Source organism: Eumetopias jubatus, unplaced genomic scaffold (genome assembly GCF_037043125.1).
Source record: "Eumetopias jubatus isolate StellerSeaLion01/CBP00866 unplaced genomic scaffold, mEumJub1_p1.0 scaffold_1, whole genome shotgun sequence".
NCBI lineage: Eukaryota > Metazoa > Chordata > Mammalia > Carnivora > Otariidae > Eumetopias > Eumetopias jubatus.
Window position 1 is genome coordinate 65,287,125 of NW_028274807.1, and position 486,449 is coordinate 65,773,573.

The 486,449-nt window shown below is 35.0% G+C and overlaps 1 protein-coding gene, 1 non-coding gene and 3 pseudogenes across 5 annotated transcripts; 4 read left to right on the top strand and 1 right to left on the bottom strand.

Moving 5' to 3' along the window:
* Positions 1-74,959: 74,959 nt before the first annotated feature.
* On the top strand, positions 74,960-477,548 carry STXBP5L (syntaxin binding protein 5L). 4 transcript variants are annotated; one of them, XM_088028262.1, is made up of 29 exons: positions 74,960-75,148; positions 152,682-152,779; positions 181,537-181,618; positions 191,155-191,255; positions 246,407-246,541; positions 253,091-253,154; positions 278,917-279,000; positions 284,237-284,360; positions 301,218-301,296; positions 307,175-307,329; positions 312,462-312,534; positions 323,939-324,086; positions 324,956-325,023; positions 353,028-353,068; positions 356,670-356,887; positions 358,876-359,048; positions 363,113-363,238; positions 371,090-371,241; positions 373,398-373,469; positions 395,063-395,128; positions 401,781-401,873; positions 410,932-410,982; positions 455,856-456,026; positions 460,030-460,269; positions 466,584-466,944; positions 472,245-472,410; positions 474,880-474,991; positions 476,725-476,945; positions 477,507-477,548. In XM_088028262.1, the coding sequence occupies exons 1-29, from the start codon at positions 74,960-74,962 to the stop codon at positions 477,546-477,548; spliced, it is 3,705 nt and encodes a 1,234-aa protein (XP_087884388.1). The 4 variants fall into 4 exon arrangements, with proteins under 4 accessions (XP_087884388.1, XP_087884328.1, XP_027966459.1 ...); XM_088028202.1 differs by lacking the exon at positions 410,932-410,982; XM_028110658.2 differs by lacking the exons at positions 401,781-401,873; positions 410,932-410,982.
* LOC114214847 (U6 spliceosomal RNA) lies at positions 255,164-255,266 on the top strand. Its single transcript, XR_003610491.1, has one exon. It is a non-coding gene; the product is annotated as a U6 spliceosomal RNA (small nuclear RNA).
* LOC114214733 (actin-related protein 2/3 complex subunit 1A pseudogene) lies at positions 414,083-415,220 on the top strand (annotated as a pseudogene).
* Positions 420,940-422,844, bottom strand: LOC148165013 (transcription factor BTF3 pseudogene; annotated as a pseudogene).
* On the top strand, positions 456,611-457,731 carry LOC114214806 (L-threonine 3-dehydrogenase, mitochondrial pseudogene; annotated as a pseudogene).
* Positions 477,549-486,449: the final 8,901 nt, after the last annotated feature.

Consider the following 486,449-nt stretch of genomic DNA (forward strand, 5'->3'; position numbering starts at 1 on the left):
CCTTTTCAATCTGTTCTGGAGAGGTTGCAAAGGCCCATGGCCAAAAAGTTTTAGTCTCATTTGTGAACTAACTTAGACTATTGGGTCTATATAAAAACATTATGAGCAAAAATTAAATATTTTTAGAATAGTTTCAGGTGTGCTAGGTGGGGTGGTACGGTTTTATCACATGGCAGATTCTACTTGTGTCCCTTGAGGCATCATTTTTGTAACACAGCTTATAAAGGCAGCAGAAGGTAGTTCTGCGTTTATTACTTATGTGTTGGTGGAGTGAGAAAGAACAATTTCTAATTTCTGCCAGTAAAATTCTTTTCTGTTCCTGTCTGTTGAGCTTGTTCTGGCAGTAATCATATTCTCCCTCTCTTTATCCTCCCCACCCCCCAAGCCTTAACAGAGATACACTTTTGTGCTCATGCTGGATTGATATAGGAAAAGTAGAAAAACTTCTTTTTTTGGAACCATTAATTTCTTCTTGAATTCAGAAATTAGGATTGAGTAGCTTACACATCTAATTGTCTTCTATGCTATAAAGTGGAGAGAATTTATGAAGATTGATGAAGAGTTAAATGCTTTGTGGCATTTTATTAACAGCCCATATCTCTTTAGCTCTCGCTTTTCATTTTCCCTCCACTCCACTGTCTGTTCGTTGACTTACTCTTTTTTAGAACATCCTTTTTTTGAGTACAAATGACATTATGCATGGATCGGAGCTAACAAAATGGATAATTTTCTAGGAGTATCTGCCATGGGTGCTATGATATTTAAGAGTCCTCAGGTTAGGGCTGCTTGATTAGAGAGCTGTCCAGGTGTACACAGCTGAGTCAAGTGGCCATGAAGTTAGAGGGATACTACAAAGTGGAAGTCCCTGTTCCAGTTGATGCTAATTGCCCATGGATTCAGCTCAAGCAAGAATAGTTTGATCCACACTTAACTGACTAGAAGAAGAGTAATGGTAGACTCTTTCAAACTCTTGCTTAAAAAAAAAAAAAAAGAATAGATCTGAGGGTCATATTTTATACCACTTCCAGCTAATGCCTGAATCATCAATTAATGTACTTCTCCGGAATTCAACCCACTAACAAAGCTGTTAATACTCAATTCTATTTTATAGTTGGCAAGGAGTTTTGTGGAAGATGTCCTTGGGAGGCTTGGAGTACACTTGCAGTGAGCTTTGGCTCACTTACCATGAAGATTAAACTTTTGATCAGAAATCCAGGCCACTATGGTTCACCATGCATGCTTCTCACCTTTGAAAGTTCCTTGCTTGCCATATCTTTCAAATCTGTGCGTTCGGAAGTATGGTAAAACCTGCCATTTATGGATCTGTTACTATATGCCATCTACTGTGCTAAGTACTTTACGTATTTTTTCACATTTAATTCTCCAGCTTTCCATCCTAAATCCTGAGTTATGCTTCTCTTTTCTCCATTTACCAGGGGAATTCATCTCTTCCAACGGCTTCAACTATCACCATCACAATTAATCTGGATATGTCCACACCACCAGGTTCACATGCTAAAAGCTCAATTAATATTTCCCACTGGATGACTTGCCATCACCACTTTCTAATTCAATAACTTGGAAACCCTTTCTTTTCTCCTCTCCCATATTCTTTCTCTGTGCATTACATCATCGTCTTTGCCACCACCCCAGTTTAAAACTTGTAGTCATCCTTGACTCATCCTCTTCCTTTCATATATAAACATGAGGAAGACTCACCACGTCCTACTGATTTTCTTCCCTCTAGTCCCTCCACCACAATGGGCTACTTCAGATCTCTTCACCTCACATACAAATGATTGCACCTCACTTCTGGGGTGGCATCCCAATTCCAAGCATTTTTCTCTCTGATACATTCTACTACCACCCTTGGCCAATCTTTTACACACCCTCTTCTCATGTTATTCGGACTGCCAAAGGCCCACTGAATAGAGCCCATGTCTTTATTCTGGCTCTACCTATCTAACTTATCTAACTTTATCCATGCCACCCCCCTTTCTCCCCCCTATATGTCATCTCTGCCCTAGTCAAGCCCAGTATCTTCTGTCACTTTACCTCCAGGTCTCTGTTCATAAGGTTCTCTGCATATAGAATTTTCTCCCTTCCCCCCCCCTTTTTTTTTGGATGAAAAATCCAAGGCTCAGAGAAGTTGAATGATTTTCCTGAGGTTGTACTGCAAGTGATTGAGCAGATTTAAACCTATTCTTCTGATCCTCAGGGTAGTCTTTTCTTTCCTTAACCCCAACTGCTGGTTTCAGAATCAGATAAATATAGGATAAAATCCATAGATGGAAACTCAAAATGCATTTGTGGTATTGCCTGTTAATAAAACACTACCAGCTCAGGACAACATTAGCCTCTGAAGACTGTCTCCCTTATCCTGGACCCTAGCCATGGCAAATGAAGACATTTTGACAAGCCCAGCCAAATTATTCTGAAAAATTGATTTTATTAGCTTTTCATCTGTAGTCCCTTAAAGAAAACTTAAAATTAAAAAAAAAATGATTATGGTTGCCCACCATGTTTTTCAAAGTCACTGAAATTCTCCGAATTTAAATTAAATCATAGGGGCATTGTTCTCAGTTGTCCTAAGTTTATACTTTAAGCTGCACCCAAAGTTCCAGCACTGTATTTTTTTATGAGTCTAAAAAAGGATCAGATAGCATATGTTCAAGCTGAGCAAGCTACTAGGATGCCAATAGTATGTTTCTGTAAACTTTTGATTGTAGATTTCCTATGTAAATAGGACTTCTCAGAGTTCTGGTTACTGTTGCTTTTAGATAAAGACATGATCTTTTAGTTTAAACAGATATCAAAGATTACTAGACTCTTATCCAGAGTCTTTCTTAGGTGTCCTTAAAATGCAGAGATCTGTGTTTGTGATCTGGCTGCAAACTTGCTAAATAACCAACAGATGTCTTTCTCCATCTTCATTTCCTTTTCTAATGAAGGAAAGTAACACTTATCTCTTTCCATTTTCCCAGGGGTATCAAAGGATTAAGGATATTGTGAATATTATTAAAAGAGAGGTTATATTTTATTACATAAAAATCTCATGAATATAATCACATTATGGCAATAGCTGAATTTTATTACAGGTACATACAATGGGCAGTTTTTGTTACTCATTTAGTCAGCTGCATTTTGTCATTACCACATTGATGTCAGTTTGAAAAGTCAGATTCTCAGAAACACAAATATCAAAGTTGATTCAAATTCTCAGAAACATATATCAAAGTTGATTCAAACTAGTAATACTGATGGCCCTGACAGAACTTTGAGGAGAATTAAAATCTACCTCTAGAATATTCTTCTCCTTTCTTGGATTTTAGTGTTTGAGTTCCAGAGGCTAGTTGCTAATAGTAGCAGAGGATGTCAACCTCATTCCAAACTCTTCAAGCCATGATCAAAAGCCAATAATCTTCTGTGGTGAACACAGTAACTTCTTTCCACTGTCTTCCCAGTAAAAGAAAACCACACATTATATCACAAGCCAGATATCACTGACCATTCTTTTATTACTTTAGCACCTACAGAGTATAAAATATTCTTTGTAATTATGGGGGTGGGAAGGAAGGTTCAAAACTGAATAAGACAGTCTCTGTCCTCTAGGAACTCATAATCCAAGAAACATTTCTTGCATTATCAAGACCATAATTTGTATTTCATATCTAATAACTGAATTTTTTGCTTTTCTTTCTTTTTACACATGGAATGGTATAAGGAGCTTTAGACAAGTTGTTCAAAAATTTGAGTCTTAGGACTGGCTCTGCCATTGACCAGTCTATTGGACTTTGACAAGTCAGTTTACTTCTCTAGGCTCCACTGTTCTCATCTGTAATATTCCAAGCATTAGAGTTCTACTCATTCCCCCAACACTCATCAGCTATTCTTAAAGGACCTACTGTGTGTGAGGCACTGTTCCAGTTACTTAGGTTACCTTAGTGGCCTAAACAGACATATGTTTCTGCCTTCATTTTCTCTGACATTCTATATGGGAGAAAGACAGACAATGAACATGATAAATAAATAATATATTAGGAGGTTGTAATCCTATGGTATAAAGAACACAGTGTAAAGGGGAATCAGGAATGTAGGATGGGGAGAAGTTACAGTTCTACATAGAATGATCAGGTGGGACTGAGAAAATGCCATTTAAACAAAGACTTCACAATGCCCTGTCCAATGCTCTCTCAAAGTATTTTTTCCTATGTGGTAAAAAGAGAAAGAATTAGAGAAGTGCTAGCAAACACCACAGAGATGGTTCAACCTTTCCTTCCTTTGCTTCCTTTCCTTGCAGCCAAAGTTAGATATATGACCTAGAACTTCTCTGTCCAGTATATTGGAGTAGCCACTAGCTACATGTGGCTGTTGAACTCTTGAAATGCAGTTAGTCCAAATTGATATATTCTGCCAGTATAAAATACAAACCAGATTTTGAAGAATGTAAAATATCTTATTAATGTTTTTGTGTTGATTGCAAGTTAAAATGATAATATTGTGTATGTTGGGTTAAATAAAATATATTTAAAATTACATTTTACTTTTTTTAGTGTGGCTATCAGCAATTTTAAAATAATACATGTAGTTCACATTATATTTCTATTGGACAGCTCATATCTAGAATGTGGGGATTTTGCTGTTAGAGTAAATGTCAGTCTTGCTTTGCTAGGTAAATCATCTTTCATTTTGCTGAATGTCTTTCCTTTGGCATTCCTCAAAAGTTTTCCCCTTGTGGCTTCTGGGTCAAGGAATGCAATCACAGGGTTCACATTTCTAGAATTCAGGGTATTTCAGGGCCATAATTAAGATACAATGTGGTAAAAGTGGGAGAAGAAAAGGAATTTAGATTCTGGGATAGAACATAAGTTCACAAGGGCATGTCTGAGCAACTATAACACAGGCCATTTTGATTTGGTTGTTATACTAATTAGAGAGAATTATTTCTCTTTAATCTTCATTCTGAGCTAAATGATAGAAAATGCTGGCTGTCATAAGTGGTGAATGAGTATAAAATAGTCATAAGTATAAAATAGTCATAAGTATAAAATAGAAACCATTTCTCCAAATCACAGCTAGTCTCAGAGGTCAACAAGCCTTTGACAGTCAAACTTAAAATTAGAAGAAAGGCCTATATAAAATACAGGTACCGCTTGTTTTGTTTTGTTTGTTTGTTTGTTTGTTTAGAAAGTAAGTTTATAGATGGGAGTCAAATCAATATACAGCTCTAAACAGTTTATTTCTAAAATGCTGAGCTTTCTTTAATCATGTTTTTAGAAGTATTCTAGACCCAGGGAGAATGCTGAAAGATTGTTCAGCTCTCTTTCTTTAAGGAGGCAAAGAACTAAATCCTCCAGCTCAGGAAATTTTCTGTTCTCTTTATGATGATTCCCCAGGGATAGCAATAGTTATTGAATGAGTAGAGATTCCCCAGTCTCCCTTAGGAGCCCATCTTAGTATTTAATCTCTCTTGTAGTAAAGAGCTTTTCTGGTATATAACCAAAAATAATATTCTTTAATCTAAGCCAAGTCTGTCTGTCTGTCTTTCTTTTTCTTTCTTTCTTTTTCTTTCTTTCTTTCTTTCTTTCTTTCTTTCTTTCTTTCTTTCTTTCTTTCTTTCTTTCTTTCTTTCTTTCTTTCTTTCTTTCTTCTTTCTTTCTTTCTTCCTTCTTCTTTCTTTCTTTCCTTCTTCCTTCCTTCCTTCCTTCCTTCCTTCCTTCCTTCCTTCCTTCCTTCCTCTCTTTCTTTCTTTCTTTATCAGTGGAGAACAACTGCTGAGCACTAGTCTCTTAAAAATTTTCAAGTATATAAATACTTTGAATGCAATTAATTCCTCTTTTCTTCTTCCCTTCAGAAATCATTGTATTAGCTGTAAAGTTCTATACAGTTACACAGTATTGTTCCCTACCTTACATTTATATTTTTGTGCCTCTGTCTTATAAATCAACTTGAATTTTTTAAATTGCATTTCATCCTATTGTTCTATTTTCTCATTTATCAAGGTCACTATGAATGTTTTTCTTCACTTCATCTTATCAAATAGATGTGTACCTGAACCTGTAGTATCAAAAGGTCATAAACCATGGTACTACTAAAATATATGTTCCAAAAGGGAACCAAAAGAAACTAAGTTCTACTGAAGAACATAGATGAGAAAGAACAAAAAAAAGTGATATTATGAGAATTTTGGTAATTGAAAACCATATAGGAGCCATTCACCACAGAGTACCAGGGAAGAGGAAAAGACAGAATTTACTGAAAATAATATCCAGAGTTAAATTATATAATTTGGATTATCTCAATTAATAGACTATTTAGAAGTCCCCTGCTCATCCAGTTTAAAACAATTCAGTTTAAGTGATTTTATTCAGAGCACTGTTCTTTGAGATCAATGGAGAATAAATCTTGTTCAGGTTCTAGAGGCTCTTCTAAGTCATTCTTTTTAGGCCAATATCACCTTTGGTGAGTTACTCATTCTAACTGCTGTTGTTTTGCTGGGCACCAAATAAAACTCTAACTGAGGGGCATCTGGATGGCTCAGTCAGTCAAGCATCTGACTCTTGGTTTTGACTCAGGTCATGATCTCAGGGTCATGAGATCGAGCCCCACATCAGGCTCTGCACTTAGCATGGAGCCTGCCTAAGATTCTCTCTCTCCCTCTCCCTCTGCCCACCCCTCTCTAAAAATAAATAAAATAAAATAAAAATTCTAACTGAGAGAAAGATAACCTTTTCCCATTAATCTAAAGAATCATTGCCTCAATAAAAATGTAAAATGCTCCTGAGTCAATTGCTTACTGATGGATCAATTATCTTGGGAGAAGAGGATAGGTAATACTGTCTTTTTTGACTATGTGGGCAGGAAAGGGGAGAATTGCTATAAAAGTAGATGACAATTCCAGGTGTCTGATATCATTGCAATTATCTAGTTTTTTCTCTGTCTTCATTGCAAATGTATAAGCTCCTTGATGGTAGTGACTGTGTCTTATTCACTTTGGGATCTTCTGGTCTCACTTCGGGGCTCAGAACAAATGATATTCAATAAGTAACTGTTGAGTGAATGAATGATCCACAGATGAATGAGTCAAGTCATCTATCTATTCACAAAGAAAAATAGCAGCAATATCAACATTTCAAGGCAAAATTATTTATTTAGTTCTTCCAAAAATATGAATAATAACATAGTTTATGTATAATTCCAGTCTATACTGATGAAACATTAAAGTAGTAAAGTCCCTTAATTTTATGTAAATTAGTTTGAAAGATAAATAATATTAATATGTAAAAAGAAATATATATAATACATTATGTATATTCATTTAGATATGGAACCTCTCTCTATATATGTGTATAGATGATAATACATGAAAATAAAAATCAAGGTTATCATTAGTGTGACTTAGGTTTAACTCTAGCAAGTAAATCTTGAATTTGATTTTAATTGAATGATGGCCATGAATTGATGGAGAGATATTGAGAGCCACCCAGGCAAAAGGAAAATAATTAAAAAGTGAACAAAAATAAGAATTACCAAGAGTGGGAAGGAAAATAGTAAGACTATCAATTTGACTTACAGCAAGCAGAGAATACTAAGAAATGAGGGAATATTAATACCTACACTATCTACCTATCCATTTATATTGAGTCGATAGGCAATTAGAAGAAATTGGTTCTTAAGCAAGAGAATCACAAGATGATTTTTTTTTTTAATTCTGTACCAGGAAGAATTGAAGACCAGAGGAAGAATTGAAGACCAAAGTCCAGCTAGGAAGATACTGTGATGATATAAAGGTGAAGTGATTAGGGCCTGTACAAGGATGACTATGGGCTCAGATAGGAAAAGTGAAATGAAAGACATTTAGTGAAACAAACCATAGAACTTTGTACCGGGATATATATATGGAACAAAGAAAAGTTAAAAAAAAAAAAGTAAATTTGAGGTTGTGAGTAAGGGGAGATTGAGGATACATGTTTCATTAATGATAAAGGAGAATTTAGGAAGGTATAATATTTTGAAGGTGATCTGTTAAGTTTAGTGTCATTAAAATAACTACCTCTAGATGTACCTGGAAATTTAGGACCAACAGGGAGAAATCAGGGCTGATTGCTGAATATTCCTTCTTCTCAGCCTGATTGCTTCTCTATTCTAGGAATGATTTTCTGTTTTTTGTTTGTTTGTTTTATGTTTTGGCTTTGGACTAAATTGTAGACTGACCTCTACCTTTTACAGGAAGCCTGTACGAGCCTCTGAGCCAAGGCAATTCTTTCCTTTATCCAAGTGATATGAACCATGTACCTTCTCTGTGTTAGGAATAATGCTGAATGCTGTAAACAAAAGACGAAAAGATGGCCTCTTAGTAGTTATCCAAACAGTTATAAAAAATATAATTACCAGTGAAACCTAGTGAAACCTTACTTTTATCCTTGCTTGAGGGTAAAATTTAGGGCACAAAATTCATCATGAATCCATATCTCTAACTCTGTCCCCAACCTGCTTAGCAGAAAATCCAGCCTTTTCAAAATCCTCCAAGATAGTTTAGGATCCCTTAGAAGGGTCACATGTTTTCTCTCAGCTATCACATGGCATCTCTTTTACATACTAGGGTGTGTGGAAAATTCTGGATCTAAATCTACTTCAGTATTGCTAGAATATAAAGTATGGAGTGAAACCTAGTAGGATATAAAGCTGAACAAGCAAGGAGAAGTCAAATATTCATACTGGATCTCTCTGACCTCTGTAAGATTTCTTCATAATTTGCTTTTATGAAATGGGACCTAGTCTTCATAGAAATATTCCACAGAACTGCTCTTTGTTCAGAGGAACAAAGAAAAGCAAACAGATCTCTTTGTTCTGCATACTTAGAAATCTTTTGATGTGAGTTGGGCTGGCTTCTTTTTGAAGAAATGCTGCCATTTGCCTTTTGGACTCTCCATTTTTCTGTTTCTCATCTTTTTTGTCTGGTAACAGAGTCTGTCACCAGTTTATCTCTGGTTCTTCATGGCCATGTAATTTTCTCCTAGTCCTCTACCTTTAGGCCTGAACCCTGCCTTTGGAACTTTCTCCTGAGAGGGTCCTTAGAGCTGCCTGATCTTTTTTTAACTCTTGCCTGCTTTGCTGGCCAAGGAAAAGAATCTGTTCTCTCACCAAGAGGTGCCATCCTGCCCCTGCAGTAGTGTTGACTCTCTATTTTCAGGTTTTCCCAAGTCTAGCTTTGTTTCAAACTGCAACTTATTATCTGCCTCCAGTCCTCAGATTAGCCCCTTTCTCCTGTATTCTTTTTATGTACTTAACGCTTTTTTGGATTCTCTAGCAATGTCCTAGACCAGTGCTTTTCATACTTTAAATTACATAGGAATCACCTGGGGGTCATGTTAAAACACAGATTTTAATTTAGTAGGTCTGAGGGCTGAGATTCTGAATTGCTAACAGCATCCTAGGTGAAGCCACTGCTTCATGGATCCATGAGTGTGATCCATGGATCACACTCTAAGTAGGAAGGTTCTGAAGACTTTTTTCTTGGGGGTCTACCCTAGCTCTGGTCTAAGTAAGCTACCTCATTTGAAGATGAGATGGTGGTCACCACTGCATCTGCCTACCCTACTTATACTTCCTTTCACCTGCATTCCTGGATCCCTGAGCTTCCAACTACACCTCTTAGGGAATTCAACATGAGTTCAAGTGCTATCAACCTCATGTCTGGTCACCAAATGTCAGGAAACTTCACATAAGCCCTCTACCACTCAGCTCCAAGGTTACCAAAGCAGCTCTCTGTGTTTTCCTGTTTTTTCTTTCTATGGCTATTGCCATCCTTGGATGTCTGTTTCACTTCTAGCTTGGTTACAGAGTGGGACACAGACTTCTTAGCTCCTTAGTCTCACAGCTTCTTGAGGTCCACAGGCACTATTGGTTTTAGGGTGTTCTTTCTAACTGTTTTGGCAAAACAGTTTTTTTTCTACTATGTTTATAACAAAAATTATAAACATAATGAAGTTACAGAGATTTAAGCTCTTAAAATCCTGGCCCCTGTCTTGGAACCGTAGCTCTCTTCCTCTGAGATGGTAAAATGAATGTCTAAAATCCCTTCCCTCTTTTATCAAAGTCCTACTTTATTCTGGATGCTTCATACCAATTATCTTTGGTTTCTCCCTGTTTGGTTTTGTGATCTCCCTCCTTGGTTGCTCTCCAATATCTGACCCACTTTCTCATGACACTGGTCCCTTTCCTACTCCAACCTGTCCAACTCACCATTTTGCTTCCTCCAAGGAGGCAAAGAACTAGGAAAACTCTGTTGGTTTGACAGCAATCTTTTAGGTGTTTTAGAATGCTGACCTTGCCATTCTTACTTGACTTTGTTCCCCCTTGACTGCAGCTCCGGCTCCTGACAAGTACTTTGGACCTTAGCTATGTTAGCACTATGACTTTGTCAACTCCCTGGGCGTGCCATTGAACTGATTATTTTCTGCCATTTAATTTGGAATCCTTGTTTCTATCCCCATTTTCTGGTCCTAGTTCACAGACCTGCTGCCAAACAAAAAGTATTTAGCATAGAGTAATTAGGGCCAACTCACATTTGTACATGACTGACTATTAATAAACTGTCTTTGCTACCTTTAAACAGTTTGGAAAACCCAAATTTCATATTATAGATTCAAAATAAATTGAGAGGGAATATGCATTTCTTTAAAAGCTGACCCACTAATCCTCAACTGCACTGGCCGCTTTGAATATGCTGTTCCCTTTTAACACTTCCCCCTCACTGTTCTTTACATGGATCATTCCTTCTTCTCATTTATGTCTTAGATTAAACATCAGCTTCTAGGGACCCCGAAGTCCTATCTAAGAAGTTTCCACCTTCTTGTTTTGTCATGCTTACTTTATTCTGTTTATCTTCTTCATAGCCTAATCAGAAGTTGAGCTTATATATTTACTCATCTCTTATTTATTTTTTTTATCTATTTGCTAAGCTATAAATTCTATAGGACACAGGAACTGAGTCTGGTTAGCCAAATATTAAATCACCAGCATACTGATTTAAATAAATATGTAAACCAGCATTTTATGTTGTAGGTATTCAATAAATACTTGATGAATAGATGCTTAAATTGGACCTAATCTTGGTAAAAGACAAATATGCCTGAATTAACTCAACCAAAAGAGTGCTTTAAAAGCCTCTCAGTGATGATGGAGGTCCAAAACTCTGAGTTGAAATAGGCTGAATGGGAAGGCTATAGAGTCATGAGGAGTTCTATAATTCCAGAAACCCCAGATAGATTTCAAGACTAAGCAATCAAGCACAGTTGGTCTCTTGACCTAGTTTTTACTGAAATTCTTCCTGAGACCATCAAACATGATCAATTACTGGGTTAACAGACAAACGATTAATGGTGCCTCCTCGCTCAAATGGTTTGAAAAGCTGATATAAGACATTCATATTTTTTTAGTCTGTCCCTTGAAAAATTATTCTTTTTTCTCTGCCCTTAAATTATTTGCTGTAGCTCCTTTATATGACTGAAAAGGTTATCCCCTATTGATTTTTAGTCTTTTTTTTTTTTTCAGTACATTTAAAGAAACAGATGTGAGGTCTCTAGGTGAATCAAGAAGTGAATGGAGAGAAGTACAGCATGGTATGATTAGGGAATGGAACTCTGCATAATTTTAGAAAAGTTAAGTATATGGTTAGAGCTCCCTGAAAACAGCGCTGAAAAAAAATTAAACTACTTTTCAGTCATGGTTGTGAAAAAGGAAAACAGGAACATAGTGAAAGTTTATGGGTAACATTCTCAGTCTCTGTTCGCAGAAGACAGCTCCATTAGGATTAGACTATTCAACTTCATTAAACCCAGGAAAGGCAAATAAGCTCCATGTAAAAGAGTAACACATATATGAATGTGGGTAAATGTGACTATAAGAGGGGAGGAAGAAGAATGTCATTGTTTGTGTGCACAGAAAAAAAAGTTCTTTTCCTGGAGTGTGAAACCATTACAACTCCAAAAGAGCTTCTTGAACTAAAGCCAAGTATGTACATACCGTATGACTCAGCAATTCCATTTATAGAATATACCCCATAGAAAGGCATACAGATATTCACCAAAAAGCATGTACTGGAATGTATACAGTAGCACTATTTATAGTAGCCTCAAACTGGAAACTACCTAAATATCTAACAAAAAAATAGAATGGAAAAATAAACAAATACTATGCTGCCATGGAGAATTAAGATCTAAAACTGTACACAACAATATAAGACTTCATAAATGTAACAGTGAGCAAAAGAAAACAGACACCATGAATATATATGATATGACTCAAATCATATAAAATATGAATACAGGCAAATCTTTGCTGTTAGAAATCAGGATAGCAGTCATGCTTGAAGAGAAAAGTAGGGACTGGAAGGGAGCATTGGGGCTTAGGGTTTCTAGAATGCTGCTAATATTGATTTTTGATCTGGGTATTGGTTATATGATTGTATTCAATTTGTGAAAATTCATCAAGCTATGTGCTTATGATATTTTCACTTTTCTATATATTATATATTAATTTTTTAAAAGATAGTTCTCTTTGGGGACTAAGGATGCTCTATTTTCCCAACTATCATATAGTTACTCTCTTTTCCTTCTGCTTTCATCTTTTTGGGCTGTTATCTTGAAAATTTAAAAGAGGAATAAGAAACAGTGACTTAATTGGCTAAAAGCAACTGAAAAGTGAGAATCAAAGAAAGTGTTTTGTTTTTTTTTTCTTTTAAGGAACGAAAGCAAGAAAGGTAAAGAGAAGAAAGAATGGAAATGAAAAAGGAAATCCCATCACCTAATGTCATCTCTTATCACTCCCTTCTGGTGCCCGAACTACTAGACTTTTTTTGCTCAGACAGCCTGCCTTTTTCCCTCAGCTTATCCACACAGTATCACAGAGGAGCCAAATTCTACATAGTCTAGGGGCTTTGTCAGGAAGCCATGGCTGAATGGAGGAAAAAAAAAGAAAAGAAGGGGGGGCGCCTGGGTGGCTCAGTCATTAAGCGTCTGCCTTTGGCTCAGGTCACGATCCCAGGGTCCTGGGATCGAGCCCCACATCAGGCTCCCTGCTCTGCGGGAAGCCTGCTTCTCCCTCTCCTGCTCCCCCTGCTTGTGTTCCCTCTCTCGCTGTGTCTCTCTCTGTCAAATAAATAAATAAATAAATAAAATCTTAAAAAAAAAAAGAAAAGAAAAGAAGGAAAGGGAATCACCATTTTCAGTGAGGTTCATTACCTGCATACTGCTTTGAAAATTTTACTAATTTTCTTGTCATTTAACTATTAATAGCCACTTGGGGGAATACACTCAATAAGAAACATTAGATCGTAGTTTTCAACTCAAATACATTTAAACTAGATACAAGTTCTCCATTTATTCCTTAACATAAGCAGTAACATGAAACTTACTTGTTCTTCCAATACCATGACCAGATTTTATCTTTTCTCTCTTTCAAACAGTATTTATGTAAGTGAACTGCTTTCATTCTCAAAAATTTCGATGGCCTACAGGAGATAAAACTAAAAATTACTTTCTGATAAGACTCTTTTGAGTGGCTGAAAAAACCGACCTGGGTGGGGCTGGAGAGTTAAGCCACAGATAAAAAACAGAGTCTAATAGTTTGATTCCAGCTATCACTGATATATACGATGAGATGTATAGGTTGATTTGTAATGCCTCTTATCTCTTTCTGGGGTGTCTACCTATAACTTCTAATGAAAAAGCCCAACAGGCTCTTTTGTCTACAGAATACCAAACCTTCAGAAACATCTGGATGATCCATTTTCTATCCAGAAATGAAGCATTAACATAAACACTGTTACTCTTCCCCAATTAGCTGATAAACTCTTAGAAGTCAAAAGAAACACTATGGCCATAGTCCTAGGTAGGAAAATCTCCAACAATCACCAGGGGCCAATTCCTCATTTTATAGATGAGGAGACAGAGGTGAAATAACTCATTCAAGGTTACGCAGTGAGTTGGTAACTGGAGCCCAGGCCAATCCAGCGGAGCATCCGTGGGCAATATGTGATGCACGTTATCATACATTAGTTTTAAGTATCTAGTTTCGGGCTCTGAAGAAGATTAACTATTTTCAGTTTTAAAATTCTAGGTATAATTATCATAGAAATGTGAGTACAGATTGTAGAATAAATGGTCCCCAAAAGGTGCTTCTTTAAAAAATGTATTCCTACAAGGGTATTTTCTTGTCTTTCATTTTTTCTTCCATAATCTTTTCCTTGCTATTTCCCAATATCACTTAGTCTTTCATTATCTATTTTTCTTCACTTATTCTTCTCATTTCTGGGTTCAGCTGAAAGATAATTTAAAAATAATTACATTGGTGAAAATGTTTACCTGTGACCTTTCACTAGTTTAAAGGGCCTAGTTATAAGAATATTGAAGTAAGGGGGAGCCTGGGTGGCTCAGGTGGTTAGGCATCTGCCTTCAACTTGGGTCATGATTCTGGGGTCCTGGGATCCAGCCCCACGATGGGCTCTCTGCTCAGTGGGGAGGCTGCTTCTCCCCTTTCCACTACCTGCTGCTCCCCCTGCTTGTGCTCTCTCTGTCTTCCAAATAAATAAGATGTTTAAAAAAATTAAAAAAAAGAATATTGAAGTAGGAATAAAATTGTCTTATATAAAATTTTACTCAAGTTCTATTTCCTTTTGAAAAATATTCAGAGCATCGTCCTAAATTTTTAAAAATAAATTATTTTCTCCTTATTCTTGAACAATTGTGGAAATTTAAAGAATATCTGGGGGGCACCTGGGTGGCTCAGTTGGTTGAGTGACTGCCTTCGGCTCAGGTCATGATCCCGGAGTCCCGGGATCGAGTCCTGCGTCGGGCTCCCTGCTCAGCGGGAGTCTGCTTCTCCCTCGGACCCTCCCCCACCCCATGCTCTCTCTCCCAAATAAATAAATAAATAAAAATTTAAAAAAAGAATATTTGATAGTAAATAAATATTTCATATCGTAAGTAAATTTTTTACCAAGTTTTTAAAATAAGAAAGCATTAGTTTTTCTCCTTTGGAAAAAATGTTTAAAAGAGTTGTCTTAGATACTAGGATATCATGACATGAAGATACCATCTTTTGCAGTTTACAGAGTATTTGAACACACATTAAACTTACTTAATCCTTATGATGTATGAGAAGTAAGTGAAGAAACATTACTATTCCTGTTTCACAGATGAGAAAACTGAGACTAAGAGAAGTGAGGAGACTTTTGCATAGTCATAGCAATTTAGTGGCAAGAAATCACTTAAAACTAGAATTTTGTTCTCTTAAGTTTTGTTTTTTAAGTGCTATGTGGTGGCTGCTACCCTTCTCTTCTGCTGCCCCCCCCCAACATCCAGGGCCCTCCCCATTCCACACGGTACTTCTAAGGTAGACTCTTCAGAGAATATACTCAGGAAGACATATTGAATTAAGAATTCTGGCTGTACAAGCCTCCACCCTCCTACCCAAGTAAAAATTCTGGCAAGGCCATCTGTTTAGTCAAGCATGTGCCTGATGGCTGTGGGAGGATCGACAACTGTACCACCATGGATTCAGGCCCTAGAGAGTAAATATTGAAACATGTGTTTGTTTCTGTACATGTGCCTCAGGGCTCAGTGATGGGCACATTTTAAAGATCTAAATAATAATAGTGATGGTGTTGCTGCCAGCCCTATTCCTATTGCAGTACCTGAGCTTCACTTGAAGGAGAGATGTGGCCATTTTGCTGATTACACATTCCCCTTCCCGTTCATGCAGTATCTCTAACCAAACCCCTGCTGTCCCCATACCTGCCTTGGTTCTTTCCTTCCTACCCTCCCAGCCATATTTTCTCTTTTCAAGGGCCCACTGTATATTCCCATGGATTCTTGACAATTGATTTCGTCCAAGAAGATGCCCAAGTTCCCTTTCCCCTCCTCTCTATGATGGGCTACCTCGCTCCGTGTATCAGTAAGAAGCAAGCAACACAGTCATAAAGGATTTCTTGAGTAGGGTATGTATCAGGTGTCATGGGAAAATACAAAACAAATAGAAAGCTCTATCAACTCTCAGGTATCATCGCAACTGGTTTGGAAAGTAAAAGATGCACTCACCTAAGAAAAGCAATCTTTAAATAGGCGCCCAATATTATCCATGATGGTACATACAGGATGATCAAGGAAATTCTGAGTAAAGGAATCAGGTGGGGTTGCACAGGGGTAGCTTTTAGAAAGAAGAAAAACAGTGTCAAGTGATGATTTAGGTGGGTTAGACCCAATTAACTCCATCAGCATTCATTCCCAAAAACTCCAAATAAACATACCATCCACCTTTTTTTAAAAAATTAGTTTTCCATTCATCTCAGCTTAGGATAAGACTGCTAGCCACTCCCCTCAGATCAGATTGCCACATAAACCAAGTTCCTTATATTTAGAAGTTCTGGAGATACACTGAGAAGTGAATTTCAAGGAATGATGCACACAGAATTTTAGAAAAAGAGATTTGGAGAAAATGTTTCCAGTTGGAGATAGAAGTTTGTACAAAGCCAGTAACAAGTATGGAGAAAGGAGGTGTGGCTAAAGCAAAAGAAAAGCCATGTCAGGTTGCAGAGAGAAAAAAATTGGAGACTGGAAAAGAAGGGAATAATGGAAGTTCCTAAAGATCAGACTAATGATAACAATTTATCAAGCCTCAGTTATATACTGGGCTCTGTTAGGTACCATAGTCACTATCTTATTTTAGTCTCACAACAGTCCTATGAGAAAGTTATGAATCCTGTTTTACATGATACAATGAAATGGTGAAAGTATTGACCAAATTCATACACCTATTAAGTCATATCAGTCACACATCAGTCTGAATCTGCAGTTCATGCTTTTTCCCCTTTTCATAATTTGAATAACAAGTAGTTTAGGTTGGGTAGCAAATTCTGGAGTTTTCCAGGTGTAATCTGAAGCCAGTCCCCATACGCTGAGGGCAAAGAGAGACTAAAGAAAGGGGCAGTCCACTCCAGATTGGTAGGTGGCAGATTTAATAAGCAAGAGAACTTACATGTGAGGCTTGTCTTGGGTGGCCACAAGACCAGTAGATCTCTGCACCCATCTGCCAGAATCTTAGAAGTTTATAATAAAGGCCTGAATTGGGTTCAGTCATGCATGCTATCCAGTTGGTCTCAACACTACATTCCTGTCTCAAGGCTATGTCCTTGGAGCAGCTTCTAGTTGCAGAAAAGGCAAGCAGAATGCACATTCCAAGGACAGAGAAGGTGGTGAGGAGCCTCTGATTGCCCAGGTCCAGCTTACAGGTCAATTGGTGGTCATGTCCTCTTGATGACGTCCCCCAACAGTTCAGATCGACTATGCAAGGAAGTTTGGAATTTTTATAGGTTTTGTTTTTTGATTTATTTTATTATTTTATTTATTTTTGTAAGAGTAATATAAGCAAATAGTTTTAAAAGTTAAATATAAGACCTAAAATTTAGCAATTCCTTGCCCACTCCTCCCTCCTCATCTCTAGGTACTGTTCTTCAGGGGCAACCATGTTCATTTCTTTTAGCTTTTTTCATTCTACTCCATTTTATGTATTTCAAATTATATGCATAGACTGCTATTTATTATTTTATCATTCTTAAACATTATTGATATCTTTTCTTCATAGACAAGGATTGATCTTTTATATACTTCTGCTCTTCTTCCCCTCTCCACCCCATCCTCTTAACTGTTATGTAATTTTAGGAGGTAAATTAATATTCAATGTTTACATTGTTATGATATAAATACTATTTACTGCCTAACTAGGTAATATACCCTGATTATGTTTCCTTCTCATATAACTTTTTGCTTTTTTTTGGAATAAAAAATTGCCATAGTTTTTTTAGTGACTTTGTTTCCTAATTCTTTCTAAATGCTCCATATATAAATATATATATTTTAAAACATCTCACAATACTATTTCTATATGGTCGAATGCATCAAGTAACCTATCAGTTCCTGTATTTATGTATGTATGTATGTATTTATGTATTATTGTCTTTGAGAAACTCTCTCTGCCCTTGTCTCCTACACTCATCTGGACTGGTTGCCTTACTGTCATCCTTCACTGCTCTCCTGTATTGAAGTTCATGTTTCCTGAATTCTATATCTTCTTATTTCTAATTTACTCTATTGTTCTTCGTGTGGCATATTCCCCCATAAACATCCTAAGGGTACCTGGAAGGTCCAGTTTTGAGTCTTTGAATGCCTAAAAATATCTTTAGTCTATTCTCATAATTGATTGATAACATGACTTAGTATAGAATTTAACACTAAAATTTCCTTTAGACTTTTGAAGGTAATTTTTTAGCAGATTCCATTGTTGATATTAAAAAGTCTAATGATTTCCCATCCTTCCTGATTCATTTTTTTTTCAGAATTTTTTTTATCTCTTATGCTATTATTTTCTGTGAGTCTTGGTGGTTGGGTCTTTTTCTTATCCTTTCCCTTCTATTATCCATCTGGTCACTTATTCTATATTTTATAGTTTTCCACATCTTTGTCTTCTGAGCCTTCTACTGCATTTTAATTTTTATCATGTTTTTATTTATAAAACAGTTTTCTCTTAGCCTCTAGTTGTTCTTTCTTCCCCATTTTTATACTCATACATATTCAATAGCTTCTCTTTTTCCCCTAAAAATATTATGAGTATTTTGTTTTTGGAAAAATTTTTTTCTCCCCGTATTTTCAGTTTCTTCTATGCTTTTTCTTTTCTGTTTGTTTTGGTCTGTTTTTCATATTGAAGGTTTTCTTCAAATATCTGGTAGTCCTTGTCTGACCATTCATATGGAAGAATGGAGAACTATGAAACTGGAATCTGTGTGTGGGGGGCAGTGCAGGGTGATAGAAGAGCAAGATCTTTTTTTCATTAAGGACCCCCAAATGCCAGTATTGGGTAGTTATGTTTTCTCTGCAGTCATTCAATTTCTACAAAGAAAAAAATTTCCAATTTGGGGGTCCAATGCCCTGGCTTTTGTAAAAACGGTTTATAGGAGGAAACAGACTGAAAGGGAGCAGTCTTCCTATTCAATATGCAGACTTTGATTTATTCAACTTATTTTCTGTTCCAACCCTCACTCTTCCTCTAGTAATCCTAGCATCCTCAAATTCAGAGTCTCTCTCTGACCCATTTTCCAGCAAATAAGTTTCTAGTCTTATGCAATGTTAAAGAAGGAGACCTGGGAGCTATAACCATTTGGCATATTGATTTCAATCAGTCCCTTTTTATCAGCTTTGTTCTTGCATCTGCTTCCAGGGACTCCAAGTCCTGAGACTTTGAGAGGTTCCATAGAAGAGGTCACTAACTTTTCATTGGTATCCCACTCTACAAACATTTTTGTTGTTTCCTTCTTTCTGCTAAGACACCTATTATTCCTTCATATACCAAATTTCGTTTCTTATTCTCTTTGACTTAGTGAGTTAAAGAAAAAAATAACAAAATTACTTTATCTTCATTTTTGTGGGTTTCCTGAGATATATGGATGCCTACTCTGCCATGTTTAACATTGTCACAAGTTTGGTTCCTTGGAAGCAGTTGCTGAGATATTTGGGGGTTTAAGGTTAGAGATCAATACTTGTGAAAAGAAAGAGGAAGAAGCAAGTTTGAGCAGAAAGAAAAGCAAACCATGATGCAGGTCTGACAAAATCTCAGCCAACCCAGCAAGGAGTTTGGAGGAGCAGTTCTAGCCAAAATTGTCCTTCATCTAGGAGAAACGGTTAAGCCCTGGGGCACCTGGGTGGCTCAGTTGGTTAAGTCTTTGACTTCAGCTTGGTCACGATCCCAGGGTCCTGGGATTGAGCCCCGAGTTGGGCTCCCTGCTCAGCCGAGAGCCGGCTTCTCCCTCTCCCTCTATCCCTCCCCTTCTCATGCTCTCCCTCCCTCTCTCTTTCTCTCAAATAAATAAATAAAATCTTAAAAAAAAAACAAAACAAAGAAAAAGAAATGGCTAAGTCTTTATACTCCTATCTCACTGGGATATGGGCTGCCCTGGGAAGGTTGTAACCTTGGCCAAAGCAGCTCTCTGAAGCTAAGGCCAACCCTGAAGGAGCTGACAGCTATAGGATATCTGCTGATAATGCTCTCACAACTAAGCAACAGGTCCTTCCATGAAAGGGGGATTTGGGTAGCCTATCTCTATGTCTACTACAAATAGGGAGCCCTCCATAGATTTTCTTTTAAAATATCTTTATTGACATATAATCCACATATCAAACAATTCACCCATTTAAAGTATACAAGTCAATGATTTTTAGCATATTCACAGAGTTGTGTATCCATCACTGTATTTTTCATTACCCCAAAAAGAAACTCTGTTCCACTTAGCCATTACCCCTCAATCCTCTTATCATCCCCATCCCTAGGCAACCACTGATCTACTTTCTATTTCTATAGATCAGCCTATTCTGGACATTTCATATAAATGGAATCATACAATATGAGTCCTTTGTGACTGGCTTCTTTCATTTAGCAGAATGTTTTCAAGATTCACCAGTGTTGTAGCATATGTCAGTTCTTCAGTTTCTTTTATTGTTGAAAAATATTCCATTGTATGGATATTATTTGTCCATTTATCAGTTGATAGACATTCGGACTATTTTCACTTTTTGGCTATTATGAATAATGCTGCTATAAATATTCGTGTATAAGTTTTTGTGTGAACACATGTTTTCATTTCCCTTAGGAGTGGAATTGCTGGGTCTCTATATTTAACTGTTTGAGAACCTGCCAAACTTTTTTCCAAAGTGGCTGCATCACTTTATATTCCTACCAGCAGTTCATGAGGGTTCCAACTACTCCATATCATCATTAATACTTTTCTTTTTAAACTATAGTCATTCTGTTGGTGTGAAATAGTATCTCTTTGTGGTTTTGTTTGGCATTTCCCTGATAGCTAATAATGTTAAGCATGTTTCAATGTGCTTATTGGTCATTTGTATAACTCTTTAGAGAAATGTCTTTTCAAATCTTTCGCCCATTTTAAAATGAGATCATTGGGGGCACCTAGGTGGTTCAGTCATTAAGCATCTGCCTTTGGCTCAGGTCATGATCCCAGGGTCCTGGGATTGAGCCCCATGTTGTGTGGGCTCCCTGCTCTGCGGGAAACCTGCTTCTCCCTCTCCCACTCTCCCTGCTTGTGTTCTCTCTCTTGCTGTCTCTCTGTCAAATAAATAAAATCTGTAAAATAAAAATAAAAATAAAATGAAATCATTTGTCCTTTTATTATTGAGTTGTAATAGTTCTTTGTAGACTCTAGATACAAGTCTTTTAACAAATGTATGATTTGAAAATATTTTCTCCCATTCTGTAGGTTGTCTTTTCACTTCCTTGATGATGTCCACTGAAGCACAAAGTTTTAAAATTTTGAAGATGTCCACTTTAATCCATTTTTTCTTTTGTTGTTCATACTTTTGGTGTCATATCTAAGAAACCATTCTATAATCTGTGGACATGAAGATTTACACCTATGTTTTCTTCTAAGAGATTTATAGTTTTAGCTTTTACATGTAGATCTTTGATCCATTTTGAGTTAATTTTTGTATCAGGTAGGAGACCAAATATGAATATTTAGTTGCCCCAACAACTTGAGAATGGCATAATTAATTTTAAAAAATATTTAAGGAAATAGCTATCAAACATTTATTCTGTATACAGCATTTTGTTAGGCATTATGAGATATTAGGCCACTATCCCCTTTCTGGTTATTAGTTTCTGATTCTTATGCACTGGATTACTTGCCTTTAAAATTTTATTGATGGCTATCATGGAGTATTAAAACAGGATAATGGTCATGCAAAGAACATTTAAAATATGTCACTAAGAATTCTTTTGTGGTAGACATGCATTGATTAAGCAGTTAATTTTCAGTAGATTTGTTTTAGTATCTATGAATTTAAGAAAAATAGGTTGGGTATTTGGTTTTTGTCAGACATTGAATTAAGTGCCAGAGATACAAAGAAATATAAAATGTGCTCTTTTCTGTTATTGAGCCCATAGTCTAGTGGGAGAGAATGACACATTCTAAAGAAATTTCAACCCGCTATCTAAACCATCATCCTATCTCACACCAAATTATCATGTCCATAATATTCTAAGAGACTTACTGAAATCATAATTTGTCTTTAGAATTCCTTTTGCTTAGCAGACCTCTAATCTTAAAGAAAATAGTTTGTTTGTTTTTTTTTTTTTTTTTTTTTAGGATCCCATAGTGGCTTCTGATGGTGGTCCTTATCTATGTGCTTACAAACCATTATAAATAAATCTCCTTGAAATTTTATATTCATTTGTCCACAATCTCTGTCAGAGAGAGAGAGCGAGCACACTACTCTTTTTACCATGCCACTTTTGTTCATTGGGTAAAAGTTATCCATTTCCAGTCTTCAGGCTCCTTTACTATTTTCTATGGTTAGTAAATATTAATGTGTAATGATTCTGTGAAATTGACTTTTCTTACCAATTTAGTTAGGGAAAATTTTCAACCTTACATAGGACTCTTAACATAACAGTCTTTTCCATCTTAGTAAATATAACCACTTAGCAGTGGGCCAAGTAGGGCAGGGAGATGTAGTCCAAAATCAAGGGCTATAATGAAGAAGTTACATTATACAAAGTAGGAAAAACAATTTTTAAAAAAAGATAATAATGGATAATCTCTATAATTTAATAGAATGAGAAAATAGATAAGAATGAGTACAAAGACCTTTACAAAAATATAATTTTTAAAGTACAGAATATATTTTTGGTCTTAAGGATTGTAATAAAGATAGCAGAAACTTATCTGGGTCTCATATCTCCTTATCCTAAAATAAATGCACTTTGGTCTGAAGGTATGGTACAAATTAAGTGTCTTTTCTACCTTCCCTCTCAAATTCCAGCCTTGTCTTGGCTATATGGATTGTAGGGGTCTGATTATATTCTGTTTCCTAGGAACTGGCCAAACTGGCCTAACTGGCCTAACTGGCCTTCCCAACCCCTCTCAGAGCAAGGTTCTTTTTTTTCTGGCTCGGAACAGAATTCTTTGAGATTTTGCCTTGAATTTGAAGTTCTCATCTGAGAGATGTGCATTATCCACAGTCATGACAAAAGTAATGACATGTGTTCCCATTTTGAGCTCAGGTTATTGATTCTCATAACTCTGGGTAATATGAAGACATGGAATTACAAGAGAATGTAATATTTCTTCAAAGTTTGAATGAAAGAATTTTTCTGACTGTCCATCACTTATTATTATTACAGATGATATACACAGCAGAGGTTTATAAGATTGCACTGGTTCATTATCAACTTCAGGATATGCTTTAAAGTTGCTTTTTAAAAAATTTAAATCCATAGTGTCTAATTTTTTTCTTGTTCTGTGTCCTTCTCAAAATAGAGCCATAGAAAACATCCTCGAGTGAACCCAGCCTCAGTAGTTGTGTTCCTATTAACAGACATTTTACTGTAAGAAAATTCATGAAGTAGAAAAAATTTAAAAACAAAAAAACAAGTGAGTTTTTTTTGTTTCAAGCTCTATCAATGTTCCCGTGTTATGATTAGAAGTGAAATATTTTGTCTTTCCCCCGATTTTCATGTACAAAGAATTGTGTAAGCAGTATTTCTACTTATCCTTTTTACTATGATTTCACTGTTTATGCTGAACCATGATGTGAGGAGACTATATGTGAAATCATTTTGAATTATTGTTGGCAGGAAGAAGAACAGCCAGAATAAGTGATTAAAAAGAGAATGAGGCAAGGGTCTGGTGGGGATAGGGGTGGTGCTGCAGCTGCTACCTCAGCATGAGAACAGCGACCTGTTATGCATGTGGGGGGAACACGTGGTCTGCTTCCATCCTTGCACAGCCTCTATTTCCGCTGAGTTCTCTGCTGACTCTAGTTCTCAGTCCAGAAGGAACTGGCACAGTGTTTACTACCTGGAGGGATTAGAAATAAAGACCAACACCCCCATGGTGCCTTTGAACAAGTAAGCTTAGAAAGCCACAGAAGGGTGGACAGATTGCTAATAGCAATGGGAGGTGGGTATGACTTCTATAGTATGGTCCTCAGGGAATACTATCTATGGGCAATCAGGAAGAAAAAGAGCCAGATTGCTGCCAGAAAAGAATGTCATTGCCTAGGTAGGGACTGATCAGAGATGCTGGCTCTATGTGTATATGCTTTTTAGAGGACTGCTTAGGAAGAATGGGCACACAGAAGCAGCCGTACCCCTGTTGGAAATTGCCTCTTGGCAATTTTCTTCCCCTTAGCGTGGTGAGCCCTCATTTTTTCACCTAAAACACAATGGCACCTGAACACAAAGCTCCTTTGAAATTCTCCTGGGTATACTTTTTGGGATATGCCAGGTTCATGATAGTCACTTGGGAGCACAGAATCTCAAGAATTAAAAAGCCAGAAAGGGCCTTAAAGGTCATTCAGTTAGCTGTGTATGCCCAACCAACACAGTGAATCATGAGTTTCCATCAAGTTTGGTATCTGCCTGTGAATTTATATGATGTTATTTCAATGCTGACAAATGAGCAGCCTGGTTAGAGCCAACACTTGTGTGGGATGCTTCATCCACAGGCATTAGCTGGTTAATTTGATGAGAAATCAGTTCTTTCTGACTCATGGACTGCAGCATCAGACTTTCATCTGGTCTGGGCTTCATTTTCTTGTCACTGGCCCTGTGATTGCTGGGGCTCTGATTTTCTCCCTTCCCCACTCTGCTGCTGACTTTCTCTGGTTGGCTAGCTACTGGGTTCACATTTCTCTCCTTTGTCCAGCCCCACTTGTACTCTGCCTTGTCACAATCTGTCCTCTCAACCCAGGGGGAAAGAGAGGATAGATCAGGCCTCATTCTCAGGATGAGAGTTGATTGTCCATCTTCTTCAGGAAGAATGTGACGTTCTTCCCTTCTCTCCTGGGGTCAGGATCTCTCCATTCCCCTCATCCCCTCCCCCATCATCACATTGGGAGGGTTAGGCAAAGGGAAGGCCTGCAGTGGTCCAGATTTCAGCCTATGGGTCAGGGCCTGAGACCAGGCCAGATGCAGAGAGGTAACTGCAGAGATTAATTCCAAGGTATACCCTCGAATGAGGTAAAAACACAGGAATTTGCATCCTTAAATTAAGGGGACCTCCTAGCTACAGGAAAAATGAACCAAAGATTGGGTAGGCTGCAGACCTTTCTCTTAAACCCACTTGACCAAAACCTGTCTTCTAACCCAAGGCCATGAATCTGAGAGAAATACACACTTTAGAGAGGGGAACATTAAGAGAAACCAGAGAGACTGTATGACTGAGATAAACCAAAACAGGAAGAGACATTTTATTTTGGGAATGAATAAAAGCAATGTTTGTTCATTCTACTTCTTAATCAACAAGTAATCCTAATCTTGTCACAGAAGCTTGAGAGTTATGATAAACATCTGTATTAAGTGGGGGAAATCCCTATAAATTCTGAATCAATGATATTGAACCTTGGCTTCACACTGGAATTATCTTGGGAGCTTTAAAAAATACGGATACCCGGATTCTCTCAGAAATTCTGATTTAACTGGTTTGGGGTGCTGCTGGGCATCGGAATCTTTAAAACCTGCCTAGGTAAATCTAATCTAATAGTCAAGGATGAGAACTAAGGTTCTGAAAAGAAAGGATCATATATAGCAGGGAAACTTTTCAGGGATTAATTTTCCTTTTCTTTTCTTTGGAAAGAGGAGCACCATAAAGCACCTTAGAATCACTTTAGGATTCTCCTTTAGGACTATCCTTTTAGAAGCACTTTAGGACTCACCTTAGGATCTGAAGGGATTTCTTTCAGACAGATAGGTGTATAGGAGCTTCTGGAGTCTGAACTCAGTCTGTCTAGAGAAGAAGGGATATGATCAGATGTTTTGGGTTTTGAAAGTTCAAAAGAATATTCTACTCAACACTTAGTTGATCTTCACTAGAGAAAAGCAATAGTAATTCAGGGTTAGCTGATGTCTTGGCAGGTATCTGTATATGATTTGCTTTTGCTGTTCTGTGTCTGAAATTTCCTTCTCCCTCTTATCAAGTTCCCAGCTCAAACATCTACTCTCCTCCCTGCAGCATTCCCTGATCACTTCACATAAGAGTAATTCATTTTGCATTCCTACAGTACTCCCTGCATATTTCTATTTGTGCTCTTGTCACATTGTATTACAGTTATTTGTTTATCTGTCTTCTTTCCCAGACTGTGAACTTACTAAAATCAGTGACTTCACTTTTCATCTTTATGTAATAAATGTTGAGAGTGCCTGACATAGGGTAGGTGCTTCACAAATACTTATGGAACTAATCAGAAACAATAGATTAGGTTCCTAGACTAGTTCAACTTATAATGTAGTGAAATAGGTATATAAGTAATGAATGGTAGAAAGCAATAATGTGGAATAATCTTTATCTTTAATGAACTATGAAATTTGTTTAAACACACAGAATAAATAAGAACATAAATACATAATGCAAATATTTCTCAACATGCTACCAGTCAGTAGTCTAGGCATCATGTGCATAAGACAGAATAGCTGGAGCTTATTGTGAGAAGCTGTTTATGCTACAGGCAGTGGGGCAGGGTTGGGGGGTAGGGCAGCATTTGAATTTGAACTTTACAGTAAGATGTTGTGGAACTAGTGGATTCCTCCAAGCAGGAAATGACAAAATCAGATTTTTCATTTAGAAAATGATCACTGATTTAAAAAAGGATCAGTCTGGTGGCTTTCTGGCACATTAATCACAGTGTGGCAAAGTGGGGACCAACTAGGAGGCTACTAAACAGGTGAAAGATGGGAAAATGTGTCTTCTATTCCTAGTTTCAAATAATACTTATCAAGTGTTATGAACTGCACTGTGTCCTCCCTCAATTAAATTCATATGTTGAAGTCTGGACCCCCAGTACTTCAGAATGTGATTATGTTAGAATATAGGTCTTTAAAAAGGTAATTAAATTAAAATGAGGTTATTAGGGTAGACTCTAACCCAATATGACTGGTATCTTTATAAGATGACTACATTAGGAAACAGACACACAGACGGAAGACTATGTAAAGATACAGGGAGAAAACAATCATTTGCAAGCCCAGGAGGAAGGCCAGAAGAAACCAGCTCTGCTGACACCTTGATTTTAGACTTCTAGCCTCCAAAATTGTGAGAAAATAAATTAAGCCACCCAGTCTGTGGTACTTTGTTATGGCAGCCCTAGCGAACTAAAACGACAGTAAACTCTTAGGACATAATCCATTGATAAGTTATTTTTTATGACCAAATGCCCTAGAGCTCAGCACAGTTTAAGGGCCAGAGATCATGTATTTTAACATACAGTGTTTTACTAAACTTTAAAATAAGAACATCCTAGAAATGCCCCATAGAAACCTAGGATTGGGGTGCCTGGGTGGCTCAGTTGGTTAAGTGTCCGACTCTTGATTTTGGCTCAGGTCATGATCTCAGGGTTGTGAGATGGAGCCTGCATCCAGCTCCACGCTCAGCAGGGAGTCTGCTTGAGATTCTCTCACTCCCTCTCCCTCTGCCCCTTGCCCCAGCTCTGTCTCTCAAATAAATAAATCTTTTTTAAAAAACAAAGAAACCTAGGATTTGAGCAAATAATATGAGGTTTCCAAAAACCTTGAATAAAGATAATTTTTCATCCATTTTAGGTTTCCCTGAATGACTATATTAGAAATTGATATTTTTCCTTTTGGCTCCCTCTCCCCATCCATTCAACCTCAAACATACACTCATATATACTTAAATATATACCTATTTAAAGAATCTGCAATATGGCCCTGGCCACCCTGTTGGTAGAAAATAGGTAGTCATCTGAGTCAGAGAGAACCAACGTATAGGCCAGGCTGACAAATTAGACTTTCTCTCTCAATCTCTCTCTCTCTTATTCTCATTTGAAACAAGAATCCTTGAAATTGAGGGTATTAGCAGCTGAATAATGTTCATGGTGGAATTCTTGATTGAAAACTGAGAATGGCTATTGCTGAGGCTTCTAGATTTGGTTCTTCTGAGGCTTCTTGGTTTGTTGGAGATCTGTGTCCTTATAATAAACCCACATCCTCCTTTACTTGTGCTACCTTAAGTAGATCTCTCTTCCCTGCAACCAGACATGCCCTAATACAAAAGATAAAGTGAATTCTAGAAGTGAGATTAAGCTTTAGAGACTAAAACCATACATAACCACGGATATACCCCAGAACGTAGGTAATTCCACAAATCCCTTTAGAGCAAAGGACAAAGTTTGTACAATACAGGGGGAACAGAGTAGAGAAAGAAAAACAAAAGTAGCAAAATAGCTGCTTCCATGATTCATGTAAACATTCTTCTAAAAATAATATTTTCATTTATATGTGAGTACATATGTATAAATATATGCATATGCCAAATATACCAGAATAATGGATAGGGTACTACTTAGAAAGGAAAGAGACGTGGAACTGAAGCATGAAGTTCCATGATAAACATAAAAAGCGAACATTTTAAAATCTCTTCCTATAATACTAGAATGTACACGTGTCACACAAACATTGTCTAATTTCTTTTCAAGAAACCTAAATGCCTAAGTTTTTCATTTTCTTCAGCAATTTTAAGTTTTATGCATAACCAGTAGAAAGTCCTTATCTAAACCCATTATTATTTTAATCAAGAAAAATTTTAATAGCTTTCTGAATTGGAATCAAATTTCTGTATGTGAGCATTTAAATCATTCTTAATTCTCTGAAAACGGTGATTTGATTTTGGGATGTGACTCATTTTTTCTCTTCTCTTTGACTCAGGTTTGCCACATGAGCACTGCTTTCTATGGGCATTGCTGTCCATTCAGGCTAATGGCCCACTTATTTACTGAGTCTCTTGACCTCTCCAAGTCCTCATTTCCCCATCTGGACAGACACACGGTTATAATAGTACTTACCTCATAATGTTGCTTTGAGGACTAAATGTGATCCTATATGTAAAATGATTTGATTCTATCTCATGTGTGACAAATGTTTTATACTAGTATTATAAAGCTCTCCAACCTACAGGAGATGGGCAGTGAGGGAACAGGGCCGGGGTAGTACTATGGAAAGGATCTAGGATAGGTATAGGCTGCATTGTGTACCACCTTATTCTCTACCTGTGCCTGTCACAGAGGTAACCTGTGCTCTTCTGCCCGGGTAGCTGCACCAATACGTAATAAGAGATTTGGAGACTCCTCAGAAAGCAAAGAACAGCTGGGCCTTTCTCCTCTGCTCAGCTTATTTTTGTTCCCTGTGAAGGCCACTCTAGCAGCTAAGATTAAAAACACCCCCCTTCCCCCCACCAAATCCTCTATCCAGTGAACCAAGAGATTTAAGTGGCAGCACCAGTGACAGAATCTCTGGCTGTCTGGCTCCTGTGTGTTGGCACCTCTCCACCCCCGCCCATTTCCATCCTAGTTTTGGCTTCCCTAGTCAGACTTCTCTGCATAGCAGCAAGGGTGTGCTCAGCAGCTCTGCCCAATGACTGACGGACCTGCAGCAGACCCCACTGAGAAGGCCAGGCTGTGATTCAGACTTCAGAGCACATTTGGAGGGTATTGCTTCATAGCTGCCAGTAACAGCATTAGAGTTTGTATTTTGTGGCACTCTGTGGTCACTCTTCTTATGTATCAGTTCTCTTGTCTACATAACGCTCCTCCCAACTACCCTGTATCTTTACCCATCTCTCCTCTCTCATCAATCTCCTTATTTGTCCTTGTGAATAAATACACATTTCAATGTATTTGGATATAAAGTCTTCTCTCTAATCTGATGGACAACGAAAGTTAATTGTGAATCCCTTTGGGAAGATTCTCCTTTGTAACAGATGAGGCTATTCAAAGGAAGCCTCTTAGCCTACAAACCCAATGCCTGTCCAGGGATTACAGAGGTTCTTGGCTGGCCTATAATTCCTGTAGAAATATCCTTCAGCCCTCAGGCTCCCAGATTCAGGGGCCCCTCAGTATGATCATGTGAACAATCAGATGATTCTTTCCAGAGCCTGGGACCCTGAACTTTCAGGGACATGTCTGGTGCCTCTTGTGCTGTGGTAAGTCCAGGTTTTATCTTTTTTTTTTTTTGACAGAGAGAGAGACACAGTGAGAGAGGGAACACAAGCAGAAGGAGTGAGAGAGGGAGAAGAAGGCTTCCCGCTGAGCAGAGAGCCTGATGCGGGGCTCGATCCCAGGACTCTGGGATCATGACCTGAGCCGAAGGCAGACGACTAACAACTGAGCCACTCAGGCGCCCCAGTCCAGGTTATCTTAACAACATGCATATTGTATTTTTTAAAAGCAGACAGACTTGTGGATTGTGACTAAGATATTTATAACTTAAGGACTGGACCAGAGAGCTAGGGCTCCACAAAGGTGCCCCAGAGATTGTTGTGGTGACAGTGAGTGATTGTAGAGAGAGATAAGCTGGCAGTCTCTGACTCCCCCCAACCCAATTCAACAAGAGAAACTCTGCTTTATGAGTTTTGCATATTTGGTTTTGGCTGGATATTCTCTGTTTGCCCATTTAAATCCATTCTCTGCCCTTCTTCCTCTTTCTCTTTGCCCTCTAGAAGCTATGAACTGCATCATTTGGGCTTCCTTGCCCTCTAGCTTTCCACTGGGTTCAGCCAATGGGAGGAGCAGCAGGAGACTAGAGGGCAGAAGGAAAGAAAAGAAGGGTTATTTATTCCTCTGAATCCTTCCCTTCTAGTCTGTGGTTTGGCAATGGCAATATTCCTCTACCAAAGTCCACAACTCCTATTTGGTGGCCCCCTCCTATAGCTACAGTTCTTGCCAGAACCTGGTAAGCACTCTGCCCACTCTCTTACCCCTTCAGGCCTAGGGGTAGCCATGCCATCCCACTGTGGCTTGCCCTGTAGTACTTTCACCTTCCCTTCTGGTTTTCCTTTACCTCACGAGACTTTTATGAATAGACCTTTCAGTAAACCCTCTTCACTTATCCTTTATGGCTTCCCATCTCTGTTTGAATTTTCCACGCTAGTTCTGTGACTGATTCAGTCTTCTATCATGAGATTTTGTTTAGTAAAGGATTCTACTGTTAAATAAAATTTGGAAAATACAACACTGGGTCAATCAGAAGCATTGTAAGAACAAATGTCATATTCTTTGTGAGTATGAATTATCCAAAAAGGCTGAAGCAATGTCTTCAGAAAACAAACAAACATTGAATTAGATAATGTTTACCATACATTTTAAAGTTTTTACTGAGGAATGTATTTAATCAGTATAAGTTTAGTTACTAAATAGAGGCTAAATAGACTCTAGAATTAGACAGACTTGAATATTGACTCTGGCACTTATCATCTGTGTGATTTTGAGTAAGTTATTTAACTTCCCTAAGTTTCAGTTTTCCCGTCTGTGATATGAAAGTAATAACATCCCCTACCTCATGGAATTATTGTGAGAATTAAATGAGATAATGTATATAGAGTGCTTAATAATGAGCTCGATATCCAATAAATTTTAACTCTTCCTATTTATTTATAACAATAAAATGCAAAAGAATATACCAAAGCAGGAAAAGTCAACAGTTTGAAGAAACAGTAGTTTGAAAACCTAAAGGTCTTGATGGGGAAGCAACAAGTACTTCACTTAGATAAACACGAGACCTATTTCTTCCTGGAGCTTGCATTTAAATCAGCCTTCCTGTTAAAGATCCATTGTTACCAACATGCATTCTGTACCGGCAGAGATTTGCTGGTGCTATCAGTAAAGTCAGCCAGATACACCTACAAACATACAGACAGACGTACAAAATGTAGTGAAGGTAGAAGTTACTTGAGGGGGTTACCAATGCTGGAGATCCTTCTTCAAATCTTGGCTCAAATGTTAACACTCAATGGAATCTACCCCTGACCTATTTAAAACTGCCTGCTCACTCCCAATCCTCAGAGCTCCTCATCTCACATGTCCTGCTTTATTTGTTTTCTTTACTCCATTGCACTCATCACCTTCTAACATTTTTTTTTATTTATTACATTTCTTGCTTATTGTCTGTCTTCTCTAGTTAGAATACAAGCCGCATAAAGGCAGGATTTATTTTTTGTCTTGTACACTGATTTTTGCCAACTTTGTAGTCAATAAATATTTGTTGAATGTTGTTGAGTCATCTCTACATTACACTGTTGTGAGATTGGCTACCCAAGTATGCTAAGTGATAACTTCTGAGTGATTATCTAATTGTACTCACTGGATGTTTACAACAGTTTAACAGGTCAGTTGTCATTTATGTCTGGCCTCTAGTTAAATTTTGTCTGCTTAGCAGTCTGGCACAAAGTGAGCACTCAGAATGTGTTAGTCCCCCTGTGTATTTAACCATGTTGGATTGGGCTTTTTTTTGTTTCAAATCAGTCTTTGTGTACGTGTATCTGTGTAGGTGGGTATACCTCAAGGCACATTTGTGCTTGAGAACAATGTTAAAAGCCCTCAACTATCTATTTGCAGCTTATCAGAGAGAAGACATTAATTGCTTCTTTAGTATTCCTTTCTCACTGCAGGTGTTTCCCCTTATTTCCTTCCTCCCTGCAAGAGTGACACATTTAGTTTTCTAAGTTTTAACTATTTAGCTTGTTTTCTACATTGAATGCTTGATAAGACGGAAACAGAGTCTAACAAAACTTTTCTTAGGCAATATGGTCCTGTTTGGGTAAATTTTTCCCCCTACTATTGGAAAACCTTGTGGTTCCTGTTCAAATGATCTCCTAAAGTAATCAGGAGCCCCTTCCCCTGCTTTCTTCTGCTCAAAGATGAGATTACCATTCAAAGTATTAAGTCTAAAGGCATAGTTCAAAAAGCTGGAACTAAGGGGCACCTGGATGGCTCAGTTGGTTAAGCATCTGACACTCGGTTTCAGCTCAGGTCATGATCTCAGGGTCATGATCTTAGGGTCATGAGATTGAGCCCTGTGTCTGGTTCCTTGCTTAGTGGGGAGTCTGCTTGTTATTCCTTCCTTCTTTCTCTCCCTCCTCCTCTGCCCCTCTTCCCCCCCTCTAAAATAAATAAATAAAATATATTTTTTTAAAAAGCTGGAACTAAGTCCAAGACAAAGAATTTGTGATGGAGAATAATTGATACTGAGTAGACTCATCTTACAAGGGAAACCAGAAGTTTTCTCAGTTCAAGGGAAGAGCGCTTTTATAGAACACCTGTAATATAAGCTGTTAAGGGTTCTCATCTGCTCTGGATGGCTATTACCTGTTTTCTGAAGACTCATGGAGATAATGTGTCCTAGCAAGGAATAGCAAATAGCTTCCATCTTCTAAACCAACTATGTTCAGTTATGGTAGTAATTGACTGAAACCGTTTCTCAGACTGTGGTCTCCCAACCAGCAACATTAGCATCACCTGAGAACCTGTTAGATATGCAAATTCCTGGTCCTTACCCCAGATCTACCACACCAGAAACTCTGAGGCAATCTCTATTTTAATATGTCCTCCAGATGATTCTGAAGCACACCAACGTTTTAGACCAACTTGTCTAGAGTACTGTCTTAAAAAGGATTCTAATCTGGAGATGCCTGGGTGCCTCAATTGGTTAAGCCTCTGCCTTCAGCTCAGGTCATGATCCTAGGGTCCCAAGATCAAGCCTGCACTGGGCTCCTCGTTCAGTGAGGACCCTCCTTCTCCCTCTGCCGGCCACTCCCCTGACTTGTGCTCTCTCTCTCTCTCTCTGACAAATATATAAAAAAATAAATAAAATAAAAGGATTCTAATCTGAGCTCAGTGGAGAAAACAAAATGACATCCATTAGTGATGTCACCTATGAACAAAGGAGGGAGGGGTGGCAGCAAGTAGGCCATGTATTTGTGATCTCATTCCCAGATAGAGTTGATAAGAATAATGCAAACAAGTGATCTAAAGAAACTACTCAACTTTAGCTACTCAAAAGTCCTGAAGAATTAAAAGAACAATTAGTCAAAGTAAATAACAAATGTAGATGGAATGGTGCCAATGGACTGATTGAGAACCACATGACTCCTTATTCAAAATAGTGCTCTAGAGGAAACTCTAGAAAATATGTTTCACTCTAAATTTGCCAAGATGTGATGGCAATAAACATAATATTTATTGTGACAGGAAAAAATAACTCACAAGTATCCAGAACTTCTTTTCTTTTGATCCAAGAGGAGAATTATGTGTTTACCATCTGAGGTTATGGGTCTTTTTTGCACAGAATCAGTGTGAGAGTGGAAGAAGATTAAAAGGGACCCAGAGAGCAGGGCTTGCTCTATAGGAGTAAAAGAAGGTTACTGAAAGGATAACGTAATAGGCCCAAAAGGTGAAAGGAATCTACAATAAGAACCAAAAGGAGCTGGTTTGGAGAAGAGATTTATTTTGAGTTTTGAAAGTGATTTGGAGATAGAATTTAGGGAGGTGAAGGTATACAGAGAGAGGTGAAGAAAGAAAAATTTAAGAACTTTTGGTATGCATTAGAATAAAATTGGTATTTTGAGAGACTTCTGTAAAGATTTAAATTGCTTTTTAATTATTATTATCACTATCATTACTATTTTGGTTGTTGAACTATTGTTTCTTTCAGAGTGATGCCATGCTAAAACAGAGCTTTATTTAGGTTATTTGTATATTTATTATTTGTTTATCATCCGTCTTCCTCTAAAAACACTTTGTTTAAGGAAGCTCACAGACAACAGTAATGCTAATAGCTTGTATTTGTTTAAAATTTTGTAATTATAAAAGTGTTTTGATAAACCACATTTTTAGTAGAACATTATGGTAAGGCAGGTGGTGATTATGTTATTATTCCCATTTTCCAGATGAGGACACTAAAGCTCATTTAAGTTAAATCCCTTCTTCTGAGTGAAACAACTAGTAAATGATGGATTTGGGGTTCAAACTTGGGGTTCAAAATTCTCAAATTTGGTATATTCTTTATTACCTCAGATGGTAACAAAGAGTAGTATAAAGGAACAAGTCTTCTGTTAGGGAAGGTAATTTGTCTTAAACTTTAAATTTATATGATGTCTCATAAAATATGGTTATAGTTTTAGCCATACCTTAGTATATAAGGACTTAAGGTCTCACTTGAACGATGAGATTATTGCAGGTTTTTGTGATTGGGAACGAGTTTTTCAGACTGGAACTCTAACAATGCCAAGTTGAAATCAGAAGTCTCCCAGTCTAGCTTAATCTAGCTACAGAGGATTAAAATGACCTTTTGTTGGGGGTTATTAAAAGAGGGCTTTGAGGCTAAATATATGTCTTCAGAGAGCAGATACAGATGGAACAGGATAGAAAGCAAGCTGGCTGCAGGACTATCAGAAACCCATGCTTTGCAAACCGCATTGCTTTTATGCTTCTGTACTCTGTTGTTTATTTCCTTTTTTCTTTTTCCCTTCCTATTTAATAGAGTTGTATTGAAAGTTCTATCTTACCTAAGGGAACCGAGGAAAGGGGTCTGGTCCTATTTGGCTTGGAGTTTTACCTGTAGACCTCTGAGAATCCAAAATGGTGGTGTGAGTTTTGGTTGGTGGAAAGGTGAATCTTTAGGAGACAAAGTTGAGGTGATGTAGTCTGTTGGCTCTTCCTATGTAGAGATTCCCCTTCCATGGGTAAAATTTTGGAAGAATGTAGTCTTTTTATTTTTGTTTGTTATTTCCTCCTTAAGAGAAATAGAATCTTCATATGATTTGTGGGAGAATTGAGACAGGGTGAAGGAGTGGTTAGGAGGAAAAAATAATAATTATCTTATAAACACATACTTTAAAAATATGTTGATACTAAAACTATTTAAATGACAGATTAAATGTTTAGAATAAGGCTTTTCTCTATTGATATCTGGTCTTTGAACTTCTCAAATTTGAAAGGACTATTTTGTACTTTTAATTTTCTACTCTGCAGTGTCAGGTGACAAGACACAGCATAGTTCTCAAATGCAAAAGTAAAATAATTTTCAGGATATCTTTCCATTTTTCCAAGCTGAAGAGAAGAAAGAATTAAGGGCTTTGTTTACTTGTAGACTTCTAACTTAAAAGTTGGGGAGTTTTCCTCTTCTCTTGGTTAGGTCATGAGACCTGGAGTTAAAACAGTGGTTGCATCAAATATCTACCCTCTTAGAGACTAGAATCCAGAAGTATCTTGCCCTAATTCTTCAAACACCACTGAGAAAGAAAGAAAGAGAGAGGAAGGGAGGAGAATAAATAAATCTAAAGTTATGGTAATTAGAATATGGCTTTTCCTGATCTACGGAGTTGAAAGATCATTATTGACAAGAGTTCAAATATACATAAATGAGAATACTAGGCTATATTTTAATAACATTAGCATATTTTCTTAGACTATATAAATTGTCATGAAAGTTGTGTTTATCTGGTGTTATTGCATAATCACATGCTGACCTTGGCAGTGAAGTGAAGCATGTAGGACTAGAGATTTGTTTACATTGAACTCTGTAGGGACCCATCCTTGTATTGGTACATGGAGTAGGTTGGCATTTATATGGAAACTAGTTAATTATTTATGTTTTTCTTTGTTTCCCCTATAGCAGAATGGTGAAACCAATTTCTTGCATTTATAATTCTAAGGAATGTAATTCTAATGAAAAAAGAAAGATTTACAAATACTGTCCAATAAAATGTACAGTTCCAATGCTACCATATGCCCAAGCAATTTTTATACATAAGAAGTATACTATAGTTTTTTAAAAAAATAAATCCTTAATGGATATAAAAGAGGAAGAATCATAAAGAAGAGAGAAAAGTTGCTCTTTCCACTATTCTATCACCCCGTTCTGTTGCTACTTCTGCAAAGTGAACACAGAGAGGTACCCAATTAACTTCCTTGAGTAACCAAATACTTAAAACAAGAGAATACACAAAAACCTTTCAGCAACCTTCATTTGTAGGCAAGGTAACCACAGAGAATCAATAAATAAATTGACCAAGCACTTGTAAGAAGAATGTGTTTGTCACAGAGCTGTGTTGCTTATGGACAGTATACCTGACTGGCTTCCTGTCCCTCGACTCCCTTAACCCAGGTGACTGCTTCTTCCCAAATCCACCTGGAGGCTCTGCTTCCTCCCACGTTTTGGAATAAGTCTTACTCAACTCATTGATATGAGATCAAGTCAGAGTTGTTGATGACCGCTCTCTAACCCTGGTGTTTGTCCCAACTGTTCCAGGTTGGGTTCATTTCCTGTCTCCTAATTACATAACTGACTGAGTTTCTTGCCAATTTCTCCAAATCTCATGTTTCTCTGTTCTCTGAAATTTATATATTAGTTTGCTAGGGCTGCTGTAACAAAGTACCACAAACTAGATGGCTTAAAGAACAGAAATGTATCATCTCACAGTTCTGGAGACTAGAAGTTCACGATTGAGGTGTCAGTAGAGTTTGTTCCCTCTGATGACTATGAGGAAAAATCTGTTCCATGTCTTTACTTCCTAGCATCTGGTGGGCTGCTGGCAATATTTGGTGTTCTTCGGCTTATAGAGCCATTATCCCAATCTCTGCCTTCATGTTCACCAGCATTCTCCCTGTGTGTATTTATTTTTTCACATGACATTCTTTTTCTAAGGACACCAGTCATATTGGACTAAGAGCCCACCCTCCTCATCTTAACTAATTATATCTGCAACAACCCTATTTCTAAATAAGGTTACATTCTGAAGTACTGGGGGTGGGGGCTAGGACTTCAACATATGAACTAGACGGGGACACAATTCAACTCACAACCACTTACTAACTCTTGTCCTAATTTTTAAATGCTGTCCTGCTTACTTTCTGCTAATGGTATATATATATGCCTCACCTTTGATTGCTTATTCTACCAATTCTTTGATAGGCACCTTAGATTTGATTTGAATTTCACCAAACTATACTCATGATCTTCCTTCTCTCTCCTTGGGACATTAATGTCCTATGTCTAACCTACTATGAGAGTCATGTCTAACTATGCCTAGCCCTGTGTGGCAGGCAAAATAATGCCCCCCACAAAGATATACAAATCCTAATCCCTGAAATCTGTGGCTACATTAAATTCCATGGCAAAGACAAATGGAGATTACAGGTGGAATACAGGTTGCTAACCAGCCGATCTTAAAATAGGGAGATTATACTGGGTTATCCAGGTAGGCTCAATGTAATCATGGGGTCTTTAAAAATGGAAAAGGGAAGTCAAAGAATACAGTCAGAGAAAGAGATATGATTAGGGAAGTAGGGCCAACGAGATGCTGTGTTGCTGCTTTGAAGATGAGAAGAAGGGGGCTATGAGCCAAGGAATGTGTGTAGCCTCTAAAGCTGGAAAAAGTAAGGAAATGGATTCTCTCCTAGAGCCTTCAAAAAGGAACACAGCTTTGCTGACATACCTTAGTTTTGGCCCAGTAAAACCCATGCTAGACTTCTAAACTATTGGACTGTAAAATAATAAAATAGAAAATTAATACACCCTGGACATGCCCTTATGTTTAGGAACCAGTCTTTGTATGACCTGAAAGTTCTACTATTTCCCTACTTCTAGGCTTGCCCCAATTTATTCTGTCACCACTTCAAACTTTAGAATGACCATGCAATTGGTGCAGCATGGTGTAATTAATGCACTAGAGTTTGCATAGGCATTAAAGCCATAGCTGACTGCAAATTCTGGTCTTGTCACTCTCTAGCCTTATGACTTTAGATAAATTACTTAACCTTTCTGAGCTTTAATTACCTTTCCCTTATGTACAAAAGAGAGATAATAAGGCATACCTCTTATTAGGAGAATTAGTAATAATACCTGTAAATGCACCTAACAATTGTATATACTAGGTATATACTAGGTACTCAGTTAGTGGTAGCTATTATTAAGGCATTCTATTTTATTTTTTTTAAGATTTTATTTCTTTATCTCACAGAGAGAGAGAGAGCACAAGTAGGGGGAGTGGGAGAGGGAGAAGCAGGCTCCCTGCTGAGCACGGAGCCCACCCAACGTGGAGCTCAATCCCAGGACCCTGAGCCACCTGGGTACCCCAATTAAGGCATTTTAAATTCTTAAGACTACTGTTTCATTTTTCTACCACATTTTATTTTTAATCAAGGCTCAATTTAGAGTCAGAAGAAGAATAGATAATGGGATCTTTTTTTTCAAAGATTTTATTTATTTATTTGAGAGAGAGAGAATGAGAGATAGAGAGCATGAGAGGGAAGAGGGTCAGAGGGAGAAGCAGACTCCCCGCTAAGCAGGACTTGATCCTGGGACTCCAGGATCATGAACTGAGCTGAAGTCAGTCGCTTAACCAACTGAGCCACCCAGGTGCCCAATAATGGGATCTTGAAAGGAAGAATCAGGGAGGCCTTTTATCTTATAGTACTTATTGATGGATGGATGTATATTCAGGAATAAATAATAATAAAAGTGGCAAAAATGTGTCCAGTGATATTTTTTGGGGGGAGAAGAGACACCCTGAAATACAAGAAGACAATACCTGTACATTGTGAAATATTAATTGTTAATTGTGAAATATGTGTTGCCCTTCAGTAGACAAGAACAAAAAGATATTTTCTCTGTTGAGTAATAATGTAAGTAACTTGAAAGCTGTTTGGGAGGTCACATGCTTATCCACCAAAAGACCTTTAGAAAAATGGACATCTAAAACCTACTCATCTAAATCTATGCATCTAAAACCTACTCATAACAAAAAGTAGCTTATTAAGTAACTATTTAAAAATTTTTCTTCTGTTTCAAAAAAAGGGAAAAATGCAAACAGTGCTAAAATCTTGTAGTAAAATTTGATAGGGTAAAAAGAGAGTTAAAAAAAACTTTAAGAAATAGCAATAGTTGTTGATGATCTTAACATGCTCATAAAAACAGGAGCAAACAACCTAAGGTAATACTTTCTGAGTTTAACTGCAGAGCTACAAACTCCAAAATATTTTGAAAACATGATATTTAGCAATCATTATATCTGAATCAAATAGTGCAGTGTTATTAGATATTTGTCATCTAAATGATGGATAAAATCCACTTAAAATATGTTTTGAGACTCAAAATGTATTTATAATTTTAAGAACATAAGTAATAGACATTTATTAAGAAACAGGAGTGATTGTCATTAGTTAATTCCTGCTGCTGCAAACTTCTTAAATCTCAAATTCAAAAAAGAGAAATATGGGGCCAGCCCTATGATCATATCTTATAGCACTGGAAAGCAAATAGTACACATGGAATCCAAAGGATAATTTCAGTTGCAGAGAGCAACCACAGTAAGTGGGGGGGAGGCCAGAACAGTAGTTGTAAGACAGAGGCTTTCCAGAGGGCAAGGGAAACTCCAGGATGCAAGTAGGGTAGAAAGAAAATATACCTCCTTCCTGGGGAGGAGCCAGATGCCAAGTTTAGACAGGTTGAAGATTGAATATGGCACCAGAACACACGTGATGCACAAAGAAGTAAGTGAGACTTATGAGGAAGTAAGAAGTTGCTGGGTATGTCTAGGGGAGGGAGGAATGAAGAAATAAACCAGGACAACAGGACATCACTCAGGATCACTGATCAGGAAGAGAGTAGGGAATACACCATGGCACTTCAGAATCTAGCAGGCAGTTACTTCTAAAGATGAGCTTGTGGGCGTGACCCAATTCCACAATGTCAGCCAGGACCCTCTGCCCACTCTTCTCAATTCTTAAAGTGGTCAGGCCTGGCTAGGTGAGCAACAGTGTGAATCTTGGCAAGCAGCATTTGTGATTTGATATTGCAAAAACAGAATGTCTTCAGGTGGTAGGTCCCAGAGTACAGTCTGGGATTCTGCTAAACAAATATGTCCTGAAATATGCTGAAAAAGCCTTTGCACAGCAGAGCTACTGGCGCCTCTCACTTCTTGTCTGAATAAGATGTCCCCGACATTTTCAGCCAGTGACAAAATTAAACTTTAACTCCAAGCCAAGATAGAACCTGCTTTGTGATGAAGCAGAAAATTTTTCAACTTAGGCAATCCTGTAATTTTTAGAAGTCTATGAAAGGAGAAAAATGAGATATCAGATGCCTAGAGTCAGTTAGGAACTTCCTAATTCACCTCAATTATTGATTTATGTAATTATTTCAGGCAAGTGACCTTGGGCAAATAGTAGTCACCAACTACATTTATAATTCTAAATGAAATATATTGGTGTGATGTCTTGCTTTTTGACTTGGGAACACCTTAACCTCATTCCAAATATTGATAAATGAGTTATTAGAGGAACTAGGAGCGTTTACTCTAGCTTACCTAGATGAACAAGTATTCCTACCTAAAATGCAGAAAAATATCAGAAACATTGCAGGTTGATGCTACATGCAACCCATATTTTATCAGAAACCATGTTATTTCAATTTTACCTCCTAGGTATCTTCCAAATCAATCTACTTTTTTTTCTGGGCTTTTTAAGGACATTATCCTAGTTCAGAGTCTAGCACCTAAATTATAAACAGCTTCTTAATTGGTCTTCAGTCTTACTCTCTCTCATTTCTTCCAATTTCTTTTCCATATTACAGGAATTATGGTTTTTAAAAATACCTAACCTGATCATTTCACTTCCCTGGTTAAAACCTTTAACAGAGCTCCACTTTTTTTGGAGTAAGGCCCATATTCCTTAAAATGGTCTACAAAGATGTTCATGACCTGCCCATCATTTACTTCACCAATCTGAATTCCATATCCCAGCCACCCTGGACAATGTTCAGCTTCCACATGCCATGTTCTCTCACCTCTAGGTCTTCTACTTTATGTTCTTTCTGTAACATTCTCCATTACATCTCTCCAACGTCTCCCTTCCTTCCACTTTCATGGCTAATTGCCACTCGCCTTTCAGGTTTGGGTAGGCACTACTTGTGCTCAGCAGTATCTATCCAGCTTTCTGTCTTCATCATCAGCACATGGCTAGACTACATTTCTCAGCCTCCTTTGCAGTTAGGTGTGACTGTAACCAAAATGTGATGGAAGTGACATGCCACTGTCAGTCCTGGTCCATAAAACCCTGCCACAAGCAAACCTTGCTCTATTTCTCCAACCACCATCTACCTGGAAAGGAATCAGTAGACTTTGAGGAGGATGGAGGCCTAAGATGAAGGTGCCTGAGACTTGCATTTAACTGTAATTTGAGCAAGAAGTAAATAATTTGTGTATTAAGCTGCTGAGGAATTGGGGTTTGTTTGTTTCAGCAGCTGGCATTACTTTTCCTTAAGCAACACACAAGGTCTTAGCTTAATTTTAAATTTCCCTGGGAAACTTTTTTTGAGTAACAAAATCTTTTCACTGTGCTGTAAGCTCAGCAAGGGCAGGGACCATTATCTTATTCACTATTGTGCATTCAGTTTTCTTTACAGTGTCTGTACACAGTGCATGAACAACCAAAATATCTGCTGACTATTAAATGAATGGGCTTTATATTGAAGCATAGAAAATTCAAATTTGAGTTTTCAGAAGTTAAACATATAGTATTTAACTTGGAAAAGTACATTTAATTCCTTTAGAGAACAGAGAGGAAACTATGAAAAGCTGGAAAATTCTTACATCCATGCAAACAACTTAAAAGACCAGATCAGCATGTTGGGGATAAGAACATTAATACAAAGTGCCTCACTTTGACACTCTAGCTAGTCTGCTTTATGATTTTACTTAGAAAACCCTGATGAGGATATCTGTCACCTGGAGTGTCAAGGAGCTTTTGAGAAGCTAAAATAGGCTCTGATTTTTCTTATCAGTTTTTAAAGCTCCAGGCATTTCAAACCTGTTCAAAGTGGCAGTTGACATGTCTGATAATGGTTGGAGCACTTTGTTACAAGATCACAAGGCAATAGCCATCTACTTACAAGAAAAATGTCAAGAGAAAGAAACTTGTCTTTCCTATAGCATTAATATAAAGCAATTTGTACTACTTGGATAAACTTGATCTCTATCTTTGGTCAATTTTTTTTGTGTGTGTGTTAAGTGATCATTACACTCTCTCTCAATTAGGGTACACTAGAACTAACAGTAGCCTATAGAAGTGATTTTGGAAATAGTAGTATGAATATATTTTCAGAGTAGGAGAGAGAGAAAGAGAGAGATGACATACTAGAATATTCTTTGTGTGGCTCAAAAGCCTAAGGTTTTTGTATTTCATGGACCTCCCTCAACTAATAAAAGTTATACAATTGATTTCCACCAAAATTAATTATGCCATGGATAAGAGAGGGTAGGAAGAATGTGGTATTCATAATTTATTATGGTTTTATATATTTTTTTTACTCATAAGAAATCATTAGATCTCTACCTCACCTACTTGCTAAAGAAATGCAGAAAACATGATTTTGGATTGGGTATTTAAGGCAAACACCATTAGTTTTCTGCCCTAAATCTATTCCTGTTTCTTCCTTGCTAATAAAAGTCTGACTTTGTTTATGCCTGGCCACAGATGATGAAGCATGATTGGTAAGCCAGTGAGCTTTCCTTTCCTAGTCTGTCTTGCAACTTGGGGTGGCTATGTCATTCAGCAGTAGCAATGAAACCAAAGATGAAATCTGCTGATAAAGTTTCCGTGGAAAATCTTTTTTTTTTCTGATAAAAAGGGACATATGCTGCTGGCAGTGTTCTCCCCTAATTCCTGCCTATTTCCACCCCCATTTTTCCTACTCTGAATGCAGATGTGCAGTCTAGAGCTTTAAAAGCCATTTTGCTACCATGAAGTAATTAGCATGAAGATAAAATCTAACACACTAGAGGTGATAGAGTGGAAAAATAAAAAGAACTTAGATCCTTGGCATTGTTGAACAGATAAACTAATACCAATATAAACACTTATTTCTAAGCTATTTGTAATATGTTGCATGGAGCACTGGGTGTTATGAACAAACAATGAATCATGGAACACTGCACCAAAAACTAATGATGTAATATATGGTGATTAACATAACAATAAAAAAAGAAAGAAAAAAAAAGAAACTAACACACACACACACACACACACAAAAGCTATTTGTAATATGAGAAAAGTGAGCCCCTATTTGTTTAATCCTTCATTAGTCAGATTTTCAGAAAAAAGAAGCATGACCAGTACATAGAAAAGAGTAGAAGATATATTGAAGCATATTTAAAATGCACACCAGATTTAAATGTGTACCTTTCTCTCATTGGTAAGTCAAAATAGACTCTGGGATACAAGATGTATATCCATTTGGGCATTTAATATAAGGGTAGAACTGTGAAGACAGGGAAAATGAGTACAAATCATTTAGTTAAATGCTGTTGCCAGTTACTTAAGAAAAAGCCTGTGTGCATTTTTAAAACATCTTACACTAAATCATGAAGAAATAAAACATTTGAACCAACCAATAACAAGTAAGGAGATTTAAACAGTAATCCAACACCTCCCAATTAAGAAAAGCCCAGAACCAGATGTTTTCACTGGTAAATTCTACCAAATATTTACAGAATTAACACCAATCTTTCTCAAACTCTTCTTTTTTACATATGTGTTTTATTTTTTACATGAGGTAAAACTAGAAAAATAATAGATGACGCTATTATGCCATTGACTCTTCTGAGCACTTTCCACATCCTAACTCCCCAGCAGCTATATGAGGTAGGTGAGGAAACTCTCAAACTCTTCTTAAAAGTTATGCTTCCAAACTCATTTTATGCAGCTGGCATTATCCTGATACCAAAGCCAGATAAAGACACTACAAGGAAAGAAAGCTGCAGGCCCATATTCTGATGAATATAGATGCAAAAATTCTAAAAAAAAAAATAGGAAACTGAATTCAACAACACATTAAAACTTGCACATCATGATCAAGTGGGATTTATCCTTTGGCTGCAAGGATGGTTCAACATATACAGATTAATAAATGATATACCACATTGATAGAATTAAAGATTAATACCATATGATCATCTCAACAGATGCAGAAAAAGGAGTTGACAAAATTCAATATCCTTTCATAATAAAAACTCTCAACAAATTGGGTATAGAAGGAATGTACTTCAACATAATAAAGACCATCTACAGCAAATCTACAGCTAACATCAACTCAGTGGTAGCTTGAAAGGTTTCCTGCTAAGATTAGGAATAAAACAACGGCCCACTCTCACCATTACCATTTAAATAGTAAAATAGGACTCTGAAAGTCACAGCCAGAGCAACGAAGTAAGAAAAAGAAATAAAAGGCATCCAAATTAGAAAGGAAGAAGTAAAATTTTGTTTGCAGATGATATGATCTTATGTATAGAAAAATTTAAAGAGACAGCAAAAACTGTTAGAACTATTAAATTCAGTAATTACAAGATACAAAATCAACATACAAAAATCATTTGCATTTCTATACACTAACAATGAACCATCTGAGAAAAATCTTAAAAACCAATCCCATTTACAATAGCATGAAAAATAATAAAATACTCAGGAATAAATTTAACCAATGAAATGAAAAATCTATACACTGAAAATTGTAAGACATTATTGAAAGAAATTGGAGAAGACAAAAATAAATGAAACACAACTTATGTTCATGGATTGGAAGAATTAATATTGTTTTTTTAAAGATTTTATTTATTTATTTGACAGAGAGAGACACAGTGAGAGAGAGAACACAAGCAGGGGGAGTGGGAGGGGGGAAGCAGGCTTCCCACGGAGCAGGGAGCCCAATGTGGGGCTTGATCCCAGGGCCCCAGGATCATGACCTGAGCTGAAGGCAGATGCTTAACAACTGAGCCACCCAGGTGCCCTTAGAATTAATATTGTTAAAATGTTCATTCTACACAAAGTGATCTATAGACCTAATGCAATCCCCACCCAAATTCCAGTATCACTTGCACACAAAAAGACAATCCTAAAATTTGTATGGAACCACAAAAGACCCCAAATAGCCAAAGCAATCCTGAGAAAGAAGAACAAACTTGGAAGCAACACATTCCTGATTTCAAACTGTATTACAAAGCTATATTAACTAAAATAGTATGATACTGGCATAAAAACAGACACATAGTCTAATGGGACAGAATTGAGAGCCCAGAAATAAACCCATGCATATAAGGTCAATTAATATTTGACAAACGAGCGAAGACTACCCGGTGGGGAAGGGAAAGGATAGTCTCTTTAATAAATAGTGTTGGATGTTTTCTAATATATAGAAATGTATATTCACATGCAAAAGAATGAAGTTGGACTCTTATCTTCTTACACCACTCACAAAAACTAACTCAAAATGGGTTAAAGACTTAAGTGTAAGACCCAAAACCATAAAACTACCAGAAGAAAGCAGATAAAAATCTCCTTGACATTGGTCTTGGCAACAATTTTTTTGGATGTGACAACAAAAGCACAAGGAACAAAAGCAAAATAAACAAGTGGGACCACCTCAAACTAAAAAGCTTCTGTACAAAAGAAGACATGGTAAATATATATATATTCATCCTTTCGGATGAATATTTACCATTTACATCAATGTGGTTGGAGCTGGAGGGTATTATGCTGAGCAAAATAAGTCAATCAGAGAAAGACAATTATCATATGGTTTCACTCATATGTGGCATATAAGAAACAGCACAGAGAATCATTGGGGAAGGGAGGAAAAACTGAATGGAATGTCATCAGAGAGGGAGAAAACCATGAGAGACTCCTAACTATAGGAAAAAAACTGAGGGTTGCTGGAGAGGAGGTGGGTGGGGGGATGGGGCAATTGGGTGATGGGCATTAAGTAAGGCACGTGATGTGATGAGCACTGGGTGTTATACACAACTGATAAATTATTGAACACTACATCTGAAACTAATGATGTACTATATGTTGGCTAATTGAGTTTAAATAAAAATTAATAAATAAAAAGCTTCTGTACAGCAAAAGAAACAATCAGCCAAATGAAAAGGTAATCTACAGAATGAGAGAGAATATTTGCAATCTATCTGACAAGGAATTAATATCCAAGATATGTAAGGAATATACAACTCATACAACAATAGCAAGAAAATGAACAATCTGATCAAAAAAATGAGCAGAGGACTTGAATAGACATTTTTCCAAAGAAGACCTACAAATACCTAATAGGTACATGAAAAGACGCTCAACATTACTGATGACCAGGAAATACAAGATCAAAGCGTACAATGAAATATCACTCCACACCTGTTAGAATGGCTATCATTAAAAAAGACAAGAGATAACAATTGTTGGCAAAGATGTGGAGAAAAGGGAATGCTTGTGCACTGTTGGTGGGAATGTAAATTAGAAAACAGCATGGATATTCCTCAAAAAATTAAAAATAGAACTACTGTATAATCCAGCAATCCCTTCTGGGTGTATGTCTGAAGAAATTGAAATCAGTATTTTGAAGAGATGTGTGCACCCCCCATGTTCATTGCAGGATTATTCACAATAGCCAGGGTATGGAAACAACCTAAGTGTGAGCTGATGGATCAATGGATAAAGAAGCTGTGATCTCTCTCTCTCTCTCTCTCTCTCTCTCTCTCTCTCTCGAGGTAATGGAATACTATTCAGCCATGAGAAAGAAGAAAATCCTGCCATTTGCAACAACATGGTTGAACCTTGAAGGCATCATGCTAAGTGAAATAAGGCAGAGAAAGACAAATACCGTACATTCCCACTTATATGTGGAATCTAAAAATGCTGAATTTGTAAAAATAGTAGAATGTTGCTTCTCATGGGCTAGGGGATGGAAAAAATGGGGAGATGTTGGTCAAAGGGTATAGACTTCCAGCTATAAGATGAATAAGTTCTTGGGATCTAATGTACAGTATGATGACTATAATTCACAATACTGTATTATATACTCAAAAGTAGTTAAAAGAGTAGGTTAAGTGTTCTCTTCACCCACAAAAATGTTGTAATAATGTGAGAACATTACCTTATTGTGGTAATCATTTCACAATATATTTGTGTATCAAATCATCATGTTCACCTTAACCTTCATATGTTGTATGTCAATATCTCAAAAAGCTGGGACACACATACACTCTCTCCCTCAGTGAGGAAGAGCAGATATGTACCTCCTTAAGCTGCTTAGGGTGGATGTCATCACATCAGAAACATCTTAATGAGGATTCACTGAGGAGCCCCTGCTGGTCAGGAACATGATAAGGTTGCCTGCTGTCACCATTACCAGTTAATATTTCATTGGATGCATTACTCAATTCAATTGTATGAGAGAATAAATTAGAGGTATAAAAACAGGAAAGAACAAGGTAAAATTATGAACATTTACAGATGGCTGGAAAGCCCATGAGAATCAAATGATAAAAAGAACTACAAATAAGAAAATTCACACTTTTGCTGGGATATAAAATTAAAACATGAAAATAATTTGTTTAAGAAACATTTGATAGTTACAAGAACATAGGTACTATATTAGATGGATTAGTGGTCAGACAGATAATACTGGAATATGCTGAGATATTATTCTCACATGTAAGCTTTTTAAAATAACCCATGATTGGGGCACGTGGGTGGCTCAACTGGTTAGGTGACCGACTATTGGTTTCAGCTCAGATCATGATCTCTGGGTTGTGGGATCCAGCCCTGAGATGGGCTCTTTGCTCAGCTTGGAGTCTGCTTGAAATTCTCTTCCCTTCCCTTTCCCTCTCCTTCTGCCCTGCTGCCTGTCTCCCTCACTGGGCTTGCATGCTCTCTCTCTCTCTCAAATAAATAAACAAATCTTTAAAAAAAATAACCCATGATTAAGAACAGCGTTTGTCAATGGGCGTTATACGCAAACAATGAATCATGGAACGCTACATCAAAAACTAATGATGTAATATATGGTGATTAACATAACATAATAAAATAAAATTTAAAAAAAGAACAACAACAAAAAAAGAACAGGGTTTGTCATTAAGTCTAGAGCGTGGATAAACCCATGGTCTAAGATGGGCAGGTGGACTCAAACTGTGGGATTAGGGAAGGTAAGTCACTGGCAGATAATTGTCCAGAAAAAGTTTTGATAAAGTCAAAGCTATAGATCTCTATCAATCAATTATAGGGATTAGAGATATTCAATTAATTCTTAATATTTTGAATGTTGGACTCTTAGAACCCCCTCATCAAGTACTTCTCAATATGAGAAGTTGGGCAAGGTCAACCATTGAGCTGACCCAAAGCATATTAAGAAAGAGTGAATGTTTGAAATCAGAAAACCTGGGTTTGGGGAAATCATTCAGTTTTCTCCATTACTATAATATTATTTTTCCTCTGTTCTTTCCAGAATTTTTGCTAGGCTGAGGTAAGATAATGTATATAAGACATTTTTTTATATTGTTAAATGTTACATAAATGTTAATTGTTATAATGATGGTGATGATGGCAATTCATATAACCAGTGTGGTGCCTGATTATTGCTCAGGAATTACTAATCTTTTAATTACTTCCTTCTAGAAATCACAGCAGACTACTGAACACTGTCATTCTATAAACATTTCTGGCTGGGTTCAGAAAATAAACAGAAATTCAGGGTCTAATTGCTGGAGTCATGGCTGTGCTATCAGCTAGCACATTTCTGGCAACCCCTCAATGTTCCTGCCAGCCTGAGGTGTGCTTTTCAGCTCATAGTCTCCTGTCATCTGTCAGAGGCTGAGAGATTTTTAGTGAGAAAAGAAAAGTCAAGAGCCCTTTCCCTTCTTGCCCTTGAAAAGAAAATATTATTTGGCAGAAAAACCAACCATTCACAGGTCTGACAAATGTTTAACATTTATTCTTTTAAAGTGTACTTATCATGAAGAAATGTGCCTATTATGAAATAGTTAAGACATATAAAAATTTATAACAATTTACAGTGAACATTTACATACCCACAACCCATGTTAAGAAATAAAACACCAGCAGTACAATTAAAGCCCTTTGGTAATCCTCCCAGATTGCATCTCATGTAGTCAGTGCCCTGAATTTTGTTGGTTATCATACAGGGTACTTCTCTGTGTTTTTGCTAATAACCAACATTAATTCTTTATAAGAACAAATCTTAACAGACTTATAACAGTTCTTTTTTTTTTGAGAGATAGAGAGAGAAAGAGAGTGGGGGTTGGGGCAGAGGGAAAGAAAGAATCTTAAGCAGCCTCCACACCCAGTTGGGAGCCGAATGCAGGGCTCGATCTCATGACCCTGAGATCATGACCTGAGCCAAACTCAAGAGTTGGACACTTAACCAACTGAACCACCCAGCTGACCCCAGACTTATCACAGTTCTATATCCCAATATTCCTTCTTCATCTCCTATTTTAAAGATTATAGCACTTTTTAACATTGTAAGTTTCTCACTATCATACATGTTTTTGACATCTCAAGAACTCAGTTTGGTGGGAGATATAAATATATATATATATTATTATATATATATTTTGGTAAAAAATAAAGCATCATTACTCATTATCTTTATACATTGCAGAATGTCTCCCTCACTCCTCCCCTCTTCCTGAACCTCTTCCCTCCTTCTTGATTTGCATTGGCATGTGGACTTCTTGTTCTCACCAAATGAGTCAGTGGAGATAGAACGGATGTCAATGTCTCCTGAAAAAAAGATGCCATACTGTCTTGTAAAGTCACAAAAAAGCATTTGTTTGAGCCAACACTAAAAAAAAAAAAAAAAAAAAAAAAAAAAAAAAAAAAATGGGAGAGCTCACATAAAAGTCTGGATTTCTGGCTTCTTTTGAAAAATTGAAAAGACTGATAACAGTGCCCACATTCCTAAATGGCAATAATCCAATTGAACCAAGTAGCAGCTGCTTATTTTAGGTGGAACACTCTCCATTTTACTGTATTTCTATCACGTCTTTTTTCACAATTGACTAAGACCAATGTCAGTTGTCACCTTTTATCATAATTGGACAGCTGATATCCCTCATGGTAGAGAAAAAGTTTTTTCTTTACCCGTATCAGTACTATCAAAAGTGGTAAAACAGAAAAATCAATCAAAAGGTCCACATCCACTCTGAAGCTACCCTCAAGTAAATGCAGAAATCTAAAAAAAAACCCAGGATGCTCACTTCACAACTTTAAGAGAAGCCCCCTTGTCCTCATCAATCAGAGTGCTGCCTCTTAGGCCCTCTTCTATATGAATATTCTCTGGTAACTCCCCAGTCCCCACCCCACCCCACACACACAACCACCAGCCTCTTCCTTTGTCTAGATTCATATGTAATTTTAACATAGACTTGAAACAATAAAGGTGGAAAATGAGACAAGAGAAATATAAGATGAGGATAAATGTCAAAACATTCCTAACATAACTTATAGCTTACGATTTAGGAAAGAGGCACAGAAATCAACACATAGCAGATAGGATTATTTACAAAACAATTTCACAAGGACACCCACTTTAAATATGATTTATAAAGTGTTACTGGTGAGATTAAAGTGTCTGCTTTGCTAACATCTCATCAGGAAGCCAATCTAAAATGTGATGATGAAGGATAAGCTCTAACCTTGGAAATGATATTGAAAGGTAAGGCTGTAATGACCGAAGTGCTTTGTGGACTAATAGAGAATATTAAAAAGGAAGAGAAGGAAAGTAAAAAGATTGTGAGTCTTTAGCAGCATCCAGGGAAAAAAGGCACTGTGTGCCTGGCAGATAGACACAAGAATTCTAGCCACAAGCAAGGTGTTTTCTGGACAGAGCAGGGATAAATGCTTTGGCTATCACATAAATTATTTAATACTTTCTCTCTGGTTCATGTTTAAGAAAAATCTTCTAATTATTATTTTGGGAAGAACGTGTCTTAGCTAACAAACATCAGGACAAACACTCCCTGATGTAAGAACATCTGATTTACAAACAACTGGTACTTTTGAAATATTTTCTCAATATTACTCACAACTATGTTCTACACACCACTCTTCCTATATGTGATACCCCTGCTATTTGTTCTTCCACTTAGGTCACATGGGAAGTGAGGTATAGAGATGGTAGTGTACTGACAGCATGATACTCAAGCATGTTTTTGGGTGGATCAATCATTTTGAATTAACCTGGGATGCCAAGTATGATTGAAAAATATATTCCACACTTAAAAAAAAAATCTATGTATGAATGAGATTTTGGAAACAAACCTTCTGAATTTAAGAGATGTCTTTGCTTTATCACTATTATAAATTATTGCTCACTATTAAATTATAATCACCCTGGCTTTGTTATCTTTGATTTAAAAAAAGATTGTAACAAGGAAACCTGACCTCCCCTGGGAGTTAGAGAAGACTAAGGAAGGCAAATTTGGGCATTCTGAATAGTGCACTTCTATATCATAACCAGTAGTATTGTGTATAGCACATTTCTAAGTCCATGCTTGGAGTGAACCTTAAAACATAAGATCATTGTGTCCCACAGTACCTCCCAGAAAAATTGACTTTAACTTCTTGGACTAAGGAATGAATATAGTGACTAATGTTTTATCTTAATCTTTTAAAACCTAAATAATTTCTCAATTTTTCTACTAGCTTCTAGAAGTTTAAGAGGAGTTCAGAATCTATGTCAACACTTTTAAGCCACTAGGAATTCATGTGGGAAACTGAAGTGGCAATTTATTAGCAAACTGGCATGAAAGCCCATTTTCTTATCTTTGTATTTTTTTCTGCATTTGGGCCATTCTGCAAAGTGGCAGTTACTTAAGGCCTGAGGGAGTAAATGCAGTGTCCAGATTGCTTAATTTATGACCAGTCAGAGATTCTACTGGGAGAATTTGGTTCATTATAAAATGCTTTAATTATAAGCATATCTGGAGACTCTTTGGAATCAAGCTCTTTTAAAAAAGTAAGTAAGTAAAAGTAACAATATAATTCAAACCTATCTCAGACTTGTGCTATTGTCTTTTTCTCACATGTGCAGAACTCTTTTTGATTATCCAGAGAGCTCAGCCTGCAGAAGCAATGTTTGTGGGGGTGGGGTGGACAGAATGAGATTTTGGCCCTCCATTGCAAACTGCTCCCTTTTCAAATGATGCACACATGCTTGGTCCATCTGTCTTCAAGGACTCAGCAGAGTAGTAAGTAAAACTTTCTATTCAGTGTTCGAAGCTGCATTGCCAAATATTAATAACTCATTTTATTTATAACTGATTCTCCAAAGTAGGAAAAACAGGTGGTACTTATGAAGAACTCAACTGTAGCCAAATTTCAAAGGTCAGATGCTGCAAGTGTGGAATGAGAGAAAGCATTTTGTATTAATACTCTCACTATAAAATGTTTGCCCATGGCTTTTTTTCCAATCATAATACTAATACTCAAGACTGTGCAGGACCTCTCGGTAGAGCTGGCCCTCACCTCCCAAATCATCACTCTCCAGGAAATTCTCTAGGATGCAGAGAACTCATGGTCCTCATGGTTCTCCAGTTTTTTCCCACATGGTCTTGCTCTGATCAATTATGGCCATCTAATCTCACAAATTAATCCATGAATTGTTTTAGTAATGATTGTTTGGTATTAAACCTCTCGTAAAGATGATGACTACACAAAACAACGTCCATACTGATGAAAGATTTCAGCCATGTGGCATGCCAGTAGGAAAGATAATTGTCACCAGACAGGATCTTTCTCTTTTAGTCCCCCATCCTATAGGTCATGAGAACAACAATAAACTTCTGAAGAATCAAGAGTAGAAGAGGTGCCAGGAGACAGCTTAATGAAATTTGAATTTTCAAATATATTTCAAATTTCAAAAGTTTGCCGTTTGGCTTTCAAGTGTCTCTCTTTTTTTTTTTTCACAAGAACACTGTTTTTCTTTTAGGAAATTACCTCTTGCCCTACTGTAATGGGACACTGTGGTACTTGATGTCCTCTAGCCATGAATTGGGCATGTGACTCAATATAAACAATCAATTTCCACTCTCCACATGAGTATCAAAAAGACTGCATTTGTACAGATTTTATTCACCCCAGTAGGAAAGCCTTGAAGAGGCTTATTTATTTTTTCTACTAAGACACCTGGAACTGCTCTGTTTTTTTTTTTTTTTTTTAATCTTTCTGAACCTGATTATTTAATCTTCTCTTTTCAGGCTTTTCAATGAATTCCTTTTAACTGCGTAAGTTAGCTAGAGTCAATTTATGTTGTTTGCAAACATAGAACTCTAATTTACACAAATGTTAATTCTCAACTGGTGAATATAGCATTAATCCTGTAAAATTCTAGGGATACAGGCATTCATTAGTATTACCCACCCAATCTTTCCAATTCCCCACCACTTATGTGGTAGGACAATTCTCAATTCTTCTTACTCCCATTTGAAGATATGGCATGTAAATTTTTTGGCCGATGAATTGTGATTGGAAACGATATGTAGCATTTCCAGGTGGACACTTTAAAAAGCCAATGTGCAATTTGCCACTGTTCTGGTGATCACGGAAGCTCATGTTCAGATGAAGTCTATTAGCATGGGTATCTGAGTGACTATGATGAGGAGAGCTTCTCTGCTGATATGCATGAGACTTGTAGTATGAGGTAGATATAAACTTTTATTTTAGGCTATTGAGATTGGAGGGGGTGATGTTACTGACTAATACAAGAGTGACTTTAAAGAAAAATGTATAATTTTCTTGTTGCCAGCATGGAATCATAAAGAAATAGGATGTGTTGGATATTTTACTCTCACTTTTTAAAATCAGAGTCATTAGACTAGAAATACAGGAAGAATGAAAAATATTGATAATTCTCCAACTTGAGTAATAATTAAACCCTATTAAGATGAAAGAAGATAAAATCTAAATTATTTATATTTTAATGATAATGAAATATAAACTCTATATTGAGATCATCCAATATGAATGCTAAAAAAGCCACAAAACCAATATTATTTAAATTCATCCCTAAAATTTCATGTGACAGGTGATATTATTTAGGTTAACTAAGTAGATTAGATTAATCAAAATAGATTTGAGATTGAAATCACTGTTTAACAATATGAATGTAGTACTGACTTCCATGGGTTTGATCTTCCAATTCTACCACATGCCATGTGATGATTCAGGTCACCCATGTCTTTTCTTTATTTGAAACAGTGCAAAATCATCATTTAGAGAAGACATAATGATGTCATTCGGCCTGCTTTCTGTGTGCATGCATCATTTAAGTATTAAGCCATCCTCTGTTTTTTTTATTTTTAATTTTTTAAAATTTTTAAAAGATTATTTATTTATTTATTTGAGAGAGAGAGAATGAGAGATAGAGAGCACGAGAGGGAAGAGGGTCAGAGGGAGAAGCAGACTCCCTGCTGAGCAGGGAGCCCGATGTGGGACTTGATCCCGGGGCTCCAGGATCATGACCTGAGCCGAAGGCAGTCGCTTAACCAACTGAGCCACCCAGGCGCCCCATCCTCTGTTTTTTTAACAAACAATTAAAGTCATACTTCCTGGTACCAGTATGAGGATAAATGCAGACCCAGGAACAGAAGTTTGTCAGTTCTCAATTATAAAGTGGTTATTCAAATTATATTGAATATGTCTGTATTGATTTTTAAAATGTTTTTATTAAAATTAAATAACAACATTAGAATAATTCTCACAGGAATTTGAGGACTTCTGAGGATACATCTGTAGACTGACTACTAGGGGCAGCATAGACTAGTCTGAACAATATTGCACTTGATATATCAACATTTCAATAAGGCATGACATGTCTCACAATACTGGACATTCTTATGGATGGACAAGATAATGAAATTATTAAACCACAGCATAATTAATAAACAAGTTAGATGTTTATTAATGGGTTAGTATCAACCTGGGGGGAGGTTTCTAGTAGCATGATCTGGAGCTCTATCCTTCAACTTGTTTTGTTCTATTGTTTCATCAAAATCACAAATAAAATGTAGAATATATATTAAGTATATCAGTAAGAAGCTGAAGATGAAAACAAGTATGTTGCATAAAGAGGAAATATTCAAAACAACCTCTAAACCATCTCCCTCCCAAGATTTGATTCTTATGTCATCAGATGTCTATTCCACCCACTACCCCACCTGTTTGCAGTCATGTACTGACCCCCAGAAGATCACTCCTCCTCATTTTTGTTATTCTCTCCAATAATACAGCTGTCTTGGTTCTTTATGATTTCTTTATACAGATACATGATCCTTCCATTTGCCTGATTTTTCAGCTTATTGACCTCCTTTCTTCCAATGACCTTGTCTTCCGCTGTACCTTAGCCGCTCTACATGTTATAGCTTAAACCTTGTGTTTGTCAATAAATGGAATCCCCTGTATGATTTCAATTTCAGGCTCTCCTCCCTGATTATCATCTCCTCTGACCTTTCTAATTGGTTCCTTCCTATATTTTAATTCCAGCAATCCTTTGAACCCATGAGGCCAATAAAGAATCTATCCTACTTCCTTTTCACTATCTCGTTGCTCATGTCTTCACTTCCTTGGTTATTCATTCAGCTTGAATTATATAGCCAATCATTATACTAACTTACCTATCTGTACTCTCAGCCTCTTTCCACTTTTTCACTATATTATTCTCACTTGTCTTCAATCCTGGTTAAAACCAATTTTATGCTATTTGCATACCTGAGCTTGTTTAGGTGACATGACTGAAGAAAAACACACCATCATGTTGACGGTCTCACTTTATGTTCATGATCATTAACATTAATTGGGCCCTTAGTGCTGCCTAGCAATTAGACTCCTACTCTGATAGACTTAAATAATTATTGTATTCCTATCCTTTTTCCTTAAACCTCCAACACTTCCTCTCTCATTCTTACTCCTAGCTTATAATCTTCCTTCCTCTTTTCCTGAGAAAATGGAAGCAATACTTAAAGAACTTACAAAAGAAACACCACCTTTTCTATCCACCCTATGCATTTGTGACCATCTATTCTGCCTTCTCCTCTGTTATTATGGATAAGCTCTATGTAGTTTTTTTTTTTTTTGAGAGAGAGAGTGAGAGATAGAGAGCACGAGAGGGAAGAGGGTCAGAGAGTCAGAGGGTCAGAGGGTCAGAGGGAGAAGCAGACTCCCTGCTGAGCAGGGAGTCTGATGCGGGACTCGATCCCGGGACTCCAGGATCATGACCTGAGCCGAAGGCAGTCGCTCAACCAACTGAGCCACCCAGGCGCCCAAGCTCTATGTAGTTTTAGGTAAGGCCAGGCCTTCAGCTGTGTTCTACATCTTTTCCCTTCTCTCCCATTCAAGGATATCCTCCAAATATTCTCCCCACTTCTCATGCATCATTAATTTCCTTTTCTCTAATGGATTTTTCTTAATAGTAAACAAACATGCTTTTTTTATTCTATCTCGAAAAAATTACCCTTCTCTCAATCTCACTTCCCTTCTATCTACATTCTATTTCTCTTCTTCCTTTTGTAACAAAACCCAAAGAAAAATGTATTTGTACCTTGATATTCAACTCCTCTACTACCATTCTTTCTTGAATCTGGTCTAAATAAGCTTTTATTCTTGCCACTCCACCATAATCACTCCTGGCAATATCACCTAGGACCTCAAGTCTCATTTTATTAGACTTTCAGCAGTATTTAACACAATTGAACACTCCCTCCCTTCACTTGGCATGCAGAACGCACAGTATTGGTTTTTCAACCATCTTATTGACTGCTCCTTTTAGTTTTTTTTAAAATTGAAGTATAATTAACATACAGTGTTATAGTAGTTTCAGGTGTACAACATAATGATTTAACAATTCTATACATTACTCAGTGTTCACCATGATAAGTGCAGTCACCATCTGTCACCAAACAATGTAATTACAATCTTATTGACTATATTCCCTATACTGTACTTTTCATCTCCATGACTTATTTATTTTATAATCAGAAGTTTGTACTTCTTAATCCCCTTTGTCTATTTCACCTATCTCCCCATCCACCTCTTTGCCGGCAACCACCATTTTGTTCTCTGTATTTAAGAACCTGTTTTTTTGGGGTGCCTGGGTGGTTCAGTTGGTTAAGCATCTGCTTTTGGCTCAGGTCATGATCCTGGAGTCTCAGGATGGAGTCCTGCATGGGGCTCCCTGCTCAGTAGGGAGCTGTTTCTCCCTCTCCCCTTCACCCTGCTTATGCTCTCTCTCTCACTCTCTCTCAAATAAATAAATAAAATCGTTAACAAAAAGAATCTGTTTTTTGTTTGTCTCTTTTTGTAAAAATTTTAATCCACTTATTTTTTTAAGTACGTGCCCTCTTTTTTAATTTGTTTTGTTTTTTAAATTCCACATGAGTGAAATCATATGGTATTTGTCTGTCTTTGACTTATTTCACTTAGTATTAATCCCTCTTGATCCATTCATGTTGTTGCAAATGGCAATATCTCATTCTTTTATGGCTAATATTCCATTGTGTGTGTGTGTGCGCGCATGTATAACATCTTTATCCATTCATCTATTGATAGACACATATGTTGTTCCCATATGCTGGCTCTTGTAAATAATGCTGCATTAAACATAAATGTATGTATATCATTTTGAATTAGTATTTACCCAAAGAAAAGGAAAACACCACTTCGAAAAGATATATGCATCCCTATGTTTATTGACTGCTTTTAATTCTTATCTCTGGTTATTGTTTCTAAATGTTGGAATGCTCTAGGACTCTGTCTTTGCACCCATTTTCTTTTTTATCTGTACTCATTCCCTTTGTGGTCTCATCCAAAATCAACCCTATAAGTACCATCTCAATGCTGTTGAGTCATAAATTCATATCTTTCTAATACTTATAGCTCAGACCTCTCCCATGAATACCTGACTTAAATATCCAACTACCAATAAATAGGCACGAAAATATTAATAGGTCCAAAACTAAGTCCCTCCAAAACTTTCTCCTTCCTAAGTTCTCCCCTGACCAGTTAATGGCAACTCCATTCTTTTAATTGTTCAGACCTCAGACTATAAACTTCAGTAACAGTGTACCATCATATATTAGTGGATTATCACTTATTTAATGGTTCTTCATTATGGTAAATTTTTTCCAAATATTGATCAATGTTTCAAGTAAGAAGACTTCTATTTTATTGTATCTAGGACCAAGAGGTTACCTTCATATTTCTGGGAACCATAATTAAGAGGACTATAGGTATCTGCTAAGCAATAGGAGGAATGAGACCAAGATATTGAGAGAAAGTAAAGCCATGTTTTATGAGGAATAGTTGAAGAATTTGAGGATATATTCAATCTAGAGGAGAAAGAAATCAAAGAAGTGATATCTGTTATTAAATATTTGTAAAGTCCTTCATGTGGAAGGGTGATTACCACATTTAGACTACCCGTCTTGCTTCAGTTAGAACATAAGGGATTTGACAATGGTTTCTTCTGAGAATGGTTGGACTTGATAATCAGCCACTAGAACATGATCCTGATATATATATATGTAAAACAAAAAAGGAAGGGAACATTATCTTGAGATGTTTTAGAGTCTCAATATCTTACTGTATGTCCTGAGGATTTTTGCATGATTGATACTTTATGATATCTCTACTAAAGTATAGAGGAAGCCCATCATTCAGTGTCCTGAAAGAAAACATTTACATATCTCACCTGAGAAAGTTATGGGCAGGCATCTCATGGGTAGAGAAGCAGTAACAGGATCAAGTCCATAGAGACAGATTCTACATTAAACTTTCTCTGTCTAATCCTCTTAAGACAGGGTTTGCTGCTCAAATGTGCAAAAGTTTAAAGAAAGGTATATTTCCTTCAAGGGTTAAGAAATAAAGCACTTATATATGATGTCTGTCATTTATAGTTCTGAACCTTTTACTCATGCTTTATAAAAATAACCTATTATTTAATTTTTTATCTGCCAAGAAAAAAAATTTTTCCCTGATCTTCAGCTGAGAATTCCCCAAAAAACTTGTTTGTGGACCAAAAGGTCAAAGTTGTGGAGTGACTAATTTGGCTTCCTATAAAAACAATTTATTATTTTCAGATGTGTTGCCTCTAGAGAGGTGATTCTCAATCTTAGATGTATTTGGAATCACCTCGAAAGTGTTTAAAAATGCCTCTGATTTCTGGGTTCCAGGTCTAGAGATTCTGATTTAGTTGATCTGGTCTGCAACCTCAGCTTAGAGATTTTTTAAAGTTCTCAAGACAGAGTGCCTAGGTGGTGCAGTTACTTAAGCGTTCCTCTTGGTTTCAGCTCAGGTTGTGATCTCCTGGTCTATGGGTTCCAGCTCTGTGTGGGGCTCCACACTCAGTATTGAGTCTGCTTGAGACGTTCTCTCCCTCTCCCTCTGCCCCTCCCCATCTGTGTGTGCTCTCCCTCTCTCTCAAATAAGTAAATAAAATCTAAAAAAAAAGTTTCCAAGCATTTTCCATTGTGCAGCCAAAGTTTAAAACCTCTTCTCTAGAGATATTTTATTCCTTCTTGCTATTGCTAAGGATAGTTAAAGGTAGGATGTTGAGGGGGCAGACAGTGTCTCAGACACATGTTGGATGACCACTTGAAACAAATGTTGTTGAGATAATTTAAATATTAAACAGTTAATTATAGTAGATGGCCTTTTATACCTTTTCCACCCTTGAGATTCTATCATTTTATGTCTACCCACCACAATGTATATATATGGAATTAAATATATACAGGACACAAATTCCACTGCACTATATAAATCAGGATGATTTTGCTAGTATAGCTGTATTCCTAGTTGCTGCTTCTTTGGATGGGTGAACTATTTTATTCTGACTGCTTCTCAGTGCACATGACACAGTTTTATTAGATTACATTATGCACAGCATCACTGAGTCAAAGTGATGTTATTAGCCTGCTAGAAGAAGCTTCTTACCCAGCTGTGAGGGATCGTTAATATAGTGCACAGAATATGTGTGAGTAGGTGGTAGGGGACAGAAATTTAAACTAAATTAAAAATGTGAGAGAAACTGCAGCACATGGGAAATAAATGCTCATTGCTACTAGTCTCAATTATTTTTCATTATTTTCAAGGTCAAGTTGGCAATTTTTCACAACTCCTACCCACAAGTGCCTTTCCCGATTGATTGACTCTTACAGCCAGAAGCTCTTCTTACACCCAGGAGGCAAGCCTGCTTTTTTATTATATTAAAAAAATCTAAACGCCAAAGTGAAAAGAATACTGGACTTCTGTTTATTTTTATCCAAAAATCAAAACACCCCGCAAACTCTAAAGTAGGGTTTTTTAAAGGAGTTTAATCTGGGATTTTTAAAGTAGTTTAAGTGATTATAAAAAATAATATACTGAGGATTTTTAAAGTTTAAATGACTTAAAAAATAATATGCTAAGGAAATTATTATTCTAACTGAACCTAAATAAAACCTATCATAACCCTTAAAGGTGGGAATCTTCTAATTCTTCCTTCCTACTTGATAAATCATGCTCTCTGGTGTGGCAAAAGAAGGAAAATCTTTCCTTCATCATACATTCACCATTCCTATTGTAGAATGAATAACTATTTTTTGTTCACTTGGAATTGGGTAGGACTTTTTCTTTTTCTCATGGATATTTTTGTCCCCCAAATCAACCATAGCTTGGAGAATCAGAGTAAACTATCATAATTTTGCATGTAGAGAAGGTGAGAGATTCCTAGGGATTCTTAATTGTCACCCTGATAAACAGAGAAAGACATAAGAAGTTTGGTAGAAATAGAAGAGTGTGGTTAAATGGGAGAAGGTGGGAACAAGGTGGGAGGTAGGGGCTGTTAGTAGGAGAAATCTCTCTGATGTTGTTGTTGTCTTAAAGATTGAGGGTAGGAGGACTAGAACATTTTCGTTTAATGGCTTCCATTTTCTCTATTCAGAACAAAGTCTTCAGCTATGGTTGCAGTGGGAGAGAAGCTAGAGGTTGGGAAAAGTAGGAAGGTTGTGAAGTAGTTGTAGACTATGACCTTGTTTTATTGGTTATCTTACATTACTCTTAAATCTTTAATCATTTGTTCCCTCTTATTTCTCTGTCCCCAAATATTATTCATTCCTATCTTGACCAGCCCCTCCTTTTTTATGTTTTCATTTTTTCTGCTTTCCTCTTTTCCTTTACTACCAAACTTCCTGAAATAGTAATTTATGACAACTATTAATTCTTGCTCATATTCCACTTGCTCCTTAAATCTTTAGGAGTTGGAAAAAGGAAGATGATCCAGTGAAGGAGGTAAGAGAGACCTCAAAGAAGTGATCGACATAGAGCTGTGTTGAGGAAGCTTAAGTATAGAAAGAGACTCAAGAAGACCTTAAACCAACCTTCTAATCATACACCTCTTTATTGAGGCACCTGGAAGAAATAATTGGTTATTCTTTCAATGCAATCACAGGGCTCTGCTTATACCACTCACATTATTCTCATAACCTCATAGCAATATTTTATAATTATTTGCATATCTGTCACCCTTATACTCAATTATTATCAGCTTTTCAAGTCAGTATTACTTTTTCTTTGTTTCTTTGTCCCCTATAACATATAGCATTCTACTTAACACACAATAGGCACATAATACATATTTGTTGAATAAATGAAGCATTTTATCTAATTTATGGCTTGATCACATCTTCAGATTCGGGCTTGAAATTCTAGCATGAAGCATGAATATCATGTAGTAGTATTTTTGTTCAGCAAATATTTATTGAAAAACCTACCACGTGCCAGACACTATTATAAGTACCATGGATATAACCATGAACAAAATGGACAAAATTGCTGTTTGTAAGCCATTTTACAGATTATAAAGCTGACTCATATCTATTCTCAGTACTTTCTTCTTTTTTCATCCTGCACTATCAAAGGCTAAGGCCTTCATTAAGTCTGGTATGCATATGAGGAATATGGATCCTTCTATGTCAACTCCTTTGTTTCTCAAATCTTTTGGAATATATATGCTTTCATAGCTACCATCTTTGATTCCTTCAGCCTTCTTTCTTTTTTGGACTGTAGCAAGAATTGGTAGTTATCATGAACTCCTCTTTCAAGAAAAATAATCCAAAAAAAAGAAAGAAAAATAAATAATCAGAAGTCTTACAGTGGTGTAAAATTTAAATCACATTTGATTATACATCAAATAACTAATAACCTTCATCAAAAAGTATACAATTACATGAAGAGAAATAAATAATTCAGCCAAGACATATATTAGTTAATATATTTGCATTGTAATTTTCATCATCTGCTGTTGAAATGATGGCACATTACTCCCCTATACTTGTTTGAAGAACACTTCTTGCTTAATAATTGTTTATTCTTTCCAGTTTTTTTCCAGCATTTCTTGGCAAGTCTCTGAATACTTCATGTGGATTATCGGGAAATATTTTACAATAATCAATGGGTGCCAATAGTAATTCCAATCTCAAAAATTGTTGAGAAAAACAAAAACAAAAACGAAAGTTACAAAATAACAACAAAGAACAAGCAAGCAAACAATAACAGTAACAATTCTTTTCCATCGTGGAGTTTGGATAGAGACTGGGTTTACACATTTTCTTTCCATTTTGAAAACTAATATTTTCATGTTGAAAATCTTTGAACATATTTAACCATTGTTGATCTATAGTTACATTTTCTTTTGTCCTATTTTGCTAGTAAGCTCTCATTAGGATATGGCCTGAAGACATGGTATTTATTAAATAGATAATATGACTAAGTTAATTGCCTATTTTCCAAGATTTACCATTCTGGGCCTCCCCAGCTGAACCTAGCCAAGTTTAACAGATTCTACGAAGATTTCCTTTCTAAAGGACTAGTTAATTATCAATCTACAAATACCCAGTTACCTACTTCCTGAGGTCCAAACCATAACAAATAGCATTTTAGTAGTTTTCATGTTAAGGTCTTTTACTTTAGTGGTAAATTTACTTTTTTTCTTATGTTAAGGTCTTAATTTAATTTTTTTCTTTTCTATTATGATTATTAATATTCATATGAGACTTTTGAGGCTGAAAGTTAATAATAGCTAACATGTGAAGGATTTCCTGTGTGCCAGGTGGTGTGTTAAATCACTTAATTTTCACAGCAATCCTATGAGGTTGGTAATTTTTTTTTTTTTTTTTGAGAGGCAGAGGGAGAGGGAAAGAGGGAATCTTACTCAGGCTCCACGCCCAGTGCAGAGCCTGACGTGGGGTTCCATCTTACAACCCCGAGATCATGACCTGAGCAGAAATCAAGAGTCAGAGGCTTAACTGACTGAGCCACGCAGGAGCCCCGAGGTTGGTAATTTTATCTTCCTTTTATAGATAAGAAAGTTGAAACACAGAGAAGTTAAATAACTTGTCCAAGGTCACACACTGAATTAGTAGCAGACTCTGGTCTGTCTGAAATCAGAGTTCCTGCTCTTAAAAATACACCATTGTGTATCTCCCTCCCCTATAGTTTTTGCCACTCAAATTTAAAAATGACATCATGGAAGACAGTGGTATTTGTTGAGGAACTGTATGGGTTATGAGATGGTTTTGATTATTTACAAAAATGATGGTACAGAATATTTTAAAGAGCAACTGTCCTAGAAAATTCAAGAAATTTGGTTTCCATAATTAAAGCACATTAAACACAGACACACTTGGAAAATTATGCAAAATAAAGTAATATTTGCATTAAGTAAAGACGGATTATGGCTAAAGACAACAGAGAGTGGGAATAATGGAGAGGAAAAATAAGGCAAAGACATAAAATTTGTTTTTCTGAGAAGAGCTAGAAGAAGCCATAAATCACTCTGGCTGTTACTGAAAAAAATACTTGTAAACTTCCTTAGCTTTACAAAGGTTAAGAGAACAACAATGTTTTGTCAGCCAAGCTAGCCAAGGAGCTGATTGAAACAGAAAGCTTATCCTGCATGGCCAGACAGGACCCACTTAAAGGGTTTTCTCTTGTCTCAGAGCCTGTAATTGGACAGGCAAGAAGTCACTCATCCTTTCTACTCTCCTGATTCTGTTTTGGAACTTTTGTTTATGATAAAGCAAAGTCATTCTTGCATCCTAGCTTATTCTCTAAAACTCTAGTGTGCCAATTTTAGCAGGGCTAAAATTAATATGGATATTTACAAAATCTTAACATCTTAACCCTTTGTTAGCCATTAGAAAAATTAATTCAGTATATTGTGATTGCCATCATCAAAACAAATGCATATCCCTGCTTAAACTGGTGCAATCATCACAAGTCATTCCAAACCCAGGAAAGGTTGTCAACCCTTGTAGTTTTATCATCTAAGTGAGGGTCAGAGAATCTATAATTTGTAGTCTGCATCTTGCTCTCAGTTTCAATTTATATAACAAATTACAAGGGTTCACATCTCTATTTAGTATATAGTGGCAAAAACCCAATGTGGTTTTAAGAGCCTTAAATATTCTCTTAAGACTTGGTTGTTTTCCTATAAAATTATTCTTCTGTAGGTCTATATTTCTTTGTCTACTTTTTAAGCTCTCCTGTGCTTATTTTCTCACATTTCCCCTCAAATAACAATGTGTAAAAATTATAATTTTAATTTACTGATATAGTTGAATAGAAGTTTGTGTCATTACTTTTAAATTTAGAAATCAAACACAAATTATGTTTCTTTCTAACCTTAAAGTTCTATGAAAACTTTTATTTTTTCCACCAGTCTGAAATGATAAGCTTTACAGAAATTATGTTTTCCTTGTCATGTTTTCCTGCTTTGTGTAGCAATTAGACTTAAATTCTTATCATTTTAAAACTTTCTGAATTGTTTTCAAACACAAAACAAATCTAAACAAAAAATGTCAATACAGGTGGTATGGGATATCACTTTACAAAAAGATTCATTGTTGAGTTTTCCATGGGGACCTAAGCTCTTAATAAAGATATGAATTGATGTAACCTTTCAAAAATAAAATTTAAATTTAAATGAAATCTTGCTTTGCAGTGACATGGAAGGAACTAGAGGGTATTATGCTAAGCGAAATAAGTCAATCAGAGAAAGACAATTATCATATGATCTCACGCATATGTGGAATTTAAGAAACAAAACGAGGAGCATAGGGGAAGGGAGGGAAAAATAAAACAAGATAAACCAGAGAGGGAGACAAACCGTAAGAGACTCTTAATCATAGGAAACAAACTGAGGGTTGTTGGAGGGGAGGGGGGTGGGGAGATGGGGTAACTGGGTGATGGGCATTAAAGAGGGCATGTGATGTAATGAGCACTGGGTGTTATCCAAGACTGATGAATCACTGAACTCTACCTCTGAAACTAATAATACACTATATGTTAATTAATTGAATTTAAATAAATTAAAACAAATAAATAAACAAAATAAATAAAATTTAGAACTAAATATGAAGACATATTATTTTGACATAGTAATACCCTCTGAAAAAATCCATTTGAGGGGGTGCCTGGGTGGCTCAGTCATTAAGTGTCTGCCTTCAGCTCAGGTCTGGGATAAAGCCTGGCACTGGGCTCAGGTCATGATCCCAGGGTCCTGGGATCTAGCTCTGCATGGGCTTCCTGCTTGGCAGGAAGCCTGCTTCTCCCTCTCCCACTCCCCCTGTGGGTGTTCCCTCTCTCACTGTCTCTCTCTCTCTCTCTGTCAAATAAATAAAATCTTTTAAAAAAATCTGAGGAGTTCCTAAGGAATTAATATTATGCAAACTTTTAATATATAAAGCACAATCATGAAAAAAAACCCTGAAACTTTGCCAAAGATTTAGTATAAAAGTATTCTCTCCATATTTATAATAGTATAGAATAAGAAATAAATAAAATACCTAAGACTATGAAAATGATTAAATACATTGAATAAATATCCATGACACTCAAAATGGTATTTCTGAACAATATTTAACGAAGTGGGAAAAGTTCACAACAAAATGTTCAGTTAAAAAATGTTTAGTTCTGAAAAGGACTAGAAATAAATGTCTAAATTTTCTGAAGTTTTTTTTTTTCTAAGTATGCTCCATGCCCAGTATGGAGCCCAACATGGAGCTTGAACTCACAAACACTGAGATCAAGACCTGAGCTGAAATCAAGAGTTGGACACTTAACCGACTGGGCAACCCAGGTGCCACTCTAAAATTTTTATAATATGCACACCTTATTTTTATAATCAGATATATGTGCAGTGTACATAAGTGGAAATATTAATAAAAATGTGATCTCTAGGAATCTCTAATTGGTAGATAATTTTTAGGATATCTGTATCTACTGTAGGCTGAATTTATCTCTGTTGGCCAGTACCCACATAGGTATCCTTTTAATTATCTTTTGAATAAAGCTTTGTAGTATTTAGGGAAAGAATGCAGTGTGAACTTTGACTAAATAAATCATACAAAGAGAATTTTGGATTTGAAAGATTAAAGATCATCTAGTCCAAACTCTCTTCCTCTCCTTCAGTTTCAGCAACAGTCAATCTACAGATGCAAAAGACTTCTATATTAATAATTGAAAAATAAATTCAACTCAAGTCAATTCCTATAAACAGTTTCACTAAAGCAAAAGAATAATGATAATAATAACAATATATTTGTATAGTGGTTTACACTCTACAAATCACTTTTACATACACAATCTCATGTTCCTTAAAATAGCCTATATAAAGGAAAAATTGAGGCTTAGAGGCTGAAAGGGCTTGTTAGTGCCCCAGCTAGGAAACCTAGCCTGTCCCAACACTAAATCCCTTTCTCTTACCACATCCCAATGTGATGGATAGATATGTGAAAATCTATTTTAAAGGAGGCACAAAGGGGCGCCTGAGTGGCTCAGTTGGTTAACCCATCTGCCTTCAGCTCAGGTCTGGGATAAAGCCTGGCATTGGGCTCCCTGCTCCGTGGGGAGCTTGCTTCTCCCTATTCTCAGCCTGCCACTCCCCTGCTTGTGCTCTCTCTCTGTCAAGTAAATAAATACAAATCTTAAGAAAAGAGAGAATGTTTTAAAAAAATAAAATAAAAGAGGTGTAAAGAGCTGATTTTAATTACATGTTTAATAGCAAATATTTGACTTTTGCCCTACAAGGCATGAGTTCTGTTTGTAATTCTGTCATTGATTGTGTGCTGAGCCATACTTTGTATGTTTTGGGTCTGTCCTAATGACTTCTGCCTGTTTGTCATGAGAGCTATGGCATTATTTAGTTAACCCTGTAGTTTCTCCCTTTGTGCACTTGGAGTAGGCTGAATAAGAGATTTTAATGCTGGTTGCTATTTCCTGCCATATGACAGAAAGCTGACAACTATCAACCAGTACCCCTCCTGAAGGATGTATAATAGGGTCAGAAAAAGTCAGATGAAAATTTAGGAAGGAAAGATAATTTCTAATCCTCTTGAAAATTTTGCCAGAAGGGCTATAGGTGGAACCTGTTTTTCAACTGTGTTCTCTTAATGGAATTCTAACTCCTAGACTGGCAAATAATAAAGGATAGTGCTATAACTTGATTAAGGGTTTGGAAATGTGTAATGAATTAGGTTGCTCGGTTCAAGATCCAGCACCTCATAGCAAGCAGATTGGAAATATTCACACTTGCTAACGTCAACAATTGCCAGTCTGGCCTTGCGGTAAGTCTTGCATCATTGCCCTCCCTCTACCCAAATTCTCCTTCCAGTTGTTCTGATATTCACTGAGACTACAGCCTCTCTGAGCAATTTACTACTGCCTTGCTATGTTTCATTAGTTATTGAATAACTGATTTTCTCCTATTTTAGTGGGACCCTTAACATATTTCAAATCACACTGAGATTTATTCTGAGGTAAGAACTTTCCTATTAGCATGCCATCCCAAAATTTCTTTGCTTCTAGTCCCATTCTCCCCAATCCCCAAATGTCTTTTTAGTTCTAGTATCCAAACTCCTTAGCAAGGTATTTTCCCTTTTTCTGTTCTGTTTTATCCTAATATTTAAATTTTGTAATTTCCCTTTCTAATATCAAATATCTATATAATGGGATTTTTTGGTTTCACACTAACAGCATGAGGAAATAGCTTTGGGATACGATTTATGTAAGTTCACATTCCTATTTCAAAACCTACCAGATGTATGATATTGAACATATTATTTAAACTTTCTTTGCTTTCATTTTCTCACCCATTAATTGGGTTGATCAATAGCTACCATACCTGATTGTTGTGAGGATTAAATGAAAAACTAAATGTAAAATTGTTTACACATTTCCAGCTCATAGTAGGTGCTCTCTTCAAAGAATGCTGAATTTGATTGTCATATTGTTATGGACTGCATTGTGTCCCTCCCCCCAATACTTCAGGATGTGACTTTATTTGGAGATAGGGCTTTTAAGAGGTAATTAAGTTAAAATGAGGCCTTTAGGATTGGCCTTAATTCAGTATGACTGATGTCTTTATAAGAAGAGGAAATTTGGACACACAAAGATACCAGAAATGTGCAGAGAAGAAAAACCATATAAGAACACAGTAAGAAAGTATATGACATGTATATTTGTCATATACAAGCCAAAGAGAGAGCCCTCAGAATAAGCCAAACCTGCTGACACTTTGATCTTGGACATCCAGTCTTCTGAACTGTGAGAAAATTAGTTTCTGTTGTTTAAGCCACCTGGTCTGTAGTACTTTGTTATGGCAGTCATGGCAAACTAATACACATATATTCACCATTTCAGAAGAATTAACGCTTACTGTTTTCCTATTCCAATTCCTATTTAATCCTCTAATTAGTAATTGGGCAGTGATTAAGAGTATAATCTTAGAAGTCAGATAGCCTTGAATTTGAAGACCGGGTTATCCACCTAGGTGACTTTGAATGAATTTCTCATATGTTTCAGAGTCTCAAATTTCCTTACCTATAAAATGAAACAACACCTGTCTCATAGAGTTATAATAAGGATCAAATTAAAAGAGATGTTTATAAATTTCATAGTATAATATCTGATAGATAGGTGCTTAGTAACTGGTAGAACTAATTATCTTTATGTACAAAGATAAATGTATAAAACCATTTACATGAGTTTTGTCAATCTGGCTTAGTTTTCTCTAAGCTTAATCAGTTTAGCAAATCTTCTCTGTGTGAAGTGCCATCCATATACATACTTTCGACAATTACTTAATTATTTTGAGGATGTGGAAAATCAGCTTCTATTAGCTTCATTGTTGGCTTGAATCCAAGATCACAAACCCTCAAAGTGAGTTGTAATATATTTTTAACATATATTCTAAAAATCCTGCCAGTGTATTAGATTTATTTAAATGATTTGATGATTTTCTCCAAGGACCAAGCTTGGACTATTTTTCTTTTGTGCAGTCTTCATACTTGCCGTTTTAGGAAGATATTATGGTTTATCAGAAACTCCTCATAATGGGGCGCCTGGGTGGCTCAGTTGGTTAAGCGACTGCCTTCGGCTCAGGTCATGATCCTGGAGTCCTGGGATCGAGTCCCACATCGGGCTTCCTGCTCGGCAGGGAGTCTGCTTCTCCCTCTGACCCTCTTCCCTCTCGTGCTTTCTATCTCTCGTTCTCTGTCTCTCAAATAAATAAATAAAATCTTTAAAAAAAAAAAAGAAACTCCTCATAATGAATTTTTCTAGGTTGTAGTAGAATAAACAAAGTTCTTTTTTATTATTATCTGGACCAATTCTAAAGTTCTCTACATCATTTTTTATGGAATATTTCATGGTCTGGTGTCATTCCCTTTATCATATGATTTATAGGATAACATCTTATATCTCTTTAATTAATTAAGGATGGAATTTTCTTCCATAGCTACGTCATTGTGCTTCTCTCATCCCATAAAATTTTCAAGCTATAATTGTTTGTGATGTCTTCTCACATACATAATACACTTTTGCTCATTTCTATCCCTTGCTCACATTTTGTGAATTGGCATTACAATATCTTCTGTCCAGTTTCCCACTCTATGAGATTGCAATTATGTTAAAATTTTACTTACTGTCATTTATTTAAATTAATATTTACTGGGCACTTACTATGTTCAAAGCACTGTGCTATCTACTGTGAAAGAAAAAAGATATTTAAAATAATCCCAAAGAGTCCACAATCTCAGCATTCTAGTGATATTTTTTTAGGCTTCTAATATTTGTTAGCGCTGTGAATTGTGTAAGACTGTTGAATCACAGACTTGTACCTCTGAAACAAATAATACGTTGTATGTTTTATTTTATTTTATTTCATTTATTTATTTGACAGAGAGAGACAGTGAGAGCAGGAACACAGCAGGGGGAGTGGGAGAGGGAGAAGCAGGCTTCCCGCTGAGCAGGGAGCCCGATGTGGTACTCTGGGATCATGACCCGAGCCGAAGGCAGACGCTTAACGACTGAGCCACCCAGGCGCCCGTATGTTTTTTTCTCTTTAAATTGTTTATTGTTATGTTAATCACCATACATTACATCATTAGTTTTTGATGTAGTGTTCCATGATTCATTGTTTGTGCATAATACCCAGTGCTCCATGCAGAACGTGCCCTCTTTAATACCCATCACCAAGTTAACCCATCCCCCCACCCCCCTCCCCTCTAATAATACATTGTATGTTAAAAAAAAAAGAAGAAGATAGCAGGAAGGGAAAAATGAAGGAGAGGGGGAAATCGGAGGGGGAGATGAACCATGAGAGACTATGGACTCTGAGAAACAAACTGAGGGTTCTAGAGGGGAGGGGGGTAGGGGGATGGGTTAGCCTGGTGATGGGTATTAAAGAGGGCACATACTGCATGGAGCACTGGGTGTTATACGCAAACAATGAATCATGGAACGCTACATCAAAAACTAATGATGTAATGTATGGTGATTAACATACCATAATAAAAAAAAAAGAAACACATATATTTTGACTTGGCTTTTCTTTCACTTCCCATTCCTATTTGTTGTCCCATCTGAAGGAGTATCTACTCTGTCACCTCTTTTTAACTCAAGGAGGCCAGTGAATTCCCTGTTGGCTCTTAAAACAGAGTCTTTGTCAATCTCTTTTGTGTCTTTTGTTCTCAGTTTCTCCCCAGTTTTTAGAATAAAACCACCACCTAGTTGCTAAGATAGTATAGTGTTAGTGACGAGTGGTTTATGGGGTTTTCTTGTAAACATTACATCTCCTTTTGCTGAATCAGGATATCTTCTTCACTCTCATCAAAAGACCAAACCATCACTTGCTGTAGGCTTATTTTCATTTGTTTGAAAATTAAAGAGTTGTCAATAGACTTTCTGATGAAGGGATGGAGGGCATCTAAATCCATTATTTTAGACAATAATGCTACTTCTCAAAGAGTTAAAGAAAAAGAGAAGAGCAAACTCTTTAGCCTTAATAGGCACCTATGCTTGGAGGTGAAATGGGCCAGGAAGAAAAGAAGAAAAAAAGTAGAAAAAGAGAGTAAAGACAAAGGTACATATTGTTAGAAATCCAATATAGAATGAGGAACCCTACCAAGATCTAGTTTTCATCAGACATGGCCTTTGTTTCCACCCTTATTTTTACCCCTCCCAAATAGGGTAGGATATAATTGGGTATCATCTCTTAAATCTTTTACTAATAACCATTAACAAACCAACTGTTCAAAATCCTTTAAGTGCCTCTTATAGGTGAAACATTGGTGCTAGACAAGATAGAAGAAATATATAATTCCATGCCTGCCTTCAAAAGTGTTATTGTCTAGCTGTGGCAATTGGGGGGTCTTTGAAAGGTTTCAAAAAGAGTAAAATAGACATTAAGTACTGAAAAATTCAAAAGGAGAAGGTGAGCATTGATCTGAGGATCTGAAAAACTGGTCTCTAATCCATCTCTATTTGCTCGCTATGTGACCTTGGACAAATCATTTCTTTCAGGTCTTTCCTTTCATCCCACCCTCTTCCTCCCCCAGAAAAAAAAAAAAAAAAAAAGAATTCCATCCTGGAAGATCTCTAAAATGTACGACAATATGAGATGATTACTAATGAGCTCTTTTGTGTTGCCCAGATTGAAGTCTAAAGGTAGCTATGGCCCCCTGAGCTGCTCTCTTCATTTTCACAGACATAGGTATCAAGGTCTAAATTTTCCACAGTTCAGTATCAAGTCAGAGCACAGAACCAAATTTTCCCATCCTGATGCTGTTACGTTTTCTAATCCTGCACCAAATAGTGCATCTTTCAAAATGATTGTGACTCATAGAAAAAGCTTAAAATATATTACTGACACGGTTTACTTAGAGAAATGTTTCTTTAAAAAAATTGTTTATGTGAAAATAGGGGGAAGGGGTAATTCTATGTATTAGAGGGAACAAGGTAAGCAATCGATTCCTTAGGATCTGAAAGGCTAAATATTCCAAAAGTCTACTGAAATACAATTCTCTCTGGCAGAGGTTAAGCAATTATGCAAGTGGCAGGACAGTGAAGGAAGCCCAACAGATGCACCTGGAGAGCGAGTAGAGGTGATAAATTGCAAAATCACCTGCCCAGTTCACAATATCGTTCTGGGTCAGACCTAGGGAAACCCTTCCAGCAGCCTCGGACTCAGGGCGCCCAAGTTTGCACGCTTCCACGCATTCTATTGATTCACACTTCCGTCCTTCAACAGGTAGCGCCAATTACAGCCCCCAAAACACGGCCCCCCAGCATACTGGCCAGTCTCGCCGTCAATCAAATACTACACCTACCTTTCTAAATTCTCCCCTCCCCCTTTCATTGCCTTTTCCTTCGGCCTATCCCCAAATTTCTTCCGCGCCTCGCGACCACGGAACTTGGCCCTATGGAGCCTAGGATTGGAGCCGAGGCTACTCCCGCCCTTTGACGTCCCGGAGCTCTCCGCCCCTTTCTCCGGCGCCGCGCGGCCCGAAGTGGAGGGGGCGGGGCGAACGAGGGGGCGTTTCAGGGGGCGGGGCTTGCATCCCACGGCGGGAGGGCGGAGCCTTCCTTCGAGCCTGCCTGCCTGGTTAGGACCTCGGAGAGCGCCGGGTGCCACGACCAGAGGGACGGGAGAAGCGGCGGCAGTCGGGCGGGAGTGACGCCTGCGAGCCAGCCTCCCTCCGCACCTTCAGCTTCTCGGGCTGGCTGGCAGCTAGTGGTGGCCGAGGAAGGTGCCTAGGTCGGGAGTCAGATAGTCATCCCTCTGGGACGCCGCCGCCGCCGTCTAGCCGCGGCTCCCTCACACCTGTGTGTGTGTTCATGAGCGTGAGCGCCCGCGTGCCAATTTCTGTGTGAGGGTTGCGTGTGCTCCGGCTGGGCGCGCTAATGTCTGTGTGAGGGTGTTTGTGTGTGCTAGGTGCCTAGGCGCTCGGCCCGGGGAGGCACCGCGGGAGCGGCGGCTCCGCGCGCCCAGCAAGCTGAGGCGGGACTCGGGCTGCAGCTGTCGCCGCCACTTCCTCACGTCCCCCAAGAGCCGCCGCGGTGCTGCGGGGAGAGCGGACGGGCGGGCGAGTGCGGCGGCGGCTGCGGGCAGAGCGGGGTTGGGGGTGAGGTGGTGGGTGGAGGGTGGGAGAAGAGGGAGGAGGGCTGGAGACGCTGGGAGGGAAGGGGGGGCGGAGGGAGAAGCGGAGGCAGCCGGCGCCGCCGCTCGCCCCTCCCGTCGGCTGTTGCTGTTGGGTCACCCGCAGATGTTTTGGGGTCTGGCTGTTGGGGGTGGGGAATGGAAAAAGGCCTACCCCTCATTACCTACTGAAAAAAAAAAAGGGAGCGTTGAAGATGATGGGGGGAGAGCCCAGATGGTGGTAGTAGAGTTAATACCGGCTCTCCCACCGCACAACCCCAACATCGTTTTTCTGAAAATATTCTGAGCTGAACCTTTAGAAGGAAAGCCCGCCCTTAAGAGAGAGAGTCTTGGTCTGTTGGACTCCGGCCTGATTGTATAATAATAATAATGATGATATAATGCTAATGACGATGATGACACTGCCTTTTATTTTTACCCCAGTGCTGATAAAGCGTAGCTACAGCTGGGGATAAAGCCCTTGAAAATTTGATGTATGAGGAGGAAATACTGTTGCTTTTAGAGTTATATTTTATTATTTCTTTTTAAAGGATGTTCTTTTTTTGGACTAAAATTTGACAAAATGAAGTATGACTTTCTCTCTCTTTTTTTTGTCATTTATAGCCGATGCTCGTAAAATGAGGACTGGTTACTACCTTGACTAGTAAAGAGCTAAACACTTTTACCCAGGTATAAGCTCATGTGTTAAGTCACCCTTTCCTTTGAATTTCTCAACAGTTTTTTTAAAATGAAGAAGTTTAATTTCCGAAAAGTTTTGGATGGCTTAACTGCCTCCTCCCCTGGCAGTGGTAGCAGCAGTGGCAGTAACAGTGGTGGTGGGGCTGCAAGTGGTTCCATACATCCAGGAGGGACTGCAGGGGTTCTCAAAGAGGAGATTCAGGAAACCCTGACTTCAGAGTATTTCCAGATTTGCAAGGTAAGTTCTGAATTGGCTTAAAGCCTATTATTTCTTTATTTTACTGTTGTGAGGAAAGAAGAATTAACAACAGCAACACCCACACTAGGGACTGGAAATTGTTGAGATGCCAGCATTAGACAGTCCTGGGCAGAGAACTCTATAGATAGATGTTTGAATTAATAAAGATATTCTAGGCATTGATTTCAACATCAATTTAAGAAGCTATGGTAGTTTAAAATGGAAATAAGCAAACATAGAAGGTAGGATTTGCAAGACAATGTTAAGGTCCAAATTGTGGACAAAATTTTTAATGTAATATTTATGTATAAGTAGGAAACTGAAGGAAAAAATCATTCTGGTTAATTCCTTGTTGACATTCAGTGAAACTATTATTTTATGTCACTGTGCAGTATAAAATGATTAAACCTATTAAGATGTTGCTACAAGTAAATAGATAATAGCTAAAGGAATACATCCATTTTAAAAGATCTAATGGTATTGTTTTACATTCATTGTTTAAAATTCTGTAGAAAAACACCCCCAGATTCTTAATAAAAAATGCCATGGATTTAATTCTCATAAGAACTTAAAAAATAGCCTGTTTTCTGGTTTAGTGAGGAAACATTTCAGGTAATTATGCTTTAATGTTCAACTTCTAATGAATAAGCAAAAGAAAGAGTTTCTGATGGGGAGAGGTGAGAATTTACAAAACAAATGTTTTGTTAATATATAGATATTGTTATATTTTTCTGACATAGTTTATAATTTTTATTGTTTCTTTTTTGGGGGGGTAGCCTAGGAATGTGTTTTTGACCTACCATGTACAATTTAAAAAGCTACCAAGTCATTCATATGATACAGATTGAATACAGTTTTAAAATATTTGAATACATAAGAACAAATCATAAATTTCTGAAATCACAGAAATTATTAAATTTTTTGGTACTTCAAAAGAATTGTTTTGAAATTATTAAAATTATTTTTGTAGTAAATAACTTCTATATAATGAGATAAGTTTCAATTATTGTCTTAGTCTCCATTCCCAGTAAGGTCATTATAAAACATTAAATCTGTTTACGCAAAAGTGAGTTTATTTAGAATTAGGTCAGATTAAAAGATATAATTCTACCCCTGTGAGGTTTGTATGCACAAAATTTTGTATACAAAGTTGTATATAATTTCATTCTCAATCTGAAATAATAGATATTTTGTCAGATTAGGGGCTTAATATTGGTCATGAGACAAATATGTAAAAGAATCTTAGGGGTCAAATTTGAACTGCTAGTCAGGGGAATAATGCCCTGATTATCTAATCTTTGACGTATTACTGTTTCCATTCCAAGATTCTGAAAAAATTTCCAAATTCTCAGTTGATAAATGTGAGGCAGGAGAGTTTTTGTCAAGATAAAATTGATATAAAAAAGACCTCTGAAACAGAGTGGCATTGGACTGTTGAGGTTTTGAACCTGGTAGAGAAGGTTTTAATTTAAAAATTTCAGGGGAAATGGGTGAATGCAAGAGAGGAAAATGGGATATATAGTTATCTTCCCATTTATTCAGACAGGAAATAGACATGAAAAGTGCCAGAAGTTAAATATGTATTAATTCAAAAACATATGGCATGGTAGGAAGAACACTGGCCTAGGAATCAGATTGTATTTTATTTAAAGTTCTGTCACTTGCCAGCCACGTATCTCGGGCAAGCCTTTTATCTGCCTTGAACCTTGATTTTCCCATCTGTAGTATGGTAATAAGTATTTCTGCTCTTCTGACTTAAAGTTGTTGGGAAGATCAAACAAGACAATTAGGTGAAGGCGATGTATAAATTGGAAAAGGCAATAAATTGTTTATTTTTATATTCTTAAAGTTTTAAAAATCACCTTGCTCTTGGTGGAATGACTACAAGCAGTGGGCTATAATAATATAGGTAACAAGATTATACTTTCAAAGAAATTAGAAGGATAGATAGCTATATAAGTGGAACACTAATAGTATTGAACTGTTACTAAATGCGGAAAGTATTATGGCATCTTTGGATAGCAATATAGTTAATTTTAAAAAGTAATTTTATGATTGTACTTTAGGTTACCTGGACTATAATAAAATATATAAAAATGGATTAAGGATGTTTCAAAATTAGAACTGTTACTAAAATGGGGACTTCATTTGGACTCACTGATTAAATGTGCAAAGAACATTCTATTCTGAGTACTAAGCAGTTGGCACCTTTTGGGTACTTGTACCTTTTCCACATGGCCAAAATTAAAGTACAAATCTGTAATCTTCTCTTTTGAAAACCATCCTCCTCTTTATTTTCTGATCGGCCATCAAATCCTATCTATTCCATTTCCTTAGTATTTCTGAAATTTATTCCCTTTTTGCCATCTCTAGTACCTGTTCATTCTATCGTATTTTCTTTTTTTTTTAAAGATTTTATTTATTTATTTATTTGAGAGAGAGAATGAGAGAGACAGAGCACATGAGAGGAGGGAGGGTCAGAGGGAGAAGCAGACTCCCTGCTGAGCAGGGAGCCCGATGCGGGACTCGATCCTGGAACTCCAGGATCATGACCTGAGCCGAAGGCAGTCACTTAACCACCTGAGCCACCCAGGCACCCTCGTATTTTCTTGATTAGTCACTTGAATCACTTCCTACCTTATCTTCTTACCTCTTGTTTTACCCTATTTCAGTTGATTTTGTTATGTTATAATAATGGTTATTTCTGAACTATAATGTTCATTATGTCATTTCCCTGCTAAAAATTCTATGTTGGTTTCCCTAGAGCACTGATGCTCTATAAACAAAAGTCTAATGTGAAACCCTGTAAATAACATCTATTAAAACAAATGTACTTTATTGGCATACATTTAAAAAATAAATTATAATAAGTTATACAGCTATTACAAAAAACTTGTTTTTTTTTTTTATTTGGTTTTTGTTGTATAATATTATCCCTGGCAGGTAGTAGGACTTTTTCTGGCCTTAAAAAAGTAAAAGTATAAAGCTACAACCTTTATAATCGGTGACAAATGTATAAGAAGTTCAAAAACACAGAAATGGTAGAAGAAACTTTGGTTCAAGGTTAGCAAAAAAGTTAATACATTGGTTTACTGCAATCTCAGTTCAGTATGTATACATTTGAATGCCCATTTGTTCAGATATTTGTGAAATACAAGAAGTGCCTTTTCTGAACTTGAATTCTATGAAACGCAATTTGAAACTACTGCTCTATACAATAAATGTCAAACTGCTTAACTTGATCTATATATAGTTCCCTTTAGATGGGATTCCTGTTTACCTTTCCATCCTCATTTCTGTGATTTCCTAAGCATATTGCATTACCTGAAAGCACTGTATTTTCATATCTCAATGCCTTTCCTCAATATATTGCTTCTAATCACAATATCCTTTCCAGCTTTAGTAAAATTGGAGAATTCCCAGTTACTTTTTTTTTTTTTTTAAGATTTATTTAGTTATTTGAGAGAGAGATAGGGCAAAGGGGGCAGGGACTGGGGAGGGAGAGGGAGAGGGAGAGAAACCTCAAGCAGATTCCCTGCTGAATGGAGCCCAAGGAGGGACTCGATCCCAGGACCCTGAGACCATGAGCTGAGCTGAAATCAAGAGTTGGATGCTTAACTGACTATGCTACCCAGGTGCCTCCTCCCCAGTTACTTTTTATCTCATAGTAAAATACTACTTCCATGAAACCAACTCTGCCCACTGCCTTCCTCTTTTCCTGCCCAAAGCAGAGTTAGTTTTTTCCCCTTCTTCTGTTTTCCTATAGCACCTGGCATGTTCCTATAGAGTTAAGTTAGCACCTTATTGTGATTAGAAAATTTATTTTTCTGTCACTATTGTTATATTGTCATCAATGAAACAATATATACATGGTTGGTTAATTAATTGAAATGAAATTAAAGCAGAAAGTTATTAATAAATATATAGGTCTTAAACATTTTATTTTAAATAAAAATATGTAAATATACATCAACTTACAAATCACTTGTTAAATGAACAAGATTTTTTTTTTTGAGCATTGGTTCTGTAACTGGAGTTCTGTGTGTACTTTTCTTCCACAAACCATCCCAAATTCGTTATGGTTTTAATTTATTTAAAGTAGAATAAGAACTTATATGCTTTTGAAGCAGGTGACACTTAGTTTATACATATGATGAATATATAGTTGACCCTTGAACAAGGTGGGGTTAGGGGTACAAACCCCCACATGATCAAATATCTCTATATATTCGACTCTCCAAAAGCTTAACTTCCTGAAAACTTTGACTCCTCCAAAACTTAACTATAAATAATCTACTGTTGACTGGAAGTCTTACTGATAACATAAACAGCGGATTAACACATAGTTCATATTTTATGTATATTATATACTGTATTCTTACAATAAAGTAAGCTAGAGAAAAGAACATGTTATTAAGAAAATTATAAGAAGAAATACATTTATAGTACTATACTATATTTATTGAAAAAAATTCCAAGCATCAGTGGACTCATTGCAGTTCATATCCATGTTCAAGTTTCAACTATATATATATATATATATATATATATATATAAAGTATAGATATATACACACATATATATAAAACGTATAGATGTAGGTATATATTTATACTTATCTATACACAAGATATATGCATGTTGTGTGTATATATACATATATAAAATCTAGATAAATAGATATATATTCATCCCTATAGTTAACTGACCTACACCCAATTAGGCCAGAGTAGGAGAGTATAAGTATTCTAGTTAGAGTTTACTAGTATCAAGTATTCAGGGAATCATTAATATCAATCTATGTTTTACAAAGAGAATGGGAAGTTTTTGTTAATCTAGCGAGGTGGTTAATTTAAAGGTAGAGATCTTCATCTGTAAGATCTCCCATTTGACCTTCATAACAGTCCTGTAAAGAAGGCAAAGAAAGTGTAAATATTTTTATTTTACTAATAAGACATCTGAGGCCAGAGAATTTAAGTGGTATCCTTAGGTCTCCAAGTTGGTAGGAGGCATAGCTAAGTTTAATGCTCTGTTCTTCCATTATTAAATCCAGTATTTTTTCTGTTTTATATTTCTTACTTATTAAAAAAAAAAAAGCTTGAGGATTCTCTCTCTCCCTTTGCCCCTTCCCCTGCTCACGCTCTCTCTCTCTCTCTCTCTGTAAAATAAATAAATAAATCTCAAAAAAAAAAAAAAGAAAGAAAAGGAAAGAAAGAAACATAGATGTGAACTGTGGAGAATTAGGCTTTCCAGGACCCCAGAAAGCTGAACGAGGTCAAATGCCTAGGTATCCCAGACTATTATCTCTTCTTTAGGTTTTCCATTGTCTCCACATTCTTCTAATTTCACATCATTTTATTTAGGAGGTTTTGTAACTGAGTTTGGCATAAGACCATGATCACAGTTGTACATATCTGCAATTTTCATTCATTTAAACATTCTGTGAGATGTGTGGACTTGTCTCATTCTATACTGTGACTGGTAGAACAAAAGGTAGTACAGTTGACACTGCAGGATAACTTATTATGGATAAAGCATCTGACAGTGATTTCATGCTTCTGTCACCAAAATGGACAGTTGAGGGTGGGCATCTTTTAAGAATAGAAATGGAGGCAAACCAGAAGACTTAAGCGACCTTGTTAGGGTTGAAATGTTAACAAATTTAAGTACCAAATGAATTAAAATTAATTTTTTTTAAAGAATCAGAAACAAAAAACAGATTATTCAGTTACTCTAGGCTCTCTCTTTGTTTATCCTAAGAGGAAAAGAGTGCAGGGACTGTCTCATGTAAAGGATTATAGACTTGTAGGAAGTATGTTTATAAATTTTTAAAGTTACTGTAGAGAACAGACACATTTTCTTACAAAAAGTTCTTTAGTGCTAGTATATTGTCAATGAATTGGATTATGGGTTTCATTTAGCATGGCAGTTCTTATCTTAAAAGCAAATAGTGCCCATATTCAATGTTGAAAAACAGAGCTTTTCCTCTAAGATCAGGAACAAGAGAAAGATGTCTGTGCTTATACCACTTTTATTCAACATGGTACTAGAAATTCTAGCTGCCACAGTCAGATGAGAAAAAAGAAAAGGCATCCAAATCGGTAAGGAAGAAGTAAAACTGTCACTATTTGCAGATGATGTCATACTATATATAGAATACTTGAAAGACTCCAAAAAACTACTGGAATTGATAAGTGAATTCAGTAAAGTTGCAGGGTACAAAATTAGTATACAGAAATCTATTGTGTATCTATACACCAATAATGGAGTAGCAGAAAGAGAAATTAAGAAAACAATCCAATTTACAATTACACAAAAAGAATAAAATACCTAGGAATAAACTTAAGTAAGGAAGTGAAAGACCTGTACTCCAAAAACTATAAAACACTGATGAAAGAAATTGAAGATGACACAAGTAAGTAGAAAGATATTCCAGGCTCATGGATTGGAAGAACCAATATTGTTAAAATGTCCATACCACCCAGAACAATCTACAGATCATTAGATTAGCAATCCCAATCAAAACACCAATGGCATTTTCCACAGAACTAGAACAAATAATACTAAAACTTACATGGAATCACAAAAGACTCTGAATAGCAAAACCTACTTGAGAAAGAAAAAACTGAAAGGTATCAAAATTCCAATTTCAAGATATGCTACAAAACTCCAGTAATCAAAACAGTATGATACTGACACAAAAATAGACACATGAATCAATGAAACAGAATAGAAAACTCAGAAATAAACCCATACTTACATGGTCAATTAATCTGTGACAGAGTAGGCAAGAACATACAATAAAGAAAGACAGTCTCTTCAAGAAATGGTGCTGGGAAAACTGGGCAGCTACATGCAAAAGAATGAGACTGGACCACTTTCCTATACTACACACAAAGGCAAAGGAAACAAAAGCAGACTAGACTATAAGAACTACACCAAAATAAAAAGCTTTTGCACAGTGGAGGAAACCATCAGCAAAATCACAAGGCAACCTACTGAATGGGAGCAGATATTTACAAATCATATAATCTGATAAGGGTTAATTCCTAAAACATAAAAAGAATTTATACAACTCAACACCAAAAAAACAAATAAATTGATTAAAAAATGGGCAGAGGGCCCAAATGACATTTTTCCAAAACAGACATATAGATGGCCAACAGACACATGAAAAGATATTCAGTATCTCTAGTCAGCCCGGAAATGCAAATCAAAACCACAATGAGATACCACCTTACACTTGTCAAAATGGCTAGAATATAAAAGATAAGAAATAACAAGTGTTTGGTGAGGATGTGGAGAAAAAGGAACCCTTTTGTGCTGAGTTGGTGGGAATGTAAATTGGTGTAGCCACTGTGGGAAATAGTGTGGAGGTTCCTCAAAAAATTAAAAACAGAAATGCCATACATATAGTGATTTCACTACTGGATATTTATGTGAAGAAAACAAAACACTAATTCAAAAAGATTTATGCACCACTGTGTTTATTGCAGCATTATTTATAATAACGAAATAGCCCAAGCGGCCATCAATAGATGAATGAATAAAGATGTGGTATATATATATAATGGAATATTACTCAGCCATAAAAAATAATGAGATTTTGCCATTTGCAACAACATGGGTGGACCTAGAGGGTATTTATGCTAAGTGAAGTAAGTCAGACAGAGAAGGACAAATACTATATGATTTTTCTCATGTATGGAGTTTAAGAAACAAACTAGGAAAAAGACAAAAGGAAAATGGACTCTAAAATACTCAGAACAAACTGGTAGTTGCCAGAGGGGAGGCTGTGGAGGGATGGGTAAAATAGAGGGGCTTAAGAATACATTTACTGCAATGAGCACTGAGTAATGTATGGAACTATTGAATCATATTGTACACCTGAAACTAATATAACACTATGTTAATTATACTTCAACTAAAAAATATATATATATGAAAAATAGTGTTATCATACTTTGTGTATGTCTCAATATAGAAATAACTTAAAAACTTAACATAATTTCCAAGTTTGTTTACCTGTAGGATTATTATTTGTGATTAAACCAGATTCGTATTTTCTTGAATTTTAGTGCATTTCGGTAGACCTCCTTCTGCCTTCAGTTGAAGATGTGCCTGCAAAATATCATAGGGTTAAGTTACATAGTTTACTTTTAATGATAGAATGATTGTATTGCTTTCCCATCTCATTTTTCTATATACTATTTACATATTAGTTTAATAGCAATAACTTTGTATTCATTGAAGTTTTCAAGTAGAAGCCCTGTTTTAAGCTTTAAATTGAGTTTTAGTCATATTAGACAAAACTGAGTTTTTTGTTCCTACTTAATTGTCAAAATAATGATCTTTATAAAAGATTTTGGTTATAGCTGCAGTGCTGTTTTTTAATTAAAAAAATTTAAAGCATCTTTTTAATATTTGAAAAGCTAATCCCTTAATGTTTATTTATAATACACTAGGGAATCATTCCTTTCTAAATAATGGTAACATTTATTGATAAGGACTATTAGAAAATCAGTGATTAAATTTTAGAAAGCCAAAAATAGAAAGCAGATTTAAAGGATTTAGAGAAAGTAGATATAAAGAATAGAGTATAAGACCTCCAGAAAGTGCATAATAGGCCCATGGTAATACCTGTGTAGAGGCTTGGTTAAATGGAACATTCATAATCATTGAAGGAATACAAGGAGATATTTTAACAAGTTTATTGTTCAAAAGATATTTACAGTATTAAAAATGATTAGGACATAAACCATTCTCAGCCAACTGACTATAGTAAGAGTGAAATGATACTTTTTGGTTGATTTATCAACAAAATCACTTAAATATTTTCTGGACTTATGTAAGATATTAGAAAGGAGAGTATGATTTTAGTTTCATTGCAGGCCTAAAATTACCAGTTGTTATTGATGGTACATGGAATTATTTTGAATATAATGATACATAATATGAATTTAAAAATGAATATATTTATTTTTTAACTAGGTAAGTGTCTTATAATTGGATTATATATATCTAGTAAACATCTCTTGGATTGAAAATAGCATAAAAACATCTTTGTGTCTTCATAGTAGGATATGTACATTTCATTATAAATAAAATTGACCATTTTGTAATAATGGTTTTAGATGTGTATTTGATGCCTGGATTCAAAAGGTAAGGATTGGTAGCTAGAGAAAACCTAGTTTTTAAAATTTTTTCTGCTTTGCTAATCATCTGCAAATTTCAGTGACATTAAAAACTAGTACTTTACCTAAATATACATAATAAAGTTAGTTAGACTGTCAAGAAAATTAATTGGATTGCTTGATGTTCAGTTTAAGTTATTCATTATAAATTGACTAAACACCTTTCTACAAATCTGCAAACCAAAATGTTGAAATATCATTATAGTACAATCACTTGGGAAGTTAGAGTGAATCTGAGGGAAATGCTTATAGTTTGTAAACATCTGAGTAGATGAGAAATGTAAACCTAACAAAGGAGAAATAGAAGTAAGCAGAATGATAAGAGGAAAACTCAAAAGTAGAGTTAGATACTCTGATGCTTTCTTTAGGAAGAATATTAAGAAAGAAATTCAAGAATGTCTGAGCATCACAGAGAGGTCAAGGATAGTGAAAACGAAGCAAACAAATTAAAAACAAACAAATCAGAACTGAGAGAGCCCCATTTAGACCAGGAGGAAATTGATTAGGGTAAAAATATTTTCACTAAGATGATGGATAAAATTAAGGTCACACTATAATAGAGAACAGAATTGATAGAATTAGTACTTTTAAGAATAGATGTATTGGGGTGCCTAGGTGGCTCAGTCAGTTAAGCGTCTGCCTGGTTAAACATCTGCCTTTGGCTCAGGTCATGATCTCAGGGTCCTGGGATGGAGCCCCTTGTCCGGCTCCCTGATCAGCAAGAAGTCTGCTTCTCCCTCTCCCTCTGCACCCTCCCCCTGCTCAAGCCCTCTCTCTCTCTCTCTTTCAAATAAATAAATTAAATCTTAAAAAAAAAAGAGTAGATGTATAAAGGGATGCCTGGCTAGCTCAGCTAGTAGAGCTTGGGACTCTTGATCTTGGGGTTGTAAGTTCGAACCCCAGGTTGGGTGTAGAGATTACTTAAAATCTGGGGTGAAAAAAGGTACATAAAAAAACAGAGTAGATGTGTAAGGAGAGAGTGTTAGGAAAGTAGCAGTGATAGTAGATTTTAATATCATTTTGGTATATTGTAGTGGGGAAAATGCAGTTGAGCCATAGAAAAGAAGTTGAGGCCACCAGAAAGGGAAAGGTAGAGTGGGGAAAGAGGAAGGATTTTCCCTGTAAAGTGGTAAGCGTATTTGATTTGGAAATTTTTTCTTTGCTTGATGAGTAAATATTTTCTTTATTTGATTTATATTTCATTTGAATTCTTAGCACACTGTGCTTTAATTTCCTCTCAGGTAAATAAAAACATGTAATTCTACTAGAAGATTGTATTAGTTTCCTATTTATGCTACAACAAATTACCAAAAACTTAGTGACTTAACACAATATAGTTCTGGAGGTCAGAAGTCTGAAATGGGTGTCATTGGGCTAAAATCAAAGTGTTGGTAGGGTTCTAGGAGAGTGTTTTCTCCTTTTCTGTCTTTTAGAGGCTGCTTACAATTCCTTCTATCTTCTTCCCAGCATTGGCCAGTTGAATTTTTCTCACATTGCATCACCGTGACTAACTTTCCTGCTTCTCTCTTCCATATTTAAAGATTTATGATCACACTGGGCCCACTAGGATAATCCAGGTTAATTTCCCCATTTCAAGTTCTACTGATTAGTAATCTTCATTTCATCTGCAATCTTGATTCCCTTTTGCCATAAAACCTAACATATTCACAGATTCTTTAGGGGGCCATTATTCTGCCTTTCACAAACATGTTCATTACCTTCACCTGTCTGTTGTTGTTTTGTTTTATTTTTAGTTACTTTCTGGAAAATGAACAGAGAGTATACTCTAATAAACTCCTAGTTTCAATAATTACCACCTTCCAAATCTTGATATCCCATTTTATCGTTTTAATGTAAGTCTCAGACATTATACCATTTCATCTGTAAAAACTTCTGAGATCAGATAAGAACGTCCCCCCTTCTCCTTTTCAAAAATATAAACTTTCCTCCTTTTCCTCTTAAAAAATCTCTAATACCATTATCATCTCTAAAAACATTAACGGAATTTCTTTTTATACTCTAATATGTAGGCAATGTTTAAATTTCCTCAATTATTCCATAGTATCTTTTTGTAATTGCTTTGTTTCGATTGGGAACCAAACAAGGTTCACACTGCATTTTCATCTGGCTTGAAGTTACCTTTAATTCAATTTGTGTAAAGTCACAGAGTTTTGTTTTGAAGATCAGGTATCCTGTGCTTTTGTGTGTGTTGTTGAAAACAAAATGCTTTGCCTGTTTCTTTCTGAACTGTTAGATTATATGTGAGGAAGTGGGTGGGTTTTTCAGCATACTACAGGATGAAAAACAGACTTTAGACTTTTAAAATTTGTTTTCTAGAGATGGTCACATCTTTTAAGAAATTGGAAAAGAATATTTTTAAGTCAGCCTAAGCTACTCCTACTTCGTGATGCTACTGTGGGGGTAGATTTCCCTTAGGTCATTGGAAAAGAGGAAAATATGAGACACATAAAAGACATAGAATATGTGAAAATTAGACTGGAGTTGATTCTTTAGGTTGCATTCAATGGTTTTAATATTTATTTATGAAATAAGTTATTGGAGGGGTTAGGATGGATCCAGTTTCACATATCTCTTCTTTTAAGTGAATATTTAAAAAAACAGTTGAAAAAATAAAACATTTATTTGACAAGGACTCACTCTATAGTACTTAGGATTATATAGCAAGAAGCTGAGGGAACCTGGGTGGCTCAGTTGGTTAAGAATCCCACTCTTGGTTTTGGCTCAGGTCACAATCTCCACGTTCTGAGAATAAGGCCCGCGTGGGGTTTGGCACTCAGTGGTGACTGTGCTTGAGACTCTTTCTCTCCCTTTCCCTCTGCCCTTCCCTTTGCTCGAGCTCTTTCTCTCTCTAAAATAAATAAATAAAAAATAAAAAAATCTTTAAAAAAAGAAGCTGAAAGTGGATTAGTCAACTCTGTTTTCTTTCAGAGTTCTTCTAAGTTATAGGATATCAAGACTCAGGTTAATAGGCTAACTGTACTTGAAGAACTGGATTGGAGGGCATTAAGGAGAGGATCAGAATATTTAGGAACATACTTTGATTTATTGAGAGTTCCATTTATAAATAATCTGTACATTATTTTTATTGATTACTTGTATAATTCAGAAGGTTCCTTACTCTGTTTCTCTTTCATCCTTAGGTAGTTATTATTGGATCTTTCTTTGCTTTTTCCAGTTCTATGCTAAACAAAATTTCTTTACTATTTGAGGTAATATCCAATACTCTTGTGTTTTGACAATTACTCAGCATAGGTATTAAATGAATTCATTTACTTACTATGTATATGTATATTACTTACTATGTACTTATTTATCGAAGGCCTATTTTGTATATAAGCTAAGCATTACTAAGCATTTTGTAATGGGACCATTATTTTTTTTTAATTTGTGAGACCAGCACACACTAAATTAACCATTTATATTTTTATGCAATTAATGATTTGCAACAATTGTACTTAGTTCAGTTTTTTGTAACTTTTGTGAAACTTCCTTTTATTCTTTTTTAAATGGTTTAGGTTCTTTGCTCCCTTACCACTTCCCTCCTTTTTACCTTGTATTTCTATTTTTTAAATCATTTTATAGTGTATTTGCTATCTTTCTCTTTGTCCTTCATTTATCTTAATTTCTATTTATATTCTCTTGGCTAAAAGGTCTTTAATTCTAAAATGAAAGAATCTGGAAGATATTTATTTATTTTTTAAGCGAGAGAGAGAGAGAGCACGAGTGGGTGGGGGGAAGAGAGAGAGGGAGAAACAATAATAATACTATTAATATACCAGAATAGCTCGTTAAGTCCCCATTTCTCTTTTATTACCAATTTCTCCTTGAAAGTTTTGAAAAGTATTTAATCTTTATCTGTTCAGTGTAATCTTCAAAGAATAATCTTCAAATCATGCTTTTTTATTACCTGATAACTAATCTAATTTCTGCCTTCATACAAAGCAGGATTATACATTTACCATAAAAATAATTTATTTTAACATTTTCATACTGTCCATATATTTCATTCTGAGGAGAGCTATAGGATTAAAAAGCTTGGAGCAAAACATAAATATTTTACAATGCTAGAGTGGCCTTACTTCCATTTTTCTAAACTTTCCTTTTTAGTCACTTATACTGGCAAATAGATTATTTGATAAAAGAAAATTATGTGAGGTAAAATAATATCATTTGCTAATATCTTTAGCAAATGTATATTTTGAGGAGAACATTGTATTTTATAGAAGGATGGTCAGGCTGTTGAATGTATCATACTCAGAAACTTAATTTACTGAGTCTGGTGGAGATTCAGGCAAGGAAGTGCATAGGGCATAATCACAAATGACAGGTTATCTAAAGATTGTATTTGTCTGGTGTATTGTGATCAATTATAGGCAGAGATTAAGATTCAAAATGAAAGCTACAGAACCTGGAAGAGTAGAGGCAAGAATGATGCAGGAGGAACTGTGATTCTGGATAAGAATCCAATTGCTCAGGTTGATCTTGAGGAACCAGGATTAAAGATCTTTGGGGCACCAATAGCAAAGCTAGTTTAATACCAAATCCATTAGCCAAGGTTTTCTTAATCCCCTTAAAGGATTACTTTTAAAGGAATGGTAGTAGTTTTCTGAAACCACCAAACTGCTTTCTTCTTGTAACTTCACACTACAAAAAAAATTTGAGGCTTTTTTTTTTTTTCTATCCCTTTTATTCTCCCTGCCCAGGTTAGTTCTAATGTGCTGCTGTTCTTTTTCTTCATGATTTACTTTTTTTCCCTAGGTTTTCATCTTTCTTTGTTCATTCTTTGTTTTTGCTGTCTCAGTTGTTTTTGCCAAATCATATTCTGCCTCTATTCCCAAATGGAGAATAATTTTTGATACCAAATTCTCTTGAAGCATTTAAAAATTTTTTCAATATTTTAAAAATTTCTTTTAAGATTTCTTCTTTGACCCAGGCACTATTTAGAAGTGTATTGTTTAATTTCCAAGTATTCTGGGGTTTTCCAGCTATCTTTCTCTTATTGATTTCTAGTTTAATTCCATTGTGGTTATATAGCATACTTTGTACGATTTCAGTCCTTCTAAATTTGTTAATAAGTGTCCAGAATGTGGTTTATCTTGGTGAATTTTCTTTTCTTTTTTTTTTGAGATTTTTTTTTTTTATTTATTTGAGAGAGAAGGAGAGACATTAAGAGAGTACAAGCGGGGAGGAGAGGGAGAAGCGGGCTCCCTGCAGAGCAAGAAGCCCGATGCGGGGCTCCATCCCAGGACCCTGGGATCATGATCTGAGCCGAAGGCAGACGATTAACCAACTGAGCCACCCAGGTGCCCCCTTGGTGAATTTTGTATATGAGCTTGAGAAGAATATTCTGCTGTTGGATGAAGTATTCTATAAATGTCAATTAGATCTACTTGATTAATCATATTATTCACTTCAGCTATGTCCTTACTGATTTTTGGCCTGCTAGATCTATTACTAAGAGGGGGTATAAAAGTCTCCCACTATAATAGTGTATTTGTATATTTATTATTGTGGTTCTGTTTTTGCCTTATGTATTTTGATGCTCTATTGTTAGATGCATACATATTAAGGGGTATTTTGTCTTTTTGGAGAATTAATTCCCTTATCACTATGTAAATCCCCTTTTTATCTCAGATAATTTTCCTTGTTCTGAAGTCTGCTTTGCCTGAAATTAATATAACTACTCCCACTTTCTTTTGATTAGTGTTAGCTGGCATTTTTCTCCATCCCTTTACTTTTAGTTGATCTGTGTCCTTACAGTTAAAGTGGCTTTCTTGTGGACAACAAATAGTTGCGGTCTTGTTTTTTTTTTTTTTATCCACTTTGAAATCTCTATCTTTTAATTGGTGTATTTATTTTTTAAGATGCCACTTATTTACTTGAGAGAGAGAATGCACAAGCAGAAGGAGCAGCAGAAGGAGAGGGAGAAGCAGGCTCCCCCACAAGGAGCCTGACATGGGGCTCGATCCCAGGTCCCTGACGCTTAACTGACTGAACTACCCAGGTGTCCCTCTTTTAATTGGTGTATTTAGTCTTTTGATGTTTAATATATGGTTATTTGTATAGTTGGATTAACATCTCCCATTTTCTACTTGTTGCACATATTCTTTGTTTCTTTCATTTTTTTTCTTATACTCTCTGCCTTTTCAGGTTTTGTTGATCATTTTATTATTTATTTATTTATTATTTATTAGTTTTTAATGATTTTATTTATTTATTTGTCAGAGAGAGAGAGAGAGCATGAGCAGGGGGAGGGGCAGAGGGAGAAGCAGGCTCCTCGCTGAGCAAAGAGCCTGATGCAGGACTTGATCCCAGGATGCTGGGATCATGACCTGAGCCGAAGACAGACACTTAACTGACTGAGCCACCCAGGCGTCCCTTGATCATTTTATATGATTGAATTTTCTCTCTTCTTAGCTTAGCAATTACACTTCATTTATACTTAGTGAGTTTGTGCCCTTGAACTGACTTTCACAATTACTTCTCAGTTTTTCGTTTTTTTCCCCCCTTAAGTCAGAGTTGATATTTCCCTTATACATCTTGAGGGCTGGGGGACTGGAGCTGAGTATTTCCCTTCCCCAGTTGATTAGGTTCTGATAAAATAGTTTTTCTTGAAGGCAGGACTTGTTAAAAACAACAGAAGTTCCAGGCATATTTCTTTTAATTTTATTTTATTATGTTATGTTAATCACCATACATTACATCATTAGTTTTTGATGTAGTGTTCCATGATTCATTGTTCACGTATAATACCCAGTGCTTATTTCTAAATGGCTACTTTTTCCTTCTTTCTGCCAGAGGCAGAAGGGAATTTTCTTGTCTTCACTGTGAGAACCTGGTAGGGCTTCTGGAGGTAAAACTTTCAAAAGTGTGGGACCCCACTAAAACTGGGTCTGTTGAAGTTTTTTAACTCTCAAACTTGTCCACAGGGAACCTCCATCAATTTGTCAATAATGGTTTAGATTTTCCTTCTCTGGTACTGGTTCATATGTAGAGGTTTCTGCTATTAGGCTTCTGTCCATATATCTGCCTGTCTTATCTCTCCAGTTTTGGGGGCAGTGGTTTGCTCTGTGACCTCAGTTCTCTGACAGATCTAAGAAAAATTATTTATTTTCAGTTTCTCCAGCTTTTTTCTTGTAGATGGGATTTACAACTTCTAATTTCCTTATATGCCAGACTAGAAACTAGAACTTCAGTATTTTTTTAAAACAACAAATAAACTTAAAATTTTGACGTCTATACTGAAATTAATTGAAATAATAAGAAAAGAGTTTTAACATCATAATAATAGTAATTGTTAATGATATACAACTTACTGGGTTATTTGTAGATTTTAAATCTGATTTTGAAACCCATTAGTAAGGGTATAAATTTAACTTTTTCAGTTATATTGAGGTTAACTGTGAGTTATTTTGAATTCAAGAAGTGTTTAGTGAGTATTTAAATGTACCTAGAATTCTTTTTCTTTTAAACTTCTATTTTTTTAAAATTTTACAAGTAATATGTATTCTTTGTGGCAAAACTAGGAAATACAGATAAGCAAAAAAAGAAAACTATTATTTTACCCAGATATTACCACCACTAATGTTTTGCAGTATTTATTTTCAGATGTTTTTCTATGTTTATGATTACGTGTAAAGTTTTTATATAAAAATGGGATCTATACATTCTTTGTAACTTTTTCTTACTTGAGGTGTTATGAACATTTTCTTGGTGTGGTTACTTAGTTTATTTTCATATGGTTGAGTGGTTGCCTAGAATTCTATTATATTTGTGTATTCTAGCTTATTTAAACAAATTCCCAATTATTTCTAATTTTTTACTTTCATGAAATACTATAATATCTTTGTGCATTTTTATTTGCGTAGAATTTTTTCTTATGATAAATTCCTGGGAGAACAGGGCACCTGGGTGGCTCAGTCGGTTAAGCGTCTGCCTTCGGCTCAGGTCATGATCCTGGAGTCCCGGGATCGAGTCCCACAACAGGCTCCTTGCTGAGCAGGGAGCCTGCTTCTCCCTCTGACCCTCCCCCCTCTCATGTACTCTCTCTCTCTCATTCTCGCTCTCTCAAATAAAAAAAAAAAATTCCTGGGAGAACAAGTACATAGCTAAATAGTAAGCATATATTTTTTTAAGATTTTTGATACATATAATCAAATTGTCCTACTGAAAAGATATACAAGTTTGTATTTTTATTAGAATTTTGCATTTATTTGTCAAGTATATACCTCAGTAAAGATGGGGAATGGGGAAGAAGCTTACTTGTTTCTTTTTACCTTTAAAAACCCTGGAAATTGCCATTATTTTAAAAACCTAACTATATAGTTGGCAAGAGATGGTAACTTGAGATTGTTTTAATTTGTATTTCATTGTTTAGTAGTGAATTTTGCTTATAAAAATACTTATTGCTCATTTATATTTCTTCTGTAGTGAATTAGATGTTGTCTTTGAGAATTTCATTTTCATTTGGCTTTTTCTGTTTATAAAACACTTTATATAGATAAAGGTATTAACACTTTATTGTGTTATGCATAAAAAGCTGTTATAGCACTTTATTATGTAAAAAGGCTTTAAGGCTTCCTTAATCTTATGTGAATATGGGCCAAAAACAGTTTGTAATATTTTATTGCTTTAGTTTTCATATGTTTTTTGTAGTAATGCATTTTAATCCATTTTGAATTTTACTGTCATATGGTATGGGATAATGATCTAATTTTGTTAAATGATGTGTCACTTTTTCCAGTACCAGTTGTAGAATGACCCTTTTAATCATATATTCAATTATTTTATTCAGTTGACCTGCTTTTGACACTTTATTTCATTCTACTAATCTGTATCTTCCTATATTAGTGCCACAATTAAAATTATGATTGTTTTATATTTCATAATTTTATAGCTCTCCCACTGTTGGTCTTTCCTTTTAAAAAAATGTTTTCCCATTTCCCATTCAGCTTGTTGAATATATCATGCCACTCCCTTCTGGCTTGCTGTGGAGACATCTGCAGCAAGCTCTATGGGTCTTCTCTTGTGAGTTAGGAACTTCTTTTGTCTTGCTGCTTTTAGGATTTTTCCTTTATCAATATGTCTTGCAATTTTGACTACAATATGTGTTGGTGTGGGCCTACTTTTGTTGATTTTGATTGGAGTTCTCTGTGCTTCCTGGATTTGGGTGTCTGTTTCCTTCTCCAGATTAGGGGTGTATTCCACTATTATTTCCTCAAATAAACCTTCTGCTCCCTTTTCTTTCTCTTCTTCAGGGACTGCTATAATAAAAATACTATTACATTTGATGGAGTCATTGAGTTCTCTAAGTCTACTTTTGTGATCCATAATTTTTTCTTTCTTTTGTTTAGTTCACTATTTTCCATAATTCTGTCTTCTAAATAGCTTATTTGTTTCTCTGCTTCTTCCATCCTTCTGGTCATTACATCCAGATGATTTTGAATCTCAGTTATTTTTTTTATTTTTATTTTTTTGTTATTACATTTTTCATTTCTGACTAGTTGGTTTTTATCTGTTTTATCTCTGTGGTAAGGGTCTCCCTGATGTCTTCCATGCTTTTCTCAAGCCCAGCAAGTATCCTTATGATTGTTGCTTTAAAATCCCCATCAGACATATTACTTATATTTGATTTGATTAGATCTTTGGCTATGACCATTTCCTGTTCTTTCTTTTGGGATGAATTCCTCCATTTTGGCATTTTGTCTGGGTTTCTGTCTTCTGTGTGTTAAAAAAAAGTGTGTTATGTTTCCTGTTCCTGAGAATAGTGGCTTTTTAAAGAAGAGGTTATATAGTATCTAGGGTGTGGTGCTTCAGGGGGCATCTCTGGTGTGTGCTACATGCACTCTGCTGCTGTGTTTGGCTGCTCTATCCCTCAGATCCATCATCCACAGAAGTCCTCCTTGCCTGTGGTGGGCAGTTTTTGGACCTTGGCCAGTGTGTGGCAAATTTTAACTTGCTCTGGTCTGCCTGTTAAATGAGACCTGATGCTACTTCCAGTAGAACTGAACCTTTCAGAACTCTATGGTCGGTGGACATGGTTCATGCAGAGGTTTCTGCTGGTCTTCTGGGGAAGCAGCCCACTGCACTGGTCCTTAGGCATACTTGCCGGAGAAAAGCAGTACCAACAGAGAGCAGGGGGTTGGGACTTGGTGTAAGCAGGTTAGGCAGCCAGTGTTGGTCCTGTGCTATATACTGATGTCGGTTTATGCTGAGGGGCAGGGAGGGAAATGGTACCAGCCAGCTCCTTTGTCTCATGGGAGAGGACTCAGTGCTTGCTTCTCTCAAGGTGGTACTCCCAGAAGAGCGACTAATTTCCCCTAGTGCATTCCAGGAGTTTTTCATATGGCTGTTTTCATGCTGCCTGTCTCCAGGTTGCTTGCCTGTCTTTAGCAGCACAGTACACTTTGGGATCTATCCCAGCCAAGCCTGCTGACTTTTAAAACTCCAAGCTTTAGTGACGGGCTGTGGCCGGGGCCTGTGTTGGTCTTCTGGAGGAGGGTTTCACCATACTGGGACTGATGCAGATTTGACTGAGAAGGGCAGTTGCACCAGAGTGCAGGGGCATGGGATTCAGAGCAGGAGGCTAAATAGCCAGTGTCCAAGTTAGCTGCCCTCTGCACCTATGCTGAGGGGCAGGGGAGGGAAGTGGTGCCTGCTGGCTCTTTTGTCCCCTGAGAAGCAATTCTGCAGATGTCACCTTTCACAGATACACTCCAAGATGAGTGAACAGTCCCCGTGCACCTTAGGCAATCCTCAGATCAATCCTCAGATCAAGAAGGCTTGCCTGCCTTCTCTCCAGTAGTAAGGCAGTACACTCAGGTCTCTATCCCAGCCAAGCCTGGGGACCTCTAAAACTCCAGTCTTTGAGCCCTGGTTGCAACAACTCATGAAAATCAGTCCATCTCATTTTCCCAGCAAATGGCTTTGGTAAAGTGTTCTCCTTATGAGTGTCCTTGAACGTTACACTCTCTCTTGCTTTGCTTTTTTCTGGGACCAGGGCTCCCTCCCCTCTGTAGCACCTGCGATCTGTTTTCCCCCAAATCATGTCTGTGCACTTCCTACCTTTCTCAGTGTGACCTTTTCTTTCCCACTAGCTGTGCAGTTTTTTCTGTCAGTCCTCAGGTCGATTTCTTGGGTATTCAGAATGACTTGATAGTTACCTAGCTGTGTTCAAGGGAGGAGGCAAACCTAGGGTCCTCCTACTATGCCGCTCTCTTAGCTCCCTCCCCCCAGAACATTATAATGTTAATTTGGGGAAACCTTGACATGCTTTGTTTTGTTTTAAAGATTTTATTTATTTGTGAGAGAAAGAGAGAGAGAGAGACTGAGCACAAGCAGGGGGAGCAGCGGGCAGAGGGAGAAGCAGGCTCCCTTCTGAGCAAGGAGCCTGATATGGGACTTGACCCCAGGACCCTGGGATCATGACCTGAGCTGAAGGCAGACACTTAACCAACTAAGCCACCCAGGTGTCCCTTGAGGTTTTAAATATTGGATCTTCTGAGTTTATGGTACACCTCTCTAGTTACTAATTTTTTTACATTGATCAATGTTTTGTAGTTTGGTTGGTTCGTTGGATATAGCTAAGTGACATATTTCTTGTTAGGCTTTATCCTAGAATTTTATTATTTTTATTTTTATATTTTTTGTTTAATCTCGAAGAAAGCTAGTATTTTGACATATTTATTTTATAACTGTTTCAATAAACTTACTAAATTCAGGTTAGGATAGAGAGACCCCCTAGGTTTGTTGGAGAAATATTTAAGAGATTGTATCAGTTTGTATTTCTCAAATAAACTCTATTTAATCCTGTTATATTTTAAAAAAAATACACTAGTAGAGGGGCACCTGGGTGGCTCAGTAGGTTGTCTGCCGTTGGCTCAGGTCATGATCCCAAGATCCTGGGATTAAGCCCAGTGTTGGGCTCCCTGCTCGGTGATGAGTCTGCTTCTCCCTCTCCTTCTGACCCTCCCCCCACTCATGTGCTCTCTCTCTCGCTGAAATAAATAAAATCTTAAAAAATAAAAATACTTTAGTAGAATTACTTTTGAAATATTTTACTTGGGACTTACCCTTTATATTTCTAAATAAAGTTGATGTGTAATGTTTGTGTGTATGTATATAATCTATATTAGGTTTTTGAATTTGAGTTTAATCTTTTTATTTTTTCTATCTGAAATAAAGTAACTTGTTCCTTGAAAGCTTGAAAAATACTCTTTTGGCTGCGATCAATATTTTGAGGGAGTTTTTTTTTTTGAGACAAAAATTTTATGGTAATTCATCAATTTGGATTATTGCCTTCCGTTTAATGAAAGTTTTCTAATTTATATTTTCAGTGTAAATCTCTAGTTTTATCCAATGTTTCACATTTATTAGTATAGAGTTATACATTCTTTTTATAATAAAAACTCCTTCGTAACTATGGCTGTATTTCCCAATTTAACATTATGTGATTATATATTTTCTCTTTTTCTTTTTGTTAACTTTCCAAGAAGTTTGTCTATTTTATTGGTCTTTTAAAAGAACTAGTTCATGGAGTGTTGATACTTAACCATTTAAATTTTTAATTTTTTAGCCTTTCACTAATGTGTTCTGTATAACATCTAGTCTTTGGAATTTGAGGTTTTTCTTTTTGTCTGTATGTGATAAACCATTATAAATGTTTCAATAACACTGGAAAGGAGCACTAGAAAGTATTTTCTGTTTTGGGCAGGCAAATTTCATAATATATTTGTAAATCTTTATATATATATAATGCCTCCATATCCTTGTTTTTGGCTTACCAGATTAGTTGATAACAGATAGATATATTATTCCACACAATTGTTGTGTTTCTCCCCATTTTTCTTCTTCTTTTTATTAACTTTTCTTTTATATTTCAAATCCAGTGATATTTGTGCCAAAGCATTATGATAGATCTCCATTGTGAAGTATAACCTTTAGCTATGGAAAATATTTGCTGTCCCATTTAATGTGTTTTGCTTTGAATTCTGATATTAATAGTATGATCCCAGTTTTCCGTTTTTTTTTAAAAGGTTTTATTTATTTATTTGATAGAGAGAGACACAGAGAGGGAATACAAGCAGGGGGAGTGGGAGAGGGAGAAGCAGGCTTCCCGCCGAGCAGGGAGCCCGATGCAGGGCTTGACCCCAGGACCCTGGGATCATGACCTGAGCCAAAGGCAGACGCCCAATGACTGAGCCACCCAGGCGCCCCCCCCTTTTTTTTAAGTAGGCACCATGCCCAGTGTGGAGGCCAATGTGGGGCTTGAACTCATGACCCTGAGATCAAGACCTGAACTGAGATTGAGTCAGATGCTTAACCGACTAAGTTACCCAGGCACCCCCCCCAACTTGCCTTTTGTTCCCACTGCTTTAACTTAATATTTGGTTTTTACTAGATTTCTGGAGTTTGTTCTAGATGTTCATCTTTTGACAATATTATAATTAGATTTTGCTTTTTAACACAGACTGAATGTCTTTCTCTTGTTAATATATGCTTAGGTAAAATATCTAACAATTCCTCTCCCTGGAGGCAGTCAATATTATCAGTCTTTATTATATCCTTCTTGAGGATGTATGTGTAAATATGTTTTCATCTATAGCACAAATTATAGCATATTATACATACTTTTGCACTGTACTTTTAAAACTTTTAAAACAAATAGCTATCATTCCATATAGCTTTACCATAGTTTTAATTGTATGGTTGTGCCATAATTTATTCTACCAGTCTCCTATAGATGGTCATTTAAATTTTAAAAGATATTTACTATTGCATGCTGTAATAAGCTTCCTATATACAAGCCTTATGTATGTATGTTCCTAGAAATGGGATTGCTTAAACAGAGGAGATGAATATTTTAAATAAGTATTTTAGTGTTTAAAACTTATCCCATTTATGTTTATTATTGTAATTAATATACCCTTTTCCTTTTGAATTTTGTTTTTTACAGTTTTTTACAGTTTTATGTTTTTTACAGTTTTTTACAATTATTGAGACATAATTCACAACCATACAGTTCACCTATTTGAAATGTGAATTCAGTGGCTTTTAGTATATTCACAGAGATGTGCCACCATTTTCACAATCAATTGTAGAATATTTTCATCATGTTAAAAAGAGAGCTGTCACTCTCTAATCCTCTTATTCCCACCCTTCCACTATAGGAAACCAATAATCTATTTTCTATCTCTATAGATAAGTCTATTCCAGACATTTAATAATAAGCATTATATGATATGTGGGCTTTTGTGACATATTAATTTTTAATACGTTTTTCTGTCTTTTTCTTGATTTTTGCTGTGCTTTATATTTTCTTTCCCTTTTCAGTGTTGAGAAATGTGTGTGTGTGTGTGTATACATAGGTAGACCTACACATGCATAAACACAATGAAGGAATTGCATGCATGTGTATGCATCTATATTTTTTATTTATTTAGCGATGACTTCTAGATTTTTCAAAATCATTCTTTTATTCCTCCTTATCTGATTGTCAGAGTTAAGTGTGAAATGGAATCTTTTGGGTCATTTTTTGGCCTACTTTTCAACTTCATTTTGAGTTATGTAGTTTAGCATACTTTTATCATATACTTCTACTCCCATGTAAGGCTTTTATTGATATAGACCTGAATTTAGAGTCAAATGTTATTTTTATAAGAGCAATGTTCAATTTAGAGACAGTTCTTGAATTTTGCATTATTTTATAGCTGGGTTAAACTAAATTAAATTTAAATAATTTAATTTAAATAAATACATATTATAGTTTATCTCTATTTTTACTTGTTTCCATGACAACCATTAATTTTTTTATAGCAAGATTTCTCTATTCATCTGGTTTGAGATTTTCTTGAGGTAGACCTGTATTGCTATGAATTTCCCTCTTAGAACTGCTTTTGCTGCATCCCAAAGATTTTTGGACCATGGTACTTTTATTTTCATTTGTCTCCATGTATTTTCTGCTTTCCTCTTTGATTCCTTTATTGATTCATTCATTGTTTAGTAGCATGTTATTTAACCTCCATGTATCTGTGGTCTTTCCAGATTTTTTCTTGTGGTTGATTTCTAGTTTCATAGTGTTGTGGTCACAAAAGATGCATGGTATGACTTTAAATATTTTTGAATTTGCTGAGACTTGTTTTGTGGCCTAATATGTGGTCTGCTCTGGAGAATGTTCCATGTGCACTTGAAAAGAATGTGTATTCTGTTATTTTAGGATGGAATGTTCTGAATATATTTGTTAAATCCATCTGGTCTAATGTGTCATTCAAAGCCAGTTTCCTTATTGATTTTCTGTTTTGATGATCTAGCCACTGCTGTAAGTGGGGTGTTAAAGTCCCCTACTATTGTATTGCTGTTGATTAGTTCTTTATGTTTTTCATTAACTGTTTTGTGTATGTGGGTGCTCCAATGTTGGGTGCATAAATATTTACAATTGTTACATCTTCTTGTTGGATTGTCCTCTTTATGATTATATGGTGTCCTTTGTCTCTTGTTACAGTCTTCGTTTTAAAGTCAATTTTGTCTGATAGAAGTATTGCTACTCCTGCTTTCTGTTGACATCCATTTGCATGATAGATGTTTCTCCATCCCTTCACTTTTAATCCACATGTGTCTTTAGGTCTGAAATGAATCCCTTGTAGGCAGCATAAAATGGGTCTTGTTTTTTTATCCATCTGTCACTCTATGACTTTTGATTGGAGCATTTAGTCTACTTACATTCAAAGTAAATTGATAGGTGTGTGTTTATTGACTTTTTTTTAATTTGTTTTATGGTTGTTTTTGTGGATCTTCTCTGTTCCTTTCTTCCCTTACCATAAATTGGCTCTCTTTAGTGATATACTTGGATTCCTTTCCCTCTCTCTCTTTTTTGTATATGTGTTCCTGGTTTTTGCTTTCTGGTTGTCATTAGGTTTGTAGATATACATATAACATATATTATATATATATAGCAGTCTATAGTATATTGATGGTCGCTGAAGCTTGAACTCATTCTTTACTCCTCCCCCCCATTCCCTACCCACATTTTAGGTATATGGTTTCATACTTTGCATTCTTATATTTTGTGTGTCCCTTGACTCATTTTTACCAATATACATATTTTTACTGATTTCATGCTTCCTACTTTTCTTACATTTACTTATGGTTTTTCTTTTGCACTCAGTCCCTTTTAACATTCCTTGTAGGGTTTATTTAGTGGTCATGAACTCCTTTAACTTTTGTTTGCCTGGGAAACTCATTATCTCTCCTTCTGTTGCTGGATAGAGTATTTTGGCTGCAGATTTTTCTCTTTCAGCACTTTGAATATATGATGCCACTCCCATCTGGCCTGCAAAGTTTCTGCTGAAAAATCCACTGATAGCCTTATAGGGGTTTCCCTTGTATGTACCTGTCTTCTTTTGTATTGCTGCCTTAAAAATTTTCTCTTTATCACTACTTTTTGGCATTTTAATTACTATGTGTCTTGATGTGGATTTCCTTGAATTGATTTTGTTGGGGGTTCTCTGTGCCTCCTAGATCTGGATTTCTGTGTCCTTCCCCAGATTAGAGAGGTTTTCAGCTATCATATCTTCCAATAAATTTTATGTCCCCTTTTCTCTCTTCTCTTCTAGGATCCCTATAATGTGAATGTTATTATGCTAGATGGATTCACTGAGTTCCCTAAGTCTATTCTCATTTTGCATAATTTTTTTTTCCATCTCACCTTCTCAGATTGATTACTTTCCATTACTCTCTTCTCCAGGTCACTGATTCATTATTTTTCCTGCAGTCTGCTCTTTATCCTATCTAGTGTATTTTTAATTTCATTTATTGTATTTTTCATCTCTGATTTCTCCCTATTCATCTTGTAAATGATATTATGTACAACACTTTCTGAACTTTTTGTATTTAAGAATATTTTCCATAGTCCTAATACATAAATAAAAAATTATATGGTTAAAAATTCCTCATTATAATTTCCCTCTCAAAATCTATGTTGTCCCATTTCTTTTCAAATTTTTTGAGTAGCAAAACTTTAAGACCAACCTGAGACTTCACATAAAATAAGGAGTAACATATCTTTTGAATTGCTTGATAATAAGGTAAACCTAGTGGTAATCTACCTTTCCCTCTTGGAGATTTAAATTTTCTTTTTATATGATAAAATATATAAGAACTCCTGTGGTATAGAAAACCATTTACTTGTGTTTAACTGAGCATTTCTAAATGTATGTGATCATGTCAAACTTTGCCACTGATTTTCAAACTTATGTGATTTATGTCAGTGGTTCTATGCTTTTTAAAAAAATTTTATTTTTAACTAATCTCTACACCCAGTGTGGGGCTTGAACTCACAACTCCAAGATCCAGAGTTGTATGCTCCTCCCATTGAGCCATTCAGGTGTGCCTGTGTGACCTTCTTGATATAACACCACTCAATATCCTATTGAACTGGGCCAAGGAGTTACTTTGAGAAATTATTAGTTAGTGGTTTTTTCCCATAATTAAGTAATCTCCTTATGTAACACATTATTGAATATGTGAATACATATATTGAATTCAGGACTATTCCATTTGACTTGTACAACTGGGATACAAATTGAAGACTTCCAAATCTTGGGAAACTATTAAACCTTTGGAAATAGTTTGAAATCATCACAAGATTTTAGTCTCGGAAGAGAATTTAGAGATAATCAAATCAAATGTATGCCTTTTTAAGGTGCAGAAGCCAAGCTCAAAGACATTAAGATTACATTATTAAGTAATTAATATAATAAAACCTTAACATTAAGGTTAGATAATATTAACCATTTTTATATTTTTGCTAGATTTGTGGAAAGGAAATAATGTATTCTGTGTTCTTGATGTAGAGATAGAGCTTAGGACTTTATTTGAATTAATACCTTATAATGTATAATTCAATATAACAAAACTACTCCATATCACATCAGTGTCCTTTTGTTAATCTCTTGAATGTCAGTTCTTATTCAAATACTGCTCTCATATGTCTCTTTGCCTTTAATAAGCTGTTCAATAAGACTGTACTTTTATTATGCCACTTTTGTACTTAGCATCTACATTTTGGGATAACTTTTTATTTTAGTTTTTAAAAATAAGAAACTGACATGTTTTTCAAAATTCTGTTGACAGTATAAATGATTACATTCTTTATTTAAAATTATAGGATTATATGATGGGGTACTTACCTCATCCCTTTGGTAAAATGTCTGCTTCATGCATATCATGAGTAGAAAATATCAGATTTCACAAGATAAAATTTTTAATTTGAAAAACTTAACTAGAAACCTAGGTTTTGACAGTTTGTATCAAGTATGCTCTTTGCTTTTGGTGGGTGGTTCAGAAAAATGACATTTGACATGCCTTTAAGATGTTTGAAGTTAAATGAGAAAAGAAAAAAGAAGTTGAAAGTTATTATTGTTAGGCTTACTGTGAAAAGGTAAATCAGTTCAGTTTTCCTTTCTCTGCTTCCTACCTTAAAATTCATAGTAAGTTAGCAACTGATAATTACTTTACAAACAACTTAATGACTTTTTGTATTTTTTTTAAATTTAGAATTGGTTCTGAAAAGGAAAACTAGATAATGTTCTTCTCTTAGTCTCCTATTTTTAAAATTTTTAATTGTTATGCTAATCACCATACATTACATCATTAGTTTTTGATGTAGTGTTCCATGATTCATTGTGCATAACACCCAGTGCTCCATGCAGAATGTGCCCTCTTTAATACCCATCACCAGGCTAACCCATCCTCCCACCCGTTACCCTCTAGAACCCTCAGTTTATTTTTCAGAGTCCATCATCTCTCAAGGTTCGTCTCCCCCTCCAATTTCCCCACCTTCATTCTTCCCCTCCTGCTATCTTCTTTTTTTTTTTTCTTAACATATATTGCATTATTTGTTTCGGAGGTACAGATCTGTGATTCAATGGTCTTGCACAATTCATAGCACTCACCATAGCACATACCCTCCCCAATGTCTATCACCCAGCCACCCCATCCCTCCCATCCCCACCACTCCAGCAACCCTGTTTGTTTCCTGAGATTAAGAATTCCTCATATCAGTGAGGTCATATGATACATGTCTTTCTCTGGCTGACTTATTTCACTCAGCATAACACCCTCCAGTTCCATCCACATCGTTGCAAATGGCAAGATCTCATTCCTTTTGATGGCTGCATAATATTCCAGTGTGTGTGTGTGTGTGTGTGTGTGTGTGTGTGTGTGTGTGTGTGTGTGTGTATCACTTCTTATTTATCCATTCATCTGTCGATGGATATCTTGGCTCTTTCCACAGTTTGGCTATTGTGGACATTGCTGCTATAAACATCGGGGTGCACGTACCCCTTCAGATTCCTACATTTGCATCTTTGGGGTAAATACCCAGTAGTGCAATTGCTGGGTTGTATGGTAGCTCTATTTTCAACTTTTTGAGGAACCTCCATACTATTTTCCAGAGTGGTTGCACCAGCTTGCATTTCCAACAACAGTGTAGGAGGGTTCCCCTTTCTCCGCATCTCTGCCAACATCTGTCGTTTCCTGACTTGTAAATTTTAGCCATTCTGACTGGTGTGAGGTGGTATCTCACTGAGGTTTTGATTTCGATTTCCCTGATGCCAAGCAATGTTGAGCATGTTTTCATGTGTCTGTGGCCATTTGGATGTCTTCTTTGGGAAATGTCTGTTCATGTCTTCTGCCTATTGCTTGATTGAATTATTTGTTCTTTGGGTGTTGAGTTTAATAAGTTCTTTATAGATTTTGGATACTAGCCCTTTATCTGATATGTCATTTGCAAATATTTTCTCCCATTCTGTCGGTTGTCGTTTGGCTTTGTTGACTGTTTCTTTTGCTGTGCAAAAGCTTCTTATCTTGATGAAGTCCCAATAGTTCATTTTTGCCCTTGCTTCCCTTGCCTTTGGCGATGTTTCTAGGAAGAAGTTGCTGTGGCTGAGGTCAAAGAGGTTGCTGCCTGTGTTCTTTAGGATTTTGATGGACTCCTGTCTCACGTTTAGGTCTTTCAACCATTTTGAGTCTATTTTTGTGTGTGGTATAAGGAAATGGTCCAGTTTCATTCTTCTGCATGTGGCTGTCCAATTTTCCCAACACCATTTGTTGAAGAGACTGTCTTTTTTCCATTGGACATTCTTTCCTGCTTTGTCGAAGATCAGTTGACCATAGAGTTGAGGGTCCATTTCTGGGCTCTCTATTTTGTTCCATTGATCTATGTGTCTGTTTTTGTGTCAGTACCGTACTGTCTTGATGATGACAGCTTTGTAATAGAGCTGGAAGTCCGGAATTGTGATGCCGCCAAATGCTTTTCTTTTTCAACATTTCTCTGACTATTCAGGTTTTTTTCTGGTTCCATACAAATTTTAGGATTATTTGTTCCATTTCTCTGAAAAAAGTTGATGGTATTTTGATAGGTATTGCATTGAATGTGTAGATTGCTCTAGGTAACATTGACATCTTCATAATATTTGTTCTTCCAATCCACGAGCATGGAACGTTTTTCCATTTCTTTGTGTCTTCCTCAATTTCTTTCATGAGTATTTTATAGTTTTCTGAGTACAGATCCTTTGCCTCTTTGGTTAGATTTATTCCCAGGTATCTTATGGTTTTGGGTGCAATTGTAAATGGGATTGACTGCGTAATTTCTCTTTCTTCTGTCTTGTTGTTGGTGTATAGGAATGCCACTGATTTCTGTGCATTGATTTTATATCCTGCCACTTTACAGAATTCCTGTATGAGTTCTGGCAGTTTTGGGGTGGAGACTTTTGGGTTTTCCACATAAAGTATCATATCGTCTGCAAACAGCGAGAGTTTGATTTCTTCTTTGCCGATTGGATGTCTTTTATTTCTTTTTGTTGTCTGATTGCTGTGGCTAAGACTTCTAATACTATCTTGAATAGCAGGGGTGATAGTGGACATCCCTGCCGCATTCCTGACCTTAGGTTGAAAGCTTTCAGTTTTTCCCCATTGAGAATGATATTTGCTGTAAGTTTTTCATAGATGGCTTTTATGATATTGAGGTATGTACCCTCTATCCATATACTCTGAAGAGTTTTGATCAAGAGAGGATGCTGTACTTGTCAAATGCTTTTTCTGCATCTATTGAGAGGGTCATATGATTCTTGTTCTTTCTTTTGTTAATGTATTGTATCACATTGATTGATTTGCGGATGTTGAACCAAACTTGCAGCCCAGGGATAAATCCCACTTGGTCGTGGTGCATAATCCTTTTAATGTACTGTTGGATCCTATTGGCTAGTATTTTGGTGAGAATTTTCGCATCCATGTTCATCAAAGATATTTGTCTGTAGTTCTCCTTTTTGATGGGGTCTTTGTCTAGTGTTGGGATCAAGGTAATGGTGTCCTCATAAAATGAGTTTGGAAGTTTTCCTTCCATTTCTATTTTTTGGAACAGTTTCAGGAGAATAGGTATTAATTCTTCTTGAAATGTTTGTTAGAATTCCCCCTGGGAAGCCATCTGGCCCTGGGCTTTTGTTTGTTGGGAGATTTTTGATGTTGCTTCAATTTCCTTAGGGGTTATAGGTCTGTTCAGGTTTTCTATTTCTTCCTGGTTCAGTTTTGGTAGTTGATACATCTCTAGGAATGCATCCATTTCTTCCAGGTTATCTAATTTGCAGGCATATAGTTGCTCATAATATGTTCTTATAATTGTTTGTATTTCTTTGATGTTGGTTGTGATCTCTCCTCTTTCAGTCATGATTTTGTTGTTTTGGGTCATTTCTCTTTTCTTTTTGATAAGTCTGGCCAGGGATTTATCAATCTTGTTAATTCTTTCAAAGAACTAGCTCCTATTTTCGTTGATCTGTTCTACTGTTCTTTTGGTTTCTATTTCATTGGTATCTGCTCTGATCTTTATTATTTCTATTCACCTGCTGGGTTTAGGCTTTATTTGCTGTTTTTTCTCTAGCTCCTTTAGATGTAGGGTTAGGTTGTGTATTTTAGACCTTTCTTGTTTCTTGAGAAAGGCTTGTATTGCTATATACTTTCTGGTAGGACTGCCTTTGCTGCATCGCAAAGATTTTGAACAGTTGTTTTTCATTTTCATTTGTTGCCATGAATTTTTTAATTCTTCTTTAATTTCCTTGTTGACCCATTCATTCTTTAGTAGGATGCTCCTTCGCCTCCATGTATTTGAGTTCTTTCTGACTTTCCTCTTGTGATTGAGTTTAGCTTCAAAGCATTGTGTTCTGAAAATATGCAGGGAATAATCGCAATCTTTTGGTCCAGGTTGAGACCTGATTTGTGACCCAGGATGTGTTCAATTCTGGAGAATGTTCCATGGACACTAGAGAAGAATATTTATTCCGTTGCTTTGGAATGGAATGTTCTGAATATGTCTGTGAAGTCCATTTTGGTCCAATATGTCATTTAAAGTCTTTATTTCCTTATTGATCTTTTGCTTAGATGATCTGCCTATTTCAGTGAGAGGGGTGTTAAAGTCCCCCACTATTTTTGTATTGTTGTCAATGTGTTTCTTTCCTTTTGTTATTAATTGGCTTATATAATTGGCTGCTCTCATGTTAGAGGTATAGATATTTACAGTTGTTAGATCTTCTTGTTGGATAGACCCTTTAAGTAGGATATAGTGTCCTTCCTCATCTCTTATTACAGTCTTTGGTTTAAAATCTAATTTGTCTGATATAAGGATTGCCACCCCAGCTTTCTTTTGGTGTCCATTATCATGGTAAATGGTTTTCCACTCCCTCACTTTCAATCTGGGGGTGTCTTTGAGTCTACAATGAGTCTCTTGCAGACAGTATATCAATGGGCCTTATTTGTTAATCCAATCTGATAGCTTGTGTCTTTCGATTGAGGCATTTAGCCCATTTACATTCAGGGTAGCTTTTGAAAGATAGGACTTTAGTGCCATTGTATTGCCTGTAAGGTGACTGTTACGTATATTGTCTGTGTTCCTTTCTGGTCTATGTTGCTTTTAGGCTCTCTCTTTGCTTAGAGGACCCCTTTCAATATTTCTTGTAGGGCTGGTTTTGTGTTTGCAAATTCCTTTAGTTTTTGTTTGTCCTGGAAGCTTTTTATCTCTCCTTCAATTTTCAATGACAGCCTAGCTGGATATAGTATTCTTGGGTGCATATTTTTCTTGTTTAGTGCTCTGAAGATATCATGCCAGTCCTTTCTGGCCTGCCAGGTCTCTGTGGATAGGTGTGTTGCCAATCTAATGTTTCTACCATTGTAGGTTACAGATCTCTTCCCCCGAGTTGCTTTCAGGATTTTCTCTTTGTCTCTGAGACTCGTAAGTTTTACTATTAGATGTCGGGGTGTTGACCTATTTTTATTGATTTTGAGAGGGATTCTTTGTGCCTCCTGGATTTTGATGCCTGTTTCCTTCCCCACATTAGGGAAGTTCTCTGCTATAATTTGCTCCAATATACCTTCTGTCCCTCTCTCTCTTTCTTCTTCTGGGATCCTAATTATTCTAATGTTGTTTCATCTTATGGTATCGCTTATCTCTCGAATTCTGCCCTCATGATCCAATAGTTGTTTATCTCTCTTTTTCTCTGCTTCTTTATTTTCCATCGTTTGGTCTTCTGTATCGCTGATTCTCTCTTCTGCCTCATTTATCCTAGCAGTTAGTGCCCCCATTTTTTATTGCACCTCATGAATAGCCTTTTTGATTTCGACTTGGTTAGATTTTAGTTCTTTTATTTCTCCAGAAAGGGTTTCTCTAATAACTTCCATGCTTTTTTCAAGCCCAGCTAGTATCTTTAAAATCATGGTTCTGAACTGTAGTTCCGACATTGTACTAATGTCCATATTGAGTAGGTCCCTGGCAGTCGGTAGTACCTCTTGTTCTTTTTGTTGAGGTGATTTTTTCCGTCTTGTCATTTTGTCCAGAGGAGAATAGATGAATGAGAGAACAAAATGCTAACAGGTAACAACATCCCCAGAAAATATACTCTAAACAAATCAGAAAAGACCTGAAACTGGGGGAAAAGAAAGGGAAAGAAAGAAAACAGAAAAAGATAAAAACAATCAAAAACAGAACAAAAAGAAAACAGAATATGATCAAATATGATCAGGCTGGTGCATAGATCAGTGCCACACACTAAATTTTGGTGTATTTTGGTCTGTTAGAAGAAAGTGCCTCCCAAAATTTTAAAGAAAGAAAAACTTATATATGTACAAAAATAAGGGTTGATATGATGAAGGGATGGAATATGACTGTAAAGAAGAAAATTATAAAAAAATTTATAAAAGGAATTGATAAGAAGTTGTTTGACAAAAGAAAGAAGAGGTTTAAAAAAAAAGAAATGAAAGGGAGAGAATGTGATCAGGCAGGAGACTAGAACAAAGCCATAAACTAGATATTTAGGGTATATTTTGATCTGTTAGAATAAACTGTATCTCAAAATTTTAAAGAGAGAACAGCTTATATATATATATGCCACAAATAAGGATAACTACTATGAAGTGATAGAATATGACTCTAAAAATGAAAAATAAAAATGTTTTTTAAAAAGGGGATTGATAAGATGTTGGTTGAAAAAGGGAAAAAGAAAAATTAAAGAACAAGTTAAAAAAGTTAAGTTTGAAGCACTAAAGAATCATTGTAAAAAAGCCATGGATTCTATGTGCAGTATTCCCCTAGCTCTGGAGTTCGGCCATTCTCATTGATCAATAAACTTGGTCTTGGCTGGCTGTTCTTGCTGATCTTCTGGGGGAGGGGCCTGTTGCCGTGGTTCCCAAATGTCTTTGCCCGAGGCGGAATTGCCCCACCCTTGCCGGGTCGGGCTAAGTAATGTGCTTGGGTTTGCTCTCGGGAATTTTTCTTCCCTGAAAGCTTTCCGTACAGCTTTGGAGGAGGAGAGTGAAAATGGCGGCCTCCCAACCTCTGTCCCGGAGAAGCCAAGAACTCAGGGCCCTGCTCCTCAGTGCACCCCGAGAGAAAAGCAGTCAATCACTCCCGTCTCCCCGGTCTCTCGCCGCACTCTATGCTCACCCAGCCTGTGACCCAACGTTTCTATCTCTGGCACCTGACCCCGTGTGGAGTCTCCAAACCCAGCAGATCCATGCGGTGCGCTCTTGTGCCCCTCCTTCCAGGGGAGGAAGGGGAGTCTCCCCAGATCTGCCGCTTGTTGGGTCCCTGCTGGAAGAGCAGTGTCCCGACTGTGCTGCGGATCACAGTTTATGACAGCTCCAAGCTGAGAGCCCGTGCCTTGGTTCCGTCTCTGCAGCCGGCTTCTCCGCTCTGATACCTGGGAGTTCAGCCGCACTCAGGCACCCCCAGTCTTTCTGTGACCCCGAGGGTCCTGAGTCCACACTGTCCTGCGAGTGTTCCACCTCCCGCTTAGCTACTGGAGCGAGGTCCCTCAGCGGAGCTGACTTCTAAAAGTTCCGATTTTGTGCTCCGCGACTCTATCACTTGCCACAAGTGGCCGGCAGAGGCCCCCTCCCCCGCTGTCTCTCCTCCCGAATATCACCTTAGATTCACTTCTCTGCATGTCCTACCTTCCAGAAAGTGGTCACTTTTCTGTTCAGAGAGTTGTTGCTATTCTTTTCTTCGATCTCCTGTTGAGTTTGTAGGTGTTCAGAATGGTTTGATCTCTATCCAGCTGAATTCCTGATACCAGATGAAATCCAGGTCTCCTACTCCTCTGCCATCTTGCTCTTCTCTTAGTCTCCTTAAAAAAGAAATTTTAAAATAATTTCAGACTTGGGAATTAAAATGCTGTAAATATTGAGTGTTTGAACTCCACTGCTTTTTATGAGCTGTAAATAAGAAGAGAACTTTATGGGGAAATTCAGTCAGCCTGCAAGGGCTTTCAGTGAGGGATTGGGAAAGCTAAAGTTGTATTTTGGGGGAATATGGATGTTTTTGAACTCTTGATGTAAATTTTTACTTTTGTTTTCTTGGAATAGTTTCTAATTGTCTCTGTGATAAAGAGGGTGCTCAAGAAGCAATGAGGGAATATTAGAGGGCCTCTGTTTTGGATGAAGGGGACCATGGTTACTGTATGAAGAACTATATGACAATAGGAAGCACAATGGGTATATAATATGGCAGTTGACAAAGTAATTTGGGTGAGTTTTAGTTGCTTGTTATCTTGCTACCATCTTAGGGTAGGTCATTTACCCTAAGCTGACCATACCACCTTTAGTTTTAGCTCCTGGTGGCACTGAGTTAAAACAATTTCTAAAAGCAAATACCCTGTATTGTGCCCCCAAGACATTGATAAAATAGCCTTGTTAAGAGTGCACAGTAGGTACCCCTTTATACAATATCTTTCTTACCCCTACTTATTTGGAAAATATAATGTACATTTGATGTTTTCTTTATTTTTTTAAAAGATTTTACTTATTTATTTGAGAGAGAGAGAGAGCATGAGCAGGGGCAGGAGCAGAGGGAGAAGCAAACTCCCTGCTTCTCAATGTGGGGCTCAATCCTGGGACTCCAGGATCATGACCTGAGCTGAAGGCAGACGCTTAACCAACTAAGCCACCCAGGCACCCCTGATGTTTTCCTTATGAAAACCAATACTAGTAAGGACAGTGAATATCTTCTATGTAATATAGTATTGGACAATTCTTCTTAGTGAGGTTTTTGAAATATCTTTGAATTGTTAAAAGCTATTTCAGTTTTATTTGACTGTTCCTCTAAAGGACAGTACTAATCTGATTGGTAAAATAGTCTATATTCCAGAGGATCCTTGAGGTAAATAAACTGAAAGATGAGGAAAGCTTATTTACCCTCTGATCTATCCATTTGGCCAACTGAGCATTATTTATTTTTTAAAGATTTTATTTCTAAATAATCTCTACACCCATTGTGGGGCTTGAACTCACAACTGTGAGATCAAGAATTGCATGCTCTACTGGCTGAGCCAGCCAGGTGCCCCCCAACTGAGCATTCTTAACAAAAAATATATTGAAAAATTTAAACATATATCAAAATAGAGTATAAAAAACTGAATGTATCCATCACCCATTTTCAAAAATTATCACATTTTGTTGTCCTCATTTTATCTATTTATTCCCCATTTACTCCAACATGCAACTTTAAAAAAATGTAGGAGTATTTTTAACTTTCATTTGAAATAAGTTCAGACTTAGAGAAAGGTTGCAAAAATAGTACAAAAAATTCCATATACTTTCACCTAGATTTGACTAATATTATTTTGTCATATTTGAGTTACTATTCTTTCTCATTTTTTGAACTGTTTGGAGTACTTATAGACATGATAACTCTTTGTCTCTAAATACATACATTTTTATTTCCTTGAAAAAAGGAAATCAGGACATTTACATCAACACAGTATTATTATCTAATCTATAGAGTTTATCCAAATTTGCCATTTGTCTCACTAATGTCCTTTATGGCAAAATAAATTTTGTTTTCTTCTGATCCAGGATCTAATCCAAGGTCACATATTTAGCTATCATGTCTTTTTAGTCTCCTCGAAAATGGGTGCATTACTTAGTTTTTTTTTTCACTTCTATCATCTTGGTATTTTTGAAGAGTACATACCAGTTGTTTTGTAGAATGTAGAAATAGTTTGGTTTTACTGGAGTAATTTAGAACAAATTCTAGATATTAATTATTTCACCTAAAAAATACCTATGAATCTTAGTGATACTATCTCACTCAGAAAAATTAGTAATAATTCCTTAATATTATTTAATATCTAATCCTTGTTCAGTTTTCCCTGATTGTCTCAATGATTGTCCCATTGCCTTTTTATAATAGATTTGTTTGGATAATGATACAGGTCCTACATTCTACTTCTTTGCACATGTCCCTTAAGATTCTTTTAATTTATACTAGTTCCCTCTCCTTTTTTCCCCATGCTATTAATAGTTGAAAAACTAGGTCATTTGTCTTACAAAATTTCTCAATTGTGTTTTTGGCTGATGCTCAACTGAGCGCTCATATCCTTAAGCTTTGTAAAAATGGAGATGATGGTGGGGTGCCTGAGTGGCTCAGTAGGTTAGGCGTCTGCCTTTAGCTCAGGTCATGATCCCGGGGTCCTGGGATTGAGCCCCTCATTGGGCTCCCTGCTCTGTGGGGAGTCTGCTTCATCCTCTCCCTTTGCCCTTCCCCCTGCTTGTGCTCTCTCTCTCTCTCAAATAAATAAAGTCTTTTTAAAAAAATGGAGGTGGTGGCATAATAAGGAAATAATGGTACAAAGCACCTATTGCCCTTGATCTATACCCTTGGTTCCAAAGTATATTATTTTCATGATGGAGGCATTCTTTATAATTGTTATAATGTTGATGATGGTTCTTAAATCATGATTTGGCTTTGCTCTTCAGTGTCTGTCAACAGTACCTCATATTGTTATTTTAGATTGGATCAAGTCCAGTCTAAAAGTATTAGTTGAATTAGCATGATGGTCACTGCAACAATTTTAGTATGTGATCAGGGCTTATTTAGTCTTGTAATTCTATTCCATTCCGTCTAATACAAATGTGACCTGCTCTGTTCCTAGTCTTAAAGTTGTTACAACAAAAATGAAGGATTATTTTTCCTTAGCTTGTTCTACTCCTAAGAATAATTTATTTAGAAGCAGGGGCCTAATTATTATCGACTCATCTGCTTTATCTTGCTTAGGGAGAAGACAATTGAATAAAGTAGAACATAAACTATTCTTGCTAATAATGACCAGTTCAGGTTAATGCCTTTCAGCCATTCCATAGAACTTAAATTGGCATTTCGATATTTTTTTCCATTTTTTTCCACGTTTCATCACATACAGAAACATAAACATACCCACATGCCCCACTAACTAGTCTAGATCATTAGCCTGTCAGGGACAGAAGGTGATGGTAAATTGAGAGTCTAAACACAGAGAAAGGAGATTTTAAGAACCAGATGAAGCCAAGGATAGTCAAAATGAATGTCTGATATAATTTTTGATATTACATTTAAATAATAAAAGAAGGCAATTATAATAATAGTTAACATTTATTGAGTGCTTACTTCTGGCCTGGCAATGTAATGAGCATAATCTTTTGATTGTTGTCACAACAGTACTGTGAAGTAAAAAGTTCTTGTTTTTGTAAATCAGATACAGAATTGAGGGTTAGGAATATTACATAATTTTCCTAACATCACATAATTAATGTGTGGAATTGTGTTTTAAAATCTGTTTAAAGGTCTGGGGCGCCTGGGTGGCCCAGTTGGTGAAGCGACTGCCTTCGGCTCAGGTCATGATCCTGGAGTCCCGGGATCGAGTCCCGCATCAGGCTCCCTGCTCAGCAGGGTGTCTGCTTCTCCCTCTAGCCCTCCCCCTTCTCATGTTCTCTCTCTCTCTATCTCATTCTCTCTCTCAAATAAATAAATAAAATCTTTAATTTTTAAAAAAATCTTTAAAAAATTTTTTTAAAAAATCTTAAAAAAAAAGAAAATCTGTTTAAATGTCTGTTTAACTTGAGAATTGAAGCTCTAAACCATGTCATAATGGCCAGTTTTTGTAATTTGTTACACCATGCCAAGTTACTTATTACTAGTAGTTCTGACTCTTAATTTCTGCTTATTTATCTGAAAGTAACCTCCAACCACTGAAATACTTGGTTCTTTTAGACTCTCGTGGGCAGACAGGTCTGCCAAGTAGCCTAGGAAGTCCTGTCTGTAAATTAGGCAGTTTTACCTACAAAATCTTATTATTGCCAAACTTTTCCTCTTTCCTTTCCTTTTCTTTTTGCTTTCTTTTCTCCTCTTTCTTTCCTTCATTTCTTTCCTTTCCTTCCTTCCTTTCCCTCCCTTCCTTCCTTTCTTCCTTTTGGCATTACAAATAATCATTTATTTTGCTTATGATTCTGTGAGCTAGCTGGGCAAGTTTTCTGGTCTGAATCCACGAGCTGACCACAGACACAGGTATGGATACACTGGTTTTCTTCACTGTGGCTGCTTCATCCTCCAGTAGGCTAGCTCGGCCTTGGATTACGTGATGGTCTTGAGGTTCCAAGAAGAGCAAAATATCAATCCCCAGTGCACAAGCACTTTTCAAGTCATTGGATCATGTGTGTTAATGTCCTATTGGTCAAAGTAAGTCACACATCTAAGCTATTGGGTGGGGATATAGAATCCACCTGTTGATTAGAAGGATGGATTTTTGGCCATTTTCCCATCTATCACAGAACCCCAGGATGGGAAGCACATTGGGGCTTTTGAAACATTTTAGCTATGACTTAGACCTCAGTCAAACATCAAGATGTAGTATGATATGACTTAGAACCTAAAATTATTTTTCGGAGTAGTTTTTAATTTCCTCAATTCCAATTATTGAATTATTAATTCCTTCCTTAATGGTTCTTGTTTTTAAGTCAAATATTACATTTAAACAAAATTCATATATTAAAATCATCCCAAACCAGATCTCAGTCTGCTTCTGAGATATCAGTTCTATTTCATTCATCTGTGTCTGTTCTTAACCAAGTACCATACTGATTTATTTATTATAGATTTAGAAAATATTTATTAAGGGGTAGACCTAGTTTGTTCTTTTCCTTTTCTTGCCTTTAGAGTTTATAAAAAAATTATCACCTTTTAGTGCGCTTTTATTTTTTGGCATTTCAAGAAGTGACAATCTAGAAGTTTTCTTTTTCTTTCATTCTTTTCAAAACCAACTTTACTGAGATAATAATTCATGTCCCATACAATTCATTTATCAAACCAAATCAATGATTTTTATTATATGCATGGAATTGTGCAACCGTCTCCATAATCTAATTTTGTATATTTTTATTTCAAATTTTTATTTAAATTCTAGTTAGTTAAAATAGTGTTAATTGGTTTCAGGACTAGAATTTAGTGATTCGTCACTTACATATAACATCCACTGTTGAACACAACAAGTGCCCTCCTTAATACCCACCACCCATTTAGCCTATCCTCCCACCCACCTCCCCTCCAACAACCCTGATAAGAGTCTCTTATGGTTTGCTTTTCTCTTTTTTTTCCCCTTCCCATATATTCATTCCCTTTGTTTCTTAAATTTCACATATGAGTGAAATCATTGGGTATTTTTCTTTCTCTGACTGACTTATTTCATTTAGCATAATACTCTTTAGTTTCATCCATGTAATTGCAAATGGCAAGATTTCATTCCTTTAGATGGCTAAGTAATATTCCATTGTGTATATGTGTGTGTGCACACCACATCTTTATCCATCATCAATTGATGGACATTTGGGCTTTTTCCATAATTTGGCTATTGTTGATAGTGCTGCTATAAACATTGGGGTGCCCCTTGGAATCAGTATTTTTGTATCCTTTGGATATATACCTACTAGTGCAATTACTGGGTTATAGGGTAGTCCTAGTTTTAACTTTTTGAGGAAACTCCATACTGTTTTGCTCAATTGCGGGGTGCCTGGCTGCCCCAATTTGCATTCCCACCAACAGTGCAAAACTGTTCCCCCTTCTCCACTTCCTTGACAACATCTATTGTTTCCTGTGTTAATTTTAGCCATTCTGGCAGGTGTGAGGTGATATCTCATCATTGTTTTGATTTCTTTTTCCCTGATGATGAGTGACGTTAAGCATCTTTTCATGGGTCTGTTAGCCATCTGTATGTCTTGGAAAAATGTCTGTTCATGTCTTCTGCCCATTTCTTAACTGGATCATTTGTTTTTTGGGTCTTGAGTTTGAGAAGTTCTTTATAGATTTTGGATACTAATCCTGTGTCAGGCATGTCATTTGCAAATATCTTCTCCCATTCTGTAAACTGCCTTTTAGTTTTGTTGATTCTTTCCTTTGCTGTTCAGAAGTCCCAATAGTTAATTTTTGCTTTAGTTTCCCTTGCCTTTGGAGACATATTTAGCAAGAAGTTGCTGCAGCCAAGGTCAAAGAGGTTGCTTCCTGTGTTCTCCTTTAGGATTTTGATGGATTCCTGTCTCACATTTAGGTCTTTTATCCATTTTGAGTTTATTTTGGGTATGGTGTAAGACAGTGATCCAGTTTTATTCTTCTGCAGGCTACTGTCCAGTTTTCCCAACACCATTTGTTGAAGAAACTTTTTTTCGTTGGATATTCTTTCCTGCTTTGTTGAAAATTAGTTGACCATATAGTTATGGATCCATTTCTGGGTCTTCTATTCTGTTCCATTGATCTTTGTGTCTATTTTTATTCCTGTACCATACTGTCTTGATGACTACAGCTTTGTAATATTACCTGAAGTCCAAAATTGTAATGCTTCCAGCTTTGTTTTTCTTTTTCAAGATTGCTGTGGCTATTTGGGGTCTTTTGTGTTTCCATACGAATTTTAGGACTGTTTGTTCTAGCTTTGTGAAAAATGCTATTGGTATTTTGATAGGGATTGCATTAAATGTGTAGATTTCTTTGGGTAGTATAGATATTTTAACAATATTTTTTCTTCCAATCCAGGAGCTTGGAACATTTTTCCATTTCTTTATGTCCTCTTCAGTTTCTTTCATAAGTGTTCTTTAGTTTTCAGAGTACAGATCTTTTACCTCTTTGGTTAGGTTTATTCCTAGGTATTTTATGGTTTTTGGTGCAATTGTAAATGGGATCGATTCCTTGATTTCTCTTTCTGCTGCTTCATCATTGGTGTCTAGAAATGCAATAGATTTCTGTACATTGATTTTATATCCTGCTACTTTGCTAAATTCATGTATCAGTTCTAGCAATTTTTTGGTGGAGTCTTTGGGCTTTCTACATAGAGTATCATGTTTTCTGCAAATAGTGATAGATTGACTGCTTCCTTGCTGATTTGGATGTCTTTTATTTCTTTTTGTCGTATGATTGCAGTACTATGTACTATGTTAAATAACAGTGGTGAGAGTGGCCACCCCTGTTTTGGTCCTGACTGTAGAGGAAAAGCTTTTAGTTTTTCTCCATTGAGAATGTACTATATTAAATAACAGTGGTGAGCGTGGACATCCCCGTCTTGTACCTGACATGGAGGAAAAGCTCTTAATTTTTCCCTGTTGAGGATTATATTAGCTGTGGGTCTTTCATATATGGCCTTTATGATGTTGAGGGGTTTGTTCCCTCTATCCCTACTTTGTTGAGGGTTTTTATCAAAATGGATGCTGTAGTTTGTCAAATGCTTTCTGAATCCCTTGAGAGGATCATATGGTTCGTGTCCTTTCTTTTATTAACATGGTGTATCATGTTGATTAATTTGCAAATATTGGACCACCTCTGCAGCCCAGGAATAAGTTCCTCTTGATTGTGGTGAATAATCCTTTTAATGTGCTGTTGGATTCAATTAGCTAGTATGTTGTTGACAGTTTTTGCATCTGTATTCATCAGATGTAAATCAGATCACCAGATATTGACCTGTAATTCTCCTTTTCACTGGGGTCTTTGTCTGGTTTTGGAATCAAGGTAATGCTGACCTCGTGGAATGAGTTTGGTAGTTTTCCTTCCATTTCTATTTTTTGGGAACAGTGTAAGAAGAATAGGTATTAACTCTTTAAATGTCTGGTAGAATTCCCCTGGGAAGTCACCTGGCCCTAGACTCTTGTTTGTTGGGAGATTTTTGGTTACTGATTCAATTTCTTTGCTCGTTACGTCTGTTCAGATTTTCTATTTCTTCCTGTTTCAGTTGTGGCAGTTTATATGTTTCTAGGAATTTTTCCATTTCTTCTAGATTGCCTAATTTGTTGGCATATTAATTGCTTATAATATTCTCTTATAATTGTTTCTGCAATTGGTTGTGATCTCTCCTCTTTCATTTGTGATTTTATTTGGGTCCTTTCTCTTTTTGATAAGTCTGGCTGGGGGTTTATCGATTTTGTTAATTCTTTCAAAGAACCAGCTCCTAGTTTTATTGATCTGTTCTCCTGTTTTTTATTTTTTAATTTCTATCCCATTTATTTCTGCTCTAATCTTTATTTCCCTTCTTCTGTGAGATTTATACTTTATTTGCTGTTCTTCTTCCCACTCCTTTAGGTGTAAGGTTAAATTATGTATTTGAGACTTTTCTTGCTTCTTGAGGTAGGGCTGTATTGCTATATACTTGCCTTTTATGACCACTTTTGCTGCATCCCAAAGGTTTTGGACTGTCGTGTTTTCACTTTTCTTTGCTTCCGTGTATTTAAATTTCTTCTTTAATTTCCTTGTTAACCCATTCATTCGTTAGTAGGATGTTCTTTAACCTCCATGTATTTGACTTCTTTCCAAATTTTGTCCTGTAGTTGACCTCAAGTTTTATAGCATTGTGTTCTGAAAATATGCACGGTATGATCTCAATCTTTTTGTATGTGTTGAGGCCTGTTTTGTGAACCAGTGTGTGATCTATTCTGGAGAATTTTCCATGTTCATGAAAAGAATGTGTGTTCTGCTTTAGGATGAATGCTCTAAATATGTCTGTTAAGTCCAACTGGTCCAGTGTGTCATTCAGAGCCCTTGTGTCCTTGTTGATCTTCTGTTTAGATGATCTATCCATTGCTGTAAGTGGGGTGTTAGCGTCCCCTACTATTATATTGTTATCAATGAGTTTCTTTATGTTTGTTATTAATTGGTTTATATATTTGGATGCTCCCAAGTTGGGGGCATGAATATTTATGATTGTTTGAAATTTTTGTTGGCTAGACTCTTTTAATATAGTGCTCCTCTTCATCTCTTGTTACAATCTTTGGTTTAAAATCTAGTTTGTCAGATATAAGTATGGCTACTCCAACTTTCTTTTTTATTTCCATTAGCATGATAAATGGTTTTCTATCTACTCACTTTCAATCTGGGGGTGACTTTGTATCTAAAATGAGTCTCTTATAGATGGCATATATATCGGTCTTGTTTTTTATCCATTCTGTTACCCTGTCTTTTGATTGGAGCACTTAGTCCATTTATATTCAGAGTAATTATTGATAGATATGAATTTAGTCCCATTGTGTTACCTGTAAAGTTGCTATTACTGTAAATTGTCTCTGTTCCTTTCTGGTCTTTGTTACTTTTGAGTAACAATGTTACTTTTGAGTTACTTTTAGTCTCTCTTTCCCTGCTCAAAGGGTCCCCTTTACTATTTTTTGCAGAGCTGGTTTAGTGTTCATAAACTCCTTTAGTTTTTGCTTGTCTTGGAAACTCTTTATCTCTCCTTCTTTTCTGAATGGCAGTCTTGCTGGATAAAGTATTCTTAACCACGTATTTTTCCCATTTAGCACATTGAATTATTTCCTTCTAGTCCTTTCTGACCTGCCAAGTTTCTGTGGACAGGTCTGCTGCTAACCTTATGTGTCTACCCTTGTAGGTTAAGGACCTTTTGTCCCTAACTGCTTTCAGAATTCTCTCTTTATCTTTGTATTTTGCAAGTTTCACTATGATATGCCTTGGTGTTGACCAGTTTTTATTGATTTTTAGGGGATTTCTCTGTGCCTCTTGGACTTGAATGCCTTTTTCCTTCCACAGATTAGGGAGGTTCTCAGCTATAATTTGTTCAAATAAACCTTCTGTCCTTTTTTCCCTTTCTTCTTCTTCTGGGGTCCTATGATATGGGTATTATTGCACTTTATGGAATCACTGAGTTCTCTAAGTCTATATTCATAATCTAATAGTTTTCTTTCCCTCTTCTTTTCAGCTTCATTATTTTCACAATTTTATTTTCTGTATCACCTATTCATTCCTCTGCTTCTTCCATCCTCATTGTGATTATATCCAATTGGTTTTGCACGTCAGTTATAGCATTTTTTAATTTTGTTCTGACAAGTGTTTGGGTCTTATATATCTGTAGCAAGGAGTTCTCTGGTTTCTTCTATGCTTTTCTCAAGCCCAGCTAGTATCCTTATGATTGTTGTTTTAAATTCTGATTCAGGCATATTACTTATATCTGTTTTGTTTAGCTGCCTGGCCATGACTTCTTGTCCTTTATTTTGAGATGAATTCCTCTGTCTTGGCATTTTTTTCTACTTCTCTGTCTTTTCTGTGTTAGGAAAGCCTGTGACTGGTCCTATTTCCACTGGAGCTGAAACTTTGTAGCACTCTATGATCAGTAGACCTGGTGCATGCAGGAGGTTTGTGCTGGTCTTCTGGTGGAGGGACCTGCTGCTGCTCTGGCTCTCAAGCATACTTGCCCTGGTTAAAAATGCACCTGCAAAATGCAGGAGGATGGGGCTTGGTGTAAGCAACTCAAGCCTCCACTGTTTGTGCTGTGCTACTCGCTGAAGTCCATTCATGTTAATGGGAGGGGTGAAAAATGGTGACAGCCTGCACTCTTCCCAGGAGAGAGGAGTTTGCACCCTCCACTGTTCAAGAAACCCTTACAGAAGAACAAACAATTTCTCCCCTTGTGTCCCAGGCTTTCATCAGATCCCTGCCTTCCCCTGTCTTTGTCTGAGTTGTCTGTCTGCCTGGTGGTGTAATGCCCTGTTTTATCTCAGGCATGTGGCTGGGTTTCAAAACTCCAAATTTTAGTGGGGACCCACACTGATCCTCTGGGTAAGGGTCTCGCTGCACTGTGGCTAGTACCAGTTTGTCCTAGAAAAGCAAGTGCATGACTGCACATGGGCTTGGATTTTATGGTAAAGCATAGCAAAAAGCAGCATCCAGGTTAGCTGCCCTCAGCAAGTGTTTTGCTCATAAACTAATGAACAGAGCAGTTCAATGGCATCTACCAGCCCTTTTGGCCCCAGAGAGACAGTGCTGCCTCTCCCAAATGCACTCTAAGAAGGGGAACTGTCTCTCCCAGTGTGACCCAGGGGATCCTCAGAACATGCTCTCTGCTTCTGGGCCTCTGCTCTCCTTCTCCATAAGAGCATAACTATGCCCCAGGCTCAACCCTGGTCATGGTGCAGACTTATAAAACTTCAGACTTTCAGCCCTGCTGCTTGTAAAAACTTGTGATGATCAGCCCCTCTCATTTTCCCAGTCAGTGGTTTTGGGGAAATGTTTTTTTGTGCAATACCCTTTGTGCCTCTTTCAATCTCTCTCTCTCTCCCCCTCCCTTCTCTCCATGATCAGAGCTCCCTCCCCTCCACAGCACCTATGAGTCTTTTCTCCCCCACATCATGTCTCTGCACTCCTACCATTTACAATGTGGCCTCTTCTCTCCCTCTAGTTGTGTGGTTTGTTCTCTCAGTCCTCAGATCAATGTCCTGGGTGTTCAGAATAATTTGATAATTACCTACCTGTGTTTGAGGGACCAGGCAAGCTATAAGGTCCTTCTCCTACTCCACCATCTTAACTCCTCCTCCTCAACTTGGCCTAGTTTTTTCTTGTTACACTTTTTGAAAGTGTATATATTTCTCTTTTTAAAAGATTTTATTTATTTATTTGACAGAGAGCATGAGTGGGGAGGAGGGGGAGAGGGAGAAGCAGGCTCCCTGCTGAGCAGGGAGCCTGATGCTGGGCTTGATCCTAGGACCCTGGGATCATGACCTGAGCCGAAGGCAGATGCATAATCAACTGAAACACCCAGGCACCCCAAAGTGTATATATTTCTTATTGAACTGAAGAAGCTCCAAATCTCCTCCAGCACACATAAAATGCATTGAGATTTTTATTTTAAAAAATTGTATTAAATATATAAATACATTTGAGAAATAAGTAATAATATAGATATTTCCTACATATACAGGAATGTGATCTCTTCCTCCATTTGTTCAAATCTTAATATTGATCTTTTTTATCCCATATTTTTCTTGTTATGATTCCTGATTCCTATGTTACAGAGTTTGTTTTGTCACTTGTTGCTACTATGAATAAGCATGGTTATCCTGAATCTAGGTCGTTTAAGTGAAATTAATCAGTAGGTTTTAAAATTTATTTACTTATTTTTTGAAAAATAAAAATTGTATATATTTAAGATATATAACATGTTATATGCTACAACAACATGATACAAGTTACATTATGAAATGATTACTACAATCAAACTAAGAAATCCATTACCTCCCATAGTTACCTTTTTTTTTTTTGTGGTGTATGGTGTGAACACTTGAGATCTTGTCTCTTAGCAAATTTCAAGTATACAAAATATTATCATTGACTATAGCTACCATGTGGCACACTGGGTCTCCAGAACTTATAATTGAAAGTTTGTACCCTTTAATCAATATTTCCCCTTTCCTCCCACCCTCCAGCCTCTGGTAACCACCATTTTACTCTCTGTTTCTCTGAGTTTGACTTTTTTTTTTAAAAGATTCCACATATAAGTGAGATCATCTGATATTTGTTTATCTATGTCTGGCTTATTTCACTTAGCATAATGATCTCTAAGTTTATCCATGTTGTCACAGTGGCAGCGTTTCCTTCTTATTTTTTTATTTTTTTGAAAGATTTTGTTTATTTGACAGAGAGAGTACAAGCAGGGGGGAACAGTGGGGGGGGGAGGAGCAGGCTCCCTGCTGAGCAGGGAGCCCGATGTGGGGCGTGATCCCAGGACCCTGGGATCATGACCTGAGCCGAAGTTAGGTACTTAACTGACTAAGCCACCCAGGTGCCCCAGTTTCCTTCTTTTTTTTTTTTTTTTTAAAGATTTTATTTATTTATTTGAAAGAGAGAGACCAACAGAGATAGCGACAGAGATCATGAGCCAGTGGGGAGGAGAGAGAGAAGCAGGCTCCCTGCTGAGCAGAGAGCCCAACACAGGGCTTGATCCCAGGACTCTGGGATCATTACTTGAGCCTAAGGCAGATGCTTAACTGACTGAGCCACCCAGGCCCCCAGTTTCCTTCTTTTTAAAGGCTAAATAATTTTCCAGACTCTGTGTGTGTGTGTGTGTGTGTGTGTGTGTGTGTGTGTGTGTGTACACCGTATTTTCTTTATCCATTCATCTATCAGTGGACACTCAGGTTGTTTCCATATCTTGGCTACTGTGAATAATGCTGCAGTGAAGATGGGAGTATATATGTCTTTGAGATAGTGATTTTATTTCCTTTGGATATATATCCAGAAGTGGGATTGCTGGACCATATGGTAGTTTTCTTTATTTTTAGGGGCCTCCATACTATTTCCCATAATGGCTGTATCAATTTACATCCCAACCAACAGTGCACAAGGGTTCCCTTTACTCCACATACTCACCAACATTTGTTATCTTTTGATTTTTTGGTGATAGCTAACCTAATGGGTCTGAAATTATACCTCATTGTGGTTTTGATTTTTATTTCCCTAATAATTAGTGATGTTGAACAACTTCTAACATAACTGTTGACCATTTGTATGTCTTTTTTGGGAAAGAAATTATCTATTCAGATCTTTATTTTTTAGCCAGGTTATTTTATTTATTTATTTATTTTGCTATTGGATTGTTATGCATTCCATATATATTATGGATATTAACTCCCATCAGATTTATGGTTTGCAAATACTCTCTTTTTTCATAGGTTGTCTTTTTATTTTGTTGATGGTTTCTTTTGCAGTGTAGAGGCTTTTTAGTTTGATGTAGTCCTACTTGTTTATTTTTGCTTTTGTTGTCCAGGCTTTTGGTGTCAATTCCAAAAAATCATTGTCAAGACCCATGTCCAGGAGGTTTTTCTGTTTGTTTTCATTTAGGAATTTTATGGTTTCAGGTCTTAGGTTTAAGTCTTTAATCCATTTTGGGTTGATTTTTGTGTATGGTGTTAATAAAAGAATATAATATCATTCTTTTTTTAAGATTTATTCATTTATTTTAGAGAGAGAGAGCATGGGGAAGGGAGGTGTAGAGGGAGAAAGAGAGAAACTCAGACTCCATGTTCAGTGTGGAGCCAGATCTGGGGTTCAGTTTGGACCCTGAGATCATGACCTGAGCTGAAACCAAGAGTCAGATGCTTAACCATCTGTGTCGCCCTCAGGTACCCCACAATATCATTCTTTTGCATGTGGCTATACAATTTTCCCAATACCATTTATTGAAGAGACTGTTCTTTCCCCATTGAATATTCTTGGTATCTTTGTTGTAAATTAGTTGTATATATATGAGTTTATTTCTGACTAAACTTCTTTGAAGTCAAAGAGTGAGATGCCTCCAGCTTTGTTGTTCTTGCTCAATATTGCTTTGACTGTTTGATGTCTTTTGTGGTTCCATATGAATTTTAGGGTTATTTTTCTATTTTTGTGAAAAATGCTATTGGAATTTTGATGGGGAATTGCCTGGAATCTGTAGATTGTTTTTTATAGAATGAACATTTTTAACAGCATTATTTCTTACTCAAGGACATAGAATATCTTTGCATTTATTTATGTCATCTTTGACTTCTGTCATCAATTTTTAAAAAATTATTTTAGTTTTTGAGAGAGAGAGGGAGAGAGGATGTGCACAAGAGCAGGGAGGGGCAGAAAGAGAGGGAGAAAGAGAATCTTAAGCAGGCACCACACTGGGCATGGAGCCTGATGGGGCTTGATTTCACAACCCTGAGATCATGATCGGAACTGAAATCAAGAGTTGAATGCTTAACTGAGCCATGCAGGCACCCCTTTCATTAGTGTTTTAAGAAAACTACAAACCAGTATCCCTGGTGGTGGGCATAAATGCAGAAATCCTGAACAAAATAGTGACAAATTTAATTTAACAGTACATAAAAGGCTTATACACTATGTGCAAGTAAGATTTATCCCTGGGATGCAAGGATGGTCAACATACACAAAACAATAAATGTGATATAACACTTCAACAAAATAAAGAATAAAAACTGTATGATCATTTCAATAGATGCAAAAAAACTGACAAAATTTAGTATCCTTTTATGATAAAAATGCTCAACAAATTATAGAAGAAATGTATCTCTACATAGTAAATGCTATATATGATAAGTCAAAGGTAACATCATACTCAACAGTGAAAAGCTGAAGAGAACATTTCCTATATGATTGAAAGAATACAAGGGTGTCTACTCTTGCCACCTCTATTCAACATAGTAATGGAAGTCATAGCCAAAGTAGTTAGGCAAGAAAAAGAAATAAAAGGCATCAAAGTTGGAAAGGAAGAAGTAAAACTAATTGTCTCTATTTGCAGATGATAAAATCTTACACATAGAAACCCTTGAAGACTCTACTAAAAAACTGTTAAATAAATTCAGTAAAATTGCAGGATACAAAAATAAAAATAAACACCTAAAAATCAGTTGCATTTGTTTACACTAACAACAAACTATCCAAAGAAGATATTAAGAACACAATTCCAGTTACAATAGCAACAGAAATAATAAAATATTTAGGAATAAATTTAATCAAGGAATGAAAGACCTGCACATCAAAAGCATTCTTGAGGTTTCTTTTACTTTTTTTTTCTTTTAAATATTTATTTATTTATTTATTTGAGAGAGAGAGAGAGAGAGAGAGAGAGAGCACATGCACATGAATGGGGAGAGGGGCAGAAGGTGAGGGAAAGAATCAAGCAGATTCTCTACCTACTGCAGAGCCTGATGCAGGGCTCGATCTCATGACCCTGAGATCATGACCTGAACCAAAACCAAGAGTTGGTTGCTCAATTGACTGAGCCACCCAGGCTTTCCTTGAGGTTTGTTTTTCCATAGCTTTGTGCTACTACTACCCTAAGGATCGGGGTAGTAAGTATTTCCAGTATCTTTTTTTTTTTAATTTTAATTCAAGTATCTTTAAATATCACCCTTGGAATTAATGTTTTCCAACATGAAAAATACTTCCATTCATAGCTTCTACCTTGGTAGACAAGGTTGGTCTTCAGCTTCTAGTCTTCACTTTTTCATTTTTTTCCATACTGTTATACTGACACCCTCCTTCCCCTTAGGAATAAAAGCACTGTGACTCATTATGATAGTCCCATTGTGAAAAGGTATTTAAGTCAATGTATTATTTTATAAAATATCTCTCCCAGGTGTTGTCTTTCCCAGGTTTTTGTTTTCTGACTTTGTCACTGGTATAATACTATTTCTGTCCTTCTAAGAATTGAATTTTGGGTAACAGACTAAAATAATGGAAATTTGGAGGATATATGGGGCCAAAAAACATCTATATTTCTCCTGACTTTGGTGAGTAGAACTCTTAGAGTCAGAATAAAAAGCTCACATTTTGTCTCTTCAAGTATCTTCTTGCTTCTCAATTGTTACCTTATGGACTGTACTGGCTACGATTGAGGCCTCTTACCAACCACGACTTGATGTGGAGGTGCCCCTGACAAAACCCAGGATAACTAGCCTATCATTTATTTCTTTGTAATCTCTGCCAATCTTTTCTTTTCTCTCTGAGCATGGACCTTGTCTCCCATTCTTAAACATAAGTTTCTGAGTTCTTGTGTTGATTTTTACTGTATTCTGAACCACTATACTTTTGCCATCACCCATTGTCTCATTTTTTCTTGCCCTATATTTGCAAAATGAACTGTTTTTACACATTCCAGGAAAATTAATAAACTAATACTTTTGATTTTTTAAGTACCTTGAGTTATAAAGCCATAATAACTGTAAAGCCTGTGTGGATCAGTTTTTTCTTAATCTGACATTCCAGAAGGGCCTTGTCAGTGGGATGTAAAAAAGTATTTGGTTGGTCTGTAATGCCCTTTTTTTCCATACTCTGGTAATTCAGAGATCATAGATAACCACATCTCCTCCTTTTTTGATACAGTCTTACTAATTTCTTGATTGAGGCATGAAGTATAAGGATCACTTGATCTTACTTATACCACTGAAGTTAGGAGAAGTGTTTGGTTATTGTCTTTGTGGTTGCTCTAACTCAATGTATGATCTTGATTCTACCCTAAGTTGAAGCTCTGTTATTTCTTATAATCCTTTGAAAGCCATTTCTGTTTGGCTCTGGTTTTATAGTCATAACATGCAAATCAGGTTATATTCTTTCATCTTGAGATAAGATTAGAGTACTGAAATGTTACATAGCTCTTATTTCCAAAGCTGTCAATCAAACTGTCTATTCACTAGTTTGGTGACCTTGGACAAGTGGATTAATCTTACTGATCCTCAACTTCATCTGTAATGGTACCACCTATCTTATGGGGCTATAGAAATAAATGAAAATTAAGTGAGATAATCCATGTAAAGTGTTTTTCATTATACCTTGTACATAGTAAACAAATGGTGACAGCAGCCTTGGGGACAATGATTATATGCATATAGTCTTTATTTTTTATTTCTAATGTAGCAAGAGGAAAACTATCATTTTCACGTAGCAACTCACAGTAGATAGGCTGAGGAAAGAAAGACATTGCAAAATGCTGTTTTTGTAAGTAGATTATAAATTTAGATCTTATTTTACTTATAATGGAGGCTCAAAATGTCCATCCTCCCTATTATTGGAGATTTAAGAAGTTGCCGTCTGAAGAAGAGAGGTAGCCCCCAAATACTTAACAGCTATTTATACTTATAGAAATAACAATAGTACCAGCTATCTCAGTGGACTGTTTGAAATGCAAGTGTATAGCTCACAAGGGAATCCAACTAAATAAACACTGAATCATCTTTAATAGTCTAACATCATAGCTAGTTAATTAGTCCTTTTTTTAATTATTATGTTATGTTAATCACCATACATTACATCATTAATTTTTGATGTAGTGGTCCATGATTCATTGTTTGCATATAATACTCCAGTGCTCCATGCAGAACGTGCCCTCCTTAATACCCATCACCAGCCTAACCCATCCCCCCCTCTAGATAATTAGTCCTTTTGAATCAGGGAACATAACACTGAATATAAGCCCATTATTTGTTTCTTTTAAGCAATGCATTCTTAGAAATATAGAACTACCTGTCTATTATGTGGTTTAGGTCTTCCATGATTTCTAGTGTAAGTATTTGTATTAAGAGTATAATGGAATTGAAAAGAACCTTGAAATAATTCATTCTTTTTTTTTTTTTTTTTTTGTAGATGAAGAAACTGAGAGCTTAAGTAATGTGTCCAGGTTAGATAGTGACAGAGCTGGGACCCAAGCTAGCTCCCTACTCCTAGCACAGTATTCTTCCATGTTACTTTTCTATAATTTTGTTTCACAAGATTTTTCTTTTCTTTTAAAAGTGATTTTATTTTCGGGTGCCTAGTTGGCCCAGTCAGGGGAGCGTGTGACTCTTGATCTTGGGGTACTAAGTTTAAGCCTCATATTGGGTGGTAAAGATAACCTAAAAATAAAATCTTAAAAAAAATGATTTTTATTTTGCTCCATGGCTGAATTATTTTTCTGACTACTAATTTTCATATTACTTCTGTCAGGACATATTTGTGTGTATATCTCTATACTTTTCAGTAGTGAGAATTGGAGATTTTCATATATTATGCAGTGTGTTTTTTGAAGGTGTATTTTTCAATACCTACCCTACATGACAGTATGAGAGAAGGTGATAGTATGAGAGATATGAGGTAATATTAGAGAAAGTAAATGCATTTAATTTGAACTGGATTCCCTCATATTTTGAAAGGACACTTCTCTGTGAGGTTTAAGAACTATAAACTTATAAACTATATATAGTATGCTTAACCTGTAAAGCATATTTATGTATTATCTCAACTGTCAACATGCATTAAGATTAACAGTCAAACTATAAAGTCAAAGTTACTCACTATATGTGTTAAACTGTTGCAATAAAAATCAGTAGTTTTTTGAATCCCTGTAAACTTTTAAGCTTGAAACAACAGAATCTCTGAATTCAAGTGGTTTGTAATATAATATGGTAGGAATAAACACAAATGGGTAGTAAAGAATAACCTACTTTTACATTAGATTTCGTGAACCCTTAGTATCTATAACATATCCTTAATTAAATAACTGTATGCATTAAAAGTTTATCCAAATGTAGGTACTTGTTCTGTTCTAATGCCTTAGCATTATGTAATTCAATTTCATGTAGTTACAATAATCACAAAGGTGCTTGGAAGGAAAAGGGTGAGAAAGATAACTTTTGAACTTTTTAAAAAAATTTCCAATGTGCTTTCATTCCTATGGAAAGTTGAGACAGTAATTATTCTAGATAAGGATTCTATTTCAATATTTACATAATATTTGGTCAGAATCATTCCTTGTAAAAAAATATAAGAATAGTTTTTGAGGAAAATACTCCTTATATGCCTAAATAGTATTGATAAACTTAAAAAAAAAAAACCCTAAATAATCACAGCACTGAACTAGCTAAGGGAAGGGGACAAATTAAAGTCATGGTCCCTGCTCACAAAGAAGCTTAGAACTTATCTGGGGAAACCAAAGGGCAAAAATCTTTCTTCAGTAATTTTTAGTAAGTGTTAAACTGTGGCATTGGCTTAGAATTTTAGCAAATATTTCATGTAGGAGTGAAGCCTTGACCTGGGATTTAAGAGATAAGTAAATGAATATTTTATTTTTGAAAAGTGCTAATAATTAGGACCTCATTTATTTATCACTATGTATAAGTAACTTTTCCACTGTTAGGCTTTTGGAGATGCTTTGAAAAGAGATGCTTTTAGTAGCCTGAATCACAAAACAATAATGAAAAGGTTTTTGAGGTATATAAACAAATAATTGTTTCTTGAATACTAAATTCTAATGGGATTTTGTTGTCATAGCTACAACACTAATTACATCAGCTCTGTATATCTAATGGAATTCTAAGTTATGTTGTAACTTCTATGGTATTGAATAAACCTTGACATATATGAATATAATCCTGCTATTAGATTAAATTCAGTCTAGTGAAAAATATTTTGTCTCCCTAAACATTTTGTATATTAAGAAGTATATTAACCAATGCTCTTGGATAAAACATTTGTTTTTAGGCTTTTAACAAATTTGACAGACCAGATTAACAACTAAAAATATAAATGGTAATTTCCTCCCAGTTTTACTGATAATTGGTTATTGCTAATAGAAGTTACTGATTTTTGTTTATTTACCTTGTGTCTAGACAACATACCACATTCTTTTATTTCTAAAATATTTTTGTAAACTTTTTTTCTTATCTTTCCTGTATCTCTATATATTATTTCAGGTTCTTATCTTACTGAATTAGCTTGAGTCTATAAAACAAAGCTAAATAATAATGGAAAAAATGGACATGTGTGTCTTCTCCCTGATTTTAATAGGAATGACTGTAGTTTTTTGTTGTTTAGTATGTTTGTTATTATTTTTTGTTATTGTTAATGTTTGTCATCTTTATGTAATTTCCCTCTAATCCTGTTTTACATTAGGTGTTTATTTGGATTGACTGCTGAATTTTATCAAATGCCTTTCCCAGAGCCTATTGATATAATCATGAGGTTTTTATCTTTTAATTTATTGAGTTAATGAATATTGGCATGTATCCTGATATTGAGCTGTCTTTGTATTAATTTAAATGAGGTTAGGCAGTCAAACTCTTCATTTAAATCTAACACAGATATACTTTAAAATTTTCTTTTCTCTTCCATGCATATGAGAGAAAAGAAAATGTGCCAATGATCCTCTTCTGGCTTTATAAAGTATATTCACATGTATTTATATATTTTTCTGGAAATGCTATGTCAACTTAAATATTATTACCAGGGGAACATATTATTGAGTAAAACAACCAATCAGAATTATATATTCCTTAGAAACTAAAGATTACATTCACAAGAGGTATCCTCAATCTGTAAAGTATAGACTCCTTTTTAGAAATAACATTTGCAAAGACATTTATATGCTGAAGAATATTATTTTCTTTACTGTATCTGTATCTTGCCATGGTTTATTCTATGAGCAGTTAGAAATGCCTCTAGTTTCAAGACTGAGGCCTGGAAAACTCAAAATTTAAGTTAAGGAAAGGAAAAGGATGAAATATGTTAGTAATAAATGGAATATGAGGTATATATGTTTTTAACATGTATACTTATATTTCTAGAATAAACTTTATATGGTCATGGCTTATCATTGTCAGTATATTTTACTGGATTTAATTTACTAATATCTTATTTAGTATTTTGTAACTATATTCATAAGTATTTACTTTATAATTCTTAAAACAATCTGAAATTATACATATTTGCCATGTGATGAGTTTCCTGTGAAATCACTATCATAGTAAAAACAGAGAACATACTCATCACTCCTGGTTCTTCATAGCAGTCCTTCTCTTTTTTTGCCCTTGGATCCAGGCAACAGCTGATTTGTTTTTTTGTCACTAGGGATTGTTCAAATTTTATATAAATAGTCACTCCCGTTCGTTCTCTTTCTTCCCCTCTCTGTCTCGCCCTCCCTCCCTCCCTCTTCTTCCTTTCTCTGAATATATATACCTGCTGTGATTAACATACTGAAAGATGATTTGGGCAACTGGGGAAAGAGTTTGGGGTCAAATTAGTGACCAGCACATAAAAGCTAAAGAAATGAAACTTAAAAAAAGTTAACCCCAGAGAACAAAAACTTTTGTGAAGCAAAATTAGTAATTAGTATCAATAGTGTTAACACTGACTGTTATGATTTATTGGGAGGTTAGGGATATGACAAAGGTGCTTGTATAAATAATGAGGGGGTAGGGGAAAAGAATCCTTTTTTTTGAAAAGTCAGTAAGCAGCAATATAAAAGTGTTATTTGAGACACATTAGGTAAATACCCAAATAAATAGCAGAAATATTGAAAAGTGGTTGCCTCTGGGAAATAGGAAATGGGAGAGGTAAGGGGACACATTTCTAATTTTTCACATATCCTTTAGATTTGTCTGATTTGTTAAACTGTGTGTATGGTTGAATGTGATAAAATAAAACTAAGAAAAGAAAAAAGGTATTAAATTTCAGAATATTAATGATGAGCATTCCATTTCTATTTTATCTGCTTGCAAATATCTTATAAAATGGGGGTGTATTAATATCTTATTCTTCTTTAATTTTAATATCAACTGCTTTTAGATATTTGAACATGATAGTTTTCTCATTCTTTCAAGATATTTAAAAGTCTTCCTGAGAACTGGTTCTAATACCTCAATTACCAATGGCATCCACATGAGTAGGTACTTTACCGTATAGAACAATTTTACCTTTATAGCACATTATGACGGGGATTCGTAGGAATTTGTTAATTTTGTTACCATTATGCCACTCAGTGTTGTCATATGCCTGTCATCGTCTTCTTGCTCAGTCTTTTCCTTTATCTAAGATAGCAGGAAATTATTCAGCAATACTTTCAGTGCTCCAAGATGACATCATATTTAGGGAAGAGTTGTAGACATATACAGAAAGCCATAAAAAACTCAAGGTTCATGTAATTTGGCTGTTACTGGAAACAAATACTGAAATTGAGGGAATTTTACTAGCAATGGGAGTTGCTCCACAGTTACAATAGTAATTGGTGTTTGCTTACCAAAATATGTTATCCATGTGAAAGTTCTTTTTTACAGGAGAGTAACCAGATATCTTACCTCAAATTATTTATGACCTACTGAACAAATTTTGACACTGCAGTTAATTTCCAATTTCTGGATTCAAAATCAGGAATGATTTACCTTACTATACCTATTCCCCTGAGTGTAATATTTATAGACCAAACCAGGCAAGTGAACTTATATCAAAAAAGCATGTATTATATAATCATAAATCTTTATAAGCAAACTTTTTATCTAGAGAAATTTTTTGAATAACAAATTTATTGCATAACTGTAATATTCTATCTTTTGTAATCCATAAATGTTATTTCTTTTCTATCAAGTTTCCCTCACTATCTGAAGGTAGAGTGTTCCTGTGAAACCTTCATAAGCCTAAATGGCATAAAGCAAAGAAGCAACTACTGTTAATTTATAAGGAGAAAGTTGTCGAGCATTCCTAGATTCAAAAAATAACCTTTCTTAGACTTTCCTGATACCTTAGGCCACATCTTGCTAACAGATGCATAAAATAAATCAAGATAAAGCACAGATGGTCACAGACACAGTTTAAAGCTATGGCAGCTTAATGGCGAGATGCTGAGTGTAGTTCCTGGAGAAGGGGCTTGATGGTGCCACTCTTTTTATTTATTTATTTATTTATTTATTTATTTATTTATTTATTTATTTATTTATTATGTTCAGTTAGCCACTGTATAGTACATGATTAGTTTTTGATGTAGTGTTCAATGATTCATTGCCACTCTGGCTGCTTGAGGCATGCACTGCCTCTGTAATGGCTGGCTGCAAAACAATCACTGAACTCTATTTTCACTTTTTGCCTTTTTTTGTAAAAGTGAAAATTCTCTTCACATTTCTTTTGCTTGGCAAAAACAGGTACTAATGTAGGTCTTTGTAAAAGTGCAGTGGCATATGTGAACTTTCAAAAAGCATGAGATATCTGGGAATTTCTAATAGTCACCTTTGTGTTACTGGATGAAACCTGGTATATGATTCTAGGAATTCTGTGCTAGGTTATGGAAATGATAGCTTTGGCCTATCAGTAGTATATAAAAATGATAAATAAAGGCATGAATCACCAATATAATAGGGAGCTGGCGTCCTTTTAGTATAGAATCAAAAGCCATACTTATTTCTTTAATTTTTCAGACTAATGATCGATACTAGGGAACATTCCTTATAAATTAACTTGGTGGTCTAATAAATATTTACTTTTTAGGAATGGTTGGGGTGTATATAAAGATGCCAGTTAGGATGTTTTAGTAGGCCATAATAACTATAGCTTCAAATGTAGAAATTTGGGGTGCCTGGGTGGCTCAGTCAGTGAAGTGTCTGCCTTTGGCTCAGGTCATGATCTCAGGGACTTGGGATCAAGCCCCATGTCAGGCTCCCTGCTCAACGGGGAGTCTGCTTCTCCCTCTCCCTTTGCTTGCCACTCTGCCTGCTTGTCTCTCTTTCTCTCTCCCTCTCTGTCAAATAAATAATTAAAATTTTTTTTAAATGTAGAAATTTATTTCTCTTTCATGAAATCTGTCTAAGCTTAAACAACCCAGGACTGATTCAATGTCTATATGGTATCAAGAACCCAATAAACCTCTTTGCTGTTATGAAACACTTTTCTATCTTGTTACTCTGCTATCCTTAACCTACCGCTTCCATTTCATGCTCGAAGATGGCTGATCCAACTCCTGCCATTGAATATATTTTCCAATTAGTAGGAAGGTGAGAAAAAAAGAAGTATTTGCTTTACTTTTAAGGCTTCATATCATTTCTGTTCTCATTCCCTTTGTTCAGAATCTAATCTAGCCTGCTGAGGAGGCTGAGAAATATAGTATGAACTAGGTTGTTATGTGCTGAACTCAAAATTTTATTACTGTAGGAAAAGGAGAAAGGAAGATATTGGGGAGCCACAGGGTATCTGTCACAGGTGGCTTTGGGGCTGTTTTGAAATATTATAATAGTATTAAGCCTTAGTCAACCAGCCAAATATGAATTCTGCTTTGTCTCATACTGCTCTCAGTTCCACACTGGTCCTTCTGTGTTCTCGTTTATACCCTAAGGAAATTAAAATTTAAACTAAACTAAAACCAGAGCTAAGATGTCCAGAATTCCTTGCTGGCTGGGTTCTGGTTAGATTCTGTCAATGGGAAGCACTTATGCCAGATTTAAAGACAGGAGAAAAGTAAAATGTTACCTCTGGTAGTGCCTCTTGCAGTGTCAGCAGTGAACACAGGTTTCTTTCATCTCAGAGGTGGTAGCAGCTTCCTTAGCTTGGGGAAGTAGAACCAACCTTTCCACATATTTGTAACCTGTTCTCTATTATATCTTTCTTTGCTTCAAGTATCTAGAGAGATTTATATAACTATTGGCACAGTTGGCCACCTCACATCATCCCTTGTAATAATGTCAAGGGAGAGTGTTATGGACTGAATTGTGTCCCCCTAAAATTCCTATTTTGAAATCCTAACCCCCAGTGTGATGGTATTTGGGGGGGGAACTCTGGGAGTTAATTAGGGTTAGATGAGGTCTAAGGGTGAGGCCCTCATGATGGGATTGGTGGTTTTTATGAATAGGAAAAGAGATTGCTCTCTCCCCATCATGTAAAGATAAGTGAGAAGGTGGCCATCTGCAAGCCAGGAAGGAACTGAATTGGCGGATAACTTGATCTTGACTTCCCAGGTTCCAGAACTGTGAGAAATATTTTGTTTAAGACACCCAGTGTGTGGTATTTTGTTATATCAGCCTGAACAGACTAATACAGAGAGTAAAACAAAAGAAAACAAGAGAGTAAAACAAAAGAAAACAAGTTCAGGCTGATATTTGTTATATCAGCCTGAACAGACTAATACAGAGAGTAAAACAAAAGAAAACAAAAGAAAAAGTAAAACAAAAGAAAACAAGAGAAGAGAAAACAAGAAAACAAAAGAATGACATTAAGAAAAATTAGATGCCTGGGTGGCTCAGTTGGTTGAGCTACTGCCTTCGGCTCAGGTCATGATCCTGGAGTCCTGGGATCGAGTCCCACATCGGGCTCCCTGCTTGGCAGGGAGTCTGCTTCTCCTTCTGACCCAACCCCCTCTCATGCGCTCTCTCTCTCTCTCTCTCTTTCTCTCTCTCAAATAAATAAAACCTTTAATAAAAAAAAGAAAAAGAAAAATTAGATATTTAAAAACCTCATTTTATTGTTGATCAGCTTTGTTGTCATCTTATTTCACCAACTGAGCACAAACTATAGTATTTCAACAATTCTTCTTGGCACTGTCTAAAATTGAGAATTTATTACCTTGGCATGGTTGTCTTCACTCTGGTCTGCATTTTTCTGTTGCTTCATTTATTTTTACTGCATTTCATCATTCTAATTGATAGCCTTGATTCTTTTGAAATCAGCCAGATACCCCAACTGATCTAACTTCTTATAGCATACTTTGTCTGATGATACAGTATCAGAATATTTGATATTCTTGAGGGAAATAATATTCTTTTCCTTCAAATTAAGATATAATTCACCTACTATACATTTTACCCATTTAAAGTGTATGTTTTACTGTTTTTCAGTATATTTACAGAGTTGTGCAGCACCACCATAGTCAATTTTAGAACATTTTACCACCCCAAAAATGGTTGGCTATAACCTTTAGCAGTCAATTCCCATTATTCAGAGCCCCTATCCCCCATGCCTAAGCAGCCAGATGTATAATTTATGTCTATATAGATTTTCCTATTCTGTACATTCCATTAAATAGAATCGTTTAATATGTGACTGGCTTCTTTCAGGTGGCATAACATTTTCAAGGTACATCCCTATTGTAGCATGTATCTGTACTTCATTCTCTTTTATTAATGAATAATATTCCATTGTGTGGCTATACTATATTTTATTTATCCATTCATCAGTTGATGCATATTTGAGTTGTTTCTACTTTGTGGCTATTATGAATAATGCTGCTATGAACATCTGTACTGAAGTTTTGTGTGGATTTCTTTTTCATTACTCTTAGTTATATAGCCAGGAGTACAATCACTGGATCATTGGTAACTCTATATTTCACATTTTGAAGAACTGCCAAGCTATTTTCCCAAGATTTTATACATATTTTTATATTCCCACCAGCAGTGTATTAGGGCTCCAATTTCTCCACATCTTTGTCGACATGTATTAGCATCTATCATTTTTATTATAGTCATCCTAGTGACTATACAGTTGTATCTCATTGTGAATGTGATTTACTAATGATGTTGAGCATGTCATCATATGTTTATTGGTCATTTGTATATATTTTTTGGATAAGTGACTATTAATATCCTTTGCCCATTTTTAAATGGTCTCTTTAGCATTGAGTTGTGAGAGTTCTTTATATATTCTGGATATAAGTTCCTTACCAGATGTATGACTTGCAAATATTTTCTCCCATTCTGTGGGTTGTCTTTTTTACCTTTTTAATAGTATCCTTGACAGCACAAAAGCTTTTAATTCTCACAAAGTTCAATTTATCTATTTTTAATTTTATTGCTTATCATATTTAATCCCAATTCACTAAGATTTAAGCACATGTTTTCTTCTAAGATCTTTATAGTTTTAGCTTTTACATTTAGGTCTTATAATATTTTGAGTTAATTTTTGTATAGAATAAGTGGTGTTCGACCTAATTCTTTTACATGTGGATATTAGTTATTGCAGCATCATTTGTTGAAAGACTATTCTTTTGTTATTGAATTGTCTTGGCACCCTCATTAAGAATCAATTGACTGAAAATGTGAGGATTTTTTTTATGGAATTTCACTTCTGTTCCATTGATCTGTGTATCCTTATGCCAGTACCTCACTGTCTTGACTACTGTAGATTTGTGCAAGTTTTGAAAGAACTTTGTTCTTCTTTTTCAAGATCATTTTGGTATTATGGGTAATTTGAATATCCATATGATTCACAGGATCAATTTTTGATTTCTGCAAAAAACGTCAGCTGTGATTTTGATATGGGTTGCATTTATTTGGAAGATCAATTTGGGCAGTATTGTCACCTTAACAATATTAAGTCTTTTAATCCATAGATATGAGATGGCTTTCCTTTAATTTGTCTTTAATTTTTTTCAATGATGTTTTGTAGTTCTAGTATGTAAGTTTTGTACTTCTTCTGTTCATTGTATTCCTATTTTATTCATTTGGATGCTATTGTAAATGAAATTGTTTTCTTAATTTCATTTTTGGATCATGCATTGCTAGTATATAGAAATACAATTGATGTTTGTACACTAATTTTGCAAACTTACTGAACTCCTTTATTCTAATAATTTTTCAATTTATTTCTTAGACTTATATATACAGATGATGCCATTTACAAATTTTATTTCTTCCTTTCTAATCTGGATGCCTTTTATTAATTTTTCTTGACTTACTGCCCTCGATAGGACAAAGAAGTGGCAAGAGCAGACATACTTGTCTCATTCCTGATCTTCTTAGAATGCATTCATTCTTTTACTAGTTAGTATTTTAGCTGTAGGTTACTCATACATACCATTTATCAGGTTGAGGAATTCCAAGTGGAATTTGTTGACTGCTTTTTAACATGAATGGGTATGGATTTTCTGAAATAATTTAATGTGAATAGGTGTGGATTTTCTGAAATAATGATCATGTGATTTTTGCTATATATTATATTGATATGGTATATTACATTAAATCTTTTTTATGTTAAACCAATCTTTCATTCCTAGGATAATCCCACCAAGTCATGTATATATCCTTTTTATATGTTGATGGAATCAGTTTGCTAGTGTTTCATTGAAGATTTTTGCAAATATATTAATAAGAATTAGTGGTCTTTTGTTTTCTTGTGACGTCTTTGTTTCTGGTATCAGGGTTATATTGGCCTCATAGAATGAGTTGGGAAGTGTTCCCACCTCATCTGTTTTTTGAAAAGGGAACTATTTCTGATTTTTGTTATCCACATTGCTCTTTAGGAAGATAATTGATATATTCCTTTTGACAGTTTTATCTTAAGAGTCTAAATAAGGTAGACTATTCAGAATGAAGAGAGAAACACCTTAGTTAAGAATCATTACTAGAAATGGGTTTTCTGGGTAAATACTTTTTACCAGCTTAGTTGAAGATTCTTTGGAAATTATAGAACAGTAGTTGATTAAAAACATTTTGGTACATTTATACTATAATAAGTTCTGGAATCTTTAAATAGGTTGAAGTGCATCTATGCATATATTTTGTGGAAGTATTTCCATGATATACTGTTGAGTAAAAAAAAACCAGATTACAGATTTGGTTATATGTTGGGTAATATGCATATGCATATGTATTGATATATGCTTTAAATGAAAATGGGGAGGTTATAGCAAGGAACTTTTTACATTGTTTTTTTCTGGGGAATAAGAGTTTTAGATAAACTACATGCTGTAGTTTTTCTTTTCATCTCTGAATATTTACAAATCAATATTTTATTATAAAAATATATCCATTAAAAATAGTGCTTGGAAGGAGGGGGGTGGGGGGATGGGTTAGCCTGGTGATGGGTATTAAGGAGGGCATGTTCTGCAGGGAGCACTGGGTGTTATATGCAAACAATGAATCATGGAACACTACATCAAAAACTAATAATGTAATGTATGGTGATTAACATAACATAATAAGAAATGAAAAAAATAGTGCTTGGAGCACTAAATGTCTGGCTGAACAAGATATAGATCTCTCTTTTCTTTTTTTTTTATGTTATTTTAATTCCAATTAGTTAACATACAGTGTTATTATAACATTTCAGGTGTAAAATATAGTGATTCAGTAGTTCTATACATCACCCAGTGCTCATCACAACAAGGGCACTCCTTAATACCACCTATTTAAACCGTCCCCCCACTCACCTCCATTCTCTATAGTTCATTCTCTATAATTAAGATCTGTTTCTTGCTTGTTGCTCTTTTATTTCCCTTTGCTGTTTTGTTTTCTTTCTTAATATCCACCTCTGAGTGAAATCATATGGTATTTGTCTTTCTCTGCCTGACTCATTTCATTTAGTATTATACTGTCTAGCTTCATTCATGTTAATGCAAATGACAATATTACATTCTTTTTAAAAAATTTTTGTTATGTTAATCACCATACATTACATCATTAGTTTTTGATGTAGTGTTCCATGATTCATTGTTTGTGCATAACACCCAGTGCTCTGTGCAGAATGTGCCCTCTTTAATACCCATCACCAGGCTAACCCATCCCCCCACCCCCCTCCCCTCTAGAACCCTCAGTTTGTTTTTCAGAGTCCATCATCTCTCATGGTTCGTCTCCCCCTCCGACTTACTCCCCTTCATTCTTCCCCTCCTGCTATCTTCTTCTTTTTTTTTCTTAACATGTATTGCATTATTTGTTTCAGAAGTACAGATCTGTGATTCAACAGTCTTGCACAATTCACAGTGCTCACCATAGCACACACCCTCCCCAGTGTCTATCACCCAGCCACCCCATCCCTCCCACCGCCCCACTACTCCAGCAACCCTCAGTTTGTTTCCTGAGATTAAGAATTCCTCATATCAGTGAGGTCATATGATACATGTCTTTCTCTGATTGACTTATTTCACTCAGCATAACACCCTCCAGTTCCATCCACGTCGTTGCAAATGGCAAGATCTCATTCCTTTTGATGGCTGCATAATATTCCATTGTGTATATATACCACATCTTCTTTATCCATTCATCTGTCGATGGACATCTTGGCTCTTTCCACAGTTTGGCTATTGTGGACATTGCTGCTATAAACATCGGGGTGCACGTACCCCTTCGGATCCCCACATTTGTATCTTTGTGGTAAATACCCAGGAGTGCAATTGCTGGATCGTATGGTAGCTCTATTTTGAACTGTTTCAGGAACCTCCATACTGTTTTCCAGAGTGGTTGCACCAGCTTGCATTCCCACCAACAGTGTAGGAGGGTTCCCCTTTCTCCGCATCCCCGCCAACATCTGTCGTTTCCTCACTTGTTAATTTTAGGCATTCTGACTGGTGTGAGGTGGTATCTCATTGAGGTTTTGATTTGGATTTCCCTGATGCCGAGCGATGTTGAGCACTTTTTCATGTGTCTGTTGGCCATTTGGATGTCTTCTTTGGAAAAGTGTCTGTTCATGTCTTCTGCCCATTTCTTCATTGGATCATTTGTTCTTTGGGTGTTGAGTTTGATAAGTTCTTTATAGATTTTGGATACTAGCCCTTTATCTGATATGTCATTTGCAAATATTTTCTCCCGTCTGTCGGTTGTCTTTTGGTTTTGTGGACTGTTTCTTTTGCTGTGCAAAAGCTTTTTATCTTGATGAAATCCCAATAGTTCATTTTTGCCCTTGCTTCCCTTGCCTTTGGCGATGTCTCTAGGAAGAAGTTGCTGCGGCTGAGGTCGAAGAGGTTGCTACCTGTGTTCTCCTTTAGGATTTTGATGGACTTCTGTCTCACGTTTAGGTCTTTCAACCATTTGGAGTCTATTTTTGTGTGTGGTGTAAGGAAATGGTCCAGTTTCATTCTTCTGCATGTGGCTGTCCAATTTTCCCAACACCATTTGTGGAAGAGACTGTCTTTTTTCCATTGGACATTCTTTCCTGCTTTGTCAAAGATGAGTTGACCATAGAGTTGAGGGTCCATTTCTGGGCTCTCTATTCTGTTCCCTTGATCTATGTGTCTGTTTTTGTGCCAGTACCATACTGTCTTGATGATGACAGCTTTGTAATAGAGCTGGAAGTCGGAATTGTGATGCCACCAGCTTTGCTTTTCTTTTTCAATATTCCTCTGGCTATTCGGGGTCTTTTCTGGTTCCATACAAATTTTAGGATTATTTGTTCCATTTCTTTGAAAAAAGTGGATGGTATTTTGATGGGGATTGCATTGAATGTGTAGATTGCTCTAGGTAGCATTGACATCTTCACAATGTTTGTTCTTCCAATCCAGGAACATGGAACGTTTTTCCATTTCTTTGTGTCTTCCTCAATTTCTTTCATGAGTATTTTATAGTTTTCTGAGTACAGATTCTTTGCCTCTTTGGTTAAATTTATTCCTAGGTATCTTATGGTTTTGGGTGCAATTGTAAATGGGATCGACTCCTTAATTTGTCTCTCTTCTGTCTTGTTGTTGGTGTATAGGAATGCCACTGATTTCTGTGCATTGATTTTATATCCTGTCACTTTACTGAATTCCTGTTTGAGTTCTAGCAGTTTTGGGGTGGAGTCTTTTGGGTTTTCCACATACAGTATCATATCATCTGCAAAGAGTGAGAGTTTGACTTCCTCCTTGCCGATTTGGATGCCTTTGATTTCTTTTTGTTGTCTGATTGCTGTGGCTAGGACTTCTAATACTATGTTGAATAGCAGTGGTGATAGTGGACATCTCTGCCGCGTTCCTGACCTTAGGGAGAAAGCTCTCAGCTTTTCCCCATTGAGAATGATATTCCCTGTAGGTTTTTCATAGATGGCTTTTATGATATTGAGGTATGTACCCTCTATCCCTATACTCTGAAGAGTTTTGATCAAGAAAGGATGCTGTACTTTGTCAAATGCTTTTTCTGCATCTATTGAGAGGATCATATAATTCTTGTTCTTTCTTTTGTTAATGTATCACGTTGATTGATTTGCGGATGTTGAACCAACCTTGCAGCCCAGGGATAAATCCCACTTGGTCATGGTGAATAATCCTTTTAATGTACTGCTGGATTCTATTGGCTAGTATTTTGGTGAGAATTTTTGCATCCATGTTCATCAAGGATATTGGTCTGTAATTCTCCTTTTTGATGGGGTCTTTGTCTGGTTTTGGGATCAAGGTAATGGTGGCCTCATAAAACGAGTTTGGAAGTTTTCCTTCCATTTCTATTTTTTGGAACAGTTTCAGGAGAATAGGTATTAATTCTTCTTTAAATGTTTGGTAGAATTCCCCTGGGAAGCCATCTGGCCCTGGGCTTTTGTTTGTTGGGAGATTGTTGATGACTGCTTCAATTTCCTTAGGGGTTATAGGTCTGTTCAGGTTTTCTATTTCTTCCTGGTTCAATTTTGGTAGTTGATACATCTCTAAGAATGCACCCATTTCTTCCAAGTTATCTAATTTGCTGGCATAGAGTTGCTCATAATATGTTCTTATAATTGTTTGTATTTCTTTGGTGTTGGTTGTGATCTCTCCTCTTTCAGTCATGATTTTGTTGTTTTGGGTCATTTCTCTTTTCTTTTTGATCAGTCTGGCCAGGGGTTTATCAATATTGTTAATTCTTTCAAAGAACGAGCTCCTAGTTTCATTGATCTGTTCTACTGTTCTTTTGGTTTCTATTTCATTGATTTCTGCTCTGATCTTTATTATTTCTCTTCTCCTGCTGGGTTTAGGCTTTATTTGCTGTTCTTTCTCCACCTCCTTTAGGTGTAGGGTTAGGTTGTGTATTAGAGACCTTTTTTGTTTCTTGAGAAAGGTTTATATTGCTATATACTTTCCTCTCAGGACTGCCTTTGCTGTATCCCAAAGATTTTGAACAGTTGTGTTTTCATTTTCACTTGTTTCCATGAATTTTTTAAATTCTTCTTTAATTTCCTGATTGACCCATTCATTCTTTAGTAGGATGCTCTTTAACCTCCATGTATTTGAGTTCTTTCCGACTTTCCTCTTGTGATTGAGTTCTAGTTTCAAAGCATTGTGGTCTGAAAATATGCAGGGAATGATCCCAATCTTCTGGTACTGGTTGTGACCTGATTTGTGACCTAGGATATGATCTATTCTGGAGAACGTTCCATGGGCACTAGAGAAGAATGTGTATTCCGTTGCTTTGGGATGGAATGTTCTGAATATATCTGTGAAGTCGATTTGGTCCAGTGTGTCATTTAAAGTCCTTATTTCCTTGTTGATCTTTTGCTTAGAGGATCTGTCCATTTCAGTGAGGGGGGTGTTAATGTCCCCCACTATCATTGTATTGTTGTTGATGTGCTTCTTTGCTTTTGTTATTAATTGGCTTATATAATTGGCTGCTCCCATGTTAGGGGCATAGATATTTACAATTGTTAGATCTTCTTGTTGGATAGACCCTTTAAGTAGGATATAGTGTCCTTCCTCATCTCTTATTATAGTCTTTGGTTTAAAATCTAATTTGTCTGATATAAGGATTGCCACCCCAGCTTTCTTTTGGTGTCCATTAGCATGGTAAATGGTTTTCCACCCCCTCACTTTCAATCTGGGGGTGTCTTTGGGTCCAAAATGAGTCTCTTGCAGACAGCATATTGATGGGTCTTGTTTTTTAATCCAATCTGATAGCCTGTGTCTTTTGATTGGGGCATTTAGCCCATTTACTTTCAGGGTAACTATTGAAAGATATGAATTTAGTGCCATTGTATTGCCTATAGGGTGACTGTTACTGTATATTGTCTGTGTTCCTTTCTGATCTATGCTGCTTTTAGGGTCTCTCTTTGCTTAGAGGACCCCTTTCAATATTTCTTGTAGGGCTGGTTTTGTGTTTGCAAATTCCTTTAGTTTTTGTTTGTCCTGGAAGCTTTTTATCTCTCCTTCAATTTTCAATGACAGCCTAGCTGGATATAGTATTCTTGGGTGCATATTTTTCTCGTTTAGTGCTCTGAAGATATCATGCCAGTCCTTTCTGGCCTGCCAGGTCTCTGTGGATAGGTCTGTTGCCAATCTAATGTTTCTACCATTGTAGGTTACAGATCTCTTCCCCTGAGCTGCTTTCAGGATTTTCTCTTTGTCTCTGAGACTCGTAAGTTTTACTATTAGATGTCGGGGTATTGACCTATTTTTATTGATTTTGAGAGGGATTCTTTGTGCCTCCTGGATTTTGATGCCTGTTTCCTTCCCCACATTAGGGAAGTTCTCTGCTATAATTTGCTCCAATATACCTTCTGCCCCTCTCTCTCTTTCTTCTTTTTATGGGATCCCAATTATTCTAATGTTGTTTCGTCTTATTGTATCACTTATCTCTTGAATTCTGCCCTCTTGATCCTGTAGTTGTTTCTCTCTCTTTTTCTCAGCCTCTTTATTTTCCATCGTTTGGTCTTCTGTATCGCTGATTATCTCTTCTGCCTCATTTATCCTAGCAGTTAGTGCCCCCATTTTTTATTGCACCTCATCAATAGCCTTTTTGATTTCGACTTGGTTAGATTTTAGTTCTTTTATTTTCCAGAAAGCGTTTCTCTAATAACTTCCACGCTTTTTTCAAGCCCAGCTAGTATCTTTAAAGTCATGATTCTGAACTCTAGGTCCGACATCATACTAATGTCTGTATTGAGTAGGTCCCTGGCAGAGGGTACTACCTTTTGTTCTTTTTGCTGAGGTGATTTTTTTCATCTTGTCATTTTGTCCAGAGGAGAATAGATGAATGAGAGAACAAAATGCTAACAGGTTAACAACGTTCCCAGCAAATATACTCTATACAAATCAGAAAAGTCCTGAAACCAGGGGAAAAGAAAGAGAAAGAAAGAAAAAAGAAAGAGGAAAAAAAAAGAGAAAGAAAAAGATAAAAACAAACAAAAACAGAACAAAACAAAAAAAATAGAATATGATCAAATATGATCAGGCTAGTGCATAGATCAGTGCCACACACTAGATTTTGGGCATATTTTGGTCTGTTAGAAGAAAGTGCCTCCTAAAATTTTAAAGGAAGAAAGACCTATATATGTACAAAACAAGGGTTGATACAATGAAGGGATGGAAGATGACTGTAAAGATGAAAATTATAAAAGATTTTATAAAAGGAATTGATAAGATAAGAAGCTGTTTGAAAAAAGAAAGAAGATTTTTAAAAAAAAGGAAAGAAAAAAAGGGAGAGACTGTGATTAGGCAGGAGACTAGAACAAAGCCGTACGCTAGTGATTTAGGGTATATTTTGATCCATTAGAAGAAACTATCTCAAAATTTTAAAGAGAGAACAACATATATATATATATATATATATATATACATATATATATATATATATGCCAAAAATAAGGGTAACTACTATGAAGGGATTAGGTATGTCTCTAAAAATGAAAAATAAAAAATATTTTTTTTTAAAAAGGGGTTGATAAGATTTTGGTTGAAAAAGGGAAAAAGAAAAATTCAAAAAAAAACAGCTAAAAAAATATTAACTTTGAAAAACTAATGAATCATGGTAAAAAAGCCATGAATTCTATGTGCAGTATTCCCCTAGCGCTGGAGTTCTCCCGTTCTCCTTGATCGGTAAACTTGGTCTTGGCTTGCTGGTTGTTTGTGCTGATCTTCTGGGGGAGGGGCCTGTTGCCACGGTTCCCAAATGTCTTTGCAGAGGCGGAATTGCCCCGCCCTTGTTTGTCCGGGCTAAGCCCTCCGCCATCTTGCTCCGCCCCCCAATATTACATTCTTTTTCGTGGCTGAATAATATTCCATTATATATATATATATATATACACCACAACTTCTTTATTTAGCCATCAATTGATGGACACTTGCCCTGATTCCATATCTTGGCTATTGTAAATGATGCTGTTATAAACATAGGGGTGCATGTATTCCCCTTGAATTAGTGTTTTTATATTCTTTGGTAAATACCTAGTAATGCAATTGCTAGATCTTAGGAGAGTTCTTTTGTTAACTTCTTGAGGAACCTCCAAACTGTTTTCCACAGTGGCTGAATCAGCTTGCATTCCCACCAACAGTACAAGGGGTTCCTTTTTCTCCACATCCTTGTCAACCCTTGTTGTTTCTTGTGTTGATTTTAGCCATTCTGACAGATGTGACGTGATATCTCATTTGCATTTCCTTAATGTAAGTGATGATAAACGTCTTTTCATGTGTTTGTTGGCCATCTGTATGTCTTCTTTGGAGAAATGTCTGTTCATATCTTATGCCCATATTTAAATTGGATTATTTATTTTTTGGGTGTTGAGTTGTATCAGGTTTTTATATATTTTGGATACTAACACTTTATCAGGTATATCATTTGCAAATATCTTCTATTCTGTAGGTTGCCTTTTAGTTTTGTTGATTGTTTACTTCACTATGCAGAAGCTTTTTATTTTGATGTAGTCCCAATAGTTTATTTTTGCTTTTGTTTCCCTTGCCTCAGGAGAACTATCTAGAAAGAAATTGCTATGGCTGATATCAAAGAAATTACTGCCTGTTTTCTGAGATTTTTATGGTTTCAGGTCTCACATTTAGGTTTTTAATCAATTTTGAATTTATTTTTGTGTATGGTGTAAGAAAGTATCCAGTTTCTTTCTTTTGCATTTTGCTGTCCAGTTTTCCCAAGGCCATTTGTTGAAGAGACTGTCTTTTTCACATTGGATGTTCTTTCCTGCTATGTTGAAGATTAACTGACCATATAGTTGTAGGTTTGTCCGTGGGTGCTCTATTCTGTTCCATTGATCTATGTGTCTATTTTTGTGCCACTACCATATTGTTTTGATTACTACGGCTTTGTAATGTAACTTGAAGTCTGGAATTGTGACGCCTACAGCTTTGCTTTTCTTTTTCAAGATTGCTTTGGATATTCAGGGTCTTTTATGGTTCCATAGAAATTTCAGGATGGTTTGTTTTAGTTCTGTGAAAAATGCTGTTGGTATTTTTATAAGGTTTCCATTAAATGTGTAAATTGCTTTGGGTACTATAGATATTTTAACAGTATTTGTTCTAATCCATGAGCATGGAATGTCTTTCCATTTCTTTGTGTCATCTTAAATTTCTTTCCTCAGTGTTTTATATTTTCAGGGTACATGTCTTTTACCTCTTTGGATAGGTTTATTCCTAGGTATCTATTATTTTTGGTGCAATTGTTGATGGGACTGATTTCTTAATTTCTCTTTCTGTGGCTTCATTATTGGTGTATCAAAATACAACAGATTTCTGCACATTGATTTTGTATCCTGCAATTTTACTGAATTCGTTTATCAGTTCTAGCAATTTTTTGGTAGAGTCTCTTGGGTTTTCTGTATAGAGTATCATGTCATCTGCAAATAGGAAAAGTTGTACTTCTTCCTTACCAATTTGGATGCCTTTTATTCCTTTTTGTTGTCTAATTACTGTGGCTAGGACTTCCAGTACTATGTTAAATTGGTGAGAGTGGGCATCCTTGCCTTATTCCTGACCTTAGGGGATAAGGTCAGTTTTTCCCCATTGAGAATGTTAGCTGTGAATTTTTCATATAAGGCCTTTATTATGTTGAGGTATGTTTCCAACAAACTTTCTTTGTTGAGGGTTTTTATCATGAATGGATGTTGTACTTTGTCAAATGCTTTTTCTTCATCTACTGAGAGGATCATATGGTTCTTATCCTTTCCCTTACTGATGTGATGTATGATATTGATTTGCAAATATTGAACCACACTTGCAACCCAGAAATAAATCGCACTTGATTATGGTGAATAATTCTTTTAAATTACCATTGGATTTAGTTTACTAGTATTTTATTGAGAATTTTTGCATCCATGTTCATCAGTGATATTGGCCTGGAGTTCTCTTTTTTAGTGGAGTCTTTATCTGCTTTGGTATTAGAGTAATGCTGGCTTCATAAAATGAATTTGGAAGTTTTCCTTCCTCTTCTATTTTTTTGAATAATTTGAGAAGAACAGGTATTAATTCTTCTTTAAATGTTTGGTAGAATTTGCCTGTGACGCATCTGGCCCTGAACTTCTATTTGTTTGGAGTTTTTTGATTATTGATTCAATTTATTTACTGGTTATCAGTCTGTTCAAATTTTCTATTTCTTCCTGTTTCAGTTTTGGTAGTTTATATGTTTCCAGGAATGTATCTATTTTTTCTTGGTTGTCCAAACTGTTGGCATATAGTTTGTCATAATATTCTCTTATAATTGTTTGCATTTCTGTGGTCCTGGTTATTATTTCTCCTCTCTCATTTGTGATTTTATTTGAGTCCCTCTTTTTATCTTGATAAGTCTGGCTAGAGGTTTAATAATTTTATTGATTTATTCAAAGAATGAGCTCCTGATATTGATCTGTTCTATTGTTTTTTCAAATTTCTATATCATTTATTTCCGCTCTAATCTTTATTATTTCCTTTCTTCTGCTGGTTTTGGGTTTTGTTTATTGTTCTTTTTCTAGCTCCTTAGGCATAAGATTAGGTTGTTTGAGATTTTTCTTGTTTAGGTAGGCAGTATTGCTATAAACTTCCTTCTATGGCCACTTTTGCTGCATCCCAAAGTTTTTGGATTGTTGTATTTTCATTTGTTTCCATTTACTTTTTAAATTTCTTCTTTTATTTCCTGGCTGGCCCATTCATTGTCTAGTAACATATTATTTAAACTCCATGTATTTGTGATCTTTCCAGATTTTTCTTGTGGCTGACTTCTAGTTTCATAGTGTTGTGGGCAGAAAGGATGCATGGTATGAATTCAATCTTCTTGAATTTGTTGAGGCTTGTTTTGTGGGCTAATATGTGATCTAGTCTGGAGAATGTCCTATGTGCACTTGGGAAGACTGTGTATTCTACTGTTTTAGGATGGAATGTACTGAATATATATGTTAAGTCCATCTGGTCCAGTGTGTCATTCAAAACCATTGTTTCCTTGTTGATCTTCTGCTTAGATGATCTGTAAGTGGGGTGTTAAAGTCCCCTACTATTATTGTATTATTATCAATGAGTTCCTTTATATGGTTGTTATTAACTGCCTTATGTATTTGGGTGGTCCTATTTTGGGTGCATAAATATTTACAATTGTTAGACCTTCTTGTTGATTTGTCCTCTTCATAATGATAGTGTCCTTTTTGTCTCTTTTCACAGACTTTGCTTTAAAGTCTATTTTTTCTAATATAAGTATTGGTATTCCAGTTTTCTTTTGACATCCATTTGCATGATAGATGTTTCTCCATCCCCTTAATTTCAATTTGCAGGTGTCTTTGGGTCTGAAAGGAGTCTCTTATTGGCAGCATATAGATGTGTCTTGTTTTTTTAATCCACTCTGTTACCCTCTGACTTTTGATTGGAGCATTTAGTCCGTTTACATTCAGAGTTATTATTGATAGTTATGTATTTATTATCATTTTATCATTTGTTTTGTGGTTGTTTCTAAGGATTTTCTTTGGTCCTTGTCTTTCTCTCTTTGATATTTTGCTGATTTTCTTTAGTGATATATTTGGATTACTTCCTCTTTATTTTTTGCACATTTATTTGTGGTTTTTGATACACAGTTACCATTAGGTTTGTATATAACCTCTTCTGCATATAGCAGTCTACATTAAGTTGATGGTCGTTTAAGTTTGAAGCCATTCTTTACTATTCTCCCCATGTTTTACATTTATGATGTTATATTTTCTATCTTTTTATTTTGTCAGTTTCTTGACTGATTTTTTACAGAAGTATTCATTTTTATGGCTTGTGTATTTCCTACCATTATACTGTCAGTTTTGTTGGGCTTTCCTTTCCACTCAGAGTCCCCTTTCATACTTCTTGCAGGGCTGGTTTAGTGGACATGAACTCCTTTAGTTTTTGTTTGTCTGGAAAACTCTTATTCTCTTCTGTTCTGAATGATAGCTTTGTAGTAGAGTATTCTTAGCTGTAGAGTTTTTCCCATTCAGCACTTTGAATATATCGTGCTACTCCCTTTTGGTTTGCAAAGTATCTGGTTAAAAATCTCCTGCTAGCCATATGGGTTTTCCCTTATACATTACTGCTTTCTTTCGCTGCTTTTAAATTTTTTTTATTTTTTTATTATTTTGCCACATTAATTACAATATATCTTGGTGTGGGCCTCCATTTTTTTTTTTGAGAGGAGAGAGAGAGAGAGAGAGAGAGAATGTCAAGGAGGGGCAGAGGGAGAGAGAGAATCCCAAGCAGGCTCCATGCCCAATGTGGAGCCTGACATGGGGCTCAATCTCACAACCCTGAGATTATGACCTGAGCTGAAATCAAGAGTTAGACACTTAACTAACTGTGGCATTTAGGCACCCCTGTGGGCCTCCTTTTTTGATTTTGTTGAGAGTTCTCAGTGATTCCTCTATCTGGACGTCTGTTTCCTTCCCCAGTTTAAGGAAGTTTTCAGCTATTATTTCTTCAAATAAATTTTCTGCCCCCTTTTTTCTCTCTTTTTGCTCTGAGACCCATAATATGAATGTTATTACTTTTGATGGAGTTATTGAATTCCGTAAGTCTCTTCTCATTTTGCATAATTCCTTTTTCTACCTTTTGTTCAACTTGATTACTTTCCATTACTCATGGGCATGGCATACTGCTAGCAGTTTAGGTAGTAAATGTCTGTGTATCCTGACTCCTCTAGATGGCCCTCTGTTTATGCTGGGGAACAGGAGAGGAAAATGGTGACTACCAGCTCCCTCTTTTTCAGAGAAGTTCCCAAACACACTCCAAAATCAGTATGAATAAATCTGTCTCCCATTAGCCCCTGGTGTTGTGTAAATTGCTGTTTTTATGCTTCCTGTCCATGTAAGCTGCTGTCCCTTTAATGGCAGTGACCCAGCTATCACTTGCCCTAGTGGCTAGCCCAGTGCTGAGTCGGCTGACTTTTAAAGCTCCAGGCTCCAAGTCCCATTAGTTATACAAACTCATGGAATTCAGCCCTTCTCATTTTCAAAGCCAAACATGAGAATTAGTCTTCCCCCTTTTATGCTCCGTGGTCCTAGGGTCCATTTCCCTGCCCTCTCTACACATGCTAGTTCCCTCCCTCCCGCAGGCAGCTTCCCCTGCCTTTTTGTCCTTCCTAAACTTTCAGATGCAGTTTGTTCTCTGTTTTTAGTTGTGGAGTTTGTTTTGCTTTTCTTCAGATTAAAGGGTTTATCTACTTGGATGTGGATGATATCTAGTTGTAAACATGGGATGGTGTGAGCTCAGTGTCCTCCTACCCTGCTATCTTCCAAAACTCCTTCTATGTGGGTCCTCTATTTCTTTGAAAAGTTATATTTCATGTTGAAATTAATTCCTGTATATTATTACATATTCTTATGTTAGTCTTGTCACCTTTATGATATTATCAACTCTTTATATTTTTCTTTTCTTTTTTCCCCATTGTATAACTATGAAAGCTTTCAAACACACAGAGGAGTTGAAAAAGTTATGAGTGTTCATATATGTATGTGTATACACACACACATACACATACATATTCACCCCCTAGATTTGACAATTATCATTTTGCTATATTTACTTTATAATATATGTCTATCCATCTATGAACCATAAAACTTACATGATGCATTTTGAATTAAGTTGCAGGTGTCAGTAGACTTTACCTTTTAAAACTTCAATATGCATATCTTTAACTAGAGTTCAATATTGTATATAATACTATTTTCTTATCTTTTTTTGACATTCAGTTTACACACAGAGAAATCATAAATTTTATCATACAATTTTACCAGTGTATACACTTGTGTAATCCAAACTTTATCCAAATATAGAATATTACCTTTACTAATAAACCCTTCCAGTGAGTTCTCCTCAAGTCAACCACTGCTCTGATTTTTTTTTCACCATAGGTTAGTTTTGCTTCTTCAAATTCTAATATAATTATACTATATGCACTGTTTTGGGTATTGCTTCTTTTATTTAGAATAACGTTTTTGAGAATCACCCATGTTGTTGCATCTGTCATTAGTGTTTATCTTTCAACTGGTGAGTGGTAATTTATTGTATGAGTATAGCACATTTTTGGTTTTGATTCTCCTGTTGGACAGTTGGACTGTTTTTAGATTGTTACGTATAAAGCTATTAGGGGCAGACTTACACAAATTGTTATGTGGCCATATGCTATTTTCTGGGATACATACATAGGAGTGAAATTTATAGGTCATAGGACAGATAGTTTTATAGAACATTGCAAGACAATTTTCCAAAGTGTTTGTGTCATTTTAATACTCCTACCAACATTTGGTAGTAGTTATTTATTTATTTAACTTTTAAAACTTTTTTTTAAAAGATTTTATTTATTTATTTGACAGAGAGAGACACAGCGAGAGAGGGAACACAAGCAAGGGGAGTGGGAAAGGGAAAAGCAGGCTTCCTGCTGAGCAGGGAGCCTGATGCAGGCCTCGATCCCAGGACCCTGGGATCATGATCCCAGCTGAAGGCAGACACTTAATGACTGAGCCACCCAGGAGCCACAGTAGTTATATTTTTAATAAAAAATAATTATTTTAGTCATTATGGTAGTTGGACAATGGTATCTTGTGATTTGAATTTTATTAATTTTTATTTCCTTGATGACTGTTTTTACTATCTGCTCTCTTTCAGACAGTTCGGCATGGTTTTCCTTATCAGCCCACAGCATTAGCCTTTGATCCAGTTCAGAAAATCTTGGCTATTGGGACAAGAACAGGTGCTATACGAATGTATCCTTAATTTTTGTTTTATTATTTGTTACATTAATACCAATTACATTTCCTTAAATATTCAGGTAAGTGGAATATGACCAAATAAAGTTGGTTTCTTCAAAATGAGTAATGATTGTGAAAGCCCACATTATCTAGCTTATTGCCATATTTTTAATGTCTGTGAGACAACTATTGATGTCCTTTTCTTTAATTCCTTTGGATAAATACCTAGAAGTGGAATTGCTGAATCATATGGAAGTTCTAGTTTTAATTCTTTGAGGAAATTCCTTACTGTTTTCCATAGTGGCTCTACTAATTTACAGTTCCTCCAACAGTGTACAAGGGTTCCCTTTTCTCCATACCCTCACTAACACTTGTTATTTCGTGTCTTTTTGGTAATAGCCATTCTAACAGGTATGAGGGGATATCTCATTGTGGTTCCGATTTGCATTTCTCTGAAAATTAGTGATGCCTAGCAACTTTTCATGTACCAGTTAGCCATCTGTAGGTCTTTTTTTGAAAAATGTCTATTCAGATCCTCTGCCCATTTTTTAATGTAATTGTTTTTTATTTTGCTATTGAGTTGTATGAGTTCCTTATATATTTTGGGTATTGACCCCTTACCAGATATGTAATTTGTAAATATTTTCTCCCATTTATTTTGTTGATGGTTTCCTTTGTTGTACAGAAGATTTTTAGTTTGATGTAGTCCTACTTGTTTATTTTTGCTTTTGGTATCATCCAAAAATCATTGCCAAGACCAATATCTAGGAGCTTACTGCCTTTATTTTTTTCTAGGAGTTTTATGGTTTCAGGTCTTATATTTCAAGTCTTTAATCAATTTTGAGGTAATTTTTATGTGTACTGTAAGATAGTGGGCCAGTTTTCTTTTGCATGTGGCTGTCCAGTTTTCCTGGCACAACTTATTGAAGAGAATGTCTTTTCCTCATTAAATAGTCTTGGCTGTCTTATCAAATATTAGTTGACCATGTATGCATGGGTTTATTTCTGGGCTCTTGGTTGTGTTCCATTGTTCTATGTATCTATTTTTATGCCAATACCATAATGTTTTGAATATTGTAACTTTGTAATATAGTCTGGAATCAGGAAGCATGATGCCTCTAGCTTTGTTCTCTTTTTTCTCAAGATTACTTTGGCTATTCAATGTCTTTTGTGGTTTTACACATATTTTAGGATTGTTCTATTTCTGTAAAGGATGCCATTGGAATTTTTATAGAGATTGCATTGAATCTGTATATTGATTTGGATAGAATGGATATTTTAATAGTATTAATTCTTTCAATCCTTGAGCATGGAATATCTTTTCATTCATTTATAACTTCTTCAATTTCTTTCATCAATATCTTATAGTTTTTAGTGTCCAGGTCTTTCACTTTCTTGGTTAAATTTATTCCTAGGTACTTTATTCTTTTTGATGCAGTTGTAAATGGGATTGTTTTCTTAATTTCTCGCTCTGATAATTCATAATTATATATAGAAATGCAACTGATTTTTGTATATCAATTTTGTAGGATCATTTTCTTCTCCATCTACTATGTCAATCTACTTTGTTTAACTGGTATATGAAGGTAATTTACTATAAGGTAATTATATGTTAGGGCTTTTAATTCTGCCATTTTACTTCTTTGTTTTCTGCTTGCTTCCTCTGTTTCTTGTACCTATATCTTTTTTCCTATTTTCCTATGGGTTATTTTGAAATTTTTAATAATTTATTTTTTTAAATTTTTTTAAAGATTTTATTTATTTATTCATGAGAGAGAGAGTGAGAGAGGCAGAGGGAGAAGCAGGCTCCCAAGGAGCAGGGAGCCCGATGCGGGACTCGACCCCAGGATCCTGGGATCATGTCCTGAGCTGAAGGCAGATGCTTAACCATCTGAGCCACCCAGGCACCCGAAATTTTTAATAATTTAATCTTGATTTATTTATATTGTTTTTGAGTATATTGCTTTGTAGAGTTTTCTCAGTGGTTGCTCTAGATATTACAATAAACATACATCAATTATCACAGTCTACTGTTATCAACATTTTTTTCACTTTGAGGAAAACCGAAACCTTCCTTCCATTTAGATCCCTGTACCCTGTCTACTTTTAAAGTACAATTATCTTATGTATTTCCTGTAAATGCTTCGAGCAGCACCACATCAGATGGTGCTATCATTTTTGATTCAGGCATCAAATGTGACTTAAGAAACTCATAAGAAGTAGGATAATCTATTATATTTACCCAAATTTTTACCTATTCCTGTTATTTCCTTTCTGAAGCTCCAAGACTTTTTCCAGGGTTTTTAAGGTGAAAATATGTGTTGTTGATTTGAGAACTCTCATTTCCTTCTGGTTAGAGCACTTTCTTTAGACTTTTTTAAAGGGTAGATTTGTTAGAAACAAATTGTCTTAGTTTTTCTTCATCCAAGAATGTGTTTATTCTTCATTCCTCAAGGATATTATTTTTGCTGTATGTACACAGTTGACAGTTACTTTCTTTTATTACTTGAAAAATGTTGTACCATTTTCTTCTGGCCTCTGTGGTTTCAGATGAGAAATTACTGTCATTCAAATTCATGTTCATTTATAATACTTTGGCTGCTTTCCAGAGCTTTTCCCCTTAGTTTTCAGAAGCTTAATTATGATATTTCTCAACATGGATTTTTCTGGGTTTATCTTATTTGGTGTTTGCTCCACTTTCTTAATCTGTAGGTTTATGTGTTTCATCAAATTTAGAAGTTTTCAGCCATTATTTTTTATAATAGTTTTTCAACCCCACTGTCTTTGTACTCTCCCTGTGGGACTCCAATTATATCAATGTTATATCTTTTGTTCTTGTCCCACAGACCCCTGACATGTTTATTGTGTTTCCCCACTTCAGTCTCTTTTCCCTCTGTTGTTCAGATCAGGTAAATTTTATTGATCTCTTCCCAAGTTTACTGATTTTATCCTTGTCATCTCCACTCTGCTACTGAGCTTATCCATTTTTCTTGGTTATTATATTTTTCAGTTCATTTCTTATAATTTCTATTTGCTCATCTTTATTTTTCATTTGTTTTAAGAAGATTCGTAATTGATTATTAAAGGATTTTTTGTGATGGCTGTTGAAAACCTTTTTCAGATAATTACAACATCTAATTCATTTTGATGTTGGCATGTATTGATTATCTTTTCTCATTCAAATGGCATTATCTTGGTTCTTAGTATGGTGAGTGATTTTCAATTGGATCCTGGATATTTTGGATATTATATTATGAAACTTGGATGCTATTAATCATTTCATTTTTTACCAGTTAAGTCCCCCTATTGAGGTGTAGCTTGAGGGCCAGGTGAGTGTGTATATTCAAGTTTTGTGGTGGGCCCTGTCAATACACCCTCCCCAGCAAAAGTGGGTACTGACTTACCCACCTCATTTTCTGATGTGTGGGAATGGAAGTTCATCTTCCTACAGGGCCCCAGTGACATCAGGAGGGATAGGAAGCATGGAATCAACCACTCTTCCTTGCACCACCTTGTTCCAACTCATTGATGTGAGTAGAGGTTCAGCTCCTCAGCTCCTAGTAGGATGCTCTGACACAATATGGGTGCTGACTAGCCCTGATTTGCCCACCTTATTCAATCTTATTGCTGTCAGGTGGATGTGAGTATTCAACTTTCCAATGACCACCCTGCTGACATGGAGAGCTAGGAGAGTATGTTGAGGCCTAATGTGTGTGTGAATCCCTACCTTGTACCATCTCATTAAATCTTGTCCCTGAACTCCACTGATGCTACCTTGGCAGGAGAATTAGAACACCTTTCTTTTTTTTTTTTATACTAGGAAGGGAATGTAAGATCAGGTGCTCATTCAGACTAATACTATCCCATCAGATTGGATTACTCCCACCTGCCTCCAAGAGTCTGGAGATGGCAGATTAGCATTCTCCTTAGTGCACTAATACCACCTGACAGTGGAACAGAGTGCTACCTGCTTCTGCCAGGCAGGGGATGGGTGATTAACTCCCTGTCTGTGCCCTTAAACACTACCTGCAGAGAGAACTGGAGTGTGCTCTCTGCAGGATGGGGGCTGGATAAGGTGGAAGATCAGTTCCCCAGTCAACCCTGTTAAACTGTGTTGAGTCAGGAAGAGGAGAGTTTTTTTCTTTGTTGTTTGCTCGATTAGGGTCAATGATGCCAAAATTTGTTTTTAGGCCATCCTATCTTCTCAGTCCTTTGACTGGGAAAACAGCCTTTTCTTGGAGTTTTTGTTTCTGTTTTTTTGTTTGTACCAGTTGATGGTTCTGGGTTGGAGACTTCTACAGTGCATTGTCCAGGATACATAAGACACAATAAGGAAACCCAAGGAATTCACTGCTGCGTCATTCCTCAAGTCCTGAATTGCTTTGTCATTCCTCCTTCTTTCTACCTTTCAGATTCTTCCTATGTTTGTTTGTAATGTTATATCCAGGGATTTGTTGTTGTTGTTGTAAGAGGCAGAAACTGGGAGGAATGGAGCTACTTCACAGATTTGGAATTCTCCACCCCCAAATTTTAATATGTTGTGTTTTCCTTTCATTATGTTTAAAATATTTTCTAATTTCTGTTTGATTTCTTTTCTTGACCTATGGATTATTTATGTGTTATTTAGTTTCCAAATATTAGATGTTTTTCTAGAGGTCTGTTACTGATTTCTAATTTAATTCCATTGTGGTCAGAGAATATACTCTGTATAACGTGAATCCTTTTAAATTAATTCAAGTTTGTTTTATAGCCCTGTCTGTGGTCTGTCCTGATAAATGTTAAAAGTGTATTTGAAATGAATATGTATGCTATTGTCATTGGTTGGATTGATGTGTAAATATAATTTAGGGAAAATTGATTGATAATGTGTTTAAGGTCTGTATTTGTACTGATTTTCTCTTTATTACGATCTATTTCTTCTATTAGTGAAAGTTTACAACATAATTGTAAACTGATCTGTTTGTCCTTGCAGTTCTATCAGTTTTGTTTCATTTCATGTATTGTGAAGCTTTATTATTAGCTGTATGAACATTTAGGAGTGTTAAGTCCTCTTGATGAGTTAACTCTTAACATGAATTGACCTTTGGTAATATTCTCTAATCTGAATTTTACTTTGATATGGATGTAGCCACTGAAGCTTTCTTTTGATTAGTCTTAACATGGTATATCTTTTTCCATCTCTTTTATTTAACCTATTTGTGTCTTCATGCTTCAGATGTGTTTGTAAGGCAGCATAGAATTGGGTGGGTTTTTTTTGTCTATTTGACAATTTCTGTCCTTTAAACTTATAATTTTAAAATTTATTTTTATGTTAAAAAGAGATTCACATTTTGAAATAAGATTATTTGGGGTATTTTGATGTTGAATTGCCAAATTCTTTATATATTTAGGATATTAACTCCTTGTTAGGCATATCATTTGCAAATATCCTCTCCCATTCCATAGGTTACCTTTTTGTTTTGTTGATGGCTTCTTTCACTGTGCAAAAACTTTTTATTTTGGTGTAGTACCTATGTTTATTTTTGTGTTTGTTTCCCTTGCCTCAGGAGACATATCTAGAAAAATGTTTCTACAGGTGATGTGAAAGAAATTACTCTCTATGTTTTCTTTTAGGAGTTTTATGGTTTCAGGTCTCACATTTAGGTCTTTAATCCCTTTAAGTTTATTTTTGTGTATGGTGTAAATAGTTTAGTTTCATTCTTTTGCATGTAGCTGTCCAGTTCTCCCAACGTTATTTGTTGAAGAGACTGTTTTTCCTCAGTGTATATTCTTGCTGCCTTTGGTGTAAGTTAATATGACTATATAAGCATGGGTTTATTTCTGGGCTCTCTATTCTGTCACATTAATTTATGTTTCTGTATTTGTACTGGTACCATATGGATTTGATTACTACAGCTCTGTAGTATATCTTGATATCTAATATAACACTGCATGTAATTATACCTCAATAAAAAATAGTTAAAAATAGATTCATGATTTAATTGGTGTAAAGTGCTGTGGCAAGTGGAACCTGCCCCAGTTTGTTTTGGAATTGGGTATTTGTTGCATTTGCTCTGGGCTGGGAGGAACTGTGACCTGCAGGAGATGGTCTCTAAAGGAGGCTCTTTCTAATTGTTTGGGAGACTCCTTCCACAGGTTGGGAGGGGGAGTTTTGGGACCCTGAAAAATTTGTACTGGAATGTCATGGCAGCCTTTCTCCATGGGGGGTGTGTGGGTGCTGTAACTGCAATGCAAATGCATTATAATGAGCCTAGGGTTCATGGGGCAGAGGTAGAAGAGGAGAGCACATATTCTGCACCTGTGGCTCTTGATCTGTCAGTCCCAAGGTCTTGGAAGCCCCAAGATCAGGCTATTGTACCCTTTGGCCTTTAATATGTAGCTTATTTATCACTGTCCTCACCTCCAGCTCCTGTCTCTATCATTCCCTTCATGGATTTGGGACTCTGCTCCCAATGTTCCTTTCACTGCTCATGTCTAGCTTCTACCTAAGAGAATCATAGTATGTGACTCTCATCTGGCTTTTTTCACTCAGTGTAATGTCTTTTAGATTCATCATAGTTATATGTGCATTAAAAGGTAATTCCTTTTTACGGTGGAGGAGTAGTCTTCTGTTGTATGGATATATTACATTTTGTTAATCCATCCACCTGTTGAATGATACTTGGATTGGGAGCTTTTAGGTACCATAAATAAATCTTCTTTTTTTCCCCATTGATTTATTTTATTTCATTTAATCTCCTTCTACATATGGATTAACATTTTAGTCAGTTTGAACATTAATGTATAATTTTGTGGAAATATAACTTTCCATTTGTATGTAAGTCTGATGAGTGGGATTTCTGGGTCATGTGGTATGTTTAAATTTATGTGAAACTGAAATCATTTTCCAGAGATGTATCATTTTGAATTTCTACCAGAAGTATGAATTGTAGTTGCTCCACAGCTTTGTCAGCACTTGGTATTTTCAATATTTTAAAAATTTAACTATTCTAATAGGTATAGTAGTATTGCAATGTGGTTTTAATTTCCATTTCCTAACAACCACCTATTCATGACATCCTTGTCCTTTTTGTTGAAGTCTGTCTTTTGCCCATTTAAAAATTGTATTGTTTGTTTTCTTATTACTGAGTTTTGAGTTTCTTCATATATTCTGGATATAACTCTTGTTGAATATGTGTTTTGCAAATGTTTTTGCACACTCTGTAGCTTGTCTTTTCATTCTTTCAATGCTATCTTTTGCAGAGTAAAATTTCAAAATTTTGATGAAGTCTGACATCAATTCTTTTTAATGATCTTTTGCTGTCATGTCTAAGTAGCCTGAGGTCAGGTAGATTTTTCTCCTATGTTTTCTTCTAATAGTTGAGTGTTTTTTTTTTTACATTTAAGTCTGGTCCACGTGCATTTAATTTTTGTCTATGGTGTAAAGTATGGATCACATTTGATTTGATGACATATAAATATTTCACTGGTCCAGTATTTTTTATTGAAAAGACTGTCCTTTCTCCACTGAATGCCTTTATACTTTGGTCAAAATAGTTTTACATAACTGTGTGGATATATTTATGGACTCACTGTTTATTTTATACTAACATATTGTTTTGATTATTTTAGCTTTAAAGTAAGTATTGAAATCAGGAAATTTATTCTTTTTCAAAATTTTTTGGCTTTTCTACATTCTTTGATTTTACATTAGAATTTTAGAATCATACTGCCATTTTCTACCACACATCTGTTGAGATTTTGGTTGGAGTTGCTTTGAGTCTATAGATTAGGTTGGGAAGAATTGATATCTTAATGATTTTGAGTCTTTCTCAATACATTAAAATGTTATATTTCTCTGTTAATTTGTGTGATTTTTAAATTTCCTTTATCATAGTTTTATATTTTTCGGTATTTATATCAAAGTTAAATGTGTTGACAGTAGTCTGCATATGCTATCTCCTCATTCCTGAGTTAATGTGTTTTATAATTTAAAAAAAATAGAAAATTTGGGGCACCTGGATGGTGCATCTGCCTTCAGCTCAGATCATGATCCTGGGGTCCTGGGATCAAGCCCCACATTGGGCTCCCTGCTCAGCAGACAGCCTGCTTCTCCCTCTCCTTCTGCTTGTGCTCTCTCTCTCTCAATCTCTCAAATAAATAAAATATTTAAAAAATATATAGGAAATCTAAGGATGGTATGACAAATTTTGATAAGTCTGATAACAAAATGAACAAATGTTAATTTCCTTTATGTTTATTTTTGTAATACTCCTTTTTAAGAAAATAACTAAAATACTACAGATAAATTTGAGAGCTAATTTCCTTTCTCAGCCCAGTTTCAATCTGTCTCTAACCAAACCTAGTCATTTATCATAGTTTGGTATTTCTTTTTGCTGTTTTTGTTCAACTTTTTAAAAAGTTTTTTTGAGATACAATTTACTGTATATTTCAGCCGTTTAAAGTGTAAAATTCAGTGGTTTTTACTATGTTTTTAGAATTGTGCAATAATCGCCATAATAACTCTTAAAACATTTATATCACCCCAAAAAGAAACCCTATAACTATTAGCAGTCACTCCTTATTTTCCCTCAGTCCTCCTCATCCCAGGCTAGCACCAACCTAATTTCTATCTCTACAGATTTTTCTATTCTGGACATATCTTATAATGGAATCATGTAATATGTGGTCTTTTGTGACTGGCTTAGTTAGCTTAGCACAAATAATATTCCATTGTATGGATATAACAACTCTTATTTTACCTAGTTGTTTTTATTTTATTTAACCAATTGATAGACATTTAGATTGTTTCTACTTTCTGGTTGTTATACATAATGCTGTAAACTTTTGTTTACAGATTTTTGTGTGGACACATTTTAATTACTCAGGTACATTCAGAAGAAAAATTGCTGCATTATATGGTAACAGTATTTCACATTTTGAGGAAATTCTATATTGTGCTCCAAAGAGGCTAAATGGTTTTATATTTACACAAGCAATGTATTAGGTCAGTTTCTCCATATCTTCCATATCTTCCATATGGATATCCTTGCCAACATTTGTTATCTATCTTTTTTATTATAACCATCTTTATTGGATTTGAAGTGGTATCTTACGAATTGCTCTTAATTGGCATTTCCCTAATGACTAGTGATGGTGAGCAACTTTTTGTGCATTTGTTGGTAGTTTGTATATCTTCTTTGGGGAAATGTCTTTTCAAATCCCTTGCCCATTTTTAATTGTTTTCTTTTTTAATTAATTTGTAAGATTTCTTTATAAATTCTGGATACAAGTCCTTTATCAGATATATGATCTGTAATTTTTTTCTTCCAATCTCTTTTTGGGTTGTCTTTTTATTTTCTTGATGGTGTTTTTTTAAAGCACAAACTTTTTTTTATTTTTATGAAATTCAGTGTGTGTGGGCATGTGTATGTGTGTGTGTAATTTTTTTGTTTATGTTTTTGGTGTAGTATCTAAGAAGTCATTGCCTAACTTAAGGTCACAAAAATTTACTCCTGTTTGCCTCTAATAGTTTTATAATTTTAGTTTTTATATTTAAGTCTGTGATTCATTTTGAGTTAATTTTTTTATATGGTGTAAGGAATGGATCTATCTTCATTCTATTGCATGTGGATATTCAGTTGTAGCACCAATTCCTGAAAAAAACCAATTCTATCTCTATTAAATTGTTTTGATATCCTTAATTGAAAATCAACTGACTAAATATGTAAGAATTTCTAGAATCTTAGTTCTGTTCCATTTATTTATATGTCTGTCCCTATCCAATACTTCATTGTTTTGATTACTGTAGCTTTCTTTACATCTTAAAATTGGGACGCTTGAGTCTTCCAACTCTATTCTTCTTTTTCAAGATAACTTAGGTATTTTGGGTCTCTAAAATGTTCATATGAAGTTTAGGATTAGCTTTTCAATTTCTGTTTAAAAAAAAAAGCCAGCTGGGAATTTGATAGGATTTGCATTGATTTTGAAGATCAATTTGCCACTCTAATGATATTAAGTTTTGATCTATGGACATGGGATATCTTTCCATTTATTATTCTTAAATTTTTTTGATGGTGTTTTATAGTTTTTAGAATACAAGTTTTGCATTTCTTTTGGATATTTTATTCCTGAATATTTTATTCCTTTGGATGCTGCTGTAAATGGAATTATTTTCTTAATTTCACTTTTGGATATTGTTAGTATACAGAAACATAGTTGATTTTTGTACATTAATTTTGTAACCTGCAGCCTTGCTGAACTCCTTTATTAGTCCTAATAATTTTTAGTATATTTTTTAGGATTGTGTATGTGTAAGATCTTGTCAACTACAAATAGTTTTAGTTCTTTCTTTCTAATCTGAATGTCTCTTATTTATTTTTCTTGCCTAACTGTGCTGGGTAAAAACTCCAATACACTGTTAAATAGAAGTTGCAGGAGCAGGCATTTTTGTCTTCCTGATCTCAGAGGGAAAGCATTCACTGTTTCACTAGTATGATGTTAGCGGTTGGTTTTTTTGTATATGTGCTTTATAAGACTGAAGAGATTTCCTTCTATTCCTAATTCATTGAAATTTTTTGAAGGTATTAAATTTTCTCAAATTCTTTTTCTGCATCTATTGAGATGACCAAGTTATTTTTGTTCTATTGATATGGTATATTAATTGATTTTCTGTTGTTAAAACAATCTTGCATTCCTGGGGTAAATCTCACCAGGTCATGATAAACGATTCTTATTACATATTGCTGGTTTCAGTTAGCTTCTATTTTGTTGAGGATTTTTGTGTCTATATTAATAAATTATTGATCTTTAGTTTTCTGTCATTGTGACGTCTTGTCTTTTTCTGGTATCAGGGTAATACTGACTTAATAGAGTAAGTTGGAAAGTGTTTCCTCTTCTGATTTTTAGAAGAATTAATGAAGAACAAGTATAAATCTTAACTGTTTGGTAAAATTCACCAATGAAGCCATCTATCCCTGTGCTTTTAATTCTGAGTAGTTATTTGATTACTAATCTTTTTAAAGGTCTATTTAGATTTTTTTACTTCTTTTTGAGTCAGTTTCAATAGTTTGTTACTTTCTAGGAATCTCTTCATTTAATATCAATTATCTAGTTTTTTGGCATATAATTGTTTATAGTATCCCCTTATAATCTTTTTTAATTTTTGTGGTTTGTCCAGTTTTATTTTACTAACTGGTTTTAATTATTTGAGTGTCCTCTCTTTGACTCTTAGTTGATCTAGCTAAATGTTTGTAAATTTTATTGATTTTTTGAAAGAATCAGTATTTGGTTTCATTGGTTCTTTTATTTTTCTATTCGTTGTTTATATCCACTCATCATTATCATCTTCTTTTTTTTGACTGTCTGGCTTTAGTTTGTACTACTTCTGTCATTTCTCATTGTGGAATGTTAGATTATTGAAGTGAGATCTTTTGTATAGATGCTTACAGCTATTAATTTCAATATAAGAACTGCTTTAGCTCTATCCCCTTTTATCCCTTATTATGCATGTTTTCATTTTCATCCATCTCAAATTATTTTTTAATTTTCCTTGTGACTTCTTTGACCTATTGTTTATATAGGGATATGTTGTTTAATTTCCACATATTTGTGAATTTCCCAAATTACTTTCTGTTACTGATTTTGAACTTCACTCCATTGTGGTCAGAGAACATAATTTATATGATTTCAATCCTTTATTTATTGAAACTTGTTTTATGGCCTATCCGATTTCAACTTCTGCATATAAATGGCTTGGCAATCATCACTGCCATCCTTACAACAACAAAATGTTGATCAGACTTAAAATTAACTTTTCCTGGACCTATTGGAGAACTGAGGTTACAGGGAAAATCTCTACCCCAAAATCTGGAAAGAAAAACAGATCTAGAGAGTTCCAGCTTGTACAGAAGCTGCTGGAGACATAAACTGGTAGGAACACTCAAATGGAAATTTTTTCAAATTGTTGGATACTGAATGTGGACTATCATGAAAGTAAGAATCTCATGGAGGCCAGAGTGTTAATGGAAACCCTATATTTTCAAGGGTTTTTACCTCTGAGAAGTATACTAGGTTCTCATAGTGAAGATCTGAGAATGATCTCCTCAGGGCTCTGGAAAGGGAAGGAGAAGAATAATCATTGTAAAATACACCCAGGGTATATTCTATAACAATGATTAATTTCCTGGGGAAAAGACTGCCAGAGCCTTATCCCAACTAAGGGAAGGGCAGTGTTCCAAGTTTACCTCTCTTGTGAAGATCATACCTCAGACACACAGGGCTATTAAAAGACTGGAATTTAATCACAGTATTATTTAACACTCTCCTCCCCCATACCTTATCACAGTACTAACCAGGCTCTGGGATAGTGGCAGATGTAGGCTCTCTCTGAGGAGTAATAGAGAAGTCTAAAGTCAAGAGTGGTGAAAAAACAAAACAAAACAAAGACAATAGAGATATTCGATGTCTCTGACATAAATAGCTACATAAAACATCAAATAGACCTAGAAAAATTAACATAAATGCTCATGCTAAAGGCCATTGACCTCAGTTTTTATTAACCTATACCAACATACCTGGCTTCTCAACAAAAAATTGCAGATAAAATGCAGTCTAAACAGATAAAGCAAGCATCATAACCAGACTAAGCTGTGACAGAGATTATGGAATTATTAGACAAGGATTTTAAAATAACTGTTTAATATGCTAAGAGCTCTAATGTAGACACTATAAAACACATCTAAAAGTAGATAACATGCATGTAAAATGGGTAATGTAAGCAAAGCTATGGAAATTCTAAGAAATAATTCTGAACAAGGGGCGCCCAGGTGGTTCAGTTGGTTAAGCACCCGACTCTTGATTTCAGCTCAGGTCACGATCTCAGGGTCATAGGATCAAGCCCTGCATCAGGCTCTTTTTAATAGACTGGACTCAAAGAAAGAAAAAAATCACTAAGTTTGAAGATAGATCAATAAAAATTTCCCAGATGGAAATGTAAAGAGAAAATAATGGGAGAAAAACATATTAGAATATTCAATAATTGTGTGACAATTTCAGAAGGTATAATATAAATGTTACTGAACTACCAGAAAGAACAGAATGAGCAGATAAAAGAACAATATTCAAAGTAATGATGGCTGAGTACTTTTCAGAATTAATAACAGAAACCAAATTGAAGACCAAGGAATCTCAGAAAACATGAAGCAAGATACATTTCTTTTTAAAGATTTTATTTATTTATTTGAGAGAGAGAGAGTGAGAGAGAGAGCACACGAGGGGGGAGGGTCAGAGGGAGAAGCAGACTCCCTGCTGAGCTGGGAGCCCAATGTGGGACTTGATCCTGGGACTCCAGGATCATGACCTGAGCCGAAGGCAGTTGCTTAACCAACTGAGCCACCCAGGCGCCCCAGGATAATTTTTTTTAATTATATTAATCACCATACATTATATCATTAGTTTTTGATGTAGGGTTCCATGATTCATTGTTTGCGTATAACACCAGTGCTCCATTCAATACATGCCCTCCTTAATACCCATCACCAGGCTGACCCATCCCCCCACCCCTCTCCTCTAGAACTCTCAGTTTGTATCTCAGAGTCCATAGTCTTTCGTGGTTTGTCTCCTGCTCCGATTCCCCCCCTCATTTTTCCCTTCCGGCTATCTTCTTCTTCTTCTTCTTTTTTCAACATATAATGTATTATTTGTTTCAGAGGTACAGGTCTGTGATTCAACAGTCTTACAGAATTCGCAGCACTCACCATAGCACATGCCCTCCCCAATGTCTATCACCCAAACACACCACCCCTCCCACCCCCCACCACTCCAGCCATCCTCAGCTTGTTTCCTAGTTTAAGAATTCCTCATATCAGTGAGGTCATATGATACACGTCTTTCTCTGATTGACTTATTTCGGTCAGCATAATACCCTCCAGTTCCATCCACATCGTTGCAAATGGCAAGATCTCATTCCTTTTTATATATATATACCACATCTTCTTCATTCATCTGTTGATGGACATCTTGGCTCTTTCCATAGTTTGGCTATTGTGGATATTGCTGCTATAAACATTGGGGTGCACGTACCCCTTCGGATCCCTACATTTGTATCTTTGGGGTAAATACCCAGCAGTTCAATTGCTGGATCGTATGGTAGCTCTATTTTCAACTTTTTGAGGAACCCCCATACTGTTTTCCAGAGTGGCTGCACCAGCTTGCATTCCCACCAACAGTGTAGGAGGGTTCCCCTTTCTCCGCATCCCCGCCAACATCTGTCGTTTCCTCACTTGTTAATTTTCGCCATTCTGACTGGTGTGAGGTGGTATCTCATTGAGGTTTTGATTTGGATTTCCCTGATGCCGAGTGATGTTGAGCACTTTTTCATGTGTCTGTTGGCCATTTGGATGTCTTCTTTGGAAAAATGTCTGTTCATGTCTTCTGCCCATTTCTTGATTGGATCATTTATTCTTTGGGTGTTGAGTTTAATAAGTTCTTTATATATTTTGGATACTAGCCATTTATCTGATATGTCATTTGCCAATATCTTCTCCCATTCTGTCAGTTGTCTTTTGGTTTTGTTGACTATTTCTTTTGCTGTGCAAAAGCTTCTTATCTTGATGAAGTCCCAGTAGTTCATTTTTGCCCTTGCTTCCCTTGCCTTTGGCGATGTTTCTGGGAAGAAGTTGCTGTGGCTGAGGTCAAAGAGGTTGCTGCCTGTGTTCTCCTTTAGGATATTGATGGACTCCTGTCTCACATTTAGGTCTTTCAACCATTTTGAGTCTATTTTTGTGTGTGGTGTAAGGAAATGGTCCAGTTTCATTCATCTGCATGTGGCTGTCCAATTTTCCCAACACCATTTGTTGAAGAGACTGTCTTTTTTCCAATGGACATTCTTTCCTGCTTTGTCGAAGATCAGTTGACCATAGAGTTGAGGGTCCATTTCTGGGCTCTCTATTCTGTTCCATTGATCTATGTTTCTGTTTTTGTACCAGTACCATACTGTCTTGGTGATGACAGCTTTGTAATAGAGCTTGAAGTCCGGAATTGTGATGCCACTGGCTTTGCTTTTCTTTTTCAACCTTTCTCTGGCTATTCGGGGTCTTTTCTGGTTCCATACAAATTTTAGGATTATTTGTTTCATTTCTTTGAAAAAAGTTGATGGTATTTTGATAGGGATTGCATTAAATGTGTAGATTGCTCTAGGTAGCACTGACATCTTCACGATATTTGTTTTTCCAATCCATGAGCATGGGATGTTTTTCCATTTCTTTATGTCTTCCTCCATTTCTTTCATGAGTATTTTATAGTTTTCTGAGCACAGATTCTTTGCCTCTTTGGTTAAATTTATTCCTAGGTATCTTATGGTTTCGGGTGCATTTGTAAATGGGATTGACTCCTTAATTTCTCTTTCTTCTGTCTTGTTGTTGGTTTATAGGAATGCCACTGATGTCTGTGCATTGATTTTATATCCTGTCACTTTACTGAATTCCTGTATGAGTTCAAGCAGTTTTGGGGTGGAGTCTTTTGGGTTTTTCACATAAAGTATCATATCATCTGCAAAGAGTGAGAATTTGGCTTCTTCTTTGCTGATTCGGATGCCTTTTATTTCTTTTTGTTGTCTGATTGCTGTGGCTAGGACTTCTAATACTATGTTGAAGAACAGGGGTGATAGTGGACATCCCTGCTATGTTCCTGACCTTAGGGGGAAAGCTCTTAGTTTTTCCCCATTGAGAATGATATTCGCTGTAAGTTTTTCATAGATGGCTTTTATGATATTGAGGTATGTACCCTCTATCCCTATACTCTGAAGAGTTTTAATCAAGAAAAATTGCTGTACTTTGTCAAATGCTTTTTCTGCATCTATTGAGAGGGTCATATGGTTCTTGTTCTTTCTTTTATTAATGTATTGTATCACATTGATTGATTTGCGGATGTTGAACCAACCTTGCAGCCCAGAAATAAATCCCACTTGGTTGAGGTGAATAATCCTTTTAATGTAATATTGGATCCTATTGGCTAGTATTTTGCTGAGAATTTTTGCACCCATCTTCATCAAGGATATTGGTCTGTAATTCTCCTTTTTGCTGGGGTCTTTTTCTGGTTTGGGGATCAAAGTAATGGTGTCCTCATAAAATGAGTTTGGAAGTTTTCCTTCCATTTCTATTTTTATTGGAACAGTTTCAGAAGAATAGGTATTAATTCTTCTTGAAATGTTTGGTAGAATTCCCCTGGGAAGCCATCTGACCCTGGGCTTTTGTTTGTTGGGAGATTTTTGATGACTGATTCAATTTCCCTAGTGGTTACAGGTCTGTTCAGGTTTTCTATTTCTTCCTGGTTCAGTTTTGGTAGTTGATACATCTCTAGGAATGCATCCATTTCTTCCAGATTATCTAATTTGCAGGCATATAGTTGCTCATAATATGTTCTTATAATTGTTTGTATTTCTTTGGTGTTGGTTGTGATCTCTCCTCTTTCATTCATGATTTTATTTATTTGAGTCATTTCTCTTTCTTTTTGATGTCTGGCCAGGGATTTATCAATCTTGTTAATTCTTTCAAAGAAACAGCTCCTAGTCTCATTGATTTGTTCTACTGTTCTTTTGGTTTCTATTTCATTGATTTCTGCTCTGATCTTTATTATTTCTCTTCTCCTGCTGGGTTTAGGCTTTATTTGCTGTTCTTTCTCCAGCTCCTTTAGGTGTAGGATTAGGTTGTGTATTTGAGACCTTTCTTGTTTCTTGAGAAAGGCTTGTATTTACTATATACTTTCCTCTTAGGACTGCCTTTGTTGCATCTCGGACATTTTGAACAGTTGTTTTTTCATTTTCATTTGTTTCCATGAACTTTTTAATACTTCTTTAATTTCCTGGTTGACCCATTTATTCTTTAGTAGGATGCTCTTTAGCCTCCATGTATTTGTGTTCTTTCCAACTTTCCTCTTGTGATTGAGTTTAGCTTCAAAGCATTGTGGTCTGAAAATATGCAGGGAATGATCCCAGTCTTCTGGTACTGGTTGTGACCTGATTTGTGACCTAGGATATGATCTATTCTGGAGAACGTTCCATGGGCACTAGAAAAGAATGTGTATTCCGTTGCTTTGGGATGGAATGTTCTGAATATATCTGTGAAGTCGATTTGGTCCAGTGTGTCATTTAAAGTCCTTATTTCCTTGTTGATCTTTTGCTTAGAGGATCTGTCCATTTCAGTGAGGGGGGTGTTAATGTCCCCCACTATCATTGTATTGTTGTTGATGTGCTTCTTTGCTTTTGTTATTAATTGGCTTCTATAATTGGCTGCTCCCATGTTAGGGGCATAGATATTTACAATTGTTAGATCTTCTTGTTGGATAGACCCTTTAAGTAGGATATAGTGTCCTTCCTCATCTCTTATTATAGTGTTTGGTTTAAAATCTAATTTGTCTGATATAAGGATTGTCACCCCAGCTTTCTTTTGTTATCCATTAGCATGGTCAATGGTTTTCCACTCCCTCACTTTCAATCTGGGGGTGTCTTTGGGTCTAAAATGAGTCTCTTGCAGACAGCATATCGATGGGTCTTGTGTTTTTTATCCAATCTGATAGCCTGTGTCTTTCGATTGGGGCATTTAGCCCATTTACATTCAGGGTAGCTTTTGAAAGATATGAATTTAGTGCCATTATATTGCCTGTAAGGTGACTGTTACTGTATATTGTCTCTGTTCCTTTCTGGTCTATGTTACTTTTAGGTTCTGTCTTTGCTTAGAGGACCCTTTTCAATATTTCTTGTAGGGCTGGTTTTGTGTTTGCAAATTCCTTTAGTTTTTGTTTGTCCTGGAAGCTTTTTATCTCTCCTTCAATTTTCAATGACAGCCTAGCTGGATATAGTATTCTTGGGTGCATATTTTTCTCGTTTAGTGCTCTGAAGATATCATGCTAGTCCTTTCTGGCCTGCCAGGTCTCTGTGGATAGGTCTGTTGCCAATCTAATGTTTCTACCATTGTAGGTTACATATCTCTTCTCCCGAGCTGCTTTCAGGATTTTCTCTTTGTCTCTGAGACTCGTAAGTTTTACTATTAGATGTCAGGGTGTTGACCTATGTTTATTGATTTTGAGGGGGGTTGTCTGTGCCTCCTGGATTTTGATGCCTGTTTCCTTCCCCAAATTAGGGAAGTTCTCTGTTATAATTTGCTCCAATATACCTTCTGCCCCTCTCTCTCTTTCTTCTTTTTCTGGGATCCCAGTTATTCTAATATTGTTTCATCTTATGGTATTGCTTATCTCTCGGATTCTGCCCTTGTGATCCAGTAGTTGTTTATCTCTTTTTCTCTCTTTATTTTCCATCATTTCGTCTTCTAGATCACCAATTCTCTCTTCTGCCTCATTTATCCTAGCATTTAGAGTCTCCATTTTTTATTACATCTCATTAATAGCCTTTTTGATTTTGACTTGGTTAGATTTTAGTTCTTTTATTTTTCCAGAAAGGGTTTCTCTAATAACTTCCATGCTTTTTTCAAGCCCAGCTAGTATCTTTATAATCGTCATTCTGAACTCTAGTTCCGACATCTTACTAATGTCCGTATTGATTAGGTCCCTGGAGGTCGGTACTGCCTCTTGTTCTTTTTTTGAGGTGATTTTTTTCTGTCTTGTCATTTTGTCCAGAAGGAAATAGATGAATGAGAGAACAAAATGCTAACAGGGTAATAACAACCCCAGAAAAATATGCAGTAAACAAATCAGAAGAGATCTGAAACCAAGGGAAAAGAAAGGGAGAGAAAGAAAAAAGAAAAAAAAAAAGATTAAAAAAATAAAAAACCAGAATATGATCAAATATGATCAGGCTGGTGCATAGATCAGTGCCACATACTAGATTTTGGGTGTATTTTGGTCTGTTAGAAGAAAGTGCCTCCCAAAATTTAAAAAAAATAAAAACTTATGTATGTACAAAAATAGGGTAAATACAATGAAAGGATGGAATATGACTGTAGAGATGAAAATTATAAAAGGAATTGATAAGATAAGAATTTGGTTGAAAAAACAAAGAGGATTTAAGAAAAAAATAAAGGGAGAGAATGTGATCAGGGAGGAGACTAGAACAAAGCTATACACTAGAGATTTAGGGTATATTTTGGTCTGTTAGAAGAAATTGTAAAGAGAAACCAAGTTATATATATACCAAAATTAAGGTTAACTACTATGAAGGGATGGAATATGTCTCTAAAAATGAAAAATAAAAAAGATTTTAAAAAATGGGTTGATAAGTTGTTGGTTTAAAAAGGGAAAAAGAAAAATTCAAAAAGAAAAAGAAAGTTAAAAAAAATTACCTTTGAAAGATTAAAGAATAATGGGAAAAAAAGCTATGAATTCTATGTGCAGTATTCCCCTAGCACTGGAGTTCTGCCATTCTCATTGATGGGTAAACTTGGTCTTGGCTGGCTGTTCTTGCTGATTTTCTGGGAGAGAGGCCTGTTGTCATGGTTCTTAAATGTCTTTGCTGGTGGCCCAGTTGTTCCACCCTTGCCAGTCTGGGCTAAGTAATCTGCTTGGGTTTGCTCTCTGGAGCTCTCATTCCCTTCAAGCTTTTCGTACAGCTTTGGAGGATGAGAGTGAAAATGGCAGCCTCCCAATCTCTGCCCTGGAGGAGCCGAGAACCTGGGGCCCCACTTCTCAGTGATCCCCCAGAGAAAAGCAGTCAATCACTCCCATCTCCCCGGTCTCTGGCCGCACTGTGCTCACCTGGCCTGTGACTGAACATTTCTATCTCTGGCACCCGACCCTGTGTGGAGTCTCCAAACCCAGCAGATCCCTGCAGTGTGCTCCCGCACCTCTCCTCCCGGGGGAGGATGGGGAGTCTCCCCAGATCTGCCGCTTGTTGGCTCCCTGCTGGATGAGCAGTGGCCTAACTGTGCCACAGATCATGGTTTATGGCAACCCCGAGCTGAGAGCCCACTCCTCGGAACCGTGTCTGCAGCTGGCTTCCCCGCTCTGATACCTGGGAGCTCTGCCACACTCAGGCACTCCCGGTCTTTCTGTGACCCCAAGGATCCTGAGACCACACTGTCCCAGTGAGGGTTCCACCCCCCGCTTAGCCACTGGAGCTATGTCCCTCAGCAGAGCTGACTTCTAAAAGTTCCGATTTTGTGCTCTGCTGCTCTATCACTTGCCAGTAGTGGCTGATGGAGGCCCCATCCCCCGCCATCTATCTCCCCAAATATCGCCTCAGATTCACTTCTCCACAAGTCCTACCTTCCAGAAAGTGGTCACTTTTCTGTTCAGAGAGTCATTGCTATTCTTTTCTTTGATCTCCTGTTGAGTTTGTAGGTGTTCAGAATGGTTTGATCCCTCTCTAGCTGAATTCCTGGGACCAGATGAAATTTAGGTCTCCTACTGTTCTGCCACCTTGCTAAGATAAATTTTTTAATAAAGAAAATTTCAGTTGGCATATCACTGTAGATAAGCAAATGCAAAGAGAAGTGTTGACGGAAGCTATAGGAAGGAAACCACCTTACCATAGAGGAACAAGGTTAAGAATTACTGTGAACTTTTATTTAGAAACCATGGAAGAAAAAAGAGTAGCGTAAAATATTTAACTGTTGGAAGAAAAACTCAACATTTAGGAAATTGTCTTTCAGAGTAAAGGAGAAACCCTGATGCTTCTGCACACGCAAAATTTTTGGAACTAATAAATGAACCCAGGAAAGCTACAGGATACAAAATCAATGAACAAAAATTATTTTTTCTATACATTAACAATAAACAATCTGAAAAGGAAATTAAAAAAACAGCTTCAATTACAATACCATAAAAAAGACCAAAATATTTAGGAATAAATTTAATCAAGGAAGCAAAAGAATTGTACACTGAAAACTATAAATTGTTTCTAGAAGAAAGTTAAGGCATGAAGAAATGGAAAGATAGCCTGTGTTCATGGGTTAGATGGCTAAATGTTGTTAAGATGTCAATACTAACCAAAGTGATCTACACATTCAGTGAAGTCAAACTCAATGTATTTTTTGCAGAAATGGAAAAATTCATCTTAAATTTCATATGGATTTGCAAAAGGGACCTCAAATTGCCAAAATAATCTTGTAAGAGTGACTCCTGTCTGGCTCAGTTTGTAGAGCATGTGACTCTTGATTTTGGATTTGTGAATTAAGGTCCACAGGTGGGCATAGAGCTTACTTAAAAGAGAACAACAGAGTTAGAAGTCTCAGACTTCTTGATTTTAGTATTTATTACAAAGCCATGGTAACTAAACCAATATGGTACTAGCACAGAGACAGATATATAGACCTATGGAATAGAATGGGAAGCCCATTGGAAAACCCTTGTATATATGGTGAAATGATTTTTTTTTAAAGTTTTATTTAAATTCCAGCTAGCACTGGCTCCCCAGTGTGATAGTCTCTTCCTCTCCTTTCTCTATGCCTGATGCGCTATCCCTCTTGTGGACAGCCCATGATCCATTTAGCTTCCCACCACATCTCTCTTCCTAAGCTCTTCGATGTGGCCTACTCTCTACATTTAGTTGTAGAGTTTGTTCTGCCAGTCTTATTTTCTGTATTTATACTGATGTTAGTGTTATCTTATTCGTGGGATGAGATGAGCTTAGAGTCTTCCTACTTTGCCATCTTTCCATCTTCTCTTATCTCTATTCTTAATAGCTATTCTAACAAGTGTGAGGTAATAGCTCATTGTGGTTTCAGATTTGCATTTCTCTGGTGATTATTGATATTGAGACTCTTCTTATATACATATTGGCCATTTGTATGTCTTTGTGAAAATGTATTGAGGCCCTTTGTCCAATTTTTAAAAAATTTTGCTTTTGATTTTTATGAATTCTTTATACATTTTGGATATTAACCTCTTATCTGATATATGGTTTGCTGATATTTTCTCCCATTGTACAGGTCATTTCTTCATTCTGTCAATTATCTTTTGCTATATAGAAGCTTTTTAGTTTGATGTAGTTCTGCTTGTTTATTTTTGCTTTTGTTGATTGTGCTTTTTGGTGTCATGTGTAAAAACTCACTGCCAAAATCAATGTAAAGGAGATTTTTGCCTCTGTTTTCTTGTAGTTTTGTGGTTTTAGGTCTTACATTTACATTTTTAATCCATTTCATGTTAATTTTTGTGAATGATGTGAATGAGGTTCAATTCCATCTTTTTTTTTTGTATGCGAATATCCATCTATGTATATAGAAAACACCCAACAGCATTTATTGAAGAGACTGTCCTTTCCCTATTGTGTATTCCAGGCTCCCTTGTCAAATATCAGTTGACTGTATATGGGTGGGTTTATTTCTGTGCTCTTGATTCTGTCTTATTGGTATGTGTCTGTTTTTATGCTAGACTCATACTGTTTTGGTTACTATAGCTTTCTAATACAGTTTGAAATCAGAAAGTGTGATGCTTCCAGCTTTATTCTTCTTTCTCAGAAGTACTTTGGCTATTTGGGATCTTTCCTCATTCCATAAAAATTTTAGGATTTTTTTTCTATTTCTGTAAATACTGGAATTTTGATAATCTATACATAGCTGTGAATAGTATGGACATTTTAACAATATTAACTCAGAGTCATGAACACAAGGTATTTTTCTATTTGTGTCTTCTTCAGTTTCTTTTATTATTATCTTATAGTTTTTATTTTTTATTTATTTTTATTTTATTTATTTATTGGAGAGAGAGCACAAAAGGGGGTACAGTCAGAGGGAGAAGCAGACTCCCTGCTGAGCAGGGAGCCCAATATGGGACTCGATCCTGGGACTCCAGGATCATGACCTGAGCTGAAGGCAGTTGCTTAACCAACTGAGCCACCCAGGTCCCCTTATAGTTTTTATTTTATAGATCCTCACCTTCTTGGTTAAATTTATTCCTACGTATTTTATTGTTTTTTGTTTTTGTTTTTTGCTGATGTAAATGGGATTGTTTTCTTTATTTCTTTCTGATATTTTGTTCTTTGTGTATAGAAATGCAACTGATTTTTGTATGTTGGTTTTGTATCCTGCAACTTTACTAAATTAACTTATTATTTCTAGTGTTTTTTGGTATTATTTTTAGGATTTTCTATGTATAATATTATGTCATCTGCAAAAAGAGACAATATTGCTTCTTCCTTTATGACTTAGATGCTTTTTATTTCTTTTTCTTGTCTTATTGTTCTTCCTAGGACTTCTGGTACTGTGTTGAATGGGTGTGATAAGAGTGGGCACTGTTGTCTTCTTGATTTTAGAGGAAAAGCTTTCAACTTTTTATAACAAGTATGATGTTAGCTGTGTGTTTGTGATATATGGCCTTTATTATATTTAGGTATGTTCTTTCTATACCCAATCTATTGAGAGTTTTTTCATGAAACAGTGTTGGATTTTGTCAAAATTTTTTTCTGCATCTTCTGGAGAATCATGATTTTTCTCTTCCATTTTGTTAATGTAGTGTATCACATTTATTGATTTATGTATGTTGGACCATCCTTGCATCTCAAGGATTAATCCTACTTAGTCTTGGTGTCTGATTCATTTTGTGTGCTGTTGAATTTGGTTTGCTAATATTTTGGAGAGAATTTTTGCATCTATGTTCATCAGGGGTATTGGCTGTAGTTTACTTTTCCTATATTATCCTTATCTGGATTTGGTATCAGAGTAAAGTTGACCTTGGAAACTGAGTTTAAGGGTGTTTTCTCCTCTTCATTCCTTTAGAAGACTTTGAGAAAGATTGGCATTAATTCTTTAAATGTTCTCTGGAACCATCTGGTCTTAGGCTTTCCTTTATTGGGAGGTTTTGATTTTTTTTTAAAGATTTATTTATTTGTATTATTATTTTTAAAGATTTATTTATGTATTTGAGAGAGAGAGAGAGAGAGAAAGAGAAAGCAAGCACAAGCAGGAGGGGCAGAGGAAGAGGAAGAGAGAATCTCAAGCAGACTCCATGCTGAGCATGGACCCCGACACCTGGCTTAATCTCACGACCCTCAGATCATGACTTGAGCGAAAACTAAGAGTCATATGCTTATCTGACTGTACCACCAGGTGCCCCTATTTATTTATTTTTGAGAGAGAGAGAGAGAGAGAGCACAAGTGTGAGCAGGGGGAATGGCAGAGAGAGATGGAGAGTGAATCTCAAGCAGATTCTGCACTGAACGCAGAGCCTGACCTGGGGCTTGATCTTGTGACCCTGAGATCGTGACCTGTGCCAAAACCAAGAGTCAGACACTCAACCAACTGAACCACCTAGTTGCCCCAAGGGAGGTTTTGTTTGTTGCTTCAATCCCTTTCGTCACTGTTAGTCCGTTTAGATTTTCTGTTTCTTCATAATTCATTCTTTCTAGGAATTTATCCATTGCTTTTCAGTTGTCCAATTTGTTTACATATAATTGTTCATAGTAGCTTCTATGATTTTTTGTAATTCTGTGGGATAATGTGTAATGTCTTCTCTTTCATTTATAAATTTATTTGAGTCTTCTCTTTTTTTCTTGATTACTTCAGCTAAAGGTTTGTTGATTTTGTTTATCCCTCCAAAAAAATGGCTCTTAGTTTCATTGATTTTTTTCCTATTGTTTCTTTAGTCTCTATTTTAGTTTTTTCCACTCTGATCTTTTCCTTTCTTCTGCTAACTTGGGCTGAGTTTGTTCTTTTTCTAGTTCCTTTTAGTGTAAAATTATTATTTGAGATCTTTCTCTTATTTTTGGCATTTGTTGCTATAAATTTTCTTGTAGAACTGCTTTCCTGTATTCCATAAGTTTTGGTATGTCTTGTTTTCATTTCCGTTTGTCTCAAGATATTATATGATTTCCCTTTTGGTTTCTTCTTTGATCCATTAGTTGTTCAGAATTGTGTTGTTTACTTTTCACATATTTGTGAATTTTCCAGTTTTCCTCCTGATTTTTAGTGTAATAGCACTGTGGTCAGAAAAGATATTAGAAATAGTTTCAATCTTCTTGCTTTGTGTTCCAACATATGATCTATATTGGAGAATGTTTTGTGTGCACTTGAGAAGAATGTTAATTCTGGTTTCTTGAATGGAATGTTCTTTATATGTCTGTTACTTTATATGTCTGTTAGGCCCATTTAGTCTCTGGTGTTATTTAGCTTCGCTGTTTTCTTATTAATTCTGTCTAGATGATTTCTCTAATGTTGAAAGTGGGTATTTAAGTGTCTTACTAGTATTGTATTGCCTTCTATTTCTCCCTCCAGTTCTAATATTTGCTTTAAATATATAGGTGCTCCAGTGTTGGTACATATGTATTTATAATTGTTATATCCTCTTGATGAATTGACCCCTTTATCACTATGTCAACTTTTTCCTCTTGCCACTGATTTTGAGAAAAGTCTGTTTTATCTGACATCAGTATAGTGCATAGAATATCTTTTCCCACCCCTTCCATTTCTGCCTATGTGTATCCATAAAGCTAAAGAGAGTGTCTGGTATAGACCACATATCTGGATCTTGTATTTTATCCATTTAGCCACTTTTGTGTCTTTTGATTAAAGAATTAGTTTACTTACATTTAAATTAATTATTGGTTGGTAAGTACTTACTATTGCCATTTTTAAATTGTTTTCTGAATTTTTTAGTTCCTTTGTTCTTTTCTTCATCTCTTAATTTGTGTTATTTTTTGTATATATTTTTATGTGCTTTAATTCTTTTCTCTAATTTTTATGTAAATACTATAGATTTTCTTTTCTTTTTAGTTACCATGAGACTTATGTAAAACATCTTAGAGATATAAGTCTATTTTAAGCTGATAACAACTCACTTTCAATCACATACAATACTCTACACTTTTACTTCTCCTCCCCCCAAATTTTATGCTATTGTCACATTTTACATCTTTATATATTGTACATCCATTAACAAATTATTATACCTACAATTTTTTAAATATTATCGTCAGTTTTTATAATAGAGATAAAAGTAATTTATATACCACCATTACAGTACTGAGGTATTCCAAATTTAACTATTTACTCTTATGAATGAGTTTTATGCTTTTATGTTTTCATGTTGTTACATAGTGTCCTTTCATTTCAGCTTGAGCTCCCTTTAACATTTTTTGTAACAGCAGGTTTCGTGGTAATGAACTACCTTAGCTATTCTTTGTCCAGGAATGTGTTTATCTTTCCTTCATTTCTGAAAGACAGTTTTGCTGGGTATGGCATTCTTGGTTGGCAGTTTTTTTTTTCTTTCATTACTCTGAAAGATATCATTCCACTAACTCCTGGCCTGCTAGATTTCTTCAGAGAAATCGACTGATAGTCTTATGTGGGTTTTTTGTATTGACAAATTGCTTTTCACTTGTTGCTTTCAAAATTATCTCCTTGTCTTTGACTTTAAGCATTTTGGTTATAATATTTCTCAGCGTAATCTTTGGGTTGATCTTGCTTGGGTTCCTTTGAGCTTCCTGTACCTGGATGTCTATATCTTTTCCAAGATTTGGGAAGTTTTCAGCTGTTTTTTTCTTTAAATGATCTTTCTGCTTCTTTCTCCTCTTCTTTTTCTTCTAGGACTCTCATGATGCATGTGCCCATTTGCTTGTTGGTATCCCATAATTTACTTAGGCTTTCTTCACTCTTCCTTCTTCTTGTTCCTCTAAGTGGCTAATTTCAGATGATTTATCTTTGTGTTTTCTAATTCTTTTGTGTGATCAGGGCTGTTATTGAAGCTCTGTTTTGAATTCTTCATTTCTGGCATTGTATTCTTGAACTCCAGGATTTCTGTTTGGTTCTTTTCTATAGTTTCTGTTTCTTTATTAAGTGCATTTTGTTCATGAATTATTTTCCTGTTTTTGTTTAGCTATCTGTGTTCTTTTGCATTTAAATCAATTTTTTAAAGATGATTATTTTGATTGATGGGCAAATCATAGATCTCCATTTCTTTGGGGTCCGTTACTGGAGTGCTATCAGTGTTTGTTGGTGATGATACGTTTGATTCTTCATGATCCGTGTTGCCTTGCATTGACATCTCTGCATTTGTAGGGGCAAACACTTCTTTCAGTCTTTATAGACTCTAAGATAAAGACCTTTTTTTTTGTCCCATTCCCTGGGCTGATAGTATTATCTCCAGACTTGCAGTTGTGCTGTGTTGGAGCCAGTTACAAGGCTGTCACTGGATCTGCAGTGGAGTCTGTGGTTGGGCTTGTTACCAGGGCTTAGGCCAGTGTGGATCACTTCTGGTCCCTAGGTGCATGCAACTGTTGCCTCTAGTACCTTGTCAGTAGGGTGGTACTGGACAAGGGTCCACATGTGGGTCCTATTATCAGGTAAACAGTCAGTGGGCCTATGATCAGGTAAATGGTAGATGTGGCTCCCATCAGATCCCTGGGAGAACTGCTGCCTCATTACTGGGTGGCTCCCTGGGTGGGCAGGATTGATCCTGAACTGTGGCTGAGAGGTGCTGGAACTGAGCCTCAGGGCTGTTTCATATTCCACAGCCAAGATTAAGGTTTGCAGACCTGGCTCTGGGGGCACAGATGGGATGTCTCCCTCCAAGTCACTGGATAGGTTGGATTGGTCCCTGACCATGGCCAGAGGGGCTCAAGCCAAGTATAGGGCCCTTTCAGGAAATTTTGGGGTACAGTTGTGTCTTTTACCAGGTCCCTGTGCCTGTAAGGACTGCTCATGGATTGAGGCTGGGAGGGGCTGTTACCCAGTATAAGGATCACTGGGAGTACAAACAGGAGTGTCTCCTGCTAGGTCTCTGTGGCAGCACGACTATTCATAGATTGCTGTTGGAGGAGCTGGAGCTGAGTATAAGGCCCTTTCAGAGTCATCAGGGTTGTATCCAGGAACGTTTCCCCCTGGAACCCTGGACCCTCAGGACTGTTGCCTGACTATGACTGGGAGGAGGCTGGGCTTATGTATTGGCCCTTTCAGGATCCCTGTGAGCACAGATGGGAGTGTCTGCAGCCTGGTTCTCATGCCAGCATTCTTACCTGTGGACTGTGACTGGAAGGGTGGGGAGGAGAGGATGAGACCCTTTCCAGATCTTCAGATACCCAGATGGGAATGTCTTCTGCTGGGACCCTGGACCCTCAGGACTGCTGGCAGACTGACTGACTGTTGCTGTGAGGAAGATGGAGCACATATAGGGCCCCTTCAGGATCTCTAGGGGCACAGACAAGAGTGTCCCCAACAGGGTCCCTGTACCAGCAAGATTGTTCCTAGACTGTGGCTGGGATGGGCTGGAGCCCAGTTACAAGTCCATTTCAGATCTTTGATCTGCCTGAATTTGGTGGGCTTACCTCCAGGGGCTCCTGCACTGCAGCCAAGAAGAGCTTGAGCTGGTTCAAATACCACTTCTGGATCCACAGTTGAAATGAGGTTTGTATGACTATCACTTGATGTGCAGATCTCTTGGCATATAGTACATGCTGGTGACAGACCCCAAGCTGAATAGGCTATCTATAGCTGAGTTTTCAGGGGCACAGAGGTATTTCTGTTTCTGTAGCTGAGACTACAGTCAGTAAATCAGCTGCGTGGTGTAAGCCTGCCTTCTCAGTACAACTCTCTTCATTCTTGGACTGCACTGTAGTTTCACAGTCTCCTATCTAGATCTGGAAGCTCCCAGGAAGGCACTTTTGTTTGTGCATGGATGGCAAATTATCATTGTCAAGGAGGTGATATGTGCAAGAGATGTCCTATTTGGCCATTTTGCTGATGTCCTATGCCATATAATGTAATTTGTATTAACTAAGATTTTTTGACTCTTTATTTGCAAAATAAGGATAACTAAAAAGCAAAACATTAGATGCTAAGTAAGTTAGTTTTTACTTTACTCATTAATATTAGTACTAATTAAAATGTTAGAATCCTTGACTTTTAATATATTAGACTTGGGAGACCTGGCGTTGATTGTTATTGCCAACATGAGAGTGGTGCAGCTGTCCTGCAGCTCCAATTCTTGATCAATGAGGTAAGGATTTTCTTGACTATTTATCACAGAGACGTACATATACACACTACATTAGTTGATGTGATCTTTTTTATATTATGATATATAAAATATATTTGTACTTAAGTATGTTATTTTTTATATATTCTAAATGTTTAAAGATATATATGTGTGCAATATTATTCATGGTCACATTTCTTATAAAAGACTACTTCAGTATTTGTCAATTTATTATATTTTAAAGGAGAAAGGTTGCATATATCAGAAGATTCTGTTATTATTATGCAGCATAATTTGCAGATTATCTACATGTTTTTAAAAAAATTACTAAAACTCTAATTGCTCCATCAACAACTAAACTTTTCTTCAGCATACTAATTTAAATTTTATAATCAGCATTAACTTCATGTTTTGCCCTTATCTTTCAGGAAATAACTTTTTCAGTTATTTTCCTATGGGTTCTGCTATCTATCTATCTATCTACCTATCAAATATCTATCTATACAGATATATTTATTGGTACATATATGCATTTGTATTTATTTATGTATCCATAGCTATTATGACAATTGATTCCCTACCCTATCCCTATTCTATAGACCTAGGGTGATGAGGAACTTCCTAAAGACAGAGTATGTATTTAAAAAGCTCAGAAAACTTACAGATCTTCCATCAGTTAAAGGCTTCTTAAGGCCTTCTGGACTCATTTTTTACTCACATTTTAAGTGGATCATTGTGTCTTTTAGAGGTGTTTTCAGTTAACCTAGCTGTCAATGCAAAAATTCCTTAAAAATTTGTGCCATACCAAATCCAGGCACTTAGCAGACTGAACTCAATGCCTTGAGAAAAAAAAAAATGAAGTACTGCTGGTTGTTTTCTTATGGTGTGAATGATCTTTTATTCCATATCTCCGTATATTTTCATATATGTTTTTTCCTAAGAATTTTATAATCATAAACATGGATAAAATGGTTCATAGATTTTTGTCTCAGAGACACTTTAAGGCATGAAAAATTTGTGATGTTGGCAGATGTCCACTTTTTACTTATCTTGGTTCAAACTCTTTCTCAGAAGTCAGTGAGATTCTCCTTATTGACAAACCTAGCATATTTTACCTTGTAGGTATACTTGCTATGGGGTACCACAATGAGAGAGGGAGATGAGAAAGAAAATGGAAATTTTAAAAAAATATTTTATTGTAATACTTGTCATTACTATTTAGAATGCCAACCTTTTTGAAGTCTCTGTGTCACTCTAGTGGAGACATCTCAGCTTTTTGCCTTCTGCATGGTAGTGTACTAGCAGGCATAACTTGTTTCCAGGTAATTTTCTCTGGTTTCCATCCTCTGAGAATTATCTTCAAGTCCCTAAGTTTGCCTCTATGCTGAATAAGTAAAAAGACAAGCCTTCAACATCCTTCAGTTGTTTACATTGTCTAGCCTGAAGTAGTCACCCTGATCCATCTCACACTCAGTTTCTTTTTTTTTTAATTTAATTTAATTTTGTTAGTCAGCACAGTACATCCTTAGTTTTTGATGTAGTGTTCCAGGATTCATTGTTTGCGTATAACACCCAGTGCTCCATGCAATACATGCCCTCCTTAATACCCATCACTGGGCTAACCCATCCCTCCACCCCCCTCCCCTCTAGAACCCTCAGTTTGTTACTCAGAGTCCATAGTCTCTTATGGTTCATCTCTCCCTCCAATCCCTCCCCCCTTCATTTTTCCCTTCCTTCTCCTAATGTCCTCCATGCCATTCCTTATGTTCCACAAATAAGTGAAACCATATGACAATTGACTTTCTCTGCTTGACTTATTTCACTTAGCATAATCTCCTCCAGTCCCATCCATGTTGATGTAAAAGTTGGGTATTAATCCTTTCCGACGGCTGAGTAATATTCCATTGTTTATATGGAGCACTTCTTCTTTATCCATTCATCTGTTGAAGGGCATCTCGGCCCTTTCCACAGTTTGGCTATTGCAGACATTGCTTCTATGAACATTGGAGGCGCATATGGCCTTCTTTTCATTACATCTATGTCTTCGGGTTAAATATCCAGTAGTGCAATTGCTGGGTCATAGGGTAGCTCTATTTTTAATTTTTTTAGGCACCTCCACACTGTTTCCCAAAGTGGCTGTGCCAACTTGCATTCCCACCACAGTGTAAGAGGGTTCCCCTTTCTCCACAACCTCTCCAACATTTATTATTTCTTGTCTTGTCTTGTCAGTTTTTGCCATTCTAACTGGCATTAAGGTGGTATCTCAATGTGGTTTTGATTTGAATTTCCTTGATGTCTAATGATGATGAACATTTTTTCATGTGTCTGTTAGCCATTTGTATCTCTTCTTTTGAGAAGTGTCTGTTCATGTCTTCTGCCCATTTTTTTGACTTGATTATTGTTTTTTGGGTTTGAGAAGTTCTTTATAGATCTTAGATAACAGTCCTTTGTCTGTAGTGTCATTTGCAAACATCTTCTCCCATTCTGTGGGTTGCCTCTTTTGTTGATGGTTTCCTTTGCTGTGCAGAAACTTTTTATCTTGATGAAATCCCAAAAGTTCACTTTTGCTTTTGTTTCACTTGCCTTTGGAGATATGTCTTGAAAGAAGTTGCTGTGGCCAATGTCAAAGAGATTACTGCCTATTTTCGTCTCTAGGATTTTGATGGATTCCTGTCTCGCATTGAGGTCTTTCACCGATTTTGAGTTTATCTTTGTGTATGGTGTTAGAGAATGGTCGTTTCATTCTTCTGTATATAGCTGCCCAATTTTCCCAGCACCATTTATTGAAGAGACTGTCTTTTTTCCATTGCATATTTTTTCCTGCTTTGTCGAAGATTATTTGACCATAGAATTGAGGGTCCATATCTGGGCTCTCTATTCTGTTCCATTGGTCTATATGTCTGTTTTTGTGCCAGTACCATTCTCTCTTGGTGATCACAGCTTTGTAATATAGCTTGAAATCAGGCAACGTGATGCCCCCAGCTGTGTTTTTCTTTTTCAACATTTCCTTGGCGATTCAGGGTCTTTTCTGATTCGAAACAAATTTTAGGATTGTTGTTCCAGCACTTTGAAAAATGTCATTGGAATTTTGACTGGGATGGCATTGAAGGTATAGATTGCTCTGGGTTGCATAGACATTTTAACAATGTTTATTCTTCCGATCCATGAGCATGGAATGTTTTTCCATCTTTTTATGTCTTCAGTTTGTTTCATAAGTGTTCTGTAGTTCCTAGAGTATAGATCCTTTACCTCTTTGGTTAGGTTTATTCTGAAGTATCTTATGGTTTTTGGTGCTATTGTAAATGGAATCGATTCTTTAATTTCTCTTTCTACAGTTACATTGTTAGTATATAAGAAAGCAACTGCTTTCTGTACATTGATTTTGTATCCTGCCACATTACTGAATTGCTGTATGAGTTCTAGTAATTTCGGGGTAGAGTCTTTTGGATTTTCCACATAAAATATCATGTCTTCTGCAAAGAGACAGAGTTTAGCTTCTTCTTTGCCAGTTTGTATACCTTATTTTCTTTTTGTTGTCTGATTGCTGCTGCTAGGACTTCTAGTACTATGTTGAACAATAGTGGTGATAGTGGGTATCCTTGTCGTGTCCCTGATCTTAAGGGAGAGGCTCTCAGCTTTTCCCCATTGAGGATGATATTCGCTGTGGGTTTTTCGTAGATGGATTTTATGAACTTGAGGAATGTTCCCTCTATCCCTATACTCTGAAGAGTTTTAATCAGGAAAGAATGCTGTATTTTGTCAAATGCTTTTTCTGCATCAATTGAGAGGACCATATGGTTCTTCTCTCTCCTCTTATTAATGTGTTCTATCACATTGATTGATTTGCAAATGTTGAACCACCCTTGCTTCCCAGAGATAAATCCCACTTGGTTGTGATTCATGATCTTTCTGAGGTATTGTTGGATCCTATTAGCTAGGATTTTGTTGGGAATTTTGGAATCCATATTCATCAGGGATATTGGTCTGAAATTCTTTTTGATGGGGTCTTTGCCTGGTTTGGGTTTAAGGTAATGCTGGCCTCATAGAATGAGTCTGGAAGCTTTCCTTCTGTTTCTATTTTTTGAAACAGCTTCAGGAGAATAGGTATTATTTCTTCTTTGAATGTTTGGTAGAATTCCCCAGGGAATCCATCAGACCCTGGACTCTTGTTTTTTGGGAGGTTTTTGATCACTGCTTCAATCTTGTTACTGGTTATTGGCCTACTCAGGTTGTCAGTTTCTTCCTGTTTCAGTCTTGGGAGTTTATAGGTTTCCAGGAAGGCATCCATTCCTTCCAGGTTGCCTAGTTTATGGGCATATACTTGTTGATAATAATTTCTAATAATTGTTTCTATTTCCTTGGTGTTAGTCGTGATCTCTCCCCTTTCATTCATAATTTTATTAATTTGAGTCCTTTCTCTTTTCTTTGGATAAGTCTGGCCAGTGGTTTATCGATCTTATTAATTCTTTCAAAGAACCAGCTTCTAGTTTCATTGATCTGATCTACTGTGTTTCTGGTTTCTAATTCATTGATCTCTGCTCTAATTTTAATTATTTCTCTTCTAATATGTGGCTTAGGCATCGTTTCTTGCTTTTTCTCTAGTTCTTTAAGGTGTAAAGTTAGTTGGTGAATTTGGGATTTTTCTTTTTTTGAGTGAGGCTTGGATGGCTATATATTTCCCACTTAGGACTGCCTTTGCATTTGAACCGATGTGTTTTCATTCTCATTGGTTTCCATGAATTGTTTAAGTTCTTCTTTGATTTCCTGGTTGACCCAAACATTCTTGAACAGAGTGGTCTTTAGCTTCGAAGTGTTTGAATTTCTTCCAAATTTTTTCTTGTGATTGTGTTCCCATTTTAAAGCATTATGGTCTGAGAATATGCAGGGAATAATCTCAATCTTTTGGTATCAGTTGAGACCTGATTTGTGACCTATGTGGTCTATTCTGGAGAAATTTCCATGTGTGCTCAAGAAGAATGAGTATTCTGTTGTTTTAGGGTGGAATGTTCTGTATATTATCTATGAGGTCCATCTGGTCCAGTGTGTCATTCAAAGCTCTTGTTTCTTTGTTGATTTTCTGCTTAAATGATCTCTCTATTGCTGAGAGTGGAGTATTGAGGTTTCCTACAATTAATGTATTATTATCAATATGACTCTTTATTTTGGTTAACAGTTGGCTTATGTAGTTGACTGCTCCCATGTTGGGGGTGTAGATATTTACAGTTGTTAGATCTTGTTGGATAGATGCTTTAAGAATGATACAGTGTCCTTCTGTGTCTCTAATTACAGTCTTTAGCTTAAAATCTAATTTGTCTGATATAAGAATTGCTACACCAGCTTTCTTTTGAGGTCTGTTGGCCTGGAAGATGGATCTCAATCCCTTCACTTTCAGTCTGGATGTATCCTTAGGTTCAAAATGAGTCTCTTGTAGACAGTGTATCGATGGGTCCTGTCTTTTTATCCAGTCTGCAACCCTGTGCCATTTTATGGGAGCATTTAGGCCATTCACGTTGAGAGTGATCATTGAAAGATATGAATTTATTTTCATCATGTTGCCTGGGAAGTCCTTATTTCTATAGTCTGTAAATTTCTGTTCTATATCACTCTTGGGGTCTTTCTCCTTTTTTAGAACCCCTCTTAATATTTCTTGCGGGGCTGGCTTAGTGGTCACATATCCTTTCAATTTCTGCCAGTCTTGGAAGCTCTGCATCTCTCCATCCATTCTAAATGACAGCCTTTCCAGATAAAGTATCGTTGGCTATATGTTCTTCTCATTTAGTACCCTGAATATGTCTTGCTTGCCCTTTCTGGCTTGCCAGGTCTCTGTGGATAGGTCTGACGTTATTCTGTTGTTCCTCCCTCTGTACATAAGGAATCTCTTCCCCCTAACTGCCCTTAATATGGTTTCCTTGTTTCTAAGATTTGCGAGTTTTACTATTACATGCTGGGGCATTGGTCTGTTTTCCTTGATCTTGGGAGGGGTCCTCTCTGCCTCTAGGACACGAATATCTGTTTCATTCCCCAGATTAGGGAATTTCTCAGCCACAATTTGCTCAAATATATCTTCTAGTCCTCTCTCTCCACCCCCTCAGGGATCCCAGTAATTCTGACATTGGAACGTTTCATGGCATCACTTATTTCTCTAATTCTGTTATCATGGATTTTAAGCTGTTTCTCCCAGGCCTCCTCTTTTTCCTTCTTTTCTATCAATTTGTCTTCTAGATCACTAATTCATTCTTCTGCCTCGTTTACCGTAGCTGTTAGAGTATCTAGATTAGATTGTATCTCATTAATAGCATTTTTAAGTTCTGCCAGTTTAGCTCTCATTTCTGTCCTCAGAGACTCTATGTTGCCATTAATCAATTTCTCCATTCTAGCTATTGTCTTCATAACTGTTACCCTGAAGTCCATTTCCAACATCTTGTTTATATCTGTATCCATTTGTAAATCTGTGGCAGAAGTCACAGTCCCTGAGTCTTTTCTCTTTGGGGGGAGGTTTCCTCCTCCTAGTCATTCTTTTGAGGGGTGGTTGAGGGAAACTACAGAGTCCAAATTACTGACCACAACCCACGTAAGATGCACCTGTTTTATAGGGACTTTAGGGTTGTCGGCCTCTTGTTCTCTCAACCTGTCTTCTGGGGGAGGGGCCTGCCGTGCTGTTACTCAGGTAACCCTGTTTGGGCAGAGTTGTCCTGCCCCCTGTGGGGGGAGGTGTTGGGCTCAGTGAAAACTGGTTTTTTTGGGGGGGCTTTTGTTCTCTGGTGGCTTTCCCTGGTGGCTTTCTGCATCTCTTCCAAGAGTCAGAGCAGAAGAGACTCTTTCTAACCCTCTGTCTCAGAACAGAGAGATCGCAGTCTGCTCTTCATTGAGCTCTCCAGGCCACTCTATCTCCCTTTCTGTCTGTGCTGCTAAAAAATGCAGCATCCTGGGTTGTGTGCCCCTCAGCTTCCAGGTCCAGGCACGTCTCTGCCCTTGTGCTTCTAAAACTGCTAGTCGCCCCCAGGCCCCATGCACAACCAGAGGATCCAGGTTTTGGTCGGGCGGCTGCCCTAAAGTCCTTTCCTCACTGCTACTGGTCTGCGAGTCTGTGCCCCATCCCCAGCCCGGGAGGGTTTCGCGCACCAGCAGTGCAGGCTCCCAAAGCCTCCCTCCCCCTTCTGTTTATCTTCCAAAATCTGCCCTCAGAATCACAGCTCCCTGCTTTATACCTTGACACCAACCACCTGTGATATTCTTTTTGTAGCGATCCAGTTGTATCTTTTTACATCTCAGGCTGATTTCATGGGGGTTCAGAGTCGTCTGGTAGATATCCAGCTCAATTCAGGGGACCGGCTGGAATAGGGTCCCCTATTCTTCCACCATCTTTTCCTCCTCTCACACTCAATTTCTTTACCTTTTCCCAAACTTTATAGTCCCTGACCTCACAGCTGATGTTTTTATTCAGTTTTTAGTCTTTTCATAGATCTTTATTACTTGTGCTTCTTATAGATTCACTTTGCTTTTGTAAATAAGCCCTAGACACCCTGCTGATGTGCTTACTTTCATGTGTCTTATAATCTCTGTTGATGTTGTTATGCTAAGTGGTCCTATTCACATCCCTCCAAATTGATAAGTTGCCTCCTATTTTAATCATAGAACTAATAATACTGACTTCCTTCCTAGATTTATTTGGCTATTATTAGTATATATTACTGAATATATGCTGCCTTTAATTCCATTGCCTTTGGCATATTACATCTTTTGTATAGCACATAACTATTTAGAGAATGTTTTATTAATTTCATATATCATGTTCTATCCTCACCCTGTTTTAAGTGAATTTCCATTGTCCTTAGAAAGGAGATCAGTATCCTGTATCAAAAAAAAAAAAAAAAAAAAGAAATGAGCTTATCAAGCACTTGTAAGCAATCCTAATAACATTCTAGTTTGTATATTAGTAACATTTGGAGATGGTTTATAAATAAATCAAGCAAACAAACAGAAAATTCCTCAAGGCATGTGTAGAATATATTTTATTGCATGGAATGTAATTATCTCTGAGTTCTTGTTAAAATGTATGTATCAATATATAACTTTTAACATGTGTATTTATATACTTACATACAAATATGCAAATTATATACATTTTTAACATATTTTAATGGGTATACTCTTGGATTACAATTTGTGTTTTAAAAGTTATTCTTTGAGCCTAAAATCACAGGTACACAATATGAAGAGAAGCATGATAGGATACATGAGCATTTTTATCTTAGGAATCTAAATGTTCTTCTGTAACAGTTTCTATCTTCTCTCTTTTAATTCCTAAAGAAGAAATAAATCTTAGGAATTTCAGTATAACTATATCTGATCATCTAAATGGGATAATCATTTTATATATGTAGTTGATGTTATAAACTATGAAAGGTTACTTGTAACAGATTACTTTGGAAAATATGAAAAGAATTTTGGGTATATGAGGATACCATGATTCTGCAAGATCTCTTTTATAGAACATAGTACTCTAGAGTACCTTCAGGCTTCGTCATAGGGCAAGCATTGGCATTTTTAGCTGGGAAACTCATAATAGTGAAAGTTCTGACATAGTTTAAGATATTCTTACTTAAGTAAATAGTTCAAGCATATAGATGTATGAAATCATACATGGCCACTAGTTATCTGCCCTTATGGTGTCTGCTGTATTAAGAAGTAGAAAATATCCTATTGTATTTGAAATATAATTCATCTGTATTTGGATGTAATGTAAAAAAATTGGTATTATTTTTGTAGTTATACTGATTTCTAGCTGGAGAAACATTTTCTTTTATTAAAGATGTTTTCTTTTATCATAGATGAAGCTTCTTTTCTTTTCTTTTTTAAAAAATTGTGTATTTATTTGAGAGAGAGAGAGAGGCGGGAGGGGCAGAAGCAGAAGGAGAGGGATAAGCAGACTCCCTGCTGAGCAGGGAGTTGAACTGGGGCCCTGGGATCATGACCTGAGCCAAAGGCAGATGCTTAACCAACTGAGGCACCCAGGTACCCCATAGATGAAGCTTCTTGAAACAAGTTATCTATTGAAAATAAATTATACCAAGTATACTTTTTAGAAAGTATATATACCGTCCAACTGTACAGAAAATCCTTACAAATGACGAATTTTTATGTGACCAGATTGCAATTTTAAAACTGGGTTGGATATTTTCTTTTCTGGAAGCTACATAGTATGTGTGTGAATATTAGAGACAAGAAAATTAAACTTAGTTTTTCCCAAAGAAAGTACAAAAATCCTTAATAGTTCTAATGATGCTTACAATAATTTTTTCTCTCTAGTGGTAAATACATATGACTTGAGGTAGTCATCCAGACCAATCTATATGTAGTAGTTCACTTGCTTCTACTCAGCATTCTTAGCCTTCCTGATTGAAATATGTACAGTTATTTTTCCTTATATTTCTAGGTTATATAGATACAAATAACTCTTCAAGTAGTGAAAAATTCAGTGAATTATCTTGTTGTTTTTGCTTAAATAAAACTCTTAAGGAAGTCACTCACTTGCTTTGTCTTCTTTTTTGTTTCAGGGTGCTTTGGTTAGTGCAAGTTCAGATGATACCCTTCATTTGTGGAATCTTAGACAAAAAAGGCCAGCTATTCTTCATTCTCTTAAATTTAACCGAGAACGGTAAGAATGTCTGAGTTAAACAATTTCTTGATGTTTGAGAAAAGTATTTCCTGAGAAGTTTCAGGTTAACTTTTGAAAGACTAGATTTTTTCAGAATCTTAATATCTGGAAATAATTTGATGTTATGCTTGCTTTTATAGTGGTTTACTTTTGTAGAAAATTCATAATTGATTAGATTCAGTCATCTAATGGGGAACTCCTACCATTTCTGTTCTTGCTATAAACTGGCACTGCATCAGTGATGCATCTTTTCCCCCCCAGGCCACGGTGCTGAAAACTCAGACCTAAAATTTTAAAAGTCAAGAAAATACTAAAGTTTTTTTACACCTTTTGATCATGGCAGTTATGTCCTACACTAAACTCTTTTGCTTAAATATTTTAACATGAAAAAAAACCCTGAGACAAAAGTTTTAGATTCCAAAAATGTTGGTACTAAGTGTTGAGCAATACTACACATACAAGCTTAATGTTTTCCAAGATGGTAATTTGATCAGAATTTAGATTCTCCCATTTTAGAATGAAATATTAGTAATCAGAAAGAGAAAATTAAATGAATGGATATGGGAAAATTTACTAGATTTTATTTGTAACAAATTACCAAACTTTAATGTTTCTAATGTTGGTGTCAATTAGACCTAGAACATAATTTACATCTACTCAACTGATAATCCACCTGGAGATAAGTAAAATTTGTATTTCATTATCTGTCTCTGTAATTTAACTGAAAAATAACCTGATATTTGTTTATTATTTGGAAAACAATCTAACTCTTTGCAGTGAATGAGAAGGGCCATCACAGGAAAATTTGATGTTAATGAAAGAAAAAGAAACCCCTGAGAAGTAAATTTACACAGATTAGCAAGTACTATTCAAACTGAGGTAGGTGAATAATGGAGGCAGGCAGTCACTGCTAAGAACTCAAGATAGTGCTTATTTTATTTTGTTGAATGGTAATAGTTTAATAAGGAATCATCACTATATGGACAGAGTTTAAAGAAGTAAATCTGTTTTTATAAGTATGTGAGGAAAAACGATGGCAGTTATGCAGACATTCTTTTATTTACCTGAAGTTTTTTTCACTTGTGTGCATACTGTACTATTTAAATCATTAACCTTCAATATTCATGAGTGTTATGTCTACAGTTTTTTAGGATTCAGCATCAATTATATTTATTATATCCAGTATATTTTGAGAGGAGGGAATTTGTATTTTAGATGTCTGCTAAAACTAGATGGAATTTCTTTATTTAGATTAGATCTAATTTTGGTTATTTTATCTTAAATTTTAAAGTAAGTAATATAGCAGAAATTTCAGGATATTAAAAAATTTAAAGATCAGTCAAGAGTTGTTATACTATTCCTGTTTTTTATCACTAAAAATATTACCTACACAGATATTGACATATTGATTTTATCTCTTTCTCTGCTTGTAAAAGTTTTGTTTGTTTCAATGATTTGAGTAGATCTGGCTCTACACCTTTGTGTAGATGAACAAAATAGGTTTTTCACCCTCACAGTTGGAATGTTGAAGGAAATGTTCTGGCCCCTTTTATGGCCCTTTTGGGGGGGAGGGGGAAAGAAACAATTGATGGTGATGATTTTCAGTTATAATTTTATTATCTCAATTGATGTGGATTTACCTGTTAGCAACATAAAAGACCAAGCTGACAGCTTTTGGACATATAGAATCATAGAATTTTGTAGGCATTGCTCATTTTAATACTTACAAAAATATGATATCTATATTTTTGACAAAGATAAATTCATTATCTTTAATTTGAAAGTTATTATCTTGAATTGAAATAATCATTAACTATCACAATTTACTGTAGGGAGGGAAATATTTTTAAATGTATGGTGAATGGAGGCCTAGGTCTGTAAAGGAGAATTTAACCAAGCATCTTTTGGAACTCTAAGCCTTCTTAAATTAGCCAGTAAACTATGTAAATTTTTATATATCCTTATGTTTGTACCATATATATATTTATATAGTTTATGCTATACATTTTAGTTTTTATTTATTTTTTATAGGGCACCTTCAACCTTTGGTCTCATATTCTTTGAAGGCAGTAACTGTTGAGAAATAGGTTTAGATATTTCAGCTGCTTCTGGGGAATGATCCTTGGATTCCTTTCAAATCTGATTTTAAAGCTAAATATGGAAGAACAACTGTTTTGATTTCTGTGCTACATGATCTGAAAATTAATAAAATAAGGCATTCATGTTTTAGGCATGTTAATAGTCCTTGCTATCACTGATCATAAATTGTATAATGGGAAAAGCTTAGAATTGTTTTATATGGTTTTCAAGTAAAATTCAATAGGTAGTCTATGACATAAAGACATTAGCTTATTTGTACTTATTATATCAGAGTTTATTTTTTTTCTATCTCTGGTGTTCTGCTTTGGTATCATCAGAGTACTTCTAAAAATATTAGCTAAGCTGCAGGGAAGGAATATTTTAAGAACCCTATAATTTATGAAATTATCTAACAAACTTGATCCATCAGAGTTGGCTTTTGGGGAAGTTTATAACTCCAATTTAAAAAATACTATTGCTTTATAAAGGTAATTTGCATTATGTTTATTTTTAAATTTTCTTGAATAATTAACATATTTACCTGGTTTGACATTCAAAAGATGTAAGTTGTGTATACAGTGAGGATTTATCTTCCACTCCTCTTCCTTGGACACTTAGTCCCCATCAATGGAGGCAAGCAGTGTTACTTATTTACTATATCTTTCCAGAGATTTATTATGTACACATAAAGGCAATTATATGTAACATAATTTTTTTCCTTATGTATATATAAGCAAATATGAATATATATGTTTCTATAACACAAATTATAGCATGTTATACAGTTTTGTACCTTGTTTCACTCTTTTTGTAATTCTAAAGATCATTCCTTATCAGTATATAAAAAACTTCCTTATTTTTTTTCTTTTTGGTGTGTGTGTAAGTGTTACCAAATCAAGAAACTGTGTAGGGGTGCCTGGTTGGCTCAGTTGGTGGAGCATGAAACTTGATCTCAGGGTTATGGGTTCAAGCCCCATGTTGGGTATAGAGATAACTTAAGAATAAAGTCTTAAAAAAAACATTAAAAAAACAGTGTAAGTATTAAGTGTACACCATGAAATAATTTACCTATGTTAACAAACACAAAAATCAAGAAACAGAAAATTACTAGACCCACAGAAACCCCCGTTTTACCTTTCAATCACTACCTAATCCCCAGGTGTAATACTATCCTGATTTAAAACACTATAGATTAGTTTTGCCTATTGTTTAGAAAATTATAGAAGTGATATCATACATATATTCTTGTTTATGTTTGGCTTCTTTTGCTCGATGTTCTATTTATAAATTTCATCCATGTTGCATGTAGCTATAGTTTATTACTTTCATTGTTATGTAGTATTCAATTTAGTGAATTGTCTTCAGTTTGATTAACCATTCTACTTTAATTCTTGCTTAAAATTAACTTTTGTATTTCCACTTAAGTTTTAGAAATAACTTGTCAAATTCCACAGACACATTTGCTGAGATTTTGATTAGAAAACTAATTTGAAAAGATATATGGATTCATGTTCATTGCAGCATTTATAACAGCCAAGGTATGGAAGCAACCTCAGTGTCCATCAATAGATGAATGGGTAAAGATGTGGTATGTGCATGTGTGTGTGTGTGTGTGTGTGTGTGTGCATGTGTGCGTGTGTGTATACGCACCGCACACACGCACACACACAATAGAATATTACTGATCCATAAAAAAAGAATGAAATCTTACCATTTGTGATAGCATGGATGGACCTAGAGGGTACTATGTTAAATGAAATAAATCAGACAGGAAAAGATAAATACCATATGATATCATTTACATGTGCTATCTAAAACAAAACAAAACAAGACTTATAAATAGAGAGAACAAACTGGTGGTTGCCAGGGAAGGGGGTGGTGGGCAAAATAGATAAATGAGATTAAGAGGTTCAAACCTCCATTTACACAATAAAGAAGAAAAAAAAGAAATACTTTGAATCTGTAGATTAGTTTGAAGAAAACTGACATATCCCATGATGATGGGGGATGGCAATATTGATTCATTGTCATTCACGATGACAGCATTGAATCATTCAATCAATGAACATGGTATATGTTATATCCCTCCATTTCCTTAAGTCTTTTTTGGTTTCTCTAAATAACATGTATAAATTTCTCTGAGGTCTTCCACATTTTTTTAGATGTAATCATAAACATTTTTTTTTAATTCCAATGTAGTTAACACACAGTGTAATATTTGTTTCAGGTGTACAATTAGTGATTCAACAATTCCATCCATCTCCCAGTGCTCATCACAAGTTACTCCTTAATACCCATCTCCTATTTTACCCATCCCCACTCCCACTTCCAATAGTTTATGCTCTATAGTTAAGGTCTGTTTCTTAGTTTGTCTTTCTCTCTCTCTTTTTCCCCTTTGCTCATTTGTTTCTTAAATTCCATGTACAAGTGAAATCGTATGGTATTTGTCTTCATGAATGATTTATTTCGCTTAGCATAATACTCTCTGGCTCCATCCATGTTGTTGCAAATGGCAAGATTTCATTCCTTTTTATGGCTGAGTAATATTCCACAGTATGTATATATACAAACACGGACAAACACACACACACCACATCTTCTTTATCCATTCATTAGTCAATAGATGTGGCTGTTTCTTTAATTTGGCTATTGTAGATAATGCTGCTAAAAACATGGGGGTGCATGTATCCTTTTGAGTTATTATATTTGTCTCCTTTGGGTAAATACCCAGTTGTGTGATTACTGGATCATAGGATAGTTCTATTTCTAACTTTCTGAGGAACCTTCATACCATTTTCCACAGTGGCTGTACCAGTTTGCATTCCCATCAACAATGCACCCCCCGGGTTCCCTTTCTCCACATCTTCTCCAACACCTGTTATTTCTTATGTTGTTGATTTTAGCTATTCTGATAGGTGTGAGGAGATATCTCATTGTAATTTTGATTTGTATTTCCCTGATGATGAGTGATGTTGAGTATCTTTTCATGTGTCTGTTAGCCCTCTTCTTCTTTGGAGAAATGTCTCTTCATAACTTGTGCCCATTTTGAAGTGTTGAGTTGTATCAGGTTTTTTATATTTTAGATACTGACCCTTTATTGGATATGTCATTTGCAAATATCTTCTCCCATTCTGTAGGTTGCCATTTAGTTTCGTTGATTGTTTCCTTTGCTCTGCAGAAGCATTTTATTTTGATGAAGTTGCAATAGTTTATTTTTGCTTTTATTACCCTTCCCTCAGGAGAAATATCTAGAAAAATGTTGCTACTGCTGATGTCAAAGAAATTCTGCCTTTTCTCTCTTCTAGGATGGTTTCAGGTCTCACATTTAGGTCTTTAATCAGTTTTGAGTTTATTTTTGTGTATGGTATAAGAAAGTAGTGCAGTTTCATTTTTTTTGCATGTAGCTGTCCAGTTCTCCCAACATCATTTGTTGACGAGACTGTCTTTTCCCTATTATATATACTTTGCTCCTTTTTCAAAGATTATTTGGCCATATAATTGTGGGTGTATTTCTGTGTTTTCTTTTCTGTTCCCTTGAACTTTGTGTCTGTTTTTGTGCCGGTGCCATACTGTTTTGATTACTACTGCTTTGTAATATAACTTGAAGTCTGGAATTGTGATACATCCAGTTTTGTTTTTCTTTCAAGATTGCTTTGGCTATATAGGTTTTTTTGTGATTCCATACAAATTTTAGTATTATTTGTTCTAGTTCTGTGAAAACTGCTGTTGGTATTTTAATACAGAGATTGCATTAAATGCGTAGATTGCTTTGGGTCATATGGATCTTTTAACAGTATTTGTTCTTCTACTCCATGAGCATGGAATATCTTTCCATTTGTTTGTGTTATCTTCAATTTCTTTCATCAGGGTTTTATAATTTTCATAGTACAGGTCTTTTACCTTGGTTAAGTTTATTCCTGGTATTTTATTATTTTGGGTGCAATTATAAATGAGATTGTTTTCTTAATTTCTCTTTCTGCTGCTTCGTTATTAGTGTATAGAAATGTAACAGATTTCTGTGCATTGATTTTATATCCTGTGACTTTACTGAATTCATTTATCAGTTCTAGTTGTCTTTTGGTGGAGTCTAAGTGTTTCTATTATATAGTGTCATGTAATCTGCAAATAGGGAAAGTTTTACTTCTTCCTTTCCAATTTTGGATGCCTTTTATTTCTTTTTGTTGTCTGATTGCTGTGGCTAGGACTTCCAGTACTATGTTGAATAAAAGTGGTAAGAGTAGATATCATTGTCTTGTTCCTGACCTTAGGGGGAAAAGCTCTCAGTTCTCCCCTTCGAGCATGGTATTGGCTGTGGGTTTTTCATATGAGGTATATTATGCTGAGGTATGTTCCCTCCTAACCTACTTTGTTGAGGATTTTTATCATAAATGTTGTACTTTGTCAAATGCTTTTTCTTCATCTATTGAAATGAGGATATAGTTTTTACCCTTTCTCTTATTAATGTGATATATCATGTTGATTGATTTGTGAATATTGAACCACCCTTACAACCGAAGAATAAATCCCACTTGATTGTAGTGAATGATTCTTTTACTGTACCGTAGGATTTGATTTGCTAGTATTTATTGAGAATTTTTGCATCCATGTTCATCAGAGATAATGGCCTGTAGTTCTCTTTTATGTGTTTGTGTGTGTGTGTATGTGTAGGGGGTTCTTTATCTAGCTTTGATATCAGGGTATTATTACTGGCCTCATAGAATGAATTTGGAAGTTTTTGTCTTTTCAGTTGTTTGGAATAGTTTGAGAATAGGTATTAACTCTTCTTAAAATGTTTGATAGAATTTGCCTGTGAAGCCGTCTGGTCCCGGCTTTTGTTTGTTGGGAGTTTTATTTGATTACTGGTTCCATCTCCTTGTTTAAAATCAGTCTGTTCAAATTTTCTGTTTCTTCCAGCTTCACTTTTAGGAGGTTATATGTTTCTAGGAATTTATCTATTTCTTCTAGGTTGTCCAATTTGTTGACATATAATTTTTCATAATATTCTCTTACAATAGTTTGTTTTTCTGTGGTATTGGTTGTTATTTCTCTTCTTTCACTTCTGATTTTGTTTGAGTCCTCTCTCTCTCCCTCTCTCTCTCTCTCTCCTCTCTTCTTGAGTCTGGCTAGAAGTTTATGAATTTTGTTTATTTTTTCAAAGAATCAGCTCCTGCTTTCATTGATCTATTCTATTGGTTTTATTGTTTGTTTTGTTTTTTTGGTTTGTATATCATTTATTTCTGTTCCAATTTTTTATTATATCCTTCTTTCTGCTGTTTTTGGGTTTTGTTTGTTCTTCTTTTTCTGGTTCCTTTAGGTGTAAGGTTAGGTTGTTTATTTGAGATTTTTCTTGCTTCTTAAGGTAGGCCTGTATTGCTATAAACTTCCGTCTTAGAGGCACTTTTGCTGCATCCAAAGGTTTTGGCTTGTTGTATTTTCATTTTCATTTGTTTCCATGTAATTTTTTATTTTCTCTTTGATTTCTTGGTTGATCTATTCACTGTTTAGTAGCATGTTATTTAACGTCCATGTGTTTGTGGTCTTTACAGATTTTTTTCTTGTGGTTAATTTCTAGTTTCATAGCATTTGGTCAGAAAGGATGCATGGTATGACTTTGCTCTTTTTGAATTTGTTGAGACTTACTTTATGGCCCAATACGAGGTCTATTCTGGAGAATGTTCCATGTGCACTTGAAAAGAATGTGTATTCTGCGGTTTTAGGATGCAGTGTTGTGAATGTATCTGTTAAATCCATCTGGTTCAATGTGTCATTCAAAGCCACTCTTTCCTTGTTGATTTTCTATTTGGATGATCTATCCATTGATGTAAGTGGGTTGTTTAAAGTCCTCTACTCTTACTATATTAGGATCTATTAGATCCTTTCTGTTTATTTGTTATGTTTATGTATTTGGGAGCTCCCATGTTGAGTGCATAAATATTTACAATTGTGTATCTTCTTGTTGGATTGTTCCCTTTATAATTGTAGAGTGTCCTTGTCTCTTATTACAGTCTTGTTTTAAAGTCAATTTTGTCTTATATAAGTTTCCTACTCCAGCTTTCTTTTGACATCCATTTGCATGATAGATATTTCTCCATCCTCTCACTTTCAATCTGCAGGTGTCTTTGGTCTGAAGTGAGTCCATTGTAGGCAGCATATACATGGGCTTTTTTTTTTTTTTTTTGGTGTGCGGGGGAAGGGCAGAGGGAGAGAGAGAGAATCTTAAGCAGGCTTCATGTTCAGTACGGAGCCAGAGGTAGGGCTCAATCTCACAACCCTGAGATCATGACCTGAGCCAGAATGAAGAGTCAGATGCTTAAGCAACTGCACCACCCAGGCACCCCAGGTCTTGTTTTTTTTATTCATTCTGTCACCCTACATCTTTTGATTGGAGCATTTGGCCCATTTGCTTTCAAAGTAATTATTGATAAATAAGTATTTATTGCCATTCTGTTACGTGTTTTGTCATTGTTTTTGTAGTTTTCCCCTGACCCTTTCTTCTCTTGCTCTCTTTCATGGATTGTTGGCTTTCTTTAGTGACATACTTGGACTCCTTTCTCTTTATTCTTTGCATATCTATTAGTAGTTTTTGATTTGTGGTTACTATTAGGTTTGCGTATAACATCTTCTTCATATAGCAGCCTGTATTAATTGATAGTTACTTAAGTTTGAATCCATTCTTTACTCCTCTCCCACCCATGTTTGAGGTATATGATGTCGTATTTTATATCCTTTCATTTTTTAATTCCTTGACTGATTTTTATAGATATACTTATTTTTACTGATTCTGTGCTTCCACCTTTTTATACTCCTGCTAATGTTTCTTTTCCATTTAAAGTGTTCCCTTTAATATTTTTTGTAGGGCTGATTTAGTGGTCATGAACTCCTTTAGGTTTTGTTTGTCTGAGAAATTCTTTATCTCTCCTTCTATTTTGACTGATAGCCTTGCTGGATAGTCTTCCTGGCTGTAGATTTTTTTTCCTTTCAGCACTTTAAATACATAATGCCTCTCTCTTCTGACCTGCATAGTGTCTGCTGAAAAATCTGATAGCCTTATGGGATTTCCCTAATATGTAACTCTCCTTTTCTCTTGCTTCTTTAAAAATTTTTTCCTTATCACTACTTTTTGTCATTTTAAAAACTATGTCTCTGGGGCACCTGGATGGCTCAGTTGGTTAAGTGTCTGCCTTCAGCTCAGGTCATGATCCCAGAGTCCTGGGATAGAGTGCCATGTCCCTGCTCCACGGGGAATCTGCTTCTTTCTCTGCCCCTCCCTCTGCTCATGCTCTTGTGCTCTTTCTCAAATAAATAAATAAATCTTTAAAAAATAATAAATAAAAAAATAAAAACTATGTCCTTGGGTTGATTTTGTTGGGGAATCTCTGTGCCTACTAGATCTGGATTTCTGCTTCCTTCCCCAGATTAAGGTAGTTTTCAGCTATTATTTCTTCAAATAAATTTCCTTCCCCCTCTTCTTTCTTTTCTTCTTCTGGGATCCCTATAATGCGAATGTTATTATGCTTGATAGAGTCACGGGGTTTCCTAAGTCTATTCTCATTTTGCGTAATTCATTTTTTCTCATTTGCTCAGCTTTATTACCTTCCATTACTTTGTCTTCGAGGTCATTAATTCATTTTTCTGCTTCCTCTAGCCTGCCAATTATTCCATTAAGTGTATTTTTAATTTCATTTTTTGTGTTCTTTATCTCTGATTGGTTCTTTTTTATCTCTTTGTTAAGGGTCTAACTGATGTCCTCCACTCTTTTCTCAAGTCCAGTGAGTACCTTTAAGATCATTACTTTAAATTCTCTCTGGCACATTACCTATATCCATTTTGCTTAGGACTCTTTCTGTTGTTTTGTTCTGTTCTTTCATTTGGGACATATTCCCCTGTCTTTTCATTTTGTTTAACACCCTGCTGTTTTTGTGTGTTAGGAAAGTCAGCTGTGACTCCTGCTCTTGAAGGTAATGGCTTTATGAAAAAGAGGTCCTGTAGCGCCCTGCAGTGCAGTGTCTCTTGTTTTCTGGGACCTGACACTTCACGAGTGTCTCCTATGGGCTTTGTGTGTGCCTTTCTGTTGAGTCCTGCCTGCTTTTTCCTTCATTCCAGTCATTTGCAGAAGCTCTCTTTGCCTGTTTTGGGCAGTGTTTGGTCCCTGGCTGGGTATGGTGTGTTTTAACAAAGTGTGTGCTGGTCTTGTGTGTCGACCTCAGAGAGTCAGGGACCTGGGGCGGCAAAGGAACTGAGAAAAAGAGATGACAGTATAACGAGGCACAGGGGACCCCCAAGCAAAGAGCCCGAGGTGCTGAGGTTTATTTTCTATAATCTAATATACCTTCTACAATGACATAGGTCTATAATGGTTTACAGCAGGGGCTTAGTAAGGCACATTCTTCCAGGTACACAGGGTTAGTTAAGTGAAGCAGTGGGAGTGGAGAAGGAGTAAAGAAATCTATAACTGGCTGTGATCAATGAATTGTAAACACCATTGTACTCGGACCTTAACACAGGATAAGAGAACAAAGAAGGGAATGCACAGTGTGCTGTTTACAGCTGGCTTCCTATCTACAAAACATCTTTTGCTGTGTACTTTAGAACAGATCACACACATCCCAAGGGCATTTCACTCTGATCCTTTCAGGTTATTTTTAACCATGCAATCTCGAGTTTTCTCAGAGATCTCGGAGTCTAAATGAACATGCACCAGTGGTCGTTGTGGCGTTCTCTTTCCCACACTTGTGAAGTGAGGCCTGCTGCTGCCACTAGACCTGAGGCCCCACAAAATGTGCAGGTCAGGAGATGAGGTCTTGGTGGGGTCTTCTGGGGGAGGGGTCCTGCAGCATTGGAACTGAGGAAAGCATGACTGGGAAGGGCAGATCTGCTGAAATGCAGGTAGGTGGGGCTTGGTATAAACAAGTTAGGTAGCTAGAGTAGGTGACATGCTGGTTCCTGCAAGTGGCCATGTGTTTATACTATGCTGGGGGGCTGGGGAGGGAAATGGTGCCTGCCAGCTCCCTTGTTCCTGGAGGGGTCTCCCCATGATACCTGCCTCTCCAGGCCATGTTCTGAGAAGAATAAATAACTCCACATCCTGTCTGCCCCAGTGTTTTTCATTCTGCTGCTTCCACCCTCTATCTCCAGTGGCTGCCGGGCATCCCTTTAAGGTCAGGGACTTCACTTCCTGATGTCTTCTGGGCTCTCCAAGAGTGGAGCCTGCTGATTTATAAAATTCCAGGCTTTAAGTCTCACTGGTTGTAAGAACTCACGAGATTGGGCCCCCTCTCACTTTCAAAGCCAAATGTTAGGGGATTCCTCTTCCATGTATGGACTTCCCAGTGTGATAGTCTGTTTTTCACCCTTCTCCATGCCACTAGCTCCCTCCCCACCCCAGAAGGCCATGGTCCATTTCACTCCCAATCTGTGTCTTCACCCTTCCTATCTTCTTCAATGTGGCCTCTTTTCTACATTTAGTTTTGGAGTTTGTTCTGCCAGACTTCAGCTCATTTTCTGGGTTATTTATACTGATGTTATTTATGTTGTGAGTGTTATTTAGTTGTACCTGTGGGACAAGATGAGCTTAGGGTCCTCCTACTTTGCCATCTTCCCAGCTTCCAACTATGTGTTATTTGTGTTATATACAGGGTTTTTTAGTTTTAAGGCAGAGGACCAGGGAGAAAAGGGGCTATTTTACCTTGGTCAGAACTAGTGATTCTAATTTAATTATTTTTATTAAATTTTTTTGTGGCATCCAGCCCTCCCTAGGCAGCCCCTTCTCAAGCCTAGGGGCATAAAAATTTGATAATTATAAATTCACATGCAGTTATAATATATAATGCAGAGGGATCTCATGTACTCCTTGCCCAGTTTCACCCAATGGTAGTAACATCTTTAAAAACTATAGTACGAATTCAGAACCAGGATATTGACATTGATTTGGACAAATGTATAATGACATGTATCCATCATTATAATATCATACAGAGTAGTCACTGCCCTAAAAATCCACTCTACTTTGCCCATTCATCTCTGCACCCAATCCACCCCCAGCAACTACTGTTTTGTTACTGTCTTCTTTCATAGTTTTGCCTTTTCCAGAATGTCATATAATTAGAATCACAGGGTATGTAGTCTTTGCAGATTGGCTTCTTTCCCTTAATAATATGTATTTATGGTTCTTCCATTTATTTTCATGGCTTGATGGCTCATTTCTTTTTATTGCTAAATAATAGTCCATTATCTGAATATAGCAGAGTTTATTTATCTGTTCACCTCCTGACCAACATCTTGGTTGCCTCTATGTTTTGGCAATTATGAATAAAGCTGCCATAAACATCCACATGTAGACGTGGACATATGTTTTCAACTCTTTTGGGTAAATACCAAAGAGTGCAATTACTGGATGCTATGATAAGAATGTGTTTAGTTTGTTGAGAAATTGCCAAATTACCCTATCTTCCAATGTGGCTGTACTATTTTGCATTCCCACCAGCAGTGAAAGAGAGTTCCTCTTTAGGAACTGTGAATTATGAAAGACCTGTACCCCTGAAACAAATAATACAATATATGTTAATAAAAAATAAAATAAAATAAAAACTGTAAAAGGAGACAAAGACAAAAAAATAACATTTCTTAAAGCCTATAATGATGGGGTATGCTAAAGGGACACAGGAGCCACTGAAAGAGGCTATTCATCATTTTGCATAACAATTAATCATTTTGCATTCCCACCAGCAGTGAAAGAGAGTTACTCCATATCCTTGTCTGCATTTGGTATTGTCTGTTCCAGATTTGGCCATACTACTAAGTGTGTAGTGGTATCTCTTTATTGTTTTAATTTGTGTTTCCTTAATGACATATGATGTGAAGCATCTTCGTATATTGTTATTTACCATCTGTATATTTCCTTGGTGAGATGTGCATTAAGGTCTCTGGCCCATTTTTACTGAGTTGTTTGTTTTCTTATTGTTAAGTTTTAAGAGTTCTTTTTATATTTTGAGTAACTATCCTTTATCAAATGTGTCTTAAGCAAATATTTTCTCCCATTCTGTGGCTTTTCTTCTAATTCTCTCAACATCATCTTTCACAAAGCAAAAGGTTTTTTTTTTATTTTAATTAAGACCAGATTATTAGTTATTTCTTTGATGGATTGTGCCTTTGATATTACATCTAAAAAGGCATCACTATATCCAGGGTCACCTAGATTTGTCTTATGTTATCTTCTAGAAGTTTTATAGTTTTGTGTTTTATGTTCAGGTCTGTGATCCATTTTGAGTTAATTTTTGTGAAGGGCATAAGGTCTTTGTTTAGATTCATTTTTTTTTTTTTGCTTGTGGATGTCCAGTTGTTCTAATACAATTTGTTAAAGAGAATCTTTGCTCCATTGTACTGTCTTTGCTCCTTTGCCAAAGATCAGTTAACTATATTTATAGGGGTTTATTTCAGGACTCACTATTGTGTTTCTGTCATTGTGGTTTTAATTTACAATTCCCTTCTGGCTCATTTTGCTGAACATCTTTTCATGTGCCTATTAGCCTTCTGTATATAAACTCTTCATTGAAATGTCTATCTCTGTCTTTTGCCCATTCGTTGATTGGTTATTTTTTTAATAGACTAGTTTTTAAAAACAGTTTTAGATTTACAGAGTAGATGAAAGATAGTACAAACGGTTTCCATATATTCCATCACCCAATTTCCCCTTAGTTACTAGCATCTTATATTTGTTACAATTAATTAACCAATATTGATACATTATTATGAAAGTCCATAATTTATTCACATTTCCTTTTTACCTTTCTTCTTCTATTCCAGGATCCAATTCAGGATGTCACGTTACATTTAGTTGTCATATCTTCCTAGGAACCTCTTGGATTTAATAGTTTCTCAGATTTATTGTTCTTAATGACTTTCACAGTTTTGGGGGCTGCCTGGTCAAATATTTTGTAGGATGCCCTTCTATTGGAACTTGATGTTTTTCTCACAATTAGACTGCGGGTACGGGTTTTGGGGAGGATGATCACAGAGGTAAAGTGTCATTTCATTATTTCAAGGGTATATACTATCTATATGATTTAACACTGTTGATAGTGACTTGGATCACTTGGCTGAGGTAGTGTTTGTCAGGTTATTCCACTATAAAGTTACTCTTTCTTCTACTTTTCCATGCTGTTTTCTTTGGAGGGAGTCATTATGCACAGCCTGCACATAAAGACTGGGGATTTATGCTCGACCTCCTTAAGGGCAGGAACTTTAGAAATTATTTGGAATTTATTTGCAAAGGAGATTTATCTCTTCTTTTCCATTTATGTACATATTTTTTTATTGATTCATTCAATCATTTATTTGTAGCAATATGGACTCATAAAATCTTATTTCACACTTTGGGTTATAATTTAATTCTAGTTTACTGTTTTGTTGCTCTTATTATTCCAATTTTGGTTGTCATGAGCTCTTTCAGTGGCTCCTGTGTCTCTTTAGCATACCCCATTATTACAGGCTTTAAGAAGTTTTAAATACTTCCTTACTTGCTTCAAATTCATCTTACACACTTTAGGCCCCAGGCTAAAATCAGCCTTTTCTCCATTTTCATTATATTAGATACCAAAATATGGATACTAGGTGTGCTCATTGCTACTGGAACATTGTTGCTTCTAGGCCCACTCACCTAACATAGCAAGGAAATATATGTGTCTATACTAAAGCATGTCTATACAAATATCGACAAATACTTATAAATATTATCTATTTGTATCTATATTAAGATAAATGTGAATTTACCTTACATCTTCCCATCAAGATGTGAATTCATCTTGATGTCTCCACCTGTAATTCATTACCATATGGGTCATTCCTCCCCTTGTTTATGTATAAATTTCCATTCAAACACTGAGAAACTTGATTCCTACTATCCATTTATTTAGTTTTTCAATTCCAGTGTCCATGTATATCAGTACCAGAGTTCCTAATCCATATCCCTGTCGGAAGCAACTTTATCAACTAGAATATAATGTTTATGTACAGTTCTTTTTGTCTTTAGTCCTATAGACTGCACTCATTTCCATAATTATTTAGGTCAGCACCTTTCCCTCAACTCTCTTTATTGAGGTGGTTTCATACATTTGTAATAGAATTAAATTATTTTGTTATAGGCTGCATTCCCTCTTGGGATCCTCTGAATTATAAAAAGTGATTTTAAAAATTTTATATGCACTAAGTTTCATTTTTTGTGCTGTAAACTTGTGTTGAGTTTTACAAATGCTTATTTCCCATCTTATATGAGAAATTTTAAACTTTATTTGGCAGTGTTCTTATTGTTGAGTTATGAGTTCTTTAAATACTTCAAATATAAGACCATAATCGGAAGGGCATCTAGGTGTCTCAGTCAGTTGAGCATCCAACTCTCGGTTTTGGCTCAGGTAGTGATCTTGAGGTTGTGGGATTGAGGCCTGCATTGTGCTCTGTGCTCAGCATGGAGTCTGCTTATCCCTCTCCCTCTTCTCCTTCCCCCACTCTTTCTCTCTCTCTCCTCTCTCTTTTTCAAAATAAATAAATAAAATCTTTTTTTAAAAAGACCCTAATCAGATATGTACTTTGCATATATTTTGCTAAGTCTGTGGCTTGTTTTTTAATTCTCCTAACAGTGTCTTTTATAGAGCAGGAGTTTATAATTTTAATGAAGTCCAGCTTAACACTTTTTATTTCATGGAATGTGCTTTGGTGTTTTATCTTAAAATTCATTGCCAAATTCAGGTCTTAAAGATTTTTTCCTGTGTTTGCTTCTAGAAGTTTTGTCATTTTACATTTTACATTAAAGTTATGATCCATTTTGATCTTTGTGAAAGATGTAAAGTCTGTGTCTAGATTCATTTTATTTGCATATGGATGTCAAATTATTTAAGTACCATTTGTTGAAAAGATTACCATTTCTTCAATGAATTGCTTTTGCTCCTTGTCAAAAATCAGTTGATTGTATTTGTGTGTGTCTACTTTTGAACTATCTAGTCTATTCCATTGATCTGTGTTTCTATTCTTTTGCTGGTACAGTGCTGTCTAGATTATAATCACTTTGAAATAAATCTTATAATTAGCTAGTATGAGTTCTCCGACTTTATTATTGTCATTGTATTTCTCCCCATTCCTTCCCCACTTCTTTCCCCCTCCTTACTGCCTTGACTCCTTTTATCCCCCCCTCTCTTGCTTCCTTCCTCTTCTGTATTGTGTTGGCTATTCTGGGTCTTTTGCCTTTCCATATAAACTTTAGAATTATTTTGTCAGTATTTACCAAAAAAAAAAACCTTCTGAAGTTTTGATTAAATTTGCATTGATTCAATCTGTAGATCTAGTTAAGAGTAATGGATGTATTAACAAAATCAAGTCTTCTAATCCATCAACATAGAATATCCTTTTGTTTGATTTTTCTGTTAGATTTTTGAAGTTTTCTGCATATAGATCCTATACATATGCTGTTAGAATTATATCTAAGTAGATAAAATAGATAAATTCTAATTGTTTTTAGTATTGTTATAGATAGTATTATGTTTTAAAATTCAAATCCAATTGTTTATTTGTGGTATATAGAAAAGTAACTAATAGCAATTATCCTGTGTCCTGAACCTTATTTTAACTGCTTTTTTAGTTTTAGAATGTTGTTTTTGTCAATTCTTCAGAATTTTTACATAGGACAATTATGTCTTCTGTGAATACAGATAATTTCATGTCTTTCTTCCCAATTTATATAAATTTTATTTCTTTTTAATTGTCATATTGCATTAGCTAGGTCTTCCAATGCAATGTTGCATAGGAGTGGTGGGAGGGGAATCGTTCCCTTGTTCCTGATCTTAGGGGAAAAACATTTAGTTGCTTATTACTAAGGATGATGTTGCTCTAGGATTTTTGTAGGTATTCTTTATCAAGTTGAAGAAGTTCCTCTCTATTCCTAGTTTACTGAGAGTTTCTCACAAATGAATATTAGATTTTTTCAAATGATTTTCCTACATCTATTGATTATGTTCTTTCTTCTTTAAACTGGTGATATGATTGATTATATTAATTTTCAGTATTGAGCTAGACTTGCATACCTAGAATAAATTACACTATGTTTTAGTGTAAATATTTTTTATACATGTTTGGATTTCATTTATTAATATTTTGTTGAGAATGTTTTCATTTATATTCATGAGATGTATTGGTTTATAGTTTTCTGTTATTGTTATGTCTTTGTCTAGTTTTGGTGTTACAGTAACGCTAGCCTCAAAGAATGGTTTAGGAGGTATTGCCTCTGCTTCTATTTTCTGAAAGACATTATAGACAATTGGTATAATTTGTTTCCTTAAATGTTGAGTAGAATTAACTAATGAACATGTTCCAGCCTGGTGCTTTTTCTGGAAAGTAATTAATTACTGATTTAGTTTCTTTAATAGATCTAGGCCTATTCATACTATTTCTCTTGTGTGAGTTTTAGTAGGAATTTAGTTTAGTGGGAATTAGTCCATTTTACCAAGATTATCAAACTTGTGGACATAGAATTTTTCATCATATTCCTAATGATTCCTTTTAATGTCCATGGAATTAATACAGTCATCTTCCTTTGTTTCCAATATTGGCAATCTGTGTTTTCTTTCTTTTCCCCTCTTGATTAGCCTGATTAGAGGTTTATCAATTTTACTAATCATTTCAAAGAACCAGCATTGGGTTTGGTTAATTCTTTCAAATTTTTGTTTGTTTCACATCTCTAATTTTTGCTATTTTTTATTCTCCTGGTTTTTAGTTTAAATTGCTCTTCTTTCTCTAGTTTTCTAATGTTAGATTAATGATTTTATATCTCTATTTACTAAAACTTTCATTTAATGCTATAAAATTTCCTATAAGCACTGCTTCTGCACCTCATAAGCTTTGATTAGTTGTGTTTTCATTTAGTTACTATATTTTAAAATTTTTCTTGAAATTTCTTCTTTGAACCATGCTCGATTTAGATTTTATCTCTAAATGTGTGAGAATTTTTTACCTATCTTTCTGTATTTAATTTTTAGCTTAATTCCATCATGTTTTGAGAATGTACTTTGTATACACACTAATTTAAAATTTGGTAAAGAGTGTTTTATGATCCAGAATGAGTTTATGTTAGTGAATATTTTATGTGAGCCTGATCTAAATATTTTTGCTTTTCTTAATTGCAGTAATCTATAAATGTCAGTTAGATCAAGTAGATTGATGGTCTTGAATTGGTCACCTCTATTCTAACTTATTTTCTCCCTGCTTGATTTATCAGTTACTGAAAGATGAGTGTTGAAGTCTCCACTACAGTCTCTCTCTATGTACTTTGATGTCTATTGTTAGGTACATACACATTTAAAAACTGTTATGTTGCCTTGGACAATTCTTTTATCATTATTTAATGCCCTTCTTTATACTCAACAATATATGAAGTCTGCTTTGTCTAAAATTAACATAACTACTTCAGCTTTCTTTTGATTAGTATTAGATGGTATATCTTTCCTTTTTTTTCTCTTTTATTTAAGTTCAATTAATTAACATATATTATTGGTTTCAGAGGTACAGGTCTGTGATTCATCAGTCTTATATAATACCCAATGCTCATTACATCACGTGCCCTCCTTAATGTCCATCACCCAGTTACCCTATCCCTCTACCCTTCTCCCCTCCAGTAACCCTCAATTTGTTTCCTATGATGAGGAGTCTCTTATGGTTGGTTTCCCTCTCTGGTTTCATCTTGTTTTATTTTTTCCTCTCTTCACCTATGATCTTCTGCCTTGTTTCTCAAATTCCACATATCAGTGAGATCATATGATAATTGTCTTTCTCTGATTGACTTATTTCACTTACCATGATACCCTCTAGCTCCATCCATGTCATTGCAAATGGCAAGATTTCATTTTTAATGACTGAATAATATTCCATTTATGTGTATGTGTGTGTATATATATGTGTGATACATATCACATCTTCTTTATCCATTCATCTGTCGATGGACATCTATGCTCTTTCCATAGTTTTGATACTGTAGACATTGCTGATATAAACATGGGGTTGCAGGTGCCCCTTTGGATCACTACATTTGATCATTGGGGTAAATACCCAGTAGTACAATTGATAGGTTATATGGTAGCTCTATTTTCAACTTTTTGAGGAATCTCCATACTATTTTCCAGAGTGGCTGTACCAGCTTACATTCCCACCAAAAGCGTAGGAGTGTTCCCCTTTCTCCGCATCCTTGCCAACATCTGTCATTTTCTAACTTGTTAATATTAGCCATTCTGATTGGTGTGAGATGGTATCTCATTGTGGTTTTGATTTGTATTGCCCTGATGCCCAGGGATGTTGAGCATTTTTTCACGTGTCCATTGGCCATTTGTATGTCTTCTTTGGAGAAATATCTGTTCATGTCTTCTGGCCATTTCTTAACTGGATTATTTGTTCTTTGGGTGTTGAGTTTGGTAAGTTCTTTATAGATTTTGGATAGTAACCCTTTATCTGATAAGACATTTGTAAGTAGCTTCTCCCATTCTGTGAGTTGTCTTTTGGTTTTGTCGACTGTTTCCTTTGCTTTGCAAAAGCTTTTTATCTTGATGAAGTCCCAGTAGTTCATTTTTGCCATTCTTTCCCTTGCCTTTGGAGACGTGTCTAGCAAGAAGTTGCTGTGGCTGAGGCCAAAGAGATTCCTGTGTTCCCCTATAGGATTCTGATGGATTCCTGTCTCACATTTAGGTCTTTCAATCCATTTTCAGTCTATTTTTGTGTATGGTGTAAGAGAATGGTCCAGTTTCATTCTTCTGCATGTGGCTGTCCAATTTTCCCAACATAATTTGTTGAAGAGACTGTCTTTTCCATTGGATAGTATTTCCGACTCTGTCAAAGATTAGTTGACTATAGAGTCAAGGGTCCATTTCTGGGCTCACTGTTCTGTTCCATTGATCTATGCGTCTGTTTTTGTGCCAGTACCATACTGTCTTGATGATTACAGCTTTGTAATAGAGCTTGAAGTTTGAAATTGTGATGCCACCAGTTTTGGTTTTCTTTTTCAACATTCCTTTGGCTATTCAAGGTCTTTTCTAGTTTCATACAAATTTTAGGATTGTTTGTTCCATTTCTTTGAAAAAAGTTAATGCATTTTATTTTTTTTAAGTTTATTTTATTATGTTATGTTAGTCACCATACAGTACATCATTAGTTTTTGATGTAGTGATCCACGATTCATTGTTTTCATATAGCACCCAGTGTTCCAAGCAGTACGTGCCCTCTTTCATACCCATCATTGGGCTAACCCATCACCCCATCCCCCTCCCCTCTAAAACCCTCAGTTTGTTTCTCAGAGTCCATAGTCTCTCATGGTTCATCTCTCCCTCTGATTTCCGCCCCCCTTCATTTTTCCTTCCTTCTCCTAATGTCCTCCATGCTATTCCTTATGTTCCACAAATAAGTGAAACCATGTGATAATTGACTTTCTCTGCTTGACTTATTTCACTTAGCATAATATTCTCCTCCACATAGTACTAGATGTCCTAGCTTCAGCAATCAGACAACAAAAAGAAATAAAAGGCATCTGAATGGGCAAAGAAGTCAAACTCTCACTCTTTGCAGATGACATGATATTCTATGTGGAAAACCCAAAAGACTCCACCCCAAAATTGGAAGAACTCATACAGGAATTCAGCAAAGTAGTAGGATATAAAATCAATGCACAGAAATCAGTTCCATTTCTATACACTAACAATGAGACAGAAGAAAGAGAAATTATCCATGTTGATGTAAAAGTTGGGTATTCATCCTTTCTGATGGCTGAGTAATATTCCATTGTATATATGGACCACATCTTCTTTATCCATTCATCTGTTGATGGGCATCTCTGCTCTTTCCACAGTTTGGCTATTGCAGACATTGCTGCTATGAACATTGGGGTGCATATGACCCTTCTTTTCACTACATCTGTGTCTTTGAGGTAAATAACCAGTAGTGCATTGCTGGGTCATAAGGTAGCTCTATTTTTAATTTTTTTAGGCACCTCCACACTGTTTTCCAAAGTGGCTGTACCAACTTGCTTTACCAAAAAGTTGATGGTATTTTGATAGGAATTGCATTGAATGTGTAGATTGCTCTAGGTAGCGTAGACATTTTCACAATATTTGTTCTTCCAATCTATGAGCATGGAACGTTTTTCCATTTCTTTTTGTCATCCTCAATTTTTTTTCATGAATAGTCTATAGTTTTCTGAGTATAGATCCTTTACCTCTTTGGTTAGATTTATTCTTAGGTATCTTATGGTTTTTGGTGCAGTTGTAAATGGGATCAACACCTTAATTTCTCTTTCTTCTGTCTCATTGTTAGTGTATAGAAATGGAACTGATTTCTGTGCATTGATTTTATATCCTACTACTTTGCTGAATTCCTGTATGAGTTCTTCCAATTTTGGGGTGGAGTCTTTTGGGTTTTCCACATAGAATATCATGTCATCTGCAAAGAGTGAGAGTTTGACTTCTTTGCCCATTCAGATGCCTTTTATTTCTTTTTGTTGTCTGATTGCTGAAGCTAGGACATCTAGTACTATGTTGAACAGCAGTGGTGATACTGGACATCCCGGTTGTGTTCCTGACCTTAAGGGAAAAGCTCTCAGTTTTTCCCCATTGAGAATGATATTTGCTGTGGGCTTTTCATAGATGGCTTTTATGATATTGAGGTATGTTCCCTCTATCCCTACACTTTGAAGAGTTTTAATCAAGAAAGGATGCTGTATGTTGTCAAATGCTTTTTCTGCATCTTTTGAGAAGATCATATGTTTCTTGTCTTGTCTTTTATTAATGTGATCTATCATGTTGATTGATTTGCAGATGTTGAACCACCCTTGCAGCCCAGGGATAAATCCCACTTGGTTGTGGTGAATAATCCTTTTAATGTACTCTTGGATGTTATTGGCTCATATTTTGGTGAGAATTTTGGCATCCATGTTCATCAGGGATATTGGTCTGTCATTCTCCTCTTTGATGGGGTCTTTGTCTGGTTTTGGGATCAAGGTAATGCTGGCCTCATTGACTGAGTTTGGAAGTTTTCCTTCGATTTCTATTTTTTGAAAAAGCTTCAGAAGAATAGGTATTAATTCTTCTTTAAATGTTTGGTAGAATTCCCCTGGGAAGCCATCTGGCATTGGACTCCTCTTGTTTTTTGGGAGATTTTTGATTACTGCTTCAATTTCCTTTCTGGTTATGTCTGTTAATGTTTTCTTTTTCTTCCTATTTCAGTTTGGGTAGTTTATACATCTCTAAGAATGCGTCCATTTCTTCCAGATTGCCTAATTTGTTGCCATATAGTTGCTCATAATATGTTCTTATAATTATTTTTATTCCTCAGTGTTGGTTGTGATCGTTCCTCTTTTCATTGGTGATTTTATTTATTTGGGTCCTTTCTGTTTTCTTTTTGATAAGTCTGGCCAGGAGTTAATCAATCTTATTAATTCTTTCACTGAACCAGCTTCTAGTTTTGTTGATTTTTCTACTGTTCTTTTGGTTTCTATTTCATTGATTTCTGCTCTGATCTTTATTATTTCTCTTCTCCTGCTGGGTTTAGGCTTTTTTTGCTGTTCTTTCTCCAGCTCCTTTAGGTGTAGGATTAGGTTGTGTATTTGAGACCTTTCTTGTTTCTTGAGAAAGGCTTGTATTGCTATATACTTCCCTCTTAGGACCGCCTTTGCTGCATCCCAAAGATTTTGAACAGTTGTGTTTTCATTTTCATGAATTTTTAAAATTCTTCTTTAATTTCTTGATTGACCCATTCATTCTTTAGTAGAATGCTCATTAACCTCCACGTACTTGAATTCTTTCCACATTTCTTCTTGTGATTGAGTTCTAGGTTCAAAGCATTGTGGCCTGACAATATGCAGAGAATGATCCCAATCTTTTGGTACTGGTTGAGATTTGATTTGTGACCCAGTATGTGATCTATTCTGGAGAATGTTCCTTGTGCACTCGAGAAGAATGTGTATTCTGTTGCTTTATGATGGAAAGTTATGAATATATCTGTTAAGTCCATCTGGTCCAGTGTTCATTCAAAGCCCTTATTTCTTTGTTCATCCTCTGCTTAAATGATCTGTCCATTTCAGTGAGGGCGGTGTTAAAGTCCCCTACTATTATTGTAGTATTATCAATGTGTTTCTTTAATTTTGTTATTAATTGGCTTATATGATTGGCTGCTCCCATTTTGGGGGCATAAATATTTACAATTGTTAGATCTTCTTATTTGATAGATGCTTTAAGTATGATATAGTGTCCTTCCTCATCTCTTATTATAGTATTTGGTTTAAAATCTAATTTCTCTATATAAGGATTGCCACCCCAGCTTTCTTTTGATGTCCATTAGCATGATAAATGGTTTTCCACCCCTCACTTTAAATCTGGAGGTGTCTTTGGATCTAAAATGATTCTCTTGAAGATAGCATATGGCTGGGTCTAGCTTTTTTATCCAATCTGATACCCTGTGTCTTTTGATTGGAGCATTTAGCTCACTTACATTCAGAGTAACTATTAAAAGATATGAATTTAGTACTATTATATTACCTGTAAAGTCACTGCTATCATATATTGCCTCTGTTCCTTTCTGTTCTGTTACTTTTGGCCTCTCTATTTGCTTAGAGGATCCCTTTTAATATTTCTTGTTGGACTGGTTTGGTGATCAAAAATTCTTTTAGTTTCCATTTGTCCTGGAAGTTTTTTATCTTTCCTTCTATTTTGAATGAAGCCTTGTTGGATAAAGTAATGTTGGCTGCGTATTTTTCTCATTTACCATCCTGAATCTATCATGCCAGTCCTTTCTGGCCCGCCAGGTCTCTGTGGATAAGTCTTCTGCCAATCTAATGTTTCTACTCTTGTAGGTTACAGACCTCTTGTCCCAAGTTGCTTTTAGGATTTTCTCTTTGTCCATGAGATTTGCAAGTTTCACTATTATATGTTGGGGTGTTTACCTGTTTTTACTGATTTTGAGGTGGGTTCTCTGTACATCCTGGATTTTGATGCCTGTTTCCCTCCCCAGATTAGGGAAGTTCTCTGCTATAATTTGCTCCAATATACCTTCTGCCCCTCTCATTCTTTTCTCTTCTTTTGGGATCCCAATTATTCTAATATTCTTTTACTTTATGGTATCACTTATCTCTCAAATTCTCCCCTCATGATTCAGTAGTTGTTTATCTTTTTCTCATCTTCTTTATTCTCCATCATTTTGTCTTGTATATCACTAATTCTCTCTTCTGCCTCATTTATCCTAGCAGTTAAAGCCTTCATTTTTTATTTCATCTCATTAGTAGCCTTTTTGATTTTGACTTGGTAGATTTTAGTTCTTTTATTTCTCCAGAAAGGGATTCTCTAGCGTCTTCTATGCTTTTTTCAAGCCCAGCTAGTATCTTTATAATCATTCTGAACTCTAGTTCTGACATCTGACTTACCTCCAATCTGATTAGGTCCCTGGCAGTCAGTACTGCCTCTTATTCTCTTTTTTGAGTTGAGTATTTACATCTTGTCATTCTGTCCAGAGAGGAATAGATGCATGAGAGAAAAAAATACTAAAATGCCAACAACAACCCCAGAGAAATATACACTAAACAAATCAGAAGAGACTGAAACTGGAAAAAAAAAATAAAAAAAAGAATATAATCAGACAGATGAACAGAATAGAGCAATACACTGGATTCTCTATGTATTTTGGTCTGTTTTTTAGAAAACTAGATCCCAAAGTTGTAAAGAAAGAAAAACATATAGGTACAACAATAAAATTAAATACAATGAAAGGATAGAATATAATTGTAAAAATGGAAATTAAAAGACAAGAAAAAACAAAACAAAAAAGACCAAGAACAAAAAAAGGAAGGGATATAAACAGGTGAATACAACAGAGCAATATACTATCTCCTGAGTGTATTTTGATCCGTTTGCTAGAAGAAACTACATCTCAAAATTGTAAAGAAAAAAAAAACATATATACAAAAATTAAATTAAATATATTGAAAGGATAGACTGTAAATGTAAAGATGAAAAATAAAGACTTTAATGAAACAAAAAATGAAGAAAAAAAAACAATGAAAAGAGAATATGATCAGACAGGTAAATAGAATAGAGCCATACACTAGATTTTGGGTGTATTTTGGTCTGGTAGAAGAAATTGCACCCCAAAATTTGTAAAGAAAGAAAAACTTATCTTTGTTATTAGTTGTTTTCTATATTTGGCCAGTATCCCTGATGAACATGGATGCAATAATTCTCAACAAAATACTAGCTAATTGAATCCAACAGTACATTAAAAGAATCATTCACCACAATCAAATTGGATATATTACTAGGCTACAAGTTTGGTTCAATATTCACAAACCAATCAGTGTGATACTCCACATTAATAAAAGAAAATAAGAACCATATGATCCTCTCAATAGATGCAGAAAAAGCATTTGACAAAGTACAGTGTCCATTCTTGATAAAAATCCTCAACAAAGTAGGAATAGAGGTAGCATACCTCAACATCATAAAAGCCATCTACAAAAGACCCACAGCTAATATCATCCTCACTGGGGAAAAACAGACCTTTTCCTCTATGGTCAGGAACAAGACAGGATGTCCACTCTCAACACTATTATTTAACATAGTACTAGAAGTCCTAGCCTCAGCAATCACACAACAAAGAGAAATAAAAAGTATCCAAATCAGCAAAGAAGTCAAAGATTTACTATTTGCAGACGACATGATACTCTATATAGAAAACCTGAAGTACTCCACCAGAAATTTTCTAGAACTGATACATGAATTCAGTAAAGCCACAGGATATAAAATGTACAGAAATCTGTTGCATTTCTATACACCAATAATGAAGCAGCAGAAAGAGAAATCAAGGAATCAAGTCCACTTACAATTGTGCCAAAAAACATAAGATACCTAGGAATAAACTTAACCAAAGAGGTGAAAGACTTGCACTCTGAAAACTATAAAACACTGATGAAAGAAATTGAAGATGATGTAAAGATATAGAAAGATATCCCATGCTCATGGATTGGAAGAACAAATATTGTTAAAATATCTATACTACCCAAAGCAATCCACACATTTTATTCAATCCCTATCAAAATACCAACAGCATATTTCACTGTGGTGATCAAGACAATATGTTACTGGCACAAAAACAGACACATAGATCAATGGAACAGAATAGAAAATCCAGAAATCAACCCACAAATATATGATCAATTAATCTTCAACAAAGCAGGAAAGAATATCCAATGGAAAAAAGACAGTCTCTTCAACAAAGAGAGTGTTGGGAAAACTGGACCACTTTCTTACATCATACACAAAAGTAAATTCAAAATGGATTAAAGACCTAAACCTAAGACCTGAAACCATAAACATCCTAGAGGAGAACAGAGGCAGTAATCTCTTTGACGTCAGCCATAGCATCTTATTAGTAAATATGTCTTCTGAGGGAAGGGAAGCAAAAGCAAAAATAAACTATTGGAACTTCATCAAAATACAAAGCTTCTGCACAGTAAAGGAACAAAACTAAATGGCAACCTCTGGAATGGGAGAAGATATTTGCAAATGGCATATCTGATAAACAGTATTCAAAATATTTAAGAAATTATAAAACTCAACACCCAAAAAACAAATAGTCCAGTTAAAGAATGGGCAGAGGACATGAATCAACATTTTCCCAAAAAGGGTATACAGATACCCAACAGACATATGAAGAGATGCTCAATATCACTCATCCTCAGGGAAATACAAATCAAAACTACAAAGATATATCACCTCATACCTGTCAGAATGGCTAAAATGAACAATACAGGAAACAACAGGTATTGATGATGATGCAGAGAAAGAGGAACCCTCTTAAACTCTTGCGGGAATGCAAACTGGTGCAGTCACTGTGGAAAATAGTATGGAGGTTCCTCAGAAAGTTGAAAATGGTACTGCCCTACCATCCAGCAATTGCACCACTAGGTATTTACCCAAAGGATACAAAAATACTGTTTCAAAGAATACATGGACCCTGATTTTTATAGCAGCATTATCAACAATAGCCAAATATGGAAATATCCCAAATGTCCATCGACTAATGAATGAATAAAGATGTGGTATATATATATATATACAATAGAATATTACATAGTCATGAAAGGAATGAAATGTTGCCATTTGCAACAACATGAACGGAGCGAGAGAGTATTATGTTAAGTGAAATAATAAGTCAGTCGGAGAAAGACAAATGCCATATGATTTCACTTTTATGTGGAATTTAAGAAACAAAACATATGGATATAAAGGGGAAAAAAAGAGAGGCAAACCAGGAAACAGACTCTTAACTATAGAGATCAAACTGAGTGTTACTAGAGGGGAGTTGGACAGGGGAATAGATTGAATAGGTGATTAGGAGGGCACTTGTAGTGATGACCACTGCACATTGTATGTAAGTGATGAATCACTAAATTCTACACCTGAAACTAATATTACACTGTTAAATAAGTGGTATTTAAATAAATATAACAATTATAAACATATATGTACCCACTAATGAAATACCTACATATATTAAACTATTATTAATTGATCTGAAGGGAGAATTAGACAGCAGTGCAGTCATGGTAGGGGACTTCAGTATCCCACTTTGCACCGATGGATACATTATCCAGTCAGAACATTAATGAACAAATAATGGACTTGAATGATGCTTTTGATCAAATGGACCTATCAGACATACACAAAACATTCCATCCAACAGCAGCAGAATACACATTCTTCTCAAGCATAAATGAAACATACTCCAGGATAGATCACATGTGGGTCACAAAATATGTCTTAGCAAATTTGAGAAGATTGTAACCATAACAATCTTTTCTGGTCACAAAGTAAAAGTCAATAACAGGTGGAAACCTGGAAATTTCACAAATATGTGGAGATTAAACAGCATGATATTGAATACCCAGTGAATCAAAGAAGAAATCAATAGAGAAATTGAGAAATACCCTGAAACAAATAAAAATGGAAGCACAGCATATCAAACCTTTGGAAGGATGCAATAACAGTTCTAAGAGGGAAGTTTATAGTGTAAGTGCCTATATTAAGAAAGACCTCAACAACCTCATTTTACACTTGAAGAAACTAGAAAAAAAGAACAAACTAAGCCCAAAGTTGAGAGAAGGAAGGAAATAATAATATCAGAGCAGATATAAATAAACTAGGAACCAGAAAAATAGTAGAAAAGGCCAATGCTTTTTCAGTGAAGAGCTGTTTGAAAAGGTAAGTAAATAGACAAACATTCAGCTAGATTAAGAAAAAAGAGAGGATTCAAGTAAATAAATTCAGTAATGAAAGTGGAGCTATTACAGCTGATACCACAGAAATGTAAGGGATTATGAGAGACTACTATGAACAATTATATGCCAACAAACTAGTTAATCTAGAGGAAATAGATATATTCCTAGAAACATATGACTTACCAAGACTAAATTATGAATAAATAGAAAATCTAAACAGATTAATAATGAGTAAGGAGATTGAATCAGTAACCAAAAACTTCCCAATACAGAAAAACCCAGGACCAGATGGTTTTACTGGTGAATGCCACCTACCAAGGATTTAAAGAAAAATTAGCACCGGTCCTTCTTAAACTCTTCCAAAAAATTGGAGAGGAGGGAACACTCCTAAACTCATTTTGTGAGGCAAGTATTACCCTGACACCAAAGCCTGATAAAGACACTCAAGAAAAAAAGCTTACAGACTAATATTTCTGTCAAATATAAATGTAAAAGTTCTCAACAAAATATTAGCAAACTGAATTTAATAGCACATTAAAAGAATCATTCACTGTGATGAAGTGGAATTTATTTCTATGATACAGAAGTGGTTTGATACACACAAATCAATAAATATGAGCCACCACATTAGTAGAATGAAAGATAACAATTATGGGATCATCTTGATAGATACAGAAAAAACAGTCAAAAAAGTACAATATTCTTTTGTGATAAAAATGCTTGACAAATTGGATATAGAAAGAATGTTCCTCAGCATAATAAAGGCAGTATATGACAAGCCAATAGGTAACATCATACTCCAGTAAGAGTTAAAATCCTCTCATCTATGATCAGGAACAAGATAGGGATGCCCACTCTTGCCATTTTAAGTCAACATAGTGGAAGTCCTGCCAGAGGAATTAGGTAAGAAAAAGAACTTAAAGGCATCTATAATGGAAAGGAAGAAGTAAATTATCTTTGTTTGCAGATGATATGTTCTTATATATAGAAAACCTTAAGGTCCCTACTAAAAAATCCGTTAGATCTAATAAATAAATTCAATACATTTGCAGAAAATAGAATCAACATACAGAAATCAGCTGTATTTCTTTTTTTCATGATTTATTTTAGAGAGAGAGTGTGTGCACACACATGCCAGCATGGGTTGGAAGGGGCAATGGGAGAGAGAGAATCTCAAGTAGATTCCCCACTGAGTGTGCAGCCCAACGTGGGACTCTATCTCACAATCCTTAGATCATGACCTGAGCTGAAATCAAAGTCCAACACAAGCAACTGAGCCACCCAGGGGACCCAGCTGTATTTCTATACACTAAAAACAAATGATCTGAAAGAGAAGTTAAAAAAGCAATCCCATTTACAATAGTATCAAAAGTAATAGGAATAAATTTAACCAAGGAGGTGAAATACCTGTACAGTGGATACTATAAAACACTGATGAAAGAGATTGAAGAAATACAAATAAATGGGAAGATAGCCCATGTTTTCAGTTTCAATGAATGAATATTGTTAAAATGTTCATACTGCTCAAAGTGATCTGTAGATTCAATGCAGTCCTAATCAAAATTCCAAGGACATTTTCCACCAAAATAGGAAGATTATGCTGTATTTGTTTGGAGCCAGAAAAGACCCTGAATACCTAAAGCAATCCAGAGAAAGAATTGTCAGCCACATGTAAAAGAATATACAAGAAACTGGACCACTATTTTACACCATATACAAAAATTAACTCAAAATGGACTAAAGACTTGAATGTAAGGCCAGAAACCATAAAGCTCCTAGGAGAAAACATAGGCAATAATCTCCTTGACATCACTCTTGGTGATAGTGTTTTAGGTCTCACTCCAAAAGCAATGGCAACAAAGGCCAAAATAAACAGATGGGACTACATCAAATAAAAAACTTCTGCATAGCAAGCAAAACCATCAACAAAATGAAAAAGCAACTTCTAATGATAAAATATTTGTAACTCATGTATCTGATGAAGGACTAATATCCAAAACATATAAAGAACCCAAACAATACAATAACAGAAAAACAATCAATTAAAAAATGGGGAGATTAACTGAATAGACATTTCTTTAAAGAAAACTTGCAGATAGCCAGGTAGATGAAAAGACACTCAACATCATTAATTATCTGGGAAATACAAATCAAAACTACACTGAGATATCATTCCATGCCTGTCAGAATGGCTATTATCAAAAAAGGTAAGAAATAACAATTGCTGGAGAGGTTGTAGAGAAAAGGGAGCCCTTGTACAGTATTAGTGAAAATGTAAATTGGTGCAGGCACTATGGGAAATAGTATGGAGTTTAAAAAAAATTAAAAATAGAACTTCCATATGATCCATCTGTCCCCCTTCTGGGTATTTGTCTGAAGAAAACACTAATTCAAAAAGATATGTGTACTCCTTTGTTCATTGCAGGATTAATTACATTATTTACAATAGACAATAGACAATTACAATTACAATAGACAATATGCAAAAAACCTAAATGTCCATCAATTGATGAATGGATAAAGAAGATATGATATACATATACAATTGAATACTACTCAGACATAAAAAGAATGAAATCTTGCCATTTGTGACAACATGGATGGACCTTGAGGGTATTACGTTAAGTGAAATAAGTCAGAGAAAGACAGATACCATATGATTTCACTTACATGTGGAATCTAAAAACAAAACTCAGATACATAGTGACTATTGAACAACACAGGTTTGAACTGCATGAGTCCACCTACAGGTGGATTTTTTTCTTGAAAAATATAGTACAATACTACAAATGTATTTTCTCCTTTTTATGATTTTCTTAGTTACATTTTCTTTTCTCTGGATTATTTCAGTGTAAGAGCAAGGTTTATAATACATATGACATACAAAATATGTGTTAATTGACTATGTTATTGGTAAAGCTTCCAGTTAACAATAGGATATTAGTAGTTAAGTTTTGGGGGAGTCAAAAGTTATACAGGGGAGCCACTATCTCCCTCGTTGTTCAAGCGTCAACTGTATACTATTTTACCTCAAAAAAATTAAAATGAATAGGTGGAATTACATTAAAGTAAAAAGCTTCTGCACTGCAAAAACAAAAATCAATAAATCAAAAAGGTAACCTAGAAAATGGGAGAACATCACAAACCATATATCTGAAAAGGGGCTAAAATAAAAAATATATACAGTATGCATACAACTCAATTGTAAAAAAGCAAAAAAATGCAATTGAAAATGGGGAAAGAAGGTGGTAGACATTTTTTCAAAGAACACATACAGATGGCTAACAGATAATATGAAAAGATGCTCAGTATTACTAATCATCAGGAAAATGCAGATCAAAACCATAACCCCACCTCACATCTGTTGGGATGGCTTTTATCAAAAAGTTGAGAGATAACAAATGTTATTCAGGGTGTAGAGAAAAGGGAACCCTTAAACACTGTTGGTGGGAAAGTAAATTGGTACACCCATTATTGAAAACATTAAGGAAACTCCTCAAAAAATTAAAAATTGAACTGCCATGTGATCCAGCAATCCCACTCCTGGATATATATCTCAAATGAAATCACTATCTTGGAGAGATATCTACATACCCATGTTTATTGTGAAATTATTCACAATAGCCAAGATGTGGAAATAACCTAAGTTTTTTAATGGGTAAAAGGATAAAGATGTGAGGTATAGATATACACACATACATATATGCTTATACATGTGTATAAGCATATACACATACATACATATATATATACACACGTATATACACATACACACACACAGTGAAATCACAGAATGAGTAAATTCCTGCTATTTGCAAAAACATGGATAGACCTTGAGATGCGAAGTGAGATAAGTCAGAGAAAGACAAACATAGTATGGTATCACTTATATAATATAGAATGTAGAAAAAACTGAATTTGTAAAAACAGAGTAAAACTGTGGTTACCAGGGGTTGGGGAATCAGGCAGATGTTAAGGGTACAAACTTGCAACTTGTAGATAAATAATTTCTGAAGGTCTAATGCACAACATACTGACTCTAGGCAACAATACTGTATTATGAACCTCAAAGTTGCTAAGAGAGTAGATCTTAACTGTTTTCAACACAAAAAAGAAACAGTTATATGACGTGATAAAGATGTTAGCTAACACCACTGTAGTAATCATATTGCAATATATAAATTTGTCAAACCAACACCTTGTATACCTCAACCTTACACAATGTTATATGGCAATTATATCTTAATAAAAAATTTCAAATAACACATACAGCTTTATAGATAGTGACTGTGGTTTATAATGGATTATTCTCAAATCATCCCTCCTATATGTCATGACATTATTGCCATTTAATTAATCTATTTCCAATAAGTGCACAGTACATTGTTGCTATTATTAATTTAAAGATATTTATCTTTTAGATCAATTAAGAAATAAAATATGTTATTTTGCCTTCACTTATTTCTTCTCTCAAGCTCTTCTTTTAAGAAGATTCCATCTCCTTGAAAAATGTTTAACATTTCTTGCCAGGCAGCTCTACTGGCAAAGAATTCCCCATTTTTTAAATTTGTTTTTCTGGGAATATTTTTATTTCTTCACATTTGGGGGATAATTTTTCTGGATATAAAAATCTAGGTTGGTGAGTTTTTTTGAACCCCAATACCAATTCTTTTTTTTTTAAGATTTTATTTATTTATTCATGAGAGACAGAGGGAGAGAGAGAGAGAGAGAGAGAAGCAGAGGGAGAAGCAGGCTCCCAAGGAGCAGGGAGCCCGATGCGGGACTCGATCCCAGGACCCTAGGATCATGACCTGAGCCGAAGGCAGACGCCCAACCATCTGAGCCACCCAGGCGCCCCACCCAATACCAATTCTTTAATTCCCCTCTCTACTTTCTTACATGGTTTCTGATGAGAAATCCACTGTAATTTTTTTTTTTCTGTATAGGTTATATAGGTAAGTGGGTTCCTCCCCTGCCATGCTGGCTTTATTCTAGATTTTCTCTTTATTGTTGGTTTTCTGCAGTTCAACTATGATAAGCCTAGTTGTAGATTTTATTTATCTTCCTTGGTGTTCTCTGTGCTTCCTGGATCTGTGGCTTGGTGTCTGTCATTAATTTTAAAAGTTCTTGGTCATTATTTCTTCAAATATTTCTTCTGTTCATTTTTCTCTTCTTCTGGTATTCCAATTATGTTTGTTAAACCTTCTGAAACTGTCACACAATTCTTGGATATTCTGTTCTTTTTCTTTTTCTTCTTAGTATTTAAGTTTGGTAAGTTTCTAGTCATTTATGTTCAAGTTTACTGCTTGTTTTATTGGCCATGTCCACTGTATTGATGAGCTCATTAAATGCATTCTTCATTTCATTTACAGTTGTTTTAATATCTCACATTTCCATTTGAATCTTTGTTCGAGTTTATATCTCTGCTTACATTATCCATCTTTTATGTTTCCTATTTCCATTAAAGCACTTAAAATATTAGTCATAGTCATTTAAAATTACCTGTTTTATAAATCTGTTATTTTTGTCATATCTGAGTCTAGTCCTGATGTTGCTTTGTCTCTTCAGACTTTTATCCATATCTTTTAGCATGCCATGTAATTTTTTGTTGGAAATTGGACATGTATATTGGATAATAGGTATTGAGATGGATAGACCTTAAGTGTGAGGTTTTATGTTGGTGTGGTAACGAGCTAGGCTGTATTGATGTTTGCTGTAACTCTAGTTACACATATCTCTAGTGTCCTTGATATATTGTCTCCCTTGTTTTTTTGGTTTCCCTAAAAACTCCATTTTTAAAATTTTATTTTATTTTATTATGTTAGTCACCATACAGTACATCATTAGTTTTTGAAGTAGTGTTCCATGATTCATTGTTTCCATATAATAAATTTTTAAATTCTCAAAACTTAGCATAATATTCTCTTGCTCCATTCATGTTGTTGCAAGTGGCAAGATTTCATTCTTTTTATGGGCTGAGTAATATTCTATTGTATATATGTATAGCACATCTTCTGTATCCATTCCTCGGTCAATAGACACTTGGGCTGTTTTCATAATGTAGCTATTGTTGGTATTGCTGCTATAAACATCAGCACACATGTATCCCTTCAAATTATTATTTTTGTATTCTTTGGGTAAATACCTAGTACTGCAATTGCTGGATCATAGGGTAGTTCTATTTTTAACTTTTTGAGGAATCTCTGTACTGTTTTGCAGAGTGACTGCACCAGTTTGTATTCTCACCAACAGTGCAAGAGGGTTCCCCTTTCCCCTCCTCCTTACCAACACCTGTTGTTTCTTCTGTTGTTAATTTTAGCCATTCTGACAGGTGTGAAGTGATATTGCACTGAGGTTTTGATTTGTATTTCCCTGATGATGAGTGATGTTGAGCATCTTTACATGTGTCTGTTGGCCATCTATATGTCTTCTTTAGTAAAATGTCTATTCATGTCTTCTGCCCATTTTTTAACTGGATTTTTTTTTTTTGGATGTTGAGTTTTATAAGTTTATATTTTGGGTACTCACTCTCATTTGCAGATATCTTCTCCCATTCTGTAGATTACCTTTTAGTTTTGTTGATTGTTTCTTTTGCTGTGTAGAAGTTTTTTATCTTTATGGAGTCCCAATAGTTTATTTTTGCTTTTGTTTTCCTTGCCTCAGGAGACATATCTCATAAAATGTTGCTATGGCTGGATTTCAAAGAGGTTACTGCCTGTGTTCTTTAGGATGTTTATGGTTTTCTGTCTCACATTTAGGTCTTTCATCCATTTTTAATTTACTTTTGTGTATGGTGTAAGGATGTGGTCCAGTTTTTTTTGCCTGTTGCTGTCCAGTTTTTCCAACACCAGTTGTTGAAGAGACTTTTTTCCATTGGGTATTCTTTCCTGCTTTGTCAAAGATTAATTGACCATATAGTTGTGGGTTCATTTTTGGATTTTCTATTCTGTTCCATTGATCTTTGTGTCTGTTTTTGTGCCAGTACCATACTGTTTTGATCACTACAGTTTTGTAATTTAACTTGAAGTCCGGAATTGTGATGCATCCAGCTTTGCTTTTCTTCTTCAAGGTTGCTTTGGCTATTCGGGATCTTTTATGGTTTCATACAAATTTTAGGATTGTTTGTTCTTGTCTGTTGGTATTTTGATAGGGTTTGCATTAAATGTGTAGATTGCTTTGGGTAGTATAGACATTTTAACAATATTTGTTATTCCAATCCATGAGCATGGAATGTCTTTTTATATCTTTGTGTCATCTTCAATTTCTTTCATCAGTGTTTTATCGTTTTCAGAGTGCAAGTCTTTCGCCTCTTTGGTTAGTTATTCTTAGGTATCTTAATGTTTTTGGTGCAATTGTAAATTAAGGGATTTATTCCTTGATTTCTTTTTCTGCTCTTTCATTCTTGGTATATAGAAATGCAACAGATTTCTGTACATTGATTTTGTATCCTGCAACTTTACTGAATTCATGTATCGGTTCTAACAATTTTTTGGTGGAATTTTTCAGGTTTTCAATAAATAGTGTCATGTTGTCCACAAATAGTGAAAGTTTGACTTCTTCCTTGCTTCCTTTGATTCTTTCCTTCCTCAATTTGGATGCCTTTTTTCTTTCTTTTTGTCTGATTCCTGTGGCTAGGTCTTCCAGTACTATGTTAAATAATGGTGAGAGTGGACATCCCTGTCTTCTTCCTGACTATAGAAGAAAAGCTGTCAATATTTTCCTCATTTAGGATGATATTAGCTGTGGGTTTTTCATAGATGGCCTTTATTGTGTTGAGGTATGTTCCCTCTAAACCCACTTTGTTGAGGATTTTTATAATGAATGGACGTTGTATTTTGTCCGATGTTTTTTCTGTATCTGTTGAGATGATCGTTTGGCTTTTATCCTTTCCCTTGTTAATGTGATGTATTACATTGATTGATTTGCAAAGACTGAACCATACTTTTATCCCTAGAATAAATCCCACTTGATTGTGATGAATTATTCTTTTAATGTACTGATGGATTCAGTTTGCTAGTATTTTATTGGGAATTTTTGCATCCATGTTCATCAGGGATATTGGCTTGTAGTTCTCTTTTTTAGTGGAGTCCTTATCTGTCTTAGTATCAAGGTAATGCTGGTCTCATAGAATGAATTTGGAAGTTTTTCCTCTTATATTTTCTGGAAAAGGTTTTCAATTCTTCTTTAACTGCTTGATAGAATTCACTAGTGAATCTGAGCCTGAAGATTTCTGGAAATTAAAAAATAATTAATTAAATTTTCTTAATAGTTATAGGACTATTCAATTTATTTCAGATTTGGGGAATTGTGCTAATTTGTGCTTTTTGAGGAATTGGTCCATTCTACCTACAGTGTCAGATATATTTGTATACAGTTGTTATTTATCATAGTAAATTTGCCTGATCTGTAGTGATATTCCTTGTTTCATTCTTAGATATTGGTAGATTGTCTTTTATTTCTTTTTTTCCTGGTGAATCTTGCTGGAGATTTTTCAACTTTATTGAACTTTTCAAGCAACCTGCTTTTTGTTTCATGATCATCTCCATTGATTTCCTATTTTCAATTTCATTGATTTCTGTTCTTTATTATTTCCCTTTGTCTACTTGGTTTAGGTTTATTTGGCTCTTATTTTTCTAGGTTCTTGAGGTGGGAGCTTAGTTATTGACCTGGAACTTTTTCTCTTTTCTACTGTATTTAGTGCTATAAATTCCCCTTTGCTGTGTTTCATGAGTTTTGATTTCGTATATTTGCAGTATCATTCAATTCAATGTATTTTTTCCATGAGCTTAAGATCTTTTTAAGAATGATTAACATACGTTGTTATATTAGTTTCAAGTATTACAACATCATGACTCAGCAATTCTAGACATTACTAATTGCTCATCTAGATAAATGTACCCTTTTTTTCATCCATTCCCCCCCGACCTCCCCTCTGGCAACCACCAGTTTGTTATTTGTCTTTAAGAGTCTGCTTTTTTGCCTGTCTCTTATTTTCTTTGTCATCTGTTTTGTTTCTTAAATTCTACATATGAATGAAATCATATGATATTTGTTTTTCTTTGACTGACTTATTTACTTAGCATTATATCCTCTAGGTCTCTCCATGTTGCTCCAAATGGGATGATTTCATTCTTTTTATGGCTCTTTAATAGTCTATTGTGTATATATACCAAATCTTCTTTGTCCCTTCATCTATGGATGGATACTTAGGTTGCTTCCATATGTTAGCTATTATAAATAATGTTGGAAGGAGAAGGCAAGATGGTGGAAGAGTAGGGGACCTCGTTTAATCTTGTCCCTTGAATTTAGCTATATAACTATCAAACCATTCTGAACACCCATGAATTCAGTCTGAGATGTAAGAAAAAAATATCTGGAACTCTACAACTAGAAAAGCAACTGCTTTTTGCAAGGTAGGAGGTCTCTCAGAGGGCAAAATCAGAACCCTTAGAAATCTGCTCCAGTGAGAGACATCTCTGAAAGGGGCTCAGGGGATGAAATGGGCAGAATTCTAGGTGGGTCATTGTGCTCTCAGGATCCCAGAGGTCACAGAACTAATAGGGATGCTACTACTAATAGTCAGTAGAGTGCCTAAGCAGTGGAGCAGGAAAACTGGTTATGGTCAGTGATCCCAGAAGGGGGGCTCCCAGCTCAAGTCACCATAACCCGCGAGCTGCCAGATCAGGTGAATGCTCTCCACCTAGGCACCCTGCAACGGGCTCAAATGCAGGGACAATCCACCATCCCCTGGGAGGTGTGGAGCAGGTTTGCTCAACCACTCTCAGTGCCAGGGCCCCACAAAAGGCAGTGATGTGGGACCCTCAGACTCCCTCCAGGAGGATCGCTGTGGGCATACGGTGTCTGCAGAGTTTGGCACATACAAAAGTGAAGAACATTTGTCCCAGAGGGTTTACTGAAGGGGGTGGGCAGCAGCCTTTCAGCTCTGGGGCTGGAGATCAGGTCATGGCCATTTTTATTTTTATCCTCTAAAGAGACTCAGAAAGTCTTCAGGGAACAAAAGTCACACAGGGGACCAGCTTACACTGAGCCCAGCCCCTGGCAAGGGGCAGTACAACTCTGCCCAGGCAAAGAAACCTGAGAAGCAGCACAGCAGTCCTCTCCCTCAGACAAACTGGAAAAACAGGTGCACAAGTTTACAGATCTCACAAGATTCCAGTGCTAGGGGAAAATAGTATATAGAATTAGAGGTTTTTTTCCTCATGATTCATTTATCTTTAAGTCTGAAATTTTCCATTTCTATTTTTTCTTTTTTCCCTTTTCAACTAGTTTCTTATTTTATCAACTCTTTGTTTTTAAGTTGCTTTTTATTTTTACATCCACATTTTATAGATATATGCTTCATTTTTGGCCTCCTTTCACTCTATTCAATTTTATTTTTGTGTACATAAAGTTTTTCTTTCCTTGCAATTTTGGGATTTAGTGTCTTCTAACACACAGACCAAAATTCACTCAGGAACAAGTGGATCACCCTGTTTTATCCACCCTGTGAGATTATATTCTCCCCACAACCCTGCCTTTTTGTTTTGTTTTGTTTTGTTTTTTTCTTGAGCTTTGTTTCCTTTTTTTTTTTTTTTTAATTGTTTTTCTGTTTTGGTTTCTGACCTCTTTGGATTTGGCTGGTGTGTATTTTACTTGAGTTGTGGTGATACTTTTGATTCTGCTCACTCACTCATCCTATCTTCTCTGGGCAAAATGACTAGAAGGAGGAATTCACAACAAAAGAAAAAACGAGAGGTAGTGTTCTCTGCCACAGATCTAATCGATATGGATATAAGTAAGATGTCAGAGATGGAATTCAGGATAACAATTACAAAGTTAATAGCTGGTGTTGAAAAAACATAAAAGGCGCTAGAGAATCTCTTAGTGCAGAAATGAGATCTAATCAGGCTGAAATTAAAAATGCTGTAACTGAGATGCAGTCTAAATTGGATACTCTAACAGCTAGGCAGAAGAGAGTAAGTGATCTAGAACACAGGTTGATGAAAAGGAAAGAGGTTGTGGAAAATAGAGAAAAATAACTAATAGCCCATGAAGAGAGGCTTAAAGAAATCAGTAATGTATGAAACATAGAAACGTCAGAATTATTGGAGTGCTTGAGGGTAAAGAGAGAGAGGGAGAGGGCCAGAAGGTATATTTGAGCAAATAATAGCTGAGAACTTCCATAATCTGGGGAAGGAAACAAGCATTCATGTCCAAAAGGTAGAGAGGACCTCTCCCAAAATCAATAAAAATAGATCAATACCCCGACATATAATAGTGAGACTTGTAAAGTTCAGAGACACAGAGAAAATCCTGAAAGCAGCTGGAGACAAGAGGCTCCTAACCTACAGAAGGAAGAACATCAGACTAATATCAGACCTATCCACAGAAACCTGGCAGGCCACAAAGAACTGCCATGATATATTCAGAGTACTAAATGAAAAGAACATGCAACCAAGAATACTTTATCTAACAAGGCTGTCATGCAGAATGGAAGGAGAGATAATGAGCTTCAAGGATAGATAGAAACTAAAAGAATATGTTACCACCAAGCCAGGCCTGCAAGAAATATTAAGGGGGACCCTGTAAGCAAAGAGGGACCCCAAGAGTAACATATACCAGAAAGAAACAGAGACAATCTACAGAAACAGGGACTTTATAGGCAATACAAGGGCATATCTTGTAAGTTCATATCTTTCAATAGTTACTCTGAATATAAATGGGCTAAATGCTCCAATTAAAAGACACAGGTATCAGAGTGGATAAAAAAGCTAGACCCATCCATATGCTGTCTACAGGAGACTCATTTAAGACATAAAGACACCTCCACATTGAAAGTGAGGGGGTGGAGAATAATTTACCATGCCAATGGACCTCAAAAGAAAGCTGGAGTAGCAATCTTCATATCAGAAATATTAGATTTCAAACCAAAGACTGTAGCAAGAGATGAAAAGGGACACTATATCATACTTAAAGCATCTTTCCAACAAGAAGATCTAACAATTATAAATATTTATGCCCCCAACATGGGAGTAGCCAATTATATAAACCAATTAATAACCAAAGTAAAGAAACACATTGGTAATATTACATTAATAGTAGGGGACTTCAACACCTCCCTCACAACAATGGACAGATTATCCAAGCAGAAGATCAACAAAGAAACAAGGAATTTGAATGACACACTGGACCGGATGGACTTCACAGATATATACAGAACATTCCATCCTAAAACAACAGAATACTCATTCTTCTCGAGTGCACATGGAACTTTCTCCAGAATAGATCACATACTGGGTCACAAATCAGATCTCAACCAGTCCCAAAAGATTGGGATCATTCCCTGCATATTTTCAGACCACAGTGCTTTGAAAGTTGAACTCAATTACAACAGGAAATTTGGAAGTGACTTAAACACTTGAAGATTAAAGAATATCCTACTAAAGAATGAATGGATCAACCAGGAAATTAAAGAAGAATTTTAAAAATTCATGGAAACTAATGAGAATGAAAATACATTTGTTTAAAACCTTTAGGATACAGGAAAGGCAGTCCTAAGAGGGAAGTACATTGCAATACAAGCCTCTCTCAAAGAATTTGAAAAATCTGAAATACAGAAGCTTACGTTATAGCTAAAGGAGCTGGAAAAAGAACAGCAAATGAAGCCTAAACCCAGCAGGAGAAGAGAAATAAAGATTAGAGCAGAAATCAATGAAGTAGAAACCAGAAGAAAAGTAGAACAGATCAATGAAACTAAGAGTTGATTCTTTGAAATAATTAATAAAGATTGATAAACCCCTGGCCAGACTTATCAAAAAAGAAAAGAGAAAGGACCCAAATTAATAAAATGAATGAAAGGGGAGAGATCCTGAGCAACACCAAGAAAATGCAGTGTTTAAAAAAAATTTTTTTTTAATTTATTTGACAGAGACACAGCGAGAGGGGGAACACAAGCAGGGAGAGTGGGAGAGGGAGAAGCAGGCTTCCCGCAGAGCAGGGAGCCCAATGCAGGGCTTGATCCCAGGACCCTGGGATCACAACCTGAGCTGAAGGCAGACACTTAATGACTGAGCCACCCAGGTGCCCCAAGAAAATACAGTTTTAAGAACATATTAATAACAATTATATGACAACAAATTAGGCCATCTGGAAGAAATGGATGCATTCCTAGAGATGAATAAATTACCCAAACTGACATAGGAAGAAAGAAAACCTGAACAGACTTATTACCAGAAAAGAAATTGAAGCAGTAATCAAAAATCTCCCAAAAAACAAGAGTCCAAGGCCAGATGGCTTCCCAGGGGAATTCTACCAAACATTTAAAGAAGAATTAATACCTATTCTACCGAAGCTGTTTCAAAAAATAGAAATGGAAGGAACTCTTCCAAACTCATTCAATGAGGCCAGCATTACCTTGATCCCAAAACCAGACAAAGAGCCCATCAAAGAGGAGAATGACAGACCAATATCCCTGATGAACATGGATGCAAAAATACTCACCAAGATACTAGCCAATAGGATCCAACAGTACATTAAAAGGATTATTCACCACAACCAAGTGGGATTTATTCCTGGGCTGCAAGGGTGGTTCAACATCTGCAAATCAATCAATGTGAGAGCTCACGTTAATAAAAGACAAGACAAGAAACATATGATCTTCTCAAAAGATTCAGAAAAAGCATTTGACAACATATAGCATCCTTTCTTGATTAAAACTCTTCAAAGTGTAGGGATAGAGGGAACATACCTCAATATCATAAAAGCCATTTATGAAAAGCCACAGCAAATATCATTCTTGATGGGGAAAAACTGAGAGCTTTTCCCTTAAGGTCGAACACAACAGGGATGCCTACTCTACCACTATTGTTCAACATAGTACTAGAAGTCCTAGCCTCAGAAATCAGACAACAAAAAGAAATAAAAGGCATCCAAATTGCAAAGAAGTCAAAGTCTCACTCTTTGCAGATGACATGATATTCTATGTGGAAAATCCAAAAGACTCCACCCCAAAATTGGTAGAACTCATATGGGAATTTAGCAAAGTGGCAGGATACAAAATCAGTTGCACAATGTGACTGAAGAAAGTAATTAAGGAATTGATCCCATTTGTAATTGCACCCAAAACCATAAGATACCTCAGAATAAACCTAACCAAAGATGTAAAGGATCTGTACTCAGAAAACTATAGACCACTCATGAAAGAAATGGAGGAAGACACAAAGAAATGGAAAAACATTCCATGCTCATGGATTGGAAGGATAAATATTGTTAAAATGTCTATGCTACCCAGAGCAATCTACACATTCAGTGCAATCCCTTTCAAAATACCATCGACATTTTTCACAGAGCTGGAACAAACAATCCTAATTTGTATGGAACCAGAAAACAAACAAACAAAAAGGAATGTTAAAAAAGAAAAAGAAAAAGAAAAGCTGGGGCATCACAATGCCTGACTTCAAGCTCTATTACAAAGCTGTAATCATCAAGACAGTATGGTACTGGCACAAAAACGACACATACATCAGTGGAACAGAATAGAGAGCCCAGAAATGGACCCTCAACTCTATGTCCACTAATCTTTGACAAAGCAGGAAAGAATATCCATTGGAAAAAAGACAGTCTCTTTAATAAATGGTGTTTTAAAAATTGGAGCCCCATGCAGAGGAATGAAACTTGACCTTTCTGTTACACTATACACCAAGATAAACTCAAAATGGATAAAAGACCTAAATGTGGGAAAGGAATCTATCAAAATCCTAGAGGATTTTGGCAGCAACCTCTTCAACCTTGGCCGCATCAACTTCCTGCAAGACACGTCCCTGAAGGCAAGAGAAACATAAGCAAAAATGAACTATTGGGATTTCATCAAGATAAAAAGCTTTTGTACAGCAAAGGAAACAGACAACAAAACTAAAAGGCAACCTACAGAATGGGAGAAGGTATTTGCAAATGACATGTCAGATAAAGGGCTGCTATCTAAGATCTGTAAAGAACTTCTCAAACTCAGCGCCCAAAATACAAATGTTCCAGTTAAGAAATGGGCAGAAGACATGAACAGACATTTCTCCAAAGAAAACATACAAATGGCCAACAGACACATGAAAAAATGCTCAACATCACTTGTCATTAGGGAAATACAAATAAAACCACAATGAGATACCACACACACCGGTTAGAATGGCTAAAATTAACACAATAGGGACCAACAAATGTTGGTGAGGATGTGAAGAAAGGGGAACCCTCTTACACTTTTGGTGGGAATGTAAGCTCTTACAGCCACTCTGGAATATAGTATGGAGGTTCCTCAGGAAGTAAAAATAGGGCTATCCTATGACCCAGCAATTGCACTACTGGATATCACCACAAAGAAATAGAGGTAGTGATCCGAAGGGGCACCGGCACCCCAATGTTCATAGCAGCAATGTCTGCAATAGCCGAGATGTCCTTCAACACATGAATGGATAAAGATGTGGTTTATATATACAATGGAATATTACTCAGCCATCAAAAAGGATGAATACCTACCATTTACATCACCATGGATGGAACTGTAGGGTATTATGCTAAGTGAAATAAGTTAATCAGAGAAAGACAATTATATGTTTTTACTCATCTGTGATATATAAGTAGTGCAGGGGTCATAGTGGAGGGAGGGAAAACTTAATGGGAAGAAATCAGAGAGGGAGCCAAACCATGAGAGACTCTTGACTCTGGGAAACAAACTGAGGCTTGCAGAAGGAGTGGTAGGTGGGGGAATGGGGCAACTGGATGATGGGGATTAAGGACAGCACATGATGTGATGAGCACTGGGTATTATACATAACTGATGAGTTATCGAACACTACATCTGAAACTAATGTACTATATGTGGGTTAATTGAATTTAAATAAAAAATAAATAATGCAATAAATATAGGGGTGCATATATCTTTTTGAATTAATGTTTTTGTTTTCTTTAGGTAAATACCTAGTAATAGAATTACTGGATCATACCATAATTCCGATTTTAATTTTTTGAGAACTATTCATACTGTTTTCCACAGTGGCTACAGAAGTCCCATCTACAGTACATGAGGGTTCCTTTTTCTTTACATCCTTGTCAACACTTGTCATTTCTTGTGTTTTTTTAATTCCCTTGTGATGACTTCTTGGACCTATAAATTAGAAGTGTGTTGCAAGTATTTGGAGACTTTGTTTCTTTTACTTTTATTGATTTCTAATTTGATTCCATTGTGTTTAGAGGACACATTGTATATGACTTGATTATTTTAAATTTGTTGAAGTTTATTTCTTAGCCCAGAATGTGGTGTATCTTGGTATATGTCTTGTGGTGACAAGAATATTTTGCTGTTGTTTGGCAGATTATTCTATAAATGTTTAGTTCTGTTGACTGGTGATTGTGTTGGGTTCTATATCCTTGCTGATTTGCTAGGGACAAATGTTGAAATCTACTAGAATCATGGTTTCTCTTTTTCTTTTCTCAGTTTTTGCTTCACATAATTTGCAGGCTGTTGTTTGGGCATGCATATTTAGGATTGCCATGTCTTCTTGGTGAATTGATCTTTTTATCTTTACAAAATGTCCTGGTCATTTTCTCTCCTTTCAAGTTTTTTTTTTTTTTAATCTGATATTAGTATAGCAATTCTCACTTTCTTTTGATTAATGTTTGTATGCTATATCTTTGTCTTTCCTGTTACTTTCAACCTACCATGTCAATATATTGGAAGTAAGTTTCTTGTATACAGCATATAGTAGGTAGTTTTTTTTAACTCACTCTGCCAATCTATATATTTTTTTAAAGATTTTATTTATTCACTTGAGACACAGAGAGAGAGAGAGCGAGCAAGCATGAGTAGGGAGAGAGGCAGAGGGAGAGGGAGAAGTAGACTCCCAGCTGAGCCAAGAGCCCAACGTGCGGCTCAATCCCAGGACCCCGGAATCATGACCTGAGCCGAAGGCAGACACTTAACCATCTGAGCCACCCAAGTGCCCCTACCAATCTGTATTTTAATTGGTGTTTACATTTTATGTAATTAGTGATATGTGAGTGCTTAAGTTCTCAATTTTTTGTTGTCTGCTTATTTTTTTCATTCAAATGTGGGTTGCTTTTTTTTTCTTGCCTTCCTGTGGTTTAATTGAACTTTTTTTTTTAGAATTCCATTTTGATTTGTATGTAGTTTTTAATGTATTTCTTTGTATCATTTCACTTCTTGAGTGGTTGTTGTAGACATTTCATTATGTATGAAGAACTTATCACAATCTACTGCTATTGCATTTTCTCAGTTTGAATGAAATACAAAGATCTTTCCTTTCTTAATTTTCCTTTACTTCCCTCATTTTAAATAAATTTTCTCTCTCTGTATTTAGAACCATATCAGACTATGTTATAATTTCTGCTTCAACTATGAAACATAATTTAGGATGCTCACAGGAAGGAGGAAAATGTATTGAATTTAACAATATTTTTACTCTCCCTGTAGTTTTTTATTCACACTTGATATTAAAAAAAACTCTTTGATCTTTTTTTCTGTTTAGTGAACTCCTTTTAACCATTCTTTTAGAATTTGTTTTTAGTGACAAATTCTTAGTTTTCTTTCACTTAGTAATGTCATGATTTCTCCTTTATTCCTGAGGGATATTTTGGGGGGATATAGAATTCTGTGTTGATAGTTCTTTCCTTTAAGCACTTGAACAGTGTTCTTACCTCCCTTTGACCTCTGGTTTTCTGGTGAGAATTCTGCTGTCATTACAGTATTTTCCCCTGTAGTTAAGATGTTATTTCTGTTTTGCTGCTTTCAGGATTTTTTTTTCTTTTTTAGATAGTTGGCTGAGAATTGTCCGAATTTTACTTTGGGTTTATTCTGTTTTTTTTTTTTTCCTCAGCTTTTTGAATCTTTTGGTTTGCTTTTTTTTTTTTTTTTTTGCCAAATTTAGCATGTTTTAGACATGATTTTTTTGACTACTTTTTCAGTCCTACTTTTTTTTTTCCTTTCCTTCCAGGGCCCTGATAACATGATTGTTAGAGCTTTTCTTTTTTATATCACAGGTTTCTGAGTCTCTGGCATTTTTTTAAACATCTATTTTCTGTTTGTTGTTCAGATTGGATAATTTATATTGTTTTATCTGTGAGTTCATGGAGTTTATTTTCTGTCCCCTCCATTTGGCTATTGAGCTTATGCATAGGTTTTTAAATTTTCTTTGTTGTGATTTTCAGTAGTAAAATTTGCATTTGGTTTTTATCTCCTGTTTCTTTGCTGAGTCTTTCCATAATTTTCATTTCATGTCATTCATAATTGCTTGTTGCATTTTTATGATAGCTCCTTTTAAATATTTATCAGTGAATTCTAACATCTTTATCATCTTGGTGTTGGTATCTATTGCCTTTTTTCATTCAAATTAAGATTTTCCTATTTCTTGGTATGATGAGTGAGTTTTTATTAAAACTGGATATTTTGGATATTATGTTGGATATAAGACATTGCAGGTCTTATTTAAACCTTCTATCTGTGGTGGGTTGTTTTGACATTGCTCTGGCTGTGGAAGGACAGGTGTCATCTTTTTAACTAACAGGTGGGAGTAGAAGTTCAGATTGCCCCATTGGCCTTTACTAACTCCTGAGATAGGGAGAGGCACTTCATAACTGCTGGGTAAGGTGTAGTTATTGCTCCTTATTTTACTTCTACTGTACAGGATACCAGTGCCTCATTCCTGCTCCCCACATGGCCTCCACTAACTCAGTTTTCTCATTCAGAAGTTGAAATACTCTGTGAATTTAAATGAAGGTAGAAAATGTTATTTCTTTTGCTATAGGAGAATGAGAATAAGCTTCTCAGACTTGGATTTGCCAGAAATCATGATGTTACTCCCTATGGAAGTGCAACAATTTGCCTTATTCTAAAAATTTGATTTATGTTTAATAGTTTTCCAAATAATTACAGGTAAAAAAATTGAGTAACTTTTTTACTATCTGGTTAGTTCATTAAGACTGTGAAGGAAATTCAACTAAATTTTCAGTTATCTATTTAATTTTGTCTCTTGTGTTATAATTTTGTCTAGGTACAGGTTGTCCAAAATTATCAGATTCATTTTCTTAGAGAATTTTTAATTCTTTATTTTTCTTTTATATGATTTGAGTTTTTCCACTGAAACTCCTAGGTATCAGTCTTTGAATTAAGATGCTGAGAGAATCTTAGGGTAGCTAGTTGTTTCTTTCCCGGACTGTTGTTGTGGTTCTTATTATCACCATCATTGGTTCAGTTTGGAGGAACTACATAGCTACAAGGCTTTATCCCTACTACTAACTTAGTAATTTAGGTTCTTATCCTAAAACTTAAATTGTAAATTAGCAGCAGTCTTTCAGCCACTGAACAGTATCTCATAAAATATGGTTTGGGGGCTATCTGTAATAAAATCAGCCAAAGAAGTGCTAACTAAACTTTAATGTGTATATGACTAATCTGGGTGTTTAATAAAATGCAGTTTCTGATTCTGGGATAGGGCCTAAGATTCTGAATTTCTACTAAGTTTCCAGGTGATGTTCATGCTGGTATATGGACTTCATTTTGAATAGCAAGTACTGAGGTTACTTGTTAAAATATCAGTCATATGTTCCATCCCAAGTCCATGAGTCACAATTTGTGTACCTGGAATGTAGAAATATGCATTTTAATGATATATTTATTTATACCAAAGATTAAGAATTACTGCTATAATTTAGTAGTTCTTAATTGTGGTTATGCATCAAAACCACCCAGAAAGAGTTTTAAAACAGTATTGCTATGGTGAGCGCTGTGAATTGTGTAAGACTGTTGAATCACAGACCTGTACCCCTGAAACAAATAATACATTATATGTTAAAAAAAAAATAGTAGGAAGGGAAAAATGAAGGGGGGTTGGAATCGGAGGGAGAGATGAACCATGAGAGGCTATGGAATCTGAGAAACAAACTGAGAGTTCTGGAGGGGAGGGGGGTGGGGGGATGGGTTGGCCTGGTGATGGTATTAAAGAGGGCACATATTGAATGGAGCACTGGGTGTTACATGCAAACAATGAATCATGGAACACTACATCAAAAACTAATGATGCAATGTATGGTGATTAACATAACATAATAAAATAAAATAAAATAAAATAAGGAAAAAAATAGTATTGCTAGATTTACTTCAGAACTGATGAATTTTCCTTTCTGGCATTTATATTTTTAATATGCAGAATACACCGGATTCTGAGTGTAACCAGGTTGTAAAGTATAATTATAAATATTATAGAAAGAACTGGAGCCAGGGTCATCATGCCTGGTAGTAGAGATTTTACCTGGAATCTGGAGAAAAAATAAGACTTAAATTGAACTATGTTAGAACTTAGGGGGAGAAGTTTCAAATTTGAATTCTCCCACTCAATTTCATACAGCAAATTTTCTATAATTTTAAACCATTTACTGTGTGTGTGTGTGTGTGTGTGTTTTAAATATTTTATTTATCCACTTGAGGGAGAGAGAGAGGGACAGAGACAGAGACAGCACTAGCAGAGTGGGGAGGAGGCAGAGGGAGCAGACTCCCTGCTAAGCAGGGAGCCCGAAGTGGGGCTTGATCCCAGGACCCGATCTGAAGATCAGGACCCAAAGATCAGGACCCAAGCTGAAGGCAGACACTTAACCGACTGAGCCACCCAGGCACCCCAAACCATTTACTTTTTTAAAATATATTTTTGACTTTACAGTGTTTCTCAAATTAGGATCCATAGGCATGGTCTTGGAGTTACGAATTTTCCATAGTAATTTCTGATTGTAATATTTTTATTTCTATAATCACACTAATGGAAACATTCTGAATGATTTGAACAAGCCATTTTATTCAAAAATACTGTCACACAGGTCAAATATGTGAAGTTAAATTTGCATTGATGATTGTGTTGGCACCAAATAGTGTTATTTTAATTGTTGTGGATTAATAAAATAATAGAAGTGGACTATGCACATGTATTATATATTCATGCCATATGATTGTAAAATTATGTGATGGTGTACTATGGAATAGAATTCAAAACTGTTCAAATAGAGACAAGTGCTAAAAGGAAAGGACAGAATAAATATAGATACACCAAATTCAAAAGAACGTGTGCAGTTAGAAACATATGAGGTTAATTATTTCTTTAAAAAAAAATCCATCTGTCATATACACTAATGTCATTAATTTGAATTCTAGTTAAAGTTTTATTTGTATTTATTTTATATTTTTTGTTTTATGTATACATAAGAACCATAAGTATGAGGAATTTATATCTTATTTTTATACATGAGTTAAAGAATTTGTAAAAGTAAGTCAAAACTGAGGATAAGCAAAAAAATTTTAAAGGTTTGTACATTCTTCAAGCTTGAAAACATTGATTTTGTTTATTTCATATGCTTATGTAACATATATAACATATATTTCAAACTATAGAGTTACTTGATCTTTAATGTAATGGCCCATTTTAAATAAAGTTTTCTACATTAGCTTTTCTTCATTGCCCTTACTGGAATCAATCCCTCCCTTCTTTGAATACTTTATAGCAATTCACACACTTTACTTTTATTTTTCTTACTTGTCTACTTGTCTTATCTCTTCTATTGGATGGCATTTTTTTTGAGGGAAAAAGAGTAGATGTGTTGTAATCAAGGACAGTGCTTTTATAATGAATTATTTGGTGAAGTTTGAATTAATGGATAAATGGACAGAAGACTTACAATGTCTTAGATGATTTACTATAGAGAATGATAGTGAATATAGACATAGGAACAAGATTATTTTTCTAGGGTTCCTATATAACAGAAAATTCTTCAGTTTGCAGGTGATGGTGGTAGAAATGCATTACAAATAAAAGTATAGCTATTAAATTCAATAAAGTATTGATTAGTTACTTATTAGGGCTATCAAATATATAGCATAAGTGTAATCATGCCCTCTCCCTCACCCTTGTCAAGCATCTTAAGTAAATCCCATTACTCTTTTTTATTGGATTCAAATAAAGTCTGGGGTCTTTCTTCGTCAGCTGTTTAACCAGTACCCATCAGTTGGACATTGGACATAAGACGAAACCCTTATGTTATCAGGGGTCTAGTTTCTTGTCAATAAGAATGAGGTAAAATTTCATAGTATTGGTTCAAGGAATACTTTAAAAAATTTTATTAACATATAATGTATTATTTATTTCAGGGGTACAGCTCTGTGATTCATCAGTCTTACACAATTCACAATGCTCACCATAGTACCTACCCTCCCCAATGTCCATCACCCAGCCACCCCATCCCTCCTACCCCCTCCACTCCAACAACCCTCAGTTTGTTTACTGAGATTAAGAGTCTCTTATGGTCTCCCTCTCCAGTTTCGTCTTGTTTCATTTTTCCCTCCCTTCCCCAATGATCCTCTGTCTTGTTTCTCAAATACCTCATATCAGTGAGATCATATGATGCTTGTCTTTCTCTGATTGACTTATTTTGCTTAGCATCATACCCTCTAGTTCTATCCATATCATTGCAAATGGCAAGATTTCATTTTTTGATGGCTGCATAATATCCCATTGTATATATATACCACATCTTCTTTATCCATTCATCTGTTGATGGACATCTAGGCTCTTTGCATAGTTTGACTGTTGTGGACATTGTTGCTATAAACATTGGGGTGCACGTGCCCCTTTGGATCCCTACATTTGTATCTTTGGGGTAAATACCCAGCAGTGCAATTGCTGGGTCATAGGGTAGCTCTGTTTTCAACTTTTTGAGGAACCTCCATACTGTTTTCCAGAGTGGCTGCACCAGCTTGCATTCCCACCAACAGTATAGGAGGGTTCCCCTTTCTCCGCATCCCCGCCAACATCTGTCGTTTCCTGAATTGTTAATTTTAGCCATTCTGACTGGTGTGAGGTGATATCTCATTGAGGTTTTGATTTGGATTTCCCTGATGCTGAGCGATGTTGAGCACTTTTTGATGTGTCTGTTGGCCATTTGGATGTCTTCTTTGGAAAAATGTCTGTTCATGTCTTCTATTTCTTGATTGGATTATTTGTTCTTTGGGTGTTGAGTTTGAGAAGTTCTTTATAGATTATGGATACTAGCCCTTTATCTGATATGTCATTTGCAAATATCTTCTCCCATTCTGTCAGTTGTCTTTTGGTTTTGTTGACTGTTTCCTTTGCTGTGCAAAAGCTTCTTATCTTGATGAAGTCCCAATAGTTCATTTTTGCCCTTGCTTCCCTTGCCTTTGGCGATGTTTCTAGGAAGAAGTTGCTGCGGCTGAGATCAAAGAGGTTGCTGCCTGTGTTCTCCTCAAGGATTTTGATGGATTCCTGTCTCACATTTAGGTCTTTCATCCATTTTGAGTCTATTTTCGTGTGTGGTGTAAGGAAATGGTCCAGTTTCATTCTTCTGCATGTGGCTGTCCAATTTTCCCAACACCATTTGTTGAAGAGACTGTCTTTTTTCCATTGGACATTCTTTCCTGCTTTGTCAAAGATTAGTTGACCATAGAGCTGAGGGTCCATTTCTGAGCTCTCTATTCTGTTCCATTGATCTATGTGTCTGTTTTTGTACCAGTACCATACTGTCTTGATGATGACAGCTTTGTAATAGAGCTTGAATTCTGGAATTGTGATGCCGCCAGCTTTGCTTTTCTTTTTCAACATTTCTCTGGCTATTTGGGGTCTTTTCTGGCTCCATACAAATTTTAGGATTATTTGTTCCATTTCTTTGAAAAAAGTGGATGGTATTTTGATACGGATTGCATTAAATGTGTAGATTACTCTAGGTAGCATTGACATTTTCACAATATTTGTTCTTCCAATCCATGAGCATGGGACATTTTTCCATTTCTTTGTGTCTTCCTCAGTTTCTTTCATGAGTATTCTATAGTTTTCTGAGTACAGATCCTTTGTCTCTTTGGTTAGATTTATTCCTAGGTATCTTATGGTTTTGGGTGCAATTGTAAATGGGATCGACTCCTTAATTTCTCTTTCTTCTGTCTTGTTGTTGGTGTATACAAATGCAACTGATTTCTGTGCTTTGATTTTATATACTCTGACTTTACTGAATTCCTTTTTGAGTTCTAGGAGTTTTGGGGTGGAGTCTTTTGGGTTTTCCACATAAAGTATCATATCATCTGCAAAAAGTGATAGTTTCACTTCTTCTTGCCGATTTGGATGCCTTTTTTTTCTTTTTGTTGTCTGATTGCTGAGGCTATGACTTCTAGTACTATGTTGAATAGCAGTGGTGATAGTGGGCATCCCTGCCATGTTCCTGACCTTAGGCAGAAGGGTCTCAGTTTTTCCCCATTGAGAATGATATTCGCTGTGGGTTTTTCATAGGTGGTTTTTATGATATTGAGGTATGTACCCTCTATCCCTACACTGTGAAGAGTTTTAATCAAGAAAGGATGCTGTACTTTGTCAAATGCTTTTTCTGCATCTATTGAGAGGATCATATGGTTCTTGTTCTTTCTTTTATTAATGTATTAATTGATTTGCAGATGTTAAACCACCCTTGCAGCCCAGGAATAAATCCCATTTGTTCGTGGTGAATAATCCTCTTAATGTACTGTTGGATCCTATTGGCTAGTATTTTGGTGAGAATTTTCGCATCCATGTTCATCAGGGATATTGGTTTGTAGTTCTCCTTTTTTTTAAATTTATTTATTTTATTATGTTAATCACCATACATTACATCATTAGTTTTTGATGTAGTGTTCCATGATTCATTGCTTGCGTATAACACCCAGTGCTCCATGCAGTATGTGCCCCCTTAATACCCATCACCAGGCTAACCTATCCCCCCACCCCCCTCCCCTCTAGAACCCTCAGTTTGTAGTTCTCCTTTTTGATGGGGTCTTTGTCTGGTTTTGGGATCAAGGTAATGCTGGCCTCATAAAAAGAGTTTGGAAGTTTTCCTTCCATTTCTATTTGAAACGGCTTCTAATCCTATTTGGATCTTTTTCATGTATTTCATCATTCCCCTGTAAAGATTGTCTTTATTGGAATTCTGCCTCTTGCTTCAGGTCTTATTTTTTTTTTATAATATTGGTTCTTTTTTTTTAAGATTTTATTTATTTATTCATGAGAGACAGAGAGAGAGAAAGAAGCAGGCCCCCAAAGAGCAGGGATCCCGATGTGGGACTCGATCCCAGGACCCTGGGATCATGACCTGAGCTGAAGGCAGATGCTTAACCATCTGAGCCACCCAGGCACCCTTGCTTCAGGTCTTATTACTGAAACCTGGCAGTTTTTAGACTTTTCTTCTCAACCTTGGAAATGACTATATCATATTGAAGTTTGCTCTTTTTCTACCTGAACTCCTAAATTTTTGTCTACTTATTGGGACTAGTGTTTTTTTCTACTCTTTTGGTGATTCAGAAAAGGTGATCTTAAATCCTGTTTAAAATGAGTTTCCCTTTTCTACTTACACTGAATTGAAAATAGATGCTTCATGGCCTAGAAATATGACTATCAAGTTATTTCCTGTGGGACATTATTAAATATCCCTTGGCAACAGCAATTCTAGACTTTAGGTTTTATCAGAATTGTCCAACACCATATAGGTTACACTTTAATTAGACCCTCAAATAACCGTAACTATATAAGTAATATCAGGATTTCTAGTTTTTTTGTTGTAATGTGCAAGGGGCTTTCAGCAGAATACTTTTGGATAAATGAAGTTTGGTTTAGAAAGGTAGACTGTTGAATAATTCAATGAACCAGAATGAGAATATGAATTCGACAGACTGGATGTTCACCCTTATATAAAAGAAGTACAAGGTGGAATTTTGTTGGGAATTTACCATTTACGTTCCCCGCCTTTTTTTCCCCATATTGGTCTGTCTGCCTGGCATCAGAATTCTGTCCTCCTCTTCTAACAATTTACCAGCTCTTTTTCTGAATAAATTCTAGCAAATATTATGATTCAATAACAGGTTCTGGCAAGGGATAACTGTGAACTTATCTCCCCCCCCCCTTTTTTTATGAGTATTTAAAAGGAGTGGGAGTAGGCAAGACTAGAAAGAGTGACACTCGATGAATAGAAGATTCTGGTAAATTCCCAGATTTCATTTATAGGAATCATGGTTTCTTTGGCTATAGAATAATTTCCCAGAATTGGTCAGAAGGCCCATTGTGCAAATAAAGGCAGAACAAAATAAATAAATAAATAAATAAATAAAAGAATAGTAGATTAGATCCCTGATCTTATAAGCTTTCTTTATATTAGTAAGATGCCAACGATCTGAATAAAAAGTAAATAATTTATGTTCTTATATTTAAAAAGCTACAATTTCTATGATAACTATGAAATGTATGTTTCAGATGTACCTAATTTCTATTTGAAGTGAATATTACCAAAGAAAAACCACCAGTGTAGAAATTTGCTAATTTTGCAACCAAACAGGAATGGATTTGAATCCTGGTTTTGCCACTTACTAGCTGTCAGTCCAATGAAAGTAAAAATAAAAGTTCTTGGCCTCAGTTTCCTCTTCATAAAATAGAATTATATATCTATCTTGGAGTGCTCTAATTCTAGAAAGAATTAGAAACAATATATGTTAATGCCCATGGTAGACACTTATTTATTAGTGGTTATTATTATCATTATTGTTTTTAATGGTATACTCTTGTTTTTTATCCTCTACCCTCTACTAATACCTAAATGCTACTTGAGTGTATAGTAAATTTTGTTGTTTATGTAGCTATCACTACCTAATAAATATAAGGAAAATATAATGCTGACCAAACATAAAATTTAGATATTTTAATTGTAATTTTCTTTCTTTCAGAATTACTTACTGTCATCTACCTTTCCAGAGTAAATGGCTCTATGTTGGAACAGAAAGAGGAAATACACATATTGTAAATATTGAATCTTTCATTCTTTCTGGATATGTTATCATGTGGAACAAGGCAATTGAGCTGTAAGTTTGAACTTGAATACCACTTTATTTGGCTTGAATATTTCATATGGTTATGTAAAGCGTGTCAAATTTCAGAGTTATTTGAAACATTTATAGCTAATTTATGATTAATTTGAGTGAAAAGTTTAGCTAAAATAATTTAAAACTGTAAAGACTTTAAAAAATATTGTAATATTAACATATTCTAATTTTAGACTTCCTGAATACTTAAGGATTTCTGAATAATTAAGGGTTTTGTATGTAAAATTTGATGATAAAATACTAAAGCTTATTCTAAAAGTTATAAATGGAAATCATCTCACTTTTTTATACCCGTTTTTAATATAGCTGCTTCCAATGGGAATGGCAAGTGGATTGTTATCACACTTAGTTTTAGGTAAAAATAATCATGATTAGTTCACATATTTTTTATTGCCAGTAGCTCATTCTTCACTTGCCTGACTAACATATTGTTCAGGGTTCTAAAGAGAATTAACGTATCAATATTTTTTATGTTGTGACATAATATAGCTATTTGGATATGTGGTTAGTGGTAATTACCACTTTGACTTTGGCACTGATACTTAAGTTTATGCACATGTAAAACGTAATGGAATTCCAAGCCATCTTTTTGTATGTAAACGAATAATTCTCCTGGTCACTGTGTTAATCAGAAAAACAAATTTTCTTTAATAAATGTTTATGCTCGGTGCATATTACGTCCTTAATAAGATATGTTTAACTTGGGGCTGGCTCATTTTCATATATATATTCTGAGTTACATAATTATTCTCCAGAACTCTGATTAAAACAACCTGTTTAAATGAGGCTTGAGTCTGGTCTTTATAATAAATCTACTATTCCCTATTTTTAATGTTTCAGTGTGCCTGTATGTATAGGAAAGTTGTTACTAATTATATTCTTGTTACAATATTCCTTTTGTATTATGTCCTAATGGGTCTTTTGCTATTGATAATTCTCCCTCCCTGATTAGATTAAGAACTGCCCCAGGGCAAAATCTTTGTTCACTGCTCCTTTATTTTTCTTTTAAAACTTGGCTTATTTTGGTACTTTCCACAGAGTGGCTACTAAATGACTGATGACATTATTGAAGAACTAGTATGATAGTTACACACTAATATTGACTTAGAGCTTTCATTTACAATTATAATTAGTATGTGCTATTTTACTGATACATGTTTTAATGTTCTATATGTGTATTTTAAAAACAGAATTATGTCTCCCAAAAAATTATTTAATTCTGTAGCTATTTGGGAAAGGTTTTACCACTATAACCTGAGTTGTATAAAAGTGGTAAGTAGGGCTGAACTTAATGCTTGCTTTCATAATTTTCTTAGGATATTGACAAAAATGTAAATAAACTTGAGAGATTGAATTATAGAACTTTTATACAAATTTAATATTAGTACAAATAGTGATATATGTATTATTTGTTTTCAGTTGAATGCTGCTAATTAAGAAGTTCATTATCTAAATAGATCCAGTATTTCACCACTTTTGCTATTTTGTTTCCATATTCATATACTTAACAAATACTTTTCATAGTTTAAATTAATACTACCTGAATTAGTGACCTATACTTTATCTCTATGTATTTATATAGTCTAAACTTTATGATTTCAGGATTAATGATGAATTTAAAAACTAAAAAGGAGGGTAAAATTAAGAGAAACTAAAGTAAAATAAAGCACTTTTATTTTTCATATTATGATCTTACACATTTGATATAGCATAAGAATAGAAACTACCATTTATATAAATCTGATCTGTTAGAGAGTTGTACATGCCTCTGAAAATGTCCTGAAATATCCTCTAGAAATTATTATTAGACAATATCATCTCCTGAATGTTTCTTGGTTTACTTGGACCAGTTTTCCAAAAGTGTTTTACATGGAATTATAGATCCATTGTGATCTATATAATTTTAAATGCCAACTGCCAGTCTCCTAGAACTGTCTTTTAATTGTTCTCTACCTATTGAGATACATTAGAAAATGCATGCCACTTTCTGTTAATATGTGTCAAGTGTATGGGACAGTAATAAAATATTTGTTTAAAAGAGTCGTTTCGTTAATAGAATTTTACACACAGATTTTAACAATACATTTTCTAAGTATGGCAAATGCCGAATTGTCTTTAAGAGATACGTGAAATTATTTCGATTTAAGTTCCTACTTAAAATACTTTTTATTCAATGTTATTTTTCATTTTGTTTCTAATATTAGTGAAGTCTCTTAATTATAACTTTAGGCAGTTCTCATAATTATAGTTTGTGTTCCCAAAGTATATATATTGATTATTTGGAAACTGGAACACATTTTCCTTAGAAACAGTGGTGTTTGTAGAACACCTCATAAAATAGTAGCATAGAACTAAACGGACATTAAAAATTTTTTTCTATGGGAAAATATATTCCAGATTATACTATAGAAATAGATGTTTCTGCAGGGCAGCCCTAGCTTTTTAAAAAATGTAACCTATTTTTTCTACATATGACTAATGTTTGAGCATGAAATTGATTATTAAATCATAAGTGTAAGACTTGTGTATAACAATCACTCAAACATATTTATTGTGCTCTATGGTATGCTAGATACTAGAAACAACTATGAACTGGGAAGACACAGTTACTGTCCTCTTGGGGCTTTCAGTCTAATGAGATTAATTAAAAAGGCAATTATAAAATGTTAGAAATAAAATGTGGCAATTCCATAAGAAGGACACCTAACGTGTGGTCTCAGAGAAGTATCTGTGAAGGAAATTACATCTAAGTTGGGATATGGAGCATGAGAATTTTAGTTAGTTGAGGGAAGACTTGGGAGAGAGGGGTGGGGGTGTTCTAAGAAGAGGGGATAGAAGATTTAAAGAATGGAATGTGAGAGAGTTTTTGTTCCCTGCACAGGAATTTTAAGTAGTTTAGTTGGTTGGAATACCTGAAAGAGAATATGATAAAAGATAAAGGTTGAGGAGAGGTAATCAGGGTATATAATATGAAAGGCCTTGTAGGCCAGTTTGAGAAGTTTGGACTTAAAGGCCAGGAGCTGGATTTTGAAGGGTTTTAAGCAGAGAATTGACTTGATCAAATTTGCATTTAGGAAGACTACTCTGAAGGCAGGTATAGAGAAATGATTAAAGAGAGAAGACTGTATTCTTGGTAAACATTATCATTGATTTAGGAGTGGAGATAAGCTGACATAATTAAATACATAGAAGATAGAAGAGGCAAGACTTGGGTATTATGGGAAGATATAACAATAGAGAAGAATTAAGAGTGGGGGCACCTGGGTGGCTCAGTCGTTAAGCGTCTGCCTTCGGCTCAGGTTATGATCCCAGGGTCCTGGGATCGAGCCCCGCATCGGGCTCCCTGCTCCGTGGGAAGCCTGCTTCTCCCTCTCCCACTCCCCCTGCTTGCGTTCCCTCTCACTGTGTCTCTTTCTGTCAAATAAATAAAATCTTTCCAAAAAAAAAAAAAAAAGAAGAGTGACCCCCAGGTGTTAGGCTTGAGCAACTAAGTAGATAAGGGTGTCATTTAGTGAAAGAAAGCAGGAGATTGAGCAGGTTGAGAAAAAAATAATGAACTCAATTTTAGGTAGTTTGAGTTATATTGTTTATAAGACATTCAAATGGAATTGGTATGGGAAAATGGTAGGAAGTGAGATATATGGATCTGAAGATAATGAGATAGAGTATGATGATTAACATAACATAATAAAAAATAAATAAAAGAAAGAAAAAGTATAAGAATTTGAACAGTTAAGAAAAAAGAATTTATGGTCATTGAAAAGATGAGATTGCGCATGAAGAGTGTATAGAAAACAGGTAGCAACCTAGCAGACGGTCAACCAATTCTGACTCACAGATATCTGTTTTGTTTGGCTATCCGAGTATTTAAATATGTTCTGAGTTCTAATATTTGAAAATTGGTAGAGTAGAAATAAAAATTTGGATTTCCAGATTTTCATGAAAATTCATAATGAGACAATTCTGGTTCGGTATTCCCGCATCGCAGTCAGTAATCAGCTGGAACTGAGTAACAACTTTCCTTCTGTAGGTGGATAATGTACTATCCAGTTTGGTACAGTTCTCATTCAGCCTGTTTGCTTCATTTGCAATACCTGCCTGGCTTCTGTGTGCTCTTGAATTCATGACCATATATTATGTGAGAATAGATGACAGACCAGGATAGAATACAAAGGAATATCAATATTTAAGATATAGGAAGAGAAAGAAGGCCCATAAAAGAAACTAAAGAAGCCATCATGGTAAATGAGAGGAAGAGAGATAAATAGGGATAACTAGAAGAATTATTGGGCGTTATTTAGATGGATATTATATGATTTTAAGTTTAATTACTTTAGATAATTCTATCTAAAGTAATTTTTGTAGGAATTACAGAATCCAGAGTGTACACCAACACACCAGAGTGTACACAAATTTTTATTTTTTAAGTCAATTTTTAATGGCCATAAGCCTTTCAAGGAATGCTTGGTGGTTTTTGGAAGTATAATGTCAGGGGGAAAGTCAGAAAAAATGTATCAAAATGTTAGTAGTCATTATATTCAGGCAGTAAAATAATATGAGATTTTTTTTTCTTTTGACTATTAGTATCTTCTAAGTTTGGAATTTTTTTTACAACAAATAATATATCTTCTATAGTCTGAAAAAGTCAATACAAATAACTGAAGTTTAATGCTAAATTATGTTCTGAACTTGAGTGTTTTGCAAACTCTGAGAATCTAAATGGAAGAGTTTTGCATATGGTCTAACTAGTGTTTCTCAAAGTATATTTCAGTGATTCCCTTAATATGGTCAATGAGAAATAATTCTATGGGCTAGTACTTTGGGAAAATATTGAAGATTTCAGTACTCACTTGCATATTATAGCTCTAAGAAGCTTTGTAGAAGAAAAAAAATATTTAACTTTGTTTAATTCAGGGTTTCCCAAACTTTTTTGATATGGAACACTCTTTATGTGGAATACCTTATATATTCATTAGTTTATCATGGAGTACACTTTGGTATTTGTTGTTCTAATCATACCCAAGAAACAGGAATTTGTAGGTTATTGGATATTATTAGTTTTCAAAGGATAATTGAAGGACACTGTTCCCTATGAGAGGCACCTTACTCTAATAAAACATTGCATTTAGAATGCAGATAATAACTCTACTTTCCAATTATTCCAGTGATTACAACAGTCATAATACATACTATGCATTGAGTACTTACTATGTTTTGGCATTATATTAGGTGCTATATATGAATATTCTAATCCTTGTAATTACTCAGTAAGATCAGTACTACTATCTCCATTTTTAGATAAGAAAATTTAGGATAAAACCGATAACAAAATATCTAATAAGTCTGTATTTATTCCTCTGAGTCACGGTGGGGAGTCAGTATCTGGGAAACCTGGAGTTAATTTGTCACTTTTATCTGATCCCAGAAAGTTTTAAAATTTATTCTTCTTTACTATTTTGTGAAGAATCTTTGATGGTTTTCATGTATGCATAAGAAATAAATTATATTTAAAAAAGAAATAAATTAAAACTATGTCAATATAATCATAATAGGATTAATCTGGCATAATTAGACTGTTGAAGAAAAGATGTAGAAAATGAGCAATAATAAATCTATAGTCATATCAGGTCATATTGTATTTAAACATGACATAATCATATTCAACAATGATATGTCAAAGTAGGAAATATAAAAGAAACATGCCAGATAACAGAGTAGAATATTTTTAAAGTCAGATTTACAGAGCACAGGTCTTTTTAATAATATGCACTTAGACACATAGTTAGCTGTTATTGAGTACCCTGGATAACCAAATAAATGAGACATAACCAGCAAACTAGGTTTCCCCAGTTTGTCAGTTTTCTGTAAGCTGGCTATCACTAGACAGAATTTCTTTGTAAATCAAAGGAGCTATTATACTTTTCTTAGGAGCAAAATCAGAGGTTTTATGTCAAAGGAAGTTGTAAGTCAGTTATGTACTTTGCAATTTGGCTGAAACAGCCTTATAGCATTAGCTTTGTGGCCGTGTAAGTTTTCTTTGTCTGTATAAGTTCAATTTCAAATTTTCAGAGGCTTAGATCTGGCAACAAACATATAAATACCAATTCATAAATTCATAATTTGATGAAAAGACATAATTCATCTTGACTATTCATTATTTTTCTTTGATAATGAAGAAATAAAGTTGATAACATGAAAGATCTAAAGCATCACTTTCATTATTAATATTGTCTCCCAAGTATATAATTTTTATGCTATAGAAATGAAGAATCCTGTTGTTATGTGGATCTATGCTCTTAAACCTGATTTAAAAAAAAAAATTACACCTCCTTTAATAGAGTTAATAAGAGAAAGAAAAGTAGTCTTAAAGAAAAACAACCAAAACTCAAATGAATCTATGTTTAAACCTGAGAATATTGGGAGTGTATTCCAGAGTAACTTCTTTGTTCCAGTCTGTAATGGTAAGGTGTTTTAATTTTTATTTTTTAATTACTATTTTTTAATTACTATTTTGAATTGATTTAACAGATCCACAAAGACTCATCCAGGTCCAGTTGTACATTTAAGTGATAGCCCAAGAGACGAAGGGAAAGTGAGTATTACAAATACCATTATTCTTGCATTTATTTTCCTCATTCTTGAATGAAGGTGTTTCTTACTATTATTTTGTACCTAACTTGTAGCACAGTTCAGAGCATTCATTGTTTTCTAAAATTATAATGTTGAATGAATGAATGAGCAAATAATGAATAAATGAATTATTCACACTAATAATGGTCCCAAATTAAGTCTTTATTTTTACCTAGAGCTAAAGTTGGTATTTAATTCTAGAATTTTGAGGAAGTTATGGAATATGTGGAACAACTTGAATTTTCAAATATTCTATGCTGGAACTTAACAGTATGTTTATCAATATCATTAATCATTGGCTTCTGCTATTCAGTTTTGGTAATGATAAACGGCCAATACTAAATAATCATAAATTAGCCAATTTTGATTTTATAAATAGGTAATTATATAGAAAATGTTCTGAGGTTACAGAAATAATCCTTATTCATTTTTCTTTTGATGATAAGGAAACAAAGTTGATAATATTAAAAGATCTAAAGTATCACTTTCATCATAAATATGGCCTCTTCAAGAATTTATTTTTTAGCTAAGTACCATAGAAAACACCTGAGTAAATTAGTTAGTATAGGTTTGCTTCTTTATTTTTAAATGATAAAAACTGAATTTGCCTAATAAATATTGAGCCTGAAAGTCAAGTCTGCCTAATGGTAATAGAAAGAAAACTGGATTTCTTCAAATTGATCCATAAATACAGTGTTATTCCAATCAGGTGTCATCAGAATTTACTTATTTTTAAAGAAATATTTCTAAAATTCTTAAGAAAAGGGCACCTGGGTGGCTCAGTTAAGCATCTGCCTTTGGCTCAGGTCATGATCCCAGAGTCCTGGGATCAGGTCCAGAATCGGGCTTCCTACTCCTTGGAGAGCTGCTTCTCTCTCTGCCTCTATGTCTCTCTCTCTCTGTCTTTCATGAATAAATAAATAAAATCTTTAAAAAAATAAAATTCTTAAGAAGAAGAAAATGTTTTCTCCACATCCTCACCAATGCTTGTTGTTTCTTGTGTTTTTTATTTTAACCATTTTGACAGGTGTAATGTGACATCTCATTGTGGTTTTGATTTGCATTTCCCTGATTATGAGTGATGTTGAGCATCTTTTCATGTGTGTTTCATCTGTATGTCTTCTTTGGAAAAAATATCTATTCATGTCTTCTGCCCATTTTTAAATTGGATTATTTGTGGGGTTTTTTTGGTGGTGTATCAGTTCTTAATATATTTTGGATATTAACCCATTATTGGATATATCATTTGCAAATATCTTCAGCAGGTAGCCTTTTTGTTTTGTTAATGTTTTTCTTCACCTTACAAAAGCTTTTTTTTTTTAAGATTTATTTATTTATGGGGTGCCTGGGTGGCTCAGTCTGTTAAGCATCTGCCTTCCGCTCAGGTCATAATCCCAGGATCCTGGGATGGAGCCCCATGTCGTCAGGCTCCCTGCTCAGGGGGGAGTCTGCTTCTCCCTCTACCTCTCCCTGCTCGAGCTCTCTGTTTCTCTCTCTCAAATAAATAAAATCTTTAAAAAAAAAAAAGGATTTACTTATTTATTTTAGAGAGAGGGAACATGAGTGTGAGTGGGAAGGAGGGGCGGAGGGAGAGAATCTTTTAAGCAGACTCACCAATGAGTGCAGAGCCCCACCCTGGCTGGATCCCAAGACCCATGAGATCATGACCTCAGCTGAAGGAAACTTTAATGGACTGAGCCACCCAGGTGCCTTTGTACAAAAGCTTTTTATTTTTGTGTAGTATCAATAGCTTAATTTTGCTTTTGTTTTCCTTGCCTGAAGAGACATATCTAGAAACATATTTCTACAGCTGATGTCAAAGAAATTACTGACTGTTTTCTTCTAAGAGTTTTATGGTTTCAGGTCTCAACATTTAGGTCTTTAGTCCATTTTGAGTTTATTTTTGTGTATAGTGTAAGAAAGTGGTCCAGTTTCATTCTTTTGCATGTAGCCATTTAGTTTTCCCAGCACTTGCTTTGGCAGCACATATACTAAAATTGGAATGACACAGAGAAAATTAGCATGGCCCCCGGGCAAGGATGACAGGCAAATTAGTTTTCCCAGCACCATTTGTTGAAGAGACTGTCTTTTCACCACTGTGTATTATTGCCTCCTTTATCATAGATTAATTGACCATGTAAACATGGGTTTATTTCTGGACTCTATTCTGTTTATTGATCTATGTGTCTGTTCTTGTGCCAGTATCATACTGTTTTACTACAGCTTCATAGTGTATCTTGAATTCTGGGATTATGATGCCTCCAGCTTTATGAACTGTTGGTGGGAATGCATATCGATACAGCCCCTGTGAAAAACAGTATAGAAGCTCCTCAAAAAATCAAAAATGGAAATACCATATGATCTAGTAATTACACTATTGGATATTTATCCAAAAACCAAAAACTCCCATTTGAAAAGATATATGCACCCCTGTGTTTATTGCAGCATTATTTACAATAGCCAATATATGGTAGCAACCCATGTTTCCATCCACAGATGACTGGATAAAGAAGATGTGGTATATATACACAATGGAATATTGCCCATCCATAAAAAAAGAATGAGATCTTGTCATTTGCAACAATATGGATGGATCTGGAGGGTGAAATAAGAGAAAGACAGATACCATATGGTTTCACTTATATGTGGAATTTAAGAAACAAAACAAATGAACAAAGAGAAAAAGAGACAAGCAAAAAACCAGACTCTTGATTATAGAGAACAAATCTCTTGTTGCCAGAGAGGAGGAGGTTAGGGAGAGGGGTGAAATAGATAAATGGGATCAAGAACACACTTATCTTGAGCACTGAATAATGTATAGAATTGTTTAATTATACATATTGTACACCTGAAAGTAATATAAGCTGTATATAAAAAAAGAAAAATAAAATTAGTAACTATAAATTTTGAAAAAGGAAAATGTTTTAAGACATTTTTTATTTTATTATTTTTTTCTTCAAGTTTTTATTTAAATTCCAGTTAACAGTGTAATATTAGTTTCAGGTATAGTATTTAATAATTCATCACTTACATACAACACCCAGTACTTATCACAGCAAATGCCCTCCTTAGTACCCATCACCCATTTAACCCATTCCCCACCCACCTCCCTTCTAATAACCCTTAGTTTGTTCTCTATAGTTAAGAATCTGTTTTCTGGTGTTCCTCTCTTTTTTTTCCCCCTCTGTTCATCTGTTTTGTTTCTTAAATTCCACATGTGAGTGAAATCATATAGTATTTGTCTTTCTCTGACTGACATTTCACTTATAATACTCTCTAGTTTCATCCATGTCATTGCAAATGGCAAGATCTCATTCTTTCCTTGGCTGAGTAATATTCCATTGTGTGTGTGTGTGTGTGTGTGTGTGTGTGTGTGTGTGTGTGTGTGTAATCTTTATTCATTCACCAGTCGATGGACATTTGGGTTCTTTCCATAATTTAGCTATCGGTAAAAAGAAATGTAGTACATTGTGATATTGGAACAAGGGGATACAAAATGACCAATAGATCTAAATGGATATTCCAGAAATGGTTCAGACATTTGATGCAATTTTTGGATATTTTAGAGAAGATGTTTTAGGACATAATAAACTATTGAATAAATGGTGTTGAACAATTGGCTAACCATTTTGAAAAAAAGAGTAATCTACCTTACACCATTCACAGAAATAAATTCCAGATGGAGAAAATGTTAAAACCACAACTCAGAATGTTTTAGAAGAAACTATAGGAAATGGGTTTTTACTGTGAAGTAGGGACATCCTTGGGCAAGACATAAAACCTAAAAGCTTTAAGGAATATACCATAAGACAATCATGATAAGAGACAGACAAGATATTTGCTTACATATATAGTAGGCAAATAATAAACATGCAAAATATATAGGAACTTGTACTAAATCCTCATCTCTCTTAATAGGAAATCAATAGATAACATCTAATTAATACATCAAGAAATGGCAATATAAACATATTTAGAAATACAGGAGTAGGTCTACTAGAAAAGACAATTATAAGAGTTGAAAATGTGGTTGCCTCTTACCTCTAGAGAGCAGAGTTGGCTGCTGAGAGGAGGAAATGGCCTCACTAATAATTACCAGGGAAATGCATTATCCCATATTTTCCACATCAGACTGGCAAAATATTAAAAATATTAATAACATCAGGAATGGAAAATATTAATAATTGAGAAATGGATATCTAGATACAGTAGTAGTAGGTATATATACCAGTATAAGCAATTTGGCATTATCACCATTTAAAATATATATTCATTATGATTTAGAAAATTCATTTCAGATGTCTATCCTATTTATATGACCAAGGGGCAAAATACTGAAAACAGCCTAAAATTCAATTAATAGAAAATTGAATAAATGAGTGCTAATATATTCACACTGTAGAATGCTGTACTGATATGGAAAGTTCTTTAAGCCATGATTTTTAAAAGAAAAGTTGCAGAACAATAAGTACACTATAAAACCACTTGAAAATGCATTTGTATTTTTATTATATATACAAATACCCAAGAAAAAAGTCCTAAAAGTATATGTACAAATCTGGGGAGGATACTGGAAATTGGAACTGGGGAAAGTGATCAAAGGTATTATTTTCTTTGTGTTCAAATTTTTATGAAAGAATATAATGTGTTAATTATGTAATTAAAAATTAAAAGGAATGCAAAATAAATTAGTATTAGAGTCAGAAGACTATGTTTGAATTGTGGCTCTACTACTTATTAGCATATAATCTTGAATAAATCATTTGACTACTTGTAGACTAGTTTTTCCATCAATAGCCTTTTGACACATAGGAGTTTTTTATTCAACTTTATCAGTCTTTTCATTTGATTCTTGCATTTTGTTTCTTATTCAGTAAATCATTTCTTCCTGAGGTAAAATATAATCCTTTTTTTAAAAAATATCAGTTTTAAGGCTTTCCATTTCACAATTAGATTTTAACCTAAATAAAATTTATTTTGTGTTGGTTTGAGATAAGGGATATTTATATTTTTACATATAAATAATTCATTTATTGAATAGTCATTTCAGTTACCAGTAATGTATAAGAACATCTCACTCATATATCAGTTCTCATATTTGGATGGGTCTTTTTCTGGACATTTTCCTCTGTTGCATTGATATATTTATTTACTATTGTACTTTTACTACATTTTATTAGAAATAACTAATAAAAATTGCAGAAAATATCTTGTTATCTGTTAGGCCTGCCCCTTCTCCCTTCTCCATCATGGCTTTTTCTGATTATTTATAGTACTATATACATTTTAGAATCAGTTTATCAAGTTCTATGTAAATCCCTCCTGAAATTTTGTTTGAAACTTGGGCATATTGATTAGAAAAAATTTACTTCATTAAAGATACTAGTGTTCCATCTATAAACATGATATATTTCCTTTGGTTTTCTTACCTTTTTCTATATAGCTTTGCAACTTTTTGCACAAAATTCTTACATATCTTTTGTTAGCTTAATTCTAAGTACTTTATAGTTTTTATTGCTCCTGTGAATTAATTTTCTTAAATTTTAATTTTAATTAATTTTAGTGTATAAAATACTGATTTTGTTATTTTGTATTCCTTGCATCACCAAATGTTCTGTTTTTAAAAGGTGTCCTTGGATTATCTGGAATAGTCTATGTATAAAAGTATAGAAAATGTAGACAAATTTTGTTTCTTCCTTTCTAAATTTATATATTTTTATATATATATTTGTTTTGTTGGATAGGAATCCAGTGCAGTGTTGAATATAAATGGTTTTAATAGGAACTTTCTTTTATTTCCAACTGCAAACAAAATATCTCCCAAGATTTCAACATTAAGATGTTTGCTACAGGTTGTTGGTTGAATGCTTTAATGAAGTTAAAAAGTTTCCACCTATTTCCAATATTCTAAGAGTTTTAAATTATAGTGTTGAATTTTATTGAATACTTTTCTGCATGTATTGAGATATGTTTTATGCTAATCTTAGCCTATTGATAATGATGCTATGGTCTAGAAATATGTAGGGACGCTCAGTTGGGCCTGAGGCCAGTCCCCACAGACATTTCCCTTTTTCAGAGCCAGTGTTGTGGTTTGACCAGCCTCTTGGTTCTTATAATGGCCAAGATGCACCTCAGCAACAACCATCAGGGAACTTTGAAAAACAAAGTTTATTATTCACAAGCCTTAGAGGGTACACAACATGTTTGGGGCCACTCAGTGAAGTCATGGGTAGAGAAAGAGTGAGATAGAGTACATGGACCTGGGGTTCTGCTTTTATTGGGGTTGAGAGTGGGGTGCCTAGGGTTTCACATGTTCACTTTATTTGTGAATTTAAAACATTAGAGCAGAATTAAAGTATGGGAAGGCAAAAGTAAGCTGTCAATCAGATTGTCAAAGGGGAACTTTATGGGTGGGGCAGCCTGGCTTTTTATCTAATAATGTAGCTGACAATGTATTTATTCAAGATGGATGTCTGAAGAGGATGCCTCAGCAATCAAAAGCTTAATGTCAGGCACTTATATTACAATCCAAAAAGCTGACTCTCAGATACTTACACTACAAATGACTATTCCTTAATTTGTTAATTTGTTGAAATGTTAATGGATTTTCTCATTTTAAAAAAATTTTACATTTCTGGTATAAATTCAACTTGGAAAAGACAAATTTTCATGGAGGTTTGGTGGTGAAGTGAAAGAAGGAACAAATTACTTATGTTAAAGTTTATAGTAAAACAGCATAGTATAAAGGAATTAGAAAATAGACCATCCTCTAAGATAACATTTACTAAAGAAACTGTGCATAAGTATATCAAATTGAAGAGGGTGCTCTTGTACTGAGAGGTACCTATATTGGACATAGTATTGTATACATCTTGTTGAATTCTCTCAGCCTTGTTTGTCTCCCAAATTCTTAACTGTTTGCTTCATCTCAGTTTTGGCAGGATTAATCAGCTTCATCCAGTACTATTTCCTTAAGTTGACTGGCTATGCCAAGTCTAAGCTCCACCCTTTAATTCTGGGTTCAGATAATGTGCCATACTATAAAGGCATGAGATCTGGCTTCCTCAGTGTCTCCCAAAGGGGTCAAATGATACAACTCTGAAGTGAGGGGGTGTTAATTTACCATAGAGAAAACCTTGACCAATATTGACAAGAAATAAAATTCTCCTTTCCTTCCTCCCTATGGTTAGGCTATTCTGAATTATGGGTTTTTCACATAAGCTGTTAGAGACATCCAGCAAGGCCAAACAGATACACCTGTTAAGTGATTGGCTGTGCCTCTTTTGCTTTTCCCTATGAAATAGTGATTAGTGTGGTAATATATCATCTTACTTTTACTTCTTTGCTTTACTTCACTTTTCCTTTGTTATTACAGCCCTGAGATTGCACTTCTCAGTGAAACATTAGCACCTAAGCCTAGCCTCTGGCTGTTTCCTACAGAACCTTGGTTAAGATAATAGTTATCAGAATTGTTCTAGATGAGAGGTTGGAAACTACAGCCAATGGCATAAATCTGGCTTGATGCCTGTTTTTGTGAAACGGTTTATTGGGACACAGTCATGCTCACCGTTAACATACTGTCTGTGGCTGCTTTCTAACTACAACAACAAAGCCAAGCAGTTGTGACAGAGCTATAAAGCCTGCAAAGCCTAAAATATTTACTATCTAGCCCTTTACAAAAAAAGTTTGCTGACTCCTGTTCTAAATTGTAGACCCTCAGGATGGGACTTTGGACTTGAATTGTCTCCTATTTAAAATTAAAGAACCCATGGAAGGTGCCAAGTGAAGTGGTATTATCATGCAGTGACATCACAATTACTTAAATAACCTCCTATGATTAATTGGGAAAGGGACTGATGGAAAGGTAAGACAATTGGAGATCAAGTACTATGGTGTTTAACTGATAAAGGACAATGGTGATTTTAATGATGATGGAAAAAAACAGCTTCCTTTGATGCCACTTGTATTATTTTCTATTCTGATATAAATTATAACAAATTTAGTAGTTTGAAACAACACAAATGTATTATCTTACAGTTTTGTAGGCCAGAAGTCCAATACAGGTCTGACTGAGCTAAAAATCAAGATTTTTGACAGGGTTGCACTCCTGTCTGGTAGCTCTAGAAGAGAATCTATTTTCTTGCCTTTTTCAGCTTTTATAAACTGTACACATTTCTAGGTTTGTAACTCCCTTCCTCCATCTTTAAAGATAACATAGCATCTCTTTTTAACCATAGCTGGGAGAGGTTCTCCACTCTTAGGGACTCATGTGATTTGATTGGGCCTACTGGGATAATCCAGGATACTCTCCTCATCTCAACAAATCTTAATTACAACTGAGAAGTCTTTTTTCTTTTTTTTTTGTCATTTAAGGTAATATGTTATATTATTTAATATATTTATATTAGGGCATAGACATCTTTGGTGGGCATTATTTTGCCTACCAAGTCACTGGAGACTGTATGAAAATAATATGATTAACTCAGAACAGTTAATTATTGATTTAAGGCATGTCAGAGGCTCTTTAAGGAAGCTTTAAAGGAACTCTTCCTGCAGCTCCAGGGCAGACTGTGCTACAAATAGGCCTGTTTATAAAGAGATAAATACATAGTTTGATAAAAGTCAAAGCCCTGATAAGAAAAGAATGTGACCCTGACTCCTGGTATATTCAATTCCTAGCATGGCCAAAACAAAATTCTAATACTGGGTGACTTCAAACAAGAGAAATTTATTATTTCTGTTTGGAGGCTGGAAGTCCAAAATCAAGATCTTGGTCAGGCCATCCTCCCTCTCAGGGCTCCAGGAGAGACTCCTTCCTTGCCTTTTCCAGCTTCTGGTGGCTCCTAATGTCCCTTGTTTTGTGGCAGCATAACTCCAGTCTTCCTCTGGAAGTTTCCAGATAGAAGCCAGCTCACAGATCTAGAGCCCACTGATAGAAAGGGAGAGGCCAGTTGCCTCTGAGAAAGGACCCTCAAGACTTCGCATGACCTTCTTCTCTATGTCTCTATGTCCTCTCTTCTTTTACAAGGACCCCAGTCATTGGTTTAGGGCCTACCCTAAATCAAGCATGATTTCATCTCTTATTTTTTTAAGATTTTATTTTTAAGTAATCTCTCCACCCAGCGTGGGGTTCAGACTTACAACCCTGAGATCAGAAGTCTCATGCTTCACTGACTGAGCCAGCCAGGCACACCTCATCTCAAAATTCTTAACAAATTACATCTGTAAAGACTCAATTTCCAAATAAGGGCACATTTTGAGACTCTGTGGGGACATTATTCAGCCACTATACCTGAGATACAGAAATTTGTGTATATAAGCCTGAAAATATTATAAAACCCACCCTCTCCAATTTCCTTGAAACTTCCTGGCCAGCAGAAGTACCTCTTGCACTATTTCCAGAAAATGGTTTCTCCTTTTCTAGAAGACTGTAAATGACCAATGAAATGAGGTAGTTTTCTTGCCTGATGATGTTTGTTTACCCTCACAAGATCAACCTTCAATTCCATTACCATCAGGCCAATAACCAGAATCAGATCTCAGATTTCAGCACAGCCTAAAATATAAGTGTAAGTTTTCCTCCAGGAAGAAACCCTCTCCTCATCAAATGAATTTAGGACCTGGATAATACTAACAGTACATCAAGTGTTTAAGAATGTTTTTTAAGGGTTTGATCATACGGGTTACATAGAGGAGAGTTCATTTACATGGGGGCACTCAACCATGATTTGAGACAATGCTCTGAGAAAGGACACCTGGATCTGGTCCTAATCATTTGTTGGGATGGCCCCTTGAAGATGGACTCAACAAAGGTATATGGTAAATAAAGTACAGAGGCTAGGATTTTTTGGTACAGTATAAAAGAAGGGGTCAGAAAACAGGGAGATGAAAACATTAAAATGGATATATTATATTTGTCCCGGCATCTCACCTCCTGACCTCCTAGAGGGTTCTTAAGGACATTGTCTTCACTTAACCTAATAAGGAGTGCTCGGGAAAGATGAGTACAAGCATATTTGAGAAGTTTGGTAGGGGTTGTCCCTTTTTTGGCTTTTGTTGACAGTAACAGATGATGGCAGAGATCCAGGCTCCATAGTATCTATGGGGATTAAATATCATGGATTGGTAGAGGCCAGATGGTAATATTCGGCCATCTGACAATATGAACATAATTACCATAACAAGCAGTAAGCCTGGATGGCAATGCAGAAATCTATGGTAATAGCTAATGTATCATGCTGTTTCTAGGAGCAAAATTAGGTGAATGTTGTTTGATTTGCATAATCAGAAAAGAAATCAGCTCTTGACATTGACCACCAAAGAGGAAATTCACAGCACTTCATCAGGTTTCCAGATAGAAGCCAGCTCACAGATCTAGAGCCCACTGATAGAAAGGGAGAGGCCAGTTGCCTCTGAGAAAGGACCCTGAAGTGCTTCCATAAGTACATATAGTAGTTATGGAAGCATCTGTGGTCATTTGCAGAAGTAACTGTTTACTTTTCTAGTACTAACTATAGGGTTGGAGCAGTCATTAATACCAAAAGATCCAAAAAGCGTGATCCTCCAGTTAGAGTCATGGCATATGGAACTTTGTAACTAGGTGATAAATGATGTTTTGACCCAAGTGTATCTCACAGGAGGCCAATGGGTATTCAGACTCACCCAGTTATTTTACACCACAATTGTATAATCTGTATAGATATGCACAGAAGCTGGCATAATTCTCTTACTGGTTTTCTGACATTGGAATTAGAGCCATTACAATTGGAAGAGACAAATGGAAACTCCTAAAACTTGTCTCTCCTTGCCATGAGTATAAATAAAAGCCAGGATGTATTTCTGGGGGAGTTGCAGAGATTAGCACAATTAGACTTGAATGATGCAATAGTAGATCCTTGTTGAATTCCATTGTCTGGGCTCTGCATAAAACAAGATGGATTGATCTTGGTGTTGGTAGACCACTGTAAAATTAACCAAGTGATTGCCCCAATGACAGCTGCTTTGCTCTTGATACTTCTAGAGATGCAGATCAATATCAGGCTGTCTCCTGATAAACAATGATTTAGTGAACTCTTTTTTTCTCATTATATCAGCAGAGAAGATCAAAAGCAGCTTGTTTTTATAGAAAGGGAAAGCAGTATAAGTTCATAATTTTTTCCCAGGACTGTTATTTTTTATATTCTGTCATAGTTCTAAGGAAACTTGATTATCTTGACATTCTTTAGAAAGGATACTAGTTCATTTTCTTTATTATATAATACTAATTGGATCTGGTGAGCAAAAAGGGGCAAGTACCTCTGTAGCTAGCAAGATTCGTGTCAGAGGGTGGGAAGAAGATTCCATAAAGATCTAGAACGTTGTCTTATATGTGATGATTTTGAAAGTTTAATGGTCTAGGGCATGCAGGGGTATCTCCTCTAAGGTAAAACATAAGCTTTTGTACTTCTCTTTGCTAAGAAAGTGTCATATCATTTGATGGTTTTGGATTTAGATAATAGTATACAATGTCTTCAAAATTACTGTTTCAAATCATTTTTTAAGATTATCCAAAAAGTCTGCTGGTTTTAAGTGGGACCTAGAGATGAAAAGGCTCTTCACTAAGTCCAAGCTGCTTTGCAGACCCCCTTATCACTTGGTGCCTATGATCTAGCAGATCTGATGGAGCTTAATGTATCTGGTAGATAAGAATGGTCTGTTGGAAAGCCCAATAAGGAAGTCACAACAGCTATTCTCCATTTTCAAAGCAACTCCTGGTATGCTAATGAGCTCCTGTAGAGATTGAACACCTAACCATGGGACACCAATGACAATGTAACCTGAGCTGTCCATTATGAATTAGATTTTATAATACTCATTGAGTCATACAAATGGGTGAGGGAACTGACAAACCATTTTATAGTCGAAGTGGTTTATTCAGGAAATCAGCCTTCAGTTGTCTAAAAGGCATAATTAGATAAATGGAGGTCCTAGAATTCCATCTGTTGCAACAATGCCTTTCACTCAACCCATATATATGGTCTCATGTGGTGGGGGTCGAATACCTAAAACCAACTGATGGAGGACAGAATTTAGGCTTGCCTCACATGTCAGATGATTGGTTGGTATTAGCTAGACACTGACTACTACTCAATTACATCTCCACTTAGGGGTGATCTTGAGTGATCTGATGAAGAAAAATCCTTGATCCCCAAGCAATGTAATTGATTGTACATTTCATATAGAGAGTGAAACACAATAATAAAAAATCTGAAAGCAAAAATTCCTTTCCACTTGGAAATTTAAAGACTCTCATTAAATAAATTTGAAAATAAAAATTTTCAAATAGAAAATACAAACCAAAATTGAAGAATATATAAAAATTAACAATATTGTAATACTACATATGAAATATGAAATGTAATTTCTATGAAATATAATTAAAACAATTATAAAATAATACATAGTATTTAATACTTAATGTGAATAAAAGTTAGAAATTTAAATAAATTCAATATGAAACAAAAAAGCTAGAAAAAGAACAAGAAAATAAAGCAAAAGGAAGCAGGAAGGAAGTATAAAGATAAAAGTGGAACTTAGGGAGTTTTCCTGTTTTTAAGCTGTCTTCTAAATTAATCAATATGCTGGTTCTTTGCATAGAGCATAAACAAAATATTCAAACTACTATCTGGCCTGATGAAGAAAAATAGGGGAAAACAAAGTTACACAAATGACACACAAAACAAGAAGAAATATACTAAAACTAAGGAAATTTTTAAACATCCAAATTAAATTATTTTACACAACTCTAGGAGATACATTTAAAATCATAGGTAAAATTGGTAATTTCCCAGGGAAATAAATTTATCATCATTGACACCAATAGAGACAGAAAGTTTAAGAAAATGAAGAAGTTATTTAATTACTATGCACAAATAAAAGTACCAGACCCAAATAGTTTTACAGGGAAATTTTACTAAATTTTTAAGTACTATTATGATACAATGCTACATCAACTATTCTAAAGCAGGGGTTGCCACTGTGGCCTGTGGGACTAATCTGGCCTATTTCCTATTAGTGTAAATAAGTTGTTTTTATTTTTGTTTTTTTGAGATTGTATAGTCTGGAAAGTGTAAAATATTTACTGTCTGTCCCTTTAGAGAAAAAGTTTACCAACCCCCGCTCTGAGTAGTTTAAGAAAGGAAAATATTAAAATTGTTTTTATTTTATAAGTTACAACTAAGGCTGAAAAAAATTTTCACAGAGGAAAACATGGATTTATTGAATTTATTAATATCAATGGAAAAGTCTTAAATAAAATATCCTATAGGACACAGTCTCCAAAAGCATATTCAAAAACAAACGCTGATAAATGATGTTTTATTCAAGGGTTGCAAGGATAGATACTATGAGAAAATCCATCAATACAGTTTGTGATTAACAGATCTAAAGAAAAAAATTATGATCATCTCCATTGATGCTGAAAATGTCTTTGAATACCGTTCAACATCCACAGTATTTCCACTTTTGACAATGGAAGACTATCCTATTTCAGATCAGTCCTCCCACTGGGAGAACTACAAAATCTGGACAAAATATTTTTGAAAATCTATTTGAGGGCACCAGAGAGTGTCCAAGGCAGTGAAGATTTGTAAGCTTTTGATTCCACAGAAAGAAACCCAGAAACACTTGCCACAATTTTCCTTTCTAGGGATTTTCCTATTTGAAAAGAATGTTAAGATATTGAGTAACCAAACAAAGTTATTGGCTGAGAGGCTAAGCAGAATTTTCTGCAGTTTTAGGGCACAGAAGAGTAGTGTGGATGAGAAAAGGAGTTCAGGGCAAGCCAAAAATAAAAGTCTCTGATAATCACTCCAAGCTTTCAGTGTGGCTCCAAAGGGATATACCCTACAAATAAGGTTGAACTGGAAATAAACTAGCCCTTTAAATAACTGAAATTTTTCTTAACATTATCTGAATCCTTTTTGGGATTAAGTTGGTCTGCCTTAATCTAGCTGACTGATAAAATCATAAATTCTTTATGGGAGAAGAAAACATCACCCAGAGCCTTTATTTATCACTACATTTCTCCCATACTTATCCTCTATACTGAAAGTAAAAAAACATGGTATATAAAATGATCAGAATTCACCAGAAACCAAGAGAACAGATAGTAGAGATAGACCAACAGGAAATTCAAATAGCAGTTACCAAATGTGGACTTTAAAATAAGTGTGATTGAAATGTTTAATAAATAAAAATGATGGTGGTCTCAGCAGAAAAATGAAAAGTATAACAGAAAACAAAATAACTGGTTATAAATAGATGAAGAGAGAATTAGTGACCTGAGAGATAGGTCAGAAGAAAATATCCAAATGAAAGCATGGTAAGCCAAAAGGATGAAGAGCATTTTGGACATAATGAAATGTGGAATATATATGTAATTAGAGTCTTGGAGGAAGAAAAAAGAGAATGTGACAGCAGCAATATTTGAAGAATGAAGGGATGATAATTTTTCAAACTGATGACAGATACCAGAATCTAAGATACACTACAGACTCAAAGCAAGCTTAACAAAAGTAAATTTCACCTAGGCATATCAAAGACAAAGATAATAATCTTAAAAGCAGAGTATAGGAAAAAAAAAAGACTAACAGCAGACATATTAATAGAAAAATGGGAAATGAGGACAATTGAGTGATCATGTCAAGGTACTGACAGAGAAAAGCACCTACAGAAAAAAATTCTATGCTCTACAAAAATACCCTTAAAAAGCATATCATGAAATTATAGCAACTTAACATAATTTGCAATAATAAATAGCAAATCTGCTCTAATGAAAAAACTATAATTCTCTATGGGAATGAAATTGATTATAAGAGAACAGAGATGTAGGAGGAATAAAGAACAATTATGGGTAAATCTAGGGAATATTTTATAAAAATAGTAATTACTTCTGGGAGTATAATACATTGAAAAATAATATACATTTAAGTTAAAAATAGTCAAAAGTGGGGGTAAAATCTGTTGAATCTAAGTTCCAAGGTCCTTATAGCTTCAGTTTGATAAGTCATAAAAACATTTTATATTCATGTGGGTAATAAAGAATAATAAATATATGTATAATGGATAAGTTAATAGGGAACTGAGATAACAAAAAATTATTAACCCAAAAGAAAACAAAAAAGGAAAAAAATGACATTAAACAGATCAGGCAAATATAAAATAAGTAGATATGCTCTAAAGTATGACAGCAGTTATATTAAATGTAAATAAATAGGCAAAGATAGTAATTTTCAGACTATGTTAAAATAATGATATGTTGTTACAAGAGACACATTTTTAATCTTAAGGTTATAGAAAAGTTGAATGTAAAAGGATAGGAAAAGATATAGCATGTATACCCTAAGCAAAAACAAATAAACAAAAAACTGATGTAGCTATAGTAATATCAGACAAAGTAGATGCCTTAGTTCAGGTTGCTATAACAAAAATACCATAGACTGGATGGCTTAAACAATATTTATTTCTCATAGTTCTGAGGCTGGAAAGAGTAAGATTAAGGCACTAGCAGATTTGCTGTCCAATGAGGGTCCAGATTCTAGATGGCCTTCTTCACAGTGTCTTCACACAGTAAAAAGGGAAAGAGAGATTTCTAGAGTCTCTTTCATAAGGGCACTGCTCCTCTTCTTTAGCGTTCCACCTTTAAGATCAAATCATTTGCCAAAGGTTCCACTTTCTAATTCCACCACAAACATAAGAAACAAAAGTAAGCAAATAAAGAAGTAATTAGTGAGGTTAAAGAAAATCTGAACATGATTAACCAACATAATTGACATATATAGTACATTACACCCAACACCTGCATACCATACATTATTTTCTAGTGTACATGGTGTATTTACCAAAATTGTACATTTGTTGAGCAATAAATCCTGTTTCAATAAATTTCTTGGGATTATAATGTTCAATACATTCTCTAACCGGGAGAATTTAGCAAGATTGTTAATAAAATATAAGTAGGAAATCTCCTAAATGCTTAGTAATTAAGCACTACACTTCTGCATAACTTATGTCAAAGAAGAAATCAGTATCGAAGTTAGAATATATTTTAAGTTAAATTACAATAGAACTATGATATGTCAAAAACTTGTGGAATGTAGCTAAAGCTGTGCTTAGAAGGAAGTATAGAGCTTTTGTTAAGATTTTTTTTTAAATGAAGGAAAGCTGTAAATCAATGATCTTAGTGTAAAAATAGAAAAATACTGAACTAAACTCAAAGAAACTAGAAGAAAGATAATAAAGATGTGATGGTTAATTTTATGTGTTAACATGACCTGAACTGTGCAGTGCCCAGAGATTTGTTCAAATATTATTCTGGGTGTTTCTATGAGGATGTTCTGGATGAGATTAACATTTAAATAGTAGACTGAGTAAAGTAGATTGCTCTCCATAATGTGGGTGGGCCTCATCTAATCAGTTGCCTGAATAGGACAAAAAGGCTGACCTTCTTTCAAGTTAAGATAGGCTGATTGGGACTTCAACTTTTTCCTGTCTCTGGGCTTGAACTGAAACATCAACTCTTCCTGGATCTGGAGCCTGGTGGCCTTCAGATTGGGATTACACCATTGATTCTTCTAGTTCTTATGCCTTTAGACTCAGACTAGAACTACATTATTGGTTTTCTGGGTTTCCAGCTTGCCAGCTAGTCCTGCAGATCCAGGAAATAGCCTTTGTAATCCCATGAGCCAATTCCTTATAATGAATTTCTTTCTGTATAGATACATCCTATTGGTTCTATTTCTCTAGAGAATTCTAATATAAAATAATGAGAGCAAAAATTAAAAGAAATAGAAAAGAAACATATAGTATATTAGCAAAAACAAAACTTAATTATGTAAGAATACTAATAAAACTGGGGCACCTGGGTGACTCAGTCAGTTAAGTGTCCAACTCTTGGTTTCAGCTTAGGTCATGATCTCAGGGTCAAGAGATCAAGCCCTGTATCGGGCTCCATGCTCAGTGGGGAGTCTACTTCCCATCCCTCTCCCGCTGCCCCTCCCCCCATGTACTCTCTCTCTCTCTCTAAAATAAATAAATCTTTTTAAAAATACTGATAAAACAGATGCATCTTTGGCAAGTCTGATCAAGAATCAAAGAGAAGGGGCGCCTAGGTGGCTCAGTTGTTAAGCATCTGCCTTCGGCTCAGGTCATGATCCCAGGGTCCTGGGATCGAGCCCCACATCGGGCTCCCTGCTTGGCAGGAAGCTTGCTTCTCCCTCTCCCACTCCCCCTGCTTGTGTTCCCTCTCTCGCTGTGTCTCTCTCTGTCAAATAAATAAATAAAATCTAAAAAAAAAAAAAAGGAATCAAAGAGAAGACAAAAAGGAATACAACCACTTTGCATTCATCCCAGGAATACAAAATTGTTTTAACTTTTCAAAATCAGTGGATATATTCAGTGTGCTGAATGGGAAAAATATGTAGCCAAGAATACTTTATCCAGCAAGGCTGTCATTCAGAATAGGAGAGATAAAGAGTTTCCCAGACAAGCAAAAAACTAAAGGAGTTCGTGAACACTAAACCAGCCCTGCAAGAAATAATAAGGGGGACTCTTTGAGTGAGGGAAAAAAAGACCAAGAGCAACAAAGACTAGAAAGGAGCAGAGAAAATCATCAGGAACACCAACTTTACAGGTAAAACATTGGCACTAAATTCATATCTTTCAGTAACCACTCTGAATGTAAATGGACTAAATGCTCTAAACAAAAGACATAGGGTATTAGAATGGATAAAAAAAACAAGATCTACCTATATGCTGCCTAAAGTGATTCACTTTAGACCTAAAAACACCTGCAGATGGAAAGTGAGGGGATAGAAAGCCACCAATCATGCAAATGGACATCAGAAGAAAGCTGGAGTAGCCATACTTACATCAGACATACTAGATTTTAAAACAAAAACTGTATGTAACAAGAGACAAGGAAGGGCATTATATCATAAGGGGTCTATCCATCAAGAAGATGGATAATATTGTAAATATTTATGCCCCCACCTTGGGAGCATCCAAATATATAAATCAATTAATAATCAGCATAAAGAAACTCATTGATAATAATACAGTAATAGTAGGGGACTTTAACACCCCACTTACATCAATGGACAGATCATCTAAGCAGAAAATCAACAAGGAAACAATGCTTTGAATGACACACTGGATCAGATGGACTTAACAGATATATTCAGAGCATTTCATCCTAAAGCAGCAGAATACACATTCTTTTCGAGGGCACATGGAACATTCTCTAGAATAGATCACCTACTGGGTCACAAATTAGGCCTCAACAAGTACAAAAAGATTGCGATTATACCATGCATATTTTCAGACAACAACACTATGAAACTTGAAGTCAACCACAAGAAAATTTGGAAAGACCACAAATACATGAGGGTTAAAGAACATCCTACTACAGAATGGGTTAACCGGGATATTTAAGATCAAATAAAAAAGTACATGGAAACAAATGAAAATGAAAACACAACTATCTTGGGATGCAGCAATGGCAGTCCTAAGAGGGAAGTATGTTGCAATACAGGCCTTACCTCAAGAAGCAAGAAAAGTCTCAAATATACAACCTAACCTTACACCTAAAGGAGCTAGAAAAGGAACAGTAAATAAAGCGTAAATCCAGCAGAAGAGGGGAAATAATAAATATTAGAGCAGAAATAAATGATGTATAAACAAAAAAAATGAGTAGAACATATCAACAAAACTAAGAGCTGGTTCTTCAAATGAATCACTAAAATGGATAAACCCCTAGCCAGACTTATCAAAAAGAAAAGAGAAAGGACCCAAATAAATAAAATCACCAATAAAATAGGAGAAATCACAAACAACACCACAGAAATACAATTACAAGAGAATATTAGGAAAAATTATATGCCAACAAATTGGGCAATCTGGAAGAAACAGATAAATTCCTAGAAACATACAGAAATGGATAAATTCCTAGAAACATACAAACTACCAAAACTGAAACAAGAAGAAGTAGAAAATTTGAACAGATGGATAACAAGCAAAGAAATTGAATCAGTAATAAAAAAAAAAATCTCCCAACAAACAAAAGAGAGAGAGAGTGAAAGAAACCATGAGACTCTTAACAATAGAGAATAAACTGAGGGTTGATAGAGGGAGGTGGTGTGGGGAGATAGGCTAGATGGATGATAGCTATGAAGGAGGGCACTTGTTATGATGAGCACTAGATATTGTATGTAAGTGATGGATCACTGAATTCTACTCCCCAAACCAATATTGCACTGTATGCAATTTAAATTTAAATTTTATTTGAATTTAAAAAAATCAAATGGAATTTTCATATTTACAAATATGGAGAAAAAAGTATATGACAGTAAGATAGAAAAGTATTTGATAAAAATCAACTTCCCTTTGTGATAAAAATTTCTTGTTACACTATAAGAAAGGAACTTTGTTAATTTGAACTTTATTTACCCAGAACTATGAAAATATCCTCCTTAATGATGAATTAATTAGCTTTACTCCTGCATTCTGAAATGAGACAAAGATGCCTATCATACTCCTATTTAACACTGTACAGCCATTAACAATATTAGTTATTAAGAAAAGATGAAAAGGAATTGGAGCTTTGATATGCAGCTTATTGAAATCAAAATTGGTACAACCACTTTGGAAAATTGCTTGGCAGTTATCTGTTAAAGTTAAACATACCCTTACTCCATGAATCAGTATATACCTGACAGAAACTCATATATATATTCTCTAGAAGACATATACAAATTTGTTCATAGTAATGCTATTATATAACCTGGAAAATGAATAAATTGTGGTATTGTCATACTCAAACAATGAAATACTATTACAATAATAAAAGTGAATGAATTACTGCTATAAATACCATGTTTAGAAATAGGAGCAGGACAGAAAAGGATAATTGTATAAAAGGATAAATGTATAATTCCACTCATATAAAATTCAAAAACAGATACCAATAACCTATAGTTAGAAGGCTGTAGTTACTTTTAGAAAAGAGGATAAAAGGAAGATGGGAATGTTGATTGGTTAAGGGTATAAAATAGGCTTCTGTGTATCTTGTATTTTTTTTATTTCTTGTTTTTCTATTATATTTTTTGACCCAGGTAGTAGTTTCACAGGTATATTCAACTTCATAATTCATTAAAGACATCTATAATTTGTGTGCTTTTCTCTATGTATTCTTCAACAAACATATTTATTAAAAAACACCTATTCCTGATAAAAGAAATTTATTTAAAAAAATTTTTCTTCTTTTCATATGCATTTATAAAATAATAAATTTCCCTCTTGATGAAGCTAAATCTATATCCCACAAGTTTTAATATAAGGCATTCTTGTTCAGTTCTGTTTCATACTTTTCCTTATAATTTCTTCTTTGACCATAATTACTTTGAAGTATAGCTTTTAGTTCCCAAAATATTTTTGTTAATGACTTCAAATATTACTTCATAGATTTTAGGGAATATAGTATCTGTGATTTTGATTTTGTGGTATTTAATAATTAATTTCACAGATATTTATCAGATACCTATTTTCTTCAGATACTGTTCCAGGTCCTGATGATATAGTAATTAGGAAGTCACCTTACTTCTTTGCCTTCACAATACTTGAATTCTATTGTGAGAGATAAATTTTTGAAATTATATATATATATAATATGAGTATAATATATAATTATATAAAAACATAAGTAATATATATTTTTGTGACCTAGGTGATACTCATGTTTTGGTGTGGTCAGACATGATTGCAGAGTGATCTTGTTTTTGTCTTAATCATGGTCACAGAGTGACCTTGTCAGATGTCTCCTGGATATCAGGAGCTTCTTTTCTCTTTCTCAATTCTCTAAATGATTCTAAAATTTTCTCATACTTCCTATATCATAATATTGTATAGTTATCTCAATAGTGTATGACATTTTGAGGTTAGGTAGTTTATATTTTGTTATTTACTGTGGTTATTGCTAGTAATGTTTCATAAACAAAACAACTTCTATCTTTCAGATGTTTCTATGAAAAAATATAATAGGATTTTAGATTTTTATTTCATTACATCTTAGGGCTCAAATTTTGAAAGGTCATATTATTCATTCTCTTGCTAAGTGAAACTTAGCAAACTTTTTAGACTTACACATCTTTCCCTGGATTCCATAGGAATTGGTTTAATGATACATCATTTTCTCTAGTATGTAAAAAAGAGCTGATTTGAAGTTAAAATGCATAATAGTACAGTATTTATGATGTTATATAAATTTTATTTTAACAAATATTTTTAAAGTTTACACTTAATTTTGACTTTTTCAATTTAGCAAGTTATTAGGCCATTTAATTTAGTATGTAAAGAAGCTCAATTTTTTTTGTCAAATCAATTTTCAAATTTATTATATGTGATTTAATAATGAAACCTTTTTTTTATTTTAGCCATTCTGACAGGTGTAAAGTGATATCTTATTGTAGTTTTGATTTGCATTTCCCTGGTGATTAGTGATGTTGTGTACCTTATCATGTGTCTGTTGGCCATCTGTATGTCTTTTTTGGGAAAATGTCTATTTAGGTCCTCTGCCCATTTTTAATCAGATTATTGTGCTTTTTTAATTTTTATTTAATTCTTTTTTTTTTTTAGATTTTATTTATTTGAGAGAGAGAGCATGAGAGGAGGGTCAGAGGGAGAAGCAGACTCCCCGCTGAGCAGGGAGTCTGATGTGGGACTTGATCCTGGGACTCCAGGATCATGACCTGAGCTGAAGGCAGTCGCTTAACCAACTGAACCACCCAGGCGCCCTATTTAATTCTTTTTTTATTTTATTATGTTAGTCACCATACAGTACATCATTAGTTTTTGATGTAGTGTTCCATGATTTATCATTTGCATATAGCACTCAATGCTCCATGCAATATGTGCCCTCCTTAATACCCATCACCAGGCTAACCCATCCCCCCAACACCCTCCCCTCTAAAACACTCAGTTTGTTTCTTGGAGTCCATAGTATCTCATGGGTTGTCTTCCCCTCCGATTTCTCCCCCTTCATTTTTCCCTTCCTGATCCTAATGTGCTCCATACTATTCCTTATGTTCCACAAATAAGTGAAACCATATGACAATTGACTTTCTCTGCTTGACTTATTTCACTTAGCATAATCTCCTCCAGTTCCATCCATGTTGATATAAAAGTTGGGTATTCATCTTTCTTATGGCTGAGTAATATTCCTTTTTATATGGACTACATCTTCTTTATCCATTCATCTGTTGAAGGGCATCTCGACTCTTTCCACAGTTTGGCTATTGTGGACATTGCTGCTATGAACATTGGGGTGCATATGGCCCTTCTTTTCACTACATCTGTGTCTTTGGGGTAAATACTCAGGAGTGCAATTGCTGGGTCATAGGGTAGCTCTATTTTTAATTTTTTGAGGCATCTCCACACTGTTTTCCAAAGTGGCTGTACCAACTTGCATTTCCACCAACAGTGTAGGAGGGTTCCCCTTTCTCCACAACCTCTCCAACATTTGTTGTTTCTTGCCTTGTCAATTTTTGCCATTCTAACTGGTGTAAGGTGGTATCTCAATGTGGTTTTGATTTGAATTTCCCTGATGGCTAATGATGATGAACACTTTTTCATGTGTCTGTTAGTATTTGTATGTCTTCTTCAGAGAAGTGCCTTTTCATGTCTTCTGCCCATTTTTTGATTTGATTGTTTTTTTGGGGTGTTGAGTTTGAGAAGTTCTTTATAGATCTTGGATATCAGCCCTTTGTCTGTAGTGTCATTTGCAAAAATCTTCTCCCATTCTGTGGGTTGCCACTTTGTTTTGTTGACTGTTTCCTTTGCTGTGCAGAAGCTTTTTATCCAACACTACATTAAAAGGATCATCCACCATGACCAAGTGAGATTTATCCCTGGGATGCAAGGGTGGTTCAACATTTGCAAATCAATCAATGTGATAGAACACATTAATAAGAGGAGAGAGAAGAACCATATGGTCCTCTCAATTGATGCAGAAAAAGCATTTGACAAAATACAGCATCCTTTCCTGATTAAAACTCTTCATAGTATAGGGATAGAGGGGACATTCCTCAATTTCATAAAATCCATTTATGAAAAACCCACAGCAAATATCATCCTCAATGGGGAAAAGTTGAGACCTTTTCCCTTAAGATCAGGAACACGACAAGGATGCCCACTCTTGCCACTATTGTTCAACATAGTACTGGAAGTCTTAGCAACAGCAATCAGACAACAAAAAGAAATAAAAGGTATCCAAATTGGTGAAGAAGAAGTCAAACTCTCTCTCTTCGCAGATGACATGATACTTTAAGTGGAAAACCCAAAAGACTCCACCCCCAAATTATTGTGCTTTAAAAAAAAAAGATTTTATTTGAGAGAGAGAGAGAGCATGTGCAGTGGGGAGGGGCAAAGGGAGAGGGAGAAGCAGACACCCCGCTGAGCAGGGAGCCTGATGTGGGGCTCAATCCCAAGACCCTAAGATCATGACCTGAGCCGAAGGCAGGCACTTAACCAACTGAGCCACCCAGGCACCCCTTATCAGGTTGTTTTTTGGTGTTGAGTTGTATAAGTTCTTTATATATTTTGGATATTAGCCCCTTATCAGATATATCTTTTGCAAATATCTTCTCCCATTCAGTAGGTTGCCATTGAAAATTAAAAATAGAAATACCATAGGGGCACCTGGGTGGCTCAATTGGTTAAGCCACTGCCTTCGGCTCAGGTCATGATCCTGGAGTCCCGGAATCGAGTCCTGCATCGGGCTCCCTGCTCAGTGGGGAGCCTGCTTCTTCCTCTGGCCCTCCCCCCCTCATGTTCTCTCTCTCTATCTCATTCTCTCTCTCAAATAGATAAATAAAATCTTAAAAAAAAAAAGAAATACCATATGATTCAATAATTCCACCCCTGGATATTTACCCCCCCAAAAAACCCATGAAAACACTAATTCAAAAAAGATATATGCACCCCTATGTTTATTGCAATATTATTGACAATAGCCAAGATATGGAAGCAGCCTAAATGTCCATCAATAGACAAAAGGATAAGGAAGATGTGGTGTATATACACAATGAAACATTATGCAGTCATAAAAAAGGAGACTGTTACATTTGTGACAACATGGATAGACCAGTAGGGTATTATGCTAAGTGAAATAAATCAGATTAGGAAAGACAAATATTATTTTCATATGTGGAATCTAAGAAAACCAAATGAATAAACAAAAAACAGAATCTATAAGTACAGAGAACAGTTGATGGTTGCCAGAGGGGAAAGGGGTAGGGAATGGGCAAAATGGGTAATGGGGAGTGGGAGATACAGGCTTCCAGTTATGGAATGAGTAAGTCCCAGGAATAAAAGGCACAGCATAGGGAATATAGTCAATGATACTATAATAAAGTTGTATGGTGACAGATGGTGGCTACACTTGTGGTGAGCATAGAATAACATAGAAGCTGAATCACTATGTTGTACACCCGAAACTAATATAGCATTCTAGATCAACTATACTCAAAAAATTTTTAGTTAAAAAATAATGATAAAAAATAATAAAAATAAAATCTTTAAATATGTTATAGCTTCAAAAGTATACATTGATTTCATGACCTGTTGAAATTTTTAAATTTCCTGTTAAAACTAGCTCATTTAGTTTTGTCATTTTTTCTGTGTTCTGTTATAAAATGTTGAGGTAAGTGATTAGGTCTCAGGATGCTGTATAGGAGTAGCTTATAACCACCACTCTATTTTCTATTTTTACCACTAGTGTTTTGGAATTATTGAAACATTTTTAGGCACAGTATAAGAATTTTCATCACAGAAATACTACTAAAGATGATTTTCAAGAAAATCATCTGAAGGCAGATTCATGGGCAATATTATTATTTGAATACTGGCCTCTTTTATCCTTTCTGTTTTTTTAAACTAATGATAGAGTAAGTTTAACAAAATATATTTCCAAATAGTAACTCAGAATTATATGATAATAAAAATCATCAGCATGGCTAGCAGTATTTCACTGAGTCTTGAATATGATCATCTATTAATCATTATCTGTTCTCAAATACTTCTATTTTAAAATGAAACCATGTATTTTGTTGTCTTATGTATTGATTTATAAATATCAACCATTTTTAATGATGTGAATCTCTAGAATACCTTGTGAACTTCTAAGGGTTCATAAATCACCAGTTTAAAATACGGACATAAGTCAAAGAGAAAATAGGACTTGATATAAAGAAATTAGAAGCCAAATTTGTGGCTATACTTTTTAAGTGCATAGGACTGAACTGCATATACATTGGTTATTAAACTTATCCCATTTCATCCTTTATTTCATCTTCATTTTCTATCCCATTTTTCTTTTGTTCCAATTTTTCTTATTTATTTTTGCGTTCATATATATATATGTATATATATATATATATATACATGTTTCCTCAATTTCTCTTGGAAATTGGGAATAAGGACAATTTCATTGGTAAATATTTATTGAAGTAGAGTTTATTTGCCATTTTTTTAAATGTAGGAAATCTATATTCCGGTTCTGGAAAAATTGGCATTCTAAATAAAATTGTATTATGTGATATGATTTTAGTTTATTGTATTAACATTAAACTTTATTCAGAGAAAGTTAAAATTAATGTTAGAATTATAAAAATGATTATTCTAATGTTTTCCAGCTGCTGATAGGTTATGAAAATGGTACTGTAGTATTCTGGGACTTGAAATCTAAAAGAGCAGAACTAAGAGTTTATTATGATGAGGTAAGTGACTTCTACTGAAATATTTGAAAAGACTATTATTGAAAAGAGACTTTGTGCCTGTTTTCTACTTGTAAGCTTTGTATATTACCAATATTTTTATCATTGAGTAACTGGGTCTGACCTAGTGTCTCATACTGCGTGTTGGCATTTGCCCAAGTTCCAACTCTGGATCGTTCTCCTGAATGAGAATTCTGCCTTGATTGACTATTTTTGGGCCCTTTTTGGCATCTTAATATACGTCGATGCTTATTACTTATCCTTTTCCTTCCATTAGGTTACATGGTTATTATGTCTTGCCTCATTATCCTTAAGATCTCTAAAACATTATTCACACCTTTCTTAGAAAATTCTTTTTCTGTGGCAGAAATTTTAAGAGGTCAGTTTGAAAGGCCTTATCTCAGAATAAAGATTGGTTTTGTAAATAGTAATACTTAATAAGAAGGGTAAGATCTTAAAGTGAGTTTTATTGTACATAGTTGAGATTTGGTTAGGTTTTTACTTTAGTTGTTCAAAGGTTGATTCTAGGCCATTAAGGATATCCCCCTTCAGAAGAAGTTAATGTGAAGATAGCCTGGGGCAAAAAGTGAAAAAGGGCAATTACCTCTTATAGTTTTGGGAATAAAGTTGGTCATGTAAGCTCTAAATTCAATTTTAAAAATGGTGGAGTAGGGGGCGCCTGGGTGGCTCAGTTGGTTAAGCAACTGCCTTTGGCTCAGGTCATGATCCTGGAGTCCCGGGATCGAGTCCCGCATCGGGCTCCCTGCTCAGTGGGGAGTCTGCTTCTCCCTCTGACCCTCTCCCCTCTCGTGCTCTCTCTCTCTCTCTCTCTCAAATAAATAAATAAATAAAATTTTTAAAAAAATGGTGGAGTGGGGAGAGATAGGAAGAAAATACAGTCAATAATCATTATCTGGTACACCTGCACTTATATGAGAAGAATGCAGAATTTTTTTTTTTAAAGATTTTATTTATTTATTTGAGAGAGAGAGAATGAGAGAGAGAGAGCACGAGAGGGAAGAGGGTCAGAGGGAGAAGCAGACTCCCCGCCGAGCAGGGAGCCCGATGCGGGACTCGATCCCGGGACTCCAGGATCATGACCTGAGCTGAAGGCAGTCGCTTAACCAACTGAGCCACCCAGGCGCCCAAGAATGCAGAATTTAAGGCAACACTGATATAAATAGAAAGAAAAAATTTTTAAAAAACAACACATTTCTTTGTGTGCTACCTCCCATCCCCTCATAACAGTTGAATTTTTCAGTTTTGGTGCTTAAAGATATATGCCTTTGGGTATCTCATAGCTATACACACCCCCAATTCATTTCTTAATAGTTATGACAAACTAAGATTTTATGGTGTATATAAGATACTTCTTGTAGTGACAAAGAGTTCAGGGGTAAAAGATATAGCAACTGGGTAATTTGGTCATGACTGGTGAAAAATACTGTCTGGCATGTCATGTCTTACAATTATGCTCTTTGTGATGAACTTCTAGGGCATCTTGAATCATAAGGAAAGAAGGTCCTGGGGAGCTAAGCTAGATTTTTCTTTTATTAAATATACAAAGTACAAAGATGATATTAGATTCCTCTCTCAAAACTAGTAGCTAGATAAGAGTACAAATATTATCTGAGTATTTAGCCAGTTGGAAATAGAGTAGGTCATCTAAAAAGGAAATCCAGAGGAAATGATAAATCAACTAGTTTTTTTAACCTAAAACACTGTAGAAGAAAGACTTCTAACCTTAAAAAGTGAGCAAAAATAATTTTGCAATGAAGTGTTTAAATAAGCATTAGCAATGTTTAAGTAAGTCGAGTACTACACTATACCTACTTTATACCTAGAAATAATTTTAAATATTGACTTATACATGTATATATGCATATAATCTATTTACTTTGATGCATAATTATATATCCTATCATTTTAATTGAGATAGTTATATATGTTATTTTACTGCCAAACTTTTAAAACTTTCCTTAGCACTTTACCTCTCATATTTAGAAATAATTCTTAATACTATTATGAAATGGTTTCTAATAAGTTATCAAAGATCTCTTGATTACTATAGTGACCCCTTCATAGTCTTAAGTTCCTCCTTAAACCTGTGTCTTTACATCAGCCCCTCCTTCCTGAAATGGTTTCTTGCCTTGTTTTTGTCTTTCTACCTCATTTTTCACCCTTCCTTTCTCTATCACTGATTCTTTCCTTACTTTCCTTTAAATTATAGATACTCTTCAGGATTTTATGTTTTCACCCTCTTCATTTCACCTCCAGTTTATATTTATATCTTCTCCCATCATTTCAAATATTTTTATTCTATAAAATTTAAAATCCTTGTATCTCTCACCCTTACCTTTCTCCTGACCTCTTGATCTGTGTATCTAAAAATCTGTTGCATAAGCCCAGATAAATATCTCATTGGCACTGAATTTACACTTAAAGACCTAAACCTTGTTCTGTGTTCTCTTTTCAGTTTTTAAATTTTGATTATTTATTCGTTTGTAATCCTCAGAGTCATATTTGATCCTTTCTTCTCCATATATCATATGCTATCAGTTTTATAGTCTCTTAATTCTGTTTTTATATTGTCTCTCATTCATTTCTTCTCTTTTTTCATTCCCACATTCAATGTTCTAGTCTAGGTTGTTATGTTTTGCCTAAAAGACTATGGTAGCCTTTTTACTAATTGCTTTTCCTCTGATATCTTACCTTTTCAGTATATCTTTCACTAATAAGATTATCGTTTTAAGCCATAGGTCATGTAATTCTCCACCTCAGAACCTTTGAATGGCTCCCAATTATCAGCAATACAAAGGCTTTATTACTTTACATGAGATTCAAGGCCCTGATGTTATTTTTCCCTTTAGTTTAATGCAGTGTATCCTTCTATACACTCCTCACACTTCAGACATATTACTATCTCCTAAACATATTATTTATTCCCTACCTTCAAGCCTTTGCTCCAGCTAATTCCTCGCCATAAACTCACTTCTTTCGTCTTTTGCATATCAAAATCCTATTAACTTTTTAGCCACTGTAAAACTATTTCAACTACCAAAGTAGCCCCTTGAATAGCCATGGGTGAATTGAAAGTTTTGTTTTGTAAATACAAGATAATTTTCACAAATAACTACATGAATTTACATATTAGCTGTGAAAGTTTTATTTTATTACATCAATATTTCTAAATAATCTCTCACAGAGAAAACTCTCAGAGTTTGATATGAGGATAGCCTTTAATTCCTTGACTAGATGCTGTTCTTCCTTTTTTCATATTGGTACCCAGCTTTTTAGGTTTCCTTTCTCTTTTTTGTTTTGGAGAACCTTGATCACAGACTCTGAGTTGACCAAACCAGCTAGTGTTTTATCTTCCATATTTTGTTTTCTATCTTTTAAAATTCTTCCTGAATTAGTTGTATTGTATTTGTCTGTTGTTGTTGTTGTTGTTTTTAGTAAACACTTAAAGTTGTTTTTTAAGAAAGGGGTAAGGTATAATGAAATTAAAAGAATTGGATTGTTATCCATTAAATCTATTCAAATACCAACTCTTCAGTAATACTCTGTTTTACACTCTCTAATAACAAGCTGGTTTTATATGCTTACTCTTTTGTACAATAAGTATATTTGTTTTATGGTACTTACTTTGCTTTTGTGTTGTAGCTGTTATTTTTCTATTTGTCTTCTCTAGTAGGTAGAAATTCAGTAAGATAGGAAGAAGGGTTAGGGCTGGAGACTCTCTCTCTACCCACACCATTCATAGCAAAGCAGTCTGAGAGAACTTTAAATTGACTGAAGTTCATCAAGTTAACACATAGAAGAAGCCTGAGGTGGCATTTCCCTTGAGCCACCTACAAAAGTGAGAATAAGCAAAAAAGAAGATGACAAGTGTTTTCCTTCTGTCTCTACTGAACCCTGGCAAAAAAAAAAAAAAAGTCTTTACCTAGTAATAAAGACCAGAGTGAGAGAAAACATAAGCCCAGGGTTTCATGTTATCTGTTTCATTTAATTAAATCTTACTTATCTTGAGGTACAGCTCATATCCTACATCCTTTATGATATGTCTAATGATTACCCTAGCCATCAGTTATCTGTAACTCTAATAATACTTCTTATTTAGAAAACAAATAATAGTTTTAAACACATATCTTAGGTTAGTATATCGTATATATATATAAAAACTAAATGTTAGAAGTTCCAAAAAATAACAATTATTAATTAATATTCATTTATTTCAGTCTTCCCTATTTTGCAGTTTTGAAAGTTCCTTTAAGTAAAGGGTAATGTTGTATGTATCTGTTCAGCTTTTATGTCTACTAGGGCTTCTCTCATTGTGATTAGCACATTATTGAAAGGCCATATAAACTTTATGATTTAGAAAGAATACAAGGTATGGAAATATGTAATGACATTAATTATTCATTCAACAGATATTGAGTATCTACTTTATGCAAGGCACTGTGCTACCACTGGGAATAAAACAATATATGAAAATGGAATAATTACTTTTAAATTTTATGTAATTCACATCTTCAGAGTAAACTTATAAAAAAACTTTGAATCTTTTTGCTTAAACCCTAAATTGCCAAGTTAATTTAAAAATATATGTTAGGGGCAATATGGTAAAATGATAGAGAATATGGGTTTTGTAGTTAGATAAACATTGGCTTTGAATTGTGTGACCTGAGCACATATATTAGTTTCCGTAGATCTATTTCACCATGTGCAAATTGGAAAAAATCATACCTGCTTTGTAAAATTAATAGAGTTAATATCAGTACTTTGCCAAGGGGTCTGGCACATAGTAAGCCCTCAGCTGGTAGCTCTTAGTGTAAATTGTTATTTAAATTGGCGACTTTAAGTGGAAGTAAACCTCTACCTTTCCAGAAATTATCTTCCAATAACCTTGCTTTTACTTCTATATAAATAATTTTTCAAAGGATCATATAGGATACAGGGAGGACATAGAATTTACAACAAAAAGTTCTAGGCTATAATGATATTATGAAATGTACTTAACTTTTCTTTATCTCAGGAGATGAGTTTTTATAGTCTTCTATAAGCCTATAGAGGATTGAAGCCAAAGATAGTATGATCTGGGTTAGAAAAATTATGTATGTTTCTTAACTATTGTTGCTATAATAATTTTATCTCAGAATATTTTTCCTTTGGAATATAGAATGCTATAACATATCAACGTTTTTCACCCTCTACTTGTTTTTAATTGCTATTTCATTAGGCTATCCATTCAATTGATTGGCATCATGAGGGCAAACAATTCATGTGCAGCCATTCAGATGGTAGCTTGACCTTATGGAACCTGAAAAGCCCAAGTCGTCCTTTCCAGACCACAATTCCACATGGTAAGGTATATGCTTTCAAAAGAAATAAACTCTGAAGATACAGTGCCTTGACTTGACGTACAACAGGTGGTATCAGTGTGTTTGGAAGAAAGTGATAGGATGTAACTTCTGATTCTAAATACCTCTTTATATCTCCTTCAGATTCCCACATTATACCCTAAACTTTCTGTACTTCCCCTCTCCCTGTTTATCCACTTTCCTACTTTGTGATACTTATATATAGACCTTTCCAACCACAAATTGGATAATGGATGATTGATGTATCTGAAGCAGTCTTCAGGGTTAAGAAGGTAGTGAGAATGACATTATATAGATCTGACTTTCAGACCTAATTCCTATACTGTTTTGGCATTTTCTAGATTTTCTCATTTATTTCCATTTCTACTATTTGATTCCACCAAATAGGAGAACTATGGTTTTTACTGTGTTTTGTATTTCTTATTATCTTCCTTATCAAAAGGAAGTATTTAAGGTTTATGTTCTACCTGTCTACCTAACTGAAAAGAATAAAAAGTTCAAATGAATGAGTATTTTTTATTCAGATGATCATATTATTTCTGAGAATATTAGTGGTAATCTGGGTTCCATATTTTCCTCTTACCATTGGTTTTTTGTAAGAATAGAGAGGTCAAAACCTAGCAGTTAATCAAACACATTCTATTTTATAGTTTCTGAGCACTTATTATAGTATCACATTTATAAAATTTAGTATTATGTTTTTTATAATTGGTGACCCATAAATCACAAGATGAAATTATTCCATCTTGTGTTGGTCTGTCCTTTTTTGTACCATGCCCTTTTTTGTTGCATGCTCCACCTTCAAATGTTTAAATTATTACAACATTTAACCTAGCAGCTTTAAAGATTACTTTGCTTTTATGCACTTAGTTTGAGATGCTTCATTTAAAGATTGCCATTATGGAAAACTTGGATAGGTGTTTGCTATACATCCCACTCAGATAGAATTATTTGTTTCTATGATGAGTTTAGTTCCTCTCTCCACCCCCTACCCCCATTCCTTATGCCTTTTATTTGTATGTGTATAATATGATTTATTCATAAATTTTCTACTTCTATTCTTCTCAACAATCAACTTCTATACAAGTTCTTTTTGTCTTGGTTGGATATTTGATACTTTCATATGTTTCACCATATCCATATTTATCAGTTTGGGTTGTTTTCTATACACTTGACCCTTGAGCAGTGTGGGGAATGGGGCACTGATCCTCATGCAGTTGAAAATCCACATATAACTTTTGACTCCTCCAGGGCCAACAGCCTACTGTTCACTAGAAGCCTTACTGATAAACATAGTCAATTAACACATATTTCGTATGTTATGTGTCATATACTGTATTCTTACAATTAAGCTAGAAAAAAGAAAATATTAAGAAAATAATAGGAAGAAAAAATACATTTACAATACTATATTTATTTAAAAAAATCTATTCCTTTGAATTAATATTTTTGTATTCTTTGGCTAAATACCTAGTAATGTAACAGCTGGATTATAGGGTAGTTCTATTTTTAACTTTTCGGGGAAACTCCATATTGCTTTCCGGAGTAGCTGGTACACCTGAAACTAATATTACACTGTATGTTAACTAACTAGAATTTGAATAAAAACTTTAAAAACTATGTATAGGTGGACCCACACAGTTCAAACCCGTGCTGTTCAAGGGTCAACTGTTGAAAGAGATGAAATTCTGTTCACAGGTTGTTGAAAACATCAGCATCTGTGTCTCATAATATAATAAACAGATTAAATTCTTGCTGCCCCACCATGATTTGAAGCAAATATCAGTGATTTTGACATATTCTTCAGGTTCATTCTGTTACATTTCATTTCAGCTATTTTTATATTAGAAAATAAAAATTTCTCTAAGTAGTACTTTAGCTGTATCCTCTAAGTTTTGATATTAATTTTATTAAAAATGTGTAATATTCATTAATATTCAGTTTGAGGTATTTTCTAATTTCTATTATAATTTTCTATTGACCTATGAGTTAGACATTTGTTTTCTAATTTCTAAAAAACATGTTTTGTTATAGATTTTTAAATTAACTGTAGTCAGAGAACATGGCATGATACTAGTTCTACAAAATTTACTGTGATTTGCTTTAAATTAGACATACACAATTAATTGCCATGAATTTCCAATTATGCTTGAGAAGAATGTACATTTCCTGTTACACAAAGGTCAAACTTGAAATTGTGTTTTCTTTGTACTATAAATCTTTGCTTAGTTTTTTTTTAAGATAGCTGCTATTTTTTTTATTTAAATTCACTTAGCCAAGGTATAAGTACAGCATTAGTTTTTGATATAATGTTCAATGATTCATTAGTTCATTCTAACACCCAGTATTCATCATATCACATGCCCTCTTTAATGCCCATCACCCAGTTACCCCTTCCCCCACTTACCTCCCTTTCTGCAATCCTCAGTTTGTTTCCCAGAGTCAAGACCTCTTATGGTTCATCTCCCTCTCTGATTTTTTATAGTTTGATTTTTTAATTTTGAGAGAGATAAATTAAAATCTCTATTACTATGGATTTTTCCCTGTAATTTTGTTCATTTCTGCTTTATATACTTTTTAAATCAAGTAGGTCAAGGTGGTTGATAGCATTAATCAAATCCTTGGATTTTACTGATATTTGACTAGTGCTATCAATTTCTGAAAGTCGTATTAAAATTTCCTAACAATTATAGAATTATCTACTTTTCACTTTATTTCTGTCTTTTTGTTTCGTGTATTTTTGAGGCTTAATTGTTAGGCATCCATTAGGTTTTCCATAGAGAGCATATAGTCAGGTCTTTTTTATTCAGTTTTATAACATTTAGTTGGAGCGTTCAGTCTATTAATATTAAATGTAATTACTTGATGGAAATGGATTTAAGTATACCAAGTTACTGTTTGTTTTCTGTTGGTCCAGTCTTTTTTTGTTGTTGTTCCCTTTTTCTCCCCTTTTTGCCTTCTGGATTATTTGAAAGTTCTTATTAGAATTCCATTTTAATTTACGTGTAGGCATTTTATCCTCAGACCTTTTACTTTGGTCAGTTACTCTAGGGATTATAGTATACTTCCCTAACTTTTCAGTCTATTAGAGTTAACATTGTAGCACTTCACAAAAAAATGTAGAAGCTTCATAATCCTATATATTTATTTACTTTTATTTACTTTTGCAGTAGTTATATGTATTACTTCTAAATACATTGTTATAATTTTTGCTTTAAGTAGTCTTAAATATTTTTTAATTAGAAGGAAGATATTCCTTTGTATTTTATAATTTCTCTTAATATAATTTTATATTTATGAATTTTTATGATTTTATTTATTCTTGAAGATACAGGAATATCATTTAGCATTTCACTTGGCTTTCCTTTATCTAAAAATTCTTCTTTTTTGCTTTTATTCTTGACATTTTTGCTGGATGTAGATTTCTGAGTTCACAGTTTGTATGTATATATGTTGTTTTTAAGGTGCTACACACTTTAAAAATATTCCACTGTTTTCTGGTTTACATAGTTTCTGAGTGAGAAACTTGTGGTGTTTTGACTTTTGGTTCCCCTGTGTATAATGTGTCATTTTTCCCTGGCTACTTTCAAAATTTTTGTAACTTTTATTTCCAACAATTTGACTATGATATGCCTAGTTTGTTCAAGTTCATTCTATTTAGGGTTCTACTGAGCTACAGAGCTTCTTACATTTAGAGATTTGTATCTTTCATAAAATTGGGGAAAATTTCAGCCTTTTATTTTTTCAAATATATTTTTCTGCTCCAACCTCTCTCTACCTCTCTTTCTGGGACACCATTTACCTGTCTGGTAGAATTTTTGGTATTGTCTCACATGTTTCTGAGCCTCTCTTTTTTTGTTGTTAATCATTTTTTTTCTCTGAATTTCAAATTGGATAATTCACATTGATCTATCATCAATTTAACTGCCTTTTTCCTCTGTAATTTTCATTCAGCTATTAAACCCTTAAGTTATCTTTATTTCAGATATTTATTCCACTTGGTATCTTTTTATATTTTCTATTTTTCTGAGATTTTTCTCTTTTCATTATGAGTCCTTTTCTTTCTTTTCTCTTTCCCTTTCCACATTGAGCTTAGTTATAATTGCTGCTTTAAATCTTTGTTTGATGATATCAAAATCTGCTTCTCCTTGAAGTTGGCCTCTGTTCATAAGAATGTCTCACATTTTCCTGCTTCTTCACATATCTAATAATTGGAAATGTGTATTATGGATATTATGTTGTATATACTATAGAATATACCTTTGTTACCCAATTCCTCCCTAGCCATATGTCTTCTAAACTTGGAAACCATATCTAGATTCATTATTTTTCTACAAATCAATATTTTCTATACTACAAAAGTAGGCTTTGTCTGAAACTCAGATTATTGAACAGTAGTGGGAAAAGAGGGAGGGTGACCAGAGACGAGTTACTTTAGTACCTATTTCACTTGAGATTAGCACTGTGGTGACATTGCCCTTGTTGTAGCTGGTTTTCACTAGTATTATAGACATTATTTTTCTTACACAGTAAATTTTAATGGTTTCAAATACTTATTCTTCAATTATAATGCCTTCAGCTAAACACATACATACACACACACATGCAATCTACACACATGATCTTAAACCAAATCCCATGTAATACTTAACAGTGACGTTGTTGAGAGACAGGACAGAGATGTCAACAATTATTACTGTTATTTAACCTTTTCCTGAAAATATTATCCAATATATTTGGACTTGAAAAGGAAATGTGATATTTAAAAGTTTAGAGAGTTCAAAATTATAATTACTTCTTTGATAATGTAATTGCACAACTAAAAAATAAAAACTAATTAGGAATACTATTGAGTATAACATGAGAACTCTATACAAAACAAAATACAATGGGTGGATAAAACCATTTAAAAAATAGCATCCATAAAAATACCTGGAAGTAAACCTTAAAATAACAGTGAGATATTATTTCTGCTAAAGGGCATAAAGAAGACTGAATAAGGAAAAAATACCCTATGTCTGCATGGGTGGATTCATTATTATAAAGATGTTAGCTCCCCCCATATTAATTCAAAATTCACTTTGTTCCCAAGAAAAATAACAGGTTTTAAAAATTAGACAAGCTTATGTGTAGCAAAAAGAAACATGAAAATAGGAAAAAATATTTGAACAAGGAGTAATGGTCAATTATAGGCAGTTTGGAAGGTTAGATGCCCTAAACAATTCTTGCTGAAATAAATACTTACTGAAATGAAATAAATTTATTTTTTAATATGTCATTGAGCTAACAACCACAAAAACAAGGTAAACTTAAAGATCCCAAAAAACATTGTTAAACTAGAAATGCTGAGAGATAAATGGTAAAGATAGAATTTGTATTTTTTTAAAGATAGTGTTTATTGATTTGAAAGAAAGAGCAAGCATGAGCAGGGTGGGGGGGGCGGGGAGAGGCAGGGCAGAGAGAGAGGGAGAAGCAAACTCCCCACTAAGCATGGGGCCTGACACGAGGGCCTCATCCTAGGACCCTGAGATCATGACCTGAGCTGTAGTCAGATGCTTAACCAACTGAGCCACACAGGCACCCCTTGTCTGCAGTTTTATGCTACACTTCAGAGAACTTAAACTTCTATTAAAAAAATACAAATTTACTGAAATATAATTCTCAGTTCACTAAAGTGTACAATTCAGTGGTTTTAGTATATTCAGAGTTATGCAACCATCAACACAATCTAATTTTAGAATATTTTTGTCATCCCCAAAAGAAACGCCATACTGATTAACAGTCATCCCATCGCTACTCCTCCAGCATTATTAGACAACCACTGGCCTTCTGTCTCTATAGATTTGACTGCTCTGGACATTTCATATAAATAAACTCATACTAAATGTGGTCTTTCATGACTGGCTTCTTTCACTTAGCATAATGTTTTCAAGGTTCATCCATGTCATAGCAAGTCTAAGTATTTCTGGTGAATAACATTCCATTGTGTAGATATACCGCTTTTATCTACTCATCACTTAATGGACATTTGGGTTCTTATATTTTGATTATTCTGAATTATTCTGCTGTGAATGTTTATGTACAACTTTTGTGCCAGCACATATTTTCATTTCTCTTTGGTGTATATCCAAGAATGGAATTACCGGATCATATGACAGCTCATATTTAACATTTTAAGGAACTGCCAAATTGTATTCCAGAGTCTTCAGGCTTTTACATACGCACAAGCAATATTAGGTTTCCAACTTCTCCACATCTTTATCAACATTTGTTAATATCTATCTTTTATTATAGCCATCCTAGTAGATATATGGTAATAGCTCCTTGTAGTTTTGATTGACATTTCCCTAATGAATAAAGATATTGAATATCTGTTCATGTGCTTATTTTCATTTCTAATTTTCTTTGGAGAAACGTTGATTGAGTTCCTTTGCCCATTTACAAATTGGGTTTTTTTTTTAATTTAATTTAATTTTATTGTTATGTTAGTCACCAAACAGTACGAAAACAATGAATCATGGAACACTACATCAAAAACTAATGATGTACTGTATGGTGATAAACTGGGTTTTTTAAAATTATTATTATGGAGTTGTAGCAGTTCATTATATAGTCGACCCTTGAACAACACAGGATTTGGGGTGCTTACCCTCTGTGTAGTAGAAAATTCATGTATAACTTATTTTAAGTGAAGTATAATTAACATACATTGTTATATTAGTTTCAGGTGTACAGTATAGAGATTCAACAACCCTATATGTTATGGTGTGCTTACCACAATAAGTGAAGTTATCATCCATCACTATACAAAGTTATTACAATATTATTGACCATATTCCCTTTGTTATACTTTTCATCTTCATATTTATTTTATAACTAGGAGTTTGTACCTCTTAATCTTTTTTTATCTATTTCATCTATCCCCCACCCAACTCCCCTTTGGTTACCATCAGTTCTCTGTATTTCAATCTGGGTTTGAAATACCATATGAAATCATATGATATTTGCCTTTCTCTGACTTATTTCACTCAGTATAATACTGTCTAGGTCTATCCATATTGTCACAAATGGCAAGATATGATTTTTTTTATGGTTGAGCAATATTCCATTGTGTGTGTGTGTGTACACACAAAATCTTCTTTATCCATTCATCTATGGATGAACACTTCCATTTTTTTTTGGCTATTGTAAATAATGCTGCAATAAACATAGGGGTGCATATATCTTTTTGAATTAGTGTTTTTGTTTTCTTTGGGCAAATTCCGAATAGTGGGACTACTGGATTATATGATATTTCTATTTTTAATTCTTTGAGAAATCTCCATGCTGTTTTCCATGGTGGCTGCACCAGTTTACGTTCCCACCAACAGTGCACTAGGGTCTCTTTCCCTCCACATCCTTGTTATTTCTTGTCTTTTTTATTCTAACCATTCTGACAGGTGTAAGATAACATCTTATTGTGGTTTTGATATGCATTTCTCTGAAAAGTGATGTTGGCTATCTGTATGTCTTCTTTGGAAAATGGTCTATTCAAGTCCTCTGCCCATATTTCAATCAGATTGGGGTTTTTTTTGGTGTCAAGTTATATAAATTCTTTATATATTTTGGATATTAACCCTTATCAGATATATCATTTACAAATATCATCTCCCATTCAGTAAGTTGCCTTGTCATTTTGTTGGTGGTTTCCTTCAATGTACAGAAGGCTTTTATTTTTGTGTGGTCCCAATAATTTATTTTTGCTTTTGTTTCTCTTACCTAAGGAGACGTACCTAGAAAAATGTTGGTAAAGCCAATGTCAAAGAGACTACTACCTATATTTTCTTCTAGGAGTTTTATGGTTTTGGGTCTCACATTTAGGACTTTAATCCATTTTGAGTTTATTTTGTTTATGGTATAAGAAAATGATACAGTTTTATTCTTTTGCATGCTGCTGTTAAGTTTTCCTAACACCATTTTTGGAGACTGTCTTTTCCCCATTGGATATTCTTGCCTCCTTTATCATAGATTAACAGACTCTATAAGCATGGGTTTATTTCTGGGCATTCAATTCCATTCGACTGGACTGTGTGTCTCTTTTTGTGCCAGTACCAGACTGTTTTGATTACTACAGCTTTGTAGTAAATCTTGAAATCTGGAATTGTGATATATCCAGCTTTGTTCTTTCTCAAGATTGCTTTGGCAAGTCAGGGTCTTTTGTGGTTTGATATAAATTTTAGGATTATTTATTCTAGTTTTGTGAAGAATGCTGTTGGCATTTTGATAGGGATCATATTGAATTTGTCAATTGCTTTGGGTAGTATGGACATTTTAATGATATTCTTTCAATCAATGAGCATGGGATACCTTTACATTTGTTTTCATCTTTAATTTCTTTTAGCATGTTTTATAGTTTTCAGAGTACAGGCCTTTCACCTCCTTGGTTACATTTATCCCTAGGTATTTCATACTTTTCAGTCCAATTGTAAGTGGAATTGTATTTATTTATTTAGTTAGTTTTCTGCTACTTCATTATTTGTGTATAGAAATGCAACAGATACTTGTATATTAATTTTGTGTCCTGCAACATTACTGAATTCATTTATCACTTCTAATAATTTTTTGGTGGAGGCTTAGGATTTTCTGTCATGGCATCTGCAAATAGTGACAGTTTTACTTCTCCCTTCCCAGTTTGGATGCCTTTTATTTCTTCTTCTTGTCTGATTGCTGCAGCTAGGACTTCCAGTACTGTGCTAAAAAGTGGCAAGAGTGGACAGCCTTGTCTTGTTCCTGATCTTAGAAGAAAAGCTCTCAGTTCTTCACCATTGAGTATGATGTTGCCTGTGGTTTTTATTATATGTCAATTTTATAATGTTGAGGTATGTTCCCTCTAAACTCATTTTGTTAAGAGTTTTCATCATGAATGGATGTTGAAATTTATCAAATAATTTTTGTGCATCTATTGAGATGATCATATCATGTTTATCCTTCATTTTGTTAATATGATATATCATATCACATTATTTGCAAATATTGAACCATCCTTGCATCCCTGGAATAAATTTCACTTGATTATGGTGACTGATCCTTTTAATATATTGTTGAATGCAGTTTGTTAATATTTTGTTGAGTTTTGCATCTGTGTTCATCAGGGATCTTGCCCTATAGTTTTCTTCTTTGTAATGTCTTTGGTTTTGTTATCAAGATAGGGCTGACTTCATAGAATGTATTTAGAAGTTTCCCTTTTTCTTCTATCTTTTGGAATAGTTTGAGAAGAAGAGATATTAACTCTTCTTCAAATGTTTGGTAGAATTCACCTGTGACTCAATCTGGATGTGGACTTTTGTTTATTGGAAGTTTTTTTGATTACCTGTTGAATTTCATGACTGCTAATTGATCTGTTTAGATTTTCTAATTCTTCCTGATTCAGTTTTGTAAATTTCTATGTTTCTAGAAATTTATTCATTTCAAGTTTGTCCACTTTATTGACATATAATTTTTGTGGTAGTTTCTTAGAATCTTCTGTATTCCTTCAATTTCAGCTGTTATTTCTCCTCTTTAATTTCTGATTTTATTTATTTGGATCTACCCTTTTTTTTATTTTGATGAGTCTGACTAAAGGTTTACCAATTTTGTTTATCCTTTCAAAGAAACAACTTTTAGTTTCGTTGATTTTTCTGTTGATTTTTTAGTCTTATTTCATTTATTTCTGCTGTTATCTTTATTATTCTCTTCCTTTTACTAACTTTGGGCTTTGCTCTTATTTTCCAGTCCTTTTAGGTGTAGGATTAGATTGTTTATTGGAGATTATTTTTGTTTCTTGAGGTAGGCCTGTATTGTTCTAAATTTCCCACTTAGAACTGTTTTCACTGCATCAAAGATTTGGACCACTGATTTTTCATTTTTATTCCTCTCCATTTTTCTTTTTAGAGAGAGCAAGTATGAGTGAGGAGTAGGGGTAGAGGGAGAGGGAGACTGAGAATTCCCAACAGGCTCCATACCCAGGACAAAGACCAGTGTGAGGGCCAATCTCATAACCCTGAGATCATGACCTGAGCCAAAATCAAGTCTGATGCTTAACCACCTGAGCCGTCCTGGTGCCCCCATGTATTCTTTAATTTTCTATTTGATTTCTTCATTGACCCATTGGTTGTTAGTAATATGTTGGTGGTCTCCTTGTGTTTAGGTTTTTCCATTTCTTTTTTCTTGTGATTGTCTTGTGGTTTCATACTATTGTGGTCAAAAAGGATGTTTGATATGATTTCAGTAATCTTAAATTTATTGAGACTTGTCTTGTGGTCTAACATGTGATCTATCCTGGAGAATGTTTCACGTACATTTCAACAGAATGTGTATTCTGTTGTTTTGGGATGGAATGTTCTGCATATTTCTGTTAAGTTATTCAAAGACACCATTTCCTTATCGCTTTTCTGCCTAATCTATCCATTGATGTAAGTGGTGTGTTATAGACTTCTACTATTATTGTATTGCTGTCAATTTCTCCCTTTATGTGTGTTAATATTTTTGTTTTATGTTTTTGGTGCTCCAATGTTGGCTACATAGATATTTACAATTGTTATATCCTCTTGTTGTATTAACCCCTTTATCATTGCATAGTCCCCTTGTCTCTTGTTACAGTTTTTGTTTTAAAGTCTATTTTGTTTGATGTAAGTATTGTTACCCCATTTTTTTTTCACTTTCATTTGCATCATCTTTTTCCATCCTTTCACTTTAAGTCTGTATGTGTCTTTAGGTCTGAAGTGAGTCTTTTGTAGGCCACATATAGATAGGTTGATCTTGTATTTTTATTTATTCCACCACCCTGTCTTTTGATGAAGGCATTAGACCATTTACATTTAAAGTAATTATTGTACTGTTGCCATTTTGTCAGTTGTTTTCTGGTGATTTTTGTAGTTCTCTTTTCCTTTCTTTTTCTCTTGCTCCTTTGTAATCAATATCTTTCTTTAGTGTCATGATTGGTTTTCTTTCTCTTTATTTCTTGTGTATGAATTATAGGTTTTTGGTTTGTGGTTACCATGAGTTTCATATATAACATACTAAGTATAAAGAAGTATATATTAATTTGATGGTCACTTAAGTGTGAATACGTTCTAAAATAACTTTATTTCTCCCTTCACATTTTTTGTATATTTTATTTGGTGTACCCCTTAACTAATTTCTTAGATATAATTAACTGTATTACTTTTTTCTTTTAACCTCAAACTAGCTTTATAAGTGATTGCTCTATTATCTTTACTTAATGTTTGCTTTTACTCATGACATTTTTTTTCCTTTTGTGATTTTCTTACTTGTAGTTATGGCCTTCTCTTTTCTTTTTCTTTTTCTTTTTCTTTTTGAATGGCCTTCTCTTTTCCACTTAAAGAAGTTCCTTTAATATTTATTGTAAGGCCAGTTTAGTGGTGATGACCCTTTAACTTTTCTTTGGGAAATTCTTTATTTCTCCTTCAATTCTGAATGATAACCTGCTGGATAGAGTATTCTTGGTTGTAGGTTTTTTCTCTTTTCAGCACTTTGAATATATCATGCCACTCCATTCTGGCCTGCAAAGTTTCTGCTGAAAAATCACTTGATAGCTTTATGGGACTTCCTTTGCATATAACTATTTGCTTCTCTCTTGCTGCTTTTGAAATTCTATCTTTAATCTTTCTTTTTCCTTTGTTTATTTCAATTTTTTATTTAAATTCTAGTTCATTAACATAAATGTAAAATTGGTTTCAGGTGTAGAATTTAATGATTCATCACTTACATATAACTCAGTGCTCATCACAAGTGCCCTTCTTAATACCCATCACCCATTTAGCCCATCCTTTACCCACCTCCCTCCATCAACCTTCAGTTTGTTTTCTATAGTTAAGAGTCTTATGGTTTGCCTCCCCCTTTTTTCCCCTATGTTCATCTGTTTTGTTTCTTAAAATACACATATGAGTGAAATCATATGTTGTCTTTCTCTGACTTCTTTTGCTTAGCATAATACATTCTAGCTCCATCCAAGTCATTGCAAATGGCAAGATTTCATTCTTTGTGATGGCTGAGTAATATTCCATTGTGTGTGTGTGTGTGTGTGTGTGTGTGTGTGTGTGTGTGTGTATGTGTATACACACATACCATATCTTCTTTATCCACCGGTCAATGAAACTTGGGTTCTTTCCATAATTTGGCTATTGTTGATAATGCTGCTATAAACATCAGGGTGCATATGTCCCTTTGAATCAGTACTTTTGTATCCTTTGGGTGAATACATAATAGGTCATAGGGTCATAGGGTAGTTCATTTTTAACTTTTTGAGGAACTGCCATATTATTGTTTGCAGTGGCTGCACCAGTTTGTATTACCACCAACAGTGTAGGAGGATTCTTTTATTTCCTGTGTTGTTAATTTTAGTCATTCTGACAGGTGTGAGGTGGTATCTCACTGTGGTTTTGATTGGCATTTCCCTGATGATAAGTGATGTTGAGCATCTTTTCATGTGTTAGCCATCTGAATGTTTCCTTTGGAAAATGTCTATTCATGTCTTCTGCCAATTTCTTAACTGGATTATTTGTTTTTTGGGTGTTGAGTTTGATAATTTCTTTATAAATTTTGGATACTAATCCTTTATCAGATATATAATTTGCAAATATCTTCTCCCATTCCACAGGTTGTCTTTTAGTTTTGTTGATTGTTTCCTTCACTGTGCAGAATCTTTTTATCTTGATGAAGCCCCAATAGTTCATTTTTGCTTTTGTTTCCCTGGCCTCCCTAGTAAGAAGTTGCTTCAGTTGAGGCCAAAGAGGTTGCTTGCCTGTGTTCTCCTCTAGGATTTTGATAGTTTCCTGTCTCACATTTAGGTCTTTATCTTTAATTGTGTACATATTTAATTATTATGTGTCATGGTGTGGACCTCCTTAGATTAATCTTGTTTGTAACTCTGTTTTCTGAGCCTGGATGTCTGTTTCCTTCCCCAGGTTATTGAAGTTTTCAGCTATTAACTTTTTTCAAATAAGTTTTGTGCCCTTTTCTCTCTCTTCTCCTTCTGAGATGCCTATAATGAGAATGTTTGTTTGCTTAATGTTGTCCAAGGTATTCCTTAACCTATGCTCATTTTTTACAATTATTTTTTTCTTTTTTGCTGCTCAGGTTGGGTGTTTTCCATTACCCTGTCTTTCAGATCACTTCTGCACCTTCTAATCTACTGTTGATTCCCTCTAGTGGATTTTCCATTTCAGTTATGGTATTCTTCAATGCTAATGATGGTTTTTTATATATTTAATCTCATATTAAAGTTCTCACTGAGTTCATCCTCTCTTTTCTCCAGTCCACTGAGCACATCTTTATGACCATTACTTTTGAACTCTATCAGGTGGGTTGCTTATCTTTGTTTCACTTAGTTCTTTTTCTGAGGCTTTGTCTTGTTCTTTCATTTGGAACATATTCTTCTGTCTCCTTATTTTACTTGACTTTCTTTGTTTCTGTGAGTTAGGTGCAACAGCTACTTCTAAATTTGAAGGAATGATCTTGTGTATTGTCATCCCCTGTGTAGACTGTATATACCTGGTGACTTTGGTTAGTTATTTGGAGCGGTGGCTGTTGTGTACTATGGGTCATGGGGTACTCTGTGCTGGGAAATCTGGTGGTATGGATGAAACTGAAATGGGTATGGGCCAGGGTGGTCCTAGGGTCTCCACACAGAGAGTGCCCTGCCAGGACAGCTGAAGTGGGTGTAAGCTGTGTTGGGGGGCTGGAATCCTGGGACTCTACACAGAGTGTACCCTGGCAGGATGGCTGAAACTAAAGTGGGTACAAGCTGGGATGTCTTGGGGCTCTCCACACAGAGAACACCCAAGCAGGATAGTTAAACCTGAAGTGGGTGCCAGGCAACGTTGGGGGTGGGGGCATCCTTGGGCTCTCCATGCATAAGGTGCCCTGGCAGGATGGCTAAAACTGAAGTTAGTGCAAGTTGGGGTGTCCCGGAGTGATTCACACAGGGGGAACCCTGGTGGGGAGGTTGGAACTGAGGCAGAGTGTGACCCACGGGTTCCCAGTGTGCTCCATGCAGAGGAAGCCCTAGTGGAGAAGCTGGAGCCAAAGTGGGCATGGACCAGGGATTTCTGGAGTGCTCCATGCAAGGGGTGCCTGGTGAATTGTCTGGAGTCAACATTATATGGGCCTGGAGTATTCTGGAGTGCTTTGCACATGTGTCACTTTGGCAAAAGGGTTTGAGCTGTAGTGAGCACTGACAAGGAGTGTTCCAGTATGCACTGCACTGGGGCTGTCTTGGTAGGATGGCTGGGGCTGGTGTGAGCTAGGGCCCAGGGATATTGAGGTGGTGGGCTAGCTAAGGTGACTGGATCCTGGCTCTTGTTCATGCTATCAAGGAGGAGAGGGGAATGTAAATCATGGTGCTTGCCAGGCTGGAGAAAGTTTCAGCAGCTCCCTCGCCATTTGGTGAAGTTCTAGGGGTTGACCTTTTATATGGTAATTGCTCTTTAAACTGTGGCTTTTTTTCTGTGACCCAGGCCTTCAAGGGCTGTCATGGGCTAGGGGCCCAAGTCTTGCTGAGGTGGGAGGCCAACTATGGCACCTGGACCCTGCTCCCATCTTCATTTTCAAGGTGGAGGGGGGATCATAAACAGTGGTGCTTGCCAGTCCTGCCAGCCTTAAGAGCCTTTCAGCCCCTCCCATTTGGCTGGTTCCATTATATTCTAGTTGTCCTTTTAAACCTTGACTTTTTTCTATGCCCCAGTACAGGTGAGTCTGCCCATGGTCCCTTAGTCCTGTCCCTCCCCACTGTAGTTCACAGTGTTGGGGTAGGAGTTTCCCTTTGTTACTGTGTCCCTCTCTTGTGCTGTCTCTTTGTGGTCTCTATCTTTTGTTGTGCAGAAGCTGTTCAATGGGCTCTCAGTTCTTCTTCAGGAGGAATTGCTCTATTAGTAGGTGTAGATTTGGTGTGTCTATGGAGGGGGTGAGTTCAGGGTCTTCCTATGTCACCATCTTGGACCAGAACTCCCAAGTTCTCTTTTAATGCTTAATCTAGCTTCTAGAAAATCATCTGCAAAAATCTGTAAATTTTTCTGTCATAAAGTGAAACCATAATATTCTTAACTCCTACTTCATGTACTCCTACTATTCTCAACACTTCAAGTCTATCACTTATTTGTTTATGGTACCTCATAGTGTCAGTTTTATATGTTTTGCTTAAACTAGTAAATTTTAAGTTTCCTGGTGGTCAGTTACTTCTTTTTTCTGTGCCATTTAGTATAGTACTTTGAACATAAAGAGTAGCATTAAATGCAATTTTTATAACAATTTTTTACATAACATATAAACATATTTCAATTATTGACAGGCAATGAACATAATCAAAGTTGAAAACCTTCAGCCAAAAATTATTGGAGTTGGAAATTGAAGTAAATCATTAATTAATTAATTTAGGTATTATTCCTCTTTACTGAAATGAGTGTATAATACTAATGTGTACTGATTGAAAAATTGTAATTGGTTACACACACACCATATATATAAACAATAGCAAATATACTGTCTTGATTTGATTAATAGCTTGGCAATTATTAGAGAAGAAATGGATCAAAAATATATCAACTGAGGAAAATGGGTCTCTTCCTTGCTGTTATTTCCTTCAGTTCTCTCTGTTCCCACATGTTATCCAAACCAGGAATCACCAACCAGCTGTTTCTTACCCCTAAGACCACTGCTCAGAGTGAGTCCCTGAGCCAAAGTTCTCTCTTTGTAAGGCATCATGATACATATAATGTCAGTAATTCCTTTTTATATGTAATACAGATACTTTTAAATCTTTTTTACAGTGTGAATGATTATGACCAATATTTTATTATTGATTGCTTCTTTAGTTGACATAGGGTAAAAGAAAGAGAAAGCAAATTCAGAAAGCATGCCATGGAGCAGATAAGGTATGTTATATGCTGATACCCTGCCCTTTAAACAAATTAAATAAAATTATTTTGACATCCTATTTAGATTATGACTGTGCCATTCTGAAGCTATCCTGAAAATTTAAACTTAAATGCACATAAACGTCTATCTACATAATAGGTATCTGTGTCTATAAACAGTTGTGGCAATAGAAGAATAAATAAGGGTACTTATTAAAATAAAGAAATAAACATCACAAAAATGTCAGTTTTATCAAAATGAGACATAGAATTATAAGCAAAATCACAACTGAAAGATGTTATATGCATAAGTAGATTTACTTCCATTTCCTACTCTTTTTGATCATTTTTCAAAATCCGTGGAGTCTAAACAACGTAACCTTTCCCTACAAGAAACTATTTTTATGCAAATATAGAACTTCATTGAAATATACCATCTTTGTTCATTGTCTAATGGGCTTTCTGTTAAATGAATTTGATGAAAATGCAATGATTTTGATAGTCTATCATAAGTTTTAAATGGCAAGTCTTTCTGCATGCAAAAAGGGTTTGTATCATCGATAAAATCTATAATGGGCCTAGTATGGATTTTCATAATTATGTATTTCATTATGCAGATAAGTATGTATGTGTATGTGTCTTTAATTCTAAAGTAATCTTAAAACTTAAATAATTAAAATAACTTTATATGAGACTAGATTTATACATGGAGAAAGTTTGTTTGATAAGTTTACAAATATGATAAGTTTACAAATAACTATTGCTTATAGAGCAGTCATTTATTAGGATTCAACAAATATGTTAGGATGCATAGAATTGTATTTATCCTATTATGAAAAACACATAATTACCTTATTTTTTCTTTATATTCTTCTGGTCAGACTTTTGAAGTTGTCATGGATGTGTAGACTTTAAATATGATTTAACAAAATCCTTTTTCTTTCTTTAGGAAAAAGTCAAAGAGAGGGAAGAAAATCTGAATCTTGTAAACCAATTCTTAAAGTAGAATACAAGACCTGTAGAAACAGGTATGCATTTTTTACTTTGGGTGATATGGGACAATATATAAGAAACAGACAAGAATGGCAAATAACCTTTAATAATCATGTATTACTTAAAGTTTCTTATAATTATATAAGTATATTAATTGGCTAAATCCTCTTCACTGATAATAACACTTTGTTATTGTTTAATAGGAGTATCTATGATATTATTATGAATATTATAATAGCAATTGCAAATTATTTTAATTTTCTATGAATATTCAGATGAGTATTATGTACATTAATTTTAACAATGTTGGACTTTTGGGCTGTGCACATTACAAGTAACAATCATTTAGTATTATTAAACAGAAGCATACCTATTGGTGTATTGCACATGAAAGAATTAAATACATAACCAAGTCTCTGTACTTTAGGATTTCACATTCTGAACTTGGAAAGATTATAGTTAGTTGAAAAGATAAACAGTTATATATATTAGCATAATAAAATAGTACTAAATTTTAAGATATAAAAAATTAAATTGAATAATATACAATAAAATTTTATCATGTATATATAGCAGCTTTATCCTATAAATCAAGAATGTTCTTTTTACTTACAATAATTATTAGTGGCAATATTCTCTTCCAGAATTACCATAATTACAAATCTTGCCTAAACCTTAATTTTATTTTAACTCTAAATTGGATAATTCTACTTTATATTACTTACATATTCACACTGGAATGTATTCTCAGTATTATAGATGCATTTAATGTTTGTTTACACCTGCTCTTTGAAAGATTTAATAGTATAAAATTATGGCCATTTTTAATGTGTTAGTTCATATATATATATAAACTATCATATGGTATATATTTATATATACAGATATATTTTTATGTATATATTTTTACATTAGTTTATATATATACATATATATGTGTGGACATACACACAATAGATCAGTACCTCCTTAGTCCAGCCGAATGTTACTAAACATAAGTAGTAAAAATGATCAGTTTTATACTACTATAATTAAAGTATCAAAACATTTTAAATTTAATTATTATGGATGGAAACATTTTACATATGTTATTATATATGTTTATATATGGAAATATTTTACATATATACACATATTATTATTATGTACACATATTATTAGTTATTACTACTTAGTGCACACTGTGCAACTTGTTCGGTGTACTAAAATGAAAGAGAATACTGCCTGCTTTTGAATCTGTTATGGTCTAGTAGAAGTAAGACCATAAACTAGTGGTTTCCATGTAACATGTGAGGTGCTTTTATAGAGATATGCTATGAGAACACAACAAAAGGACACCTAACCCAGCCTAGAGAGAAAGGGGAAAAGAATGGTGAAGAGAGATCAGTAAATTTCTTCTTGGGAAAGAGGATACCTGAGATGGGCTTAAGGGATAATAGGATGGTGGCACACAAAGTAAGGAAAGGGTGAAAGTGAAGAGAAGATACTTTAGGAATCAGGAATTCAAGTCAAGGCAATGTAAAATAATTATTAAGATCCTTGGCATATGGGGTAAGACAGCTATGTGACCTTGAAATTTTTAATTAACGCTTTTAAACTTTAATTTCCTCATCAATTATACCTATCTCATTGTGATGTTTCTGAAGAATAAATGAAATTATGCATGAAGTTTGTAATGTCATAAGTTTGATGAGTGGCACATAGTGGATTTCTTGATAAAAAGAAGTTATTATTGTCATCATCAAAGCAATGATATTTCACATTATTGAAATTATTCCACTGATCCTAATTTAATGATTTATTCTAGTAATTGGTAACCCAATTTTGTATAGAAATAATTCTTCAGATTTCTAATGTGAAATAATTATATATTATTGATCATAATTACTGTCATCCCACTTACAGTGCACTTTAGTACATTGTGTGTGTTTGTTGTGATTACTACTATATTAGAAAATTCACCTTTAAAAGCAGTGGTTCCCCCTCTCAGAACACAAGGAGACTAAACAGCAGAGGAGCACCAAAGTTGAGTACTAAAAGGTATTGTGACAGCAAAATGGACCACAGCCTGGAAGTGACAATAAATAGCTATATTTCTGCTCCATCTAGTACACAGTAGAAATTTTGTGAAATCCAAAAATTGGGATGGCTGTGGCAGGAGCAAGAAATTTAAGAAGAGTTCTACCAAATATGCTGCAGCAATAGGGTCTCTTAAAGATTGCATAGGTAGCAGATGCAAGGGTATGTTTTCTGTTTAATTTATCTTAGATCAACCATTCACAAACTGGCTTTATATTTCTAGGGATAAACAACCATTCTGCTTAGGAATCATTGGTCTCCAATCACCAAATTGCTTATTGGTGCCCCAACACCAATGGCCTCTAGGCTTAATAAATTTATTCTATTCAGAAGAAGGAATAATGATCTCTCTACCTGCTACCACTAACATTATCAAGTTTCTGTGATTAATAAAAAATTACTTTTTGCTAGTCTTTTAATCCCTTTCTATCATGGCCACCTATTGATAGACTTCATGTGTAAAGTTCTCTAAGCCTCAGCATATCCATCTGTTAAGTGAGAATAGTAGTAGTTTTCTCATTGGGATATCATAAGGATTCAATACAATAATGCAAGTAAACTTCTTCACACAATACCCAGAACATCATAAATACTCAACAAATGTTATTTTAGTATGTACTATATTATGTTGCACAGTTTATTGCTTAATCTTGTTGCCTTCATTAAGAAAAAAAATTAATGCTTTTTCTATATTTATTTTACAAATTATACAGTAAAATATTTTTTTCTTTTGCTGTACAATACTGTGGATTTTAACACATGTATAGATGCCTGAAATCACCACCACAATAAGACCACAGAACATTTCCATACCCCCAAATTCCTTTCCTGCTGTTCCCTATAGTTGCACTTTTCTCCACTTCTAACCCCTGACAACCATTGATCTGTTCTCTATCACTGTAGTTTTGCCTTTTTAAGATGTCATATAAATGCAGTTATATATTATGTAATCTTCTGATCCTAGCTTCTTTCACTCAACATAATGCCTTTAGGATTTATCCAAGTTGTTGTCAATGATTTTTAATTTGGGGGTGCCTGGGTGGCTCAGTTGGTTAAGCCTTCAGCTTAGGTCATGATCTTAGGGTCCTGGGATCAAGTCCTGTATTGGGCTTCCTGCTAAGTGGGGCACCTGCTTCTCCTTCTCCCTCTGATATTCCCCCCACTTGTGCTCTCTGGCTCTCTCTGTCAAATAAATAAACAAATAAAATCTTTAAAAACTAATTTTTAATTTGTATTGATGTTTTCTTTATGTATGAAGACATTGTTAATTATATAGTTATTTATTTCTTTTGTAATAATCCATCTGATCAGTATGCCAGGATACACTTGTAGTAAACAGTAAAGGAGTCAGTTTAGTGTGGTATAACATTTATCAAATTGTGTTCCTTTGATCACTAACTGTATTCATGGAAAAATAGGAATCTGTAATCAAATACATTTGAGAGATCTAAGAAATTCTGGGTTATATAAGAGTTAATTGGATTCTTTACTGTACAGTTTCTAGAATCTTTGCTATATGGCCTGAATTATAAAATTTCAAAAGGGAGATATGGTGTGCAAGTGTCTATCAAATTTTAAATTAAAAACTATTTTTCAGGGATGCCTGGGTGGCTCAGTTGGTTGTGTTTGCCTTCAGTTCAGTTCATGACTCCAGGGTCCTAAGCAGGGAGCCTGCTTCTCCTTCTTCTCCCCCTGCTTGTGCTCTCTCTCTGTCAAATAAATAAACAAAATCTTTTTTAAAAAAATCTTTTTTTTCAGAACATTTTTTAAGTTATATTCCATAGTTTTAGAAACATTAGACTAGAAGTAAAAAATGTACTTTGGAGTCTGGATTTCAATCTTTATCCTTTCACTCCATAGCGGCTTGACTCTAAACAATTTCACCTGTATTAATCCCAGAGTCATCTGCTACAGGCAGTATAGATCACTGTTTAGGAGAATAGACTTTGAAATCTGACAGATCTGTTTTCTTTTGGGTTTTTCTGCTTAGTTGTTACTTAACCTCATTAATAAAATGAGGATTATACTTATGAGAATTAAATGTGATAATTATCTAATGCAATTATTCATGAGTGGTTTCCTGAGCATTTCCTGAGGAATGAACTTTTTGTTCAGTCATTCAATAGTTTACAGAGAAGTGCATATATATCAGCAATTAACTTCAGATCCAGTGTCTGATGCGGAGTCATAATAAAAGCAGAAAAGCTTTTGCTTTCTTCCAATATTAGAAAGGACATATTTTCCAATGTGCTTACCAAAAAAGGAGAGAGTAAATTGCTTCTTACCCTATATTTGGATTAGCACTAGGAGATGAGATTAACTTCACCCCCTTTTACATGGAAAAAATAGATATTTATGGCCTTATTAACATTTGGAGCAGATAGTTAAATTCAATATGTATGCAAAGATAATATGTTCTCTAAATCATGACATTTGTTGTAAAACAAAGCAACACAAAAAGGTGCAAAAACACTTACTCATTTCATTAAAAACAACTTTTAAATCTGGAAAAACCTTAATAATATAAGCATTTATTTTATAGGAAAAAACTTGCTGCTTAGTGCCACCATTACTAGGTTGATAATTTAGTATGCCAAATTACTGAAGCAAGACTAACATCAACTGATATAGGACTCAAGGAAAATAAATTAGATTATTTTTTCTTATTTAGCTTACAACTCAAATATTTATGTTAAAACATTAAGACAGAATTATAAATAAAAATCAGTATAGATACTTTATATGTAAGTTTTAATGGAAACTTTTTAAAAAGCTCTTTTTTGTTCTTGTTATGTAGGCAGCCTAAGATTAGCAAATGTCCCATTGGTAATGTTTGGTACCATGTACAGTACAAAATGAAAGAGAAAGGGAAATTTATAAAGTGATTTTTAGAAGCTAGTAGATTCTTTAGTGAATAGCTGGAAATGAATTACTTAGAGAAGCATATGTTCTCAAAGAATTTGTTAAAAATAAGTGTCTAGTTCTTTTTAAAAAAAATTTTGGAGAATACTTTCAGTTTGGTATTTACTTATTAAATATACTTCATCAGCATATTTTGTTTTATATACATAAACTAAGGATACAGGTATTAATTTGAGAAAAGTGAAAAGTTATGACACTATTTCATAACTTTCTGACAGCTGTAATATTTTATAGTCATCTCAGCCCCACTCAATTTATCTAATTTTATCTTGCAACTAACAGGGCCTAAAAAGTTTGATGTTCATTTTAGTAGCTAAATAGAACTGGCTGACCCAAGATAAAATTGGGAAGATCACATTTTTTGTCTTAGTTTTCTCCATCTTTTTATCATAACCCTTTCCCACAGAAACTCCATTACATAGAATTTTCATGTTACGTTCTACCACTCTGGGCTTGCTATTGTTGCATTTAATTTTATATTGAAATTTGCCTCTTTTATCCCTTAAGAATTTTGGACCCCACATGCCAAATGGTTAATATGATAAACTAACATAGCTTAATATTCTAATGGTAGTGATATAGAGTTTTGGGAATCAACTAATACATGTGGAGATGTCCTTTTGACTCAGTGAGCACCTCTATTTCCCTCCAACTTCTCTACCTTTTCCCCAATACACCTCATCACCTTTAGACTGATTCATTAGTGATTTTAATGGTAAGAATTCACAATCAGAAAAAGGGAAATGGTAGAATAATGTCATTTGGGTGAGATATTTTGCACTAAGAAAGATATTTGCTGTCAAATTATGTTGTGTATAATCCCTACCAAACTTACTCTTCATTAGCTCAGTCCTATGATATTGTATCATCTTAAAGGACTTCTCAATCTCATTAACTTTTTTTTCTATGTAGTGAACCCTTCATAATATTTTCTGGTGGATTGTCCTATGACAAAGCTTGCAGAAGACCAAGTTTAACCATCATGCATGGAAAAGCAATTACAGTGCTTGAAATGGATCATCCTATTGTTGAATTTCTTACTTTATGTGAAACACCCTATCCAAATGGTAAGTAAAAAAAAAAAAAAATGAAACTATTAATGTTGAAAATCATTTTTGAAGTAAGTTCCTAATAAAATTAAGCTTAAATATTTTTAGTTTTGGCAGCTGACATCCACTGTGGTACAACACTGTGAGCTACAGGTGCTGGAGCAGGTTCCGCAACTGTACCTACTTGACAAACTGGAAGTAAGACAGATGTAGTACAGCAGTGCTGGAGTTTCAGGTTCTTATATCAGGTAAGTGCTTTAAACTTTGATAAGGATGGTGGAAGCTGAGCTGGGAGGGTCTGATAGGGGTCCAGGGTGAAATCACTTGGGGAAACTGAGGTCTCCTAATAGCCTCTCCTAGACCAGCTCCACCCATCCCATTCCAACACTAATCAAAGTTAAAGCACTTACCTGATATCAGTGATCTATAACTCTGGTGGTAGTGCATCTGTTTCACAGCTGGCTTTGCTTCAGATGCAACTGCAGCACCTCTGATTATTCTAGGATTGCTGATGTGTGGTTAGTGATTTATTTCAATTTTGAGAATAATTTAGAAGGGCTTTTGGGAGGAGAGATGCATCCTGAATATAAGGACTTTTTGTAAACATAAAAACTAAACTTATGTGCAAACTGTATAATGAAATCTAATAATAATGAAATATTTTAGTAATCTAAAAACTGAGAGGGGTGAAACATAAAAAGCAAAATATGAGTTTATGATTAAAACAACATACTATGTATATGTGTATGTACATATATATATAAAACTACAATTTCAAGAGGGAACATATATAAGAGAAAGAATACTAGACTTGGAGGCACAGTATTTGGTTTTATGATTTAGCTCTGTCATTCACTAGCTGGGTGACCTTGGGTAAATCATTTTACTTTTATGAGTTAGATTTATCATTTTTAGAAAGAGAATAATAATATTAATGCCACATGACTATTGGAAGGCCAAAATGAGCACACTTTGTAACTATGAAGATCTATAAATTGTTTTATTACAACTGTATTAATTTGCTTTAAATTCTTTAGTTTTGTATTTAAAGATGGGATAAATTAATATGAAATAACAGTCAATGAGGCACTTTATTTCCAGAGTTGCTGGGACAGACAAGTTACCTGTGTTGTTAATTAATCAACAAATATTTATTGGATGCTTCTATGGTCTCAGTACTACAAGGACTTATTGAGAATACAGATGAAGTATGAAACTGATCTCTAATGTCAAATCACATAAAATCTAGTTGGATGAGGGAGATAATTATGACTTAAGTTTAAAAAATGTAACAGTTAAGTGCTGAGTTATATGGGTCAGAGTTTAAATAATATACTAATTTACAGGCTAGTAAGATAGTCAATTGCTAAAATATTCTTGCAAAGGTTCATGGAAAAATAAGTTTTAGACTTTGAAGAATGACTTGGCATTTGAAAAGGATATTGAGTAAAGGTTTTAGAATTTGTAAAGTTTGCTAGAGTGAGATCAACTTAGAGAAAAAATTGAAAGCCTTTTAGAGGTATTTGGAAATAGGGAACTACAGAAGAATTTTGGGAAAATATTAAGGTGAAAGAAAGCAATGCTTTTAGTGAAATTTACCAAAAAGGAATTTATGGGTTTGAACAGGCACTGAAATCTTAAATTCCAGATTCCAGCTGGGAGGCTTTTGTGACAATGTTCATTAAAATGGTCAAGATCTGAAATACAGGGCTGCCTGTAGGAATGGAAAGAGGAAACCCACTGAATTTGGTCACCAGTTAGGTTTAGAGAGTGATATGACAGATGAGTTAAAGAGAACATATTTTAAGAATAGTGGTTTCAGGGGTGCCTGAGTGGTTCAATCAGCCTGGGATTGAGCCCTGTGTTGGGGCTCCCAGCTCAGCAGGGAGCCTGCTTCTCTCTCCCTCTGCCCCTGCCCCTCCCCTTGCTCATGCACACTCTCTCTCTCTCAAATGAATAAATAAAATTTAAAAAAAGAATAATGGTTTCATATGCAATAATAACAGTTTTTGGAAAGAGAAAAAGATAAATCTGAGTATAAGTCAGTAGTCAGCAGAAAAAGAGAAAGAAAAGGTCTTTAATATTTATTTATGAATTATCAGAATATAGATATTCTTTGGGGTTATGAGAATGAATGTTAAAGGAACAAAGAACAAACAGAAGACCAAAAGCTGAATTCAGAAGAGCTTAGAGAAAAATATATGTGCCAGTAATAGAGACTGATAGTGTTTGATCTCTGCAACCACACATTTTTATGTGTATGTGTGTGTCTGTATAAGTTTCTACTCATCAGTGGAAATGTTAGGATAATTTCTAATAATATTAAGTAAATTATAAATATATTGTAACTATGTCTAATCACTTCCAAGCCACATATATGTCTTTGTTTTCAGAGTAGTGATAAACAATGGAATTTTTATTTGTCAGGAGCTAAGAGAAATACTTTACTCAGTAAAATATAAATGTATTTTATTAACAATTTCTGGCTAAAACAATAATACATGAAAGTGACAGAAAAGATCCTACAATCCACATTAGTATATAATGAAAACTTACTCACTGCCCTTCCAGAAGTGACTATTTCTAAGTTTTTGTATTTTTCCAAAAAGTTTATGCATATGCCTATGTGTACTTATCTATGTATACATTATCTCTTTTTTGTACGAATGAGAACATATTCCATGTGCTGTTCCATATTATACTTTTTTTCACCTAACTGTATTTTGAGTATGATTCCATACTAGCAAATATGGAACTTCATTCTTCTTTGCAGCCACATAGTGATAAATCTTACACATATGTTACACAAATAAATTTATTAACAGTTTTTAATATTGATAAATCATTTGCGACATCTGACAATTCAATTCAACTTGTTTTTCAAAGAACACAAATGCCTCTTATCTCAGGGGGTATTGCCCAGAGTAACTAAGCAACTATACTCAGAATTCATCAATTTCACATTTACATTTAACTGTATCTGGTCCGCTACAAGCATCATAAATAATGCATTCCTCTTCAGAGAAATAGTAATTGTTATAGAGCTTTTTAATTGTAGGGGGCTAAGGTTAAAATACTAAGCCTGCTCAAAAATAAACCAATCTAATGGAGGAAGTGATACCGTTGGCATCTACTTAGCATGTACTATGTGCCAGGCTTTGCCTTAAACATCTTCATATACATCTAATTTTCATAATAGTCTAAGGTAGTTATTATTTTGCCATATCAATGGATAAAGAAATTGAATTAATATAATTGAGCTAATAAGTTAATGAATTTGCTTAAGATCAAACTGTTAATAAATAATAGACACAAAATTGAACCTAATACTGACTGACTCCTAAGGAAATCTTTTTATTCAGAGATTACTACAGTACATCAGGTATTTCTACAAAGGTGAAACTTTTGCTACCAGTTTTTATTATTTGAAAAGAAACAATAATAATCTAACAGATGTACCTACCTAAAGTGATAAAATAGATATAACTACCTAAAATGACTATGAATTTTGCTTATTCATGCCAGTGTCTCAGCTATTTTATTTTTGTAGTAGTTGCTTCCCCATCAATGATTGCCCTGGAGAGAAAACAAAGAAAAAATGTAATAGTATAGAACTCCAGTGTTCCTTCAACTGAAAACAAAACCAAAAAAAAAAAAAAAAAGAAACAAACCCTAAAAACCCTAAATTCAGAAGTACTGAAATAATGTTGAAAACTTAAAACAGCTCTAAGAGATAAGGGAAAAGTGGAGGAAGCCTCAATTTGAGAACAGATTAGATGGCAAACAGTATGAAGACTGCATACTGTCACATAGACATGCACCCAAACAAGGGTATACTCCTCAGTTTTGGGGTTTCTGTTTCCAGTTTTTCTCTTGTAGCATGTGACTTATAAATATGAATAGGTTCTACAGCTTCTCAAGACTATAAAGGCCTGTGAAGGACTATGAAGGCCATCTTTTCCAGTTTCCCACCTAAGACTTGAATACTCTGAATAAAATTCCCACCAAGTGATTGTTGAACTTTACTTAAGGTAGCTAGTAGAAACTGCTGGAATAATGAAAACACATGAGAATTTAGAATCAGAAGGCCTGGGTTAAATTTCCAGCTTTTTCAATTAACCAGCTTTGTAAATTTGTGCCAATCTCACAATCTCTTTGGACTTCAGTTTTCTCTATGAAATGAAAAATAGTAATACCTGTTCTAGCTACTGAGAATCAAATATCATGTATGTAAGATGTTTTTGTGAATACTTTTTCCTTAAATTGAGAACACTTTAACTGTGCCTTTCCTTTATTATTCCCTATTATAGATGGAAAGCAATGTCTTCCCTGACCACAATAACTAAATCAGTGCTCTCCCACCAACCACAAGTCATTTCTTATACTATTACCTTTGATAATTCTTTTCATAGCTCACATTATTCTGTGAATTTATCTTATTTGCTTACTTCTTCATGGTTTGTATACATCCCTAGGATGTAAACTCCATGAGAATAAGGACCTTGTCAATTTTATTTTCCATATATCCTTTGTTCTGAGAATAGTTGCTAGAACATATTGAAAGGAGGAGGGGGCGGTTAAAGTGTAGGAATTTGAAAATCCTAGACTATCCTCAGATTCCTTGCCTTTTGAGGTATATACTCTTAGGGACATATCTTTAAGTACATGTTAAATCACACTGAATTGAAATTAAATTTTTTGGTATAAGGAGTGTTGCTCTCATAGGGAGGTGAAAATGTATCACAGCTCAGGAAGGCAGAACTACTATTTCCTTAGAACATCTCCTTGTGCCTATAAAATCAGATCTAAAATGGAAGGTTATGGAAGAATAAGATAAATGTTTGTGAGACAGAGGTGACAGACTCTCTTCAAATAATCTGCTATCACCACCTCATGATTATAGAGAAATGTTTAACTCTATGCCTATTCAACTTTTCATTTTCATATTCCCTATAATGATCTTAAATATTAAGTCTGAGAAACACAACAGTATTTTTAAAAGTGCTCTTTGTTACTTCTTACATTGGCTCATATTTTGGTCTTCTGAAATCATTTAAATAACATTTGTAAGGAGATAAAAGAAATGAAAATTTGGTGATTTTATAAAATATGAAATATGAAAACTTCCACTTTTTATTTTTTACTTGTAGAATTTCAAGAACCTTATGCTGTTGTAGTACTTCTGGAAAAAGATCTCATTGTAGTTGATCTGACACAAAGCAAGTAAGTTGTTCATTACAGATTAAACTATTTTTATACTCTATTCATTACAATTAAAATACAGGAAGATGTTATAGATAACTGACAGTATATGTTAGATGATAAATATTCTTTATGTGGAATATTGTTATGCTAGAATTGTAGAAATGTAATTGGTTCAATAATGAAAACTAAACCAGGAGAGTTTAGGAAACACAAAACTGTAACATTTTAAAGGCAACACCTGATGTTTGGAAACATGCATTTGGAGACTCAGGACACATAAAATGGATCACGTTTCTGCTGTTAACCTAAGCAAACACAACTGTTATGAAAATTTGTACAGTGTACTATATGGCCATCTGCTAGACTATTGACTAAAGGAAAATGGTACATGATAAAAGTATTATTGAACTATTGCAGCAATAATACAGAAGAGCAGGATCTGGAGGGTAGAGAAGATGGAGGCCTTCTTTCATTTTCTTTTCTTCCTTGTTATTTTGTAGGCAATGGTAACAAATATAAAATACTGCTGTTAGAGTGGTGATCTCAACTCCATTACATGGACAGTAAAAGTAGATGAAATTGATTAACACTGTCTTCTTGCTACACATCTTCATTGTAAATGATGATAGGCATAAAACTGATTTTCCCTCACTTTATTCCTTTTTTAATTGAAGTATATTTAACACAATGTTATATTAGTTTCAGGTGTACAACATATTGATTCAACAATTCTATACATTACTCAGTGCTCACCACAATTAAGTGTAATCACCATCTGTTGCATTACAGTATTATTCACTATGTTCCCTGTGCTGTACTTTTCATCCCCATGACTTACATATTTCATAACTGAAAGTTTATAGCTCTTAATCCTCTAAAATGATAAAACAGATATAACTACCTAGGTCATTGTTTCCCCTTTGGCAATCACCAACTTGTTCTCTGTATTTATGAGTTTAATATTTTTGTTTCTTTGCTTGTTTTGTTTGTTAGATTCCACATGTCAGTGAAATTATATGGTATTTGTCTCTCTGACTTATTTCACTTAGGATAATACCCTCCAGTCCCATCCATGTTGTCACAAATGGCAATATCTCATTAGTTTTTTATGGCTGAATAATATCTGGTAGATAGATCGATAGATAGATATAGGTTGCTTCTATACCTTGGCTATTGGGAATAATGCTGCAATAAACATAGGGTGCATATATCTTGGTAAATACCCAGTAGTAGGACTACTGGATCATATGGTATTTCTATTAATTCTTTGGAAAACCTCCATACTGTTTTCTATGGTGGCTGCACCAATTTACATTCCCACCAACAGTGCACTAGGGTCTCTTTTCCTCCACATCCTTGCCAACACTCGTTATTTCTTTTCTTTTTTATTCTAGTCATTCTGACAAATGTAAGGTGACATCTCATTGTAGTTTTGATCTGCATTTTCCTAATGATTTGTGATGTTGGGCATCTTATCATGTTTCTATTGGCTATTTGTAGGTCTTCTTTGGAAAAAGGTCTATTCAAGTCCTCTGGCCATTTTTAATCAGATTTTTTGTGGGGGTTCTTTGATGTTAATTTGTGTAAGTTATTTAAGTATTTTGGATATTAGCCTTTTATCAGATATATCATTTGCATATATCTCCTCCCATTCAGTAAGTTGCCTTGTCATTTTTGTTGATTGTTTCCTTCACTGTCACAAAACCTTTTTGTTTTGTTGTAGTCCCAGTAGTTTATTCTTGCTTTTGTTTCCCTCACTGGAGGAGATATATCTAGAAAACTGTTTCTACAGCAGATGTCAAAGAAATTACTGCCTATGTTTTCTTCCAGATGTTTTATGGTTCCAGGTTTTGCATTTAGGTCTTTAATTTGAGTTTATTTGTGTGTATGGTGTAAGAAAGTGGTCTAATTTCACTCTTTTACATGTAGCTGTCCAGTTTTCATAGCACCATTTTTTAAGAGACTGCCTTTTCCCCATTGCATATTCTTGCCTTTGTTGTAGATTAAATGACCACATAAGCATGGGTTTATTTCTGGGCATTCTATCTGTTCTGTTGGACTAGGTTATGTGTCTGGTTTTTTTGTTTGTTTGTTTGTTTTTGTTTTGTTTTGTTTTTGCTAGTACCATATTGTTTTGATTATTACAGCTTTGTAGTATATCGTGAAATCTGGAATTGATGAGATACCTCCAGCTTTGTTTTTCTTTCTCAAGATTGCTTTGGGGGCGTCCCTGGATGGCACAGTTAAGCATCTGACTCTTGGTTTCAGCTCAGGTTGTGATCTCAGGGTTTGGGGGATTGAGCCCCGCATGGGGCTCCATGCTTAGCAGGGAGTCTGCTTGATATTCTCTCTCTCCCTCTGCCCCTCCCCACCAGTCTCTCTCTTTCCAATATAAATAAATAAATCTTTAAAAAAGGATTGCTTTGGCTATTTGGGGTCTTTTGTTGTTCCATCCAAATTTTAGGATTCTTCTAATTTTGTGAAAAATGCTGTTGGTATTTTAATAGAGATTGAGTTAAATGTGAAGATAGCTTTGGGTAGTATGGACATTTTAATGATATTCTTTCAATCTATAGCATGGAATATCTCCATTTGTTTCTGTCATCTTTCTTTCATCATGTGTTATAGTTTTCATCACCTTGGTTCAGTTTATTCCTAGGTATTTTATTCTTTTTGATGCAATTGTAAGTAGGATTGTTTTTAAATTTCTCTTTCTGCTTCTTCATTATTAGTGTATAGAAATGCAAGATTTTTGTATATTAATTATTTATCCCACAACTTTACTGAATTCATTTATCCATTCTAGTAGTTTTTTGATGGGGTCTTTAGGGTTTTCTATATATAGTCTCATGGATCTGCAAATAATGACCGTTTTACTTCTCCCTTACCAATTTGGATGTGTTTTCTTTTTCTTGTCTGAATGCTGCAGCTAGGATTTCCAGTACTATGTTGAATAAAAGTGGCAAGTGTGGACACCCTTCTCTTCTTCCTGATCTTAGAGTAAAAGCTCTCAGATTTTCACCACTGAGTATGATGTTAGCTGTGGGTTTTTTATATATGATCTTTATTATGTTGAGGTATGTTCCCTCTAAACTCACTTTGTTGAGAATTTTTATGAGGAATGGATGTTGTATTTTGTCAAATGTTTTTCTGCATGTATTGAGATGGTCATATGGTTTTTATCCTTTTTCTTGTTAATGTGATGTATCTTATTGATTGATTTGCAAATACCAACCATCCTTGCATCCCTGGAATAAATTTAACTTGATCATGGTAAGTCATGCTTTTAATGTATTATTGAATGTGGTTTGCCAATGTTTTGTTTAAGGATTCTTGCATCTATGTTCATCAGAGATATTGGCCCATAAATTTTTTTGGTAGTGTCTTTGTCTACTTTTGGTATCACATTAATGCTGGCCTCATAGAATGAATTTAGAATTTTCATTCCTCTTCTATTTTTTAGAATCATTTAAGAAAAGGTTTAACTCTTCTTTAAATATTTGGTAGAATTTGCCTATGAAGCTGTCTGGTGTGGAGTTTTGTTTGTTAGGAGTTTTTGACTACTGAATCAATTCCATTACTAGTAACAGTTCTGTTCAAATTTTCTATCTTCCTAAATCAGTTGTGGAGGATTATGTTTCTAGAAATGTATCCATTTTTTTCCAGGTTGTCCAATTGGTTAGCATATAATTTTTCATAATATTCTCTTATAATCCTTTGTATTTCTGTGGCGGTGTTATTTTTTCTTCATTTCTGATTTTGTTTGAGTCGTCCCTCTTTTTCCCTTGATGAGTCTGGCTAAAAGTTTATCAGTTTTGTTTATCTTTTTAAAGAACCAGTTCTGGGGCACCTGGATGGCTCAGTTGGTTAAGCATCTGCCTTCGGCTCAGGTCATGATCCCAGGATCCTGGAGTCAAGCCCCGAGTCAGGCTCCCTGCTCAGCAGGGAACCTGCTTTTCCCTCTCCCTCTGCCACTCCCCCTTGCTGTGTTCTCTCTCTTTCTCTGTCAAATAAATAAATAAAAATCTTAAAAAAAAAAAAAAGAAAGAACCAGGTCCTAGTTTAATTGATCTTTTCTATTGTGTGTGGATTTTTTGTCTCTATTTTATTTATTTCTCTCTAATCTTTATTATTTCCTCTCTTCTACTGGCTTTCAGCTTTGTTTGTTCTTCATTTTCTAGCTCCTTTAATTATAAGATTAAGTTGTTTGAGGTTTTTCTTATTTCTTTAGGTAGACCTGTATTGTTATAAACTTCTCTCTTACAACTGCTTTTGCTGTGTCCCAAAGATTTTTTTAAAAGATTTTATTTATTTAATTGACAGAGAAAGAGAGTGCACACAAGAGAGCATAAGCAGGGGGAGTGGCAGAGGGAGAAGCAGACTCCCCACTGAGCAGGGAGCTGGATGTGGGGCTCAATCCCAGGACCCTGGGATCATGACCTGCACTGAAGGCAGACGCTTAACTGACTGAGCCACCCAGGCACCCCATGTCCCAAAGATTTTGGACTATTATGTTTTTATTTTCATTTGTCTCCATGTTTTTTTTTTATTTCCTCTTTGATTTCTTGGTCGAACCCACTGGTTGGTTAGTAGCATTTTGTTTAGCCTCCATATATTTGTTCTTTCCAGATTTTCTTGCAGTTGATTTTCATTTTCATATCATTGTGGTTAGAAAAGTTGCTCGATATGATACTAAGCCTTTTAAATTTATTGAGACTTGTTTTATGGCCTAACGTGATCTACCATGGAGAATGTTCCATGTGCAATTGAAAAGAATGTGTATTCTGCTGGCTTTGGATGGAATGATCTGTATATATCTGTATATATTTGGTCTGTTGTGTCATTCAAAGGCACTATTTCCTCTAGATTTTCTGTCTGGATGGTCTATCCATTGACTTAAGTGGGGTGGTAAAGTCCCCTACTATTATCGTATGACTGTTAATTTTTTTCCCTTTATATTTGTTAATATGTGCTTTATGTATTTGGGTGCTCCAATTTGGGTGCATAGATATTTAAAATTGTTATATCATCTTCTTGGATGTTCCCTTTATCATTATGTAGTGAGTTTTTCTCTCGTTAGTCTTTGTTTTAAAGTCTTTTGTTTTAAAGTCTACCCTAAGCTCTAAGTGTTGCTACCCCTGGTTTTGTTTTGTTTTTGCTTTCATTTTCATGCTTTATGGTTTCTCAGCCCTTCACTCTCAGTCTGTATGTGTCTTTAGGTCTGAAGGGAGTCTCTTGTAGGCAGCATATAGATGGGCCTTGTTTTTTAACCATTTAGTCATGTAAGTCCTTTGATGGAGCACTTAGCCCCTTTAAAGTAAATTGTTACCTAGTTGTTTTTGTAGTTCTTCTCTGTCCCTTTCTTCTTCTCTTGCTCTCTTCTCTTGTGATTTAATGGCTTTCCTTAGTGTTATGCTTGGATTACTTTCTATTTATTTTGTGTATATCTACTGTAGGTTTTTGATTTGTGGTTACCATTAGGTTCATATATAATATCTCATGGGTATGGCAGTCTATATTAACTGGATGGTCATTTAAGTTTAAATGCATTCTAAAAGCATTAAATTTCTAATCTGTCTCCATGTTTTATGTATATGATGTCATAATTTACATTTTTATTTTGTATATACCTTGATTGGTTTTGTAGATATAATTTTCTATTTTTGTGTTTTAACCTCCATACTGGCTTTATAAGTGATTAATCTACTACCTTCATTACATGTTTGCTTCTACCCACAAACTTTCTTCCTTTCATAATTTTTTCAGTCAAAGCCTTTTCTTTCCACTCAATTCCCTTTAACATCTATTATAAGCCTGGTTTAGTGGTGATGAACTCTTTTAACTTTTGTTTGGGAAACTTTTTCTCTCTCCTATTCTGAATGGTAACTTTGCTGGATAGAGTATTCTTGGTTGCACATGTTTTTGTTTTTTTTTTCCTTTCAGCACTTTGAATATATCATACCACTGTCTTCTGGCCTACAAATTTCTGCTGAAACTCAGCTGATAGCCTTATGGGATTTCCCTTTATGTGACTTTTTTTTTCTCTTGTTGCTTTTAAAATTCTATTACTTTTTGCCATTTTAATTATTATATGTCTTGGTATGGACCTTCTTGGGTTAATCTTGTTAGGGGCTCTCTGTGATTCCTGTATCTGGATGTCTGTTTCCTTCCCCAGATTAGGGAAGTTTTCAGCTATTATTTCTTCAAATAAGTTTTATGCCTTCTTTCTCTTCTCCTTTTGGGATCCCTATACTGTGAATGTTAATACTCTTGATGATATTGCTGAGTTCCCTTAACTTGTTCTCATTTTTCATTATTCTTGGTTGGTTGCTTGCTTTCTAATAACCTGTCTTCCAGATTACTTATCCATTTTTCTGCCTACCCTAATCTGCTGTTTTTTTCCCTCTAGTGTGTTTTTATTTCAATTATTGAATTTTCCATCTCTGCCTGGTTCTGTTTTATATTTTCTATCTCTTTGTTGAAGTTCTCAATGAATTCATCCACTCTCTTTTGAAGTCCAATGAGTATCTTTATAACCATTACTTTGCATTTTTATCAGGCATACTGCTTATCTCACCTTTGCTTAGATCTTTTGCTGTGATTTTTTTCTTTCATTTTGGGACATATCCCTCTGTCTCATTTTGTCAAACTCTGTTTGTTTTACTGTATTATGGAGGTCAGCTATATCACCTGGTCTTGAAAATAGTGGTCTTATGTAGAAGAAGAAGAGGTCCTGTGGTGCCCTTTAGTGATATTTCCCCTAGTTACCAGAGCTAGATGTTCCTGGGATATAATCTCTAGGGGTTGGGTGGACCGAGCAGCATCTGTCCTTAACCCAGTCAGATGCAATGATCCATTTTGCCTGCTCTGGGTGCACTGGACAGGATTTGGTCCCTGTGCTGTTGAGGGACCCAAGGTCTCTGTGGGCTTGTAGGTGGGTGGGGTCAACAGTCAGCCTCGCTGTCTACAATTAGCCTCTGCAGAGGCACACCCCATGGCAGGGCTTTCTCCCTGTTTGGCCCACAGATGCTTTTGTTGATGGGTGAGGCCAGGAACTAGACTAGGTTTTGCAATCTATACCATAACTGTGGATACACTGACCAGCAGGGCTCTCTCTCTGCATAGTCGCTAAAAGGCTTGGTTGCTGGAATTGTAGGTATGCTGCTGTGTAGGGTTGTCTCCCCCTCTCCCCGGGGTAGGAGTCATTTTGGAGTGGCACTGGTTCCTTACCAGGGATGATTGCAGGATGTAAAGGGTCAGGAGCTGCTTTGCAGGTGGGTTGAATGGGGTAGGGCACACAGTTCTAGAAAGATATGTGGAGAGTGTTAGGGCTGGTTTGCAAGTGTCCAGCTATCTAGGCTGGGAGATGGGAGGAAAAATGGCACCCACCAACACTTGTTCTTGGAGAAGTCTGAAGATCGCTGTCCCTCCGTTGCACGTTTTGAGATTAGTAAATTTTCAAACTACTGCTTCTGTGCTGTGTCTCAGTTGGGGTTTTTTATTATGCTGGATCTTTAAGGACAGGGACTCAGTTTCCTATCTCCCTCTGTCTTTCTTGGAGTTAAGCCCCATTGGTTTTTAAAGCCCTGTGTAAATGGAGACTCGTCTTCTCAGGGCAGATCCCCAGTGCCTGGGATGCCTGGTGTGGGGTCTAATCTTCTTGCTTCCCCATGCTTGGTATCCCTCTCATTTGTGTCTAGTCTTAGCAGGGATCTGGTTCCCAACTACATCTCTGCCCCTCTTACCTTTTTCAGTGTGGCTCTTCTCGGTAATTGACTAAGGACAGTCTGTTCTGCCAGTCTTTAGATCATTTTCAGAGTTAGTTGCACAGATGTAGTTGTTATCTTGTCCATGGGAGAAAGTGAGCTCAGGATCCTCCTACTCTTCTATCTTCTTCCTAACTCTGATTTTCCCTCATTCTATACTCTAGACCCACTGATCTTCTCTTAGCCCTTATACATGCAGAAGTTTTGTACATTCTCTCTTCTCTGCATGTATTAATTTCCCCTTCCTTTTTCCTCTTATTAAGATCTTATCTGTAAGAAACAACTCAGATATCATTCCTCATTAAAAATTATTTTCATTACCTATAAAATTGGGTCAAATATCCTATTACAGACTTGCATACTTCCCTTCTCCTCTCCTTCATAGCTCTGACACAGATAAAATTTTCCATTTGTTTATTATTGCTTTAAAGATTCTCTACTAGACAGTATAGGTATCATGAAGGAGGAGCTTTGTCTGCACATGGAGTAGGTTCTCAGTAAATTTCTGTTGAATGACTTAAAGCCTGGGAGTTCTACTTTCTATGTCATTTAAAAATGTCAGAGACAGGAGCACCTGGGTGGCTCAGTTGGTTAAGTGTCTGACTCTTGATTTCAACTCAGCTCATGATCTCAAGGTTATGGAATTGAGCCCTGCATTGGGCTCCTCACTCAGCGAGGAGTCTACTGGAGATTCTCCCTCTCCCTCTGCACCTCCCCACCATGCTCTCTCTCTCTCTCAAATAAATAAGTAAATCTTTACCAAAAAATGTCAGAGCCAAAGTACTTTATGCTCATTTGCAGCATATATTTCGGTATTTTGAAAGGGATGTAGTATTAGGGCCGTAAGATCATCATCACTGATTCTTCCTGGCTATTCTATTTATCAACATTAAACTTGATTAAATTTTATATACCTGTATGGATTTATGTCTCTTCCTCTAAGTTCTAATATTGGTTTTATTAAAATGTACTGTTCTGATCTCAGTGGTACTCTTCTTTCTGTGCCACATTTCATGGTTTCTTATACCTTATCTGATTGGCTCATATCTTTCAAGGCCCACTATACCTTTAATACTCAGTGTTTTCAGTATATACATTTATTCTTATGCTTTTCATTAGTTTATATAAGTATGTGAAATGACCTTTCGCTACTTTTTATTTCACCTTCAGCAGCACCATGTTTTAAAATCTTTGTGACATCCCCATATCATTGCCTATTACAAGAAATTTAACATATTCTCTTTCCTTTCAATTACCTTTAACCATATTTCATGTTATTATATTGCAGTTTTATACTCCTTTTCAAAGTAATTTAACTCTTCTTCCCTTCTCTCCTTTTTTCCATTTAATTGTTTATATAAAAACAAACATTAGGGCTTACAAATTTTTCTTCTTGATTTCTTGGATTTATATCTTTGCTTACATCTCCATATCTAAATTCTTATAATACATTTTGTTACTTTTTACTTAACTATTTTTTTCTTTACTCATTGCCAATATACTAAAGTAATTTTCCCCATTTTCATGATATTGTTCACCTTGTCAGGAGTCTATCATTGTAACCTCTTGCTATTATCAAATCCCAAGTTATAGGTGTGGTCATTAAGGTGACTCATGTATTTTACTTCTAATTCATCAATCTCAGAAGTGTTTGATTTCTACTCTGAAACAGAGAACAGCCAATCCATCTATTTTAACCTACTTGCTATCTCTCTAATTTATTTCTGGGTCCAGGTAGCACTTTATACTTTTCAAGTTTTTATTTAAATTCCAATTAGTTTACATATAGCGTAATATTAGTTTCAGGTGTATAATATAGTGATTCAGCATTCCATACAATGCCCAGTGCTCATCACAACTGTACTCCTTTATCTCTGTCACCTATTTAATCCATTCCCCTACCCACCTCCCCTCTGATAACCATCAGTTTGTTCCCTATAGTTAACAGTCTGTTTCTTAGTTTGCTCTCTTTTTTTACCTATGCTCATTTGTTTTGTTTCTTAAATTCTTACATATGAGTGAAATCATATAGTATTTGTCTTTCTCTGACTGACTTATTTCTCTTAGCATTATATTCTGTAGCTCCATCCATGTCATTGCAAATGGCAAGATTTCATTCTTTTTTAGGCTAATATTCCATTGTGTATATATACTATATCCTCTTTGTCCATTCAACAGTTGGTGGACACTTGGGCTGCATGCATAGTTAGGCTATTGTAGAAAATACTGCTATAAATACTGGGGTGCATGTGTCCCTTTAAATTAGTATTTTTGTATTCTTTGAGTAAATACCTAGAGGTGCATTGCTGGATCATAGGATAACTCTATTTTTAACTTTTTGAGGAATCTCCATACTGTTTCCAGCGTGGCTACATCAGTTTGCATTCCTAGCAACGGTGTAAGACACTCATTCCCCTTTCTCTGCATCCTCACCAACACCTGTTGTTTCTTGTGCTGTTGATTTTAGCCATTCTGACAGGTGATAGGTCATTGTAGTTTTGATTTGTATTTCCCTGATGATAACTGATGTTGAGCATCTTTCCATATGCCTGTTGGCCATCTGAATGTCTAATTCGGAAAAATGTCTATTCATATCTTCAGTCCATCTTTTAATTGGATTATTCACTTTTGGGGTGTTGAGTCGTATAATTTCTTTATATATTTTGGGCACCAATCCTTTATCAGATATGTCATTTATTAAATTCAACTTGCTCCTTTCCACCTGATTTTGCATATACCACTATTCTTATCTGGGATAGAAATCTGCAGTATTTCAGATCAGAGGGAAGAAAATTCTTGCTAATACATGCGCATATCATACTCTCCAGAGATTAGACTAAGTTTTTAACTAAGTTCCTAATGATATGGGGGAAAATTATTTTTACTAACCCTCATGACCTTGTAACATGAACATACAGACCTAGAACATATGCAGCATAGACTAATACTCAATGCCTTCTACTACAGTTCCTTTTACATCTGGTACATAAGAAGTGCATGGTATGTTATGGCTATAAGAATTCTTGACGTGGTTCTATACTGATACCCATTTTTAAAATTATGGTAGGCTTGAGGATATGAAATTTACTATATCCATAAGTCTGTATTCCTACTATGTTCTCTAGTTTACTTTGGAAATGATCTTATACATATATAATCATACACACACCTACATAGCAAACTCATCTTTCAATTATTCCTGCAAAAGACCAGAAACACTTGTGTATGTATTACCTCACTAGGAAACACATGTCAAGATTACTAAGATATTTTAGCATTTATATTATATATTTACATGAAACTGTACATAGATAAAACACCTAATTGATATGCTTTAATACATTCACTAATAAGTCAACTTGACGAATACATTTTCAGTTTAACATAATTCATTCTATTCATATTAGCAAGGTGGTATCACTGTGGAATTTTGGAATTACAGAAAAGACAGTGAATTTATTCAAGTAAAATTCTACCAGTATTCATATTACATTTTGCAGATAATCTTAAAAGAACATTCTTGTTCATGTGATCCTTGTTTTATGATACTTAAGTGAAATATGTAATATTTAGAAGATTTTAGGATTTGTTTTATAAAAGTGATTTCATTTTTTATATTTGCAAAATAACACTAATATATTGTCTTCATCTGTTAGTTTTCCAATCTTTGAAAATCCATATCCCATGGACATTCATGAATCACCAGTTACATGCACAGCATACTTTGCTGATTGCCCACCAGATCTGATTCTAGTACTCTACTCTATAGGAGTCAAGCATAAAAAACAAGGATACAGTAATAAGGTAAAAGTAACAATTAAAAATAAGTTTTCTTTATATGATCATACTATTTCCTGTTCTTTTTGACCTTCCATATAAGAAGACTTGAGCTAAATTCTTTTGTGGTCCTAAGCTCTTATCTATAAAAGACATAACTTGTGAAATTTAAATTTCCTAAATGCTACATAGCTTTAAGCCTAAAGAGTATAAATTTCTTATATACTTAGTATATACTTATATACTGAGATATAGTTACCTGTCATATATATTTATATACTAAATATATATTTGAACCATAAAATGTAGTTTTTAACTATTTTAGATGAAGGATTATGTTTTACAAAATTCAAGAGTCAACTCTTTTCAGTTAATTGTTATTCAGTGGTTAACAAGACACAATAGTCATTTGTTAAATAACTTTCTAAATTCCATTTTGTTGTATTTGACTACAGGATTCAAATACTTACAATAGTAATAGACTCCCGCTTTATGATTTCTATTTGCACAAGGCTGTTGGAATGGACAACTCAAGGGGGCACAATTTACATAGTATTCTGTGTTAAATAGAACTATGATAGTTTGGTGGTACACAGACTATGTGGCAAATGTAGCAACACTGTATTTGTATGATTAAAATACTTTTTAAGTACTTTTTATGTAAATGGTAATATTTGTTAAAATTTATATTTTTAAAGGAGATAGAATTGTGCATTTGGAATTGTTTGTTCAATGAAAGAATTAAAAGATAGCTGCACACTTCATCCTTTGTTACTTTACAGCTATTTCCTTTAAGTGAATAGTTTGCCATTATTTTAAAATGTTTTCATTTAAAATGTTTGTTATTTAAATTTAAAAAATAAAACTCATAAATTCTTCCTGAATAATCTATTTAGGAGTGGCCAATCAGTGGAGGAGCTTGGAACCTTGGAACACAAACATATCCAGAAATTATTATTACTGGGTAAGTGGGATGTGATTTATGACTTCATTAATTCATCAACAAAAGATTTTTTTGAATTTTTACACTTTCCTATAATTGTGCTCTAGGCAGTACCAGAAATATCACTACTTCCTGTAGCAACTGACTTCATGCTCTAATCTTAAGAATGGAAATAGAGGGGCGCCTGGGTGGCTCAGATGGTTAACTGTCTGCCTTTGGCTCAGGTCATGATCCCAGGGTCCTGGGATCGAGTCCCGCATCAGGCTCCCTGCTCCTTGGGAGCCTGCTTCTCCCTCTGCCTCTCTCTCTCTCTGCCTTTCATGAATAAATAAAAAAAAAAATCTTAAAAAAGAATGGAAATAGAGACATAACAACAGATAAAGATATTTAAAAGATTATAAAGGGCTCTTCTTATGAGATATAGAACAGATATACTTTTTCCTATTTTTTCCACTAAGTACTACTCAAAGCCCTGGGTATTATATATTAAACAAACATAAGATGACTGGAAAAGGTGGAGAGAAGTGAAGCTGTCTAGGGCCCCCCAACATCCAAGAAATGACATGATGGTGAGTTTGTTAGGTTTTCTTTTTGCTTCATATATCCCAGACTTGGAGCTGAAGTAGCTAGCAACTTGGAACTGCCAATGGGCACAGATAAAACAATAAAAAAAGCCCAACAAAAGCTAGCACTCTCTAGCCAAAGGATGAGATAAGGGGACCTATCAAGATAGAAAACTGTTAGAAACTAATCTCTCTTACCACCACAGAAAAATCTATGGCCCACAACAACCCACTCTAGCAGAGGCTAAGTGGAGAGCATCAGTTTCTGACATTGAGCAAAAGCTCAGTACAGAACTTTTAACCCTGCTGGTTGGTAATGAAACCCATCACCTGTAGTTTTAGAGGAGATCATATGGGGAACCATAATTCCAACCACCACCCAGCAGTAATGAGGAGCCACACATTTCCCTCTTCTTGGGTCACTGCAAGTACAGTGAGGAAGGAAAGAAGAAAGATATCAAGGCTGAAAAATTACATAAAGAATAATAGCTGAAAACTTCCTAAATTTGGCAATAGACATGTCTAATCCTATAGATTCCAGAAGCTGAATGAACACGTAATCTACAAGACACATCATAGTCAAACTTCTGAACACTTAGAAGTCAAACTTCTAAACATCAAGTAAAAAATCATGAAAGCAACAAGACAAATGATGCAGTACAAATAGTGCAACACCAATTGGATGACAGTGGATTTCTCATCAGAAACCATGGAAGCCGGAAGAAAATCTCATCTGTTTCAAGCGCTGAAATAAAACAACTGGCAATCCAGAATCCTATACCTAACAAAAATATCCTAGAGGAAATATTTAAGGCAATTACAAATGAGAGAGGATAAAGTGAGGTAAAGGGAGCAAGGTTTTTATAGTTACCTCAATATAGTAGTAATGATGACACAAGAAGACTGTGACAAGTAAAGCAACCATTAAAAAATATACAAAAAGATACACTAAAAAACATTATTAACACATCATAAGGATGTATTAAATAATCGAATAAATCCATAAAAATGCAGGGGAAGAGTGGACGGGGGAGACAGAAGCCCTAACATATCAATGATTCCATTAAATATAAATCGGAGGGGGAGACAAACCAGGAGAGACTATGGACTCTGAGAAACAAACAGGGTTCTAGAGGGGAGTGGGGTGGGGGGGTGGGTTAGCCTGGTGATGGATATTAAAGAGGTCATGTGTGGAATGGAGCACTGGGTGTTATATGCAAACAATGAATCATGGAACACTACATCAAAAATTAATAATGTAATGTATGGTGATTAACATAACATAATAAAATAAAAAATATATAAACAGTCTAAATACACCACTTCAAATGTACAAATTGGCAGAGTGGATTAAAAACATGACCTAACTATATGCTATTTCAATATACTTATTTCAAACATAACAGTATAGTTAGATTAGGAGAAAAACAATGGGAAAATACTCCATAAAATTATCAATGGAGAGTGACATCAGCAAGATGTCAGAATAGGTAGCACATATGTAACAACAGGATATGTTCCAAAAAACCTTCATGAAAACCCCAGAAATTATTTAGGAAATCATAGTATCCCAGGCAAGCTGAAAGTCCAGAATAGCCACAGCCATCTCATTTCATTTTGATTGTGTCATCTCCTTCCCCAAATTGTCACAGCTCATATTCAGGTGGAAAGCCCAACTTGCATCTTCTTTCATGAGAGGGAAACAGAAAAGCAGAATGTACATTCAGTGTTCCTCCTTTTCAGGGGGATCCCCAAGAGACTGACTCAGGTAAGACAGAATCTAAAGTACTGATGGAAGAAACATGGAGACCTGAGGGCAGAGAAAAAAGACCTCAGTGGTTTGTTGAAGCACCAAAAATTTGCAGTGCTGCTGGCAGACAGTAGAGGGAGCAGAAGACGACAAGCCACTGATAAACCAGAAACCTCTCTAATTAGGAAATTATACACACAAGCCCAAAAGAGACACATCCTCATTAAAGATTTGAGAAGCCCCCATGATCTCTACCTGGACTGATTGGTGAAGGTCTTCCCCTATACAAAGCCAGTTCATAAGAGAAGGCTGTAATGCTAAATTCAAAACGAGATATAACAAGAAACACAAAGAAATAGTGAAATATGGCCCAATTGAGGAATAAAAAACACCTCCAAAAACTGACCCTAAAGAAATGGATATTTGTAAATTACCTGACAGTTCAGAACAATTGTCTTAAAGAAGCTCAATGCACTAGAGTACACAGACAACTAAATAAAATCAGGAAAATGATGAATGAATGAAATGAGAATATCAATAAAGAACAACTACAAAAAAGAACCAAAAAGATATTTTGGAGAAAAATACTGAATTGAAAAATTTTATTAGAAGGAGGGATCAACAGAAGACAATCAGTAGAAAGAATCAGCAAACTTGAAGATAGGTAATATGAAAATTATCAAGCCAGAAGAACAAAAAGAATGCCTAAAGGATTTATAGAATATCATTAAGTAGACCAATATAAGCATTATGGAAGTCCCAGAAGGAGAAGAGAGAGAAAATAGGGCTGAAAACTTCCAAATTTGAATAAGTAAATGAACATATACATTCAAGAACCTCCAAATATTCCAACGAAGGTGAATCCAAAGAGGCCCATATTGAGATATATCATAATCAAATGGCCAAACACAAAGAAATAATCTTGAAAGCAGCAACAGAAAAGCTACTCATCGTGTATATGGAAACTCCCATAAGATTATCAGTGGATTCCTCAGCAGAAACATTTTGGGATAGAAGAGTGTGCGTTGATATATTCAAAGTGCAAGAAGAAGAAGAAGAAGAAGAAGAAAAAGAAGCAGCCTTGAATACTAGATCTGGAAAACTACTTCAAGAATGAAGGAGAAATAAAGACCTTCCAAGATAAAAATGAGAATGTTTATCACCAATACACCTGCCTTACTAGAACTGCTAAAGGGAGTCCTTCAAGTCAAAATGAATGAAAACTAGACAGCAAAATAAAGCATAAGAACATATATAGACAAAACCAAAATCCTGTAACACAGTATATAATGCTATATATAATGGTAGTATATAAATAAGTGTATATACTTTATATATACCACTTTATATAGTGGTAGTATATAAATAACTTTAAATTCAAGTTTAGAATTTAGAAGATAAAGCATTTTTTTAAAACTATATAAAACTGCATCAGTAAGAGAAAAGATTAAAACTGTATCATTTCAATAGATGCAGAAAAAGCATTTGACAAAGTACATCTATTAATGATAAAAACCCTCTGCAAATTAGGTCTAGAGGGAACAAACCTTAACATAATAAAGGCCTTATTTGAAAAACTCATTCCTGACATTATACTCAATGGTGAAAAACAGAGCTTTTCCCCTAAGATCAGGAACAAAACAAGGATGTCCACTCTGACCACTTTTATTCGGCTGGAATTCCTAGCCACAGACATTAGACAACATCAAGAAATAAAAGGCATCCAAATTGGTAAGGAAGTAAAGCTTACTATTAATAGATGCCATGATACTATAGAAAGAAAACCCAAAAGACTCCACCCAGAAACTATTAGAACTAATAAACGAATTCAGCAAAGTCAAGATACAGTATCAATGTACAGAAATCTGTTGCATTCCTATACACTAATGATGAAACAGCAGAAAGTGAAATTAAGAAAACAATCCCATATATAATTACATCAAAAACAACAAAATATCTAGGAATAAACTTAGCCAAAGAGGTGAAAGACCTATATTCTGAAAAGTTTAAAACACTGATGAAATAAATTCAAGATGACACAGAGAAATGGAAGGACATTCTCTGCTCATGGATTGGAAGAGCAAATATTGTTCAAACGCCTATACTACCCAAAGAAATTCGCAGATTTAATGCAATCCCTATCAAAATACCAACATCATTTTTCACAGAATTAGAACAAACAATCCTAAAATTTGTATGGAATGAAAAAGACTTTGAATATCCAAAGCAATCTTGAAAAAGAAAAACAAATAGAAGTATCACAATTCCAGATTTCAAGTCACATTACAAAGTGATAGTAATTAAAACAGTATGGTACTGGCATAAAAACAGACATATAGATCAATGGAATAGAACAACAACAAAAAAAGAAATAAACCCACAACTATTGGGTCAATTAATCTTCAACAAAGGAGGAATGAATATACAAAGGGAAAAGACAGTCTCTTCAACAAATGGTATTGGGAAAACTAGACATCCACATGCAAAAGAATGAAACTTGACCACTTTTTTCACCATTCACAAAAATAAACTCAAAATAGATTAAATACCTACATGTGAGACCTGAAACCATAAAAATCCTTGAAGAGAGCACAGGCAATAATCTCTCTGATATCAGCCATAGCAAATTTTTCTAGATATGTCTCCTGAGACAAGGGAAACAAAATAAAAAATAAATTATTGGGAATATAACAACATAAAAATCTTCTGCACAGTGAAGGAAACAATCAATAAAACAAAAAAGGCAACTTATAGAATGGGAGAAGATATTTGCAAGTGACATATCTGATAAAAGGTTAAGATCCAAAATATATAAAGAAATCATACAACTCAATACCCCCAAAACAATCCAATTGAAAAATGGGCTTCTTCAAAGAAGACATGCAGATGGCAAACATCACTCATCATCAGGGAAATACAAATCAAAACTATAAAGAGAAATCACCTCATACCTGTCAGATTGGCCAAAATCAACAACACAAGAAAGTGTTACCGAGGATGTGGAGAAAAAGGAACCCTCATGCATTATTGGTGGGAAGGCTAACTGGTGAAGCCACTCTGGAAAACAGTATGGAGGTTACTCAAAAATATTAATTATAGAACTACCCTATTATCCAGTAATTGTAGTACTGGGTATTTACCCCCCAAAAACAAAAACATTAACTGAAGGGATACATGCACCCATATGTTTTCTGCAGCATTATTTACAATAGCCAAACTATGGAAGCAACTCAAGTGTTCATTGATAGATGAATGAATAGAGAAGATGTAGTATATATATACAAGGCAATATTACTCAGCCATAAATGATAATGAAATCTTGCCATTTGCAACAGCATGGATGGAGTTAGAGAGTATAATGCTAAGTGAAATAAGAGAAGGACAAATACCATATGAGTTCATTCATATGTGGAATTTAAGAAAAAAAAACTAGCAAAGAAAAAAAAGAGAGAGACAAACCAAGAAACAGGCTCTTTTTAAAAAAAAAAAAAGATTTTATTTATTTTTATTTGACACAGAGACAGAGATGGTGAGAGAGAGAGCATAAGCAGGGGGAGTGGCAGACAGGCAGAAGCAGAGGGAGAAGCAGGCTTCCTGCTGAGCAAGGAGCCTGATGCGGGACTCGATCCCAGGACCCCAGGATCATGATCTGGGCCGAAGGCAGCCACTTAACCAACTGAGCCACCCAGGCGCCCCCCATGAAACAGACTTAACTACAGAGAACAAACTGATCATTACCAGAGGGATGGGGGGGATGAGTGATACAGGGCATGGGGATTAAAGAGTACATTATGATGAAAAATATAAAATAACTATATAAAACTATATAAACTATAAAAAACTATATAAACTAAACTATAAACTATATATGATGAAAAAATAAACTATATAAACTATATAAAATAAACTATATTAACATTTACAAAATATAAAAAGATATAATTTGTGACATTGGTAACAAAGTGAAGGGGGAGCTATAAAGGACTAGTTTTTTGATGCAAATGAAGTTAACTTGGTATCACTTTAAAATAGATGTGTATAACTATAAAATCTCTTATATAATACACATGGTAATCACAAAAGAAAATGCCTACAGAATATGCACAAAAGAAAATGAGAACAGAATCAAAACATGTCACTATAAAAAGTCAATGAAACACAAAGTAAGGCAGGAAGAGATAAAATGTGGGACAAAATAAATACAAAATAGAAAGAAAATAATTTTAAAATGGCAATAGTAAATCCTTCCTTGTCAGTAATTTCTTTAAATATAAATGGATTAATTCCCAAATCAAGTGATTGCATGTATTAAAAACAAAAAGGATCCAACTATATGCTGTCTACAGAAATTCACTTCAGGTATAAGGACAAAAATAGGCTGAAAGTGAAAGAATGAACAAATATATTCTGTGAAAATGCTATCCAAAAGAGAGCAGGAATGACCACACTTATGTAGGAAAAAATATACTTTAATCAAAAATTGTCATAAGAGACAAAGTACATTATATAATGATAAAATGACCAATTCACCAGAAAGAAATAAAAATCATAAATATATATGTACCTAGCAGCAGAGCACCCAAATATATAAAGCAAACATTGACAGAAGTAAAGGGAGAAAAAGGTAATAACACAAAAATAGGAGATTCTAACACCCCACTTTTTTTTAATTCAATTAGCCAACATATAGTACATCTCCAGTTTTTGATGTAGTGTTCAATGATTCATCATCTGCATACAACACCCAGTGCTCAACACATCAAGTGCCCTCCCTAATACCCATCACCCAGTTACCCCATCTCCCCACCCACCTTCCTTTCCACAACCCTCAGTTTGTTTCCCAGAGTCAAGTCTCGTGGTTTGGCTCCCTCTCTGATTTCTCCCCCTTCAGTTTTCCTTCCCTTCTCCTATGGTCCTCCATGCTATTCCTTATGTTCCACATATGAGTGAAACCATATGATAATTGTCTTTCTCTGAGTGACTTATTTCATTTAGCATAATCCCCTCCAGTTCCATCCATGTCGATGCAAATGGTGGCTATTCATCCTTTCTGATAGCTGAGTAAAATTCCATTGTATATATGTACCACATCTTCTTTATCCAGTCATCTGTTGAAGGGCATCTTGGCTCCTTTCACACTTTGGGCTATTGTGGACGTTGTTTCTATGAACACTGGGGTGCAGGTGCCCCTTCTTTTCAATACATCTGTATCTTCGGAGTCAATACCCAACAGTGCAATTGCTGGGTCATAGGGTAGCTCTATTTTTAACTTATGAGGAACCTCCATACTGTTTTCCAGAGTGGCTGTACCAGCTTGCATTCCACCAACAATCAACACCCCACTTTCAATAATTAATAGATCTCCCACACAGAAGAACAATAAGGAAACAGGGACCCAAACAACACCATAGACCAATTGGACCTGGGAGACAAGTACAGAATGGTCCATTCAACAACAGCAGGATATACGTTATTCTCAATTACACATGAAACATTCTCCAATATAGATCACATGTTAGGTCACAAAATAAGTTTTAACAAATTATTAAGATTGAAATTATAACAACTTTTACAACCACAATGAAATGAAACTAGAAGTCAATAGCAAAAGGAAGACTGGAAAATCCACAAATATGTGGAAACTAAGCAACATTCTCATCCACAAATATGTGGAAACTAAGCAACACTAAGAACTTATAACAGAATCCAGAAAATTTGCAGGGTACAAAGTCGAAACACAATAATCAACAGATCAACAAAGAAATCACAAGGAGATTGGAAGATATCTTGAGACATGAAAATAAAAATACAATCTACCAAAACATGGGATTCAGCAAAAGCACTGCTAAGAAGTTTATAAATAAACATCTAAGAAATTTATAGTAGAAAATGTTGATGTTAAAAAAAGATTTGAAATCAACAATCTAACTGTACACTTTAAGAGATCAGAAAAAGAAAAATACAAACTTGAAATTGGTAGAAAGAAGAAAATAATAAAGGTTACAGCAGAACTAAAATTGAAATCATGAATAGGAAAACAGAAAAAATATTGAAAACTAAGTTATTTTTTAAAAGATCAACTAAATTGACAAAGTTGTAGATAGACTAATAAAAAAGGTAAAAGACTCAACAAATACCAGAAATGAAAGAGGAGACATTGCAATTGATGCTGATGAAATTGAAAGGTTCATAAGAGACTACTCTGAACAATTATATGCCAACAAACTGGGTAACCTAGAAAAAATGGGTAAATTTCTGGAAATATACAACTTATGAAGACTGAATCATGAAGAAATTAAAAGATCTGAACAGGTATTAACCAGGAAGGAGACTAAATAAGTAGTAATAATTTTTAAAGCAACAATAAAGAAATGTTTAGGACTAGATGTCTTCTCTAAACAATTGTACCTAACATTTAAAGAAGAATTAACAGCAGTCCTTCTCAAACTCTTTGGAAAACCTGAAGACGAGGGAACACTTCCAAACTCATTTATGAGGCCAGCATTATCCTGATATGAAAATCAAACAGATACTAACAGAAAAGAAAACTACAGATCAATATCCCAAAGGAATATCAATGCAAAACTAACTCCTCAACAAAATACTAGGAAATTGAATACAACTGCACATTTAAGGATTATACATCATGAACAAGTGGAACTTATTCCCAGGATGCAAGGATAGTTCAACATATAAAAATCAATCATTGTGATAAACCACATTAACAGAATGAAGGACAAAAAGCACACAATCATTTCAGATAATGCTAATAATGTATTTGATAAAATCCAACACCCTTTTATGATAAAAACATTCAACCAACTAGTAATAAAAGGAAATTGCCCCACCATAATAAAGGTCATATGTGAAAAAGTACATAGCTAACATCATACTCAATGATGGAAAATCTGAAACTTGTCCCTCCAAGATCAAGAACAGGGGAAGGATGCCCACTCACAACTTCTATTCAACAGAATACTGGAAAAATCTATCCAGAGCAAAACACAAGAAAAATAAAGAGCACCCAAGAAAAGAAGATTTAAAATTATCTCTATTTGTAGAAGACATGATCTTGTATGCAGAATTCATACATTCACACACACATACACAAACTGTTAGAATCCAGGAAATTTGCAGGGTACAGTCAAAACACAAAATCAGTTACATTTCTGTATACTGACCATAAACAATATGACAGGAAATTAAGGAAACAATTCCATTTACAACAGAATGAAAAAGAATTTAAGATTTAGGAATTAAACTTAACCAAATTAACAAAACTCTTAATAATGAAAACCACAAAACATTGAAGAAAGAAATTAGAAACACAAATTAATGGATAGATACCTCATGTTCATAGACTGGAAGCCTTAATATTGTTAAACTGTTCATACTACCCACAGTGATCTACAGATTCAGATTAAATCATTATCAAAATCCCCATGGTGTATTTTGCAGAAATAGAAAAAAAAATCCTAAAATTAACATGGAATCTCAGAGAACTGTAATATCCACAACAGTCGTGAGAAAGACAAACAAATTAGAGTCTTCACACTTCCTGGTTTCAAGACATGATAATTAAAACATAATACAAAGTAATCAAAACAGAATTATATTGGCATAAAGACAGACATATAAACCATTGGAACAGAATTCATAAATATACTGTCATCTATATGGTCAGATCTTTGAGAAAGTTACCAAGGCTATCCAGTGGGGAAAGGATAGTGTCTCCATCAAGTGATGTTGGGAAAATAGGATTTGCTCATGTAAAAGAATGAAGCTAGATTTACCTTACACCATATACAAAAATCAACTGAAAATGGAAAATCCTAAATGTAAAACCTGAAACTATAATAAACTCCTGAAAGAAAACATAGGGGAAATTTTCATGACATTGCATTTGGCAATTATATCTTGGATGTGACACCAAAAACACAGGTAACAAAGCAAAAATAGACAAATGAGACTACCTCAAACTTAAAATCTTCTGTGAAGCAAGGAAACAATCAACAGAGGAGAAAGGCAACCTATAGAATGGGAAAAGTTATTTGCAAAGCATATATCTGATAAGGCTTTAATATTCAGAATATAAAGAACCCTATAGCTCAAGAGGAAAAAAAATCCAGTTAAAGATAGGCAAGAGACTTAAATAGGTATGTCTCCAAAGAAGACTTACAAATGGCTAACAAGCATATGAAAAGTTGCTCAAAATCACTACTTATTAGAGAAATGCAAATGAAAACCACAATATCACTTTATACCTGTTAAGATGGCACTATAAAATAACAACAAAAACAGAAAATAAAAAGTGTTAACAAAGATGAGGAGAAATTGGAAACTCTGTGCACTGGTGGCTGGAATGTAAAATGGTACAGTTGTTATCAAAACAGTATTGTGTATCCTCAATAATGAAAAGTAGAGTTACCTTGTGGTCCAGCAACCCCACTTCTAGCTAGATATTCAAAAGAATTGAAAACAGAATATCAAAGAGATATGTTCATTGCATCATTATTCACAGTAGCATGGAGGTGGAAGCAACCTAAATAACCATCAAAAGATAAATAGGTTTTAAAAAGTATTACATACAGGGATGCCTGGGTGGCTCAGTCAGTTAAGCGGCTGCCTTCAGCTCAGGTTATGATCCCAGGGTCCTGGGATCGAGCCCCGCATTGGGCTCCTTGCTCAGCAGGGAGCCTGCTTCTCCCTCTCTCCCCCTCTGCTTGTGCTGTCAAATAAATAAAATCTTTTTAAAAAAATTATTTAAAAAAGTATTACATACAATAGAATATTATTCAATTCAGCCTTTTAAAAAAGAAAGAAATTTTGTCATGTTACAACATGGATGAACCATAGGGAAATTATGCTCAGTTAAGCCAATCTCAAAAGGACAAATACTGCATGATTGCCAGCTGAACAGCATGAATTAAAAAACAAAACTAAAGGGAATGCTTTAGATGGAAGGAAAACAATCCCAGATAATTAAAATGCAGAAATAAAATAAGAACATTGGAAAATTACAGTAATAAATTTAAATAAATATTGACTTTTTAAAAGAAAAATAATATGTGTTGGTATAAGTATTAAAATGTTTAGTAATTTTTAATAATATTGCAATGTAGAATGAAAATATAATACACAAAAGGTGGGAGAGGAAAATGGAAATAAAATATTTAACATTTTTGTTTTGTCTGGAAAGATGTAAATTTACCAAGTTAATTTGGGCTCAACTATTTAAGGATCAATTTTGTAATATTTGTGATAACCACCAGAATAATAGTATAATATTATAATACTCAAAAACTAATAAAATGATAATTTTAAATGTGATTAATCCTTAAAAGGACAGAAAGAGAGAGACACAGTGGGTTAGGCAAATAGAAAATAATTGTGAGGTTGGTAGATTTAATCCATATATATCATTATTTACACTAAATGTAATTTGACTGAATTCTCCACTTATAAGACAAAGACTGCCAGTTTGAATAAAAAACAAAACTGAATTCTAAGCTGCTTACTAGAGACACATTAAATATATGCATAGCAAAAATGTTAAAGTAAATGTATGGAAAATTATACCACGTAAATAATTTAAAATGCTGGTATAGATAACTTCTATCAGTTTTCCATTGCTGCATAACTAATCACCACAAACTTAGCAATTTGAAACTACATCCTCTTATTAACTCAAAGTAATATAGGTCAGGCATTAGGCACTGCATGATTGGGATTTCTACTCAAGGCATCAAGAGAATGAAATCAAGAGTTCAGCCAGGCTCAGTTGTCATTGGAGACTCTGAAGGAAAAGGAATTTGCTTCCAAACGCATTATTTTTGTTGATGGGGCATCTTGGCTCTGTCAGTGAAGGGAGATTCTTGATTTCAACTCAGGTCAGGATCTCAGGGTCGTAAGATCGAGCTCCAGGCTGAGTGTGGAGCCTGATTAAGAGTCTCTCTCTCCCTCTGCCCTCCCCACTTGCGTGCAGCATGCACTTTTTCTCTCTCTCTAAAATGAAGTCAAGAGGTCAGCCAGGTTGGGTTGTCATTAGAGGCTCTGAAGGAAAACAAATTTGCTTCCAAACGCATTCTTTTTGTTGAAAGAAACTAGTTCCTTGTAGGATTAACATCCCCATTTACTTGCTGGCCATCAGTGGGGGCCATCTTAGCTCCCAGAGACTGCATGCATTCCTTGCCATGCGGCTTCCCCATTTTCAAGCCAGGGACAACGCATCTAGTACTTCTTATGTTCAAATCTCAGAATTATTTTTACATTTGACCTCTACACCCTATATTTATAGGGATCATGTGATCAATTCAAGTCCATTCAAAGAGTCTCCTTTCTTAAAGTCTATCATAGGAGTGATATATTCTCTATTACAGTCACAGTCCCAACGATTATACAGGATTATCCTGGGAGACAGGAATTCTGGGGAACATTTTAGAATTCTGCCTGCCACGGTTTACTTTAAAGCAAGAAGTATTACCAAAGGTGAAAAGTACTGTTTCAAAATAAAAGGATGAACCCACCAGGATTTTGAATTCAGAGCCTCAAGAAAAAATTAATAGAAAGGATAGACAATTTTGCGCTAAATGAAAGAAATTATTACAGACCTCTCTCTGCAGCTTATTTAAAAATCATAAAAGAATGCATAATAATTAAGAAGTTTTGAACAGAATAAATCTAACTTAACTGATATATTTAGAACATTATACTCTACAACTCAAGAATGTACTTTTTTTTCAAATGCACATGGGATACAGACCAAGATTGATCATATTCAGGGCCATAATACAAGCACCAATAAATGTCAAAAAATTGTAATTATTATATAGAATGTTCTCTGACCACAGAGGAATTAAACTAGAAATCAATGACAAAAATATATAAAGGAAATAACCTTTCAAAATCAAGCAATTTACCTCCAACTAACGTAGTTGTTAATGAAGAAATCACAATAGAATTTTTTTTAATATCTCAAACAGGAAGATAGTGAAAATACAACATATCATTATTTATGGATACATCTAAATTTATGGTTAGAGGTAAACTTATACCCATAACTGTATGTTAATAAAAAGAAAGACTACAATTCAATGATCTAATTACCTTGAGTTAAAAATATCAAAATTACCCTCCCCAAAATAAGGAAGAAAATAATAATGTTAAGGAAAAAAATTAATGAAATAGAAATGTATAATAGCAAATATCAAAAAAGCTAGAGTTTGTTTATGGAAATAAGTTGGTGAAGTTTTGTTAAGATTATCAGGAAAAACAGAAGGAACAAACTTAACATCAAGAATGAAAAAGAGGGGCGCCTGCATGGCTTAGTCAGTTAAACGTCTGCCTTTGGCTCAGGTCATGATCCCAGGGTCCGAGGATCAAGTCCCACATCAGGCTCCCTGCTCTGTGAGGGGGGCTGCTTCTCCCTCTGCCCCTTCCAACCCCGCCCCTGTGCTCTCTCTCTCTCTCAAAAGTAAATAAATTTAAAAAAAAAAAAGAATGAAAAAGAGGTTCACTACTGTTTACCATCAATTAAAATATAGGATAGTTATGATCAACTCTATAGTAGTAAAATTTAAGAGATAATACTATAAAAATACAACTTAACATATCTGGCTCTAGAAGAAACAGAAAATATGAATATCCATATATCTATTAAAAGAATTGAGTTAAAATTAAAAACCTTTCACATAGACAACCCTGGGCCCAGATATCGTCATTGGGAATTTGTCTAAACATTTAAAAAAGAATACTGTCAGGGCGCTGAGCTGGCTCACTCAGTGCAGTATGCAACTCTTGATCTCAGGGTCATGAGTTCAAGCCCCACACTGGGCATAGAGCTTACTTAAAAATAAAAAAATAAAGAATACTACAAATCTTTCAGGAAAACCTTTTAGAGAATAGAAGGAATATTTTTTTCTTGAAAGAGGGAATATTTTATTATTTTATGAGGCCAGTATATTTTTTATACCAAAACCCAACAAGCACATCACAAGAAAGGAGATTTATAGCCAATCTCTTTTATGAATATAGATGCAAGACTACTAAGTAAAATGTTAGCCAATAAAATTTAGTGATATATGAAAAGGGTGATATCTCAGAAGCAAGTCAACTTTAGACCAGGAATGCAATCCTGGTTTAACTTAAAAAAAAAAAAAAAGAAAGAAAAATACCCTATCAATGTAATTTACCACATTAAGTCAGTCAGTTGGAAAAATCTCATGATCATATCATTAAATGAGAATATGATTAAATTCCTCATCTATTCATGATAAAATCACCTAGCAAGCTAGGAATATAGGGGAAATTCTATAGTCTGAAAGGGATTTCTATTTAAAAAAAAAAACTGAAGCAAATATTGTACTTATTGGTGAAATGTTAAAGTTTTACTTCTGTTGAAAATAAGACAAGCATGCCTTCCATCACACCTAGTACACAACAATAAACTTGTAGACCTATCCAGTTCAGTAGGGCAAAAAATGGAAAGAAAAAATATAAAGATTGAAAAGGAAGATATAAACTTAATACTCAGAGACAGTATGATTATGTATATGGAAAGTGAAAAATAATGTACAAATAAACTATTTTAATTAATTTGAATATGTAGCAAGTCACTGGAAACATCAATATGCAAAATTCAACTGTATTTTATATACTAGCAGAATTACAAAATAAAAAATACAAAGTTATTCAATTTAAAATAAGATAAAAAAATCACATAATCTAGAAGTAATCCTAACAAAAGATATGTAAGATCTCTATAATTAAAATTGTGAAACAAATTTATGGAGAGATATACCATAATCATTAATTTTACTCAGTATTGTAAGGACATCAATTTTTTCCCAATTTGATCTGAAGATTTAATGTAATCCTGATAAAAGAATATCAGCAGCAATATTTTTGGAAGGAATTAATGAGCTAATTGTAAAATTTGTTTAGAAATATAAAGAGCAATAAGAAAATAATATGGCAAAAAGAACGAAGTGAGAAATTAACTTAGTAGAGAAATTGAGGAAGATGGCCACAGAATAGGAGTACCCTAGGCTATGGCTTGTCCCACAAATAGAACTAGATAACTATCAAATCATCCTAAATACCCCAGAAATTGACCTGAAGACTGACAGAACAAACCACAACTAAAGTGAAAGAAGAGGCCACATCAAAGAAGGTGGGAAGTGCAAAGACATGGTTTAGGTGAGAAACAGTGCTGCCTGCGGTGGAGGGAAGAGAGTCATGGTCAAAGAGAAGAGCAAGAGATGGGAGCACACAGGGGAATACACAAGGAGAACAACTCTCTATAGCCATTGGCTTAGAAAGCAAGAAGAGCTGAATCAATTTCATGAGTTCTTACAACCAGTGGGGCTTAAAGCCAGGAGTTTTAAAAGTCAGTGGGCTTGGCTGGGATAGAGCCCAGAGGGCACTGTGCTCGTCCTGGAGAGAAGGCAGGAAAACAACTTGGGGGCATATGGCATTGAAACAACAATCTGCTGAAGGGCACCTGGGGCACATAGTGGGGAGATTATTTGCTATTCTCAGAACATGACCCTGTGTGGTAGACACCTCTCTGGGAACAAAGGAGCTGGCTGGCCACCATTTCCCTCCTCTACCCCTCAACATAAACACAGCCACCTGCAGGAAGCAGCACAGCACAGACACTATCTGCCGAACTTGTTTCTCAGTGGAACTGCGCTTATCAGTCATACTTACTTCAGTTCTAGTGTGGTGGACTCCTCCCCCCAGAAGACCAGCACAAACTCTTGCCCACACCATGTCTCCTGGCCAGAGAGTTTTGTGGGGCCTCAGTTCCAAAACAGGTGGTGATCTCATTTCACAAGCAGACTAAATTAAACCTAGTTAAAACTCACCACATTCAGACAAGGGCCCAAACACTGCTCACAACAGGCAAGGAGAGCCTCTGCAGATGACTGGCCTGAAGGATAGAGCAGCCAGAACACAACAGCACAGGGCATGTAACACACGCTGGAGGCACTGCCTGAAGCACCAGGCCCTGGGCATTACACAACCTCTTCTTCAAAAAGCCATTACTTTCATGGAGCAGAAGAGATAACTGGCATTTCTAACACACAGAGGAAAGCAGAGACTTTGACAAAATGAGAAGATGGAGGAATTTATCCCAAATGAAAGAACAAGGTAAGGCCATGTCCAGAGATCTAAGTGAAACAAATATAAGTAACATGCCTGATGGAGAATTTAAAGCAATGATTATAAGGATACTCACTGGGCTTGAGAAAAGAATGAAGGACATCAGTGAGACCTCTACCACAGAGATAAAAGAGTTGAAAAAGAATCAGAGATGAAGAGTGCAACAAATAAGATTAGAAACCTTGATGCAATGAACAGCAGGCTGGAAGAAGCAGAAGAACAAATTAGTGACCTAGAAGACAAATTATAGAAAGCAATGAGGCTGAACGAGAGAGAGAGAGAGAGAGAGAGAGAGAGAGAGAGAGAGAGAGAGAATTATGCAAAATGAGAATAGATAAAGGAACTCATTGACTCCATCAAATGTAATAACATTCGTATTATAGGAGTCCCAGAAGAAGAAAAGAGAAAAAAGAAAGCAGAAAATTTATTTGAAGAAATAATAGCTGAAAAGTTCCCTAATCTGGGGAAGGAACAGACATCCAGATCCAAGAGGCACAGAGAACTCCCATCATAATCAACAAAAGCAGGCCCACACCAAGACAAATTATAATTAAATTTGTAAAATATAGTGATAAAGAAATCTTAAAAGCAGCAAGACAAAAGACGTCATTAACTTATAAGGGAAAACCCATAAGGCTAACAGCAGATTTTTCAACAGACACTTGAAAAGCCAGAGGGAGTGGTATAATATATTCAAAGTGCTGAATGGGAAAAATCTGCAGCTAAGAATACTCTCTCCAGGTTGCCTCAGTGGCTCAGTTGTTTGAAAATCTGCCTTTTGATTTTGGCTTAGGTTATGATCAGGGTCATGAAATCAAGCCCTGTGTTGGGCTCCACTCAGCATGGAGTCTGCTTGTCCCTCTCACTCTGCTACTCCCCCAGCCCGCTCAAATAAATAAATAAATAAATAAATAAATAAAATCTTAAAAAAAAAAAAAGAGTACACTATCTGGTAAAGCTATCATTCAGAAGACAATGAGAGATAAAAAAATTTCCCAAACAAAAACTAAGGGAGTTCATGACCAATAAAACAGCCCTGCAAGAAATATTAAAGGGGACTCTGAGTGAAAAGGAGAGACCAAAAATGACAGTATAAAGGCAGGAAACATAAGAGCAGTAAATAAATATTTCTGTAAAAAAAATTCGTCTAGGAACTCACAAAAAATGATGTAAAATATAATAACATATACCTAAAATGTGGGGGGAGGGGGAAGGGAGAAAAGAATGGGTTCAAACTTAAAAGACCATCAACTTAATATAGACTGCTATATGTAGAAGAGTTTATATACAAACCTACTTATAACCATATTTCAGAAATCACTAATAAACATGCAAAGGTTAAAATAAGAAATCCAGATATATCAGAAAATCAGCAAAATATGAAAGATAGAAAGATAAGAAAGGATCAGAGAAAAATCTCCAGAAACAACTACAAAATAAGTAATAAAATGGCAATAAATACATATCTATCAATAATTACTTTGGATGTAAATGGAACAAATGCTGCAATTAAAAGATAAACGGTGTAAAAATGGATTTCAAAAAAACAAGACCCCATATATATGCTCCTACAAGAGACTCATTTTAGACCTAAAGACACTTGCAGATTGAATGTGGGAGGATGGAGAAACATTTATCATACAAATGGTTGTCAAAAGAAAGCCAGATTAAGGGCGCCTGGGTGGCTCAGTTGGTTAAGTGACTGCCTTCGGCTCAGGTCATGATCCTGGAGTCCCTGGATTGAGTCCCACATTAGGCCCCCTGCTTGGCAAGGAGTCTGCTTCTCCCTCTGACCCTCTCCCCTCTCATGTGCTCTCTCTCTCATTCTCTCTTTCTCAAATAAATAAATAAAATCTTAAAAAAAAAAAAAAGAAAGCCAGATTAACAATACAATATATCAGACAAACTGGACTTCAAAACAAAGTACTGTAACAAGGGACAAAAAAAGGAAGGACACTACGTAATAATAAAGGGGACAATTCAACAAAAATATAGAACAGTTGTAAATATTTATGCACCCAACATGGGAGCACCTAAGTACATAAAACAATAACAAACATAAAGGAACTAATCAATAATAATACAATAATAGGGGATTTTAACACCCCACTTATGTCAATGGACAGATAACCCAAATAGAAAATCAGTAAGAAAACAATGGCTTTAAATGACACCCTTGACCAGATAGACTTAATAGATATATTCAGAATATTCCTTCCTAAAATAGGAGAATACACATTCTTTTCAAGTGCACATGGAAAATTCTCCAGAATAAACTACATATTAGGCCACAAAACAGGTCTCAACTAATACAAGAAGATTGAAGTCATACCATGCATCTTTTCTGATCACAACTCTGTGAAACTAGAAGACATCACAGAAAAAATCTGGAACAACCACAAATACATGGAAATTAAATGACATGCTACTAAACAATGAATGGATCAACCAGGATATAAAAGAAGAAATTAAAAAATACATGGAAACAAATGAAAATGTAAACACAGTGGTCCAAAACTTTTGAGATAAAGCAAAACCAATCATAGGAGAGAAATTTATAGCAATATAGTCCTACCTTAAGAGGCAAGAAAAATCTCAAGTAAACAACTTAACCTTACACCTAAAGGAGCTAGAAAAAGAATAACAAATGAAGCCTAAGATGTCAGAAGGAAAGAAATAATAATGATTAGAACAGAAATAAATGATGCAGAAACTAAAAAATAATAGAACAGGTCAATGAATCCAGGAGCTGGTTCTTTGAAAAAGTTAATAAAATTGGTAAACCTCTAGCTAGAATCATTAAAAAGAGAAAGGACCCAAATAAATAAAATTGCAAATGAGAGAGAAAAAATAAAAACCAATACTACAGAAATACAAATAATTAGAATATTGTGAAAAACTATATGCCAACAAATTAGACAACCTAGAAGAAATGGATAAATTTCTAGATACATATAAACTACCAAAACTGAAATAGGAAGAAATATAAAACTGGAACAGACCAATAACCAGCAAAGAAATTGAATCAGTAATCATACCCCCCCCCAAACAAACATCCAGGACCAGATGGATTCACAGGGGAATTTTACCAGGCACTTAAAGAGTTAATACCTATTCTCAAACTATTGCAAAAAATAGAAGTGGAAGAAAAACTTCAAAATTCATTCTATGAGGCCAGCATTAACCTCATTCCAAAACCAGATAAAGACACCACACACACACACACACACACACACACACACACACACACACACACACAAAACCAACAAAGAACTACAGAACAATATCTCTGATGTCCATAGATACAGAAATCCTCAACAAAATACTAACAAACAGAATCCAACAGTGCATTTAAAAAATCGTTCACCACAATCAAGTGGGATTTATTCCTGAGATGCAAGAGTGTTTCAATATTTGCAAATCAATCAACATGATATATCACATTAATAAAAGAAAGGATAAGAACCATATGATCATTTCAATAGATGCAGAAACAGTGTTTGACAAAGTACAACATCCATTCATGATAAAAACCCTCAACACAGTAGGGACAACAACATACCTCAACATCATAAAGGCCATATACGAAAAACCCACAGCTAGTGTAATCCTCAATTGGAAAAACTGAGAGCTTTCCCCTAAGATCAGGAACAAGACAAGGATGTCCACTTTGACCACTTTTATTCAACATAATATTAGAAGTCGTAGCCACAACAATCAGACAAGAAAAAAAAAAAGGCATCCAAATAGGCAAGAAGAAGTAAAACTTTTACTATTTGCAGATGGTGTGATACTATATCTAGAAAACCCAAAAGACTCCACCAGAAAACTGCTAGGACTGATACACAAATTCAGTAAAGTCCCAGGATACAGATCAAACTATAGAGATCTATTGCATTTCTATACACCATTAATGAAGCAGCAGAAAGAGAAAGTAAGGAATCAATCCCATTTTCAATTGCACCAAAAATAATAAAATACCTAGGAACAAACATAACCAAAGCAGTGAAAGTCCTGTATTCTTAAAACTATAAAATACTGATTAAAAAAATTGAAGATTACACAAACAAATGGAAAGATGTTCCATGCTCATGGATTGGAAGAACAAATTTGGTCATGTGTCTATACTACCCAAAGCAATTTACACATTTAAAGCCACTCTATCAAAATACCACCAGCATTTTTTACAAAGCTAGAAAAAACAATCCGAAAATTTGTATGAAACCACAAAAGACCCCAAATAGCCAAAGCAACTTTGAGAATGAAAAACAAAGGTGGAGGCATCACATTTCCAGACTTTTAGTTACATTACAAAGCTTTAGTAATCAAAATTATATGGTACTGACACAGAAATAGACACATAGATCAATGAAACAATAGAAAATCTATAAATAAACCCAGTTATATGGTCAAGTAATCTTTGAAAAAGGAGGAAAGAATATACCATAGGAAAAAGACAGTCTCTTCAACAAATGGCATTGGGAAAACTGAATAGCTACGTTGAAAAGAATGAAAGTGGACCACTTTCTTATACCATTCACAAAACTAAACTCAAAATGGATTAAAGACCTAAATATGAGACCCAAAACCATAAAAATGCTAGAAGAGAACACAAGCAATAACTTCTTTGACATTCACCATAGCAACTTCTTTCTAGATATTTCTCCTGAGGCAATAAACTACTGGGACTACATCAAAATAAAAAGCTTCTGCACAGTGAAGGAAACAGTCAACAAAACTAAAAAGAAAGTTATGGAATAAAAGATATTTGCAAATGATGTATCTGATAAAGGGCTAGTATCCAAAATAGATTAAGAATGTATACAACCCAACACCCAAAAAATCCCAAATAATCCAATTAAAAAATGGGCAGAAGACACGAATAGTCATTTTTCCAAAGAAGACATACAGATGGCCAACAGACATATGAAAACATGCTCAATATCACTCATCGTCAGGGAAATGTAAATCAAAACTACAATGAGATATTACCTCACACCTGTCAGAATGGCTAAAATCAACAACACAAGAAACAATGGATCTTGGTGAGGATGTGGAGAAAGGGGAACATTGTTGCATTGTTGATAGGAATGCAAACTGGTGCAGCCACTGTAAAAAACAGCATGGAGGTTTCTCAAAAAGTTAAAAATAGAACTACTTCACAATCTAGCAATTACAGATCAAGATATTTATCCAAATAGAAAAATACTAATCCAAAGTGAATTAATTGATGTTTGTAGCAGTAATTAATTGATGTTTATTATCTACAATAGCCAAATGATGGAAACAGCCCAAATGTCCATCAACTGATGAATGTATATGGAAGATGTGGTGTATATATATATACACACAATGGAATATTTCTCAGTCATAGAAAAAATGAAATCTTGCCATTTGCAATGACATGGGTGGAACTAGAGAGTATTAGGCTAAGTGAAGTAAGTCAGAGAAAGGCAAATACCATATGATTTCACTTATATGTGCAATATAAGAAACAAAAACAAGCAAAGGGAAAAGAGAGAGAGGGGCAAACAAAGAAATAGACTCTTAGGGGTATCCGGGTGACTCAGTCAGTTAAGCATCTGCCTTTAGCTCAGGTCATGATCCCAGAGTCCCGGATCAAGCCCCGCATCAGGCTCCCTGCTCAGCAGGAAGTCTGCTTTTCCCTCTGACCCTCCCCCACCATGCTCTCTCTCACTCTCTGTCAAATAAATAAAATATTTTTAAAAAATTAAAGAAATAGACTCTTAACTATGGAGAACAAACTGATGGTAACCAGAAGGGAGGTGGTTTAAATAGGTAATGGAAATTAAGGAGTGCACTTGTGATTAGCACCTGGTGATGTATGAAAGTGTTGATTCACTATATTGTACACCTGAAACTAATATTATACTGTATGTTGACTAATTGGAATTTTAAAACTAAAAAAAATTATAAGACATTCAGAGTTATTATAAAACTATAATGATTAAGATGTGTGTTGATGGCAGAACTATAGACTGCCAGACAAAACTGAATAAAAGAGAGAGTCCAGAAACATCTGTCATATATAGAGAGAATTGATTCTTTATGAACATGACTCTGCAAAGCAGTGAGGAAGAAATCTTTTAAATGAATTATTCTGGTTAATTGGATATTCATATGGAATCTTTTTTTACCAAACCTCATACTAAAAATTTATTTCAGGTAAATTATAGATTCAAATGTTTCAAGAAAACAATAAAGCTTCAGGAGGAAAATAGAGGAGAATATTTTCTTTATGTTTGGAAAATTTCATAAAGAAAATATAATTAGCACTAATCAGAGAGGGAAAAAATTACAAATCAGATTACATTAAAATTAAGAACTTTTCTTCCTCAAAAGACACCATTAAGACACTGAAAGTACAAGTCACAGGAAAATATTTTTACATCATCTGTAAACAATGAAGTGCTTATATCACATATATATAAATAATTTTGACAAATATATGAAAAAGAGACAGTCAACTCAATAGGAAAAAAAAAAACTGGCTAACAGACCTAACAAAAGAAGTAACCAAATAGTCATAAGCATGTGAAAAGGTGTTCATTACTCAACAGAGTAAATTCAAACCACAATGAGATAACATTGCACATACCCATCAGAAAGGATAAAATTTTTAAAAGACTGTCCATATCTTTTTCTGATGTGCAACAGCTAGAACTCTTTTGTGGAATAGTTAGCCTCTTTGGAAAATTCTTTGGCAGCATTTACTAACTCTTGGAAGCACTAATTTCACTCCCACATATATATTTAATAAAGTACATAATTGCCCCAAAATAGTGGTATCAAGGATTTTCAGAGGCACATAATTTGTAATAGTACTAAAATAGAAACAACTTAAATGTTTAACAACACTAGAATGGATAAATATGCTGTGGTGTATTCATACAGTGTATTCATTCATACAATTCTATACAGCAACAATTTTTTAATCTATTGCTTCACACAGTGCACAAATCAATTTGACATTATGACATGTATTATAGTAATCCATATTATTGACTAAAAGAAACTAAACTCAAAATAATTGGTTCCACTTACAGATTTCAAAAACTAGTAAAACTGATATAGCGTGTTAAAAGACAATAGTGGCTACTATTGGGGAAGATAAAGGAATAGCGATTGGAAAGGAGAAGGAAAGTGTTTTGGTTGATATTCTATTTTTTAATCTGAGTGATTATACAGATATATTCTTTTTGACTATTCATTGTGGTATAATTTCATGATTCGTGCTGTGTGTTATAGTTAAGTAAAAAAAGTTACTTCAAAATATCAGGAAGTTACATTACTGAAAATGTCAGAGTAGGACTGGTTTCTCCACTAAATGATTATTAAGCTGGCAAAAACAGAATAATTTTTTTCAGAACTCTAGAATCTAACAGAAAATTTATAACAACCAAGGGAATGCTTAATGAAAAAAGAAGTTGCTATAAAATAAATAAGTCATGGGGATGTAATGTATAGCATGGTGAGTATAACTTATAATACTGTATTGTATATTTGAAAGTTTCTAAAAGAGTAGATCTTCAAAGTTCTCACCACAAGAAAAAAATATTTGTAACCATGTATGGTGATGGATGTTAACTAGACATCTGGTGATTATTTTACAAAATGTACAAATACCTAATTATGTGGTATACCTGAAACATACAATGTTAAATGTCTACTATATCTCATTTCTTTAAAAAGTGCTGAATTTTGGTAAGAGAGCATATGTGGTATTTTACCTTAACCCATTTACAGTCTACCACTCCCCACCTCAGTGGTGGCCATGAAGATAGCAGCCTGCATTCCTCTTACATAGTTTTTTGGTGCCAGAAAGAGTAATAAATACAGACCTTATTCTCAAAGAATTGTATTTTTACTTGCCCTTTGTTTTTACCTGTTGGTGCCTCCCTGAAAAATTAGCTCAAGGGCTTACCTTTGTTTTCCCTGCCTCAGAGCTTTCCCAGGGCTAAAGTGGCTTCCTGGAAGGCATTTGTCTGAGTAATTAAAGGCAGATGTACAAGTTGCAGCTCACCTGGGGTAGGGGATAAGAGCAGGGGCAAACAATGGATAGTTTGTACTCTTGGAAAGAATAGGCTGTATGAAAAAATACATTAGGGAACAAAGGCTTTGTAAAGCTCCCACATACACTGCAAAATCTAGATGTCCACATGCATGCCTACAGCTGGACACATGCTAAGAAAATACCTGAGAAGATTCTAGGATTTCCCCTCTAGATGAACTTTAGGCACCATGCAAACAGGAAGTGAAGGCTAATGCAGAGTTGGAAATAACCTGGCTTGCATTGCAGCAGTTTCCTAACACAGAATCAACTTGCTAAGACAAGGAGATGGTTTATTATTGTTGCTATTGTTATTGTTGCTATTATTGTTTGGCTATAGTCATTTAATGAAATTGCTGTCAAATCACTAGCTGACCGGTAAGCTAATGGAGCAGAGATTTCAGAAGCAACACATAATGAAGAATACAATCTTTTAAAAAACTTTACATAGTGACTTTTCTAAACAACAAAAACTTATAATAAGCATCAGCAGAAGAACTTGGGAAGGGGTAGAATCCAATTTTCAGTTTCCTCATTAATAATCAAAAGTCCAGTTTTCAACAACAAAATACAAGGCATATAAAGAAATAAGAAATCATGGCCCATTCAGAGGGGAAAAAAAGAATTTAATTGAAATGTACCTGAGGAAGCCAAGACATTTTACTTATGAAGACTTTAAATCAACTGTCTTAAATAACCCTAAAGAGCTAAGAGAAACCATGAACAAAAATTTAATAAATTTATTATAAAATTATAAATTATAAAATTTAAATTTTAAATAAACTTATCCTAAAATTGATGAAATTGCAAGTGACCGCAAATAGTCAAAATAATCTTGAAAAAGAAAGTTGAAGGACTCACACTTCCCAATTGTAAAATTCCCTCCACAGCTACGGTGATCAAGACTGTGTGGTAATGTCATAAGATTAGAGATATAATTTAATGAAAAAATCATACATCTATGACTGATTTTTTATAAGTCTGCCAAGACCATTTAATGGGAGAAAGGATAATCTCATCAACAAATGTTGCTAGGAGAACTGGATATCCACATACAAAAGAATAAAGCTAGACCCTCTCCCAAATCTGTAAAGTTAGCACACTCAACACCCAAAAAACCAAATGATCCAGTTAAGAAATAGAAGACATGAATAGACATTTTTCCAAAGAAGACATCCAGATGGCTAACAGACACATGAAAAGATGCTCAACATCACTCCTCATTAGGAAAATACAAATCAAAACCACAATGAGGTACCACCTCACACCTTTCAGATGGCTAAAATTAACACAGGAAACATCAGATGTTGGTGAGGATGCAACAATAGGGAACTGCTCTTACACTGTTGGGGGGAATGAAAACTGGTGCAGCCACTGTGGAAAACAGTATGGAGGTTCCTCAAAAAGTTAAAAATAAAACTACCCTAAGACTCAGCAATTGCAATATTTACCCAAAGGATACCAAAATACTGATTCATAGGGATACATGCACCCTGAAGTTTATACCAGAATTATCAACAATAGCCAAATTATGAAAAGAGCCCAAATGTCCATTGACTGATGAATGGATAAAGATGATGTGGTTATATATATATATATATCATGGACTATTACTCGGCTATAAAAAAGAATGAAATCTTGCCATTTGCATCGATGTTGATGGAGCAAGAGTGTATTATGCTAAGTGAAATAAGTCAGAAAAAGACAAATACCATATGATTTCACTCATATGTGGAATTTAAGAAACAAAACAGATGAACATAGGGGGAGGGGAAAAAATGAGAGGAAGGCAAACCATAAGAGAGACTGTTAATATAGAGAACAAACTGAGAGTTGCTGGAGGGAAGGTTGCAGGGGGGAATGGGCTTGATGGGTGATAAGTATTAAGGAGGGCACTGGGTTTTATATGTAAGCGATCACTAAAATCTTCTGAAACTAATACTACACTCTGTGTTAACTAACTAGAATTTAAGTAAAAACTTGAAAGAAGAAAATAAAGTTAGACTCCTACATCATGCCATATACAAAAATTAACTGAAATATGATGAAAGATTTGAATTAATGGCTAAAGCTATAAAGTTCAAAGAGAAAACAAAGGGGTAATATCTCATGACCTTGATTATGGCAAAAGTTTCTTAGATATTATACCAAAAGCATAAATAACAAAAGAAAAAATAGATAAAATTGTCTTCATCATCAGGTGAAAAGACAACACTGAGTTGGAGAAAATTTTCAAATCATATCTGAGAGGGTTTAGTATTCATAATATATAAATAATTCTTAGAGCTCAACAACAGAAAGACAAACACTTCTTTTAAGTGAGCAAAGAACTTGTGTAGACTTTTTCAAAAAAGTCTACAAAATGGGTAACAAGCACATGAAAATATGCTTAACATCATTAGTCATTGATGAAGTGAAAATTAAAGCCACAATTATGTGTACCACTTCATATCCACTAGGATGGCTAAAATTTTTTTAAAGAGGAAAATAACAAGTGTTGACCAGGATATGGATTAATTAGAACTACATACATTGCTAGTGGGAATGTAAAATGGTGAGGCTGATAAGGAAAATTGTTTGGCAATTTCTCAAAAAGCTAAACAATTATTATATAACCAAGCACTTCTACTTTGAGGTATATACAAAACTTGTACATGAATGCTCATAGAAGCATTATTCACAATAGCCAAAAGCTAGAAACAAAGGCTTTTTTTGTTTTTATTGAGATGATCATATGGTTTTTCTTCCTTAATCTGTCAGTATGATGAATAACAATATGGTGATTGATTTTTTTAATGTTTAACTACTCTTGCATTCCTAGGATGAACTGCAACTTAGTCATGATTTATTATCCTTTCTATGTTTTTTATTTGATTTGCTAATATTTTATTGACAATTTTTATACCTGTGCTTGAGGAATAAAGTTTTGTAATTCTCTTTTTTGGTTTTGGTGTCAGGTTAAAGCTGAACTAATAAAATGTGGGAATTATTCTATCCTTTTTATTTCTAGATTAGTTATTATAGAATTACAATTATGTTATTGCCAAATAATGATACAACTCTAGATAGCTTTAAGGATTTGCTTTTCATATTTTGAAGCTTAACTTTAACTTCACTATGATATTGACTTCAAAATTATTTTAATGTAATCAAAATTAAGTCTAGTATTTTTTATTAAGAGTAAACAATTTTATATAAAAATATATTGCTCATGCAAGCCAGTTTTCATTGTTCTCTATTCAACATGAAATCTTTTTACAGTAAAATCTATTGTTCTTTTTTAAATTTAAGATTTTAGTGCATTGTTTAAAAAATAAACCACTACTGTGAGCTTGGAAATGGTTTAACATATATGAGTTCTCATTAGAATGGGGTTTTGAATCAAATTTTAGCAATAACTCAAGTTTTTATACATTTAGAATTATTATGATTTTTTAAATTTACTGTAATTAATGCTAATGTATTTTTTATCTAGTCATGCAGACGGATCAATAAAATTTTGGGATGCTTCTGCAAGTAAGTTTTTTTAAAAATTTTTTATTGTTATGTTAATCACCATACATTACATCATTAGTTTTGGATGTAGTGTTCCATGATTCATTGTTTGTGCATAACACCCAGTGCTCCATGCAGAATATGCCCTCTTTAATACCCATCACCAGGCTAACCCATCCCCCCAACCCCCTTCCCTCTAGAACCCTCAGTTTGTTTTTCAGAGTCCATCGTCTCTCATGGTTGGTCTCCCCCTCCGATTTCCCCCCCTTCATTCTTCCCCTCCTGCTATCTTCTTCTTTTTTTTTTTCTTAACATATATTCTGCAAGTAAGTTTTAAGTCTCTTGTTCTGTAACAGAAAATACTTGGTTAATATTTACTTAGAGCCATTCACCACTTTTTAGTTTGGACAATTAATATTTCAGATACATTTTTAGCATGCATATATGGCTATGTTATAAAAATCCGTTTCCTATGTTAAGTAAGTTTAAAGTACTATCTCTACTATACTTTGCCTTTATAATATAAACTGGACTGAATTCACTATCCATAACCCATTATATTTACAAAAGGTAAGGTATGTTGAAAAATGTACCAAACTTTGTCAGATTAACTCAGTTGAAGGAATTTCCTTTACCTCTAGCTCTTGTCCTGGAGAAGTTTTTTTTAATCTCACTAGTCCACTTTTCTACTTGTCTACCAAGCCTTGTATGAATGAAAAGAAATGATTTGATAATTGTAAAATTCTTTTAAGATGTTTGAAAATTATATAATTTAAGGAATAAGGTAGTCCTCTCAGTGTTTAAGGGCATGCAAAGATATTTCAGACTCAATTATATCCATATATACCCTTCATAAAACTTATATTTACTAAATCAGATAAAGAAATGCACATATATGAATAGAAGGCAAACAGTATGATAAGAAATCTAACTGTAATATAACTCAAATTCTGTTTGTTACCAGAAATTTGAGATTTGTTTGAACCAGGTAGATCCAGAAAGGGTATTTTGATGGGTTAATATTTAATGTGAGTTTTAGAAGATAGTTAAGATTTTAGTAGTCAGGAATAGGAGGACAATAATAAGTGAGCAATGACTCAGTTTCTGAGGATGGGTAACCAGTAAGATATGGGTAACTCTTTTGGAAATGAGGAATACAAGAGAGTGCTGGAGGTTTGAATTTTGCAATCACACCACGAAATCCAAGTGTCTAGCAGGTAGGAAAAACAGTCAAAAATGGACAGTCATATAGAAGCAGCATGAAAGTAATAGTTGAAGTTGTAGAGGTAAATAGCTTCTGAGGAAGACCATGATAAATACAAAAGCAAAAGGAAGAAGGTTGAATATTGGTGATATTCTTAGCCTGTAAGCTAGACTCTTTCAGCAGTGGAGCGAACCATCAGCAAGAGAAAATGATTAAAATATGTAAAACCATGAATTTTGAGGCACCTTTTTGAACTCACACATTAGAGAACAATGGCTCAGGGAGAAATTCCAAAGGACAAAAGATTTTCTTTGGATGAACTTTCTCTTGTAAATATGACTTTGTTCCAAGAACACAAGTTTATAGAGTGACATTATTGTTCCTTTCACACCACCTCAAAGTCACTTCTTAGCTTCTAAAATGTGAGAAGACACTTTAACATTCTAATGATTAGGGTTTGCAGCATGTTTAATATTTTTACTGTAACCAATGATAAGGATGCATTTCCAATTTAGTGGATGTCATTGAAGAAATATCACTTAGTCTGCCAATTTTGAGGAATACTGTCCAGTACAGAAGTAAGATTATACTGAATTTGAATAACTGAGTTTGTTATTTATGTGTATTTGTTTTCTTTGCTGAGTAATAAATTACCACAATTGAGCAGCTTAAAACAATATTTATATATTATCTCACAGTTTCTGTGTGTCAGTGATTTGAATACAGTTTAGCTGTGTTCTTTGCTTAGGGTTGCCTGAGACTGCAGTCAAGGTTTTGGCTAAGCTGCAGTTTCATTTGAGATTTAGTGTCCTCATTCAATCGCAGGTAGCTGGCAGAATTCATTTTCTTGTAGCTTTATAACTCATGGAAACTTGTTTCTTCAAGCCTGGCAAGGGAGTGTCATTCTAACCTCAGGGAGGGCACCAGTCCCTCTTTTAATTATGATTATGTCAGCCCAATTAAGGATAACCTCTGTTGACTAACTCCAAGTCAACTAAATTAGGGGCCTTAATTATGTCTGCAATATCCGTTTACCATTGTTATTGTCACATAAAATAATCATGGGAGTGATACCCCATCTGACCTAGAAGGCAGGCTATAGCACCTAGTATAATTAATGCCTTACCCATTTTTGAAATGTTTGGTTTGACATAATTTTAGACTTAGAGAATAATTGCAAAAAAATACCATGAAGTGTTCTATAGCTTTTAGCCAGGTTCCCCAAATGTCAGTGTATACTACATTTGTTCTTCCACCTTCCTCCCTCTCCCTCTTCTCCATGTTCACATATATGTATAGCTTTTGTAACCATTTCTGAGTTGCATTGATGCTCTTCTTACATTACATGGCCCTAAAAATACTTCATTGTATATTTCCTACAAACAAGACATTCTTTTACATAGTCAAATTATAGTTTTCAAAATCAGATTAATACTGATGCAATACTATTATCTAACCTCCACATCTTAGTTTTCACCAATTGTCCCAATAATATCTTTTATAATAAAAGAAATTTGAGAATTATTTATTGCATTTATCATCTTTTGAGTTGTCCTCAATTTGGAATTGTTTATGAGTCTTTATTTCATGAAATTGATATTTTTGAGGACTTGGGCCAATTATTTTTGTAGAATCTTCAATTTGGGTTTGACTGATATTTCTCATGATTAGCTTCAGATTATGCATTTTTGATAGCAATTCCCAGATTTTTAGAAATTCTCTTAAGGATCTTTTATAGAATCAGAACTTTTTTATAGGAGAGTTATCATCAGGGTCTATAATGGAAAAAATATTCCCCCAAATAAATATTCCTGAAAACAATTCACCACACCAGAGTTTTTAAAAATTATAACTGATCCTTTTCTAATACAGAGCCACTTGGAAAAGATTCTTTCTAAAATAACTACAGATTATTGTACTCTCAATATTACTAGCTAGTAAATTACAAATGTTTCTCATCTTAAGGATTGTCTAGAAATTTGTTGAGAAGAGTAAACTCTCTAAGAATAGCTCCAATCTCTCATGTAGCAATCAAAAGGGAAAACTGTAGAGAGAATTAGGTTCAATATTTCCATTGTAACCTTTCTGAGCCACAGTCTTTTCATCAATAAATGAGGATAAAAATACTCACTTCATGGAACTCTTTTGAGGATTACATGAGACAATGCATACAAAGGACCTATAAATTCTTTGGTATATAGTATATGTGCAATAAATGTTTATTTTTCTCTGGAATCTCCATCCAGCTAAACTGTAATGATAAGAGTGTATGACACTGAATGCTTCCTAGTTAAAATGTAATTTATTTTGTCTACTTGGGTTTTATTTTAGTGCTTTAACAAATATATTGAAAAAGCTTCAATGATATCTAAGAATTAAGTTCAAATTAGAAGATAACTATGTTTCAATATCTTATAGTAACTCTGCAGATGCTGTACAAGCTAAAAACTTCAAAAGTGTTTGAAAAACAGAAGGTAGGAGAAGGAAAACCAACATGTGAAATTATAGAGGAAGATCCATATGCCATTCAGATGATTTACTGGTGTCCAGAGAGCAGAATATTCTGTGTATCAGGAGTCTCTGCATATGTCATAATTTATAAATTCAGCAGACATGAAATAACAACAGAAATAGTGGTAAGTTTTTTTTAAATTTAATGTTTACAGCTAAAGCTATTAAAAGAAAGCAATTATCATAGATTTTGGCTAGGGTTTGGTATGGTTTTAAGCCTTCAAGTCTACTGTATTTGGCCAGTAATCCAATTCATAGGATTTTGAATTATTCTTGTTACCTAGTATAACATATTGAAAAATAGTTTGGCTTAAAATGAAAAAAAACATTTCTCTACCAAAACTTTATATTATTAAATAGAATGGATTATGTGTATATAGAATTTATACAGTCATTGCTTTATGTATAAATGTCAAATTAATGAAGGCTTTGTTGTATATCTTTATTAAATTTTTTTCTTGTCAATTGCCACAAGTGATCATTTCTCAACTACAATAAGATTATTTTTAATAATTTTCTAGATAGCAACATTTTTACAGGATGGAAATAATTATGGGGTACCTTATCTAAACTTTAAACTAATCAAGTAATTTTTCAATTATGCTCTCATAGGATAAATTAAATAAAAATTAAAGCATCTATAGATAATTGGCCTGCCCTACTGAGTCCATTTTACCATTTTATCAGAAAATAAAGATTATCTACTAAAGGCCTGTCTAACACTGTTTTTACCTCAACAGCAAATTTAAGTACTGCCCTGTTAAAATATATGAGTTAAAATCCCACCCAATCTTTGGAGTCGGATAAGCCTCTATTTTAATTCTGGCTTTACCAGTAAATAGCTACATGACTCTGAGCAAGTCACAAGGCTCCAGTAGTCAGTAGTAGAGTCTGGGTAAGACCAAGTTTCATACACTCATATAATTTTCTGTGTAAATAAAATGGAAAAATGGAAAGTAATAATAAATTACAAATGATAATTTATAGTTAGCACTCAATAACTGGTAATTGTTACAGTCACTGTAGATTTTTTTAGTTTTTAAGACAATTATGACAGTAATTTTGCTGGTAATATTGCTATATTACTACCCCATAATGACATTTGTTTTCAGCTTCAAAAATGCTGATTTTTTTAATCATATGATTTCACTCATATGTGGAATTTAAGAAACAAACAGAGGAGCATAGGGGAAGGGAGGGAAAAATAAAGCAAGATGAAATCAGAGACAAACCATAAGAGACTCTTAACCATAGGAAACAAACAGGTTTGCTTAAAGAGGGGAGGGGCTGGGGGGATGGGGAAAGTAGGTGATGGACATTAAGGAGGGCACGTGATATAATGAACTCTGGGTGTTATATAAGACTGATGAATCACTGAACTCTGCCTCTGAAACTAATAATATACTATATGTTAATTAATTGAATTTCTAAAAATGCTGATTTTTACATTGTAAAGCAAATGTTTGTTATAAAATCGATTTTAATTAAAGCATTGAATACAGTCATCAAGTACTTAATTTGTAAACATTTTTAGATTAAAAAAAGGTTTTGGGTCATCTTTTTATTTCAATACAGTTTATCATATGTTTTTCAATTAAGCAATTCTAACCAAGCTATGAAATTGAGCTAAGCTAATGAAACAAAAATTAGAATTTATTTTGGAAAAACTTTACTAAATTCAAATTCAAAATAGAATGTTTTTTTTAAACTAAAAAACTTGTACAAATAATAATTTGTTATGTTTGTGTATGTAAACACATCCAATATATTTTCTTTCACTGGAATAACCATGACCAATTTCTCATTTCATTATGTATGGAGTTGTAATTTATACCTTTAAAGCAGTATTTAGTATATAAAAACTTTATCTCAACTAGTAGGTATTTTTCTTATAAATCTGAAGAATTAAGAAATATTTTACGTTTCTTGTGAATGCCAATGAATGTTCCATGTATTTCACTATTTAAATCAATTTGGGCTATTTTAACTTTACTATAAATTAAAACTAAACTTATTAATATGAAAAAGTAATAATTAAAAAAGTTATCAGAAATTTTAATGTGATTACTTATTATTATGACTTAGATTAAATTAAAACTTGATTTTTTTTAAGTCATTAGAGGCACGACTTCAGTATGATCTTGAAGATATTATTACCCCAGAACCAGAAACAAGTCCTCCATTTCCAGATCTCTCATCCCAGCTTCCTTCTTCAAGGAGTCTTTCTGGAAGCACTAACACTGTGGCTAGTGAAGGAGGAACAAAGGACAGTATCCCATGCCTCAAGTAAGAGTTGCTACCAAATTTTGAAACAATTTTACATATTAGTCATATAATACTTTGAAACTGTGCCAAATAAAATTGTTCTTTTCTTTTATTAAGTTGCTGTCAATTGACCTACACTCTACCAAGGGGTACTGTGGTCTTTCTTTGAATATCCATGAAGATGGCACAATATTTTCATCCTTCATTACAAATTCATAGATTTTCTTTCCAGAAGGATCCTAAAAACATGGCTTTAATAGAATGGGAACATGTATGGCAGAGCAGAAACTTGGCCACTTGCTTGGTATCTCCTAATTGAAAAAGTATGTTTAGGGAATTTCTTCAGTTTTCTTGGAATCAAAAAGAAAACCACATTTACTATCTACTACAAGAATATCTGGTTAGAAAAAAGAGGATTTCTCTCATGATTGCTAGGATATTGCAAAAATAATATTTCTTTCTTCTTTTTAACTAATGCTATGAAGAAGGTGAGATTTAAACAAAAAGTGATGAGGGAGTTAGCTGTAATGTATCTGGTAGAAGAGCATTCCAGGCAGAAGGAACAGCTAGAGCAAATTCTTTAAAGTGCCTCACATATAACGTTCCATGCTGATAGACTGGAAGAACAAATATTGTTAAAATGTCATGTTTCCCAGAGCAATCTATATTCAATTCAATCCCTATCAAAATACCATCAACATTTTTCACAGAGCTGGAACAAATAATCCTAAAATTTGTATGGAACCAGAAAAGACCCCGAATAGCCAAAAGATTGTTGAAAAGGAAAACCAAAGTTGGTGGCATCACAATTCCAGACTTCAAGCTCTATTACAAAGCTGTAATCGTCAAGACAGCATGGTACTGGCACAAAAACAGACACATTGATCAATGGAACAGAATAGGGAACCCAGAAATGGACCCTCAACTCAATGGTCAACTAATCTTTGACAAAGCAGGAAAGAATATCCGATGGAAAAAAGACAGTCTCTTTAATAAATGGTATTGGGAAAGTTGGACAGCCACATGCAGAAGAATGAAACTGGACCATTCCCTTACACAATATATAAAAATAGACTCAAAATGGATGAAAGACCTAAATGTAAGACAGGAACCCATCAAAATCCTAGAGGAGAACACAGGCAACAACCTCTTCAACCTCGGCCACAGCAACTTCTTGCTAGACACCTCTCCAAAGGCAAGGGAAAGAAAGGCAAAAATGAACTATTGGGACTTCATTGAGATAAAAAGCTTTTGCACAGCAAAGGAAACATTCAACAAAACCAAAAGACAACCAACAGAATGGGAGAAGATATTTGCAAATGTTTTATCAGATAAAGGGTTATTACCCAAAATCTATAAAGAACTTATCAAACTCAACACCCAAAGAATAATCCAATCAAGAAATGGGGAGAAGACATGAACAAATGCTTCTCCAAAGAAGATATTTAAAAGGACAACAGACACATGAAAAAATGCTCCACATCACTCAGCATCAAGGAAATACAAATCAAAACAACAATGAGATACCACCAGTCACAATGGCTAAAATGAACAAGTCAGGAAACAACAAATGTTGGCAAGAATGCAGAGAAATGGGAACCCTCCTACACTGTTGGTGGGAATGCAAGCTGGTCCAGCCACTGTAGAAAACAGTATGGAGGTTCCTCAAAAAGTTGAAAATAGAGCTACCCTACGACCCAGCAATTGCACTACTGGGTATTTACCCCAAAGATACAAATGTAGTAATCTGAAGGGGCAGGTGCACCCCAGTGTTTATAGCAGCAATGTCCACAATAGCCAAATTATGGAAAAAGCCCAGATATCCATTGACAGATGAATGGATAAAGAAGGTGTGGTGTGTGTGTGTGGAATATTACCCAGCCATCAAAAAAATGAAATCTTGCCATTTGCAATGATGTGAATGGACCTAGAGGGTTATGCTAAGTGAAATAAATCAATCAGAGAAAGACAATTATATGATTTCATTCATATGTGGAATTTAAGAAACAAAACAGAAGAGCATAGAGGAAGGGAAGAAAAATAAAGTAAGACAAAATCAGAGAGGGAGACAAACCATAAGAGACTCTTAACCATAGGAAACAAACTGAGGGCTGGTGGAGGGGATGTGGGTGGAGGGAGGGTATTTGGGTAATGGGCATAAAGGAGGGGACATGATGTAATGAGCACTGGGTGTTATTTACTGAATGATGAATCACTGACCTCTACCTCTGAAACTAAATATACTATATGTTAATTAATTTAAACTAAATTAAATTTTAAAAAATTAAGTGCCCCGCATATAAGGATGTCAGTGTAACTAGGAGAACAGGAGCAAGGTGGGGCATAGTTGGGAGGATAGTAGGAGATGAAGTCAGATGTGTAATAGCCAATATAGGCCATTGTAAGGGCCTTGGCTTTTATTCCTAATTAAATGGGACCTCATTGTAATATTTTGAATAGAAAGGAGACATGATCAGACTTAAATTTTAAATTGATCACTTTTGTGGCTTTGTTGAAGATGGATTTTGAGATGCAAGGGAAGGGTAGAAGCCAGGAGACCAGTAAAGAGGCTATTGCACCCAACTAGAGATGATGTTAAAGGCTGACAGATTCAGCAAATAAAAATACAGGATACCCATTTAAATTTGAATTTCAGATAAACAGTAAACATTTTTTAGTATCAGTATATCCTAGATACTACATGTGACACACTTAACAGTAAAAAACAGAAACAAAAACCTATTTATTGTTTATTTGAAATTCAGATTTAAACATAGAAAGAACCCATATATCCATCAACTGATGGCTAGATAAGGTTGTGGTATATATATATATACAATGGAATATTTTTCAGCCATCAAAAAGAATGAAAGCTTGCCATTTGCAACAACATAGATAGAACTAGAGAGTATTATGCTGAGCAAAGTAAGTCAGAGAAAGACAAATACCATATGATTTCACTCATATGTGGAATTTAAGAAACAAAACAGATTAACATGGGGGGAGGGAAGGAAAAAGAGAGTAAGACAAAAACAGAGAGGGAGGCAAACCATAAAAGACTCTTAACTATAGGAAATAAACTGAAGGTTGCTAGAGAGGAGGTGGGTGGGGGGATGGGGTAACTGGATGATGGGCATTAAGGAGTAGACTTGAAGTGATGAGCCCTGGGTGTTGTATGCAACAGATGAATCACAAATTCTACCTCTGAAACTAATAATACAGTATATGTTAATTTAATTGAATTTAAATAAATCCATTTTAAAAGGGTGCTCAGATTCTGGATATATTTTGAAGGAGGCACAAACAGCATTTGATGATTGAGTGGATGTAAGGTGCAAGAGAAGGACAGTAGTATGACTAACATTTTTTAATTGAACAACTGGAAAGATACAAGTTGTTACTAACTGGAATAGATAAGATAATACAGGTCAATCAAATTTAGAGGGATGAGCAGGAATTCAGGTTTTGGACACGTTGAACAACTTTTCTTAAAGATTTATTGATTTATTTATTTTAGAGAGAAAGTGGGCAGGAGGGAGGGGCAGAGGGAGAGAATCTCAAGCAGACTCCCTACTGAGCATGGAGTCTGATGTGGGCCTCAATCCCATGACCCTGAGATCATGACCTGAGCCAAAATTAAGAACTGGACACTTAACCGACTGAGCCACCAAGGCGCCCCTGCTTGGACATTGTTGAGCTCTTAAAGTTGGGTGGTAGAGTAATAGTCTTTTTTTTTTTTTATTGTCATGCATTATAACTTACATATATGTAACAAATATTATGTAAGAAAATAAATAATAAAAATAATTTAAAACACTATCCTCAAAAATAAAAAAAAGGAAGTGATGAAGGACATTTGAAGTTGTGGACTTGAATGACTGAAAAGCTACTTAAAGAAAAAACTAAGCAATCTTAAGTGGTTTGGTGTATTTAAGAAAACTAGAAGATGCTGTCTACCTATGTACTGCCCTCAGTGCCTGGTATTGTATATTTCTATAGGAAAATTCTATGTAAATTCTGAAGATAAGCATGAGCATACTTATTTAAACTATATGTGGTAGAACTACTTTTTTCTCTTTTTTTAGTGTTAAGACGCGACCAGTGAGGATGCCTCCAGGGTATCAAGCAGAGCTTGTTATTCAGTTGGTGTGGGTGGATGGTGAGCCTCCCCAACAGATTACTAGTCTTGCTGTAAACTCAGCATATGGAATGTAAGTAAACACTCTAATTTGTTTTAATATATTTTATATACTTAGATGTTTCTTTTAAAATACCTAAGTGCTAAAAGTGGGAGGAAGCCCTTACCTGGATTTTTACTTGATTGAAAATGGTATAAGAAAAATAATAACATAAATAAAACCTATGATTATTTATTCTTGCTTAAAGTCAAACTTGTGATAATATTCCCACTTTTAATGTTAAAAGGTTGTTAGGATGTTATTACACATACTTTCTGGTTTCTCTTCTATCCTTTTCCTCCTTATGTTTCAACTTGGATACTTTCTTCTGACTTGTCTTTTAGAGTTCACTGATTATCTCTTCAACTGTTTCTAATCTTTGGTAGATCTACCCATGGAGTTCAGTTTTAGTTATTTTATTTTTCAGTTCTATGCCTTTCATTTGGTTCTTTTTAAAGCTTCTTGTTATCTTCCTATCATTCTTGTCCTTCATTTCCTTGAACATGTTGAATATAGTTCCTTTAAATATGTGTTTGATAACTCCCTATGTGGTATCTAATTTATTATTTGTCTTGGATTTTGATTATATTATTTTCATGTATCCCAGATTTGCTTTCTGGTTTTGTTTCTAATTATTTTATGGAACATTATATGAGTTTATATAACATCATATATTTATTTATATACCTATAAATAAATAAATATTATAAAGATAATTTTGGGTTCTAAGTGATGTTATCATCTTCCAAAAAGTATTCACATTTCCTCTAACAGGCTAAACTAAGAGGAAGTAGCTTAGAACAACATAGTCCAATCAGACATTCTTTGAAAGTTGGATAGTATTCCTTTTAAAAGCTAATTTAATTCTAATTAATCCTTATTTCTAGATTGTAGCCCTCCATAGAAGTTGTGCCAAATTATACTCCCACCACCGTTTTAAGAATGCCTGATCTTCCATTACCTTTTTTTTTAAAGAAAGGCAAGGCAGCTTTTCTTTTTTTTTAAGATTTTATTTATTTATTTGACAGGAGAAAGAACACAAGCAGAGGGAACTGCAGGCAGAGAGAGAGGGAAAGGGAAAAGCAGGCTCCCTGCTGAGCAAGGAGCCCTATGTGGGGCTCAATCCCAGAACCCTGGTATCATTCCATTACCTTTTTAACAACAGTGTATAAACAAACTTTTAATCCCTGTCATTTTGTTAAGTATATAAGTAGACTTTTCTCATATCTTAAGTGAAATCAAACATATTTTCTTGTACTATGACATCTCTGTTTATATTCTTTGTCCATTTTTCTGCAGAGTTGTTAATATTTCTCTTACAGATTTGTGAAAACTATTTACAAAGTAGGAAAGTTAGTTTTCTATGTGACGTAACTTGCCAGTGTTTTCCCTGCTTTTGTTTATGAGGTTGTTTAGGATGGTTTTTTCCATGCATAAATTTAAAAAATTTTTAAAGTAATTCTATTTTTTATGGCTCTGGATTTTGTGTCATACTTAGAAAAGCTTTCCTCACTTACTATATTCTCTTTTAATATATTTATTTTTAACATATTTATGTATTTCTTCTGTCTAGCATTTATTCACATATAAGGTATGAAATAGGGATTAAACTTTTTTCCAGATGATTAAGAGTTGCAGCCAACACCACCTCCTGTATACTTCATCTTGTCCCTCAAAATTTAGAATCATCTTTTATCAAATAATACATTTTTAAAAATATATTTGGATCTACTTCTATACTTTCCAGTCTTCCCCTAAGCTAAGTCTGATGAGCTCCAAGAGCTCTTTGAAGCCATTTGAAAGGCAGACTACCTAAAAAAAATCTTGTGTTCCTGGAGTTTTTACAGTGTGGAGGTTCTATGTGAATATACATAAGGGGAACTTGTTTTTGACTGAAAACTTGTTGGGTAGGGAAACTGGAAGAAACAGCCCTTTAATGAATGGAGGAGAGAGGATGGAAGTGTGGGACAATCAATAATCCCATTATTTGATATGGCAAGAATATATGTTTGCAAGAATATAGCCCAAGTAGTTATGGCCGATGACTGATTTCAAGCCATTTTCAGGGTTCTGTACTCAAAAGATTGACCTATAAAGGCAAGGAATGACAAAATTAAGAGGCCAGGAAAGTATATCACCAGGTTCAGAAGCTGAAGGTTGTTTAGAATAAGTCAGAGAGCATATTTTCCATGTAAAGTAACTGTGGCAGTGACAGTCACTATAGAACCGCTGAAGAACCTACACTTGTATGAGAAAGACAGCTTGGACACCTTTCTCATAGACAGTTTGAACTGCCGAAAACTCCACTCAAGTGGCTACTTATATAAATCCCAGCAAAATTTTAAGAAATAAGTAATACCAATATTACACAAAACTTTCTGAAAATTGAGAAAGAAAAAGTCATATTCATATCTTTTTGGGCCAGCATAATCTGATGCCAAAATTTGAAAATACCATTACTAAAAGTGCAACATGAATATAGGTGTAAAAATCCCAGCCAAAATATAAATAAATCTAGCAATAATAATTACATACTATAACCAGGTTTTGTTTATGCCAGGAATGCAAGTCTTGTTTAACATTTGAAATGAATTCATTTAACTCATCACATTAAAGGATAAAATAGAAAACCATGTAAGTAAGCCATGAGTTGCAAAAAGCAAAAACATTTGGTAAACCAAGAAGGAAATTTCATTAATCTGATCCATGGCAGGAAATATCATTCATACTTTACAGTAAAATATTGAAAGGTTTACAGACCTCTGAGATAAAAACAGGACTAGGATGACTGCTGCCACCACCTCTATTCACACTGTGCTGTAAGTCCTAGCCAGGACAATACAGAAAGGAAAATAAATCAAAGTTATGTAGATTAGAAAAAAAGGAAATGATTAGGTATGTACATCATTTAAATACTTTACAGATTATTAGAATCACTAATAGATTTTAACAAGATTGCTGAATACGAAGTCAATGTAAAAATAAGTTACATTTCCATATACTGAAAAAACAGAAACTAAAATTGTATAGATTCCATTTATAATAAAATAAAAATAATAAAAAATCTAGGGCTACACCTAATAAAAGATAATCAAGACCTCTACAGAGAAAACTGTAAAACTTAAGAGAAATTAAAGAACCTAAATCATGGAATGTAAAATTCAATAATAGTACAAAGATGTCAGGTTTTCACAAAATGATCTATAGAATTACCACAATGCCAGTATAAATTTTAGCAGGTTTTTTTCCCCTGGAAGTTTAAAACTGGTTCCAAAATTAATAGAGAAATGCAAAGGACCACAGTTAGCTATGACAGTAATAAAGAAAAACAGAATTAGAAGCCTTGCTCTATTGGAAAACAAGACTTATTAAATAAAGATAGATTGGTTATGACAGTGTTTCTATTGGCACAGGAGAGATAGACAAAAAGACCAATGCACAGAAGAAAGAGTGCAGAAAGAGATCCAGGCATTTATAGCCAAATTGGCTCTGCAGAGCAATAGAGGAAGTGACAGGTTTTCCCCCCAATAAATACTACAAAGTCAATTGAAAGATTATATAGAAAACTGAAATTTGACTCTTCTTTCCTACTACACACAGAGATTCAAAAGGTATTATAGGAGAATATCTTCATTACACTTGTGTTAAGAAAATATTTTTTCAACAATACTCAAAAAGTATTAACCGTAAAGAAAAACATTAAGAACTTCTTGGAAAAAAGGGCATCATTAAGAGAGTGAAAGGGCAGGACAAGGAAGAGATATTTGGATTAATTATATCTGACAATGGACTTATTAATATGCAGAATATAAAAAGAGTCTCATGTATCATCAATAAGGAAATCACAAATAACAAAAAACGCAGAAGAAATTTGAGTATGTTGCAAAGAAAGATATATAAATGACACATATATTTTCATATATATATATAAGAAGGTACACAACCCCATTAGTAATGTTGGTAGGGTTTGCAAAGATACTGGGTAGCAGGAATTCTCATACGTTGTTGTTAAGAGGGTAAATTGTTGAATCTACTTTATAAAATTGGTAGCATTATTTACTCCATTTTAGCATACATAGGTTGGCACACCCTACAACCCAAAAGTTTCATTTCTGGGTATGTACCAAATGAAAGGCAAGCACATATGTTTCAAAAGACAGTAGTATTATTTGTGATGGCAATATTATATTTGTCATAGCCCCAAATTACAATAAAATACGCCTATCAGAGTAGATTGACTAAATAAATTGTAACATATCCATTTGAATTCTACAGCAATTAAAGTGAAAAACTACATTTACATGTACAATATATATGAAAAAAGCCAAACATCTATCAAAAACAAGCAAAACTGGTAGAAAGTCAGATTTGGGGAGAGGAAAGAGTAGCAATAATTGGCAGAAGCATGAGGCAGCTGCTTGTAACATACTATTTCTTGACATAGTTGTGGTTATGTGGGATTGTTCACTTTGTGATAATTCATTGAAGTGTACAATTATGTACATCTTTATTTATGAATGTTTCACTTGAATAAAAAAGCAAAATATAAGATTTTTGCAAATTGAGTAATTTTATTTCTAGAAATTTATCCGATAATTATATTCTGTATTTTAGTACAAGTAACTTATGAAGGATATTCATTGTTGTATTGTTAATAGCAAAAGACTAGAAGCAACCTATTGTCCATTAACAAAGTTCTAGGTAAATAAATCAGATTACACATAAATATTATGGAGTTATTTTAAAAAATTCACGTCCTATGAATTTACATAGAATAATTACCAAAATATCTAATAAAGTTAAAAAAAATCAAAGTACAGGATATTATACTATGCGATATTGTTTATCTGTAATATGCTATAAACATCCAGAGTACATTTTTTAAACTTCTACAAATTGATAAGAAGAAAAATTACCCAATTACAAAATAAGCAAACTATATAAACAGGCAATTCAGAAAAGAAATACAAATGGCCAATAAATATGAAAGGATTTATAACTTCACTAGTAACAAGTAAAAAAAATTGAGGCAACAGAATAGCAATTTTTATCTGTTATATGAATTTTTAAAGATTGTTAGTATTTTTTTTCTTTTACAATTTTATTTATTTTTTGACAGAGAGAGACACAGCGAGAGAGGGAACACAAGCAGGGGGAGTGGGAGAGGGAGAAGCAGACTTCCCGCAGAGCAGAGAGCCCAATGTGGGGCTCGATCCCAGGACCCTGGGGTCATGACCTGAACCGAAAGCAGATGCTTAATGACTGAGCCATCCAGGCGCCCCAAGATTGTTAATATTTTCCGTTAACAATATGAGGAAATGGATTCTTTTTTATACATTTTATCCTTTAAAATAAAACTATATCTTTTGACCCTAAAATTCTAATCTTAGTGAAATTTTTACAATTTCTGAAGACTCACTTATGCACAGTTTGTAGAAGGATGTTCTTTATTATATATAATAACAAAACATTTGGAACCTATATAAATGTCCATAAATAGGAAGATGCTCTTTTAAAAAACATGTTACTTTTGTTCCTTAGAATACAACAGTTAAAGAACACAGACAAGGAAATATGTCTTCAACGTATTTTTGTGAAAATAAGAAAGTTATAGAATAATTATATGCTTGTTAAAACATGGGAAAAGGGCAAGAAGGGTATAATAACTGTTAATGACAATCATTTTTGAAAGGGGGATTGGCATACAGTGGGCCAATTAAGGGGACTTTCATCTTATATTTATTGTTGAAATTGTTTAAATAAAAATACTTTAATTTTTAAAATTAAAAAATAAAGTTTAAAAAAAAGAAAACTTTGCTTTGTGCCTCTGAACATACTTTCCTTAGGGACTTGGGAATGTGAGTTGGTGAGAATCATCAGACACTAGAAATGGTTAGAAAACCTTGGACCTTTGGATATAAAAACAAAACCCATCTATATGCTGCCTGTAAGAGACTCACTTCAGACCTAAAATACACATAGGCTGAAGGTGAAGGATACAAACTGAAGTAAAACAAAACAAAACAAAAAATGCTGGTGTCACAATACTTATATCAGAAATGAACTTTAAAACAAAGATTGTAATAAAAGACAAAGAAGGGCATTACATAATTTTGAAGGGATCAATCCAAAAAGGTATTTACCCCTATGCTATTTGGGACAACATGGATGGACCTAGAGGGTATCATGCTATATGAAATAAGTTTGAGAAAGACATGACCTGAGCCCAAAGCAGAGGCCCAACCGGCCGAGCCACCCAGGCACCCCTCTAGTATTCTTAATTTTAATTAAAGATAAAAATAATCATTTTGGTTAGTGTAATACATTCTAATTTCCTATTTTTGTTTCTTGTCAGTATTGCATTTGAGAACTCTATCATACCTGTACAACTTTAGAGAGATTAACTTGCTATGATATATAATTTGTATAATATTGCATTTACTTATAATATTGGGATCAATTCTACTTATGTATGGAAATTTTTTTGAAGTACTTTAATAACAAATTTCTGATTTGCTATTCATAAGAGCCATGAGAAGTAGATAAATCTAGTATTATAATTCTTTTTATAAAGTAAAGAAACTAAGGCCTGGCAAAGTTTCTAATTTTTTTTCAAGGTCACTTATAAATGATGGAGATGTAATCTGCTGACTTTTATAACAATATTTTTTTTTAGTTTCCAAAGTCTGTCTTATTGAAGATGTAGAATTCTGTGTGAAATAGCAAAACATCTAATATGGTAGAACTTTTTTCTTTTTACTTATAAGGAAGGCTATGTGATAGAGTAGAAAGAACTAGACTGAGAGTAAACTGATGATTTGTTAATCAGATTCAATCTAAGTAATAAAACAACATGGAACTTACATAAAATAAGCAAAACAACAGTCATGCAACTAGTGTTTATTTAGTTTAGGTAGCAAAAAGCACAAATATACAATTGTTCAGTTAGAAGGCATATTGTAAACTGAGAAAAAATAGTTTGTGTAAGCCTAATGGTTAGGCTGACCAACATGCCTGCTTAGGGACACCTGGATGACACAGTTGGTTAAGTGACCAACTCTTGGTTTCAGCTCAGGTCATAACCTCAGGGTTGTAAGATCAAGCCCCATATCTGGCTATGCACTGAGCGTGGAGTCTGCTTCGGATCTCTCTTCCTTCCCCCTGCCCCTCCTGCTCATGTCCTCTCTCTCTCAAATAAATAAATAAATCTTCAAAATGCCTGCTTAGTAGAGCTGTTTTAATTTCTCAGGAGAAATTAATCAAATGGTGTTTGTCCTTTAATAAGTAGGACAAAATAAAGAACAAGAGAGTGAGAAAAATTTTAATTTTTGTGAATGAAAATTGTATCTCTTTATATCTACTAAGGTGTCAAAATCTTAGGTATAGAAAGTTAATTTTATGTAAAATTTTGTGTTAAATATATACTCTCTGTTTAAGAAGAGACATAATTTGGAGCTTAACAATTATAATTTTATTTTAAAAAGGCATCTAATTATTTCACAGCCAAAAAAAAGGCATCTAATTACATACCTAACCATCTATAGCTATTAAAGTGTGCCATTTCTTGATGTATTTCCCCATTGCATAGTGAAAAGATTTTCTATGATTCTATTATAAAAACATAAGGCCAAGTTCAAGAGCAGATTGGGTAATCGCTACCTACTAATAAAATTAATGCTGAAATATGACTGCAGGGGTCATGGCTACTATACAAGGTTAACCTATCCTATGTAAAGGCATGATATCCTTCCTGATATTATACCAATCATGATCTAACCTCCCCAACCCTAAGGCATTACTTTCTAATTATCTTATTTTTATTCAAAGATAAAAATAATAATGATTGCTGTGATACATTCTAGTTGCATATTTTTTTTCTCTCAGAGTTGCATTTGGGAACTGCAATGGGTTGGCTGTGGTGGATTTTATACAGAAGACAGTACTGTTAAGCATGGGGACCATTGACCTATATAGATCAAGTGACCTATACCAACGTCAACCACGGTCACCTCGAAAAAACAAGCAGTTCATTGCAGGTAGGAGATAAAACAAAATGGTTATGAGCTTGATTAGTTCATCCGTTTTCTTACATTTGGATTTCTTATCTTTCTTCTATGATACGGTTCAAATGCATGGCAATATAAAGTCAACATAATTTATGATATGTGAATAAAATTGGGCAGAAACATAGTGAGAATCTTGAAAGTGTAAATGAAGTGTTTAAACTTCAATTTGCTGTCAAAGTTAGGAAGCATCTCAAGTTTCTTAAGTCGAATTCCTAAGAAATAACAGAAAACAAGAAGCTATTAAATATAAAAATGCTATGAAAATCAGGTTCTGTAGTTGAAAAATTTGTTTGCAATGGTTGTGTTTAACAGGATAATTTTCTCCTATTATATCTGGACTCTTTAAAAATATAATTTTAAGTATTTCACTATTTTTAATTTTTTAAACTCCATATTCTAGCTGTCACCTTTCCTTGTTGGATGGTGATTTTCTTGGAGGCATTTTCACAAATGCAATAAACATTATTAACATTTTTAAATGCTATGAAAGAGAACATTTTGCTTGACAGGACCAATAAATTTGTTTAACTATATATAGTTAATTAAGATATAAGCAGAAATAATTTCTATACAATGACAAATTTTGATATACCAAATTATCCAAAGTTTACTGAAATTTCAATATTTATCTGAATAGTTGGCTTTGTAAATAGACAAAATTTTGTACATTTTCTGTCCACTGATGTACTGTAGTTGACAAAAAATTAGTTGAGCTCAAAGATTTGCAGATGGAAATACATCTATAGTATTATGTGTTTAGTTCTATTAGATTTTGTTTTTTTAATCAGTTGATTTTAAAAATTCAGTTGATTATTAAAGCCCTTATTAAATATACTCATGTAAAGAATGTTTTCATCTAGAAAGATAACATGATAATAGGTATTATTTTCTAAATAACAAATGTGCGAAACTTAACATCTGAATGTTATAATAAAAGTTTCCTCCCAGTGATGGGTATTAAGGAGGGCACGTATTGCATGGAGCACTGGGTGTTATATGCAAACAATGAATCATGGAACACTACATCAAAAACTAATGATGTACTGTATGGTGACTAACATAACATAATAAAACAGCTATAAAAAAGTTTCCTTTTGGACTAATGAAAAATTAACTTGACATGCTGAAATTCTCCCTTTGTGTTAATTTTTTTTTTTTAAATAAACCTCAACCCTTTCCACATTGCTAACTTAGACCCTTTTCAAGAGCACAAAATTTCTCCTTCAGAACTTGGAATCTCTGTTTTTTGTTAGGGATCTCAGCTTTTAGCAATATTTTAGGAATGCTGGAAAGTTCAAATTCTATAGGTTCTGCCTCTACTATTTCCAGCTTTTGAAAGAACGGCAGAATAAGAGAAATTGTGCACACATTTACCATAAGATACCCTCATGATTGGGAAAGAGAACATTGATTTTTGAAAGTTTATGGACTCTAGGATAGGAAGATATTAGGGGATAGGAGGCAACATTTGTATGTGGAAAGCCCAAACTGAATTAGAAAAACTGTGGATCCTATGACAGCATCTAAGTTACTTACTGGATATACACAATGGGATGACAAGGTGTATATTTTGACGAGCATAATAAAACTGTTATTAATTTAAACTTATTGAAACTCAATTATGATTAGAGCTTAGAATTTTGGTGACTTTAAAATCAGGAAAAAACTGATGAAATCATAAACTTTGTTCATATTTCGTGTATAAAATCACTACAATGAGTACTCACTTTATGTTATAAAAATAAAATACCAAAAACTAAAATCCCTAAGCTTTCTTGTTAATACTCAAGACTAAGGACAAGCATTTTGATTTTTATGAGGTAACAAACATTATTTACAAGTTGAAATAAGTTTACTACATAAAATGGATGAAAAATATGACATCTATTCTTATAGGATATTTGATTAAGTAAAATTACTACAACACTCTCATCATTCATCTATCACCTCTTTCTAATTGATTTTTTTTTAATATCTCCTTTCTAATTTGACTACCTAAACTTGCTGCAATTTCTTCATCTTGGCTGTTCTAGATTCTGGTATGATATCCCTTCCTTTCACTTTAGACTATTTTTCTCTCTTTCCTCTGCCTGCTGCTGATGCTGATGTTCTGGCATGTTCCAAAGACAACTTTTGCATGCGTGGCCTGTCTAACCTTTATCCTGATTTAACGAAACGGATCCGTACTTCCTATCAGAGTAAGTTCTATAAAGGTTAGGCAAATAGCTTTTTTAAGTCTTAATGCCTGGTTAAACCCATACATCTGTGCTTAGTAATGTGTTTTTAAAAACACATTCAGCATGCATGCAAATTTTTGTTTTGTTATGGAAGTGCAATCTGATAATTTTAATAATTGTATAAATACTTCAAATAGCTAATGTCATATACCTATTTATTCACACCCATTATATTTCCAACCCTGCAGACCACATTCTCTTAGTTCAAGAGTCCCTGTCTTTTGTTTTGAGGAGGAAGAGCGATGGTGTCCTTATAAATAGTAAACCTGACGTTCCAGTATCAATAACAATTGATTGCTTTCTTGTTTTGGAAACCTTGTGCCTTTGGCCATTTTATAAAAGTGTTCTAACAAGGCCACAATATTTTCTTTTTCTAAATAATTAGATTTCTTAGAGTTAGCTAAGTGTTCCCAACTTCTGATCCTTTTTATTAAAATAGAATACACAAACACATGTTTCTATAGTGATTTTAGGTAATGAACACTATGAAATTGGGGAATTAAAGTCACAAACTAAAGAGTCAATAGTATTAACATTCACCATGGTGGAAATTGCAAATTTGAAGATGGTGGAGTAATCAATTCTATAAACTAGTGCAGAAAGAATGGAGAATGAGGGTATGATTGCAGGTGCAGATGATATTAGTGATATTAGGGGTGAACATTCATTGACAAGAAGACATTTACAATATACTAATCAATGTTATGTTTTTAAAAAGCAGGTTGCTTAACAATATATATGATGGCTTCATATTTGTATAAAATACACACACACACACACACACACACACACACAAATGCTGTTTGTATCTTGAATTTCTTCAGACTTCACCTCACCTGTTTGTAGATGATTAATGGGATCACATCATTTATAATAACCTAAAACATTGTCTTCCTGTAGCTAAAGATACTCAATCCCTGTGAAATCCATAAAATTTTTCTGGGAATGCCCTTATTTTTCATCATCAGCATCCTCTAATTTTCTACTCTAGCAGAACACTCCCTTTTTGGATGCTTTTCACTGTCTCAGCTCCTGGTGAATTGTGATAGGACATTGATATCTATGTTGACTTCTGCTTCTCCTAAAACAGAAACCTGTTAGGTATTATGATAACATTTCTTAACACCTGAAAATTATATGAAATTTCAGTTTCCATAAATAAAACTTATTGGAGCACAGCCACACTCACCTTTTACATACTGCCTATGGCTGCATCCACACTACAATGGCAGAGTTGAACAGAAACCATATGGCCCATGATACTCAAAATACTTACTATATTGCTCTTTACATAAAAAATTAGCTGACTTCTACCCTAATTCTATTCTTTCATACCCATTTCCTGCCAAATAAAAAGTTTCAGCCAAAACTTTTTCTGTAAATATTCTCCAGGTGGTTTAACACACATACTCAAGCTTTTGAATCCCAGTTTAGCCTTCTCAAGGTTGGATGCTCCCAACATTGTGTGTGTATGTGTGTGTGTATGTTTGTGTGTGTGTGTGTGTGTGTGAGAGAGAGAGAGAGAGAGAGAAAATGTATCCATCTATACAAATAGAAAAAGTTTCCAAACATGAGATTGTAGATTTTACCAAGTTCTTCTTTTAGTTTTATGTATTTTCTGATATTTCTATAATAAACATGTAATGCTTTTATAGTAAGAAGAGAAATTGTATCCTGAAGATAAGAGCAGGAGCAGTCAGAATTCTACAGTATCAACCATGATATAAAGGTTAAAGAAGTTCTGAGACATGCTCACTTACTTCTAACCCTTCAATAATCTTATGTTGCCTTCAGATTTAAAAAGCAAAGATTTTAAACATTCAGGGTACTCTAAAATATAATTCCTATCTACATTTCCAAATGAATTTTCTACTACTCTTCTATAAAAACACTCCCCTTAAGCCAAGTATACATATCTTGCTACCCTCATAATTTATTCATATCATCCCCTCTCTGGAAATGCCCTCCTCAAATTTTACTTCCTGTTGTAAACCTTTCCTGCTGCCATCAGAGCCCTATTGTGCCAGTTTCTTTATTTAAATGCCTATAGTGTATAAGCTTGTATGTGGAAGTATGTGAACCAGTTACTACTTAGCATAAATTCATTTGTATGTTTACTTATTTTTATGCATATGCTCTACCTTTCCAAATGCATGGCAAGAACCTGAAGAGTAGATCTCAAATTCTTTATACTCTCTACACCTAGCACAAATACGTGCTCAGTAATTAAATGATGATGGTTAGGATAGAGCATGTAGCTGGCTCTTTTTGCTCATATGAATAGCCAGAGGATTTTTCAAATTTGACAAGTGAAAGCAGAAATAGCTTCTGTAGTTCCAGGGTTCACTGGGATTCTGCAAAACAAATCATAGTTTCTTCTAAACAAAGATCTGAAGTGTCAAGACAGAAGTAAAATCAAGTCCTTAGAAGACTATTAAAAGATCCTCTATGTGTCCACCAGTGAGGTCCCTAGGAGTTCAGACAAGCCATGAGATTCAAAATCAATTTTCTTTAAAGTCTTCTCTTGATAATCAATATGCTATATTTTGATAAGGGACTGATTAACTGGCATATGTTTTAAAAATAAGTTTTATGAAAATTTGCTTTTAATTTATTTAATCATATAACCTGATTACATCTTTATAGTTCCATTTTATTATAATAGAGACTATTTGGCCTTTTCATGAATTATTTTCTAATTTTCAGGAAAGCATATTTGCATTCTCTATTTGGGGGAACTTAACCCACTTCCTTTAAGTGTCTTTTCTATTCTGGGATTGTGCTCAGCAATTTGACTCAGTGTTATATTATTTAATGGTCATTGTAACCCTTTAAGGCAAATAGATAACTGTAGTTTCCTCTACAGATGAAAAAAATGAAGTCAAAAGATATTAATTTCCCAAAGTTACAATTAGTGGGAATTATACTTACACCTATTTGATACAAAACAGACTTCATATGCTTTCCACTGTATTATTGAGCGTCTCTAAATATCTGAAAGTTTCAGGATCATTGGAAACCAATTGCATTATACTATAATCAGGAACCACTTTTTTTTCCAGTTTTTATCCACAATCAATAAAATAATATATTCAAAAATGAAACAATTTAAAATTATTTCTCACAATTGAGACTAGACAGGTGCTCTCTGAAATCCAGCTTTTATATTTTATTGTATCAATTTTGCTCTCAAAATGATATCACATTCTATTTTGAATTTTATACTTTTCATTTCTGGAGAAACACCTCAATTGTGATCTTTTCCTGGGCTCTTTCACTGATCATTTTTTATTGTAGTTTAGGTTCCAAGGAACTCCCTCCCCTAAAACTTTATTCCATCTGCAAATCTTTCACATCATAGAATAATAAGACCCTATAGCTCAAAGGAAACCTCTGTATTTGACAGATTATGATTTGTGGAACCAGTGAAATGATTTGGAAAGAGCAATAGGCAAGTTCTACTTATTAACTACTCATTATGTCTGAAATCTTTGGCAAGTCACTTAACTTCTCTGAGTTTCTTTTTTCTCATATATAAAGTAAAAAATCATAATCCCTACATCCCTTAGAGACTTATGGAATTTTTCTTGGTTAATGTTTATAAAAGCATTTCTATAAATAGTAGACATTATTATTATAATAAAAGACAAAACCAAGACACAGAGAGGTTAGATAAGTTTTCCAGAATCACAACCAGTCTATGGTATGACTAACACCCAGTCAGCTGCCTCATAGTCTAATGTATATTCTACTTGTGAAAATGACAGAAATTTTGCTAGTTAGAGAATAGTAGTACCTGTTTGAACAAAAAGGAGTTTTGAAAAGTGGGCTTAATGTAGAACATGTCAGACAGACTTGCTTGTGCATCAGTTTCTAGTTATGTAATGGGAGATCCCTTAGAAAGCCTCAAGTCTATCTATAGATATTTTCCTGCTTTCACTGCGTGGGTTTTTTCAGAGTGTAGGGAATGGTAACAGATACTGGGAACACAAGTAGAAGCATAAAGAAAAATTCAGAAGAGGGGATGATAAGAATAAGAAAGAACTAGCAAAGAGAGGCAAATAAATATAAAAAATGAATTGGAGAACATCAAAAAATGGAGGAGTAAAAGAATAAGAAAAGAAGGAATGCCTCAAGGAACAAAAATGAGCAAAAATTATGGTAAATAATAAATGGGAAAAATTCATTCATTCAAAAAAATATTAAGCATCTTCTGTGTCTAACATTTTTCCAGGCACTAGATATACAGTGATGAGTAAAATAATTATAATCTCTTTCCTCAATTTATAATAGAAAACATATAAAGAATCCATAGATGTACTATTACAGTTGAAAAAAGATAGCAATGCTATCAAGGAGAAAAATGAGATAAGCGGGAAATGTGGACCTATTTTTGAGAGTGTTATGACAGAAGGGCCTATTTGAGGAGGAAACATTTAAGTGAAGCTTTATGATAAGAAGAAAACAGACAATGCTTTGGACTTACACTTCAGACCTCAATAGAGAAACAGGCCAGATTAACATCTAGCCTGAAATAAACAAACAACAAAACAGATATAATAAATGAAACTATGGTTTTTTTTTAAGACACAGAACATGAGGCAATGAAATACAGTAATCTCTGACAAATGGGAAACAAAAGAAGTGAACCCTAAAACCACATGTTTACTGCCCTGAGAGTTTCTAGACTGCAGCAAAGGAGGAGGGGAAACCCAGGAGGAAACCTGTTGACTCCCAGAGTTGATGAGATGGAGATGAGAAACCAGGAAAATGAAAGCAGCTACAGTTTACAAAGAGGATCCCAGAGATCTACAGAATTTCCTCAACAAAGTACTGATCAACACATACTTATGATGAACTAAGCAGGGAAAGAGCCATCTGAAGGAATTAAAGGAAACAGTGCCCAGCACTCAAAGGAAATAGTGCCTATTCCCCACAGCCAGACTAGAAAAAACTTCTAATTAACATCCACTTCTAGTTAACATTGTACTGGAGATTCTAGCCAGTGTACTCAGGCAAGAAAAAAAGTTATCTAGGTTGGAAAAGAAGTTAAATCATCTTTTTTCATAGATGAAATTATCATCTATAAAGAAAATTTAAAGAAATCTACAGAAAGCTACTAGAACTAATAAATGAGTTTAATGAGGTGCAGGATATATGGTCAATGTATGAAAATCAATTTTATTTCTATTTACCCACAACAAACAACCTGAAATTGAAATTTGAAAATATCATTTATAATGGCATCGAAAATAGGAAACACTTAGCCATAATAAGACAACAAATATGAAAGACCTATACACTGAAAACCAGAAAACATTGCTGAGAGAAGTTAAAGAATACCCCCCAAAATGAAGAATTACACCATGTTCATGTTTCAGAAGACTCGATATTAAGATGTTACTTCTCTCCAAATTGATCTGTAATTCAATACAATTCCAATAAAAATTGAGGAGCCTTTTTAAAAAAGATTTTATCCATTTATTTTACAGAGAGGGAGAGAGTACAAGCAGGGGGAGTGAGAGGCAGAGGGAGAAGCAGGCTCCCCACCGAGCAAGGAGCCCAATGCGGGACTTGATCCCAGGACCCTGGGATCATGACCTGAGCTGAAGGCCGATGTCCAACCAACTGAGCCAACCAGGAGCCCAGGGAGATTTTTAATAGAAATTGACAAACTGATTCTAAAGTCCATACAGAAATGCAAAAGATTTAGACCCAAAGCAGCTTTTGAAAAAAGAACAATGTTGGGAAACCAATACTACCCAGTTTCAAGACTAAAAAAAAAAAAAAAAAAAAATTAGTGTTATTGAATAATGTTGGTCCAAACACAATAGATCAATGAAACAATAGAAACTTCAGAAATATACGCACACATATATGAACAGCTGATTTTTGACAAAGGCACAAAGGCAATTATGTAGAGAAAGGATAGTCTTTCCTACAAATGGTATTTAAACAATTGGATATCCTGTGTAAAAAAAATTAACTTTGATCCATACTCTGTTGTAAAATTTTTTAAATTAATTTATAAATAATGAGCCTTAATATAAAACCAAAAATTATAAATTTAGAAAAAAAGATTTTTGTGACACTGTTACACAAAAGTTTTTTAAATAACATACCAATAACATAATTCATACAAGAACATATGACTACATTGGACTTCTTTAAAAGTAAAAATTTCTACTCTTCAAATGACACTGTTATGAGAATGAAAAGTTAAGCCACAAACTAGGATAAAATACTTGCAAAGCATATATCCTATAAGGGATTTCTCTATAGAATAGAATATATTATTAAAGTCCTAAAAGTTCAGTAATAAAGCAAACACCCCAATAAAAATATGGGTAAAAATTTGAATAAGTAGTTCACAAAAGAAGATATACTGATAATAAATGAGCATACGAACAGCGAAGGAAATAAAACTAAAAGGCAACCTTCAGAATGGGAGAAGATATTTGCAAATGACATTTCTGATAAAGGGTTAGTATCCAAAATCTATAAAGAACTTATAAAATTCAACACCCCAAAAAACAAATAATCTAGATTAAAAATGGGCAGAAGACATGAATAGACATTTTTCCAAAGAAGACATCCAGATGGCTAACAGACACATGAAAAGATATTCAACATCACTCATCATCAAGGAACTACCAGTCAAAACTAAACTCTAAAGAGATATCACCTCACACCTGTCAAAATGGCTAAAATTAACAACACAGGAAACAGGTGTTGGTGAGGATATAGAGAAAGGGGAAGCCTCTTACAGTGCTTGTGGGAATACAAACTGATGCAGCCACTGTGGAAAACAGTATGGAGGTTCCTCAAAAAGTTAAAAATAGAACTACCCTCTGATCCAGCAATTGCATTACTAGAGATTTACCCAAAGAATACAAAAATACTGATTCAAAGGGATACATGTGCCCTGATGTTTATAGCATCAACAATAGCCAAATTATGGAAAGAACCCAAATGTCCATCAACTGATGAATAGATAAAGAAAATGTGGTATATATACACAATGGAATATTACTCAGCCATCAAAAAGAATGAAATCTTACCATTTGCAATGATGTGGTTGGAGCTAGAGTGTACTATGCTAAGGGAGAAATAAGTCAGAGAAAAACAAATGCCATATGATTTCACTTATATGTCAAATTTAAGAAACGAAACAGATGAACATAGGGGATTTAAAAAAATAGAGAGAGAGAGAGGCAAACCATAAAACAGACTCTTTAGAGAACAAACTGAGAGTTACTGGGGGGGGGGGTTGGGAGGGAGGATGGGTTAAATGGGTGATGGGTCAAGGAGAGCACTTGTGATGAGCGCTGAGTGTTGTATGTAAGTGATGAATCACTAAATTCTACACGTGAAACTAGTATCATACTGTATGTTAACTAGCTGGAATTTAAATGAAAACTTGAAAAACAAAGGGAAACATTTAGGAAATCAAATCTAGCTAAATATCAAAAATGATTGAATAGAGAATATTCCAGAAATATAATGATGGTCCTTTTTTATAATTCAATCGACAAATTAAAGAAGTAAACAATAAAAAAATAAGCATATGAAAAGATACTCAACATTCATCATTAGGAAAGTCAAATTAAAATTTCAATGAGATATCATTATACATCTGTTAGAGTGGCTAAAATTTAAAAAGATTGATCATACCAAGTATTGGCAAGAATGTGGAAGAAATAGAACTCTCCCACCCTACTGGTAAGAATGTACAATGGAAGACCAGTTGGCAGGTTCTTAAAGATTTAAACATACACTTATAATGTGATGTCATCATTTTATATTTAGTTATTCACCCCAAGAAAGCTTGTACCAATACAAAGACGTTCATAGCAATCAAACACTGAAACATTTGCAGTAGTCAAAATAACTAAAATCTCCACATTAGGTAAGTGGATAAACAAATTCTGTTATATCCATTCAGCTGTTTACTAAGCTATAAAAAGGAATGCATTATTTTTTCCTCTTTTTAAATCTTTCAAGTTTTTTTTTAAATTTTAGTTAGTGTATAGTGTAATATTAGTTTCAGAAGTAGAATTTAGTGATCATCACTTACATAACACCCACTGCTCATCACAAGTGCCCTCCTTAATGCCCGTCACCCAATTACCCAATCCCCCCCCCCACATCCCCTACAGCAACCCTCAGTTTGTTCTTTATAGTCTCTTATGGTATGCCTCCCTCTTTTTCTTTCCATACGAGTGCATTATGAGGAGTATTGTACCATGGATGAATCTCAAAATAATTACACTGAGTAAAAGAAAACAGGCAAGACAGGGTGCATATTGTATGATTCCATTTATATAAAATTCTAGGAAATGAAAACTAATGTGTAGTGACAGAAAGCAGATCAATGCCTAGGGATGGGAAGGGGCACTTATGGGAAGGGCTGGAAGGAAGGTTACAAAAAGACACAAACTCTTGGGCATGAGGGATATATTTATTATCTTGATCATGGAGATAGTTTTACGGGTATATACATATGTCAAAATTTATCAAATGTATCAAATAATATACTTTATAAATATGTAAATTAAACCTCAATAAAGCTTTTTTCAAAAAAGAATTAGCCACATAATCAGCAGGGAGCAGTGTATTCCAGGCAGAGTGAACAGCCTATAAGAAGGTTCTGAGGTGGTAAAGGACCTATCTTCTGGAAATAGAAAGAAGGCCAAGGAGGCTAGGAATGTAGTAGAAAACTATTGAGAAAGGAAAATGAGTTAAGATTTTGATATCTATATGAGCAGGGACAAGATTATACATGTTTCTGAGTCAATTATGAGAAATTCCATTTTATTTCAAGCAGGGGAATGATATGCCTTATGTCTTAAAAATATCATCCACTCTGCTGCATGAAGAATATATTACAGGGCCAAAAGAAAAAAAGAAAAAAAGAAAAGCTAGCATACCAGTTAGGAGGCCAGTGTTATACTCCAGGCAAGAAAAGAAGGTGGCTTTAACTAGGGTTTTCGCCGTGTTATTGTAGAGAAAAAGGACAGGGCCAAGAATCATTAGTACTTACAGAGCTACTAATTATAATTCAATGTGGCAGATCGGAGAGTGGAATCAAAGATTCTTCCCAGATTCGGGCTTGAACTGATTGACACTGATTGTGCCATGATACAAAGATGAAGTTAGGGTTGGGGTTGAGCATGGTAATAAGGAATAAAACTTCAGTTTTAGATATGTTAAATTTTGGTGTGTCTGTCACTTATCCAAATGAAGACGTCAAGTGGACAAGTAAACAAATATGAATATCAGTGCTGTAATTTGAGTCTTTAGCATACAGATAGTGTATAATGACATAGGAATAAATGAAATTACACAGGCAGGGGAGAGAAGAGGAACAGAGGGAGGGAAAGGGAGGATTATGGACAGAGACATCAGGAATTTCAACATTTAAACTTCAAAGGAAGAGGAGCAGCTGGCTCAGAGGACTTGCCACAGAGAAGAGAAAAAAATGGGGAGACTGGGAGCATATTTTAAAGTTAAGGTGAATATGGAATGATAGCCAAAATAAAGGGGAGTGTTTCAGGAAATGGTTAGCCATGTTAAATGCTGCAGATAGGAAAAACAGGATAAGCTTAGAAAAATGACTAGTGGGTCTTGCTTTGTGACTCTTTAAAAAGTAGTTAGGGAAAAGTATTAGGATAGAAACCAAAATTATATGAGAAAGAAGAATGGCAAGTGAGGAAACAGAGCAAGTAGATAACTCTTTTAAGATGTTTTATAAAGGAGTGCAGAAAAATAAGTCAGTACCTGGACTGGAATAAAGGGTTAAGAGGAGGAACTTTTTGTGCTTTCATTTTAGATAAAGAGCATATTTTAAAGTTAAGGTGAATATGGAATGATACCTAGAGAAAGAGTGATTGATGATAGAGAGAAGGGATAACAAAAGGAGCAAAATCCTTAAGAAGGGGAGAGGGGATGGGAATCAGAACATATGTACAAAGATTGGTTAATCGGAGGCTTTCTTTATTGTAATTGGTACATAAAAGAAAAGGAGAGACTATAGAATGAGGGGGATAAACTGAAGAATGTATGATTTGGTTAAACAAGTGGTTTTTATATCTCTGATTTCCAGGTCTATATTTTAGTAAGTTTCCTTTCTTTTTGAAATCAGTTTTACAGTGTAAAATTTTTACCCCAAAAATTTGTGCTGGAAAGCAACTACATTGAATTGTAGTAGATAAAATATAAGGTTTCATCTTTTAAACAAAATGAACAAAGAAAAAAAAAGTAGGGGAGCTATTAGTAAAATGTGTGGGTTTTCTAGAGTTTAGTTAGTAACCTCAGTATGAGTCAAACAAGTAAAACAAGCTAATATAATTTAATAGCAGTGGTTCTCAACCAGGAATGATTTTGTCCCTGACAGGAAATTTGTCAATGTCTGGAGATATTTATGGCCTTCACAATTAGGGGAGGGGTACTCTACTAGCATCTAGTAAGTAGAATGCCAGTAAACATCCTATACTACCCCACAACAAAAAATTATCTCACCAAAATGTCAATCAGATTGGAAAATCTTCGGACCAGAGCATTTATATGGTGAATCATAATTGGGTAAGAAAATCCCCCCAAAGTGTATACTAGTTATAGGTATGGAGATACTTGTGTACTGGGTATTAATCTCCTAAAAAATACTGATATTTTATATAACATTCACAAGTTGCTACTTCAAATACTATCTTAACTATATTATACACTAAGATACATATACAAAGGTATACAGTTGACCTTTAAACAGTGTGAGGTTAGAGGTTGGTGCCTGTGCAGTCAAAAATCTGTGTTTAACTTTTGACTCCCCAGAAACTTAACTCCTAATACCTTACTATTGACTAAAGGCCTTTCCAACCGTATCTTGCATGTTATATGTATTATATACTATATTCTTACAATAAAATCCACTAAAGAAAATGTTACTAAGCAAATGAGGAAGAGAAAATACACTTATAGCAGTATACTGTACTTATCGAAAAACATTGATGTAAAAGTGGACCCATATAGTTTAAACCTTTGTTACATAAGGGTCAACTGTATACTCTTAGAAATTTTAAATAAAAGTTGATATAATTCACTATAACCAAAGGGGTTTTGTCTTCTGATATTCAGTTATTTACCATAAAATTTCTGTATCTGTTCTCAACCAGGATTTATTATATATTTTCTAATGAATCCTGTACAAATCTTCCAAGTTTAGTCAATTTGCTTTACTCTATATATCAGACATAACTTTCTCCACCTTATCTTTGGGAAATCTCACTATAATCTTGGTAAAATCACAATTATTTGGCATGTACTCTGAACACTTCATTGGATACCTACTAGTATCAGTAATGGGTTAATCAGTTTCACTAGTTTCCATTCTTTTGGTCTTCCATGTCTTCAATCCAGTTTTCACAGTATTTCCAAGATATAAAATAAAAGTGAGGGAGGGGTTTCCCATTTCCAGATAGGATGTTGAAACACATGAAAGTTCATTCCCATGGTAACAACAATGATGACAACAATAATAAAACCCTGTGATAAATATAATGATAAAATTAAAATCATACATTTCTGTGGGGATATTAAAAAGTGTTGGATTTGGAGAAACCTTGACTGAGTGAATTCCAGAGTGAAAAGAACCACTCATAGATGAGCAGAAAGCTGTGGCTGCTTCCATACCTGGGACAAGTGACTGGGCACAGATGCAGAAAAAAAGTGGCCCTTCTATAGATGGATTGACTGCAAAGAATAGGAAAAAACCAGAATTCCACATTTAGCAGAAATATTTTAAAATTAAGGTAAATACATTTGTCATCGACAGACCTGTACTACAAAATATGGTAAAGGAGGTTTTCTAAGCTGATGGAAATAATACCAGATGGAGATTTAGATATATGGTAAGAATGAAAAGCATTGGAAAGAATAAATATGTGGGTAAATATAAAAGATTATTTTGTCTTTTCATAAAATCCCTAAGAGTTCATTTAATTTTTCAATTAAAAACTGTATTATGGGGTTGATAACATGTAGAAGAAAAATATATGAAAATAGTAACAAAGGATGGGAAAGACATAATGTTATAATGTTTTAAGTTTCTTTCATAAGAGAAATGGTGCAATAATAAATAAAAGTAGATTGTGATGAATTATAGATGCATATAATAATCCCTAGAAGAACCACTAAAAAAACAAAACAAAACAAAACAAAAAACAGAGGTGTAGTTAAGTAGCCAAAGAGGAGATAAAATTGAATACTAAAAAATATTTGTTTTTCTCAAAGGACAGAAAAGAGAAATAGTGAAAAAAAGAACAGGAGGGCAAACTGAAAAAAAAATGATGGACGTAAACCTAACTCTAGCAATGATTATATTATATTAAATGTAAATGGAGCAAACACCAATGTAAATGGAGCAACCCCCCCAAAAAAGGGCAGAAATTGTGAGACAAGATGAAAAAAAAAAAAAAGACCTACTATATGTTGTTTATAAGAGCTGCACTTTAATTATAAAAACATACAAATAGATTGAAAGTAAAAGAAGAGAACAATAATTTTATCAAAATACTAACCTCAAGAAAGCTGATGTGGCTATATTATATGAGACTTTAAGACAAGGATATAGAGAGGCAGTTGTAAATTATAAAAGAATCACTTTATCAGAAAAGTATAAAAATCCTATACAGGTACAGACCTAATAAGAGATATTCAAAATATAGAAAGCAAAAAGAAATGAAGGAAAGAAATAGACAAATTGACAATCATAGCTGGGATTTATCATTTCTCCTCAGTAACTGAACAAATAGAAAAAAATTGTTAAGTGTATAAAACTCTTAAGAAACTCTCTTTACCAAATTGACCTAGCTGAAATCAATAGATCCTTATACCATACAAAGGAAAATATGCATTTTTTTCAAGTAGACATGGAATATTCACATGTATAATGGATTCTAAAGGACTGAAATCAAGCACAGTATGTTCTCTGGTCATAAAAAAAAGTTGTTAGAAATCATTAACAGAAATATGTCTTAAAGTCCCCAAATTTAGACTCTCATGGCTTAAAAAGCAAATCACAGTGAAACTTTTTTTTAAATTTTTTAATTGTTATGTTAATCACCATATATTACATCATTAGTTTTTGATGTAGTGTTCCATGATTCATTGTTTGGGAGAGAGAGAGTGAGCGAGAGAGAGAGCACGAGCAGGGGGAAGGGAGAAGCAGACTCCCCACCAAGCAGGGAGACTGACGCTGGGCTCAATCTCAGGACCCTGGGATCATGACTTGAGCCGAAGGCAGACGCTTAACCTACTGAGCAACTCAGGTGCCCCAATTTTTAAATATTTTTGAACTGAAAGTATAAACACAAAATACCAAAATTTGTGAGATGTTGCTTAAATAGTATTTAAGGGAAAATTTAGAATATAAGTGCTTATATTAGAGAAGAAATGATATCAAATCAATAATCTAAACTTTGTTAAGACACTAAAAAAGAACAGTGTAACACAAAGTAAACAGAAGGAAGGAAATAAAGACAGAAGTGAATGAAATAGAGAGCAAACAGTAGAGTAGATCAACAAAACCACAGGATAGTTCTTCAAAAAAATTATTAAGACCTGTAAAACCTTAGTAAGACTCATCAAGGAGGAAAAAAGTAAATAACCAATATGATATGAAAAAGAGAGCATTACTATGGATTTTCTACAGACATTAAAAATAATAAAGCTATCAACAACTATATGCCTGTAAATTGACAGAATAGATGAAATTAAGAGATTTCTTGAAAGAAACAAATTATAAAAACTGATGCCAAACACATTGGAAAATACAAATAGCCTCCAATCTTTAAAAAAAAAAATGTATTCAAGATTAAATACCCATGGGCACCAGGGTGGCTCAGTAGGTTAATCATCTGCCTTTGGCTCAGGTCATGATCCTGGGGTCCTGGGATGGAGACCCACGTCGGGCTCCCTGCTCAACAGGGAACCTGCTTCTCCCTCTCCTCCCCACTTGTGTTCTAGCTCTGTCTCTCTCTCAGAAAAATAAATAAAATCTTAAAAAAAAATAACTCACAACAAAGAAAACTGCTGGCTTCAAATAACTTCACTGATTAATTCTATCAAACAGTTAAGGAGGAAATAACACTAATCTTATGCAAATCTTCTATTCAGGGAATAGAAAAAAGAAAGAAAGGAAATCTTCCCAACTGCTTATCAGAGGCCAGCACAGTGCTAAAAACTAAAACTTGACAAACTTAAGGAAGTGTATAGGCTAGTCTCGCTTATAAACATAGACGCAAAAATCATAAAATATTAGCAAATGGAAGACAAACATATATAAGAAAGATAAAATATCATTGCCAAGGTAGATTTATCCCAGGAATCTAAGTTTAATATTTGAAAACCAATCAATGGAGAACACCTAATTAACATAATAAAGGATAAATTTATATAATCACCTCAATACATGCAAAAAAACTTCTCGTGAATTGACACTTTAGAATAATCACCATTAAACAAGGAATAGAATATTTCCTCAAATGAATAAAGCCCATCAGTGAAAAACCTACAAATAACATCATTCTTAATTGTGGAATATTGGATATTTTTCCACTAAAATTGGTAACAAGGCAATGATGTCCACTCTCATCCCCTTTCTTCAACATTGTATTTGATGACCTAGTAAGGGCAAAAGCAGGATAAAAAATAATATGCCTAAGGTTTAGAAAGAAAATATTGAAACTAATTTTATTTGCCAATGATATTATAGTGTATTGAGGAAACCCAAAGGAATCTAAAAAAAAAGCTACAAAAACAGTATGTGAACTTAGCAACGTTGAAGAGTACACAATATACAAAGTCAATTATCTTTCTATATAATAAAAGGAAAACAAGAAATGTATTTATTTTTAAAATACCAGGTACACGCTAGACTTCCAAATGGCATCCTGAGGAGCATCATGGACACATTCTCCAGAGAAAAAGTATAACTGGGGAAAACTATGTTTTAACAAAACAATCACTTAAAACCTCTGGAAATTGTCCTAAGGGGATATAGAAAAGAAAGAAACATTTATTCAAGAAAACCTCCTGACACTTGGTAAAAAGTGATTCTTTGACACTGAGTCACAACTTGTCCGTACCTCTCCTGCCTTCGGGTTGCCAGCATTTCTCATCCCCTCCTTCTCCAAGTTGAAAAGGACAAATTCCTGGTGAGTCTGGCCAAGAGGTCAAAGGCTCCCCTCCCCTGCCAATGCCCGACTCATAGCACAAAATATCTACCCCAAGTATAGCAAGCCAAAATGCTGAGGCCCTGACTGCTCCCACTCAGCTTGCTCATAGGATAAACATTTCATGCCAGAAAAGTAAAGCTGGGAAAGCCAGAGGTTACCACACCTGCCCAGAGTTCAGACTAGTGGCTCAGTTTTGCCCAGAGGAAGAGGCAGTCTATAAAATAGGGAACTCTGAAGCTCTCCCCAAAGGAACAAGCTTTATTGAAACAAAATTTGGGGAAGTTCAAGCCCAAGGATGCCCTCAAAACCAATGAAGTATTTGATGGAAATCAAATAAGAGGCTGGTAGCTCCTCTTAATTAAGAGCAACCAGCTAGACTATAGGTGAGCTGTTCACCAGAGAGAACCAAGAAGAGACAACTAAGACCCCTACTGGGATTTGAACAAACCTCAAAGACTGCCTTCAAATATGACCTCTGCCTAAATTGGATTAGAATGTTGAGTAATACATATCCTGGGGCATTGTCAAAAACAATAAAACATTCACCTGGCTGTGACTGTGATACCTGGTAGCTGGATTTGATATCAACAGAAAGATCAGGGAAAGAGACCCCTGCTAAAACTACTGCCATCCCAGGGTGACTGTATGCACACTGATGGTTACACCCTCTGATAAGCAACATCAAAATCTTCACAATGTAAGGGAAATAAACTTCACTAAAATAGTCTAGCCCAGTCACTAAACAAGCAAACAACAACAAAAACCAGAAAGGGGAGAGGGACATCAGTAATCAATATCCAGAATTGCTGTACTATGTTACCTAACATGCCTAGTTATCAACAAAATATTGTAAGATATGCAATAAAACAGGAAAGTGTGATCCATTCACAGGAAAAACAAGGCAAGAGAAATTGCCTCTGAGAGGGCCCAGATGTTGGATTTAACAAAGACCTCATAGCAGCCATGAAAAATTTTTAAAGAGCCAAAAGACACCATGCTTAAAGAAGGGAAACTATGATGGTAATGTCTCATCAAATAGGGAATATTAACAAAGAGACTGAAGTTAGAAAAAGAAGCAAACAGAACTATCTTACACCATATACAAGAATTAATTCAAAATGGATTAAAGATTGGAACATAAGATACAAAACCATAAAAATACTAGAAGAAAAATATAGGCAGTATATTCCTGACTAGGTGTTGGCAATAATTTTTTGGATTTGACACCAAAAACAAAGGCAACAAAAGCAAAAATAAATAGGATGATATCAAACTAAAAAGCTTCTGCAGAGCAAAGGAAACCATCAACAAAATGAAAAGGTAATCCATGAAATGGAAGAAAATATTTAAAAATCATATATCTGATAAGGGGTTAATATCCAAAATATATAAAGAACTTATACAACTCAATAGCAAGAAAAGAAAATTCCAATTAAAAAATGAGCAGAGGATCTGAACAGACATTTTTCAAAAAAGACATGCAGATCGCCTACAGGTACATGAAAAGGTGCTCAGCATCACTAATCATCAGAGAAATGCAAATCAAAACCACAATGATGTATCACCTGACACTTGCTAGAATGGCTATCACTAAAAAGACAAGAAATAACAAGTGTTGGCAAGGATGTAGAGATAAGGAAACCCTTGTGCACTGATGGTAGGAATGTAAATTGGTACAGCCACTTTGAAAAACAGTATGGAGGTTCCTCAAAAATTAAAAATAGAACTACCATATGATCCAGCAATTTCACTTCTAGATGTCTATGCAAAGAAATAAAAAATTAACTCAAAAAAGATATATGCCACTCCCATGCAGCATTATTTATAATAACCAAGATGTGGAAACAACCTAAGTGTCCATCAATGGATGATTGAGTAAAGAAAATACAGTTGAGTTACACACACACACACACACACACACACACATGCACACACACACAATGGATTATTATTCAGCCATAAAAAAGAAGGAAATCTTGCCATTTGCAACAACATGGATGGACCTTGAGAACATTATGCTAAGTGAAATAAGACAAAGACAAATACCATATGATATCACTTATATGTGGAATCTAAAAAAGAACAAAGAACAACAAAAATGAGCACATAAATACAGAGAACAGATTAGTGGTTTCCACAGGCAGAGAGTGGAAGATGGGTGAAATGAGTGAATGGGGTTGAGGGAAAACAAGAACCAAGTACAATAAGTGAAAAGAAAAATTCACTAGAGGGACTCAACAGTCTATCTGAACTGGTAGAAACAGAATCAGCAAACTTGAAGGTAGGCTGATAGAGACTATGCATTCTGAAGAAGAGAAAAAAAAAAAATTAGGGTAGCTTAAGTATACCAACATGTCCATAATAAAAGTAGTAGAAGGAGAGGAGAGAGAGAAGCAGAAAAATATTCAAAAAGATAATGGCAGAAAACTTCCAAAATTTGATGAAAACCATTAATGTATATGTCCAAAAGCTCAGTGAACTCCAAATAGGATAAATGCAAAGCTATCTGCACCCAGACACATCATAGTATAAATTTAGAAAGGTAATGAGAAAATCTTGAAAGAACTGAGAGAAAAATGACTTGTCACTACAAGGGAGCTCCAGTAGGATTAATAGTTCGTCAGAAACAGTTTAGGTCGGAAGCAGTAGGACAACATATTCAAAGTGCTCAAAGGAAAAAACTAAACCCCAGAATCTTATATCCAGCAAAATGATCTTTCAAAAATGTAGATGAAATAAAGACATTCCCAGATAAACAAAAAATGAGAGAATTTTGTTGCTAGCACAGACACTTTACAAGAAATACTAAGTAAAGTTTTCTCAGGCTGAAGAAAGTAAACACCAGATGATAACTTGAATTCACACAAAGGGAAAAAAGAACATTATTAAGGTAATTATCTAATTATAAAATAGTATAAGTGCTCATTTTTCATCTAACCGATTTAATAAGCCATTTATAAAACAATATGTATAAAATTTATTGTTGGGCCTATAACATATAGAAATGTAATATATTTTCCATAACAGCACCGAGGAGGTAGGTGGGAGCCAAGCTGTATTTGAATAAGCAGATGAAACCAGGTGGATTGACCACAACAAATGAAGAGAGCTAGAAATGGTAAATTAGAAAGTTAATACACAAACTTTACAAATACATTTTTTTGCTCTCTTCCTTCTCAGGTTTATAAAAAAAAACAAAGTTATATAAAGTAATTATAATATGTTGTTGGATTTCTAACACATATGGATGTAATATGTATGCCAATATAATAGCATATAAAGAGGAAAAGAGGATATAGAGCTATATGAGTAACATTTCTATATCCCCCTAGCATTAATATACACCTGAAGTAGATTCTGATAAATTAAGATGTATATGTTGTCTTAGAGCAATTACAAAGAACTCCAAAAATATGATGACAGAGGGGCACCTGGGTGGCTCAGTCGTTAAGCATCTGCCTTCAGCTCAAGTCATGATCTCAGGGTCCTGGGATTGAACCCCACATTGGGCTCCCTGCTCAGCAGAAAGCCTGCTTCTCCCTCTCCAACTCCCCCTGCTTGTGTTCTCTCTCTCACTGTCTCTCTGTCAAATAAATAAAATCTTTAAAAAATTATGATGACAGAATTATTAAAGAAAGAATAAATTGCACCAGAAGATATTTACTTACTGTCAAACAAAGCAGTAAAGGAAGATTAGAGGAATAAAAAAGACATGAGACATACAGAAAGCCTAGAGTGAGATGACAGATGTAATCCAACTATATCAATAATAACATTAAGTATGGATAGGTTTAACAATCCAATCAGAAGATAAAGATTGTTGGACTAAATTTTTTTAAAAATCAAGATTTAACTCTACACTGTCTGAAGGCATAAAGATACAAATAGGTTGAAAGTAAAAGGACAGAAAAAGATCATGCAAACAGCAAACATAAAAAGGCTGTAGTTAATATCAGACAAAATAGATTTTAAAGCAAAAAAATGTTACTAGAAATAGAGACATCTAAAATGAAAAAATGGTCAACCCATCAAGAAGATTTAACAACTATAAACATCTAAGCATCTAACAACAGAACTAAGATGTACATGAAGCAATACTTGACAGAATCAAAGGGAGACAGACAATTAGAAATTTCAATACTGCACTTTGAATAAGGATACAAGGACTAGGTAGAAGACCGAAAAGGAAATAGAAGACTTGAAAAATGCCATGATTGAAACCTCTATACTGAAATCTACAAACTAGTGCAGAAAGAAAATTTTAAAAGATCATTTAAATGGAGGAGAACACCATGTTTATGGGTTGGGAGACTATTTTTTAAATGTTTACTCTGCCAAAATTATCTATGGACTTATTACAGTCCAATAAAATGTTGGCATATCCTTTTATAGAAATTGACAAACTGATTCTAAACTTTATTTAGGAATGCAAAGAATCCAAAATAAAAAAGCTCTTGGAAAAAGAACGAAGTTGGAAGATTTTACTCCTTCAAGATGTACTATAAACCTACATTAATTAGTGGGGTACTACAGAATAGAAAGTCCAGAAATAAACCTACACTTATGTAGCCAATTTATTTTTTACTAAGTCACTAATAAAAATTAATGAAGAAAGGAAAATCTTTTTAACAAATAATGATAGAAAAACTGGACAAATATATAGGGAAAAATGGACCTTAATCTCTTCACACCACAATCAAAATTAATTTAAGATGAAATATAGTCCTAAAAAAGAAAGCTGAATATTAAAAAGTTTCTTGAAGAAAACAATAATATCTTCATGACCATGGAGTAGGCAAAGATTACTCACATAAGAATTTAAAAAATCACAAAAGGAAAAAAATGATAATCTGTCCTTCAAGGAAACTAATCTGATCATCAAAAGACATTTCATTTTCATTAAGAAAATGACAAGATAAGTCTCATGGGAAGAAAATATTCACAATACCTACTTCTAACAAAAGATTCTTAAATATATAAAGAATTCTATTCAAGCTTTGGCACTTAGTTCTGTAACCTTAAATTGTTTAAACTCTTCGAACTGACAGTTTCTTATCTGTAAAAAGTAAGAGTTGGGCTAGAGTACCACAGCGGGCCTTTTCTAAAAATCTATGATTTTTTGAATGCACAGCAAGTTTATTCATACAAATTACATAAAGGGGTGATGGCAAGGATTATGAACAAAGATAGCTTTGGTAATTGACAAAGTACTTCTGGGTATGGGGATTTACATTAAAGTAGAAACTCTGAATATTTATTTACAAAGAAAAAGTATACAAGAATCTCCTACTAGGAAAACCATAATTAAGGATGTTTTATGAATGCCACAGTAATGAGAATTACAAAACGTTTATTAACCTATTGTGCCTATCCTTGTATGTGTCAGTAGATCCTTGTATATGTCAGTAGATTGACATAATAGGATATTAAAAATAAGAGAAAAATGTAGTGTTTATTATAAGAAAGAATTTGATGCCACCAAACAAATCACTTAATATGTACTACATAACACTACCTTTATATAACTAAGTATAAGTCCTACATAACACTACCTTTATATAACTAAGTATAATAATAATTTATATAACTAAGTATAACCCTTAATGTTCCTTATAAAAGCCAATAAGCATTTCTCTTGAAAATAGAAGATTTGGTTAGGTCTTTTTAAAAACCCATTATAAGTTGTATTATTTTTGGTCTATTTTCAGGTGAAACTTAGGTCATTTATTAAAGTAGCACTGGGTGTAGACGAATCATGAGAGACTAGGGACTCTGAGAAACAAACTGAGAGTTCTAGAGGGGAGGGGTGTGGGGGGATGGGTTAGCCTGGTGATGGGTATTAAAGAGGGCACGTTCTGCATGGAGCACGGTGTTGTACGTAAACAAGGAATCATGGAACACTACATCAAAAATTAATAATGTAATGTATGGTGATCAACATAATAAAAAAAGTAGCACTGGGTGTTATATGCAAACAATGAATCATGGAACACTACATCAAAAACTAATGATGTAATGTATGGTGATTAACATAACATAAAAAAATAAAATAAAGTAGCTATTTCATATGAAAAAATAAAAAAGATTTATATTTTTCTACCATTATGTTCAGTTACTCTTTGCATATCTATTAGTTATTGCTCCTTATTTTTTCCGGTATCACTTGTTGAAACAAATGATCAGAACTACTGTCATAACATGAGACTACAAAAGTAGTTTTCACAGGGGGAAGAAAAACCTTTTTAAATTTTCAGGAATAAATAAGAATTAGCTACAAAGTGTTAGCAAAATTTATCTCACTTATTATCATTTCATTTTCAGGTTTAACTGAGCTAAATGACAGTCCAGTTCCCCTGGAACTCGAACGCTGCAAGTCTCCCACTTCAGGTAAACATGAATGGTACCTTTCAGTTTTCCAGTAATTCACTGCAGTAATCTACTGCTTTATTTTCATAATTCTTACAATGTGAAATTCATAACTTTAGTAATTGTAATATAGTTTCTGAAATTTAATCGTAAACAAATTTGACTCCAAAATCAATTAGAAATAAATGTCTTTAAAAATATTTTGGCCTCCGAAAAAATTAAGACCAGAGGTATGAGTGTAGTACTTTTTTTTTTAATTAACATATAACGTATTATTTGTTTCAGGGGTACAGGTCTGTGATTCATCAGTCTTACACAATTCACAGCGCTCACCATAGCACATACCCTCCCCAATGTCCATCACCCAGCCACCCCATCCTTCCCACCCCCCTCCACTCCAACAACCCTCAGTGTAGTACTATTAAAGACATTTTAAAGGAAGGTTTTTTACCAGAGGTAAATAATGCTAAGTAAAAATTGGTAATGTTATACAGAAATTCTGTTTTCTTATAGCTAGAGTTGAATTAGTGGGAAATGTATACTGTAGGTGCAGAGAATATGATATCATTGGACCTTAGTTGGTTCATACCTCTGGACCACAGTTTGGAAACATGTATATTCATTGATTAAAAAAAGAAATAATGATAATATGCTAGAACTAAAGCATCAAGATAAAGCATGAGCCCACTAAAATATACAAAAAATGTGAGTATAAAGATTCCTAGGATTAAGTCTTTAAGGTATGCAAAAAATGTTAGTAGTAGAAATTGTTGGGTGGTGGGATTATGAATGGTTAGCTTATTTTATTTATTTATCTGATTTTTCTCCAATGCATGTATAATAATATGTAAATTTTTAAGCACCAAAAATATCAGGTATATCTTTGATACTGAACTATAGATGTTTACATAGAGTATCAAAAATTGTTTTAATTTTTTATTTTAACTTAACACAAATGTATAAACATTTAATACCTTATAAGGAATTAATTTTGACTTTTAGAAATTCATTTAGAACTGTGACATTTCTTCAGTTTGCTGTCTTAAGAGTTGTTAGTTGTTTATCCTTATTCTTCAGGAATGTAGGCTAAGTAGAATCTAGTTGTGTCTGTGTAAATTTTTGTTTAATCATATCTATTTAATCCTTATTTTACTGCTTTATTTTAAATATGATCTCATACATTACCCTTTCTTTTGCATTTCTATTGGCACCATCCTAATTTCGGCATTTATTATTCCACATTTAAAGTATCACAAAAATATTCTAACAGGTGTCTCTGCTATCCATCTCTCACTCTTACAATTCACTTTGCAAATCATGTTGCAAAATTAATCTCCTTAAATATTACTTTGATATTTTTATGTCAGAAATCTTCAATATAAAATTCAATTCAATATTCTATATCAATTTAAGTAACTTCACTTTAAATTCTTATCCATAATCCAAATTTTAATAGTAATATAGGGTTCAAATGTCAAAAAGAAATGGAATTTAAATTCTCCCTCCCATCCTTTCCCATATATTGTTTCCATCCTTTTGAAAAATAGTTACTTTCTTATTTATCCTTTCAGTTTGTGTTTGTAAACAAACCAAAAAACATACATTCTTTTTTGCTTCGTGTTTTATACACAAGTAGTATATGCATTTCACTCTACTTTGCTTGTTTCAGTTTACTGTGTATCTTGTCTTTCCATTTGATTACATAATCATTACAGTTGTATGATATTTAATTGCATGTATGTACTATTAATTTATATAGTCCTTTCACCAATTAAAGGACACTTAGTTTGCTATCAAACTTGTCATGTCAAACAATGCTGCAGTGACCGACCTTGGTACTTTCCTCATTTTAAATTCCTAAAATTGGAGCTGCTGAGTCAGAGTATATGCCTGTCTAATCTTTATAAATTCTCCCTATTTTCCCTCCTTTTATCAATAACATCAATAAACCAATGTTTATTGGTTATCATTTTTTAAATTTTATGTCTGTTGGGAAAAAAGGATATGTCGATGTAGTTTCAATTTCTCTCTCACATTAAGTTATATCTAATACCTTTTCAACTGTTTAAGAACTCTTTAAATATTTTTTTCTGTAAATCATCTATTCATACAATTTACCCATTTTCTATAGGGCTATTTGTCCCTTTCATATTAATATTTATTGCCTCTTTACAAATTAAGATCACCCTTTTATGACATGAGATCCAAATATTTTTTCTTAATTTTGCTTGTGGTATCTCTTGCCTTACAGCAGCTTTCTGCATTCAGATATTTCTTTTAAGGATTTTCTTTATGCCCAACAATTTAAATACTATTGGAGTTAACTGCTTTTTAAAGTTTTGGTAGAATTCTCCCATCAAGTCATTTAACCTTTATAATTACTTATTTTGTATGTTCATAGTACCTGTAAAGAAAACATTTCATTAAAAAAAAGAAAAGTTTTCATTATGGAAATTTTCTAACAATGTTCAATGTAACATATGCAAAGACTGTGGTTCTTTCTTTTAGGCTATTAATAGTCAATCTATTTTTGTGTTGTTGTTTTTTTTAAACCTGAACCCAAGTTTTACTGGGTTTGGGGGGTTTTAACTTAACTTCTGCTTTTAACTCTGTTAGTTCCCTCCTCTGCTTCCCTTTATTTTGCACTTTTCCTTTTCTTGTGTGTGTGTGGTAGATGCTTAATTCACTTCTTACATTGATATTATTTCTTTATATCTATATAATAAGATTAAATTTCCCATTATATGTGCATTATATGTGTCATAGGTTTTTATAAGTTGTGATTGCATTAACAGTGTTTTCCATATGGTAGACAGTTTATTACTTTTACCTGAGTTAATATTAACTTGTAGCATTAAGTAATTATAAGTGTTGCTTTCATATTATTTAAGTCTTTCTTGTCCTTATATTTTGATTACTTGACTCAAGGATGGAGAAAAGGAGAATTAAAATACTGTACTAATAATGTGTTTCGGTTTTTCCTTATATCTGCTGTGTTAAGAATATTCATGTGTAGATATTTTAAAATATATCCACAAAAAGTGCATCTTGTACCATTAATCACCATTGTTCATTTCATATTATATCTTTTCCACCTGAATTCCACTTTGTTTACTATTAATACAACAACTCCTGCTTTTTTTACTTGGAATTTTTTGTGTACCTTGGTCTTACCTCTTTAGGAGTAAGCTTTTTTAACTGAGGTATAATACGGAATGTCTCTAGAACCTCAGAAATCTCCCTCATGCCTCTCAGCCACTTATTCCTACAAAGGTACCTACTGTTTTGACTTTGAACCATAGATTCGTTTTGTGGGGTTTAGACTCTCATATCAGTGAAAATATGTATTATTTACTTCTTTTGTTTCTTGCTAATTTTGTTCAACATTATATATATGATATTCAGTTACATTGCTGAATGATTTGTATTGCTGTGTGATATTCCTTTATGTGAATATATCTATGCATTTTATTGTTGCTGCACATTTAGGTGGTTTTCAGTTTGGGGCTATTTCAAGTAAAGCTGTTATGACCAATCTTGTAAAAATTTCAAAGCAAATATAAACTCATTTTTGTTGCATGTGTATTGGAGTGAATTTGGGGGGTCATAGGGTATGTCTATGTTCAGCTTCAGTAAATACTACTGAGTTTTTCAAAATGGTTGTACCAATTTTACTTCCATTAGCAGTGTATGAAAGTTTTACTTGTTCCACATACATCTTTCTCTCAGTAAAATTTTTAGTTTTCATTTTAGAGGTCTTGCACACCTTTCATTGGCTTTATTCCTTGGCATTTGGTGTTTTTATATTCTGTAATTTTTTATTTCTTTTTCTTGTTGTTTGTGGCTGGAATATAAAAATACAATTAATTTTGTATACTGACATATCTAGAAAACTTGATAACTTCCAATAATTTGTAAATCCTTTTGGACTGTCTATCCAATTATGCTCAGTGTTAAAATTACAGTTCTAGTTCTTATTTCTAAAGGAAGACTTTAGCTAGGATCTCCCAATACAAGGTTGAATATATGTAGTATTAGCAAACATCTCTTCCTTCTTCCCAATCTCAGGGATATGTCAATATCATAACTAATTATGATAATTATTGTAGGTTTTTAGTAGACATCTTGCTTTTAGTGTTCTGCCTCTGATGTTTCTTTTTTCATTAATGTTAGAGCAAATCTGGAAATACCATCACCACACTTCTTTTTGCAAGGCAGAATCAGGACTTCACATGCAATGAAGTAGATTGTTTCAAAGCAGGAAGGTTTTGACTACTTTGCTAGGTTACTTGGGACAGAAATGACTGGCTGTGATAAGATTCACTTGTCACTTCAGTGCCCTATTTGAGACTGGTTTGCTAGGCAGGGCCCACTTTTCTTTACTAGCAACCTTAGAATATAAATATTCATAATTGAGGACTGAGATTTCTTATTACGGCTTTTAAATCATTATAGATTTGTTAAAATATATGAAATTTATCCTTGTGGGAATAGTGCCAACAAAGTTTATTTTACTTTAAGAAAATTGGAAATATTATTTGCATATTCCATTCATTTCCCATGAAAAAAAATAGTTGTGTTATATTAAGGGGTCTTTCTAAGCCCACAATGGAGAATGTGCCCGATGTTATTCCTAGAATACCACAGCAGCACATATTCATAAAACTACATTCTGCAATCTCTTCCTATTGTAGGAATTGCTGTATCTAGATTATCAGGAAAGGTATAGTTAGGGTAAATGCAGACTTTTTAGCCCAATCTCATAAAACTAAAATGTAACTGAAAAAATTGAGTTTAAGGCCTTAACAGTAGTTTACAAAACTCATGAAGCCTATTATCTCTAAAGGTAGAAAAGAATGAAGATATAAACAATTAAAATGTTTAGATAACTTATGAATGACAAAATCAATAATATGTAATTAAGGGAAACTAGAATATATGTAATACATCTAACTTTTGAAAAAATTAAGAAAAGCAGCCATGCCTCCTAATGTCTCCTTGATTCATACACTAAGAAACAGGTCATTAGGTCTGATTAATAATGGCCATTTTTATGTTTGTACCTGGGTATATCTCCCCTTTTTCATGTATATATAGCATTTAAGAGCCAATACTATTCTTGCATTCTCTATTTTTTTTCTTAATTCAGTTGTTCTCAAATGTAAGCCTGTATCAAAATCATGTGAAGAGTTTGTTAAAACACAGAATGCTGAGTGCCAGAGATTCTAATTCAACAAGTCTAGAGTGGGGCCTGAAATTTTGCATTTCTAGCAAGTTCCTACATGATGCTAATGCTTCTGGTCTCTGGACCACTTGAGCATCATGCCTCTGTGAAAATTTTTACAATATTTTTTTCAATACTTACCCTTTCAGTATCTATTTTGTGATCTTTTCACCCCTTTAAAGTCTGATTAAAACATTGATGCAAATAGCTGAGCAAAAATGGTTGGTAATTAGGCAAGCCAGAGACCAATAATCATTTTATAACTCTGATTTCCTACATGGATCTCAAACTCCCTTTAGCCCAATAAACTGCAAGTAAAAATAGTGACGTTTAAGATTATTAAATATTTATTTGAGGATAATGAGAGAGAACAGAATAGGAATTGGGAGCTAGTAGAATCCCATTGAGCCAACCAGAAAGCTGATGTTCTTAACTGCCAGGGTAATATAAACATTTCATATTATTTATTTATTCACCCAACTATTCAACAAGTAATTTTCAGTATCTGCAGTTATGTAGATATTATGTTATCTACTGAGAATAAACTAATGAACAAAATAACATACTCCATGCCAAATGGAAATGAGTCTATCTGCAGAAACCAACATTAAACTAATAATTTTACAAATAGGTTGTTTTTCCTTAAAGCTGTGTAACCCTTTTTCACTCACCGGGTAAGGTTGTGCAGTTTGTGTACTACATAAACCTACCTCCCAAGAGGATGAGCTGGAACTAACATTCAGCCCTAGCTCCACTTACCTGGAACAGAACTACAATCCCTAAAGGAAACAGGCCCTTTGTCTTTGCACAAGGAATTGAAAACTAACCTAGCCTTCAACTATAGATTTATATCTACCCACAAGATGTGCATTTTTCTAATTTTTCCTCCTTGAAGGTGTGCCTTTAAAAATCATTTGCTCAGATGAACATCTTTTCCTAGGCTAGCATCAGGTTCTAGTACTGCTGCTACCTATATAGCCATCAATCCTTGTGATTCTCACTGTCCACAATATACAATAGACTATGCTATCAAGTTCAAGTTAAGACTAGGGTGATAGAAATATGTATCTCTATTATAATATATTTATTTAGGTATCTTTAATAAAGATACCTTTATTAAAATATCATAGAGACTAACACCACAAAATACTAACAAAGAAGTAACCAGCTCTGTTGTTCTCAAACTTGGGTTAGAACTACGTCTTATAGCCTAGCCTGAATGCTCCTTCTGTGTGGTTCTACATTTCTAGAACCCCACTACATCTTCCAAAGAAGAAATCTTCTTCCCTCCAAATAGTCCTCTGTTGGGGCAGTACTAAATACTCAGATAAAGGCACAAAATAGAGACCCTTTCAAATCGTTATTATGAAATTCACCTCTAAGATAAAACTTCTGGGTTCATTGGGCTAAGAAACTAAATGCCAATAGTCTTTTATTCCCTTCCTTTAGGACTTGCTACCAGAACTCCTGAGGCAGCACCAGGCTTTTATAGGAATGAAATACCATCTGTGAGACAGCGAAATCAAGTACATCACTTGCCAGGTGAAAGTGAAAATCTCTTTTTTGAACAAACAAGTTTTCTGTATCTCTACAATTTTCTGGATTACACAATTTGTCTCAAAAGCTTTATTCTTATTTGGGCTGAAAATATAGGTCCCCCATGGTGAATGAAGGCAAATTTCCCTGAAACAATTAAAACCACAGACACTGACTTCCTAAGATATAAAGCAGGAATTCCTAAGGCATCTGTGATTTTGAAATGTTCCATATAATTTTGATACTGTTATTTTTCTACTTTAAGCCTGAATACTTTTATCAGACCTATACAAAAATATGGGGGGACCAACAGAGAACTCAGGGAAACTTAAGAGCCAAAACGTAGAGTGGTTTTGTAAAAATTCTCCAAATTCTTCATAATACAATTAAATATTATCTATGATCACAAACTACTATGATGATCATGGAAACTCCACCAAAGAATTGCCTCAAAGGGGCAATGTTCTCTTAGAAATAGTGAGCAGAAGGGAAGGTCTTATAATCTGTTTTATGCAGAGCCATTGAATATTCGATGCTGCTCAGAGGGACCAAATCAAAATCAAACACAGGTTGTATAGCTTCCTTAAATTAGGCATTCATTACAAAATGGTTGTGAACAGATTTGCAACTTTAAGAAGAATAAGTTACCAATGTCCTAGACCCCAAATAAAGACCCCAAGGAATCTAAAAATAATTGTAATCCACAATTTCTCAAACAGTATTTTCTTTTTTTATGTAATAGAACACCCCTGTGATAGGCCTTTTTCTGAGGAGAAAACTGATGCTCAGAGTATTTAAATAAATAGAGCTACAATTTCAGCTTGGTTACATTTGGTTGTAAAGCCTATGCTTTTTCCTAGTTTTCATTAATAAAAAGAGAAAAAGAAATAGAGGAATTGCAAAAAACTAATCACAGTTGAAATTAAAGGACAGCCATGCAGTGACAAAGTTGCTAAGTTATGAAGAGAATGTTTTAACAAAGAAATTCAAAAGAACCTAAGAAATATACTTTGCATGAAACATTATAGTTTACCATTTAATTTCTGGGAAAAACTGGTTTCAAAAGTAGTTTTTAGTTCATAGAATCAACAAATTATCACATTTTGACTTTATTAAGGCTTGTTTGCTAAAAATTATAATCAATGTTGCTATAGTACTTTAAGGCAAACAAAGTATTTTTCATGTGTATTTTCTTACTCAATCCTATAGGAACCCTATAGGGTTAGTGTTGTTCTCCTTTTACACAGATGGAGAAATTATGACTAAGGAAAAATTTCATAACTTGCCCAAGGTTACCCTGCTAATAAATGGCTTAGTCTGAACCAACCCAAATCTTCAGACTTCAAGGTCCACTGATCCCAAATTATTTGTCCTCCTATTATGTGCTTTAAAAAAAAAAGAGTGTGCTGAAGAACCTAGATCTCTCTGGGAGTTTATAATTCAAGGTAGACAAGAACAGAAATAAAAGTTTCATAATCATTTAACTCTTGTCCATACAACACTAAGAAAAAGTCACTGATTCATTAACACTATCCAGATAGAAACATAATACATATTTTAATATACCAAGAAAAGTGGAGTCATGACACTAAACATTTTTTTATGCTGGGACAAATTCAAATAAGGATCCTTCTTTGCCTGACTTTATCACAGTCACTTCATAAGTGTGGGGGGTGGTAATATAGAGGCATGTAGGCCTTTGAGGTCTCTACTGTGGTATGGTGACTCCAAAATTGTGTGTATGTACTGTACCTGTATATGTACCGGGTGGTTTTGTTCTATCTTAGTTTCTAGCTTAGGGAAGATAGAGACAAATGAAATTCATTACTATGTTCCAACCAGTCAGTAAATGAATCAATACATAGATAAACTTTAAAACATTTTAATCTAAACTTTTAATTTAGTATTAGATTTATTTATTTTGCAGAAGACATCTAGGCCAACACACGTGGTATCTGCTATATCATATATAACATACATATTGTGCTGCTTACTGGAAAGGACATGGCTTTGGAGTCAGAGAAATTTGAACTTACCTGCCATTCCTATCATTATAACTTTAGCAAAGTTTCTCAACCTTAACTGTATACTAATTCCAGAACATAGATTCTCAATAATATATAGTAGTGGTTATTACATATATACATGCTGCTGAAGTGAGCACTAGTAGTGGTTATTATAAAAATAATAATGAATATCCATGGCCTAAAGAGACTGAACTTGATCTCCTTGACCATTCTAAATTTCTAATATTAGTTGTAGCTTAGCCATAACAAAGTAGAAATCCTTCACTGGAAATCAAAAGATCAATCCAGGTGTTTCTAACCAAGAAACAACTAATCAAAAGCTTTGAATTAGGAACTTCTAGCCTACCTCTTTATGTTATTTCCCATTAAAGTAGTAAGCCACATTAAGACTGATTCAGGGTTTGTTCTGTTCCTAAAATTTTGATTCAAATGTGTCACCAAGGACCTGAGGTGTGTGGGGTTTTTTTTACGTTTTTATTTTTTTTAAGTTTTTATTTAAATTCCAGTTAACATACAGTATAATATTAGTTTCAGGTGTACAATATAGTGATTCAACACTTCCATGCAACACCTCATGCTCATCACAAGTGCACTTCTTAATCCCCATCACCTGTATAACCCGTTCCCCCACCCAACTCCCTTCTGATAACCATCAGTTTGTTCTCTATTATTCTGAGCCCTGTTTGAAGCCAATACAACATCCCTCAGATGAACCAGGCTGCACTTTCCATTGACTTTGACTTGAATTAAGAGTTAGGAAAAAAGCAAGTGAATATACAAGTGATTGAAGGATCTGATGCACTGAAGATACATGAAACCCCCTAGGCAAAATACTGTTGTAATGCCTGAAGTTCTGTTCATATTTAGGGCTGAGCATATGACCTCATTCTGTCATAAGCTATGCTAAGCCACCAGACTACCCTGCCTCATTACTGTAACCGAGCCTGAATTTGGAGGCAGAAAATCTAGAATAGAGATAAATAGTCTTGCAAAGGTTTATAATCTGGTGCTCTCATAGGGCTTGGCCATCACCTGACCTTTAGGCCTGAATTTATTAAATATTAGTATGTATTTTGCCATCAGCCAATCACTTCATTCATTTGCATCATCTTTGATCTCTTATACCATCCTACCTAATATTTTCTAGGTAAGTCAGAAGGTGATAGATGTGATTAGGTAAGTGATTAACACTATCTATGAGGATGCTTTCCTGTGAATTTTTCTAACTCAGTTTTATTTAGATATAATTTACATAGGATAAAATTCATCTTTTTAGCATACAGTTATTTTATGGTTTTTTTTCAAAAATATACGCTATGACATGTTTTTTTTAAATTTTTTATTGTTATGTTAATCACCATACATTACCTCATTAGTTTTTGATGTAGTGTTCCATGATTCATTGTTTGTGCATAACACCCAGTGCTCCACGCAGAATGTGCCCTCTTTAATACCCATCACCAGGCTAACCCATCCCCCCACCCCCCTCCCCTCTAGAACACTCAGTTTGTTTTTCAGAGTCCATCGTCTCTAATGGTTTGTCTCCCCCTCCGACTTACTCCCCTTCATTCTTCCCCTCCTGCTATCTTCTTCTTTTTTTTTTCTTAACATGTATTGCATTGTTTGTTTCAGAAGTACAGATCTGTGATTCATCAGTTTTGTACAATTCACAGTGCTCACCATAGCACATACCCTCCCCAATGTCTATCACCCAGCCACCCAATCCCTCCCACCCCCCACCACTCCAGCAACCCTCAGTTTGTTTCCTGAGATTAAGAATTCCTCATATCAGTGAGGTCATATGATACATGTCTTTCTCTGATTGACTTATTTCACTCAGCATAACACCCTCCAGTTCCATCCACGTCGTTGCAAATGGCAAGATCTCATTCCTTTTGATGGCTGCATAATATTCCATTGTGTATATATACCACATCTTCTTTATCCATTCATCTGTCGATGGACATCTTGGCTCTTTCCAGTTTGGCTATTGTGGACATTGCTGCTATAAACATTGGGGTGCACGTACCCCTTCGGATCCCTACATTTGTATCTTTGGGGTAAATACCCAGTAGTGCAATTGCTGGATCATATGGTAGCTCTATTTTCAACTTTTTGAGGAACCTCCATACTGTTTTCCAGAGTGGTTGCACCAGCTTGCATTCCCACCAACAGTGTAGGAGGGTTCTCCTTTCTCCGCATCCCCACCAACATCTGTCGTTTCCTGACTTGTTATTTTTAGCCATTCTGATGGGTGTGAGGTGGTATCTCATTGAGGTTTTGATTTGGATTTCCCTGATGCCGAGCGATGTTGAGCACTTTTTCATGTGTCTGTTGGCCATTTGGATGTCTTCTTTGGAAAAATGTCTGTTTATGTCTTCTGCCCATTTCTTGATTGGATTATTTGTTCTTTGGGTGTTGAGTTGGATAAGTTCTTTATAGATTTTGGATACTAGCCCTTTATCTGATATGTCATTTGCAAATATTTTCTTCCATTCTGTCGGTTGTCTTTTGGTTTTGTTGACTGTTTCTTTTGCTGTATATACGCCATGACATTTTAAAGTAACAATAATTTCCTGACAATTTGCCCAGAATCTAACAGAACTAAGATCATAAGAAATCAAACTGTTTTAAGTCTAACACTTTGTGTAGCAATATTCCCTGCCCTACAGCTGGATTACCTATGGCATTATTTGCTGTATTGTTGTCTATGAGCTAAGACAGGCAGTTTTTCAAGGTGTGAAGGATGAAAGATACTGTTCTTGAGAATGCACAGGATTTAAAGAGATTTGTATGGAAAATAAGCCCATGATGAATTAAGTGTATGACACCACTATTGAAAAGACAGTGGACTCTTAGGAAGTACTACTGTGCAGAGCAAACAAATGATAGTACTATATAAAATTGGAGACTATCTCAAGTATTCAGTGTTTAATCAAAGGCACCAAATTTTAAATAGGACATGTTGCCCAGATAAGTCATTTCTGATATAGAATACATAGAGTGACAATATTTTCTTGCCAACTAATAATAAAAACAGCTAACATTAAATGCTTATTAGATAATCACACAATGCTAATTGCATTGCATACATTCCCTTAATTAATGTTGATGAGGTCCCTATGAAGTAGGGACTATTATTATTCCCATTTCATAGAGAAAGGGACACATACTCTTCCTGAGATTAAGTAACTACTAGCCCAGTATCACTCAGCTGGCAAATGGTTGAGTCATGATATGAATCCAGCTCACTTGTGTTCTGGATCACTGGGCTTCACTTCATCAAATACCAGGAAACCTGCCTTCTTAGAGAAGAGCAAGTCTTTATAGAAATTTACAGAGGAGAAAAAAAGGCGTCTAGCCTCTTCTAACAGGGGTTTTACTGTCCTTATAACTACCACATTCCATTCAAAATTAGGAAATATAAGATCAATGATATAATATTTTTTTACTTAAAGGAACCAAAAAAGTACCTGTCAACTCAAAAATAAATATAATAATCAATTTTAAAAGCTCATCAAAATGTTATCTATATCTGTAACTGTATCTACATCTAATTTAACAACTGTGGACAATATGGTCTCTCGTGTGAAAAAATCTGAGATTCATCTCAGGAAATACTTCTTGTGGAAGAGTCCCATGTAAAAATCCCATAGGTTGATTAATATTCGTAAAGTATTCATAAAACCATAAAATGTTACTTCTCAAAATGTGATCTGCCAACTCTTTGTATCAGTATCACCTTCTTAAAAATTTCTGATCTATTGAGAGTACCTGGAGGTGGCCCCTAAGTCTCTGCAGAGGCTTTAAGATCTGGCATGTGAGAGCAAGAATCATTTGCTCTTTATTGCTCCAGAGGTTAGAACTGGAAAAATTATAAATGGTAAAAGAAAGTAATTTGAGCTCATATAGAAGGAAATTTTAGAGCAATATAGCAACCCAAAATTGGATTTTTTTTTATAGGTTTAAAGGTTTCTATCAGAACTATTTAAACAGATAGGATATCAAGAATGTTGTAGGGGAAATAGTTTCACTGAATAGGATATTGGAGTAAATGACCTTTAAGATTCCTTTGAGCCAAGATTCTCTTTTTTGTGCAATGTGCTGAGCCACTGAGTAGTGAGAAGTTTCTGTTAACCATTTTCTCCCCTTCAGCTAACAATATGTAACGACAGTGGTGCATATGCTTTAGCTTAGAGAACAGTAAAAGTGAAGAAATTCAGAGAGCCACATTCCCAGGGGCACATTGCAAAGGTTAATACGTATTGTTTCCATTCTGCACATTTCCAAGACGAATTGCCTCTTACTACCTCTTACCTTACTCATCTTCCAACCCAAATTCCTCAAATGTTCATGTGTAACATATTTCTCTAACACTTAAACATACTTTCTCTGTCTGCTTTGTCCTCTTCAGAATAACTCCTCAACCCTATCTTTTGATATTACTGTTTTTTTTAACATTTATTTAGCAAACACTCATCGTACACCTACTGTATGTCAGTGCTTTATCAGGTATTGGGAGTACAACCCCCACTTTTGGAGAACTCAGTTTCAGTATGTTAATGAGGAGTGAAAAAAAAATCAGGTGTAATGAAATGTGTTAAGTGTAATAAAGGAAATGTGCACAAGGGCCTATGAAGGTTAAGATAATGGCACCAGGTGAAGCCTTAACTTTGAAGCTACATTTAGAAAGGTGGTGATTTTTGAGGAGTCTCGAAGAACAAGTAAGAATTTACTAGGTATCTGGACACAAGGAGCACCACCACCACCCCCACCCACCACCCAAAAAAAGTGTACTAGCTGGGCAAATGAGGAGAATCATTCTGTGCATGAATATATTAAAGTTCCCTAATTAATTCCACTATCAAATCATTTCCTTTCCCTCCCTCAGTTATACTATTGAAGATGGGGTTTGTGAGGGGACCCCAGTTTTCAGGCTTTCTAGAAAACCAAAAAGAGGCAACAAAATGGAGGAGGGGATCCAAAAAACTAGAGCAGATTTGGGAGCCAGAGTAAGTTAGATACTAGAATATAGGATGTGAATTTTCCATCAAAAAGAATAGTTGGAAGTGGGAGGCATGTGACATTGTAGTCTTTGTCCTGCTTATGTATCTGGGCTTACCAATAGGCAGGAACTGTTTGCCCTCTTTTTGAAAACATCTTTGTAATCCATTTAAAAATAATACTATATAGATATGTTGAAATACCATATTTTTTGAAAGATTTATTTATTTGAGAAAGAGAGAGAATGAAAGACCGGGGGAGGGGCAGAGGGAGAAGGAGAGAAAATCCACAAGCAGATGCACCGCTGAGCAGGGAGCCCAATGGGGGGCTCGATCCCAGGACCTGAGATTATAAACTGAGCCAAAACCAAGAGTCTGCCACTTAACTGAGTGAGCCACCCAGGTGCCCCAAAATACCATATTTAAAAACAAAATAGAAACAAGATAAATTGTGATACAAATCCTTCCATTAGTTATCTAAAAAATTAAAGATTATTCTAAATACTGAACATACCCCACTCCTTCAGTTCATCTGAATTGTGAATTTACAAAATATATTTGCAACCTCTTATGAAGCATATTACGTATATTTAGTTTGCCATATTTTGATATAAATAACTTTCTCTTTGTGCTAATTCTAAACCCAAATTACTAAAATTTGATTTCTTGGTTGTGCCTTAATCTTAATAGAATTATTTTTAATGTCTTTATAGCAACATTTGCCTGCTGCTATTATTTTTATTAGAATGATAATACTTAGGTTTCCTTTTACAAGTAGTTTAGCATGGAATATAGTAGTCAGCAAAACACAGTCCGTAGGCCAAATCCAGCTTGCCACCTATCTTGGTATGACTTGTGAAATAAGAATGGGTTTTTAATTTTTAAATGGTTGGGGGGGAATAAAGAGACAATATTTCATGACACATAAAAAATATATTTAAGTTTATAATATATTTAGGCCTTCTAAAACCTGTTATAAAATGTATTCCAATCATATTCCAGTAGAAACATTAAAGACAGTATCAAGAATGTTATTTGACAGATTAAGCTACAAGATTAAGCTATGAATTGATGAAGGGATTCTTTTTCAAAGTTATATTATTAGGTAGCAAAATTCAGAAATTTGTGAGCCAGGTTTTCTGATTTTAAATTGAATATTCTTTCTACTCTGTTATCTGCATCTTTATTTTACAATAACTTTCTTATTTGTAAAGAAAAATCACTCATTAGAAGGTATAAGTTAATTGATGATATCAATTAGAGTCTTAAAGTATTGACAGAAAAGATGTCTAACATGATTTCCCCTTATGCATTTCTATGATAACATGCATTTCAGCTAAATATTTTGAGATACCCAACGTGAAATCTTTATTAACAGATAAATAATGAGTAACGATTATAAATAAATTATAGGTGTTTTCTTGGTCTATTCATACATTTTCTGATAGCTTGATTTATAATATAATTAAATTCATTTTCAAATATTTTTTATTTTCAAGGTCTTATCTACTGAATTTAACATTGTACTATTCAATATGAAGTCATTTCATCTGCCATTGGCGTGGTTTCCTTTACTATATCATATACACCTATAATAGAATTTTCTTTCTATTTTAAAAAAATGTTGAGAGTTTTATCATCAGTTTTTACCCTTATCAGTTATTTATGAAATGAGCTCATGCATTTGTTGCAATATTTCTTTACCTATTAGATTGATCTGAAATGGATTTTTGGTTCTTCCCAAATTAAAAAAAATCACTTCTCATATCACATGTGAAAAAAATTATGAAAAGATATACTTTAATTATTTACTGTAAGAACAATTGCTTCCCTCATGTTTCTGTTTGCATATTAAATATTTACTACTGAATGACAACAAACTAATATCAGATAGTATTTCTGCTTCTATACATGCTCACTAAATATAATGCTTATCAGGATTTAATAATTATACTGTAAAACAACTGTTCCCCCACACTCCTCTTTAATTTTATATAATTAACAACTGCCTCTTTCCTTTTTCTGTTGTTTCAGTTAAAGGATCAAGAAAGTTAAGTCTGCCAACAGATCTTAAGGCTGATCTTGGTACGGTACGCCAACAATTTTAAGTTTTCTTATATTCATTTGGCTGAACATTTTTACCAACCAGTCCATGAATAACAAGTTTCCTAGATGGCAATGTTTGATGGCTTTCCAAAAAGGCTTTCTTAAAAATCACCATACAGTTCTGTTGGCAGCATTCAACATTTCATTTGTTAACAACCATTTTACAAAATTGTTTGATAAATCATTACACACCAAAATATATAATGTTTCATTTCTTTTTAGCATGAAAATGTTTTTGAACATTGAAATCATGCATATGGACCCTACCCTTTGTGACTGTAATCATGTAAATGAGCATCATTTTTTTCCCCAGAATTATTTTCCCTATTCTGTATATTAGTATTATTTAGAATTAATGCTATATAACAACAACAACAAAAAAATGCCTGATACATAAAAGAAAGGAGCCCTAGCTTTTTTTTAATTTTAGAAAAGTTACAGAAAATTTGATTCACTTTTAGTTTATTGTGGGGGTCACAGGCTTATTCATAATTCAAACTCTGAAATAAATAATGCTTTATTAAATAGATCTTCATAAATTTTTCCTTCAGAGCTTTTATCTACTTGTTCCAGCATAGGTTGTTTTTTTTTTTTAATTTAATTACCTTTGCTTTCATCTCCTTTGTTCTAACTTAAAGCCATAGCATTAAATCCTGCTAATGTCATGGTTAAAACAACAAAAATACAGTAATTAGTCTTTGCATTATATTTTAGAGTTTACAAAGCTGCTTCTCATATACTATTTTACCTGATTTTCTTAGCAGCTCCTTGAAGTTGCTCTTGCTATTCCCAATCTTTTTTTTTTTCTCTTCAGAGAAGAAACATCATGTTAATAAATGATAAAGGTTTGAAGGGAGGTCATAGAACATGTTACCCAAAGTTTATAGAGCATATTCACATATCTCAATCACCTCATTGTATCTAAATTAAATAACTGTTAAACAAATAATTTATTACATTTAATATCTAATTACATATAATCATATGAATTTGATTAATTCATGTTTTATAAATGCAAAGCACTAACATACTAACATATTAGTATTATTAATTCAATATTAAAGAAATTGCTATAAATTAGTATTTTACCATTATAATTGATAATGGACGTAAAAGAAGAATCAACATTATAGTTCTATTTATTGACCTCCCATAATGTGTCAGATACTATGCTAAATGATTTGGACATATTGCCCAAGACAAGGTAGTTGATATTGTTCCCACTTTACAAATGAAGGAAGAAGATTCCCAGCCCACTTCTAGATTTATTAGAAATAGCAAAGAAAGCTATTAGTTATAATTCCAATCTGGAGATCAGTTAGCATAGTTGTTATTAATAAACATTAACAAACAATTTCCACAAATATTAGTCTCTCAAAGTCTCCAGTTAGTCTCTCAAAGTCTCCCTCCCAACAGCTTCATTCTCACTATTTTCATGCATACTTTGAGCAAAGATGAATTATGAAAACTCAGATATATATAATATTGTCAAGTGCTTGTCACTTTACTAAAGGATTTTTGCACTTAAAAGGATTCACAATAAAATTTCATTAAATCTCTAAGTATGTTCATGTAATTTCATTTAAAAAAATGAAATTTCCAGAAAAAGTCATAAGGCTTCTGAACAAGGATAAGTATCTATATAAATGTAAATTCTGGCATATAAAATCTTGGTGTAAAATGTACCTGGGTTGCTTGTAACATGCTTTAGGAAGATTATTTTCCAGTAGTATATAATTAATTGGTGAAGGAGGAAGATTTGAAGCTATTGCAGAAGGGCAAATGAGGGCCTGAAGTAAAATAACAACAAAGAAAATGAAGAGAAAAGCAGTCCCCATGGGAGAATTTACAACTGATGGGATTACAGTCAGTGTAACAGGGTTGGTAATGCACAGGAAAAAGGAGTCAAGAATGACTACAAAGTGTTAAGAATAGTTCTCATGGAGAATGCCTGGTTTGAGAGGAAAGGAGAATGAGTTTGAGTTGCTACAGGGACATCCATGTTAACCACTCAGTAAGCAATTAGAAATTATTGATAACATTCATTTATATCAAGGTATTAGTGACTGTGTACATGAACTATTCACTGAAGACAAAGGAAAAAAAGGACAAGGTATTGGAGAGCTTTAGATACTAATGCAACTTCTTTGTTATAATAATCCTTAGCTAAAGAACAATATAACAATAACAGTAAAATAATAGTAATAGCAGCAAAAACCTCATACAGTGGATACTAATGCAGTTAGAACCCTTACATAGTTAGCATTTTATGCGGTAATGGCCAAATTCATGGGAAATTGCTTTATACTTAACATTTTTACATTTAGTGGAAAACTATCTTGTTTCTCATTTTTAACAAAAAAAATAGACTTTTCTTTTTCCTAACAATATTTTGAATTAAAAACCTAAAAATGAATTTTATAGAATTCAAGCCTTGAGTTTACATAATCCAGGGGCTGGCACATAACATTATGAATATATTGTTATAGATGCAACATAGAGTACTATAAATGAAACACAGGCCCCCATAAGCCTTTAAAAAATATCTATTACAAGATGAATTCCAGCCAATGAAAAGATGCATGGAGAGGCCATGGTCAAAGAACTGTAGTGATTATTTAATTTATTTAAGTGTAGAACTAAAGTCAAACAACAGTGGCAAATATGATTACAAAATAGAATAAACTTAAAATCTGTTAACAATATAGAAACAATAGTGAAATTTTAAAATTGAGAGATGGAATGTAGAGAGGAGGATAGAGTTGCCAAAAAGAGAATTCTATAACTAAATTTGGTGATTAATTGGTGGTAAAGTGAGAACAAAAACAAGCAGAGGAAGAATTGCACTAAATTCACTTTTCATAGGGGAAATAAATGATTATGCATAGATAACAATTTAGGAAGAAAAATACATATTTGAAATAATCACTAGAAAAAAAGGTAAAATACCCCAAAACTTAGGCAAAGGATAATACATATTAAAAAAAATTAGGAAGATACAACCCACTAAGGTGGGATAGTAGAACAGAGTTCTACTCTGTTCATGGTTGACTGACCACAGTCTTCAGATTCTCTGTTCATGTTGACTGACCACAGTCTTCGAATTCTCCACTTTGAGACTCTCAGAACTGCCCAGATTCTAGCTTTCTACCTTTTGAAAAGACCAAGAATATTGTCACCGCTACAGCTTTTTACTAGAGTCAATCACTTGTCATGCCTGGAATACTCAGATTGCCTTTAGCCATAATACCCAGAGTTCACATTTGTAAGAAGAATGAGAGCCAGTGGGTGAAATCTCATGAACTCCAGGAGCACAATGGACACATCACAGGTATTTATTGGTCTTTCAAGAGTGATCACATTGTCTTTTGCCAGAGCCAGAAAGATGGTGTCTGGAAGCTAATCCTGATCTTCAGAATTAATTATGTAGCCCTTTTTGTGAAGTGGTCCCCTCTAGAGAACAAATTTGCTGTGAATAGTGAAGCACAATTCATTTCTGTTTATTACTTGAGCATGAAAATGGCAAGTGGGTAAGCAAACACACTAAAAGTTCCTTGGTTTGGATTGGCATCCCAACAATGTTTTCCTGGCAGTAGGATTATGTGACTTCAAATGCAGAGTGCTTCTGTATACATTAAAGAAGTGAATGAAAACTAACCAGTATGCCATAGGGCAGCAAGATGCATTTTGGTTAGCTGATATCAGTTCAGTGGTACTGGAAGCTGGATCTCAGCTTCACCTTCTCTGCCAGTGGGAGCTCTGTGGCTTAGGTCAGCCATGACAACATATGTGCCTATTGCTGATGCCTCAAACGGTGTTCAGGTTTCATCTGAAAACAGTTGCTGCCACTCCTGAATGCTGAATGAATTATTTGTCTCAGATAACACAGCATTGTGTAGCTGCCAGCCATGATTGCTACCCAGTGTTCTTTAAGTAAGATGACCATGGCTCCTTGACTTTAGTCTCCAAACTGGACAGTCCAAAACACAGCATCCAGCACAACAGGTTAGCTATGGAACACTTCCAGAACATGGACAAGAGAGTCACAACTGAGTACTACGTCACAGCCTCAGATATGCTGTACCAGAATTGATAGCACTACTCAAGTGGACAAGCAAGATTACTGGAAATTCTGACCCACAGGAATTAATGGAGCCATGACAACTTGGGATTTCAAAATCTTAGAATCTTCTATCCAAGCCCTTCAAATAATCTGAAGCTGACTGAACCTCTTTGACCTAGTATGACAAACAGCAATTGACTTCAGGTCTGTCATTTGCTTGATGGTGAGGAAAACCAACAACAAGGAAACAATGAAAACATGTATCATGCAAGTATCATTTGTATGTTTTGTTTAAATATCATTGGCAAAAGTGTTGAATGTTTTTAAACATTCATCTTCTAAAATTTTTATTTTTTTGCTGTTTTATTCCATTCTTGACCAAAGCTGCTTTTAAGCAGTTCATTATGTAAAACTTACATTAAGAGGGGGAAAGAGGTGGTATGTAAATTGTCTCCTAGAAAATTAAGTAAAAACAATCAATATGTTCTTTAAAATAGAACTAGGACGAACTATCTCTCATGTCAATAGGTGTAGTAAAATAATTTGTTTTTTATTATAAGAAAAAGACTTTTCAGCATGTGTCACATAACAAAATCCAACAAGAGAAACATCTAAAGCAAGGTGATTGAAAGGTTAGTACTAGGGTACTAATATCCAAGTTGAGTTCAAGACAAAATACATTAAATTAGAAGAGTGCTTATATTTGTAGTGATGAAATGTACATCCACAATGGTGTTATACACAACTAATGAACTGTTAAACACTACATCAAAAACTAATAATGTACTATATGCTGGCTAACTGAACATAATAATAAAAAAAGAATGAATGAAAATAAATGACATAAAATTCATGAAATAGAAGTGTAAACAGAAAAAAATAATAAATCAAGTAATGTGGATTAATCAAAAACTAACAGAATAAGGAGAAATAGAAATGCAGTAATAATGAGAGATTTTAACATAATATAATGACAACTCAACAAAAAAGAAAGAACACTGAGGAAAAAAGAAACAAAGTTTACATGGAAGATTTATTTAATATATCTTGAACTTTATACCTTAAAGGTGTTATTTTCAAGTACCCATTGAAAAATTTACAAAATTTAAACCTATATTAAAGCCACAAGAAAACCTCAATACTTAAGAATAGAGGATTTCAAATCATATTCTTTAACCACAAATTAGTGACATAAGAAAAACAAAAAATAGAAAACAAAAACAACCCCTAAAACCTGGAGGATTTTAAAACCTCACATATGTGAGGGCCTGGTTTCTAACTAGATCAGTAGCAAGACTTTTGTTTCGTATCTCTAGTAATATCATGAATCAAGAACTCTGAAAATTATAGACTAAGGATCTAGAAGCTAGAGGAGAGCAACTACAAAACTCCTACAGTAGAGAACAAAGAAGGGAAGGTAGAGAAAAATTTCTGGGATGCTACAAAAGTCAACAAAAAATTTACCATAACAATTCATTCTAGTTGAAATTAATTTTATTAAAAGAATTATAAAGACTTTTCATTCTCTTACACCATACACAAAGATAAACTCAAAATGGATGAAAGACCTCAATGTGAGACAGGAATCCATCAAAATGCTAGAGGAGAACATGGGCAGTAACCTCTTCAACATTGGCCACAGCAACTTCTTTCAAGACACATCTCCAAAAGCAAGGGAAACAAAAGCAAAAATGAACTTTTGGAACTTCATCAAGATAAAAAGTTTCTGCACAGCAAAGAAACAGTCAACAAAGCTAAGAAACTACCCATGGAATGGGAGAAGATATTTGCAAATGACATTACAGATAAAGGGCTGGTATCCAAGATCTATAAAGAACTTACCAAACTCAACACTTGAAAAACAAATAATCCAGAGTTGCCTGGGTGGCTCAGTTGTTAAGCGTCTGCCTTCGGCTCAGGTCATGATCCCAGGGTCCTGGGATTGAGCCCCACATCGGGCTCCCTGCTTGGTGGGAAGCCTGCTTCTCCCTCTCCCACTCCCCCTGCTTGTATTCCTGCTCTTGCTATCTCTCTTTCTCTGTCAAATAAATAAATAAAATCTGAAAGAAAGAGAGAGAGAGAGAAAGAAAAAGAAAGAAAGAGAGAGAGAAAGAAAAAGAAAGAAAGAGAGAGAGAAAGAAAAAGAAAGAAAAAGAAAGAAAACAGAGAGAGAGAGAAAGAAAAGAAAGAAAAAGAAAGAGAAAGAAAGAAAGAAAGAAGAAAGAAAGAAAAAGAAAGGAAAGAAAGAAAAAGAAAGAAAGAAAGAAAGAAAGAAAGAAGAAAGAAAGAAAGAAAGAAAGAAAGAAAGAAAGAAAGAAAGAAAGAAAGAAAGAAAGAAAGAAAGAAAGAAAGAAAGAAAAAGAAAGAAAGAAAGAAAGAAAAAAAGAAAAATAATCCAGTCAAAAAATGGGCAGAAGACGTGAACAGACACTTCTCCAAAGATGACATACAAATGGCTAACAGACACATGAAAAAATGTTCAACATCACTAGCCATCAGGGAAATACAAATCAAAACCACATTGAGATACCACCTTACACCAGTTAGAATGGCAAAAATTAACAAAACAGGAAACAACAAATGTTGATAAGGATGTGGAGAAAGGAGAACCCTGTTACACTGTTGGTGGGAATGCAAGCTGCTACAGCCACTCTGGAAAACGGTATGGAGGTTCCTTAAGATGTTAAAAATAGAGCTACCCTAGGACCCAGGAATTGCACTACTAGGTATTTACCCCAAAGATACAGATGTAGTGAAAAGAAGGGGCACCTTCACCCCAATGTTCATAGCAGCAATGTCCACAATAGCCAAACTGTGTAAGGAGCCAAGATGCCCTTCAACAGATGAATGGATAAAGAAGATGTGGTACATATATACAGTGGAATATTACTCAGCTATCAGAAAGGATGAATACCCACCATTTGCATCGACATGGATGGAACTGGAGGGGATTATGCTAAGTGAAATAAGTCAGGCAGAGAAAGACAATTATATGGTTTCACTCATATGTGGAACATAAGGAATAGCATGGAGGACCATAGGGGAAGGGAGAGAAAACTGAAGGGGGAGAAACCAGAGAAGGAGATGACCCATAAGAGACTATGGACTCCAGGAAACAAACTGAAGGTTTCAGAGGAGAGGTGGGTGGGAGGATGGGGTAGCTGAGTGATGGATATTGAGGAGGGCATGTGTTGAGATGAGCACTGGGTGTTATACACAACTAATGAATCATTGAACACAACATCAAAAACTAATATGTACTACACATTGGCTAAATGAACATAAATAAAAGACATTTTAAAATAAGACTTTTTAGGATGCTTAAAGAGCGATAAAAAATAACTAATTTTTTAAAAGATTAATAAATCATGAAGCTAAAGCAAGCACAAATGAAAAACCAGTTAAGAATCTTGGATAACAATGGGGGCATCCAGGTGGCTCAGTTGAGCATCCAACTCTTGATTTGGGCTCAGGTCATGATCTCAGGGTCCTGGAATTGAGCCCCACATAGAATTCTCTGCTCAGCGGGGAGTCTGCTTGAGAGTCTTTCTCTCCCTCTACTTCTGCCCCTCCCCTCCATGCTCTCTCTCTCAAATAAATCAGTCTTTTTAAAAAAAAAAAAAGAATCTTGGATAACAGTGAACAAATAGAGACCGTCAGTAAAGAAATAGAAATTATAAAAAGGAACCAAGTAGAAATTCTGGAGCTAAAATTACAATAGCTAAAATGGAAAATTCACCAGAAAGGTTCAACACCAGATTTGAATAGACAGAGGAAACTGGCCAACCTGAAGATAGTACAATTGAAATTATTGACACAGAAGGGCAAAAAGAAAGCAAAGGAAAATGAATAGAGATTAAGGGACTTCTGAAACATCATCAAGCATACCAACATATTATGGGAATACTTGAGAAAAGAAGAGAAAAAGGAGAAGAAACAATATTTGAAGAAATAATAGTTGGAAACTTCTCTAACTTGAGGAAAGACATGAGCTACACATCCAAGAAATTCTTCAAATTCCAAATATAATAAACTCAAAGACATACTCATTTGGATACATTATAATCAAACTTTGCAAAAAGAGGATCTTAAAGCAGCAAGAGCGAAGTGACTCATCATGAATAAGAAATCCTCAGTAAGTTTGATAGCCAAATCCACATTAGAAGCCAAAGAGGCCAGAAGGCAGTGGGATAACATAGTTAGTGCTGGCGGGAAAGTATCAACAAAGAATTCCCATATCTGGCAAAATTTTCCTTCGAAAATTAAAGAGAAATTAAGACATTGCCAGACAAACAAAACAGAGTTCATCACGAGTAGACCGTCCCTATGAGAAATACTAAAGGGAGTCCTACAGGCTGAAATGAAAAGACATTTGACAGTAACTTGAAGACATACAAAGAAATAAAGAACACTGGTAAAAGTAACTACATAGGTAGATATAAAAGCCAATATTATATTTTTGGGTTTCAACTCCTTTTTCTTATTTCCTACATGATTTAAAGGTATAAATCTTTAATGGGCATGTAATGAATAAAGATATGAAGAGAACAATATAAGAGAAGGAGATGGACATTATAGCAACAGAGTTTTGTATGCTATTGAAGCTAAGTTGGTACAATTCCCAAAAGGCATTGTTTTGAATTTGTAATCACCAGCATAACCATTAATAACTAAAAAATAGAAAAGGAAATATGAAGGGAATAAAAAGATACACTGGGAAAAACATAATCAAACATAAAAGAAGGCAATATTGGAGCAATTCATAAACAACAAAGATATACTTCTGGAAAACAAATAGAAAAACAGCAGAAATGCTTCCTTATCAGTAATTACTTCAAATGCAAATGGATTAAACTCACCAATTAAAAGACAGATTGGCAGAATAGATTTAAAAATATATACTCTAACTAAATGTTATCTACAAGAGAGTCATTTTAGATCAAAAAACACAAATAGGCTGAAATTAAAAGGATGGAAAAAGACTCCATGCAAGTAATAACCAAATGAGAGTTTGTATGGCAATACTGAGACCAAAGTAGACCTTAAATAAAAAACTGTTACAAGAAACAAAGAAGCATAAAAGAGTCAATTTGGTGAGAAGATATAACAATTGCCAACAAATGTGCACCAAACAGGAGAGCCCCAAATATATGAAGCAAACATTGACAGAATTGAAGGAAGAATTATACAGTTATATAACGATAGTTGAAGAATTCAATAACCTGCTTTCAATGGTGGAGAGAAAATCTAGACAGGAGATCAAACATGAAATAGAAGACTTGAATAATGCTATAAGCCAACTAGCTTTAACAGACAGAGTACTCCACATAACAATAGAATATATACTCTTCTCAAGTACACATGGAACATTCTTTTTTTTCAAGATTTTATTTATTTATTTATGAGAGACAGAAGGAGAGAGACACAGAGGCAGAGGGAGAAGCAGGCTCTCTGCAGAATAGGAAGCCTGATGTGGGACTTGATCCCAGGACTCTGGGATCATGACCTGAGCCAAAGGCAGACACTTAACCAACTGAGCCACCCAGGTGCCCCACATGGAACATTCTTGGAGGGTAGAACATATTTTAGGCCACAAAACAAGCCTCAATAAATTTTTTTCCCTAGGCAAAGAACATTATTAACCTTGTTTCAAACTTTATTCCCAGGCTTCTTCAGCTTAATTAGCTGTAAAGAATGAATTGTGTATGAGCAAAAACTGAAGAGCTGCAGTGTCCAAGGGGCTTGGGCTTAAAAATATTAGAGATCTAGATTTTATCAGATCCATGAACAAAATTTTAAAAAGCATTCGTAATATAAAATAGCAGCTCCCAGTAACTTCTTGAAGTTTTATCTTCTTCAGAAATTGATTCAATTCAGTTTGCCTCATTCTTGGAAGCTTCATCAAAATTCTCCACAAGATCTGGAACTTCATCATCATCCTCCTCTCCAGTAGCAAGTGGTGCTTTTCCATCCACAGGATTGTTTGGGCAAAGCTTTAGCCAGTCTTCTTAAACTAGTCAGATTGTCTGCACCAAGTTGGTTTAAGATACTGGGTAGCATAGCTGTCAACTGCTTTATCTCAGCATGGCCTGTAATGGTGAAAGTGTTCGCTGCCAGCGATGCCTGAATTTTGGGGTTGTTAAAGTAGATCACTGTTCCTTGGTTTGTGAACATATTCACTTCTTCAATACCAGAGATATTGTTTACCCCTAACTTCTTTAAGGAGAACTGAAGTTTTTTTATCATCTGCTGTAGCCATTCTATGAACCACCTTCTTTCAGTGAGCAGTTCCTTTCCCACCAATGTGCACTTGTGCTTGCAGTTTGGCTAGTTTCTCTTGGTTCATGATAGTTTCTTTCATCTGAGGCTCCTGTCCTTGGGTTCACCACGAGGTAGAGGAAGAGACGGTGTCACCTCCAAGCCTCAATAAATTTAAAAAGATTAAAATCATGCAAAGTTTTTTCATTAACCCCCATGGGATGAAACTAGAAATCAGTAAAAACTGAAATTCACAAAATTTGGAAATTAAACTGCACACTTGTAAACAACCAAAAGGTCAAAGAGGAAATCGCAAGTGAAATGTGAAATACTTTGAGACACATTAAATAAAAGCAAAATTTATAGTTTACACCAAAGACATAGCTCAGAGGGAAATTTATAGATGTAAATGCCTATGTTGAAAAGAAGTAAGATCCCAAATCAATAACCGAACTCTATACCTCAACAAACTAGAAAAGACCAAGTTAAACCCAAAGCTCACAGAAGTAAGGAAATAATAAAGATTAAAGATAAACAAAATAGAGAATACAAAAACAATAATCAACAAAACCAAATGTTGGTTCTTTGAAAAGATCAACAAATCAACAAACCCTTACCTAAACTAAGAAAAAAGGAGAGAAGACACAAACAATTAAAATCAAAATGAAAGTGGACATTGCTATCAAACTTAGAGAAAGGAGGATAATGCTTTGAACAGTTGTATGCCAACATTAGATAACCTAAATGAAATAGGCAAATTCCTATAAACATGTGAATTTCCAAAACTGACTCAAGAAGAAAATCTCAACATGGCTAAAATAAGTAATGACATTGAGTCAGTACCCAAAAACTTCCTGAAAAAGGAAGGTCAAAGTTGAGATGGCTGGTGAATTGTACCAAATATTTAAATAATTGATGCCAATCCTTCTCAAACTCTTCCAAAAAATAGAAGGGGGAACATTTCCTAATTCATTCTATGACACCAACATCACCCTAATTTCAAAGCTAGACAATACCACAATGGATTAGAGACCAACATCCCTTATGAATATGTGTGCAAAAATTCAACACAATATTTGCAAACAGAATCCAATAGTATATTAAAAGGATTATGTACCATGACCAAGTGGGATTTATCCCAGAAATGTACGGGTAGTTCAACAAACAAAAATAAAAGATGTAAAAACAACAATAGAAAAGAAAAAAACATGATACAGATATACCTCAATTGATACTGAAGAAGCATTTAATAAAATTGAATACCCCTTCATGATAAAACTAGGAATGGAAGGGAACTTCCTTAATCAATGACAAAGGGCATTCCTGAAAAACCCACAGACAAGATCCTACTCAATAATGAAAGATAAAAACTTTCCTCCTTAAGATCCAGAATAAGATAAGGATGCCTGTTTTTAGCACTTCTATATTGTACTGGAAGTTCTACCCAGAGAAATTAAGCAAGAAATAAAAGGCATTCAAAATGTAAAAAAAATGAAACTAACCCTACTGACAGACGGCATTATCCTGTATGTATAAAATCCCAAAGAAACCACAAAAGAACAACTAGAATAAATGAAGTCAGCAAAGTTGCAGGTTATAACATAAACAGGCAAAATCAGTTGTGTTTCTATACACTAACAATGAACATTTTTAAAAAGAATTTAAAAATCCTTACAAGTCTCTAAAAGAATAAAATATCTAGAAACAAATTTAACCAAGAGTTATAACATTTGTATACTGAAGACTATAAAACATTGCTAAAAGCAATTAAAGAAGCCCAAATAAATGAAAAGGTATCACTTGTTCATGGACTGAAAGGCTTAATATTATTTAAATATTAGTACCATCCAAAACAATATAATAGATTCAGTGCAGACCCTACCAAAATACCAGTAACCTTTTTTGCAAAATGGAAAAGATTATGCTGAAATTTGTGTGGAAATGCTGAAGAATAGCTGAAACGGTATTGAAAAAGAAGAAAGTTGGAAGAATCACACTTCCCAATATCAAAACTTCTCCCATATCTATAGTAATCAAAACAGTGTTACCAGCATAGGGATAGACATATATACCAATGGAATAAAATTGAGAGTTCAGAAATAAAACCATACATCTATGATCAGTTGATTTTCAACAAGTTGCCAGGACAATTCTATGGTGTAAAAAGTAGTCTCTTCAACAAATGGTACTAAGACAACTAGAAATTGACATGTGAAAGAATGAAGGTGGACCATTACCCCACATTACATACAAAAATGGATCAATGACTTAACTTTAAGAGCTAAACTATAAAACTCTTAGAAGAGAGCATAGGGGAAATCTTAATGACCTTGACTTTGGCAGTGGTTTCTTAGGACACCAAAATATAAGCAATGAGAAAAAAATTGGTAAATTGGCCTTCATCAAAATTTAAAACTTTGCCACTTCACAGGATATTATTTAGAAAGTGAAAAGACAGACTACAGAGAAATATCTGCAAATCATCTAAGGGTCTACTACCCAGGATATACAGAGAACTCCTAAAGTTCCACAACAAAATTCAAAAATGAGCAAAAGACAGACATTTCTCCAAAGGAGATATAAAGATGGACAATAAGCATATGAAAAGATGCTCAACATCCCTAATCATTAGGGAAATGCAAATCAAAACCACACTGAGATACCGCCTCATACCCAATAAGTGATGGTTACCATTAATAATAATAATAACAGAAAATAACAAGTGTTAACAAGGATATGGAGATATTGGAACACTTGTTCACTGCTGGTAGTAATGTGAAATGGTTTAGCTGCTATGGAAAACACATGGTGGTTCCTCAAAAAATTAAAATTATTAGAATTATTGCATGATCTAGCTAATCCATTTCTGGGTATATGCCAAAAAGAACTGAAAGCAGAGTCTCAAAGAGATATTTGTACACACATGTTCATAACAGCATTATTGACAATAGCTAACATGTGGAAGCAACTCAAGTGTCCATCAATGGGTGAATGGATAAGCAAAACATGGAATATACATAGAGTGGAATGAATTCAGATTTTAAAAGGAAGGAAATTCTGACACATGCTACAAAATGCATGAACTTTGAGGCCATTATGCTAGGTAAAATAAACCAGCAATAAAAAGACACAAAAATTATATGATTCCAATTATATGAGGCACCCAGGGTAGTCAAATGCATAGAGAAAGTAGAATGGTGGCTGTCAGGGGCTGGGAGAGAAGGAAATGAGGAGTTATTGTTTAATGAATAATGAATTCATTTTTACAAGATGAATTCTGGAGATGGCTGGTGGTAATGGTTGCAAAACAGTATGAATGTACTTACTACCAGTGAACTGTACACTTGAAAAATGGTTAAGATGGTAAATTTTATGTGTATTTTACAATTTAAAAATATTTTATTAAAAAAGAAGTACTGATCCATGCTACAATATGGATGAACCTCAGAAACATTATATGAAGTGAAAGAAGCCATACATAAAAGGCCACAAATTGTATGATTCCATTTATATGAAATATCCAGAATAGTTAAGTCCCTAGAAGCAGAAAGCAGATTGATGGTCACCAGTGGCTGAGGAAGAGAATGGGCAGTAACTGCTTAATGAGTCAGTGCTATTCTTTGTGGTGATAAAAATGTAAATTATATAGTGGTGGTGGTTACACAACACTGTGAATGTACTAAATACCACTAAATTGTACATTTTAAATGGTTGATTCTATATTATATGATTTTCACTTCAATCAAAAATATAGGAAAAAAACATTTCAAAGAACTAGTGAAATAAAGTCTAGAATTTAGTTAATAGTAATGTACCAAGGTGAGAAATTTATGTATTATCTTTGCAACTTCCCTCTAAATCTAAAATTATTCCAAAATAAAACATTTATTTTTAAAAAAATGGGCAAACTACTTGAATAGACTCTTTACCAAAGAGGATATACAGATGGCAAATAAGCACATGAAAAGATAGTCAACATCACTAGCCACTAGAGGAATACAAATTAAAACAACAATGGACTACAACTAAATAAGTACCCATTAGATTAATTAAAATAAAAAATACTGGCAAAAGTAGCTGATGGTGAGGATAACACTGATCAACTGAACTCTCTTACTCTGCTGGTAAAATCCAAAATGATACAACCACTGTAAAAAACAGACTGGACATAAGTTTAATATACTTTATGTTTTAAAGCAATCTTAGGTTTCAGCAAAACTGAGTGGGAAGTAGAGTTTCCATATACCCCTGTCTACACACTCACAGCCTCCCCCACTATTAACAGCCTCCATGAGAGTGATACATTTGTTACCACTGACAAACTTACATTAATACATCATTATCACCCAGAATTCATAGTTTACAGTAGGGCTCATGTGACATTATATATAGGTCAAAACACCAAGCATATCGATCATTACAGTATAATACATTATAATACAGAATACTACTGCTCTAAAAATCTGTGTCAGCCTATTCATCACTCCCTCCCCCTTAAACCCTGGCAAGCAGTGTTTTTTTTGTTTTGTTTTGTTTTGTTTTGTTTTTGCTGTCTTCATAGTTTGCCTTTTCCAAATTGTCATACAGTTGAAATCATACAGTATGTAGCCTTTTCAGATTGACTTCTTTCACTTAGTGATATGTATTTAAAGTTCCTCTGTATTTTTTTTGTAGCTTCATTGCTCATTTCTTTTTAGAATATTTCATTGTCTGGATATATCACAATTTATCCATTCATCTACTGAAGGACATCTTGGTTGCTTCCAGGCTTTGGCAATTAATGGATAAAGCTGCTATAAACATTCATGTGCAGGTTTTTATATGGACATAACTTTTTGTTTTGAGGGGTAAATACCAAGGAGCATGATTGCTGAATCATATGGTAGGAGTATGTTTACTTTAGGAAACTGACAAACTGTCTTCCAATGTGACAATGTATAATTTTTGCATCCCCTAACAATGAGAGTTCCTGTTGTTCCAAATTCATTCTAGCATTTGGTGTTGACAGTGTCTGAGATTTTTTGTCCTTCTACTAGGTATATAGTTGTTTCTTGTTGTTTTAATTTGCAATTTTAAATATTTTCATATGCTTATTTGCCATTTGTCCATCTTCTTTGGTGTAGTATCTGTTCACATCTTTTGCCCAGTTTTTAGTTGGGTTGTTTATTTTCTTACTGCTGAGCTTTAAGGGTTCTTTGTGTATTTTGGATAACAGTCCTTTATCAGATGTATCTTGAGGCACCTAAGTGTGCAGTCAGTTAAGCATCTGGTTCTTGGTTTTGGTGCAGGTCATGATCTCAGGATCGTGAGTTCGAGCCCTGTGTCAGGCTCTGCCCTCAGCAGGGAGTCTCCTTGAGATTCTCTCTCCCTTTCCATCTGCCCCTCCTGTTCATGCTCTCTCTCTCTAAAATAAATAAATAAATCTTTAAAAAAAACTTTATCAGATGTATCTTTTGCAATTGTTTTCTCCCAGTCTGTGTCATCTTCTCATTCTCTTGATAGTATGTTTCACAGAGCAGAAGTTTCTAATTTTAACAAGGCCCAACTTATCAATTTTTTCTTTCATGGATCCTGCTTATTATGTTTTATCTAAAAAGTCCTTATCAAATCCAAGGTCATCTAGATTTTATATTTTCTTTTGGTCATTTTCTAGTTTTGTGTTTACATTTAGGTCTATGATCCATTTTGAGTTAAGTTTTTCTGAAGGGTGTACTGTTTGTGCCTAGATTCATTTCTTTTGCATGTGAGTTTCAGTTCTTCTAGCATAATTTGTCAAGACTGTCTTTGCTCCATTGTATTTCCTTTGCTCCTTTGTCAAAGATCAGTTGACTACATATCTGTGGATCTATTTCTGCACTTTCTACTCTGTTCCTCATTGATCTATTTGTCTATTTTGTCACCAATACCATACTGTCCTCATTACTTTAGCTTTATGGTAAGTCTTATAGTTAGGTAGCACCAGTCCTTTGACACTGTTCTCCTCTTTAAATATTATTATTCCCGGTCTTTTGCCTCTCTATATAACTTTACAATCAGTCTGTCAATATCCGCAAAATAACCTGCTGGGATTTTGATTGAGACTGTGTTGAATCTATAGATCAAGTTGGGAGGAACTGACACCTTGACAATATTGAGTCCTCCTACCCATGAACACAGAATTTTTTATTTGCTCTTCAGTTTCTTTCATCAGTGAAGAAATTTTTTTTGTAGATCTGTAGTTTTCCTCATAAATCTCATAAATGCTTTGTTAGATTTATACCTAAGTACTTTATTTTTGAGGGTGCCAATGTAAATGTTACTGGTTTTAATTTCAAATTCTATAGCTAGTATATAGAAAAGTTTTGTCCCATATGAATGCTCACCAAAGGGTAACCTCGGCAAAGGAAAATTTTAACAATCAAGTTCGTAGAACAACCCATTCTGTGGATACCAGTTGGCCTCTTTTCCAGTCAACCCTCTCACCACCTAATGGGCTCATGAACAAAGTAACGATGGTGATAGGAATGGAGGTTATGCATGGGCTGAGCAACATGGATTTTCACTCACTAAGAGTGATCTGGCTACAACCACTGCTGAGTGCCCAATATGACAGCAGCAGAAACCAATACTTTCTTCAATTTGGCACCATTCCCTGGTGGCAGGTTGGTTACATTGGACATTTTCATCATGAAGGGGAAAGATGTTGTTCTTACTGGAATAGATACTATTCTGGATATGGATCTGCCTTCCCCATATAGAATGTTTCTGCTAAAATTATCATCCAAGGACTTAAAGCATACCTTATCCACCATCATGGTAATGCCCACAGGATCAAGAAATTAATTTCATAACAAATGAAGTGTGGCAGTGAGCCAATGCTTATGGAGTTCATTGGTATTACCATGTTCTCCACCATCCTGAAGCAACTGCCTAGATACATATGTATTATTAATTTTTTGATTAATGTTAGCATAGTATGTCTTACATTATCCCTTTACTTTTAATCTATCTATGCATTTATACTTAAATTGGGTTTCTTGTAGACAACATATAATTGGATCTTGTTTTTTGAACTACTCTGATAATCTCTTGGTTTATTTAGAACATGCACATTTAAAGTGAAAATACAGTTCGATTAGTATCTACCATGGTCCTTACTGTCTTCTATTCATTACCCTTGTTCTTTGTTCCTATTTTCTTTTTACTTTTTTCTGATTTTTTGTTTTAAAGTGGGCATTTTATATATGATTCCTTTTCCCCTTCTTAGCATATCAGTTATATTTCTCTTTTTTTTATTTTTGTAGTGGTTACCCTAGAGTTTGCAATATACATTTACAACTGATCTAAGTCCAGTTTAAAATAACATTATATTGCTTAATGGGAAGTGCAAGTACCTTATGATAACAAAGCATTCCTAATTTCTCCCTATTTCTTGAATCAATCATCATTCATTTCACTTATCCATAAGCTACACTGCTACCCTATACACTTTTTGGCAACTTGGTGTGGTTTTGAAGAAGCATTATTGTGCCTTGGAACAAAGTTCAAGCATATCTTAAGAATAAAAACAAAATGGCACCTAATAAAATAAGATTCACAATGTCTGGCTTCCAGGCAATGATGCCATATCAACAGGAAAATACAGCCCATGATGAAGAGAAGATATCAGTCAACAGAAACTAATCCAGAAGTGATACATAGGATAAATTCAGTAGACAAGGACATTAAATCAACTATCATAAATATACTCCATATATTAAAGGAGATAGAAGAAAGCACAAGCATGTTAAGAAGAGACGTGGAAAATACCAAAAAAATTCAAACTGAACTTTTAAAGAAATGAAAAATATAATTTATGAGATTACATGCAATATACACTAGATGGGACAAACAGGAGAATTGACAATGAAAAAGAAAACATTACTGAACTCAAATTTGTACTTTCCAAAATGAAACAAAGGAATAAAAAAGACCAAAATAAGTGAATGGAGAATTAGTGATCTATCGTTTAACTTCAAGTTACCTAATACACATACAATAGGAGTCTCAGAAGAAGAAAGAAAGGATGGGACAGGAAAAATGTTTGAATAAGTCATGCCAAAAATCTTCCTAATTTGATGAACACTGTAAATCCACAAATCCAAGGAGGTTAATGAACTTCAAGCATAAGAAACATGATGAAAACTACACCAAAGCACATCATAATTGAAATTCTTTAAAAAAAAAAAAAAAAAAGAAAAGCCAGAAGGGAGGGAAAGATATATTATCATATACAGTAACAAATGTAAGAATAACAGCAGACTTATAAAGCTAGAAGACAGTGGAAGAAAAAATTTTAAGTACTGAAAAAAGTGTCAATTCTAGAATTCTCTACTAAACAAAATACCATTAAACATAAAGGTGAAATAAATACTTTTACAGACATACAAAAGCTGAAAAGATCCAGAACTAAAAATTCAGCTCTGCAAGAAACATTTCAAGAAGTCCTTATGAAAGAAAGAAAAATAATATAGAGGAAAATCGAGATTTACACAGAGGAATGATGAGCCCTGGAAATGGTAAATATGTGGGTAAATAAAACAGATTATTTAGTTTTTAAATTTCTTTAAAAAATAATTGATGACAAGAAACATTCCAAATATCCATCAATGAGTGAATGTTAAACAAATTATGCCATATCCATACAGTGGAAAACTCATTTCTTTTTATTGCTGAGGAGTTTTCCACAGCCAGGGATCTAATAAAAACAGATATAAGTAATATGCCTGATCCAGAATTTAAAGCAACAATCATAAGGATACTGGCTGGGCTTGAGAAAACCATGGAAGACCTCAGGTACAGACACCCTTACTGCAGAGACAAAAGAGCTAAAAAAAACAATCAGGCCAAAATGAAAAATGTAATCTCTGAGATTCAAAACCGACGGGTTGTACTGACCACAAGGATGGAAGAAGCAAAAGAACAAACAAATTATAAAGAAGATAGAACTATGGAAAATAATGAAGCCAAACAAAAGAGAAAAAGAAAAATCTTGGATCATGAAAGTAGATTTAGGGAACTCAGTGACTCCATCAAACATAATAACACTTGTATTATATGAATCCCAGAAGAAGGAGAGAGAGAGAAAAAGGTGCAGAAGTTTATTTCAGGATATTATGGCTGAAAACTTCCCTAATCTGGGGAAAGAAACAGACATCTAAATCCAGGAGGCACAGAGAATGCCCATCAAAATCAACAAAAGCAGGCCCAACACCAAGACCTATCATAGTTAAATTTCCAAAATATAAAGAAAAAAATTAACTTATAAGACAAATAAGGTTAACAGCAGACCTATTCATAGAAACTTGGCAGGCCAGAAGAAATTGGCATGATCTAATCAACGTGCTGAATGGGAAAAGTAGGCAGCCATGAGTACTCTATCCAGCAAGGCTGTATATTCTCCTTCAGAATAGAAAGAGACAAAGTTTCCCCAACAAACAAAAACTTAAAGGAGTTCATGACCACTAAACCAGCCCTGCAAGGAATATTAAAGAATGCTAAGAAAGACCAAAAGCAACAGACTAGAAAGGCACAGAGAAAATCTTCAGGAACAATGACAAAACAGGTAATAAAATGGCACTAAGTTCGTTTCTATCAATAATCACTCTGAATGTAAATGGACTAAATTCTCAAAGAAAAAGACATAGGGTGTCAGAAAGGATAAAAAACAAAACAAAACAAAACAAAACCAGACCCATTAATATACTGCCTGGAAGAGACTCCTTTTGACCTAAAGACACCTGCAGATTGAAAGTGAGGGGAGGGAGAAACATTTATCTGCAAATGGATATCAAAAGAAAGCCATGGTAGCCATACTTATCTCAAACTAGATTTTAAACCAAAGACTGCAACAAGAGATGAAGAAGGGCACTATTTCATAATAAAGGGGACTATCCAACAAGAAGTCTCTAACAATTGTAAATATTTATGCCCCCAACTTGGGAACACCCAAATACATAAAACAATTAATTACAAACATAAATGAACTCATTGGTAATAATACAATAGTAGTAGAGGACTTTAACACCCCACTTACATCAACGGACAGATCATCAAGCAGAAAATCAACAAGGAAACAATGGCTTTGAACGACACACTGGACCAGAAGGATGTCACAGATATATTCAGAACATTCCATCCTAAAGCAGCAGAATGTACATTCTTTTCAAGTGCACATTCTCCAGAATAGATCAAACATTAGGTACCTAATCAGACCTCAACAAATACAAAAAGACTGAAATCACCATGCATGTTTTCTTACTACAATGCAATAAACCTTGAAGTCAGCCACAAGAAAGAACTTGGAAAGACCACAAATACATGGAGGCTAAAAAACATCCTAATAAATAATGAATGGCTCAACCAAGAAATTAAAGACAAAATAGAAAAGTACATGGAAACAAATGAAAACATGACAGTCCAAAACCTTTGGGATGCAGCAAAAGTGGTCATGAGAGGGAAGTATATAGCAAAAAGGCCTACCTCAAGGAGCAAGAAAAATCTCAAATACACAACCTAATGTTACACCTAAAGGAGCTGGAAAAAGAAAAATAAATGAACCCTAAAGCCAGCAGAAGAAGGGAAATAATAAAGAATAGAGCAGAAATAAATGATATAGAGATTAAAAACAGTAGAACAGATTAATGAAACCAGGAGCTGATTCTTTCAAAAAATTAGTAAAACTGATAAACACCTAGCCAGACTTATCAAAAGGAGAAAGGACCCAAATAAATAAAGTCACAAATGAGAGAGGAGAGATCACAACCAACACTACAGAAATACAAGAGAATATTATGAAAAATTACATGCCAACAAAACAGACAATCTGGAAGAAATGGATAAATTCCTAGAAATGTATAAACTACCAAAACAGAAGCAGGAAGAAATAAAAAACTTGAACAGACCAATAACCAGCAAAGAAATTGAATCAGTAATAAAAAATCTCCCAACAAACAGAAGTCCAGAGCCAGATGGCTTCCTACGGGAATTCTACCAAATATTTAAAGAACAGTTAATACCTATTCCTATCAAGCTCTTCCAAAAAGAAAAAAAAAAAAAAGAAATGGAAGGAAAACTTCCAAACTCCTTCTACAAGTCCAGCATTACCTTGATTCCAAGACCAAAGACCCCACTGAGAAAGAGAACTACAGGCCAATATCCCTAATGAACCTGGATGCAAAAATTCTCAACAATATACTAGCAAATTGAATCCAGCAGTACATAAAAAGAATCATTTGCCACAATCAAGTGGGATTTATTCTTCAGCTGCAAGGTTGTTCGATATTCCCAAATCAATCAATGTGATACACCACATTAATAAAAGAAAGGATAGAACCATATGATCCTCTCAACCTCTCAATAGATGCAGAAAAAAATTTGACAAAGTATAACATCCATTCATGATAAAAACCCTCAGCAAAGTAGGGATGGGGGAACATACCTCAATATAAGAAAGGCCATATACAAAAACCCACAGCGAATATCTTCCTTAATGGGCAAAACTAAGAGCTTTTCTTCTACAGTCAGGAACAAGACAGGGATGTCCACTCTCACCACTGTTGTTTAACATAGTACTGGAAGTCCTAGCCTCAGCAATCAGACATCAAAAGAAATAAAACACATCCAAATGGGCAAGGAAGAATTCAAACTTTCACTATTTGCAGACATGATACTCTATGTAGAAAACCCAAAGGACTCCACCAAAAAATTGCTAGAACTGATATGAATTCATTAAAGTCACAGGATACAAAAGCAACATACAGAAATCTGGATTTAACTCATGTGGAGTTTAAGAAACAAAATCGATGAACATGGGAGAAAAAAAGAGGCAAATGATAAAATAGACTCTTAACTCTTAACTACAGAGAACAGACTGAGGGTTGCTTGAGGGGGAAATGGGCAGGGGGATGGGTTACATGTGTGATGGCTATTAAGGAGAGCACTTGTGATGAGCACTGGGTTTGTATGTAAGTGATAAATCACAAAATTCTACTGAAACTACTATATGTTAACTAGAATTTAAATAAGTTAAAAAAGAAAAAAAGGCAAGTCAATAGCACATTGATAATAAAACATAATCCCATCTAAGGCCTTTTTTAATCAAATAAGAATGAGGACTACTTTAATAACTACATAAAATAATAAAGATTTTATCAAAAGGAAAAAATTACTAACCAAAGCAATTAAATAAATAAAATAAATATGTATATGTATTCAAAAGAATGTGATTAAAATTATAGAGGATAAGATTTTATACCTTACATCTCAAGAGAATCAACTGAAAAACTAATAATTAGAATTCAGTGACATGGCTGGTTATGAAATTCATGTATGTAACTAATATTAATAATCCATTTTTGGTCCTAATGTATGAAAAGTTCAACCAGAGGAACAAAATAGAATATCTATGAGGAGGGGCACCTGGGTGGCTCAGTTGTTAAGCATCTGCCTTTAGCTCAGGTCATGATCCCAGGGTTCTGGGATCGAGCCCCACATCAGGCTTCCTGCTTGGTGGGAAGCCTGCTTCTGCCTCTCCCACTCCCTCTGCTTGTGTTCCCTCTCTCGCTGTCAAATAAATAAATAAAATTCTTTTTTTAAAAAGTATATCTACAAGGAGACCAAATGCATACAGAAATTTTGTAGTTGTAAATAAGTAACCTTTCAAATAAGTGGGGTAAACGTAAGTCATTCAATAAATGCTTGGGACAACTAACTAGGCATTTAAAAAAATAATTTCTCTATACCAAAATAAATTCTAGATGATAAAAGTATAAATGTATAGAGAGAAACCATAAAAGTGCTAAAAAAAAGCACACAAACGTTTTTAATATTCTTAAAGACATATTTGCTAAAGATAGCACAAAACTCAGTACCCATAGAAAACAATAAATTTGATTATATACAAATAATCAATATAGAGAAAAAAAATAAATGACATTCTGCAATAAATTTGACAGAGAAAACTAATTTCTACAATGTCCAAAGTGCTCAGATATAAAAATAAGAAAAAAAAAAACACTAAAAACTTTTATAATATATTTGTAGTTCACAAATAAAGGAATAGAAGTGTATTTAAATGAAAGAATGTCCAACACTCGTTATTAAAGAAATGAGCATTAAAACATTTTTCCAATTAGCTCAACAAATATCAAAGAATTGTGTAAAGCAAAATATTGGTGATGATGTGGGAAGACTGGTGTTCTTATACACTGTTCGTGGGAATGTAAGTTGGTTAAACATTTTTGGAAGTCATTTTGCAATCAAAATCTACAATATCTATTCTTTTGCCAAGCAATTTCAGTTCTCAGAATTTATCCTACAGATATAATCACATGAGTGTGCGAAGAAGGTATTACCATTCACATTAAAGTTTGTTTTGAAATAATAAAAGACTAAAAGCCTAATGTCTATTAATGAGGAAATAGTTAAGTCAATTATTATATAGACCTAAAATGGTAATTTTATCCTTATATAAACCATTATTTGATACTACAAAGAATTACATAGATCTATATAGAATAGTCTTCAGGACACTATAAAATAAATTTAAAAAACCCACAAAATATTGTTAATGTGCTTCCCCTTCTAATAAAAAATGTTTAGACTAATTGTTGAGGAGTATGCAAAGAAAATGTTAATATTCTTTGTCTTAATGGACATGGGAATAAAGGAATTCTGAGCTAAAATTTTAAAATTATTTTACAAAGAAAAAGTAAACTGCAGGTACAAGCTACAATACCCAGTGAACACTGTTAAAACATTACATAATATATACAGTAGTAAAAGTCTTAATTTTCTTAACCAAATTTTCTGTATATTAAGAGATTTTCCCTCAAAGGAATAGTTTCAAATTAGTGTAAGTTTTTATGTATGATTTAGAAAACACTCTGTGTAGAGTTCATTTTAAAAGGAAGATTCAGACACAAAAGCTTAAGAAAAAGTGATTATTGATTTGCAAATGTTTATTATTTTTTTTAAGATTTTATTTGAGAGACAGAAATAGTGACAGAGAGCATAAGTGGGGAGGAGAGGGAGAAGGAGGCTTCCCGTTGAGCAGGGAACACGACATGGGGCTTGATCCCAGGACCCTGGATCACAACATGAGCCAAAGACAGATGCTAACCAACTGGCACCCCCTTTTTTATTATTTTTTAAAAAGATTTTATTTATTTGACAGACAGCGAGGGAGCACAAGCAGGGGGGAGTGGTAGAGAGAGAGGGAGAAACAGACTCCCTGCTGAGCAGGGAGTCCTATGCAGGGTTCAATCCCAGAATCCCAAGATCATGAACTGAGCCAAAGGCAGACTCTTAACTGACTGAGCTGCCCAGGCACCCCTTGCAAGTGTTTTAAGTGAAGTTTAGATTTTGAAGAATGCTAAGATCAAGTGTGAAGAACTGGTTCACTGAATATAAAATACAACATGTATTTCAAACAAAAAATCCACATGCTTTTCAAGGTTAAGGTAAATTTGTTCATATAGTGGGCGTGGGGGGCATTTTACTCATGTGATTATTATAGCTGTAGACATTAGTATTGCAAATGTCAGAGATAATTTTGTTAAGAAATGACTAGAAACAAGTAATCTAGCAATTCAAGAATTCATCTTTTAGGAGATTATAGCTAGACTAACTTCTTTTTTATTTATCTCAGGATACTCTGTGCTTTTTTTCCCTCTCCCCACTCTTAATGTGGAACTTGATGTGAATATTTACTCATGGCTCAGGACAAGGTATCAGTTTGCTTTGTCAACATCAATTAAGATATAATGGCATTTTACTGTTAAAATTCATTGTTATTTTGGAGTGTCTGGGTAGTTCAGTTGGTTAAGCATCTGCCTTCAGCTCAGGCCATGATCCCAGAGTCCTGGGATCAGGCTGCACATCAAGCTCCCTGCTCACCAGAGGGAGTCTGCTTCTCCCTCTCCCTCTGCTCCTTCCCCTGCTCATGCTCTCTCTCTCTCTCCCTATCACTCTTTCTCAAATAGATAAGTAAAATCTTTTAAAAAATTATTGTTATTTTGAGTTCTTGTCCAAGATGGCAACACAGGAGGCTGCTGAATCCTCCTTCCATGGATACCACAGATCTATAGCTACACATGGAGCAATTCCCTCTGAAGGAAATCCAGACTAGTTGAGTGACTCCTACACAGTGGATGAATGAGAAAGTAGCTACATAGAAATGCATCTTTGCACACTCTCAATTACAGGGAGCCACTAAGAATGAAAAAGACCTCTTGGACAATTGCAGTGGATTCAGAGACCACTAAAAGCTTGGGCCAGGGTGAATCATAAGGTTCATCTACACAGGACCATTCCATCAAGTCTGGGAGAGGTGGCTGTTTTCTGTTGTGTAGTAACCAACACAGAGTCAAGGAAAATGAAGAAACAGGAATGTATTCCAAACAAACAAACAAACAAAAAAAAAAAACCATGATAAAACTCCAGAGACATAGCTAATGAAATGAAGATAAACGAGTTACCTGATAGACTTCAAAGTAGTGGTAATAAAGATGCTCACCAAGGTCAGGAAAACCTTGCATCAACAAAATGAGAATTTAAACAAAGAGACCGATTACATGAGAAAGTAGCTTACAAATCACAGACCTGAACAATACAATAAATGCACGGAAAATTTAATAGAGAGGTTCAACAACAGACTGAAGTAGAAGGAAGGATCAGTGAATTTAAAGGCAAAGTAGATTTCATCCAATCAGAGAAGCAAGAAAAAAAGAGTAAAAAAAGTGAAGATAAAGTCCTAATGGGACAACATGGAGTGGAATAACATTCACAATAAAAGGATTTGAAAAGGAGAAGTGTGAGAGAAGGGGAAGAAAATTTGTTTGAAGAAATAATGTCTGAAACATTCTCTAATCTGGGGAAGGAAACAGACATCCAGATCCAGGAAGACCAGAAACTTTGAAATAAGCTAAACCCAAAGAGAGCAATACCAAGACACAAAATTGTCAAAAGCAAGGAAGAATCTTAAAAACAACAGAAAAACAACTTGTTACATACAAAGGAATCCCCATAAGACAGTTGGCAGAGTATCAGCAGAAAATTTGCAGACCAGAATGGAGTGGCATGCTATAGTCAAAGTGCGGCAAGAAAATATTCTTGCCAAACAAGAATATTCTACCCAGAAAAATTGTCCTTCAGAATCAAAGTAGAAATAAAAGAATTTTCCAGACAAGCAAAAGCTAGAGGAGTTCATCACCACTAGACTGGCCTTACAAAAATTGTTAAAGGGACTTGAAACAAAACAGTCCTAATTAGTAAGAGAAAAACATACAAAAGAATAAATATCACTGGTAAAGGTAAATATATATAAAATTCATAATAACCAAATGTAATAGAGGTGGGTAAATCACTTATAAATCTAGTATGAAGGCTAAAAACAAAAGTTGTAAAACTAACTATAATAATTTGTTAATAGACATGTGAGATAAGATGTAAATTGTGACATCAAATACAAAATGTAGGAAGGAGAGTAAAAATGTAGACCTTTAGAATGCATTTGAGCTAAAGTTATCAAATTAAATAGACCATCATAAATGTTTCTACACCTAAAACTAATATAATATTTTATGTTCAAAAAGAATACAAGTTTTAAGTAAATTAAATAACATTTTATATAATCTTCATGGTAACTGCAAGGCAAAAACCTATAGTGAATACATAAAGAAATAAATCTAAGTGTGCCACAAGAAAAGCATCAAATTTCAAAAGAAAAAAAAAAGAAATTGTACAACTACCAAGAACAATAAGGCAGTAAGTTCATACCTATCAATGGTTACTTTAAATGTAAATGGACTAAATTCTCCAATAAAAACCCAGAGTGGCTGAATGGATTTAAAAAAAAAAAAAGAGAGAGAGATACATCCATATACTGCTTACAAGAGACTCACTTTAATTTTAAGTACACATCAGACTGAAAGTGAAAGTATGGAGAAAGATATTCCATGCAAATCATAATAGAGAGCTAGGGTGGCTATACTTACTAATAGATAAAATAAATTTTAAGTAAAAAATATTCACAAGAGACAGAAAAAGTAATTGTATAATGATAAAGGGGTCAATCCAACAAGAAATAACATTTCTAAATATTTATGGACACAACATTGGAACACCTAAATATACAAAGCACTCATTAACAAATCTAAGAGAGAAATAGCAACACAAATAGTAGACTTAAATTCCCCACTTGCATCAATGAATAGATTGTCCAGACAGAAAATCAATAAGGAAACATTGGACTTACACAACATGTTAGACCAGATGGACATAACAGACATACAGAATATTCCATCAACAAGCAACAGAAAACAAAATCTTCAAGTGCACATGAAACATTCTCCAGGAGGGATCATATGCTAGGCCACCAAACAGACCTTAAAATATATAAGAAGACTGAAATTATTTTAAGCCTCTGTTCTGACCACAGTGGTATGAAAATAGAAATGAATTACAGGAAAACTAGAAAATTACAAATATGTGGAGATTAAGCAATAAAATATTGAACAACCAATGGTCAAAGAAAAAAAAAAGAAATTGAAATATATCTCGAGACATGAAAATGGAAATACAACATACCAAAATTTATGGGATGCAGCCAAAGCAGTTGTAAAAGGGAAATTTATAGTGATAAACACATACATTAAGAAACAGATTTTTTTGTTTTTTCTTTTCAAGTTTTTATTTAAATTCCAGTTAATATACACTGTAACATTAGTTTCAGATGTAGAATATAGTGATTCATCACTTACATCCGATTCCCAGTGCTCATCATAAGAATGCCCTCCATAATACCTTCATCCATTCAACCCAACTCCTGCCCACCTTCCCTCTAGTAACCCTCAATTTGCTCTGTATATTTAAGAGTCTGTTTGCTGGTTTGCCTCTATTTTTCCCTTATGTTCATCTGCTTCACTTCTTAAATTCCATATTATCCATTCATTAGTAGATGGACATTTTGGCTCTTTCTGTAATTTGGCTATTGTTGATAAGGCACTATAAATATTGGGGTGCATGTCTTTCTTGAAATCAGAATTTCTGTATATTTTGGGTAAATACCTAGTAATGGAATTTCTGGGTCATAGGGTAGTTCTATTTTTAACATTTTGAGGAACCTCCATACTGTTTTCAAGAGTTGCTACACCAGTTTGCATTCTCACAGTGTAAAAGGGTTCCTCTTTCTCCACATCCTTGCCAACACCCATTGTTTGTGTTGTTAATTTTAGTCATTTTGACAGGTCTGAGATGATATTTCACTGTAGTTTTGACTTGTATTTCCCTGATGATGAATGATGATAAGCATCTTTTCTTGGTTCTGTTGGCCAGCTGTATGTCTTCTTTGGAAAAAAATACCTATTCATGTCTTCTGCCCATTTCTTAACTGGACTGTTTTTTTTGGGTGCTGAGTTTGATAAGTTCTGTATAGATTTTGGATACTAATCCTTTATCAGATATGTCATTTACAAATATGTTCTCCCATTCTGAAGGTTAGTTTTCAATTTTGTTTCCTTTGCTGGCAGAAGCTTTTTATCTTGTGAAGTCCCAATAGTTCATTTTTGCCTTTGTTTCCCTTGCCTCCGGAGACGTATCTAGTAAGAAGTTGCTATGGTTGATGTCACAGAGGTTATCCCCTGTGTTCTCCTCCATAATTTTGATGGTTTACTGTCTCACATTTAGGTCTTACATCCATTTGAATTTATTTTTGTATATGGTGTAAGAAAGTGGTTCAATTGCATTCTTCTGCATGTGGCTGTTCAGTTTTCCCAAAACCATTTGTTGAAGAGACAGTCTTTTTTTTCCATTGGATAGTCTATCCTGCTTTATCTAAGATTAGTTGATCACATAGTTGTGGGTCCATTTCTGGGTTTTCTATTCGGTTCCATTTATCTATGTGTGTTTTTGTGCCAGTGCCATACTGTATTGATGACTACAGCTTTGTAATATAGTTTAAAGGCTGGACTTGTGAGGCATGCAGTTTTTTCTTTTTCAAGATTGCTTTGGCTATTTTGTCTAGTTGTTTTTAGGATTTTTTTCTTTATATTTTGGAAATTTAACTATGATAGGTCTTGGTGTTGGGCCTGCTTTTGTTGATTTTGATGGGCATTCTCTGTGCCTCCTGGATTTAGATGTTTGTTTCTTTCCCCAGATTAGGGAAGTTTTCAGCCATAATATCCTGAAATAAACTTCTGCACCTTTTTCTCTCTCTCTCCTTCTTCTGGGACTCATATAATACAAGTGTTATTATGTTTGATGGAGTCACTGAGTTCCCTAAATCTACTTTCATGATCCAAGATTTTTCTTTCTCTCTTTTGTTTGGCTTCATTATTTTCCATAGTTCTATCTTCTTTATAATTTGTTTGTTCTTTTGCTTCTTCCATCCTTGTGGTCAGTACAACCAGTCGGTTTTGAATCTCAGAGATTACATTTTTCATTTTGGCCTGATTGGTTTTTTTAGCTCTTTTGTCTCTGCAGTAAGGGTGTCTGTCCCTGAGGTCTTCCATGGTTTTCTCAAGCCCAGCAGGTATCCTTATGATTGTTGCTTTAAATTCTGGATCAGGCATATTACTTATATCTGTTTTTATTAGATCCCTGGCTGTGACCTTTTCTTGTTCTTTCTTTTGGGATGAATTCCTCCATCTTGGCATTTTCTCTAGGTCTCTGTCGTCTTCTGTGTTAGGAAAGCCCGTTATGTTCCCTGCTTCTGAGAGTAAAGGTTTTATGAAGAAGAGATCATATAATATCCAGGGCCTGGCGCTTCAGGAAGTGTCTCTGGTGTCTGCTGCATGGACTATGCTGCTATGTTTTGGCTGCTCTTTCCCCAAGGTCAGTCCTCTGCAGAGTTTCTCCTTGCCTGCAGTAGGGAGTGTTTTGACCTTGTCCAGAGTGCAGTGAGTTTTAACTAGGTGTGCTCTGGTCTGCTGGTTGAAAGAATCCTGATGCTATTTCCACTAGAGCTGAAGTTTTGCAGAATACTATGGTCAGTAGACCTGAGGGCTATCGGGGATGGGGAGGCAGCTGTGCTGGTCCTCAGGCATAGTTGCCTGAGAAAAGCATTACTAGCCGAGTGCAGGGTTGCAGGGTTGGTGTAAGTGGTTCATGCTGTCACTGTTGGCACTGTGCTGCTTACTGAAGTTAGTTTATGCTGAGGGGTAGGGGACAGAAATGGCACCTGCTGGCTCCTTTGTCCCTGGAGGGGGCGGGGGGGGGGTGGTCCATGCTTGCTTCTCTCTGGGAAGCACTTTCAGGGGAAGGAATAGTTTCCCATCATGTTTCACAGGCATTTTTCAGATCACTGATTTCACACTGTCTCTGGGCCACTTGCCTGCCTGGAACAGCATTGTTAGCCTTGGACTCTACCCTATTCAGGTCTGCTGACAATTAAAGTTCCAAACTTCAGGTACTTGATGTGTCAGGGACCTGTGTTGGTCCTCTAGGAAAGGTTATTGCTGTGCTGGGACTGATACTGTTGCAGGTTTGACTCAGAAGGTCTGTCACCCCAAAGCACAGGAATACCGGATTGGGTACAAGCAAGCTAAAAAGCCAGTGTCCCAGGTAGCAGCCCTCAACAGGTGTCTCTGCACCTAGGCTGAGAGGCAGGGAAGAAAAATGGTGCCTGCCAGTTCTTTTGCCCCCAGAGAGGCAATGCTACCTCTCACAGATGTATTCCAAAAAGAATGAACAGTCTCTCCCTTGCCCCTTAGGCAATCATCGGAATGCACAGTCTGCCCCAGGGTTGTTTGCCTGCCTCTGACCCAGGAGTAGCGTAGCATCCTCAGGTCTCCTTCCCAGCCAAACCCACGGACTTCCAAAACTCCAGTCTTTGAGCCCTGTTGGTTGAAAACACTCACAAAATTCAGCCCCCTTCACTCCCCCAGCCAGTGGCTTTGGAGAGGTGTTCTTATGCATATTCCTGTGTGTTCTACCCTCTCTCACCTTTCTCCATGACCAGGGCTCCTTCCCTTCCACAGCACCTGTCATCTGTTTCTCCCCCAAATCCTATCTCAGCACTTCCTACTTTCCTCAAAATGGCTTCTTCTCTCCCTCTAGTTGTGTAGTTTGTTCTACCAGTTCTCAGGTGAAATTCTTGAGTATTCAGAATGATTTGATAGTTATCTAGCTGTTTCAGGGAGGAGGCAAGCCTAGGGTTCTCCTACTATGCCACCATCGTAGCTCCCCTTCAAGAAACAAGAAGATCTTAAACAACCTAACTTTATATCTCAAGGAACTAGAGAAAGGAAAAATGAAGCCCAAAATTAGTGGAAGAAAGGAAATAAAGATCAGAGCAGAAATAAACAAAAGAGACTAAAAACACAATCAAAAAGATTAATGAAACTAAGATCTGATTTTTAAAAAAGATACACAAAATAGACAAACCTTTGGCCAGATTCCCCAAGACTGAAAAATCAAAAGTGAAAGAAGAGACATTACAACTGATACCACAGAAACACAAAGGATCATAAAAGACTATGCCAAAAAATTGGAGAATCTCAAAATAGATAAATTCCTAGAAAAATACAACCTACCAAGACAATCATGAAGTAATAGAAAACCTGAACAGACCAATTACTCGCAAGGAGATTGAGTCATTAATTAAAAACCTCCCAACAAACAAAAGTCTAGGACCAGATGGCTTCATTGCTGATTTCTACCGAACATCTAAAGAATTAATACCAATCTTTCTCACATTTTTTTCCAAACCATCAAAGAGTAAAGATAACTGCCATACTCATTTTTCAAGGACACTACAAAAAAAGAAAATTATAATATTTCTGATGCACATTGATGTAAAAATCCTCAACAAAATATTAACAAGCCAAATTCAATAATATAGTAAAAGGATCTTATGATAAAGTGGTATTTATTCCAGAGATGAAAGGATGGTCCAAAATCTGCAAATCAATGTGATCCATCATATTGACAAAATGAAGAATAAAAATCATGTGACCACCTCAATAGATGCAGAAAAGGCATTTGACAAAACTCAGTATCTAGTCATGACAAAAATTATAACCAAGTGGGAATAGAGGGAATGTGCCTTGCATAATAAAGGCCATATATGACAGGGCCATGGCTAACATCACATTCAGTGGTGAAAAACTGAAAGCTTTTACTCCAAGATCAGAAATAAGACAAGAATGCCCACTCTCAACACTTTAATTCAACATAGTACTAAAGTACATGCTAGGGCAAGGAAAATAAATGAAAGGCATCCAAATCAGAACAGAAAAAGTAAAACTGTCTATTTGCAGAAGACATATATAGAAAACCATAAAGACTCCACCAAAAAACTACTAAAACTAATAAATCCAGCAAAGTTACAGAACAGAAAATCAATATGCAAAACTCAGTTGCATTTCTATACACTAACAATGAACTATTAGAAAGAGAAATTAAGAAAATCCTATTTGCAACTGTATCAAAAAGAATAAAATACTTAGGAATAAATTTAACCAAGGGAATAAAAGAACTGTACACTGAAAACTGTAGGATATTAAGAAACTGAAGAAGACACAAATAAATGGAAAAGTATTTCATGCTCATGGGTTGGAAGAAAATATCATTAAAATGTCCATATAGCCCAAAGCAATTTATAAATTCGGTACAATCCCTGTTAAAATTCCAATCACATTTTTCACCAAAATAGAACAAATAATTTGCATGGTACCACATTCGACTCCAAATAGCCAAAGCAATCTTGAGAAAGAAAAAGAGGCATCACACTTTCTGATTTCAAACTATATTACAAAGCTATAGCAAGCAAAACAGTATGGTATTGACACAAAAATGCCACATAAATCAGTGAAACAGAATAGAGAGCGCAGAAATAAATAAATTATATATATATACTTATAAATAAGTGTGTGTGTGTGTGTGTGTATACACACACACACACACACACATATATTCAATTAACTTACGAGAGAGCCAAGAATATACAATAGGGAAAGGATCATCTCTTCAATAAATGGTGCTAGGAAAACTGTACAGCCACATATAAAAGAACAAAACCGAACCACTATCTTATGCCATACACAAAAATCAACTCAAAATGGATTAAACACTTGAACATAAGACTTAACAATAAAACTCCTAGAAGAAAATACAAGTGGTAATCTCCTTGATAGTGGTCTTCTCAGTAATTTTTTGGATTTGAAACCAAAAGCAAAAACAATAAAAGCAAAAATATGCATAAGTAAGTAAAAATATGATATAGTGGGACTACATCAAACTAAAAAGTTTCTGTATAGTAAAGGAAACCATTGACAAAATGAAAAATCAATCTACTGGGTGGGAGAAAATATTTGCAAATCATGATTCTGATCAGAGGTTAATACCCAATAAATATAAAGGATTTATACAATTCAATAGCAAAAAAAAAATCAGATTAAAAAATGGGCATATGGGAGTGCTTGGCTGGCTCAGTCTGCACAGCATGTAACTCTTGATCTAAGGCTTCTGAGTTCAAGCCCCATGTTGGGTGTATAGCCTACTTTAAAGAAAAATGGGCAGAGGAGCAGGATGGCGGAGGACTGGGAGACCTAAATTTCGTCTGGTCCCAGGAATTCAGCTAGAGAGGGATCAAACCATTCTGAACACCTAGAACTCAACAGGAGATCGAAGAAAAGAATAGCAGCAACTCTCTGAATAGAAAAGCAACCACGTTCTGGAAGGTAGGACGTGCAGAGAAGTGAATTCAAGGCGATATTCGGGAAGATAGACAGCGGGGGAGGGGGCCTCTGTCAGATGCTACTGGCAAGTGATAGAGCTGTGGAGCACAAAATCAAAACTTTTAGAAGTCTGCTCCGCTGAGGGGCGTCGCTCCAGTGGCTAAGTAAGGGGTGGAACCCTCACTGGGACAGTGTGGTCTCAGGACCCTCAGGATCACAGAAAGACCGGAGGTGCCTGAGTGTGGCAGAGCTCCTAGTTATTGGAGCGGGGAAGCTGGCTGCAAAGACAGCCAAGGAGTGGGATCTGAGTGCGGGGTTGCCATAAACTGTGATCCGCAGCACAACCGGGCCACTTCTCTTCCAGCAGGGACCCAACAAGCAGCAGATCTGGGTAGACTCCCCTTCCTCCCCTGGGAGGAGCGGCGCGGGAGCACACCACACGGATCTGCTGGGTTTGGAGACTCCAGATGGGGTCGTGTGCCAGAGATACAAATGCTCGGTCACAGCCCAGGTGAGCACGGAGTGTGGTCAGAGACCAGGGAGACGGGAGTGATTGACTGCTTTTCTCTGGGGGCTCCCTGAGGAGCGGGGCCCTGAGTTCTCGGCCCTCCGGGGCAGAGATTGGGAGGCCGCCATTTTCACTCTTGTCCTCCAAAGCTGTACAGAAAGCTTGCAGGGAATAAAAGCTCCCGAGAGCAAACCCAAGCAGATTACTTAGCCCGACCCAACAAGGGCAGGACAATTCTGCCTCTGGCAAAGACATTTGGAAACCACGGCAACAGGCCCCTCTCCCAGAAGATCAGCAAGAACAGCCAGCCAAGACCTAGTTTACCGATCAATGAGAATGGCAGAACTCCAGCGCTAGGGGAATACTGCACATAGAATTTATGGCTTTTTCCCCATGATTCTTAGTCTTTCAAAGTTAATTTTTTTTTATTTTTCTTTTTCCCTTTTTCAATCAACATCTTATGAATCCCTTTTTTAAAGTTTTATTTATTTTCATTTTTAGAGTCATATTCTATCCCTTCATAGTAGTTATCCTTATTTTTGATGTATATATGTATATTAGTTGTTCTCTCCTTAAAATTTTGGGATACAGTTTCTTCTAACAGACCAAAATATACCCTAAATCTCTAGTGTATGGCTTTGTTCTAGTCTCCTGCCTGATCACATTCTCTCCCTCTTTTTTCTTTTTTTTTTTAAATCCTCTTCTTTCTTTTTTCAAACAACTTCTTATCTTATCAATTCCTTTTATAAAATTTTTAGAATTTTCATCTTTACAGTTGTATTCCATCCATTCATCGTATTAACCCTTATTTTTCTACATATATAAGTTTTTCTTTCCTTAAAATTTTGGGAGGCACTTTCTTCTAACAGACCAAAATACGCCCAAAATCTAGTGTGTGGCACTGATCTATGCACCAGCCTGATCATACTTGATCATATTCTGTTTTGTTTTTATCTTTATCTTTTTCTTTTTTTTTCTTTCTTCTTTCTTTCCCTTTCTTTTCCCCCGGTTTCAGGTCTCTTCTGATTGTTTGGTGTATATTTTTCTGGGATCGTTGTTATGCTCTTAGCATTTTGTCATCTATTCTCCTCTGGACAAAATGACAAGATGGAAAAAATCACCTCAAAAAAAAGAACAGTACCAACTGCCAGGGACCTAATCAATACAGACATTAGTAAGATGTTGGAACTAGAGTTCAGAATGACGATTTTAAAGATACTAGCTGGGCTTGAAAAAAGCATGGAAGTTATTAGAGAAACCCTTTCTGGAGAAATAAAGGAACTAAAATCTAACCAAGTCAAAATCAAAAAGACTATTAATGAGGTGCAATAAAAAATGGAGGCTCTAACTGCTAGGATAAATGAGGCAGAAGAGAGAATTAGTGATATAGAATACCAAATGATGGAAAATAAAGAAGCTGAGAAAAAGAGAGATAAACAACTACTGGATCACGAGGGCAGAATTCAAGAGATAAGTGATACCATAAGATGAAACAATATTAGAATAATTGGAATCCCAGAAGAAGAAGAAAGAGAGAGGGGCAGAAGGTATATTGGAGCAAATTATAGCAGAGAACTTCCCTAATTTGGGGAAGGAAATGGGCATCAAAATCCAGGAGGCACAGAGAACCCCCCTCAAAAATCAATAAAAATAGGTTAACACCCCGACATCTAATAGTAAAACTTACGAGTCTCAGAGACAAAGAGAAAATCCTGAAAGCAGCTCGGGAGAAGAGATCTGTAACCTAGTGGTAGAAACATTAGATTGGCAACAGACCTATCCACAGAGACCTGGCAGGCCAGAAAGGACTGGCATGATATATTCAGAGCACTAAATGAGAAAAATATGCAGCCAAGAATACTACATCCAGCTAGGCTGTCATTGAAAATAGAAGGAGAGATAAAAAACTTCCAGGACAAACAAAAACTAAAGGAATTTGCAAACACAAAACCAGCCCTATAAGAAATATTGAAAGGGGTCCTCTAAGCAAAGAGAGAGCCTGAAAGCAACATAGACCAGAAAAGAACACAGACAATATACACTAACAGTCACCTTACAGGCAATACAATGGCACTAAATTCATATCTTTCAATAGGTACCCTGAATGTAAATGGGCTAAATGCCCCAATCAAAAGACACAGGGTATCAGATTGAATTAAAAAACAAGGTCCATTGATATGCTGTCTGCAAGAGACTCATTTTAGACCCAAAGACACCCCCAGATTGAAGGTGAGGGGGTGGAAAATGATTTACCATGCTAATGGACACCAAAAGAGAGCTAGGGTTGCAATCGTTATATTCAGACAAATTAGATTTTAAACCAAAGACTATAATAAGAGATGAGGAAGGACACTATATCATATGTAAAGGGTCTATCCAACAAGAAGATCTAACAATTGTAAATATCTATGCCCCTAACATGGGGGTAGCCAATTAATAATAAAAGCAAACAAACACATCGACAACAATACAATAATAGTGGGGGACTTTAACATAAAAATCAACAAGGAAATAAAGACTTTAAATGACACACTGGACCTAATGGACTTCACAGATATACTCAGAACATTCCATCCCAAAGCAACAGAATACACATTCTTCTCTAGTGCCCATGGAATATTCTCCAGAATAGATCACATCCTAGGTCACAAAGCAGGTCTCAACTAGTACCAAAAGATTGGGATCATTCCCTGCATATTTTCAGACCCCAATGCTTTGAAACTAGAACTCAATCACAAGAGGAAAGTCAGAAAGAACTCAAATACATGCAGGCTAAAGATCATCCTACTAAAGAATAAATGGGTTAACCAGGAAATTAAAGAAGAATTTAAAAAGTTCATGGAAACAAATGAAAATGAAAAAAACAATTGTTCAAAATCTTTGGAATGCAGCAAAGGCAGTCCTAAGAGGAAAGTATATAGCAATAGAAGCCTTTCTCAAGAAACAAGAAAGGTCTCAAATACACAACCTGACCCTACACCTAAAGGAGCTGGAGAAAGAACAGCAAATAAAGCCTAAGCCCAGGAGGAGAAGAGAAATAATAAAGATCAGAGCAGAAATCAATGAAATAGAAACCAAAAGAACAGTAGAACAGATCAACGAAACTAGGAGCTTGTTCTTTGAAAGAATTAATAAGATTGATAAACCCCTGGCCAGACTTATCAAAAAGAAAAGAGAAAGGACTGAAATAAATAAAATCATGAATGAAAGAGGAGCAATCACAATGAACACCAGAGAAATACAAACAATTATAAGAACATATTATGAGAACTATATGCCTGCAAATTAGATAATCTGGAAGAAATGGATGCATTCCTAGAGATGTATCAACTACCAAAACTGAACCAGGAAGAAATAGAAAACCTGAACAGACCTGTAACCACTAAGGAAATTGAAGCAGTTATCAAAAATCTCCCAACAAACAAAAGCCCAGGGCCAGATGGCTTTCCAGGGGAATTCTACCAAACATTTCAAGAAGAATTAATACCTATTCCACTGAAACTGTTCCAAAAAAAAATAGAAATGGAAGGAAAACTTCCAAACTCGTTTTATGAGGCCACCATTACCTTGATCCCAAAATAGACAAAGACCCCATCAAAAAGAATTACAGACCATTATCCTTGATGAACACAGATGCAAAAATTCTCACCAAAATACTAGCCAATAGGATCCAACAGTACATTAAGAGGATTATTCACCACAACCAAGTGAGATTTATCCCTGGGCTGCAAGGTTGGTTCAACATCTGTAAATATATCAATGTGATACAATACATTAATAAAAGAAAGAACAAGAACCATATGATCCTCTCAATAGATGCAGAAAAAGCATTTGACAAAATACAGCATCCTTTCTTGATCAAAACTCTTCAGAGTATAGGGATAGAGGGTACATACCTCAATATCATAAAAGCTATCTATGAAAAACCCACAGCGAATATCATTCTCAATGGGGAAAAACTGAGAGCTTTCCCCCTAAGGTCAGGAACATGGCAGGGATGTCCACTATCACCACTGCTATTCAACATAGTATTAGAAGTCCTAGCCACAGCAATCAGACAGCAAAAAGAAATAAAAGGCATCTGAATTGGCAAAGAAGAAGTCAAACTCTCACTCTTTGCAGATGTTATGATACTTTATGTGGAAAACCCAAAAGACTCCACCCCAAAACTGCTAGAACTCATACAGGAGTTCAGTAAAGTGGCAGGATATAAAATCAATGCACAGATATGGCATTCCTATACACCAACAAGACAGAAGAAAGAGAAATTAAGGAGTTGATCCCATTTACAATTGCACCCAAAACCATAAGATACCTAGGAATAAGTCTAACCAAAGAGGCAAAGAATCTGTACTCAGAAAACTATAAAATACTCATGAAAGAAATTGAGGAAGACACAAAGAAATGGAAAAACGTTCCATGCTCATGGATTGGAAGAACAAATATTGTGAAGATGTCAATGCTACCTAGAGCAATCTACACATTTAATGCAATCCCTATCAAAATACCATCAACTTTTTTCAAAGAACTGGAACAAATAGTCCTAAAATTTGTATGGAAACAGAAAAGACCCTGAATAGACAGGGGAATGTTGAAAAGGAAAAGCAAAGCTGGTGGCACCACAATTCCGGTCTTCAAGCTCTATTACAAAGCTGTCATCATCAAGACAGTATGGTACTGGCACAAAAACAGACACATAGATCAATGGAACAGAATAGAGAGCCCAAAAATGGACCCTCAACTCTATGGTCAACTCATCTTTGACAAAGCAGGAAAGACCGTCCAATGGTAAAAAGACAGTCTCTTCAACAAATGGTGTTGGGAAAACTGGACAGCCACATGCAGAAGAATGAAACTGGACCATTTCCTTACACCACACACGAAAATAGACTCAAAATGGATGAAAGACCTAAATGTGAGACAGGAGTCCATCAAAATCCTTGAGGAGAACACAGGCAGCAACCTCTTCGACCTCAGCTGCAGCAACTTCTTCCCAGAAACATCGCCAAAGGCAAGGGAAGCAAGGGCAAAAATGAACTATTGGGACTTCATCAAGATAAAAAGCTTTTGCACAGTAAAAGAAACAGTGCACAAAACCAAAAGACAACCGACAGAATGGGAGAAAATATTTGCAAATGACATATCAGATAAAGGGCTAGTATCCAAAATCTATAAAGAACTTATCAAACTCAACACCCAAAGAATAATCCAATCAAGAAATGGGCAGAAGACATGAACAGACATTTTTCCAAAGAAGATATCCAAATCGCTAACAGACACATGAAAAAGTGCTCAACATCACTTGGCATCAGGGAAATCCAAATCAAAACCTCAATGAGATACCACCTCACACCAGTCAGAATGGCTAAAATTAACAAGTCAGGAAATGACAGATGTTGGCAAGGATACAGAGAAAGAGGAATCCTCCTACACTGTTGGTGGGAATGCAAGCTGGTGCAACCACTCTGGAAAACAGTATGGAGGTTCCTCAAAAAGTTGAAAATAGAGCTACCATATGACCCAGCAGTTGCACTACTGGGTATTTACCCCAAAGATACAAATGTAGGGATCCGAAGGGGTACGTGCACCCTGATGTTTATAGCAGCAAGGTCCACAATAGCCAAACTACGGAGAGAGCCAAGATGTCCATTGACAGATGAATGGATAAAGAAGATGTGGTATATATATACAATGGAATAGTATGCAGCCATCAAAAGGAATGAAATCTTGCCATTTACAATGATGTGGATGGAACTGGAGGGTATTATGCTGAGTGAAATAAGTCAATCAGAGAAAGACATGTATCATATTATCTCACTGATATGAGGAATTCTTAATCTCAGGAAACAAACTGAGGGTTTTTGGAGTGTTGGGGGGTGGGAGGGATGGGGTGGCTGGGTGATAGACATTGGGGACGGTATGTGCTATGGTGAGCGCTGTGAATTGTGTAAGACTGTTGAATCACAGACCTGTACATCTGAAATAAATAATACATTGTATGTTAAAAAAAAAAAAAGATAGCAGGAAGGGAAAAATGAAGGGGGTGAAATCAGAGGGGAGACCGTCCACGAAAGACTATGGACTCTGAGAAACAAACTGAGAGTTCTAGAGGGGAAGGGGGGTGTGTTAGCCTGGTGATGGGTATTAAAGAGGGCACATATTGAATGGAGCACTGGGTGTTATACACAATGAATCATGGAACACTACATCAAAAACTAATGATGTAATGTATGGTGATTAACATAACATACTAAAAAAAAATGGGCAGAGGGACTGAATAGACACTTTTCCAAAGACACATACAAATGGTGAACAGTTACATGAAAATGTGCTCAACATCACTAATCATCAGACAAATGCAAATCAAAACCACAATGAGCTATCACTCATACCTGTTACAGTGGTTATCATCAAAAAGAAATTACAAGTGTTAAGGAAGGTGTGAAGAAAAGGGATCCCTTATGTACTGTTGGTAGGAATGTAAATTGCTTCAGCCATTATGGAAAACAATATGGAGGTGTGTAGCCACATTTCTGTAGACTCTCAGCCAAATGTGGGTGATGACCCAGCAAGAACAAAGGAATGACCCAAAGACAGTGACTGAGACCTAGGTTTATTGGGGGAACTTAAGTACAGGGAGTCCAGGAGTGGCCAACTGAACAAAGCATCTGCAGCTAGAAAGTAAATGCAGCAAACTTTTATAGTGTAGCAATTATCCTAGCAATTCTCTGTAGCTTTGCCCCTCCTTGCATGGCAAATGTTCCAAAGAGATAAAAGCCCACCACCTGGACATTCTGCATTACCAAGGAGATACTCTAGGTTGGCCAACCCTGGAACCCTTGACCTGGAATGCTGAACAACTAATTTTCTACCTATCTTGCTTGTGGAAAATAACAGAGAAGATGCACGGGATCTATACATTCTCAAGATAATGATTAACAGGGGCATTCAGGGTGTGCTTCTACAAACCAGCTATCTGGCCCTTAATATGCAGGAGGTTCCTCAAAAATTAAAAATAGAACTACCATGTAATCTAACAACCTCACTTCTGGGTATATATTCAAAAGAAACGAAACAGTATATTGAAGGACTGTCTGCATTCTTATGTTCATTTCAGCATTCATGATAGCGAAAATAGGGAAACAATGTTAAGTTGTCTTGTCAGTGGATGAATGGATAAAGATGTGGTATATATATATATACACAATGGAATATTATTCAGCTATGAGAAAAATGGAAATCCTGCCATTTGCAAAAACATGAATGAAGGCATTGCGTGAAGTAAACTAAGCCAAAAGATAAATACTGCATGGTATCACTTATATGTAGAATCTTTTTAAAAAGTAAAATAAAAGTTATACAAACAGAATAGAAAAGTGGTAGCCAGGAGCTGGGGAGTAGGAAAAATAGGGAAAGGTTTGTAAAAGGGTACAAACTTTCAGCTATGAGTAAGTTCTGGGAATCTAATGTAAAACATGATGACTATCATTGATAACATTGTAATGTGTAATTGAAATTTGCTAAGAGAGACTTTAAATGTTCTCACCAAAAAATAAATAAATATGTGAACTGATAGGCATGTTAATTAATTAGATGTTGGGAATCCTTTCCCAATCTATATCAAATCATCATGATGTACACTTTAAGTATGTTACAATTTTATATGTCAATTATACCTCATTGAAGCTGAAATTTTAAAAATGGTTATTGAAAGTTAAAACATTCTATTCATCACTGACAAAGCCTTAGGCAATGTTTTCAGTAAGAGATTATTTTCCCTAAAACTGTAAAGTTGGTCCCAAGTAGTTTTAAACATCTACTTTTAAATGAACAAATTATAAGTTAAACTTGAATAAATGGGTAATTTTGGAGAAATGAAGAGAAAGAAGCTCTTTGAAACTTCGGATTTCAGAAACTAAACATTAAACTCAAGGTATATAAACCTGTGCTCATTCAAAGCACTTTTAGCTTTGACAACAAAATCATAACTATAAAAATTTTGCTATAGAAGAATCAAATTAAAACTGGAGATGAAAATTAAGCTGATCAAGGGGAAGTCTGTGATTCAGTACAACCTGGTCTTCAGCTTAAAATTCTTCAAAAAAAAAAAAAATCCTAAAAATAAGAGCTTAAAAATCTCAAAATGTCAGCAAAAAGAGAACAAGAATAGTCAAAAACACTAAAATGAAGACAAATTAAAAATTACATGAACCTCAGTTTTGGTGATTATGATGGCAGAGATGTCCTGCTGTACCTGGCCAGCAAAAGCACAGCTTGTAATATCTAATTCCAGCATCATCAATGCTGAGCCACTAACAGTGGTTCTTTACTAAAATAGTAACTACAGTGTGGTTGGGCAGTTTTGGCCTGCAAAGCTTCTGAGTATACCTGCCAGGTTCTCCTTGAGGTTTTGAGTGGCCTAATATCCTTCCATAAATTCTTTTCCTGCTAAAACAAATTAATCAAGCAAACCAACATTAAGTCAATTAACAAACCAACGTGTCCTCCAACCAAGGTAATCATGCCTGATGAAGGGGGAACTTTTCCTAACAGATGTGTGCAGAAGGGGGCTTATTTTTGCAATTTGTACCCAATTTTTCTTCTTCTTTTTTTTTTTTTTATCTCAAGTAGGCTCCATGCCCAGCATGGAGCCCAATGTAGGGCTTGTACTCACGACCCTGAGATCAAGACCTGAGCTGAAATTGAGTCAGATGCTTAACTGACTGGGCCACAAAAGTTGCCATTTTTTAATTCACTCTAAGTCTTTGTTAGTGCCAGCTGTTGTTCTCAGCGTTTTCCTATTTTTCAGACTACATTTGATAGTGCAGAAGGGATAGAGCTCTTGACTTCAGCTTCCCCATGACTAACTCATTAAGGAATATTTCTGCCTTTCCATCTGGGAATCCTGAGAATCCCAAGACCTGTGTTAATATGGAAGATGACTGGACCCAAAAATCATAGATCTCAATGTGCATTACACAGGCCACTCCTAAACTCTACTAAATATGTCTTCAAAATTGCTTTCCCTTACCAAATACTTTAGCTGGCCCTGTGGCCCATACAGACACTAAGTGAGAAAATCTGGATCCAAATTCTGCCTCCATGAATACTATTTATACAATATTAGACAATTTTCCAAACCTTTTTCCTGAGCTTCAGTTTTCTCAACTGCAAAATCAGGATAATAAAGCATCTACCTTGCAGGGCTGTTGTGAAGATTAAATGGGTAATGTGTATGAAGTGCCTGGTATTTAAATATTTAATAAATATGTTAACTTTCCTTTTTAAAAAATAGCAAAACACACTAATGCATATGAATGGTGAAACATAATTGGATTGTCATCCTTGCAAAAGGAAACCCAGGAAATTGGCAATTTTTTTTCAAACTCTACAATGCAAAAAGGCTATAATGGAGTAAACACTTAGTACCATATGGACATTAAACAGGATTTTTTCCATTTAACTCTATTGTCCTTTGAATGACCAAAGTACATTTTTAAATGTACTCTGAATATTACAGAACTATGAGACATTTTTTCAAATATTATATATTAGCATTTAAAAAAGATCTATTTTTGGTGGCATTATTTCCAAGTTTTTAAGTTCTATCAAAACAGAGATAAATTCATAAGCTAGCTCTAAATAAATAGTACTATTTGTCTTAGACATGAGCAGTTTAAATAGTCTGAAACAAGAATGACACTAATAATTTTTGTTCAGAATTTACCATATACCAAGAAGTGTTCTGGCATGTGACATGAATTATCACAAAAACTCCATGAGGTAGATAATATTCCCAACTTATAGAAAAGGAAACTAAAATATGAAGACTTCAGTAATTTGTACAACTTGTAAATGGTAGAATTGGGATTTGAGCCCAGGCAGTCTGGCTCTAGAATCAATATTCTTAAGTACTATTTGTAACTGCACAGTAAGAGGCTTCCATTCTATATTTTAAACTCCAAGCACTTGAGGTACTTCCAAAACTTATATAAATAGGTGTATATTTAAATTATGCAAAAGAAAGTCGAATACTATAACCTATTTTGTAATGCCATTAAATGGTATAATGCTTAATGGGGATATAGAATAAATTTTAAGCTATGTTAATTAACCACATTAAAAATGAACTTATATGTAATAAAAATCTTATGAAATTTTGGCTAACTACTGAAAATGTGACTAATCTTAAAATAGCAAGGGCTTAGCCATCTTTCTATGGTTTAAAAAAAAAGGAAGTCTCACGCTTCATTAATCTACATATTTGGGTTCCTTTATATGAAGATTTAATTATGATATTTATGCTGCCTTCTTCCTCTTGATACAGATCATGTAAATGGACACTGCACAAGTCCAACCTCTCAGAGTTGCAGTTCTGGAAAACGTCTGTCAAGTGCTGATGTTTCAAAAGTAAATCGCTGGGGTCCTGGAAGACCACCATTTCGGAAAGCACAATCAGCTGCTTGCATGGAAATTTCTTTACCAGTCACAACAGAAGGTAAGTTAAACATACACATTTTTGTGGATACAATTAAAATTTGATATGCCATGATAATGGGAGCTAGAGGACAAGGGATGTAGGTCTTGGTGTAAAAGATACTTTAAAACCACGGTCAATTCTAGGCAATAAGTGACTGAGAGCCTGGTCAAGCTGTGGCCATGACTCCAAAGCATTTCTCACTATACCTCCTCCTTCATCTCTAAAACCAGAATGGCTGTGCTTATTGGCACATCCTCTGTACGAGGGGAGACCTATACCTTAATCAGTTCTCTACACTCCCAGCAGCAATTGAGAGTTTCCTTCCATCTCAGTGGTAAGCCTTTTAGTGCCTCTATCAGTAGATAGTTATTTAATGTCTTGCAACCCTCATTTCCTCAACTGTCAAGTGAGTATGACCAAGAAAAAGGCAAGATCTTAAGTTCTAAAGTTTGCAATCTTCGTATGTTTTTAAAAGGAAGTGCTGTGGCTCGGGTTTCCACTGGCGGCGCTGGGATCCCGGGCCACGTGCTGCTCCAGCTCCGGTTCCCGCGCCGCAGCGCAGCATCTCTGCGCGCCTCAGTCGGAAGGGTACTCGCGGAGAAATGCCGGTTGCTAGGCTGCTGCGGCAGGTCGCGGGCCAGATGCTGGGGAGCCCAGCCTGTGGCTGCTGGATAGCTACCCCGCCGCTCCAGTTTCTGGGCACCTCCCCTCGGCAGATTCCAGCAGACGCCAACTTCCACTCTGCCCTTTTCTCTGAAACAGACCAGCCACGCATCCTAATTACAGGGGGTCTTGGCCAGCTTGGAGTGGGGCTTGCTAACCTTTTGAGGAAACGATTTGGGAAGGACAATGTGATTTTGTCTGACATAAGGAAACCCCCTGATCACATCTTCCACAGCGGCCCGTTTATTTATTCCGACATTCTGGATTACAAAATCTTCGGGAGATCGTGGTAAACAACCGCATCACCTGGTTGTTTCATTATAGTGCTTTGCTCAGTGCAGTTGGGGAAGCAAACATATCCTTGGCCAGAGCCATAAATATCACCGGATTGCATAACATCCTGGATGTCGAAGCAGAGCACAGTTTGCGATTGTTTGTGCCTAGCACAATCGGAGCTTTTGGACCTACTTCTCCCTGGAATCCAACTCCCGATCTCTGTGTTCAGAGACCCAGGATGATCTACGGGGTGTCCAAAGTCCACGCCGAGCTCATGGGAGAATATTATCATTACCGGTACGGGTTAGATTTTCGGTGCTTGAGATATCCTGGAATCATTTCGGCAGACTCACAGCCTGGGGGAGGAACAACTGACTATGCGGTCCAGATCTTCCACGATGCCCTGAAGAATGGCAAATTTGAGCACAACCTGAAACCCAGCACAAGGCTCCCAATGATATATATTGATGACTGCCTCAGGGCCACTCTGGATGTCATGGAGGCCCCGGCAGAGTCCCTCTCCATGAGGACCTACAACATCAATGCCATGAGCTTCACCCCTGAGGACCTGGCCCAGGAGGTTCTCAAGCATGTACCAGAATTCCAGATCACGTACAACATGGATTCTGTTCGACAGGCCATAGCGGATATTTGGCCAATGAACTTTGATGACAGCAATGCTCGGAAGGACTGGGGGTGGAAACACGACTTTGATCTTCCAGAGTTGGTGACGACGATGTTGAACTTTCATGGTTCTGATACTAGAGTTGCCCAGGTTAACTGAGGGAATCGGAAGGGAGAGCTCGTGTGTCCTGGACCGCTGTCAAGGGAAAAGCGTAACGACCCTGAGGAACCTCAATTATCTGGAATGGAAGGATGAATTGGATGAGATTTTGGCAGCTCATACTGAACTGCCAGGTTGGAGAATCATGTTGGCTTTTGCATTTTCAAAATGCTGTAGGTTTGGTGGTAGGACTTCTAAACTTTGCTGTTTGTCTAAACTTGCCCAAACACACATATCACAGAATGAAGACCTCAGTCAGAATAGTTGCCATTTCCTTAATTCAGATGAATTGACCATTTTGGGGAAGGTGGACGTATGTGATGTTTGTTGTGAATTAAATTTAATTTAAATATCAAAAAAAAAAGGAAGTGCTGTGCTTCCTTTAAAAGGAATGGCTGTGCTTATTGGCACATCCTCTGTATGAGGGGGAGACCTATGCCTTAATCAGTTCTCTACACTCCCAGCAGCAATTGAGAGTTTCCTTCCATCTCAGTGGTAAGCCTTTTAGTGCCTCTATCAGTAGATAGTTATTTAATGTCTTGCAACCCTCATTTCCTCAACTGTCAAGTGAGTATGACCAAGAAAAAGGCAAGATCTTAAGTTCTGAAGTTTTCAATCTTCATGTTTTTAAAAGGAAGGATTAATTGCATGTTTATGGAATGAGTGTTGGAACAGGGATTAAAGTATAAGAGCTAGAAGGCCAGAAATTTTTAGAGAGGGAGAAAAAAAAGGAATCTTGTAACTTAGTTGCTACAGTCTTGCTGGCAAAGAACTTTGGGGAAAGATATAGGAAAAAATAATCTTAGAAGATTTTCTATAGTAATTCTATTCTATAAAGTAATTCCCCATTTACCACTCCTCAAAAACTTTTTAGTAATGATCTATATTTAAAAATTTAAATTTAAAAAATTTTTTAAATTACAAAAAATTTAAAAGTTTAGTATTATACCATACTAAATCTGGTTCATGGATGTGCAGATAATGAGATTATTTCTCTCACAGGTGTATGAGTAACAAACTTGAATGTTGATGAACCATGAATGGAAAAACTTCAAAAGCATATTAGCTAGGAATGTTATAATAGAAGCAAAATGTAAAGGTTATAGAAGTAGCACTCTTAATCACTGGGTTGAGTTGAGAATTTTGAGTTTTAGACATTTCTGCCTCTAACTTCTCCTGGATTCTGGGTTAATTGCTTAACTATGTCTTTGTCTCCAAATCTATAAAACTGTATAGATTATATCCAAGCTCCCTCTCATCTCTAAATTCTATTACAAATAATTATTTTTACAAACTTGTTGAGGGATAGAAAAGGGATTAGGAATACTATATTTTGCTTTTTAGAAAAAGAAGAGTCTAAGGAACTTATATTTAGTCTCTTTTTATAAAAATGAGTCACACTTGTACCCATCAAGAAAGAAAAGGAGTGAATGCAGTAGAAAAAAGAATATGAGGAACTTGAACTCTGGAGCAATTATAAGAACAAAACATTCCAGTAGTATTTAACTGAGGGAGGAGTTCTTTTATGCTTATTGGAGTGTGCACATGTTTAAGTGTTGATGAGCAGAAAAACTTGAAACCATCCTACTTCCTTTAGGTGGGCTGAAGCCCTCTCAGATTACTATTAACAACGAGATGGTCCTGTGTACAGCTTCTTATTTGGTTCTAGGTAAAGTTAGAACTGGATTTGGATTCAAGTTGGTAACCTGAAAGTAGTTCAGGAATATAGCATTTGCTCTTTGGCCTTGGTAAATACTCCAATTTTTACAATTGTAGTTACTCCAAATATAGCAAAACCAAAAATTATGTCAGTTAGGGAAATGTATTCACCAAGAACATTTGTGACCTTTCAGTTAAGTAGCCATAATGTTGTCAGTAGGTGGAAATTGCCAAGAAATCATTAAGACTATTTTCAACAATTGAGAGATAGAAGGGAACCATAATTAAAATGGTACCAGAAATTCTTGTAACCTTGACTACTCACACTAAATTTTTTTTTTCCAGACCAGAAAATTTCAACTAATTTGTGAGGTAATGTAGGGAGAAAAACCTGGTGAACTGGAACTCTGGAGACTCAACTTCTAGTTCCAGCTCTGCCAAAGTTTATGATTTACATTTCTGGACTTCAATCTCTTCATTATCAAAATAAGCTGATGAACTGGACAAACAGTCTTCCAGATCAGTTAACAAGGAATCAAATTCTACTTCCCCTTCAAAATTTTGTTTTTCATGTACTAAGTCTGACTTTACTTGTTATGGAAATACACTGACAATTTTTGTTTTTCTGAATTTCTATAGAAAGCCGAGAAAATTCCTATAATCGTTCTAGAAGCTCTAGCATCTCCAGTATTGACAAAGATTCGAAAGAAGCAATTACAGCACTATACTTCATGGAGTCCTTTGCTCGGAAAAATGACCCTAAGGTGTCCCCTTGTTTGTTTGTTGGAACTAGTCTGGGAATGGTTTTAATCATCTCCCTGAACTTACCTTCAGCAGATGAACAAAGATTTACAGAGCCAGTCATGGTATTGCCAAGTGGTAAGGAATTTTATTTCTCAATTGCTACTTTTTAACATTTAGATATAAGATAAGGTATAACATTAATTTATACTGATCTGGAATAAAGTCTTAAGTATTCTGTATACTGGAAACTATTGAAAATTTCATAAATTGTATACTATCCCAATATTTGTCATACAGCAACTTACCATTCCTTAGGATAAAATAATACAATTATTTCTATGGTAGTAAACTGTGGAACTGCCCACCTAAACAATGCCTTGGGAAAAAGATTTCTGAAAAGCACTAAGGAAAACCTTGATGCAAAAGTTGAAGTATTTAATGAGTTGAATTATTTCTCCAAAATTCCGTGCCAGATCAGAGCCTATGAGTGTTTTTTTATCATCCCTGAAGAACTCAGAACAATTAATCTAAAAGCAGTCTGACCTGACATAGCTTTCTAAAGTCCTTGGTAAGCTTCCCATCTTGTTTCAAAGGCATGCCACACAATTTCTTTCCTTTTTATCCTAGAGCCTAAAGAATTTAACATAAGTTATGAGTATTTTGCTGAAGCATATGTTGTATTCTCTTGAATTATCTTTCTTTCCTTCCAAAGAAGAGATGAGTGTGATTCCTCATGCAATTCCTTTGAATATTTTAAAATTTGTTCTTCTCAATAACTTTTACTTTGTATTTCCAGTGTATGATGTTTTTCAGATAGTTTTTAAGTAACAAAAATAAAGAATTTTATTAATATATAGGATAAGGAATTTTATTTTAAAAGAATGCATATATATAGACTGCTAGGTTAGAGTTATATTTTGTTAACTGGTGTGCTAAATTCTTGTAGATTTTTACTTATTGTAGGTGGAATAGTCAGCTCTCTACTAGTGTGGCAAATTTAGATAAATGTGTGTGTGTGTGTGTGTGTGTGTGTGTGTTAAACAACTGAAACTGATCTTCTCATACTTCTGGAGACTAGAGGACCAAGATTAAGGTGTCAGCAGGTCTAGTTTCTTCTGAGGCATCTGTCCTTGGCTTGTAGATAGCCACCTTTACCATGTCTTCCCATGGCTGTCCTTCTGTATGCATGTACCTGTGGTGTCTTCCTGTGTACCCTAATCTCTTCTTAAACACCAGTCAGTTTGGATTGGCCCACTCTAACAACCTCCTTTTAACTTAATCATCTCTTTATAGGCTCTACTTTAAATGTAGTACTAGTATTTTTAAAAGTTAATCTCTTAGGGTCACTTTATTTTAATTGTAAACATACTTCATGATGAGAAAATATCTTTTACTACATTCGTAATTTTAAGGAAATATGCACAATTCTCTTACAGTGGTTGAATTAGAGCCAGATCAGTGAGGTCATAATGAATTATTAAACACTAATTCAATCCACTATTTAACTCAATAAGTTATTATCCATATTGGACACCTAATATGTGCCAGGCATTCCTTACAAGTTTAAAGGTGAAAATCTAACTCCTGTGTACACAAGTTTACAACTGTAAGTGGAAGACAATTTTCTAAGAGATAGTCTAACAAATATGGTTTTCTATGTCTAGAAATAAACAGATCTAGAACTAATTTAACAGATCTCTCAATATTATGGGAAAGTCCTTTACCGTTCTTAACAAACATAGACTAAAAATGATGGCAAAATACAAAATAAGTAGAGACTTAATAATGTGGTGTCTGGTTAGTTAATATTTGCAAAGCTTTTCCTTGACTATTTAAAGATACATAATGGGAACCTGTCTTCTCCAATTTTCTGTCATTATTCTCCAGTTCTTTCAAGACTTTAGCTCACCAGTTGTAACAATGTACCACACTAATACAACATGTTAATAATAAAGGACAAAGGGAGCATATGGGAATTCTGTACTCAATTTTCTGTAACCCTAAAACTGCTCTTTTAAAAAAAGTATTTTTTAAGAGCTACATAAAAGAGTTAACTATGAAGCTAGGTTCAGATGTGTTTTATAAATAACCATGGAAAGGAGGGAAAGCCTAGTTGGAAGATCGTTAAGAGACTACAGTGAACAATAATTATGCGTATAAACTGAACGACCTATAAGAAATGGATAAATTTCTAGAAACATACAACCTACCAAGACTGAATCATGAAGAAATAAAAAGTCTGAACAGATCTATAATTAACAAGGGGATTGAATCAGCAATCAAAAGCCACTCAACACAGAAAAGCCCATTTCTCCTTTTTAAGGAAACCTTTCACATTAATTTACTGTGGTTGTCTTGACAACAAATTCAATGATATGAAAATTTGAAGTACACTAAATCATTGAATTTTCCCATTGAGAATGGAAAAGTACCTAAAGATTATCCATTCCCCGTAGTTATCCCTTTAGTCTGTATCAGAATCACTTGGAGGGTTTGTTACAACACAGATTATTGCCCACCCCCCCCACCCCCCCACCCCCCCCCACCCCCCCCCCCCCCCCGCCCCAAGGATTTCCCATTCAGTAGGTCTGGGGTGGAGTCTGAGGATTTGCATTTTTAACAAGCTCCCAGGTGATTCTACAAAAGCAACTTTACATGTTGGGATGGAAAAAACTACAATTCTTGGCTCCTGTTTAGGGAAAAACCCAGTGCTTTCTCCTTCTGTGTTTGTCCTGTGTACCTCTTCTACTTTCACACTACTTCCACACTCACAACACTTCCGACACCAGATGCGTGGAGGTTTTTCCCCATAGCAAGCAATTCTTTGCAACGCCAGCTGGATGTCCCACAATTTAACTCAATTCTGACACTATCTGGAAATAACTATCAGATCCCACAGGTTCAGGGCTCAGTTCCACAAAACTGCCCTCTCTCCTTCCTTTAGACACCAGTCGCAAGTCTAGTTTATCACCTGTGCTTCTGACCCATTGGCTATAAATCTGAGGTTCCCACAACCCCCTCCTTGGGTTCAATTAATTTGCTAGAGTGGCACACTGAACTCAGGAAAATTGTTTACTTACCGTTTGCCTGCTTATTATTAAAATTTACAGATGAACATCCAGATGGAAGAGATGAGTAGGGAAAAGAACACAGAGCTTCCAAGCCTTCTCCAGGAGCATTACTCTCCCTGCACCTCCACCTATTCACCAACCCTTTTGAGTTTTTATGGAGGCTTCATTAATTACATAGAAATGATTGACTAAATCATTGACTCCTGGTGATTGAATTCAATCTCCAGCCCCCACCCCTTCCTTGCCCCGCGGTGGGAAAGAAGTGGGACTAAAAGTCTCAACCTCTAATCACATTGTTGGTTCCTCAGGCAACCAGCCCCCATCCTTGGGTGAGGTCCAAAAGTCACCTCATTAACATAATAAAAGACACTGTGTTGCCCTCTCATTTAGAAATTCCAAGGGTTTTAGGAGCTCTGTGTCAGACACAGAATATAAATCACAGTATTACACATGAAAATTCAGTTTAATCACAATTCTGCTTAAATTTAATTCTACCTACTTTATTTCTATGCCTGTGTAGTTGAACATGGCTAGAGAAAAATATCTAAACACAATAAATAGTCTCATTTTGAAATAAATCATTAATAACTTCAACTAGGCTCCTATGCTGCTGGGTGATTATATTTACTATATTTCCCTAGTCCTCTCTCCCATGCTCTTGAACAATTATATTTCTCCACTCTCCTCAAACCTCCAATACCTCCTTTGCTCTCTTCAGTGTCAGCTAATGACCATGTGTCCTCTTTCACTGAGGAAATTGAAACAAGCAGATAACAACTTCAACCACCACATCTATATCTCCTGTCTGCATATCTCTCCATGGTCTCTATATTCTCTCCTGTTATTATGACTAACCTGTGTAAGCTCCCAACTTGGCCAACTTCTCTACTTGTACAGTCAAGAAAGTCAATCCAGCAACTTTTCCTGTTTGCTTTATATAATTATATTATTTGTATTACTACACCTAATTGTGTAATTATAATGGTAATAAATACTTATCTTTCTGCTAGATCAGCATACAAATATGCTGTTCTTTCTCCCATTAAAAGAGAAAAACTTGGGGTGCCTGGCTGGCTCAATTGGTAGAGCATGTGACTCTTGATCTCAGGGCTGTGAGTTCGAGTCCCACGTTGGGTGTAGAGGTTACTTTAAAAAAATAAAATCTTAAATAAATAAATAAAATAGAAAAACTCTCTTGAATCTATCCCCCAAAATGCTCCATTTCATTTCTTTCTCTTTAATGCAAAATTCCTTGAAATGTTTGTGTTATATTACTATTTCAAATTTCCTTCTCCCATTCTCTTGTCTCCATTCTAATGAAGCTTTCTCCCATACCAATCAATAAAAACTTCTATCTAGGTCACCACTGAACTCATGGCTAAATCCAATGGTCAGTTCTCAGGCCACATCTTACTTGACATATCAGCAACATATTACACAGTTTACCATTGTCCCTACACTAAAAACACTTCACTTGGATTCCAGAACACTATATTTATGTACTTTTCTTCCTAACTTTCTAGCCATTCCTTATCAGTCCACTTCGCTGGTTTCTTCTCATTTCACTGGACTTAAAACATCAGAATGCCCAAAGACTGGCTCAAACCTTTTCTGTTTTTTATTTATATTCAAGGCCAAAATAAAATCAACCAGCCTCATAACTTTAAATGCCACTGATAATCTGATGGGTCATATATTTGTATTTATAGTCTGTAACCATCTCCAAATTTCTGACATAGATATCCAGTTACTTAACATCCACTTGGATGTCTAATAAGCATCTCAGACTTAACATGTCCAAAATGAGTTCCTGGTATTCTTTTCCTTTCCCCCATATTCTTTCCCACATCTGTTAATGGCAATTCCATCCTTCCAGTCTCTCAGGTCAGAAACATTGGAATCATCCTGGACCACTATGTTTCTTTCACACTCTAAATCCAGTTTATTAGCAAATTCTGTTGGTTTGACCTTTATAGTATCCTCAGATTCTGATCATTGCTCACCATCTCTGTTGTTACCACCTGATTGGAGGAAACCTCTATTTCTTGCCTTGATTTAATGTACTAACCTATTCACTGTTCTCCCTTTGTTCAACCTTGATTCCCTTTAGAATATGCCCAGCAGGAAGAGTGATCCTGTTAAGTGAAAATTAGATTACAACACTCTATTCTCAAAATCTTCCTCGTACCAAGTAAAAGTCTAATGCTTTTGGCATTATCTTTTTTCCCCATGGGACACTGGGACAACTGTTCTTTTATTCCTTGACCCTCACACTGAAGCGCCTAAACCCTGCTCTCCTATTTTCTTCAGTTACCCTTGTAGGACATTTACAGGCTTCTTAGTTTTGAAGTGGATTTTGAAACACAACTGGGATGTTAAATCACCTAAACATGTTATTTTAAATTTGATAAATTTTAAGTACGTTAAATTATAGAGTACTTTCTAAATGGAATGTATTTTTATTTATCACCCTTTTTCAAGTGTCTGTTGTGTGTACACTCGTGAGGTATATCAGCCTGGGTTAATCCCCTTACTCTCTCTGCATGATGTCAGAGGACAATGGAAGAAAAAGACTGCTGGGGCATTGCTTAAGGACAGTCTGATAATGTCCAAAGGTCAATCTACCGCAGGTTACTGCTTAAGCTTTATAGTATCGTGTCCTCTGGGACTGGTAAAAACATCCATAGGTTATAATTGGGCATGGATATTCAAACTTGGAGAATCCAGGTGAGTAAACTTCTTTTCCATATAAAGATGCATAAGCCTGCCTAATAGCCAAAGGATTTTTTAATACAATCAAAATTGAGAGCATGAACTCTATATGTTAAAATTTCATGAAATTTATTCTAGGTGTTCAATTTCAGAAGAAGAAAAAAACCATTTTCTAGTAAATGAGCCTAAGAAATAAGGAAATGGAATCAGATGGTATGATTTTTTTCAGTTGAACTTTTCAATAAATGAAAATTATAAATTTTCTAAAATTTGCTTTTTAAAAAAGGATATTAAGGGGGTCTATATAGTATGGTAAAAAATTACTGGATTAGAAGTTAGGAAACCTGAGTTCTAGTCCAGACTCAACCACTAACTTGCCATGTGACATGCCCCAAGTCTCATCACTTTTCTGGGTCTCCATTTTCTCATTAATAAAATGAAAGGATTTGACAAGTGGATGTCTTAGGCCCCTTTTAGACCTAACATTCTATGATGCCAAGTTATTGCAAATGGTGAACTCACAAATCTACTGATATATGTATATTACTGCAATATTATGACACTATAGATGTAAATTATCAGTATAAAACATTTACTGCCCATAAATGAATAACAACTGTTTTAGAAAGAATTTCACATGCCAGTGATATGAAATTGTTTTTATAGGTACATTCCTCTCACTGAAAGGAGCTGTGCTAACATTCTCCTGCATGGACCGAAATGGCGGATTAATGCAACCGCCATATGAAGTTTGGAGGGATCCAAACAACGTAGATGAAAATGAAAAATCTTGGAGAAGGAAACTGGTCATGAACTGCCCTTCTCCATCCCAAGAAATAGGAGATCATCAGTATACAATAATCTGCTCAGAAAAACAAGCCAAAGTCTTCTCACTGCCTTCTCAGACTTGTCTTTATGTTCATAACATCACCGAGACATCTTTTATACTGCAAGCAGATGTGGTGGTCATGTGTAACAGTGCCTGCTTGGCATGCTTTTGTGCCAATGGGCATATCATGATAATGAGGTACTTGCCTTCTTTATAAATTATCTGGTAATCACAACAGTGTGACCAAGGTACAGTTCTAAAAAGTATATGTGTAATGTGCAATCAAGAAGCAACCTGAGATCACTGCTTCATTATGTTTGTGAATGTTTTATTGTTTGACAATTTGAGGAGACTATGGGGTTTTTATTTTTTTATTTTTTGCTTTTGCTAAAAATGCATTGCATTGTGAATGAAATATATATTTTAATTGATTTCAAGGAATCTAAGGAATGAGTGATTTTTCTAGTCATTCACACATTAATCCACAAGCATTTACTGAACATATGTTATCTCTCAGAAATTATGCTAGGCATAAAATATAAAAATGAATAAACTAAGGAAAAGAAATGAACTTACTTTTACTATGTTTTATAATCCATACAAGAACTTTACATACAGAGTTAAATTTGGTCCTTATGATTTCTGTAGGACATGGGAAAAAAAAGTAGTATTTGCATCCTCCATTTTACATATGTTAATAAATTAAAGCTCAAATTTGCCTGATGTTGCAAGTCTAGGAAAGAGTGAGACCAGCACGGAACAGTATATTAAAAGTTACCACTACAATTGAAATATAACATTCTGTAAGTTTAAGGTGTACAACATGACAATTTGATATATGTATATATTGTGGAATTACTACCACAATAATGTTAGTTAACACATCCATCTCCTCACAGTTACCACTTTTGTGTGTGTGGTGAGAACTTTTAAGATCTACTCTTCTAGCAACTTCAAGTATACAATACAGTATGGTTAACTATAAGTCATCATGTTGTACATTAGATCCCCAGAATTTAATAATCTTGTAACCAGAAGTTTATGCCCTTTGACAACCTTAATAATATGATATCAGCTGAGGGATTTCATTATACTGTTAATATTTTAATAATTTAATAAATAAATTTAATAATTTAATAAATTTTAATAAAATAAAATTCATGAGATACAAACAAAATTAATTACCTAATGATTTTATGAGTTCAACAAACACATAATAAACATAATCTGTGTAGCAGTCACTATCATTTGTTTTAATAACTCACCTGGTTCCAAAAATCACTGAGACAGTAAAGCATTATACTAGACCTGTGAAGGATATAAAAATTAGTAAAAACATAGTCCTAGTCCTTAAAAAGCTTACTATCAACTTGGGGGAGATAAGATACACAAGTAATTATAATACAAAGAACATATATATTCCAACAGAGGAAATATAGGGTCGAAACTTCTAGACACAAACTAAGTCCTCAGAAATCAAAGTCATGAGATAGTTGGTATATGTTATTAAAAAGGAGATGTTGGGAGGAAGGTAACCTGAAGAAGTAGATTGGGGTAAATTATTGAGGACCTTTCATGGCAAGCTAATGAGTTTGATATTAATCAGTTAGTAGCTAATCTGCTCTAGCTATACATTAAGAAATAATATGGAGAGCTTGAAATGGTCTTCTGAACTAAAATGTTAGCTATATAGAAAGCAAGGTAGAAACAGATGTGAGGGATAATTGAGGGAAACTTGCTGAATGTAAAACTGTGAAAGGTGATGAAGATCGTTAAATCTCAGAATTAGAATTTAAAGGTTAAAAAATTTTTTATGAACTTGAATAACAGTGATGTCATTAGCAGATGGAAAGTCATGAGAATTTGGAAAAGCTGATAATGAGAAGTTTGAGAATGAATGCCTTGAATTTGAGGTGCTTTTAAGCCGTCCCACAGAAGTTTGGCAAGCATTTAAGGTCTGGACTCCTAGAAAAATATGGAAGATCCAGCTTTGGAAGTCATCTATGTAAATGCATTTAGTGAAAATTACAGCAGTGAATGAGATCATCAGAGAAGATAGTATAAAAAGAAAGGAGAAATAGACTGATCTGGGAACAAAAACTTGAGGATATCTCTACATTTATGTAGTAGAAAAGAAACAAAATCCAGCAGAGGATATTGAGAAGTCATCAGAGATATAGGAAAAGGATGAGAATAACTTCATGAAAGGGTAGAAGAGTATCCAAACAAAAGATAGAAGACCACCGAGACAATGGTCAAGAGGTAGTCAGATATAGCAGAGAGGCCAAAGAATTTGGGTAGAAGAAGAAACACTAGGCCTGGCAACTAACAGGGTATTAGTGATCCCTGAGAAGGCAACTCTCGGGAGCATGATGGAGGCAAAAACTAAATTTTCAATGGAGCTAGAAGCAGTGGTATAGATCAGGAGCTGACAAACTTACCACCCACAGACCATATCTATCCTTCTCTCCCTCTAATCGGATATTGTAAAGCCTGCAAGCTAAGAATGGATTTTACATTTTAAAATGTTGAAAAAATCAGAGAATATTTCATAATATGTGAAAATTATATGAAATTCAAATTTCAATGTCCATAAATAAAGGTTTCTTTGGAACATAGCCACACCCATTTGCTTACATAATGTCTGGCTGCTTTTGCATGACAAGGCAAAGTTGAGTAGTTGTAACAGAGACCCTATGACCTACAAAGCCTACAATATTTACCATTTGGCACTTTAATAAAAGTTTGCCAACCCCTAGTATAGATTATTCTTTCAGGAAATTTTGTGGTTAAAAAGAGAGATGAGAGATAGGAAAGCAGTTCAACAGCAAAACTAGGTTTTCAAGAATGTTTTTACTGTTTTATTTTCTTTAATAGGGGAGACATGAGTAGATTTGTAACCCAAGGAAAAGTAGTTAAAGTTTTGAAAAAATAAAAACATTTATTGTCTTCTCATTCTCTTAGATACTTCTGGTTCTTTCTCTTCTTATCTGGTTTCTCTTTCTCAAACTGTTTTTCGGTATTTGTCATGAAAATCATTCCAGTCTTGTTTGAAAATGATGACTTAACTCCTAGAATGCCTTAATTTTGAGGGGGAAAAAATGTGTATCACCCATACCCTGCCCTCCCCTAAGCTCCCATGTAGTCACTCCAAATTTTTATTTTAAATTAAAAGACATTAAACTGTTGTCACAACTGAGATTTTTAGCTTGATAGTGATTACCCTATTTTTGCAAAGTTTTAGTGTGTCTTGTTTTCTCGAATGATTTTGGGTATATCTGCAAATTAATTCCATTTAAATAAATATGTGCTACCATTGACATTTTGAGAAGGGAAATTTCTTGAGAAATAAAAACAATAGAGTTTAAAAAAAGAACAGGAGTCATAACAACAGGAGAGTTAAGATGATATCTCTGTCTTCCTCTGCTCTTTGTAAAAGCTGCTTTACATGATAATGCTAATATTATGTCCTAGTGGAAAATTTTCATGTGTTCCTGAGGATTTCAAAAATATTTGAAAGGAAATTACTTTGGGATGATTTTAGTAATATATTAGGTGTAGCTAGGGAATAATATGTGGCTTGAAGAACTGAATCCTTTGAACTGGCATTACCAATTGATCATCTTCCCATGCTAAGTATTTTCCTAGATCTTTCCAGATCCTATCAGAAATGAACTATACTGAGTCCATTCTTCTCAAGTCCTACCTTTCTGATAGTTGGCAGGTAGCTAATGATTGTTTATATGCTAATGTACCCAGACCTAGAAAATAGTAGAAAGGGATACTGGAGGCTTATCTATAAATGAGTTCTCAAACTGGGCTGTGATAGTCATTTTTAGTGAGAACCATTGCTAGTTTTGTGAACTCTTTCCTTATAAAGTGTCCCCTGCACAGAAAAAAATCTATTTCAGCTTTAAAATCACGTAGTTCCGTGCTTGCTTCGGCAGCACACACACTAAAATCACTTAGTTCCTAGTCTTTAGCAATTGAATTACTGTTTTCCTTTTCCTACCTAAAGTAATTACACCATTTTTGTTTTCTTGGCTTACTTTTATTATGCTACATAAATAATGTAGTTTATCAGAAAAGTCCATTGGAATCCCTTGCCCACTGCCACCCATTAATTTGACTGAATCTATCATGGAAGTCTGTGTAACTGGGTTTGTTTTGGACTCCTATCCTAAAGATCTTAATTACTTGAAATGCCATAACATGTAAGTCTTTGAAATCCAGTATATAATTTACATTTACAGAACATCTCAGTTCACACAAAACACATATCAACTGTTCAATAGCCATATATGGCTAATGGCTACCATGTTGGACAATATATTGCTAGAACCTCATGGAAAGCTTATTCCAACTGCACAGATTTCAGATCCCATTTTATATGATAAAGTTCTAAGGCTTACCTTGTAATTACAAACTACTTTTATAAGAGAAATCAGTACTTTTTTTTCCAGGTACTGGTTTTATGATCTGGGATAATCTAAAATCATTATACACATCAGAATCAGTTGAATGATTTCAAAGCTTGAAATTTAATGACAAGTTTATTTTTCTCCTTTTGGCATTAGAGGTGTGATCTGAAAGCAATGAGATTAATTTTCTTCAGTAGTTTGCAAAACTGGCTCATGGCAGTATCCAAAGGGACATTCTTTATACTCTCTTCAAAACTCAAGTTCTGAGCAGTATTAAGGATTGTAAAATATCTTGAGGAAACTAAGTTCTATTGAGAAAAGAAAGGGAGACGAATTGTTCAGGTCCAAATGGTCATTCTAATGAATAAGCAAAATCATGGGCTACAACATTGGGATAAGACTATAGCCATTTAGTAAGACACTTGAGATGAGTGGTATTCATTTGGCTATGCAAATTCTATTATCTGTAACTTATTCTCATTCCCTTATAACCTTAACCATGTTTATTTATTCATCATGCCTTCAGTGCAGGTGACTTAAGTTATAGGTAATTTTCATATCCTGTGTATAGAGGGAGTAGAGGAATGGGGAGCAAAGCCACTTGCCAGGCACAGTGAACTGGATCCATTCCACGTGTCCATCAGTGCATAACCTCCTCAGACTCAGGAGTTTTGCCTTAAAAGGAGATAGTAGGCCAAGTATGCAGTCAGCCACTTTCTAGCTATAGTGTTTCTGCCATAACCAAAGGCTATAACCATATTGTAGGAACCTATGAAATGCTGCAAAAAGTATCCTGAAATTGCTGGCCACTCCATTTAATCCTGCCTTAAAGGATATCTGCTAAGTATCTGTGTGGATTAAGATAAAGGAGGGGCCCATGATTTTTTGTGTATATATGATTTAATGTGAAAGTCTAGTTTTTTTTACCATTGAGACTTCAAGAGAATAAAAAGAAACAACCATAAAATAGTGGTATAAAAATAATTTTTTTATGTAAGGGTCTGCACATTTTACACAGAGAAATTAAAGCTTCTAACAACCTGAATATGAAATGTGGATTTGCTTTTTTCCATTCAGCCTACCTAGTCTTCGCCCAATGTTGGATGTTAATTATTTGCCACTGACAGACATGAGGATAGCACGGACATTTTGTTTTACCAATGAAGGCCAGGCATTATACCTCGTCTCTCCTACTGAAATTCAGCGGTTAACATACAGCCAAGAGATGTGTGATAATCTTCAGGTAGGTCAGGCACATTTATGAATAAACACTGGACATGGTTGTAAAAAGAGAATGAGAGAGATATCTAAAAGCTAAAATATTATTGGGCCAGGCAATAAATATTCCTTCCCTAGAATATGTTTTGAATATATATTCATCATTGCAACCCTGTCAAGTTTGGTGTGCATCTAGGTATACACAGAAAAAAATAAGAAAAAAGGGAAGTGAGAGGGAGAAAGTGAAGATCATACATATTAATGGTTGATTTTTTGTTCATTTTATTCTTTGTTTTTTGTTTTGTTTTGTTTTGTTTTGTTTGTTTTTTTACCTATGGAGAATCCTCTGTAAGATTATAAACCCTCTTAAAAAAAAAAAGGTTATAAACTCTCTCCCCCCAAGGTGGGGAATATGCATGTATACACTAAAATTTTGCATACAATTCAGGGAGCTCACGGACTTTTTTTTTTGAAGAAATATTAATTTTGATTAAGAGCCATACAAAATAAATACATTTCCAGTGGGTTAGAATTGGGCATTTGTCTTTTATCATAGCAGTAAGCAGAGCCTTGAAACAGAATAAATATAAATGCCTATCTAACCTTGGATAAGCAGTTACAAAATTTGAGAAGAGCATCTTAGAGATTTAATTGGTTCAACCCCCTTATTTTACAAAAAAGAAAACTAAAACCCACCCATTTTAATACAGAGGTTGAGAGTATAAGCTCTGAACTCTTTCAGTTGTATTTTGCCCACTTGTATAACTTTGGGCATTTTACTTAACCCACCCATATGCTCTGTCTTGGAGCACTGTTGTGAGAATTAAGTAAGAATGCTGAGCACAGTGCCTGGAACATAGTATATTTTTAAAATAAATAATAATGTTCTTATTATTGTTATTCAGTAAATACTTACTGATTTGTTACCATATGCCTGGTACTTGGCTAGGCTGTAGGAATACAGTGATAAAAAAAGATACAAGTCCCTACCCACTAGTGTGGAGGGAGGTAAGAGACAAACACAGCACTCTGGAAGAGACTGCCTGTATGTGGCTATGCCAGAGATGGAGAGACATGGAAGAGGGGCCCCTGGTTGCTAGAAGAGCAGAGAGCTCTAGTTAGAAAAGGGTTGTAAGGAGTAAGAGTTGTCCATAGGAATGGATAGCTGGGAATGGAAAATGAAATGATATTCCTGGCAGAATAGTTGCGTGCAAAACCCTGGGGGTTCAGGAAACTGCCAACAAAGTGAAGAGTTAGTGAAAAGGATGGAGGGATAGTGCTGGAGAATTTTTCCAGAACAGATCTGGGAGCACCTGGTAAGAGCCTAAAGAATCTGGCATTTATCCCAAGGGGAACAGGAAGTCATTAAAAAGGTTTAACAGATTTGTTTATGAAAACTAAGATTCTGGTTGCGTATTGTTTCAAGGAATAAGGGAGAACAATTAGGAGGCTTTTTTAAAAATAATTAAGTCCAAAAATAACAGTGTCTTAAAATAAGGCAGCCAGCAGTGAGAATGGAGAAAAGTTAGCAGATTCAATCACTATAAAGTATAATCAGTTGGATTGGAGGGTTAGTAGTTGTAGCAGTGAGGGAAAAGAAGGAATTAATAATTATTCCTGGGTTTCTGGCTAAGTAGATGGTGCTGCCACTTCCAAAGAGAAGGGATCCAGGAGGAAGAGCACAGGTCCGGTGGGTAGAGGTGAGAGGAAGAAGATGAAGATTCAAATCAGGCTGCAGGTTCAGAGACAAACTGATACTAGGTCACAGATCTCCTGACTTTTGGTTGAAGTGCCTTCCTCCACACCAGTGGTTCTCAGATTTTGGTCTGCTTCAGAAAGACCTGGAGAACACATTAAAAATATAGATAACCAGAGCACATCTATATAGATTCTGATTCAGTATGTGTGAAATAAAGCCCAAGCATCCGTATTTCTAACAAGGGATTTTTCCAGTCATTCTAAAACACATCAAATATTGAAAACAATTGTATCTCACTATGCAGGAGCTAGGCTCATTTTTGACTTATATTTTGACTCATTTATCTTGAACCATTTCCTAGTTTTGTGCTTCATATAAAAATAAATCCAAACTTCCTCTACATACTACCAAAGGCTTCCTTCTTCATAGGGTTGTCCGTGCTTGGTTCAGGAAAGGGGTTAGGACAGGAAAGAGGCTATGGTAATTGAAAAAGGGTCCTAAGAAGTAGAAATTAATCCCAAGGTAAATATATTAGCTTCTCATGTTTTCTAACTGTAAAGGGGAGAAAAGAACAGAAAAATGAAAATTTTCAGATGTCAGTTACTAGAGAAGGAAAGGAAAAGGAGGTGGAGAAGAAATGCCAGAAATAAAATGGAGCAAAGCAAAAATCGCCAGGAAAATATATGGAAAGCAGGCGATCTCTTTATTCTGTGCTTTAACATACTACAGGGTTATCTTTTTTCTATCACTTTATTTTTAGTTACTCTAATGCTTTTTTGCCTGAATTTGATACAGGACATGCTAGGAGATTTGTTTACTCCCATTGAGACACCAGAAGCTCAAAACAGAGGCTTTCTCAAGGGACTGTTTGGTGGAAGTGGACAAACATTTGACAGAGAAGAGCTCTGTGAGTAAACTCCTGATTATGAAACTGTACCACTGAATAGAAGACTTGTTTCTCTCTCTCTCTCTCGTGTGTGTGTGTGTGTGTGTGTGTGTGTGTGTGTGTGTGTGTGTGTGTAACTTAATGTAATATGTGGTCTCAAATTCCAGACCAGGTTTTTTTGCTTCTATACCATGAAAATTATTTTTTTACCAAACATGAATAAAATCGGTTACTTCATATTAGGAAATAGTTTAACAAAAACAGTAGATGCAATTCATACAAATAATGAGTAAGCTAATAAATACATCATTTGCAAGTAGATCATACATGCAAGACAGAGTAAAGATATTCAGTTACTAAATTCTAGAAAAAATGTTTGTGAATCTGCCTGCCTTTAATCACTGCTGGGAAACAGATTCTTTATTCAGAACACAAGGCTTATCAATGCTACAGAATAAATTACTTTAAAATTCTTCCAGTGGAACTCTGATGAATAATCAAAAAGTAGAAAGATACTAGGGAACATTTTCAGAAAGAATGTATTTCCCAGAATATCTTAGCCCTATTTGGTCTTGAAAATCAAAACTCCTTTCTCTTTAACTTTTCACCAAGCAAAAGATCTAGGTGCCTCCATTATGATGGAATACTATTCAGCCATAAAAAGAAATGAAGTTTGATACATGCTACAACAGGGATGAAACTTGAAGACATCATGCTAAATTAAAGAAGGAAAAAAGGCCACATATTGTATGATTCCATTTATAAGAAATGTCCAGAATAGGCAAATCCATAAAGACAGAAAGTAGATTAGTGGTTGCCAAGCGCTGGGGCAAGGAGAGAGGGGGAATGACTGCTAATGGGCACAGAGTTGCTTTTTGGAGTAATGAAAATGTTTTAAAATTAGATAGTGGTGATAGTTGCATAACTCTGTCAGCACACTAAAACCACTGAATCGTACACTTTATGTATATAAAGTATGTGAATTATATCTCAATAAGCCTCTAATTTAAAAAAATACCTTTTGATATTACTCCTAATATTACATCCTTAAGAATGCTCACTAAATTTCTACCAAGATAGTTGTCTTTCAATAAAAACTTCCAAAAAAAATCATTAAAATTAAACTGAACTTTGTAAATGATAGGGAAAATTTTCTTTTATAAAGTAACAAAATTTCAACACATGTATACTAATGTCCATCATGCATACCCTGTTCTTTAGTACTTACTTCCTCCCCCACACACATCTTTAAACAGTAACAACAACTGAGGCCTACAGAGGATGACAGCAAGATGAAGAGAGATGGTAGGAATGAAGACGGGCAGAAATTTATACAAATGAACAGACCTAAGATTGGAACAGACCCTGATATGGGTTAAATATGAAATCACATATATTGTGAGCATCCCAAGTCAGCAATGTCAAGAAATGCAATGATGCCATATTGCATGGAATCCACACACGTACACACAAAGACAGGCAGTAACAATATGGTTACCTCACAGTCTCAGACTCTTTTGTAGATATTTTCGTGGGTAAAAGCTAACATCTCCAAATACACATCTACAATAAGAACAAATATATCTCAATGTATATTCTCAATGAGATATATTCTCATTCTCATTCTCAACAAATATATTCTCAATGAGAATTATGACACTAGAATTTAAGGTAAGTATTTTGGTGATAAACTTGATTCTAATTATTTGAATTACTGACAATATGTCTTAAATTGCTATGGCTTGAATTCCCAGTTGGGGAAGCTTCAGCAGGAAGAGCATCTCGCAGCTTGGCACAGCACATTCCCGGACCAGGCGGTATAGAAGGGATGAAAGGCGCTGCCGGAGGGGTGATGGGAGAGCTGACACGCGCTCGGATCGCACTTGATGAGAGAGGACAGAGGCTAGGAGAGCTGGAGGAGAAGACTGCAGGCATGATGACCAGCGCAGAAGCATTTTCGAAACATGCACATGAGGTAAACGGCTTAATATAGTGTCTTCATACAATAATAACTTGAAACACTGGGGCCCTGCACAAGAAAGCCCAGAGATGTCACTGTAAGTAATCCTGTGTGAGAGCCAGGGTAACCTGGATCTCGTTATAAGTGTCATAATTCCCCCAGTATTTGGAAGAGAAACGTTTTTAAATACTATATTAATACTACTTTCCCTTAGGGGAGAACTTAAAATAAAATTATTCATTGGTTCTGATACCTTGGGTCTATATTGTGCATCTGCTACTAAAAAGGTGCTTAGGTACATTATATGATCCTCCCCCTCCCCCAAAAAAGGTGTGAGGGGCACTAGAAGGTGGAATCCACACACTACTTTTTGCTTTAATCATTAAAAATCAGCTGAGTCTTTTCAGCTTGATTATTTTAAAAAAATCTTTTCATATGTACTTTATTTCAAAAAGTAAAGGAAGTTTTATAAATTTAAGATTTAGATATGCATGATTGGCTCAATATGAGCTTGCTTTGGCTAGTATTTTTAAAGATTTTTAAAAACATTTTATTGTGACTATTTTTTCTTTGCAGTTAATGCTGAAATATAAGGATAAGAAATGGTACCAATTCTAAACTTCTAAAGAAGCTGTGACTGCTTTGAGAAACCATTATTCAGGGAAACCAAATTTATTCCCAGCATCACTATTCAACTTGCTAGAAGCCAGTTTCTTCTACAAAATGTTCCATTACAGTCCATCTGAAGTTATTATAAGGGAAATTTATTAGACACTGTACAACCCAAAGGCGGGAACCCTGGTTAAAATCCCAAGACACAGCTGAATTTGCCTTTTCCCAACCTGGAATGGAGCTATCATCTTGGCCTGTCATTTGCTAAGGATTTGCATTTAGGAACTACGGGGAGTCCTTCTGATTTGAAAAAAATCCTGCACAAACAAAAGCATTAATGCACTTAATGAAAAAAAAATCTTTGCATGATAAATTAACATCTTAAGAGGAAAAGAAAAAAAAGCATGTTGTGACAGAAGAAAAAAAGATTTATGGCAAACTATTTTTATAAATTGGGCCACACCTGACAATTTAAAAAATCTGCATTAGAAGATATCAGTGTATTTCAAGTAACTTTACCATACCCAACTGAAAAAGAAAAGAAAACCAGAGTTTTCTTCTCATCTATAACTTTCATTATACTAGGACATTATTGAATTCTTATGGCAAGAGTCTGATTAATGTTTGTCTTTCCATAATATTTTACATCATCACCGTTATCAGTCATAATCGAGTATTGCCAGGATAGTAAGTCATTCCTCACACAGTAACTTCCATTTGTCACCTTCAGAACAATTGGCTATTTTTAGTCATAAACCGTGCAGGGTTGGGTCACCTCAAAGCATTTTTTCAGCTTGGCTTGTGCTCTGCAGGGGAGTTGATGATAAGTTGGGGGAAACTAGACTACAGGAACAGTGCAGTTAGCTTTGAGAACTGATTTCACACACTCTGGTTTCAGTTTCTAAAGGGATATGTTTTTAATGCTCCATTTGTATCTTTGTCTGCCAATTACACAGTATATTACTGTTCAAGCCCAGTGGTGTCTTCAATCCAAAGGTGCTCTTGCAGCCTGACACTCACAGACCAAACTGGTCATTCTCTTTAATATGATTCAGTAAAACCTCAGTTAATGTTTTGGGAAAGAGATTCTGATTTACTACATTTCTGATTAACAAGGGCTTTCATTAGTAAATACTTTTTGGTTCAATACTTATTATTGAAAATCTTTATAAAATGTGGTATTTTTGCTATGTTGGCCTTAGTCACCATTATGGACAACAGAACTACAGAGAGAATTTAATGATACAAAATGAATAATTTTGTCACTCTTTAGGCTAAATGATATAAGCCACAAATTATGTCAGTAGATACCGAACACCTTTTCCTTATTAAAAACTCTTTTAAAAGTGAAATAAGGCATACCCTTAATATGATAAAAATTGTCTGTCATAACAGCGAGGCTCTAGAGATAAATAAATAAAGACACCTGCTATCATTATTTAACATGGTTCTGGAAATTAAAAGTCATAGAAAATGAATATATGCAGGTTCTTGTACCCATCCTGTAATATGTTGTTCCTTCAAAGAGAATTTAAAAAAAATTAATAGGTTTGGCTTAATGAATTTTGATTATTCCAGGTCTTAGCAGATTTGCATTTGTGTTTCCTAGGAATTCATCATTTTTCCTGAAATCCAGGTTATTTTAGTAGTCCCAAATAGTATTTGTTTTTTTAGATTTTTTAATTCTTAGTGTATTTTTTTGAAGTGGCAATTCCTTTAAATGTTCTCAGTAATTTTGAAAAAAGATAGAGTCAGAAAATGTATACTTCATCTCCCCAACTCCTGATTAGTGGAATACAAATTAATGAGGTTTTACTGTATCAGAATTATTTTTATAATTCAAAGAGACAGCAATAACAAGAATCTGATGTGGATGTGATTTTTCTCTTTGAACTTTTCTGTTCTGTTGCACTGACCTTAGCATGCATGTGCATGCACACACACCATCACAACCACCACCACCATCTTATCATCATCATCTTTGGAAAATGAGCACTGTTGATCCATGTAATTCTTTACATCTCTCTTCTCCACTGTTTAAATGTCTTGCCTCTATCTTGGAACATAAGAAAAATACTCCTAGTAACTTGGACAATGATAGAGAAAATAACTCTGAGTCTTTGTCATCAAAATTACATTATATCTACTATGGTGGCTTCAGAAGAGAAGGCTTGCAAACCACAGTCTCCAAGTTGACTTTATCTCCCTATGACTCCCTCAGGAGATAAGCCCTTCTTAGTGTCCCAGGGGAAAATGGGTCTTTGTGCTCTATTCACCAATAAGAAGCGAGAAGTATTTGTTTTCCTGATTCTAATAATGTGAGCAGTAATCCCTACCATGAAATCATCCATTAACCTTGGTGTTTGGAGGGAAGGATGATTGATTTATCATTTATTTTAATCCCTTACAACTTTGCTTCCTACACTTAAGACTCAGACTTAGTGCCCCAATCACCATAGGGGCCATCACCTAACTTTGGAAGGATAGTGACAGAACTGAGAGAGATGTTTCCCGATAATTTAGTCATAAAGACAATTTTTCAAATCTTTTATATAGCCTTGGAGTGATTCTCAAGTTAATAAATCAGAATCCAGGTTTCTATTCCTCAAAGATCTTAAGGGATTATAAAAGGAAAAAGTTTATTGTTGGAGTCCCTTTTTATGTGACCTATGTGTCCAATTTTAAAAGTACCATCTATCTGTTATCGGCATTAAGGGTTCTCCAGGGCTTAGAGAAAGAAAGAGAGAGAGAGAGAGAGAGAGATTATGCCCAAGGTTGGTTGAAGAAGATGAAAATGAGCTCTTTTAAATACTTGGTTATAAAATGTTTGGCAGAAGGGAAAAATGAAAAAGGTCTAGAAAAGTAAGCTAAATATCCTCTCCTTGGTTTAGGATCATTGGGACAACCCAGAAGAATATCTGTGATTACAGTCTGACCCTATGGAAAGACATTACAACTTGACTATTTTCTTTGAGAGGCAATGCCAAAAAGACTCAGACATTTCTATCAGGGTTTGTTCTTTGCATCAGGAGAAAAGTGGTAGCCGTCACAGCTTCCTCACCTTTGTCTTCTGTAACACCAACCCCATTACTGACTACATACTATTTCATATACACACTGCTCCAGGTGCCAGAGATACTTGCCAGTAAGTCATGTATTCTGGATGGCACCATCACAGGGAGTATGGTTGTTGTGTAGCAAGTTTAGCATACATATTTGCGTATAACATAGCCCTAAAGGGATAAAATGCAGAAGATAAGGTCTGACTTTGCAAAGTAAGAGGAAGTGCCAATTTGGTGCAAGAGGACTGGGGTGGGGAGGGACATGAGAGCCAGAGTTAAGTGGAAGAGGTTTTGATGAGAAACTAGAGGCACAGATGGCTGCTTTTATTTATATATTTATGTAGGGAACTGATTCTCAACCTTGGCTGTACATGAGAATCACCTAAGAAGCTTTTACAATTCCAATTATATCAAAATCTCTTGGAGTGGGACCTGAACATTGTTATTTTTGAAAGCCCCCAATATGGTTCCAGTGTCAGCCAAGGCTGACAAACACAGCTTTATGGCCGATTAAGGAAGACACATTTGTCTACCTCGGCTGGTATCCAAGCCCCACTTCTGAGGAGTCGTGGAAGGCAAGATGCAAGAGATACAGTGTTGTCTGGATTGAGAATTATTGTGTTGTAACCCAAAACAAATGTTCTGTGCAAATTTCTGACCAGGCAATGCCCCACTTACTTTTAATAATTCTGTCTTTGTGATTTTCTCCCATGTGACTTGGCCATTATTCCTATTCAAACATCTAGGTTTTGATTGTCTTATACATGTGACATCACAAGATACCAGAAGAAATATAAGAAATTCAACAGAATGCAAAGCTAAGTGGACAACTAATTCTTAGTAGTTGGACAGTGGAAATTAAAACAATCATTTATTAAATCAGGCCCAAATTTATTATTCATTTCTTCATTTGGAGGAGACACGGGTACTAGGTACCTGTTCTGCTGTAGTATATTTTACTGGACTTGATCTTAGCAAGAAGGAAGAAGAGCAGTTCCTTTTTGATTGTTGTCTTAGCTCCCAGGGCCACTTATATTTTTTTTCTTAGTTATTGGACATGTGTTTAAAGGGAGAAGAGTGTCTTTAACTCACTGTCTGGACTTCAGTGCCCTGAGAGACTGTTTTCACCTTCAAAAAGGGAAAGCCTGCCTATCCAAGGCAATAACCCTCAATGAGAAAATGTGAGAGTTCTCTCCTCTCTTAGTGCTCCCCTCTGGTATTGGCCTGTGCTTCTCAACTGCAAAGCCAGAAAATAAACTAGGTGGTGGTCATGGACAAGTGTACACAGAATCAAAATCTCTAATAACCTATAATTTTTAGTACTTAATTATGTGATGTTTTATTCTAGGAAATAAGAAACAGATGATATCATTGATGTATCTTTCTTTCATCTTCAGAATTTTTGCATCTTTTCAGAAAATGACAAATTACTATTTTTCTGTTGCACTCAGCAATTGTGACTATACTTAAAATTCTTGTAGTCTGTAGAGATATCAATAAAATTGTATATGTTTGTACATAGATGCTCTTATGTTATGATGTCATGCACTAAACATTTTTGCCAAGATTAAATATGGACAGAGGGAAGACTTTTCATCTGCAACACTTTGAACCATGGTTTTGCAAAGTATACTTGTTTTAAAAATGCAGAGAAGTGGGTAGGGGAGCGATGTACAGCACATTTGTTTGAAATAAGAAACAGAAAGAAAAGACTAAAACAAGTTCTCCAAACTCACAGATTTTGCTAGACTTTATTAATCCAAAAGGATAGAATACACCCCAAGCATCCCCAAATTTCAAACTGGGGAGTTGTGTAACTTTTGTATGGAAGATTTTACAATTTTTGAGGATGCTGATTGATTAGACCTTTGGTGAATTACAAGTAAAACTAGATTTGGTGAGGGTGCAGACTAAAAATCTGAGGCTGAGTAAGATATACTTACAAACTCAATATTCATACCTTACTTCTTGACTTCTTTAAAGTCAGGCTTTAATCCTATCCAGGCAATAACATAAACCATTATGGGCTTTTATCACTTCCTGGCGGTTATAATGAACATTCATTAACCCCACAACCCCCAAAAGCCCCCCGAAAGACACTGCTCTCCTGGCTTCCATCTGCACAGTTAATTCCTCTTCAGGCACTTTCTTTATACTTCCCTATACTGCAGCCTTAGCCAATTAAGCTTATTCTTCCAAATGCTGTCTGATATCTTGAGGATACAGAATCCAGGTTTCTCACTGATGGAGAAGTACAAATAAAAAGGAATGTGAGAGTAAATACTGGATTAGAATTGGAACTATCGGTGTTTTATGTATATACATACACACACACACACACACACACATATCCATTATGCAAAAGTGTGTGTGTTGTTCACATATATGTATCCTAACTCTGAATGCTGAGAGGACTGGGAACACCACTCCAGGAACATAAAGCACACCTAGAGCTTGGATTTTGATTGTCAAGAAATAGCTGGTTTCAAGGCTGGAATATATTTTTATTCCAGAAAATAAAGTATTCAAAGAATGATGGGGATGTGTCAAAAGGACACAGAAGCCAGCCTGAAAGGGCCCACATAGGTCAAATCAGGGATAATTTGAGTGTCAAAAGTAATAATAGTAATTGAATAAAATAGCTACCCATGAGTCCACACTGATGTTAATTAATTAATTAGGAGAAGGGAAATCTCATCCTTACAATAGATTGTCTACCAACAAATGTGGATAGAATTTTTAAATTACTCTTTGTCAGTCACTGTAGAAATTAGGGGCAATAAACCAATGAATGCTAAAACTTGTGGGTTAAAATGGAATGAAGGAACAAAGTACTTACATGGTCCCAAAGTATCTTCACAAAAACTACTTGTTAATCAAAAAGATAAGATATAATTTTAAACTACAGAAACCTGGTAGACATGATTTTAAACAAGTGATCTAAGTTACCACTACCAGTAAGGGAACAAATCAACATCATGTGCCATCTGACAGCAGATAATAAGACAGCATCACCTCTGTAATTCCGCCAAAAATACACAATCCAGGTCTAACCATAGGAAATATTGGACAAAATCAAATTGACATTCTATAAAATGACTACCCTGTATTTACAATTATCAAAGTCATGAAAGCTAAGGAAAGATGGATGTTCCAGATTTAAGGAGACGAGAGAGTCATGACAACTGCATATAACACATGATCTTGGATCTGACCCTTTTGCTATAAAAAACATAATTGCAACAATTCACAAAACTCACTTGAGTGGGATTCTTGGTACTATTCTTGAAACTTTTATTTAGGTCTCAAATTACTTCAAAATAAAATTATAAAAATAAAACATTTTCAATTTTGTCAAATTACTTGCATTTCAACGACATTGTCTTCTACCCTTCATAGCAAATGGACAACTGCTTTGTGGGGTTAGGGTAGTTTTTCAAGATGGTTTGGGAAGCCAACCATTATTTAAAATTTTTCTTTTAAAAATGTTTTAATTACACAAATAATACATGAATGTATATTTATAATCATATCAAATAATAAGACAAAATAAAGCGAAAGTTTCCTTTAGTTACCTCCTACCCTTTTTTATTCATAGTTATTAGTTTGTTGCTTCCTTCCAAGCATTTTTCTATGCTGCAACTTGCTTATTCATGTACCTATTATATCTTAGGTAACTTTCTATCATCAGTATTTATAAATATCACTCAGTCTTCTTAATTTACTTGTATTATTCCATAGTGTCCATAAGGCATAATTTTTTACCATTCCTCTGCTAGTAGACATATTTTCCAATCCCTTGATATTACAAATAAGACTGCAATAAACATTGTTGCACATGCATTTTGCATATCTGCAAGCAGTTCTCTAGAGAAGATATTGTAGAATTAAGTCAAAGGGCATGCTCAATCAAACCTCTCAGATGGATGTTTCCAATTAAACTATCCTTCACCAGTATACAAGAATTACTGTTTCCTTACATCTTCACCTATTCTCAATATTAATCTTATTTTTTTCACAATCTAAAAGGTGAAAATGACATCTTACTTTTTTTTTGAATTTCCCTGATTAATGAAATTGAATATCTTTTTATGTTTAATTAGACACACTTACTCTGTCTTCTGTGACTTGTTTGTAATTTTTTACTACATTCTCTGAATAGTTCTATTGTGGCCACCCTACAGAAGAACACTGGATGCCCTACCCAACATTTGGTTTGGCTGTTGAAACTGATCACCACACACACCCTAAGAGTGTATGAAAAATAAAACTTTCTGGGGAGATCCGTAGCTCCCAGATTGGTCAAAAATAGCTCCACAGAATAAGGAGAAAAGACAGGCTGGCAGTTTTTATGTGGTTAGAGGGTGGGGCCAGGATTTGGAGGAAGGAGTTTGCCCAATAAAAAAGGGAGCACCCAGTCTTGCTTCTCAGCTTACCCAGATGTGGGGCAGAGGAGAAGAGACGGTAAGACTTAAAACTTGTCAGCAAACGGCAAAAAATGGAGTCAGACTCTTTATTATAGGTCACTTTTCTATATTTCGTTTTTATTACAACCCTGGAAATTAATGTAACCTATTTGTTTTCTATAACTGATTTTTCCTTGAGTCTTCCTAAAGGCCAGTCAGATAATCTCTCCCCTTCCTTTTAGCAAGACAGGCTTCCTGGTTTGGAGGAAGGCTCATGTGACCTCATGGCAAGGGAAGAGGGGTGGTGGTACTTGTGCTTCCCTGGGAGTCCTGCATCATTCATTCCACAGTAGTGGCTGGTCTGGTGTACACATTTGAACACCTTTCACTGATTTGTACTGAAGCCCAATTAGTGAATGTGTGGCTTCCTCTGTTTGGAGAAGGGCCCTGTGGTCATCACTTGCTAACTCAGCCTCATCTAGGCTCTGGATACCTTTTGGGTTCTCATGCCCTGGCCCTGGATTAGACCGTTCTGTGTCTTAGATGTCTGTCATCCCTTTTTCATACTGAGGATTTTCTTTTAATGTAATCAAATTTTATAATCTTTTAGCTTTATGACTTTTAAACTTTGTTTAAAGGTCTTTATGTCTATAAAATAGTAACTCATAACCTCTTTAATTTTATAGCTTAATTTTTACATTTAAGCTTTTAATCCATCTGGAGTTTTGAAATAGAGATCTAACTTGATACTTAAGAAATGGATAACATATCACTATACCCCCCTTTTTTTTAATGACATCTAATTTGAAATGACATCTTAATTTTCTATATACATAATGTCTGTTTTATAAATTCTTCAGTCTGCCCTAGTAATTATTTGTCTATTACTGTGTCCATATCAAATATTAAATTATTTTATCTTTATAATCTGTCCTAATATCTGATAGATATATTTGATCCTTTTCAAGTTTGGTAGGTATTGATCTTATTTCTCTAGTTAAGTTTCAGAATATCACCTATCTAAAAAAAAAAGTCCTCTTGAGACTTTCAATGAAATTACAGTAAATTTGTAGGTTAACAATGTTTTTTGCTGTCATCACTTCCTCTAGGACATTCATCCTTTTTGTCACAACTATTCTCCTCATTTATATTGATAATTTTGCCTTCACTAAATTTTTTATGTTGCACATCCAGAGTATCTTGGATAGCATCAGTAACAATATTTCTAGTCAGCTATTTCTTCTATAACTCTGTTCGATTTTAATTTCACTTGTAGTGTTGTCATTTTTCATTTCTCTGGTGCACTTGCATCTTTATTAGCCAATTTCCTCTTTTGATTACACATTTTTGTAAAATGTCACATGAATTTAACACTGGGAGACCAAGAGTCAGTGCTGCTATATGTTTTACTGTCTGTGCCTAAAATCAATGACAGATGT

Excerpts from the sequence above, each read along its gene's own strand:
- STXBP5L (XM_088028262.1), top strand. The coding sequence starts at position 74,960 with ATGAAGAAGTTTAATTTCCGAAAAGTTTTGGATGGCTTAACTGCCTCC. Across the intron at positions 353,069-356,669 it reads ATTTTGGGATGCTTCTGCAA|TAACTCTGCAGATGCTGTAC; the intron begins GTAAGTTTTTTT and ends AATATCTTATAG. Across the intron at positions 460,270-466,583 it reads AGTCATGGTATTGCCAAGTG|GTACATTCCTCTCACTGAAA; the intron begins GTAAGGAATTTT and ends TTGTTTTTATAG.